Genomic DNA, 576,716 nt, shown 5'->3' on the forward strand with positions numbered 1-576,716 from the left:
GGCTAGTATTCGAACCCAAATCTCTTGCTTATCTACATCTATCTACATGTACTACATCTACATCTACATGACTACTCTGCAATTCACATTTAAGTGCTTGGCAGAGGATTCATCGAACCACAATCATACTATCTCTCTACTATTCCACTCCCGAACAGCGAGCGGGAAAAATGAACACCTAAACCTTTCTGTTCGAGCTCTGATTTCTCTTATTTTATTTTGATGATCATTCCTACCATTGTAGGTTGGGCTCAACAAAATATTTTCGCATTCGGAAGAGAAAGTTCTTGACTGAAATTTCGTAAAAAGGTCTCGCCGCGACGAAAAACGTCTATGCTGTAATGACTTCCATCCCAACTCGTGTATCATATCTGCCACACTCTCTCCTCTATAACGCGATAATACAAAACGAGCTGCCCTTTTTTGCACCCTTTCGATGTCCTCCGTCAATCCCACCTGGTAAGGATCCCACACCGCGCAGCAATATTCTAACAGAGGACGAACGAGTGTAGTGTAAGCTGTCTCTTTAGTGGACTTGTTGCATCTTCTAAGTGTCCTGCCAATGAAACGCAACCTTTGGCTCGCCTTCCCGACAATATTATGTATGTGGTCCTTCCAACTGAAGTTGTTTGTAATTTTAACACCCAGGTACTTAGTTGAACTGACAGCCTTGAGAATTGTACTATTTATCGAGTAATCGAATTCCAACGGATTTCTTTTGGAACTCATGTGGATCATCTCACACTTTTCGTTATTTAGCGTCAACTGCCACCTGACACACCATACAGCAATCTTTTCTAAATCGCTTTGCAGCTGATACTGGTCTTCGGATGACCTTACTAGACGGTAAATTACAGCATCATCTGCGAACAGTCTAAGAGAACTGCTCAGATTGTCACCCAGGTCATTTATATAGATCAGGAACAGTAGAGGTCCCAGGACGCTTCCCTGGGGAACACCTGATATCACTTCAGTTTTAGACGGACGTGCTAACCACTACGCCTCCCTGTCACAGTTGCTTTGCTCCTCAATCCAAATTCCCGTTCATGCCTCAGCTCGTTTGATATTCCCATTAAACTGGAACAGAATTGAAGGGGCTCTCGAGCTGTACAGATATAGCAGCTAAGCATCGAATGAAACGTGGATTTCAGCGTGAGACCCAGGTACAGGGCTCCAATCAGATGAAACTATCTGTTCCCAGAGAACTTGGATCGAAGAGGGAGGCGTGCTAGCGTAGGCTATGCAGTGATGCAAAGCTTCTGTGCCGGGGTGGGGCAGTGGTTGCTGCATGGAGACCAGGCCCGAGTGAGGTGGCTCAGCGCCTAGCACACTGGACTCGCATTCGAGGGGACGACAGTTCAAACCCACCTCCGTCCATCCTCATTTGGGTTTTCCGTGATTTCCCTAAATCGCTTCAGGCGAATACTGGGATGGTTCCTCTGAAAGGGCACGGCCGACTTCCTTCCTCACCAAGTCGACCAACCAACCAGGAGACCCGGGCTCGAATCCAAACGTTGCTACAAATTCTCATTCGTCGCTGCAGTCTGCATATATAGATTGTTATGTTTACTTCTTGCACCGATCTGCACCTGTCTGTTCCCTTGTCCAGGCGCTGTTACTATTTGAGAAGTAAGTAATCAATAGCTTTTGTAAGACTGCGCATAGGTTGTCCAATTGGGATCGTGCAGGAGCAACCTGTGGAAAATGGACTCAATGACAACACTCATTAGTACAGCAATAGTCTTAAAAGTCTTCATTGCGACAGAACAAAACAAGAACAGTGCCTTGTTCAAAACAGAAAAGGCATGCACTGAAGAAGCCGAGAAAAGAAATACAAACTCCTGTGGCCTACATCGAAAACCATAAAAGGGAAAGGGACCATGAAATCGTATACAACTCTGTCTTGCGTGTCCAAGAATTCCACGAGCTACAAATCAAAAAACGCTGCGGAGCGAAAAAAATGAATCTTGAGCAAATGATCCATCGGACCCACCGAACAATGCCTAACTTGGTTTCTGGAATATGGAGTAATGGTGATCTGATGCTTAAATATACTGATAAACCCTCGTAACAGAAGGAAGCGCTAAACGATCTGTAACAACACAAGAGGGTTTCAAGGACCGCCCAGGGAAGAACTGTGGAAGATACTAATAAATACGGGTTTGGGAAGAAAGTCTAAATACGATAGGCCAAAGAACTAGGAGAAATGTCAAAGGTAACCCCAAAATTCACGGGACATATTCTTTCAACTAACTTTTAAAATTCGAGAGATTCCCCCTATGTACTGGTACATACATTTAGCTCACGTAATAGCAAGTTAAATTTTAGGTTATGAAACTAAAAACACAAACAATGACAGCTGGAAATTTATACCTACACTAGAACACACAGTTTGCGTTGCAGATTCAGTTCTCCGGACTTTGCAATTAATTGCACTAAAATATTTAGCAAAAATCTGAGGAATGAAAATCAAATCGCCAAGAACACATTTGTTTTATATTTTCTTGTCCTATTAGAAGGAGCAGTTTTTCTTAACGGAAGAGAAAAACATTTCACCTTTCCGCTATGAAGAAGGGTGATTTTACTTCACTTTAAGACGAGGTAGTCACTCACAAAATAAGAATGATTATGAAGTAATGAGGATGTGTTATACCTAATTCATGTTAGGGAAAAGTACCCCTTTTTGTTATTAGTAACATTTCTAAAGCAGATAATTGTAGGGAAATGCAGTAAGATTTTTTTATTTATTTATTTATTTTTTCTTGTAGAGTGTAGGAGAGAAGCTCGCCGGTGAAGGCATGCAAAACTAGAGAGCGAAAGGAAGGCCAGGGAGTGTTATTGAAAAAAACGTATCTTAACTTCTCAGCTACAAAGACAAAGGCCTGTGCTACAACCCTCGTCTATCATGCAAATTGTTTCTATTATTCGTCACTCGTTTCACCTCTAACAATGAGAAAAATTCCACCTTCAGTGCACATACAATGAGAAAAATGCCAAGTTAAGATGCACCATGTTTTGGACTGCATACTAAACTATTGGACCCACTGTAAATCGCTGGATAAGTTGGTTAAACGATCGAAAAAGACAAGAGCGTACTGCCTCCAAAAGAACAGTACCTGGTAAGCCAATGCAGCATTCAAAACCTTCGGGATGAGCCCAGTTGTACTTCCCTTCAGCATAACAAATGCAACATAAAAATGGTTCGTATGCGGATGTCCTTAGCAGTTCAACTGACTTTGCCCTTGCCAGACTTCCCTTTCACTGCCTGGTAACAGGAGGCAAGTGTACTGTACGTAAATAGTGAAATACACTGCTGCAAAACAAATCAGTGTACCTGGAGAGACGACGAGATGTTGCCACCTGGAGTGTGACGTGGTATTTACTGGTATTAAGAAAAACGTGGAAGGGATAACCCACCACAGTAACTTTCTTTTCACACAAACTGTTTATTTAACAAAACATAATCATAAATTTGTTTTCTTTAGAAATTAATAAATTTGTGAAATGAATAAGCTTTCGCAAGAGCAATCAAAACAAGAATAATGTTGACAACAATTACACGGGCCCGCCCGTAGCCGGGTGAAACAGCGGTGTTTACTACCGCACTGTACACAGTCTGTCTTATTAACTGTCTTTCTGCGACACATGAAAACATTTAAGTAATATTGATGACAAGAGCGCTTCAATTACTCCAACAGATTACGTTAATTTCTTAAAATTTGGACACTCTATGTCGAAAGTTTCGGGATTAATACCCTTGTGCAACACATGAAAACTATTTAAGCACCACTGATGACAAGGGTGATACAACTACTGAAAACAGGTGACGTAACCATCAGTTTGAAAGCTATATGTCGAGAGGTTCGGGGTTAAGATGCGCACCTGTTATTAAAGGTTAGGTTAGGTTAGGTAACAACGTGACAATGATTAGGCTTGCTCCAAAGCGAGCAACCTAAAGTTCTATGTACAGAAAATCCTAAGAAATTTTGGTCTTATTTCAAAGCGGTAGGTGGATGAAATTAAAATGTCCAGACAGTCTGTGTCCAAAATGGTACTGAAACAGAGGATGACAGACTAAAGGCCGAAATACTAAATGTCTTTTTCCAAAGCTGTTTCACAGAGGAAGACTGCACTGTAGTTCCTTCTCTAGATTGTCGCACAAATGACAAAATGGTTGATATCGAAATAGACGACAGAGGGATAGAGAAACAATTAAAATCGCTCAAAAGAGGAAAGGCTGCTGGTCCTGATGGGATACCAGTTCGATTTTACACAGAGTACGCGAAGGAACTTGCCCCCTTTCTTGCAGCGGTGTACCGTAGGTCTCTAGAAGAGTGTGGCGATCCAAAGGATTGCAGAAGGGCGCGGGTCATCCCCGTTTTCAAGAAGGGACGTCGAACAGATGTGCAGAACTATAGACCTATATGTCTAACGTCTATCACTTGTAGAATTTTGGAACTCGTATTATGTTCGAGTATAATGTCTTTTCTGGAGACTAGAAATCTACTCTGTAGAAATCAGCATGAGTTTCGAAAAAGACGATCGTCTGAAACCCAGCTCGCGCTATTCGTTCATGCGACTCAGAAGGCCATAGACACGGGTTCCCAGGTAGATGCAGTGTTTCTTGAATTCCGCAAGGCGTTCGACACAGTTCCCCACAGTCGATTAATGAAGAAACTAACAGCATATGGGATATCAGACCAATTGTCTGATTGGAATGAAGAGATTCTAGATAACAGAACGCAGCATGTCATTCTCAACGCAGAGAAGTTTTCCGAAGTAAGACTAATTTCAGGTGTGCCGCAGGGGAGTGTCGTAGGACCGTTGCTATTCAAAATATACATAAATGATCTTGTGGATGACATCGGAAGTTCACTGAGGCTTTTTGCGAATGATGCTATGGTATATCGAGAGGTTGTACCAATGGAAAATTGTACTGAAATACAGGATGATCTGCAGCGAATTGACGTATGGTGCAAGGAATGGCAATGGCATCTCAATGTAGACAAGTGTCATGTGCCGTGAATACATAGAAAAAAGATCCCTTATCATTTAGCTACAAAATAGCAGGTCAGCAACTGGAAGCAGTTAATTCCATAAATTATCTGGGTGTACGCATTAGGAGTGATTTAAAATGGAATGATCATATAAAGTTGATCGTCGGTAAAGCAGATGCCAGACTGAGATTCATTGGAAGAATCCTAAGTAAATGCAATCCGAAAACAGTGGGTTACAGTACGATTGTTCGCCCATTGCTTGAGTACTGCTCAACAATGTGGGATCTGTACCAGATAGCGTTGATAGAAGAGATAGAGAAGATCCAACGGAGAGCAGCGCGCTTCGTTACAGGATCATTTAGTAATCGCGAACGCGTTACGGAGATGATAGATAAACTCCAGTGGAAGACTTTGCAGGAGAGGCGCTCAGTAGCTCGGTACGAGCTTTTGTTGAAGTTTCGAAAACATACCTTCATCGAGGAGTCAAGCAGTATATTGCTCCCTCCTACGTATATCTCGCGAAGAGACCATGAGTATAATATCGGAGAGATTAGAGCCCACGCAGAGGCATACCGACAATCCTTCTTTCCACGAACAATACGAGACTGGAGTAGAAGGGAGAACCGATAGAGGTACTCAAGGAACCCTCCGCCACACACCGTCAGGTGGCTTGCGGAGTATGGATGTAGATGTAGATTTCAGTCAGCAGCTAAGATGCGACTGGACCCCAACTCGTCCCCTTTGACAGTCTTATTCTAACTGAAGCCCTGGTGACAGTTGGCTGTTAATATTGTTTCTCAGTTATGAAGGCCGCTCTGAAGGAACGTTTTAAAACATTACTTATGAGCACTTATTGCAAGATAACTCACTCTGCGGAACCACAAGATCCACTTAAAAATATGCAAAAAATGATGCGGCCTTTCAAATGCAGGAACGCACAGCTTAGTAGAACAGGTAGTTCAGATTATCTCAGATGCAATTACAATCAAGGTACTGAACCGGTTAAGATCTAAATGTAACCACAAAACCCCTGGTTGTTTAACGGCAACCTGTGCCTTTTTACAATTGTTCCGTCTGTATTTCCGACCAGGAGCTGATTGATTAAAACATTAATGTTCGTGTGTGAACTAGAAAATGAAGGCGAGAATTAGTGTGTAGTACAATACTACAGTCTATATTTACAACCAAAGAGCCGACCGAATAAAACTCTGAGGGTCGGGTACAAACCAGAAAATTATTAGGAAGTCGGGTGGACCAGACACCAATCGCCACGAGGATTACAGAATGTTACTCCCCTTTATCAGCAAACAGCCCCATGGATGCACGGTGCACCGCGGCTGTTGTTGAGAGGTGCTGATGACAACCAGGTAGAAGGTTTGCTTGAGGTCGACGCTGACCCCAGTGAAGTACTCCGGTACCTTCACTCTGCACAGCCCCCCCAGGATCGTGGCTTGGGCCACTGGGACCTCGTGACCACCTCTTGTCGCAAAACTACCGCCAATCCCCAAACTTGATGCCTCTATCTTGGACTTGAACCCCTATATAGGAGGGTCACTCCAAAAGAAATGAACACTACTTTTTTAAATACATCTTTTATTCTACATGTTTAAAAGTTATAGAGTGTGTAGATACATCCTTTAGGAACAATATTTTCATTTCTCCACATAATTTCCATCCCTCTCAACTGCCTTACGCCATCTTGAACCAGCGACTGTATACCCGCACGGTAAAATTCTGGACCAACCTGTTGGAGCCATGGTTTGGCAGCGTTCACAATGGAGTCATCATCTTCAAACCTTTTTCCACGAAGAGAGTCTTTCATTTTCCCAAAGAGATGATAGTCTCATGGAGCCAGGTCAGGACTGTAAGGCAGGTGTTTCAGTGTTGTCCATCCAAGTTTTGTGATCGCTTCCATGGTTTTTTGACTGACATGTGGCCGTGCATTGTCGTGCAACAGCAAAACATCCTGCTTGAACTTTCTTCAGTGTTGTCACATATGCATCAGAATTTATGGTTGTTCCACTTGGCACAAAGTCCACAAGCAAGAGTCCTTCAGAATCGAAAAACACCGTAGCCATAACTTTTCCAGCAGAAGGTGTGGTTTTGAATTTTTTTTTCTTTGGTGAATTTCAACGATGCCACTCCATTGATTGCCTCTTCATCTCTGGTGAAAAACGATGGAGCCATGTTTCATCACCTGTCACAATTCTTCCAAGAAACTCATCCCCACCATTCTCGTACTGTTCCAAAAGTTCCCTTCATACCGTTTTTCTTGTTTCTGTGTAATCCACTGTCAACATCCTGGGAACCCACCTGACACAAACCTTTTTTATCGCCATCATTTTCAGTATTCTGCAAACACTTCCTTCACCTATCCCAACTTAGCGTGAGCATTCGTTCACTGTGATGCATCTGTCAGCAATCACCAGTTCGTTAACTCTCTGCACATTGTCTGGAGTGTGTGCAGGACGAGGCCTGCCGCTGCGAGTACAGTCCTCAATATTGCCGTGCCCGCTTTCACACCGACTAACTGTACTGCGATCGACTGCAGCATCCCCATACACTTTTTTCCAACATCACTGACTCGTTTTCATAGCACAGGAATTCTATGACAGCACGTTGGTTCTGACGAATGTCAAGTGTAGCAGCCATCTTGAAGACATGCTGTGACGGCGCCACTAGCGGGAAGAGGTTGACCTAAGTTTGAAAACAAGTGGGAAGGATGTATCTACACACTGCAAAGCTTTCACACATGCAGAATGAAAACTGTATTTTTACCGAAATAGTGTGCATTTCTTTTGGAGTGACCCTCGTACATCTGCAGGTTCTTAAGCGCGCCAGGATCAGTTCACGATAGTCCTGTGGCACCGGATGCCTCGGATGAAAACCCAATCAAGAATCTGTGAGATCTTCAGGCTGTAAGCGACACGGATCCTAGGCCAGCTGTTCATGGCGCTGGAGGCGACACAGGTCCAGATGCGTGTCTGTGCCTTCCAGGAAGTCATTCACTGTCTTCCTGCACACGTCGCAACTGCCCGCACTGTAGCAGGTGGTTATTCCGCCTTTTGACATGTGGGCACAGTGTGGAAAGTGTGTTTGTAAATACACTACTGGCCATTAAAATTGCTGCACTAAGAAGAAATGCACATGATAAACGGGTATTCATTAGACAAATATATTATACTAGAACTCAAATGTGATTACATTTTCACGCAATGTGCGACGCCTGTCCATTGCAGTTTGCCTTGAAAATGGGGGGGGGGGGGGGGGGGAGGGGTGTTCGCCCGCCGGTCGCTGAAAGTGTTACCTGGCTGAATTTCCGGAAGTTATTTGAAAGTTGTGTATACGCCACTGGAATTAACTGCCACGCTCTGGCGGCGGTGTGTGTGTCTGATGATCTTGTGGTACCAGTTCTGCGCCTTCCACAACGGTCCAAAGTGGCCAGTCAGCTCACTCGAGAATGACTGACGTATCGTCTGCTAAGTTTACCTTGCGGTGCTTGCCTCACGCACCAGCCTTTGAAGGAAAACGACGCGTCCGGTGAGCAGCGGTTACGCCGAATTCCGTCAGCAGGCCGATAGCTGGACAAACAGAGTACGCGGTCCGCTCGCGGATTTTGCATAATTGAGACCGGCTCGCAGCCACGGCACAGTAGTGGGGGGAGGGGGGGGGGGAGGCCAGCCTCCCCTCCCACACCGGACGGACAGGTATGTGGCGCCTACTGCCTACGGGCGGGCATTCCGGCCGGCCGCGGTGTCGCCGCTTTTATTCTGCCGGAATGTGTGGGCGGCTGCGACGGCAGGAATCCGCGGTCACAAAGCGACGGCGATGCGCCCTAGCGGTCGCAGCCGGCCGCGCACCGCACTGTGCATCGCATATTTACCCTCTGGCTGGCTGCTGCATTGTTCGTCCGACAATTGTATTTTCTACCACCGCCAGTAATGCGTGGACTTTGTTTATTTAGTATCGGCACCAGAGAAGCCATTTTAACGCGGTATTGGGCTGCCCACTGCTGTTCTCTCAATCTGATCTCTCTCTCCACCCCCTTTCTCTCTCCGCTCTCACTCTCTCTCTCTCGTCCATTGATAGTGACGGAGCCAAATATCTCACGAAATAAGCGTCAAACGAAAAGAAACTACAAAGAACGAAACTCGTCTAGCTTGAAGGGGGAAACGAGATGGCGCTGTGGTTTGCCCGCTAGATGGCGCTGCCATAGGTTCAAATGGTTCAAATGGCTCTGAGCACATTGGGACTATGGCTGCGGTGTTTTTCGATTCCCAAGGACTCTTGCTTGTGGACATCGTGTCAAGTGGAACCATCATAAATTCTAATGCATATGTGACCACACTGAAGAAACTTCAAGATCGACTGAGTCGTGTTCGAACACATCGGCAAAAACTGGATGTTTTGCTGTTGCACGACAATGCACGGCCACATGTCAGCCAAAAAACCGTGGAAGCGATCACAAAACTATGACGGACAACACTGAAACACCCGCCTTCAAGTCCTGACCTGGCTCCATGAGAGTATCATTTCTTTGGGAAACTGAAAGACTCTCTTCGTGGAACAAGGTTTGAAGACGCTGACTCTCTTGTGCACACTGCCAAACAGTGGCTCCAACAGGTTGGTCCAGAATTTTACCGTGCTGGTATACAGGTGCTGGTTCCAAGATGGCATAAGGCAGTTGAGAGAGATAGAAATTACGTGAAGAAACGATAATATTGTTCCTAAAGGATGTATCTACACCCTCTATAACTTTTAAACATGTAGAATAAAAGATGGATTAAAAAAAAGTTGTGTGCATTTCTTTTGGGGTGACCCTCGTATGTACTGGTTCGCTGGTGCGAGAGAGGCATAAAAAAATGGTTCAAATGACTCTGAGCACTATGGGACTTAACATCTGAGGTAATGAGTCCCCAAGAACTACTTAAACGTAACTAACCTAAGGACATCACACACATCCATGCCCGACGCAGTATTCGAATCTGCGACCGTAGCCGTAACGCGGTTCCCAACTGAAGCGCCTAGAACCGCTCGGCCAACTGGAATAGATCAAACCAATATCAACTGCTTTTTTTTTAAACAGGACCCCCCATTTTTTTGACTGGCGACTCCATGGAGTGTTCTGTGCACCACTACCAAATAGTGGATAGAATTGGAAGGCGAATCAGCATTGGTAGCATTTTTTTGTTTTATTATCCGCAAAATCGATTTTCGGTACACTAAGTGACCATTCTCAGTGTTGGTTGATGTGGTCTTCAGTCCTGAGACTGGTTTGATGCACCTCTCCATGCTAATCTATCCTGTGCAAGCTCCTTCATCTGCCAGTACCTACTGCAACCAACATCCTTAATCTGCTTCGTGTATTCATCTCTTGGTCTCCCTCTACGATTTTTAACTTCCACGCTGTCCTCCAATGCTAAATTTGTGATCCCTTGATGCCTCAGGACATGTCCTACCAACCTATCCCTTCTTCTAGTCAAGTTGTGCCACAAACTTCTCTTCTTCTCGATCCTATCCAATACCTCCTCATTAGTTACGTGATCTACCCTTCTAATCTTCAGCATTCTTCTGTAGCACCACATTTCGAAAACTTCTATTCTCTTCTTGTCCAAACTATTTATGGTCCATGTTTCACTTTCATACATGGTTGCACTCCATACAAATAATTTCACAAATGAGTTCCTGACACTTAAATCTATATTCGATGTTAATAAATTTCTCTTCTTCAGAAACGCTTTCCTTGCCATTGACAGTCTACATTTTATATCCTCTCTATTTCGACGACCATCAGTTATTTTGCTTCCCAAATAGCAAAACTCCTTTACTACTTTATGTGTCTCATTTCCTAATCTAATTCCCTCAGCATCACCCGACTTAATTCGACTACATTCCATTATCCTCGTTTTGCTTTTGTTGATGTTCATTTATACCCTCCTTTCAAGACACTGTCCATTCCATTCAACTTCTCTTCCATGTCCTTAGCTGTCTCTGACGGAATTACAATGTCATCGGCGAACCTCAAATTTTTTATTTCTTCTCCCTGGATTTTAATACCTACTCCAAATTTTTCTTTTGTTTCTGTTACTGCTTGCTCGATATACAGATTGAATAACATCGGGGAGAGGCTACAACCCTGTCTCACTCCCTTCCCAACCACTGCTTGCCTTTCATGCCACTTGGCTCTTATAACTGTCATCTGGTTTCTGTACAAAATATTAATAGCCATTCGCTCCCTGTATTTTACCCCTGCCACATTTAGAATTTGAAAGAGAGTATTCCAGTCAACATTGTCAAAAGCTTTCTGTAAGTCTACAAATGCTAGAAACGTAGATTTGCCTGTCCGTTATCTTTCTTCGAAGATAAGTCGTAAGGTCAGTATTGCCTCACGTGTTCCAACATTTCTACGGAATCCAAACCTATCTTCCCCGAGGTCGGCTTCTATCAGTTTTTCGATTCATCTGTAAGTAAGTCGAGTTAGTATTTTGCAGCTGTGACTTATTAAACTGATAGTTCGGTAATTTTCACATCTGTCATCACCTGCTTTCCTTGGGATTGGAATTATTATATTCTTCTTGAAGTCTGGGGGTATTTCACCTGTCTCATACATCTTGCTCACCAGATGGTAGAGTTTTGTCAGGACTGGCTCTCCCAAGGCCGTCATAGTTCTAATGTAATGTTGTCTACTCCCGGAGCCTTGTTTCGACTCAGGTCTTTCAGTGCTCTGTCAAAGTCTTCACGCAGTATCGTATCTCCCATTTCATATTCATCTACATACTCTTCCATTTCCATAATACTGTCCTCAACTACATCGCCTTTGTATAGACCCTCTATATACTTCTTCCACCTTTCTGCTTTCCCTTCTTTGCTTAGAACTGGGTTTCCATCTGAGCACTTGATGTTCATACAAGTGGTTCTCTTATCTCCAAAGGTCTCTTTAATTTTCGTGTAGGCAGTATCTATCTTACCCCTAGTGAGATAAGCCTCTATATCCTTACATTTGTCCTCTAGCCATCCCTGCTTAGCTATTTTGCACTTCCTGTCGATCTCATTTTTGAGACGTTTGTATTCCTTTTTGCCTGCTTCATTTACTGCATTTTTATATTTTCTCCTTTCATCAATTAAATGCAATATTTCTTCTGTTACCCAAGGATTTCTAGCAGCCCTCGTCTTTTTACCTACTTGATCCTCTGCTGCCTTCACTACCTCATCCCTCAAAGCTACCCATTCTTCTTCTACCGTATTTATTTCCCCCATTCCTAACAATTGTTCGCTTATGCTCTCCCTGAAACTCTGTACAACCTCTGGTTCTTTCAGTTTATCCAGGTGTCATCTCCTTAAATTCCCACCTTGTTGCAATTTCTTCAGTTTTTCTCTACAGTTGATAACCAATAGATTGTGGTCAGAGTCCACATCTGCCCCTGAAAATGTACTACAATTTAAAACCTGATTAATAAATCTCTGTCTTAGCATTATATAATCTATCTGATACCTTTTAGTATCTCCAGGATTCTTCCATGTATACAACCTTCTTTCATGATTCTTAAACCATGTTTTAGCTATGATTAAGTTGTGCTCTGTGCAAAATTCTACCAGGTGGCTTCCTCTTTCATTTCTTATCCCCAATCCATATCCACCTACTACGTTTCCTTCTCTCCCTTTTCTTACACTCGAATTCCAATCACCCATGACTATTAAATTTTCATCTCCCTTCACTATCTGAATAATTTCTTTTATTTCATCATACATTTCTTCAATTTCTTCGTCATCTGCAGAGCTAGTTGGCATATAAACTTTGTTCTACTGTGGTAGGTGTCGGCTTCGTATCTATCTTGGCCACAATAATGCGTTCACTATGCTATTTGTAGTAGCTTACCTGCATTCCTATTTTTCTATTCATTATTAAACCTACTCCTGCATTACCCCTATTTGATTTTGTGTTTATAACCCTGTACACACTTGACCAGAAGTCTTGTTCCTTCTGCCACCGAACTTCACTAATTCCCACTACATCTAACTTCAAACTATCCGTTTCCTTTTTAAATTTTCTAACCTATCTGCCCGATTAAGGGATCTGACATTCCACGCTACGATCCGTAGAACGTCAGTTTTCTTTCTCCTGATAACGACATCCTCTCTAGTAGTCCCGCCCGGAGATCCGAATGGGGGACTATTTTAGCTGCGGAATATTTTACCCAAGATGACGCCATCATCATTTAATCATACTGTAAAGCTGCATGACCTCGGGAAAAATTACGGCCGCAGATTCCCCTTGCTTTCAGCCGTTCGCAGTACCAGCACAGCAAAGCCGTTTTGGTTAGTGTTACAAGGCCAGATCAGTCAATCATCCAGACTGTTGCCCCTACAACTACTGAAAAGGCTGCTGCCCCTCTTCAGGAACCACACGTTTGTCTGGCCTCTCAACAGATACCCCTCCGTTGTGGTTGCACCTACGGTACGGCTATCTGTATCGCTGAGGCACGCAAGCCTCCCCACCAGCGGCAAGGTTCATGGTTCATGGGGAAGTTACCTGTAATATACAATTAAAATTGGTAGGCACTGGTATCAACAAGCTTAGAGCGATCACATAAACTGAGGCCTAGGTTTCAGTCAGGATAACCCAACCTTCTTCAGAATAACAGAAACTACCGTCTTTCCATAGTGGACATCGTACTGGAACTGAACGTAGCGTCACGAGGCCAGTACAACACTCCTGGCGGCCGAGGCAGTTCCAGATCAGTTATATAGTCTGACGATAATTTATGGATTTGTAGTTTTAGCTTGACGATGTCCACTATGGAAAGACGGTGGTTACTGTTATTCTGAAGAAGGTTGAGTTATCTACATCTACATCCATACTCCGCAAGCCACCTGACGGTGTGTGGCGGAGCGTACGTTGTGTACCTCTATAAGTTCTACTCCAGTCTCGAATTGTTCGTGGAATGAAGGATTGTCGGTATGCCTCTGTGTGGGCTCTAATCTCTCTGATTTTATCCTCATGGCCTCTTCGCGAGATATACGTAGGAGGGAGCAACATACTGCTTGACTCCTAGGTGAAGGTATGTTCTCGAAACTTCAACAAAAGCCCGTACCGAGCTACTGAGCGTCTCTCCTGCAGAGTCTTCCACTGGAGTTTATCTACCATCTCCGTAACGCCTTCGGGATTACTAAATGATCCTGTAACGAAGCGCGGTGCTCTTCGTTGGATCTCCTTTATCTCTTCTATCAACGCTATCTGTCACGGATCCCACACTGCTGAGCAGTATTCAAGCAGTGGGTGAACAAGCGTACTGTAAGCTACTTCCTTTGTTTTCGGATTGCATTTACTTAGGATTCTTCCAATGAATCTCAGTCTGGCATCTGCTTTACCGACGACCAACTTTATATGATCATTCCATTTTAAATCACTCATAATGCGTACTCCCATATCATTTATGGAATTAACTGCTTCCAGTTGCTGACCTGCTACATTGTAGCTAAATGATAAGGGATCTTTCTTTCTATGTATTCGCAGCCCATTACACTTTACCGTGAGATGCAATTGTCATTCCGTGCACCATACGTCAATTCGCTGCAGATCCTCCTGCATATCAGTACAATTTTCCATTGTTACAATCTCTGGATATACAATAGTAACATCCGCAAAAAGCCTCAGTGAACTTCTGATATCATCCACAAGGCCATTTATGTATATTGTGAATAGCAACTGTCTTACTACACTCCCCTGCGGCACACCTGAAATCACTCTTACTTCGGAAGACTTCTCTCCATTGAGAACGACATGCTACGTTCTGTTATCTAGGAACTCTTCAATCCAATCACACAATTGGTCTGATAGTCCATAAGGTCTTTGTTTGTTCATTAAACGACTGTGGGGAACTGCATCGAACGCCTTGCAAAGTCAAGGAACACGGAATCTACCTGGGAAGCCTTGTCTATGGCGCTCTGAGTCTCCTGGACGAATAGTTGGAGCTGGGTTTCACACGATCGTCCTTTTCGAAACCCATGCTGATTCCTACAGAGTAGTTTTCTAGTTTCCAGAAATGTCATTATACACGAACATAATACGTGTTCCAAAATTCTACAACTGATCGACGTTAGAGATATAGGTCTATAGTTCTGCACATCTGTTCGACGTCCCTTCTTGAAAACAGGGATTGTAAGGTGTCAGGCAAATCCAACACCTTCCATGAAAACCCTGACATGATAAGCAAATCCAGTAGTATGTCACATAGCTCCGAATAAATCGTGACATTAAATTAACAAAAGTAATATGAGTAACGAGTGAGCAAATGGAATACCACAGACTAACACAAGAATGCCTAAATGCATGTCGTACCTTCCCACCGTGAGGCAGACGCAGTTCCGAGGGGAGAAACGAGGACAGAAGCCGAGAGCAGAACCGTGTTAAGCTAGAAGGCCCTACGATAAGGGACGGACTGGACACCCACGTCGCCAGCCTTCCTCCAAGTCTACCAGCTGCACGTTTTAGCGTGAGACTTTTTCACGTCCCTGTTACGTCAAGGACCACCCCCAGCCCATGTTAAAAGCTAGAGCCCTCCAGAAAAACAGTATAGGTCTTACGATAACACAAAAGGGCCACTACCACCCGCAAGTTTTAGCGTGAGACTTTGTCGCGTATCAGGTACGTCAAGGACCACCCCCCCAGCCCATGTTAAAAGATAGAGCCCTCCAGAAGAACAGTATTGATCTTACGATAACGCTAAAAGGACCACACCAGCTGCAGGTTTTAGCGTGAGACTTTTTAGCGTCTCTGTTACGTTGCAAACTTTAGAAACATTGCCCCACCACGAAAAGTATAACGTTTCTAATTGGGTAGACAGAATCTTTGTAGGCGGAGCTTAAGGTTAACATTGAGACCATGATTGGTCAGATGAAAACACAGCCAGATAGCTTTTTTAAATCTACTTCGGTAAATTGTAGTAAGGAGAAGTTATGAGTGTTAGTTCCGAGACGGCCAGCTGGATGGCTGCTGCGCCGGCCGTCGCCCCCCTGACGAACACCGACAAGGTAATGAACGCAGGAGATGCCGCATAGCAGCGCATAAAGCTTCACTCAGAACTGCAGAAGTCTCATCTGTTACACCCCCTTTTTTGTGTAATACTAGTGTCGATCGTTAATTAAAACTCATGGTGTTCACATTTGCCACTTGAAGAACAGATCTCAAACGCGATGATTTTTCTTTTATATAGTTATTGAGAAGCCACATCAGCCATTGTAATTTACGAAAAGTTAGATAAGTAATTAAAGATAATTGAGGGTCACTGTAGACCATTTTGACAGTTTTCTCTTTTGTGAAACTTAAATTAAACCTAGATTATAGATGTGATATTGCATAGGTCATCCTTCGATCGATTGTAGAACTTTGAAACACATTCAGGGAATATTCGTTCACATTTTTGTTGAACGCAGTTGGTTTTTACCATCCTGTATTAAAACATTTCCTTTTTATCAATAGTGCAATTTATAAATGATGTTTTGTGAGTAGAATAAAATTTCCAATGGTAAACTTAACTGCTTTTTCGACGTTATTTTACCAGCTAACTAAAAATAGGAAAGCCTTGAACCCTTTCCACTATATTTAGTTAGTATTAAGATTCTTTTACAGGGAGTGCAGTGGAGCTGACGCTAAGATCATTTAGTATTTGGTTATATCACCGCTAGTCCCACTGAACTCTTCTGAATTCTACATGTCATGTGTGGTCTGGCGTCTCCTTACCAGCAACAGGTCCCAGGTTCAAACTAGTCAATTCCCTAAAAAACACGCTCAGAGCGTCGTTGCGCGAAAGTGGTAGGGAGACACGATATAGAACAAACAGACACCACCATGAATGATTAGAGGATGACCTGTGCCCTTTTCCAATCCTTTGAAACGCTACGCTCTTCTAGAGACCTACGGTGCACCGCTGCAAGAAGGGGGGAAAGTTCCTTCTTGTACTCTGTGTAAAATCGAACTGGTATCCCATCAGGTCCAGTGGCATTTCCTCTTTTGAGCGATTTTAATTGTTTCTCTATCCCTCTGTCGTCTGTTTTGATATCTACCATTTTGTCGTCTGTGCGACAATCTAGAGAAGGAACTACAGTGCTGTCTTCCTCTGTGAAACAGCTTCGGAAAAAGACATTTACTATCTCGGCCTTTAGTCTGTCATCCTCTGTTCAGTACCATTTTGGCCACTGAGTGTCTGGACATTTTGTTTTGATCCACCTACCGCTTTGACATAAGACCAAAATTTCTTAGGATTTTCTGCCAAGTCAGTACACAGAACTTTTCTTTCGTATTCACTGAACGCCTCTCGCATGGCAATCCTCACATTACATCCCAACTGAAACCTAGGTAAATTCTAGGCAAAGAGTGCAACTGAGGCCTTAATTATTAAAATTAAAATTAATATTGAATATTGACTGGGAATGGCAAGGAAAGCGTTTGTGAAGAAGATAAATTTGTTAACATCGAGTATAGAGTTAAGTGTCAGGAAGTCGTTTCTGAAAGTATTTGTACGGAGTGTAGCCATATACGGAAGTGAAACATGGACGATAAATAGTTTGGTCAAGAAGAGAATAGAAGTTTTCGAAATGTGCTACAGAAGAATGCTGAAGATTAGATGGGTAGATCACATAACTAATGGGGAAGTATTGAATAGGATTGGGGAGAAGAGAAGTTTGTGTTACAACTTGACTAGAAGAAGGGATCGGTTGGTAGGACATGTTCTGAGGCATCAAGGGATCACCAGTTTAGTAATAGAGGGCAGCGTGGAGGGTAAAAATTGTAGATGGGGATCAAGAGATGACTGCACTAAGCAGATTCAGAAGGATGTAAGTTGCAGTAGATACTGGGAGATGGAGAACCTTGCACAGGATAGAGTAGCATGGAGAGCTGCATCAAACCAGTCACTCGACTGAAGTCCACAACAACAACAACAACCTCTGGTAGGAGAATCAAGCTTAAAAAGATATGGAAGTAAACTTATCTACCGCATTTTTCGCCGGCTGGTGTGGCCGAGGAGTTCTAGGCGCTTCAGTCTGGAACCGTGTGACCACTACGGTCGCAGGTTCGAATCGTGCCTCGGGCTTGGATGTGTGTGATGTTCTTAGGTTAGTTAGGTTTAAGTAGTTCTAGGGGATTAGTGACCTCAGATCTTAAGTCACATACTGCTCAGAGCTATTTGAACCATTTGAACCGCATTATTCTTTTCCAGCCTCTTTATAACTAACATAAGTACACATTTACACATACCGTAGTGTGCTGTTTATTTATGTGTACTTTGTTTCCCACAAAGACACAAGGAGGATGAGCATGATTACCACGAAATCGTCGTGCAATTTTTTTTCCTGTACTTGTCTATAAGATGGCTCTGCTGTATCATATTTGCATTGCCCCATGACAGAAAGTGCTATTAATCAACGACAGAAACATTCATTACTCAGTGCTGTTCACGAATGTACAGTACGTATGATGGAGCGACAGTATTTCCTTGTCGCTGGATTGTAATGGGACGTCCTATTCCATGACGTGCGAGATCTCCTCACCTGAATCTCCTTGAATATTTCCCAAGGGAATACCTAAAGTAAGTTGCATATGAGACCCCAGTGGATACGGTGCCTGTATTAGTTGACAGAATTGTAGATGCCTCTGAAGGGATTCGAAAGACAGCAGGGATATTTGACAGCGTGCTTCAGCATTTTGTTCGCCGATATTATGCTTGCATTGAGGTTGGTGACACTCAGTCTCAGCATGGTTTGTAAGATAAAGTAGAAATGGTACGTTCGTTATGTCAGTGATCATATTTACAGTTAATTAATGCAAAGAAAAAAGTAGACAGTAATGAGATTTTATTCCTGTTATTTGTTTAAGCTGGCAAATCCGACCCCAGGTTACCTACCTCAAATTGTTCAGTGGAACATCCTCTATGTCCTGTTAAATTATTGCACACTTTTCCGGAAACACCATATGAAACACAACACCAAAAGAAGTTGTGCTGCATAAACTGATAGGCATGTTTCTACTGAGTTTGAACGAGGTTGTGCAATACGGCTATGAGAAGCTGGATGTACCTTCTGAGAAATTTGAGAAAGACCTGGCGGGAATACAGCCACTGTGCATGACTGCCTGCAGCAGTGGTAACGAGAATGTAGTCACAAGGATACCGGGCTCTGGCTGGCCACGCGCCTTTACCGAGCGGGTGAGAGATTGTTGGGCACTCTCTCTTCTGATTCGGTGTAGGAAATACGATCTATGGCGATTTGTCTTCAAATATTGTAATGAAATGGTGGGCAGCAACTTATGGTCTTGTTTGCGTGCTCTAGGGATAGAAATACGATAAGCTTTACCTGTGTTCAAAGGAAACGACTGTAGTAAAAGCACGGCGTTGGTGGGGCAACAAAGTGCATTTTTTCTGGAGAACGATGAAGAGACATTTCCAGACGGTCCTGTGGCGCAGTCGTATTGTGCAAAACACCTTAGCTTCGGCGCCAGACATTCAGGTATACTGCCTAGCGCCCGAAAAGTCGCCGACAGCGCTTTGTAGGCCTCGTTAGCGAGCAAGCCGCCAAAAGAAATGTAAACGTTCTGCAAATGTCCGTGGGACAGGAAAACTGGCGCCCAGAGGTGCAGACTCAAAACATCTTTTGTCAATGCGATTTTATGGCCGCTCTTTGCAATCTTTGAAATGGATGCACAGGGGAGATAACAAGCTGTATATGGAGGGCTGTGCTTCCACCCTGTATTGTCGTAGCAAAAGACACAGCAAACGTGTGGGAAAGAGGCTGCGAAGCTGATTTTTTTCTGTTTTCTGCCAATTAACTTTATGTCTCTGATTGGTCAAATCGGTTTGCGGTGCAAAGACCATTCACCGTGCTTAGATTGCCGGGCTCTAGCTCGTGATTGTTTTTGTATGAAATTGGGGGAAGTCAAAAAAGAGAAATGTGCTTTTGGAACCGAGCTTGGAGGCAACACAGAGAAAGGAAGATTGTCACACTCTGGTACAAGTCTCTTGTACTGGCGCGTCGCTAGTAAAGAACTGCAGGTCTCTACCTTAACGGTGAGACTACTGACCTACTGACCTACTAGGATCCGACTTAGAGCCTGTGCCAGTCACCTTCGGAACCTTCAGAGGTACTGCTTGTATCATCACGGTCACAATGAGTGATGCGTGGGTGTACTTATTTGTCTTGAGTCGGCCGTCTAAGCATTTGACGTATTGTGACGCACTCACAGTGGAGTCAAATTGGTTTGGCAGACCAGCAAACGGGTCCACCTGCACATCTGAATCCGTTGGGGTTTCAGAGGCTCTTAGGGAAGTACCTGCGCTCTGAGTTAACTGAACGAGAGACCGTGTACTTACATTTTTCGGGAACACGCGTTTAATAACAGGTTGCCACCATCCGTAACTACAGTCATCGTACTGTGCCCCCTTGACCAGTAGGGTGGCAAAGTATTCGCTGCTGCGAAGTAGGGCTACAATATCTATTTCTCAGCACCCTGTTCTTTCTAACCATATTTTTCCTTTTTTTTTGTATGGTAGAATGTAGATGCTTGGTGGTGGCGTAGTTTGATACGATACCCTCTATTTACGTGTATGAAGTAAGATAGAGCGAGTAGTGTTCTGATTAGTGTCTTGTGTCGATCCCCAGCAGGTCACTTTGTCCTCCATAGATCCCATTTTGGTAAGGCTTTTGTTAAATAAACATTTTTGTATGATGTTTCTTTAATAATTTTGTTGTCTTGTCTTGTTTAAGATCAATAAATCGATTAAGAATTAGACTACACCTTCTCCCTGCGTTCTGATTAACAGTTCTTTCGCATTTTTACGGCAGTCTAGATCAGAAACATAAGGAGTAGCTTTTTCATTTGGTGTCCACTGCGTGGATGTTTACTTCATTAACCGTAATCTTCTTTCATTTGGCGAACCGCTGCCAGGATCTCTGTCCTTGGCACTTCTGTGATGCTCTCAGTTTGCGTACTTACCGATCAGGTGGCCATTATTAAGAAAAATATGGTTCATTAGTATGCTGTAGATATTTAATGCTCTGATTGTGTTGTATATGTGTTTACTTCTTTTATTTATAGTGCATTTGTGTCAGCGACTTCTGTCTCATTTGTCGACCGATTTCCCGTCGTTGCTAACGGCGTTGTCGTATTATTTTTGTGGTGATTACTATTGTATTTGCTTTGTATTTGGTTGTTTTTGATTGTGAATCTCATGTACTACTGTCATTGTATTATACTGCATATATCTTGGGAGCTAGATAATAGGTTGTCCATGTGTTGTACGAGTAAGTAAAGTTGGTGTAAGTTGAGAATTTGTATGGTAACGAGAAGCAGGGCTAGACAAGTAGACTGGGAGCGAGAAAATAAAGCATACGTCATGGAGGAAGAGCACAATGAAACGGTTGAGGCACAGTTCGCAGTTTGAACGTAGGGAGGCGTTGCTGTTGAAGGGAACTAGCAACAACGAAATCGCACAACAAGGAAACTAAGGAGACGAAAGCGATATGTCTTTTCTTGAGGGGACAGACAATGTCAGATCGCGTGTGGTAGAAGATGTGAACTTATCACAACATATCGAGGCAGATGTGATTGTTAGAAATCCGGACAGGGATGACAGAGAGGTATCAGAACGCAATGATTCGGACACAACACCGGAGAAATCCTGTACGAGTTCGAATGACCATGATACGGTGGGAAACGAGGAGGACTTCAGTCTAGTGGCATTTTTAATGGGAATGGAGAAGAAACTTGATAGTCTAAAAGGAATGGAGGAGAAAATTAACGAGGACGGACATAAAAAATATTGGTGCTCAGGTAAATGTGAGAGGAACACAAGTCATTGGCGAATAAACTCCGGGAAGACCTACATAAAGTAAACACAAAGACAATTAAAGGTTTAAAGTTTGCTCATGATGCCAAGAAGATGGCAGAGAGTGCCAAGACAGTTGCACGTTTTGCAAGACGAGTAGCAACCGAAGCATCGAAGGCCAGTAAACGGATAGCATTGCAAAGACAAGAGGCGGTGATCGATTTGAAGGTTGAAAGCGTAGAAAAGCGACAAAATGACGCGGAGCAGCGCATCGACACAAAAATACGTGAAGCCACGGAATTTCCTGTGACAGCGGCCCGGGATAAAATAGAATCTGAGCTGCTCAAATTAGGGACAGGTTCGGAGGTACAAGTGCAACTCCAGTGAGCGAGATGTCCGGTCTCTTCTTTCGTTCAAAGCGCAACAGGAAGCGATCGACACGCTCGTAGGGAAGAAATAGGAGCCGGCCGCGGTGGTCTCGCGGTTCTAGGCGCGCAGTCCGGAACCGTGCGACTGCTACGGTCGTAGGTTCGAATCCTGCCTCGGTCATGGATGTGTGTGATGTCCTTAGGTTAGTTAGGTTTAAGTAGTTCTAAGTTCTAGAGCAGTTAAGTCCCATAGTGCTCAGAGCCATTTGAAGAAATTGGAGGAGACGCTAAGGGAACAAATTCAAATGCGGCCAAGCGCGAACGCAACAGCACCTGAAACAAATTCAGTCGGGACGGATAGCTGTATACCGTTAGCCGCAAGCAGAGGATGTTCAGATGGTTCAAATGGCTCTGAGCACTATGGCACTTAACTTCTTTGGTCATCAGTCCCCTAGAACTTAGAACTACTTAAACCTAACTAACCTAAGGAAGCCGGCCGCGGTGGTCTTGCGGTTCTAGGCGCTCAGTCCAGAGCCGCGCGATCGCTACGGTCGCAGGTTCGAATCCTGCCTCGGGCATGGATGGGTGTGATGTCCTTAGGTTGGTTAGGTTTAAGTAGTTCTAGGGGACTGATGACCACAGATGTTAAGTCCCATAGTGCTCAGAGCCATTTGAACCATTTTAACCATGCCCGAGGCAGGATTCGAACCTGCGACCGTAGCGATCGCGCGGTTCCAGACTGTAGCGCCTAGAACCGCATGGCCACTGCGCCCGGCAGTAGAGGATGTGATGAGATGAACGTCGCATTTTCTCGAAGCCGAGGAGGGAGCACAAATGAGGGGACGTCGAACGAGGACAACCAAAGGTCAGATATTTTCCGAAGGACAAAAGTTGTCGATGTAACGCCATTTGATTTTCAACACTTCCTACGAGTCAGAAAATTTGAAATTTTCCGAGATGCAGGTAATTTTACTCACCCATGGACTTGGATATCACAATTTGACATTTCTTTACCACCAAACTGCCCATTAAAATACAAGCTGGACTTTATTTGCGGACACTTGCAAGGGTCAGTTGCGGAGAAAATGCATGGAACATCAGCTACGTGTAGAAGTTACCAGGAGTTCAAGTACAGCTTCCTAAATATCTACTGGTCCAAGGAGACACAAGAGCGCATAAAATACGAGATGATTGTTGGAAAAGATTTCGAGAGTTCAGGCTACAAAAGTCCTGTCAAGTTCCTCGATGCAATGATTGACAGGAACCAATATCTTGGCGTACCATGCTCTAACGGTAAAATCATTCGTCATTGCTACACCAAACTTCCGTCAGAATAACAACAAGTTCTAGCTGGCAGGTGTAATGTGGAGCTCAGTACTTTCCGTAACACACTTTACGAATAAGAGTACACATTCCGAGCAGAGAGCATCAAAGAACACAGAGGAAAGTCTGACAGATACGTCTCAGGCCATATGTCGTGTCCACTTCAATAATAGGAACGGAAATGGACGGAATGGAGCGCCTTACGGAAACCATTCACGGTCGGGAAATTTCGAAGTTAAACAACAAAGAGACTGGAATGGGAACCACAATAGCTGTGTACTACGCAACAGAGGCTGGAATGGAAGGAGGAATGAAGGCTACGGACCACAAAGCAATCGATGCCGAAGCCATGGCTCCGGTTTCAATGACAACAGAAGATGGGCGCAATTGAACAATGGAGGAAACAGAAACAGACCTCAGGTGGAGGTTTGGGGGGCCAAACCCAGGGCGATGGGCGCGAGGAAATGCTAACCATCTCCACTAACCTTCTGAACAAGCCACAGATAATTTAATGGTCGGTGACAGCAGAACATAAGCATTCTAGCATAAGTTTGTTTAGTTATAATAATTTTAAAGATAACAATCATTTCTTTAGATCATTTCTGATTCGCCATGGTAATCAGCATAGAAACTTCTCCCATTATTACTAAGAGTTGGCATTGTTAAAATTTCACTGTACAAGTATTTCTTCGTAACATGTAGCAAGTTTATAGTCGTACAGTTGGTCATCCCAGAGCAGAATCACAGTTGTTGAGAGTAGAGATGTGCCAATTTCACGATGGAAACTTCTTTGTTTATTTGTGTCCTATATCGCGTGAGTAGTATGTTATCTTAGCAGTTTTGCAGTTTGCATGGAACGACAGAATCAGGTGTCACAACAACGAGTATTGGGAACGGAATTCTTCTCGGAACATCTTAGAGATCAGCTAGTAGCATATTTCTTCTGTTCATTGTGTATGCATCACAGTACACGCCCTTGTACGATCCGGCGTATAATTCATAGTATTGTGTGTGAGGGGCGCCGTTGAGTTCTGTTTGCGAGATTCTTGGATGGTCGTGTAATGTCCACGCTAAATGCGTGTAGACTTTTTGTGTGTTTCGCTGTGGTTTCTGACTAGTGCCCAGTGCAATGTGTCTTTGCTGTGGGCTTTTTATTGTTATCGCCAGTGGCGCGTTGTATTTGTGGGATGTATCTGTCTGTTGATGCCGCCTTTAGTGCGATGTTTCTCGCGAATTGGATATTTTTGTTCTGTACATAGTTCCACGTAGTCAGCGAGTACACAACTTCCCCACTAGAGCGCGCCCCGCTAAGCACAACAGCGCAGGCGCAGCGCTCGGCCGTCTCCGCACTACGAGATGGCGCTGCCATAGAGACGGACCAAATTCTGCTTCCGCCGACCCGCGTATTAATATGGAACGCAGATCACAATCGCGCAGTGATATATGAATGCACGAGGTATTATAATGAGTGTACAGACCTCTGATTAGTCAGACTGCATCTGTCTGCATCAGTCTGTACCAGTCTGGATTACTCCGTACCAGTCTGTACGAGTTCTACATTTGTCTCTACCAGTCTATAGTCAAGTTTCAGTCTGCACCTAATAAGATTACCATATTCCTGTACACAGCCATAAAGATAAATGTGTAGACACTTTTGTCAAGTATCAGAGATATATGTGAGAATAAGATTAACGTACCAGTACCAAAGGAACTTCAGACTGTCAATTGTAAATAGCATCCAGAACCAAGATAAGTAATTTTTATGCTTGTTATTATTCTAATTAATTGTGTGTGAAAATTAATCAAGTTCTGTTTAAAGTTGGTCACCATCAATCTGCTACTCTAAGCGTGCAAGTGGCATTTCTATCCTCTGGCCTAACGGCAGAAGATAAACACGCCACGATAAGACCACGAGACATATTGCTGACACTCGCCTGCTTCGTTATAGTGACAAGTCAAATAATCTAATGGTGTGTGTACTGAAGGTTTCACAGTATGCACACCACAATTTTATTCGAGTGTGGTTACACAGATGAACTCTCGCGTCTAATGCAGTTGTGGCTCACTGTGATTTTTTTCACTCGTGGTTTTCGCATTTGGTTTCTGCATTGTTGCCCGCATCTCGTAGTCGTGTGGTAGCATTCTCGCTTCCCATGCCCTGGTTCCCGGGTTCGATTCCCGGCGGGGTCAGGGATTTTCTCTGCCTCGTGATGGCTGGGAGTTGTGTGATGTCCTTAGGTTAGTTAGGTTTAAGTAGTTCTAAGTTCTAGGGGACTGATGACCATTGATGTTAAGTCCCATAGCGATCAGAGCCATTTGAACCATTTTTTCCCGTATTGTTGGGCGATGATATTCGTATAGGTTTTTTTCTAGTGAGTTCGCGAACGCCTGAGTGGTTAATCTTGGGCGATAGTTTGTCCTATGTGACGCGAGCACGCAATATGCAAGTCACATTGCTGGGTTTAGGCAGAGTGAGCGAGGCACAAATCAATTTGTGAGAAAGGGATGAACCGAAGATACGTACCTTGGTAGTCAATTGTCGTTGATATCTTGTGCTTCATGTTGTTTCAGGAGCTGGAACAGAAAATGTTATACGCCAACCTGAGAAAAAAAAAAATAGTTTAGAAGCAATTGTGTTATGGAAGAACAGCGAGCAGATTGGCGACATCGGTTGTCATCCAGATTTATGCCATGCACCAGCGGTACTGCCACCTTAACGTCCAAAAGAACGTGAGTATACTAATTTGTTTACAAGTGGAAAGGTGGAAGGAGTATATAGAGAGTCTATACAAGGGCGATGTACTTGAGGACAATGTTATGGAAATGGAAGAGGATGTAGATGAAGATGAAATGGGAGGTACGATAAAAAAAAGGGTTCAAATGGCTATGAGTACTATGGCACTCAACTGCTGTGGTCATCAGTCCCCTAGAACTTAGAACTACGTAAACCTAACTAAACTAAGGACATCCATTCCCGACGCAGGATTCGAACCTGCGACCATAGCAGTCGGTTCCGGACTGCGAGCCTAGAACCGCGAGACCACCGCGGCCGGCGGAGGTACGATACTGCGTGAAGAGTTTGACAGAGCACTGAAAGACCTGAGTCGAAACAACGCCCCGGGAGTGGACAACATTGCATTAGAACTACTGGCGGCCTTGGGAGAGCCATCTGGTGAGCAAGATGTATGAGACAGGCGAAATACCTTCAGACCTCATGAAGAATAATTCCAAACCCAAAGAGAGCAGGTATGGACAGATGTGAAAATTACCGAACTATCAGTTTAATAAGTCACAGCTGCAAAATACTAACGTGAATTCCTTACAGACGAATGAAAAAACTGGTAGAAGCCAACCTCAGGGAAGATCAGTTTGTATTCCATAGAAATACTGAACACGTGAGGCAATACTGACTCTACGAGTTATCTTAGAAGAAGGAAAGGCAAACCTACATTTCTAGCATTTGCACTCCTAGAGAAAGCTTTTGACAATGTTGTGTGGAATACTCTCTTTCAAATTCTAAAGGTGACAGGGGTAAAATACAGGGAGCGAAAGGCTATATACAATTTGTACAGAAACCAGATGGCAGTTATAAGAGTCAAGGGGCATGAAAGAGAAGCAGTGGTTGGGAAGGGAGCGAGACAGGTTGGTAGCTTATCCCCGATGTTATTCAATCGGTATATTGAGCAATCAGTAAAGGAAACAAAAGAAAAATTCGGAGTAGGTATTAAAATCCACGGAGAAGAAATAAAAACTTTGAGGTTCGCCTATGACATTGTAATTCTGTCAGAGACAGCAAAGGACTTGGAAGAGCAGTTGAATGGAATGGACAGTGTCTTGAAAGGAGGATATGAGATGAACATCAACAAAAGCAAAACGAGGATAATGGAATGTAGTCGAATTAAGTCAGGTGATGCTCAGGGAATTAGAGTAGGATATGAGACACTTAAAGGAGTGAAGGAGTTTTACTATTTTAAGAGCAAAATATCTGATGATGGTCGAAGTAGAGAGGATATAAAATGTAGACTGGCAATGGCAAGGAAATCATTTCTGAAGAAGAGAAATTGTTGACATCGAGTATAGAGTTAAGTGTCAGGAAGTCGTTTCTGAAGGTATTTGTACGGATTGTAGCCATGTATGGAAGTGAAACATTGATGATAAATAGTTTGGAGAAGAAGAGAATGGAAGCTTTCGAAATGTGGTGCTACAGCAGAATGCTGAAGATTAGATGGGTAGATCACATAACTAATGAGGAGGTATTGAATACAATTGGGGAGAAGAGAAGTTTGTGGTACAGCTTGAGTAGAAGAAGGGATCGGTTGGTAGGTCATGTGTTGAAGCATCAAGGGATCATATATTTAGCATTGGAGGGCAGCGCGGAGGGTAAAAATCGTAGAGAAGAAGCTTGCACAGGATAAAATAGCATGGAGAGCTGCATCAAACCAGTGTCAGGACTGAAGACCATAACTACAACAATATCAGATTATTTATGTAGTAAAGTAGGATTATTTATTAGGCATTGTCAACCCAATCATTCTTTTGTTCTGGGAGTAATCTTTCTTTATAAGTCATTGTATATATGTTGTAAACACATTTGTAAAAACATGGCACTGAATTTCCTTGGAAGAATTGTGCAGACTATTTGTGGCTGAGTTGATGGGGATGTGTGGGGCGTTTTGGAGCGGCTGCTGACCTGCGGAGTGGCAAGCAGAAGGGCCGGCACACACGCTGGATGGTCAAGGCCGCGCGGCAGTCCTGCGAGGATTACAGACACTGCAGGCGGTGGCGAGCTTAGCGACCGGCGGGCAGCTCGTAGACTGGGGTCATCGTCTGTGTGAATAAGGCTGCTAACCAGGCGAGCCCCTTCGGGCCTCCGGCTGTCAACAGGGGTCTGGTGCGGGCGACAACAGAGCACTGTCACTGCTCGTGCCGCTACAAGGTCCCGAGGGACCTCCCACTCAATGGAGACCGGAGGCAGCAGGACGCACTTGAGGTCTGCTAAATGGAGGTATTACGTGCCTAGAGACATGCTCGACGGCAACGGCGGGAGGTGATTCACCTCCAACCTGGTGTCCAAATGCTGCAATGATCTTCCCACAAACGTCTTCGACAGCGGCCATGCATTGCCAACCACCACGTCATCCAAGACGGTCAGTAAATGAGACGCCAATGATTGCTGCCAGAGACAAGGTCCTGCTACACGGCGGGGCTGCCTGTACTGTACATTCCAAGAGAAAAGCTGTAACCCACTTTGGCAATCTCATCCCACACAGCTGCCGCATCCAACCTGTTCGTAGAATGAAATTTTCACTCTATAGCGGAGTGTGCGCTGATATGAAACTTCCTGACAGATTAAAACTGTGTGCCCGACCGAGACTCGAACTCGGGACCTCTGCCATTCGCGGGCAAGTGCTCTACCGACTGAGCTACCCAAGCACGACTCACCCTCCTTCCTCACAGCTTTACTTCTGTCAGTGCCTCGTCTCCTACCTTCCAAACTTTACAGAAGCTCTCCTGCGAACCTTGCACAACTAGCACTCCTGAAAGAAAGGAGGAAGAAGTAAAGCTGTAAGGACGGGGCGTGAGTCGTGCTTGGGTAGCTCAGTCGGCAGAGCACTTGCCTGCGAAAAGCAAAGGTCCCGAGTTCGAGTCTCGGTCCGGCACACAGTTTTAATCTGCCTGGAAGTTTCATCCAAGCTGTTGTCTGAAATGTGTAGTGTGGTGTTTTCGTGTCACAATTGTAAATTTGTATTAAAATATTTTGGGCTCCGTAGAGACCTTTGCAAAGGGATCTGTAGGAAGCTTTGTTCTGATTGTTGCCGTATGTATGTTCCCTTTTTTTTACTTTTGCGTTTCTGATATGTGCCTTTAGTGTTTCCATCTTACACATTTACATGTTTTCTCTACGTTTTGTTATCAAATTTTATTTTTATTAGTGGAGTCGTGTATTATTTTTGTCATTTGGTGTAAAGTTTCACTTGTTTTATGACACTCATATGTTGCTTGGTTGTGTTGACACTCAAATCTTTACATTTAAGAGACAGATTTACACATTTTAGATAAACCAGAAGCACAGATTACTCGCCAAATCTTAGATAAATAGTGTCTTTGTGGATGAATGTGAGAGCTTGTGTAATCAATGTTTTGTCAAGGAATGAGTGTAGCCCTGTGTATAATTGGGAAGAGGTAGTAATTTTTCTTACTTGAGCCCAGTTGTTTCGTTAGTCAGTTTCGTTCTTACTTGCATCTGACTTTAATGTTAAGTGCTACAGGTTATTGCTTTTGTGCTGGGTGCTGTTGTGACGGCTTCTGATTATGGATGAGCTTGTAACAAGACACAAGAGAAAAACCTCTTTCGAATTGTCCACTAGCGTTATCGTAAACTGAAAATACGTATGCATTATTGTGACAGCCTTTTTTCTTTTTTGATTCATCAGTTTTCTGACTGGTTTGATGCGACGTGCTCCGAGTTCCTCTCCTGAGTTAAACTTCACAGAGTGGAAACTGCAACCTACGCCCTCTGTTATTTACTGGATATATTCCAACCTCTGTCTTCCTCTACAACTTTTTCCCTCTACAGTTTCCTCCAATACCATGGAAGTTATTCCCTGATGTCTTAACTGATGTCCTACCATCCTGTCCCTACTTCTTGTCAGTGCTTTCCAAATATTCCTTTCCTAGTCGTTTCCTTGCCTTATCAGTCGACCTACTTTTCAACATCCTTCTGTCCCCACAGCTCAAATGGTTCGATTTTCTTCTGTTCCGGTTTTCCCACAGCCCATCTTTCACTACAGTGCAATGCTGTGCTCCAAACGTACATTCTCAGAATTTTATTCCTAGGGTTAGGGCCTATATTGGGTACTACTAAATTTCTCTTGGTCATTAATGCCCTCTTTGCTGGTACTAGCCAGGTTTTTATGTTCTCCCTGCTCCGTCCATCATGCATCAGCAGGATTCCTTAACTTAGTTTACTTCTTGGTCACCAATCATGATGCTTAGTCTCTAACTGTTCTCATTTCTGCTATTTCTTATTCCTTTCGCCTTTCATAGATATACTTTCAATCCATATTCTACACTCATTAGGCTGTTCCACATTCACTCGGGATACCTCTGTCGCCATGGAATCTCTTCCTCTTGAAGTTTAATTATGCTGTTGAATCGTTCTTTTACTTCCGTCATTCCCTTCTCGCTATACAGGGTGTTACAAAAAGGTACGGCCAAACTTTCAGGAAACATTCCTCACACACAAAGAAAGAAAATATCTTATGTGGACATGTGTCCGGAACGCTTACTTCCCATGTTAGAGCTCATTTTATTACTTCTCTTCAAATCACATTAATCATAGAATGGAAACACACAGCAACAGAACGTACCAGCGTGACTTCAAACACTTTGTTACAGGAAATGCTCAAAATGTCCTCCGTTAGCGAGGATACATGCATCCACCCTCTGTCGCATGGAATCCCTGATGCGCTGATGCAGCCCAAGAGAATGGCGTATTGTATCACAGCCGTCCACAATACGAGCAGGAAGAGTCTCTACATTTGGTACCGGGGTTGCGTAGACAAGAGCTTTCAAATGCCCTCATAAATGAAAGTCAAGAGGGTTGAGGTCAGGAGAACGTGGAGGCCATGGAATTGACCCGTCTCTACCAATTCATCGGTCACAGAATCTGTTGTAGAGAAGCATACGAACACTTCGACTGAAATGTGCAGGAGCTCCATCGTGCATGAACCACATGTTGTGTCGTACTTGTAAAGGCACATGCTCTAGCGGCACAGGTAGAGTATCCCATATGAAATCATGATAACGTGCTCCATTGAGCGTAGGTGGAAGAACATTGGGCCCAATCAAGACATCACCGACAATGCCTGCCCAAACGTTCTCAGAAAATCTGTGTTGATGACGTGATTGCACAATTGCGTGCGGATTCTCGTCAGCCCACACATGTTGATTGTGAAAATTTACAATTTGATCACGTTGGAATGAAGCTTCACCCATAAAGAGAACATTTGCACTGAAATGAGGGTTGACACATCGTTGGATGAACCATTCGTAGAAGTGTAACCGTGGAGGCCAATCAGCTGCTGATAGTGCCTGCACACGCTGTACATGGTACGGAAACAACTGGTTCTCCCGTAGCACTCTCCATACAGTGACGTGGTCAACGTTACCTTGTACAGCAGCAACTTCTCTGACGCTGACATTAGGATTATCGTCAACTGCACGAAGAATTGCCTCGTCCATTGCAGGTGTCCTCGTCGTTCTAGGTCTTCCCCAGTCGCGAGTCATAGGCTGGCATGTTCCGTGCTCCCTAAGACGCCGATCAATTGCTTCGAACGTCTTTCTCTCGGGACAGCTTCGTTCTGGAAATCTGTTTCGATACAAACGTACCGCGCCACAGCTGTTGCACCGTGCTAATCCATACATCAAGTGGGCACCTGCCAACTCCGCATTTGCAAACATTGCACTGATTGCAAAACCACTAACTTGTTGATGCTACGTACTGATGTGCTTGATGCTAGTACTGTAGAGCAATGAGTCGCATGTCAACACGAGCACCGAAGTCAACATAACCTTCCTTCAATTGGGCCAACTGGCGGTGAATCGAGGAAGTACAGTACATACTGACGAAACTAAAATGAGCTCTAACATGGAAATTAAGCGTTTCCGGACACATGTCCACATAAGATCTTTTCTTTATCTGTGTGTGAGGAATGTTTCCTGAGAGTTTGGCCGTATCTTTCCCTGATTACATAAATTGATAACTCAGGCTAGAAGTAAGATACAAATATGAAACTGGTGTCTAATTGTTTACAAACTATCTAGGTTGTTTTCACACATCAGTAATCTTCCACACGAGCACCCTTGGTAGCGCGTATCACATCTAGGCGATGTTCAATTTCCGTCCACACATTAGCCAACATCCCTGGAGGGATCGATTCAACGACTGTGGTTATCCTTTGCCGCAGGGTTTCAAGATCTGGTACACGTGTTCGGTAGACCTCGTCCTTGACATTACCCCATAAAAATAAGTTAATCGGGTTATGTCAGGAGAGCGTGGAGGCCAAACCGTTGGCTCATCACGACCAATCCATCGCCCAGGAAAGGTCTTATCGAGATAGGCACGGACGTCCAAACCCCAATGAGGCGGTGCACCGTCTTGCTGAAACAAGACATCGGGGTGATACTGAAGCAGCTGAGGAACAGCATACAGTTGCAACATGCCCAGATACACTGCAGATGTGATGGTAGCCTCAGCGAAGAAGAATGGCCCGATAATTCGATCGGGCAATAGCGTGCACCAGACATTCACCTTTGGACTGCCTCTGGTGCACTCCATGACCTCGCCAGGGGGTTGTGAACCCCAAAATGCGCACATTATGGCGATTCACTGCTCCACTGACAAAAAAAGGTCGCTTCGTCGGAAGAGCCATTCGTCTGAGATAACCATTATCGTCATCAATACGTGATAGCACTTCGACCGCAAAGTCGTATCGACGTGTACTGTCACTGGGCAACGAGGCCTGAACGATTTGCACTTTGTATGCACGAAACAATAAACGTTTGTGTAAAATGACATGGAGAGAGCTTTTTGGCATCTGATCACCGATTTCTTCGGACTTCGCTTCCACCTTGTCTGCTGAGGTTCTCGGTCGATGTCAGCAACCGATCCTGTGTTCAAGAAGTCGCGGTTCCAAAACATCCCGTAGGTGTTCTGTAGGATTCAGATCATGACTCTGTGCAAGCCAGTCTCTTACAGTGATGTTTTTGTCGAGTAAGCACTTCGCTACAGGCCGTGTATTATGAACAGGTGCTTGATCGTCTTGAAAGATGCAATCGCCAACCCCAAATTGCTCTTCAACAGTGGGAAGAAAGAAGGTACTTAAAACATCAGTGTAGGCCTGTGCTGTGATAGTGCCACGCAAAACAACAAGGGGTGCAAGACCTCTCCATGAAAAACACGACCGCACCATAACACCACCTCCTCCGAGTTTTACTTTTGGCACTACACACGCTGGCAGATGACTTACACCGGGCATTCGCCTTACCCACACCCTGCCATCGGATCGCCACATTGTGTACCGTGATTCGTCACTCCACACAACGTTTTTCCACTGTTCACTCGTCCAATGTTTACGTTCCTTGCACTAAGCTCAACCATGAAATCCAAGTTTTCTCACCTCCCGCCTGTCATAGTACTTGCAGTGGATCCTGATGCAATTTGGAATTCCTGTGTGATGGTGTGCATGGGTGTCTGCCTGTTACACATTCCGACCCTCTTCAACTATCGGCGGTCTCTGTCAGTCAACAGACGAGATCGGCCTGTGTGCTTTTGTGCTGTACGTGTCCCTTCACGTTTCCACTTCACTATCATATCGGAAACAGTAATGACTACTGAGGTTGGTGATTTGGAGTACCTGGCAGTAGGTGGCGGCACAATGCACTTAATATGGAAAACGTTTTTGGTGATGTCCGGATAGTTTTGTTCACATAGTGTAGAAAGTGCTGCTGTTGTGGCAGGTATTTATACAAATAACTGAAGTCAACAGGGGGCATTATAGTTAGGGTACATGAGCAACTAACTAGCATCACAAATTTAACAGTTAAAATGCACTTTGCTTAGTCATTAATTAAAGTTAATCCACATGGCAAAACGAGAGTCTGTGAATAAAACGTGTACTGACATACAGTATATGGAATTAAATCCATACTTAAAATCCACATATAAGGTGCAAACAGCAATAATGGGAAGGTCCTGGCCTGCCAAACCAAAACAAACAATTGTGTAAAAGCCAGTATAAAAAGTTTAAAAATAAAATCACGTTCATAAAGCGAAACCTTTCAGAATTTTAAGCGTCAGTGTTAAGATCCCAAAACTGTAACCTATAGCATTTGTGAATTACCTTTTGTTTTTTAAATGAATTTCTTCCCTATAGTATTTAAATATCTTCAACATTTCGTGGCGTTGTCAGCAACTGTGTATAAATAAATTTTAATTTTAATGAATTAATTGTTGTTGTTGTTGTTGTTGTGGTCTTCAGTCCTGAGACTGCTTTGATGCAGCTCTCTATGCTACTCTATCCCGTGCAAGTTGCTTCATCTCCCAGTACCTACTACAACCTACATCCTTCTGAATCTGCTTAGTGTATTCATCTCTTGGTCTCCCTCTACGATTTTTACCCTCCACGCTGCCCTCCAATGTTAAATTGGTGATCCCTTGATGCCTCAGAACATGTCCTACCAACCGATCCCTTCTTCTTGTCAAGTTGTGCCACAAACATCTCTTCTCCCCAATCCTATTCAATACTTCCTAATTAGTTATGTGATCTACCCATATAATCTTCAGCATTCTTCTGTAGCACCACATTTCGAAAGCTTCTATTCTCTTCTAGTCCAAACAATTTATCATCCATGTTTCACTTCCATACATGGCTACACTCCATACAAATACTTTCAGAAAATACTTCCTGACACTTAAATCTATATTCGATGTTAACAAATTCCTATTCTTCAGAAACGCTTTCTTTGCCATTGCCAGTCTACATTTTATATCCTCTCTACTTCGACCATCATCAGTTATTTTGCTCCCCAAATAGCAAAACTCCTTTACTACTTTAAGTGTCCATTTTCTAATCCAATTCCCTCAGCATCACCCGACTTAATTCGACTACATTCCATCATCCTCGTTTTGCTTTTGTTGATGTTCATCTTATATACTCCTCTCAAGACATTGTCCATTCCATTCAACTGCTCTTCCAAGTCCCTTGCTGTCTCTGACAGAATGACAATGTCATCGGCGAATCTCAAAGTTTTTATTTCTTCTCCATGGATTTTAATACATACTCCGAAATTTTTTTTTTGTTTTCTGTATTGCTTGCTCAATATACAGATTGAATAACATCGGGGAGAGTCTATAACCCTGTCTTACAACCTTCCCAACCACTGCTTCCCTTTCATGCCCCTCGACTCTTATAACTGCCATCTGGTTTCTGTACAAATTGTAAATAGCCTTTCGCTCCCTGTATTTTACCCCTGCCACCTTTAGAATTTGAAAGAGAGTATTCCAGTCAACATTGTCAAAAGCTTTCTGTAAGTCTACAAATGCTAGAAACGTAGGTTTGCCTTTCCTTAATCTTTCTTCTAAGGTAAGTCGTAAGGTCAGTATTGCCTCACGTGCTCTAACATTTCTACGGAATCCAAACTGATCTTCCCTGAGGTCGGCTTCTACTAGTTTTTCCATTCGTCTGTAAAGAATTCGCGTTAGTATTTTGCAGCTATGGGTTATTAAACTTATTGTTCGGTAATTTCACATCTGTCAACACCTGCTTTATCTGGGATTGGAATTATTATATTCTTCTTGAAGTCTGAGGGTATTTCGCCTGTTTCATACATCTTGCTCAACAGATGGTAGAGTTTTGTCAGGACTGGCTCTCCCAAGGCCGTCAGTAGTTCCAATGGAATGTTGTCTACTCCGGGGGCCTTGTTTCGACTCAGGTCTTTCAGTGCTCTGTCAAACTCTTCACGCAGTATCGTATCTCCCATTTCATCTTCATCTACATCCTCTTCCATTTCCATAATATTGTCCTCAAGTATATCGCCCTTTTATAGACCCTCTATATACTCCTTCCACCTTTCTGCTTTCCCTTCTTTGCTTAGAACTGTGTTTCCATCTGAGCTCTTGATGTTCATACAAGTGGTTCTCTTATCTCCAAAGGTCTCTTTAATTTTCCTGTAGGCTGTATTTATCTTACCCCTAGTGAGATAAGCCTCTACATCCTTACATTTGTCCTCTAGCCATCCCTGCTTAGCCATTTTGCACTTCCTGTTGATCTCATTTTTGAGACGTTTGTATTCCTTTTTGCCTGCTTCATTTATTGCATTTTTATATTTTCTCCTTTCATCAATTAAATTCAGAATTTCTTCTGTTACCCAAGGATTTCTACTAGCCCTCGTCTTTTTACCTACTTGATCCTCTGCTGCCTTCACTACCTCATCCCTCAAAGCTACCCATTCTTCTTCTAATGTATTTATTTCCCCCATTCCTAACAATTGTTCCCTTTATGCTCTCCCTGAAACTCTGTACAACCTCTGGTTCTTTCAGTTTATCCAGGTCACATCTCCTTAAATTCCCATCTTTTTGCAGTTTCTTCAGTTTTATTCACAGGTCATTACCAATAGATTGTGGTCAGAGTCCACATCTGCTCCTGGAAATTTAAAACCTGGTTCCTAAATCTCTGCCTTACCATTATATAATCTATCTGATACCTTTTAGTATCTCCAGGGTTCTTGCATGTATACAACCTTCTTTTGTGATTCTTGAACCAAGTGTTAGCTATGATTAAGTTGTGCTCTGTGCAAAATTCTACCATTCGGCTTCCTCTTTCATTTCTTATCCCCAATCCATATCCACCTACTACATTTCCTTCTCTCCCTTTTGCTACACTTGAATTCCAGTCACCCATGACTATTAAATTTTCATCTCCCTTCACTATCTGAATAATTTCTTTTATTTCATCCTACATTTCTTCATCATCTGCAGAGCTAGTTTGCATATAAACTTGTACTACTGTAGTAGATGTGGGCTTCGTATCTATCTTGGCCACAATAATGCGTTCACAATGCTGTTTGTAGTAGCTTACCCGCATTCCTGTTTTCCTATTCATTATTAAACCTACTCCTGCATTACCCCTATTTGATTTTGTGTTCATAAACCGGTAGTCACCAGACCAGAGGTCTTGTTCCTCCTGCCACCGGACTTCACTAAATCCCACTATTCTAACTTTAACCTGTCCATTCCCCTTTTTAAATTTTCTAACCTACCTGCCCGATTAAGGGATCTGACATTCCACGCTCCGATCCGTAGAACGCCAGCTTTCTTTCTCCTGATAACAACATACTCTTGAATAGTCCCCGCCCGGAAATCCGAAAGTGGGACTATTTTACTTCCGGAATATTTTACCAAAGAGGATGCCATCATCATTTAATCATACAGTAAAGCTGCATGCCCTCGGGAAAAATTACGGCCGTAGTTTCCCCTTGCTTTCATCCGTTCGCAGTACCAGCACAGCAAGGCCGTTTTGGTTAATGTTACAAGGCCAGATCAGTCAATCATCCAGACTGTTGCCCTTGCAACTACTGAAAAGGCTGCTGCCCCTCTTCAGGAACCACACGTTTGTCTGGCCTCTCAACAGATACCCCTCCGTTGTGGTTGTACCTACGGTACGGCTATCTGTATCGCTGAGGCACGCAAGCCTCCCCACCAACGGCAAGGTCCATGGTTCGGGGGGGGGGAATTAAGTGCAATAAATTAAAATTAATGTTCCCTGTAGATTGAAATTGACTCTCGAAATAACAGTTTGCAAATAAGTTCGATATCACTAAAGGAAACTGAAGAATTTTAATGAAATGAAAGGTGTTATAATATAATCTGGACTGAATTTCTCTTTCATGTATTGAAGGACTTCTGACATGGTCGTACATTTACATACCGGGTGGTCAAAAAGTCAACATAAATTTGAAAACTGAATAAATCACGGAATAATGTAGTTAAAGATGTACAAATGGACACACATGCTTAGAATGACATGGGGTTTTATTAGAAACAAAAAAATGCAAACGTTAAAAAAATGTCCGACAGATGGCTCTTCATTTTATCAGAATAGTAGTAATTAGCATAACAAAGTAAGACAAAGCAAAGATGATGTTCTTTACAGGAAATGCTAAACATGTCCCCCATCATTCCTCAACAATAGCTGTAGTCGAGGAACAATGTTGTGAACAGCACTGCAAAGCATGTCCGGAGTTATGGTGAAGCTTTGGCGGTGGATGTTGTCTTTCAGCATCCCTAGAGATGTCGGTCGATCACGATACACTTGCGACTTCAGGTAACCCCAAAGCCAATAATCGCTCGGACTGTGGTCTGGGGACGTGGGAGACCAAGCATGACGAAAGTGGCGGCTGAGCACAGGATCATCACCAAACGACGGGCGCAAGAGATCTTTCACGCGTCTAGCAATTTTTTTTGTCCTAATAAAACCCCATGTCATTCCAAGCATGTGTGTCAATTTTTACCTCTCTATCGACATTATTCCGTAGTTTATTAAGTTTTCAAATTTATACTGACTTTTTGATCACCCAGTTAACATTGTATTAGGAGAAAGATGGCTGTTGTTGAAAGATGTTTGAACGTAACTTTATAAGTTGTTCATCCGATTAAGATTTTTCCGCTCTTTGTTAGTGTATCTTAAACGTATTAGAAGACTAAGTTGTCTTTTGTTAGCAAAGCGGCAATACATCATATTAAAATTTGAATTAGTTTGGCAATGAAGCGAAGTTATTTCCAAATAAAGAAATAATTAATTGAGCATTTGTGTATTTGTTATTTTAAGAAAAGCTTTCCTTGTTTAATTTTATAAACCAGATACTATTTGTATGAAAGCCTTCCGAAAGTATCTTATGTACCTAAAATTAATAAATAAATAAATTAGTTCTCAGAATAAATGAAAAACCTGAACCCCTTTAAGATCGTTTTTGACAGATCAGACGCCTCCCCTTTGACAACATTCTGGCCAAGTCCTTGATCCCATCGCATCTCGATTGGCCCAAAAAGCACCCAAAACTAATCCCACGGAAAAAAGTCTGTTCTTTCTTGGAACATCGGATGAAGCCCGAATGTGGTATGGAAATGCCGTGTAACTAGGGCCTCCCTTCGGGCAGGCCGTTCGCCTGGTGCAAATCTTTCTAGCTGGCGCCACTTAGGCGACTTGCGCGTCGATGGGGATGAAATGATGATGATTAGAACAACACAACACCCAGTACCTGAGCACAGAAAATCTCCGACCCAGCCGGAAGTCGAACCCTGGCCGTTAGGTATGACATTCCGTGGCGCTGACCACTTTTCTTTTTACTTATTTTTTTCTTATTGTATTTCTTATAAGGAAGGGAAAGTAAACATTTGCTCCAATTTGTAATGAGAATAGAATGAACAAAGCATATATCATTTCTAGGCTGCCGTTGCGCAATAATTTTATGGTGCACAAAAGACTATCACTTCATTGTTGAAGGAAAGTTGCTCCGCTACTCTGCTAGAGAAGGAAAACGCAAAAACGAAAATGGGAAAGAAAAAATGCCTTCTGCATTGGTGAGCGTCTGGATATTATCTTAAAATTCCGACAAGAACAAAAGTCCTAGGAAGCAATTACGATTCATACATACAGATCACTGGCAATCTCTGCTTCCCGAAATATTGTATTTGAAGCATTTAACCGTTAATTCTGATTTTCAGCATATTTCCAAATATCCTCCTGTAGTCACAATGTTAGTTCATTTTAAAGTGTTCAATTTCTATGTAAGAATAATAGTCTAGGAAAGTAGCATGCCTATTCTGCATAATAAACGCTGCTGTGTGGCCCATGATCCACGTTGCAGCGTTGTTTTTTGCTCGTGGATATCTCAGTTTTTGTGGCTGAATGATCTCAAAATGGTCTACACCACTGGGCGTTGTACGGTCTATCACCGACAACCGTTGACGAAGAAATGTTGTAATTTCGTCTGCATGTCCGCACGTGAACCTATGAAGAAGCGTATCGACTCATAATTCATCTTGCCCGTAATGGCGATCTCGATGGTCTTAACTTTCTGTAGTATGTTCGAGTCACGGTCGGAGTGAAGTATCAAAGCAACACGGTCCACTCAGTTACCAGGGGCGGACTCGCAATGTGGTAACACTACAAGAAATAACTATCAATTAGCGGCTTCAGCCGGATGGGGTGTAACTGAAGAAACTTGTGAACACTCTTCCTTGCGAAATGAGACAGGCACTGTGGCCAGTGCTGCTGTTAGGCGGTTATTAACGTGGTTTCTCCCGTGATCACTAATATTTAGCACAGCACTTAGAAGGTACCTCGCCCCTGACAGATCCTGTGGCCTTTCCCCTGCTCAACATTGGCCCTGCTTTCACATTTTGTACCTCGCCTAAGGCGACATTTTTTTCTATCTTTTCAATATTTTGATGTTAACCGCCACGAAATGCTCTTGTGCCAACCTTTTCTTCTCAGAGTGTCAATGTTTTCATCTCAGAGTAGCAATTGCAACCTACGTCCTCAGTTATTTGCTGCATGCATTCCAGTACGTCTTCCTCTACAGTTTCTATCCCCTGCAGCTCCCTCTAGTACCGTATAATTTGTAAGATGGCAAGAACTATGCCCCTTACATGAAGTCATTAAAGACCACCTAACTCACGTTGAGCGAACAGTAGGGCTGAACAAAAATGACTGACAAGGAACGATGCATCTTGTAGAGGGTATAGTATGGACGTATTGGAATAATTAATGTCAGGTGATGGTTTTAAAGTAATTCACATGACACGAAAACTTTGTGGAAACGTGTCGATTTACTGGAGGCTAGCTTATCCCAGGGAAGTATTCAGAGCTGACCATGGCCGACTGGGGAGCGGTGAAGGGAAGCGACAATAGGCAGCTTGGGGCGGCTCAAGCTCTGAGAAAGCGGTAATGGGGCGCGGCCTCCAGCCGCCTTAAGATGAGTGACAGTGAGTGGATGGTCGACCCCATGCTGGTGTACCGGGAAGATGACAGAGAACTTGTACGCCTGTTGATAAATGTCCGTCATCCCGTTTTCAGTGAAACATGCGAGAAAGCCACACAATTCTACGGTGGAGCGGTCAACAGAGGCCAAAATATGCGTATTCGTGACTATACTAAGTTCACGCCGAATTCACGGTCCGCAGAGTCTGAAGTAAATCAGCTGAAGAGCGACAGAATGAAATACGCCGGCCTCCGATGGGAACGTAGGAGGAGTCTCAGTAGAGGTCATCCGTTCCCAGCTTGCCTAGAGTGTGGACGTGGCGTTCTTTACTCAGCTTGCCTGAGAGAGAGTGAGCATATCTGCAGTTGAGCACTTGGCAAACGGAAAGATTGAGCCTGGAGATATTAGTGAGCAAGTTAGCTAGGAGTGAATAGACGAGCGCAGCCTTGCAGCATCACGAGGTCGGCCGACGTCCACACAACTACGCCGCTCCACCACGCTGTATTCGGTGATATTGCGGCCGCTCCGGCCACTGATTAATTTGTGGGATCACGTCGGCAAAGTTTCCACTAGGGTTTCAAGGGCCGTGCACTGTAGAATTCTTCTCGCACTTCGCGTTCGCCTGGGTCAGTCGATAGGAATTACTTTTGATTTATCGCCCTTTACTCCACGCAAAGGCAATTTATTACCACTGCCTGTTAGGAGAGTCATGTAATGTGATGATTGAAGATCGGGAGTTAAAATAAATTTGTGCTAATCGGCTGCATCTGTTTTCAATCGAGTAGTTGAAATACCAAGTCCCAAGTCTTCTGGTGTTCAATAGCTGAATATAACATCAATGTGCACTCCTTCATAATTAAAAGGGATCATTTCCGAATCAATTAATGTCAACACTGCCACCGCTGTTCAATCAGGAGTCACAGGGCCTTATTACTTTCTTTGTGTTATCCGATATTGCGGCAGTTTTGCACTCTCTATTGATCTGTTAGTAAATTACCTGGGGTGAACGCACGCCAAAACCAGATAAGAGCCTGGTCGGGTGTTACAAATTTATTCCCTGATCTCTTGACTCGTGTCGTGTCGTCATGTGCGTTCTTATTGTCGGTGTTTTCCTTACATTTCCTTCCTCACAGATTATGTGAAGAAGCTCCTCATTGCTAACTTTGTTAGTCCACCTAATTTTCTACACTCTTTTATAGCACCACAAATTAAACGCTAGGATTCTCTTGCGTTTCGGTTTTCCCACAGTACAGCTTTCACTACCATACAATGCAGTGCTCCGAACGCACAGTCCCAGAAATATCTTCATCATTAAAGGCTCTGTCTGATGCTAGTTGACTTCTCTTGACCAAGACTGCTCTGTTTGCCAATGCTATTCAGCTTTTCATATCCTCCTTGCTCTGTACATCACGCATTACTTTGATACCTGGACAGAATTCCTTAACTTCGTCTACTTTGTCGTTGCCAGTTCTGTTTTTAGGTTTCTCGCTGTTCTCATTTCTATCACTTGCCACCACTTTCGTCTTTCTTTGATATACTCATTAGACTGTTTGGGCCATTCAACAGATCCTGGAATTTTTCTTCAATTTGGCTATGGATAACAACATCACGAGAGAATCTTATCATTGATATCCTTTCACTCTCAATTTTAATTACAGTCTTGAACCTTTCTGTCGACTCGAGTTTCTTAGATTTATAGATTAAACAGTAGGGGGCGAAAGACTACATCCCCGTCTTACACAATTTTTAAGCCGTGAACTTTGTACAATAAATGGCTCTGAGCACTATGGGAGTTAACTGCTGAGATCATCAGTCCCCTAGAGCTTAGAACTACTTAAACCTAACTAACCTAAGGACATCACACACATCCATGGCCGAGGCAGGATTCGAACTTGCGACCTTAGTGGTCACGCGGTTCCAGACTGTAGAACTTTGTTATTGTTCTTCAGCTCGTATTGTTCCCTCTCATTTCTTGATTGTGCATTACTTGTCTTTCCCTATATATTACTCCTATTTTTCTCAGAATTGCACTATATTACACTGTCAAAAGTTTTTTTCCAGGTCGACAAGTCCTATGAAAGTGTCTTGATTTTTCTTCAGTCTTGCTTCTATTATCAGCCGTTGTGGCCGAGCGGTTCTAGGCACTTCAGTCCGGAACCGCGCTGCTGCTACGATCGCAGGTATCCTGCATGTCCTTAGGTTAGTTAGGTTTAAGTAGTTCTATGTCTAGGGAACTGATGACCTCAGATGTTAAGACCCATAGTGCTCAGAGCCATTTGAACCATACCTTTCCCAAAGCCAAACTGATCGTCATTTAATACATCCACAATTTTATTTTCCAGTCTTGAATTATTCTCTTCAGCGACTTGGATCCAGGAGCTGTGAAGCTGATGTACGATAATTCTCGCAATTGTGAGCTCTTTCTATCTTTGTGTGGCTGATGTTTATTCTAAAGTCTGATGATATATCGTTAGTCTCATACACTCTAAACACCAACATGAATAGTCGTTTTGTTGCCGCTTCCGCTAATGATTTTAGAAATTCTGATGAGATGTTATCTATCCCTTCCGCCTTATTTGATCTTAAGTAGTTAAAATATATTGTAAACTCTCACTTTAATTCCCGATCCCTCATCTCTTACTTGGTTCTTCTTGTATCACGTCATCATAGACGTTCTCGCACTCAAAGAGACCTTCAGCGTAGTCTTTCAAACTATCTGCTCTTTCTTGTGCATTTAACAGTGGAATTCCGGTTGTAATCCTAATTTAGAGCCCTTGCTTTTAATTTCACAGTAGGTTGTTTTAACAATTCTGTATGTTGAGTCAGTCTTTCTGACATTAATTTCTTCACATTTCTCATACAGTCATTTCGCCATAGCCTCCCTGCTCTTCCACTTTATTTTATTTCTCTGTAACTTGCATTTCTATATTCCTGAATTTCGCTGAACATTTCTGAACTTCCTTCTTTTCAACTGAAGTATTTCTTCTATTGAACATGGTTTCTTTGCAGTTACCTTCCTCGTACCTATGGTTTTCGTTCCAACATCCGATATTGGGCTTTTTAGGGATATCCATACCTCTTCTACTGAACTGCCTACTGAGCTATTAGTTATAGCATATCTATAGCCGCCGAGAACTTCAAGAGTGTCTCTTCATTCCTTAGTACTTTTTTATTTCTTTCTGCATTGTTTTTCTTAACTTGCTTCTTCAACTTCAGCTTACTTCATTAGTAAATTGTCATCTCAGTGTATATCTGCTTCTGGGTATGCCTTACAGTCCAATATCGGATTTCGGAATCTGTTTCACCTTAATGAAATGTAGCTGGAGTCTTATTGTGTCCTCTGGACTATTCGAGTATACCTCCTCCTTTTGAGATTCTTGAGCAGAGTATCCGCTATTACAAACTGAAATTTACTAGAGATCTTAATTAGTCTTTCTCCTCTCTCATTCCTACTACCAAGCCCAAACTCTTCTGTATCGTATCTTTTACTGCTTCTCATACAATTGCATTCCAATCCTCCATTGCTATTGCGGTAAATTTTCCTCTCCTTTTACGTACTGAATTCCCTATTCAGTATCTCTATTTACTCATCATCTGCTCGCTGCGTCGGTACGTATCTGTGAACTTCTCTTTACTTAGTGTGCAGTTTGAATAACGTGAGGGACAGGATAGAACCCTTTCTTCTAGATCACTGCTTCCCTAACTAATCTTACGACTATGGTCTGGTTACTGTACAAATTGTAGGTAACCTTCGCTCGCTGAATTTTTCCATGCTACCTTCAGGATTTTGAATGGATTGTCCCTATTCAAATTGTCAAACTGTTTCGTTACTTCTGTAAAAGCTATAAATTATTCAGTCTTACTTCTGTCAGAAGTCGTAGGATCAATATTTCCTCTCGTGATGCTACATATCTCTGGCACCCAAACAGATCTTCCCCAAAGATGGTTTCTACAGGTTTTCCATTTCTATTAAAGTGATTCGAGTAGTATTTTTCAACCATGACTCATTAAATAAATTTTGGGGTAATGTACTAACTTATAAGCACCTGTCTCCTTTAGAACTTAAATTAATGCCTTCTTCTTGACGTCTGGGGGTATTTCGCCTGTCTGATACATGTTGATACCTCCTAATATCGTGTCCGACTTCCTTTAATCGGAGTAGGGAAGCCCCACACACAAATATTGAGCTATGCTGCCTTTATAGACGTCCCTAATCGCGAAGGAATCGCTGGTGCAGAACTTTGCACACGAGCTGACCTCTTGACTATGTACCATAAATGTTCGATGGGATTACTGTCGATCTATATAGGTGACCGAATTATTCTCTCGGCTGTCCAGAATGTTCTTCAAAACAATCGCGAACAACGGTGGCCAGGTGACGTGGTGCGTTGTTATCCACAAAAAATCCATTGTTGTTTGGTCTCCATGTAGCGGAATATAACGAGGACACAGTCAAATACATTGAAACACAGTCCTCAACATTATGTATCCATCACTGGATTGCATAGTCCCTTGTTGACAACTTGGCTCCATGGCTTCGTGGAGTCTGCTCCACACTTGAGACCTGCCATTGGCTCTCACCAACTGAAATCGGAATTCATCTGAAGAAGTCACAGTTTTACAGTTGTCAAGGGTGCAACAGTTATGGTCACGATCCCAGGCGATGTCTTGCTGTTAGCAAAGGTAATCGAGTCGGACGTCTGCTCGCATAGCCCATTAACCCCAATATGCCACACTGTCTTAACGGATACATTCGTCGTGCGTCCAACATTGATTTCTGGTGTTATTTCACGGAGAGTTGCTTGTCTGTTAGCACTGACAACTCCACGCAAACGCCATTGCTCTCTTCCGATACTTGAAGGCCGTCTGCCGCTTCGTTGTCCGTGGCGAGGGGTAATGCCTGAAATTTAGTATTCTCGGACCGAGCGAGGTGGTTAGCACACTGGACTCGCATTCGGGAGGACGACGGCTCAATCCCGTCTCCGGCCATCCTGATTTAGGTTTTCCGTGATTTCCCTAAATCGTTTCAGGCAAATGCCGGGATGGTTCCTTTGAAACGGCACGGCCGATTTCCTTCCCATTCCTTCCCTAACCCGAGCTTGCGCTCCGTCTCTAATAACCTCGTTGTCGACGAGACGTTAAACACTAACCACCACCACCACCTTAGTATTCTCGGCACGCTCTTGACGTTGTGAATCAATGAAGACTGAATTGCCTAACGATTTCCGATTTCATTCATGCGTCTAGCTGCAGTTACAATTCCGCGTTCAGAGTTTGTCAATAACCGCCGCGCAGCCACAGTCACATCGAAAACCCTTTCTCCTTAGCACAAGTTACAGCTCCGCCTATTCACTGCTCTTTTATACATTACTGGTCATTAAAATTACTACACCACGAAGATGACGTGCTACAGACGTGACATTTAACCGACAGGAAGAAGATGCTGCGATATCCAAATGATTAGCTTTTCAGAGCATTCACACAAGGTTGGCGCCGGTGGTGACACCTACAACGTGCTGACATGAGGAATGCTTCCGACCGATTTCTCATACACAAACAGCAGTTGACCGGCGTTGCCTGGTGAAACGTTGTTGTGATGCCTCGTGTAAGGAGGGGAAATGCGTAGCATAACTTTTCTGACTTTGATAAAGGTCGGATTGTAGCCCTTCGAGATTGTGGTTTATCGTATCGCGACATTGCTGCTCGCGTTGGTCGAGATCCAATGACTGTTAGCAAAATATGGAATCGGTTCTGGATCCCAACGGCCTCGTATCACTAGCAGTCGAGATGACAGGCATCTTATCCGCAAGGCTGAACAGATCGTGCAGCCACGTCTCGATCCCTGAGTTAACAGTTGGGGGCGTTGATAAGACAACAACCATCTGCACGAATAGTTCTGCGACGTTTGCTGCAGCGTGGACTACCAGCTCGGAGACCACGGCTGCGGTTATCGTTGACGCTGCATCACAGACAGGAGTGCCTGCGACGATGTACTCAACGACAAACCTGGTTGCACGAATGGCAAATCGTCATTTTTTCTGATGAATCCAGGTTCTGTTTATAGCATTACGATGGTCGCATCCGTGTTTGGCGACATCACGGTGAACGCACATTAGAAGCATGTTTTTGTCGTCGCCATACTGCCGTATCACCGCGTCGTGATGGTATGGGGTGCCACTGGTTACACGTCTCGGTCACCTCTTGTTCGCGTTGACGGCAATTTGAGGGGTGGACGTTACATTTCAGATGTGTTACGACCCGTGGCTCTACCCTTCATTCGATCCCTGCGAAACGCTACATTTCATCAGGATAATGCTCGAATGCATGTTGCAGGTCCTGTATGGGCCTTTCTGGATACAGGAAATGTTCGACTGCTGCCTTGACCATCACATTCTCCAGATATCTCACCAATTGAAAACATCTGGTCAATGGTGGCCGAGCAACTGGCTCGTCACCATACGCCAGACACTACTCTTGATGAACTGTGGTATCGTGTTGAAGCTGCATGGCAGCTATACCTGTACACGCCATCCACGCTCTGTTTGACTTAATGCCCAGTCATATCAAGGCCGTTATTACGGCCAGCGGTGTTTGTTCTGGGTACTGGTTTCTCAGGATCTATGCACCCAAATTGCGTGGAAATGTAATCACATGTCAGTTCTAGTATAATATATTTGTCCAATGAATACCCGTTTATCATCTGCATTTCTTCTTGGTGTAGCAATTTTAATGGCCAGTAGTGTATTTTTCGTGTTGTCGTATTTATTTTTCTGTGTTAGCAATGACCTGTTGCGAGGTGACTGACTCCAAATGTTTATTGCATGCCATTCTCGTGGCAATGTTCTCTCACTGGCAGGTTGGGATGGACGTTCGTCCACTACCTGAATCACCTCCGGCAGAATTTGGAAGCGATTTTGATTCACATCTACCTCCAGTCCCTCTCCGTCTGGATTTTTTTCCGACCATAAATCTGACATCGTTTTTATGGCCACATGTGCTATCCCACTGCTTTTAGACTGTTCAGTAATCGCCAACAAACCCAACAACTTCTTTCACCGTATGGTCATGGGCGCAGCTAAACGCAAATGCCCCTTTTTGCACTCTGTTATGTCCTTATGTTCACTCACTTTTGCGTAAAATGTCCGCTAGTAACATAACTGTCCCACTGGTCGCTACTGCCTTCTGCTCACAGGAAGAGGCAGTAGGCGTGCGCGTGAGTGCGAAACTGCAGCTTCTCTAAAGGCATAATGGTCCATCTTTGCATGTGCACTGGGGTGACAAGGTTTTTGTCTAATGAGCTTATATAAACCTTCCAGCTCTTCCATCTTTGCTTAATATTTTCTTGTCGTCTGAGCTCTTGATTTTCATAAAGTTGCTTCTCTGTTTGCCAGTGCTATTCTTTTATTTTCTTATCCGTTGCATACATCTTTTCCGTTGTCACGATACTTTTACAGCATTACATTTTTTGTCTATACATTTCTTTCTCGATGTTTTGCATTCTCCATCAGTCACATTTTTTATACTGAAGATGCCTCATAGGTCTTCGAATGCTCTGTCACATTCTTTTCACAGTATCATATCTTTTATGGCATCTTCAACTACTTCCATTCTCCTTTCCATAACATTGTCTTCAAGTTCCTTTCCCTTATACAGCGCCAGCTGTTGTGGCCGAGCGGTTCTGGACGCTTCAGTCTGGAACCGCACGACCCCTATGGTCGCAGGTTCGAATCCTGCCTCGGGCATGGATGTGTGTGATGTCCTTAGGTTAGTTAGGTTTAAATAGTTCTAAGTTCTAGGGGACTGATGACCTCAGATGTTGTCCCACAGCGCTCAGAGCCATTGAACCATTGAACCTTGTGCAGCACTTACATATATATCCTAAGATTCATGGAAGTGCTTCTCTTTTTTTTTAATTTTATGTTGGACATGTCTTTCCCCTAAACATGCAAGCTTCGACAACTTTACTTTAGACAGTTCTGCCTTGCCTTATTGTAAAACTCACTTCTTAGATGTTGGTTTCTCCTTTTACCTGCCTCATTTGTACATTTTTAAGTGGCTCCTTTCGGCAGTGAAATTCAATATTGTGTGTTATGAAAACATTTCAACTGAACATTGCTTTTTTTGTCTATTTGATATTCTGCTGATCTCATCACTTCATCTCTGAAAGCTACCCACTCGTCTTCTATTGTATTCCTTTCACCTGTTGCATTCAATCGTTGCCTAAAGTTCCATTAGAAACTCTCAATAATCTTTAGTTCTTTCAGTTTATGTAGTACACATCCCCTCAATTTTGACAGCTTCTTTTGTTTCAATCTACAGTTCATAACCAAGTAACTACGGTGGAATTCCACATCTGTCTAGAACACGGCTTGCAGTTTAAAAGCATCATTCGAAATCTGTCTTACTGGTAGGCAATTTGTGTGAAGTCTTCCAGTATCTCCAAATCTCTTCCATGTGCAAAATTTCGTGATTTTTAAGTCAAGCGTTTCCAATGATTAGAATTGTGCTCTGTGCTTTAGCAGGCAGTTTCTCTTTCATTCTTTGCCACAAATCCATATTCTTTACTGTTTTTCCTTCTCTTCCTAACGAATTCGCTGCCCCCATCACAGTTACACTTTCGTTTTCTTTAAAGTACTGTATCTTTTTATCTTCTTGCATTTTCTTTCAATCTCTTCACCATCTGTGGAGCTAACAGGCATATAAACGTGTCTACTTTGGTGGGTGTTGGCTTCATGTCTATTTTGGCTTAAATAATACTTTCACTCACGCTCCTGTTTTCGTATTCGTTGTTAGATCTGCTCTTGCATTAAACCTATTTTGTTTCGCATATATAATCCTATACTCACCTGATTGGAAGTTCTGTTCTTACTTGCCAGCACACTTAACAAATTACCACTACATCTAACTACAACATATTCATACATGTTTTTAAATTCTGTAACCTACCCATCTGGTAAGTGTCGTAGATTCCATGCTGTGACGCCTTCGTAATAATGAATGTCCTGTCATACGGCTTAATGGAACTCGATATGGGTTCGGTGTGGCGCTCCGGAGATGATGGGGCACAAATGCCAGCGGTGGCCTGGAATGCGTGGAAGGCGCGCTGTGAAGCTTCTGGAGGCGCCGTTGCCGCCCTGGGGGAGGAGGAGGCGGCGCCGCCGGGGGTGGAGGTGACGCGCCGCGCCCTCCGTATCGACTGCGGCCGGGCCGGCTGGAGCCGGGCTGCCTGCGCCGCGGTGGCAGCGGCCAGTGCCCGCCTGGCTGTGGCTACGACGACCCAGCCCTCGACGCGCTGCAGCTCGGCTCCGCCTGCCTTTCCGGTGCCCGCCGCGCCCCTGCAGGTAGGCTGCCCAGCGCTACGCTCTTACACCTGTTTCTCCTGTCAGATATACCTGCCCGCGCCACGACTCCCCTCCACTGTATGCTTCCCAGCGCTACAGCCTACCCTAACAACTGAACTCCCCCCCCCCCCCCCCCCCCCCCCCACCAACTCCGTGCAGAACCACTTCAGTCGCTCTTCTGCTTTAAGCTGTGGGCGAGTCCACATTGTTATCCTCAGCTACAGCTGCAGCATTCTGTGTTTCGTCATCTGTGTTCCATCATCAGGAGAGGTAGTAATGAGCTACAATATGGGTGATTCATACATGATCATTTTCATGTGTTATAAATAATGCTTTTTGAAATGATGATCTCACTAATGAAGCACTACTCCAGTTACTCTTTTTCCGAAGCATTTAAGAACTTATTCGTTTTTTGAATTTCTGTGGGAGTATACATTGGTAATGGTTGTGATGTCTACAAGAGCGTTATCCTGCGTCTCTTTCTCTGTCACTCTGTGTCATCTTGGAATTTTTTAAATCCGATACTGCACCTTTTTTGCGTTCAAGTGACAACAAAAAAAGACAACTTTTGGGGAAGTGAAGCACAAACACATACACACACATTAAATGCCGATGTGAACATGAACAGAACTTCGAAATGTGAATATTTTCCTGAAACCTGTCGTGGAATGTGTGATAAAACCAAACTCCCTTTAAACTCCCTTTAAACCTGTGTTATTCATCATGTAAAGAGGCGATATGTGCTCAACCTGTTTCATATGTTTTGAATTAATCTACATAACAGTATTGTGTCTCCATATAATAAAGTCAATTCTGAAGCTGGAATAAATCTGTATCACCATATGCCATCCCTAAAGCACTACTCAAGTTACTCTTTTTCCCAAGCATTAGACAACACATTCAGGACCTTATTCGTTTTTTGAATTTCTGTGGGAGTATAAATTGGTAACGGTTATGATGTCTACACGAGTGTTATTCTGCACCTCTTTCTCTGTCATTCTGTGTCGTCTTGGAATTTTTTAAAATCCGATACTGCACCTTTTCTTCGTTCAACTGACAACAGAAAAAGACAACTTTTGGGGAAATGAAGCACAAACACATACACACACATTAAATGCCGATTTGAACATGAACAGAACTTCAAAATGTGACTATTTTCCTGAAACCTGTCATGGAATGTATGATAAAACCCAACTCCCTTTAAACCTGCGTTATTCATCATGTAAAGAGGCGATATGTGCTCAACCTGTTTCTTATGTTTTGAATTAATCTACATTACGTATTGTGTCTCCATATAATAAAGTCAATTCTGAAGCTGGAATAAATCTGTATAACCGTAAACTTCAATTGTTTAAAGGTAATGTTAATTCCTAACTAGATATTTAGTTTAGTGATCAGCTATATTCCTGTTACAGGCTTAGGATCCACTTAAAACATTTCTTTAGGTACACTGGGAAGACAGTAGCTATTTTATGAAGAAAAAGGTTAGCCCACTATTTGATTCCTTCCATTAATCTGTGCTTATTGTTTTAATTTATTTGCAGTTGATTTAGAAGCAATTACTGCTCCCCCTTAACACACTGAGAGGGCACAATAAAACTTAGACTGCTACATTTTTTTTTAAATGGAGAGCTGTGTTTGTTATTTTATTTTATTTGCACTTCTTTTCGAAGCAAGTACAGTTTCATCTTCCAACACTCAAGCACTGTTACCAATAACACTGCTCAACTACGTCAAGATGAAAACTGTACTTGTACTCCAACACTCAAGCACTGTCACCAATAACACCGCTCAACTACCTCAAGATGAAACTGTACTTGCTCCGAAATGAATTGTGAAAAAATTAAAACTATGAACACTGTTGAGTGGGACATGTCTAGTAGGACAAAAGCCTTTTGTCACCATAAAGATCTACCAGCCCACATTATCCTGTGATATCTGTGCTTCCGGATGAAACTGTCATTTCTTTGGAACCAGTTGTAAATAAATTAAAGCAACAAAAATTGCTGACCAGAAGAGAAGTTTTAATACAACTGTCTGTTTTCAATAACAAAGTATTTCATGGCTGACATCCACAGCTTCCACTGCTATGGAAGCAACAAGTTTACACAGCCAGTAATTCCGTCCTGAGCATGTATATAATGCTCCTTTGTAATGTAAATGCTATTGAAAATATTGTGGTTTCGTTTTTATTCATCACACTGCACTCCACCATCAATTGTTTCCAAATACTTTTATGAAGTTTTCTTTTTCAATTGTTTCTACGAAATTTATGGCGATCTGAGAAGAGAGAAGCGACATGATTGACCTTTATGTAAAATCTGAAGATGTTTCCGAAATTAATTGGAAAATTTAAAAGAACTCAAGAATGACATGTTAGATTGTCATTTTTTCATATAACTGCAAATAACAAGATTTGCTGTTAACAGCCGTCCTTATTTTTGTATGTGTGCAGCTAAAATATCATAAACTCCCATGTGGATTGCTTGTCCATGGTTTTCTGACTGTTAAAGTGTGTAGGACTTACACTGACTGACCTCTAGAACTTGAAATTAATATCATTTCATGTTGAGATGCATAGATCACTGTTAATACTGTTACAATATGTCCTTCACGAATTTGTCTCTGTATAAGGAGAGATTTTCACAGAAATAAGAGTTTCAGTATGTTACCTGCATTATTGAGGAATACAGCTGAAGGAATGTACAATACTGTCACACATTTTAATATAGGACTCTGATGTTTGGGTTAGAGAGTTTTAAGAAATAAATTTATTCTCAAAATGGGAGAACATGTGTTGTGGAACTAGATGTTTTATCACTATTTCCAAAGATAAAAGTGTATATCCAGTGTTACATAAAGTCTTCAGATTGTTTACAGTTAGCTTTCTTTTCCTTAGGTCAGAGCACAGAGGATATAATTTTTATTTGAAATATTGTTCTGGGATAATGCCATTTACAAGAAACCTCAGTGTATGTATACAGCCCAAAAGAAATAATTCCTTTGATGAAGTTGGTATCAACTTCATTTACTTAAATACAAGAGGAAGACACATGATGGTTGCACTCAATTTTATAATTGCAATTAATCTTCTGAAAAAATGTGGAATCATCAGATCTGTATGTTTTCAGATAAGGTGCTTTAATTTAAATTTTGTTTCATTTTTGTTGTAAAAGTGTTTCATGTCTTCCATGAAAAAATATGTATTGTATGAACGTTCTCTGGTATGAAGTATTTCTTACACATTCTTTTAGAAAAAAATATTGCTTGTCTTCAACTTTTTAACATAGAAATAGTAACTGAATGTTTAAAAGGATGAGAGCTTTCCATCTGACCAATACAATCCTTACAACAAGTTTATAGTTTCATTTTTCCAATCGATTTTTGGATTCAAAAGCCATTATTCATCTAAAGATTAGATGAGCACTGAAAGCTCTTTTGATTGGGACTGACAATGTAACTTTTTGCTTAACTAATTAATCATCGATATAATTCCTGTCACCTCATAGTGTGTTTCTCATTGAGAGGGGATGCTCAATTCTCAAGAATTTGGAAAGTTCAAACACTGATATACTGAGAACGAAAGTCGATAAAGTCTTAGCTACAGGGAAAACGAGTGTTGGTTTCGTGAACAATGCAACAGGAGCAGTGTGCAACGTTAGTTGACGAGCTGTTCTCAGAAACCCAACTGCATATTAAACCAAATGACAGCACAACTTTAATGTTGCTTCACTAACGATTTTTCATCTTGTAAAATCTACAATAGTGCAAATCTACCAGAGATGCAAAGACGTCTGGTTACATATTTCGATTTCAACACCTACACGTAACTAAGCAATATGTTGTTGGAGGGGAGTCCACAGTCCACGCACTGTGTACCAAAGTATCCACTAACGCGGATGTACTCCAGATATTCCACAGCTATTGGACTTGTATCAGCGTTGGCATGTCTTTTATAAAAAGTAATTTGTTTTCAGTGACAAGAGTATCTATAATGCTGACATCGTAATGAGCTGTGTGGCACTATAGTTATGATACTGGAGACATAATGTAAGAATTTCAGATCGATTCAAACGAACTTAGTACCGTACACGTATCATTTACTATGAGGAAAGAAATGCTGTGGGGTTAAGAATCAACAACGTCCTATTGGAATGTGGGTGATACCCTGGAGAGATATTGAGGGACATGGAGATGGACACACAGAGAGCAGGAAGATGGACACATTAGGGGCAGAAGGAGATAGAAAGAGAGAGAAGGAGGGGAAGTGGACAGAGGAGGACAGAGAGAAAATAGGTGAGGAGAAAATGGTCCTAGAGAGGTTCAGAAAGAGAGTGGCAGGAGGTGTTGGATGGAGGGGCAGGAGCAGACTAACAGAGAGGCAGGAGCCAGAAGACAGAGACAGCAGTTGATCAGATGGGAGGGAGGAACAGATTAACATTGGGGCAGCAGGAGAATGGCACAGTTTGGGAATGGAGGACAAGGAGATGGGGAGTAGGAAGTAACAGAGGGGAGGGGGTGAAGAAATGCACAGTGGGAAAGGGAAAAAAGGAGATGAAATAATAGAAGACTGGAATAAATACATACCCAGCTACTGATGAAATGTCTCAGCATACAAGGTACTGAGAAACCCCTTATATTTATTTCAATAGAATGACAGACACTTCTAGGTGTAATAAATCATTAAATGAGCTTGAGTAAATTTTCCGTTTACTGATTATTTCAACCTGTTATCCAACTGGAGTCGAAGAGCGGTTTAAGAGAATGTTTCAGTCCTAGCCAGTTCTACTTCAAGGACCATTTAATACAAGATTTCGTTTCAGCCACGCTTTTAATGTCAGACATATAAAAATCTGATCGTACTACACTGACTGGTTTCGGAAGAGCAAGGTTCTGTCTGCAGACACACCTCACACAAGAATCAGAGTACTTCGCTGAATAAAAGCTAAATATAGTTTCACATAAAAAAAATCCAAAGTTGTCCTCTTGTCAACCCACAGGAGGACGATATTGACCTTGTGAACCAATTTGTATCTTTTACGCAATTACGCATTTTCATTTGTGTATGAAGATAGAAGGTTGCTCTTCCGGAACCCGGGTGCTTTAATGTTATCAGAGTTTAAAGTGAATAAGCCAAAGTACTCTCTTACATGATCAAACTACAACGCTGGCTGAATTATATCTAGGAGTGTGTAAAACTGAATGACTCGCTGAGGACTTTACACAGATATTTAGTGCATCGTTATTAATGTCTAGTTGTGGTACTTGATATTAGGTTTTGCTTATTCATAACTGAGTCGTCAGGCTGAAAACCCATCAAATCTATTTTTCGTGAAAAGGAATAAGACCGACAATTGTTGAGCTCATCAAGAAACACATCTCAAAAGTTTAGGAACTGAATATTATAATTAATACTCAAAATAAAAGCAATTCAAATACTGGAGCTGCTACGGGGGAAGTATTTCCAACGACTATACAGTAGCTCAAAAACTTACCTGCCAGGCAGCAAACGAGTCTGACAGCCCATAATACCCTGCGTTAAGACGTCTTTGAAGTTCACGAGACAGTATTTCGACTGGGAATGAACTGTTCTCTAAAGGACTGGAAGGGAGTAGCCTTCAGATTATTGAAAAATGTTAGTAAAAAATTGAATGTTGTACTGAATTATTGGCCAGGATATGGGGTTGTTAGACCGCCCAGAACGAAATTCTCCATGTCAGGGACGCAGTTTTCGTCCCTGCTGTTCAACAAAGAAACAATGAGAGAAATAAAATGAAGGTTCAATAGTGCGATTAAAATTCTAGGTGAAAGGACATCGATGATAAGATGCGCTGATGACATTGCTATTCTCAGGGGACGTGGAGAAGAATTACAGGACGTGATGAATGGATTGAACAGAATATTGTCTGAGAGTTAATCCAAGAGATACGATTCTAGTGAGAAGTGGTAGAAATGTGAATAGCGAGAAACTTAACATCTGACGTTGATCACGACGTAGTTGAAGTTCAGGAAATGTGCTACCTAAACAGCAAACTAACCCTTGACGGACGGAGCAAAGAGGACATGAAAAGTAGACTAGCGCTGCCAAAAGAGTATTCCTGACAAAAGGAAGTCTATTACTATGAAACATAGGGCTTAATTTAACGAAGAAATTCCTCAGAACGTGCGTTTCGAGCACAAAATTGTATGGTAGTGTAACATGGACTGGGGGAGAACTGGAACAGAAGAGAGTCAAAGCTTTTGAGATTTGGTACTACAGAAAAAAGTTGATAATTAGATGGACTCATAAGGTAATTTGGAAGCAGCTTCTCCACACAATCGGCGAGGACAGAAAGATTTGGAAAGTACTGATAAGGAGAAGGAAAATGGGTGATAGGACATTTGATAAGATATCAGGGTACTGAAGATAAGGTGGATAGATCACGTAACTAATGAGGAGGTATTGAATAGGATTGGGGAGAAGAGAAGTTTGTGGCACAACTTGACTAGAAGAAGGGATCGGTTGGTAGGACATGTTTTGAGGCATCAAGGGATCACAAATTTAGCATTGGAGGGCAGCGTGGAGGGTAAAAATCGTAGAGGGAGACCGAGAGATGAGTACACTAAGCAGATTCAGAAGGATGTAGGTTGCAGTAGGTACTGGGAGATGAAGCAGCTTGCACAGGATAGAGTAGCATGGAGAGCTGCATCAAACCAGTCTCAGGACTGAAGACAACAACAACAACAACATCAGGGTACGGTACTAGAGGGAGCTGCAGAGGGTTGAAATTGTGGAAGAAGACAGATATTGGGATACAAGCAGCAAATAATTGCGACATACGTTGCAAGTGCTACTTTGAGAACGAAAGGGTGGCACAGCAGAGGAATTGAGGAATTCGTGGCGGGATGCATCAATCCAGTCAGAAGACTGATAACTCGAAGTGAAAGTAAAAAAAAAAAAAAAAAAAAAAAAAAAAAAAAATAGTGTAAAATACACTGCTGGCCATAAAAATTGCCACACCAAGAAGAAATGCAGATGATAAACGGGTATTCATTGGACAAATTTATTATACTAGAACAGACAAGTCATTACATTTTCACGCAATTAGGGTGCATAGATCCTGAGAAATCATTACCCAGAACAACCACCTCTGGCCGTAGTAAAGACCTTGATACGCATGGGCATTGAGTCAAACAGAGCTTGGATGGCGTGTACAGGTACAGCTGCCAATGCAGCTTCAACACGATACCACAGTTCATCAAGAGTAGTGTCTGGCGTATTGTGACGAGCCAGTTGCTGGGCCACCATTGACCAGACTTTTTCCATTGGTGAGAGATCTGAAGAATGTGCTGGCCAGGGCAGCAGTCGACCATTTTCTGGATCCAGAAAGGCCCGTAGAGGACCTGAAACATGCGGTCGTGCATTATCCTGCTGAAATGTAGGGGTTCGCAGGGGTCGAATGAAGGGTAGAGCCACAGGTCGTAACACATCTGCCATGTAACGTTCACTGTTCAAACTGCCGTCAATGTGAACAAGAGGTGACCCAAACGTGTAAGCAATGGCACCCCATACCATCACGCAGGGTGATGCGCCAGTATGGCGATGACGAATACTCGCTTCCAATGGGCGTTCACCGCGATGTCGCCAAACACGGATGCGACGATCATGATGCTGTAAACAGAACCTGGATTCATCCGAAAAAATGACGTTTCGCCATTCGTGCATCTAGGTTCGGCGTTGAGTACACCATCGCAATCGCAGCCATGGTCTCCGAGCTGATAGTCCATGCTGCAGCGAACGCCGTCGAACTGTTCGTGCAGATGGTTGTTGTCTTGCAAACGTCCCCATCTGTTGACTCAGGAATCGAGACGTGGCTACACGATCCGTTACAGCCATGCGGATAAGATGCCTGTCATCTCGACTGGTAGTGATACGAGGCCGTTGAGATCCAGCAGGCGTTCCGTATTACCCTCATGAGCCCACCGATTCCATATTCTGCTAACAGTCATTGGATCTCGTCCAATGCGAGCAGCAATGTCGCGATACGATAAACCGCAATCGCGATAGGCTACAATCCTACCTTTATCAAAGTCGGAAACGTGATGGTACGCATTTATCGTCCTTACACGAGGCATCACAACATCGTTTCACCAGGATACGCCGGTCAACTGCTGTTTGTGTATGACAAATCGGTTGGAAACTTTCCCCATGTCAGCACGTTGTAGGTGTCACCACCGGCGCCAACCTTGTGTGAATGCTCAGAAAAGCTAATAATTTGCATATCACAGCATCTTCTTCCTGTCGGTTAAATTTCACGTCTGTACAACGTCTTCTTCGTGTTGTAGCAATTTTAATGGCCATTAGTATAAATAAAATCGTAGCTTAGTGCAAATCTTTTTTTGCGCCACTTCCGCGGAGGGCTGGGTATATTTGATTGACCTGAACTTACTCATATATATATATATATATATATATATATATATATATATATATATATATATATATGACCAGCATCCCCCACAAAGACAGATACAAGACACCACCACAACGTGACTACACAAATAAATACACTCCTGGAAATTGAAATAAGAACACCGTGAATTCATTGTCCCAGGAAGGGGAAACTTTATTGACACATTCCTGGGGTCAGATACATCACATGATCACACTGACAGAACCACAGGCACATAGGCACAGGCAACAGAGCATGCACAATGTCGGCACTAGTACAGTGTATATCCACCTTTCGCAGCAATGCAGGCTGCTATTCTCCCATGGAGACGATCGTAGAGATGCTGGATGTAGTCCTGTGGAACGGCTTGCCATGCCATTTCCACCTGGCGCCTCAGTTGGACCAGCGTTTGTGCTGGACGTGCAGACCGCGTGAGACGACGCTTCATCCAGTCCCAAACATGCTCAATGGGACAGATCCGGAGATCTTGCTGGCCAGGGTAGTTGACTTACACCTTCTAGAGCACGTTGGGTGGCACGGGATACATGCGGATGTGCATTGTCCTGTTGGAACAGCAAGTTCCCTTGCCGGTCTAGGAATGGTAGAACGATGGGTTCGATGACGGTTTGGATGTACCGTGCACTATTCAGTGTCCCCTCGACGATCAGCAGAGGTGTACGGCCAGTGTAGGAGATCGCTCCCCACACCATGATGCCGGGTGTTGGCCCTGTGTGCCTCGGTCGTATGCAGTCCTGATTGTGGCGCTCACCTGTACGGCGCCAAACACGCATACGACCATCATTGGCACCAAGGCAGAAGCGACTCTCATCGCTGAAGACGACACGTCTCCATTCGTCCCTCCATTCACGCCTGTCGCGCCACCACTGGAGGCGGGCTGCACGATGTTGGGGCGTGAGCGGAAGACGGCCTAACGGTGTGCGGGACCGTAGTCCAGCTTCATGGAGACGGTTGCGAATGGTCCTCGCCGATACCCCAGGAGCAACAGTGTCCCTAATTTGCTGGGAAGTGGCGGTGCGGTCCCCTACGGCACTGCGTAGGATCCTACGGTCTTGGCGAGCATCCGTGCGTCGCTGCGGTCCGCTCCTAGGTCGACGGGCACGTGCACCTTCCGCCGACCACTGGCGACAACATCGATGTACTGTGGAGACCTCACGCCCCACGTGTTGAGCAATTCGGCGGTACGTCCACCCGGCCTCCCGCATGCCCACTATACGCCCTCGCTCAAAGTCCGTCAACTGCACATACGGTTCACGCCAACGCTGTCGCGGCATGCTACCAGTGTTAAAGACTGCGATGGAGCTCCGTATGCCACGGCAAACTGGCGGACACTGACGGCGGCGGTGTACAAATGCTGCGCAGCTAGCGCCATTCGACGGCCAACACCGCTGTTCCTGGTGTGTCCGCTGTGCCGTGCGCGTGATCATTGCTTGTACAGCCCTCTCGCAGTGTCCGGAGCAAGTATGGTGGGTCTGACACACCGGTGTCAATGTGTTCTTTTTTCCATTTCCAGGAGTGTAGATAACCAGTTATACCAGCCACTCAGCGCCTGTCTCATACATTTAACAATCTAACCTGCTAGTACAGTTAGCCGCATCGTATAAGTACGGCTTATACTGGATAGCGAGCCTTGAGAATAATTTAGTACTAGGACGCTGCCTAAATATTGATAAATAATCAACTTTGGCGGCCGAAGACTTCCGGCATAAGAAGTCAGCCTCATTCTGCCAACGGCCTTGTCAAAGAGGGCGGAGGAGCGAATAGTTCAGAGCACTCTCTTGTCCTAGCGGTGGGAAATTGCTCCTAAAGGCGGAAGAAGCAGCAATGATCAACGACATGAGGATGCAGAAGGCAATGGAAACCACTGCATTAAAGACACGTAACGTGTATCCACAGGACATGTGGCCTGTAGTTGAAGAAGTGTCATGATGATCTCTCCATTGGCAAAAGATTCCGGAATAGTTCCCCATTCGGATCTCCGGGAGGGGACTGTCAAGGGGGAGGTTACCATGAGAAAAAGATTGCATAATCAACGAAAGGATAACGTTCTACGAGTCGGGGCGTGGAATGTCAGAAGCTTGAACGTGGTAGGGAAACTAGAAAATCTGAAAAGGGAAATGCAGAGGCTCAATCTAGATATAGCAGGGGTCAGTGAGGTGAAGTGGAAGGAAGACAAGGATTTCTGGTCAGATGAGTATCGGGTAATATCAACAGCAGCAGAAAATGGTATAACAGGTGTAGGATTCGTTATGAATAGGAAGGTAGGGCAGTGGGTGTGTTACTGTGAACAGTTCAGTGACCGGGTTGTTCTAATCAGAATCGACAGCAGAGCAACACCGACAACGATAGCGACGTCGCAAGCTGAAGATGAACACATAGAGAAAGTGGATGAGGATATTGAAAGGGTAATGCAGTATGTAAAGAGGGACGAAAATCTAATAGTCATGGGCGACTGGAATGCAGTTGTAGGGGAAGGAGTAGAAGAAAAGGTTACAGGAGAATATGGGCATGGGACAAGGAATAAAAGAGGAGAAAGACTAATTGAGTTCTGACACAAGTTTCAGCTAGTAATAGCGAATACCCTGTTCAAGAATCACAAGAGGAGGAGGTATACTTAGAAAAGGCCGGGAGATACGGGAAGATTTCAATTAGATTACATCATGGTCAGACAGAGATTCCGAAATCAGATACTGGATTGTAAGGCGTACCCAGGAGCAGATATAGACTCAGATCACAATATAGTAGTGATGAAGAGTAAGCTGAAGTTCAAGATATTAGTCAGGAAGAATTAATACGCAAAGAAGTGGGATACGGAAGTTCTACGGAATGACGAGATACGTTTGAAATTCTCTAGCGCTATAGATACATCAATAAGGAATAGCGCAGTAGGCAACACAGTTGAAGAGGAATGGACGTCTCTAAAAAGTGCCATCACAGAAGTTGGGAAGGAAAACATAGGTACAAAGAAGGTAGCTGCGAAGAAACCATGGGTAACAGAAGAAATACTTGAGTTGATTGATGAAAGGAGGAAGTACAAACATGTTCCGGGAAAATCAGGAATACAGAAATACAAGTCGCTGAGGAATGAAATAAATAGGAAGTGCAGGGAAGCTAAGACGAAATGGCTGCAGGGAAAATGTGAAGACATCGAAAAAGATATGATTGTCGGAAGGACAGACTCAGCATACAGGAAAGTCAAAACAACCTTTGGTGACATTAAAAGGAATGGTGGTAACATTAAGAGTGCAACGGGAAATCGACTGTTAAATACAGAGGAGTGAGCAGATAGGTGGAAAGAATACATTGAAAGCCTCTATGAGGGTGAAGATTTGTCTGATGTGATAGAAGAAGAAACAGGAGTCGATTTAGAAGAGATAGGGGATCCAGTATTAGAATCGGAATTTAAAAGAGCTTTGGAGGACTTAAGGTCAAATAAGGCAGAAAGGATAGATAACATACCATCAGAATTTATTAAATCATTAGGGGAAGTGGCAACAAAACGACTATTCACGTTGGTGTATAGAATATATGAGTCTGGCGACATGCCATCTGACTTTCGGAAAAGCATCATCCATGCAATTCCGAAGACGGCAAGAGCTGACAAGTGCGAGAAGTATCGCACAATCAGCTTAACAGCTCATGCATCGAAGCTGCTTACAAGAATAATATACAGAAGAATGGAAAAGAAAATTGAGAATGCGCTAGGTGACGATCAGTTTGGCTTTAGGAAAAGTAAAGGCACGAGAGAGGCAATTCTGACGTTACGGCTAATAATGGAAGCAACGCTAAAGAAAAATCAAGACACGTTCATAGGATTTGTCGACCTGGAAAAAGCGTTCGACAATATAAAAAGGTGCAAGCTGTTCAAGATTCTGAAAAAAGTAGGGGTAAGCTATAGGGAGGGAAGGCTCATATACAATATTTACAACAACCAAGAGGGAATAATAAGAGTGGACGATCAAGAACGAAGTGCTCGTATTAAGAAGGGAGTAAGAGAAGGCTGTAGCCTTTCGGCCCTACCCTTCAATCTGTACATCGAGGAAGCAATGATGGAAATAAAAGAAAGGTTCAGGAGTGGAATTAAAATACAAGGTAAAAGGATATCAATGATACGATTCGCTGATAACAGTGCTATCCTGAGAGAAAGTGAAGAAGAATTAAATGATCTGCTGAACGGAATGAACAGTCTAATGAGTACACAGTATGGTTTGAGAGTAAATCGGAGAAAGACGAAGGTAATGAGAAGAAGTAGAAATGAGAACAGCGAGAAACTTAACATCAGGATTGATGGTCACGAAGTCAATGAAGTTAAGGAATTCTGCTACCTAGGCAGTAAAATAACCAATGACGGACGGAGCAAGGAGGACATCAAAAGCAGACTCGCTATGGCAAAAAAGGCATTTCTGGCCAAGAGAAGTCTACTAATATCAAATACCGGCCTTAATTTGAGGAAGAAATTTCTGAGGATGTACGTCTGGAGTACAGCATTGTATGGTAGTGAAACATGGAATGTGGGAAAACCGGAACAGAAGAGAATCGAAGCATTTGAGATGTGGTGCTACAGACGAATGTTAAAAATTAGGTGGACTGATAAGGTAAGGAATGAGGAGGTTCTACGCAGAATCGGAGAGGAAAGGAATATGTGGAAGACACTGATAAGGAGAAGGGACAGGATGATAGGACATCTGCTAAGACATGAGGGAATGACTTCCATGGTACTAGAGGGAGCTGTAGAGGGCAAAAACTGTAGAGGAAGACAGAGATTGGAATACGTCAAGCAAATAATTGAGGACGTAGGTTGCAAGTGCTACTCTGAGATGAAGAGGTTGGTACAGGAAAGGAATTCGTGTCGGGCCGCATCAAACCAGTCAGTAGACTGATGAAAAAAAAATAATAAAGGGTCGCTGCACGTTTTTATCACTAGCTTTGGTATTAATAAGAAATTTAAAAAATGTGGGAGTGTGTGGGATTTAACTGCTAAAGTCATCAGTCCCTAAGCTTAGACACTACTTAACCTAAATTATCCTAATGACAGACACACACACCCATGCCCGAGGGAGGACCCGAACCTCCGCCGGGACCAGCCGCATAGTCCATGACTGCAGCGCCATAGACCGCTCGGCTAATCCCACACGGCAATAAGAAATTAGCTTAAGCACGTGGTAACCTGCCGCAATATACACTGAGGATCCAAAGAAACTGGTACATCTGCCTAATATCGTGTGGGTCCCCGGAAGCATGCAGAAGTGCCGCAACACGACGTTGCATGGACACGACTATTGTCTGACGTATTGCTGGAGGGTACTGACACCATGAATCATGCAGGGCTGTCCATAAATCCATCCGTAAGAGTATGACGGGGTGGAGATCTCTTCTGAACAGCGTGTTGCGAGGCATCCCAGATATGCTCAGTGATGTCCATGTCTGGAGATTTTGGTGGCCAGTGGAAGTGTTTTAAACTCGCAAGTGCGTTCCTGGAGTCACTCTGTAGCAATTCTCGAAGTGTGGGGTGTTGCTGTGTCCTGCTGGAATTGGCCATCGGAATGCACAATGGACATAGATGGATGCAGGTGATCAGACAGGACACTTGCGTACGTGTAACCTGTCAGAGTCGTATCTAGATATATAAGGGGTTCCATATCATTCCAACTGCACAAGCCGCACTGCATCACAGAGCCTCCACCAGCTTGAACACTCCCCTGCTGACATGAGGCGTCCATGAATACATGATGTCTCCAAACCCATACAGTCCCATCCGCTTGATACAATTTGAAATGGGACTCGTCCGACCAGTGAACATGTTTCCAGTCATCAACAGTCCAATTCAGTGTTGGCAGGCCCAGTCGTGGCCTAAAGTATCGTGTCGTCCAGTTCCTAAGGGTATATGAGTTGGTCTTCGGCTTCGAAAGCCCATGTCGATGATGTTTCTTTGAATGGTTCGCACGCTGACACTTGTTGACTGCCCAGCATTGAAATCTGCAGCAATTTGCGGAAGCGTTGCACTTCTGTCACGTTGAACGATTCTCTTCAGTCATCGTTGGTCACGTTCTTGCAGCATCTTTTTCCAGCCGCAGAGATGTCGGAGATTTGATGTTTTACCGGATTCTTGATACTCACGGTACACTCGGAGATGCTGTATCCCATCGATCGTGACCCCACTATAACAGCACGTTCAAACTCACTTAAATCTTGATAACCTGCCATTGTAGCGGCAGTAACCGATCTAACAACTGCACCGTACACTTGTTGTCTTATTTAGGCGTTGCCGACCGCAGCGCCGTATTCTGCCTGTTTACAAATCTCTGTATTTGAATATGCATGCCTATACCAGTTCCTTTGCTGCTTCAGTTTATAATCCTTTAATTAGCAGTCAGGGGCTGGCTGTATTCACCATACCGAACATACACGGATAATTAACCTTAGACTGGAAGTAGAGAGCTCATTAAACGAATTTCCAGCCTACCTGTACCTTACATGCAAGAAGAAGAAATCAACAATCATAAGTATGGCTACTAACGCTGCTTGAAATATCCTGCGCTGAGGACATAAACCAACGTTTGGTCACACGGTAGCCTCCCCACAATCCCTAGCAACCGCACACACAGTAGACGGTTAAATTTTATTTACAGCAACGGTGGCGTAATGTACTGATGTTCTCAACTACCGTTGAATGTTGCGAATCATGTGACCTTGTTGTCAAGCAGTCAAGTAATAGTATAGTGTATCCAAAGACATTCCTTTCATATTAACACAAACACTGTGTTATGAAACGTTCGATTAACAAGGGCAATCAATTTACTGAGCACATGAGGGTTCATCCAAGAACCTGTCAACCCTAGAGCGGGAACGGCATTAATTATTTACTTCATGTTCAACACTAAAGGTTGTTCCCGTCAATCTATATGATAGGATTTTTTCCTCATTATATATGGTTGTGTTTTCTAAGAATAGTGATATTTTGGCAATCATATTCTAGTGCCGTTTCGATTACGAAGTTGATGGTCACAAATGTTTCACTGTCCTGATTTTTCTTTGTCTGTGTTCCCTGGTTGCGACAAAATAATTACTTCAGTATCGCAACAAAAGTACATACAACTGTATACCGGGAATAGCATTTCTTCTTTTATCAATGGAAAACATGCAGGATTATTCTCTAGATCCTTTGTGGTTATGTTTTCAGAGACGATTTACATACGATCAGTGTGTTTGGGCATTCTGCATTAAAGACATCATTTTTCGTAAACAAATTTCAAGTGTCTGACACTAAAACATTGCATGCATAACATTAATTCACACGTCAATCAACGAGTTTACCAGAGGCTTTTCCGTTTGTGAAACAATTTCATGATCTCCTACCACTGGTGTGAAAGACATACATGTGACAATTTGCGCACCAGGCGAGTTCTGAACTTAAATAACAGACCAACGTTTGTCCAACGTCGTGGAACAGGAACCCCCGATCGCACATATCAAAGCAGTTATGTTTATTGTGGAGATAAATTAGCTGTTACGGGCTAAAATCTGATCGGGTGGCTGCATCTGTGTTGTGAATCGTTAAAAACTGCTCAAAAGCCGAGATAGCACAAAATATTCTTCATTCGTGACAACCGGCTGCAACAGTCTTAGCTGTCATATTCAGGTCTTCAATATTTTTTCGAGCAAGGCATGTTCATTTTACTCAGACCTCATGCACAAGATGTCAAGTAGATAAAACTTAGCATATTATAAAGGTTTGTCGTATCTAAAATATTTGAAAACAAACAACGTATCATCCAAAAGACCATGTCGATATACATATTGCTCACAGATGCTTGTTAAATGATACAAATATGTACATAACAGCACATCTGCAATAGCATCACACGTATTTGTATCAAGTAAAAAGCATCTGCGAGCAATATGTATATCGACATGGCCTTTCGTGCAAGATGTTGTGCCTTTTATTTATCAAATACTTTAGCGATGACAAACATCTTGTGCATGAGGTCAGCATAAAATGAACAAAAACAAAAGTTTAAGACCTGAGGACGACAGCTAAGCCTTGTGAAACTGGTTTTCTTGAATTAAAAAAAAATATTTTGTGTGATCTTGGCGTCTGGGCGGTTTTCTAGAATTAAAATAGATCGCCCTTCAAGACTGTCTTAAACAGAAAATTCAATCTCGTGAATATGGAGCATTCAACAGTCGTCGCCAACATTAGCACACTACGCCACAGCAGCCGTAAGTACAATTTTAGCCAACAGACAACTTAATTGATGGTCAATAAAAATTTTCTGGGTTTGTGACAGCATTGTCAACACGTAAAACTACCGACATCGCTTTCAACAGTGACCTAAACGTAGTTTTACATATTGACAACGCGGTCACAAACACGGAAATTTTTTTATTGACTGTGAAAATAGCCTCAGAAGCCTACGTTTATATTTAACATAACGGTTAACTAAGCATTATGGGAATGACAGTGATAAATGTGTTACAAATATTTACTATTAAATACAGTTTTGATCAGAATTTATTTCTTACGGTGACCAGTTTCGACCACTACTGTGGTCATCTTCAGAGCAATGAATAAGAACCGCCTTCTGCTGGAGAATCTTCTCCAGCAGAAGGAGGTTCTTACTCATTGGTTTGAAGATGATCATAGCAGTCGTCGAAACAGGTCACCATAATAAATAAATTGAGATCGAGACTGGTTTTAATAGTAAAAACAGGCTAAATTGATCGTTTCCTGTACAGTGACGTTGTGGAAAATAGTATGCATTCACATGGGAGAATGAATATGTCACATAATTGGATATTTCAGCAGGACAACGATTCAAAACACACCTCCGGCATTTAAAACATATGTCTCCACATAAAAAAATTAAACTGTTGGACTTGCCAAGCCAGAGACCAGATCTAAATCCAACCGAACACTTGTGGGATACATTGGGTAGTCGTGTTGGTCGTACAAGCTACTCAGACAAAGATACATTTGCTGCTGCCTCAGCAGACGAATGATGAAAACTCCCACTTGACCTGTTACAAAAGTTCGTGCATTCAATGACAAATGGGCGTGCACCTGTGATAAAAGCTCATTGGTATGTAATGAAACACTGATTTATTGTACAGATTGCAAAATAGTTTTGTCTTGTTCTTCCATACTTAGAGCTACAAACTACTTTTGAACCAGAAGAGCTATTATTTCTGTTTTGATGCAAGATAGATTTGTTTAAACGAAATGTAGTTTCTTGCTAAATGGATTATATTTACATGCTTCTGAGTTACCCACTGGCAGTTTTTCCGTTACACATTTATCTTTATGTAATTTTAACTGATGCTTTCTAAAAATACGTTTGAGTACTTCTACATATACTGACTAGTTTGGCCTTTCAAGGCTGTTAGCAACTTACAAGTCTTCACACCCGATTCTCGTAAAGATAAGTATGTTATCTACTTATCTTTACGAGAATGTTGCAAACTTTCCACCAATAATAACCGAATCAATATTACCGTCGCCTCTGTGAGTTAACGAGCATTTCGCTCTCATTTAAGTACATTGCCTAAAGAGTCAGCCTTCAGGAACTGAGAAACGAACCCTTTCGTCCAGGACCGTGTGCCACAAAGAGCGCAGATTCACCACGAGATGGGGAAACTCACAGGCGTCTATTGTGCTGAATGAGGCCTGAGTGCTGTAGTGTGCAAGTGAGACAGACGAGAACCTACGTTGTAGGGAAACCTCGTAGAAGCTGTTTCTGGCCAAGGAGACATAGCATTGTTAAATAAGGCGGACCTAAGATCGGCCATAAAGGGAAACATTTATAAAAACTATTGAATTCTGTAGTAATTCAAGGAATGAAGCCAATATTATTTTAATCTACCATCCTCCATAAATTTTAATGGTGATCCCGATAAAACTTGAATATTGATCATATCTATAATAGTTAAGAATTTGCTGTTAAAGTGAAATTAACAAGTTTTGCAACAAAGAAGTGAATGCTAAAATCTGAACCCATACGTCGATCTTAACGATCGACACTTCATCTGGAAACGCATCATTAAAATGGCAAATGTTGCAAGTATCAACTCTGTAACTTCATTTGTTTAAAAGGTACAGTAAACCTAAATTATCAGTATTTTCAGTTACGCAACAGATCATCATTTCCACCACACAAAACACATTGAACGATGACAACATGACACATTATTGAATCATTAGGTAATAGAATATTTGTTGTAAAGTTTAGTGCATAATAGTTACTTTTGTTCTACATTTATTTATCAGAAATCACATTGGGGCTAGGCTGCTGGCTGTGGCATTCAAAGTTAACACATTACTGGCCATTGTCCCTTTTTTGGGACACCTATGTTTTACTTATTTCTACGTACGCAATGGAGCTTTTAGCCTTTATTGTTGTATCTGTAGCTCCAACTAACTGCTATAATGCCTGTAAATGTAAAATAAATAACTTTTTTCTAAGCACTTCACGTCAGGAAAATTATATACTTGCCGATTTTTTGTTCTCGCACTTGGCAACACTGTATGTCTGCTGGTAGTTCCTGGACGGCAACGAGCTGTGATTTAGTTGTCTGAGCGTGTTTGTTTTGAACACATGGATTTCCGTATAAGATAACGTATACTTCAGATTTTTTTCAAGTAAGTGCTATATCGATATACACTCCTGGAAATGGAAAAAAGAACACACTGACACCGGTGTGTCAGACCCACCATACTTGCTCCGGACACTGCGAGAGGGCTGTACAAGCAATGATCACACGCACGGCACAGCGGACACACCAGGAACCGCGGTGTTGGCCGTCGAATGGCGCTAGCTGCGCAGCATTTGTGCACCGCCGCCGTCAGTGTCAGCCAGTTTGCCGTGGCATACGGAGCTCCATCGCAGTCTTTAACACTGGTAGCATGCCGCGACAGCCTGGACGTGAACCGCATGTGCAGTTGACGGACTTTGAGCGAGGGCGTATAGTGGGCATGCGGGAGGCCGGGTGGACGTACCGCCGAATTGCTCAACACGTGGGGCGTGAGGTCTCCACAGTACATCGATGTTGTCGCCAGTGGTCGGCGGAAGGTGCACGTGCCCGCCTCCAGTGGTGTCGCGACAGACGTGAATGGAGGGACGAATGGAGACGTGTCGTCTTCAGCGATGAGAGTCGCTTCTGCCTTGGTGCCAATGATGGTCGTATGCGTGTTTGGCGCCGTGCAGGTGAGCGCCACAATCAGGACTGCATACGATCGAGGCACACAGGGCCAACACCCGGCATCATGGTGTGGGGAGCGATCTCCTACACTGGCCGTACACCTCTGGTGATCGTCGAGGGGACACTGAATAGTGCACGGTACATACAAACCGTCATCGAACCCATCGTTCTACCATTCCTAGACCGGCAAGGGAACTTGCTGTTCCAACAGGACAATGCACGTCCGCATGTATCCCGTGCCACCCAACGTGCTCTAAAAGGTGTAAGTCAACTACCCTGGCCAGCAAGATCTCCGGATCTGTCCCCCATTGAGCATGTTTGGGACTGGATGAAGCGTCGTCTCACGCGGTCTGCACGTCCAGCACGAACGCTGGTCCAACTGAGGCGCCAGGTGGAAATGGCATGGCAAGCCGTTCCACAGGACTACATCCAGCATCTCTACGATCGTCTCCATGGGAGAATAGCCGCCTGCATTGCTGCGAAAGGTGGATATACACTGTACTAGTGCCGACATTGTGCATGCTCTGTTGCCTGTGTGTATGTGCCTGTGGTTCTGTCAGTGTGATCATGTGATGTATCTGACCCCAGGAATGTGTCAATAAAGTTTCCCCTTCCTGGGACAATGAATTCACGGTGTTCTTATTTCAGTTTCCAGGAGTGTATTTTATGCGTCCCAATAATGGGACAATGGCATGTTACGCTATCATTTATTGCTGATGTGCCCTATTCTTGTATACACGTATTATACAGAGAAGAATTGCATTTTACGTTCTTTGTATCTACTTTTTTTCATGTTCTATTCGAATTTTACGATTCCAACAGGATAAAAACAAGCCGCGTGAACTTAGACTTGAAGTAATTCTAGCAGAACTAAAGAACTATCAAGAGAGTAACGATGAAGATGATGACGTAGAATTGGCGATTATTCCACCCGATGCAGATGTAATAACAGATGAAGAAGACATTGACGAAAATGTACTGAACAATGAGTCTGTTGTACAAGATGTAGCCGGTACTTTAGAGCTCATAACCAGCCGAGATGAAGCGACAAACTACAGTACTATTACTCCTCTGAGTTCTACTAAAATATACTGATGGGCAGAGAAAAAGGAAATATCTGTTACAATGGCACATCTCATTGAAGAATACAATGCCCATATGGGTGGCGTTGATCTCCTGGACAAGCAGATATCACTTTATAGGACGAGGATAAGGTCAAAGAAATGGTGGTGGCCATTATTCACACATATGATAGATATCTGCGTCGTAAACACATGGCGTGCATACCAAATTGATAACTCTAATGAGACGCTCTCACTTTTGGATGTCCGACGGAGAATAGTAATGTTTTAGCTATCAAAGAAAACAGGATCAGTATCAAAATGCAGAGGACCACAAGGAAGCAAATTGATGGGGGGATGAGTGAGCACAGATGTACGACTAGATCCAGGAAATCAAAGTAAGACACAGAAGATATGTCCTTACTGCAACAAAAAAAACGACAAAAATTTGTGATAGGTGCAATGTTGGTGTACAGGACAAGTGTTTTGCTTCATTTCATACTGAACAGACTTTCAATAATATTAAAATATTCTTTATTTATTGTTTGTGTTGTTTCTTACAGTATTATGCATGGAGAATAAGGTGAATTTGGATAGCGCATTTGGCCAATGTCCCAAAAATGGGACGGTCTGTAGTTTTTGTTCTAATAAACTGAAAATTTTCAAGACAACTTTTTATTAAATTAATCACTCAATGTAACGTATCTAGGTATAAAAGTTTTCAAAAAATGACCCGATAGAGTTTTGGGCAGTAATGGGTTAAGAAGGAAAATGTAAAAGAATTTAACGTTTATTATGTGTTGGAAATTATCGTTACTTTATTTAGAACGTGAAAGTCGTCAAGCTTTGATTATTTAAATACGCCAAAATGTAAAGTAATGTAGAATAAGCTGTAGCCAAGCAGATGGGCGGCTTCAGGAAGGGGTAGTGCAGAAATATCCCCAGCACGACATCCACAAGTTTAGCAGAACCTGAGCGAGCATAAACCACGCACCGCAGCATTGATTCAAATCCCAAATTAAACGACGCAATATTGACTGTAGCAACCTACACTGGTAACACAGTGAAAGAACATCTCGCATCGATTCAGTTTCGCTGCTCGCTCTATTCACCGACGGAGCCGCTGAGAGAGCCAGCTATCCACCTCGTTCCACAACTGCAGGAGTCCGACAGCTTACGCGACATCCGAGCTGAAGTGAGCAGCTGGGCCATCGGAGCCGCCCCTGGCGCCGGCTGCGTCGCTACACGGCGCGCTGCTACACCACGCTGCTAGTGGAGACTGCCACGTCGGACAACCGGCCGCTCGTCCCAGAAACGGGGCGGTCACGTGACAACTCAGGACCTCGCCGCGCGGCTGCGACGCCATAGCAACGTCGCCGCCTTCCGTTAACCCTTTCGTGAGCCGTGGGAAACATGCTTCCCACCACAACGAACTCGCTCCTAGTCCTGTGGGATTCACAGTTGCCACCTCTGTACGGTGCTACCACCCAGTGAACAGTATAGGGTACTACTTCCAATCGGAAGTTCCCGCCGTTTTTGCTGTACCTTCGCGCAGATGCATTGTACGAGGTGCATTCAAGTTCTAAGGCCTCCGATATTTTTTCTCCGGACTGGAAAGAGATAGAAACATGTGCATTGCTTTCAAATGAGGCCACGTTCATTGTCAATACGTCCCAGAGGTGGCAACACCGTACGGCAGATGGAAATTTTACCGCCAGCGGCGAGAATGAGAAAAGTTTTAAATACTTAAAACGGCGAAGTTTTCCTTACTTGAACAGCGTGCAATCATTCGTTTTCTGAATTTGTGTGGTGTGAAACCAATTGAAATTCATCGACAGTTGAAGGTGACATGTGATGATGGAGTTATGAATGTGTAGAAAGTGCGTTTGTGGGTGCGACAGTTTAATGAAGGCAGAACATCGTGTGACAACAAACCGAAACAACCTTGGGCTCGCACAAGCCGGTCTGACGACACGATCGAGAAAGTAGAGAGAATTGTTTTGGGGGATCGCTGAATGACTCTTGAACAGATCGCCTTCAGAGTTGGCATTTCTGTGGGTTCTGTGCAGCAGAGCTTGGATGGTGTGTATAGGTACAGCTGCCTATGCAGCTTCAACACGATACCACAGTTCATCAAGAGTAGTGACTGGCGTATTGTGACGAGCCAGTTGCTCGGCCACCATTGACAAGACGATTTCAATTGGTGAGAGATCTGAAGAATGTATTGGCCAGGGCAGGAGTTTAACATTTTCTGTACCCAGAAAGGCCCGAACGGGACCTGCAACATGCGGTCGTGCATTATCCTGCTGAAATGCATGGTTTCGCAGTGATCGAATGAAGGGTAGAGCCACGGGTCGTAACACATCTGAAATGTAATGTCCACTGTTCAAAGTGCCGTCAATGCGAACAAGAGATGACCGAGACGTGTAACCAGTGGCACCCCATTCCATCACGCCGGGTGATACGCCAGTATGGCCATGACGAATACACGCCTCCAATGTGCGTTCACCGCGACGTCGACAAACACGCATGCGACCGTCATGATGCTGTAAACAGAACCTGGATTCATCCGAAAAAATGACGTTTTGTCATTCGTGCACGCAGGTTCGTCGTTGAGTACACCATCGCAAGGCGCTCCTGTCTGTGATGCAGTGTCAAGGGTAACCGCAGCCATGGTCTCCGAGCTGATAGTCCATGCTGCTGCAAACGTCGTCGAACTGTTCGTGCAGATGGTTGTTGTCTTGCAAACGTCCCCATCTCTTGCCTCAGGGATCGAGACGTAGCTGCACGATCCGTTACAGCCATGCGTAAAAGATGCCTGTCATCTCGACTGCTAGTGATACGAGGCAGTTGGGATCCAGCACGGCGTTCCGTATTACCCTTCGGAACCCACTGATTCCATATTCTGCTAACAGTCATTGGATCTCGAGCAACGCGAGCAGCAATGTCGCGATACGATAAACCGCAATCGCGATAGGCTACAATCCGACCTTTATCAAAGTCGGAAACGTGATGGTACGCATTTCTCCTCCTTACACGAGGCATCACAACAACGTTTCACCAGGCGTCGCCGGTCAACTGCTGTTTGTGTGTGAGGAATGGGTTGGAAACTTTCCTGGTCTCAACCTTCCATGAATGCTCTGTAAAGCTAATCATTTGCATATCACAGCATCTTCTTCCTGTCGGTTAAATTTCGAGTCTGTAGCACGTCATCTTGGTGGTGTAGCAATTTTAATGGCCAGTAGTGTATTTGTGCGGAGTGTAGCCATGTATGAAAGTGAAACGTGGACAATACATAGTTTGGACAAGAAGAGAATAGAAGCTTTCGAAATGTGATGCTACAGAAGAATGTTGAAGATTAGGTGGGTAGATCACGTAACTAACGAGGAGGTACTGAATAGGATTGGGAAGAAGAGAAGTTTGTGGTACAGCTTGACTAGAAGAAGGGATCGGTTGGTAGGAATTGTTTTGAGACAACAGGTCATCACCAATTTAGTACTGGAGGGCAGCGTGGAGAGTAAAAATCGTAGAGGGAAACCGAGAGATGAATACACCAAGCAGATTCAGAAAAATGTAGGTTGCAGCAAGTACTGGGAGATGAAGAAGTTTGCACAGATAGAGTAGCATGGAGAGCTGCATCAAACCAGTCTCAGGACTGAAGACCACAACAACAACAACATGGATCGGTGGCTCAAGTAAGGATCATTGAAGAAGAGTGCAGTTTCTCCATCGCCTTCACAACAAGGGAAGTTTCCAGTTTAAATGAATGAGTTGATTGCTCTTGGAGGAAGACAGCTCCATTGTGTAATTTCAATTACCAAGTAATTTTAATCAGGCTATAGGGTGTTGAACAAACGGAGTAAATACACTAGTAAGTGTCAGGATACAGTGGGAATTCAAATTGGGTCGTTAATTTTCGTTTTCATTCATCTCTAAACCAAAGACTGTTGATACTTCGGAGGGGGGGGGGGGCAGGAGGATATAGGGTTATTGGGATCATGGCACTTCCATTAAGAAGTTTTCAGTTCCCATGGGTTTCGCTCTGAAATTTAAAGTTACTGTACTGCTGACTAACTAGGCGTCCCCCATGGATTTCCGACTGAAGAAGGGGGCCGCCAGCTCAAAAGGTTGGGAAGCACTGGTACAAGGGCACCTCCCCATCGCACCCCCCCCCCCCCCTCAGATTTAGTTATAAGTTGACACAGTGGATAGGGCTTGAAAAACTGAACACAGATCAATCGAGAAAACAGGAAGAAGTTGTGTGGAACTATGAAAAAATAAGCAAAATATTCAAACTGAGTAGTCCATGCGTAAGATACGAAACATCGTGGCTAATGTGAAGACAAGAGCTCCGTGGTCCCGTGGTTAGCGTGAGCAGCTGCGGAACGAGAGGACCTTGGTTCAAGTCTTCCCTGGAGTGAAAAGTTTACTTTCGCCAAGTTATGATCTGTCCGTCCGTTCATTGACGTCTCTGTTCACTGTAATAAGTTTAGTGTCTGTGTTTTGCGACCGCATCGCAAAACCTTGCGATTAGTAGTCGAAAGGACTTGCCTCTCCAATGGGAACCGAAAACATTTGATCGCAAGGTCATAGGTCAACCGATTCCTCCACAAGAAGCACGTCTGATATATTCTATACGACACTGGTGACGGCATGTGCGTCACATGACAGGAATATGTTGTCGACCCACCTAACTTGTACACTTGGCGAATGGGTGAAAAGATTCTTCTACCTTGCCCGATTTAGGCTTTCTTGTGGATGTGATAATCACTCCCAAAAAAGTAATGAAAATATAAGAGTTTGTCACATAAACTGCAAAAAATGAATGCAACAGTTACACAGTCGCACAGTTTTCCCTGTGCTCTGTCAGAACATATGTTTTTAACGTTTTCAAATTTTTACGTGTGTAGAGTGTGAGTGCCTGAACTTTGATAACTGTCTGAAAATAAAAAAATAACATTTTTACTTGTGGTAGGGCTTGAACCAAGGACCTCTCGTTCCGCAGATGCTCACGCTAACAACGGGACCACGGTACTCCTGTGTTCACATTAGCCATGATGTTGCCTATCTTGCACATGGTCTACTCAGTTCGTATATTTCGCTTATTTTTTCATAGTTCTACATAATTTCTTCCTCTTTTCTCGATTGATCTGTGTTCAGTTTTTCAAGGCCTATACACTGTGCCAAATTGTAACTAAATCTGAGGGGGTTGCGATGAGGAGATTCCCTTGTGAGTGTTGCTCCGTAGAGGGGCCTTTGAGTGCTGTTTGCGTGACATTTCGTGATTCTTTCCTCAAAGCTATAGTATCAGGTAAGTACTTTTGATTTACCCAAATTTGTGAAGGAAAACTTTAAATTGGAAAGAGGAGAATTCCAGTTTTAAACAAAAGGAACCATTTCTGCAGTAAAATGGATGGACACCGTCCAGTCACTTTCCTGTCCTCAGTTCATGACCCATGAGAAACAGCCACAGGGAAAAGGGAAAACAAGGGTGGTACTAGTACACAGATTTCTTGTCCTGAAGTTGTGGCAGAATACAACAAAATAATGGGTGGTGTCGATAAGTTTCACCAATACGAGAAAGATATGCTATTGGGAGACGTTCTGTGAAATGGTGGCACAGAATATTTTATTTCCTGGTGGACGTTGCTGCAGTGAATAATTTTATTGAAAGTGGACAGCATGATCAGCTCATATACAGGATCCATCTAGCCAGACAATTGATCGCTGGCTTCTCATTCCAAAAAAAAAGCGTGGACAGAAACCTGTCTTTCTGGCAAAAAGGGGTAAAGTACCTGAAGATTTTCGTCATGTGGCTGTAGGGGAGCATCAACCCATTTTAGGAGGAACCTACTGGAAGTGCCGTCATTGTAGTACCAATGCTGGGGAAAAGAGCACTCACTGTGTTCGTACATATTGTCACTTACCACTTTGCATAGACCCATGTTTCAGAAAATGTCATGGCAAGTAATTGTGAACAATCATTGTAACAAGAGAAGTAATTTATCAAATAAATATGACATGTATTGAAAAAGCTTTTTTTGTCATTTAACTCCAAGGAAGGGCAGTGCGAAGAATACTTCCCACCTTGTTGTGTGACCTCACTTTCACAGTTGGAACAAATCTGATATTCTGTATGATAAATATACCTATCTGTTAACTACTATCTGCTCTCCATTCATTAAAAAAACTGCTCAGTAATTTTGCCCACTAAAGGTTTAACGTGGCGATTCCTTCCACACGTGGAAGAGCACCAGATATGTTTCTAATCAGGCAGAATACGGTGCTACTGTCGGCATCGCCTATATAAGACAACAAGTGTCTGGCGCAGTTGATAGGTCGGTTATTGTTGCTACAACGGCGGATTATCAAGATTCAAGTGATTTTGAACGTGGTGTTACAGTAAGCACAAGACCGATGGGACACAGCATCTCCGAGGTGGCCAAGAAGGGAAAGCAGAAAGGTGGAAGGAGTATATAGAGGGTCTATACAAGGGCGATGTAGTTGAGGACAATATTATGGAAATGGAAGAGGATGTAGATGAAGATGAAATGGGAGGTACGATACTGCGTGAAGAGTTTGACAGAGCACTGAAAGACCTGAGTCGAAACAAGGCCCCGGGAGTAGACAACATTCCATTAGAACTATTGACGGCCTTGGGAGAGCCAGTCCTGACAAAACATTAGCATCTGGTGAGCAAGATGTATGAGACAGGCGAAATACCGTCAGACTTGAAGAAGAATATAATAATTCCAATCCCCAAAGAAAGCAGGTCTTGACAGATGTGAAAATTACCGAACTATCAGTGTGTTCCTCATTGAGAGGGGGTACTCTAGTCCCATATTTGGTCGAATGTGTAGGTGGCGTACCGAGTTCACTCAAACAGACGGTGTACGCTTTGAGTATGGTAAAATGGCCGCTCTTGAGAAGCATGATGAGGAAGCAAAGAATTTTTCAACGTTGCAACATTACGATATTACTGATGAGTTTTTTTTTGGTAACAAATATGGTTCTGTAATCATTAATAAAATTGTAACATATGTGTATAGGTTAATGTCAGGATTGAAAGACTAACTCTTGATGATAAAGCTAACAAGAAGATACCTGAAGATCAGGGTGCTTTGGAGAAAGTTCGTATAACATGTAATAACAAAATGGTTGCTTTTGTTTTGAATCCGCAGAAAGTCATCTAGCGTACCTGGGCGTAGATATACTAGAAGGAATAGGTTTAAGTTTGTAACGTATTCTAAGCCAGAACAAAGTGCAAATATAACCAAAGTAAAATGCTGGACAGATCTTGAAAAAGGGTGTGAAGTCAAAAATAGATTGTTTCAAGGGAGCAATCCATTTTATATCGGACTAGAAATTGCTGGTGATGAACCCGAGAAAAACGATAACGTGCAGAGTGAAGTAAAATATGTCACATTTATTGTAAGAAATAGAGTGGATATGACATTTTCTAAGAGGAAAGGTAATGTAACTTTCTGAATAAAAGTATTTGTTTTCATGCCAACTGGGCCCATATCCGTAATTACCCGGAAGATATACGCCTCGCCTTCCTTGTTCCTAATAAAAAGCAGAGGATTATCTGAACTTGCTATTACATTTTATGGCAACAGCATTAATTATTCTGCAGCTGTTTTAGTGTTGGAAGAACTGTGGTATTATAAGCCTAATTTGGAATGATTTAGTGCGAAAGTTGAGGGGCGCTTATAGAGAATATGTATTTATACCAAATGGTATACGGCGTGCAAACAGGTACTTTGATTTTAGACAAGGCCGTTACAGGCCATTGTGGTACAATTATCAGAACCTCAATAAAATTACCACGTTTGTATTATTTGTTGGCCATTTCAGGATGGCGTACAATCTCCGTTCCGTTGTGGAATTCAGAAGAAGTATTCAAATTCAGAGATATGTTTCTAAACAGGCAGATTATTGTGCTGCGGTCGGCATCGCCTATATAAGACAACAAGTGCCTGGAGCAGCTGATAGTTCGGTTATTGTTGCTACAACGGTGGATTATCAAGATGTAAGTGAGTTTGAACGTGGTGTTACTCTAGGTACAAGACCGATGGGACACAGCTTCCCCGAGGTGGCACAGAAGTAGGGATTGTCCCGTACGACATTTTCGCTATTGAATATCAGGAATCAGGGAAGACATCAACTCTCCGACATCGCTGCGGCCGGAAAAAGATGCTGCAAGAACGGGACCAGCGACGACTGAAGACAATCGTTCAGCGTGACAGAAGTGCAACCCTTCCGCAAACTGCTGCAGATTTCAATGTTGCGCCATCAAGTGTCGGCGTGGGAAACGTACAACGAAACAAAATCGATATGAGCTTTCGTTGCCGAACGCCCACTGGTGTATCCTTGATGACTGGACGACGTAAAGCCTTACCCCTCGCCTGGGCCCGTCGACTGTTGATGACTGGAAACATGTTGCCTGGTCGGACGAGTCTCGTTTCAAATTGTATCGATCGCATGTACGTGTAAGGGCTTGAAGACAACGTCATGAATCGATGGATCTTGCATGTCAGCAGGGTTTGTTTAAGCTGGTGGAGCCTCTGTAATAGTATGGCCCGTATACAGTTGGAGTGATATGGAACCCCTTATATATCTAGGTACAGGTGACACGTACGTATCCTGTCTCATCCATTCATCTCTATTGTGCGTTCTGAGGGACTAGGGCAATTCCAGCACGACCCCATACGTCCACAATTGCTACATACTGGCTCCAGGAACGCTTTTCTGAGTTTAAACACTACCGCTGACCGTCAGACTCCTCAGACCATTATTGAGAATATCTAGGATGCCTTGTAACGTGCTGTTCAGAAGAGATGTCCACCCTCTCTTACTGTTACGATTTTATTGACGGCCCTGCAGGATTCATGGTGTCAATGAGCTCCAGCACTACTTCAGACAGAGTCCATTCCAACTCGTGTTGCGGCACTTCTGCATGCTCGCGGAGGTCTGCTGTACCAGTTTCTTTGGGTCTCCAGCGTAAAAGTACATTCAAACGAGGTACACACTTGACTGCAACTATTGCACCATCATCGACCAAAGAAAGAATTTGAGGACTTTGTGGCAGTTCAACGTGCATATATTAGGCCGGCGCATATGTTCGTAGCGTTTTTGCTTTGCATGTTGGTATTCCGGTTGCGATTGTCGTTTTTCATTTGTAATTAGCTGTTGCTATTTGAGTCTACACATTGTCATTTTGTCATTTGGAGGTAGTTAGTGCAGCTCTGGACGCTAGGAAATGAGTGACAAGTGGAAAAATAGAGCATCTCCTACGTATTTTCCCTTTTAGAGTTAAGTAGAGAGTAGCCAGAATCATTTGCACCGAGTGTGGGGATAATTACTTTGGGCATGGAACGGCAAGAAAATGTTTTTCTCGTTTCTCGCATTATAGTTTTCACATTAGAGTCCACGTTCAGGAATACCTTCGGGGTTCGATGAAAATAGTTTAAATGCTGACATAAAAGTTTTCTGGGTTTGTTATCGCGTCATAACGTAAAAACTACTGCTGCTGGAGAAAAACCAACGTTTCGGCCACGATTGCAGCGGCCTTCTTCTGGGTCTAATGGTGCGTTCTAGCTATGCAGTGTCCTCTATATTTTGTTGTTAGAGTTCACTGCGCATGCCATTACGTCATAATTTTAAAAAGGTAGTTAGTTTCATTGGTCACTTGAGGAAGAAGGAGAGGGAACTTTATTTTAATAGGTTATTGGGGTGGAGGAAGAACGTGACCTCACAGTCCATTGGCTTTTGTGTTATGTACCATGATTGGTGGTCACCGTCGAATGAGAGGTTGGCTGCTGTTTACCAACTGCTGGACGTCGGCAGTTACTCGCCGGTGGTGCTCGTGCCTCGTGTTGACAGTGCGGTCTGTGGGGCTCTGATTGCTGGCAGCCAAGATGGGGCAAGTCTGAGTCCATCCTCCCTGTTCATGTTGTTAGGCTGTTTACGTATTTCGTTGGCCCCTCTGATTTTGCGTTTCGTCATTATTGGTGCTTGGCCAACACACAGGCTTCGCTGAATTTTACTTCTTTTCCGCAGTCTCGGTGATGTTCAGCTACTACGGATTTGTTGTGTTGCCCTAGACGAATATAACGCTCGTGCTCCCGAATGCGCGTTGCTATTGGCCTATCAGTCTCGCCGATGTATGCCTCTCCACATTCGCATTCCACCTTGTAGACGCCTGCAGTGTGTAATGCATCCACCTTGTCCTTGGAGGAGCCTAGCACGTTGTGGATCCTACGACCACTATAGAAGACAGGCTGCACCCCAACGCGGCGAAGGTGTTTGCCTATTCGGTCAGTAACGGTTTTCACATAAGGTAAGCGCACTATTGGCTGCAGTTTGTCTATTTCTTGCTTGTGTTCGTCGACAAGGCTAAGTTTATCGACTTATGGCTGTAGCCATTGGCTATAAACGTTGTGCGTATCCTTTTAAGCTAAGATGTGATGTTTTGAGCTTCACTTAGGCGCTGCGCACGGATTGCCAAAGAGCGGATGACAGAGTTCTTCTGCGCTGGGTGGTTGCAAGAATGGGCGTGCAGATATCTGTCTGTATGTGTAGGCTTGCGATATACCCTGTCCCCCAGAGTGCCCTCCGTTCTCCTGTACACTTCGACGTCTAGAAATGGGATAGCACCATTCTTTTCTACTTCCAGTGTGTACTGCATCTTCCCGTGCATATTGTTCAAATATTCGAGAAACTTGTGTAGCTCCGTTTCACCATGAGGCCATATATAGAGAACGTGTCGTTCACGTATCTGAACCAGCAACGTGGGCGTAAAGGAGCTGAACTGAGGGCCGTTGCTCCAAAGGCTTCCATGAATATGTCGGCTGCCAGCGGAGGTAGGGGAGACCCCATTGCTACGCCGACTGTGTGCTCCTAGTATTTTCCTTGCCACTTGAAGTACGTTGAAGTCAGGCACAACTCAACCAGGTCGCATATGTCTGGCGGGACATGCTCCTGAAGGATGTGGATAGTTCCATCTACTGGCACGTTCGTAAATAGTGATTTCACGTCAAAGCTGACCACGATGTCCGTAGGTAGATTTGTTTCTCCCTTTAGGCGTTCTATAAAGTGTGTCGAGTTTTCACATAAGAGTCTGTCTTGCCGACTAGACGTCTTAGTTTGCAGGCAAAAGCACTCCGTCTACAGGCCACAAGTGGCCCATCGGGACCATCCGACCGCCGTGTCATCCTCAGTTGAGGATGTGGATAGGAGGGGCTTGTGGTCAGCACACCGCTCTCCCGGTCGTTACGATGGCTTTCTTTGACCGGAACCGCTACTGTTCAGTCGAGTACCTCCTCAGTTGGCATCACGAGGCAGAGTGCACCCCGAAAAATGGCAACAGCGCATGGCGGCCCGGATGGTCACCCATCCAAATGCCGGCCGCGCCCCACAGCGCTTACCTTCGGTGATCTCACGGGAACTGGTGTATCCACTGCGGCAAGGCCAATGTCCCGGTAATTGGGAAAATCAATTTTAAACTTTATACCAGAGACTTTTGCAGTTTGCATATTCTATTATTCCTCGACACACCATACTACCTGTGGCCTGGGTTACGTCGTACACACATTGCAAATTAAACGCCTCAGTGGACCATCTTTCGGTTACTAAGTTGCGTGTTCCACATATCATTTGAACGATTCTTTCATCTAAATGGTGTGAACCGAGTCAGTTTACAGGATATGTATACGTAATAATTGTTAACATCATTGAACATATTTTTATATTTAGTCCAACTATGCAATTACACTTAAAGTTTTATGTTTCTATTTTTTAACTGGCTATCAGTTTTGAAGTGGGAATTCATCAAAGGAATAGAAGGAATTGTTTAGGAGAAACGATTTTAAACTAGATTTAAAACTAGCTTGTTATTGGGCAAATGATAAAAATTTTTTGTTGCTCTATATTAAAATCCTTTCTGAGTCATTAATAGCTTTTTAACAATGGCGGATTATTTATCATTAGCGAATATACGTATTGCGACAGCACGGTTATAATGCCTATCTCCTTGAAGAGGTATGTACATGATGTGCCACCTCTTGTACACAATTGAATATGGCGTTTTTCTTCCAGATTTAGGCAGAGACCACTTTCAGAGAACCAATTAATAATTCTTTGGAAGATATCATTTACCAACTCTTTCATCGCTTTCTCTCTGATGGGAATTATTATAATGCCAGTATTTCTGTAAAAACTAGCAATTTTGCTTGTCCAGTATTAAGTGTAAGGTCGTTCACACCTGAAAGACTGCTAAAATTTTCTGTCCCTCCAACATCATCTGATATATTCAGCACAACCGTTTGCATACTGTTTATTGACCGTGATTGAAACCAGCTGTTCGTAAAGCCATCAGTTCCGTACCACTTAAGTTTTTCTAAGAGAGTAATATGAAGTGCAAATATCAAACGCCTTTGAAAGATCACAAAAATCCCAAGCGGTGGCATATTATTATTTATGGCTTGTACTATTTGATGAGTGAATGTATAAATAGAATTGTCAGTGCACCTGATGCCATGCATCGTTTGGGAAGGAGTAAAACCATGATTCTTACTAACACTCTATCATCTGCCATTCAGTTACTGTCCAATTTAGATGTTAGAGATGTGGCTCATTGAAGATGGACATCCTTATATGCCACTGTGAGCAATGACCTCTTGCAGAGTACCCGACTCCAAATATCCGATCACCGACCGTGTCAGAGATTTTCACTTGCCTCTAGATGACTGGGTGTTTGTGTTGTCCTCATCATTTAATCATCATTCATGAATGTGGTGAGTTTGGACTGAGCAACGGTTGGAAATTTGTACGGGTGCTGATAACCGCGCAGTTGAGGGACCCACAAGCCAAACATCATCATTATCATCATCATCATCATCATCATCATCATCATCATCATCATCATCATCCAAATATCCAGTGGGTGCAATCCCCTTCGCCTTCTTCGCTCGGAAACTATTTGAGTTTTACCTGCATTCGCAGACAATAGAGATTCATGTCTCGGTTGTACCAGATTGTCTCCTGACACCGTTGCTTAGAATATTTTTACAACCACTTTTCTGTACCGTTTTACATGGCTGGAAGTGGCACACCATCCCTTGTAGACACGATGGACAGTCAGCGCTGATACAACAGCCGAAAAAATCGGAGCTTTCATTCGCGGCGTGAACACTGGCACGATTAAACACGATAGATCCTTTCAGCCACTTCGATACGTCTCCACAGCGCCCTACGTCGACCGATTCCACAAAACTGCTTGCCACATAAACACTTCTTTACTCCCACGTATTAAGTCAGCATTGAGGGAACGTAACTGAGGAAATTTGAAGTATTATGTACAGACGTTCAGTCAGGGAAGAAAGTGAGTGTCAACCGATGCTCTTGTTCAGAAACTGGATTAGGGTCAGCCGAGATAATTTTCTACGCAGAGCTCTTCAGAATAAGCGACAAGGAATGTTTTCAACGGTAATTGTTCTTCTTCATCGCAATGCTCAGCAGCATATTTGCAGCTCCGACAAAGACGGTCCGGCAGCGTTTTCGGTGGGAAGTGTTTGATTAGCCACCTTATAGCCCGGACTTGGCTTCTTCTGATTTTTACCTCTTTGTTCACTGAATCCGGACTGTGAGGACAACATTTTGGCACGGGCAAGTAGCTGCAGACCAGCGTAGAGAATTGGCGGAAAGGTCAGGTGGCTGCCTTCTACGACAAAGACACTGGAAAGTTTGTACAGTGCTATTTCACATGTATACAGAAGCGCTAAAGAAACTGGTATAGTGATGCATGTCCAAATACAGAGTTATGTGATCAAAAGTATCCGGACACCTCCAAAAATATATGTTTTTCATATTAGACGCATTGTGCTGCCAGGTACCCCGTATCAGCGACCTCAGTAATCATTAGACACCGTGAGAGAACAGAATGGGACGCTCCGTGGAACTCACGGACTTCGAATGTGGTCAGGAGATTGGGTGTCACTTGTATCATATGTCTGTACCCGAGATTTCCACACTCCTAAACATCCCTAGGTCCACTGTTTCCGATGTGATAGTGAAGTGGAAACGTGAAGGGACACGTACAGCACAAAAGCGCACAGGTCGACTTCGTCTCTTGACTCGCAGAGACCGGCGGTAACTGAAGAGGGTCGTAATGTTTAATAGGCAGACATCTATCCAGACCATTACACACGAATTCCAAATTGCATCAGTACTATGTACTGTGAAAGGTAGGCGGGAGGTGAGAAAATTTCGATTTCATGCTCGAGCGGCTGCTCTTTAAGCACACGCCACGCCTGTAAATGCCACAAGACGCCTCGCTTGGCGTAAGGAGTGTAAACATTGGACGATTGAGCAGCAGAAAAACGTTGTGTGGAGTGATGAATCGCTGTACACAATATGGCGATCCAGTGGCGAATGTCCAGTTAACGTCATCGGCCAGCGTGTGCAGTGCCAACAGTAAAATTCAGAGGCAGTGGTGTTTTGGTCTGGTCGTGGTTTTCATGGGTGTGGCTTGCACCCCTTGTTGTTTTGCATGGCACTATCACAGCACAGGCCTACACTGATGATTTAAGCACCTTCTTGCTTCCCACTATTGAAGAGCAATTCGGGGATGGCGATTGCAGTTTTCAGCAAGATCGAGTACCTGCTCATAACACACGGTCTGTGGCGGAGTGGTTACACGACAATAACATGTTTGTAATTGACTGGCCAGCACAGAGACCTGACCTGAATCCAATACAACACCTTTGGGATGGTTTGGAACGCCGACTTCGTGCCAGGCCTCACCGACCGCCGTCGATACGAGTGCAGCACTCCGTGAAGAATGGGCTGCCATTCCCCGAGAAACCTTCCAGCGCCTTATTGAACTATACCTGCGAGAGTGGAAGCTTTCATCAGGGCTAAGAGTGGGCCAACAACATACTCAATTCCAGCAGTAGAGACGGAGGGCGCCACAATACTTGCCATGGCATAGCGTTGGATTATAGCTGAGTGCATCTGTCCTATGGCCCTTCTTTACCCGCGCCTTTCCCCAGTCGCTCCGCCCTCTTCGTTGCTGCCCTGTCAGAGATGTCGTAATGCAGAAATTATGGCAACACAAGTGGGACACGCTCGAGCACCTGCCCTACAGTCCTGTTGTCTTCCTGTGTGATTATCACACCTTTGGTCCCTTACAAATAGCCTTGGAGAGTCTACGACTCATGTTGAACGAGGATGTGCAGCAGGCAGATACAGACATCTTCACGCAGCAGGATAAGGTGTTTTACCAGACGGGTATTTTCAATCTGGTGACCCAGTGATCACGGCCATTTTGCCTAATTTGCAGCGATTGTTGAGTGTGTCGCCTACGAACGGAAATTTTTGGATCGCTCCTTATAAAAAATTTCTAACTGTAAGACGTCGTGGTCTCCTGACCTTCACTGCTTACATATTCCGCCATCACAGTCATATTCCGCACATCAAGACGCTTCATTCGAACCCAAACTCGATGATATAAAGTCAATGTTGTACGAATTCATGTAAAAGATATGCAAATAACTTATAAATCCCAAGTGCGTACCGTGGTTGAAATACTCGATGCTGGCGTACACACACACATTCAAGACACGACGGTCACAAAAACTTTTAGTTCGGGAGAGGCAAACACCACACATCAGGGCACCGGTCCCTTCAGAGGTTTTCACAGGGAGCTATCTATGTTGGCCGGCGGCCGACCGTGGAGCAGACAGCGTTTGACCGAGTAAAAGGAGGAACGAAAAATGGCTCTGAGCACTATGGGACTCAACTGCTGTGGTCATTAGTCCCCTAGAACTTAGAACTACTTAAACCTAACTAACCTAAGGACATGACACACATCCATGCCCGAGGCAGGATTCGAACCTGCGACCGTAGCAGTCGCACGGTTCCGGACTGCGCGCCTAGAACCGAAAAGGAGGAACGACCCCGTGTTGGGCTTAAAAGCAAATTCCGCTACATTGTGTAGGAGCGGCCAGCCTACGCAGTCTTTACACATAGCACGCAGTTTTAGAGATTTTTACAGGGAGACAGCAAACGCCAAACGCCGATGCTACAGATTTCCGGCTTGGTCGCCTTAAACGAAACGTCATTCTCCCGTTTTAGAAGAGCAATGCTGATTGGCAGACGATATTTCTGACGCCTTGAGCTGAAGGAGTAATGGGAGAGACCGACAGATATAGCCCTTCACGTCTGGCGTAGAGAGGGGCCGTCCCATTGTCGCTCTTGTAGCAAGAACACGTAACGAGAGCGTGCGCGCTCGTACGTGTGCTCAAAGGATGAGGAACAAGTCTCTCCTCAGTACTTCACTGGGAGAGCACCTCTGTCGAGAGCGAATTGGAGTGCGACTCTGAGTCCTTGCGAATAAGCATTGTTCACTGTGTTGGCTGACACATTTATTAAAAAAAAAAGATGGTTCAGATGACTCTGAGCACTATGGGACTGAACTGCTGTGTTCATCAGTCCCCTAGAACTTAGAACTACTTAAACCTAACTAACCTAAGGATATCACATACATCCATGCCGAAGCAGGATTCGAACCTGCGACCATAGCGGTCGCGCGGTTCCAGGCTGTAGCACCTAGAACCGCTCGGTCACTCCGGCTGGTCGAGACACTTATTGTGGGGTGTGAACAGACAGAGTTATAGTTAAACACCTGCGATCGAATTTTGGAGTAGCATCATGGTGGACTGGTTATCTGACCGGTGTACCACGCCAATAGACTATGGGCGAATAGCAGTCCTTGACTTCATCAAGGCGTAGGGAGAGTTTGATTGGCGAAGGTCAATCCAGATAGAACGAGAGTTATCTTATTTGTCAGCAGCGAGCGGTGCATCTTACGGTATTGTGCGCTAGAGCTATTGCAAGCCTTCTATTTCCTCCACAACAGTACCCTTCACTGCATTTCACACGCGATAGCTTTGACCGTACCTAGCAACATTCTCACGGATAATTATTCAAGTTGAGTAGGTGCGGCTCTCAGCCATTCTGGAAAGTCAATAACAATCTTAAACTTTGTATAGAAATTTCATTAGCAAATCCTATCCTCTAGAGGTAACTTCATATTCTGCAAAGAACCAGGATACAACTTGTTCAATTCATAACTAAAAGTGCAATTGTGATTTCTCAGAATTTTTGCAAAATAAATAATAATTTTCGTTAGTTTCATGTTTTTCTTACACTAACTAGCACTACTCCAGCACCCAAGTAACCCACTAGATACATAAAAATTTTGTGAATTTTTGTGTCTATTCCTTACAGTGGACGACTCCAGAAGATATTTATTGCTGAAAGTTTTTCAGGCATTTCTCTTTAGAACGTTAGGAGCGTCTGTCTGACTTCTGTAGTAGTGTGGGTTGGAAATTGCATCTTGCACGAGCCACAGGGTAAAGGGTACATATCAGATTAATCCGTTGCGCAGAATGACAGAATAGCAAATCCCACGCTCACATAACTTTCGCTGTGATTTCCGTTTCGCGACAAACTGGATCCTGGAAAAAAAATATAAAGAGCCTCTGTACATTGTGGACGGAGACATTTAAGCAGCGATCATTCGCACACTTTTGTACGCGGACGGAACGGGAAGAATCCCTAATTGCAGTGGGTGCCACACAAGTGCGCGCTGGTCCTACATCACTGACGTGGAACGGTCGCCACTTGTGCAACACTTGGACACGGTCCGCTGGGCACGGTTCTACACGCTTCGCCCGGGGCGTGCAGCGTGAAAATCGCGGCACCGCCGCTTTAAAAATCAATCTCTTTAAGCGGCGCGGCGAGGCGAGGCAGCCGCTACCAGAGCAGTGAGGTTGCAGCCACCGAATAACACTCCAGTCTCTCCTCTGAACCAGGGCCGAAGCGCACTGCGCCCTAACTCTGCTCTCTTCTTATAAGACAGACTGCAGACAATCTATATAGACACGAAATGAGACGAAATGCTAATAGGTTGTACTATGAAAAGTTCTGTCTGAAGCACACTTCATAATGGGTTCCAGAATGTGTTTTGTTGACTGGAAGTGGACCATTGACTGAACCACATGAATCTCCATTTATAATTTATTTCTAAGTCACCAAAATTTTCTCCTTTTTCATAATACGAGGGGGGACCCGAAAGAAACGGGATTGTTGTTATAAAAAATTTATTGATGAACCTTTTTACAAAATTACTTCAGTCACTTTCAAAACACTCTCCACTACATGTGATGCACTTGTCAAGTCTCTTTTCCCCCTGTTGGAAGCATGTTTGGGACTCTTCAAGTTTGATACTGTCCAGTGCTGGACTGTTGTCGTGATGGAGAAACCAGTCACCTGATCGCCAAAGTTCCGGGCGTTTCCTCCTCACATCCTCTCACAGACGCCTTAAAACATCCAAGTAAAACTGCTGGTTAACAGACTGGCCAGGGGGTACAAATTGCCGATGCACAATTCCACGAACATCAAAAAAGACAATGATCATCGTCTTCACATTTGACTTCACTTGCGTTGCTTTTTTGGGTGTGGGAGAGTTGGGTGTCCACCACTGGCTTGACGCTTGCTTGGTGGTTTCTGGGTCATATCCGTAACACCAACTCTCATCCCCTGTAATGACTTTGTTCAAGAAGTTTGCATCATGTGCAGTCTCTGTTTTAAAGTCCTGACACATATTCATGCCGATAGTTTTTTGATACTGTGTGAGAACCCGCGGAACAAATTTAGCAGCAACACGTCTCGTGTGCAAATCCTCAATCAAAAAAAACCTCCAACTGATTCCTGTCTCTGCTGAAATTTGGTCGGTTGCTTGGCGACGATCCTCGTTGATCTTTTGGTGGACCTTTTCAATGTTCTCCTCATTTCGCGATATAGAAGGGCATCCAGAACGAGCTTGGTCTTCAACACATATTTCACCACGTTTAAAGCGCCCAAACCACCCGAAAACCTGTGTGCGGCTCATAGCGTCCTCCTGGAAAGCTTCCTGAAGCATTTGGTGTGTCTCCGTTGCAGTTTTTTTAGCAGGAAACAGACACTCTTTGTTCTTTTAAAGTTGCCATAACGACTTCGCAGATATAGAGAAACGCAATACCACACTTGCACGTTCAGCTCAACGCTGACGCCGTCTGCACAGCTGTTTCTTGAACGTCTCTACTATCACCATCTAGCGTGAGAACCGTGCACTACATCTACGAGTGGCAGCGCCCTAGGAGTACGATTTCTTTTGGGTCCCCCCTCGTAATCCAGGATTGAAACTTTGCATTCATTTTTTACCTGTAGTTCACGGGGTTTGATGTAACACATTTAATTCTAGGCCACTTATGTGAGTCTAATGGTGTCATGGTCTGCAGAATCGAGTATCTAATTACCTGTGCTTCATGTGGAAATAAGCGAGGGATTTTTTGTTACAAAAAAAAAACTACAAATATTTGGGTTACTATATCATAATATTTACAAATGTGTCCACCTATCATCTGTGAACTAGTAGACATTGTTGCTCCATTAATCGATAAACAAACCAAATTCACAAGAAGCTCCATCTCATGCCAAGGAGAACTGTTTGAAAGCTTGTGGTTCCTCTTTGTGGTCACTCCTTTCAAGATTTTTCTGAAATTGCAGTACGAAGAGAGGGAAATGCAACGGAAAGACGCTAGGTGATACTAAAAATTCTTAATTTTTTTCTCTTATTCCGCTTCAGGGTTAGACCTAGGACCTTTTCCGGTTTCACTGTCTCGTCTGCTGCCTACCCACACCTCTCTTACGCCAATTGTATTTCTAGTTAAAGAAGTCTTTGTGGTGGCATACGAAGTAAATGTTCCCATCATTTTGCTGTGTCTTAGATTGCCCTTTGGATTGTTTGTTGAACCCCTAATTCTTCTCTTAATTACTTCATTTTGTCTTTCCTAACACAGCCTTTCACGGAGCTTATAAATTTCTTTTTTGTACGTTTGTGTCTTCGACCTTTATTTCTTATTGTCTAATTTTCCGCCCCTTATAATAAAGTGTGAACTGTTTTGTTTTACCATTTAAAAGTTCTCCTGATTGTGCCACATGTATGATGGTAAGATTAGTTTTTCTGTATATCCAAATCTTGTTCATATACTAACAACCTTACCACAACAAAGGTCAAAAATTATTTCTGATTGTAGTGTTGCTCACGCTGCTAAATATTGCATTTTCGGGCAACAACAAAGTTGTATTATGTGGCAGGTATCATTACAGTACAGTTAATAACGTCATTTCATGAAATAATGGATAAACTAGGCACTCATCTTTTCGTGTTTCCCACGCTCGTCTCGTTGTGTACTCATGGCTCTGTCGTCGAAAATCTAGGTGGTGATGACTCCAAGCTCGGATGCAAAGAGGCCTAGGTGTTAATATGCGATATCCAAAAGTTTTATAGATGTGTTTCGTAAACCATTCTTGAAGATTAAACTTCTGCACAATGATGACGTGAAAAAGTGTCAGCACTCCTAATTTAAGTTACACTTCTTTTTTATTACTTCTGGCGCAATATCACGTAACTCACAAAACATCACTTCACAATATAAAACATACTTGAAAATATCTTCCTCACTGTTAAAGTTCACATTTTATAAACTGACTACAATTTGCGTCTTTTCAACATGACGATCAAGACTTGACCCTCTAATCACCGCTTACGCTCTCAAAAATAAGTGATACAAGTACGTCAAAGATCATAGCGACGAAAGAATACACATAAGAATAATATCGTTGCAATATAAACATATCGATGTATCAAAGTACCTCTATATTAATGAAATCAAATCTGCATGTTGTCACAGAAATATGTTAACTACTTTACAGAAATGCAGTAGAACTTTGCTGATATCGAGAGGTTTAGGTGAGGTGCCGTAATGGTTAAGTAATTCAAGTACCATTATAATATGATACGTCACATCCTAAATATCGGAAAGGTCTTCTTGTTCTCACGGTTTGCTATTGAGGACTATTTTTGTTCGTACTGCGTGAATACCTGAAATGGCCACGGTTTTAGTTTTATTTATAGGTATAGTCAGATTGTAGCTTTCGCTTATTTCATTTAGTTTATTTAATGCCATTTGTAATTTAGCTACGCTGTCTCGTATAACTTGATCATCCGCGAATAACGTCGTGTTTATGTGTGATTGCGTTCCATCTCTCTTCCATTCTCTGATCGTATCATGTAAATAGATACTGAATAACGTTGGTGACAAGCCACACCCTCGTCTTACGCTTTGATTTGTTGTATTTCAAGTGTTCTCTCTTTAGTCGCGTCGATTCTAATTCTAGTGTCCGTCTAAGGAATTTTGCGACATGGATCAGATGTTTACGGTTTCTTTTTTTTATTGTCCACAATTTAACTTTTTGAATTCTTCAAATGCTTTTTCGTAATTTACAAAAGGTAGGTGAGTTTCCAGATTTAATTCTCGTCTCTTTTCTATTATCTGTTTCAGTGCGAGAATACCGCCGATCTATGACCTTCCCATCCGTAAACCTAAGTGTTCCACCATTAAAGTTATATCTGAGATACTTCAAAGTCTTTCATTTATTATTTTGCTGCACATTTTGTACCCATTAATCAGAATTCTTACATCATTGTAGTTGGATGTATTACTTCTTTCGACTTTTTTGTATAATGAAATGACCATTGCTACAATATTTTCCATTCTTCCGGTATCTCACATTGTATCCAGCACATGTTAAAGAGGTGTAGCAATTTTAATTCTAAAGAAATTCCTCCGTGTTTAAATAATTCGGAAGTTGTTCTAGATAGTCCTTGTGATTTGTGATTTTTCTATTTTTTTAGAGAACCGCCTTCAATTACACCACATCTATACAATCTATTGCTTGCATTGGTTTTTTATTCTCTGTTTCTTTGACTTCTGGATTGTAACACAGCCCTTTGTAATGCTTAATCCAGTCAGATGTTTGTATTACATTCGGATTTACAGTATTTCTTTCGTCTTTGCTTAGGTACCGTATTTCATTAATTATTTCATTACTCATTAAAATTCTGAAAATGAACATCTCTGTAAATATAACGTATTTATTCATAAATGTTGAGCAAATTACATTTTATTAGTGTCTCTGTAGATGGAAGATAGTCCTAATAGCCAGTATGGCAAAGTTACTACTGTCCAACACTCAAAAGGTCTCTTTTACAAGTGCATTCCACATTTGCGGCGAATAGTAGACTAAGAAATCGTGTGAAATTGTTCTAAACGTCTTATCTGAAAACTACCTTGAGCATCTAGTCAAAGAACCGACTCGCGGGAACTATATACTAGGAGAAAGCCTGTCACAAGTGCGACGAGACGCGGACGGGCTCGAACGAGGTCAGATCTCAGGGCGTTGTGGTTCCCCGCAGACGGACTAGGCAACAGGTCGCCATATGCGGCTATCCGTGACGTCACTTTACTAGCGGCAGCGCCGCTCGTTCGCTGGGACCTGTTGCAGTGGTCGTAGCACAGCCAACAGGGCCAAAGGGCGAACCAGCTGTGTGACCCGACAGAGGCGCGAATGGAAGTAGCCGCGAGTGGAGGCTCACTGGAGAGTGAACGCTGCAGATTGCATTTCTGATCCCTACCCTGGTCGAGGGTGCCACTGGATGCACCGAACGATCACCTCTGCTTCGTATCGCCGATAATTCCGACAATAAACGCCACATTTCTGAAGAACTACCTTCTTGAGGACAATATTACGGAAATGGAAGAGGATGTAGATGAAGATCAAATGGAAGACATGATACTGTAAGAAGAGTATGACAGAGCACTGAAAGACCTAAGTGGAAACAAGGCCCCGGGAGTAGACAACATTCCATTGGAACTACTGACAGCCTTGGGAGAGCCAGTCCTGACAAAACTCTACCATCTGGTGAGCAAGGTGTACGAGACAGGCGAAACTCCCTCAGACTTCAAGAAGAATATAATTATTCCAATCCCAAAGAAAGCAGGTGTTGACAGATGTGAAAATTACCGAACTATCAGTTTAATAAGTCACAGCTGCAAAATACTAACACGAATTCTTTACAGACGAGTGGAAAAACTGGTAGAAGCCGACCTCGGGGAAGATCAGTTTGGATTCCGTAGAAATGTTGGAAGACGTAAGGCAATACTGACACTACGACTTATCTTAGAAGAAAGATTAAGGAAAGCCAAACCTACGTTTCTAGCATTTGTAGACTTAGAGAAAGCTTTTGACAAATTTGACTGAAATACTCTCTATCAAATTCTAAAGGTGGCAGGGGTAAAATACAGGGAGCGAAAGGCTATTTACAATTTCTACAGAAAGCAGATTGCAGTTATAAGAGTCGAAGGACATGAAAGGGAAGCAGTGGTTGGGAAGGGAGTGAGACAGGGTTGTAGCCTCTCCCAGATGCTACTCAATCTCTATATTGAGCAAGCAGGAAAGGAAACAAAAGAAAAATTTGGAGTAGGTATTAAAATTCATCCACAAGAAATAAAAACTTTGAGGTTCGCCGATGACATTGTAATTCTGTCAGAGACAGCAAAGGACTTGGAAGAGCAGCTGAACGGATAGGACAGTGTCTTGAAAGGCGGATGTAAGATGAACACCAACAAAAGCAAAACGAGGATAATGGAATGTAGTCGAATTAAGTCGGGTGATGCTGAGGGAATTAGATTAGGAAATGACCCACTTAAAGTAGTAAAGCAGTTTTGCTATTTAGAGAGCGAAAAACTGATGCTGGTCGAAGAAATGAGGATATAAAATGTAGACTGGCAATGGCAAGGAAAGCGTTTCCGTATTCTCAGCAGCACCACATCTCAATTGCTTGGATTCTCTTCTGTTCTTTCTTTCCCGTTGTCCAGTTTTTACTACCAACATCGAGTATTGATCTAAGTGTCAGGAAGTCGTTTCTGAAAGTATTTGTATGGAGTGTGGCCATATATGGAAGTGAAACATGGACGATAACTAGTTTAGAAAAGAAGAGAATAGAAGCTTTCGAAATGTGGTGCTGCAGAAGAATGCTGGAGGTTAGATGGGTAGATCACATAACTAATGAGGAGGTATTGAATAGAATTGGGGAGGATTTTGTGGCACAACTTGACTAGAAAAAGGGATCGGCTGGTAGGACATGATCTGAGACATCAAGGGATCACCAATTTAGTAATGGAGGGCAGCGTGGAGGGTAAAAATCGTAGAGGAAGACCAAGAGATGAATACAGTAAGCAGATTCAGAAGGATGTAGGCTGCAGTAGGTACTGGGAGATGAAGAATCTTGCACAGGGTAGAGTAGCATGGAGAGCTGCATCAAACCAGTCTCAGGACTTATGACCACAACAACAACAACCTACAAGGTCTCTGTAACGTCAACTTTCAACAAGGCACAACAGGACCTCGTACTGCTCTTGCTTTCCTAACTGGACAGCGAGGTTGGTCGACTGATCTCCAGATCTTTCAGTCATTGATACCATCTAGTCGTCGTATGCCGAAACAATGGCGCAACAGCCTCAATGACCGATGAATGACATAGAGTAGGAGTCGCATTTAATGGTTAGCTCCTGTCTTTCAACCAAGACCAGTTCGAATCGATACCCTCAATGTTAATTAGTCTTCTTAGATACTGCCTACAGTATGCAATCCGTACAGTATTATCGGCATCTTCTTACTCGTTTGGTCCGGTCCGCCAGGAATTTCCCTCCTGTGCGATCCTTTTCGTCTCACAGCAGCGATTGCAACATACGTCCTCAAATATTTGCTGAATGTATTCCTATCTCTGTCTTTCTGTACAGTTTTTACCCTCTGCATCTGCTTCTAGTACCATGGAGGTTATTGCCTGTTGTTCCGTCCATTCTTCCAAATGTTCTTTTGTTCACCGACCCTCTGCAAAACGTTCTCATATATTATCTTATTAGTTCACATAATTTTCAATATTCTTCAGCAGTACCACATCTCAATTGCTTGGATTCTCTTCTGTTCTCTCTTTCCCATTGACCAGTTTTCACTACCAAGCACTGCTGTGTTCCAAACATGCACTCTCAGAAATTTCCTCCTCAAATTAAGGCCTATGTCTGATACCAGTAGATTTTTCTTGGTCGACGTTAAGTTTCTCACTGTCATCATTTTTGTTACATCTCATTAACTTGGCCTTTTCCTTGTTTACTCTCATTCCATATTCTGTACTCATTCGACTATTCATTCCGTCCAATAGATCCTGTAATTTTTCTTCAAATGGCTCTAAGCACTATGGGAATTAACATCTGAGGTCACCAGTCCCCTAGACTTAGAACTACTTAAACCTAACTAACCTAAAGACATCACACACATCCATGCCCGAGGCAGGATTCGAACCTGCGACAGACTGAAGCGACTGGAACCGCTCCACCACAGCGGACAGGAATTCTTCTTCACGTTCACTGTGGATAGCAATGCCATCGGCGAATCTTATCACTAATAATCACCTTGAATTTTAACCCCACTGTTGAAACTGTCTTTTGTTTCTGTCATCACTTATTCGAAGTACAGATTGAACAGTAGAGATGAAAGACCGCATCCTTGTCTACTAACCTTCTTAATCCGAGCCCTTCGTCCTTGGTTTCGAGTCTCATTACTCGCTTTCGTCCTTGTACATATTGTATATAACCCGTCTTTCCCTGATGCGCAATACTACTTTTCTCAGAATTTCCTACGTCTTCCACCATTTTACATGAAAATTTTTTTTCTGCGTCGAGGTATCCTGTTAGCACTAATTGATTTTTCTTAATCCTTCCTTCCATTATGTGAAGAGGTTGAAAAACCAGCCAATCCGTTGCAAATATCGAAACCTTTATTTGCAACTGGTTGGCTGATTTTTTTCAACCTCTTCAGACACCTCTGGTGTCTTTACATATCCTTAAGCCAAACTAATAATCCTCTCACCGATCCTCAGTATTCCTTTCCATTCCTCTGTATATTACTTTTGTCAGCTGGAGCCGTTAAGTTGATTGTGCGACAGTTTTCGCACCTATCTCCCTTGCCATCTTCGGAAGGGTGTGGATGACATTTTTCCGATTGACTAATGGTTTCATAGATTCTTCACACCAACCTGAATAGTCGTTTGCTGGCCACTTCCCTCCATGATTTTCTAAATTCCGTTACAATATCTTCTATCCTTTCTGCATTATTTGATCTCAGTTGCCCAAGAGCTCTTCTAAATTCAGGCTCTAATAATGGATCACCTATGTCTTCCTTATCGAGTCCAGTTTCTTCTTTTACGTCCCCCTGCCGCCCTCACAGAAGCCTTTAAGGTACTCTTTCCTATCAACCCCTTTCTCTGCATTTAACAGAGTTCTCATTGCACTTTTAAATTTACCACCCTTGCTTTTAATTTCATCGAAGAATGTTTTGACTCATCCGTATACTGAATCTATCCTCCCAATGATCATTTCTTTTTGAATTTCCTCACATCTATTCTGCATCCATTCCTCCACGGCTGCCCTCTATTTGCTATTTATTTCTTCCCAGAGGAATTTATGTTTCTTGTATTCCTCGTTTTCTCTAAACATTTTTGCACTTACTTGTTTCGTCGATCAACTGAAGTATTTCATTGTTACCTAAGGTTTCTTCGGACTTACCTTCCTTGTAACTACGTCTGTCGAACACCTATGACTCCCTTTTTAGGCACAAACATTCCTCTTCACCTGTGCTGCCTACTCTGCTATTCCTTTACGTAATACGAGGGTTGTAACTTTAACAGTGGCAACTATTTATTTACAGCTCGTACAAAATAGACACATGTTTCAAAGTGTTTCTGACTTTCAGAGCATTAACCAGCATTGTGTAGAACCCGCTGCCAGGGGTGTGAAAGTCGTAGGATTCTCTCAGCAGTGCCAGTTGTGTTGACAGTTTGAGCGGCGCGGTCTATAACCCGACGAATTTGTAGCAGTTCTGAAGCGAATGCCATGAAGTGTTTCCTTCAGTTTAGAAATCGAGTTGAACTCACGAAGACTTAAGTCAGGGGAGTGCAGTAGGTGGTATAGCACTTAACAATCCCATCAGTCAAACAAATCAGTAACAGCTTGCATTGTACGTGCTTGAGCATTGTCCTGAAAAATGATGGTAGGTCCTGCAGAAAGTGTCATCACTTCTGTCTCTAAGCTTGTCGTAGGTTGAGTTCCAAAAATGAACAGCATAGAGACAGAAGTGATGACACATGGACACACCATACAGTCCAGTAGCTGACTTCGAAGTAATACAGTTGGAACCTTCCCGTGTCTCCTGGCCTTTTGCAAATGTACGTCCCTTTTTGTCATTCTTGAATAGGGTATTCGCTCTTACCATTATCAGTATGTCACATCTTAATACAGACTATGTCAACCGCCGGCCGCGGTGGTCTCGCGGTTCTAGGCGCGCAGTCTGGAACCGTGCGACTGCTACGGTCGCAGGTTCGAATCCTGCCTCGGGCATGGATGTGTGTGATGTCCCTAGGTTAGTTAGGTTTAAGTAGTTCTAAGTTCTAGGGGACTGATGACCACAGATGTTAAGTCCCATAGTGCTCATAGCCATTTTGACTATGTCAACCATTCTGCCCATTTTATTTTCCGTCCTTCTCGAAAAATGTGTTGTGAATATTGAGTAGTGAGAGTCTGAAAGCGCAGGTTTGCCAGAATCCTCTACGACATTGAGTCCGTAGGAACTACTCACAGGTTTATGTATTTATTGCATTAAAAGCGCTCCCAGATGTACACTGGAGCGCCAAAGAAACTAGAATAGCCATGCGTATTCACATACAGAGATATAGGCAGAATGCATCTGTGCGGTCGGCAACGCTATTATAAGACAACAAGTGTCTAGCGCACTTGTCAGATCGGTTACTGCTGCTACAATGACAGCTTGTCACAATTTAAGTGAGATTGAAATGATTGAAATGGCTCTGAGCACTATGCGACTTAACATATGAGGTCATCAGTCCCCTAAAACTTACAAGGGAACCTCCCCATCGCACCCCCTCAGATTTAGTTGTAAGTTGGAATAGTGGATAGGCCTTGAGAAACTGAACACAGATCAATCAAGAAAACAGGAAGAAGTTGCGTGGAACTATGACAAAAATAAGCAAAATATACAAACTGAGTAGTCCATGCGCAAGATACGCAATATCAAGGACAGTGTGAACTCAGGAGAGCCGTGGCCTCATGGTTAGCGTGAGGAACTGCGGAAGGAAAGGTCCTTCGCTCGTCTTTCCTAGAGTGAAAAATTGAATGTTTTATTTTTAGACAATTATCAAAGATCAGGCACTCACACGTAATCAACTTCGCTCTCCAAAATTCCAGATTATTTTCAGATTTTCTTGGACATATGCAGGATTTGACGGTCTACACACGGAAAAATTTGAAAACGTTAAAAACATATGTTTTAACAGAGCACAGGGAAAACTGTGCAACTGTGAAACTGTTGAAGTCATTTGTTGCAGTTTATGTGACAAACTCTGATGTTTTCATCACTTTTTTGGGAGTGATTACAACATTCACAAGAAAACCTAAATCGGGCAAGGTAGAAGAATCTTTTTACTCATTCGCCAAGTGTACAAGTTAGGTGGGTCGACAACATATCCCTGTCATGTGACGCACATACCGTCACCAGTGTCGTATAGAATATATCAGACGTGTTTTCTTGTGGGGGAATCGGTTGACCTATGACCTTGCGATCAAATGTTTTCGGTTCCCACTGGAGAGGCACGTCCTTTCGTCAACTAATCGCACGGTTTTGCGATGCGGTCGCAAAACACAGACACTAAACTTACTACAGTGAACAGAGACGTCAATGAACGAACGGACAGATCATAACTTTGCGAAAATAAACTTTTCACTCTAGGGAAAACTTGAACCAAGGACATCTCGTTCCGCAGTTGCACACGCTAACCACGGCGCTCCTGAACTTACACCGTCCTTAATGTTGCCTGTCTTTCGCATGGACTTCTCAGTTTCTTTATTTTGCTTATTTTTTTCATAGTTCCACACAACTTCATCCTGTTTTCTCGATTGATCTGTGTTCAGTTTTTCAAGGCCTATCCACTGCGCCAACTTATAACTAAATCTGAGGGGGGTGCGATGGGAAAGTTCCCTTGTTAGAATTACTTAAACCTCACTAACCTAAGAAAATCAAACACATCCAAGCCCGAGGCAGGATTCGAACCTGCGACCGTAGCGGTCGCGTGGTATCAGGCTGAAGAGCCGAGAACCGCTCGGCCACATCGGCCGGAAAGTGAGTCTGAACGTTGTGTTATAGTCGGCTCACGAGCGATGGGACACAGCATCTCCGAGGTAGCCATGAGGTGGGGATTTTACCTTATGGCCATTTCACGTGTGTACCGTGAATATCAAGAATCTGGTATAACATTAAATCTCCCACATCGCTGCGGCCGAAAAAAAGATTCTCCAAGAACGTGACCAACGACAACTGAAGAGAATCGTTCAACGCGACAGCAGTGTAACCCTTCCGGCAAATTGCTGCAGATTTCAATGCTGGGCCATTAACAAGCGTCAACGTGCTAACCACTCGATGGGGGGTCATCGATAAGGCATATCGGAGCCGAAGGCCCACTCGTGTACCCTTGATAATTTGACGAGACAAAGCTTTTCCCCTTGTTAGGCCCTTTCATCACCGACATTGTACTGTTGATGACCGGAAACATGTAGCCAGGTCGGACGAGTCCCGTTTCAAATTGTATGTAGCGGATGGACGTGTACGGGTATGGAGACAACCTCATGAATCCATGCACCCTGCATGTCAGCTAGGAACTGTTAAGCCTGGTGGAGACTATGAAAATCTAAATTGAACACAGCACGTAACTGTAGTGTGCAAAAAAGCATCATCCTCCCTTCATGTCCTACAAAAATATAAAAAACTCTTCCCTTTCGATCTGAAAAAGAAATTAGTACAAATGCTTATACTCCCAATTATTGACTACAGCGATATTATCCTACAAGGCCTCTCTCAGGAAAACTCGCGACGTCTGGCACTGGTTATAAATGCCTGCGTCCGATATATCTGTGACGTTCGACTTTTTGATCACATTTCACCAGCATAAGCAAAATTGTCCTGGCTGCGTGGAGACAAAAGCACAGATTTCCATTCACTCTGTCTCATCTACTGCCTTATAAATTTACACTGTCCCTCATATCTCTCCTCGTCCTCAAAGCTTATGTCGGAACAACATGACAGAAACAGACGTTCCCATCATAATAAAATCCTCTCTGGTCCACTGCATCGCTCAGTCACCTTCAAGTCCTTTACAGTAGCGGGAACCCGGCTCTGGAATAACCTCCCTCGTTATGGTAGAGAACTTAAAAACATGTCCGGCTCCAAAAAACAGTTAATGACGTATCTACTTAAGCAACAGTAATGCCTTCCTCTGCACATGAATGCATTTCGCCCCATTGCTTCTCTCTTTCCCCCTCCTTAAATCTCCCTTCCCCAAAACTCGGTATACTAGTAAACATCTACTTTACACACCAAGAAATCAATGTACATCTGCACAAACCTTCATTACTATTGCCAATTTTTCTCATGTTTATCATTATTATTTGATTTTTTTACTGTAACTATTATTGCTTTTATCATAATTTGTATGCATAGAACCTGTTATAAAAATACTGCCAGTACTTACTTTATTAGGTCTTAGACATTACTCTTTATTCATATTGTGACTAGAGTAATCTAATTTTCTTATTTAACTATTGTCATGATGTAATTCTGGTGTGTGAAATGCTGCATGTGTGAAACACTGGTCCAATGTAAGAGAGGGCCTGATGGCCCTAATCTGATCAGGTTAAATAAATAAATAAATAATGGCGTGGGACGTTTGTAGCTGGAGTGATGTGGGACCCCTGGTACGTCTAGATACGACTCTTACAGTGACACGCACGTAAGCATCCTGTCTGATCACCTACATCCATTCATGTGAATTGTGCATTCTGACGGATTTGAGGAATTCCAGCAGGACAATGCGACACCCCACACGCCCATAACTGCTATAGAGTGGCTCCAGGAACGCCTGTATATTAAATTGATGCGACTGTGTCAGGCAGCTCACAGCTAATTCTGTATTCAAATATTACAGATTGTTTTTCGTACGCGCCTGCACTGACCCAATTGTTGCTACATATAGAGAAGGTTGCCGTTCATCTCCCCATATAGAAATTCTGTCTACGTTATCTTATGTACTCCTTCAGTCTCAAAACGGAAACACCTTCCCCTACAGCACAGCATTAGCAGGGAACAGCCGTAACTTGCTGATACGCGTGTGTCAGATCGTTAATCAGCCAGTCGGATGTGCCAAACCCCCCAAAAACCAAATCTTCCGCTTAATTAGCTGCAGAGGCGTGCTAACAGACGCTGTTATCTGGGCGAGTTGTCACTCACACTGACTGATAAACCGTAACCACCAGACTTGCGCAACGTCCTTATTGCCAACGTGTTGTTGTTGTTTGATGCAGCTCTCCATGCTACTCTATCTTGTGCAAGCCTCTTCATCTCCCAGTACCTAGTGCAGCCTACATCCTTCTGAATCTGCTTAGTGTATCCATTTCTTGGTCTCCCTCTACGATTTTTACACTCCACTCTACCCTCCAGTACTAAATTGGTGATCCCTTGATGCCTCAGAACATGTCCTGCCAACCCATCCCTTCTTCTAGTCAAATTGTGCCACAAACTCCTCTTCTCCCCAATTCTATTCAATACCTCCTCATTAGTCATGTGATCTACCCATCTAATCTTCAGCATTCTTCTGTAGCACCACATTTCGAAAGCTTCTATTCTCTTCTTGTCTAAGATATTCATCGTCCACGTTTCACTTCCATACATGGCTACACTCCATACAAATACTTTCAGAAGCAACTTCCTGACATTTAAATCTATATTCCATGTTAACGAAGTTTTCTACTTCAGAAACTCTTTCTTTGTCATTGCCAGTCTACATTTTATATCCTCTCTACTTCGACCATTTTGCTCCCATAATAGCAAAACTCCTTTACGACTTTAAGTGTCTCATTTCCTAATCCAATTCCCGCAGCATCACCCGACTTAATTCGACTACATTCCATTATCCTCGTTTTGCTTTTGTTGATGTTCATCTTATATCCTCCTTTCAAGACACTGACCATTCCGTTCAACTGCTCTTCCAAGTCCTTTGCTATCTCTGACAGACTCACAATGTCATCGGCGAACCTCAACGTTTTTGCTTCTTCTCCGTAGATTTTAATGCCTACTCCCAACTTTTCTTTCATTTCCTTTACTGCTTGCACAATATACAGATTGAATAGCAACGTGGAGATTCTACATCCCTATCTCACTCCCTTTCCAACCACTGCTTCCCTTTCATGCCCCTCGAATCTCGTAACTGCCATCATGTTTCTGTTCAAATTGTATATAGACTTTCGTACCCTGTATTTTAGCCCTGCCACGTTCATAATTTGAAAGAGAGTATTCCAGTCAACATTGTCAAAAGCTTTCTGTAAGTCTACAAATTCTAGAAAAGTAGGTTTGCCTTTCCTTAATTTTTCTTCTAAGATAAGTCGTAGTTTCAGTATTGCCTCACGTGTTCCAACATTTCTACGGAATCCAAACTGATCTTCCCCGAGGTCGGCTTCTGCCAGTTTTTCCATCCGTCTGTAAAGAATTCGCGTTAGTATTTTGCAGCTGAGACTTATTAAATTGATAGTTTGGTAATTCTCACATCTGTCAATACCTGCTTTGTTTGGGATTGGAATTATTATATTCTTCTTGAAGTCTGAGGAAACTTCGCCTGTCTCATACATCTTGCTTACCAGATGGTAGAGTTTAGCCAATTTATCCTCTGTATTCTCTCATTAAAATTCTTCCTTCCTTAAAATTTCTGCTAACTCTCCTCCTTTGTTTGGTTCTATCTTAATTCTACGAGGATCGTTCATTAAGTGATGACCCACACTGTTTCTCTCAGAAAATATTTATTCTTAAGAGTCAGAATTTCGTGACAATATACGTACGTCAATATGTCTTGTCGGTGTCTTATTTTTCTACGCAGAGTCTATCACGTTCTATGGCCGTACGCCAACGTTGTGGAAGACCATGTATTCCCTGCTAGTAAAAACTTTTGTCCTGTAGGGGTAACCATGGTTTCACTGCGTGACTGACACTTTCGTCATCTTCAAAGTGTGTTGCCCGTGCAGAATCTTTAAGCATCTCAAAGAGATGGAAGTCCGAGGGTGTCCGGACTGTGGGGTGGATGAGGCAACGATGTCCAACCCAATTTGGTGATCTGTTCCCGGGTTCTGTAACACCTCCGTTTTTATTCCGACTTGATCTGAACCAATAGCACCCCAATATTTATTATTAACATGACCGTGAACCTAATGGGACTGGTAATCGGAATTGACTGGTACGGAAGTGGTTACTTTCCTGTTCGTCCTGCTCAATACTATAATACTGAATGTATGGTAATAAGGAACACCAACACAGTTTTACTAATTACGATCTTATATTCTTCTCAAAACACAAAAAGGAGTCAGCCACTGCCTTCGTCATACATATCTAATTACGGCTAGTCTCAGCACAGACTTTCTTCATTTGCCATTATCGTCACACGCTAATCCATCACTGCATCCAACAATGCAATCCAAGGTTAGGCCGGTACGGTAGAATCGAAACTAAATATCGGCACTAGCAACGTCACTGATCACTTTTATAGAGATACTTCATCACTTTCCCGGTATTTATTTATTATTAAGGGGTCTAACCACGGCGATGGTGATGCCCTTCTCGGTTAAAAACCCTGTATTCCAGTAATGGCCTCCACACACACACACACACACACACACACACACACACACACACACACACACACCATTCCCGACAACCACTCTGGCGCATCTCGACACTCGCTCTCGCAACGCGTCACAATCGATTGTTCTCCCTATCGACCTGTGCCAAGTGCAAATTTATAGTAAGGGCTTACGGACCCCTTACAGTTCTCAGACGTGTATATGGGCTTGCGCTATCGTGTTGGAGCAAGATTTGTGCTGGATTCTTGTCCGATCGAACACGCCGGAAACGGTTCTTGAGTTTATTCAGAGTCTTCACGTATGCCTTTGAATTGATGGTTGGCTTTCTTGGCATCACATCAACAAGAATGGCGCAATCACAGCCCCAGAAGTCACTATGACTTTCCCAGCAGAGGGAGTTGTCTTGAAATTCTTCTTTTTGTAGTGAACGAGGAAGATGTCACTCCATGGACTGCCTTTTTGTTTCCGGCGCAAAATGGTGCACCCAACTTTCGTCCCCAGTAACGATCCGTGGCAGAAAGGCCTCTCCGCCGGTCTCGGAAGGCTCCAACAATTCAGATGAAATGGCCTTTCTTCGAATCTTGGGGTCCGCTGTGAGCATTCGTGGAACCGGTCGTGAGCACCTCTTTGAATATCCGGGGCTCTCGATCATTGCATGCTGACCGACAACTGCAGAACCAATTGTCGGGTTGTGATGCACTGGTCAGGACGAATAACGGCAACCGCTCGATTCAGCATGTCTGGAGCAGTGGCTGTGACAGGACGTCCTGAGCGTAGCTGATCATGGAGCTGTGCTTCCTGCATTTCCTGAGGCTGTAACTCTCTTCACCCATCGCCCAACTGTACCCCAATCAACTGCAGCACTGCCACACACTGCACACAAACGTTTATGGGTGTTCACCACGGTTTCTTTTTCTGCACACAAGAATTCAATGAATTCAATAAGAGCATACTGCTTGTAACGTGAGTCGTCTGTAGACACCATTTTGACACTGTACTACGGCGCTGCCATCTGCCAGAACGGTTCGAAACTTCACGGGCGCACGGGACAACATCAAATGTGAAGCGCCAACAAGGACGCTTGCCTATATACCGGGTGATCAAAATGTCAGTATAAATTTGAAAATTTAATAAACCTCGGAATAATGTAGATAGAGAGGTAAAAATTGACACGCATGCTTAGAATGACATGGGGTTTTATTAGAACCAAAAAAAAGTTCACAAAATGTCCGACAGATGGCTCTGGACAGCAGGTAACTGCTACCGTGACGGGTGACAGGTACGCCGATATGTTACAGAATCACGTCATCCCTAGTCTGGCTGATAAACACCTGCTGGAACGTACGACGTTTATGCAGGATGGCGCTCCACCCCATATTGCCAGACGCGTGAAAGATCTCTTGCGCGCGTCGTTTGGTGGTGATCGCGTGCACAGTCGCCACTTTCGTCATGCTTGGCCTCCCAGGTTCCCAGACCTCAGTCCGTGCGATTATTGGCTTTGGTGTTACCTGAAGTAGCAAGCGTATCGTGATCGACCGACATCTCTAGGTATGCTGAAAGACAACATCCGACGCCAATACCTCACCAGAACTCCGGACATGCTTTACAGTGCTGTTCACAGCATTATTCCTCGACTACAGCTATTGTTGAGCAGTTATGGTGGACATATTGAGCATTTCCAGTAAATAACATCATCTTTGCTTTGTCCTACTTTGTTATGCTAATTATTGCTATTCTGATCAGATGAAGCGCCATCTGTCGGACATTTTTTGAACTGATGTATTTTTTTGGTTCCAATAAAACCTCATGTCATCCCAAGCATGTGTGTCAATTTGTATCTCTCTATCTACATTATTCCGTGATTTATTCAGTTTTCAAATTTATAATTTTTTTATCACCCTGTATATTAATGGCTTAAAAAGAAGTGTGGTACATTACTTATTGAACGACCCTCGTATTAGCGGTGTACCTATTCTTAACTTTTCTCATCGACGCCATTGTCATCGATATTTCTGACCCTGATCTATGGCTGTTTGGGTGGTAGTACTAACTGCAAAACTCACCTGGCCGCCTTACGAGGGATACGCAAGCGTGCGACTGCGGCTGAAAAGTAATGCCTCAGAAATTTGTATATCAAAACTCCTAAAGTCTTTTAAATGAATCATACGTAATTAACATCCTACATATGTATTCTTCATATACAATATTTTCAGCCCTCCGCCGCTAGAGGGCTCCGAACTGTAGCTTGTAATATGGCGGTTTGTGAATTAACGATGTTGTTGCTTGAAATACAGGGTGCTCTAATCGAGTTCCGAATTAGAAGAGTTCGTCCCACACATGGATAACCGTCTCCTTCAGAATGTCGATGGCTGACCACACACAAGCGCTGCAACATCTGCATCAATTCGACACCTTTGGTTCACTATCACCGATTATTCTCCGTGGAGTCCCGACTTGACCGCATACGATTTTCATCCGTTTCCAAAAAGTAAAGAAAAAAAAAACCTTCGAGGACTTCATGTTAACAGTGATGTAGCGATGCGAGCAGAGGTGACGTTGTGGCTCCATCAAGAAAGTAAGACAATCTACAGTGACGGTATCAACATACTGGTGGCTCGTTGGGAGAAAAGTGTTCTTCGTCAGGATGACTATGCTGAGAAAGAAATAAGAAGACATGAAGAATAAAGATGTAGCATACTAATAAGGTTAGTTTAATTTAACGAACTTGAAGAGTTTTCACATGAAAATTAGGAGGCATCACTTTTCAGGACGCCCTCGCTATTAGATATTGGGCCTGTGAGTTTTCAGCCTTCTGAAGTGGCATAAGGGACGTCAGTGAAGAACTGAATATGTTTAATATGGTCAATAAAATACAGGAAAATAGGGGAAACTAGGATAAAGATCTCGAAGATCAGTTCTTCTGATAAAGATATTGAACCCAGTTAGAAGAAGAAGTTATGGAAGGAAAAACGGCACATGAGGTACATGAAATAAAACCAGGTCTCCGCGAAACGCAAATCCAAAACTTAGCCAACCAGTTCAGGAAGATCAGACTATTCCTTCAGATCAACAGAGTGAGAGAGTTGGGACACTTGAATTACAGTCATGCCCTTGTAGTGTTTACGCGGGGTGGCCATGGGAAATAGCGCATTTTCAATTGGCGACCCTGCTGAGGCGTAGATCTGGTCGCGTCATCTGTCACTTCTAATCAGACTCAAGTATTGTGCCGTTCAGTTCAGTATGGAGCGGTGGCTAGTGCAGCTTCGTACTGACGCAGTGGAGTTCTGCTGCGTGCGTAGCACTGTGGCTGCACAACGCATAGTGTTGCAGGAAGGTGTCTCATTGTGATCCATCGATCACTGTGTACAGCCAACCAACACACGGGAGATTGTTTCCCCGATGGTGACAGGCGCATCGCCCAACGACTCAGCGTGCTTTTGTTCATTGCCACGTCTCACAGACATTCTGGAAGTGCCTATGAATATTAGCGATGCTCTGATTTCCACAAAAGAAGTTCTCTGCTAGGAACGCATTTCCGCTAAGTTGCCGTTTTGAAGGCTACGTACACCGCCTCCTTCTATGAGAACTTCGTGAAGAGGGGGTGAAGCGGGAATATTCCACAATGTCCCACAACAAATTACGCATCTTTTCGACAGGAAGCGCCTGAAAAAAAAAGCATTTGTATTACTTATTGAACACCTCTCGTACTCGCATCCCAGTAGATGCGATACGATAACAAGTGTGTAACAATAAGGTACAGCGGCTTCGCGATCCCGTGTGTGCTGGGCGGGGTGAATCGGCAAGTGCCGTCGGAAGTGGCTCCACCCAACGCTCACCCCTGAACTTTGTCGCCGCTTCTCGCTTCTTGGGGCAATTGGGGAGGAGGAGGAGGGTTCAGTAATTACTGGCAGCGATGGCCGAGAATCTCCCAGGCGGCGGCGACCGCGACCCGCTTAATCGTGGAGGCGGCAGCTGCTGGGTGGGGGCGCTAGGAGGCGTCGGAAAAGCCAATAGGGCAGGCGTGACTCACTCGGCCCTAGGGCTCGGCGAGCCTAGGATTCTAGACACTGTGAGCTGGCTTCCAGCACAAATATCATATTTTAGAAATTCGTTAGCAGAACGAATGTCGCCCTAAACTGCTGTTTGGAGCTGCGTAATATGGGATGCGGAGCAACTTGCGAGGTGCCGGGGCTAGCACTGTATTTAACACTAAATTCTTCTAGAATCTTCATATGGTAATGATACTCTAAGCCCCCCCCCCCTTTTTTAACTCTGACTTTGGCTGTTGCACATGGATTACGAAGAAACGGGAACTGACTCTAATCGACCCTGAAAGTGGAGTAGAAAAGTGTTTGGCACCTGCAATAATTTAATTTGATAGAAATTAATTTGATAAATAAGTTTCATTAACGTGGTGAGAAATGAGAGGGTTGCTCTACCGATTTACAGAATGAAAGTTCTGTCCAAAATAACAAAATAATAAACACAACACATGAAACATTTACAACACGTCTAATTGGATACTCAAATAAATGCTGTGAAGGTGAAGTTGTCTGTAAAACTAGCTTGTGACGTTTATGACCAAGTGGTATGTGGAGCCAATTCCTTTCAACTCAAATCTTAAGACAAACACCCAGCCAACCCAACATTAATTGCTGTTACAGTACTGAGAACTCACACAATGAACACCCAAGACAGGACCACGTAAGAAAAGACGGGAACAGGCGCGCTCTGCTGAGTTCTGATTATCACAGAGCAAAATTCCCTAATATGCCGGTGCTGCGGTCATACACCACCAAGCTGCCTTCTTAACTGCAAGGAGACGATCTGGCGTACCGGAAGCGATGGCTGGTTGCTTCGACGTCCAGTCATGGTGATGATAATGTCACGAGTATAGGCCGAAACAAATTATCCTGGTCTGGTTGTTCCAGACTAAAGACTTCCTATCAATACGAATGCGTCTCTGATGGAGACGAAGAAGACTCGCATACAATCACTGACGACACAGTGATTGATTTTAACATGCGAAGTCACACAGTAACTCCGAACAACATAGGCCGCTTGTACGCAGAACGCTCAATTGCCAACTTTACTCGGGAAGTTACGTTGAAGTCGAAACTTCAGCAACTTCGTCAAACAGTTACAATTAAATGAAAGTATATTAGACAGCCAACGGAAGGCAGGCTGTCCAGAGCAGCGAGAGCTCAGTCTTGTAACCTACTCCGACCGAAGGGCGAGAGCCGACTCTCTCAAGAGCACCCGTACAAGCCGAACACAGAACAATCCCGCCCCCACAACAGTGGCCGTGGTTAAATCAGCAACTCGAAAACCGGCGGAAAATCCAACTTTATTGCCGACGGACTACTATTCCACCAATGGAGATACCTGGCGCCAATTTCTGCATCGATTTTGCTACGTCACAGAGCTATCCCCTGAGCAAGCCAATCACAGTTATCATTTTGCAGAAAACGTGTGAATTTGCCCGCCAAGACTGCCTGGGAACACAAGTCATTTCCATGCCCCGCTGGTAGCCCACCAGGAAGTGTTTTCAGTAAGTTTCTGCGAAGTAACAGAATCTCTAGCCCAACCACTCCATCAGGCCCCTATGGGCGTGTCGTCCCCGCTCTTATGACCATGTACGCGTCTGGAAAGCATCCACTCGACTCCCTCATACCCATCAGCTTAACCCTTTCAAGATCAGCAGAGCCCGCCTGTCACCGGGCCACCCGGGTGACGAGAGACGCTGCTTGGGAAGTCCGCGTGTGAAGGAATAACAACTTTCCCCCGCATGCAATTAGAGAGGAAAATCGAATTACTCAGAGTAAGATAGAAATATGAGAGGGGGCTCCTGACACCTCTCAAACTGAATTTTTGTAGGCGTACTTCGCAAATTTCCTGGTGCAAATGTGGACTCACACAAATTTATTTGTTATGAATCTAAATTAAAAATGAAGAAACTGCAAAAAGAAAGGAATTTAAGAAAATGGGATCTGGATAAACTGAAAGAACCTTAAGTTGTAGAGAGTTTCAGAGAGAGCCTTACGAAACGATTGACAAGACCAAGGGAAATAAATATGGTAGAAGAAGAATAAGCAGCTTTGAGAGATGAAATAGTGAAGGCAGCAGAGTATCAAGTAGAAAAAAGATTAGCAGTAGTAGAAATCCTTGGGTAACAGAAGAGAGATTGAATTTCACTGATGAAAGGACAAAATATAAAAATACAGTAGATGAAGCAGACAAAAAGAAATAGAAAACTCTCAAAAATGAAATCGACAGGAAATGCAAAATGGCCAAGCAGGAATGGCTAGAGCACAAATGTAAAGATGTAGAAACATAATTACTAGGGATAAGATACGTACTACCTACAGGAAAATTATAGAGATCTTTGGAGAAAAGAGAACCACAGGTACCAATATCAAGAGCTCAAATGGAAAACTAGTCTTGAGCAAAGAAGGGAAAACAGATAGTTGAAAGGAATATATAGAGGGTCTATATAAGGACCATGTACTTTAGGGCAGATTTTGGAAATGGAAGAGGACGTAGATGAAGATGAATTGAGAAATAGGATACTGCGTGAAGAATTGAGCATTGTCCTGCAAAGTGGTGGTCATCACTTCTGTCTCTAAGATAATCGTAGGTTGTGTTCCAAAAATGAACAGCTTAGAGACAGAAGTGATGACACTTTCTGCAAGACCTGACCATCATTTTGCAGGACAACGCTCAACACTCCCCTGTCTTACGTCCTCTTGAGTTCAACTCGATTTCGAAACTGAAGGAAACACTTCATAGCATTCGCTTCAGAGCTGCTACAAATTCGTCGGGCAATAGACCGCGCCCCTCGAACTGTCAACAGATATGGCACTGCTAAGAGTATCCTCCAACTTCCACATCGCTAGCAACGGATTATACACAATGCTGGTGACTACTCTGTAGGGTAGTAATAATTTGAAAGACGTATCTATTTTGTGAGAGCTGTAAATAAATAGTTGCCACAATTGAAGTTCCATCCGTCTTATAATGGTTTAAAACTGCGATCAGATAAATTATAATACATTCTTTTGTGTTTTTACCTTGCAAGTAATACCGTTTCTGCCATATCCTGCCTTTTCTTTCAGAATTATTAGTTTCTTCTTAGATCTACATTGGAGACATATATCTGATTTTAGTCGGTTTTTATGTACGCTATTTTTCTCTTGACAGTTTGTATGACAGTGGGTTAGCGATATTACATGTTTACATTGTTGCTATTACAATTAAGTGTCTGGAAATTCAGGTGTTTTTTATTGCTTTTATAGATTTGGTTCTATTCTTCTGTTATATTTTTATTTTTTGGCAATAATTTTAAGGAAAGGCAAACCTATGTTTCCAGCATTTGTAGACTTAGAGAAAGCTTGTGACAATGTTGACTGGAATACTCTCTTTCAAACTATGAAGGTGGCAGGAGTAAAATACAGGGAGCGAAGGGCTATTTACAATTTGTACAGAAACCAGATGGCAGATATAAGAGTCGAGGGACATGAAAGGGAAGCAGTGGTTGGGAAGGGAGTGAGACAGGGTTGTAGCCTCTCCCCCATGTTATTCAATCTGTATATTGAGCAAGCAGTAAAGGAAAGAAAAGAAAAATTCGGAGTAGGTATTAAAGTCCATGGTGAAGAAATAAAAACTTCGAGGTTCGCCGATGACATTGTAATTCCGTCAGAGACAGCTAAGGACATGGAAGAGAAGTTGAATGGAATGGACAGTGTCTTGAAAGGAGGGTATAAATGAACATCAACAAAAGCAAAACGAGGATAATGGAATGTAGTCGAATTAAGTCGAGTGATGCTGAGGGAATTAGATTAGGAAATGAGACACATAAAGTAGTAAAGGAGTTTTGCTATTTGGGGAGCAAAATAACTGATATTAAATGTAGACTGGCAATGGCAAGGAAAGCGTTTCTGAAGAAGAGAAATTTGTTAACATCGAGTATAGATTTAAATGTCAGGATTTCTGAAAGTATTTGTATGGAGTGTAGCCATGTATGGAAGTGAAACACGGACGATAAGTAGTTTGGACAAGAAGAGAATGGAAGCTTTTGAAATGTGGTGCTACAGAAGAATGCTGAAGATTAGATGGGTAAATCACATAACTAACGAGGAGGTATTGAATAGAATCGGGGAGAAGAGGAGTTTGTGGCACAACTTGACCAGAAGAAGGGATCGGTTGGTAGGACATGTTCTGAGGCATCAAGGGATCACCAATTTAGTATTGGAGCGCAACGTGGAGGGTAAAAATCGTAGAGGGAGACCAAGAGATGACTACACTAAGCAGATTCAGAAGGATGTAGGTTGCAGTAGGTGCTGGGAGATGAAGAAGCTTGCACAGGATAGAGTAGCTTGGAGAGCTTAACATGAAAGGAATCCAACAGAGACCTTTCAAAATACATAATCTGGCATAGGATTGAACAGATATCTATGATTACTGTATATAATTATTACGTATACACGATGGTACGTTTCCCAGCTCAACACATTTCCTCCTCTCCTCACTCACACTGAGCGCCTCCAAACAGTCTACACCAATATTAGTGAATGTAACCTACTGCGTATACCAAGGCAAAAATCCCCGTTAATGTACGCGTACAAAATAAATGCCCGGTCTTTGGATCGGTAACATCCGTCAACTATCTGGGTGTGACTATTCGAATTGATCTTAAATGGAACGACCAGATTACACAAGTAACGTGTAAGGTGAACTCTAGATTGCGGTTTATTGGTGGAGTCCTGAAGCGATGCAGTCCTTCAACAAAGGAAATTGCTTACAATACGTTAGTTCGTTCAGTCTTACAGAGTATTGTTCGTCTCTATGGGACCCTTACCAGTTGGGTCTGATTCAAGAGATTGAGGAGGTCCAAAGAAGAAAGATTCGTGACCGGAACATTTAGCCATCGAGAGAGCGTTACAAATCTCATAGAAGGTTTGAAGGAAGGTGCTCCTCACTAAATTCCAAAATCCGATCTTAGATGAGGATATAGAGCAATTATTACTACCACCAACTTTCAAATCGCGAAATGATTACCATTCAAAGGTAAGGGAAATCAGAGCTCGTACTGAGGCATCCAGAAAATCGTTTTTCCCTCGCACGATCCTCGAGTGGAACAAAGGGGAGGAATATGACATTCGCGCGAATAGTGCCCTCCTCCACACACCGCTTGGTGGCTAGCGGAATATATATGTAGACATGAAAATCTGCAAACTCGACTCCAATAGTACTATCGTTCCCCTTTTACATTCTAATCCATATCTGCTAGCAGACTTTCACTGATACATACCACCAACACTCCACTTACAAGCCCTCCATATTGTTGTTGTGGTCTTCAGTCCTGAGACTGGTTTGATGGAGATCTCCATGCTACTCTATCCTGTGCAAGCTTCTTCATCTCCCACTACTTACTGCAACCTAAATCCTTCTGAATCTGCTTAGTGTATTCATCTCTTGGTCTCCCTCTACGATTTTTACCCTCCACGCTGCCCTCCAATGCTAAATTTTTGATCCCTTGATGCCTCAGAACATGTCCTACCAACTGGTCCCTTCTTCTTGTCAAGTTGTGCCACAACCTCCTCTTCTCCCCAATTCTATTCAATACCTCCTCATTAGTTATGTCATCTACCCATCTAATATTCAGCATTCTCCTGTAGCACCACATTTCGAAAGCTTATATTATCTTCTTTTCTAAACTATTTATCATCCATGTTTCACTTCCATACATGGCTACACTCCATACAAATACTTTCAGAAACGACGTCCGGACACTTAAATCTATACTCGATGTTAACAAATTTCTCTTCTTGCCATTGCCAGTCTACATTTTATGTCCTCTCTACTTCAACCATCATCAGTTATAGCGAAACTCCTTTACTGCTTTAAATATCTCATTTCCTAAACTAATTCCCTCGGCGTCACCAGACTTAATTCGACTACATTCCATTATCTTCGTTTTGCTTTTGTTGATGTTCATGTTACATCCTCCTTTCAAGACACTGTCCATTCCGTTCAAGTGCTTTTCCAAGTCCTTTGCTGTCTCTGACAGAATTACAATGTCATCGGCGAACTTCAAAGTTTCTATTTCTGTTCCATGGATTTTAAAACCTACTCCGAATTTTTCTTTTCTTTCCTTTACTGCTTGCTCAATATACAGATTGAATAACATCGGGGAGCGGCTGCAACCCAGTCTCACTCCCTTCCCAACCACTGCTTCCCTTTCATTCCCTTCGACACTTATAACTGCCATCTGGTTTCTGTACAAATTGTAAATAGTCTTTCGCTCCCTGTATTTTACACCTTCCACCTTTAGAATTTGATAGAGAGTATTCCAATCAACATTGTCAAAAGCTTTCTCTAAGGCTACAAATGCTAGAAACGTAGGTTTACCTTTCCTTAATCTTTTTTCTAAGATAAGTGGTAAGGTCAGTATTGCCTCACGTGTTCCAACATTTCTACGCAATCCAAACTAGTCTTCCACGAGGTGGGCTTCCACCAGTTTTTCAATTCGTCTGTACAGGATTCGCGTTAGTATTTTGCAAATGTGACTTATTAAACTGATAGTTCGGTAATTTTCACATCTGTCAACACCTGCCTTCTTTGGGATTGGAATTATTATATTCTTCTTGAAGTCTGAGGGAATTTTGCCTGTCTCATACATTTTGCTCACCAGATCGTAGAGTTTTGTTATGACTGGCTCTCCCAAGACTGTTAGTAGTTGTAATGTAATGTTGCCTACTCCCAGGGCCTTGTTTCCGTTCAGGTCTTTCAGTGCTCTGTCAAACCTTCACGCAGTATCGTATCTCCCATTTCGTCTTCATACACATCCTCTTCCATTTCCATAATATTGTCGTCAAGTACATCGCCCTTGCATAGACCCTCTATATACTCCTTCCACCTTTCTGCTTTCCCTTCTTTGCTTAGAGGTGGGTTTCCATCTGAGATCTTGATATTCATACAAGTTGCTCTCTTTTCTCCAAATGCTCCTCCATTTGCTCTCCGAAAGATTCTTGAGCCATTTTTCCTGTCCCAGACCATGAATTCTGCCCTGACATTTAACGGTCCTACAAGCTATAGGTAGGTGCCCTATCTACATTATCGGGGCCTTCTTTCGCACATCACACATCTTCACCCCCTTCCTTTTCCCACTCCCTCTCCCCAACAACTATTACTGTCACGAATTCACCCCTCTGTTCCATCCCATCTTCTGTCGAAACAGCCACTTCCACCCCATCGCTGCAGTGCACTAGTCCTCCGTCCTTATACGGTCACATTCCAATCCTCTTCACCAGCCTATCTTTTCTCCTTCAACAACTGACTCCGTCTCGTTGCAGCACCTTACAATTTCTAATGATAGGAAGGTGCCTCTTTTATTTATCAGTGTTCTGGCAATGTGTTTCAAATGCTTTAATGTGAGCTCATTGTACACTCCTGGAAACGGAAAAAAGAACACATTGACACCGGTGTGTCAGACCCACCATACTTGCTCCGGACACTGCGAGAGGGCTGTACAAACAATGATCACACGCACGGCACAGCGGACACACCAGGAACGGCGGTGTTGGCCGTCGAATGGCGCTACCTGCGCAGCATTTGTGCACCGCCGCCGTCAGTGTCAGCCAGTTTGCCGTGGCATACGGAGCTCCATCGCAGTCTTTAACACTGGTAGCATGCCACGACAGCGTGGACGTGAACCGTATGTGCAATTGACGGACTTTGAGCGAGGGCGTATAGTGGGCATGCGGGAGGCCGGGTGGACGTACCGCCGAATTGCTCAACACGTGGGGCGTGAGGTCTCCACAGTACATCGATGTTGTCGCCAGTGGTCGGCGGAAGGTGCACGTGCCCGTGGACCTGGGACCGGACCGCACCGACGCACGGATGCACCCCAAGACCGTAGGATCCTACGCAGTGCCGTAGGGGACCGCACCGCCACTTCCCAGCAAATTAGGGACACTGTTGCTCCTGGGGTATCGGCGAGGACCATTCGCAACTGTCGCCATGAAGCTGGGCTACGGTCCTGCACACCGTTAGGCCGTTTTCCGCTCACGCCCCAACATCGTGAAGCCCGCCTCCAGTGGTGTCGCGACAGGCGTGAATGGAAGGACGAATGGAGACGTGTCGTCTTCAGCGATGAGAGTCGCTTCTGCCTTGGTGCCAATGATGGTCGTATGCGTGTTTGGCGCCGTGCAGGTGAGCGCCACAATTAAGACTGCATACGACCGAGGCACACAGGGCCAACACCCGGCATCATCGTGTGGGGAGCGATCTCTTACACTGGCCGACACCTCTGGTGATCGTCGAGGGGACACTGAATATTGCACGGTACATCCAAACCGTCATCGAACCAATCGTTCTACCATTCGTAGACCGGCAAGGGAACTTGCTGTTCCAACAGGACAATGCACGTCCGCATGTATCCCGTGCCACCCAACGTGCTCTAGAAGGTGTAAGTCAACTACCGTGGCCAGCAAGATCTCTGGATCTGTCCCCCATTGAGCATGTTTGGGACTAGATGAAGCGTCGTCTCACGCGGTCTGCACGTCCAGCACGAACGCTGGTCCAACTGAAGCGCCAGGTGGAAATGGCTTGTAAGCCGTTCCACAGGACTACGTCCAGCATCTCTACGATCGTCTCCATGGGAGAATAGCAGCCTGCATTGCTGCGAAAGGTGGATATACACTGTACTAGTGCCGACATTGTGCATGCTCTGTTGCCTGTGTCTATGTGCCTGTGGTTCTGTCAGTTTGATCATGTGATGTATCTGACCCCAGGAATGTGTCAATAAAGTTTCCCCTTCCTGGGACAATGAATTCACGGTGTTCTTATTTCAATTTCCAGGAGTGTATTTCATTTTGTTTTATTATTACAGAATGTCAAATCAACCACCTATCAGCTGTCTAAATTTCCAGATTGTTATTTTATTGGGCTGCCAGTTTCAGCGATATACTAAGCCATTTTCATCCCCTTGACCAACGTGTAAGAAGATTGCCACCTTTGTTCCAGTGAAATCAGGGGCCACCATTCTATGATTGATAGCCACAGATTTTTGAGACAGTGTAAACTTGAAGCATCACATGTCGACTGTTAGACAAGAGTGTCACAAGTGATCGCTGCCTCAGAAATCTACCGATGCAAGTCACTGAATGCTGGAACAAAGGTGGTAATTTTCTTAGATGTCGGTCAGGGGGCCTGAAGATGATCGGCTTAATATATTGCCAAAACTAGTAGCGCAATAAAATAACAATTTGGAAATTTAGAGGACTGAAAGGTTCTTTGATTCGACATTCTGCACTAAACAGCAGTGGTCTCTCAACCATCAGTCAACGCCTGTAAGCAGCTAAGGGGGTGTTCATTTTTTTGTAATTTCACTCTAACGAGCTGCTTGGTCACCGATGGCATCTGTTCTTTCGCCTGTAAGCAGCTAAGGGGGTGTTCATTTCATTGTAATTTCACTCTAACGAGCTGCTTGGTCACCGATGGTATCTGTTCTTTCGCCTGTAAGCAGCTAAGGGGGTGTTCATTTCATTGTAATTTCACTCTAACGAGCTGCTTGGTCACCGATGGTATCTGTTCTTTCGCCTGTAAGCAGCTAAGGGGGTGTTCATTTCATTGTAATTTCACTCTAACGAGCTGCTTGGTCACCGATGGTATCTGTTCTTTCGCCTGTAAGCAGCTAAGGGGGTGTTCATTTCATTGTAATTTCACTCTAACGAGCTGCTTGGTCACCGATGGTATCTGTTCTTTCGGACATGTCCGAAAGAACAGGTACCCTCTTATTAAATACATCTGTGAAAAGATGGACATACAGAGATTTATATTATTACTACCAGCGTAAACGTCATGCATTGCACATCTCAAAACGTCCATTCTATTTTTCACCTTCAGCAAGTTTTAAATTCAGTGTATGTATCTCCGCTATCTGTTTCTTGTTTTTCCATCTACGTTACTATTTTATTGTCCATTGGCTGAAGAGCAGGTGTCTTGTGCCACTGGCAGTCCACCTCCCAACCTACCCCCATGTGGGATGCAGGGAAATGAAATAACAATAAAGAAAACAAAATTACATATACATGATGGTAGTTCCGCACCTAGAAGCAGAGAGACGGTTAGGTTATGTAATTGACGGCCAGTAAATGAAAGCATAAAAACATGGCTTGGAATTCGGCATATCCTTAGATACACCACAGACACATAACACATATAAAGTCCGACCTAACGAAACAACTGTATAAGATTAGATTCATAAGAAAAATTATAACTAGTGGACGGTACTTTCGCAATGTAAATGACCTATGAAGTCGACTACTCAGGGAGTGTATCCTGTTCGCAAATGACTATCTTTTAAACCAAACTGGACTTCTTCAACAAAATAAGCATATACACAGTCAAAACACAAGGTCCGCAAATAATATCCACATGTCACAGTGCAGTCGAAACACAATGTGTCTGCTCAGGCGAGCAGTGCAGGGATGACAAAACCGCGCACAGCGCGGAATGCGGCGGGCACGCCTCTGTAGTAGCGAAAGGGTTAATGCGGCCGTGGTGGCTTTACTTCATAAACTGCGCTCTCCCCCTAAACATAAGTTTGCGAACTATACTATGGCGCTGCTTCTCTTGGCGAGTGCAATTGGCAACGCAGCAATCTCCCTCGTCTGGGCGGGCATGCACGAGCCGCCAAGATAAAAGAATTGAACTACAGTAAGTGTTTTACAACTGGCCAGAGCGCTAATTGTTTTCGGGGTGTCCAACTTCTCGTCGGTGTGTGGTTTTGGGAAAAAGCAGAGCTCGGCTCGGGCCACTGAACAGCACACAACGCCCGCGCCCCGTAAATTCGCGAGCGAGCATAAAGGACTGCGGAATTTTGCAGTAACGACTCCTAACCGGTTAGGGCACGTGCGCTTTCTGCGATAGCACGAGGGCGTGAATGAACCGGCGCGTCGCGGTTTGGCGTGGCTGGAAGTCAGCCAGCGGCGGCGAGCAGGTAGGGGGGTGAGTTGCTTTGTCCGTGCGCGGGCCTGCCCCATCGCGCGGACAATGAGCTCCGGCGCAAAACACAGCAACAGGCGCCGCTACACGCCACGTGCCGCTCCAGCCTGGCGCCGCTGGCCGACCCAGATGCGCAGATATCGACTGTCCCGCCGCGCGTATCGACTGCCGGCTCACCCCTCCTCCTTCCCCCACCCCTCCGCCCGACCAGCCACTTCCCTCGCCCCTCCCTCCTACCGCCAGCACTCTCTACCCATCGCAGCTCTCTCCCTCGCCTGCCTAACCCACTCCATCACTCTTTCTCTGTGCCCCCTTTCCTACTGCTGCCGCCCGCTGCCTTCCTTCCAAATTTTCCGCTCGCCGGCTGCCGGACTGCGGAGCGCGAATTTGTGTGCGTCTGCTCTGCTGCCTTCTGGCGCTCGACTAATGAATATCGTGTGGTGCTCCCGATTTTCGGCGTCGCTGTCTCTCAATGGCACGCTGCGCGATCCTTCAGCGTGAGCTACACAAGCTTACGCCTTTGTTGTCGGATCACACTGTGAACTTCTGCAGCCCAAAAACAAGGTGTTTCAGCAGTGCTCTCCGTCGCAGCTACACGTTTTGATTGTCTAATACTAATTTTAAGCAGTTTGAAAGGCGACTTTAGCTCTTACGGCAGAGTGCGTCATTAATGGAAGGGGTCCTAAATGAAATGCGGATTCGTCATTGAGTACGTACAAACGGAGATCAATCTCAATATTTTTCCCTGCCTCTGACTTAACGGAGTTTCAAATAATTGCGCCGGCCGCGGTGGCCGAACGGTTCTAGGCGCTTCTCTCTGGAACCGCGCGACTACTACGGTCGCAGGTTCGAATCCTGCCTCAGGCGTGCATGTGTGTGATGTCCTTAGGTTAATTGGGTTTAAGTAGTTCTAAGTTCTAGGGGACTGATGACCTCAGATGTTAAGTCCCATAGTGCTCAGAGCCATTTGATTTGAACCAATTATTGTGTTGAACATTAATCTACTTTGCTTATTTTCATTCACTTATATCATATGGTCTAAAGGTGGCAGGGGTAAAATAAAAAGAGCGAAAGGCTATTTACAATTTTTACAGAAACAAGATGACAGTTATAAGAGTCTAGGGGCATGAAATGGAAGGAGTGGTTGGGAAGGGAGTGAGACAGGGTTCTAGCCTATCCCCGATGTTATTCAATCTGTGTATTGAGAAAGCAGTAAAGGAAACAAAAGAAAAATTCAGAGTAGGTATTGAAATCCATACTTTGAGGTTCGCCGATGACATTGTAATTCTCTCAGAGACAGCAAAGGCTTGGAAGAGCTGTTGAATGGAATGGACATTGTCTTGAAATGAGGATATAAGATGAACATCAACAAAAGCAAAACGAGGATAATGGAATGTAGTCGAAATAAGTCGGATAATGCTGAGGGAATTAGATTAGGAAATGAGACACTTAACGCAGTAAATGAGTTTTGTTATTTGGGGAACAAAATAACTGATGATGGTCAAAGTAGAGAGGATATAAAATGTAGACTGGCAATGGCAAGGAAAGCGTTTCTGAAGAAGAGAAATTTGTTAACATCGAGTATAGATTTAAGTGTCAGGAAGTCGTTTCTGAAAGTATTTGTATGGAGTGTAGCCTTGTCTGGAAATGAAACATGGACGATAACTAGTTTGGACAAGAAGAGAATAGAAGCTTTCAAAATGTGGTGCTACAGAAGAATGCTGAAGATTAGATGGATAGATCACATAACTAATGAGGAGGTATTGAATAGAATTGGGGAGAAGGGGAGTTTGTGGCACAACTTGACAAAAAGAAGGGACTGGTTGGTAGGACATGTTTTGAAGTATCAAGGGATCACAAATTTAGCATTGGAGGGCAGCGTGGAGGGTAAAAATCGTACAGGGAGACCAAGAGATGAATACACTAAGCAGATTCAGAAGGATGTAGTCTGCAGTAGGTACTGGGAGATGAAGAAGCTTGCACAGGATAGAGTAGCATGGAGAGCTGCATCAAACCAGTCTCAGGACTGAAGACCACAACAACAACAACAAGAGGTTTATCAGCACAATTCATTCATAAATTTTTCTAAGGGTGCCTTTTTTAAGATGCTGTTAAAATTCATGAAATTATTAGGTAAAATTTACACAAACGTCAGTGCAACAATTTGTAAGTGCTTGGGTAAGTCGGTGGCGTAATAAGGCCAGCCAATGAGGACCAAAATTAACATAGAATGTAGGAAATAATTCGTGCAGCAACAAAATTTTCTACACTGGTAGGAGGGAGTGCCTAGAAAATCATACTAAAAATCCCGACTGGTGGGGACTGAGTGCGGGGATGGAGGAGCATTTGAAGGCCATTCCTGTACGTTTTTCTTGAATACCTCGAAAACTACCACCTCTATCGAAAATTAATCCCAGTACAAAATTTAACTGTACCAATTTTCCTACGAAAGGTCCTGTTCATGTTTTCAGTGGGGCTAGCAGTTCGTGCACGGCGAGCGAGGAGGTACGAAAGTCTCGCGCGTGGTTTTTGAACGCCATATACTCTGTGAGACCCAACTCGCTTTATTTGTTCATGAGACCCAGAAAATATTAGATACAGGCTCCCAGGTAGATGCCATTTTTCTTGACTTCCGGAAGGCGTTCGATACAGTGCCGCACTGTCGCCTGATAAACAAAGTAAGACCCTACGGAATGACCAGCTGCGTGGCTGGAATGAAGAGTTTTTAGCAAACAGAACAAAGCATGTTTTTCCCAATGAAGAGACGTCTACAGACTTTAAAGTAACCTCTGGCGTGCCACAGGGGAGTGTTATGGGACCATTGCTTTTCACAATATATATAAATGACCTAGTAGATAGTGTCGGAAGTTCCATGCGGCTTTTCGCGGATGATGCTGTAGCATTAGAAAATTGCAGCGAAATTCAGGAAGATCTACAGCGGATAGGCACTTGCTGCAGGGAGTGGCAACTAACCCTTAACATAGACAAATGTAATGTATTGCGAATACATAGAAAGAATGATCCTTTATTGTATGATTGTATGGTAGCGGAACAAACACTGGTAGCAGTTACTTCTGTAAAATATCTGGGAGTGTGCGTGCGGATCGATTTGAAGTGGAATCATCATATAAAATTAATTGTTGGTAAGGCGGGTACCAGTTTGAGATTCATTGGGAGAGTCCTTAGAAAATGTAGTCCATCAACAAAGGAGGTGGCTTACAAAACACTCGTTCGGCCTATACTTGAGTAGGTTCAAATGGCTCTGAGCACTATGGGACTTAACATCTGTGGTCATCAGTCCTCTAGAACTTAGAACTACTTAAACCTAACTTAAACCTACTAAGGACATCACACACATCCATGCCCGAGGCAGGATTCGAACCTGCGACCGTAACAGCCGCGCGGCTCCGGACTGAGCGCCTAGAACCGCTAGACCACCGCGGCCGGCTATACTTGAGTACTGCTCATCAGTGTGGGATCCGTATCAGGTCGGGTTGACAGAGGAGATCGAGAAGATCCAAAGAAGAGCGGCGCGCTTCGTCACAGGGTTATTTGGTAAGCGTGATAGCCTTCCGGAGATATTTAGCAAACTCAAGTGGCAGACTCTGCAAGAGAGGCGCTCTGCATCGCGGTGTAACTTGCTGTCCAGCTTTCGAGAGGGTGCGTTCTAGATGAGGTATCGAATATATTGCTTCTCTGTACTTACACCTCCCGAGGAGATCAAGAATATAAAATTAGAGAGATTCGAGAGCGCACGGACGCTTTCCGGCAGTCGTTCTTCCCGCGTACCATACACGACTGGAACAGGAAAGGGAGGTAATGACAGTGGCACGTTAAGTGCCCTCCGCCACACACCGTTGGGTGGCTTGCGGAGTATAAATGTAGATGTAGATGTAGAAGAGCCATGAAAACTTGTACACCTGCCTAATTTCATATAAGGCCCCCGCGAGCAAGCAGAAGTGCAACAACACTCCGCGGCATGTACTCGAATAATGTCTGAAGTACTGCTGGAGACAATCGATACCATGAATTCTGCAGGGCTGTCCATAAATCCGTAGAGTACGAACGGGTGGAGATCTCTCCTTTACAGCATGTTTCGAGGTATCCCAGATATGGTTAATGATGTTCATGTCTGGGGAGTTTGGTGGGCAGCAGAAGAATTTCAAGTGAGAAGAGTGTTCCTGGAACAAGTCTGTAGCAATTGTGGTCGTGTGGCGTGTCGCATTGTCCTGCTGGAATTTCCCAAGTCCGTCGTAGCGCAAAATGTGCACGAATGGATGCAGGTGATCAGACATGATGCCTATGTACGTCTGACCTGTCGCACTCTTATCTAGACCTATCAGGAGTTCCAAATTACTCCAACTGCACAAGCACCACACCATTACAGAGCATCCACCAGCTTGAGGAGCCCCCTCCATGGATTCATGAGGTTGTCTCCACATCTGAGAACGTCCATGCGCTCGATACAATTTGAAACAAGACTCCTCCGACCCGGCAACTACGTTTCAGTCGATTGTTGTTGTAGACATGCCCAAGCGATTCGTAAAGCTTTTGTCGTGCAGTCAGAGTGCTCCATCCGCTGCGAAAGCCCATATCGATGATGTTTCGTTCAATGGTGCGCACGTTGACACTTGTTAATGGCCCAGCACTAAAATCTGCAGCAATTTGCCGGAAGGGTTGCACTTATGTCACACTGAACGATTCTCTTCAGTTGTGGTTGGTTCCCTTCTTGCAGGATTTTTCTCCGGTCCAGGGACGTCGGAGAGTTGGTCTTTTACCGGATTCCTAATATTCATGATGAAATGATCATCAGGGAAAATCTCCACTTCATCGCTACCTCGGAGATGCAAAGTCCCATGTCTCGTGCGCTGACTAAAGCAACGCATTCAAACTGATTGAAATCTCGATAACCTGCCATTCTAGCAACAGTAACCGATGAAACAACTGTTCAAGACACTTGTTGTCTCATCTAGGCGTTGCCGACCGCAGCGCCGTATTCTGCCAGTTTACATATCTCTGTACTTGAATACGCGTGCCAATACCAGTTTCTTTGGCCCTTCAGTGTACAACACTGCAAGCAGCAAAAGACGGAGGCGGTAGGGACATCTCAGTCGCCTCGTATCATGATGACAAACGGAGTATTATTGGAAGATAATCTCTGGATCAGTTAATATATAAGTAAACAGAAATAAATAAATATCTGTGAAAATCTACAGGGTCCCATTATTGAACTACACTACTGGCCATTAAAATTTCTACATCACGAAGATGACGTGCTACAGACGCGAAATTTAACCGACAAGAGCAATATGTTGTGATATGCAAATGATTAGCTTTTTAGAGCATTCACACAAGGTTGGCGCCGGTGGGACACCTACAACGTGCTGATATGAGGAAGGTTTCTAACCGATTTCTCATACACAAACAGCAGTTGACCGGCGTTTCCTACTGAAACGTTGTGGTGTTGCCTCGCGTAAGGAGGAGAAATGCATACCATTACGTTTCCGACTTTGATAAAGGTCGGATTGTAGCCTATCGCGATTGCGGTTTATCGTATAGCGAAATTGCTGCTCGCGTTAGTCGAGATACGATGATTGTTAGCATAATATGGAATCGGTGGGTTCAGGATGGTAATACGGAACGCCGTGCTGGATCCCAACGGCCTCGTATCTCTAGCAGTTGAGATGACGGGCATCTTATCCGCATGGCTGTAACGGATGGTGCAGTCACGTCTCGATCCTTGAGTCAACACAGGGGGACGTTTGCAAGACAACAACCATCTGCACGAACAGTTCGACGACGTTTGCAGCAGCATGGACTATCAGCTCGGAGACCGTGGCTGCGGTTATCCTTGACGCTGCATCACAGACAGGACAGCCTGCCATGGTGTACTCAACGGCGAACCTGGGTGCACGAATGGCAAATCGTCATTTTTCGGATGAATCCAGGTTCTGTTTACAGCATCATGATGGTCGCATTCGTGTTTGGCGACATCGCGGTGAATGCGCATTGGAAGCGTGAATTCGTCATCGCCATACTGGCGTATCACCCGGCGTGATGGTATTGGGTGCCATTAGTTACACGTCTCGGTCACCTCTTGTTCGCATTGACAGCACTTTGAACAGTGGACGTTACATTTCAGATGTGTTACGAATTCCTCCATTCGATCCCTGCGAAACACGTCATTTGGTTAAAAAATGGCTCTTAGCACTATGGGATTCAACTGCTGTGGTCATCAGTCCCATAGAACTTAGAACTACTTAAACCTAACTAACCTAAAGACATCACACACATACATGCCCGAGGCAGTATTACAACCTGCGACCGTAGGGTAAAAGATCTAAAATACTATACGATACACGTGAAGGAAGTCCATCACTCCAATTGCGTGTGACCACTCGACCGTAGTAGTCGCACGGCTCCGGACTGCGCGCCTAGAAACCCGACATTTCAGCAGGATAATGCACGACCTCATGTTGCAGTTCATTTACAGAACTTTCTGGATACAGAAAATGTTCGACTGCTGCCCTGGCAAGCAAATTCTCCAGATTTCTCACCAATTGAATACGTCTGGTCAATGGTGGCCGAGCAAATGGCTCATCACAATACGCAAGTCACTACTCTTGATGAACTGTGGTATCGTGATGAAGCTGCATGGGCAGCTGTACCTGTACACGCCATCCAAGCTCTGTTTGACTCAATGCCCGGCCGTATCACAAGGCCGTTATTACAGCCAGACATGGGTTGTTGAGTGTACTGATTTCTCAGGATCTATGCACCCAATTTGCGTGAAAATGTAATCACATGTCAGTTCTAATATAATATATTTGTCCAATGAATACCTGTTTATCGTCTGCAATTCTTCTTCGTGTTGCAATTTTAATGGATAGTAGTGTACATGAAAGAAAACGTAAATAAGTTACAAGTTACGGCGAGCATAAACTTTATTCAACGTCTAAACGTCACTACATATACACTCCTGGAAATTGAAATAAGAACACCGTGAATTCATTGTCCCAGGAAGGGGAAACTTTATTGACACATTCCTGGGGTCAGATACATCACATGATCACACTGACAGAACCACAGGCACATAGACACAGGCAGCAGAGCATGCACAATGTCGGCACTAGTACAGTGTATATCCACCTTTCGCAGCAATGCAGGCTGCTATTCTCCCATGGAGACTATCGTAGAGATGCTGGATGTAGTCCTGTGGAACGGCTTGCCATGCCATTTCCACCTGGCGCCTCAGTTGGACCAGCGTCCGTGCTGGACGTGCAGACCGCGTGAGACGACGCTTCATCCAGTCCCAAACATGCTCAATGGGGGACAGATCCGGAGATCTTGCTGGCCACGGTAGTTGACTTACACCTTCTAGAGCACGTTGGGTGGCACGGGATACATGCCGACGTGCATTGTCCTGTTGGAACAGCAAGTTCCCTTGCCGGTCTTGGAATGGTAGAACGAAGGGTTCGATGACGGTTTGGATGTACCGTGCACTATTCAGTGTCCCCTCGACGATCACCAGAGGTGTACGGCCAGTGTAGGAGATCGCTCCCCACACCATGATGCCGGGTGTTAACCCTGTGTGCCTCGGTCGTATGCGGAAGACGGCCTAACGGTGTGCGGGACCGTAGCCCAGCTTCATGGGGACGGTTGCGAATGGTCCTCGCCGATACCCCAGGAGCAACAGTGTCCCTAATTTGCTGGGAAGTGGCACTGCGTAGGATCCTACGGTCTTGGCGTCATCCATTCGTCGCTGCGGTTCGGTCCCAGGTCGACGGGCACGTGCACCTTCCGCCGACCACTGGCGACAACATCGATGTGCTGTGGAGACCTCACGCCTCACGTGTTGAGCAATTCGGCGGTACGTCCACCCGGCCTCCCGCATGCCCACCATACGCCCTCGCTCAAAGTCCGTCAGCTGCAGATACGGTTCACGTTCACGCTGTCGCGGCATGCTACCAGTGTTAAAGACTGCGATGGAGCTCCGTATGCGACGGCAAACTGGCTGACACTGACGGCGGTAGTGCACAAATGCTGCGCAGCTAGCGCCATTCGACGGCCAACACCGCGGTTCCTGGTGTGTCCGCTGTGCCGTGCGTGTGATCATTGCTTCTACAGCCCTCTCGCAGTGTCCGGAGCAAGTATGGTGGGTCTGACACACCGGTGTCAATGTGTTCTTTTTTCCATTTCCAGGAGCGTATTCAAATTTAGGTTATTACATGTTCGATATGCCTGCCATCATTGCCGATGACTTCCTCAATCGCTGTTTCCTGCTCAGCATTGGTTTTAGGGTTATTTCTACATCTACATCTACATTTATAGTCCACAAGCCACCCAACGGTGTGTGGTGGAGGGCACTTTACGTGCCACTGTCATTACCTCCCTTTCCCGTCCCAGTCGCTTATGGTTCGCGGGAAGAACGACTGTCTGAAAGCCTCCGTGCGCGCTCTAATCTCCTCGGGAGATATAAGTAGGGGGAAGAAATATATTCAGAAACGCACCCTCCTGAAACCTGGCGAGCAAGCTACACCGCGATGCAGAGCGCCTCTCTTGCAGAGTCTGCCACTTGAGTTTGTTATCTCCGTAACGCTATCACGGTTACCAAATAACCCTGTGACGAAACGCGCCGCTCTTCTTTGGATCTTCTCGTCCTCCTCCGTCAACCCGATCTGGTACGGATCCCACACTGATGAGCAATACTCAAGTATAGGTCGAACGAGTGTCACCTCCTTTGTTGATGGACTACATTTTCTAAGGACTCTCCCAATGAATCTCAACCTGGTACCCGCCTTACCAACATTTAATTTTATATGATCATTCCACTTCAAATAGTTCGGCACGCATACTCCCAGATGTTTTACAGACGTAACTGCTACCAGTGTTTGTTCCGCTATCATATAATCATACAATAAATGATCCTTCTTTTTATGTATTCGCAATACATTACATTTGTCTATGTTAAGGTTCAGTTGGCACTCCCTGCACCAAGTGCCTATCCGCTGCATATCTTCCTGCATTTCGCTACAATTTTCTAATGCTGCAACTTCTCTCTATACTACAGCATCATCCGCGAAAAGCCGCATGGAACTCCCGACACTACGTACTATGTCATTTATACATATTGTGAAAAGCAATGGTCCCATGACACTCCCCTATGGCACACCAGAGGTTACTTTAACGTCTGTAGACGTCTCTCCATTGATAACAACATGCTGTGTTCTGTTTTGCTAAAAACTAATCCAGCCACACAGATGGTCTGATATTCCGTAGGCTCTTACTTTGTTTATCAGGCGACATTTCGGAACTGTATCGAACGCCTTCAGGAAGTCAAGAAAAATAGCATCTACCTGGGAGCCTGTATCTAATATTTTCTGGGTCTCATGAGCAAATAAAGCGAGTTGGGTCTCACACGATCTACAACAGATCGACGCTAGAGATTTAGGTCTATAGCTTTGAAGACCTTCTCGACGACCCTTCTTGAAGACTGGCACCACCTGTGCTCTTTTCCAATCATTTGGAACCTTCCGTTTGTCTAGAGACTTGCGGTACACGGCTGTTAGAAGGGGGCAAGTTCATTCGCGTACTCTGTGTAGAATCGAATAAGCATCCCGTCAGGTCCAGTGGACTTTCCTCTGTTGAGTGATTCCAGTTACTTCTCTATTCCTTGGACACTTATTTCGATGTCAGCCAGTTTTCTCGTTTGTGCGAGGATTTAGATAAGGAACTGCAGCGCGGTCTTCCTCTGTGAAACAGCTTTCGAAAAAGGTGTCTAGTATTTCAGCTTTACGCGTGTCATCCTCTGTTTCAATGCCATCATCATCCTGGAGTGTCTGGATCTGCTGTTTCGAGCCACTTACTGATTTAACGTAAGACCAGAACTTCCTAGGATTTTCTGTCAAGTCGGTACATAGAATTTTACTTTCGAATTCACTGAACGCTTCACGCGTAGCCCTCCTTACGCTAACTTTGACATCGTTTAGTTTCTGTTTGTCTGAGAGGGTGCATTTAAACTTGGAGTGAAGCTTTTTTCGCAGTAGTTTTCTAACTTTGTTGTTGTACCACGGTGCTCTACACCTTGCTTTTAATATGACCCCACATAAAGGAGTCGCATGTGTTCAGATCCTGAGAATAAGGTGGCCAGTCGAGTCACACGCCAGTAGCCTCTGGGCACCCCAGAGCCAAAACGCGGTCCCTAAAGTGCTCCTCCATGACATCAAGCACTCTCCTGCTTCGATGAGATCTTCCACCAGCCGTGTATTATCAAAATCAGTGACAGTTGGATATTGGGGATGAAATCATCTTCCAAAATCTTCACGTAATGTTCGGTAATCACCGTGTCATCAAGGAATATCGCATATCGCACCGACTATTCCGTGACTGGACATTGCACATTAGACAGTTACGCGTTGAGGGTGAAGAGACTTCTCGATTGCGAAATGCCGATTCTCAGTCCCTCAGATGCGCCAATTTTGCCAATTGGCCTACCCATCAAGATGAAAGTGGGCTTCTTCGCTAAACCAAACTGTATAGGGCATAGTAATTGGCATCATAGCCCGCGGCATGGCACAGTTTGAACATCCTAATGCAAACGGTTAAGAAGTCGATTTTATTTCGTATAGTTCAATAACAGTCACAATATATCAAAGAGATGGACTTCCGAATGTGTGTCGGGTATTGGAAAAAGCGCCGGCATAAGCGTTTAAAATCTACGGACTATCACGAACAAGTTAACGACGATGTAGACAAATACACTGCTGGCCATCAAAATTGCTACACCAAGAAGAAATGCAAATGATAAACGAGTACTCATTGGACAAATTTATTATACTAGAACTGACATTTTCACGCAATTTGGGTGCATTGATCATGAGAAATCAGTACTCAGAAAAACCACCTCTGATCGTAATAACGGCCTTAATACGCCGGAGCATTGAGTCAAACACGGCTTGGATGGCGTATACAGGTACAGCTTCAACACGATCAAGAGTAGTGTCTGGCGTATTGTGACGAGCCAGTTGCTCGGCCACCATTGACCAGACGTTTGCAGTTGGTGAGAGATCTGGAGAATGTGCTGGCCAGGGCAGCAGTCAAACATTTTCTGTATCCAGAAAGGCCCGTACAGGACCTGCAACATGCGGTCGTGCATTATCCTGCTGAAATGCAGGGTTTCGCAGGGATCGAATGAAGGGTAGAGCCACGGGTCGTAACACATCTGAAATGTAACGCCCACTGTTCAAACTGCGGTCAATGTGAACAAGAGGTGACCGAGACGTGTAACCAATGGCACACCATACAATCACGCTAGGTGATACGCCAGTATGGCGATGACGAATACGCGCTTCCAATGTGCGTTCACCGCGATGTCGCCAAACACGGAGGCAACCATCATGATGCTGTAAACAGAACCTGGATTCATCCGAAAAAAATGACGTTCTAGTATTCGTGCACCCAGGTTCGTCGTTGAGTACACCATCGCGGGCGCTCCTGTCTGTGATGCAGCGTCAAGGGTAACCGCAGCCACGGTCTCCGAGCTGATTGTCCATGCTGCTGCAAACGTCGTCGAACTGTTTGTGCAGATGGTTGTTGTCTTGCAAACGTCCCCGTCTGTTGGCTCAGGGATCGAGACGTGGTTGCATGATGCGTTACAGCCATGCGCATAAGATGCCTGTTATCTCGACTGCTAGTGATACGAGGCCGCTGGGATCCATCCTTTGTGTGTTGCGGGATTCTCGAACATATTCTCAGTTCGAATATGACGAATTTCCTTGAGACAGAGAAGTTGCTGTCCATGAATCAGAACGGCTTTAGAAAGCATCGCTCCTGCGAAACGCAACTCGACCTTTTTTCACATTATATCTTGCGAACCATGGATGAAGGGTATCAGACGGATGCCATATTCCTTGACTTCCGGAAATCGTTTGACTCGGTGCCCCACTGCAGACTCCTAACTAAGGTACGAGCATATGGGATTGGTTCCCAAGTATGTGAGTGGCTCGAGGACTTCTTAAGTAATAGAAACCAGTACGTTGTCCTCGATGGTGAGTGTTCATCGGAGGTGAGGGTATCATCTGGAGTGACCCAGGGAAGTGTGGTAGGTCCGCTGCTGTTTTCTATCTACATAAATGATCTTTTGGATAGGGTGGAGAGCAATGTGCGGCTGTTTGCTGATGGTGCTGTGGTGTACGGGAAGGAGTCGTCGTTGAGTGACTGTAGGAGGATACAAGATGACTTGGACAGGATTTCTGATTGGTGTAAAGAATGGCAGATAACTCTAAATACAGACAAATGTAAATTAAGCAAGATGAATAGGAAAAAGAATCCTGTGTTGTTTGAATACTCCATTAGTAGTGTAGCGCTTGACACAGTCACGTCGATTAAATATTTGGGCGTAACATTGCAGAGCGATATGATGTGGGACAAGCATGTAATGGTAGTTGTGGGGTAGGCGGATAGTCGTTTTCGGTTCATTGGTAGAATTTTGGGAAGATTAAACACTAATACGACCTATTCTTGAGTACTGTTCGAGCGTTTTGGATCCCTATCAGGTCGGATTGAAGGAGGACATCGAAGCAATTCAGAGGCGGGCTGCTAGATTGGGTACTGGTAGGTTTGATCATCACGCGAGTGTTACGGAAATGTTTCAGGAACTCGGGTGGGAGTCTCTAGAGGAAAGGAGGCGGTCATTTCGTGAATCGCTACTGAGGAAATTTAGAGAACCAACATCTGAGGCTGACTGTAGTACAATTTCACTGCCGCCAACTTACATTTCGCGGAAAGACCACAAAGATAAGATAAGATAGATTAGGGCTCGTACAGAGGCATATATGCAGTCCCTCGTTCTGTTTGGGAGTGGAACAGGGATAGAAGATGCTAGTTGTGGTACGAAGTAACCTCCGCCACGCACCGTATGGTGGATTGCAGAGTATGTATGTAGATGTAGAGACAATAAACCGCAGTAGCGATAGGCTATATTCCGACCTTTGTCAGAATCGGAAACGTGATGCTACGCATTTCTCCTCCTTACACGAAGCATTACAACAACGTTTCAATAGGCAGTGCCGATCAACTGCTGTTTTTGTATGAAGAATCTGTTAGAAACTTTCCTCATGCCAGCACGTTGCAGGTGTCGCCACCGGCGCCAACCTTGTGTGAATGCTCTGAAAAGCTAATGATTTGCGTATCACAGCATCTTCTTCCTGTTGGCTAAATTTCGCGTCTGCAGCACGTCATCTTCGTGGTGTAGCAATTTTAATGACCAGTAGTGTAAATGAAATCCTTGCCAAAAATCAGAAATCCCTGTAAATTTTGAACACACCTCGAATTTGCCTTCTGCTTATTTGCCATTGGCATAGGTACCTAGGGTCCGCAAAGAGGGCAAGTAACAGGATTAAATATGAGAGTTCGCCGTTGCTACGCTTACAGCACAGCCCTGCAGGTAAGGTGACCATATTATCTAGACTCAAATTCGGGACATTAACATATTCCCTAGGCCCAAATCCGGGATACATTAAAAATTTTGCAAAATAAGCTATATTTGTGATTCTTGAGTTACTCCCGGCGTATTTGATAATCAAAATATCCACGGGTGTACTGCCGGTCTATAGTGTCCAATGGGCACAATATTTCGGCGATCAAACATGTCGCCATCATCAGGTGAACTGACGGACTGAGCTCCTGTGAACGCGCCGGCACGGAGATCCGTACGCTATGGCTGCTCAGGGGGAACTGGGTTCGGTCGCGGCGGCGGCAGATTTAAATACCCTCCGCCCGCGGCGCGCTCCCTCCGCCGTCCGCGCCCCGCGCCACGGTCTCGCGGTGGAACAGATTGCGACGGCGTCTGAGATGACGTCGGTATGATGTCTCTGTCCGCCGTGGTCGTCACAACTATGCGTTTGCTCGATTTACTCTTGATTAATCCAATCGCTGGTTTCCAAGCCTTGCTAAGATTATAGCCACAGTCACGGTTTATGAGGTCGTCATTGGTGCGAATTTCGATGGCCTCTCTAACAACGCTGTCCCAGTATCTCGACGTCTGTACCAGAATCCTCGTGCGGTCATACTCCATAGCGTGATTTTCCGACAAACAATGTTCAGCGACCGCCGACTTGCTCGGATACTTCAGTCGAGTGTGCCTCTGGTGTTCACGGCATCGATCCTCGACGGTACGCATCGTCTGACCAATATACGACTTGCCACATTGACACGGAATCTGGTACACGCCGGCCTTCCTCAAACCGAGGTCATCTTTGGCGCTCCCCACCAGTGCACGAGTTTTATTCGGAGGACAAAACACAGTTGCGGCCCGGTGTTTCTTCAGAATGCGGGCGATTTTCCCCGAGAGTGCGCCTGTGTATGGAATAAATGCAGTGCCTACCTCCTCCCTCGTGACTTCATCCATCTCAACAGGTTGTGATGCAGTGGTTGGGCGGAGAGCACGTTGGATCTGCCACTCTGAGTACCCATTTTTTCGAAATACAGTTCTCAGATGTTCCAATTCCTGGGAACTAGGAATCTGTGTCAGAGATAGTGCGCGCCCTATGTACTAGAGTTTTAAGTACCCCATTCCTCTGTGAAGGGTGGTGGCAGCTGTCTGCGTGCAAAAACAGATCAGTGTGTGTTGTCTTTCGATACACCCCATGACCTAGGGTGCCGTCAGCCCTTCTCCTGACCAAGACGTCAAGGAAAGGTAATTTACCCTCCGTTTCAGTCTCCATAGTGAATTTGATGTTGGGGTGTATGGAGTTTAGATGTGTAAGGAAGTCAAGGAGTTTATCCATACCATGTGGCCAGATGACGAACGTGTCGTCCACGTAACGGAAAAAACAAGTAGGTTTCCATTCGGATGACGACAGGGCTTCCTCCTCGAAGTTCTCCATGTACAAATTCGCTACCACCGGTGAGAGTGGGCTACCCACGGCGACTCCTTCCGTTTGTTCGTAGTATTCTCCATTAAAAAGAAAATACGTGGAAGTCAAGACATGCCTAAAAAGTTCAGTGGTATTCTCGTCAAACCTCTGACCAATCAACTCTAGCGACTCTCGCAGGGGTACCCTCGGAAACAAGGAAACGACGGCAAAACTCACCATGATATCTGACTCATCCAACCTGAAGCTATCAAGGCGTTTAACAAAATCCACGGAATTACGGATGTGATGAGGGCATTTACCCACATAAGGATTTAATATTCCCGTCAGGTATTTCGCCAAGAAATATGTAGGTGCCCTGATGTTGCTGACAATGGGGCGTAATGGTACCCCCGCCTTGTGAACCTTCGGGAGTCCATATAATCTAGGCGGTACCGGACCTTGGGGTAAAAATTTCTTAGCGTCACCCTCCGGTAAATCTGCGTCCTTGAGAAGAACCCTCGTCTTGTTCTCCACCTTCTTTGTAGGGTCAACGCTGATCTTCCGGTAGGAATCGTCATTTAGCAGGCTCTGCATCTTATCGGTGTACTCCTTATGGGAGACAACTGTAGCATTGCCTTTGTCAGCCGGTAAGACAACAATTTCAGAGCGTTCCCTCAGATCACGAATGGCCGCCCTCTCTTTGCTGCTGATATTTGACTTCATCGGCTTGGATTTCGTCAACGCACGTCAAGTTTCACGACGTACTTCCTCGGCTGATTCTGGCGGAAGTCGAGCTGCAACCTGTTCAACAGCGCTAACAATTTCTGCGACTGGAGTGAACTTGGGGGTGGGAGCGAAGTTGAGACCTTACTGCAAAACCGAGACCGCATCATCACTCAACACCATGCCACTCAAATTGATGACAGTCTTGCACGGAACCTGCAGAGATGGTTTGTCAAGGAGACGTGAGAACTTAGCTGTTTGACGTCCCGTAGCCTTCTTGTGGGCGGAATCAGCTGATACCCAGGTGACACCATCAATCCAATCCCAGGAAAAAGAAGTGAACTTAGTAGCCAGTTGCAAATGTAATTTGAGTAATTCCTGTGAGATAAACTCAAGGCTCCGACGGGTGAATTGCACTCTCTCACGTACCAATGTGAGGCTGGCTCGTTTCTTGATTCTCTTAGCTGCTGAAGAATCGATGTGATGCATAACCTTAGCAAAATTTGGAACAACATTCTCGGAACGACATCTCTTTAGAAAGGCAAGAGTACATAGCAAACGACACTACGGTGGCGCAACTTTTCAAATTTCTTCATGCTGCGATATATCTCCTCCCCGTAAAGGTGTATGATGTGATTCTTGAGTTTCTCCCGGCGTATTTGATAATCAAAATATCCACGGGTGTACTGCCGGTCTGTAGTGTCTAACGGGCACAATATTTCGGCGATCAACCATAGGGCGCGCACTATCTCTGACACAGAGAGTCTACCCCAGGAATTGGAACATCTGAGAACTGTATTTCGAAAAAATGGGTACTCAGAGTGGCAGATCCAACGTGCTCTCCGCCCAACCACTGCAACAGAACCTGTTGAGATGGATGAAGTCACGAGGGAGGAGGTAGGCACTGCATTTATTCCATACACAGGCGCACTCTCGGGGAAAATCACCCGCATTCTGAAGAAACACCGGGTCGGAACTGTGTTTTGTCCTCCGAATAAAACTCGTGCACTGGTGGGGAGCGCCAAAGATGACCTCGGTTTGAGGAAGGCCGGCGTGTACCAGATTCCGTGTCAATGTGGCAAGTCGTATATTGGTCAGACGATGCGTACCGTCGAGGATCGATGCCGTGAACACCAGAGGCACACTCGACTGAAGTATCCGAGCAAGTCGGCGGTCGCTGAACATTGTTTGTCGGAAAATCACGCTATGGAGTATGACCGCACGAGGATTCTGGTACAGACGTCGAGATACTGGGACAGCGTTGTTAGAGAGGCCATCGAAATTCGCACCAATGACGACCTCATAAACCGTGACTGTGGCTATAATCTTAGCAAGGCTTGGAAACCAGCGATTGGATTAATCAAGAGTACATCGAGCAAACGCATAGTTGTGACGACCACGGCGGACAGAGCCATCGTACCGACGTCATCTCAGACGCCGTCGCAATCTGTTCCACCGCGAGACCGTGGCGCGGGGCGCGGACGGCGGAGGGAGCGCGCCGCGGGCGGAGGGTATTTAAATCTGCCGCCGCCGCGACCGAACCCAGTTCCCCCTGAGCAGTCATAGCGTACGGATCTCCGTGCCGGCACGTTCACAGGAGACAAGTCCGTCAGTTCACCTGATGATGGCGACATGTTTGATCGCCGAAATATTGTGCCCGTTGGACACTATAGACCGGCAGTACAGCCGTGTATATTTTGATTAGGCTATATTTATTTATTATATGAGAAGAAGATTTCAATTAAATGTAATGAATACAAAATATCAATTAAATTTGTTACAAAGAAAAGCACATTTACGTAATCAATGAGTGTGACCAGGACAACTGTATCTATCAGTGCTGTGAATTTTCTTTATCAAGTCTGTATTTTTCAACAACATATGAAAAACCTCGACACAAGTTTCATCATAATTTATTCTAGTTACTAACATTGCTTTCATGGTTTCTACAGCCAACTGTCTTTTGTCACTTGTCCATATATTGTTCATGTGGGAAAATTATATCAATCTGATATAACATGGCGCACACAGATGACAAATGACAGTATTCCAGAGACCAGCATACACTGCGTTGGCGACGCCAAAGTCAACGAGAGCGTATTTTACTGTTCGCGTGTTCGAGTTACTTCGAATTTCGTTTGCACGTATGCCATAAAACCTCCTCTACCTCTTCCATGGCTATCAGAAAATATGCAGATTTCTTCCTTCTTCTGTTCGAGTTACCGTTAGAAACGTTTCGACCGCGCGAATGCGTTCGAGTGCGATTTTTTCCCAGTTGCCGTGGTCTCAGACTGCCCATCAGCTGATCGAGCTGCGGCCAACACCTTTTTGCACAGTAGAAAGAGTTTGATAACTGTTTCGACAATTTGTTGTACCCTCTTGTCAAACAATTTTCCACCATAACTAAAACTAATAATAAAATATGCCGATACAGGTGAAATGAATGTCTAATTTGGGACAAACTGGGTCATGATTGTTAATTTCGGGACAAATTGGGTCATGATTGTTAATTTCGGGGGCCGGCCGGAGTGGCCGTGCGGTTCTAGGCGCTACAGTCTGGAGCCGAGCTACCTCTACGGTCGCAGGTTCGAATCGTGCCTCGGGCATGGATGTCTGTGATGTCCTTAGGTTAGTTAGGTTTAATTAGTTCTAAGTCCTAGGCGACTGATGACCTCCGAAGTTAAGTCGCATACTGCTCAGAGCCATTTGAACCATTTTTTTTTTTTTTAATTTCGGGACAAGAAGGTGTCCCGAATTACCTTTGAAAAAATTCGGGACAGACACACATAAATCAGGACTGTGCCGAAAAAAAAAAAAACGGGATGGATGGTCACCTTACCTGCAGGTGACGAAGAGTCCTGGCCTAGCTCACTTGCGTGTCTGTCGAGTCGACAGACCTCACCTGAGGTATCTACGTGTGGATCCTCTGGCAGCTAGCGCCCCGCTAGGTTGTTGGGACGGTTGTCGCTCGCCATAAACAACACAGAGCCCGTCCCCCCCCCCCCCAACCGTCTCCCCCCCCCCCTCTCACCGGCAGCTACTTGTTGCTCGTCTTCTCACCCCCGAACCTAACCTCCGTTCCCCGCCACCTCGCTCTCCCGCCGCTCCGGTAATCCGGTGTAATCCACGGCGGCCCTTCACGGTCTACAGACAAAGGGCACGCATCTGGTGGCCGGAATCCGGAGGCAGAGCAAAGCTTTGTCTGCTGGCGAACGGTCTGAGCCAGCCGGAAATACAAGCCCCACTGTAGCTGGGGCTGGCATGTGTTGCGAGCGAAGAACAAGCAGTACACGATAACCTTCGTTCAACTGTACAGAGCTACACTGACGAAAGAAGTCGCAACACGGAAAAATGTTAATGTAGAGTAAAAATGTGAAAATTACCGAACTATCAGCTGCAAACTACTAACGCGAATTCTTTACAGACGAATGGAAAAACTGGTAGAAGCCGACCTCGGGGAAGATCAGTTTGGATTCCGTAGAAATGTTGCAACACGTGACGCAATACTGACACTATGACTATCTTAGAAGCTAGATTATGGAAAGGCAAACCTGCATTTGTAGACTTAGAGAATGCTTTTCACAATTTTGAATGCAATACTCTCTTTCAAATTCTGAATGTGACAGGTGTAAAATACAGGCAGCGAAAGGCTATTTACAATTTGTACAGAAACCAGATGGCAGTTATAAGAGTCGAGTGGCATGAAAGGGAAGCAGTGGTTGGGAAGGGAGTGAGACAGGGTTGTAGCCTCTCCCCGATGTTATTCCATCTGCATATTGAGCAAGCACTAAAGGAAACAAAAGAAAAATTCGGAGCAGGTATTAAAATCCATGGAGAAGAAATAAAAACTTTGAGGTTCGCCGGTGATGTTGTAATTCTGTCAGAGACAGCAAAGGACTTGGAAGAGCAGTTGAACGGAATGGACAGTGTCTTGAACATCAGCAAAAGCAAAACGAGGATAATGGAATGTAGTCGAATGAAGTCGGGTGATGCTGAAGGAATTAGATTAGGAAATGGGAAGCTTAAAGTAGTAAAGGAGTTTTGATATTTGGGGAGCAAAATAACTGATGATGGTAGAAGTAGAGAGGATATAAAATGTAGACTGGCAATGGCAAGGAAAGCGTTTCTGAAGAAGAGAAGTTTGTTAACATCGAGTATAGATTCAAGTGTCAGGAAGTCGTTTCTGTATTTGTATGGAGTGGCATGTATGGAATTGAAACATGAACGATAAATAGTTTAGACAAGAAGAGAATAGAAGCTTTCGAAATGCGATGCTACAGAAGAATGCTGAAGATTAGATGGGGGGTATTGAATAGAATTGGGGAGATCTCATTAATCGTGATGGCGGCTTTCAATTGAATAAGGCCTGGGACCAGATGATTTCTTTAATATCGATTAAAAGAATACTTTTATATGCCTTCTGACATGTCGAGCGACAAGTAATTTTAATTTTGCATTTTATTGTTTTGGACACGTCTGCCAACAGGAGGCGTGCATGTTTTACTTGTAACACGCATTCGCTTGCTCTCCATAGATGCATTAATATTGTAGAGGGCCTTGGAATCGACAGGTGGCGCGCATGCAGCGGTAACTTGCGCATGCGCGTCTTGCGGCACTTTTACGTATAAATAGAGCGACATGCAGTAGCAATCTCCAGTGTCAAACCCTCGCCTGAAGATGGCTGTAAGGATGTCAGCGGAAATATCGTGGAAAGAAGTCGACGAGATTCGGCTGCAATCCCGAAATCTTGTGGAATATCTAATTTCATTCATGCTTGGTGGTACTGGAAACTCGTAAACAGAGTCACAAGAAATAATCACGTACAGGCACGTCCAGTGACGTCGGAGGCCAGTAATGTAAGACTGAATCATTTGGTCTAGTGCGACCTATCCGTCGTTGAGTAATCCTTTGATTTAAAAATTGCCGCTCTTCCAGATGATTGTGTGGTGGTGCCACATCCTGTTTGTAACTGAAGTCGTTCGAATCAGTCTCCAGCTGTCAGAGAAGAAAGTTCTCAAGCATATTGCTTCCTGTAACAGTGTTCTCGGCAAAGAAATATGGACCATACTCCTTTTCCCCTGAAACTGCACGAAACAGGAGAGTCCTTCTCATGTTGTACAGCTTAATGTGGTTCCATACCCAATATTCTCACATTATGACGGTTAACCTTTCCATTTAAATGTGCCTCGTCACGAAACACTAAGGCTGGGAGGAAACTGCCGTCCTCCATTTTCCCAAGAACGAAATTAGAGAACTACACGCTTGTTGTTTGTCACATTCATGAAGAGTTTGCCGTAGTTCAATTTTGTATGGTTTCATGTGTGAACGTCGACGCAACGCATGTCAGACCGACACCGGGGGCACGCTGAGCTGTTGAGCTACACGGCGAACGGATTTCTGCGGACTCCTTGTGAGACTATGGCGGGTGTGTTCGACTTCTGTGTCACACACTGAGGGACGGCCCAGCGATTTGTCTATACACAAACAATACATTTTTCATGCCTTCGCCTAGTGCTCTGTCCTGTAGCACGACCCACACCATACCTAGTACGAAAGTCACGTTGTATTGTATTGCATGTTTACCGGGGGCCTAGAAATGAGAGAGAGGCTCCGTCCCCGCCGCACCCCCACGACGACTACCGCAGTCCACTTCACCCCTCCGCCGCCCCACACTGATCCGCTCTTTCAGGGTTACTGTGCGTTTCGGCCCCTGGTGGACCCCCCAGGGAACATCTGACACCAGACGAGTGTAACCCCTATGTTTGCGTGGTAGAGTAATGGTGGTGTACGCATACGTGAAGAACTTGCTTGCGCAGCAACCGCCGACATAGTGTAGCTGAGGCGGAATAAGGTGAACCAGCCCGTATTCGCTGAGGCAAACGGAAAATCGTCCAAAAACCATCAACAGACTGGGAAGATTCGTGCCGGGGATCAGGCGCTCCTTCCCAGTCCGGAAAGCCGTGCGTTAGACCGTACGGCTAACCGGGTCATTACTGACCTCCACTGCTGTCCTGACCCCATTTTTACTAGAACTGAAGTGGGCGCACACTGTTGCTACCTAGTTGGAACCACGTAAAAGTAGTTTTCTCATTCCAACAGTGTGCTGTCACATACATCAACATCTACATCTACATTTATAGTCCGCAAGCCAACCAACGGTGTGTGGCGGAAGGCACTTTACGTGCCACTGTCATACCTCCCTTTCCTGTTCCAGTCGCGTATGGTTCGCGTAAGGAACGACTGCCGGAAAGCCTCCGTGCGCGCTCTAATCTCTCTAATTTTACATTCGTGATCTCCTCGGGAAGTATAACTAGGGGGAAGCAATATATTCGATACCTCATCCAGAAACGCACCCTCTCGAAACATGGCGAGCACGATACATCGCGATGCAGAGCGCCTCTCTTGGAGAGTCTGCCATTTGAGTTTGTTAAACATCTCCGTAACCCTATCACGGTTATCAAATAACCCTGTTACGAAACGCGCCGCTCTTCTTTGTATCTTCTCTATCTCCTCCGTCAACCCGGTCTGGTACGGATCTCACACTGATGAGCAATACTCAAGTATAGGTCGAACGAGTGTTTTGTAAGCCACCTCCTTTGTTGATGGACTACATTTTCTAAGGACTCTCCCAATGAATCTCAACCTGGTACCCGCCTTACCAACAATTAATTTTATATGGTCATTCCACTTCAAATCGTTCCGTACACATACTCCCGATATTTTACAGGAGTAACTGCTACCAGTGTTTGTCCCGCTATCATATGATCGTACAATAATGAATCCTTCTCTTTATGTATCCGCAATACGTTACATTTGTCTATGTTAGTGGTCAGTTGCCACTCCCTGCACCAAGTGCATAGCCGCTGCAGATCTTCCTGCATTTCGCTACAATTTTCTAGTGCAGCAACTTCTCTGTATACTACAGCATCATCCACGAAAAGCCGCATGGAACTTCCGACACTATCTCAAATAACATAATAGTTATGATTTTTAAAAATCCGATGATCCTTTTTGATACACCCTGTATTTAGCAATGCTGTCTCTATAGCAGTCCATACTTCCGAGAGTGTCGCCGGTGCAGCATTATTTGCACGAACTGACTTCTCGATTACGTCTCGTAAATGTTCTATGTGATTCACGATCTGGGTAGCCAAACCATTCGTTCGAAATTGCCCAGAATGTTCTTTAAACCAGTCGCGAGCAATAGTGGCCAGGTGACATGCCGCATCGTCATGCATAAAAATCCCGTTTCTGTTTGGCAGCTTGATGTCCATGAAAGGCTGCAGATGGTCTTCCAGTCAATGATCCAGTACATTCCACTTAAACTCAGCTCACACAATTGCGGAAGCTCCACCAGCTTGCACAGTGCCTTGTTGACAAACTGAGTCCATGGCTTCCAAGTCTGCGCGACACCCAAACCATACCATCAGCTCTTATCAACTGAAATCGAGACTCATCTGGCCAGGCCACGCTTTTCCAATCGTCACGAACCCAGGAGGCGCCCTCCGCTGTGGCCGAGCGGTTCTAGGCGCTTCAGTCTGCAACCGCGCTGCTACTACGGTCACAGATTAGAATCCTGCCTCGGGCATGGATGTGTGTGATGTCCTTATGTTAGTTAGGTTTAAGTTGTTCTAAGTCTAGAGCACTGATGACTCAGATGTTAAGTCCCACAGTGATCGGAGCCATCTGAACTATTTTTTGAACCAGGAGAGTCGTTGCAGGTGGCGTCGTGCTGTTAACAACCGCGGTTCGTCTGCTGCTATGGCCCGTCAACGCCAAATTTCGGCACACAGTGCCGTCGTCGTACGTGCCACATTGGTTGTTTGTCTCTTAGCACTGACAACTCTACGCAAATGTCGTTGCTCTCGGTCGTAAGTGAAGGTCTTCAGCCACTGCGTTGACCGTTGAACCGTGAATTTACTTTCGAATTTTTTTTCTTAGGGAATTCACTTTATTTACTAGCTATTCATCAAGAACATCAACACATTTAATCACACTAGGTGAGCGTGGAAGTAGCTGCCAGGGAGTAACTGATGAAAATGAAATTACCTTTAACAAATGGGAATTTTATTCACAAAAGCCTTTTAAAAAACAGAACCACCCTCGAAATATCACTATCTTATTTAGAGGCAGAAAGAACAATATTAACAGTATGAGCCTTCGAGCTGAGAAGCTTGCCGCTCCCTTTCGACATGGCCGTAGTCATGACCGCTCACAACAACCTCCAAAAGACTACACTGGTGCAAATCTGCAACACACCAGATTACTTTAAACTAAAAATTTTTAACAACTCACACAAAAACGTAGACTATGCAGCCCGTAAGAGGGATGGAAATGGTACAACACTCCAATTACTTGCAACCAAAAGGGCAATTTTTTTTAAAGGACTCTTACGGTGGAAGGGTGGCAACCTTATAACCTAAAATGACTATTTAAATAAAACGCATAAAATGCAGAGTTACATAAAATGTACAACATGCTCTACATTACACATACACCACCCCGAAACATGATAGGCAAGATAAAAACATATTTCAAGAATTCGGCCTTTCAGCAATGAATTCGTTAACACCGGAACCGACAAACATGACAGTGCCAGCTATTAACGTATGGCAGATTGACAGGGTGGGGTTACGAAGCAACTCAAACCGCAGATTGCTCTAAACCCCCCCCCCCCCCCCAATTCCACAAGGGAAATACGGACCACCCATTTGACAATAACCACCTTCCCACAGATGGGCAAACGGAGAAGAATGGTGGGACGGCCCCAAAACAAAGCGGCTGGTGGCCTCACCAAGAAAACAAGTAGAATTTAACAAGTAAATGAATCAACATATCTTCAATCACTTACCTTCTAATAAACTGCGATTTGTGGCGAAGACCTGCAGCAGCACCTTCCACGCTGTCCCGAACCGTCCGCTGCCAGCCGCTTCAACGGACGCAGGAAGGCGCGCCGATCTCCCGTCTCACGGCGTCGCAGCTCGCCCCGGCCAGCCCGATGTCGTGATTTCACTTCTGTTGCTCTCGTGTAAACCGCGAAGCCACTACTCACTTCTATACGGCGCGGCCCACTGGACTCACGTGGCGACCTCACATGCGCCGACGCTACAGGCGGACAAGTCACCTCGTGTCTCAGTGCGCGACCGACCAACCGACCGATTCAACCGCCAGTGACCGTTGCCCGAGCAGGCTGGCGGCCTAACGCGCAGACTCAGATGCAGGAACTCAGCCCGGACCGGGCGACCACTAGCTGAGTTCTCTTACTGGCGGAGTGGCAAGACTCTCATTTTCTGGCTTTAAAGTTTGATCCAAACGACAGACATACTAGCACTCCGACGACAGACAGACACTAACTGCCGCACAAATGCGAACGAGAGACAGACCAGCAACTGGTGACGCGAGACTGACCTGGCCTCATTCCGACCCCCTGCCGAACTCATAGCGCCCCTTAAATGCACGTGAACAGCCAACCTTTCCGCTTTCCCACCAGAGGGAGACACCAAAGTTGCGAATGCCACAGCGGCGCAACCGCCAGAAACGGAAGGCGACTGCTTCACACAACGCGCTGCGGCGCGCTCTTCAAAGCAGCAGATTTTACCACGGCTCAACCGTGGTGAGAGGTAATGCCCGAAATTTGGTATTCTCGGTACATTCTTGACGCTGTGATTCTCGCGGTTTTGAATTACCTAACGATTTACGAAATGGAATGTCCCATGCGTCCAGTTCTAGGTACCATTGCGCGTTTAAAGTCTAATTCCCACCACGTCGGAAACCCTTTGACGTGAATCACCTGCGTGCACGTGGCAGCTCCACCAATGCTCTGCCTTTTTATACCCTGTGCACGCCATACTACCGCCATCTGTATGTCGCTATCCCACGACTTTTCTCACCTTAATGTAAACCGCTATCTGTCGCCTTTGTATGACTTCTCTAAACATGTCGCCGTTACCCTCTTTTGTTATATCATGCCTGCGTGCTATTGGCCGATGCATCACTATTCTTCCACAACTTAAGATTCATATGTAATCTCCCTGATTCTAATTCCATATCCATATTTAACTGACACAAAATTTTAGTCAACCTCTTACACATTAGGGCACTCTATACCATATCATGAAGCAGGCAAAAAGGAATAAAAACGTCTCAAAAATGAGATCGATAGGAAGTGCCAAATGGCTAAGCAGGGATGGCTAGAGGACAAATCTACGGATGTAGAGCCTGAACACGAGAGGTAAGACAGATACTGCCTACAGGAAAATTAAAGAGACCTTTGGAGAAAAGAGAACCACTTGCATGAATATCAAGAGCTCAGATGGAAACCCAGTTCTAAGCAAAAAAGGGAAATCAGAAAGGTGGAAGGAGTGTATAGAGCGTCTATACAGCGGAGATGTTTATGAGGACAATATTATGCAAATAGAAGAGGATGTAGATGAAGATGAAATGGGAGACATGAAACTGCGTGAAGAGTCTGACAGAGCACTGAAAGAACTAACTAGAAACAAGACCCCGGGAGTAGACAAAATTCCATTAGAGCTACTGACAGCCTAGGTAGAGCCAGTCCTGATAAAACTCTATCATCTGCTGAGCAAGATGTATGAGACAAGCGAAATTCCCTCAGACTTCAAGAAGAATATAATAATTCCAATTCCAAAGAAAGCAGGTGTTGACAGATGTGAAAATTACCGAAGTATCAGTTTAATAAGTCACAGCTGCAAAATAATAACGCGAATTCTTTACAGAGGGATGGGAAAACTAGTAGAAGCGGACCTCGGGGAAGATCAGTTTGGATTCCGTAGAAATATTGGAACACGTGAGGCAATACTGACCCTACGACTTATCTTAGAAAATAGTCAAAAAAAGGCAAACCTACGTTTCTAGCATTTGTAGCCTTAGAGAAAGCTTTTGACAATGTTGACTGGAATACTCTCTTTCAACTTCTGAAGATGGCAGGGGTAAAAGACAGGGAGCGAAAGGCTATTTACAATTTGTACATAAAAAAGATGGCAGTTATAAGAGTCGAAGGACATGAAAGGAAGGCAGTGGTTGGGAAAGGAGTGAGACAGCGCTGTAGCCTCTCCCCGATGTTATTCAATCTGTATATTGACCAAGCAGTAAAGGAAACAAAAGAAAAATTCGGAGTAGGTATTAAAATCCATGGAGAAGAAATAAAAACTTTGAGGTTCGCCGATGACATTGTAATTCTGTCAGAGACAGCAAAGGACTTGGAAGAGCAGTTGAACGGAATGGACAGTGTCTTGAAAGAAGGATATAAAATGAACATCAACAAAAGCAAAGCGAGGATAATGGAATATAGTCGAATTAAGTCGGGTGATGCTGAGGGAATTCGGTTAGGAAATGAGTCACTTAAAGTAGTAAAGGAGTTTTGCTATTTGGGGAGCAACATAACTGATGATGGTCGAAGTAGAGAAGATATAAAATGTAGACTGGCAATGGTAAGGAAAGCGTTTCTGAAGAAGAGAAATTTGTTAACGTCGGGTATAGATTTAAGTGTCAGGATGTCGTTTCTGAAAGTATATGTATGGAGTGTATGGAAGTGAAACATGGACGATAAATATCTTAGACAAGAAGAGAATAGAAGCTTTCGAAATGTGGTGCTACAGAAAAATGCTGATGATTAGATGGGAAGATCACATAACTAATGAGGAGATATTGAGTAGAATTGGGGAGGAGTTTGTGGCACAACTTGACTAGAAGAAGTGATAGGTTGGTAGGACATCTTGTGAGGGATCAAGGGATCACCAATTTAGTACTGGAGGGCAGCGTGGAGGGTAAAAATCGTAGAGGGAGGCCAACAGATGACTACACTAAGCAGATTTAGAGGGATGTAGGCTGCAGTAGATACTGGGAGATGGAGAAGCTTGCTTAGGATAGAATAGCATGGAGAGCTGCATCAAACCAGTCTCAGTACTGAAGACCACAACAACAACAACAATACCATATCACAAAATTAGTGCATGTATAAATACTTCAACAAATTTTACAATGCTGAAACTAACGACGCCAGTCATTAATCAGACGTGGAACAGAATTCACGGAACCAGAAACTTGTATTTATCCTTGTCAGATCATCTACAACGCATACAAAATATGATGTCTGGCACTTCACAGTATCTCCTACGTTGGAGCGATCAGGGCTGGCTCTGCCACTTTATGCAAAACGCCTGCTGTGTTTGAATTAGTTAACCTGACTCAGAAAATTAATTAGGAGATAATCACATCTTAAGAACCAAGCTGAATTAATTTGTGAAAACGGATTAATTAACGTGATGGAAGATTAAGGGCCTAATTGTGGATACTGAAATGGAGAACTGCGTGATATTAAAAATGAGATTAATTGAAGTTCTGCGCTGAAACAAGATTCAAATGAAGTCATTAATTTACTCAAAGGAAAAAAAACAAAAAAAGCGTTTGACTTTCTAAGTTAATATTACACAACTGCACCATACGGTTTACACTATGTGGATGTGTTAGTTTCCAGAGTTACCTGAAAGGTTTAGAGATGTGCCCTATGCACGTAATATTTCATGGTCCCGACGTGGGATAACGAAATGGTTTCTACAGATCTCACTTTGACAAAAATTCCCGTCCATCTATGTAGGTCTCTACCAGTTCCCTCGTTTGAGTCATTATTTCACAAAGTTTGTAGCTCTGAAATGAGTGTGTGAAGTTAGATGACAAACAAGGGCAATGTCTCATATTCACGCGTTGCTCACCAAGAAAAAGAAAAACGTAGCACATCTCCTACTTTTGCAGATGAAGTAAATTAGTAAGAAAACCATTCCCTTATGAAAACAACCTTCTCAACAGCAGATTTAGTTTTACGTTTTATCCGTGAGAGTTTTTTTTTCTTTTTTTTTTTTTTTAGTCGTACCATCTAAGGGCGGGCATCTGCCCTTCTCTCCGGGGCCTCCACCATCCCTCTGACTTAACTTTTCGTCACCATTTCTTTGAATTTTGTTTGCCTTGTTTGTATTCTCCCTATGTGTGTTCATATCACCTTGTCTTTATGGTCTGGACGTTTTGGTGTGTTCTGGAGTGGCTGTCTTGACCTTTTTTTATTCATGTGATCATCCAGCCCAGACCATCTGCTCTATGCTTTTAATACTTTCCTCTACTTTTCCGTGTGGTGTACTTTTCCCCCTTCTGTTCTGTTCTTTCGTTTTCTCTTTCGGTCTGGTTTTCCATTTCTTTTACCCTCTCTTACTTTCCCAAATTACATTTGGGTGTTACTTTACATTGACCCTTGCTTGCGTCACTAGATAGGGACTGATGACCCTGTAGTTTGGTCCCTTTATACCTCAGACCAACCAACCAATCCTACCACTACCATATATGCAGTTCTCGTTGTCGAGTAACTACATGATATCAGATGTCTGAAACATGCTGCTTTCCCCAAGCTGGAAAAGTGTCAGTGAAGGCTGTTTACATCTCTCAGGGGGAAATCACATACTCATTAAGGTCACTGCTTGCGATATTCGCCGTTAGTCACCAAAAACTGCTGGAATGGGTTCTTTCTCGATCCTTCTCCATTGCCCTTATCCTCTATCTTCTGTTCTGAAAACGTTCTCCGTTCCTGGAGATGGTGACAGTTACGCTGCGTTATTTCAGTGACTCAGCCGCGATACGGCATTGACACATTGATAGACGGACAGGAAAATTGAATCGCGTTTGATTCCAGCTCATTACTAACATTGTTGTGCAGTGCAGTGCCACGAGGTGGGGCGGCAATCGTTAATTGAAATATTGCATTACCCAGAAGCACGGAGCACCCGTAATTTGTCGATTCAATACAATCCAGCCGCCTCTTCACTAGTGTTACATCGTTTGCTGTAACGCAGCGCTATTGTTATTCCCAGTGACAGCGTCAGTCGCTAATAATCAAGCTTAATTGGACAATTAACAGCTAGGCACATCGTAATCAGAAACGAATAATGAGTATAAACTGATTTAAAACCCATTCTATACAAAATACCTTTTTTACTGTACACCCTGTCTGAAATGATTCATTCAACGCTTTTGAAACTATTGTCAGTTGTGAAAGGCGGAATTATTTTGGTTTTATAGGGAGGAGGAAGAGACGTCACATAATGATTCTCGTGCTGATCTAATACTACTTATATCATATACTTTTGTAGGCAATTATTTGTCAACCAAAGAATAGCACATATTGCTCACATTCTTCTGAACTAAGGACGTAAATATCTGTAGTTCTCCACTTCTGTAATGTTACACGATTATCGCCTGGAGTAAAACAAATGATCTCAGTTTCAGAAAGTGAGCAAAATGATGCGCACACCTATAGATGATACAGTGACGAGCCAAAGAAACTGTTAAACGTACCTAACATCCCTCCAGGCTGTGCCTAAGCCATGTCTCCGCAATATCTTTTCTTTCAGGAGTGCTAGTTCTGCAGGGATCGCAGGAGAGCTTCTGTAAAGTTTGGAAGGTAGGAGATGAGATACTGGCAGAAGTAAAGCCTTGAGGACGTGGCGTGAGTCGTGCTTGGGTAGCTCAGTTGGTAGAGCACTTGCCCAGGTAAAGGTCCTGAGTTCGAGTCTCGGTCCGACACACAGTTTTAAACTGCCAGGAAGTTTTATCTTCAGTCCTGCAGGGCTGTCCAAAGCGCAGTGAGAGTACTAGGAGGTGGAGATATAATCTGAACAGCACATTACAAAGTATCCCAGATATGCTCAATAACGTTCAGTTCCGAAGAGTTTGGTGGCCAGTGGAAGTGTTTAAACTCAGAAGACCGTTCTTGGAGGTACTCTGTAACAATTATGGACGCGTGAGGTGTCGCACTGTTCTGTTAGAAGTGTTCCAGTCTGTCGGTATGCACAATGAACATGAAGAATGCATGGGATCAGACAGGATGATTTCGTCGTATCTAGACATCTCAGGGGCGCCATATCACTCGAGCTGCACACACCCCACACCATTACAGAGCCTTCAATAGCATGAACAGTCCCCTGCTGACATGCAGGGCCCATGGTTTCATGAGGCTGTCTTCATACCTGTACACGCCCATCCAGTTTCCAGTCATTAACACTCCAGTGTCAGTGTTGACGGGAACAGGAGAGTCATAATTTGTGCTTCACAGGCATCAAGGGTGCACGAACTCCCGTATCGATGATGTTTCATTGAATGGTTCATACACTGATACTTGTTGATGGCCCAGCATTGAAATCTGCACAATTTGCTGAAGGGTTGCACTTCTGTCACATTCAAGGATCCAGTTGTTGCAGGATCTTTCTCCATCCACAGTGATGTCAGAGATTTTATGGTTTACTGGATTCCTGATATTCTCGGTACACTCGTGAAATAGTCGTACGGGAAAATCACCAACTCATCGTTACCTTGGAGATGCTATGTCCCATCGCTCGTTCGCAAACTATAACACCATGTTCAGACTCACTTAAATCTTGATAAGCTGTCTTTGTAGCAGCAGTAACAGATCGAACAATTGCACCATACACATGCCTTATACACAGGAGCCGTTGTCAACCGCAGAGCCGCATTCTGCCTGTTTACGTGTCCCTGTATTTGAATACACATGCCTATACCGGTTTATACGAGTTCTGGAGGCCCTGCTCCTTCATAACGACTTCAACACTGCAGGAGACACTTTGTTAGGTGTCTGAATGTCTATGGAAGAAGTTGTTCGCTGGATCTAGATTCTGTAATTCTTATAGTTAAAATTTATTTCTTCATTTGTAACAGAGATATTTTGTAATTTAACATGATAAAATAAAGAAGAATCAAGTAATTTTGATTAATTTGGAAAATAATGAAAATAAAATAAGGATTATCAAATTCTGTAGAATATTAATAATTAGTAATATCTAGTTCAAAATTTATTCCTCCCTGTAATCCAGCAAATTCAGTAGTTTGAAGTTCAAAGAAATAAATTGGAAAAGTCTTTCTCTTTCTAATTCAAGTGAATATTCTGGTCCATATTTAACAACTGGAACTGCAATTCCATACTCTGAACAACAATTTTAGCTTCCTTTGGAGGGGGAGAATCATTATCTGTAGTCAAATGAAGAAAAGAATCTTATTGAACTTTTTCACCTTCAAAGATAATTTCTACATAATCTTTAAAAATTCCACCAAATGATTCCAAAGCCTAAAGAATTAGATTTTTTTAGTTTTAATTATGCTATTGTTAAGAATATGACCTTCCACATTTTATTCATTTGAAAGAGAAGATTTAAAACAAATAAGAGTTGAAGAAGAAGTAAATCAGTGTACAATTCTGGGTAAAATATTACTTCCTTTTTTAATTGTAATGACATCAAAAATTTTAAAACATAATTATCAATCGATTTAATATTTTATTTACCATTATATGCTGAAAAATGAGTTCCATCTGTGAGAATAACATCAAAAGTCACATAAAGCTGTGAGAAATTTGGATGAATATAACCATCATGAAGGAAGATTTAAATTAACTTTTTGTCATCAGCTGGAAATGAGTTAGATTGAAAATTTTCGATTTGGTTCATGATTTAATAAAGAAAAATGTATTAATTCTTTTTTAAATTACTGGTACATTAGCACCATTAAGGGCCATTAAATTTTAATTTTCATGTTACAGTTATTTCTAAATTTTGAATAGTATTGAAAATTGGAATTTTTATTAGATGATTTGGTTCATAAATTACTGGTCCTCCAAATTCAGCATTCAGTTTAAATGAAGCGATAATATTTGTTTCTTGATGAAAATGATCATTATGTTTAAAACACTTTCCATCTGCCAAATTAAAATTTGTATTAATTAACTCAAAAGAAATAGTTTTAAATAAATCTTCAATAGAATGTTTAATTACATTCAATAAATTCATTATTAAATTCTAGAAAGCTTGCATATACCATTTTGTTTTATATCCATGACTAATTTTTTACCACTTTCAATAACAATATTACTTAAAATTTAATATGCTTTAATATGAGTATATTGGATTTTTGGAATGAATAAATTTTTCTAAATTTTTCAAACTATAATGGCCAACAGGAATTTCTACTGTTTCTCCATCACAATATTATTTATTATTTTTCGATGTAATATTTGGAGTTAAAAAAGAGCAATAAAAACTAATAAGTGAAACATATTTATAAGTTTCTCTTATAGGAACAGAAGAATTATCAAACAATTGAAATTAGCAAAAATTATATAAAACATGACTGATTGGGAACGAATAATCTGAATTCCAGAAAAGAAGTTAAAAACAAATAATCTAAGCTTTTACCAAATTCTATTCAATATGCAATATATGACCAAGTGGAAGTGGTAAAATAATATTAGTGATTGATTCATCCATTATAGCACCTGACTGGTTAAACTGAAAAAGTTAATCATCCATATATTTAATCAAAAATTTCTGACCAATCAAAATATCAAGAAGTTATAAAAGGATATGAAAAAATTGAAGACAAAATTAAAGAAGAAAGTGTTTATTTTAATGGAAGTAATGACGAATTTATTCTATTATATGAATGTGAAGAAAATTCAGTTGTAATTTTTAATGATTTTATTTTCGAAAATCAAGATATAATTAAATTTTACTAGAGGAAGATAAAAAGGAATAGATTCTTTTTATTTGAGTCAAACATATTCAAAAGTTCCAAAACAATTACTTACAGATAATTTAATTTTTAAAAATAATTTTAGGCAAGATTGTACAAATTTAAATCGTATTTAACATGACTTTGTTGGTGGAGACTTAAAGTTCGACGAATTTAAAGAACTATGTACTAAATGTTTGAATAAATATAAATTTGGTTCCATAACAATGGATAAGAGAAAAAATTAATCAAAGTAAATTTGGAGAAAGACATCATGAAAAAATATTATTAACTAATTAATATTAATTTTTTAAATTTCTTATTTAATCTTCTGTGCTACTGTTAAATTCTTTTAAGAAATCATAGATTTGTTTCGGTGTTTATCAGTGAGCGAAACTTCCCTTGTTCCTCTAGAACAGCAGTGTGGAATAATCACCAGTAGAGTTGTTTAAGTGAAACAATAACTCAAAATATCGTGGGATTGGATCTACATGCATATATGCTTTTATTTTTCCACGTATTTTTCTGTGTGATTTCTGTGTCTGATCCATGCTCATGTTTTAACTTCACATATGTTAGGCAATGACCAATGAATGCTGCTCATTGTTTGTAACCATGTTTCCTAATTTGATTTAAATTTCTTGAGGGTATTTTTGTTCTGTCATTGCAACTACAAGAATGCGCGATTTTTTCACCAGATGCATTTTGCTTTATTGAGGTGAAGCACAATCATTGGTTTGTAATTAAGATATTTATGTTTTGATTTACTATTACATCGAAAAACAGTTCGTTAAGAATAGGTTGATTAGTACTTGCTGTGATTTTTCAGCTGATTTCTCACTTACATCAGGAAACGCCACCTGCTAAATCATCATTGTTTTTCATGTTAGACAGTGATAATTTTGGTCTAATTGTTAGATGTTCTGCAGCACAATGCATTTCTTATGTTTTTCACAACACATAGTTGACATCCCTGTTTCTCTCTGTCTGTAAATGCATGGTTTTGAGTGTGCTTTTAACGTATGTTTGAAATCTGTTAGTTGGGTTTGATTCTAACTTGTTATGTCTTTTTAGCTGATGAATTCTGTTTTTTCTATGTACTCTTTCATTTTCCCGAGGACAACACTTTTACCTATGTCAGATTTTGTTATAATGGCATTTTCTGCTTGCAGCTTTTTTTAGATTTGTATGCTGTGTTTCATCGTAATTATTTTTGAATTTTTTGTTTTGTTTTTTAATCTGTGTTGATACATTTTTAATTTGTTCTTTTATTTACAATACTTAAATAATAATGATGTAGTGAAAAACACTAATCACACTAACTTCTACAACTTGCACTACAAAAAAGGCATACAATGACCAACCACAACAAATTCACATATACAATAGGTAACATATTCAAGAAACAAGGCATAAACATTGCTTACATAAGAATTACATACAAAAGCACATCCCAAAACTGAAATCAAAACCAGACAGATACCAACAATGTGGTATCTATCAGCTCAGTTGCAGAGATTGTGATACGATATACATGGAAATGACTGGCAGGACATTCGACACCAGATAAAAAGAACACATCAGAGCATTTAAATATGGTACAAATCACTCAACATATGTATATGATGTAAAAGAAGAACACTATAGACCAAGCAATACTGAAAACGATATGAATATCATAAAAGCCAGTATAGACAGACACCTATTCTTTTTCCAAGAAAATTTCCAAGTACAAAAAGCATTAACACATAATAAACATTTGCTCAATGACCAGATAAATATAGCAAACCAGACTATATATAGCATAATTGATGAAATTACATGAAAAAGAAAAGGGCCTTTTCCATCCTTTCTCCCCCTCCCACTATCCCACAACTCCCCCTGCCCCATTCACAGTTTCATTTCGCTTCTCGCTCATCACCTTCTCCTCTATCTCACACTTCATCACACTGCTATATACTTATGTCCACTCATCATGGTTTACCCCTCTCCTAAAGAAAATGCATTACACACATACAATAATCTAAATTTAAAATAAGAAATTTTGTATGTCCAAAGCAAAGTAGTAGAAAGATTATGTTGGCAACAATACAAAACACAAATAACAATAGAATCTTGAAGCACAAAAACAATCAGCATACAGTGGTGTACAAAAAAGTGTGTTGTGAGAAATGCATAGTGCAGCAGATCATCCAAAAATTATCAGTGTCTAGCACAGAAAAACAACAATGAGGTAGCAGACGGCATTTCCCGATGTTATCGAGAAATCAGCCGAAAAAGTATAAATAAGCCTTTTCTTAACGAACTGTTTTCCGATCTAAAAGCAAATCAAAATGTAAATAACTTAATTACAGACTACTGATGATGCTTTACCTCAATAAAGCGAAACGCGTCTGGTGAAAAAAATCACGCATTTTTGTAGTTGCGACGACAGGACAAAAATTCAGTAATTATAAAGCAACTACAGACACCATGGCCACAGAAATGAGCGGCTCAAATTTCAATTGTGCTGGTAAACCATTTGAACTGAAAACGTTCTCAGCATTCATTTTTGCAAATTTGGTTCTCTCAAGTGTGGCTCCGGTCATTTAATTTTGTCGTGGTTTTACTCAACCTTCCGGTATTTTTGATGCTTCTACTTTCTTTTCCAGTTTGTTTAAAATGTGTATGGCAACTTGCCACTGGGAGAAGTCGGATCTTCGTTGTCGGATGCGATTGGTTATGCTTTAATATTAGGTTTATAAACTATTCTAAACGCGTTAGAGCTCTCTGCGGGTTGAAGCATGCATTTAGTGGTGGCAACATTGTGTCTTGATCTGTTCTGTATTGTCAGTGTATGAGCGATTGTTTCCCGCCACTTTATCCTCCCACTCCAACACCCAAGTTACGGAAAGAACTGCTTTATTTTATAGTGTCATCTTAATGGTTTTCTGTTGAGGCGTAACGTTAGAATGTTAACTGAATGACCCCCTCCTCCCACCCCGACACATTTTTATGTGCTCTGTAAATGAATGAACTCGATTAATGAAAGTTAACATCCCCTGTCATATTCGCTCATTTACAATTGCTCAAGTGCCTTTCTCATTTTTAAAAATTGTTGTTTTGTGCTCCTCTCATATGTTACCTGAGAAGGGCTCTAACCAGATAAATTCATGAGACCAGTATATTGAACTGAAGAGGAATGAATCATAGTTCAAGCCACTGCCATCACGTTTACACTAATCAATTGTCCCAATAATTTAGATGAAATTAATATTTTCTGTCGAATTCATTATTCAACTGATGTTCCAGTTCAGACATTCTTAATAGTAAGAAAGGGTTAGGGCTCTTTTATTATCATAGTTTCGTCTATAATAGTGACTTACCTATGCAGTAGTACGAATGTTTGCAAAGCATGTACGTAGCAGACTACACTACTTGCAAATACCTTTAAAAGACTTCCCTACATCTCAATTTCCACCAACTTTCTCATTTTCAGGAACGTTTCTCTTTCTATGGCCAATCTGCATATATATCTTCCCTACTTCGGCCATTGTCACTAACTTTACTTCTCAAACAGCATAATTCATATGTTGCTTTTAGTGCCTGATTCGCTACAAAATTCCCTAAACATAGGCTGAGTTAGTTCGAATACATTCCATTAATCTTGTTTTCCTTTCGTCGACGTTCGTTTTATAACTTCTTTTCAAAACAGAATCAATCCCGTTGAAATGCTTGCTCTACTAAGGCCTTTTGCTGCCTCTGACGAAATTACAATGTCATCGCCGGCCGTTGTGGCCGAGCGGTTCTAGGCACTTCCGCCTGGAACCGCGCAACCGGTATGGTCGCAGATTCGAATCCTGCCTCGGGCATGGATGTGTGTGATGCGCGGAGACGGACGAGCGCTGTGCCTGCGCCGTTGTGTTTAGCGGGGCGCGCTCTAGTGGGAAAGTTGTGTACGCGCTGACTACGCGGAACTATGTACACAACAGTTAGGTTTAAGTAGTTCTAAGTTCTAGGGGACTGATGACCTCAGATGTTAAGTCCCAGAGTGCTCAGAGCCATTTGAACAATGTCTACGGCAAACAGCAAAGTTCTTATTTCTTCTTCCTGATACTGAATTCACTCGCGCGAATTTCTCCTAGGTTTCCGTTGTTGTTGTTCAGGATAAAGATTAAATAACAGCAAGGATACGCTACACTCTCTTCCCAGCCACTGCTGCCGTTTCATGTCCTTCGATTCTTACAAATGGAGACGCTTTCCTCTACTATTTGTAAATATCCTTTAACTCCCTGTATTTCATCTCCGGTGCCTTTACGATTTCAATGAGCGTATTCCATTGTCAAAAGCTTTCTCTATATCTACGAATGTTATAAATGCAGGCTTGACTTTCTTCAAACAATATTCTAGGGCAAGTCGCCGGCTCAATATTACCTCTTGTCTTCCTATATTTCTCTCGAATGCGATCTGATTATCACTAGTTTTTCCATTTTTTGTAAATAATTGCTGTCAGTTTTTCAACCATGACATAAATTCATTGTTCCGTAATATTGTGACTTACCAGCACGTTCTTTATTTGGAATCTGAAGCACTACATTCTTCCTGAAGTCTGAGAGTATTTCGCCTACCTCCCTGTGAAGCCATAAACGAAGACGTTTAGGTTATGGTGAACAAAGAGCATTCCGTCGAAATAATTGTTTTAGAAGTAGACGGAGCACTAGCAACCGATGTTAAATTGATTAAAAGATTAGTTTTCAAGAGCACTACGTTACACCAGCATCGCTTGGAATTATTGTAGCAGATATGTACAGCAAACATTTTATGTAGACCATAAGGTATGAACCGTTTGGTTCAAGTGTGGACGTGTGAGTGGTGAATCCAGGTGAAACCTTCCCGTCTCCTCTATATCTGTTTTGTTAATGATAACCTTTCCTTCTACAATAAGCTTATGAAATCTTTCCTTAGCCTTTCTATCTCTTGCTTAATAATAACAAGTGAAATCTTCCATTTGAAATTTATTCTCTTTGGCAATCTTCGCATACAAATTTAAATGCTGCTTATTAAAAGTGGTTTTCTGATTATTTCGACGAAACATAGAATGTGTTTCCGTCGTGTCACTCAGTCATTATCTGCAATAGCCCGGCCTGCCGCGGTGGTCTCGCGGTTCTAGGCGCGCAGTCAGGAGCCGTGCGACTGCTACGGTCGCACGTTCGAATCCTGCCTCGGGCATGGATGTGTGTGATGTCCTTAGGTTAGTTAGGTTTAAGTAGTTCTAAGCTCTAGGGGACTGATGACCACAGCAGTTGAGTCCCATAGTGCTCAGAGCCATTTTCTTGCAATAGCCCAAAACTGTTCCTTATCTTTTTTACCGTTACTGGATCGCCATCTGACTGCTACATCGAACTGCGACATGAATATACTTACTCTGGTTTGCTATACTCTATTAGGTGCTGGTGGGCTGTCATAATAAGTGGCTGTATTTATTACCAAAGCTGACGTTATTCTTTAATTAATTTGACTGAAGTTACGTAATTCATAGTTACACTTTTTCTTGACAACAATAAAATTTTTGCAGAGTTTTACGTTAATGGTTTTTGGGATGGATTATAATCAGCAATGCAAAATTTCTGGCAAAAATTAATTATATTCTGAAAACGTTTCTTCAAATATTTACTGCTGGTAATGAAATGATTTTACAAACGTTCAAATGGGACTTACTTTTTACATTAATCTTACAACTAGCATTGCGCAAACATACCTTCAGTAATCTTGAGTTTCGCAAAGAAAATAATTCAATAATAGTAGTTCTTCTTATGATAATAGTTATCTGATGTCTCTGTACATCCGTTTATAATCTCTTGTAAATCATAGCTGGTGGCTGGCAAGCACAGCGCTCCTCTCAACCCCTCGCTTCAGACCTGCTACCGACTCGCTTCACTCCTCGCTTACTACTCACTTCCTACGACCGATAAAGTGCGGTCTCTCCTACCAACAATGCTTTCTGGTGCAGACAATCCCTGCTACCATTACAAAATGTATCAATGCGCGGTCTTTCCCGCTCTTTTCTTAAAATGTATCCGTACGCGGTCTCCCACGCCCTTTTTAAAATTATATCAATTTGCCGTCTCATATGCCACCAATACTTTGGTGCAGACATTCCTTGCTGCCACAATTATTTCCAGCATGACAAATATTAATTATACCTACTTCATCCTTTTAAAAAAATATAAACATCTTTCATAAATTGTGGTTTGGCAACAGACAATAGAAATATACAAGTCTTACAAAGAAAGGATATTGCGTAGACATGGCTTAGCCACAGCCTGCGGGATGTTTCCAGAATGAGATTTTCACTCTGCAGCGGAGTGGGCGCTGATATGAAACTTCCTGGCAGATTAAAACTGTGTGCCTGACCGAGACTCGAACTCGGGACCTATGGCTTTCGCGGGCAAGTGCTCACCAGCTGGGCTACCCATGCACGAGACAGGCCCCGTCCTCACAGCTTTACTTCTGCCAGTACCTCGTCTCCTATCTTCCAAACTTTACAGAAGCTCTCCTGCGAAGTTTCTTATCAGCGCACACTCCGCTGCAGAGTGAAAATCTCATTCTGGGGACATCCCCCAGGCTGTGGCTAAGCCACGTCTCCGGAATATCCTTTCTTTCAGGAGTGCTAGTTCTACCAGGTTCGTAGGAGAGCTTCTGTAACGTTTGGAATGTAGGAGACGAGGTACTGGCAGAAGTAAAGGTGTGAGGACGGGTCGTGAGTTGTGTTTGGGTACCTCAGATGGTAGAGCACTTGCCCACTAAAGGCAAAGGCCCCGAGTTCGAGTCTCGGTCCGGCACACAGTTTTAATCTGCCAGGAAGTTTCATATCAACGCACACTCCGCTGCACAGTGAAAACCTAATTCTAGATATATCTAGTGAGACGAATGTAGGGTAGTATCAGCAACAGCAGAAAATGGTATAATAGGAGTAGCATTCGTTATGATAGGCAAGTACCAATGAGAGAGCGTAGCGTAGCGTTCCAAAGGATTGCAAAAAGGCAAAGGTCATCCCCGTTTTCAAGAAGGAACGTCGAACAGATGTGCAGAATTATAGACCCATATCTCTAACGTTGATCAGTTGTAGAATTTTGGAACCCATATTATGTTCCAGTATGGTTCAAACAGCTCTGACCACTATGGGACTTAACACCTATGGTCATCAGTCAGCTAGAACTTAGAACTACTTAAACTTAACTAACCTAAGGACATCACACAACACCCAGTCATCACGAGGCAGGGAAAATCCCTGACCCCGCCGGGAATCGAACCCGGGATGGGAAGCGAGAACGCTACCGCACGACCACGAGCTGCGGTGTGTCCGAGTATGATAACTTTTCTGAACACTACAGATCTACTCTGTAGGAATCAGCATGGGTTTCGAAAAAGACGATCGTGTGAAACCCAACTGCCGCTATTCGTCGACGAGACTCAGAGGGCCATAGACACGGGTTCCCAGGTAGATGCCGTGTTTATTGACTTCCTAAGGTGTTCGATACAGTTCCCCACAGTCATTTAATGAACAAAGTAAGAGCATATGGACTATCACACCAATTGTCAGATTGGATTGAAGAGTTCCTAGATAACAGAACGGAGCATGTTATTCTCAATGGAGAGAAGTCTTCGGAAGTAAGAGTGATTTCATGTGTGCCACAGGGAAGTGTCGTAGGACCGTTGCTATTCACAATATACATAAATTACCTTGTTGATGACGTCGGAAGTTCACTGAGGCTTTTTACGGATGATGCTGTGGTATATCGAGAGGTTGTAACAACGGGAAATTGTAGTGAAATGCAGGAGGATCTGCAGCGAATTGACGCATGGTGCAGGGAATGGCAATTGAATCTCAATGTAGACAAGTGTAATGTGCTGAGAATACATAGTAAGAAAGATCCCTTATCATTTAGCTACAATATAGCAGGTCAGCAACTGGAAGCAGTTAATTCCATAAATTATCTGGAAGTACGGTTTAGGAGTGATTTTAAATGGAATGATCATATAAAGTTCATTGGAAGAATCTTAAGTAAATGCAACCCAAAAACACAGGAAGTAGGTTACAGTATGCTTGTTCGCCCACTGCTTGAATACTGCTCAGCAGCGTGGGATCCGTACCAGATAGGGTTGATAGAAGAGATTGAGAAGATCCAACGGAGAGGAGCGCACTTCGTTACAGGACCATTTAGTAATTGCGAAAGTTTTACGCAGATGATAGATATACTCCAGTGGAAGACACTGCAGGAGAGACGCTCAGTATCTCGGTACGGGCTTTTGTTGAAGTTTCGAGAACATACCTTCACCGAGGTGTCAAGCAGTATATTGCTCCCTCCTACGTATATCTCGCGAAGAGACCATGAGGATAAAGTCAAAGAGATTAGAGCCCATGCAGAGGCTTACCAACAATCCTTCTTTTCACGAACAATACGAGACTGGAATAGAAGGGAGAACCGATGGAGGTACTCAAGGTACTCTCCGCCACACATCGTCGGTTGGCTTGCGGAGTGTGGATGTAGATGTAGATGTATAATGTGTTACTGTGCTCAGTTCAGTGATAGGAATGCTCTCATCATATTCTATAGCAAACCAACGCCGACAACGGTAGTTGAGATACATATGCCGACGTCACAATAGAAGAAGACATGGACAAAGTACAGGATGTTTCACAATTCGTGTTACACGCCTCCAGAGCTAGCGGTTTCTAATCTCCTTCGCGTACAATAGTGCTGCAGGAGATTGAACACTACTATGGATGCCGAATGTGAGTGGAGCGCCAGTGAGACCCGCACAGTGGGGTACGCGCCACAAGGCGTGCCGCCTCGACAATAGCAGCAGCGGCGGCGGCGGTAATCAAGTGCAGCGCCAGGGGGTCCGTCAAAGCGCCGCGCTCTGCTGCGTGGACGGCGTGGGCGGGGGCGGGGGCGGCGGGTCAGCCAGGAATGCGGGCCCACCTGGCCGACACAATGGCTCGCTGCACCCCGGGGCGCCGCGAAGCCAGTCGCTCAATATGGCCAGCCCGACACGGCCTCGCGACCACTCTCCGTGTGCGGGGAGAGGAAGAGGAGCAGTCTGTAACACAGAACCAGCTTATAATGTGATACAGTCCATTGCGGCGCAGTGGTGCAGCGTTCGTCTATTGTCGTTAATATTCAAAAGCAGTCGTAGGTCGCTTGGAGCTTCGTCGTGTTATCTCGTGCAAAATGGGTCGTGAGTCATAGGAGTGCAGAGTAAAGCCGTCGGCACACGGACCGAGCATCCCAACGTTGAGCGTCGAGCGTGCGTAGCTTCTGACGTCATAGCGTGGAATGGCACATTCGGGATAGAGATGGGCAAAACTGATCTTTTCAGAGATCGGATCAGAACTGTTCACTCCCTGAAATGAACTAGCTCTTTTGCATGACTCACCACTCATTCACAATAGAAAATAAATGGAAGGCACATTGCCCTTTAAACTTGTTTTATTCCAGTACTATACCTGTAGTTTGATCTTATTTGATCCTATTTTGAAGTAACACAGATAATGAGTAAGAATTTTGTATTGTTTATTGAAATTTCCATGATATGCAAAGTTTTTGATTATTGATTTATTTTGCACTATCATGGTGTTTTAGGTGATCGGAAAATGTTGTACTTGACATTTACATTAACAATATATTTGGCTATAATGTATTAAAATTTCATTAACCTCATATAAATACATCGCAAGCCATATATTTTAAAGTGAACGTTTCCTTCCAAAGACACCTAAAATCGCAAAATCCGTACTACAATAAGAAAAAAATATATAAATTTGACTGTAAGAACAAAGTGCTGCATATAGCCTTCTGCAGAATAAAACAAGGAAAATATTGGTGTATCACATTTTGCTATACGTTTATCGGTTCACTCGTAATTAAATCGAAAATTCGAGTGACCATAATAAAAAATCCTGTAGTAAGAGGAGCCGTCAGGAACCTAATGGGATCAGTTTAAACAAATAAAAATAAAATAAAAACAAATGATGTATACATAACATAATTATGTAATATACATAACGGTATTACTACCAAGAACAATATACAGTAGACATGAACTCCGATGCACAGGTGCTGAGTCAAGCAGGTCGAGCCGCGAGCTGCATTACTCCGTGAGCTAAGACCGCAGAGACCAGAGTGACTCCTGAGTTGCTTTGCTCAACGCTCTGGCTAGAGTCGAGAACGGTGGGGTGAGCGCTGAGCGGGCGAGTTTCGAGGTTGGGGGGAGCGGTAAACGGCCACCAGTTACCCGCTCCGAGACAAATCGTCCGTTCTCTTGCGAGCAGTTTGTTGCAAGTAGTTCTTATGTTCTCCGCTAGAAAGCTCTCTGTCCTGTTGCTCGCATCAACTGCCCAGAGGGCAGGACGTTCGACTGAAACGATCGCCACGGAGTGCGATGCTAAGTTAAGGTGCGACAGACATTGCACACGGCAGAGGAAGCACAGAGACAGCACGGCATACGTGAAACACAAGCTCCAATGGGGCACTGCACAATGCAGGCACCCATGGCAGAAGCCTGCTCTGACCAGCAGAGGCCCCGCTGATATTCTCCATGTCTCTCTCTCTCTCTCTCTCTCTCGGTCTCTCTGCTGTGGGAAACGTTTGGAGCTACTGTTCTTTTTTCTGAATCACTGATTGTTCACTCCTTTGAAAGATTTGTTCAGGAGCGGATCCCCCATCTCTAGTTCGGGAGTCTTTCCGAACGTGCAGAGCAATATAGTCTGTCGGTAAACTGAAGAGCGAGCTAGAGAGTCCCCACTCTGCCTACCCAGCTTCCAAAACACAACATTATAAAGTAAATAATATTAACATAAGAACGGAAGTCATGATTCTACTGCAAACATAGAACCAAATGCCTGTTAATGTCAATGTATGTTCCTCTATTGCTATTCATATAATGCAATCGGTCTGTAGAATTTAAGGCTTGTTCTTATTTTTTGTTCCTACTAAAAGGTAGAAGTTTTCTTTGAAGGACTGCATTGAAACTTAACAATTCTTGGAACACAATGAGTGTTTAAAAAGTAAGCAGACATTTATAATTTTGTGTGTTGTAGTAGTCCGATTTGCACTTTTGTTTGTCACTGTGTTCGTAAACATGCCTCAAAAGTAGGTGTTTAATGTTATACATATTGGGTATTTTCTCTGTTGTCAGCTATCAGAAAGGTTACATGTGTTTTGGTAACATCAACGATTATTTGTTTTGTATAAAAATAAATTAGAGAAGCTGTATTAAATTTTGTTATAACAATGAAATAAAATGTATGAAATTTTTAGAAATGGTAAATATTGCTTTTGGCGAGCCTGTTGTGAGTAAACCAAGGGCAGACAAGTGGCATAAACGTTTCAAAGCAGGCCTTAAAGGACAGCAGGTTTACAAGCATGGATGAGACCTATCCCGAAGAAACAGTTCCTAAAGTGTTTTGGGAATTGTAAAAAGCACTGGCATAAGTGTATAGCATGTAATGGGAAATATTTTGAAGAGGATAACATTGCTGTAGATTAACAAATAAAATTCTTACCAAAAAATAAAAATTAATATGTGAGCCCACCTTGTATGTCAAGCTTTTTGCTTCTAAGTGCAGAATCGGTGTACATGTTTCAAAGCAAATTTCAGTAGTGTTTAGAATAGCTACTGCGCACATGTTTTAAGCAATAAGTCTTAGAATCAGGTGAATAGTGAGAGAGACAGATTTAGTCTTCCATAAGTATCAAAGATTTTACGTGATTTTGTGTCTATAACGATGGGTTTCCTCCCAAAATTATTAGTTTTCCTTCGTGGCGTTCCAGTAAACCATGACGCTTATTTTTCCATTTCTCACATATGCGTCCTATTAGGTGACGCTGAAGTTTGCATAAATTATAGCCCTTCGATTGGAACTGGTAATATTAGCCAACAGTTCTTTCTGGGTCGTCTCTTTAATACAAACTGTAATAATATTAGAGACGATCGAACGCTCGTTACTTCCCAAATACCTCCTCTTCTTCGTATTCTGCACATTGTCTTGCAATGTTAGACGATTAAACATCACTTCCAGATATCGAAGTACATCAGTAAGTATGTTTCCTTCCCAACTTCTGTGATGGTCCTTTTTAGAGATGTCCATTCCTCTTCAACTGTAGTGCCTACTGCGCTATTCCTTATTGTTGTATCTATAGAGTTAGAGAACTTCAAACGTATCTCGTCATTCCTTAGCACTTCCGTATCCCACTTCTTTGCGTATTGATTCTTCCTGACTAATGTCTTGAACTTCAGCCTACTCTTCATCACTACTATATTGTGATCTGAGTCTATATCTGCTCCTGGGTACGCCTTACAATACAATATCTGATTTCGGAATCTCTGTCTGACCATGATGTAATCTAATTGAAATCTTCCCATATCTCCCGGCCTTTTCAAAGTATACCTCCTCCTCTTGTGGTTCTTGAACAGGGTATTCGCTATTACTAGCTGAAACTTGTTACAGAACTCAATTAGTCTTTCTCCTCTTTCATTCCTAGTCCCAAGCCCATATTCTCCTGTAACCTTTTCTTCTACTCCTTCCCCTACAACTGCATTCCAGTCGCCCATGATTATTAAAATTTCGTCCCTCTTTACATACTGCATTACCCTTTGAATATCCTCATACGCTTTCTCTATCTGTTCATCTTCAGCTTGCGACATCTGCATGTATACCTGAACTATCGTTGTCGGTGTTGGTCTGCTGTCGATTCTGATTAGAACAACCCGGTCACTGAACTGTTCACAGTAACACACCCTCTGCCCTACCTTCCTATTCATAACGAATCCTACACCTGTTATACCATTTTCTGCTGCTGTTGATATTACCCGATACTCATCTGACCAGAAATCCTTGTCTTTCTTCCACTTCACTTCACTGACCCCTACTATATCTAGATTAAGCCTTTGCATTTCCTTTTCAGATTTTCTAGTTTCCCTACCACGTTCAAGCTTCTGACATTCCACACCCCGACTCGTAGAACATTAGCCTTTCGTTGATTATTCAATCTTTTTCTCATGGTAACCTCCCCCTTGGCAGTCCCCTCCCGGAGATCCGAATGGGGAACTATTCCGGAATCTTTTGCGAATGGAGAGATCATCATGACACTTCTTCCACATGTCCTGCGGATACTCGTTACGTGTCTTTAATGCAGTGGTTTCCATTGCCTTCTGTATCCTCATGTCGTTGATCATTGCTAATTTTTCCGCCTTTAGGGGCAATTTCCCACCCCTAGGACAAGAGAGTGCCCTGACCCTCTATCCGCTCCTCCGCCCTCTTTTGACAAGGCCGTTGGCAGAATGAGACGGACTTCTTATGCTAATTATTTATCAAAATTTAGGCAGTGGCGGGGATCGAACCCGGGACAGAAGACGTCTTGATTATGAATAATCAAAGACGCTATCCCTAGACCATGGGTACCAAAAGTATGCAAGTCATTTAATATTTCAAAGTAGACCTTAAAGGACGGCGGTTCTACAAGAATGGATGAGATTAAAAATGCACAGTTAAAAGACCTATGAACTATCCCGAGGAAACAGTTTCTAAAGTGTTTCGGGAACTGGAAAAAGCACTGGCATGAGTGTATAGCATCTAACGGGAAATGTTTTGAAGAGAATAATATTGTTGTAGATTAACGAGTAAACTTCATACCAAAAAATAAAAATTAGTATGTCAACGCACCTTGTATGTCTAGCTTTTTACATAGAACTCCAGAACCGGTATACATGTTTCGAAAGGAATTTCAGCAGTGTTTAGAATAGCTATTGCACGCATGTTTTAAGCAATATGTCTTAGAATCATGTGAATAGTAACCGAGATAGGGTTTTAGTGACAGAATTCATTGAAATGCTGCTGTTCTATAAGCATAAAAGGTTTTACGTGATTGAATCACGTTCTACTAGCGAAAAGTGAATTGATTTTACCGTGAAGTTCTCAAGTTATTCCTGATTTTGTACAACTAGTGATAAAGATGTTTATTGCTTTGGACAACATTTGTGTTTATCTTCGAAAACTGTTTAACACTTCTACTACCATGTAGTACATTTATACCAAAAGAAACTTTATAGCGTATGAGCAGAGTCAGGCTAATTTTCCTTCCCGGCGATTCCAGTAGACCATGCTCCACTTGTGGCGAGGCTGACGTTTGCATAAGCTGTAGCGCTTTGATTGGGACTGGAAATATTAGCCAACAGTTCTTTCTGTATCGCCTCCTTAACACACGCTGCAATAACGTTAGAGACGATCGAATCCTTGTTACTTCGCAAACACCTTCTGTCCTTCGTGTTGCGCACATTTTCTTGCAATGCAGGACGATTATCCATCACTTCCGGATACCGAAGTATATCAGTGAATATACGGAGTTAACTGACTGACACTGGCAACTAAGTTCCCCCTAACAGAAACGACGTACATCACTGCACACCGATCTACACCGCAAGACAGGTAACGGCCAACTGATTTTGGGTGCCTCTGGAGGCCAGTGGCAGGGTTCTTCCGCGAAAGGCCATTTCCCCCACCAAAAGCGCTACTCGCTCTTGAGTTTACAGACAGGCTATATGTGGCATGTCAGATATTCTGAGTGTGCGTCTGAGCGTTGACCAATTAGATGGCACAGCGTCACCTACGTCACACGCACGCCGTCCCCCTTCAGTACAGAGTTGTGAGGCGCCATATTGGTATTCATTTCAAGGCTATATGTATATATGCCGTTTCTGACCACCAGCAAATTGAGAATCACTGGAAAACCCTTTGTTAACTGTGTGATTCTTTCCAAAAAAATAATGAGAAACATCATATTCGTGGCAAAAGAACTATTGCAACATGCGTATTATGAGAGTAGGGTATTTCAGGTAAGCGACACACTGAAGATCCACCCAAAACGGATTGTTCTTGGTACAATTTATTATAATTAAATTTGAATTAGTAACATATCTACGAATAAGGTTTTCAGCAAGGGTTAAGTAATACGTTTATATGCCAGGTACGTGTTGTTGTTGTAGCGTAATAAGTAGCGTTGCAGTGTCTTAGGTAGGGCAGTGATTCGCGTCCTGACATTACCATTTTTTTCCTAGCATTCACGTTTTTTTAAAGTTCTGATACTTTATTATTAGTTTAATATAAGTATATACTATAATATTATACTATACTATACCATAATATTTGATGTTATGTAAATATAAGTTCAGTTTTTTTTTTTTTTTTTTTTTTGAGGAGTGACTGTTCAATTTGCTTAATCTACAGGACAGATGGCGCTACTTGTATCAATATATTTTGCTCCTTTTTGTTTTACGCTTCCTAATTCATATGCTGCAAAGATCCTGCTATTGGGTAGGAACAGTGATCAAGTAAGACTGACCTTGGTATTTTAGTAAAATGTGGGAATGATGAAATAATATTTATCATATGCAGAGAAGTATTCAAAATTTGTACCACACTGTTTGTAATGGAACTTATAATACTGTGACCTTTTCGTGGACGATGGAGGAAATGTCCCTTTTAATAGAGCTATCGTGGGAATTTTAGGTACGTCCATTGATTAAACAGTGTGGTTTACGAACTAGAAACATCCTTCAGCCGCCGCTAGAGTGCGTTACGATCGCGTATACCACGTTGGGGCCCACGTGCCGTGTGCACGAGTCGCATCGTTCCTGTGCGTTCAGCAGCACGTTGAACTCGGCACGCTCAACGTTGACGTTCGACATCACGGTCCGTGTGCCGACGGCTTAAGGCTACGCTCTAAAACTGTAAAAATGGCCCTGGAGACGATCCACAGCGTATACGCAGAGGCCCAAATATGCGTTTTGGGTCATCATGCGTCGTCTCAAGAATGTGATGGTGTGGCTAGTTGTAACGTTACATACTACTCTATAAATGTCTCCCATGTGTCATTAATTAACTTTTATTTAAAGTGATATTTTGGCAATAATATGGAAGTTGCGCCCCAGTTCTGGACCACAGTCATGGAACATGACTACAATGCTAATTACACTACTGACCATCAAAATTGCTACACCACGAAGACGACGTGCCACAGATGCGAAATTTAACCGACAGGAAGAAAATGCTGTGATATGCAAATGATTAGCTTTTCAGGGCATTCATACAAGGCTGGCGCCGGTGGCGACACCTACAACGTGCTGACATCATGAAAGTTTCCAACCGATTTCTCATACACAGACATCAGTTGACCGGCGTTACCTGGTGAAACGTTGTTGTGATGCCTCGCGTAAGGAGGAGAAATGCTTACCATCACGTTTCCGACTTTGATAAAGGTCGGATTGTAGCCTATCGCGAATGCGGTTAATCGTATCGCGACACTGATGGTCGCGTTGGTCGATATCCAATAACTGTTAGCAGAATATGGAATCGGTGGGTTCAGGAGGTTAATACAGAACGCCGTGCTGGATCCCAACTGCTTCGTATCACTAGCAGTCGAGATGACAGGCATCTTATCCGCATGGCTGTAACAGATCGTGCCGCCAAGTCTCGATCCCTGAGTCAACAGATCGGGACGTTTGCAAGACAACAACCGTCTGCATGAACAGTTCGACGACGTTTTCAGCAGCATGGACTATCAGCTCGTAGACCGTGGCTGCGGTTACCCTTGACGCTGCATCACAGACAGGCGCACCTCAACGAGGAACATGGGTGCACGAATGGCAATACGTCATTTTTTAGGATGAATCCAGGTTCTGTTTACAGCACCATGATGGTCGCATCTGTGTTTGGCGACATCGCGGTGAACGCACATTGGAAGCGTGTATTCGTCATCGCCATACTGGCGTATCACACGTCGTGATGGTATGGGGTGCCATTGGTTAGACGTCTCGGTCACCCCATGTTCGCACTGACGGTAATTTGTACAGTGGACGTTACATTTCAAATGTGTTACGACCCATGGCTCTACCCTACATTCGATCCCTCTCGGAACCCAACATTTCAGCAGGATAATGCACGACTGCATGTTGCAGGTCCTGTACGGGCCTTTCTGGATACAGGAAATGTTCGACTGCTGCCCTGGCCAGCACATTATCCAAATCTCTCACCAACTGAAAACGTCTGGTCAATGGTGGCCGAGAAACTGTCTCGTCACAATACGCCAGTCACTACTCTTGATGAACTGTGGTATCGTGTTGAAGCTGCATGGGCAGCTGTACCTGTACACGCCATCCAAGCTCTGTTTGACTCAATGCCCGGGCGCATCAAGGCCGCTATTATGGCCAGATGTGGTTATTCTGAGTACTGATTTCTCAGGATCTATGCACCCAAACTGCGTGTAAATGTCAGTTCTAGTATAATATATTTGTCCAATGAATACCCGTTTATCATCTGCATTTCTTCTTGGTGTAGCAATTTTAATGGTCAGTGGTGTACAAAATAAAACTTTGACAGTACAGGGTGAGCAAATGCAATGCTAATTCTTTTGTCTGAGTTGTTTATGAAACTAATCGTTGAGTATGACCACTGCACACAGTGAAATCAAGCTTATATGTGTTCCGGATTAATTTATTACTAGCTTATCCCCCACATCATTGCCTTCATATTCATTGCACACATATATAGAAAATACGTCTCCCTCTCACCTCTCTGTCTCTTTGCCCATTTCCTCGTCTTCCTATCTTCATCCTCCCCCACTCTCTTTCCAACTGCCCATTTGCATTTTGAGTCACCTTCCACCTGCCTCATGGACCTCCTCCTCCTCCCCGTCTTTACCCATTTCCTCCTACTCCTCGCTTGTCGATCCCCTCCTTTGTCCATTGCAGCCTGCTCCCAGCCATGCTCATTGCCATGTGTAGCACCTGCAACCTAGTTCAGTAAAGCACGCCACTACTACTTCCGTACCATGCAGGGTAGCCGTGCAGTCTGAGGCGTCTTGTCACGGTTCAGGTGGCTGTCGGAGGCTCGAGTCCTCCTTTGGGCGTGGCTGTGTGTGTTGTCCTTAGAATAAGTTAGATTAAGTAGTGCGTAAGCTTAGGGATCGGTGATCTCTGCAGTTTGGTCCCATAGAACTTACCACAAATTTCCAAATTTGATAATTCCACAACATGTGTGTCATGTGGGGCAGCCTACATGTCAGGTCCTGGAAAATTATTTCTTAACATTCAAATGTAGGCTGCTTGCAAAGCATAGTGACTCCATGCAACATTCCTGTCGCACAAGGCAGCATATATGCCTGATGCTGGAAAAAACACGAACTTTTTGTCCATTTCTCTGTTCTTGTTGGAGCTAGGATGTTACAAATCCCATATTGTTAATACTTATGTGGCCTGCTGTTTCTGGGTCAAATTTGGTTGAAGTCGATCAAAATGTTTTTGGCAGGATATACCAGACACACATCTGCAAGACTAATATATATATATATATATATATATATATATATATATATATATATATATATATATATATATATATATATTAGCAGATTGGCTAACCAAGAAAAAATTGTGGGCCAATTCGTAGGAACTTGGAATATAAGTAAAGACTGAGATTAACAGATGTTTATTTGTTCTGACTCACAAAAACCATAATAAAAATTAACAGAGAACAAAGTTTTCTAAAACTGAAATCAGTTTACAAAAGGACGCTAACACTGTAAGACTATATGGAGAAAGGGCGCCGAGGTCTGCTCATCTGAGCACCTCATGAAATCAAAGTTAACGATACAATACGAGCCCACAATTTATAACTAAACGTAGCAGGACAAGTTGTATGGCACATTGTGCAATTAACGAGCTGCTCGGAATACGTATCTCACTACCACTATAGCAGAAAGGACTATGATAAATTTTAACATCGGTCAGACAGGAAGAAATTTCCAGACTCATTTTAGAGAACATACATATAACCAAAATAAGAGTACTTTTGTTACACATTTCGGTAAAGAAAGACAAAAGTGGTTCAAATGGCTCTGAGCACTATGGGACTTAACATCTGTGGTCATCAGTCCCCTAGAACTTAGAACTACTTAAACCTAACTAACCTAAGGACATCAAACACATCCATGCGTGAGGCAGGATTCGTTCCTGCGACCGTAGCAGCCGCGCGGTTCCGGACTGAGCGCCTAGAACCGCTAGACGACGGCGGCCGGCTCCGTGGGACTTATAGACAGTAATATGAAAGTGCTGCATTTGGCGCCACTGGGACAGTTAATGTACCTGCTGGAAGAAATGGACATTTATGAGAACAGGAAACAACAACCGGAATTACTGCTGAATGAACAGAACGAGTTTAACCTGAATGCTTACTTTGATATATTCAGAGACCTACCAGTTTGAGTAGCGTGGAGCACCCCAGCAGATTGGCGAGTGCTGGCCACCGGCGACGAGGAGAATGGTCCGTCCACCGTGAGCTCAACCACAGGAAAACAGGAAGTGATATGGGGAAGACACGACATATTCGCCATCGATACTACACTCTAATATAATATCAATTATCAATTCTCTATTTTTAATCAAGGATCACTAATTTATTAATTGTGTTATGAATTCGTTCACTTGTAACAGAACTTAGGATAAAAGATTTTGTGATTTTATTTTATACTTTTTATACTGGGTGTCTAACCTCACATATAGTATATCAGTACATGTTTTTAATGAGAGACGCTTGTTTAGCCAAGGGGGAAATACTTTTAACTGTAGACAATGTATACCGCATTTTAATCTTTATACCGGTGACACTGGTGTACTTTGTACTCTGGCTAAATTGCCCTCTGCTGGCATTAGGGTTTTGTATAAATACTGACGCAATCTGAGTATTGGCATGCACATGACGATGATTTATATCAGAATATTTTAACTGTATTATGACTGCCATACATGGCTATAAATATTGCATACTTTATTTTTCGTGTATCATTTAGATTTGTATAGATTTAATCTTCATTAATTGACCCTGGTCGCTTACACAATATTTATACTCACAACAGATCTGAAGATGGCGATAAGCCGGAACCGGTCATAAAGTGTAAAGAAATCTATGTGATCGAGACGGACTTTTGAAAATAGAAGTGCTAAAAATTAAATGTTCGCGTACTCATATACAGACTTTATGTCTTCGATTGATAAACTGATCAGCTTCCATTGACCGTCTTCAGCCAACCAAGGGGACGCAGAGACTGCACTAAGAGAACCTTTCCAGTGAGAAATACGCATAGATTTCCTCCTAACAAAAACGTATGTCCAGTATACCCCAAATGAAATTAACCACGAAATGGTGGGATATTGCTTCCCCAGGGAAGCGTCCTGGGACCTCTGCTGTTCCTGATTTATATAAATGACCTGGGTGACAATCTGAGCAGTTCTCTTAGGTAATTAGCAGGTGATGCTGTAATTTACCGTCTAGTAAGGTCATCCGAAGACCAGTATCAGTTGCAAAGCGATTTAAAAAAGATTGCTGTTTGGTGTGGCAGGTGGCAGTTGACGCTAAATAACGAAAAGTGTGAGGTGATCGTCATTAGTTCCAAAAGAAATCCGTTGGAATTCGATTACTCTATAAATAGTACAATTCTCAAGGATGTCAATTACCTGGGTGTAAAAATTACGAACAACTTTAGTTGGTAGGACCGCATAGATAATATTGTGGGGAAGGCGAGCATAAGGCTGCGTTTCATTGGCAGGACACTTAGAAGATGCAACAAGTCCACTAAAGAGACAGGTTACACTACATTCGTTCGTCTTCTGATAGAATATTGCTGTGCCGTGTGGGATCCTTACCAGGTGGGATTGACGAAGGACATCGAAAGGGTGCAAAAAAGGGCAGCTCGTTTTGTATTATCACGTAATAGGGGAGAGAGTGTGGCAGATATGATACGCGAGTTGGGATTGAAGTCATTAAAGCAAAGACGTTTTTCGTCGCGGCGAGATCTACTTACGAAATTTCAGTCACCAACCTTTCTCTTCCGAATACGAAAATATTTTGTTGAGCCCAACCTACATAGGTAGTAATGATCATCAAAATAAAATAAGAGAAATCAGAGCTCGAACAGAGAGGTTTAGGTGTTCGTTTTTCCCGCGAGCTGTTCGGGAGTGGAATGGCAGGGAGATAGTATGATTGTGGTCCGATGAACCCTCTGCCAAGCACTTAAATGTGAACTGCAGAGTAATCATGTAGATGTAGATGTAAATATGTGGTAGAAACGTAAAAAGCTGCCTCTATATTCAAAGAGAAGAATATGCCATAATTTTTAATCACACAGGTTAAAGCGTTTATCTCCGCCGAGCGCCTACACTCTTCGGCTACCTGCACAACAGATTCGTCGGGCGGGTCCCGTACGGAGTAGGGGCCAGCCTTTCGGCCGTCCAGGTCACATCGGCAGCCGGCAGGAGGCGTCAGATACGCCGCGGGAGAGAGCGACGTACACATAGGTGAGTATTCTGCGTGACGCTGCCTATTTAAGATCGCGCTGAGCAGGTGCGGAAAGCAAACGCTCTTCCACTATGACGGGTTTACTTCGGTGCATCGAGGAAGACGCGTCGCAGTCGCTCTGTCTACCTACCGGCGCCATCACTTCTTTTCAGACCAATACCAGTCGACGTGTGGGCTACAACGCCGTACCAACAGTCTGGATCTGTAAATTATACTAGTTATTGATGTTGGTTGCACCAATTTAGACATCAGTGATTGATGTCTACCTCCAAAAAGTATAGCTGATATTCTTCTTTATTTTATGAATTACGTTGAAATCCAAATTCAAACTGACTTGAATACTTTTCAATACCAGGCTTCCGCCGGACTGTATAGCGAAGATATTAACAGCTGTTCTATTAGAATTTGCCTTTTGTAAACGTTTATTTTCTTCTCTTGGTGTTTAGACAGAATTTATTTATAATTGCGTAGGCTTCCGCGGCCAGAATCAGTGGACATAAAAGTTTTCTGTGTTTGGTACCGCCCAATCCTACCACCACCCGCTCTTTGGCAATCCGTGTGCAGCGCCTAAGTGACGCTCAAAACATCACACCTGAGCTTAAAAGGTTACGCACAACATTTCTAGCCAATGGCTACAGCTATAAGTCGATAAACACAGCCTTGTCGACGAACACAAGGAAGAAAGATAAGCAAGAAATAGTCAAACTGCAGCCAACAGTGCGTTTACGTGAAAAATGTTACTGACCGAATAGGCAAACACCTTCGCCGCGTTGGCGTGCAGCCTGTCTTCTATAGTGGTCGTAGGATCCAGGACGTGCTGGGCTCCACCAAGGACAAGGTGGACGCGTTACACACTGCAGGCGTCTACAAGGTGGAATGCGAATGTGGAGACGCATACATCGGCGAAACTGGCAGGCCAATAGCAACGGCATTCGGGAACACGAGCGTTGTATTCGTTTAGGGCAACACAACAAATCCGCAGTAGCAGAACATCACCGAGACTGTGGAAAAGAAATACAATTCAGCGAAGCCTGTGTGTTGGGCAAGCAGCCAATTATGACGAAACGCAAAATTAGAGGGGCCATCGAAATACGTAAACAGCCTAACAAGATGAACAAGGAGGATGGACTCAGACTTGCCCCATCTTGGCTGCCAGCAATCAGAGCCCCACAGACGGCACTGTCAACTCGAGGCACGAGCACCACCGCCGAGTAACGGCCGACGTCCAGCAGTTGGTAAACAGCAGCCAACCTCTCATTCGACGGTGGCCACCAATCATGGTACACAACACATGAGCCAATAGACAACATAGGTCACGTTCTCCCTCCACCCCAATAACCTATTAAAATAATGTTCCCTCTCCTTCTTCTTTAAGTGACCAATGAAACTAACTTCCTTTTAAAATTATGACGTAATGGCATGCGCAGTGAACACTAACAACAAAATGTATAGGAAACTGCATAGCAAGAACGCACCATGAGACCCAGAAGAAGGCCGCTGTAATCGTGGCCAAAGCGTTGGTTTTTTCTCCAGCAGCAGTAGTTTTTACATTATGACGCGGTACCAAACCCAGAAAACTTTTATGTCGGCAGAATTTAATTGTTAATGTTGACCCATCAGTCAATTATGGATTGCGAAGGTTGCCCAGAAAGTAATTCATCACATATTTTCTTTAACAATTCTCTATGTAACATGATGAGAATTACACACACGGAAGAATTGTGTTTTATCTACACACCCTATTTTTCCACGTAAACTCCATCCCGTTCTACGGCCTTCCTCCAGCACCAAACAAGGACGCAAATGGCCTGTCGGTACCAGTCCTTTTGCTGGTGGCGAAGCCAGAGCTCCACTGTGTGAATCACCTGATCATCGTCCTCAAATGTCTTCCCCGAATGGCATCCATTAATGGCGCAAACAAATGGAAGTGAGAGCGAGCTACATCAGGGCTGTAGGGTAGGTGGGGTTACACTGTTCAAACCTGTTTTGCGATGTGTTCAGAAGTCCTCAGATTTCTGTGGAGCCGAACGTTATCGTGTTGCAGCAGAACATCTCCTAGGTTACTGCGGCGTCGAAGTCGCTGGAAGCGCATGTAGATTTTTGTTGATGTGTCGACATATACTTCTGAATTAATGGTACCGCGTCTTGGAATCACACATATGAGAATAACACCTTCACAGTCCCAGAACTGGCGGAACAAATTGCTTTGAATTTTTCCTTCTGTGGGGAGTGGAAATGGCGCCATTCCATCGACTGTCGTTTTGTTTTGGGCTCAAATTGGTGAATCCAGGTTTCATCACTTGTCACAGACTTGTATAGACAACTGCATCATCTCCGAATAACCTTAAAGAGCATTGGACGCTTTCTACTAGATCATTTATATTTATATTATAAACAAAAACGGTTTTATAACATTTTCCTGTGGTACTCCGGATAGTACCTTTACATCTATCGATTTTGTTCCGTTACTAGCGACGTGTTAAGGCCATTCCGCAAGAAAGTGTTGAATCCAGTCGCCAGTGTGCTCCGATATTCCGTAAACTCGTATTTTTTTACATAACACGGCAATGCGGGACGGTGTCAAATGCCTTACTGAAATCAAGGAACGCGGCATCAATCTGAGTGCAGTTGTCCACTGCACTGTGGATCTCATGGAGGAACAGAGCGAGCTGAGTTTTGCAGGATCTCTGTTTGTGGAATCCATGTGGATTTTTGTAGGGTAGATGCTCATTTTCCAAAAACGTCACAATTTTTTAGCATTAAACATGTTCCATAACAGATTAACGTCAACGATATAGGTGTATAATTGTGTAGATATGACTTACGGCATCTCTTAAAAACGGGGATGACCTGCGCTTGTTTCCAGTCTTTAGGTACCTTTCAGTGCTCAAGCGATCTATGATAAATTACTGTTAGAAGGGGAGAAAGTTCTTTCGCCTAATCTTTATACAATCTTATTTCACCTGACCCTGACCGCTTTCCACTACAAGGCGATTGTAGCTGCTTTTCAATTCTACGATCGGTTGTCTCAATATCTGTCACTTTGACGTTCGCAAGACGATCTAAAGGAGGGACAGTGTTACAATCTTCCGTAGTAAAACAACTTCGGAAGACCGAATTCAGTCTTTCGGCCTTCACTCTGTTATGTTCCTTTTAGGTGCAGGTGTGGTCGCTGAGAGAATGAATAAATGATTTTGACCCACTGATTTTACACACAACCAAAATCTCTTAGGGCTCTTACTCAGGTCGGTTGACAACGTCTTACTTTCAAAATCATTGAACGCTTCTCTCATTGCTCTCCTTAAGCTTGTTTTAGCTTCGTTCGCCTTTTGTTTGTCAGCTAGGTTTTTACTTCTCTGGAATCTGAGATGAAGTGCTCTTTGTGTACGTAGCGCTTTTCTTACACGGCTATTGAAGGATTGTGGACCTTTCCCATCCCTTAAAAAACTTACTCGGAACATATTTGTCTAGGGTATATTGAACGACGCCTGTGAATTTTTGTCATTTGTTCTCCACATCTTCGTCCTCATCAGCGAATATTTGTCGCTGACTGCTGAGATATTCTGAAATTTTTTTGCCGTGATACTTGCTGAGCAAATTTGTCTTCCTACCTTACTTAACATTCATTGAGGCACCCGTCGTCATAGATACTGTTACAGCCTTACGATCACTGATTCCCTCCTCTGCGTTAACTAATTCGATGAGTTCAGGTTTGTTTGTTGCCAGGAGTTCTAAAATGTAACCCTCACGAGTTGGTTCTCTATCAGTCTGTTCCAGGTAATTTTCGGACAAGACATATAGAACAATGCCTCACGAATGACTGTCTCTGGCAGCAGTTTTGATGGCATAACACTGCCAATCTATATCTGGTTATTAGATGTCACCCCTTGTTACAATCGCATGGTCAGGAAAATTACTAATGATATTCTGCAAGTTCTGTCTGAAGCGCTCTACAACTTCGAATCCTAACCTAAATGGTATATAAAAGCATCCGATCACCGTTTTTGACCGCACTTTGATTCTCAATTTCACCCAGATTAATTCAAATTCGGAATCCGTGATGACCTCGGTACATTTTATCGAACTTTTTACTGCAGTAAACATGATCCTCGAATGCAAGATAGTCGCTCATAGCAACGCCGCTTAGTGCTCCGCGCTGCCTATAGACGATGGTAGCTTTCGCTGGTGGTGCTCGGTAGCGCTGAGCCTGTGAAGAGAATGTTAACAATCAGCACCCGATACTAATATACGAAGCACTGGCGAAAACACAAAATCGTCTCCGAAGGAGGAACGCCTGCGCGGCACGGGACTGCAACCCGCAGAACGCAGACGTCGCGCCAATAACAGCATAGGCAAGGGATGCGTATTATTTTAATGTTCGACTTTATCCCTTGAACGCAAGCCACGAACTCACTGAAATGCACTGTCCTGAAGCAAATATCTTGAGCAGCGAACACACTCCCGCCGAGGCCACGAACTTCCTCTCAGTTATCCGCAACTGATGCCAGTCAGCTGTTGTCAAGCTGCAGTGGAGTCCCTGTTTCTTTGTTCTAGAAACAAGGCCATGCTACGACTAACCAATAAGAGGTGAGAAACGTGTCTTATCGAGATCATCCACGGCTTAGCTGGTAATCACGATGCCAAAGGGTATACAGTAGTAGGATTTAAGCCATCCTCCACGCCATTATAGTTGACACCAGGTTAATTATCCACATATATTACAATTTGTCCTGTAAGTGGTTGGTCGATTGCTATCCTGCACTGAAAGCGCAGCTTGCCGTGGAACGAGAGGGAGAGCAGACTTTTTGGTTCTCACGATGCTACAGGGCCGAGCGAACCATGTACACTATGAGATCAAAAGTATCCGGACACGTCGCTGAAAATGACTTACAAGTACGTGGCGCCCTCCATCTGGAATTCAATATGGTGTTGGCCCATCCTTAGGCTTGATGACAATTGAATCAGATGGTGGAAACTTCTTGGAGAATGGCAGCCCATTCTTCACGGAGTACTACACAGGGGATAGGTATCGACGTCGGTAAGTGGGGCCTGGCACAAATTCTGCGTTGCAAAACATACCAAAGGTGTTCCATAGGGTTCATCAGGATTCTGTCAGTCCATTACAGGGATGTTACTGTCGTGTAACCACTCCAACACAGGCTGTGCATTATGAACAGGTGCTCGATCGTGTTGAAAGATACAATCGCCATCCCCGAATTGCCCTTCAACAGTGGGAAGCAAGAAGGTGCTTAAAACATCGATGTAGGCCTGTGCTCTCATAGTGCCTCACAAAACAACATGGGGTGCAAGGACCCTTCATGAGAAACACGACCACACCGTAATACACCGCCCCCGAATTTAAATGTTGGCACTACACACTGTCTGATTGTGTTCATCGGGAATTCGCCATACCAACGCCATGCCATCGGATTGCCACATCTGTACCGTGATTCGTCACAGCACACAACCTCTTTTCAGTGTTCAATAGTCCAATGTTTACGCTCCTTACACCAAGCGAGGCGTCGTTTGGCAATTAACGGCATGATGTGTGGCTTATGAGCAGCCATGAAATCAAAATTTTCTCACCTCCCGCCTAACTGTCATAGTACTTGCGGTGTATCCTAATGCAGTTTGGAATTCCTGTGTGATTTTCTGGATAGACGTCTGCCTATTACACGTTAGGACCGTCTTCAACTTTCGGCGGTCTGTGTCAGTCAACAGACGAGGTCTCCCTGTACGGTTTTGTGCCGTACGTGTACCTTCACGTCTCCACTTCACTATCAAATCGGAAACGGGGAACCTAGGGATGCTAAGGAGTGTATAAATCTCGCGTACAGACGTATGACACAAGTGACACTCAATCACCTGACCACGTTCCAAGTCGGTGAGTTCCGCGGAGCTGCCTCATTCTGCTCTCTGACGGTGTCTAAAGACTACTGAGGTCGCTGATATGGAGTACCTGGCAGTAGGTGGAAGCACAATGCACCTAATATGAAAAACGTATGTTTTCTGGGGTGTCCAGATACTTTTGATCACATAGTTACTTGGCTAACGCTGCAAACAATGTGTTACACATACTGTCTGTGAATATGAAGCAGTATTATCAACTATTAATCGACCTTTGGTTAAAATTTCATATCAATAACTTCAATACTTTCGAAGATGTAAATTTTTACCTAAAACACATGATAACCGTGCTAGCGTTGTGACACTGATTTAGGACCCTAACGTATTCATCTATACCATCAACTGAAATTATAACCGGGAGGGTAGGTTTATAGAATCTTATTTTCTGGAATTTTATTTAGTTTCTCACGCAGTTAAGAGTGCTTTGGAAAATTATTATTTCATCGTGTTTTGGATGTGTTACTGTTTTGGAGAGATTGAAAGAGTGAATGGAGGACGTACGTGAAGTGAGAATCTGATATTTTATTAAAACTGTGTAAATGGATAAGTGGAAAATCGTTGTGCAGTAAAGGAATTTATCACGTATGTCAGGGAGAGCCTGATTTTGTAAAGAGCGGCCAGAAGAGGCGTTGAGTATTAAATTTATTACTAATTTATTTTTTTGGAAAGGAATTGCATGTAGTTTTCTTTACATTTTATTTAGTTCCGGTATTACTTGTGATACCATGTTTGGCTGACATTGGAAATACCACGAGGGTAGAAGTTCTCGAGATAATCCGATTGGGTGCTTAACATACTAGTCAATAGGAATTGAGGACTTCCCGCTTGTCTGAGTACGTTTTTATGCCTCTTTTCTATGGGTATGTAGTCACTTGGAAGTCATTTTCTGGTAAACACCTGTGTTAAATAGCGCTGATTAAATTTGTACCAAAATGAAGAAATTCGCACGTTTGATAGGCGCTACTGTCTGTGACGCAGCGACAAGGGTAACCGCAGCCACGGTCTCCGAGCTGATAGTCCATGCTGCTGCAAACGTCGTCGAACTGTCGTGCAAATGGTTGTTGTCTTGCAAAGGTCCCCATCTGTTGACTCAGGGATCGAGACGTGGCTGCACGATCCGTTACAGCCATGCGGATAAGATGCCTGTCATCTCGACTGCTAGTGATACGAGGCCGTTGGGATCCGGCACGGCGTTCCGTATCACCCTTCTGAACCCACCAATTCCACATTCTGCTAACAGTCATTGGATCTCGACCAAAGCGAGAAGCAATGTCGCGATACGATAAACTACAATCTTGATAGGCTACAATCCGACCTTTATCAAATTCGGAAACGTGATGGTACGCATTTCTCCTCCTTACACGAGGCATCACAACCGCGATTCACCAGGCAACGCCGCTCAACTGCTGTTGGTTATGAGGAATCGCTTGGAAACTTTCCTCGTATCAGCACGTTGTAGGTGTCGCCAACCTTGTGTGAATGGTCTGAAAACTTAATCATTTGCATATCACAGCATCTTCTTCTTGTCGGTTAAATTTCGGATCTGTAGCACGTGATCTTCGTGGTTTAGCAATTTTAATGTCCAGTAGTGTGTGCAAACCTCGAATAAGAGGTCACCGACTCCCAAACACAGTTTTTCAGTCTTAGCGTTGCACTGAAAGCTCCAGGTGGCCACCGTCTGAATAATCCCAAGTGGCGCAGCTACTGTGAAGGCCCGGCCGGTGTGGCCGTGCGGTTCTAGGCGCTACAGTCTGGAACCGAGCGACTGCTACGGTCGCATCTTCGAATCCTGCCTCGGGCATGGTGTGTGTGATGTCCTTAGGCTAGTTAGGTTTAATTAGTCCTAAGTTGTAGGCGACTGATGACCTCAGAAGTTAAGTCGCATAGTGCTCAGAGCCATTTGAACCATTTTTTGTACTGTGAAGGCGTCAGGCACGGTGTACCGCAGCAGGCGACGTATCGGCGTGTGCCGACACCGACGGCGCATGGACAGCACGGCTCTGCCGCGGCCACTGCTAATCCCAGTTGCGCAGTAATAAGCAGCAACCGCCGTCCAAACAGCTGAGCTCTGGGACACACCGCGGCGAGCGCGTCGCAGCTACGTGGCCCACTCACCAGCGACTTCCCCACACGGTCGCAGCCCTCGGATAGCGCCGGCACACTCTCCGCCACGCAGTTCTCTCCGAAATCTTCTTAAGTAATAGAAACCAGTACGTTTCCCTAGATGGTGAGTGTTCACCGGAGGTGAGGGTATCATCTAGAGTGCCCCACGGAAGTGTGGTAGGTCCGCTGCTGTTTTCTATCTACATAAATGATCTGTTGGACAGGGTGGATAGGAATGAGCGGCTGTTTGCTGATGATGCTGTGGTGTACGGGAAGGTATCGTAGGTGAGTGACTGTAGGAGGATACAAGATGGCTTGGACAGGATTTGTCATTGGTATAATGAATGACAGCTAACTCTAAATACAGTGTGTTACAAAAAGGTATGGCCAAACTTTCAGGGCACATTCCTCATACACAAAGAAAATATGTTATGTGGACATGTGTCCGGAAACGCTTACTTTCCATGTTAGAGCTCATTTTATTACTTCTCTTCAAATCACATTAATCGTGGAATGGAAACACACAGCAACAGAACGTACCAGCGTGACTTCAAACACTTTGTTACAGGAAATGTTCAAAATGTCCTCCGTTAGCGAGGATACATGCATCCACCCTCCGTATCATGGAATCCCTGATGCGCTGATGCAGCCCAGGAGAATGGCGTATTGTATCACAGCCGTCCACAATACGAGCACAAAGAGTCTCTACATTTGGTACAGGGGTTGCGTAGACAAGAGCTTTCAAATGCCCCATAAATGAATGTCACGAGGGCTGAGGTCAGGAGAGCGTGGAGGCCATGGAATTGGTCCGCCTCTACCAATCCGTCGGTCACCGAATCTGTTGTCGAGAAGCGTACGAACACTTCGACTGAAATGTGCAGGAGCTTCATCGTGCATGGACCAGATGCTGTGTCGTACTTGTAAAGGCACATGTTCTAGCAGCACAGGTAGAGTATCCCGTATGAAATCATGATAACGTGCTCCATTGAGCGTAGGTGGAAGATCATGGGGCCCAATCGAGACATCACCAACAATGCCTGCCCAAACGTTCACAGAAAATCTGTGTTGATGACGTGATTGCAAAGTTGCTTGCGGATTCTTGTTAGCCCACACACGTTGATTGTGAAAATTTACAATTTGATCACGTTGGAATGAAGCCTCATCCGTAAAGAGAACATTTGCACTGAAATGAGGATTGACACATTGTCGGATGAACCATTCGCAGAAGTGTACCCGTGGAGGCCAATCAGCTGCTGACAGTGCCTGCACACGCTATACATGGTACGGAAAGAACTGGTTCTCCCGTAGCACTTTCCATACAGTGAGGTGGTCAACGTTACCTCGTACAGCAGCAACTTCTCTGACGCTGACATTAAGGTTATCGTCAACTGCACGAAGAATTGCCTCGTCCATTGCAGGTGACCTCGTCGTTCTAGCTCTTCCCCAGTCGCGAGTCATAGCCTGGAATGTTTCGTGCTCCCTAAGACGACGATCAATTTCTTCGAACGTCTTCCTGTCGTTCTGGAAATCTGTCTCGATACAAACGTACCGCGCCACGGCTGTTGCCCCGTGCTAACCCATACATCTAATGGGCATATGCCAACTCCGCAGCTGTAAACATTTCACTGACTGCAAAACCACGTTCGTGATGAACACTAACCTGTTGATGCTACGTACTGATGTGCTTGATGCTAGTACTGTAGAGCAATGGGTCGCATGTCAACACAAGCACCCAAGTCAACATTACCTTCCTTCAATTGGGCCAACTGGCGGTGAATCGAGGAAGTACAGTACATACTGACGAAACTAAAATAAGTTATAACATGGAAATTAAGCGTTTGCGGACACATGTCCACATAACATCTTTTCTTTATTTGTGTGTGAGGAATGTTTCCTGAAGGTTTGGCCGTACCTTTTTGAAACACGCTGGATAGATAAGTGTAAATTAATGCAGATGAACAGGAAAAAGTATCCTGTAATATCTGTATACTCCCTTAGTAGTGTAGCGCTTGACACAGTCACGTCGATTAAATATTTGGGCGTAACGTTGCAGAGCGATATGAAGTGGGACAAGCATGTAATGGCAGTTGTGGGGAAGGCGGATAGTCGTCTTCGGTTCATTGGCAGAATTTTGGGAAGATGTGGTTCATCTGTAAAGGAGACCGCTTATAAAACACTAATACGACCTATTCTTGAGTACTGCTCGAGCGTTTGGGATCCCTATCAGCTCGGATTGAGGGAGGACATAGAAGCAATTCAGAGGCAGGCTGCTAGATTGGTTACTGGTAGGTTTTATCATCACGCGAGTGTTACGGAAATGCTTCAGGAACTCGGGTGGGAGTCTCTAGGAGAATGGAGGCGTTCCTTCCGTGAATCGCCACTGAGAAAATTTAGAGAACCAGCATTTGAGGCTGACTGCAGTACAATTTTACTGCCGCCAACTTACATTTCGCGGAAAGGCCACAAAGATAAGATAAGAGAGATTAGGGCTCGTACAGAGGCACATAGGCAGTCATTTTTCCCTCGTTCTGTTTGAGAGTGGAACAGGGAGAGAAGATGCTAGTTATGGTACGAGGTACCCTCCGCCACGCACCGTGTGGTTGATTGCGGAGTATGTATGTAGATGTAAATGTAGATGAGAGTTCGCTCCCCATAAACGGCAACTTCTTTCTTAAATAGCATGTGTTCCCCAGTCGCGAGCCGACAAAGACGGCTTAGTCGGAAGGAACTGTCACAAAGCCAGAGGCCAATATGATGTCGACGAACGCATCTTCAGGAGTTACGAGTGGTTACTTAAGTTAATACACGTAAAAGCGTCCAAATGAATGTTTGGCCTTATTTGGTTTTTGAACGTCTATGTTTATCAAGATGCAATTCCTCAAATGTATTTTCATCATAATTGTTGCTTTACCAAATATCAAAGAAAATAAACATCTTTAGCGCTAATGAATGTACGCATAATAGTACGTATATTGGCAATTTTGGGCCCTATTATAAACAGAATTTCTTCCATCTCCATCGCTGTAATTTTCGTAAAATTTCGATAGGGTTATCGATTTTCCACCACAAGCTCTGCAGGAAGACTCTTGCATGCTTCAAAATCTTCCGGCTGTCTAATCTGCTCTCTTGTCCATTTAGAACAATGTCGCCTACGTTTTCTCGTTGCCATTAAAAGTACCAGGTGATCAAAAAGTCAGTATAAATTTGAAAACTTAATAATCCATGGAATAATGTAGATAGAGAGGAACAAATTGACCCACATGCTTGGAATGACATGGGGTTTTATTAGAACAAAAAAGGTTCAAAAATGTCCGACAGATGGTGCTTCTTCAGAATAGCAATAATTAGCATAACAAAGTAAGACAAAGCAAAGATGATGTTCTTTACAGGAAGTGCTCAATATGTCCACCATCATTACTCAACAATAGCAGTAGTCGAGCAATAATGTTCTGAACAGCACTGTAAAGCATATCCGTAGTTATGGTGAGGCATTGGCGTCGGATGTTGTCTTTCAGCATCCCTAGAGATGTCGGTCGATCACGATACACCTGCGACTTCAGGTAGCCCCAAAGCCAATAATCGCACGGGCTGAGGTCTGGGGACCTGGGAGGCCAAGCATGAGGAAAGTGGAAGATGAGCACACGATCATCACCAAACGACGCGCGCAAGAGATCTTTCACGCGTCTAGCAATCTGGGGTGGAGCTCCATCCTTCATAAATATCGTACGTTCCAGCAGGTGTTTATCAGCCAGGCTGGGGATGATGCGATTCTGTAACATATACGCGTACCTCTCACCCGTCACGGTAGCAGTTACTGACGTTTTGCTGTCCAGCGCCATCTGTCGGACCTTTTGTGAACTTTGTTTTTTTTTTTTTTTTTTGTAATAAAACCCCATGTTATTCCAAGCATGTGTGTCAATTTTTATCTCTCTATCTACATTATTCCGTGGTTTATTAAGTTTTCAAATTTATACTGACTTTTTGATCACCCGGTATTACAACTGCAGCTCTTACATTGCAATCTCTTCCTTCGCGCACAGACCTGCAAAAGAAATATTTCGCGGAGAGTGATCTCTGAACTCTCGCATACGCTTTCACACTGCTGTACGTAAAAGCTTCCGACGTCTTCTCTGGAAATGCTTTCAGACATTTACAGACAGGTCTCAGAAGGCACTATCTGATAGAAACCCGCCCGGCTAGCCGCTCGGTCTAACGCGCTGCTTCCCGAGCGAGAAGGCGTGCCGGTCCCCGGCACGAATCCGCCCACTGGATTATTGTCGAGGTCCGGTGTGCCGGCCAGCTTGTGTAGGGTTTCTAAGGCGGTTTTCGACCTACCTCGACGAATGCGGGGTGGTTCCCCTTATTTCGCCTCAGTTACGCTATGTCGGCAGCTGCTGCGCAAACACCGTTTCCGCATACGGGTACACCATCATTACTCTATCACGTAAACATTGGGGTTACACTCGTCTGGTATGATACCTACCCAGGGGTTCCACTGGGGGCCGAACCGCACAATAACCCTAGGTTCGGTGTGGGCAGCGGTGGGGTGGGTGGTCTGTTGTGGCGTTCTGAACCACTGAGGGCTACGGCAGGAGGAGGCCTCTCCGTCGTTTCTAGGTCCCCGGTTTAGAACTACACTCCTGGAAATTGAAATAAGAACACCGTGAATTCATTGTCCCAGGAAGGGGAAACTTTATTGACACATTCCTGGGGTCAGATACATCACATGATCACACTGACAGAACCACAGGCACATAGACACAGGCAACGGAGCATGCACAATGTCGCCACTAGTACAGTGTATATCCACCTTTCGCAGCAATGCAGGCTGCTATTCTCCCATGGAGACGATCGTAGAGATGCTGGATGTAGTCCTGTGGAACGGCTTGCCATGTCATTTCCACCTGGCGCCTCAGTTGGACCAGCGTTCGTGATGGACGTGCAGACCGCGTCAGACGACGCTTCATCCAGTCCCAAACATGCCCAGTGGGGGACAGATCCGGAGATCTTGCTGGCCAGGGTAGTTGACTTACACCTTCTAGAGCACGTTGGGTGGCACGGGATACATGCGGACGTGCATTGTCCTGTTGGAACAGCAAGTTCCCTTGCCGGTCTAGGAATGGTAGAACGATGGGTTCGATGACGGTTTGGATGTACCGTGCACTATTCAGTGTCCACTCGACGATCACCAGAGGTGTAGGGCCAGTGTAGGAGATCGCTCCCCACACCATGATGCCGGGTGTTGGCCCTGTGTGCCTAGGTCGTATGCAGTCCTGATTGTGGCGCTCACCTGCACGTCGACAACACGCATACGACCATCATTGACACCAAGGCAGAAGCGACTCTCATCGCTGAAGACGACACGTCTCCATTCGTCCCTCCATTCACGCCTGTCGCGATACCACTGGAGGCGGGCTGCACGATGTTGGGGCGTGAGCGGAAGACGGCCTAACGGTGTCCGGGACCGTAGCCCAGCTTCATGGAGACGGTTGCGAATGGTCCTCACCGGTACCCCAGGAGCAACAGTGTCCCTAATTTGCTGGGAAGTGGCGGTGCGGTCCCCTACGGCACTGCGTAGGATCCTACGGTCTTGGCGTGCATCCGTGCGTCGCTGCGGTCCGGTCCCAGGTCGACGGGCACGTGCACCTTCCGCCGACCACTGGCGACAACATCGATGTACTGTGGAGACCTCACGCCCCACGTGTTGAGCAATTCGGCGGTACGTCCACCCGTCCTCCCGCATGCCCACTATACGCCCTCGCTCAAAGTCCGTCATCTGCACATACGGTTCACGTCCACGCTGTCGCGGCATGCTACCAGTGTTAAAGACAGCGATGGAGCTCCGTATGCCACGGCAAACTGGCTGACACTGACGGCGGCGGTGCACAAATGCTGCGCAGCTAACGCCATTCGACGGCCAACACCGCGGTTCCTGGTGTGTCCGCTGTGCCGTGCGTGTGATCATTGCTTGTACAGCCCTCTCGCAGTGTCCGGAGCAAGTATGGTGGGTCTGACACACCGTTGTCAATGTGTTCTTTTTTCCATTTCCAGGAGTGTATATTTATTTTATTTACACGTCGATTTCCGTAGGTCCAAATTGAGGAGCAAATCTCCAAGGTCATGGAACGTCTCAGTACATGAACTGATAACATAAAAGTAATAACAGATCAAAATAAATGCTCACAAACCTGAAAAAAGTCAGTCCATAAGTAAACGCTATCAACAATACAATAAGAATCAGCTTAATTTTTCAAGGAGCCCCTCGACAGAATAGAAGGAAACTCTTCAGTTTCGATTTGAAACTGCGTGGATTACTGCGAAGATTTTTGAATTCGAGTGCAGCTTATTGAAAATTGATGCAGCAGTATACTGCACACCATTTTGCACAAGAGTCAAGGAAGTCCGATCCAAATGGAGGTTTGATTTCTGCCGAGTATCAACCAAGTGAAAAAAGCTGCTTATTATAGGAAATAAGCTAATATTGGTAACAAGGAACGACTATAAGGAATATATATATATATATATATATATATATATATATATATATATATATATATATATATATTGAGAGGCCAATGTCAAAATACCCAGACTCGTGAAACTAGGTCGACAAGAGGTTCGTGAACTCACACCACTTATTGCCCGAACCGCCCGTTTCTGAGCCAAAAATAACCTTCTATAATGGGAAAGGCGGCCAGAGTGGCCGTGCGGTTCGAGGCCCTACAGTCTGTAGCCGAGCGACCGCTACGGTCGCAAGTTCGAATCCTGCCTCGGGCATGGATGTGTGTGATGTTCTTAGGTTAGTTAGATTTAATTAGTTCTAAGTTCTAGGCGACTGATGACCTCAGAAATTAAGTCACATAGTGCTCAGAGCCATTTGAACCATTTTTTTTTAGAATGGGAAGAGTTACCCCAAAACGTAATACCATACGACATAAGTGAATGAAAATAAGCCAAATAGACTAATTTACGTGTCGAAGTATCACACACTTTTGATACCGTTCGAATAGTGAAAAATGGCAGTATTAAGTCTTTGAACAAGATCCTGAACGTGGGGTTTGCACGACAGCTTACTACCTATCTGAACACCTAGAAATTTGAAATGTTCAGTTTCACTAATCATATGCCCGTTCTGTGAGATTAAAACTTCAGGTTTTGTTGAATTGTGTGTTAGAAACTGTAAAAACTGAGTCTTACTGTGATTTAACATTAGTTTATTTTGTACAAGCCATGAACTGAGGCCATGTACTGCACTACTTGAAACCGGATCAATGTTGCACACAACATCCTTTAATACCAAGCTAGTGCCATCAGCAAACAGACGTATTTTACAGTTACCTATAATATTAGAGCACATTAAATTATAAATGTAGTTCACTGCAAAATTATGAACTGGTCGCAGGTTAAGTCCCTCTCAGTTAAATACTTTACTATTTAAAATGAAAGTTAATTGGAATTCACTAACAGGTTAATTCTCACTGTCTTCTGAATAAAGAAATTATTGTTTTCATAGGTAGTTGTCTTTCTATTAATCGTTATGCAGTACCAGCACAATAGGACAACTGTGGATCCTGTTACAACATTAAAAAACTGGTTCTGAACACTATTCGACTTAACTTCTGAGGTCATCAGTCGCCTAGAACTTAGAACTAATTAAACCTAACTAACCTGAGGACATCACAGACATCCATACCCGAGGCAGGATTCGAACATGCGACCGTAGCGGTCGCTCGGTTCCAGACTGTAGCGCCTAGAACCTCACGGCCACTCCGGCCGGCTGTTACAACATTGATAAGCACTTTTATTACACAAAAGAAACAAGTACTTAGCAAGTATGAGCATATAACTTTCCACTATTCCAGTTTTCCACTTTCACTTCAGTGAGACAACGTTGACAAATTGGCAAGAAACTGACTCACCTTTTCAAATTTACTATAGGCAGCACTATGATCATTAACTAAGCAAAACTTTATAAGTCTCAGTTTTAAGAACTTTTAATCTTTAAAAGAAACAGCAAATTGTCTTTATTATCACAGTCTTCTACTTTCAAGTAAATGATTTAATAGGTGACTTTGAAACTCCACAAAACTTTATATTGGACTGCTTTCACAAAGCTACATTTACTACCTCCCACAATTTCACTAAATCCACAGTTAATCTGAATACTCCCTTCTTACCAAAGATCAAACAACATTATTCAATCAACTATTTGGCTTTGAGGCTTTCATTTTTTCCACAAACTAGGACACTCTGTAATCATAGTTCAAATGGAGAGGAACCTGTGAGGTGTTGTGATAGGGAAAAAATCAAGGTAGGTACATGAATTCAGTTATAAGTTACCTTATATTTGTGCACACTAAAGCATCCAACAAGCTGATCGTTCACTGTACATTACTATAGTGCTCCATTATAGTGATTGCGCAATGTGGTGGCAATTGCATGTTGATAGGTGGAACTGAAGGCAGAATTGCTGGACTCTGTGCCTTCTTGGTGGCGATGATGGACACCAATTCCAGAATCGTTCCAGATATTTATCCATCCATCCGAGGCATTGGAAAGCGGCACGAAAAGCCTCTTTCTGGACCAGCACAATACACAACTTTAACTTGGGCAGTGCACAGTTTGGTAGCTCGTCCCCGACTGACTCTTGTTCCACCTTTTCTACCTAGGCCAACCACAACTTGCGCGCGCTACTAAGTTCCGTTCCCGAGGGGAACCGCACTACCTCTTACACACAAAATAACTAATAATCCTAAGTGAAGGACAGTAGTTTACATAACAGCAACCAAACACATCAAATAAAACAGAACATTTGCACGTATAGGTAGTTCTAAACAAAATTATTTAAACAAATTCCAAATATGTACAGTAAGTTTTGTCTCCCTCCAATTTGGACAAAGAATTTAAATGACAGACAGACTACACTGCATAGAATCAAACCATGACCTCAAAGTTTTAACAAAGAAAGGAGTATACAGTTTTGTGTTATCGATTCAAACACATTCATAGCAGCTCAACGATGTAACATGAATTAAAACAAAAGGCAAAACAAATCAGTAGAGCATTGGAGCTAAGGTGTTAGAAGCCTCTCTGTCGTTTCTAGGTCCCCGGTTTAATACGATACAATAGATAGTAACTGTCATTCAAAATTCGTTCCCCCTCCCCCAGCGTGTAAACAATACTGCGAGTACTATCTAAGAGTGTGGTTTCACCGCCAGACACCACACTTGGTAGGTGGTAGCCTTTAAATCGGCCGCGGTCCGTTAGTATACGTCAGACCCGCGTGTCGCCACTATCAGTGATTGCAGACGGAGCACCGCCACACGGCAGGTCTAGAGAGACTTCCTAGCACTCGCCGCAGTTGTACAGCCGACTTTGCTAGCGATGGTTCACTGTCTACATACGCTCTCATTTGCCGAGACGACAGTTTAGCGTAGCCTTCAGCTACGTCACTTGCTACGACCTAGCAACGCGCCATATTCAGTTGCTATGTCTTCTGAGCAGATAATATTGTGAATCACGTACCGTCAAAAGCGACGATCATCATTAATGGATTAAAGTGAAGTATCAAACTTATTACGTCCGCTTTCTGAATTCTAATTCCGTGTCATGTTCCAGACCTCACGTCAGTATAGTTCTTCCCACATCACGCCAGCGTGCGTGACCTAAAACGCTTGCATTTCTGCCTCCTCTAGTAACACGGTGTTCACTCTTCTGCCAACACCACAGAAAGTTCCTAACTGATAGCTAAAAGCTATGGCAGTCCTTACTCGGTTTGAAGAATTAGTGTTAAGAAACTAAGAGAAAGTTGAGGGCATATACAGCACTCCCCTACGCAACGCTCGTGTAAGGGGGCAGTTAAGCATTCCTTCTTTCCCCTCTCCACAGACGAAAGGAACGGGATGAACCACAGGTATTTGGTACAGTGCGCCATGTAGCTGGCAGTGGTTTACGGCGTAGGGGTGTAGATGCAGATGTAGATGTAGATGTGGAGAGGCGGCGAGTAGATGCGTGCAGTGCCGGGCGCTGGTATTGATCCCAGCAACAGGTCCACAGCCAGAACAGAGAGCCCTCAGGGTGCCCACTGCTGGCAAAGGGGGGGGGGGGGGGGAGATGGAGGGGGTGTTAGGGGGAGGGGAGGGGTGGAGGGGTGGTTGGTGGGAGACCGGGGGAGGGGGCGAACCAGTGGCCGGGGCAGCTGACGAGCTCCACCACACTCTCAGGTTACAAGCTGCGCGCAGGACTCCCTGTAATGGTGCTCAGTATCTTCATCAAGAACTGCTGGCGTCCGTCCTGGCGGCACCAAGGTTCGTCTACATCTACATACATACTCCGCAATCCACCATACGGTGCGTGGAGCAGGGTATCTGGTACGACACCTAGCATCCTCTCTCCCTGTTCCACTCCCAAACAGAACGAGGGAAAAGTGACTGCCTATATGGCCCTGTACGAGCCCTAACCTCTCTTATCTTTGCAGTCTATCCGCGAAATGGTAGCTGGCGGCAGTAAAATTGTACTGCAGTCAGCCTCAAATGTTGGTTCTCTAAATTTCCTCATTAGTGATTCACGAAAAGAACGCCTCCTTTCTTGTAGAGACTCCCACCCAAATTCCTGAAGCATTTCCGTAACACTCGCTTCATGATCAAAACTACCAGTAACAAATCTAGCAGCCCGCCTCTGAATTGCTTCTATGTCCTCCCTCAATCCGACCTGATAGGGATCCCAAACGCTCGAGCAGTACTCAAGGATAGGTCGTATTAATGTTTTATAAGCGGTCTCCTTTACAGATGAACCACATCTTTCCAAAATTCTACCAATGAACAGAAGACGACTATCCACCTTCCCCACAACTGCCATTACATGCTTGTCCCACTTCATACCGCTCTGCAACGTTATGCCCCAATATTTAATCGACGTGTGTGTGTCAAGCGCTACGCTACTAATGGAGTATTCAAATATTACAGGATTCTTTTTCCCTATTCATGTGCATTAATTTAGACATATCTATAGTTCGAGTTAGCTGCCATTCTTTACACCTATCACAAATCCTGTCCAAGTCATCTTGTATCTTCCTACAGTCACTCATCGACACCTTCCCGTACACCACAGCATCATCAGCAAATAGCCGCACATTGCTAACCACCCTATCCAAAAGATCATTTATGTAGATAGAAAACAACAGCGGACCTACCACACTTCCCTGGGGCACTCCAGATGATACCCTCACCTCCGATGAACACTCACCAATGAGGACAACATACTGGGTACTATTACTTAAGAAGTCTTCGAGCCACTCACATACTTGGGAACCAATCCCATATGCTCGTACCTTAGTTGGAAGTCTGCAGTGGGGCACCGAGTCAAACGCTTTCCAGAAGTCAAGGAATATGGCATCCGTCTGATACCAAGGTTACAATTATTCAAAGGAATAACCACATTAGCTGCTAGTGCGTACTGATACGAATCAATGAAGAAAGTTAAAAATTTGTGCCATCCGGGACTCGAACCCGACTTTTTTCGTTCCCGCGAACTGTCGTCTTGACCGACTCTGCTATCCGGGTACGGGCCAAGACCGACACCTTAACAGGTGTGATTGTGCAGGTGTGAAGCAGTGACAAGTAAAAATACTCGATAGTGACGTTTGTATACACTCCGTAATTTCTGGGATCGGGCTCATTGATGGTCATTCTCCTAGGGGTGCGGAGGGGGGGGGGGCGGTGTTGTACTGTAGGTGATGCAAAGACAGGCAATATCCTACATAATTGATATACGTATGACTGAAAAATGGAAATGGGCTGCAGAAAGGCATAACTCAGCAACGCTTGGAGCTATTTCAATAAAATTTGGTGTACCTGTAGACATCATTTGAAACGTCCCCTTGGAAAAATTAATGAATTACTGCGCTGATGAACCTCTACGTTATTTAATTTTAAAACAGCTGAGCAAATCTGAACGAACTCAGACATTACTCTCTTTACTTATTCTGATCAACACTAAACTGACACACAATATTTTTAGCGCAACGCAATCTGACTTTGAAAAATCCCTACAAAAGAACGGCCCTGACTAGCAACTTTTCATGAATGGAGAGAAGTCTTCCGAAGTAAGAGTGATTTCAGGTGTGCCGCAGGGGAGTGTCGTAGGACCGTTGCTATTCACAATATACATAAATGACCTTGTGGATGACATCGGAAGTTCACTGTGGGATTTTGCAGATAATGCTGTGGTGTATCGAGAGGTTGTAACAATGGAAAATTGTACTGAAATGCAGGAGGATCTGCAGCGAATTGATGCATGGTGCAGGGAATGGCAACTGAATTTCAATGTAGAAGAGTGTAATGTGCTGCGAATCCATAGAAAGATAGATACATCCTTTATCATTTAGCTACAATATAGCAGATCAGCAACTGGAAGCAGTTAATTCCATAAATTATCTGGGAGTACGCATTAGGAGTGATTTAAAATGGAATGATCATATAAAGTTGATCGCCGGTAAAGCAGATGCCAGACTGAGATTCGTTGGAAGAATCCTAAGAGAATGCAATCCGAAAACAAAGGAAGTAGGTTACAGTGGGCTTGTTCGCCCACTGCTTGAATACTGCTCAGCAGTGTGGGATCCGTACCAGATAGGCTTGACAGAAGAGCTAGAGAAGATCCAACGGAGAGCTTCGTTACACGATCATTTAGTAATCGCGAAAGCGTTACGGAGATGATAGATAAACTCCAGTGGAAGACTCTGCAGGGGACGCTCAGTAGCTCGGTACGGGCTTTTGTTCATGTTTCGAGAGCATACCTTCACCGAGGAGTCAAGCTCCCTCATACGTATATCGCGAAGAGACCATGAGGATAAAATCAGATTAGAGCCCACACAGAAGGATACCGACAGTCCTATCCGCGAACAATACGAGACTGTAATAGAAGGGAGAACCGATAGAGTTACTCAGGGTACCCTCCGCCACACACCGTCAGGTGGCTTGTGCAGTATGGATGTAGATGTAGATGTAGAATCACTTACCTCACAAAAATCTTCGTTACTCGAACTACTGTAATACAGCGAGCGCCAATACTGCCAGCTAAATAAAAGATTCTAACTACTGAAGGCACTAACGTCTGATAGGCATAGTTAGCAAATGAAAGATTTTGATAGACAACAAACAATGTATTTACCTTAATCGTGTTCAAAAGTCATAATATATATATATATATATATATATATATATATATATATATATATATATATATATATCAGTTCATGATATCCAGTCTTACAAATTTACTGTCTCTGATGGACACACGTCCAGATCATCAGCTCTCAAAACTCTGCCATCTCTCTCCCTACATCCACCACTGCTGGCGGCTCACCTCCAACTGCACAACCCGACGCGCTGTTAACAGCCAACTGCCCAACACTACAATAGCAATATTGCAACAATGCAGACCAGCCACAGACTTCACACAGCACAGTCAGTGATTTTCATACAGAGCGCTACGTGGTGTTACCAACATTAAAACATAAACAGCCTACTTACACAGTATGTACGTGACTTATTGTCTGTGTATGTAAATGGGTCTGCTTTGTGTATGTGTACCCAGCGAAATAAAAACTGTCATTGGAGCGCATACCGTCCACACAGTTTGAGACATTGCTTTATCAAATCGCCATTATTCTGGAAACAAAGTAAGTTCGAAGAAAAATGTTGTTGCAATTCGTAAGGCGTTTCTGCAGCAACGGCTGGGAAAAGACGATTGCCACACAACTGTCTTAAAACCTCGCTAATAACAGTGCTTCATGTCGATTTTCGATCAGTTTGGGCAGTTTGAAGCGCCGGACAAAGAGAGGGACGCTGATCAGCTGCACGGGATGCCATCGGCTGAACCCGTGGAGAATCTCTGCGGGGCGGCTGTTTGTATTGGAGATAGAGCTTTTCCTAAACGGTGGGTTTTTCATCTGGAAAGTTACACACTACTGATAATCACTTCTTGCTCGTCCTGCTTTGAGGTCATCTACCATATTAAGAACCACGTGACTTCAGTATAATTATTGTCTTTGAATAAAAGCGTAATTTCTGTTCGCCTCATTTGTATTTCTTAGAGCGCGTCAAAATATCTTTCCTGGGCGCGTCACTAGCTTTCTTCCCCTCCTAAGAAGCCAAGTCCCTGAGGGGTCCATAATGTGCCTAACGCTGGAGCTCCCAACTACCAATAATCCCACCACCTTTGATTGCGAAGACCATTACCAGAATACCATTTTATGGATCTTTAATCAGCTTTATGGAGAGTGTCCTTTCTTCAGTAGTAACAGTGGGATTTAAATATGCTAGCGGTCGGTTGTTTGTTTGGGGGAAGAGACCAAACAGCGAAGTCACCGGTCTCATCGGATTACGGAAGGACGGGGAATTTGCCTGGAGCGATTTAGGGAAATCACGGAAAACCTAAATCGGGTTGGCCAGACGCGGGATTGAACCGTCGTCCTCCCGAATGCGAGTCCAGTGTGCCAACCACTGCGCCACCTCGATCGATATATGATAGCGGACAACGACTGATAGGGGAAAATACACTCCTGGAAATTGAAGTAAGAACACCGTGAATTCATTGTCCCAGGAAGGGGAAACTTTATTGACACATTACTGGGGTCAGATACATCACATGATCACACTGACAGAACCACAGGCACATCGACACAGGCAACAGAGCATGCACAATGTCGGCACTAGTACAGTGTATATCCACCTTTCGCAGCAATGCAGGCTGCTATTCTCCCATGGAGACGATCGTAGAGATGCTGGATGTAGTCCTGTGGAACGGCTTGCCATGCCGTTTCCACCTGGCGCCTCAGTTGGACCAGCGTTCGTGCTGGACGTGCAGACCGCGTGAGACGACGCTTCATCCAGTCCCAAACATGCTCAATGGGGGACAGATCCGGAGATCTTGCTGGCCAGGGTAGTTGACTTAGACCTTCTAGAGCACGTTGGGTGGCACGGGATACATGCGGACGTGCATTGTCCTGTTGGAACAGCAAGTTCCCTTGCCGGTCTAGGAATGGTAGAACGATGGGTTCGATGACGGTTTGGATGTACCGTGCAATATACAGTGTCTCCTCGACGATCACCTGAAGTGTACAACCAGTGTAGAAGATCGCTTCCCACACCATGATGCCGGGTGTTGGCCCTGTGTGCCTCGGTCGTATGCAGTCCCGATTGTGGCGCTCGCCTGCATGGCGCCAAACACGCATACGACCATCATTGGCACCAAGGCAGAAGCGAATCTCATCGCTGAAGACGACACGTCTCCATTCGTCCCTCCATTCACGCCTGTCGCGACACCACTGGAGGCGGGCTGCACGATGTTGGGGCGTGAGCGGACGACGGCCTAACGGTGTGCGGGACCGTAGCCCAGCTTGATGGAGACGGTTGCGAATGGTCCTCGCCGATACCCCAGGAGCAACAGTGTCCCTAATTTGCTGGGAAGCGGCGGTGCGGTCCCCTACGGCACTGCGTAGGATCCTACGGTCTTGGCGTGCATCCGTGCGTCGCTGCGGTCCGGTCCCAGGTCGACGGGCACGTGCACCTTCCGCCGACCACTGGCGACAACATCGATGTACTGTGGAGACCTCACGCCCCACGTGTTGAGCAATTCGGCGGTACGTCCACCCGGCCTCCCGCATGCCCACTATACGCCCTCGCTCAAAGTCCGTCAACTGCACATGCGGTGCACGTCCACGCTGTCGCGGCATGCTACCAGTGTTAAAGACTGCGATGGAGCTCCGTAGGCCACGGCAAACTGGCTGACACTGACGGCGGCGGTGCACAAATGCTGCGCAGCTAGCGCCATTCGACGGCCAACACCGCGGTTCCTGGTGTGTCCGCTGTGCCGTGCGTGTGATCATTGCTTGTACAGCCCTCTCGCAGTGTCCGGAGCAAGTATGGTGGGTCTGACACACCGGTGTTAATGTGTTCTTTTTTCCATTTCCTGGAGTGTAATTTTTGCTGTTGTAATTAACTTTAGAGGAAAAATGGGGTGGTACGAGATTTTTACGAGTATTTTGAATAGGCGAGGAGCAAAAATGGCGTGGTACGAGATTTTTATGAGTATTTTGAATGGGCGAGGAGCATGATTAGGTTTGGGGATAACAGAACTTTTAACAATCTGATAAAATAATAGAGGGTTAAAAGAAAAAAAAATGAGCGAAAAACGGAAACCAAAATAAAATTTGAGACCTCATTTTTATTTATTTGTATATTAAAAGTCAATTACCAATTTTATGGTGAATATGCATCTAATAAAAGTCATCACAAAAAATATTCATAATCCTATATGTAGTACATGAATCTATTTCAAGAAGGGTACAATCTGTTGCCATTTATTAAAGAGTCAGCTTCTGTTAGCGAATTGATAGAAAATGAAGTAGTCCCAGAAATAACTGAAATTGCTTTGATACGAAAATAATGTTGGTTTTCCTAAATAATTTTAAAAGAGAAAGTATTAATACGTTTATGTCGCCCCTGCAAGAAGAGGCACATTATGGAACTATCGTGATATCCCTGAATCAGTTGTTGCGAAACTGGCGGTTGTTGAATAATAAAAGAGTCATTTGATGGACCAATGACAAACATGAAATTCATATTTGCGTGAGTAGACTTTAGGTTTTTCAGTGGCGGCTTTATAGCTCCACAGAGCCATTACGAACGAGTTTTATGCTATTGCACTTAATTTGATTTTCATGGGCGTAAGTTTGAGAAATAGCGTCTGGCGAAAACAAAACGTACAGCAATTACACCTTAATTCAATATTATTTTAGGATAGATTTTTCTTGAATTCAAACCAGACACCGGCTTAAGGAGAATCGAGCTCTACCAGTGCAGGTAATAGTCCCTCAACTGATTTAGACAGTTTTCGACTGACTTACTGTCTGGTTGTCCTAGACAATTAATCCTTTTAGGGCGTAGAACGGAAAATACATATAGAGAAACAATTAAAGGCAGTAACTATCAGAGTACTGACAAGCATATGTAGTGCGTAATTATCTGGATGTGTTTACACTTTCCTAATACAGTTATAATGTTTATAGAGTTACTCACAACGTATTCATATGAATCCGCTGCTCTGAGCAATTCGTAAGAGTTTAATTTCTTTTATCTCTTGAGTACCAAATTTCGGTGTTTTGTGAGCTACTCTGTACGAAGTCAGTGTACTGACGCCAAAAACACCTCATTAATAGATTAAACTGAACAAAAATAAAATAGTCTGTAGCAGTGTTTAGAAGGATATAGACACAGGGCTTACACCTAGCAGATTGTGATAAACTGCACTGTTGAACAGAGTTTTCTTACTTAATGGGTGAAGTAGAAAGGAATACCGGGTTAGAAACATTACTGGACATTTCAACAATTCTGTCAGTGTACATATCACAAATCCCTGATTTGATTACTGTACTGTAGCATTTTATTCTATGTATGGTCCAAGTTACTTGTCAGTGACACGTTATGGGAAAGCTATTTTTGTTCTTAAATCTTGCACACAGGTGTATCATTCACACATATTCTTTCCCCACGTCACTGTTACTAGTACTACACTTTTCTATTGTGAATACTTTAAAGTAAGACCTCTAAAATTCCGCTGCAGTGAGTCAGAAATGTTTTCAAGTGTTCATAAACAGTAGTGTCACAAACTCATTTACGATACGCACTTTTCAGCAGCTGCCAAATATTTATCATTGTTTATTGTGTTTTACACGCCTCATGGTTCTAGGAAAAACACGCAGGCGTTGCCCCGGGACACTGTGAGACGTTTAGGAGTTTTCTACGAACGAAATCACTATTATACTGGTTGATATCATATTGTTAAGATAATCAGAATTACGTCGTAGTTAACAAATTCTCAACGTAACGCATGTGATTTCAGTTAAAGCATATCTCAGAATAATTTGCAACCGATTTCTCATTTATTTTTGCATGTTGCACTTGAGTAAAGCGTACTAACAACAAATTATGGACAGTGCTAATATCAGTTTTTTATATATTCTCTAAAACAAAAAAATTATCTAACTTTACACATCAAGATTATCAAATGTCTATAAACTGTTAGTTGCCATATTGCATCTCACATGTGTAAATTTTTTACATGTACCAAAGTTCGTTTTTCTGGGCAGCAATCTCTTCATTTGTAATCGCGAAGAGACGTCAAACCAGCTCAGTTTCATACCTAGGGTTCAGTTGAATTATTATCACCCGGCCGGGGTGGCCGAGCGGTTCTAGGCGCTACAGTCTGGAACCGCGCGGCCGCTAAGGTCGCACGTTCGAATCCTGCCTCGGGCATGGATGTGTGTGATGTCCTTAGGTTAGTTAGGTTTAAGTAGTTCTAAATTCTAGGGGACTGATGAGCTCTGAAGTTAAGTCCCATAGTGCTCAGAGCCATTTGAACCATTTTGAATTATTCTCTCATCCCTTTTTAAGTATCAACTACGTAAATAACGCTTATGCCTGTGTTTTGTCAGATTCGGAAAACAACGTAATAAATTTTAATATTCCATTTTATGTCACTGAGGAACTTAGCTCCCAAGAAATATTTTACTTAAAATTACTTTCTGTAAATTAAAATTATTGTAATAAGTAGACAAAAAATTTCAAATAAAATCAATTTTTATATCTAATGGCTTATAACTCTGTAATTTTTTATCCTTTATGTTAATTATATCTTTGAAAACGACTTTCGGGAACATGAAGGTATAATAAGGGGAGTTGTAATGACGTCACGAACCTTGTTGACCCAAACATTAGATTCTGGTGGACGAGTTTCATCACAATTCCTACTTTGCTTCAGTTATGGGTGTATTTATCGTTCTCATGATAATCTTAAGTGTAGAGGAATCACATTTTATTCGTAAGTGTCTTTTGGTTGCGCTATTTACTTTTACTGTAATTGCTTTATTTCTGTCATTCTAATTTAGATTTCGTATCAGTTGAATTCGAAACATTCTCCGTATGAACGCTGTGAGAAGGACAGACTGGAAAACGACCAGACATAGTATAATATGTTCTCATCATTTTCGGGAAGAGCACATAGACCTAACATCAGTTTCGTCCTCCCGTATTAAGGAAAACAGGGTATTACAAAGCAGGCTTTTCATATCGCATCGCACTCTTTGTATTAATATTTCATTTTATGTCACTAAGGAACTTAACATCCCAAAAAATATTTCACTTAACAAAATTACATTAACGAGGCAAAAGTACTTCATATTATTGTATTATAAATGCTTGCGAGACCAGGAAAACGTCTGGAAATGCCGTCATGAAACAGTCTTATTCACGAAAGCACGGAAACATTCACTATTTAAAATAACTGTTGAGTGCACACGACAGAAATTGGGATGAGAAGCTATCGTAAGCAGTGCTCTGCTAATATTTTGGGGCATCTAACTTGGCAGCACCGGCTTCAAAGCAACGCCGCGTCTCCGACAGTAATATTTTCAGTGCGCAATTTTACCCGAAAATGACGAGAAAAAAAGGACCCATCAAGAGTATCTGAATTACTCACTGTGATATGGTTAATTTTCTCCTTTACGTAGGTCCTCTTAGAGACGTTTGGTTAATGACTAATATTCTCTTGAGTGTTGTCTCGCTTCATTGTATAAAATACGTTAATTATAAACTACAAAACGGACTGAGTTGTCAGGTCAGAGGGATGTTCTGAACACAATTTCGACACAAAGCAGCTCAATAGGCGCTTGAGTGGAAGGGTTAGGCTACCAATAGAACAGTGCATCACCATTGACTAGACACTCATTTATTGAACACATAAGTCAGGTATTACCCAAAAGGAACAATCAGTACAAATTACAAAATAATATTCTTTTCCTTTAAGTCACTCAAACATTTAAACAGGCAAGTAGCAATCATTTAACTGAAAACCTTTTAAGAAAGCAAGACTAGAAATTTTGAATGATGAGTTAATATCATATTTAAATAGGCTCCGACCGAGCACATATTTTAAAACGAAATACTTCCTTTAAGGAACCAGCGATCGAAATTAATTACATAATCCTCAACAACCATATTACATCCAAGACATTTAAGATTAAACAGTAATATAAATAATATCACAGAACTGCATTCCCAAGTTTTAAGCAGCACGTCTCAGACGGACTGCACTGCAACAGTACAATACAAGTTCCGCAGAGGATCTCCCCACACAGGAAGTTATTGCCGCCATCGACAAAATATCAACATCATTCCATGTACAGACCTAAAACAAACTAAAAGCTCTCTTACGTTTGGTACAGTTAATTCCCTTTCAACATAAAATACATCACAAGTCTAGCCCTAGGACGCCACCGACACCCCGCAATTTAGCACGCGAAAAACTACAGCGGTGCACTCATCACGTATCCTTACAATATCCAAGAACAGAGAGCCGGCTCCCCAATAGCGGAACATTTAACCACGCGCAGCGTGCGGGTTTGTGGGATGCTGATCCCGCCCTTAACCTCAACACCAGTTCAAATACTAGTCAGCCTACAATCTTGAACCACCATACACATTCCTTCAGTTACTGCATAGAAAGCCAATGTGACAGGCGAACAGACCAGCATGTGATAAAAGCTTAAGCAATTTCCTTACTAGACAACCCTTATGAATAGTAGGCGTATTTTTTTTTTAAAACGCGAGCACACCCACAATCAAAAGACAAACAACGCCAATCACAAGGACAGTAGCACATAAGCAAGTAGCAATGGTAACTTCTGCTTGGATTGGCTAAAAATAAGCTCGTGATTTAACACACCAGGGAACAGTCTTTACAACATAACTATCAAAACAGTAGCAAACTACTCACACGTGTACTTCCCCACGATTTCGTTTCGGAAAGCCATAGACAAAACGTGGAGAACGTATCACTTAGACCAACACAGGGATTTTCTCTGCCTCGTGATGGCTGGGTGTTGTGTGATGTCCTTAGGTTAGTTAGGTTTAAGTAGCTCTAAGTTCTAGGGGACTGATGACCCAAGATGTTAAGTCCCATAGTGCTCAGAGCCATTTGAACTCTCAGGAATTGTGTCATGTGAGTTGAAAGGTCGATGAAATGATCCAGATATTATTTTATTCCGGTAGTCAATGATGACCTCTGCCCATACTAACTCACAGGAACTATCTACTTCAATTCCGCAACAAGCTAAACTACTTCTCACAGCAACAAACACGCCATCGTCAACCGTGTTTGGCCTACCATTCTGGAAAACCGTTAGGTTTTTCGCAAACATTTCGTCCGAACTTGTCTCCGGATTTAGCAGCTTTCAGTGCCTATAACGATTTCAGCATCAGTGCTTACTATTATCGCTTGTGGCTCTGGTACTTTCCCAACACAGCTACAACAATTTACTACTGCTATACCGGTGGTCCCTGTACCTACGTTCTTGCCTTGTTCAGCCTGCAGCCTTTGTGACTGAAGCTACTTCTGTGTTTCCCAGAGACCCTCTAACCTTAAAAAAAACCGCCCAGTCCGCTACCGGTGTAGCCGCCTCCTGCCGATAGTGAACTCCTGACCAATTCACCGCAACCCGGAGCATAGCCACCCTGTGGGGCAATTCGAGGAGTCTGCAGCCTACACGGCCGCAGAGCCGTCTGAGCCTCTGATTGAGACCCTAACCTTGCCTCTGTACCAGATGTCTGCAATAAGTCCTGTCTACTATGCTGCAAATGTTGTTGTTGTTGTTGTGGTCTTCAGTCCTGAGACTGGTTTGATGCAGCTCTCCATGCTACTGGTGATCCTTTGCTGCCTCAGGACATATGCTACCAACCGATCCCTTCTTCTAGTCAAGTTGTGCAACAGACTCCTCTTCTCCAAAATCCTGTTCAATACCTCCTCATTAGTTACGTGATCTACCCATCTAATCTTCAGCATTCTTCTGTAGCACCACATTTCGAAAGCTTCTACTCTCTTCTTGTCCAAACTACACTCCTGAAAAGGGAAAAAAGAACACATTGACACCGGTGTGTCAGACCCACCATACTTGCTCCGGACACTGCGAGAGGGCTGTACAAGCAATGATCACACGGACGGCACAGCGGACACACTAGGAACCGCGGTGTTGGCCGTCGAATGGCTCTAGCTGCGCAGCATTTGTGCACCGCCGCCGTCAGTGTCAGCCAGTTTGCCGTGGCATACGGAGCTCCATCGCAGTCTTTAACACTGGTAGCATGCCGCGACAGCGTGGACGTGAACCGTATGTGCAGTTGACGGACTTTGAGCGAGTTCGTATACTGGGCATGCGGGAGGCCGGGTGGACGTACCGCCGAATTGCTCAACACGTGGGGCGTGAGGTCTCCACAGTACATCGATGTTGTCGCCAGTGGTCGGCGGAAGGTGCACGTGCCCGTCGACCTGGGACCGGACCGCAGCGACGCACGGATGCACGCCAAGACCGTAGGATCCTACGCAGTGCCGTAGGGGACCGCACCGCCACTTCCCAGCAAAGTAGGGACACTGTTGGTCCTGGGGTATCGGCGAGGACCATTCGCAACCGTCTCCATGAAGCTGGGCTACGGTCCCGCACACCGTTAGGCCGTCTTCCGCTCACGCCCCAACATCGTGCAGCCCGCCTCCAGTGGTGTCGCGACAGGCGTGAATGGAGGGACGAATGGAGACGTGTCGTCTTCAGCGATGAGAGTCGCTTCTGCCTTGGTGCCAATGATGGTCGTATGCGTGTTTGGCGCCGTGCAGATGAGCGCCACAATCAGGACTGCATACGACCGAGGCACACAGGGCCAACACCCGGCATCATGGTGTGGGGAGCGATCTCCTACAGTGGCCGTACACCTCTGCTGATCGTCGAGGGGACACTGAATAGTGCACGGTACATCCAAACCGTCATCGAACCCATCGTTCTACCATTCTTAGACCGGCAAGGGAACTTGCTGTTCCAACAGGACAATGCACGTCCGCATGTATCCCGTGCCACCCAACGTGCTCTAGAAGGTGTAAGTCAACTACCCTGGCCAGCAAGATCTCCGGATCTGTCCCCCATTGAGCATGTTTGGAACTGGATGAAGCGTCGTCTCACGCGGTCTGCATGTCCAGCACGAACGCTGGTCCAACTGAGGCGCCAGGTGGAAATGGCATGGCAAGCCGTTCCACAGGACTACATCCAGCATCTCTACGATCGTCTCCATGGGAGAATAGCAGCCTGCATTGCTGCGAAAGGTGGATATACACTGTACTTGTGCCGACATTGTGCATGCTCTGTTGCCTGTGCCTATGTGCCTGTGGTTCTGTCAGTGTGATCATGTGATGTATCTGACCCCAGGAATGTGTCAATAAAGTTTCCCCTTCCTGGGACAATGAATTCACGGTGTTCTTATTTCAGTTTCCAGGAGTGTATTTATCGTCCATGTTTCACGTCCATAATTGGCTACACTCCATACAAATACTTTCGGAAACGACTCTCTGACCCTTAAATCAATACTCGATGTTAACAAATTTCTCTTCTTCAGAAACGCTTTCCTTGCCATTGCCAGTCTATATTTTCTATCCTCTCTACTTAGACCACCATCAGTTATTTTGCTCCCCAAATAGCAAAACCCCTTTACTACTTTAAGGGTCCCATTTTCTAATCTAATTCCCTCAGCATCACCCGACTTAATTCGACTGCATTCCATTATCCTCGTTTTGCTTTTGTTGCTGTTCATTTTATATCCTCCTTTCAAGACACTGTCCATTCCGTACTAACTGCTCTTCCAAGTCCTTTGCTGTCTCTGACAGTATTACAATGTCATTGGCGAACCTCAATGTTTTTATTTCTTCTCCATGGAATTTAATACCCACTCCTCATTTTTCTTTTGTTTCCTTTACCGCTTGCTCAATATACGGATTGAATAACATCGGGGAGAGGCTACAACCCTGTCTATCTCTCTTCCCATCCACACCTTCCCTTTCATACCCCTCGACTCTTATGACTGCCATCTGGTTTCTGCACAAATTGTAAATAGCCTTTCGCTCCCTGTATTTTACCCCTGCCACCTTCAGAATTTGAAAGAGAGTATTCCAGCCAACATTGTCAAAAGCTTTCTCTAATTCTACAAGTGCTACAAACGTAGGATTGCATTTTCTTAGCCTTTCTTCTAAGATGAGTCGTAGGGTCAGTATTGCCTCACGTGTTCCAACATTTCTACGGAATCCAAACTGATCTTCCCCAAGGTCGGCTTAAAGCACCAGTTTGCTTTTGTTCTACAATATTAGTTTTATTGTTAACCCAGTTATTATTAATACTCAGTAAATGTCCGAAGATGGCCTTGTAAGCCGAAAACCGGTTAATAATTTGTAGAACAAAAGCAAACTAGTGCTTTTCAATTATTATTCCAGACAATTTGTCCCAGACTCACAAATATCAGACCTTCTTAACTAAAACTCACCTGCCCTCTACTATGCCTTAAATAAGAATGCCCTAGCTCTGCGCTACTGACGAGGGACAAAGCGAATCACAGATAATACTGAACACGGAATTTGTCTGTCACTAGTGCAGCGCGCTGACGGGACTTTACCTCAGTACAGCAAAGTTGAAATACACTGTTGGCCATTAAAGTTGCTACACCACGAAGATGACGTGCTACAGACGTGAAATTTAACCGACAGGAAGAAGATGCTGCGATATCCAAATGATTAGCTTTTCAGAGCATTAACACAAGGTTGGCACCGGTGGCGACACCTACAACGTGCTGACATGAGGAAAGTTTCCAACCGATTACTCATACACAAACAGCAGTCGACCGGTGATGCCTGGTGAAACGTTGTTGTGATGCATCGTGGAGAAATGCGTACCATCACCTTTCCGACTTTGATAAAGGTCAGATTGTAGCCACTCGCGATTGCAGTTTAAGGTATAGCGGCATTGCAGATCGCGTTGCCGAGACCCAATGACTGCTAGCAGAATATGGAATCGGTGGGTCCAGGAGGGTAATATGGAACGCCGTGCTGGATCCCAACGGCCTCGTATCACTAGCAGTAGAGATTATAAGCATCTTATCCGCATGGTTGTAACGGATCGAGCAACCACGTCTCGATCCCCGAGTTAACAGGTGGGGACGTTTGCAAGACAACAGTTCGACGAATTTTGCAACACCATGGTTCAAATGGCTCTGACCACTATGGGACTTAACATCTATGGTCATCAGTCTCCTAGAGCTTAGAACTACTTAAAGCCAATTAACCAAAGGACATCACACAACAGTCAGTCATCACGAGGCAGAGAAAATCCCTGACCCCGCCGGGAATCGAACCTGGGGACCCGTGCCCGGGAAGCGAGAACGTTACCTCACGACCACGATCTGCGGACGCAACAGCATGGACTATCAGCTCGGAGACCATGGCTGCGGTTACCCTCGCCGGTGCATCACAGACATGAGCGCCTGCCATGGTGTACTCAACGACGATCGTGGGTGTACGAATGGAAAAACGTCATTTTTTCAGATGAATCCAGATTCTCTTTACAGCATCATGACGGTCGCATCCGTGTTTGGCGACATCGCGGTGAACGCACATTGGAAGCATGTATTCGTCATCGCCATACTGGCGTATCACCCCGCGTGATGGTATGGGGTGCAATTGGTTACACGTATAAGTCACCTCTTGTTGGCATTGACGGAACTTTGAAGAGTGGACGTTACATTTCTGATGTGTTACGACCCGTGGCTCAACCTTTCATAAGATCCCTGCAAAAACGTACATTTCAGCAGGATAATGCACGACCGCATGTTGCAGGTCCTTTCTGGATGCAGGAAATGTTGTACTGCTGCCCTGGCGAGAACATTCTCCAGATGTCTCACCAGATGAAAACGTCTGGTTAATGGTGGCCGAGCAACTGGCTCGTCACGATACACCAGTTACTACTGTTGATGAACTGTGGTATCGTGTTGAAGCTGCATGGGCAGCTGTACCTGTACACGCCATCCAAGCTCTGTTTGACTCAATGTCCAGGCGTATCAAGGCCGTTATTACGGCCAGAGGTGGATGTTCATCGTACTGATATCTCAGGATTTATGCACCCAAACTGAGTGAAAATGTAATCACATGTCAGTTGTAGTTTAATGTATTTGTCCAATGAATACCCGTTTATCACCTGCATTTCTTCTTATTGTAGCAATTTTAATGGCCAGTAGTGTGTGTACAATGGCACATACGAAAACCTTACGACACGTAATGGCTCGCTATACAGTTTTCTCGCCCTCGGACTGGGGCAGTCGCGCCCGCGGTTTCCGGGCAGCTGGGGAGAGCGGGGAACCCCCGCGGGCCGGTATCGACCGCGGCGACCAGAGGCCGTGGAGTGGCCGGCGTCGACCAAGGCCTTTGTGCGGCCGCCACCGCTGCCGCCGCCCTATTAGCCGGCCATTGCTCCGCGTATACAGGCAGGCCCGTGCTGTGGGCCCGCATCGCCGCCGCCTGCTGATAGCTGACCGCCGCCCGTTATCAGCTGTTCCAGCCCGTGACAAGTGACGTGCAGCCCGCCGCTGGGAACCGTGACGGAGCGAGTGGTTCACTCTGATATTACTCTCTTCGTACGTGGATGGGTCGACATAAAATTTTAGTATACAGGGTGGTGCACTGATCGTGACCGGGCCAAATATCTCACATAACCCTAGGACGCCCAAGCCTTTTGTTCTAACTTTCATGCGTAAGGGTGGAGGGGGGGGGGGGGGGGGGTTTGGCTGCCCCACAGGTATTAAATAAGCTCACTGACGAAAAATTACAACTTTTAAAATGGTTTAAGTATTTTAACTAAGGCATCGGTTTATAAATTTCGTTAATTGTTATAAGTATTGGATTGAGTGAATTAAAAATTGACATACTGCAGTACAAAATACTTCAAGGCAAGAGACACACTTCACAAATTTTTCTGAATGTGTGTTACACACATCTTTATGACACTGTCCACAATACTGTTTAGGTTCACTTAGATTGTTGTACTTATGCTTCTTTGTTTTAGCTTTCCTTACACAAATATGGCACTGACCTTTCCCTGCAAGAGGCTGACGTGCTTCCGTTGTCACTTCTTTGATAGTCTCCATTGATTGAACAATTTGGTTAGACGACCCTCTTGCATTGGCACTTCTTTCTTCTACCCGCAATTTCACTAGTTCCATCCCAGCTTGCAGAAGATAAAGTTTCCGTTTGTTGTGTTTCTTTTCGTTCCATCCTGGATGTTGCTGGATGTATATGGTGGTTGCATTGATAGCACAAATGTCGATGAGAGAGTAAAATACAGGTAGACGCCATCTCTTTGTTCTCCTCTTGCAGGTGTACATATGCGCCATTTGATCAATGGTATCAATTCCACCTTTACTGAAATTATAATATGCATTCATCTCGGTTTTATTCTTCCCTCCTCCAACAGTGCCTTTATCTTGGTGCACTGTTGCCAAACATCAGTAAGTTTTTACTTGGTTTCGTTTTTGCTGTGTAGGACACCACAGTTACTGGAAGCCTACGTGTTGGGAACTGCACTAACTCACTGCAAGTTTACAAGATAAATAACAGCTGACTGACATCAACAATCACTTCCTCTGGAAGTAAACCAATTGTTGTGAATATCAAGAATACCAACCAACAAGAAACTAACTTGCATTGTTGTAGAGATGAGAAACACGAAATCCTACTACGGGAAATTTTCTATAGCGTGGAAGCCTAAGAGGGGGGGGGGGGGGGCTTGTTGGACCAATAATAAGTTAATTTATTTTTTCTTTCAAAGCAGGAATTTCTATAAAATATATTGACACCAACGTTTTATAAAATAGCCAACAAACAATAACTCAAAGGTAATATGTAATATGGAAGTTACTTGGGCAAAAGCAGGGGAATGAAATATGCTATTCAATACCGCTTCAACCGCACGTGAGCCATGTGCCGAACATCCATCATGTTGGAAGTACATCGTCATTCTGTCATGCAGTGAAACATCTTGTAGTAACATCGCTAGAACATGAAGTACGAAATTAGCATACATTGCACCATTTACATTGCCATGGATAAAATTGGGTCCAATTATCCTTCCTCCCATAATGCCGCACCATATATTAACCCACCAATATCGCTGATCTTCCACTGGTCGCAGTCATGGTGGATTTTCCGTGACCCAATAGTGCACATTATGCCGGCTTACGTTGCCGTTGTTGGTGAATGAGGCTTCGCCGCTAAATAGAACGCGTTCAAAAACTCCGTAATTTCTCTTGTGGCCAGTGGCAAAACTGTACACGACGTTCAAAGTCGTCACCGTGCAATTTCTGGTGTATAGAAATATGGTACGGGTGCAATCGATGTTGATGTAACATTCTCAACACCGACGTTTTTGAGATTCCCGATTCTCGCGCAATTTGTCTGCTACTGATTTGCGGATTAGCCGCGACAGCAGCTAAAACACCTACTTGGGCACCATCATTCGTTGCAGGTCGTGGTTGACGTTTCACACGTGGCTGAACACTTCCTGTTTCCTTCAATAACGTAACTACCCAGTGAACGGTCCGGACACTTGGATGATGTCGCCCAGAATACCTAGCAGCATACATAGCACACACCCGTTGGGCATTTTGATCACAATAGCCATACATCAACACGATATCGACCTTTTCCGTAATTAGTAAACAGTCCTTTTTAATACGGGTAATGTATCACGAAGCAAATACCGTCCGCACTGGTGGAATATTACGTGATACAACGTACTTATACGTTAGTTACTATTACAACGCCATCTATCACAAAGCGAAAAAAGTGGTCCAACTAAAATATTCATATTTCTTTACGTATTACACGAATATGTAATAAAAATGGGGGTTCCTATCTAAAAAAATACGCAGTTGATATCCGTTTGACTTATGGCAGCGCCATCTAGCAGGCCAACCATATCGCCATCTGGTTTTCCCACTGAAGCTAGACGAGTTTCGTTCTTGGCAGTTTTTTCGTTTGATGCTTGTTTCGTGAAATATTTGGCCCGGTCACTATCAATGGAACACCCTGTATTGCTCACCATGGAAATTTCAATACCACGAATACAGCATGCAAGTATGCCGAAACTGATATCAATTGCTTTACGACCTTTGTTATGAAAATGATTGGTCTTGTAGTGACACCGCAAAGTACACTGCGCAACAGAAATAAACTACCACTTTTTGGACATCCCGTAAATGACTCCTATTGCGACATGCACTGTAGAGACAAAGAAACTGGTACTCTTGCCAAATATCGTGTATGGCCCACGGCGAGCACGCAGAAGTGCCGAAATATGACGTGGCATGGAGTCGAATAACGTCTGAAGTCGTGCTGGAGGCAACTGACACCACGAATCCTGCAGGGCTGTCCAGAAATCCGTTACACTACGAGGGGGTGGAGACCTCTTCTGAACAGTAGGTTGCAAGGAATGCCAAAAATTCTCAATAATGTTAATGTCTGGGGAGTTTGGTGGCCAGCGGAAGTATTCCTGGAGCCACTCTGTAATAATATTGGACGCGACACCCGTTGCGTTGAACGATTGTCTCCAGCCATCGTTGGTCCCCTTTCCTGCAGGATCTTTTTCCGGCCACAGCGATGTCGGACGTTTTAAATTTGTCTCTAAGCTGCCTACAGCCTTCCTCAGTGACGGTGCAGAAGCGTGGCGCCCTGTGACGTAGCTTCAGTGTCGACGGCGTTTCGAACAGCAACGTGTCGAGCCGGCCAGCGTGGCCGAGCGGTTCTAGGCGCTTCAGTCTGGTACCGCGAGACCGCTACGGTCGCAGGTTCGAATCCTGCCTCGGGCATGGATGTGTCTGATGTCCTTAGGTTAGTTAGGTTAAAGTACAGTAAAAACTCGAATTACCGTCACTCTTTAAACCGTCAGTTTCTGTTAACCGTCACTGCTGTAACAGCATTATAATAAGGTAATAACAGAATGCTCAAAGGTGCAGTGACGCTTTCGCTTTGTTTATTTGCTCTAATTTAGTGGGAAGTGAATGTACCCGCCCGCCGTAGAATGGTACATAAAATATGACCATCAGTTGACGTGCTATAGTTCAATTCTTTTATCTTGTCGGTTCGCGCATACCCGCCAAGGCGCGGGAGATTGCTGCGTTGCCAGTTGCACACGACACACGCGCCAAGAGAAGCAGCGCCATAGCATAGTATAGTTCGCAAACTTACGCGCAGTTTATGAAGTAAAGCCACCACGGCCGCATTAACCCTTTCGCTGCTACAGAGACGTGCTCCCCGCATTCCGCGCTGTGCGCGATTTTGTCGCTGCACTGCTCGCCTGTGCATACACATGGTGTTCCGACTGCTTTGACACTCTTATCATTCGATTCCACAAAAACAATTTGGCCCAAAAATTTGATTTATACACATCTTCTTGACTGATACCATCCCCCCATAAATGACTTAATTTTGTTTCGATGTTCAACGCAGTTATTATGCAGCATTAAATGTAGTAAACCATTGCACGAAATTTTGCAGAGGTAAAATTCCATAGAGTATACTTTCCGTATGGTCGATTTTAGTTGCCACAATGTTGAGAATGAAATGTGGACAAGATACCTAAATTTCATATAAAATTTACTGTATAACAACATCTCATTTGATTTAAGTACCACATAGGTGTCATATGTAATATCGAGAAGTATTCCATCTTTCGCGACTGTAAAAAAAAAGGTTTTATTTTTTAAATAAAGAAAACTTTTAAGCACCACACACGGTTTGAACTCGAATTTCTCGCTTAATAGTCCAACACCTTGACCGTTATGCTAACTCAACTCGTCTGGCAACAAAATTCCATGAGGATTCTAACAAGTCAAGGGTTAATGAAGAGACAAAGCACTAGAAATTTCAAATATTGCATTCAAACGAATAAAATTCGTGAAGTAAGCACTTCAATATTGTTTTTAAATAAAGAAAACTTTTAAGCACCACACACGGTTTGAACTCGAACTTCTCGCTTAATAGCCCAACACCTTGACCGTTATGCTAACCCAACTCGTCTGGCAACAAAATTCCATGAGGAATCTAACAAGTCACGCAAAATACTGATAAATAGTGTCGGTATGACCATGAATTACTGACGTTTCGTCGAAGTAAAATAGGAAATAAACAATTATCGCTGTTCTTTATTGCGAAAAAGCGGTTCGTGAGATTGATACACACACCTTTCCTTGCTATCGTCTGAGTTAGAAGTCTTATTGCTTGTTTGGTTTAATTAATTAATAGAATATGAAGCAATTGGTATAAAGAATGCTTTTTCCAAACATTCTATAAAAGAAAGTCTGCTATCAAGACATTGCTTTTACTCGATTACTTTATTTATGACTGAACATTTCTAAAACTGAGGACACTCGTCCGTGCTTTGCACTGCAGTCGAGATCTGGCAACGTCGTTCTCTGTTCATTGGCTGACTGTGTTTTGTGACGTCAGATGCGCAGAACGAACCTAAACTCGGCCGCCAACATAAATGACGCGCACTTTAACACACCTCCCCCTTTTCTTGTCTTTGTTTCACTTGTGAGTCAACAATCACCACTGGATCGGTTTCCAGTTGTGGCGAGAATACTGTAATTGTCGCAGTGTATCTAGCGGGCTGTGCCGTGTTACGTGTTTTCCACTTTAATAAGCTTTACTGACTAATAATTTACGCTACCGTATTTAGTGCAGATGTGTGTGATACAGTGACTTGAGAAAATGTCTGAAAAACGTAAACGTGTTGTTTTAGGACTTAATCAAAAACTTGAAATTATAAAACGATTAAGAAAGGGCTAAACTGCGACACGTGTAGCGCTGATTTATGGTATTGGAAGAACAACAGTTAACGATATAAAACGTGATGCTGATAAAATAGAACAACATGTGTCAACAATGCAGAGCATGGATGGAGATGTGTGAACAAGAAAGACAATGAAACCTGCAAAACATGATGAATTGGACACTGCAATGTACCGATGATTTATATAAGCAAGAAGTCAGGGGATTCCGCTTTCAGGGCCTATAATAATGGCCAAGGCTGTTGAAATGAACAACAAACTTGATGGTGACTCGTGTTTTAAAGCAAGTATCGGATGGCTTGACAAGTTTAAATTTCGTCATGGCATTCGCCAACTTGATATCAGTGGAGAGAAACTCAGTGCGGATAGCTCTGTAATTGCTGAGTTCCGGGAACAATTTAAAGAAAAAATGGCTGAATTGAATCTTTTTAGGGAGCAAGTTTACAATTGTGATGAAACTGGGCTTCATTGGAAGGCTTTAACACAAAAGACATTAGCATCACTCTCTGAAAAAGCTGCTCCAGGTTTCAAAGTACAAAAAGATCGCACAACTACTATGGTTTGCGCAAATGCGACCGGCAGTCATAGGCTACCTCTACTTGTGATAGGGAAATCAAGAAAACCTCGTGCATTCAAGAACTTGAATTTGAATGCTCTCCCTGCACAATACTACGACCAGAAGAGTGCTTGGATGGATCAATTAATTTTTTCTGAATGGTTTCACAAACAATTTGTACCTCAAGTCATAGCACATTTGGGCGAAGAAAAGTTGCCACAGAAAGCACTATTGCTATTAGACAATGCCCCAACGCACCCTACTTGTGAAATGAAAAGTGATGACGGCAACATAACATGTCTCTTCCTTCCAGCAAACACAACTTCACTTATACAACCCATGGATCGGGGAATCATCGAAAACATGAAACGTCGTTATAGAAAAATATTTATCGAAAGTTTGCTCTCATCTGATGAATCAACATCTGTAAAACAGTTTTGGAGGTCTTACAGTGTTAAAGATGCCATTTTCAATGTTGCCAGTTCATGGAGTGATTTGTCAGTATCAGATCTCAAGAACAGCTGGAATAAACTTTGGCCTCAACCTAGAGGTGAAGAATCGGAGGAACCTGAGTGTGTGACGGTTGACGAGATGGTCAGTTCGTGCAATAATTTACAAATCAGCACAAGTTTGACGTCAGAAGAAGTATCAGAGTGTTTAGAATGTGACAAAGTGGGCGGGGGTTTTCAAATTTTGAGTGACGACGAAATTGTTGCCAGCGTAAGTGCCACCAAAGAAGAAGAAGGGGCTGATGAAGACGAGTGTTCAAACCATGAAGAAAAACAAACTATTAGCCATTCAGTGGCCGAAACAATGCTGTCCAAGTGTATAGAATGGTTTGAAAGTCAAGAAGAGGCTAATGCAACGCAGGCACTACTGCTCCGAAAAATACGAAATATTGATGTGGTGAAAGCTCGAACATCAGAAAGGCAGAAGAAATTGACCGACTATTTCCAAGCCAGATAAACTATTTCACCTGTAAGTTTATGGTACAGTACAGTACTGTATATCACGAATTTTGCAGCTTTTGTAGCTACTGTAGGGATGTTTTTATCATGTAATAAATAGTTTTATTTGCTATTACAATCGTGTTTAATTTGTTTTCGCTTCGAAATATTATTATATTACTGTGAGAGTGATACGTGTCCAAACATAAAATAATTGAGTGAGGTTATGTTTTGGAGGAATACAGTGTTTCTGTTATCCATCTATTCGCTCAACCGTCACGACCACGGTCCCGAAGATGACGATTAATCGAGTTTCCACTGTAGTTCTAAGTTCTCTGGGACTGATGACCTCAGATGTTAAGTGCCCTAGTGCTCAGAGCCATTTTCGGTTAGCAACGTGTCGACATGTGTGACAAAAAGGCCAGAGTTCAGAAATTCGTAACACATGTAAGATACGTTTATGATGTCAAATTTGCGTCACATTTTACCAAAATTCTGCTCAGTGCCGCCACAAACGTGTCACATGATGGGAAAGCCGTTCGACCCTCTCATAACCACAATTCACCCCCTCTTTTGACACCTCCAGGAATAGTCGACACTGGTTTATTGGGAGACATTTAGGAAAGAGTGGGTCATATATGAAGGAGAGCGCATATAAGACGGTGGTGGCACCCCATTCTTGAGTGCGGCTCGGATGTTTTGGATCCGTACCAGGTTGGACTGAAGGAAGAGATCGATGCAAATAAAAGACGGGCTGCTAGATTTGCTACAGGCGAGTTCGAAGAACACTTAAGTTTTAAGGAGATTAAACTTCCTGGCAGATTAAAACAGTGTGCCAGACCGTGACTCGAACTCGGGATCTTTGCCTTTCGCGGACAAGTGGTCTACCATCTGAGGTACCCCGTCGTCACAGCATTACTTCCTCCAGTACCTCGTCTCGTCAAGGGTAACTGCAGCCACGGTCCCCGAGCTGATAGTCCATGTTGCTGCAAACATCGTCGAACTGTTCGTGCAGATGGTTGTTGTCTTGCAAACGTCCTCATCTGTTGACTCAGGGATCGAGACGTGGATAAACCATGCGGATAACTTGCCTGACATCTCGACTGCTAGTGATACGACGCCTTTGGGATCCAGCACGACGTTCCGTATTACCCTCCTGAACCCACCGATTCCATATTCTGCTAACAGTCATTGGATCTCGAACAACGCGAGCAGCTTTGCCGCGATACGATAAAGCGCAATCGCGATAGGCTACAATTGGATTTTTATCAAAGTCGGAAACGTGTTGGTACGCATTTCTCCTCCTTACACGAGGCATCACAACTACATTTCACCAGGCAACGTCGGTGAACTGCTGCTTCTGTATGAGAAATCGGTTGGAAACTTTCCTCATGTTAGCACGTTGAATGTGTCGCCACCGGCTCCAACCTTGTGTGAATGCTCTGAAAAGCTATCATTTGCATATCACAGCATCTTCTTCCCGTCGGTTAAATTTCGCGTCTGTAGCAAGTAATCTTCGTGGTGTAGCAATTTTAATGGCCAATAGTGTATTTATTTTATATCTGACATGCCAGTTTTAATGTTTTGCTTCTGCTGAAGGCACTCATAGTAATGCCGAAACCCGGCCAAAAGAATTTTTGGGAGCGACGGCTGTAATTGCTATAGTTTCGTTACTAGACTGAATCGGGGTAGTTCTTCTTCAAGAGTCTGCAAGTTCAGTTTCTTCAGTATTTCTGTGACAGTTCCCAAGGATCAAACAAAGCTGTGACTATTCTTGGTGTGTTTCTCTGTATACGTTCAACATTCCGTGTTAGCCCTATTTGGTACGAGTCCCACACACTTGACCAGTATTCCAGAACCGGTTGCACGAGTGATTTGCAAGAAATCTCTTTCTAGACTGACAGCTCTTCCCCAGTATTCTATCAATAAGCCGAAGTCAACCACCTGCTTTATCCATAACTGAACATATGTGAAAATTTCATTTCAGATCCATACAAGGTGTACACACAGGCGTTTGTATAAGTTGGACGATGCCTGCAGTGCCTCATCGATGTTATAGTCATAGGATATCACACTTTTTCGTTTTGTGAAATGCACAATTTTACATTTGTGAACATTTAAAGCACGTTGCCAATCTTTGCACCGCCTTTAATTCTAATCAAGATCTGACTGAATATTAATGCAGTTTCTTTCAGACTCGGCTTAATTTTGGACTGCATCATATGCAGGAAGTCTCAGGTTACTATCAATGATGTTTGCAACGTCATTAATAATTAACACTAACAGCAAGGGTCGCCTCACACGTTCCTGGAGCACACACTAAGTTACTTCTACATCTGTCGATGGCTCTTCTTCAAAGATAACATGCTGTGTCTTCCCTATCAAAAAGTTCTTAATCCAGTCAGAAATTTCACTTGGTACCCCATATGATAGTAGCTTTGACAATAACGATAGGTGTGCTATTGAGCCAAATGCTTTTCGGAAATGAAGAAATACAGCATCTACCTGAATGAAAAGATTTCAGTTTGTCATATGAGAAAAGTTCTAGTTTGGTTTCACATGATCCATGCTGGTTGGCATGGAGAAGATTATTCTGTTAAGGATACCTCATGATGTTTGAGTTTAGAATACGTTCTAAGATTCTACAACAAGTAACTGTCAAGGATAGTGGACGTTAGTTCTACCACCCTTCTTGTAAACGGATGTGACCTGTGCCTTTTCGCGAGAACTGGGCACGGTTTTTCGTTCGAGGGATCTACGATAGATAGTAGTCAGATGATGGTCTAACTTAGCCGTAAATTCAGTGTGGAATCCAATATGGATTCCATCAGGCTCTGGAACTTTGTTCAGTTTTAACGATTTCAGCTGTTTCTCGACACCACTGACACTAATACCTATTTCATTCATCTTTTCAATGCCCCAAGAATTACTTGTGGCAGTTCTCCTAAGTTTTGCTTTTTAAAAGAACCCTTGAAAACAGAGCCTTTACACACGACCGGAATTCCGTTGGCTTTTGTGAAAAATAATTTGGCAATATTCTGCTATGGAAGTCGTTGAAGGCTTCACGCATTGCTCTTTGGACAGCCAAACGCGTTTCACACAGCATCTGTGTGTCTACAGGGTGTTACAAAAAGGTACGGCCAATATTTCAGGAAACATTCCTTCGTCAGTATGTACTGTACTTCCTCGATTCACCACCATGATTTCATACGGGATACTCTACCTGTGCTGCTAGAACATGTGCCCTTACAACTACGACACAACATGTGGTTCATGCACGATGGAGCTCCTGCACATTTCAGTCGAAGTGTTCGTACGCTTCTCAACAACAGATTCGGTGACCGATGGATTGGTAGAGACGGACCAATTCCATGGCCTCCACGCTCTCCTGACCTCAACCCTCTTGACTTTCATTTATAGGGGCATTTGAAAGCTCTTTTTCTACGCAACCCCGGTACCAAATGTAGAGACTCTTCGTGCTCGTATTGTGCATGGCTGTCATACAATACGCCATTCTGCAGGGCTGCACCAGCGCATCAGTGAGTCTATGCGACGGAGGGTGGATGCATGTATTCTCGCTAACGGAGGACGTTTTGAACATTTCCTGTAACAAAGTGTTTAAGTCACGCTGGTACGTTCTGTTGCTATGTGTTTCCATTCCATGATTAATATGATTTGAAGAGAAGTAATAAAATGAGCTCTAACATGGAAAGTAAGCGTTTCCGGACACATGTCCACATAACATATTTTATTTCTTTGTGAGTGAGGAACGTTTCCTGAAAGTGTGGCCGTTCCTTTTTGTAACACCGTGTGTAGTGCTGTGCTTTATTTTACACCGTATAACGCTATCGTGCTACCTGGCAAAGGTACTCCAGAGTGACTGACTTTTTCTTTACACAGGGTAGTATAACACTACCGTGCAATGTAACATGCCAAATATGACCATAAGATGCAGTAAGAACTACCCTGTGGGAGGAATTTTGAAAAGTTTGACCGTGCATTAACCTAACGGATAGATGATATCGAACGTGAACTTATTATTGAGATAATTAGTAGAAAGCAAAAGACTATAATTTAGAAAATAACGAAAGTAGTGAAAATTTACGCAAATGAAAACAAAAAAAGGTCGCCATTCTAATTAGGCATAATAAGGCTGTAATGGTTCTTTATTTGCGAAACCATTACCTCCCGCCAACTCTATTTTTCGATACCGTAGATTATATGAATATTTTTCTACGTAATGTCTCATATTTTTCACTCTAATCAAATTTGATTTCATTTTTATATGTATGTACGTCGATATTTTGAGATGTTGAAATCGATATAATATCTAGTGTGAATATCTTTGTACTTATTGTTATCTTTTATGCTGCCCCGTGACTTTTGTCACGGAAGCGTTCAGAGTAGTCAAGTTTTTGTGTTGAATATGAACAGTCTTGACTTTGTGTTGCAAGTGAAAAGATGAGTGGAGAATGAAAAATGTTGTGAGCTTTATTAAGAGCAGTAACGGCTGCGAAATTGTCCGATGAAGTAACGTTTTGAGCATGCGAAAGTATAAAAAGTTTAATAAATGTGAATTTTTGTGAAAATTCTTCAAGTTGGCGTAATTAACATCCGAGTGCCTTTCGCACCAACAGCGATAGTCATACTACCTAGACAACATTTTTAATTACGAGCCAAAGCCTGAGCGAGAGCGTCGTTGGATTTCAAATACAAGATAAGTCATATTATTCTTAATGTTCTTCAGTGACCGTAATCAATTGGCGAAGCAATACCTGCCACATTAAAGACCTTTTAGTTGCGCATTAAAAAGATCATACTTTGAGCGCGCTACTTGATAATTTTTCAAATAATTAACTGTTAGTGGAGGTATTGTTATAAGATGAAAACCTTATTCTTTATATACAAAGAATAAGGTATATATATATATATATATATATATATATATATATATATATATATATATATATATATCATGAACCATGACCTTGCCGTTAGTGGGGAGGCTTGCGTGCCTCAGCGATACAGATAACCGTACCGTAGGTGCAACCACAATGGAGGGGTATCTGTTGAGAGGCCAGACAAACGTGTGGTTCCTGAAGAGGGGCAGCAGCCTTTTCAGTAGTTGCAGGGGCAACAGTCTGGATGATTGACCGATCTGGACTTGTAACAATAACCAAAACGGCCTTGCTGTGCTGGTACTGCGAATGGCTGAAAGCAAGGGGAAACTACGGCCGTAATCTTTCCCGAGGGCATGCAGCTTTACTGTATGATTAAATAATGATGACGTCCTCTTGGGTAAAATATTCCGGAGGTAAAATAGTCCCACATTCGGATCTCCAAACGGGGCTACTCAAGAGGATGTCGTTATCAGGAGAAAGAAAACTGGCGTTCTACGGATCGGAGCGTGGAATGTCAGATCCCTTAATCGGGCAGGTAGGTTAGAAAATTTAAAAAGGGGAATGGATAGATTAAAGTTAGATATAGTGGGGATTAGTGAAGTTCGGTGGCAGGAGGAACAAGACTTTTGGTCAGGTGACTACAGGGTTATAAACACAAAATCAAATAGGGGTAATGCAGGAGTAGGTTTAATAATGAATAGGAAAATAGGAATGCGAGTAAGCTACTACAAACAGCATAGTGAACGCATTATTGTGGCCAAGATAGATACGAAGCCCACACCTACTACAGTAGTATAGTTTATATGCCAACTAGCTCTGCAGATGACGAAGAAATTGAAGAAATGCATGTTCAAATAAAAGAAATTATTCAGATAGTGAAGGGAGATGAAAATTTAATAGTCATGGTTGACTGGAATTCGGTAGTAGGAAAACGGAGAGAAGGAAACGTAGAAGGTGAATATGGACTGGGGCAAAGGAATGAAAGAGGAAGCCGCCTGGTAGAATTTTGCACAGAGCACAACTTAATCATAGGTAACACTTTGTTCAAGAATCATAAAAGAAGGCTGTATACATGCAAGAAGCCTGGAGATATTGACAGGTTTCAGATAGATTATATAATGGTAAGACAGAGATTTAGGAACCAGGTTTTAAATTGTAAGACATTTCCAGGGGCAGATGTGGACTCTGACCACAATCTATTGGTTATAGCCTGTAGATTAAAACTAAAGAAACTGCAAAAAGTTGGGAATTTAAGGAGATGGGAACTGGATAAACTAAAAGAGCCAGAGGTTGTACAGAGTTTCAGGGAGAGCGTAAGGGAGCAATTGACAGGAATGAGGGAAAGAAATACGGTAGAAGAAGAATGGGTAGCTTTGAGGGATGAATTAGTGAAGGCAGCAGAGGATCAAATAGGTAAAAAGACAAAGGCTAGTAGAAATCCTTGGGTAACAGAAGAAATATTGAATTTAATTGATGAAAGGAGAAAATATAAAAATGCAGTAAATGAAGCAGGCAAAATGGAATACAGACGTCTCAAAAATGAGATCGGCAGGAAGTGCAAAATGGCTAAGGATATATATATATATATATATATATATATATATATATATATATATATATATATATATAAAAGGGGCTATCATAAATTCTTTCTTGTAAAGTGCAATGGACGCATACATACATACATACAGCAACCAGCAGAACTGCATAGTGGGTAGCAGTAGTTATCAGCTGTGCATATAATCAGTTGCAGCAATGTACAGGAGACTTATTAATATCGGTCATTACCTCAACCTTCAACTAATTCAGCAATAAATGTTCTCAAGGACCTCACGAGACTAAGTTGCTGCAGACAAGAGTTCAAGTTGAACCAACACATACACATCGCAGATGCAATAAAGTAACACTATCCTATCACATTTCATATTTATGTCACTGTAGTAATGTTTCAGATTTCAGTAGCAAAAATCGAATTTAAATTAACCTTTTTCTACCAGCAAAGATTAAACTGGGGGCCCTTAAACTGTCCTTCCTTTAAAAGCTACTACGCACACATTTCAGAAACAATTTGCATCACATCAATGCTGAATTACAACCCCACTTATGATTATTTAGCCCTGAATGTTGTATAACAATTTACACTTGTAATATTGCTATTTAGCTTCGGAAATAAATTCAAGGTAAAGTTTCAAATAGGTTTTGCATTGTGTGTCCTCTTCATTACTCAACAAGCAAGTGAATTTAATTATCAACATTTATACTTGAGCCGTGTATAGACTCGTGCTACATCTTGTATTTAGATTGCATTCTTTTTCCTTTTCTTCCCCTGACATGTTTGTTTGATATGTTGTCTGTCATTAAGTGGCTGCTTAGTTGTCTTTCCCCTCTGCTATCGATATATGCGTTTTTGCTTCCGGGAAACTGCTATGGAGGAAGTGAGATCTTTGACCGTTTGTAACCTAGTGTGGTGGGGTGTAAGTAGGGGCGTTGTGTGCAGAGAGAGTGTGGTGGACACGGGAGGGCAGTATGGCTCTCCAGAGCGAAGCAGGCGTGGTCGGTTGTACCGAGTCGCCACGTGATGTATGTCGGTTGTGTGTAGCGAGCGGGTCGAGTTGACGGAAGAGCTCCCCGCGTGTTGGTTGTATACAGAATCGCCCCACGAATAGTTGCTGTTCATATCGCCTTGGTGGGACGTTAACAAGCTTCTTTAAATCCTCCGTTTCAGCACTAGAGTTTAAAAGGAGACACCTAACATGAAGGAGCAGTCACTGTACATCAACGTTGCAGAGAAGACGCGACCTCCGGTGACAGATCTTGTTGTCGCGTGACCGTGGCGTGTTGGGTACGGTGGCGACGCGTGCGCGGTCGGATGTGTGGATCCTTGCCATCGGAGGTCGTGTACTGCCTGTTCGAGCATAATTGCAAGTTAAGTTAGTGGGAGGTTCAATCATTAAGTAATAAGTTTATGTAACCAGTGTCTCTTCTGCCTTGTGGCCTCCGCCGATCGGGTTTCCCGTCCCTGGCACCGGTGTAACTGGAGACAGTGATCTTTCCTCCTCCTCTCGTTACTGCCCGATGGGAGGTGTAGTTTCGGCAGTTTAATTGTTTAGCTATTCTGTCGTGGGTTATGAGTAAATTCATGCTTCTTGTTGGGTGATCATGTGGTCGCTCATACACGACTGTGTGGTGTAATGTTTCCTTGCACGAGGTTAGCTCTAATTCTGTCAGCAAGTTAAGCCATCTTATTACAAGTTTTCGCTGTCTAAAAGTCGGTGCAGTGACCAGCCTGAGTGGAAATTGTGTTTACGGGCGTATTTAAATTGGTCAGTATTCTGCCTAGCCTGAGCATCCCAGAGTGGGTGATTTGTGGCCGCCTTACACGGGTCCGTCATATCTGTTATGTTCTAATGATATTCTAGGACACTTTTGTTTAATTTTTTTTAATTCCTCCAAGTTTGTAAATTCCTTTTATTGCCATTAATCGTGTATTTGCTGAGATCTGTTTAATTTTTTTAATGGCGGTATTGGTAGCTTCACTACCTCACCATACCTTATTAACAAAGTTCTGTATTTACTTTAGTAGGCTGTTTGCTAACGTTCTTTAATTTATTTAAAAATTGTTGTATTGCTATAAATTACTTCATTGCTGTTAGCGGCGTGTTTTAAAAGGTTGTTTATTGCCCTACTGCTAGCTTCTGTGTTTTTTAAAAAAAATTTTTAACTGTTGTATTGCTATAAATTACTTGAGTGCCGTTAGCGGCGTGTTTAAAAGGCTGTTTATTGCCGTACTGCTATTTTCTGTAAGATACGAATAAAACATTTGTGAATATCTCAACTATACAGTGAACTACTAGAAATTTGGCCCCGTTTCCCAACTTGTGGTGTGGTTTGTAGTAACCGTAACCCCTCTGTGTGTCAATACTCTAGCACCAAGCTTTGGCACAATCAAAGTAGTAGCAATCCAAAGCAAAATAAAGCTTTTTAACAAGTTTAAAATAATGTGCCTCTATCTAGCAACTTTTACATACCTTAAAACTGAAATTTAGGCAGTTTTAAATAGAAACAAACTTGAATTTCTTCATAAAGAGGATACTCGGTCTTTAGCACTTTTAGGATAGGACACTGTTTGGTATCATGAAGAGGACAGTCTCAAAGTTCAAACACAAATTTGGCAAAACTTGAATTATTATTGCAAAAGCACATACAAGCACACTGGTTCATACCGGCATTCACATTTGTTTTCCAAAGTAGCTGAAGGAGTGGCACAACAGAGATGGCAAGCACGTAGTGGCTATCAGGGCTCCTTCTGGAGGTTTTAATCTCTCTTTAATTCTTCTTGGCGACGTATTAATCATTCACAAAGCCATTCCAAATGCGAGAGCACCATTTTACAGCCGGAACGACATCCGAGGCCATTCCATCATAAATTCAGTTTCTGAATGCCTCACTCGGCACCTGCGTGCGGTGTCGACTAAGCGACTGCAGGCCACTCACTGCCTACCGTGCTCTCTCTCTTGCCGCTCAGACCGACCGCCACTTCCACCTTCTCTCACGCGCCAAACCCCTTCCTTATTTATGTTTTATTTTATTTTATTTATTTATTTATTGTTCCGTCGGACCAAATTAAGGCGAAGTCTCCATGGTCATGGAACGAGTCAATACATGAAATTATAACACGATAGTAGAAACAGATAAAATGAAATATAACAATTCGTAAGTTTAAATGAAGAAAATCAACAATGTAGCACTGGAATTTGCTTAATTTTCAGCTCTTCCAGGAGCTCCTCGACAGAATAGGAGTGAGCCACGAGGAAACTCTTCAGTTTAGACTTAAAAGTGTTTGGGCTACTGCTAAGATTTTTGAGTTCTTGTGGTAGCTTATTGAAAATGGGTGCAGCAGAGTACTGCACTCCTTTCTGCACAGGAGTCAAGGAAGTGCATTCCACATGCAGATTTGATTTCTGCCTAGTATTAACTGAGTGAAAGCTGCTAACTCTTGGGAATAAGCCAATATTGGTAACAACAAACGACATTAAAGAAAATATATACTGTGAGGGCAATGTCAGAATTCCCAGACTATTGAATAGGGGTCGACAAGAGGTTCTCGAACTTACACCACATATAGCTCGAACAGCCCGTTCTTGAGCCAAAAATACCCTCTTTGAATCAGAACAATTGCCCCAAAAACTAATACCATACGACATAAGCGTATGAAAATATGCGAAGTAGACTACTTTTCGTTTTGAACTGTCACTTATTTCAGATACTGTTCTAATGGTAAATAAAGCAGCATTTAGTTTCTGAACAAGATCCTGGACATGGGCTTTCCACACAACAGCTTACTGTCTATCCGAACGCCTAGGAACTTGAACTGTTCCGTCTCGCTTATAATATGCCCATTCTGTCTGATCAAAATATCGGTTCTTGTTGAATTGTGAGTTAGAAACTGTAAAAACTGAGTCTTACTGTGATTTAGCAACAAATCATTTTCCACAAGCCACGAACTTATTTCATGAACTACGTTATTTGATACTGTTTCAATATTCCACACAATATCCTTCACTACCAAGCTGGTGTCATCAGCAAACACAAACATTTTTGAATCATCTGTAATAGTAGAAGGCATATCATTTATTTCACAATGCCAGATCCCTAAGTATGAACCAGTTTCCTAAATACAATTTTGTTTTTCCAAACAGACGCATTTTAAAAAATTCTGTCATTTAAACACACCGTTAAGTATTTACAAAGTATACATCGTAAATTCCCACTTCCCTCCAACAATTCATAGGCCTTAACTCGTACAGAATAAACACTTCATAATAAAATTTCACTGTAGCAATTACTCACATTCGGTAACGGTGTTACAACTGATTATACAGTAATCTCTTTTTCTTTGCGAGTTTCTTTATAGTGACAGAATCCTGGTCGAGAGGTAAGAAGAATGGGTGTAACTTAAAAATTTTTATACAAGTTTTCTTTTTAGTAAAATATGGTTTTCTTTATAGTGACAGAATCCTGGTCGAGAGGTAAGAAGAATGGGTGCTGCTTAAAAATTTTTATACAAGTTTTCTTTTTAGTAAAATATGGTTTTACCAATATATTGTGCATACATTCGTGTATGAAACTTTTTTTAATTTCATAACAAACTGAAAATGGCGGCTGCAGCCCTTGTCAAAGTATGCGCCTCACGGCACGTCGTGGTTTCAGCGAAGCGTTATACAGACCCGTAGTTATTTTTGAAGCTCACAAAAGTAGAAAATTCTTAAATTGGAATGAACTTGGGGGGAAGGGGCCATCCAGATGAAGATTTGAAAAATACCGCAAAGAAATGGCAACTATTTGGAAAAGATGTCAATTCCGTGGCACGTTTTTCTAAGTTACAGTGCTAAAAAATTAATGCAATGCGTGTAAGACGCCGTGGTCTCCCGACCTTCATTGCTTACATACTCCGCCCTCACAGTCATATTCCTTCATTCGAACCCAAACTCCATAAGTCAATGTTGTATGAATTCATCTAACAGATATGCAAATAACTAATAAATCGCAAGTGCGCACCGTGGTTGAAATACTCGAGACTGGCGTACACACACACATTCAAGACACGACGGTCACAGGAGCTTTTAGTTCGGGAGAGGCAACTGCACGCCAGGAGGCCGGTCCCAACCCATCTACGTCGGCCGGTGGCCGCCCGTGGAGCGGACAGTGTGTGTCTGAGGGCTTAAGAGAAAATTCCGCCACATTGTGTGGGAGCGGCCAGCCTACGCATTCTTTACACATAGCACGCAGTTTCAGAGATTTTCACAGGAAGACAGCAAACGCCAAACGCTGATACTACAGATTTCCGGATTGACGAAACGTCATTCTCCCATTTTAGAAGGGCAATGCTGACTGGCACAAGATATTTCCGACGCCATGAGCTGAAGGCGTAATGGAAGAGACCGAAAGATATGCCCCTTAACGTCTGGCGTGGAAAGGCGCCGTTTCGTTGTCGCTCTTGGATCGAGGGACAAGTCTCTCGTCAGTACTTCACTGGGAGAGCACCTCTGTCGAGAGCGAATCGAAGTGCGACTCTCTATACTGAGTCCTTGCGATTAAGCGTTGTTCATTGTGTTGGCTGACACACTTATTGTGCGGTGTGAATGGACAGAGTTATAGTAAAACGCCTGCGATCGAATTTTTGAGTGGCATCGTGTTGGACTGTTTATCTGACCGGTGTACCGCGCCAATAGTTAGACAAGGAGCCAATAAGAATCCTTGACTTCATCAAGGCGTAGGGAGAGTTTGATTGGTGAAGGTCATTCCAGATAGAACGAGAGTTATCTTATTTGTCAGCAGCGAGCGGCGCAGATAGCAGTCATCGCAGCTTACGGTATCGTGCGCTACAGCTATTGCAAGCCCCTTATTTCCTCCTCAACAGTACACTTCACTGCATTTCACACGCAACAGCCTCGACCGTACCTAGCAATATTTTAAAGGATAATTATTCAAGTTGAGTAGGCGCATCTCTCAGCCATTCTGCCAAGTCAACAAACATCTTAAAAAAATGGCTGTGAGCACTATAGGACTCAACTGCTGTGGTCATCAGTCCCCTAGAACTTAGAACTACTTAAACCTAACTAACCTAAGGACATCACACACACCCATGCCCGAGGCAGGATTCGAACCTGCGACCGTAGCAGTCGCACGGTTCTGGACTGCGCGCCTAGAACCGCGAGACCACCGCGGCCTGCAACCACCTTAAACTTTGCATAGAAATTTCATTAGCGAATCCTATCCTTGAGAGGTAACTTCACATTCCGAAAAGAACCAGGATATAACTTGTTCAATTCATAACTGAAAGTGCCGTTGTGATTTCTCAGAATTTTCGAAAAAAAAATAATTACTTTCGTTAGTTTCATGTTTTTCTTACACTAACTGGCACTACTCCAGTACCCAAGTATCCCACTAGTTACGTAAGAAAGTTTGTGAATTTTTGTGTCATTTCCTTACAGCAAACGACTCCAGAGGCTATTTATTGCTGAAACTTTTTCAGACATTTCTCTTTAGAACGTTAGGAGCGTCTGTCTCAGTTCTGTAGTAGTGTGGAGGCCACAGGGTAAAGGGTACATCTCAGATTAATCCGTCCTGCAGAATAACACAATCTTAGATCAACCCCATGCTCACATGCGAATAAGAAAAAGTTCCCGCTAAAGCCTGCTAAATGTAATCATCTTTAGAACGTTAGGAGCGTCTGTCTCACTTCTGTAGTAGTGTGGGGGCCACAGGGTAAAGGGTACATCTCAGATTAATCCGTCCTGCAGAATAACACAATCTTAGATCAACCCCATGCTCACATGCGAATAAGAAAAAGTTCCCGCTAAAGCCTGCCAAATGTAATCATCTTTCATTTAAAAAATAAAATCCGTCGGTCACTCTGTCGAGATTCTATAGCCCTTCGCGAGCTGAAAAATGCGTCTAAAGTTACGAGTGACTAAAAGCGCGTTGTTTCAGAACATATGGTTAATCTGCGATCCCAGGACGCTAGAAGTATCCTGCCTCTTCCTCACACACGCTCTGCTTCTGAATTCGGTGCTGCACGTTTCCAGTTCGGGCTCTTTTACAAACTCAGTCAGTCGTTTGATGAAACTCGCGCTGCCACGCGACTCCTACTGGATAACTCCGCGAAGTTCTTGCTACTGTACCCCCATAAGGCATCTATGAGGCGAAATATTTGTCTGGTGTGATGTAAGAAGAAACAGAGCTCGATTTAGAAGAGATAGGGGATCCAGTATTAGAATCGAGGTTTAAGAGAGCTTTGAAGACCTTAAGATCAAATACGGCAGAAGGGATAGATGACGTTCTACATCTACATCCACATACAAACTCCGCAAGCCACCTGACGGTGTGTGGCGGAGGGTACCTTCAGTACCTCTATCGGTTCTCCCTTCGATTCCAGTCTCGTATTGTTCGTGGAAAGAAGGATTGTCGGTATGCCTCTGTGTGGGCTCTAATCTCTCTGATTTTATCCTCTTGGTCTCTTCGCGAGATATACGTAGGAGGGAGAAATATACTGCTTGAATCCTCGGTGAAGGTATGTTCTCGAAACTTCAACAAAAGCCCGTATCAAGCTACTGAGCGCCTCTCCTGCAGAGTCTTCCACTGGAGTTTATCTATCATCTCAGTAACGCTTTCGCGATTACTAAATGATCCTGTGACGAAGCGCCCTGATCTCCGTTGGATCTTCCCTATCTCTGCTATCAACCCTATCTGGTACGGATCCCACACTGCTGAGAAGTATTCAAGCAGTGGGCGAACAAGCGTACTGTAAACTGTTTCCTTTGTTTTCGGATTGCATTTCCTTAGGATTCTTCCAATGAATCTCAGTCTGGCATCTGCTTTACCGACGATCAACTTTATATGATCATTCCATTTTAAATCACTCCTAATGCGTACTCCCAGATAATTTATGGAATTAACTGCTTCCAGTTGCTAACCTGCTATATTGTAGCTAAAAGATATGGGATCTTTCTTTCTATGTATTCTCAGCCCGTTACACTTGTCTACATTGAGATTCAGTTGCCATTCCCTGCACCATGCGTCAATTCGCTGCATTTCAGTACAATTTTCCATTGTCACGACCTCTCGATATACTACAGCATCATCCGCAAAAGCCTCAGTGAACTTCCGATGCTATCCACAAGGTCATTTATACATATTGTGAATAGCAAAAGTCCTACGACACTCTCCTGCGGCGCCCATGAAATCACTCTTACTTCGGAAGACTTCTCTCCATTGAGAATGACATGCTGCGTTCTGTTGTCTAGGAACTCTTCAATCCAATCACACAATTGATCTGATAGTCCATATGCTCTTACTTTGTTCATTAAACGATTGTGGGGAACTGTATCGAACGCCTTGCGGAAGTCAAGAAACAAGGCATCTACCTGTGAACCCGTGTCTATGGCCCTCTGAGTCTCGTGGACGAATAGCGCGAGCTGGGATTCACACGATCGTCTTTTTCGAAAGCCGTGCTGATTCTTACAGAGTAGATTCCTAGTTCCCAGAAACGTCATTATACTTGAACATAATACGTGTTCCAAAGTCACTGGGGGAAATGACAACAAAACGACTATTGACACTGGTGTGGAGAATGTATGAGTCTGGCGACATACCGTCTGACTTTCGGAAAAGCATCATCCACATAACTCCGAAGACTGCAAGACCTGACAGGTGCGAGAATTATCGCGCAATCAGCTTAACAGTAAATGCATCCAAGTTGTGAAAAGAATAATATACAAGAATGGAAAAGAAAATTAAGCATGTGTTAGGTGACGAACAGTTTGTTATTAGGAAAGGTAGAGGCACCAGAGAGGCAGTTCTGACAAGGCGGTTGATAATGGCAGCAAGACTAAGGAAAAATAAATACAGGTTAATAGGATTTGTTGACTTGGAAAAAGCGTTCGACAATGTCAAATGATGCAAGATGTTTCGAATTCTGAGACAAAGTAGGGGTAAGCTACAGGGAGAGGCGGCTAATATACAACATGTACTAGAGCCAAGAGGGAATAATAAGAGTGGACGACCAAGAACGAAGTGCTCGGATTAAAAAGTGTGTGAGATGGGGATGTAGTCTTTCGGCCCTACTCTTCATTCTGAATATCGAAGAAGTACTGACGGAAATCAAAGAAAGCAGTGAACACATAGAGCGTAGTGTGGCGATCACTCTGTTGTAGCTGTTCTAGAAATAATTAAAAAGCCAAGATCGCTTAAATACTGTTTACTGGGTGACGGGTTTCAACACGCTAAAGGCTGCATCATCGGATTTGTGAAGATATAACATGACAGGTTTGACGGATGGATTACATGAATTACATTATATAAATGCCGACCGTTGTTAGTCGAGCAGCGGTCATGTACCATATCTTGTGACTGCGCTTTTACATATCTTGAATGATCGTGAGAGCAGTTGTTTTTTTTTGTTTTTTGTTACAATGATTTTACATCAGCTGGTTTGCCTAATGTTATATCCAAATGGTTTATAAATGTTAATCTATATTGATGTATGTGCTACTGTACTAATTTATATAGTGGAACTCATGTAAGCCCTCCCTAAAACCTTTCAGGTAATATCTTCACAGGTCCGATGATGGCACCTTTAGTGTGTTGAAAGCGGATATCCAGTAAACAGTATTTAAGCGATCTTGGCTTTTGAATTATTTCTACAATCAAAGAAAGATTCAGGAGTGGGCTTAAAATGCAAGGTGAAGGGGCATCTACGATACGATTCGGTGATGACATTGCTATTCTGAGCAAAAGTGAAGGAGAATTACATGATCTGCTGAATGCAATGAACAGCCTGAAGAATACAGAATATGAATTGAGAATAAATCGAAGAAAGACGAAACTAATGAGAAGCAGCAGAAATGAGAAAAGCGAGTAATTTAACATTAGGATTGATGGTGACGAAGTAGATGAAGTTAAGGAATTATGCTAGATAGGCAGCAAAATAACTCACGACGGACGTAGCAAGGAGAACATGAAAAGCAGATTAGTACTTCCTGGCCTTCCTGGCAAACACTATCAAAAGGCCTTATTCTGAGGAAGAAATTTCTGAGAACTTACGTTTGGAGTACATCTGCATCTACATCTACATACATACTCCGCAAGCCACCATACGGTGCGTGGCTGAGGGTACCTCGTACCACAACTAGCATCTTCTCTCCCTGTGCCAATCCCAAACAGAACGAGGGAAAAATGACTGCCTACATGCCTCTGTATGAGCCCTAATCTCTCTTATCTTATATTTCTGGTCTTTCTGCGAAATGTAAGTTGGTGGTAGTAAAATTGTACTGCAGTCAGCCTCAGATGCTGGGTCTCTAAATTTACTCAGTAGCGATGCATGAAAAGAAGGCCTCCTTTCCTCTAGAGACTTCCACCCAAATTCCTGAAGCATTTCCGTAACACTCGCGTGATGATCAAACCTACCAGTAACAAATCTAGCACCCTGTCTCTGAATTGCTTCTATGTCCATCCTAAATCCGACCAGGCAGGGATCCCAAACGCTCAACCCGTACTCAATAATAGGACGTATTAGTGTTTTATAAGCGGTCTCCTTTACAGATGAACCACATCTTCCCAAAATTCTACCAATGAACCGAAGACGACTATCTGCCTTCCCCACAACTGCCATTACATGCTTGTCTCACTTCATGTCGCTCTGCAGTGTTACGTCCAAATATTTAATCGACTTGACTGTGTCAAGCGCTACACTAGTAATGGAGTATTCAAACATTACGGGAGTCTTTTTCCTATTCATCTGCATTAATTTACGTTTATCTATATTTAGAGTTAGCTGCCATTTTTTACACCAATCACAAATCCTGTCCAAGTCATCTTGTATCCTCCTACAGTCACTCAACGACGACACCTTTCCGTACACCACAGCATTATCAGCAAACCGCCGCACATTGCTATCCACCCTGTCCAAAACTTCATTTATGTAGGTAGAAAACAATAGCGGACCTACCACACTTCCCTGGGGCACTCCAGATGATACCCTCACCTCCGATGAACACTCACCATCGATGACAATGTATTTTTTTTTTTTTTTTTTTTTTTTTTTTTTTTTTTTTTTTTTTTTTTGTCATCAGTCTACTGACTGGTCTGATGCGGCCCGCCACGAATTCCTTTCCTGTGCTGACCCCTTCATCTCAGAGTAGCACTTGCAACCTACGTCCTCAATTATTTGCTTGACGTATTCCAATCTCTGTCTTCCTCTACAGTTTTTGCCCTCTACAGCTCCCTCTAGTACCATGGAAGTCATTGCCTTATGTCTTAGCAGATGTCCTATCATCCTGTCCCTTCTCCTTATCAGTGTTTTCCACATATTCCTTTCCTGTTCGATTCTGCGTAGAACCTCCTCATTCCTTACCTTATCAGTCCACCTAATTTTCAACATTCGTCTATAGCACCACATCTCAAATGTTTCGATTCTCTTCTGTTCCGGTTTTCCCACATTCCATGTTTCACTACCATACCATGCTGTACTCCAGACGTACATCCTCAGAAATTTCTTCCTCAAATTAAGGCCGGTATTTGATATTAGTAGACTTCTCTTGGCCAGAAATGCCTTTTTAGCCATAGCGAGTCTGTTTTGATGTCCTGCTTGCTCCGTCCGTCATTGGTTATTTTACTGCCTAGGTAGCAGAATTCCTTAACTTCATTGACTTCCTGACCATCAATCCTCATGTTAAGTGTCTCGCTGTTCTCATTTCTACTACTTCTCATTACCTTCGTCTTTCTCCGATTTACTCTCAAACCATACTGTGCACTCATTAGACTGTTCATTCCGTTCAGCAGATCATTTAATTCTTCTTCACTTTCACTCAGGATAGCAATGTCATCAGCGAATCGTATCATTGATATCCTTCCACCTTGTATTTTAATTCCACTCCTGAACCTTTCTTTTATTTCCATCATTGCTTCCTCGATGTACAGTTTGAAGAGTAGCGGCGGAAGGCTACAGCCTTGTCTTACTCCCTTCTTTATACGAGCACTTCGTTCTTGATCGTCCACTCTTATTATTCCCTCTTGGTTGTTGTACATATTGTATATGACCCGTGTCTCCCTATAGATTATCCCTACTTTTTTCAGTATTTCGAACAGCTTGCACCACTTTATATTGTCGAACGCTTTTTCCAGGTCGACAAATACTATGAACGTGTCTTGATTTTTCTTTAGCCTTGCTTCCATTATTAGCCGTAACGTCAGAATTGACTCTCTCGTGCCTTTACTTTTCCTAAAGCCAAACTGATCGTTACCTAGCGCATTCTCAATTTTCTTTTCCGTTCTTCTGTATATTATTCTTGTAAGCAGCTTGGATGCATGAGCTGTTAAGGTGATTGTGCGATAATTCTCGCACTTGTCGGCTCTTGCCGTCTTCGGAATTGTGTGGATGATGCTTTTCCGAAATTCAGATGGTATGTCACCAGAATCATATATTCTACACACCAACGTTGTTGCCACTTCCCCTAATGATTTAATAAATTCTGATGGAATGTTATCTATCCGTTCTGCCTTATTTGACCGTAATTCCTCCAAAGCACTTTTAAATTCCGATTCTAATACTGGATCCCCTATCTCTTCTACACTCCTGGAAATTGAAATAAGAACACCGTGAATTCATTGTCCCAGGAAGGGGAAACTTAATTGACACATTCCTGGGGTCAGATACATCACATGATCACACTGACAGAACCACAGGCACATAGACACAGGCAACAGAGCATGCACAATGTCGGCACTAGTACAGTGTATATCCACCTTTCGCAGCAATGCAGGCTGCTATTATCCCATGGAGACGATCTTAGAGATGCTGGATGTAGTCCTGTGGAACGGCTTGCCATGCCATTTCCACCTGGCGCCTCAGTTGGACCAGCGTTCGTGCTGGACGTGCAGACCGCGTGAGACGACGCTTCATCCAGTCCCAAACATGCTCAATGGGGGACAGATCCGGAGATCTTGCTGGCCAGGGTAGTTGACTTACACCTTCTAGAGCACGTTGGGTGGCACGGGGTACATGCGGACGTGCATTCTCCTGTTGCCGGTCTAGGAATGGTAGAACGATGGGTTCGATGACGGTTTGGATGTACCGTGCACTATTCAGTGTCCCCTCGACGATCACCAGAGGTGTACAGCCAGTGTAGGAGATCGCTCCCCACACCATGATGCCGGGTGTTGGCCCTGTGTGGCTCACCTGCACGGCGCCAAACACGCATACGACCATCATTGGCACCAAGGCAGAAGCGACTCTCATCGCTGAAGACGACACGTCTCCATTCGTCCCTCCATTCACGCCTGTCGCGACACCACTGGAGGCGGGCTGCACGATGTTGGGGCGTGAGCGGAAGACGGCCTAACGGTGTGTGGGACCGTAGCCCAGCTTCATGGAGACGGTTGCGAATGGTCCTCACCGATACCCCAGGAGCAACAGTGTCCCTAATTTGCTGGGAAGTGGCGGTGCGGTCCCTTACGGCACTGCGTAGGATCCTACGGTCTTGGCGTGCATCCGTGCGTCGCTGCGGTCCGGTCCCAGGTCGACGGGCACGTGCACCTTCCGCCGACCACTGGCGACAACATCGCTGTACTGCGGAGACCTCACGCCCCACGTGTTGAGCAATTCGGCGGTACGTCCACCCGGCCTCCCGCATGCCCACTATACGCCCTCGCTCAAAGTCCGTCAACTGCACATGCGGTTCACGTCCACGCTGTCGCGGCATGCTACCAGTGTTAAAGACTGCGATGGAGCCCCGTATGCCACGGCAAACTGGCTGACACTGACGGCGGCGGTGCACAAATTCTGCGCAGCTAGCGCCATTCGACGGCCAACACCGCGGTTCCTGGTGTGTCCGCTGTGCCGTGCGTGTGATCATTGCTTGTACAGCCCTCTCGCAGTGTCCGGGGCAAGTATGGTGGGTGTGACACACCGGCGTCAATGTGTTCTTTTTTCCATTTCCAGGTGTGTAAATCGACTCCTGTTTCTTCTTCTATCACATCAGACAAATCTTCACCTTCATAGAGGCTTTCAATGTATTCCTTCCACATATCTGCTCTCTCATCTGCATTTAACTGTGGAATTCCCGTTGCACTCTTAATGTTACCACTGTTGCTTTTTATGTCACCAAAGGTTGTTTTGATATTCCTGTATGCTGAGTGTGTCCTTCCGACAATCATATCTTTTGCGATGTCTTCACATTTTGCCTGCAGCCATTTCGTCTTAGCTTCCCTGCACTTCCTATTTATTTTATTCCTCAGCGACTTGTATTTCTGTATTCCTGATTTTCCCAGAACATGTTTGTACTTCCTCCTTTCATCAATCAACTGAAGTATTTCTTCTGTTACCCATGGTTTCTTCGCAGCTACCTTCTTTGTACCTATGTTTTCCTTCCCAACTTCTGCGATGGCCCTTTTCAGAGACGTCCATTCCTCTTCAACTGTGTTGGCTTCTGCGCTATTCCTTATTGCTGTATCTATAGCGTTAGAGAACTTCAAACGTATCTCGTCATTCCTTAGAACTTCAGTATCCCACTTCTTAGCGTATTGATTCTTCCTGACTAATGTCTTGAACTTCAGCCTACTCTTCGTCACTAATATATTGTGATCTGAGTCTATATCTGCTCCTGGGTACGCCTTACAATCCAGTATTTGATTTCGGAATCTCTGTCTGACCATGATGTAATCTAATTGAAATCTCCCCGTATCTCCCGGCCTTTTCCAAGTATACCTCCTCCTCTTGTGATTCTTGAACAGGGTATTCGCTATAACTAGCTGAAACTTGTTACAGAATTCAATTAGTCTTTCTCCTCTTTCATTCCATGTCCCAATGTACTGGGTTCTATTACTTTAGAAGTCTTAAGTCAATCACATACTTCGGAACCAATCCCATATGCTCGTACCTTAGTTAGGAGTCTGCAGTGGGCCACCGAGTCAAACACTTTCCGGAAGTCAAAGAATATGGCATCCGTCTGATACCCTTCATCCATGGTTCGCAAGATATCATGTGAAAAAAGGGCGAGTTGCGTTTCGCAGGAGCGATGCTTTCTAAAGCCGTGCTGATGCATGGGCAACAACTTCTCTGTCTCAAGGAAATTCCTTAAAGTCGAACTGAGAATATGTTCGAGAATCCTGCAACAAACCGATGTTAAGGATATTGGTCTGTAATTTTGAGGATCCGTCCTTCTACCCTTCTTATATACAGGCGTGACCTGGCTCGGGACTTTACGTTTATTCGGTAATTAATTTCCTCTCCTTAAGACCTATTCAAAAATGTATCACGGTGTACCATATAGTGAAACACAACGTTACTACAGCACTGTATGGTAGTGAAACATGCACTGTGGGAAAACTGGAACACAAGAGAAAGGAAGCAGCAGAGATGTGCTGCTACAGATGAATGCTGAAAATTAGATGGGCTGATAAGGTAGGGAAAGGAATATGTGTAAATCAATAACAAGGAGAAGGGACGAAATGGAGGATGTAGGCTGCATTGCTACTCTGAGAAGAAGAGACTGACACAGCCACAGGAGAGAAAATCGTGGTGCGTTGCATCAAACCAGTCAGAAGACTGATGAGTTAAAAAAAAAGTTTATGGCTTTCAGATTAGATAAATAACCTTTCTTGAATATACCAGCTTCTATTTCAACAGTTTTAGCCCCAAAATGAAGATGTTTCGGTGTCAGTTTGTAAACGCATTCATTTAAGTTCTCGTTGCAATTTTGTGTATCATACAGGGTGTCGATGCAGTTTGGAGGAAAGACAGCCTTTACTGTATGCCTACTCTATACAACGCACGACCCAAAGTAACTGTTTGTCCAGATGGAAATTACAAAATGTTTCAAGCAAATGTTCTTTAGCCGTCAGGGGGACATCAATCAGCACGATTTCCTTCGTTGTAGCTTTTTTTTCTTTTTAAAAAGGTATGAACAGCGGTATGACTTTTTTAAATGGTACCCTTATTTTTTTATTCGGTAATTCATTTCCTCTCCTAAAGACCTATTCAAAAATGTATCACAGTGTACCATTCAGTGAAACGCAACATCGATCTCGGCCGTCCGACCAGTGTTCGGTTTTTACTGCGGAACTTTACGCTGTTCTCCAGGCTGTCCAATACATCCGTCGCCATCAGCTGATACAGTATGTTATCTGCTCAGATTCGCTCAGCTCTCCCCTCAGTCTCCAAGCTCTCTACCCTGTCCACCCTCTGATCCACCGGATTCAGCACTGCCTCCACTTGCTCCACTTGGGGGGCGTCTCGGTGGCGTTCCTCTGGATCCCAGGACGTGTTGGTATCTGTGGAAATGAGGCGGCCGATATGGCGGCCAAGGCTGCAGTCTCTCTTCTTCAGCCTGCTGTTCGCACGATTCCCTTCGCCGATCTACGGAGTGTTTTGTCGTGTTATTCTTTTATGGCACGCACATTGGTCGACACTTCCCAATAATAAATTGCGGGACGTGAAAGCTCTTCCCTGTGCTTGGACCTTTTCCTCCCGAACGCGTCGTTGGGAGGAAGTAATTTTAACTACGGATAGGGCACTTGTCTTTTTAGCCATCGACATCTTTTAAGTGGGGATCCTCCCCCCACTCTGTCCCCACTGCTCTCAAGTGTGGACGGTGAGACACCTTTTACTTGAGTGCACCTATTTTACTTCGCTACGCGCCCGTCTACAGCTGTCGCCTGATATATCTTCCATTTTAGCAGATGACACGCGCTCAGCCGATCGCGGTCTCGAGTTTATTAGTGTCAGTGAGATGACGTCAGTCATTTGAAGCTCTTTTTGGGGACAACAAACCCCCTTCTACAGTGGTTTTTTAAGCTTTCCTTATGTTTTTAGTTTCTCCAATTTTTTGAGTTTCGTTCCCATTGCTGCTGGTTTCCAGTTTCGTTTTCTTTGCCTTTTACTAAGTCACAGACGGGGCGCTAATGACCGTAGCAGTTTTGCGCCCTAAAACCATAACAAAAAAAATCAACGTTACTGATTACATAAGACAAAATTGACGCTGACGCTCCCAGTGCTTAGTGCAGGTACTCGGGGCAATCGAACACATCCACGTGCTGACCTTGACAGAGGACAAATGTAAACATAAGTAGAACGCACACGCGGCACTCCGTCAACCATCGTCAGTTGTGTGTGTGTGTGTGTGTGTGTGTGTGTGTGTGTGTGTGTGTGTGTGTGTGTGAAATCTTATGGGACTTAACTGCTAAGGTCATCAGTCTGTAAGCTTACACACTACTTAACCTAAATTAGCCTGAGGACAAACACACACCCCCATGCCCGAGGGAGGACTCGAATCTCCGCCGGGACCAGCCGCACAGTCCATGACTGTAGCGCCTCAGACCGCTCGGATAATCCCACGCGGCTCATCGTCAGTTGAAGAGTTGTGTGTGTAGAATGTACACCAATGAAGAGAAGGTAGAAATGCTACTCATCATTGGGGAATGTAAGTTAGCAGAACAGTAATTGCAATACACTTTTCTTATGTACCGGTACATTTATTACAGTAGTTTAGTTCTTTGAAATACTCTTGTGTAGAGTAGGCATACAGTAAAGGCTGTCCTTTCTACAAACTGCATCGACATAACGTTTCTTTTATTGTTGTTGTTGTTGTTGTTGTTGTTGTTGTTGAAGGTAGGCGAAATGCTACGCAAAAAATGGTTCAAATGGCTGTGAGCACTATGGGACTCAACTGCTGTGGTCATTAGTCCCCTAGAACTTAGAACTACTTAAACCTAACTAACCTAAGGACATCACACACATCCATGCCCGAGGTAGGATTCGAACCTGCCACCGTAGCAGTCGCACGGTTCCGGACTGTGCGCCTAGAACCGCGAGACCACCGCGGCCGGCGAAATGCTACGCAGGCAGTGGGAACTGTACAGAGACCGATATCCTGACAAGAACACACCTTCCCGATGGATGTCTTCTCGTCTTGTTGCGACGCTTCAGGAAACGGGAAGTATCAACCCACGACAACGTCGTAGCACTCGCGTAGAAGAAGCTGCTGTTCTCGCTTGCGTTGCTCTGAATCGACATGTGAGCACAAGACAGCTTGAACATGAGATTGGCATTCCTGAAACCATCGTACATCGTATTATTACATGCCATCGGTTCCATCCTTTCCATGCACACCTACATCAAGAATTGCATGGGAATGATTTCCAGAATCGTGCACCGTTCTATCGGTGGGTGCAGCAGCAAAACGTCGCCAAACCGAACTTCTTCTCCAATGTTCTATTTGTCGATGAATGTTCCTTCCCAAACAAAGGACAATTAAATGCAAGAAACATGAATTATTGGTCCAGCGACAACCCACGATGCCTTACACCCGTGGAACATCAGCGTCAGTGGAGAGTTAACGTTATGTGTGGGACGCTTTGTACTACAATCCGCAGACGAATTCTTCCTCCTCTTCTGGATGAAATGCCGCTAAGAACCAGAATGCTTATGTGGTACCAATACGACGGATGTCCAGCACATAATGCCTTGCGTGCAGGTCGTGTTCTGAAGCGAAGGTACCCTGCGAGATGGACTGGTCGAGGAGGAACAGTAGCTTGGCTTGCTAGGTCTCCTGATTGAAACTGGAAATTGGAAATTCGTGGTAAGGTATTATGGGACCAAACTGCTGGGGTCATCGGTCCCTAAACTTACGCACTACTTAATCAAACTTAAACTAACTTAAGCTAAGGACAGCACACACACCCATGCCCGAGGGAGGACTCGAACCTCCGACGAGGGGAATCGCACGGACCGCGTGACATACCGCCTAACCAGGAAAGTACTTGGGCTCTAACAAACAGATCTGTATGAACGTTTGGTTGCAGAACCATCATGTACCTCTGAATGTGCTGGTGGGTGTAGTTTTTCTGCAAAACTCTGCAGCCATGCTCTAGATCTACATCTACATGACTACTCTGCAATTCACATTTAAGTGCTTGGCAGAGGGTTCATCGAACCACAATCATACTATCACTCTACTATTCCACTCCCGAACAGCGAGCGGGAAAAACGAACACCTAAACCTTTCTGTTCGAGCTCTGATTTCTCTTATTTTATTTTGATGATCATTCCTACCTATGTAGGTTGGGCTCAACAAAATATTTTCGCATTCGGAAGAGAAAGTTGGTGACTGAAATTTCGTAAGAAGGTCTCGCCGCGACGAAAAACGTCTATGCTGTAATGACTTCCATCCCAACTCGCTTACCATATCTGCCACACTCTCTCCCCTATAACGCGATAATACGAAACGAGTTGCCCTTTTTTGCACCCTTTCGATGTTCTCCGTCAATCCCACCTGGTAAGGATCCCACACCGCGCAGCAATATTCTAACAGAGGACGAACGAGTGTAGTGTAAGCTGTCTCTTTAGTGGACTTGTTGCATCTGCTAAGTGTCCTGCCAATGAAACGCAACCTTCGGCTCGCCTTCCCGACAATATTATCTATGTGGTCCTTCCAACTGAAGTTGTTCGTAATTTTAACACCCAGGTACTTAGTTGAATTGACAGCCTTGAGAATTGTACTATTTATCGAGTAATCGAATTCCAACGGATTTCTTTTGGAACTCATGTGGATCATCTCACACTTTTCGTTATTTAGCGTCAACTGCCACCTGACACACCATACAGCAATCTTTTCTAAATCGCTTTGCAGCTGATACTGGTCTTCGGATGACCTTACTAGACGGTAAATTACAGCATCATCTGCGAACAGGTGTAATTGTAGCAATCTTAACTATAAATGTAAATGCGGAATATCAATAAAATGCTCCGAGCAATATGAATGACTGCAAAACGCACAGTGAAGAAATGCAACTTGATCGCATGGCGTGTAATATCAGTGTTGAACGCCACGTCAGTGACGCTTCTGAAGTTGTTCACTGGTTCACCACGCGTAGTGAAGCATTGGTCTGTATACTCCCGCAGATAACTGATTGGAAATGACAGAATGCATATTCATGATAAAGAATCTGTCCTGCAATTTCGGCTGCATATTACTGGAACGTAGTTTAATGAAGTCTGTTATTCTCTAGATATATATTTTATATTGCCTGAAGAAATACACATCCAGAGGTTGCGCATATTTTGTAGTTTTAGGCGGAATGATTTTTGCATCTACATGTTTTCCGCCAGATGCTTCCAGTAGTATTCGTTCATCCTTATGTCCAGACCAGGAGTCACAAAGTACTAATGACTTTCTTGACAAATGTGGATTCAAAACTGACAGAAAAAACGTCTTCAGGTGTTGTTTCATCTTCCTACTCACACTTGCATCGACAACGACATTGGGAGGGCACCGCGTTTCTATTTCTCTTGACACGGGGGGTCCAAACTTTCCACTGCATTCTTGGAAGCTAATATAGAGTTTGTCTGCCAATCGTCCGTCAATTGATATAGCAACATCGATCGTGTAACTATGTGTTGCACAGGTAACTGATTGCAACATCGCGACAGTGTTTCTCTCTCCTTTCATGGATAGTGTTCCGTCAGAAGAAAGTTCATAGTTGAATTGACTGTGACCACAGTTCCATACAGAACTAATATCGATGTTTTCTCTCGTGATATGCTCATTGACGTCAGCAACAAACGTTTGAGAATCAGCTATTCTTCGTCATCCTTATCTTTTCGTGCTTGGAGCATAGTGATACGGCGTGATGTTATCCTAAACTCCTTTTTCAAGTTAGTAATAAATACTGGTGAAGCTGTAAGGTTTCTGGCTACGTCCAATGCCCAACGTTGCAAATGCCAAACATGAACGGCGGAACCGCATTCTCGCGTTTCATCGAATTTCGCCATTACACGCTCCTTGATGGTCTTCAACAGCAGTGTACGATTTCCTTTGATAACTGTATTTCCTTATCTTTTCTTTGCTACGTAATCCAGTATGTTTTTAATACTGCTTTTAGACTTCAGTATAGGGTGTCTTTTCAGATGCTTGTCGTATGTGTCGAAACCTCTTACGTAATAATCATCGTACATGTTCTCCAGTGTGTTGTCATCAAACGCCGTGATGGTACTTGCAACATTAACCTTCTTCTCGGGAGAAGGTTGGTATTCACTGTCACTGCTTCCATCGCCTCTTCTCTCACTTGCCGTACCACTACCGTTTGCAATGAGTTGTTCGTCATTATCATCCCTATCATCATCATTATGTGTGTTACAACAGTATCTGTTTCTAACTTATATTTCTGCATTATAATATATACCAGAAAACATGCGAATGATTCGTCATCTACACCAATACCATCTTCACGAAGAAGGGTCCTCCGTGACTTCATCTCAGCCAATCGCTATACATTAGCAGGATTGATTAGCAATCGCCGGGCCATCTGACGCTTCAGTACACAAATAATGTGACAAAACGCAACTTCAGAGGCACACTGCACCGTCCCTACTGGTGCCGACTGGCGTACCGGCAGGTCAGTGTGCAATGCGGCATGGCATACGCAGAGGCCTCTAGCGGACGACTGCAGAGTTTTGCAGATGCGGGAGTATCACTAGTGCAATAAGAGACCTTCACATTATTTCTCACACGATTTTGGTGTATTTGTGTTTGTTCGAGCCCGAGTACTTTCCTGGTAAGAGCGCGTGGCTACCCAGCGCGGCAACCCTGATTTAAATCCTCCGGACTTTTTTTTCTTTGGGGATACATTAAAGACGTTATCTATCGCGATATCCCAACAACTCCAGAGGATGCGCAGAAACGTATCGTGCTTGCTTGTAATTCGCTCCAGCAGGCAAGACTGGAAGCAGTGCTCCAGGGTATCGGTGTCCAGGGTCACCACTTTGAGGACCTTTGAATGTTCTACTCCTGGGGAATGTTACAGGAGAGCCAAAGTTTATTTTGTGTTATGTTTTTATTTGGTTTTCATTTGTTTTCTGACAACTCCAGCAAGTGGACGAGTTTGTAAACCTGGGCTCAAAGTCAATGTTGCGTTATGTAATTAATAACGTTGTGAGCAAGCAGTAAAGGAAACAAATGAAAAGTTCGGAGCAGGTATTAAAATCCTTGGAGAAGAAATAAAAACTTTGAGGTTCGTCGATGACGTTGTAATTCTGTCAGAGACAGCAAAGGACTTGGAAGTGCAGTTGAACGGAATGGATAGTGTCTTGAAAGGAGGGTATAAGATGAACATCAACTAAAGCAAAACGAGTATAATGGAATGTAGTGGAATAAAGTCGGGTGATGCTGAGGGAGTTTTGCTATTTGGGGAGCAAAATAACTGAAGATGGTCGAAGTAGAGAGGATATAAAATGTAGACTGGAAAGTGCAAGGAAAGCGATCCTGACGAAGAGAAATTTGTAACATCAAGTATTAATTTAAGTGTCAGGAAGTTGTTTCTGAAAGTATTTGTATAGAGTGTAGCCATGTATGGAAGTGAAACATGAACGATAAATAGTTTAGATAAGAAGAGAATAGGAGCTTTCAAAATGTGGTGCTACAGAAGAATGCTGAAGATTAGATGGGTAGATGACATAACTAATGAGGAGCTATTGAATAGAACTGGTGAGAAGAGAAGTTTTGTGGCACAACATGACTAGAAGAAGGGATCGGTTGATAGGACATGTTCTGAGGCGTCAAGGGATCACGAACTTAGAACTGGAGGGCAGCGTGGAGGGTAAAAATCGTAGAGGGAGACCAAGAGATGAATACAGTAAGCAGATTCAGAAGGATGTAGGTTGCAGTAGGTACTGGGAGATGAAGAAGCTTGCACAGTATAGAGTAGCATGGAGAGCTGCAACAAACCAGTCTCAGGATTGAAGACCACAGAAACAACAACTACGTTGTGCTTCAGTGATACATTTTTGATTAGGTCTTCAGGAGAGGAAATGAATTACCGAACAAAAAATACAGGGTGCCATTTAAAAAAGTCATGCCGCTGTTCATATCTTTGTACAAAAACAAAGCTACAACGATGACAATCATGCTGATTGATGTCCCCCTGACGGCTAAAGAACATTTGCTCGAAACATTTTGTAATTTGCATCTGGGCAAACAGTTATTTAGGATGGTCAAGATAAATGGGGCACCCTGTAGATTGGTTCAAATGGCTCTGAGCACTATGGCACTTAACTGCTGAGGTCATAAGCCCCCTAGAACTTACAACTACTTAAACCGAATTAACCTAAGGACATCACACACATCCATGCCCGAGGCAGGATTCGAACCTGCGACCGTAGCGGTCTCGCGGTTCCAGACTGTAGCGGCTAGAACCGGTCGGACACCCAGTAGACTGCGTGGTGTCTGTTCTTTCGGACGTATCTGAAAGAACATACAGCTTGCATTCATGTAATGGATTCGCTTCGATGGGCAATGACTCCACAACCTTCAGTCCAGATGAACGTTTGCTTTCCGCCTCCAGTGGGTATCTAAAGTTAGCGAGAATTGAGAACGTGGTCGGGGCTTGCGGATAGGTGGCGCTGGTCATCAGAGTGAGCCGCCTGGGGACGGTGCCGAAACAGGCAGCCCGTTTGCGCTGGACACCCGTGGCCGGGTGGCGCAGCTGTTGAACGCAGTTGTCTAGCTGCCCGCACAGTAGCTCAGCGTGGTCGGTCAGAGGGTTAGCTGCCCTCTGTAATAAAAAAAACTGAGTTAATCGATCAATAACGAACTTAAACGGATGTCTTACGACGTCCGCCTCGAGCAGATAAAGCGAACAAAATGAGATAAAAAAAAAAGAAGTAAGCATGAAACCCTGGGTTCAAGTCTTGGTGCCGCACGCATTTTCGCTCGAGGTCGGTGATTCCTCGTAAAATACCTATGTAGCTGATATCGTTAGTTATTTCCTTACCTTTCTACTCCCTCCACATTCAATTTACTTAATTTTAACACTGGACTCACATTCGGTAGGACGACGGTTCAATCCCGCGTCCGGCCATCCTGATTTAGGTCTTCCGTGATTTCCCTAAATCACTCCAGGCAAATGCCGGGATGGTTGCTCTGAAAGGGCACGGTCGACTTCCCTCCCCATCCTTCCTAATCCGATGAGATCGATGACCACGCTGTCTGGTCTCCTTTCCCAAACCAACCAACCAACCTCTCTGGTGCCTTTACCTCCCCTAAAAGCCAACTTAATTTTACTTACTGGCTCCAGTGCATCTTTGAAGCAAATCGGTGTTGGACAGAAATTCGTTTCCTGCTTGAATCTTGCCTCGAACTAATTCTTCTAGCACCTACAGTTGCTTATATATCGGTCAGCACACGGCTCCATTCAGCACACTGTAATTTCTAAAATACCGGGTGATCAAAAAGTCAGTATAAATGTGAAAACTGAATAAATCACGGAATAATGTAGATAGAGAGGTACAAATTGAGACACATGCTTGGAATGACCAAAAAAAGACAAAAGTTCAAAAAATGTCCGACAGATGGCGCTTCATCTGATCAGAATAGTAATAATTAGCATAGCAAAGTAAGACAAAGCAAAAATGAAGTTCTTTACAGGAAATGCTCAATATGACCACCATTATTCCTCAACAATAGCTGTAGTCGAGGAATAATGTTGTGAACAGCACTGTAAAGCATGTCCAGAGCTATGGTGAGGCATTGGCGTCGGATGTTGTCTTTCAGCAGCCCTGGAAATGTCGGTCGATCACGATACACTTGCGTCTTCAGGTAACCCCAAAGCCAATAATCGCACGGACTGAGGTCTGGGGACCTGGGAGGCCAAGCACGACGAAAGTGGCGGCTGAGCACACAATCGTCAGCAAACGACGCGCGCAAGCAATATGGGGTGTTTTTCTTTTGTTCTAATAAAACGCCATGTCATTCCAAGCATGTGTGTCAATTTTTACCTCTATTTCTACATTATTCCGTGGTTTATTTTCAAATTTATACTGACTTTTTGATCACCCGGTAGTTTCGCAATCAAAATATACTTTTTGGTGGTGTAATCTTTGTACGTCAGGGATACGAATTATGTAAAGCAGATCCAGTTTTCCATTGGTCCCGACCGGAATCTCCCCTTCAAGTTATGACATGAAAGTCCCTGGAAGATTAAAATTGCTTGCCAAACCGAAACTCAGGACCTTTGTGTGTTATGGGCAGTTGCAGTACTGATAGAGCTACCCAAACACAACTTCCGACCATTCCTCACACATCCGCCAGTGCTTCGTCTCTTTCTTTCCTAAAATCACCGATTTTCTCCTGTAAACCTTACAAGACAAGCACTTCTGCAAGAAGGAATGTTCTGGGGATTGCCCGCAGGTTGCGGTTGAGGCATGTATTTATTTATTTACTTATTTATTTATTGACAATTTATAGACCTGTTACCTGCTATTTAAAACAGGTTGTACATCTTACAATTTTCGTTTTTCATCTTTTTACAGTTTTCTTTTCTTTTGTTTTATCTGCAGAATTTACAAAGAATGATACTCTTCCAAATAAAAATAATTTAATGTTGTAAATTAATTTTTTTAGAAGAATATAAAAATATGATAGGATAGAGGAGAGATTTGTTAGTACCATCACGGAATGTGACTGACGGTGAATAGCTCGGAATGGTTTCTTCGAGCCGTTGACCGCCAGTCTCGCACACACACACACACACACACACACACACACACACATACACACACACACAGACAGACACACACACACGCACGCACACATATATGGTTATTAGCAGAGAGATAATATTACTTATCCTATTTATTACTAATCCTATGTATTAACTACTTTAGGTGCCCATCCATGTACAGCATTTGGTGTTTTCTTGGCTAGGTTGCCAGCAATTTGCTTATTTACTGTCACATCTCAGCTTCCTCCTCCTGTTCCTCCTCATTGTCACTGTTTTCGCTGTCACTGTGGGTATCGCTGTCCATCCTCCGGAGATTTCTGTTACGCTGCACATAGGCATGTCTGTGATGTCGTGCCCGCATGTACTCTTCATGCGTTGTTTTTGAAATACTGTTCGTCAGTTCGCTTAATTGAGCCCATTGTTCTTCGTCTCTTATTGCTCCGTATATATCAATGTCTGTATCTGTGTAGTCTAAGTTTAGTGTATGTATATTATTCGCATATTGAAAGTGTGTTCTGGGGAACCTTCTTCCCCGCAAGTGAATGTAGGTGTCTGCCTCAGACTCACGCGGTTTAAGTGCGTGGGATAAGGTCCGTGTCCGGTTAAGAAATGTACCATACCGCGGCTGGGATCGATATGTCTCATTCTCAACCGCTCCCTTATGTCAGGGAGGAAGCCGTGCACTCTACGTCCCTTATCAGTTACATCCAACTCACCTGGCCATGTATCCAAACGCCAACTTTTAAGCTGACGTATCTATCGGCTCACCGGTTATTGTGTGGAGCTTATCTAGTCTCCCCACCTTTAACTAGTACCTTGCAGCTCTGTATTTGATCGTGATATCTATGGAGCATATTCCGAGCACCACACACAGTGCATCCGCTGAGGTGGTACCAAAGGCTCCGGATAGCCTAAGTAGGACACTTCTCTGCCCTGGTCTGACCTATGTTTTGTTGGTGACCACGTTCACTCTATGTGCCCACGCGACAGCTGCAAAGCTGAATACTGAAGAGCGCACAGTGCTAGAGGTAGAGGTAGTCTCTACTGTTTTGAATTTAGCCTCACCAGTTTGTGTAGTATTTTTTCTGCTTTGTCTGTTGTTAGCCTTATGTTCAATGTTTCATCTATGTGTACCCCAAGACAGCGCGTAACGTGTGCTCCTTCGATGTTTGTGTCCCCAATTATAACCGAATCCTTTCAGTAAAGTGTATGTTTTCGGCTATCCCGAGTTTGTTGTTGTGACACCACTGAGTAATTGTTTGTAGTATTCCACTGGTTTTCTCTTCCAACTGGGCTCTGTTGTTCGCAGTGACTACAACTAATACGTCATCTGCATAGGTGACAATTCCGTCTAACCTGTCATCCCCACCCATCCTGAGGTATGTATCCGCAATGTCCTGTCTTCCCTGAGCGCTAGTCATGCAAGTTTCGCAGGAGAGTTTCTGTGAAGTTTGGAAGGTAGGAGACGAGGTGCTGGCGGAAGTGAATCTGTATTAGAACAAATAAGCCCTCGGTCACAAATATTAAGTCAAAATTGACCATGTTTCGACTCTACCATGAGAGTCGTCTTCAGAATTAAACTACCTGTTCTAAAACATGTTAGGTATATAATACATTAATTAAATTAATGTTTTTACTGACTGGAAAGAGATGCAGTACTTACAAGTCACATTTTAAAAAATATAAGCCGGAAAGGCGACGTCATGAATAGTTGTAAAGAAGATGGCGAGCCGCTTAGGGCTGCTCGTACTTGAGTGTACATGGGTTGCAACAAGACTGAGGTGCCCACGTTAGAAAGTGTGGGCTAGTAAACATGGTGTTGCTTCGAGCGCCATCTAGTAGCCGCAGAAACAACTAGCCTATTGTACATTCAAAATTAGACACGTGAAAATGTGATGGAGCTCATTCAGGCATAACGTAAGCACTAATGATAATAGGATGAAGTTACATATTTATCTGCTTTAAACAGAGATACATTTTGTAACGTAAAAAAAAGTCAGTTATGACATACAAGAAAACGGCAAAGATGTTGTTGTTGTTGTTGTTGTCTTCAGTCCTGAGGCTGGTTTGATGCAGCTCTCCATGCTACTCTATCCTGTGCAAGCTGCTTCATCTCCCAGTACCTACTGCAACCTACATCCTTCTGAATCTCCTTAGTGTATTCATCTCTTGGTCTCCCTCTACGAATTTTACCCCCCACGCTGCCCTCCAATGCTAAATTTGTGATCCCTTGATGCCTCAAAACAAGTCCTACCAACCGATCCCTTCTTCTAGTCAAGTTGTGCCACAAACTTCTCTTCTCCCCAATCCTATTCAATACCTCCTCATTAGTTACGTGAGCTACCCATCTAATCTTCAGCATTCTTCTCTAGCACCACATTTCGAAAGCTTCTATTCTCTTCTTGTCTAAGATATTCATCGTCCACGTTTCACTTCCATACATGGCTACACTCCATACAAATACTTTCAGAAGCAACTTCCTGACATTTAAATCTATATTCGATGTTAACGAAGTTTTCTTCTTCAGAAACGCTTTCCTTGCCATTGCCAGTCTACATTTTATATCCTCTCTACTTCGACCATGATCAGTTATTTTGCTCCCATAATAGCAAAACTCCTTTACTACTTTTAAGTGTCTCATTTCCTAATATAATTCCCTCAGCAACACCCGATTTAATTTGACTACATTCCATTATCCTCGTTTTGCTTTTGTTGATGTTCATCTTATATCCTCTTTACAAGACACTGTCCATTCCGTTCAACTGCTCGTCCATGTCCTTTGCCGTCTCTGGCAGAATTACAATGTCATCGGCGAACCTCAAAGTTTTTACTTCTTCTCCATGAATTTTAATACCTACTCCAAATTTTTCTTTTGTTTCCTTTACTGCTTGCTCAATATACAGATTGAATAACATCGGGGAGAGGCTACAACCCTGTCTCACTCCTTTACCAACCACTGCTTCCCTTTCATGCCCCTCGACGGCAAAGATATAGCAGGAAAATGGCTTTATACAGTCGAAAATGTTTTTATTTCGCAGCTGCAGCTGTTCGTTGAGAATGAGGCCATCATGACGAGAGAGATGTTTGAAAATCTCCAATTCCTCTACGTCCACGCCCCTTCTTTTCGGTATGCAGGCTATAGTTATCGCCTATGGCTTTAGGCACGTGTCCAGTAATTAAGAGATGATCGGAAAAGGATGAATTTAGGGGACTGGTGCCGTTCTTTCTTAAAAGACGTTCTTTATATCTGATGGTGAAAGCACTTCCAGTTTGCCCTATATTATAGGAGGAGCAGGTATCACAGATGATCTTATAAACGCCGGAACTTTCTGTAGTGGAGCAAATGGATTTCAAATTATGAATGAAGTTTCTCTTCAGATTATTATTACTAGAGAAGGCAACACTGCAGTTACATTTGTTGCGAAGCGTGCGCTGAATCTGATAGGAAATGGGTCCTATGAAAGGAATAGAAAAACGTTTTTTTGGGTTAATTTCAATGTATGAGATGTTGAGCGTGGTAGTTCTTGCAGTTTTCTATTTTACGATATTGTCCACTATGTTAGGCGTATATTCATTATTGACTGCTATGGTTTTAAGTAAACTAATCTCCTCATTAAACTTTTCTGTTAGAAGTGGTATAGAGACCATTTTTTGAGACTGTGTATGAAAAGAGGAAGCAGGCACGATTTGGTCAGTATACGTATCTTTTCGAAAAATATTGAAAGTGATGTTATTGACTTCTATTGTAAGCGTCAAGTCTAAATAATGTAATTTGCGGTTTTCGCTTTCTAGTTCAATAGTGAAAGAAATTTTTTCATGGAAGTCGTTAGAAAGTTTAAATATATCGTCAATTCTATAGGCGGGTCCGTTATAGATGACTAGAATATCTTGTGTAAGACAGGAAACTTAGTGAAGCGACTGAGACGCGGTTAAACAGCTTTTTTTTCCAAAGAATTGATAAAGATGTAGGCAAGGATGTCGTGTAAAGGGTTGTCCATAGCGATCCCATCAGACTGCTGGTACAGTTGTCCGTTGAGTTCGAAGTAGTTGTACTTGACAGCGACATTAATGAGATTCATAAAATCGGTATTCTGTTCATCTGATAGTTCTTTTTTAAATTGGCGTAAATTTTCTTCCACAATGATGAGCGTCTCATGTACCGGGACATTGGTGTACGAATTTTTAATATCTAAGGAAAAGCGCTTGGTGTCTGAACTGCATACTACGTTTTTAATATTTTGGACCAAAACGTGGCTGTTTCAAAGTTTCTTGTAGAAATCAGGCCAAATCGTGATATGCGCTATTCGTGCTATTGGAGATTGGACGTATTGGATGATTAGGTTTATAAATTTTGAACTGGGAAGTGAATCTGTGAGGGCGGTGTAATCTGTGACACAGCACTCGTTAAAGCCTGTGCTATGGTAAGTGAGCGGGATTCACCTTATGAGAAAGGATTTTCATATAGATATCGACCGCGTGTACCTGAATGGTGGCAAATCAGACTTACATCCACTCTGTAATAACAGTGAATCGTCAAGTGAGTTCGAAATGCAATTACACTCAGGATGGATCAAAAGCAACCAAGAAGATGCTACCAATAAGATAATAATACGGTCGCCAGCCTAATTAGGCATTAACTGAGTTTATTCCCTATACAAGTTGGTATATATTCATGCAAAACAATAAGTTGTAACACTGCATAATATAGTCGAATTTTGGAAACAGAAAATCTATTGAACTGATAGTTTCACGTTCTGCACTGATATGGATGAATACGTAACACTGTACTATAATGTATACTACAAAACTTTATACTGTCTATTAATCTGATTTAAATCGGGCGTAGGTTACCCTAGAAATTGCGCTTTCGTGCCACACACACAAAATATCAATTTTGATAAAGATAAAACACTGATAAATTTTGACTTTTATATTGACTTTAATTTTTGCTGGTCAAACCAAGTTAGAACACTTCAGAATTCAAATGAATGAGGGGGGACCCTGAAACTGTTATGGTCGATGTATTCAAAAAATTGATTACTGAGTTTATTATACGATCAAGATTTCCAGTATACAAGTTACTACTCTTTTCATCTTATTTACTGCTCATTTAAATGCCTTTCAATCTGTCTCGAAATAATAAACTTCATTACTGTATCAATACTAAAGTTATCTTTCAACTTCGTTAGACCTTCGTTATTCATTTACTGGTTCATTAACAAAACATTTCTTTAAACACCCTTCTAATGTAGCTAGATCTGTAAATAATTATAATTAGCACAATTTTTAATTTTCATTTCGGGACAGTCGGATTGCACAACGTTTGGAAAGGACCCTGTCTAGGTTAGTTGTGAGGATAATTAAATGAGGGGAAAGTTCTGGTAAAATTTAGGTTATTATTGAACAGTTCACTCTATGGTCCATACGAATACAGCACTAAAAGTTTCAACCTGCTAGTATCGATGCGGCGGTTGGCGGGCGGCAAGATGACGAGGCACAGAGCACACATACACTCCTGGAAATTTAAATAAGAACACCGTGAATTCATTGTCCCAGGAAGGGGAAACTTTATTGACACATTCCTGGGGTCAGATACATCACATGATCACACTGACAGAACCACAGGCACATAGACACAGGCAACAGAGCTTGCACAATGTCGGCACTAGTACAGTGTATATCCGCCTTTCGCAGCAATGCAGGCTGCTATTCTACCATGGAGACGATCGTAGAGATGCTGGATGTAGTCCTGTGGAACAGCTTGCCATGCCATTTCCCCCTGGCGCCTCAGTTGGACCAGCGTTCATGCTGGACGTGCAGACCGCGTGAGACGACTCTTCATCCAGTCCCAAACATGCTGAATGGGGGACAGATCCGGAGATCTTGCTAGCCAGGGTAGTTGACTTACACCTTCTAGAGCACGTTGGGTGGCACGGGATACATGCGGACGTGCATTGTCCTGTTGGAACAGCAAGTTCCCTTGCCGGTCTAGGAATGGTAGAACGATGGGTTCGATGACGGTTTGGATGTACCGTGCACTATTCAGTGTCCCCTCGACGATCACCAGAGGTGTACGGCCAGTGCAGGAGATCGCTCCCCACACCATGATGCCGGGTGTTGGCCCTGTGTGCCTCGGTCGTATGCAGTCCTGATTGTGGCGCTCACCTGCACGGCGCCAAACACGCATACGACCATCATTGGCACCAAGGCAGAAGTGACTCTCATCGCTGAAGACGACACGTCTCCATTCGTCCCTCCATTCACGCCTGTCGAGACACCACTGGAGGCGGGCTGCACGATGTTGGGGCGTGAGCGGAAGACGGCCTAACGGTGTGCGGGACCGTAGCCCAGTTTAATGGAGACGGTTGCGAATGGTCCTCGCCGATACCGCAGGAGCAACAGTGTCCCTAATTTGCTGGGAAGTGGCGGTGCGGTCCCCTACGGCACTGCGTGGGATCCTACGGTCTTGGCGTGCATCCGTGCGTCGCTGCGGTCCGGTCCCAGGTCGACGGGCACGTGCACCTTCCGCCGACCACTGGCGACAACATCGATGTACTGTGGAGACCTCACGCCCCACGTGTTGAGCAATTCGGCGGTACGTCCACCCGGCCTCCCGCATGTCCACTATATGCCCTCGCTCAAAGTCCGTCAACTGCACATACGGTTCACGTCCACGCTGTCGCGGCATGCTACCAGTGTTAAAGACTGCGATGGAGCTCCGTATGCCACGGCAAACTGGCTGACACTGACGGCGGCGGTGCACAAATGCTGCGCAGCTAGCGCCATTCGACGGCCAACGCCGCGGTTCCTGGTGTGTCCGCTGTGCCGTGCGTGTGATAATTGCTTGTACAGCCCTCTCGCAGTGTCCGGAGCAAGTATGGTGGGTCTGACACGCCGGTGTCAATGTGTTCTTTTTTCCATTTCCAGGAGTGTATAATCACAGCTATGGCTCTTGACGTATCGGCACTTTAAATCTTTTTAGCGTCGCAATACTTTTCCATTTAGTGCCTATGGAATTTTGCCACGCTGTGGGGGCGTTGGAACGGCATACCCGAGCCTCAGTGAAGCCATGTCTTTCAGGAGAGCCTCCTCGCTCCAGAAGGTGTTGCTCAAACCAGTTCCAAACTCCCAACTACTACCGCTGAGCCCGTTGTGCCGTGCAGTGCCCGCGTGCATTTTCCCGCGCTCGCCTGCCACCTTTTACCGCTCCCTGACAGACCGGGTATTCGCCCGAGCTTTTGCTTTCCACATATCCTAACACATTGCCTACGTATGGACCAGACGCACAGTTACAATTTTAAACATCTTACAACAGTTTCAACATTTGTTACATTTCAATTCTATTACAATATTGCTTGACATTTGACATAAACATTGATATTCAAATTGAAACTTATTTACAGTTTTCTTAACATAATTGCATGAAATGAAATCAGAACATCAATTACACAAGTTTATCGAAAAATCAGATGGAAAAAATTACTTATATGTACAATAGTACAGAGTCGTTGTTGATGCAACGGGTCGCGAGTCCTGGTGGGGTAGCTCAGACGGCAGAGCACATGCCCACGAAAGGCAAAAGTCCTGAGTGCGGTTCTCGTTCCGGCACACGTTTTTAATACGCTAGGAGGCTTCATAAGAGGTCACACTCCGCTGCAAAGTGAAAATTTCGTTCTTCAGATCGTGACACGTTGTCCAAGTGACGTTGGCAGTTGTCGTGGGTGAACTGCGACAAGCTGCGCCGATAGGTGAAGAGTGCTTCGAGCTCGCGTGTCTGTGTGTGTGTGTGTGTGTGAGAGAGAGAGAGAGAGAGAGAGAGAGAGAGAGAGAGAGAGAGAGAGCTGGACCTCGAGCGTCGCGTTGCCAGTTTCCGGCGCTGGCGCCAGTAATTGGCGGGCGGAGGCGGCGCGCGGCGGAGGGTGCTCGGCGCGGCGCAGCGCGGCACAAAGCGGATTATCGCTGGCGCGCTGCCTCCCTCGCCGCCCCCGCAATTTCCGGGCCGGCCGCCAGCCGGGGCGTTGCTATGGCGACGCCGGCGTCCGCTCCCAGCCGCCCACGCTCCACCTGCGCCGAGTGGCTGTTCCGCTTCTGCCGCCGCCGCCGCCGCCGCCGCTGCGCGCCCGTGTGTATCTCGCCCTCTCTGTACACCGCCCGTCGACGAGGGATGAAGATGAACCGTGTCGCGGCAGCGGGAAGTGTACCGAGCCGACCTCAAAGACGGGCAGGGACGCGGGAGCAGTTTATGCTGGGACGACGAACTGGAGCGAGAAGCCACGCGTTCAGTGTACCTTAGCAGTATGCGCAATATTAATTTTTTTGTCTCTGGATTTAATGTCATTCTTCTGCTTTCCATATCTGTCGCGTCTCAGCATAATTTTGTAGTGCGATCGGAACTTTAACGACAATCCAGTTGGAATAAGCTTTCACGGTTGTTTACTACCGCCCAAGGGTGAGTCACGGAAGGTGTGGACCAAAGGGATTTGAGGCACTTCATTTAATGTTTTACAGCACACTTATTTATTAATAATACTGATAATACTTTTAAAAGGAAACAACACAACAGGCCTTGTAAATCGCCTAACTGCATAAGTCAACTACTAAAAATAACCGTTAATATGATGACTAACTGAAACCCGGGTTCGATTCCCGGCGGGGTCAGGAATTTTCTCTGCCTCGTGATGGCAGGCTGTTGTGTGATGTCCTTAGGTTAGTTAGGTTTAAGTACTTCTAAGTTCTAGGGGACTGATGACCTAAGATGTTAAGTCCCATAGTGCTCAGAGCCATTTGAACCATTTTTTGATATACCTCGATGTGGACAGCTGAAAATGTGTGCCTCGACCGGGACTCAAACCCGGGATCTCCTGCTTACATGGCAGGCGCTCTATCCATCTGAGCCACCGAAGACACAGAGGATAACATGACTGCAGGGAAATTTATCCCTTGCACGCCTCCCGTGAGACTCACATTCCGAACTGTCCACGATTCTACACATGTAATGTACCCTATAGACATTTGCCCATCCACTCATTACTCGCGCACGCTTTGGCGATTCCCGTAAGAGTTTGGGCAACCTATGCGCACTCGCACAGATGAAGGTCAATGGCTGGGTAGCCTTTAACTATATGTATGAGGACGGTAACTGTTCTCGCAAGAACAGAGACTGTTGATGACGGTGCAGCTTTTCCCTGGAATAAATGATGACTAACTGAAACCCTCACCTGTCGACAGGAGTTGTTGATATACCTCGATGTGGTTGGCTGAAAATGTGTGCCCCTACCGGGACTCGAACCCGGGATCTCCTGCTTTCAGCCATCCACATCGAGGTATATCAACAACACCTGTCGACAGCTGAGGGTTTCAGTTAGTCATCATTTATTCCAGGGAAAAGCTGCACGGTCATCAACAGTCTCTGTTCTTTCGAGAACAGTTACTGTCTTCATATATAATCGCTAGTATGTTTAGGAACACAATAAAATTCAACTCACAAACAGCATTCAGTTGTTTACTAATTAATTATGTGTCTGTTCAAAGCAATTTCCCCACATAACCAACTCAACTTGAAAAACCAGAATTCAATACACATCCTAGCTATTAAATGTCTGCATAAGTTAATGGCCATAATAGTAACTTCTGAACAATTCAATTAACTTAAAAAGAAACACAACCACCTAAACATGTTTACAGAATTATGGGAAAGAAATGCATATTGACCTGTTTTGCAAATGAACCACTTTCGGCCTGAGCCACCAACAGCATAAGTCGTTTTCATTACCCACATAGAGCCACTTCGAGGTACTCGAAGCAGAACATGTCTTCCAGTTGTACACCAAAGGCACGGTTTCCCAGACTGCAAATCCTAAGAAACCAGCCAACACGCTCCCGCCGCCAAGCACAGGAAGGCGTCGGGCCAGTAAACAACGCCCGCTACGGTGCGCGGGCGCGACTACGTAACTACTTGCCACAGTGGGTCGGTTCCTCCCGCAGCCGGTGGCGAAATTAATGAAATTAGCACCACCTGTGACACAAAGGGCAAGCAACTCACCAACGTAATAAGGACATAAATAATTTGCATATACAACGTGTCCAAAACAGCTGTCTATCCACTACTTCCAGCACCTTAGAGGACACCACTTAAGACAGTGAATTGAGAGTCATCTAAACATACCGAGCAATCTGCGCAAAACCACATACACTTCCTGTGCATGAGCACACTACGCTTAAGATAAGGAGTACTAACTTAACACACTGAATTCAGAGTCATCTAAACATACCGCATAATCTGCGCAAAACTACAGAAACTTTCGGCATGAGGGCACTACGCTTAAAATAAGTGCTATTTAACTTAAAACAACATACAACTTCTAAATCTCCGGGTGACTGGCTTGGACTCGTGAAATGGATCTACCAACACATCATCATGGCCAATAAACCGCCTCCGCTATCCACTTGCGAGGCACAAATATGATATTTCCTGCAACACTCTGATTAAAATTGTTACAAGATTAACACTATGTCACAGGGAAACATTAATCAGAAACAGACATCGGGTCGTTACAATAAACGCACAAATTGCGTGGCTGAAAAACATAACCAATCAGTGGCACACAAGAAGGTCACTAATGGTAAGGCCCTTTATCATTTTCTCATTCAGAGGGCGTAAAACAATAACACAAACAGAGAAGTATGAATGCATTTGAGCAATTCAGTGACTGACAACAACTAAGTTTTTAAATGCAGAACACAAGTCCTGACAGGATAAACGCGGCCTTACTTAATGGACTCCTAATAGTAACGTCAAGCGTCCAAAGCGCACTGCTCAATAAACACACCACAACGGCAAGCACACTCAGTAATCGCGACACTGATAACAAAATGCTGCTTATATCCAAACCAACTGTGCTGGCAACGGCATCACATCAGTGACAGAGCCATAGAGACGAGAATGTAGTCACTAGAAGCAAACGGTAAATCCGTCATAAACAAGGAAGCAGCATGTTCCCGACAGCATCGACGCCTCTACCCACCAAGTCCGCCGCGAACGTCCAAACACAATCAGGTAACGCGGCAAACTTTCCTCTCGCCACCACACACGGCGTCGGCAGACAAGGCTTCACGCTCCACGCACTACTGCCTCTCTCCCTGTTTCTCTCGCCCTCCAAAATCCAACTACTCCGCTGTCGCAGGTGCCTCGCCGACTTCCCCAACGAGGGGGCCCCACTTCTCTCTTTCCCCCGCGATACAGTGATAATATTATACGCGGTACGTCCGATAGATCAAACGCGAGCCACCACGGCTCACTGAGGGTTGTTTGAATGTCCACCTTTACTGTCAGAGATGAGACGGAGAAAGCTCTCCGAGGTAGAACAGGGTGGTTGCTGACTACAGTGGTAATCTCTTAGTATTATTGGCAGGCTGGGTATGCTGAAGAATTCAGTGTTCTCTTTGGTAACTTATAAGAGGTGCCAGTTCCTAACCCCTTTCTGTATTTCTTGTCAGACTCTATTTACTCTTATCAGCAGGCCACTCGCCTAAGCTTACAAGAGACAATTACTATTCGGTAAATTGTTCTTGTTAATTACGAAGCGACAAATGCTACCTGTTCCTTGAGAGCCGGCCGGAGTGGCCGAGCGGTTCTAGGAGCTTCTGGAACCGCGCCACCGCTACGGTCGCAGGTTCTATTCCTGCCTCGGGCATGGATGTGTGTAATGTCCTTAGGTTAATTAGGTTTAAGTAGTTCTAAGTTCTACGGGACTGATGACCTCAGCAGTTAAGTCCCATAGTGCTCAGAGCCATTTGAACCATTTATTTATTTTTGTACATCGAACGAGCAATGGCGGAAATAAAAGAAAAAAGGTTCAGAAATGGGATTAAAATTCAAGATGAAACGATATTAGTGATAAAATTCGCTGATGAAAAGGTTATCCTCAGTGAATGTGACGAACAATTACAGGAGATGTTGAGTTGAATGAACGGTCTAATAAGTACACACTACGAATCGAGAGTGAATTGAAGGAAGACGAAAGTAATGAGAAGCAGCAGAAATACCAGTCGCGATCAAACTAACACCCGAATTGATCATGAAATAGATGAATTAAGAAATCTGCTAGAGGCAAATAGTTAAACATTTTGTACGTGGCTAGAGCAGCAAACGTAGACTGAAATCTTCTTGTAGAAACAGCACACAACCAATTAGTGCACTGGCTGTATGTTGGTGAGGAACAGAAATAATGTTGTGCACGTTTTAACTTAATATGGAAGTGAAGGTAAAAGCGTTTTAATGAACCTTCCAATTTGAACTGATTGGTTGTTTACCGTTACTGATACAGGTCATACTTATATCTCACCCAAAGTTAATCAGCCGGTACTTTCGCGAAACAGTCCCTAAAATACTCCTCAATGGTACCCAACTACCATACCAAAAAACAGTAAAAGACCTTGGAATAATCTTGGATGAACACCTAAACTGGGAAGAACAAACAGTCACAGCTTGCCGGAAATCGCTCTCCTCCCTACATGCAAATCAAAAATTTAGAAAAATAGTTCCAACCCATGTTAAACAAAAATTAGTCCAAACACTAGTCTTGCCTAATCTTTACTACTGTGATGTAGTTCAACACGGCACAAATAGTGAAAATTCTAGATGCCTCGAGCTAGTGATGAATGCTTGCGTTAGATACGTGTGCAATATTCGGTTGTATGATCATATCAGTCCTTCATACTCCCAGCTAGGTTGGGTACGCCCACATACGGCACGCGATCTCCACACGATGTGCTTACTTCATCGATTTCTTAGCCACTGGCGCCCCCAATACTTATCTTCTCACATTAAACACCTATCATCATTCCACAATCGCAACACCAGATCGGATACGTCTATCATCTTGGCTGTACCTTTAGATAACACAAAATCTTTCTCCGTGTCATTCTCCATCTCAGCCATACGACTATGGAACGCGCTCCCCTGTGATCTGCGTCTTATCCAGAACTACTCAACATTCAAGAGGGAACTCAAAACTTACATATTAGGGACGGTATAGCCACCATTCTCGTGCCCCTCCCATCTCTTTCTTTCTCCTCTCCATCACAGCTTCGAATTTTACCGTTCTATTTCTCTTCCTCTAACCTATCTACCTCTTATATATCTCTTTCACCCCATTCTATCGTCTTATGTCTCTGCTCGATGAGAATAACTCACAAGCTGCAAGAACATAACGAGAAAATTCCCAACTAACAATGGGACTGACGTTCAGAAAAGAAAAGTATGTTTACTTTCATATACATAGTCATTATTATTATTATTATTACTATTATTATTATTATTATTATTACTATTATTATTATTATTATTGACTGTTATAATTATTTTTTATTGTTATAATTATCATTGTACTACTGTTATAATATCTATTTGTTTCTTTAACATCAATACTGCATAATAGGCTATATGTCCTTAATGTTAAGTAGAAACTGTAACTCGTTCAATCTGAGTATGCCTGGTTAGGTGTAAGAGAGGGCCTGAAGGCCCTTATCTTGCCAGGTAAAATAAATGCATAAATAAATAAATAAATAAAAAATTCTGCTACTTACGTAGCAAAATATCCCATGACGGACGGAGGAACAAGGACATAAAAATCAATCTAACAACTTCAGAGAGTGTATTCCTGGCTATGAGAAGTATACTGGTGAAAACATAGGCCCTAATTTGAGGAAGAAAATTATGAGCATTTACATTTGGAGCACAGCATTGTATGGTAGTGAAACGCTGACAGTGGGAAAACCGGAACAGAAGAAAATCGAACCATTTGAGATGTGGGACAGAAGGATGTTGAAGATTAGGTCGACTGATAAGGTAAGGAATCGGGTAGAAAAGGAATATTTGGAAAACACATCAGTTAAGACATCAGGGAATAACTTCCATGGTACTGGAGGAAACTGTAGAGGGAGAAAGTTGTAGAGGGAGACAGAGATTGGAATACACCCAGTAAATAACTGAGGACGTAGTGCGTTGTAAAGTTTGGCACAGGAGAGGAATTCGTGGCGGGTCGCATGAAACCAGTCAGGAAACTGAGGACTCAAAAAAGAAGAAAGGGTAGGTAGTTGGGCTGTCACAGTAGTGCATACATATTTTCAATTTACCATAACGCTAGTGGGCAATTCTCTTGTGTCTTGTTACTAACTCATCCATAATTAGAAGTCGTCATAACAGCACCCAGCACAAAAGTAATAAACGGTAGCACTTAACATTAAGGTCAGATGCAAGTAAGAAACAAACTGACTAACAAAACAACTGAGTTCAAGTAAGACAGACACTGTGCAGTAGTGGATGGGCGATGGCCGATAATGCTGTCGACATATCGATGTTTTAAATATCAATGGCGTCGTTCACTATTGATAGTGCGTATACCTTTTTTTGTCGTATGATTGAAAATCAAAATATCTTTCTGAGTCACTGCATGGCCACTACGTCATGCGCAATTTAGTTTGAGTGATAGTGGGGTCCGGACCCCCCAAAGCCCGCTTAGGCTGCGTCCTTGATGGGACGCAGGACTGGTAGTCAAACAAGCGGTTTCAAAATATTTGCTGTCATCCTGGACGACGTGAGTATACTCATCATGAAGGTACAGGAAAAAGCCTCGACTTGGGTCACCGAGAATGATGAAATAAACACTGCAGCCCATGTTCACGGTAAGCTACGAAAAACACCCTAAAACATCACAGAACGATCTTTTACTTGAATTACGCACTCCACTCGCAGCCAATTGAATCCATACATACACTACGTCATCACAACCATCCGGACACATAACTGAAAATGTTACAAGTTCGTGGCGCCCTCCATCGGCAATGCTGGATTTCAATATTTTGTTGGCCCAACCTTAGCCTTCGTAAAAGCTTCCACTCTCGTAGGCATATGTTCACTCAGGTGCTGAAATGTTTCTGGGGCAATGGCAGCCCGTTCTTGGAGTACTGCACTGAGGAAAGGTATGGATGTCGGTCGGTGATTCGCCGTTCCAAAACATCGTTCTGTAGAATTCAGGTCAGGACTCTGTGCAAGCCATTCCATTACAGGGATGTTATTGTCGTGTAACCACTCCGCCACAGGCCGTGTACTGGTCTCGATCGTGTTGTTGCGGAAGAATGTTGAAAATTAAATGTCGCGCGGGGTAGCTGAGCGGTCGGGGACTCCTTGCCACGGTTCGCGCGTCTCCCTCTGTCGGAGGTTCGAGTCCTCCCTCGGGCGTGGGTGTGTGTATTGTCCTTAGCGTAAGTTAGGTTAAGTTCGATTAACTAGTGAGTAAGCCTACGGACCGATGACTTCAGCAGTTTGGTCCCATAGAAACTAACCACAAATTTACGAATTTGAAAATTAAATGGACTAATAACGTAGTGAATGAGGAGGTTCTCCGCAGAATCGACGAGGAAAGTAACATAATGGAAAGCAGTGACAAGAAGAACGGTCAGGATCATCCGTTAAGTCATCAGGAAATGACTTGCACGGTACTAGACGGAGCTGTAGAGTGTAAAAAATGTGGAGAAAGACAGAGACTTTTTTTACTTAAAAAAATCTTTATTGCAAACCACAATAATTATACAATATTAACCCACTTCCTTATGTCATTAGTGGGTCATAATAATTATTCAACTGCTACTTATATTGCAGCTATTTACAATTTTCAGGTGAGCTACAGTTAGTATTATATACAAAGGGCATTTAATGTCTAGTACTTAGGGCTTATATCTATTTCTTATAACCAATTCCTACCGCCTGAAGCATCACATGTGTGGCAGTGAGATATAAACCTACTTTGGTAGCGTTGCTGATCGAGCTAAACACGAAGAGCGTGCCCCTGGCACTGTTCAGGCCACGATGTTGATTCGCTGCAGTTCCCTAGCATTGTTTTCCTAAAACTAAGTCCTACAAGCTGTCTTATCCTACGTCATATCCGGTGCATGTCCTTATCGGTAGCATTGACCCCCCACTCAGCCTACCCCTGCATGTGGCGGATTCCAACTATGATGGAGAGTCGGCCAGTCCACGCACAGGCGGTACGGGAATACGGCTCTGGACGCAGTCAGTGTTGGTTGTCTCAGTTGTTCAGTTCATGTCCCCCAAGTATTCTGTTAAAACTTTCCATGATACCTGACTGGCCAATGTATTTAGCATTTGGAAAGTGTTCTCACGTCTAAGCAGGTGATATGTGTCGTGGTTTGGAAGTCTGCCTCGAAATATAGTCGCAACATCATTGAAGAGGGGGCACTCGTAAACTACATGGTCAGGAGTACCATCTGACACGCCACAGGCACATGCGGGTGCAGCTCTTTTCCCAAATCGACATAAGTATGTCGGGTAGGGTCCATGGCCACTGAGAAAATGGATCAGTCCTCGTGTTGGCTCAAAATATTTCATGCCCAAGCGCTCCCTCACATCTGGTATGAACTGGAAAGTTCTACGTCCAGCTTCTTCTTCCTCCCAAGACTCCTGCCAAAGTTCCTCACCTCTTTTCCTTATTTCCCTTTTGTCCACCACCCTTACCCCCATGATGTCTACAACTTTCTCATAATTTCCCTTTTTTGCCCAGTACCAATCCGCTTGTTCCCTTATTTTGATGTCCAGGGGGTAGAGCCCCAGTATGACTAATAGGACCCCCCTTTGAGTTGTTCTGTGGGCCCCCACAGATCTCAATATCATATTTCTCTGTACTCTTCTCACTGTCATGGCGGGTGCAACCCTCGTGAGCCTGTGCGCCCAGACTCCCTAGCCGTAACCCACTATTGACGTTAGGATGCTATTATGGTAAAGGTTAATAAGGCGTGGTGGAATCTTTTGTGACCTATGGAGATGAGATTGTTTAATATCTCGAGAGCTTTCTGGGTTACGGTGTCAACCTGTTTCCCGAAGTTCCACCTCTCATCAATGACGACTCCTAGGTAGCGTCTCTCACGTCACCGGAGAACTGGTGAGCCGTTAATTCTGACAGTGGGATTTCTAATTAGATGTCCTTTTAACACGAAGTATGTGGATTTTCTGGATGAGATCGTCATTTTGGTCGTGTGGCACCATTGTTGGAGCTTCTCTATGGCTCTCTCAATATTCGGTTCTACCGGGCTATGGCCGCTGACCAACAGCAGGAGGTACTCTGCGTAGGCTATCACATCTAGCACTTCTTCGCTTTGTTGTAAACTGTCTAGTAATGGCTCCATGTGGATGTTTCAGAAGAGGGGTCCTAAAACGGATCCGTGGGGGCATCCTTTAGTGATTGCTTTTCCAACTCTCTCGCTAGGATATGACAGCCAGACCTCCCGATCCTTACGATAGCTCCTCGGGTAACTGTATAGCGGCCCTGGACACTCTTTCTCCCTCAAGCAGGAGAAGAGCGAAGGCCACCACAGGTTGTGGAAGGCGCCACTGATATCCATCATAATGCCAACTACGTACTTGTGCGGGGTCGAGCCACAGACCTCGGCTGCCAGGGCGATTGCATCAGATGCCGACCGCCCCAGCCTGATGCCGAACTGCCTGCTGATCATTCCGCACAACACTCGATGTGCTGCCAACCAGTCAGCTAGCAATTTCTCCAGTATCTTTCCGATCTAAGAAGCAAATCGGCCGGTACTTCTGCAGGTTCCTTACCAGGTCCTTTCTTTATTATGACTACATTTTCTGTTTTCCATTTCCTCGGAAACTTCCTTTTCCTTAGGCACTCATTGTAGAGATGAGTAAGTGGCGCAGTCAACTTGGGGGGCCAGGAAAGACAGAGATTGGAGTACATCCAGCAAATAACTGGGGACGTAGGTTGCAAGCTCTGCTCCGAGATGGAGAGGTTAGCTGCAGGAGAGGAATTTGTCGCGGGCCGCATCAAACGTGAAACCAGCCGGAAGACTGATGACTCAACGAAGAAAAGGATCAGAGAGAGAGGGGCGTTGTGGTTCACGGGGACGTTACAGCCGAAATTACGACGAGAGTGTATTTTCTAGAAGAGTCAACGAACATATTACTTCACGCTAGATGTGTTTCGCGAAATGACCACGAGGAGAAAATCATGCGGAGATTAATTCAAAGTCATTGCCCCCGCGCTCCTTTTGCGACTGGAACAGATAAGGCGCAACTGCCAATAGCGTTGTACACAAAATACGCCACGGAATTGGTTGCAGTGTATATCCATCGAACCATACGAAAGTATGATGGTGTTTGGTGTTTGATTTGTGGGGCGCTCAACTGCGCGGTCATCAGCTCCCGTACAAAGTCGCAATCTTTACACAGTCCAGTCTAGGCACTTTCACGAATGACGATGAAGACAACAGAAACACCCAGTCCCCGGGCAGATAACATTCCCAACGGGGCCGGGAATAGAACCTGGGACCCCGTGATCCAATGCCAGCAACGCTAGCCACTTCTTTTAAATTTTTATTTATTTATTTATTTATTTGCTCTGTTACGAAACTTTCCTGGCAAATTAAAACTGTGTGCCGCACCGAGGATCGAACTCGGGACCTGTGCCTTTCGCGGCCTAGTGCTCTACCATATTTTTTTTGTCATGGTCCAACAACGCGACCACTTTTTTTTGGGAACAGGAAGGCAGGGTAAACAAACAATCTTTATTCGTAAAATTGTGCTGTCCTAGGGATAAGAAAAGTATCGAAAAGCATCGCGAGAGCAAAAATAATTTGGAAACCATAAAATCAACGTAAAGGCCGCCCTCTGTTTTTTCGTTTTTTTTTTTTATAACATGAATAAAGTTAATGACAATCCCAGTTATGGGCCAGTGTGAAAATGAAGTTATCATCTGCATCACCATCCCTGTAGCAGGAGGTGTCGGGTCATAAATCTGGCAGAAAGCCATATAATCTTGATCATTTCTGCCATTGTGGGCGGCACGTATTTCTCCTGCGTCGACGATTCGAAGGCCCATTATCTGACGCGGTTACAGTGTTTACCGTCGTTGTGTTGTTGTTTTTTATACGTTAACATAACCCAGTCATAACTGGCGCCACCAGGTAGGGGCCAGTTTTCTTCTCAGTGTGCTGTGTCTCTAGTTGTTCTGCTGCAGGATTCTTCTCAGTTCTGGGACACCCCAGCTGTGGGGCGGATTGTGAATAAGGCTTCCTAAAAACATTGGAAAAGTAAGTCCTGTATTTCGTATGACCCCGTATGAGCACGTGTTTTTCTTGTAAATACATCAAATAATCCATGAAGGATTTAATATCGTACGAATACAAATATTTCGTCGCATGTCCAGCGATCTAATTGACCGCATACGTCTTCTGTTTGGGAAAAAAAAGTCTTTTCCGGTAGAAAGAGTACATCCGATGTGATTTCTGTGTAGTTAGTGCGCCGAAGGAAGGCCAGCATCCAGCATCCAGACGTCCCTCGCTGCGCCACAAACTAAACCATGTTCTTCCGTGGCTAACAGTTCACAGGTTGTGCAAAGAGGAGACTCGGCCATATGAATTGTATGTAATCGACTCCCGGTCACAAGTTTACGATTTATAAGAATATACCACATCGATCTCGCTGCTGTTGCAGTAATGGAGTATGCACTGCACACCAAACGTGGTTCCACGTTCTCGACGGTTTTTGAATTCCATTATGTTGCGGCCATGGTGATCCATCAAGCACCTATAGATCTCCCGAGTCGTCGGTATTCTCGTCGAAGGAACTTTCGCCACTAGACCACGAACTGCGGACTGAAGGTATGATGGAAATGAACTACGAGGTCGCTCAGTCTTGCAACGTACATTGGCTTGTGGAAGTCGGTTCGATAAAAGGTCCTGTTTGTTCGGCTAAGCTGTTGCTGCTGCGCGTGCTGTAGTCTTAGTGTACTTTATTTAATAATCAAGCTTCGCCAGTTAACACCACTGGAATTTGACATCGGACTTAACCAGCTACGAGTAAGAAATTAAAGGTAGCCATGGCAGCATTCGTAAGTTCTGTGAAAAATTTGGGCATTAGTTCGATGACACTTTGAGACAAGTAAAGAATTTTGAACTAATATCTAAAGACAATACCCAGCCGAAGTTTTACCGTGCCTACCCGGTTTCTCGCGTCTTTCGCGATAAAGTTGCTTCTGGAAATGACAAAAAAAGGGTGTTTTGATACCCATACCTGGTAGTTAGTGGTCATCTTCTCTATTTATCACAAGAATCGAAGTCAAAAATCAACGTTTATGCTGAGTGTCCCGCTTTCATGTATTCAGGAGTTTAAACTGGTAGAAACCGACCTCGGGGAAGATCAGTTTGGATTCCGTAGAAATGTTGGAATACGTGAGGCAATACTGACCTTACGATTTAAAAGAAAGATTAAGGAAAGGAAAACCTACGTTTCTAGTATTTGTAGACTTAGAGAAAACTTTTGACAATGTTGACTGGAATACTCTCTTTCAAATTATAAAGGTGACGGGGTAAATACAGGGAGCGAAAGGCTATTAACAACCTGTACAGAAACCAGATGGCAGTTATAAGAGCCGAGGGGTATGAAAGGGAAGCAGTGGTTGGGAAGGGAGTGAGACAGGGTTGTAGCCTATCCCCGATGTTATTCAATCTGTATATTGAGCAAGCAGTGAAGGAAACAAAGGAAACATTAGGAGTAGGTATTAAAATCCATGGAGAAGAAATAAAAACTTTGAGGTTCGCCGATGACATTTTAATTCTGTCAGAGACAGCAAAGGAGTTGGAAGACCAGTTGAACGGAATGGATAGTGTCTTGAAAGGAGGATATAATATGAACATCAACAAAAGCAAAACGAGGATATTGGAATGTAGTCGAATTAAGTCGCATGATACTGAGGGAATTAGATTAGTAAATGAGACATTTAAAGTAGTAAAGGAGTTTTGATATGTGGGAGCAAAATAACTGATGAAGGTAGAAGTAGAGAGGATAGAAAATGTAGACTGCCAATGGCAAGGAAAGTGTTTCTGAAGAAGGGAAATTTGTTAACATCGAGCATAGATTTGAGTGTCAGGAAGTGGTTTCTGAAAGTATTTTTATGGAGTGTAGCTATGTATGGAAGTGAAACATGGACGATAAATAGTTTAGACAAGAAGAGAATAGAAGCTTTCGAAATTTGGTGCTACAGAATAATGCTGAAGATTAGATTGGTAGATCATATAACTAATGAGGAGGTATTGAATAGAATTGGGGAGGAGTTTGTGGCACAACTTAACTAGAAGAAGGGATCGGTTGGTAGGACATGTTCTGAGGCATCAGGGGATCACAAACTTAGCATTGGAGGGCAGTGTGGAGGTTAAAAATCGTAGAGGGAGACCAAGAGATGAATACACTAAGCAGATTCAGAAGGATGCAGGTTGCAGTAAGTACTGGGAGATGAAGAAGCTTGCACAGGATAAAGTAGCATAGAGAGCTGCATCAAACCAGTCTCAGGACTGAAGACCACATCAACAACAATGGATCGCCTAATAGGTGGACGATTCTTTTTTAAATTGATGTAGCTGAAGCTGTGTTTCATCTTTCCTTGGAAGCTAACAAATCTGTGGTGGTCAATAACATGTCTGCTTGTATTCAGAAGCAATGCCTTCCCTTCGCAAGTGCATCTGCTCCTGCGTTATTTCAACACTTCCTTGAACAACTTATGTCTAAAGATCCATCTTGTAGAAATTATTATTATAACATCATTGTGTCCGGAGAAACACTGTAACGGCATCTCAAAAATTTGGGAACTCTTTTCAAGTTCTAACTGACGCAGAGCTTAAGTGTTCATTCTTCAGTACCGATTCTGAATATTTGGGACATCTCATTGACGCCCACGGCGTTTGTCCCTAGGCTAAGCATTCAGGGGCCATACAGACGTTCACTTTTCCTAAAAATATTTCAGAATTCCAAGATGTCCTTCACCAATTGACACAGTACATCAAACCTATCCGAACGTAGCGCAAACTGCTTCTGTTTTGCACCGCTTCCGGAGTAAAAATATTCCTTCCCAATGGACTGGTGAATGCGAAAAATCATTTCAAGCAATGAATAATACATTTTTTAGCCGTCCATGCTTTATTCATTTCGACCCCCCAAAAAAACTGTAGCCCCTGCAGCTGATGCAATATCACATAGAATACGGGCAGTTTTATCTCCCAAAGTTGGCAACACTGTATTGCCCATAGCGTTGACGTCTAATTGTAAGACGCTGCCTATGGCCCAGAGCAACCACAGTCAGCTGGAAAAGGAAGCCTTAGCCATCATATACAGTGTCGCAATATTACATAGTCGGAAATCAAGGAACGATAGGTCGTGAAATGGAAACCACAGCGAAAATCAAAACAGTTTTATTTGCAAAAGTTAGCTACAAGTTCCAGCTAGTTATCTCCATAGCCGCCGATCCGACTTAGACGTTTGTCGTAGCGTTGTACCAACTTTCCAATACCCTCGTTATATGAGGCAGCCTCCAGTGCTTTCCGCCAATTCTCTACGCTGGCCTACAGCTCGTTGTCTGTGCCAAAATGTTATCTTCATAGACAACGGTTCATGTGAGCAGAGATGAAACGCAGAGGGAGGCAATTACGGGCTTTATTGTGGGTAATCAAACATATCCAATTGAAAACGATGCAGTAGCATCTTCATTGCCCCTGCAGAATGCGGCTGGGAATTGCCTTGAAGAAGAAAGCGCACGACAGTTATGTAATGTTGGCTGCATAGCTTCAGGCGAAATGTCACACCAGGCCCTCGTACTTGGCGGGAGACACTATTGTTCTAGATATTTTTATGTGCTCCCTGTGTGATCAGAACTGAAAAGAACGACGTAATGCGATCGACGGGCATACTAGAGACACTGCCCAACACATTTGTGCAAAAGTTGATCAGATTTTCGTTGTGGTTTCCATTTCGTGATCGATCGTTTCTTACTTTCAGAGTAACCCTCGTACATTAATATCTGTATCGTAGTAAATTTTTTTCTCGTGACAGATCGTAAGACGGCCATTGTTCATCCAACAAAGAAGTGAGTGATCATACAACAGACGCTGCGACATTGTTCTGATCCATGTGATTCGTAAGCACTGCAAGCCTTTCGCATTGACTGTCAGCAAACTGCACAAGCTGCTGACCAGGGCAAGGCACTAAAATTCTTTAAATATTACACTCAGACAGATTGTTCTACCAATTTGAAATGTACGAATGCGTGCTCTCTCACCGATATCCTTCAATAAAATATTCTCGGGTTTCAAGCCGCTACAAGTGTTTAAGCGCCCATAACCTTCCGCAGAGATTGTCAAGCCGCAGCCGTGCTTTATATAACCTCGCCTCCGCCAGTGACGTCACTGGTGCCTAATCCCGCGACATACGTGGCAATATTTAGTGACACTCCAAACGTATGTTCTTAGAAATTTCTTCCTGAAATTAAGGTCTATGTTTGATACTATCAGTCCTCTCTTGGCAGGGAATGGTCTTTTTGGCAGTGCTAGTCTGTTATGCAGTCCCAAGTCCATCCATCACTCGTTATTTCTCTGCCTAGGTAGCGCAATTCCTTTACTTCGTGACCTCAAATTCCGAGGTTAAGTTTCTTACTGCTCTTTTTATTGCTGATTCTCTTCCTTCGATTTACTCTCAATCTATATTCTGTTTTCATTAGACCATCCCATTCAACAGATCTTTTAATTTTTCTTCTCGTTCACTGAGCACAACAATGTCAGCTGCGAACCTTATCGTCCATATCTTTTCACCTTGAATTTTAATTCCACCCTTGAACCTTTTGTTTATTTCCAACTTTGCTTCCTCGATTTTTAAGTTGAACTGTCGGATCGAAAGACTACACACTTTTTAATCCGAGCAATTGTCTTTGGTCTTCCATTCTTATTGTTCCCTCTTGGCTCCTGTACATATTGTACAATACCCGTCTTTCCCTAGCGCTTACCCATATTTTTCTCAGAATTTCGAATTTCTTGCACAATTTGACATTGTCGAACCCTTTTTCTAGCTCAACAAATAATATGAACATGTCTTTATTCTTTTCAGTCTTGTTTCCATTATCAAGCGCATCGTCAGAACTGCATCTCTGGTGCCTTTCCTCCAGCCAAACTGATGCTCATCTAACAGAACGTCAGTCTTCGTTTCCGTTGTTCTGTCGTCAGCAACTTGGAGGCATGAACTGTTAAGCTGTTTGTGCGATAATTCTCTTTCTTTTCGCCTCTTGTTATCTTCGGAATTGTGCGAATAATGTTTTGCCGAAAGTCTGATGGTATATCGCCAGTCTCATACATTCTATACACCAACGTGAATTGTCGTTTTCTTGCCACTTCCGATGAAATACACACTTCAAAAAAAGTTTTTCATCGCCCCGGTTCCCAGAAGTCCTGAAGATAGACGCAGTCCCTTTGACTGTTCAGAGATGTCACTAAACCCGCCCAGAGATCTAAACAACCTTGCATGAGCGGCGTCTATTAGACGGAGGGGGTCTGACAGCCGATCAGTTCCAGTCATTCCACCAGGAAGGAGGTACACGGCTCGTGTTGTCTGTACTTCAACCATGCCTAGATGGTCAGTCCGCATTGTTACTTTGTGCCACGAAGGGCTCTCAACAAGGGAAGTGTCCAAGCGTCTCTGAGTGAACCATAGCGATGTTGTTCGGACACGGAGGAGATGCAGGGAGACAGAAACTGTCGGTGACATGCCTCGCTCAGGCCGCCCAAGTGCTACTACCTCAGTGGATGACCGCTACCTACGGATTATGGCTAGGAGGAACATTGACAGTAACGCCTCCATGTTGAATAATGCTTTTCGTGCAGCCAGAGGAGGAGGTGACTCAAACTGCGCGCTGTAGGGTGCATGATGCGCAACTTCACTCCCGACGTCCATGGCGAGGTCCATCTTTGCAACCACGACACCATGCAGCGCGTTACAGATGGGTCCATGAACGTGCCGAATGGACCGCTCAGGATTGGCATCACGTTCTCTTCACAGATGTGTGTCGCATATGCCTTCAACCGGACAATCGACGATTCGTGTTCTCAGAAATTTGCTCCTCAGATTTGGTACTAGTAGACTTTTCTTGGCCAGGAGTGCCCTATCTGCCACTCTCAGTCGGCTTTTGGTGTTCTCCATGCTTCAATCCTCATGGGTTGTTTTGCTTCCAAGGCAGCAGAATTCCTTCATCTACCTCGTGACCATCACTTGTGATAATATGTTTCTCGATGTTCTCATTTATGCCACTTCTCATTGCTTTCGTTTTTCTTCGATTTACTTCCACTCCTTACTCAATACTCATTAGACTATTCATTCTATACAGTAGGTATATATTCCTTGACCTCCCGAAAGCGTTTGACTCGGTGCCCCACTGCAGACCCCTACATAAGGTACGAGCATATGGTACTGGTTCCCAAGTATGTGAGTGGCTCCAAGACTTCTTAAGTAATAGAAACCAGTACGTTGTCCTCGATGGTGAGTGTTCATCGGAGGTGAGGGTATCATCTGGAGTGCCCCAGGGAAGTGTTTTCTATCTACGTAAATGATCTTTTGGGTCGGGTGGATAGCAATGTGCGGCTGTTTGCTGATGATGCTGTGGTGTACGGGAAGGTGTCGATGAGTGACTGTAGGAAGATACAAGATGACTTGGACAGGATTTGTGATAGGTGTAAAGAATGGCAGCTAACTCGAACTATAGATATGTCTAAATTAATGCACATGAATAGGGAAAAAGAATCGTGTAATGTTTGAATACTCCATTAGTAGTGTAGCGCTTGACACAGTCACGTCGATTAAATATTTGGGCGTAACGTTGCAGAGCGATATGAAGTGGGACAAGCATGTAATGGCAGTTGTGGGGAAGGCGGATAGTCGTCTTCGGTTCATTGGTAGAATTTTGGGAAGATGTGGTTCATCTGTAAAGGAGACTGCCTATAAAACACTAATACGACCTATTCTTGAGCACTGCTCGAGCGTTTGGGATCCCTATCAGGTCGGATTGAGGGAGGACATAGAAGCAATTCAGAGGCGGGCTACTAGATTTGTTACTGGTAGGTTTGATCATCACGCGAGTGTTACGGAAATGCTTCAGGAACTCGGGTGGGAGTCTGTAGAAGAAAGGAGGTGTTCTTTTCTTGAATCACTACTGAGGAAATTTAGAGAACAAGTATTTGAAGCTGACTGCAGTACAATTTTACTACCGCCAACTTACATTTCGCGGAAAGACCACAAAGATAATATAAGAGAGAATAGGGCTCGTACAGAGGCATATAGGCAGTCATTTTCCCCTCGTTCTGTTTGGGAGTGGAACAGGGAGAGAAGATGCTAGTTGTGGTACGAGGTACCCTCCGCCACGCACCGTATGGTGGATTGCAGAGTATGTATGTAGATGTAGATGTATATTCTCCTTCACTTTCTGTGAGGATAACGATGTCATCAACAAGTCTTAGCATTAATATCCTTTCACCTTGAATTTTAATCCTAGTCTTGAACCTTTCTTTTAATACCGTTATTGCTTCTTGAGGGGTTGTACAGCAGATCCGAAAGATTACACCCTTTTTAATCCGAACACTTTGTTCTTGGTCTTCTATTTTTTTGGTCCCTCCAGTTTCTTGTACTCGTACATGTTATATATTACCCGTCTCTCCCTATAGCTCACCCCTATTTTCCTCAGAATTTTGAACATCTTCATCTACATCTACATTTATACATCTACGTTTATACTCCGCAAGTCACCCAACGGTGTGTGGCGGAGGGTACTTTACGTGGCACTGTCATTACCTCCCTTTGCTGTTTCAGTCACGGCGCTCGAATATCTCTAATTTTACATTCGTGATCTCCTCGGGAGTTATAAGTAGGGGGAAGTAATATATTCGACATATATTCGATACCTCATCCAGAAACGCACCCTCTCGAAGCCTGGACAGCAAGCTACGCCGCTATGCAGAGCGCCTCTCTTGCAGAGTCTGCCACTTGAGCTTGCTAAACATCTCCGTAACGCTATCACGCTTACCAAATAACCCTTTGACGAAACGCGCCGCTCTTCTTTGGATCTTCTCTATCTCCTTCGTCAACCCGATCTGGTACGGATCCCACACTGATGAGCAATACTCAAGTATAGGTCGACCGAGTGTCTTGTAAACCACCTCCTTTGTTGATGGACTACGTTTTCTAAGGACTCTCCCAATGAATCTCAACCTGGTACCCGCCTTACCAACAATTAATTTTATATGATCATTCCACTTCAAATCGTTCCGCACGCACACTCCCAGATATTTTACAGAAGTAACTGCTACCAGTGTTTGTTCCGCTATCATATAATCGTACAATAAAGCATCCTTCTTTCTATGTATTCGCAATACATTACATTTGTCTATGTTAAGGGTCAGTTGCCACTCCCTGCACCAAGTGCCTATCCGCTGCAGATCTTCCTGCACTTCGCTGCAATTTTCTAATGCTGCAACTTCTCTGTATACTACAGCATCATCCGCAAAAAGCCGCATGGAACATCCGACACTATTTTTCTACTAGGTCTTTTATATATATTGTGAAAAGCAATGGTCCCATAACACTCCCCTGCATCATTGTCGAGCGGTTTTTCCAGGTCCTAGGAACGTGTGTCCATTTTTGTTCAGTCTTACTTCTGTTACCAACCACAGCTTCATAGCTGCTCCTCTTGTTCCTTTGCCTTTCCTAAAACGAAAGTGATCGTCAACTAACAGATCCTCAATATTCTATTTCATTCTTTAGCTCTTACAGTCTTTGGAAATGTGTGAACGATGTTTCTCCGAAAATCAAACGTAATATCACCAGTTCCACACACTTTACACCCCAACGTGAATAGCATTCTGTTGACACTTGGTCCAATGATTTTAGAAATTCTGATGAAATGTTGTCTCTTCTGGTCGATCTTAAATCTTCTAAAGCTCTTCTCAATTCTGATTCCAATACTGGATCACGTACCACTTCTATATCGACTTCCTCTATCACATCAGAAAAGTCTTCTCTTCACAGAGGCTTTCAATGTACTCTTACCACCTATGCGCTTCCTCCTCTGTATTTAAAAATGGTATTTCGATTGCACTCTTAATGGTGTCTTCGCGGAGATGTTAAAAGACAACATCTGGCGGCCATTTCTGACCATTCCTAATGATATGCGTCACAGCACTGTAGACAACACGGTTCCTCAACACTGGTTTTGTTGATGAGCGTTTGTTATAAAGAACATCTTCTTCACTGAAAACCTATAAATTTTGACTTTTGTATCAGATGGAGCGTTTTCCACGTGGAACACGTGTGGCAATACGACCCTATGACTTATATTAAAGATAGGTTAAGGAAAGGCAAACCTACGTTTCTAGCATTTGTAGACATAGAGAAAGCTTTTGACAATGTTGACTCTCTTTCAAATTCTGAAGGTGGCAGGGGTAAAATACAGGGAGTGAAAGGCTATTTACAATTTGTACAGAAACCAGATGGCAGTTATAAGAGTCTACGGGCATGGAAGGGAAGCAGTGGTTGAGAAGGGAGCGAGACAGGATCAAGATGTATCCCCGATGTTATTCAATCTGCATACTGGCAAGCAGCAAAGGAAACAAAAGAAAAAAAATGGAGTAGGAATTAAAATCCATGGAGAAGGAATAAAGTCTTTGAGGTTCGCCGACGACATTGTAATTCTGTCAGAGACAGCAAAAGATCTGGAAGGGCATCTGAACGGTATGGACAGTGTCTTGAAAGGAGAATATGAATATCAACAAAAACAGAAGGGGGATAGTGGAATATAGTCGAATTAAATCAGGTGATCCTGAGAGAATTAGATCAGGAAATGAGACACTTAAAGTAGTAAATGAGTTTTGGTATTCAGGGAGCAAAATAACAGATGATGGTCGGAGTAGAGAAGATATAAAACGTAGACTGGCTATGGCAAAGAAAGGATTTCTGATCAAGAGAAATTTGTTAACATCGAGTATAGATTTAAGGGTCAGGAAGTCGTTTGTAAAAGTATTTGTATGGAGTGTACACATGTATGGAATATGGACGATAAACAGTTAAGACAAGAAGAGAATAGAAGCTTTCGATACGCGGTGATACAGAAGAATGCTCAAGATAGGTGAGTAGATCACGTAACTAATGAGGAAGTACTGAATAGAATTGGGGAGAAGAGGAATTAGTGGATTTGACAAGAAGAAGGTATCGTTTGGTAGGAGACGTCCTAAGGCATCAAGGCATTACCAATTCAGTACTGAAGGGAAGTGTGGAGGATATCGTAGAGGGATGCCAAAAGATGAATACATGAAGCAGATTCAGAAGAATGTAAGTTGCAGTAGTAAATCGGAGATAAAGAGTTTGCACAGGGTAGAGTAGTATGGAGACCTGCATCAAACCAGTCTCTTGACTGGAGACCACAACTACAACAACAACATCATATGAAGGGACATGTCATTAGTTATTTTGTACGCTTGCTTGCATTTAGTAAAACCTTATATATCCCAAGATGGTATCTTTTCTTTCGGGCATCGGTGACCATGCAGCTCGTTAGACTGTAATTACAATGAAATGAACACCCTTAGCTGTTCACAGGCGTTGACATACGTCAACGGGGACAGATGAAATTTGTGCCCCTACCGGGACTCGAACCGGGGATCTACATGGCAGACGCTCTATCCATCTGATCCACCGAGGACACAGAGGACATGTCCGAAAGAACATGATACCATCGTAGTATATATATATAGCTAAGGCTCACCTGCCACTTGACCATCTTCTTCTTCTGTGCGAATGCAGAAACAGTGCCCGAACTCTTACGGGAATCGGCAACGCGCCGCGAGTAATGAGTATAATGGGCGGGGGCATTACGAATGTAGTGCGGGACGATACGTTGAGTATGTGGGTTTCGCGGGAGGCGTGCCAGGGATAAATCCCTGCAGTCGCGATATCCTCTGTGTCCTCAGTGGCTCAGATGGCCGGCACGGTAGCTCAGCGTGTTCGGTCAGAGGGTTACGTACCCTCTGTAATAAAAAACTGAGTTAATCGATCATCAACGAACTTCATCGGATGTCTTACGACGTCCGGCCTGAGCAGACGCAACGAACAAAAGCGAACGAAATAAAAAAAAAAGATGGATAGAGCGTCTGCCATGTAAGCAGGAGATTCCGGGTTCGAGTCCCGGTGGAGGCACACATTTGCATCTGTCCCCGTTGACGTATGTCAACGCCTGTAAGCAGCTAAAGGTGTTCACTTCATTGTAAAACCCTATTTTATTGGATGCATGTGTGTAAATATTTACATTTCTACCCACATTATCGAGTCAAGTATTGAATTTTCAGGTATTAAGGGACATCCGGGTCACCCCGAATGGCGCGACTCTACATCTGCATCTACAGCTACGTGATTACTCTGCAATTCACATTTAGGTGCGTGGCAGAGGGTTCATAGAGGCACAGTCTCCCTACCATTCCACTCCCGGACAGAGCGCGCGAAAAACGAACACCTAAACCTTTCTGTTCGAGCTCTCATTTCTCTTATTTTATTTTGATGATCGTCCCTACCTATGAAGAGAAAGTTGGTGACAGAAATTTCGTAAGTAGATCTCGCCGCGACGAAAAACGTCTTTGCTTTAATGACTTCCATCCCAACTCGCGTATCATATCTGCCACACTCTCTCCCCTATTACGTGATAAAATAAAACGAGCTGCCGTTTTTTGCACCCTTTCGATGTCCTCCGTCAATCCCACCTGGTAAGGATCCCACACCGCGCAGCAATATTCTAACAGAGGACGAACCAGTCTAGTGTAAACTGTCTCTTTAGTGGACTTGTTGCATCTTCTAAGTGTCCTGACAATGAAACGCAACCTTTGGCTCGCCTTCCCCACAATATTATCGATGTGGTGTTTCCAACTGAAGTTGTTCGTAATTTTAACACCCAGGTACTTAGTTGAATTGACAGCCTTGAGAATTGTACTATTTATCGAGTAATCGAATTCCAACGGATTTCTTTTGGAACTCATGTGGACCACCTCACACTTTTCGTTACTCAGCGTCAACTGCCACCTGCCACACCATACAGCAATCTTTTCTACATCGCATTGCAACTGGATACTGGTCTTCAGATGAACTTACTAGATGGTAAATTACAGCATCATCTGCGAACAATCTAAGAGAACTGCTCGGATTGTCACCCAGGTCATTTATATAGATCAGGAACAGCAGAGGTCCCAGGACGCTTCTCTGGGGAACACCTGATATCACTTTAGTTTTACTCGATGATTTGCCGTCTATTACTACGAACTGTGACCTTCCTGACGGGAAATCACGAATCCAGTCGCACAACTGAGACGATACCACATAGGCCCGCAGCTTGATTAGAAGTCTCTTGTGTTGAACGGTGTCAAAAGCTTTCCGGAAATCTAGAAATACGGAATCAACTTGAGATCCCCTGTCGATAGCGGCCATTACTTCGTGCGAATAAAGAGCTAGCTGCGTTGCACAAGAACGATGTTTTCTGAAACCATGCTGATTACGTATCAATAGATCGTTCCCTTCGAGGTGATTCATAATGTTTGAATACAGTATATGCTCCAAAACCCTACTGCAAGCCGACGTCAATGATATAGGTCTGTAGTTCTATGGATTACCCCTACTACCCTTCTTAAACACTGGTGCGACCTGCGCAATTTTCCAATCTGTAGGAACAGATCTATCGGTGAGCGAGCGGTTGTGGCGTGGACTGGGGCGGCAGGCAGGGCGGCTGCCCCAGCTGCCCAGCCGCCACCTAGGGCCAGGTTACTAGGGGGAGGGAACGCGGGGCGATTAGTGGCAGGACGCGCTCGCAGCCGGTTTGGCCCCGGGCGCTGGCCCAGTGCTGGCAGACAATGTAGCGCTGGTGACCCACTGACCCCTGCGGTCCCCTTCCTCTGGGGGGGGGGGGGGGGGGGGGCAGGAACTGTGTCACAGAGGCAACAGCGCCAGCCACCGGCTCCCTCCCCAACCTGTTGCTCAACACACTCCACCAGCGGACGCACTGGCACCGTTCCAGAGAGCGGAAAGCCCCTAGTCCAGCCCGGATCCCCTGAACAATTCGTCCTATACTGTCACCGCGAAAAATAACACGAGTCCGCTACTGCAGAGCCTGTGTTATTACGAATTACGGTGCAATGTTGTTTCGCACATGGATCCTTCTCCAAAGAAACAGGCACTGCAGCCAGAAATGTATTACCAATTGCGAATAAACAGAACCAACAGTTGTGTAATGGAATGACTACACTGAAAATTTGCGCGGGCCGGGGCTAGAATCCTGATTTCCCGAATATCGCGAGCATTCACCTTACAATTAGGCTACGCATGGCCAGACCCAAACTTCCATATGTTGTCAACCATGCGTCTAGAATCCGTACTCGTCCGTTCATTATGTACACTACTGGCCATTAAAATTGCTACACCACGAAGATGACGTGCTACAGACGCTACATTTAACCGACAGGAAGAACATTCTGTGATATGCTAATGAATAGTTTTCAGAGCATTCACACAAGGCTGGCGCCGGCGGCGACACATAGAACGTGCTGGCATGACGACAGTTTCCAACGATTTCACGTACACAAATAGCAGTTGACCGGCGTTGCCTGGTGGAACGTTGTTGTGATGCCTCGTGTAAGGAGGACAAATGTGTACCATCACGTTTCCGACTTTGATAAAGGTCGGATTGTAGCCTATCGCGATTGCGGTTTATCGTATCGCGACATTGCTGCTCGCGTTGGTCGAGATCCAATGACTGTTAGCAGAATATGGAATCGGTGGGTTCAGGAGGGTAATACGGAAAGCCGTGCTGGATCCCAACGGCCTCGTATCGCTAGCAGTCGAGATGACAGCATCTTATCCTAATAGCTGTAACGGATCGTGCAGCCACGTCTCTATCCCTGAGTCAACAGATGGGGACGTATGCAAGACAACAACCATCTGCACGAACAGTTCGACGACGTTTGCAGCAGCATGGCCTATCAGCTTGGAGACCGTGGCTGCAGTTATCCTTGACGCTACATCACAGTCAGGAGCGCCGGCGATGGTGTACTCAACGACGAACCTGGATGCGCTAATGGCAAAATGTCATTTTCTCGGATGGACCCAGTTTCTTTTTACAGCATCATGATGGTCGCATCCGTGTTTGGCGACATCGCGGTGAACGCACATTGGAAGCGTGTATTCGTCATCACCATAATGGCGTATTACGCGGCGTGATGGTATGGGGTGGCATTGGTTACACATCTCGGTCACCTCTTGTTCGCATTGACGGCACATTGAACAGTGGACGTTACATTTCAGATATGTGACGACTCGTGGCTCTACCCTTCATTCTATCCCTGTGAAAACCTACATTTCAACAGGATAATGCACGGCCGCATGTTGCAGGTCCTGTACGGGCCTTTCTGCAGACAGAAAATGTTCGACTGCTGCCCTGGCCAGCACATTCTCCAGATCTCTCACCAATTGAAAACGTCTGGTCAATGGTGGCCGAGCAACTGGCTCGTCACAATACGCCAGTGGTATCGTGTTGAAGCTGCATAGGTGGCTGTACCTGTACACGCCACCCAAGTTTGACTCAATGCCCAGGCGTATCAAGGCCGTTATTAGGGCCAGAGGTGGTTGTTCTGGGTACTGATTTCTCAGGATCTCTGCACCCAAATTGCATGAAAATTGTAATCACATGTCAGTTCTAGTATAATATCTTTGTCCAATGAATACCCGTTTATCATCTGCATTTCTTCTTCGTGTAGCAATTTCAGTGGCCAGTAGTGTAGAAAGACACCAAGAAAGACTTCGCATCACCCCAGTTCCCAGAACTCCTGAAGATAGATGTTGACTGTGCATATTGCATCATAGACAAAGGCCCTTTGACTGTTCACAGATGTCACTAAACCAGCCCAAAGATGTAAACAACCATGCATGTTCAGAGCCTATTTGACGGACAGGGTCCGACAGCCGATCAGTTCGAGTCATTCCACCAGGAAGGAGGTACACGTCTCGTGTTGTCTGCAGTTCAACCATCTCTATACGGTCAACATCGTGGTTCGATCGCGTCCGCAATGTTACTTTGTGTGAGGGAAGTGTCCAGACGTCTTAGAGTTAACCAAAGCGACGTTTTTGCGAAAAACATGGAGAGGATTCAGACATGACCCGTCGATGACTTCCCTCGTTCAGGCCGCCCCAGGCCTGCTACTGCAGTAGATGACCGCTACCTACGGATTATGGCTCGGAGAAACCCTGACAGCAACGCCACCATGTTAATAATGCTTTTCGCGCAACCACAGGACGTCGTATCTAAAGTGGCAGGGGTAGAATACAATTTGTACAGAAACCAAGTGTCAGTTATAGGAGTCGAGAGCCATGAAAGGGAAGCAGTGGTTGAGAAGGCAGTAGGCTGCATTATGCCTTTAACCAGACAGTCTTCGGAGACGAGTTTTTAGGCAACCCGGTCAGCCTGAACGCCTGAAGCACACTGTCCAGCGAGTGGAGCAAGGTGGAGGTTCCCTGATGTTTTGGGGTGGCATTACGTTGGCCCGACGTACGCCACTGGTGGCCATAGAAGGCGCCGTATCGGCTGTAGGATGCGTGAATGCCATCCTGCGGTTGATAGTACAATCATATCGGCAGCATATTGGCGAGGCATTCGTCTTCATGGAAGACAGTTCGCACCTCCATCGTGAATGACTTCCTTCAGGATGACGACATCGCTCGACAAGTGTGGTTAGCATACTCTCCAGACATGAACCCTATCGAACATGCCTGGGATGGATTGAAAAGGGCTGTTTATGGACGACGTGACCCACCAATCTCTCTGAGGGATCTACTCCGAATTGCCGTTGAGTAGTAGGACAATCTGGACCAACAGCGCCTTGATGAACTTGTGGATAGTATGCCACGACGAATACAGGCATGCATCAATACAAGAGGACGTACTAATGGGTATTAGATTTACCTGTGTGTACAACAATCTGGATCATCACCTCTGGAGATCTCGCTGTAAGGTGGTACAACATAGATGTGTGGTATTCATGGGCAATTGAATGGGAGGAAATGATGTTTATGTAGATTTCTATTCCAATTTTCTGAATAGGTTCCGGAACACTGGGAACCGAGGTGATGCAATACTTTTTTTTGATGTGTGTATATTCCCGTACAGGGGATAAAATTTACTTGAGATCTGCAGCAATTTCGGGAAGGGTTGCACTTTTGTCACGTTGAACGATTCTCTTCAATCGTCGTTTGTCCCTTTCTTGCAGCATCTTCATCCGGCCGCAGTGATGTCGGAGATTTGATGTTTTACCGGTTTCGTGATATCCACGGGGGACTCATGAAATGACCGTACGGGAAAATCCCCACGTCATCTCTCGTCGGAGATACTGTGTCCCATCACTCGTGCGCCGACTATAACGCCACGTCCAAACTCACTTATATCTTGATAACCCGCCATTTGGCTGCAGTAACCGAAATAACAACTGCACCAGACACTTGAGTTACACAGGTGTTGCCGACCGCAGCCAGCATTCTGCCTGTTTACATATACACTCCTGGAAATGGAAAAAAAGAACACATTGACACCGGTGTGTCAGACCCACCATACTTGCTCCGGACACTGCGAGAGGGCTGTACAAGCAATGATCACACGCACGGCACAGCGGACACACCAGGAACCGCGGTGTTGGCCGTCGAATGGCGCTAGCTGCGCAGCATTTGTGCACCGCCGCCGTCAGTGTCAGCCAGTTTGCCGTGGCATACGGAGCTCCATCGCAGTCTTTAACACTGGTAGCATGCCGCGACAGCGTGGACGTGAACCGTATGTGCAGTTGACGGACTTTGAGCGAGGGCGTATAGTGGGCATGCGGGAGGCCGGGTGGACGTACCGCCGAATTGCTCAACACGTGGGGCGTGAGGTCTCCACAGTACATCGATGTTGTCGCCAGTGGTCGGCGGGAGGTGCACGTGCCCGTCGACCTGGGACCGGACCGCAGCGACGCACGGATGCACGCCAAGACCGTAGGATCCTACGCAGTGCCGTAGGGGACCGCACCGCCACTTCCCAGCAAATTAGGGACACTGTTGCTCCTGGGGTATCGGCGAGGACCATTCGCAACCGTCTCCATGAAGGTGGGCTACGGTCCCGCACACCGTTACGCCGTCTTCCGCTCACGCCCCAACATCGTGCAGCCCACCTCCAGTGGTGTCGCGACAGGCGTGAATGGAGGGACGAATGGAGATGTATCGTCTTCAGCGATGAGATTCGCTTCTGCCTTGGTGCCAATGATGGTCGTATGCGTGTTTGGCGCCGTGCAGGTGAGCGCCACAATCAGGACTGCATACGACCGAGGCACACAGGGCCAACACCCGGCATCATGGTGTGGGGAGCGATCTCCTACACTGGCCGTACACCTCTGGTGATCGTCGAGGGGACACTGAATAGTGCACGATACATCCAAACCGTCATCGAACCCATCGTTCTACCATTCCTAGACCGGCAAGGGAACTTGCTGTTCCAACAGGACAATGCACGTCCGCATGTATCCCGTGCCACCCAACGTGCTCTAGAAGGTGTAAATCAACTACCCTGGCCACCAAGATCTCCGGATCTGTCCCCCATTGAGCATGTTTGGGACTGGATGAAGCGTCGTCTCACGCGGTCTGCACGTCCAGCACGAACGCTGGTCCAACTGAGGCGCCAGGTGGAAATGGCATGGCAAGCCGTTCCACAGGACTACATCCAGCATCTCTACGATCGTCTCCATGGGAGAATAGCAGCCTGCATTGCTGCGAAAGGTGGATATACACTGTACTAGTGCCGACATTGTGCATGCTCTGTTAGCTGTGTCCATGTGCCTGTGGTTCTGTCAGTGTGATCATGTGATGTATCTGAGCCCAGGAATGTGTCAATAAAGTTTCCCCTTCCTGGGACAATGAATTCACGGTGTTCTTATTTCAATTTCCAGGAGTGTATCTGTATTTGAATACGCATGCCCATACCAGTCCCTGTGGCTTCCCTGTTTAAATAGGTCTAGCTCTGTATTTGAACACTCATGCCTACACGAGTTTCTTTGGCGCTTCTGTGTATACAGACCGTTAATCCAGTCTGAGAATCAGTAATATCGATGATTTTTACCTGTTATCGATAATGGCAAGACATCAGTCCCGGTCATACCAAGACTTTCGACAATGCTTAATTTCAATATTTGTTTTGTCAATAACTAGAAGCTAGATTAAGGACAGGCAAACCTACGTTTCTAGCATTTGTAGACTTAGAGAAAGCTTTTGACAATGTTGATCGGAATACTCTCTTTCAAATTCTGAAGGTAGCAGGGGTAAAATACAGGGAGCGAGGGGTTATTTACAATTTGTACAGAAACCAGATGGCAGTTATAAGAGTCGAGGGACATGAAAGGGAGGCGGTGGTTGGGAAGGGAGTGAGACAGGGTTGCAGTCTCTCCCCGATGTTATTCAATCTGTATATTGAGCAAGTAGTGAAGGAAAGAAAAGAAAAATTCCGAGTAGGTATTAAAATCCACGGAGAAGAAATAAAAATGTTGAGGTTCACCGATGACATCGTAATTCTGTCAGAGACAGCAAAGGACTTGGAAGAGCAGTTGAACGGAGTGGGTAGTGTCTTGAAAGGAGGATATAAGATGAAAATCAACAAAAGCAAAACGAGGATAATGGAATGTAGTGGAATTAAGTCAGGTGATGCTGAGGGAATTAGATTAGGAAATGAGACAATTCAAGTAGTAAAGGAGTTTTACTATTTGGGGAGCAAAATAACTGATGATGGTCGAAGTAGAGAGGATATAAAATGTAGATTGGCAATGGCAAGGAAAGCGTTTCTGAAGAAGAGAAATTTAGTATTAGAGGGCAGCGTGGAGGGTAAAAATCGTAGAGGGAGACCAAGAGATGAATACGCTAAGCAGATTCAGAAGGATGTAGGTTATAGTAGGAAGAAGCTTGCACACGATAGAGTAGCATGGAGAGCTGCATCAAACCAGTCTCAGGACTGAAGACCACAACAAACAACAAATAACAAACACCTTCTCTTGCTGCACTGTATTTTATTCTCCCAGAGGCGTTTCGGCTTTTTTTCTCTTTGAGGTATCTTCAGTGGGATCTATGATGATACAGTTATGATACACTTTTATTTTGATATAGGGGAAGGCGGGGCAAGATGGGGAAGCTAACTTTAAACCCTTACAAAAGTGACAAAAAGAAACAAATTCAAGTCGGTTTGATTGTCATTTGTTTATTTACCATTGAATTACAATAGCATGCAAAGAAACCTACAAACTTGTTACATTGAGTTAGAAATATCTCAATTTGAAACATAAACTACCAATTCTCCATATTGCCCCATATGCGGGGTAAGATGGGGAACTAGCATGAATTCATCTCTAAAGCTTAAATAAGGACTGGAATAACGTAATCATGTGAAGATAAGGTTACGAAACATGGTTCTGCGAATTGTAGAATCAGGTATTACGTTTTATATAGGCATCTTACTTTCACACAGTACACAAGTGTGGACAGCCTCGTCATCATCACTTTCTGTCCCTGCACAGGTGTCGTGGGCACCCCGACGCTGAAACACAGATTTCTGTGGCACGTTGAACTGTCGAGCAGCCCTGAAAGAACCCATATGACCTTCCGTAACAGCATTCACAGCGCCTTCCAGTGACTCCAACGACCAATCTTGCCTAGAAGTTCGTCGCCGATACTTGCGAACCATCTGAAATAAAACACGTGGAACGTACTATTGAGTCAGATTATTCCTGGTAATCTGTATTATACAGTAAATACCATATTTCCAATAGCCACTCGTTAAAGCATGGCAAGAATACTGACTTTGCACGTTTTGTGTATTTTTATTCACCGTATAGCCTAAGGCATACTTTGTAATTAATTAGGAAAGTGTTGGAATAACGAATACCATTCTATTTACAATTGTATTCAACGTATAATGTACGTGTTCAAATCTCGCAGCGAGGTAAACACATGGGACGATAAGAATGCAATGGTTGGACAAATATTAGGGGCAAGACGGGGATGCTCCCCATCTTGCCCCACCCCTTGCTATATATACAGTCGGGACAAATGTTCACGAAACACATGTTTTAGGACCTCGAAAGGTGTAAAACATTGGAAATCAGTATATCAATTGAACGTACCTTGAAAAGCTCACAGAAACCGCCGCGAAACTAAGGTTCAGCAATGTCAACACTCTGGGACCTGTGTATTGATGATGGTGACGTAGCTATCCACAGGTGGCAATACTCTGACTGTAGCTTATAGCCCTTCCCCGTCTTACCCCACCTTCCAGCCTTGGACCGCCTTCCCCTATATTATTCACAGATTATAAAACAGTTAACTTCTCTCATTTTCCGTAAGTGAGTGGTTACTTACAGTTCTGCGTGTTTGTAGTTGGCATCTCCGTTTTCCCCCATCTGGACACTTGGTGAAGGTCGCACTACCGCTCTGTTTACGAAACATTAGCATGCCTTTATTTTTCGAACATTTTTCTTCCCACTTTTCATTTTGTTTCTCCTTGTTGTTGTGATGGATTAGCAGTGTTCTGTCAGTAATGCTTTTGAATGGTCCCTAGTGGTTCCACACAGCAAAGCAGAGCAGTGGGATCGCAGTCCAACGATGTCAGGGTAGGGCTCAATCGTCCAGGTGTATGGAGGGAGGGGGAGGGGGGAGTAGGGGGAAGTCAGCTGTTGTCGAAAGCTGTCAAGAACATTGTACTGTAACTCATCTGGCAACTGTCGTATTCGGAAAAAAAAATGGTTCAAATGGCTCTGAGCACTATGGGACTTAACATCTGAGGTCAATTAGAAAAGAACTACTTAAACCTAACCAACCAAAGGACACCACACACATCCATGCCCGAGGCAGACTTCGAACCTGCGATCGTAGCGGTCGCGCGGTTCCAGACTGTAGCGCCTAGAAACGCTTGGCCACGCCGGCCGACGGCAGTTCCTGTCTCTCTGTATCTCATCCATGTCCGAACAACATCGCTTTGGTTCCCTGTGAGACGGCTGGACACTTCCCTTGTTTAGAGCCGTTCCTGGCACAAAGTAACAATGCTGACGCTATCTAATCGCGTTATTGATTGTCTAGGCGTGACTTAACTACAGACAACACGAGCGGTGTACCTCCATCTTGGTGGAATGACTGGAACTGATCGGCTGCCAAACCCACTACCTTTGGGAGGGTTTAGTGACATCTCTGAACAGTCTAGGGGACTGTGTCTCTGATACAATATCCACAGTCAACGTCTTCTTTAGGAGTTCTGGGACCCGGGGTGATGCAAAACGTTCGTTAATATTTGCAGCTTGATGCTTCCTCCTCTGAGAGCACACGCAAACAGCCCTGGTATAGGGAACAAACAAACGTATATTGGATTTCCACAAAAAAAAAAAATCTCCACAGTGTAACTAAAGAAAGAATGCTGCTTCAGTAAGTGAAACAAAATGGATTGTAGTATTTCATTAAGTGAAGCAAAATAAATGATGGCCTGTAAATAAGAGAGCCACTTAGACTTCCAGGATCGACATACTAAATAAATAAGTTTCGTGACACTTGAAAGACTGACACACGCTTAAGTGAGTACAGTCTCAAAGTCTTAAGCGTTTTGCGTTGAAACCACTGAATGAAGCTTCTGTAGTCATTAAGTCCTAATAACGTAAAGTTAAAATGGAAAAATAAGTTCTCACTTCAGGTTTAAAACAAAATTCCAAATCCAAGCTTCACACAAGGTAAATAAACACTTAACAGCTCTGATGGTATACTCTGTTGAATAAGTACTGCAAGCCAACAGTAATGGAAGATCTAAGTCTTAAAAGGCTAGAAACTTTAAGTCTGTCGTTACCTCCTTGTCTAGCAGAACAACAGTGCAATGATGCCAAGTCTCAAGGAGCACATCACTGATCACTCTGATGTTTATGTGATCGCTCTAAGCTTGTGGTTATAGCTTGCTACCAGTGCCTACCAGTTTTAATTCTATATTACAGAACTGAGGATGGTCACTAAGTGACCGAAAATCGATTTTGCTGACAATAAAACAAAAAACAAAAAAACAAAAAATACGGCCAATGCTAATTTTCCTTGCAATTCTAAACTATTTATTATTTAAACAGTAATCGGCACAACTGTTAATACGTTAAAATTACAGCATGATCTTTGTGAAGAATCGACTTTGGCTGGAAAACTGGTCTTTTGATGATGACACAGTGAAGGTTCATCATTGAACCTCATGCACAACGATCCCTTTTGGTCAGGAGAAAGATCTCCAACATTATTTAATTTAATCGTATCTCAGGCAGATGTGCAACCTTCACTATCCAGATAACCAAAAATATACTTCGAGAATTCATCTTTACTTTGCTGAATAGATAGCAATTTCGAATAAATTCAAAAACTCACTTGCAAAAATAAATTTCGACTAACGTTTTTCTCAGCCAATTACTTTTTACTTGTTTAAGACGGTTCAGATTTAAAAATTAAAGAACAATCGTCACGCTACATATTTCATTGAAAGACATACAGTATTTGTGAATGCGTGTCTACGGATCTCATACAATTAGTCTGACCGTAGAAGGAGGATCCGAGAAGTAGTGACTTGCCTAGGAATGTTTACTAGATAACTGCAGACGTTCAGGGATAAACCAAATTGTGAAATTTATATGTTGTAGAGAAAAGAATGTTTTTTTTTCATATGGTGGTTGCCGTAAGTATGGTTAGTACAAGATGTCAATCGGTTGAAAAGTCATTTACTTTTTGTACACATTTTCGTATCAATTACACATACAAAAGTGATCAAACTTGCTATTAGACTACAAGGTGACACAGGGAGAGTTTCCTATATCAGCTCCGTGAACATAAAAAGCTACTAAAAATTGGAACAAATTTACTCACGGTATAGATTATTGCCGACTCCTCGAATGCTGAATGGATGACAATTATGAATCAAACTCAACAAAACCTACAGAATATGCAAAATCGACGGTTTCAACCATCTTGGCAAGTTTTGCACCTTCACGTTAACTGTTCACTGAAATATAGCAGTTCAACAAGGTCAAAAAATTTTAAATGTTGTCACGATTTTTTGGCAGCCCTCAACTTTGGAGACTCCTACTCACAAGGCACTACAATTTGTTGCTTAGAAATTCATGTGCCTGTAAAAAAATTACAAAACAAAAAGGTGGTAAATCTTACAGACTAACGACCACATTTTTAAAGTAGCAGAAGAGTTTAAATATATGAAGGTGGGAGATAGTAACAAAAATGATGAGAAACATGAAATACAAGCAGGGATAAAAGCGGCATCCAGCGTCTCATATTCAGTAAACAAACTATTGTTAACCAAAATTTTATCAAGAGGAACCAAAATAAGGATATATAAAGTTACGTATAATCCGAGAGGTATTACTATATGGGATAGAATTATGAAGAGTAAATAAATATACAGAGAGGGGGAAAAAGGAGTTTCGAAAACAAAATCCTGCGGAAATTGAGGGAGGGGACTGGTGAAGAAGAAAAACGAGGATCTCAGGACGCTATATGGTGAATCAGATATTCTTGCGCAAGCCAAGAAGGCTGAGGAGACACCCAAAGCGCAATAGCCTTTAGGCAGACCGAAAATAAGGTGGAGAGAGCAGGTGGCCAAGGATCTTCAGATACTTGGGGCAAGGGATGAAGAAGACGAGGACAGAAAGCTGTGGAGGAGTCTACGTGATAACGACAAAAACTGACTGCAGTTTGTGGGGCCATAAGGGTAGGAGTAAGACCAAGAAATTTTTATGCCTTCTGTTCATCGGTTTAAAAGCCGGCACATAAAATACGAAAAAACCATACTCCAGTGTTGAATATGTCGAATTCCATAAATTTTATGTGGAATCACACTGCATCTTCACAAAAATCTCAAAAAAAACCTGAAATTTCCTAGTAATATAAATCTCTACAGTGTCTCTAAACATGAACTAAATGTTGGTTCGCCCGCATCTCGTGGTCGTGCGGTAGCGTTCTCGCTTCCCACGCCCGGATTCCCGGGTTCGATTCCCGGCGGGGTCAGGGATTTTCTCTGCCTCGTGATGGCTGGGTGTTGTGTGATGTCCTTAGGTTAGTTAGGTTTAAGTAGTTCTAAGTTCTAGGGGACTGATGACCGAAGATGTTAAGTCCCATAGTGCTCAGAGCCATTTAAATGTTGGTTGCTTGCTTGACTTGGGGGAGGGGACAGCACAGCGAGGTCATCACTCCAGTCGAATTAGGGTAGGATGTTGTTGTTGCTGTGGTCTTCAGTCCTGAGATTGGTTTGATGCAGCTCTCCATGCTACTCGATCCTGTGCAAGGTTCTTCATCTCCCAGTACCTACTGCAGCCTACATTCTTCTGAATCTGCTTAGTGTATGCATCTCTTGGTCTCCCTCTACGATTTTTACCCTGCACACTGCCCTCCAATAGTAAATTTGTGATCCCTTGATGCCTCAGAATATGCCATACCAACCGATCCCTTCTTCTAGTCAAGTTGTGCCATGAACTTCTCTTCTCGCCAATTCTATTCAATACCTTCTCATTAGTTATGTGATCTACCCATCTAATCAGCATTCTTCTGTAGCACCACATTTCAAAGGCTTCTATTCTCTTCTTGTCCAAACTATTTATCATCCACGTTTCACTTATATACATGGCTACACACCATCAAATACTTTCAGAAACGACTTCCTGACACTGAAATCTATACTCGATGTTAACAAATTTCTCTTCTTCAGAAACGCATTCATTGCCATTGGCAGTCTACATTTTATATCCTCTCTACTTCGACCATCATCAGTTTTTTGCTCCCTAATTTTAGTGTCTCATTTCCTGATCTAATTCCCTCAGCATCACCCGACTTAATTCGACTATATTCCATTATCCTCGTTATGCTTTAATTGATGTTCATCTTATACCCTCCTTTCAAGACACTGTCCATTCCGTTCAACTGCCCTTCCAAGTCCTTTGCTGTCTCTGACAGAATTACAATGGAATTAGAATGGAGTCAGTAGAACCTCCATCGAATTGGGAGCACAGCAGGTCCACTCGCCGTCAAATGTCAAATACTTTCAATACGATGGTAGGCACCATGGTATCTGAATTACTCTACTTTCTCGTTTATTCCTCTCTTTTTACTATACCTGCCTACCTTTCCCCTGTTACTGGGATTACACTCTTCATTCTATACTTGTTGTTGTTGTTGTTGTTGTTGTGGTCTTCAGTCCTGAGACTGGTTTGATGCAGCTCTCCATGGTACCGTATCCTGTGCAAGCTTCTTCATCTCCCAGTACCTACTGCAGCCTACATCCTTCTGAATCTGCTTAGTGTATTCATCTCTTGGTCTCCCTCTACAATTTGTACCCTCCACGCTGCCCTTCAATTCTAAATTTGTGATCCCTTGATGGCTCAGAACATGTCCTACCAACCGGTCCCTTCTTTTTGTCAAGTTCCTCTTCTCCTCAATTCTATTCAATACTTCATCATTAGTTACGTGATCTACCCATCTAATCTTCAGCATTCTTCTGTAGCACCACATTTCGAAAGTTTCTATTGTCGTCTTGTACAAACTATTTATCGTCCATGTTTCGCTTCCATACATGGCTACACTCCATACAAATAACCACAGAAACGACTTCCTGACACTTAAATATATACTCAATGTTAACAAATTTATCTTTTTCGAAAACGCTTTCCCTGCCATTGCCAGTCTACATTTTATATCCTCTCTACTTCGACCGTCAGAAGTTATTTTGCTCCCCAAGTAGCAAAACTCCTTTAGTACTTTTAGTGTCTCATTTCTTAATCTAATTTCCTCAGCGTCAGCTGACTGAATTAGACTACATTCAATTATCCTCATTATGCTTTTGTTGATGTTCACCTTATATCCTCCTTTCCAGACACTATCCATTCCGTTCAACTGTTCTTGCAAGTCCTTTGCTGTCTGATAGAATTATAATGTCATCGGCAAACCTCAAAGTTTTTATTTCTTCTCCATGGATTTTAATACCTACTCCGAATTTTTCTTTTGTTTTCTTTACTACTTGCTCAATATACAGATTGAATAACATTGGGGAGAGGCTACAACCCTGCCTCAGTCCCTTCGAAACCTCTGCTTCCCTTTCATGCAATTCGACTCTAATAACTGCCATCTGGTTTCTGTACAAATTGTAAATAGCCTTTCGCTCCCTGTATTTTACCCCTGCTACCTTTAGAATTTGAAAGGGAGTACTCCAGTGAAAATTGTCAATGCTTACTGATTTTATTCTTCATCATCTCCAGTTATAATCACAATTTAATTAGCAATTAAACCTTCACCAAGCGACGCATCATCTCCTCAGTTATAAACAGTTTTTGATGGCGTCAGTTTTGAAACTGTAATTTATACTTTTTTCCACTCTTCTCTCATGAAATCGGATATTTGCGCCAATACGGCAAATTAGCGCTATACCATGACAGATAAACTGACACGCTGATTTCAGCAGGCTAAACAATTGATCTGGATGACAATAGGGACAATTAAGCGGCAGTGCGGAATCGGTTTCCCTGGATTGCCGGACAGAGCGGCGCTGTTTTCAGCTGCCACTCAACAACGAAGCGCCAGCGGCCACGCAGAGGCTGACGTAATTACGCGACCGCCGGTAGGACAGGGTCGGGTGTCCCGGCCGACGTGTGCGGAAACCCGACGCGCGTGGGGACTTCCCCGAATTCAGTGGCTGTCAGAGCGGCCAGGGCTGCCATCTCAACCACAGTGCAGGTTGCCAACTGCGGCGAGAGAGCGAGCAGCACGTGCCTAATTTACCGGAGCATATCGGGTATCATCTGAGGCGTCGTCCTTATCATTGCCACATTTATGGAATACCAGGTCCACATTTATGGAATACCATCTACATCGCTGCATTCACACTATGTTATCAACATTATCCACCCCTTTCCATATAAACCAGTTATCTTCTTTTCTCATACCACTTCTTCATACAGGGTGTTTCAAAAATGACAGGTATATTTGAAACGGCAATACAAACTAAACGAGCAGCGATAGAAATACACCGTTTGTTGCAACATGCTTGGAACAACAGTACATTTTCAGGCAGACAAACTTTCGAAATTACAGTAGTTACAATTGTCAACAACAGATGGCGCTGCGGTCTGGGAAACTCTATAGTACGATATTTTCCACATATCCACCATGCGTAGCAATAATATGGCGTAGTCTCTGAATGAAATTACCCGAAACCTTTGACAACGTGTCTGGCGGAATGGCTTCACATGCAGATGAGATGTACTGCTTCAGCTGTTCAATTGTTTGTGGATTCTGGCGGTACACCTGGTCTTTCAAGTGTCCCCACAGAAAGAAGTCACAGGGGTTCATGTCTGGCGAATAGGGAGGCCAATCCACACCGCCTCCTTTATGTTTCGGATAGCCCAAAGCAATCACACGATCATCGAAATATTCATTCAGGAAATTAAAGACGTCGGCCGTGCGATGTGGCCAGGCACCATCTTGCATAAACCACGAGGTGTTCGCAGTGTCGTCTAAGGCAGTTTGTACCGCCACAAATTCACGAAGATGTCCAGATAGCGTGATGCAGTAATCGTTTCGGATCTGAAAAATGGGCCAATGATTCCTTTGGAAGAAATGGCGGCCCAGAGCAGTACTTTTTGAGGATGCAAGGACGATGGGACTGCAACATGGGGCTTTTCGTTTCCCCATATGCGCCAGTTCTGTTTATTGACGAAGCTGTCCAGGTAAAAATAAGCTTCGTCAGTAAACCAAATGCTGCCCACATGCATATCGCCGTCATCAATCCTGTACACTATATCGTTAGCGAATGTCTCTCGTGCAGCAATGGTAGTGGCACTGAGGGGTTGCCGCGTTTGAATTTTGTACGGATAGAGGTGTAAACTCTGGCGCATGAGACGATACGTGGACGTTGGCGTCATTTGGACTGTAGCTGCAACACGGCGAACGGAAACCCAAGGGTGCTGTTGGATCACCTGCTGCACTAGCTGCACTTTGCCCTGTGTGGTTGCCGTACGCGGTCGCTCTACCTTTCCAGCACGTTCATCCGTCACGTTCCCAGTCCATTGAAATATTTCAAACACATCCTTTATTGTATCGCTTTTCGGTCCTTTGGTTACATTAAACCTCCGTTGAAAACTTTGTCTTGTTGCAACAACACTGTGTTCTGGGCGGTGGAATTCGAACACCAGAAAAATCCTCTGTTTTAAGGAATAAACCATGTTGTCTACAGCAGAATTGCACGTTGTGAACAGCACACACTTACAGCAGAAAGACGATGTACAGAATGGCGCACCCATAGACTGCGTTGTCTTCTATATCTTTCACATCACTTGCAGCGCCATCTGTTGAAAATTGTAACTACTGTAATTTCGAAAGTTTGTCCGCCTGAAAATGTACTGTTGTCCCAAGCATATTGCAACAAACGGTGTAGTTCTATCGCTGCTCGTTTAGTTTGTATTGCCGTTTCAAATATACCGGTCATTTTTGAAACACCCCGTATACAGGTGATCAAAAAGTGAGTATAAATTTGATATCAGGTACAGTTGTATAGTTGTCGTTTCCGCAAGTGTCAGTGTACGTTCTTGCTCTCAGACCTGTACAGCTTTATCTGCTTGGATTACCAGAGGCCCTCCATTCTGTGTGTGTACTTCGATTCCTTCTCGTCCTTACTCTGTTTCTGCCAGGATCCAATGTGAATACTCCTGATGTATATTATTGTAGTTATACTGACAAGGTTAGTTCTCCCAGTTCTTTTACATCTAACCAAGCATTTAATATGTTTTATATCATGTTCATAATCTTGCACATGTTACAGAAATACTTACAATGAAAGTCATCATGACATCAACCAGAAATGGAATAAAATAATGTTAGCACTAACTACAGCAGCTACAGAAGTACTTGGCGCAAGAAAAACAAGCTTTTTAATAGGGGACCAGCGATACTGGCATGATGAAATATGTAGTCTAATCGAAGATAAGAAACATTTCTACTTAAAAATGTTGAATTCCCCAGATGACTAACACCTGAAGGAAGCCTATAAAAGAATATCAGATCTAGTCAAAGTGAAAGTCAGCCAAGGTAAAAACCTGAGTTGGGAAAGATATATTACAGATATTAAATATGATCTAAGAGGGTGCGAAGACAATAAATGTAAAGAAATTAAACATGTAAACAAAGAAGATACGGACAATCTGCAAATAAACACGATATTTGAATCTAATTCGTTACAATACAATGAAACACTCTGGATGGATGTGGAAGATACACAGATAGCTCTCTCTGAACCGGATACCGACGTAGATTTAATAACTTTGCTGAAACTACAGGACACGTCTAGTCAGAACAAGAAGACTCCAGGATGTGACAAAATAAATATAGAACCAATCAAATAGGAACCAAATATTGCAAAACACAAATACTCGATTTTACGAATATGTATTAGCAAAGTGGTTAATACGCAAAGAATGGACTATAGCCTAGATATGCACAGTTTATAGGAAAGCTCTACAGACTTATCTGCCGTCTGAATTCATGTGTAAATTGTATGCTAGTATTTTAACAAAACGACTATCAGGAATCGCTGAAACTGTGTTATCTAATGACAGACATAGTTTTTAAAAAGAGAAAAACACATTGAATTCAGTTCATCAACATTTCTTGCCTCCATTGACTACGAAAAGTCGTTTAAAAAAGAAAATTGAAACAAACCGTAGGAAATTTTAAGAAACAAACGGATTTCATCTTATAAGAACTGTACAGGATTTATATATCAACAACAAAATGCAATAAAGGCAGGCAGGAGACAAATATGGCTGAAATAAACTAAGGGTGTCTCCTCTTATTAACACTTTTTAAAATGTATATCAACGACATAACCAAACTTGGACTCAGGTAATAAAACATTACAAAAATTAACAATATGATATTAGTACATCACCTTTTGCTAACGACCAAGTAACTGCTAGAATGAAAATGAAATTTAAGTGAAATACCCAAAGAATACAATCTTGATGTTTCCATCAAAAAGATTAAATCAATTGAATTTTTAGGACACCGGCTGATGAGAGTTAAGATTGAACAGCAGGTCATAGAGCAAGTTAATCTATTTAAATACTAAAGGTGCAATATTACATACAGAGCAAACAATGAAACACAAATAAATTTGACCTATGTAACTATTTTTGTGGAACTTTATGCAGGGCCCTGAGAAAGAAAATCGACAGAGATTCTCTGCTGAAATTCTATAAGGTTATGACTATACCAGCGCTGCTCGATGGATACGAAAACTGGACCATTAAGAAGACAGATGAAAAGAGAACAGAAGTATGTGCAATGAATTTCTTTAGATACATGGCTGCCTATACTTTAATGGATGAAAAGGGAAATGATGGCATCCGAGTTGAAGTGAGTTTGAAAAATGTAATTGACTTAATATAACGATATTAGCTGAGACGAAAAGAAAAATGCCTCTCAGCACTATGGGACTTAACATCTGAGGTCAGGAGTCCCCTAGAACTTAGAACTACTTAAACCTAACTAACCTAAGGACATCACACACATCCATGCCCGAGGCATGCCCAGACTGAAGCGCCTAGAATCGCTCGACCACACCGGCCGGCGAAAAGAAAGTATCGGCCGTACGCAAGGTGCAAGAATCACTAAAACAAAGTAAACCAAGAGCCAAAAGACCATTGAAGAGATGGCTTGATCAATTTTTAAGACAACGGAAAGGACCAAAAGACCAGATCCCTGCTGTGGATGATGATGACTACAGTATCAGTTCATAAGAAGTAGAACAGTAAAGACCCATTACAAACATGTGGATTTAAACAGAAGCTACTAGCAGCAATGGACGTAAGAGAATACCTGGGTGAGGGAGAAATCGAGGAACGTAAGTAAAGAAGAGAGGGATACAGAAAACAGCACGGCGAACTGATAGACAGAAACGAAAATGAGTGTAACTGGTAGAAGATTGCAGATAAATTGGATACACGTGTTAATTTTTAAGGAACGTATATGAGACTGCCAGTAGAAAGTTCTTCAGCTTTCTTTTTTCACATCAGGGCACTGAATAGTCTACAGAGTGCAGGACAGCTTGCTCCAGAAGTGGGTTCTGCAACGGAGAAGACATTTGAGAATGTTTTCGCTTTATGGATGGTAAAAGCTGGGATACTGTGTTGTAGTTGCGATACGACGAATAGGACTTGATCCCTGATGCAATGCACTGGTCTGTACGTGCACTGAGCAGCCGACGAAATAGATATAGTATATGGCAACGAAGTGACGTGTCAAGCCGAAGCTACCATAATTTACCGTGTGAGGCCAGGAAACGGATATATAGATGATCGGTACAATGTAACACACACAGAGATATACAGTATGGTTAATTCCATACGCCCACAGCTTTTCACTACCCTCGCCATGCAAGATTACATTTCAGATGAATAATTGCACAAGTTTAGTTTCACATCTTATAGATATATCTTGCAAAATCTCTGGGAGGCATAGAGGCAACTGAAAGTTTTACTGCCCGTGGCGGAAGTACTATCTGCCCTGCTGGGATGCTCATCCAAAGGTATATCCAAATGCTCCACCGGTATCTGTTGTGGTACTAGGGTGCCGTTGAGAAGAATCGGAAGCAATACTTCACAGAATGTGAAATATTTGGTTTCTTGTGGGATATGGAGGTTAGTTGTGACCTTCGCATTTTAGTCACTTGATGTGTATCCGTCTGATAACTGGAGATTGGCCGTCATTCATCGCGACGACAGTGTGACATCTTCAGGTTTGTCACCTACAAATAGCTGCAGGTCACGGAATGGAAATGATATTTCACTGACATGCAACGAGTGCAATAGTGGACTTAGGACTGATCACTGGGGCGCTCCTAATAGCAAATTCTTCCCGGACGACTTCTTTTAATTCCCACAGACAACATACTCAAGATTTCGTACCAGTGGGGCCCACTATCTGAAAGTTTCAGCCGCTGTATGTTTTGTCGGTATGATAAAGCCGACAGCGTTAAATGTACTCCTGAAGTCTTGTATCAGTATTATGCCTTCATCTACCTGTGCTTTCTTGTTTATAAAGTGTGACAATTGATATCTTATGTATTACAAGAGTGAACGGAGCTGGTGAACGCTGGAGACGGTCACGATAACGCCTAACCTAAAATGTCCGCATTTAAAGTTGATATTTATTTGTTCTTTGAATGGAATAAATTACGTACATCCAGGTATTTCGACCATGTACATTGTCTGTTGCACTCCAGTTCCTTCAGACTGCTTTTGAAATAAAATGTCGGTAAGTGAGTTGAGTTGTGCTCCAGGATCAGGCATTTGCAGGGTCAGCTGATCAAATCTAAATATTTAGGTTATGATACACACAGGGTTTTCCTAGTGAAGTCATGGATTAGGAAACAACAAGTAAAGCTCCAGCCCAGATTTCTTAAAGACTCGAGCTGCCAAGTATCTCATGAACGATGTGCATTACACTGATATAATTTTGGAGGTACGTTCCCCGGTACGAGTTTATATTCTCTGTAGAATGTGCTGCAGCGAGAGTAACTACTGAGGAAGTGATGATGGAGTAATAACTAAAACGCCATGCCTGATGCTGCAATATTTCTGCATGAACAACCATAACTTAGTATGCGATTAACATTTTACTTTTGAGTCAAAAATTTTAAAAAAGTTAACGACTCCCCACATGTGACACAACGGATTTGATGAACACTGGTTTATGGATAAACGGGGAATCAAAGTGAACTCAGTGTAGCCTAATTTTCCAAACGATAGGTTGAATTGCATGATAGTAATCAGCGTTATGAACAAAAACTTTGACATTTGAGGGAAAATTGAAGTCTTTCAAGAACATCTCCTTCTAGCTATGTAAACGAGGCGTCTCTGCATTCTCTTAATTACAAAGAACACCGGTCGATATTTAAATATATTATATTCACTGCTTTTTGAAGAAAACCTGACAATAAAAATTGGAGAAAGAACAGTCGAACGTTTTGCTGAAGGATTTATCGGGACGTAAAAAATAAATCAGATTAGACAAACATTTGACGCAACTTTGAATGACGCACGAAATGATGTACAACATATGTGGAACTTCTTAAATTCTCAATCACTTAATCAGTCAATCAATGGTTGAGAATTTAAAGTTATATATAAGAAAAAAATCCACCACTTGGCTACTGTTTATGGAGACTGACTTGGATACGGTGGGCAGTCACTTAAGGATAACTCCGGTGAGTCGGAGCGTCTGAAAATACCCAAGACTGAAAGAACATAAAAATTGAGACTCAAGACAGGATAGATAAATTACATAGCAAAACACAGCATAAATTCCATCTAATAACCACTGAAACTCAAAATTTTGATACCAGAAGTGGATCGCAAAGGGATTCTAATACCTGGACTTCAAGAAATGAGAAACACCGATAAAAAACCAATAGAATCGCAAGTATATAGAATTTGTGAGGGGATTCCAGGAAGAAGAGTAGCGAAGCAATGTCCACAATTCGGAACGTGATTTGTGGTTCCTCTTAAAATGATCGAGTCCATAATAGAATTTAAATCACAATCTCCCAAGGCTATAAACACTAACTTTAAAATCTGCAAATAAACTATGCATGATACTAAACTCCTGCTCCCCAACTAATGACAACAATATTAAGAGACAACACAGAGAAGACGTGGATGAATTTTCCGAACTATTAGAGCAGACGACAACAAACATAAAGAAAAATCACACCAAAACATTAACTGAATGTTTTAACGGCTAGTTAGAACGGGAGAAGACATATAGAGACGTAATAGGGAAATGGCCAACACAAAGTAGAAAAAACAGGAATGGCATTATGCTGGTGGAAGCCTCCAACAGCCATGAGGTGATCTCAGACCCAAGATACTTCAAGAGAAGACCAAATAATCTCAAGACTGGGAAACACCTAGAGAGGTACAGAGGAGAATGGCAACTGGATCATGTCTGTATGGATAAAAATCACCACAGGGAAATCTACTTGTGAAAGCTCTGTGAGGGACAGATACTAGAACAGATCATTATGTGATAAAAATAAAAATTAAATTCATCCCCTTGAAAAGAAATAATTCCACCAAAAAAGAAGAGAATGTACAAGCTTATAAATTCATAAACATCAAGGACTCCAAAGACCAGACTAGGAACTAAAATAATAAGAAATTATCTAGAGTAAATATTTACCCAGAGGAAACAAATATCTAAACAGGTAGCCTCAGTAAATCCAAGGAAGAAACACCAATGGTGGAATGATGAGTGTGATAAATCAGTGGTATATAGACACCAAGTTTGGTTAACGTATTGGTGTCATCAAATAGAGTAATCGCAACACAAAGAAAGATAACCCAAAAAATAATAACAAGGGTTGAATGCCAATATCAAAAAGATATTCTTCTAATGATAGAAACAAATAGCGAGAAAACAAACTCAGGGGACTACTACAACATATTTAGCACACAATTACAAAGATATGATTACAAAGATATGACTCTTCAACATTAATATCAATGAATAAAAATAATAATATAGTCCATAACACTAGAAAAATAGGGAAATTTTGGCAGGAACATTTAAAAATTACTAAATTGCGAAGATCCTCTACAACTACTAAAGATAAAAACGGATACTCCTAGTAAATCCCCCCCCCCCTCCCAACCCATGAGGACTACAAAGATCTGAAAGAGTTCAAAACCTGTAAAGCAAGTGGAGAATATCAAATGCATGCTAAACTTTGCAAATTTGAAGCTGAACTTGTGAAGATATCATTAGACCAATGTATAGTGAAACATCTTGAACGCAACATGGACTGGAACTAGGGGAATACAAGCGACGATTTAGATCCTGGAGAAGCGGCCCAGAATAAACACTTTTAAATTGGTAATTGATTACCACAAAAGAAGACGATAACAACAAGTCATAACATTTTTAGACTTCAGTAAAGGTTACGATTGTATCCAGTGATCTTCAGTGATGAATATATTAAGGAATTTCCGTCTCTATCACAAATTAATAAAAAGTATAAATAGAACTCTAACAAACACCAAATCTAAAGCAAAGTGTAGAGGAGAAATATCTGAGCCATTTAGGAATAAAACACAATCGACGCAGGAAGAGGTTTATTACCGTAACTTTTCAGCTGTGTAATGGGATGCGTGAGGAGGGAATGACAAAAGGGAAACCCTGAAACCGTAGGAATTGGAACCAAGACAGATTAGATAAGCTGAAATTGCTAACTTAGCGTTAATAGCTAATAACATTCAAGAGCCCAGCAATCAAATAACAAGCCTACAAAAGACAGCACAAAAAATAGGTCTCCAGATATCATTCGAAAAGACTGAGATAAAGGTAGCACATGCGCTAGTGATCTACCACACAACGGAAAATAACAGGGAAGTAAAAATAGGGAAACAATTTAAGCACCTTGGAGAAATTTTAACACACAACTTGGACGAGAAACCTGCGTGGTAAGTAAGTCTACATACAATAAAAATGTCTGTCAATCATGAAGTGATGTACAACCAACTGGAGCCCATTAGAGACACTACACAAAAAGAAAGTATTTTTTTGTCACATTACGAGGACACTAGAAACCACATTATTAAGAATAATAATAGAGAAACTCTCAAACAAGGGACAGCACGAAGGATGGATAAAGGAGATCATGAAAGCTACAGAAGAGCTATAATTATCCTTGAACGATTTGCAAAACAAAACAGAAAATTCAAAGAAACTGGACAACAAAAAAATAAAAAAGATTTAAATCAAAAACAGACAAATGACAAACATTAAAAGAATATTTACACATGAGGAACTGCAAAAAGTGCAGAACGAATGAAAAGATACCAGGCAATTCGGAAAGAAAACCTGTTGAAGAAGATGACCAGAAAATGATTGGCTGAAGTGGTCCAATGCGGCGGTAAAAGCAAAAGAAGGAGAATATGAGCATCTCATCTGCTGAACATGATTTCGAACATCTATCAAAGGGGCGTCAAATTTTTCTCTGTTCTACCTGCCTCTTATACAAATGGTTTCACAAAACATTTGACCGTTTGCCGTTTGTTTTCTGATGATTTCTGTGTCTTCATTATGCTGTGTGTGTGTGTGTGTGTGTGTGTGTGTGTGTGTGTGTGTGTGTGTGTGAGGGAGAGGGGGGGGGACGAGGGGGGGCGAGGGGGAGCAGTGACGAAAATTTCGAAAATGTTTGAAATTAATGTAAAGTTTGCTGAAAATTTTCTACATGCTTATATTAATGAAATACTGGATGAAGAAAGTCTGGGTAAGCTGCGCGCCGTCAGTTACATAGCCTCGCCTCGAGATGTACACACAGTCTCGTACAATTAATACTTTTATTATTGTGTTAAACTTTCAATGTAAGATTATTGCTTTTAATGAGTGATTTTTTAAATTCGTTTTATTATTGTTGTCATGTGTATCAATTGCAGTACCAAATCAATGATTCCAATACGCGCTTCAATAAACAGTACACGTATACAACAATTTACGCCAGACTACAAACGAATGCCTGTAGATTCAACCCGTGTAGCACCTCGTCGGATGATTGACGTAGATTTTTGATGCCACCAGTGATACATCTACATCTAGATCTACATTTATACTCCTCAAGCCACCCAACGGTGTGTGCCGGAGGGCAATTTACGTGCCACTGTCATTACCTCCCTTTCCTGTTCCAGTCACGTATGGTTCGCGGGAAGAACGACTGCCGGGAAGCCTCCGTGCACGCTCGAATCTCTCTAATTTTACACTCGTGATCTCCTCGGGAGGTATAAGTAGGGGGAAGCAATATATTCGATACCTCATCCAGAAACGCACCCTCTAGAAACCTGGCGAGCAAGCTACACCGCGATGCAGAGCGCCTCTCTTGCAGAGTCTGCCACTTGAGTTTGCTAAACACCTCCGTAACGCTATCACAGTTACCAAATAACCCTGTGTCGAAACGCGCCGCTCTTCTTTGGATCTTCTCTATCTCCTCCGTCAACCCGATCTGGTACGGATCAGACACTGATGAGCAATACTCAAGTATAGGTCGAACGAGTGTTTTGTAAGCCACCTCCTTTGTTGATGGACTACATTTTCTAAGGACTCTCCCAATGAATCTCAACCTGGTACCCGCCTTACCAACAATTAATTTTATATGATCATTCCACTTCAAATCGTTCCGCACGCACACTCCCAGGTATTTTACAGAAGTAACTGCTACCAGTGTTTGTTCCGCTTTCATATAATCATACAATAAAGGATCCTTCTTCCTATGTATTCGCAATACATTACATTTGTCTATGTTAGTGGTCAGTTGCCAGTCCCTGCACCAAGTGCCTATCCGCTGCACATCTTCCTGCATTTCGCTGCAATTTTCTGAAGCTGCAACTTCTCTATATACTACAACATCATCCGCGAAAAGCCGCATGGAACTTCCGACACTATCTACTAGATCATTTATATATATTGTGAAAAGCAATTGTCCCATAACACTCCCCTGTGACACGCCAGAGGTTACTGTAACGTTTGTAGACGTCTCTCCATTGATAACAACACGCTGTGTTCTGTTTGCTAACAACTCTTCAATCCAGCCACGCAGCTGGTCTGATGTTCCGTAGTCCCTTACGACACTCATTCACAGTGTGGCTCATTGTCTAAATGTCACAACATCAGTGCAGAAGTCCCGTCCGTGAGTGTTGTATCTACACACACCTTCTCCAGTCCAGTATCAGGCTGTGTACACACCCCTCTCAGATCAAGATAATCTGGAACTTTAACACCTGAATTGTCAATAAACTGCTGGTTCTGTGTTTCTTGCCACTCACTTTCCTTTCAGATTTCCTGCTTCACCCGGTGGAGAGCATCTTGAATCCTTCCTCCAAATGCTGGTCAGGAGTAAGCCATTTCCTAGGACACAAAAGTGAATCTTGGTGAGGAGAAATTGACTCATATTTAAAAACTTGCTGGCAAAGATTTTAGAGAGATGGGTTTCGACGAAGGTGAGCTGGACACAAGCTCGGTAGTATTAGCAGCCAGCATAGAGGTATACATCCCACTGTGCCACTAATGGTTCTCATAGCTGCGTCCAAACGAACATCAGCCTTCTTCAAATGAGCTCTGCAGAGCCAAATAGGTGAGCTACACTGAAGCGGAAAAAGAAAAAAAAGGCATGTGTGTTTAAATACAAAGATATGTAAACATGCAAAATACACGACTGTTGTCTGCAACACATGTATTAGACAACAAGTGTCTGGCGCAGTTGTTAAATCTGTTACTGCAGCTACAACGGCGGGTTATCAAGATTTAAGTGAGTTTGAACGCATGAGCGATGGAACACATCTCCGAGGTAGCAATGAGAGGGGGAATTTCCCGTTCGATCATTTCACTAGTGTACCGTGAATATCAGGAACCTGGTAGAACATCAAATCTCCGACACTGCTGCGGCCAGAAAAAGATCTTGCAAGAATGGGATCAACGGCGGCTGAAGAAAATCGTTTAACGTGGTGCAGATTTCCTTGATGGGCCATCAACAAGTGTCAGTGTGCGAACCATTCAACGAAACATCATCGATATCGGGTTTCTGTGCCGAAGGTCCACACGTGTACCCATGATGACTGCACGAGACAAAGCTTTACGCCTCGCCTGGGCCCGTCAGCACCGACATTGGACTGTTGGTGACTGGACACATGTTGCCTGGTCCGACGAGTCTCGTTTCAAATTATAGCGAGCGGATGGACGTTTATCGAGACAACCTGGTGAATCCATGGACCCTACATGTCAGCAGGGTACTGTTCAAGCCGGTGGAGGCTCTGTAACGGTGTGAGGCGTATGCAGTTAGAGCCATATGATATGTCTCCAAACGACTCTGGTACGTGACACACACGTAAGCACCCTATCTGATAACCTGTATCCATTTATGACCATTGTGCATTCAGAAGGACTTGGGCCTTCCTAGCAGTACAACGCGACACCATCCACGTCCAGAATTGCTGCAGAGCCATTCCAAGAACACTCCTCTGAGTTTAAACAATTCCCAGACATGAACATTATTTAGCATATCTGGGATGACTTGTAACGTGCTGTTCAGAATAGATCTCCACCCTCTTCGCACTCTTACGAATTTCTGGACAGCCCTGTAGGGTTCATATCTACATTTACATCTACACCCATACTCCGCAAGCCAGCTGACGGTGTGTGGCGGAAGGTACCTTAAGTACCTCTATCGGTTCTCCCTTCTATTCCAGTCTCGTATTGTTCTTAGAAAGAAGGATTGTCGGTATGCCTCTGTTTGGACTCTAATCTCTCTGATTTTATCCTCGTGATCTCCTCGCGAGATATACGTAGGAGGGAGCAATATGCTGCTTGACTCCTTGGTGAAGGTATGTTCTCGAAACTTCAACAAAAGCCCGTAACGAGCTACTGAGCGTCTCTCCTGCAGTATTCCACTGGAGTTTATCTATCATCTGCGTAATGCTTTCGCGATTACTAAATGATCCTGTAAGGAAGCGCCCTGCTCTCCGTTGTATCTTCTCTATCTCTTCTATCAACCCTATCTGGTACGGATCCCACACTGCTGAGCAGTATTCAAGCAGTGGGCGAACAAGCGTACTGTAACCTACTTCCTTTGTTGTCGGATTGCATTTCCTTAGGATTCTTCCAATGAATCTCAGTCTGGCATCTGCTTTACCGACGATCAACTTTATATGATCATTCCATTTTAAATCACTCCTAATGCGTACTCCCAGATAATTTATGGAATTAACTGCTTCCAGTTGCTGACCTGTTTTTTGTAGCTAAATGACAATGGATGTTTCTTTCTATGTATTCGCAGCACATTACACTTCATTGAGATTCAATTGCCATTCCCAGCACCATGCGTCAATTCGATGCAGATCCTGCTGCATTTCAGTACAATTTTCCATTGTTACTGTTGTGGTTGGCAGGAGAGCCAACACCGTGTTACTAGAGGAGGCCGAAAGGCACGTGATTTAGCTCACTCAGGCTGGCGTGAGGTCTGGAACATGATAAAGGAAATTAGAATTTAGAAAAATTGACATAGCTGGTGGAATACCTAACTTTAATCCATTAATGACTAACGTCGGTTTTGACGGTACATAGTTCGCAATATCAATAGTAACTGATAATGGCGCCTTGCTAGGCCGTAGCAAATCACGTAGCTGAAGGCTATGCTAAACTATCGTCTCGGCAAATGAGTGCGTAGAAGACAGTGAACCATCGCTAGTAAAGTTGGCTGTACAACTGGGACAACTGCTAGGGAGTCTCTCTAGACCTGCCGTGTGGCGGCGCTCGGTCTGCAATCACTGATAGTGGCGACACGCGGGTCCGACGTATACTACCGGATCGCGGCCGATTTAAAGGCTACCACCTAGCAAGTGTGGTGTCTGGCGGTGACACCACATTTTAAAATATGATTATTTAGTAGAATCTTTTTGTCACAATTACTGCAAAGTTCGCACCGGACATTACCCATTTTATTTAATAAATTTCAGCGTTTTATTGGATATCGCTGGCTGTTCGGAGCTGCGCCGCGACCGAGCAGTCTGTAGCAGCGGCAGATTTAAATATACGATCGTAATAACGACCACATCCTAAAAAGGGTCTAGGTAAAGGTGAACGAAAATAATAAAGTGTTTCTTTTCACAGCATTCCAGACGCAGAATAAAAAGATATAGTAGATTTTACACTCCTGGAAATGGAAAAAAGGAACACATTGACACCGGTGTGTCAGACCCACCATACTTTCTCCGGACACTGCGAGAGGGCTGTACAAGCAATGATCACACGCACGGCACAGCGGACACACCAGGAACCGCGGTGTTGGCCGTCGAATGGCGCTATCTGCGCAGCATTTGTGCACCGCCGCCGTCAGTGTCAGCCAGTTTGCCGTGGCATACGGAGCTCCATCGCAGTCTTTAACACTGGTAGCATGCCGCGACAGCGTGGATGTGAACCGTATGTGCAGTTGACGGACTTTGAGCGAGGGCGTATAGTGGGCATGCGGGAGGCCGGGTGGACGTACCGCCGAATTGCTCAACACGTGGGGCGTGAGGTCTCCACAGTACATCGATGTTGTCGCCAGTGGTCGGCGGAAGGTGCACGTGCCCGTCGACCTGGGACCGGACCGCAGCGAAGCACGGATGCACGCCAAGACCGAAGGATCCTACGCAGTGCCGTAGGGAACCGCACCGCCACTTCCCAGCAAATTAGGGACACTGTTGCTCCTGGGGTATCGGCGAGGACCATTCGCAACCGTCTCCATGAAGCTGGGCTACGGTCCCGCACACCGTTAGGCCGTCTTCCGCTCACGCCCCAACATCGTGCAGCCCGCGTCCAGTGGTGTCGCGACAGGCGTGAATGGAGGGACGAATGGAGACGTGTCGTCTTCAGCGATGAGAGTCGCTTCTGCCTTGGTGCCAATGATGGTCGTATGCGTGTTTGGCGCCGTGCAGGTGAGCGCCACAATCAGGACTGTATACGACCCAGGCACACAGGGCCAACACCCGGCATCATGGTGTGGGGAGCGATCTCCTACACTGGTCGTACACCTCTGGTGATCGTCGAGGGGACACTTAATAGTGCACGGTACATCCAAACCGTCATCGAACCAATCGTTCTACCATTCCTGGACTGGCAAGGGAACTTGCTGTTCCAACAGGACAATGCACGTCCGCATGTATCCCGTGCCACCCAACGTGCTCTAGAAGGTGTAGGTCAACTACCCTGGCCAGCAAGATCTCCGGATCTGTCCTCCATTGAGCATGTTTGGGACTGGATGAAGCGTCGTCTCACGCGGTCTGCACGTCCAGCACGAACGCTGGTCCAACTGATGCGCCAGGTGGAAATGGCATGGCAAGCCGTTCCACAGGACTAAATCCAGCATCTCCACGATCGTCTCCATGGGAGAATAGCAGCCTGCATTGCTGCGAAAGGTGGATATACACTGTACTAGTGCCGACATTGTGCATGCTCTGTTGCCTGTGTCTATGTGCCTGTGGTTCTGTCAGTGTGATCATGTGATGTATCTGAGCCCAGGAATGTGTCAATAAAGTTTCCCCTTCCTGGGACAATGAATTCACGGTGTTCTTATTTCAATTTCCAGGAGTGCATCTTTTGCATTCACAGGTGGATACACGCTGCAGCTTTTGTAAATTTTCATTCAAAAAAGTGATAAATTCTGAACATATCGTAAAGTGTAATTAAAACTGGATAATTTTCATGAGAGCTTAGCAATATAAAAAAGAAAACATTTTCATATCGTAAAGATAGTCTTATGCTCGAAAGCTAGGCGGGATATATCCAGTTAAACAAAAATACACTGTAGCGTGAAAATGTTTGCTAAGTTTGATTAACAATTATATTTTCATTCTTGCACAAACAGCTGTAGTAAAACTCCAATAATTATTTTAGAATATACAAAGAAATTCAATTTTATTAATCTGCAACAGAATATTTCATACGTAAAGTAATAATCAAAGATGAAAAATTTATTGCAACGTTTCATTTCTCATGTTCTAACAACCGTACCACAACAAAAGGTCAAAAATTAATTATGATTGTAGTGTTGCTCACGCTGCTAAATATTGCATTTTCGGTCAACAAGAAAGCTATATCATGTGGCAGGTGTCATTAGAGCACAGTTAATAAACTCATTTCTTATAATAATGGTTAAACTATGCACTCATCTTTTCGTGTTTCCCACGCTGGTCTCGTTGTGAACTCATGGCTCAATCATCGAAAATCTAGGTAGTGGTGATTCCAAGCTCGGATGCAAAGAGGTCTAGGTGTTATTCTGCGATATTCAAAAGTTTTATAGATGTGTTTCATAAACCATTCTTGAAGATTAAACTTTTGCAAGTTTGGACAATGGTGATGTAAAATAGTAATCAGCACTCCGAATTTAAGTTACACTTCTTTTTTATTACTTTTGTTGCAAGATCACGTAAGTCGCTCCAAAACATCACTTCACAGTATAAAATGTACTTGAAAATATCTTCCTCACTGTTAAAGTCCACATTTCATAAACTGACTACAATTTGCGTCTTTTTAACATGACGTCCAAGGAGGACTCTCTAATAACCACTTACGCGCCAAAAAATCAGAGTTACAAGTACAGCAAAGATCATAGTGACAAAAGAAAGGATACACATAAGAATAATATCATTGCAATATAAACATATCGATGTATCGAAGTACGTCTACATTAATGAAATCAAATCTGAATGTTGTCACATAAATATGTTAAGTACTTTACAGAAACACAGTAGATTATTGCTGGTATCGAGAGGTTGAGGTGAAGTGCCGTAATGGTTACGTAATTCAAGTACCATTACACCCTGTAAGGATTCTTTGTTATTGACAATAAGCAGAAAACGTCTTCGGAATTTCTAAACGTCTTTAGATTAGGCTGTTAATGCAGTATTATACGACGGACGATCAATAAGTGATGCAACACTTTTTTTCTCGGCCAGTTAAGATTGCGAAAATGCGGAATTTGTTGTGGAACGTCGTGAAAAACTCCCGTTTCAGACCCTGCAGTCTCATGAAGTTCAATAGGTGACGACGCTACACGTAATCTTCAAAATGGCGTGTGTAACAGAAATTCATTCCAAGGGCAGACTGCTGTCATAGAATTTCTTTTTGTGGAAAACCAGAGTTTCGCAGATATTCATAAGCCCTTACTGAACGTCTACTGAGATCTAGCGGTGAACAACACACGATGACTCGGCGAGTGAGGCGTCTGTCACTGCAAACTTGTCCATCTCCAGCGTGCCGGTCGGTCGCACACAGCTGTGAGTCGTGCAGTGTGTGAACTTATCGACACCGTCATTCAAGGTGATCGGCATGTCACAATCAAACACCTCCCAGGATAACTGGAAAGCTCTGTATGTACACTACTGGCCGTTAAAATTGCTACACGAAGGAGAAATGCAGATGATAAACCGGTATTCATTGGACAAATATATTATACTATAACTGACGTATGATTACATTTTCACGCATTTTGGGTGCACAGATCCTGAGAAATCAGTACCCAGAACAATCACCTCAGGCCGTAATAACGGCTTTGATACGCCTGGGCATTGAGTCAAACAGAGCTTGGATGGCGTGTACAGGTACAGCTGCCCACGCAGCTTCTACACGATACCACAGTTCATCAAGAGTAGTGACTGGCGTATTGCCCGGCCACCATGACCAGACGATTTCAGCTGGTGAGATATCTGGAGAATGTGCTGGCCAGGGCAGCAGTCGAACATTTTCTGTATCCAGAAAGGCTCGTACAAAGATCTGCAACTTGCGGTCGTGCTTTATCCTGCTGAAATGTAGGATTGCGCAGCGATCGAATGAAGGGTAGACCCACGGGTCGTAACACATCTGAAATGTAACGTCCACTGTTCAAAGTGCCATCAGTGCGAACAAGAGCTGACCGAGACGTGTGAAGAACGGCACCCCATACCATCACGCCGAGTGATATGCCAGTACGGCGATGACGAATACACGCTTCCAATGTGCGTTCTCCGCGATGTCTCCATACACGGATGCGACCATCATGATGCTGTAAACAGAACCTGGATTCATCCGATAAAATGACGTTTTGCCATTCGTGCACCCAGGTTCGTCGTTGAGTACATCATTGCAAGCGTTGCTGTCTATGATGCAGCGTCAATGGTAACCACAGCCACGGTCATCGAGCTGATAGTCCATGCTGCTGCAAATGCCGTCGAACTGTTCGTGCAGATGGTTGTTGTCTTGCAAACGTCCCCATCTGTTGACTCAGGGGTCGAGACGTGGCTGCACGATTCGTTACAGCGATGCGGATAAGATGTCTGTCATCTCGACTGCGAGTGATACGAGGCCGTTGGGATCCAGCACGGCGTTCCGTATTACCCTCGTGAACCCACCGATTCCATCAATGTCGCGATACGATAAACCGCAATCGCGATAGGCTACAATCCGGCATTTATCAAAGTCGGAAACGTGATGGCACGCATTTCTCCTCCTTACACGAGGCATCACAACAATACTTCACCCGGCAACCCCAGTCAACTGCTGTTTGTGTATGAGAAATCGGTTGGAAACTTTCCTCATGTCAGCACGTTGTAGGTGTCGCCACCGGCGCCAACCATGTGTGAGTGCTCTGAAAGGCTAATCATTCGCATATCACTGTATCTTCTACCTGTCGGTTAAATTTAGAACATCTTCGTGGTGTAGCAATTTTAATGGCCAGTAGTGTAGTTAGACACACTCGAACACGAGTTAGGTGCTCAAAGATGCGTGCCCTCTGTGTTCGGCATTGCCTGGCAGAAGACTATAATGAGCAACGAAGAACCATCTGTACACACTGGTACCTCCAATACCCAGTAGCATGACCACCTGCATTGATGCATGGCTGTACTCGTCGTGGCATACTACCCACAAGTTCATCGAGGCACTGTTTGTCCAGATTTTTCCACTCCTCAACGGTGATTCGGCGTAGATCCCTCAGAGCGGTTGGTGGGTCACGTTATCCATAAACAGCCCTTTTCAATCTGTCTCAGCCATGTTCGATAGGGTTCATGTCTGGAGAATATGCTGACCACTCTTACAGAGAGATGTCGTTATCGTGAAGTAAGTCTTTCACAAGATGTGCACGATGGTGGCGCGAATTGTCGTCCATGAAGACGAATGATTCGCCAATATGCTGCCAGTATGGTTGCACTATCGTTGCATGGCATTCACGTATGATACAGCTGTTACGGCGCCTTCCACCATGAACACCAGCGGCGTACGTAGGGCTCACATAATTCCAACCCTAAACAGCAGGGAATCTCCATGTAGCTGCACTCGCTGGACAGTGTGTCAAAGGCATTCAGGCTGACCGGGTTGCCTCCAAACACGTCTCCGACGATTGTCTGGTTGAAGGCATATGCGACACTCATGGGTGAAGAGAACGTGAGGTCAATCATGAGCGGTCCATTCGGCATGTTCTTGGGCCCATCTGTACCACGCTTCATGGTGTCGTGGTTGCAAGATGGACCTCGCTGCGGGGGTCGCGAGTGAAGTTGCGCATCATGCACCCTACTGCGCACAGCCTGAGTCGTAACACGACGTCCTGTGGCTGCACGAAAAGCATTACTCAACATGGTGGGGTTGGTGTTAGGGTTCCTCCGAGCCATAATCCGTAGGTAGCTGTCATGCACTACAGTAGTAGCCCTTGGCTAGGCTGACCGCGCCATGTCGTCGACAGTTCCTGTCTTTCTGTATCTCCTCCATGTCCGAACTTTGATTCACTCAGAGACGCCTGGAACTTCCTTTGTTGAGAGCCCTTCCTGGCACAAATTAACAATACTAACGCGATCGAGCCGCTGTATTGACTGTCTGTGCATGGTTGAACTACAAACAACACGAGCTATGTACCTCCTTCGTGGTGGAATGACTGGAACTGATCGGCTGTCGGACCCCCTCTATGTAATTGGCACTGTTTATGCTTGGTTGTTTACATCTTTGGGCGGGTTTAGTGACACCTCTGATCCGAAAACGGGGCTCACAACCTGAACCACGCGCCACTTTTAACCACTAATGAAGGACTGGGTTCCTTACTTCGATTGCACGTAATTGATTAAGGTCAATCCAACACATTTATTTCAAATAACATAAATGACGTTACATTTGAATCTATCTGACATTAAACAGGAATAAAGAAATGAAAAAAAACAATTTCAATATCAGCCGATTTAGTGTTTGTAGCGCGAGTTAACCCAATAACCAGATAAACTAAACAATTCTCCGTATTTCTAAAGAAAGAGAAAAACAAAATTGAATAAATACATCCCACTGAAAAATATACAAAATGCCTTACAATACTACCCAAAAGAATACACTGAAGTGGGGAGCAGTCATTCACCTGACACAACACTTCAAAATGAGTCAATAACACAGCTGCGTGCCCAGAAAATTGCAAGGCATTAAATAGCCTTCATTTGACGAATAACACGTACTCATTAACATTACGCCTCTCCTGTTTGAACTGCAGTGTCCTAAAGAAACAGGCGCTTATTCTGAAAGAACAATTTTTTTAATATATGTTTAAATTGCAGCATTAAGGAATTCCAAATCTTTCCCCTTTCTAGGCGGAGGCTGAGACAGAAACACAGAATGCCACAAAAACACAGTTTCGCTGTGAAATCTTACAGGACACCCGGAAGCAGCAACAGACAAGGGGCCGTCACCCACAAATGACACAGGCTGAGAGCCAGTCTGGGAGCACATCCTACGAGGACGTGTTCACACTACGCTCACCACAAACTGCAGACATTCCGGCCGAACATCCGCTCGCGGTGGTTGCCAGAAGGACGAAGCAGCCGACAGGCCCACGTCGTGATTCTCACACAGTCACCTCAATTTGTACAAACATCTAGGCCGACACTGACTCCGGACTCCCCTCTCACTGCGAGGCTTGGCACAGTTTATACGAAATGCCTTCCAGGCAACCAGTAACCGCCGCAGCAGTTTCACGCTTAGCAGACAGCCCCAGCGTAACAGACATGACACACGTGTGCTTACGCCAGAGCCACGACTCAGCCAGTCTCACCGGCCGCCCCAAAGCGATCGCTTCTCTTCTGTCCCGCGTGACCTAGAGACCTTTATAAGGAGAGAGTGGTCAACCGGACGACACGGCGGCCATTATTCTGCCAAACTGCGGACGGGGCGTTTGAATGGCCATTAGTGGAGTACGCACTAACCGAATCAAAAGCACAAGAAAATATGGCGAAATAATTCGTTAAATGCCTTTCTTTACAGCTATAAATACTCATAGTAGCCTACTACGTACAGCACAGGAAAATTTGATACAGTGGCTGTAAAAATTACTCGTTACTTCCATTTATCTCCTTTAAAGTTCGTTTACTAGACATATTGCAATGAAAGTAACGTAAATTAAAAAATATAATGTATGGCAATTGTTTTGTATCGGAAGTGCATAACGCTAAAGACTTAACGTACCTGTATCAGGTCATGTGAATGAAAGTCGTAAGCAGTTGTTTACTAGTGACATGCAAAAAGTGTGATATGTATTAATACTTCTTGCCACATCTTCTAACTTTTTGCATGTCACAAATAAACAACTGCTTACGACTTTTCATACTGAATACCTCTCGCAGATAACAAACGAAAAAGATTACTAAAATCAGATGATGTTAAATGTAGGCTGCTGTAATAACGACCAAATATAACACGAAAACTACCGTATCCCTTCTACCCCACAGCAAGTAGGCCTATTAGAAACTGTCTTCAAGAGTACCTGCAATTATTTACTACGAATAAGGTTTCAGCGCCGGCCAGGGTGGCCGAGCGGTTCTAGGGGCTACAGTCTGGAACCACGCGACCGCTACGCTTCCTGCCTCTGGCATGGGTGTGTGTGTGATGTCCTTAGGTTAGTTAGGTTTAAGTAGTTCAAAAGACGGCTGTATACATGGAAGAAGTCTGGAGATACTAACAGGTTTCAGATAGCTTATGTAATGGTAAGACAGAGATTTAGGAACCAGGTTTTAAATTGCAAGAAATTTCCAGGGGCAAATGTGGACTCTGACCACAATCTATTGGTTACGAACTGTAGATTAAAACTGAAGAAACCGCAAAAATGTGGGAATTTAAGGAGATGGGATCTGGACAAACTGATTAAACCAGAGGTTGTACAGAGTCTCAGGGAGAGCATAAGGGAGCAATTGACAGGAATGGGGGAAAGAAATACAGTAGAAGAAGAATGGGTAGCTTTGAGGAATGAAATAGTGAAGGCAGCAGAGGATCAAGTAGGTAAAACGACGAGGGCTAGTAGAAACCCTTGGGTAACAGAAGAAATATTGAATTTCATTGATGAAAGGAGAAAATATAAAAATTCAGTAAATGAAGCAGGCAAAAAGGAATACAGACGTCTCAAAAATGAGATCGACAGGAAGTGCAAAATGGCTAAACAGGGATGGCTAGAGGACAAATGTAAGGATGTAGAAGCTTATCTCACTAGGGGTAAGATAGATACTGCCTACAGGAAAATTAAAGAGACCTTTGGAGAGAAGAGAACCACGTGTATGAATATCAAGAGCTCAGATGGCAACCCAGTTCTAAGCAAAGAAGGGAAGGCAGAAAGGTGGAAGGAGTATACAGAAGGGTTATACAAGGGTGATGTACTTGAGGACAATATTATGGAAGTGGAAGAGGATGTAGATGAAGACGAAATGGGAGATACGATACTGCGTGAAGAGTTTGACAGAGCACTGAAAGACCTGAGTCGAAACAAGGCCCCCGGAGTAGACAACATTCCATTAGAACTACTGACGGCCTTGGGAGACTCAGTCATGACAAAACTCTACCAGCTGGTGAGCAAGATGTATGAGACAGGCGAAATACCCTCAGACTTCAAGAAGAATATAATAATTCCAGTCCCAAAGAAAGCAGGTGCTGACAGATGTGAAAATTACCGAACTATCAGTTTAATAACTCACAGCTGCAAAATACTAACGCGAATTCTTTACAGACGAATGGAAAAACTGGTAGATGCGGATCTCGGGGAGGATCAGTTTGGATTCCGTAGAAATACTGGAACACGTGAGGCAATACTGACCTTACGCCTTACCTTAGAAGAAAGATTAAGGAAAGGCAAACCTACGTTTCTAGCATTTGTAGACTTAGAGAAAGCTTTTGACAATGTTGACTGGAATACTCTCTTTCAAATTCTGAAGGTGGTATCGGTAAAATACAGGGAGCGAAAGGCTATTTATAATTTGTTCTGAAAGCAGATCGCAGTTATAAGAGTCGAGGGACATGAAAGGGTAGCAATGGTTGGGAAGGGAGTGAGACACGGTTGTATCCTTTCCCCGATGTTATTCAATCTTTATATTGAGCAAGCAGTGAAGGAAATAAATAAAATGGAGTAGGTATTAAAATCCATGGAGAAATTTTGAGGTTTGCCGATGACAATGTAATTCTGTCATAGACAGCAAAGGACTTGGAAGAGCAGTTGAACTGAATGGATAGTGTCTTGAAAGGAGGGTATAAAATGAACATCAACAAAAGCAAAACGATGATAATGGAATGTAGTCTAATTAAGTCGGGTGATGCTGAGGGAATTAGATTATGAAATGAGACACTTAAAGTAGTAAAGGAGTTTTGCTATTTGGGGAGCAAAATAACTGATGATGGTCGAAGTAGAGAGGATATACAATGTAGACTGGCAATGGCAAGGAAAGTGTTTCTGAAGAAGAGAACGTTGTTAACATCGAATATAGATATAAGTGTCAGGAAGTCGTTTCTGAAAGTATTTGTGTGGAGTGTAGCCATGTATGGAAGTGAAACTTGGACGATAAATAGTTTGGACAAGAAGAGAATAGAAGCTTTCGAAATGTCGTGCTACAGAAGAGTGCTGAAGATAAGATGGGTAGAACACATAACTAATGAGGACGTATTAAATAGGATTGGGGAAAAATTTGTGCCACAACTTGACTAGAAGAAGGGATTGGTTGGTAGGACATGTTCTGAAACATAAAGGGATTACCAATTTAGTATTGGAGGGCAGCGTGGAGGGTAAAAATCGTAGAGGGAGACCAAGAGATGAATACACTAAGGAGATTCAAAAGGATGTAGGTTGCAGTAAGTACTGGCAGATGAAGAAGCTTGCACAGGATAGAGTAGCGTGGAGAGCTGCATCAAACCAGTCTCAGGACTGAAGACCACAACAACAACAACAAGTAGTTCTAAGTTCTAGGGGACTGATGACCTCAGAAGTTAAGTCACATAGTGCTCAGATCCATTTGAACCATTTTTGCTTACAACTTGCCTGCGTCAACATGCGAAATCTACTTTCGCCTCTATTGGAACAACCAGCACAAACTGGCATCGTTTACGAACGTCTGCAGAACGAATTACAGATGTCAAAAACAATACTGTACAATTACTAACGTGTTTACTTCATGCATGTAGGCCTACCGCCGTCATCACAAAACGCTCATTATTTCAACTCGTATTTAAGATCGCAAACGCTAATTACGTACTAAAAATGATGCACAACTAAATCGAACATGCATGAACAACGCATAACAAGTCTCTCAATAATTCAAATACTTTTTAATCGTTTCCAAAAGTCCCCTGAACTTCAATTGAACTCTAAAGCACCGCGAGAGACGTTTGACAGAAAAACGGCGCCAAAGCTAATCCACCAATCACGGGCAACTTCACCTATGGCCACTGGCTCTGTATACAGGCTCTCTAGCGCGCCCCAGCCGAAAACGTAATCAGCATGGTTTCAGAAAACATCGTTCTTGTGCTACGCAGCTAGCTCTTTATTTGCACGAAGTAATGGCCGCTATCGACAGGGGATCTCAAGTTGATTCCGTATTTGTAGATTTCCGGAAAGCTTTTGACACCGTTCCTCACAAGCGACTTCCAATCAAGCTGCGGGCCTATGGGGTATCGTCTCAGTTGTGCGACTGGATTCGTGACTTCCTGTCAGGAAGGTCGCAGTTCGTAGTAATAGACGGCAAATCATCGAGTAAAACTGAAGTGATATCAGGTGTTCCCCAGGGCAGCGTCCTGGGACCTCTAATGTTCCTGATCTATATAAATGACTTGGGTGACAATCTGACCAGTTATCTTAGGTTGTTCGCATATGATGCTGTAATTTACCGTCTAGTAAGGTCATCCGGAGACCAGTATCAGTTGCAAAGCGATGTAGAAAAGATTGCTGTATGGTGTGGCAGGTGGCAGTTGACGCTAAATAACGAAAAGTGTGAGGTGATCCACATGAGTTCCAAAAGAAATCCGTTGGAATTCGATTACTCGATAAATAGTATAGTACAATTCTCAAGGCTGTCAATTCGGAGGACATCGAAAGGGTGCAAAAAGGGCAGCTCGTTTTGTATTATCACGTAATAGGGGAGAGAGTGTGGCAGGTATGATACGCGAGTTGGTATGGAAGTCATTAAAGCACAGACGTTTTTCGTCGCGGCGAGACGATTTACGAAATTTCAGTCACCAACTTTATCTTCCGAATGGGAAAATATTTTATTGAGGCCAACCTACATAGGTAGGAATGATCATCAAAACATTCCTCGAGCAGAAAGGTTTAGGTGTTCGTTTTTCCCGTGCGCTGTTCGGGAGTGGAGTGGTATAGAGATAGTATGATTGTGGTTCGATGAACCCTCAGCCAAGCACTTAAATGCGAATTGCAGAGTAGTCATGTAGATGTAGATGTAGATGTAGAAGGAAAAGTTGCTCATGCCCGGGGACGCGCCAAATATTAACAAGCCGATCGCTGATGATCGACCAGCGATTTGGCTCAACCTGTGAACAGTCAAAGGGACTGTCTCTGTGATACAATATCCAAAGTCGACGTCAGTCTTCAGGATATCTGGGAAACGGGCCATGCAAAACTTTTTTTGATATGTGTATTTCTGCAGCGGACTAGTACGAATTATTGTGTCCATACCACGTGGTGCTGCCGCAAAACTACGCTGGGCAAAAGGAGGCCCGAACGCTATTAACCCTTCCGTGGCCAAAATTACTGAGCAGTTTTTTTAAACGAATGGAGAGCGGATAGTAGTTAACAGATAGGTAAATTTATCATACAGAATACCAGATTTGCTCCAACTTTGAAAGTGAGATCACACAACAAGGTGGGAAGTATTTTTAATGAATGGAGAGCGGATAGTAGTTAACAGACAGGTATATTTATCATACAGAATATCAAATTTGCTCCAACGTTGAAAGTGAGATCACACAACAAGGTGGGAAGTATTTTTAATGAATGGAGAGCGGATAGTAGTTAACAGACAGGTATATTTATCATACAGAATATCAAATTTGCTCCAACTTTGAAAGTGAGATCACACAACAAGGTGGGAAGCATTCTTCCCACTGCCCTTCCTTGCAGTTAAATCACAAAAACAACTTTTTCAATACATGTCATATTTATTTGATAAATTTACTTCTCTTGTTACAATGATTGTTCACAATTACTTGCCATGACATTTTCTGAAACATGGGTCTATGCAAAGTGGTAATTGACAATATGTACAAACACAGTGAGTGCTCTTTTCCCCAGCATTGGTACTACAATGACGGCACGTCCAGTAGGTTTCTGCTAAAATGGGTTGATGCTCCCCTACAGCCACATGACGAAAATCTTCTGGTACTGTACCCGTTTTAGGCAGAAAGACAGGTTTTTGTTCACGCCTTTTTTGGGATGAGAAGCCAGCGATGAATTGTCTGGCTACATGGATCCTGTATGTGAGCTTATCTTGCTGTCCACTTTCTCTTTTACTTATTTTCCAGAGGATAAAACTGTTGACTGCAGCAACGTCCCCCAGGAAATAAAATATTCTCTGCCACCATTTTATAGAACGTCTGCCAATAGCATACCTTTCTCGTAATTGATCAAACTTATCGACACCACTCACTATTTGTTGTATTCTGCCACAACTTCAGGACAAGAAATCTCTGTACTAGTACCATCCCTGTTTTTCCTTTTCCCTGTGGCTGTTTCTCATGGGCCATGAACTGAGGGCAGGGAAGTGACTGGACGGTTATCCATTCATTTTACTGCAGAAATGGCTCCTTTTGTTTCAAACTGGAATTCTCCTTTTACGCTTTCCTTCATAAATTTGGGTAAATCAAAAGTATTTACCTTATACTATAGCTTTGAGGGAAAAAAATCACAAAATGTACAGCACTGAAAGGCTCCTCTACGGAGCAACACTCAGCTATACAATGCCTCTGCGCGAAGGTGCAGCAAAAACGGCGGGAACTTCCGACTGGAAGTAGTACGCTATACTATTCACTAGGTGGTAGCACCGTACAGAGGTGGAAACTGTGAATCCCACGGGACTAGGAGCGAGTTCATTGTAGTGGGAAGCATGCTTCCCACGGCTCACGATAGTGTTAAGCAGCTGTCCAATGACTCTTGTTACCTCAGCGTCTGTCACAAAAATGCAGAGAGTGTAGCAAAAGTGACGTCAGTTGCCAGCCTATGTTTGTGTGTATCCCTTCCCGAGGTTCAGTCAGGGGCATCGCGCCGCCAGCGCGGGACATGTGGCGAGGTGCGAGGGTGGACGAGCCGCTGACAGCGATATCCAATTACCGGGTGGCGAGTTCATTAAGCGGTCCCCTAACTCGGCGGCTCCCGGCAACAGAGCGCCAAATTACTCCCAATTTATTGGCCGGAGCGACCCACGATGGTCCGTAGCGACACACCGCTGGAATAACCGCCAGTCACGCTCTTCTCTACATGTGGACGGCACCGGCGAGACACAGAATAAGCACACTGTTAGTGTGTGACTGTATGTGTGTTCCATCACTAAGTGCGCTTTTCGCCACTGCAAGTCTTCCACTGGAAACGACTGTAGAATAAGATTTTACTTATTGCCCCTATACGGTGCAGTAGGAAGAACACTTGACTGAATGTGTGGGCTATTCGCGGCATAAAGGTTACAAAACTCGTTACACAGAGCAAACAGTTATGGTTACTGGTACCTGAACCACAAGCCACTCTTAAGCACTAATAAAGGACTGGGTCCCTTACTTCGATTGCACATAATTCACTAAGGTCACTCCAACACATTTATTTCAAATACATAAATGAAGTTACATTTGAATCTGTCTCATATTAAACAGGAATAAAAAAAAACAACGAATATACGCCTGACATAGTGGCCGATATCCTAAAAAAGAAACATCCAAGAACTACCCCGCTCAACACCTGAAATTAACCCAAAAAAAACGTTTTTCTAGTTCTTTCATAGGAACCATTTCCTATCAGATTCAGCGCATGCTTCGCAACAAATACAACTGCAATGTTGCCTTCTCCACTAATAATAATCCAAAGAGAAACTTCATTCATAATTTGAAATCCATTCGCTCCCCTACAGAAAGTTCTGGCGTTTATAAGATCATCTGCGATATCTGTTCCTCCTATAATATAGGGCAAACTGGACGTGCTTTCACCATCAGATATAAACAACATCTTTCGAGAAAGAACGGCACTAGTACCCTAAATTAATCCTTTTGCCGATCATCTCTGAATTACTGGACACGTGCCTAAAGCCATAGGCGACACCAATATTCTGCATAGCGAAAACAAGGGGCGTAGGTTAGATGTTTTGGAGGAACTGGAGATTTTCAACCATCTCTCTTGTCATGATGGCCTCATTCACAACGAACAGCTGCAGCTGCGAAATAAAAACTTTTTCGCCCGTATAAAGACATTGCTTGATCTTTGATTCAGACTTACTCATGCAGTTTACCGAAATGTTGTTTTCCTGTCACATTTTTGCTGTTTTTTTGTATGTCATAACTGACGTTCCTTTACGTTACAAAATGTATCTCTGTTTAAAGCAGATAAATATATAACTTCATCCTATTATTATTAGTGCTTACGTTGTGCCTGAATCAGCTTCATCAGAATTTCGTGTGTCTACTTTTGAATGTACAGTAGCCTAGTTGTTTCTGCGGCTGCTAGATGGCGCTCGTAGCAACACCATGTTTACTTGGGCACACTTTCTAACGTGAGCACCTCAGTCTTGTAGCAACCCTTGTTCACTAAAGTACGAGCAGCGCTTAGCGGCTCGCCATCTCACAACTGTTGATGACGTCGCCTTTCCGGCTCAGATCTTTTTTAATATGTGACTTGTAAGTACTGCATCCTTCCAAGTCAGTACAAACTTTAATTTTATTAATGTGCTATATACCTAATATGTTTTAGAACAGTTAGTCTAATTCTGAAGACGACGCTCATAGTAGCGTCGAAACATGGTCAATTTTGACTTAATATTTGTGACCGAGGGCTTACTTGTTCCAATAGAAATACAATTTCAATATCCGCTGATTTAGTGCGTGAAGCGCGAGTTAAGCCAATAACCAGACAAACTAAATTTGAATCTGTCTGGCATTAAACAGGAGTAAACAAAATTAAAAAAAAAACAATTTCAATATCAGCTGATTTAGTGCGTGAAGCGCGAGTTAAGCCAATAACCAGGCAAACTAAATTTGAATCTGTCTGATACTAAACAGGAATTTTAAAAAAAATTCAATATCAGCCGATTTAGTGTTTGTAGCGCGAGTTAACCCAATAACCAGATAAACTAAACAATTCTCCCTATTTCAAAAGAAAGAGAAAAACAAAATTGAATCATTACATCCCACTGAAAAATATCCAAAAAGCCTTACAATACTACCCAAAAGAATACACTGAAGTGGGGAGCAGTCATTCACCCGACAGAACACTTCAAAATGAGTCAATAACACAGCTGCGTGTCCCAGAAAATTGCAAGACATTAAATAGCCTTCATTTGACGAATAACACATACTCATTCACATTACGCCTCTCCTGTTTGAACTGCAGTGTCCCAAAGAAACAGGCGCTTATTCTAAAAGAACAATTTTTTTATATGTTTAAATTACAGCGTTAAGGAATTCCAAAAGATGTCCAATCGAACCACCCCGCCTTTCAGTTGAAACACAAATCTTTCCTCTTTGTAGGCTGAGATAGAAACACAGATTGCCACAAAAACACAGTTTTGCTGTGAAATCTTACAGGACACCCGGAAGCAGTAACAGACAAGGGGTCGGCACCCACAAATGACACAGGCTAAGAGCCAGTCTGGGAGCACATCCTACGGGAACTTGTTTACACTGTGCTCACCACAAACTGTAGCTTGCGGTGGCTGCCAGAAGGACGAAGCAACCAACAGGCGCACGCCGTGCTTCTCACACAGGCACCTCAATTCGTACAAACATCTAGGCCAACACCAACTCCAGACACCCCTCCCACTGGCAGGCTTGGCACATTTTATATCAAATGCCTCCCAGGCAACCAGTAACCGCCGCAGGAGTTTCACGATTCACAAACAGCCCCAGCGTAACAGACATGACACACGTGTGCTTACGCCCGAGCCACAACTCCGCCACTCTCACCGCCCCCCCCCCCCCCCCAAACCGACTACCTCTCGCCGTCCCGCGCAAAGATGCTCATACCCCGGGAAGCGCCAAAGATAACAAGCCGGTCGCTGATGATCGACCAGCGCTCTGGCTCAGTTACAACAACGGCGTTAACGCAGTAGTACCTGATATACGAGGGTTACTCCAAAAGAAACGCACGTTATACAGTTTTCATTCTGCATGTGTGAAAGTTCAGTGTGTAGATGCATCTTTCCCGCTTGTTTACAAACTTAGTTCAACCTGTTCCCGTGAGTGGCGCCGTCCCAGCATGTCTTCAAGGTGGCTGCTACACTTGACGTTCGTCAGAAGCAACGTGCTGTCGTACTATTGCTGTGCTGTGAAGTGGAGACAGTGGGAAACATCCACAAGAGGTTGAAAAAGGTGTATGGAGATGCTGTTGTCGATCGCAGTACAGTTAGTCGGTGGGCAAGCAGGTTACGTGATAAAAATGGGCACGGCAATATTGAGAATTATCCTCGCAGCAGCAGGCCTCGTACTACACACACTCCAGACAGTGTGCAGAGAGTTAACGAAATGGTGACTGCTGACAGATGCATCGCAGTGAACGAATGGTCACGCTACGTTGGGATAGGCGAAGGAAGTGTTTGCAGAATACTGGAATAAAGGTGGGACGCTCGCGATTAGCCGAGTGGTCTAAGGCGCTGCAGTCATGGACTGTGCGGCTGGTCCTGGCGGAGGTTCGAGTCCTCTCTCGGGCATGGGTGTGTGTGTTTGTCCTTAGGATAATTTAGGTTAAGTAGTGTGTAAGCTTAGGGACTGATGACCTTAGCAGTCCCATAAGATTTCACACACATCTGAACATTTTTTTGGCAGTTGGGTTCCCAGGATAGTGACAGTGGCTCACAAAGAAACAAGAAAAACGGTATGTAGCGAACTTTTGGAACAGTACGACAATAGTGGAGATGAATTTCTTGGAAGAATTGTGACATTTGATGATACACGGCTCCATCATTTGTCAGCAGATTCGAAGAGGTAATCAATGGAGTGGCATCATGCAAATTCACCCAAGGAAAAAAAATTCAAATCCTCACCTTCTGCTGGAAAAGTTATGGGTACAGTTTTTTTAGATTCCGAAGGACTCTTGCTTGTGGACTTTGTGCCAAGTGGAACCACCATAAATACTGATGCGTACGTAACGACACTGAAGAAGCTTCAAACTCGACTGAGTCGTGTTCGACCACATCGGCCAAAGCAGGATGTTTTGCTGTTGCGCGACAATGCACGGCCACATGTCAGTCAAAAAACCGTGGAAGCGATCACAAAACTCGGATGGACAACACTGAAGCACCCGCCTTATAGTCCTGACCTGACTCCATGTGACTATCATGTCTTTGGGACACTGAAAGACTCTCTTCGTGGACCAAGGTTTGAAGATGATGACTCTCTTGTGCAGACTGCCAAACAGTGGCTACAACAGGTTGATCCAGAATTTTACCGTGCTGGTATACAGGCGCTGGTTCAAGATGGTGTAGAGAAGTTGAGAGGAATGGAAATAATCTAGAGAAATGAAAATATTGTTCCTGAACGATGTATCTACCTACTGTAAAACTTTCAAACATGTAGAATAAAATATGGATTTTAAAAAATGTAATGTGCATTTCTTTTGGTGTGATCCTCGTACAGTAACGCGCCAAATAAATTGATATAAGCATGCGTTTTCAAACATGGAAATATGTAAACAGGCAGTATACGACACTGTAGTCGGCAACGCCTATATAACACAACAAGTGTCTGGCGCAGTTTTTAGGTCGGTTGCCGCTGCTACAATCGCAAGTTATCAAGATTTCTGTGTATTCGGACGTAATGTCACAGTCGGCGCACGAGCGATAGGACACAGCATCCCCGAGGTAACGATGAAGGGTGGATTTTTCTACACGACCATTTGGCCAGTGTACCGTGAATATGCGTCGTGTTGTCGCCAAGTCCGTCCCACGGCTCATAAGTCAAGACCAGAAGGACCTTCTCCTCGCAGTCTGTGAAGAGATTTTGGATCGCGCAAATAAGAACGAGATGTTCCCTAAGAGAACATAACTGGTGATGAGACGTGGGTTTACGGTTACGATGTTGAGACCACTCTTCACAATGGGTCGAGAAGTGTTCCCCAAGACCAAAAAGCTCGTCAGGTCAGGTCAAATGTAACAGCAATGCTGATAGTTTTCTTTGTCTTTGAAGGATTAGTTCACCATGAACTCATGCCACAGGGACAAGTCCTTAATCTAAAGTACTATTGGGAAGTGTTGCGACACCTGCCAGAAAATATGACAAGGAAACGGCCCGAAATGTGGCGAGACCATTCCTGCCTCCTGCATCACAATAACGCACCGGCGCTTTCATCCCTCTTGGTGCGTGACTACTGCACAGAAAACGAAACACTGTTCTACCTCATCCTCCGTGGTCTCCAGACCATTCCCCTCCGGACTTTTTTTTTATTTCCAAAGTGTAAAACCCAGTTGGAAGGACGAAGATTTGTTACGATAGACGAGACAAAAGGATATTCGCAGGCGACGCTTCATGCGATCCAGCACGAGGTGGACCCAGACTGGTGAGAAGAATATTTCGAAGGGAAAAAGTTCCGGAATTTTCTGAGCAGACCTCGTACATACATCACCGTCTTCAAAATTACGAGAAAAAATAAGGGACAAGTAAAACTGCGATTACTTCACGTCACATAAACACTACGAGATAGATCTTTACTTTGTAATTGTATTTCCACACGGTTGGTTGAGAAGGCTGAAGAGAGATCTCACCAACATTTTGTAACGATGATTAAAACTAAACAAGATTTTAGACAGAGGAAACACTTACCAGGGCTTAATGTAGTTTTTGAAGCCACCTACAACATACTGAGCTGGTAATATTATTCCCAAAGGACTCCGAAATACACTACTGGCCATTAAAATTGCTAAACCACAAAGATCACGTGCTACAGACTCGAAATATGCCCGACAGGAAGAAGATGCTGTGATATGCAAATGATTAGCTTTTCAGAGCATTCACACAAGGTTGGCGCCCGTGGCGACACCTACAACATGCTGACACCAGGAAAGTCTCCAACAGATTTCTCATACACAAACAGCAGCTGACCAGCGTTACCTCGTGAAACGTTGATGTGGTGCCCAGTGTAAGGAGGAGAAATGCGTACCATCATGTTTCCGACTTTGATATAGGTCAGGTTGTAGCCTGTCGCGATTGCGGTTTATCGTATCGCGACATTGCTGCTTGCGTTGGTCGAGATCCAATGAATGTTATCAGAATATGGAATCGGTGGGTTCAGGAGAGTAACACGGAACGCCGTGCTGGATCCCAACGGCCTCGTATCACTAGCAGTCAAGATGACAGGCATCTTATCCGCATAGTTGTAACGGAACGTGCAGCCACGTCTCGATCCCTGAGTCAACAGATGGGGACGTTTACAAGACAACAACCATCTGCACGAACAATTCGACGACGTTTGCAGCAGCATGGACTATCAGCTCGGAGACCATGGCTGCGGTTACCCTGACGCTGCATCCCAGACAGGAGCGCCTGCGATGGCATACTCAACGACGATCCTGGGTGCACGAATGGCAAAACGTCATTTTTTCGGATGAATCCAGGTTCTGTTTACTGCATCACGATGATCGCATTCGTGTTTGGCGACATCGCGGTGAACGCCCATTGGAAGCGTGTATTCGTCATCGCCATACTGGTGTATCACCCGGCGTGATGGTATGGGGTGCCATTGGTTGCACGTCTCGGTCACATCTTGTTCGCATTGACGGAACTTTCAACAGTGGACGTCACATTTATGATGTGTTACGTGGCTCTACCCTTCATTCGATCCCTGAGGAACACTACATTTCAGCAAGATAATGCACGACCGCATGCTGCAAGTCCGGTTAAGGGCCTTTCTGGATACATAAAATGTTCAACTGCTGCCCTGTTCAGCACACTCTCCAGATCGCTCACCTATTGAAAACGTTTGGTCAATGGTGGCAGAGCAACTGGCTCGTCACAATACGCCAGTCACTACTTTTGATGAACTGCGGTACCGTGTTGAAGCTGCATAGGCAGCTGTACCTGTACACGCAATCCAAGCTCTGTTTAATTCAATGCCCAGGCGTATCAAGGCCGTTATTACAGCCAGAGTTGGTTGTTCTGGGTACTGATTTCTCAGGATCTATGCGCCGGAATTTCGTGAAAATGCCAGTTCTAGTATAATATATTTGTCCAATGAATACCTGTTTAACATCTGCATTTCTTCTTGGTGTAGCAATTTTAATAGCCAGCAATGTAGATGGTAAGGTTTTAGAACAATTACTAATTTTCGTTGATTTTCTATCTCGTTCCTCTTCTCTTTTTCTTTTCCTTATGCGATTTTGATGGCCTGACAATTTCCTTTTATAATCTTCATAGCACGTTTTCCATAAACAGTAGCAGATTATCTACACTTATTTCAGTCCAGCGTCGACTGTGGTTACCCATAAGATTACTGAATAATACGATATGATGGTTGTACTGGCTACCAAAGCTGTTCATATTCTGAACACGTAAAACAAGAGACCGCCGGCCCCAGTGTCGGGACCATTCGGAACCTTTGGGAACCGTTCGTGCCAATTCCTCTGAAACTCTCAATAACGTCAATTTTTGTTCTGTTGTTGTTGTTGGAGTCTTCAGTCCTGAGACTGGTTTGATGCAGCTCTCCATGCTACTCTACCCTGTGCAAGCTTCTTCCTCTCCCAGCACCTACAGCAGCCTACATCCTTCTGAATCTGCTTAATGTATTCATCTCTTGGTCTCCCTCTACGATGTGTACCCTCCATGTTGCCTCCAATGCTAAATTTGTGATCCCTTGACGCCTCAGAACATGTCCTACCAACCGGTCCCTTCTTCTTGTCAAATTGTGCCACAAACTCCTCTTCTCCCCAATTCTATTCAATACCTCCTCATCAGTTATGTGATTTACCCATCTAATCTTGAGCATTCTTCTGTAGCACCACATTTCGAAAGCTTCTATTCCTTTCTTGTCCATACTATTTATCGTCCATGTTTCACTTCCATACATGGCTACACTCCATACAAATACTTTCAGAAACGAATTGCTGACACTTAAATCTATACTCGATGTTAACAAACTTCTCTTCTTCAGAAACGCTTTCCTTGCCATTGCCAGTTACATTTTATATCTTCTCAACTTCGGCCATCATCAGTTATTTTGCTCCCCAAAACTACTTTACATTTCCTAATCTAATTCCCTCAGCATGAGCCGACTTAATTCAACTACATTCCATTATCCTCGTTTTGCTTTTGAAGTGAAACATGGACGATAAATAGTATGTACAAGAAAAGAATAGGAGCTTTCGAAATGTGGTGCTACAGAAGAACGCTGAAGATTACATGGGTAGATCACATAACTGATGAGGAGGTATTGAATAGGACTGGGGAGAAGAGGAGTTTGTGGCACAACTTGACTAGAAGAAGGGGCCGGTTGGTAGGACATGTTCTAAGGCATCAAGGCATCACCAATTTTGTATTGGAGGGCAGCGTGGAGGGTAAAAATCGTAGAGGGAGACCAAGAGATGAATACACTAAGCAAATTCAAAAGGATGTAGGTTGTACTGGTAGATGAAGAAGCTTGCACAGGATAGAGTAGCATGGAGAGCTGCATCAAACCAGTCTCGGGACTGAAGACCACAACTACAACAACAACAACAACAACATTTTATTTTGTGGACAATAATGGGTACATTAGTTAATTTCTTTTAAATGGCTAAAAAAAGACTGAACGAAACTGAGATACTGCAGATTTTGTTCTTTTAAATGGCTAAAAAGAGACTGAACGTAGCAGAGATACTGGAGATTTTGAAGATTCATGTTCTGATGCTTCTTCGGATGATTCTGAAAATAAGGGTGATGATGCAGAAGATTCACGAATTCACCCTGAACCCATGGCCAGTCAGTGCCCCCCTGATACCGTTCATCCTGTGTAGGGTGGCAGTTCGATAGAGCAATTATACTTCAATGACAGTACCTGTGGTGAACGTGAAGATCCTGCACTTATTACTCAGCCTCTACATTCCTTGACAAGTTCGGCCACTCATTCAGATAGTGACTCAGAGACTGATGGCACAGCAATAACACAGGGGCAATATTAGTTCACTAAATGTGGAGGTGGACCAAGAAAATTCAGCGAAAGTGTTTATAGTGAATATTTTGGGGCAAACGTTCCAGTAAATTTAAGTTCCCCATCCGAGGTATTGTCACTGTTTTTCTCTGACGCTTTTCTCAATTTCATAGTATTCTATTCAGAGAAGAGCGGCACTCACTCTGGACTTAGAGCAGAAAGGTTTTATTGGTACACAAATTACAATGGGATTCCATTCTCTTCCGAGCATTCGCCAGTACTGATCAGATGACCCCAACTTTCACGTACCAAGAACTGCAAATATCGTTACTAAAGTCGCCCTGACACTTATATGTCCCCCTGGTAGGATGACGTTATTCTCATTAATTAGGTCATAAGATAACCTACCCGTTTCCTGATCTTACCCTGTGGATACGCCCTTTTTTGACACGATTTCTTGGGAACCATGGATGAAGGGTATCAGACGGATGTCATATTCCTTGACTTGCGGAAAGCGTTTGACTCGGTGTCCCACTGCAGACTCCTAACTCAGGTACGAGCAAGTGGAATTGGTGCCCAAGTATGTGAGTGGCTCGAAGACTTCTTAAGTAATAGAACCCTGTACGTTGTCCTCGATGGTGAGTGTTCATCAGAGGTGAGGGTATCATCTGGAGTGCCCCAGGGAAGTGTGGTAGGTCCGCTGTTGTTTTCTATCTACATAAATGATCTTTTGGGTAGGGTGGACAGCAATGTGCGGCTGTTTGCTGACGATGCTGTGGTGTACGGGAAGGTGTCGTCGTTGAGTGACTGTAGGAAGATGCAAGATGACTTGGTGTAAAGAATAGCAGCTAATTCTAAATATAGATAAATGTAAATTAATGCAGATGAATAGGAAAAAGAATCCTGTAATGATTGAATACTCCATTAGTAGTGTAGCGGTTGACACAGTCACGTCGATTAAATATTTGGGCGTAACATTACAGAGCGGTAAGATGTGGGACAAGCATGTAATGGCAGTTTTGGGGAAGGCGGATAGTCGTCTTCGGTTCATTGGCAGGATTTTGGGAAGATGTGGTTCATCTGTAAAGGAGACCGCTTATAAAACACTAATACGACCTATTCTTGAGTACTGCTCGAGCGTTTGGGATCCCTATCAGGTCGGATTGAGGGAGGACATAGAAGCAGTTCAGAGGCGGGCTGCTGGTTTTGTTACTGGTAGGAAATTTAGAGAACCAGCATTTGAGGCCGACTGCAGTACAATTTTACTGCCGCCAACATACATTTTGCGGAAAGACCACAAAGATAAGAGAGATTAGGGCTCCTACAGAGGCATATAGGCAGTCATTTTTCCCTCGTTCTGTTTGGGAGTGGAACAGGGGGAGAAGATGCTAGTTCTGGTACGAGGTACCCTCCACCACGCACCGTATGGTGGATTGCGGAGTATGTATGTAGATGTAGATGTAGAGAAACATTTATTACATGTCGTGTCAAGAAGGGGAGGAAGCAAATGATCCCTTGACCTCAAGCCACTGCTAATGAAAGCCGTTATATGTGTGGTGCAGTTATATTTTACCAGCATCATGCATCCTACAATGTAGTATGGAAGTCTACGCATGCCTGGATTAAAACTTTTTATTACTTTATAGATGCAGCAATAGTGAATTTCTATGTTCTGTACAAATAAACCAGCAAACTAGCTGTGCAAAGCAAACAGCACTCACGTTAAACATTCCTGAGCATACTGGCAAATGATCTAATATGTAGTTTCTGTTCCAAATCAAGGACGGTAACTATATCACACCCAAAAGTCCTTATTAGTAAGAATAAATCACACTTCAATTCCAAGGTCGGCTTGCCCTACTACCGCAGTTCAAATGCCTGTGAAAGTTACTTCAAGGAATTGCGCAGTGGGCAGTACACGAGCAAAACTGAGAAGGTGTTCCCTTAATTGTAGTTCCTGAAACGTAGCACTTTGCAAGCAAAGCTTTGCACCGTTTCACGGTATAAAATGACTGACTGTTATTGGATGCACTTTGCTTCGTTATGAAAATAATTTTACAAGATGGACGTGCTTACACAATTTAGTAGGAAAGGTAAAATTTTTATTTTCAATAGAACAATTGTTTTGAAAATCTGAATTTTGTTCAAAGTATTTGTTTTAATGTGAAACGCAGGAATAAAATTGTGTACATCCTTTAAGAGATGACTTTTTATTAATATATGAGTTAAATATATGAGTCTAATGATTGTGGTCCAAACATCAGTCACAAAACATTCAGGTAATGTATGTGACCTCAAATGAATTGTGCCCGACTTTTCGCCAAGCAAACAAAAAAAATAGTAAAAGTTCAATTTCTTTGTCAGTGTAAAAAGCCATATTTTCCTGTTTTCATTTGTAAATAGAAACTTAGTAATGTCCGTGTCTGCTGCTTTGAAGCCCTGCGAACGGTTAGTCTGACGAAGTAATGTGTGCTATCGACAAGAGGTGTCAAACTGATTCCATATTTCTATATTTCCAGAAGGCTTTCGACACTGTTCCTCACAAGCGGGTTCTAATTAAACTGCGTGCCTATAGAGTACTGTCTGAATTGTATGACTGGATTTGTGATTTCCTGTGACAATTCTCACAGTCTGTAGTAATTGACGGAAAGACGCCGAGTACATCAGTAGTAATGTCTGGCGTTCCCCAAGGAGTTGTTCTGGGCCCCCGGTCCCTGGTCATAATAAGTGATTCGGGAGGGAATCTGAGCAGCCCTCTCTGACTGTTTGCAGATTATGCTGTCATTTGCCGTCATATAATGATCTGAACAAGATATATGTATAGTGCAAAAATTTGCAATAGACTCTAAATCATGAAAAGTGTGAACTCATCCACATGAGAGCACTAAAAAGAATCCGCTAAATTTCTGTAACACGATAAATCGCACAAATCGAAAGGCTGCAAATTCAATTAAATAGTAAGGGATTATGTTGTTGTTGTGGTCTTCAGTCCTGAGACTGGTTTGATGCAGCTCTCCATGCTACCCTATCCTGTGCAAGTTTCTTCATCTCCCAGTACCTACTGCAACCTACATCCTTCTGAATCTGCTTAGTGTATTCATCTCTTGGTTTCCCTCTACGATTTTTACCCTGCACGCAGCCCTCCAATGCTAAATTTGTGATCCCTTGATGGCTCAGAACGTGTCCTACCAACCGGCCCCTTCTTCTCGTCAAGTTGTGCCAAAAATTCCTCTTCTCCCCAATTTTATTCAATACCTCCTCATTAGTTATGTGATCTACCCATCTAATCTTCAGCACTCTTCTGTAGCACCACCTTTCGAAAGCTTCTATTCTCTTCGTGTCCAAACTAGTTATCGTCCATGTATCACTTCCATACATGGCTACACTCCATACAAATACTTTCAGAAACGACTTCCTGACACTTAAATCTATACTCGATGTTAACAAATTTTTCTTCTTCAGAAACGCTTTCCTTGCCATTGCCAGTCTACATTTTATATCTTCTCTAATTTGACCATCATCAGTTATTTTGCTCCCCAAATAGCAAAACTCCTTTACTACTTTATGTGTCTCATTTCCTAATCTAATTCACGCAGCATCACCCGATTTAATTCGACTACATTCCATTATCCTCGTTTTGGTTTTGTTGATGTTCATCTTATATCCTCCTTTCAAGACACTGTCCATTCCGTTCAACTGCCCTTCCAAGTCCTTTGCTGTCTCTGACAGAATTACAATGTCATCGGCGAACCTCAAAGTTTTTATTTCTTCTCCATGGATTTTAATACCTACTCCGACTTTTTCTTTTCTTTCCTTCACTGCTTCGTCAATATACAGATTGAATAACATCTAGGAGAGGCTACAACCCTGTCTCACTCCCTTCCCAACCACTGCTTCCCTTTCATACCCCACGACTCTTATAACTGCCATCTGCTTTCTGTACATATTGTAAATGGCCTTTCGCTCTCTGTATTTTACCCCTGCCACCTTCAGAATTTGAAAGAGAGTTTTCCAATCGAAATTGTCATAATCTTTCTCTAAGTGTACAAATGCTAGAAACGTAGGTGTGCCTTTCCTTAATCTTTCTTCTAAGATAAGTCGTAAGGTCAGTATTGCCTCACGTGTTCCAATATTTCTACGGAATCCAAACTGATCTTCCCCGATGTCGGCTTCTACCAGTTTTTCCATTCGTCTGTAAGGAATTCGTGTTAGTATTTTGCAGCTGTGACTTATTAAACTGATAGTTGGAATTATATATTCTTCTTGAAGTCTGAGCGTACTTCGCCTGTCTCATACATCTTCCTCACCAGATGGTAGAGTTTTGTCAGGACTGGCTCTCCCAAGGCCGTCTGTAGTTCTAATGGAATGTTGTCTACTCCCAGGGCCTTGTTTCGGGTCAGGTCTTTCAGTCCTCTGTCAAACTCTTCACGCAGTATCGTATCTCCCATTTCATCTTCATCTACATTCTCTTCCATTTCTATAATTTTGTCCTCAAGTACATCGTCCTTGTATAGACCCTCTATATACTCCTTCCATCTTTGTGCTTTCCCTCTTTGGGTTTCCATCTGAGGTCTTGATATTCATACATGTGGTTCTCTTTTCTCCAAAGGTCTCTTTAATTTTCCTGTAGCCAGTATCTATCTTACCCCTAGTTAGATAAGCCTCTACATCCTTACATTTGTCCTCTAACCATCCCTGCTTAGCCAGTTTGCACTGCCTGTCGATCTCATTTTTGAGATGTCTGTATTCCTTTTTGCCTGCTTCATTTACTGCATTTTTATATTTTCTCCTTTCATCAATTAAATTCAATATATCTTCTGTTCCCCAGGGATTTCTACTAGCCCTCGTCTTTTTACCTACTTTATCCTGTGCTGCCTTCACTACTTCATCCCTTAAAGCTAACCATTCTTCTTCTACTGTACTTCTTTCCCCCATTCCTGTCAATAGTTCCCTTATGCTCTCCCTGAAACTCTGTACAACCTCTGGTTCTTTCAGTTTATCCAGGTCCCATCTCCTGAAATTCCCACCTTTTTACAGTTTCTTCATTTTTAATCTACAGGTCATAACCAATAGATTGTGTTCAGAGTCCACATCTGCCCCTGGAAATGTCTTACAATTTAAAACCTGGTTCCTAAATCTCTGTCTTACCATTATAAACTCTAACTGATACCTTTTAGTATCTCCGAGATTCTTCCGTATATACAACCTTCTTTTATGATTCTTGAACCAAGTGTTAGATATGATTAACTTATGCTCTGTGCAAAATCCTACCAGACGGCTTCCTCTTTCATTTCTTCCCCCCAATCCATATTCACCTACTATGTTTCCTTCTCTCCCTTTTCCTACTCTCGAATTCCAATCACCCATCACTATTAAATTTTCGTCTCCCTTCACTACCTGAATAATTTGTTTTATCTCATCATACATTTCCTCAATTTGTTCGTCATCTGCAGAGCTAGTTGGCATATAAACTTGTACTATTGTAGTAGGCGTGGGCTTCGTGTCTATCTTGGTCACAATAATGCGTTCACTATGCTATTTGTAGTAGCTTACCCGCACGCCTATGTTTTATTCATTATTAAACCTACTCCTGCATTACCCCTATTTGATTTTGTATTTATAACCCTGTATTCACCTGACCAAAAGTCTTTTTCCTCCTGCCACCGAACTTCACTAATTGCCACTATATCTATCTTTAACCTATCCATTTCCCTTTTTAAATTTTCTAACCCACCTGCTCGATTATGGGATCTGACATTCCACGCTCCGATCCGTAGAACGGCAGTTTTCTTTCTCCTGATAACAACGTCCTCTTGAGTAGTCCCCGCCCGGATATCCGAATGGGGGACTATTTTACCTCCGGAATATGTTACCCAAGAGGACGCCATCATCATTTAACCATACAGTGAACTGCATGCCCTCGGGAAACATTGCGGCTGTAGTTTCCCCTTGCTTTCAGCCGTTCGCAGTACCAGCACAGCAAGGCCGTTTTGGTTATTGTTACAAGGCCAGATCAGTCAATCATCCAGACTGTTGCCCGTGTAACTACTGAAAAGGCTGCTGCCCCTCTTCAGGAACCACACGTTTGTCTGGCCTCTCAATAGATACCCCTCCGTTTTGTTTGTACCTACGGTACGGCCATCTGTGTCGCTGAGTCACGCAAGCCTCCCTACCAACGGCAAGGTCCATGGTTCATGGGGGGGGGGGGGGGGGGTAAGGGATTATAGCAACGAATAACCGAAATTGGAGATCACATAGGTAAAGACTGCCATTTATTGGCAGAACGCTTCGAAAGTATTAAAGTTTTACTAAAGAGTCTGCTTCCACAACTGGTCATCAGATAGTACTGACGGAGGGCATCGAAATAATTCAAAGAATGGGAGCTCGTTTTGTATTACCGTGAAACAGAGGATAATGCGCCACCGATATGTTACAAGAATTGGGGGTGCAGTCATAAAAACGAAGGCGGATTTCGGTTCGGCCGGACCTTCTCATAAAATTTTAATCACGAAATGTTTTCTCATAGTGTGAAAATATTTTGTTGACGCGCTGTTCTAGAGTGGATCAGTAGTGAAGTAGCTTCAATGAGGTGCGATGTACCCTCTGCCAGGCACTTATTCCTGAATTGCAGAGTAATCATGTAGATGCAGATGTAGAATTCAGGCTCGGCGCTATCAGACCCACCTGAGGGCACCGAACGAAGGCAAGCGCGTCTTGCACTGATCGGCTGCTGTTGTGTAGATTTCACTCGGAAGTAACAGAAATTCGTGAACACACAATACAGAGCGGTTCTTATTGAGTCGTGGTACTCATCTGCAGCAAGGAACGCAACACTGCACCATAACATCGCAGTTAGCTTCGCCACAGAAGTAAGTAAACTCAGTCATAAACCAAAGAACTATAGAAAGGGTAAAACAACATACCTTGGAATCATAATAAATGAAAATAGGGATAACTCGGAAGAAATGAATATTTGCATAAGGAAAGCAAGAAATCTAAAACAGAAAATTAGTTCTGCCTTCAAAAGCTGTAACCTGACTCTAAGAAGAAAAATCCGACTTTTGCGCTGCTGTGTATATTCTGTCTTCCTATAAAGGAGTTATAAGAGTCGAGGGGTATGAAAGGGAAGCAGTGGTTGGGAAGGGAGTGAGACAGGGTTGTAGCCTCTCCCCGATGTTATTCAATCTGTATATTGAGCAAGCAGTAAAGGAAACAAAAGAAAAGTTCGGAGTAGGCATTAACATCCATGGACAAGAAATAAAAATTTTGAGGTTTGCCGATGACATTGTAATTCTGTCAGAGGCAGCAAAGGACTTCGAAGAGCATTTGAACGGAATGGACAGTGTCTTGAAAGGAGGGTATTAGATGAACATCAACAAAAGCAAAACGAGGATAATGGAATGTAGTCAAATTAAGTCGGGTGATGCTGAGGGAATTAGATTAGGAAATGAGACACTTAAAGTACTAAAGGAGTTTTGCTATTTGGGGAGTAAAATAACTGATGATTGTCGAAGTAGAGAGGATATAAAATGTAGACTGGCAATGGCACGAAAAGCGTTTTTGAATAAGAGAAATTTTTTAACATCAAGTATTGATTTAAGCGTCAGGAAGTCGTTTCTGAAAGTATTTGTATGGAGTGTAGCCATGTATGGAAGTGAAACATGGACGATAAATAGTTTCGACAAGAAGAGAATAGAAGCTTTCGAAATATGGTGCTACAGAAGAATGCTGAACATTAGATGGGTAGATCGCAAAACTAATGATGAAGTGTTGAATAGAATTGGGGAGAAGAGGAGTTTGTGGCACAACTTAACCAGAAGAAGGGATCGGTTGGTAGGACATGTTCTGAGGCATCAAGGGATCACCAATTTAGTACTGGAGGGCAGCGTGGGGGGGGGGGGGGAGTAAAAAATCATAGAGGGAGACGAAGAGATGAATACTCTAAGCAGATTCAGAATGATGTAGGCTGCAGTAGGTGAAACGTCCCCTTAGAAAAATTTATTAATTTCTATGCTGGAAAACCGCTTACGTTATTTGCTGTTCAAACCGCTGAGCAAAACTGAATGTACTCAAACACTACTCTCTTTACTTATTCTGATCATCACTTAACTGACACACAGTATTTTTAGCGCAACGCAATCTGACTTTTAATAAACCCTACAGAAGAGTGGCCCTGACTAACAATAACCTATACCTCTCATGAATCACTTACCTCACAAAAATCTTCGTTCCTCGAACTACTGCAATACAGCGAGAGCCAATACTGCCAGCTAAGTAAAAGATTCTAACTACTGAAGACACTAACTACTGACAGGTATAGTTAGCAAATGAAAGATTTTAATAGAGAACAAACAATGTATTTACGTTAATAGTGTTCAAAAGTCATAATATATATATCAGTTCATGACATCCAGTCTTACAAATTTACTGTCTCTGATGGACACACGTCCAGATCGTCCGCTCTCGAAACTCCGCCATTTCTCTCCCCACATCCACCAATGCTGGCGGCTCATCTCCAACTGCGCAACGCTACGCGCTGCTAACAGCCAACTGCCCAACACTACAATATCAATCTTCCAACAATACAACCCAGCACAGTCAGTGATTTTCATATAGAGCGCTACATGGCGTTACCAACATAAAAACCTAAACAGCCTACTTACATAGGTACTGGGAGATGAGAAGCTTGCACAGGATAGAGTAGGATGGAGAGTTGCATCAACCCAACCTCAGGACTGAAGACCACAACAACAACAACAACAAAGGGGGTAGAGACATGGACCTTTAATAAAAACACGGAGATGAAGCTGGAGGCCATTGAATTGTTGCTTCATGGGCGGATCCTAAGAATACAACGTAGAAGTTTTGAGAAGAATGAACACAACGCCTAACCTAATGAAGATAGAAAAATGCCGAAAATTGCAACATGTAGGACATATCATGCGTAAAACAAGTAGATAAGATTTGCTACAAAAAATCAACAGCAAAAGAGGTTCTGGGAGAAGACGAATATCTTGATTTGGCAACCTTAGATGCAGGAGTAATATGTCTTCGACGGAACTATTCCGTGTTGCTAGCAACTAGAGAAGAATTGCCAACATGGTCGCCAACATCCGAACTGGATAATCACCAACAGAAGAGACGGAAGTATGGTGCTACAATTGCTAGATCACCGGCATTGGCGCAATGACAAAAAGAGAAGACAGTAATCGCGAAGTTCTCTGTAAGCAACTGATATGTGACGAAAAGAAGACGTGGTAAATATTCCCGAATTCGAATCGAGAGCAGATGCCAATATGAGTAACATAGAAGTAAATATCCTCGGAGTAGTGAAGCAACTCAAATCACTTAATAAAGGCAAGTCTTATGGTCCAGACTGTATACCAATTAGGTTTCTTCCGGAGTATGTTGACGCATTAGCTCCATACTTAACAATCATATACAACCGTTCGCTCGACGAAAGATCCGTACCCAAAGACTGGAAAGTTGCACAGGTCACACCAATATCCAAAAAAGGCAGTAGGAGTGATCCACTAAATTACAGGCCCATATCGTTAACGTCAATATGCAGCAGGATTTTAGAACATATATTGTGTTCGAACGTAATGAATACCTCGAAGAAAACTGTCTATTGACACACAGTCAACATGGGTTTAGAAAACATCGTTCCTTTGAAACACAACTATCTCTTTACTCACATTAAGTGCTGAGTGCTATTGACAAGGGATTTCAGATCGATTCCGTATTTCTGGACTTCCGGAAGGCTTTTCACACTGTACCACACAAGCGGCTCGTAGTGAAATTGCGTGCTTATGGAATACCGTCTCAGTTATGTGACTGGATCTGCGATTTCTGTCAGAGAGGTCACACTACGTTGTAATTGACGGAAAGTCATCGAGTAAAACAGAAGTGATTTATGGCGTTCCCCAAGGTAGTGTTATAGGCCCTTTGCTGTTACTTATCTGTATAAACGATGTGGGAGACAATTTGAGCATCCGTCTTCAGTTTTTTGCAGATGACGCGTCATACATGCTGACCTTCTGCACGCCCCATGTTTCCTCTTTTACGGTATTCTGCACTCCAGAATATTCCTAAATAAAATCCACATTCCACAGTGTCGAAAAGTAAAATTGTACACTGCGTTAGTAAAACGCCCTACATTTATCATGTTAACTTTCAACGTGTTACAGCGAGTCTTCTACAGTGCGATGGCGTGGAGTAGTGTAATGAATATCATTTTGATTATAGGGCTACTATGTTTTTTATAAGGCTGTATAGTACCATGTCGTCAAAAAGGAAACATAATTCCCTGTTGACACATTTCACTGAAGACTGTAATCTCTTCCCTCCTTCCTACTTCCATCTACTGTCGACATTAAAGTCTTTTATGAAGATTTAAGAGGAGCGACGACTAGAATAAATTTGCAGAAAACTGTTCAGCAAGTTTCCAAAAAAGTCATTTTGAGCTGTCTCCAGTGCTTCTTGTCTAGGGGTCTGAAACATTGCGTTTCCGATTGGTTTAAATAAATTTGAAGATTGTTGTAGAATTTTTGTTTTCCACTAAATATGTTTTCTTACATTTTAGTCATGATACCGTCTTTTATTTTTCACATTAACAAAGCCGAAATTACATTTTTCGCACAAAAATACCTCCGACCACATGAGAGGCATGCTTACAACTCTAATACTCTGCGGAAATCACAATATTCTAAAGGATTTACAAGTTTCCTTAAAAAATGAATTCCTAGTAGTTTTTGTTTACATTATTAATTTCGATTATTATTTCATTAATGAATCCAGAAGTAAATGTAGGAAACAGTACAGGATTGCGTAATTAATAACAAAAATTGTAACTGTGGCAATAATTCGTAATTTCAAACGTTACTAAAAAAACAAATTTTAACTGTAGTCTACACTCAGAACTAGCACTTACCCATAATAACATCGAAAGTAAAATATTTTGTAAAGTAATGTAATTCCATTTCATAAATTTTAGCTTAAAATGTAACATACTGTGTATAAAATTATATGAAAGTTTTCAGAAAAGCATGCGAGGTACCGGGCTAGCAGTGTACTTAACACTAAATTCTTCTAGAATCTTCATATGTAAATGATGCTCTAAGCCTTCCCCCCCTTATTCTAACTCCGACTTTTGCTGTTGCACATGGATTAAAAAGAAATGCGAACTGACTGTAATCGACCCTGCAAGTGGAGTAGAAAAGAGTTTGGCACCTGCAATAATTTAATTTGATAAATAAGTTAAATAAAAGAAAGCTTCATTAACGTAGTGAGAAATTATAGGGTTGCTCTACAGATTAACAGAATGAAAGTTCCGTCCAAAATAACAGCATGATTCATTATGACTAAACACAAAATAATAAACAAAAACACATGAAACATTTACAGTACATCAAACTGGCTCAAATTGGATACTCAACTATATGCTGTGAAGGTGAAGTTGTCCCTAAACTAGATTGTGACGTTTATGACGAAGTGGTATGTGGAGCCAATTCCTTGCAACTCAAATCTTAACAGAAACACAACCAACCCAACATTAATTGCTGCTACAGTAGTGAGAACTCAGACAATGAACACCCAAGACAGAACAAAGTTAGAAAAGACAAACAGGCGCGCTCTGCTGACCTCTGATTATCACCTACAAAACTGCCTGCTTTGCCAGTGCTGTGGACGTACATTACCAAGCTGTATTCTTAACTGCACGGACACGATCTGGCGTACCGGAGGCGATGGCTGGTTGCTTCGACGTGCTGTCGTGGTGATGATAATGTCGCAAGTATACCTCGAAACAAATTATCCTGGTCTGGTTGTTCCAGACTAAAGACTTCCTAGCAATACAAATGTGCGTATGAGGGAGACGAAGAAGGCTCGCTACACAATCACTGACGGTACAGTGATTGATTTTAACAAGCGAAGTCACACAGTAATTCCGATACAGTCAACTTTATCCACAACAGCTCAAGACAGACAGCATAGGACGCTTGTACGCAGAACGCTCAATTGCCAACTGTACTCGGAAGGTTATGTTGAAGTCGAAACTTCAGCAACTTAGTCAAACAGTTACAATTAAATAAGAGTATGTTAGACAGCCAACGGAAGGCAGGCTGTCCAGAGCAGTGAGAGCTCAGTCTTGTAACCTACCCTGACCGAAAGGCGAGAGCCGACTTCCACAAGAGCACCCGTACAAACCGAACACTGAACATTCCCGCCCCCACAACAGTGGCCGTGATTAAACGTTCCAATCAGCAACTCGAAAAACCGGCGGAGAATTCCACTCTATTGCCGACACACTACTATTCCACCAATGGAGATACTTGCCGCCAATTTCTGCGCCGATTTTGCTACGTCACGGAGTTATCCCCTGAGCCAGCCAATCACAGTTACGATTTTGCAGAAAACGCGGGAATTTGCCCGCCAAGACTGCCTGGGAACACAAGTCATTCCCACGCCTCGCTGGTAGCCCGCCAGAAAGTGTTTTCGCTAAGTTTCTGCGAAGTAACGGAACCTCTAGCCCAGTCGCTCCTTCAGGCCCCTGCGGGCGTGTCGCCCCCGCTCTTATAACAATGTCGGGGTCTGGAAAGCATCCACTCGACTCCCTCACACCCGTCGGCTTAACCCTTCCAAGATCAGCAGAGCCCGCCTGTCACCGGACGACCCGGGTGGCGAGAGACGCTGCATGGGAAGTCCGCGTGTGAAGGAATAGCAACTTTTCACAGCTTGCAATTAGAGAGGAAAATCGAATTACTCAGAGTAAGATAGAATTATGAGGGGGGGGGGGGGGGCTTCTGCCACCTCTCAAGCAATTGTGATAATACTGACATGTCCCAAATTTGTAAAACAGTTCTGGTATCAACAACTACTGTTGAGGAGGATGTCCCGCTACAAGACACGGATAAAAGAAAAGCAAAATGAAAACACTGTTCAAAATTAATAACTACTACAGGAGACTCCAACGGAAATTTAATCGGTTATATGAAAAGAAAACATGCTTTGATCCCAATAACAACTGAAAGACAACTATCGATATGGTGTAATTTAAAATCACTGCAGTCAGCTTGAACGACATCCGTGATGAAGAATATTATTTTGTTAACAGATTCCCAGCAATGAATGAACCAACACATTCCTGGAACGCCGCAGTCCGGAAGGTTGAAGAAACAGTTAGACAGGTTATTAAGACAGTCGCTAAAGGGCATCACGCTCTACGAATAGCGGAAGAAAAAGATTTTCGACAACTAAAAAGATGGTTCAAATGGCTCTGGGCACTATGGGACTCAACATCTTAGGTCATAAGTCCCCTAGAACTTAGAACTACATAAACCTAGCTAACCTAAGGACATCACACACACCCATGCTAGAGGCAGGATTCGAACCTGCGACCGTAGCAGCCCCACGGTTCCGGACTGCAGCGCCAGAACCGCACGTCCACCGCGGCCGGCTTTCGAGAACTGATAGAAGCAATTTCTCATTGCCCAGGCTACAAACTTCCACCAAGAAAAACGTTAACAGAAAATTTAATATCAAGCGTTCACAATGACATAAAGGATGAAGTCAGAAGAAGGTACAAGCTGTATCTATAGAGCCATTGTAGCGCACTTTATAGATGAAGAGATTAAAATTCTATCGACATTACTTGGCTGTATAAATTATAATGAGCAGCAACCAGCCAAAACATATGCAATTCCATGAAAGACGTTACAACAGACTAACATATTTCCCAGAGAGTTGCTGCTATTGTTAGCGATAATGTTGCAAATATCTTATCTGTTCTCAGATTTTCCGAATGGAGGTCAAGCTCATGTTTCGGCCACTCTCTAAATTTTGTTGTACAAGAAGGTTGTGGTGGTTAGTGTTTAACGTCCCGTCGACGACGAGGTCATTAGAGATGGAGCGAAAGCTCAGGTTAGGGAAGGGTTAGGAAAGATATCGGCCGTGCCCTTTCAAAGGAACCATCCCGGCATTCGCCTGAAGCGATTTAGGGAAATCACGGAAAACCTAAATCAGGATGGCTGGAGACGGGATTGAACCGTCGTCCTGCCGAATGCGAGTCCAGTGTGCTAACCACTGCGCCGCCTCGCTCGGTGTTGTACAAGAAGCTGCGAAACAAGTATCTGACCTTTTAGCACAAGTTAGAAATATTATCGAGTTTTTCAATCGTTGCACACAAGGACAAAAAACAGATTGACTGCTCCACAAGAGCAAATGAATTTGCCTGTCCTCAAGATTGGTTAGGACGTCCAGCGCTACAAACACGATCACGGAAAGCTGCGACCGACCGCAGAATTCTACTTTTGACATGCTTCAGCGAGTAGTGCAGGTAAAAGATGGCATGATTGCTACGTTAGCACTTTTACGCTCTAACTTACGAAAGAAAGGGACTGGGAAATAACAGTAGGAGTTCTGAGCTTTCTTAGTCCAGTCTATGAAATTATAGGAGATATAAGTCCCGAAAAACGTTTTTGGAAACTTGCTTAAGTTTTCTGCAAAAACATGCTTCTTAAATAAAAAAATAGTAACCGTGCAAGAGTGTTGGTGAAAGGCATGGAGGACCGTTTTAAAGATATAAAGAATAATTTTCTATAGAGGCTATTCCAACCGAGCTGCAGGGAGCCGGAGCGCACACTGCGGCAGCTCGGAGCCCGCGTGGAGGGGGAAAGCGAACTCACTGCCCCCTGGCCGCGTGCAGCCGCAACTGACGCAATAATCCGTGTTCAATGACAGCTATCACAACCCGCGGTAGCCGTACCTCTAGTGGAGGATTCCTTTCTAACCATTGAGAGGGATGGTCTTCCACAGTGTCTTGTTTGTCATAAAGTATTTAATTCTGTGAAGAGGTACAATATAAAGCGACATTATACACGTCTTCACGCAGCACACTACGATCAGGTAGAAGGCGTTGCACGCAGAGAACTGGTGGCTAGGCTTAAGGACGACATACCAGGAGACGTAAGTTTAAAAACGTTTTGAACATGGCAGCGGATTTAGAGACACAGCTCAGGAAAAAGGCGGAGAGCTTTGTTGCATTTTCGCTAAGCACTTGACGAAAGTTCCGACATATCGGACTGTGCTCAGCTTGCAGTCTTTGTGCGTGGTGTCGACATGGAGCTGCAAGTAACTGAAGAACTCTCGGATGTGGTACCACTCGATTACACCGCAACATGACGTGACGTTCTTGAAGCTGTTTGTGAATCAGTGGACAATATGAATTTGCTGTGGGATAAGCTCCATTCTGTAGCGACAGACGGTGCACCACAAATGATCGGTCGTCACCAAGGGTTTGCTTCTCGTGTGAAAAATAAACTCAGGGACGAATTCGGGAAAGACATTTTGACTCTTCATTGTTTTATTCACCAAGAGGGCACTGTGTGCTGTAACAGTACAACTAGGTGGCGTAATGAAAGATGTCGTGAAGTGTGTCAATTTTGTGCGGCGTCACGGTACGAATCATCGCCAGTTCAAAGGATTTTTGAGAGATATGGAAGCTGAGTATGGTGACGCACCTTACCACAGTACAGTTCGTTGGCTGAGTTGGGGAAAAGTTATTGATGTTTTCTTTGCCATTCGTGAGGAAATATCCCTTTTTATCGAAATGAAAAGGGACTTTTCTAGCTGACATAACTATGCATATGAATAATTTAAATCTGTCATTGCAGGGCAAAGGGCAGCTAATCGTTGACACACACGACCAGATCAAAGCGTTCACGGAAAAGTTACGTTTATTTGAGAGGCAGATGTGTAATGGACATTTAACGTTCTTCAATCGTCTCGCTTTTTTACAACTGCCCAAAGGTACTACTTTCGGAGATGACCAAGCAAAGTTAAAGCAGCTCATCAATTCGTTTGAAACACGATTCCCAGACCTCACTAGTTTGGAAATGGAACATAAGGTGTTTAGCACTCCTTTTTCAGTTTCCCCCGATAACTTGTCACCCTCACTTCAATTGGAGATTACTGATTTGCAAAATTCAACTTTGTTGAAAGAGAGGTACTACAACACGTTGGATTTGTCACGATGGTATCGTTCAATACAGCAAAAAACATTTCCCAAGCTTAACAACAATGCCGCGCAGATCATGTGCAACAGTTTGGATCTATGTACTGTTGCGAGCAGATTTTCTCAGCAATGGAAAGAGTAAAGAGTAAGGAACGATCGTTTCTTCAGGATGCAACAATTCAGGCCATCCTCTGCATTAACGCTGCGAACACTTTGACGCCTGATATTTCCGATCTTGTAATGAAAAGAAAATGTCAAGCTACAGAGGCCCAACAAATTTAGTATGCAATTTCTTGTAAAACAGTTGTTTATTTATTTCCTGAACATCGTATTTCCTGGTGTAGCATGTCACCACGTCGTAGCAGCTAAGCCGGCGAGGTTGTGGATCCTAAAGGCTAGGCGCAAACTGAGACGCGTATAGCGCGTGTGGCGCGACGCAGCGCAGCGCGTGTTTTTGTGACATCACAGCTTCAAATGGGACCCCCGCGCAAATTGCGACGCGACGCGACTGGGACGCGACACGCGCCTGCGCCAGGTCGCGCGGCGTTGTGGTTGAGGCACAGTTTCTCGTGCCTCGCTAGCACCGTGGGAAATTTGAGGGGGGGAGCGGAAAAGTAGGCCGGCCATGTGCTCACAGCGGAACGGCGCATATCAGCAGTGGTAGCATTGCCCATACGATACATTTTGCCTTACTGTGTACTGAATTTTATTGCCTTTGGGTAGGGTTTTGTTTTTCGCCATTTAAACGCTCCATCTTTCTTCTTTAGTACGTTATACTTTTCTGTTATTTATATATCTATAGTTTTGTTTTGTTTTTCTTCCGTCAAGAAAAATGCATACTTCAGCAACTTATGAGCCATTGGCCGCTGGAATTGTATCATATGCCTCCGCGATGTTTTCAGATCGTAAGAAGGGACAGAAGGTAGTGAATAAGGAAGTAAGGAATATTACAAAATCATGTGATTAAGAATCAAGGTAGGGAAGTAAAACAAGGTTATCATCTCGCTGCCTAGTATGCTGGCGTATCTATACGATCTGCTACAAAAATTTCTTCGTTAGTACGTTATACTTTTCTGTTATTTATATATCTATAGTTTTGTTTTGTTTTTCTTCCGTCAAGAAAAATGCATACTTCAGTAACTGATGAGCCATTGCCCGCTGGAATCGTATCATATGCCTCGGCGATGTTTTCAGATCGCAAGAAGGGGCAGAGGGTAGCGAATAAGGAAGCAAGGAATATTATAAAATCATGTGATTAAGAATCAAGGTAGGGAAGTAAAACAAGGTTATCATCTCGCTGCCTAGTATGCTGGCGTATCTGTACGATCTGCTACAAAAATTTCTTCGTTAGCACGTTATACTTTTCTGTTATTTATATATCTATAGTTTTGTTTTGTTTTTCTTCCGTCAAGAAAAATGCATACTTCAGTAACTTATGAGCCATTGGCCGCTGGAATTGTATCATATGCCTCCGCGATATTTTCAGATCGCAAGAAGGGACACAGGGTAGCGAATAAGGAAGCAAGGAACATTATAAAATCATGTCATTAAGAATCAAGGTAGGGAAGTAAAACAAGGTTATCATCTCGCTGCCTAGTATGCTGGCGTATCTGTACGATCTGCTACAAAAATTTAGAAAGGGGTAATCTCCACAGGTGTGATACCTTTGTGCTCCTGGTAAAATGCATCCAAGATCTGAAGTATAAAGTCTCACTTTAATTACTCTGATACGGACGTAATAATGTAATACGACACACTGTACGTGCATGTGAACATCACATTTCCACTGCAAGCTAGAAAGAGTCGAAAAGCAGTCACAAATAACAGTGTTTTAATCGGTTCGCCATTATGAAAAAAAGCATTTCAATTGTTGCATGCACATTATCAGCATTAACAAACTAGTTATACAACAGCCTACACAAATGAAGAAAATGGTCGGTATTATTACGAAAGTAGGAATATCCTAAAAGAATGTTATGATTAGATATATTTAATTTGTTAAAATGTCCTGCTGACAAAGGCAGATCTACTTTCATCACAATGTTTTACGAACTCCAACTCACAAGGCACACATGGCTAGCTTGTGCATTTGTGTTGCGCGCATTATCCTTCGCTGCTGACAATACACTGACCATTGTGTTGTGCGACAGATCAAATGTTCATTTTTCTCAAAAACAGCTATTTTATTCGCGATCACACATTCTCAGTTTGGCAAGCCGTAGGTGAGTAACCAGTATCTGGCATGTGCCTATCAGTCCGCCTGAAGGAACGCTCGTCATTATTTTAATACTGCTTAGATCAAGAGAAGGAATAAAATCCTTAGGTAAGTTTCCATTAGAGTCGCTCAGTGTTAAAAATACGATTGGTTATGTGGCTTCCACCAAAATTCCAACGGAATTGGCAATCTATTTTTGTGTGAGTTGTTAATCTTTGATCATTCGAAGAAGCATCACCGTTTATGAGTAACGGCCACATTTCTCTTGGTGAATGGTTTAATTGTAGTTCCTTTGTCACAGTGTAATTTGCCAAACTCATCTCACAGCAGCTTTGAGACAGAATTCCGAAACTGAGTGTTTCATTAAACAAGTAATTGGCAATCACAGAGCCCAATAGCTTACGAAAAACCTCATAGTGTCGGTTTGCTGTAACATAAAAGAAGAAATTTCACGTTTATTTTACATTAGGAAGCTCTTGTTTCGCTAGCTGTCGATAAAACTTAAAAAATTACAATCACTGGAGTGAAATAAATAAAAAGGGAAGTATAAGTACTGATATATCGCCACAGGTAAGAAAGTTCCGTGTGTTTAAGAATTGACAAAACACTCTCCTCCTTGTGTGCTACCATTAGCCAAAATTTCGTTTCGATGTGTCGAGTGGTTTAGGAGATATGAGAGATGTTGCGAGTATTTCATTCTCGCGGGCTTGAGATCGGAAGTGAGCGCGCTACATGGGATCCATTTTCTCGAGATCGGAGGCAGATAGAGACCTCCTCCCAAATCTAAACAAAAATTCAGCATGTTAGCTAAAATTGATACGCAGCAACATATGGTGTAATACGCACCAAACGAAAAATCATAACGACCCCTAATTTACGTTGCAAACTATTTGAGTTTTGCGTAGTGTCTTACTAAAATGAGTACATCACAGTAAGAATGGTCATTAGCGAGGTGATGGGCACTTCGCCACGAAGCTGACATATAACGCTACAAGTGAGGCAAAAATCAAATATTTTCAGTGAATAGTTTCTGTAATATCGATTGAGACAGATAACAGGTTGCTGGCGCTTCGGTTCAGTCAGCTCAGAGCGTCGCCAGTCGGCGCGTACGAAGTACGGTGTACGCGTCGCAATATGCGCTGCACCCGCGCGAGCCGTGCGGCACGTGCGTGTCGCGCTGTAGTGTCGTGTCACGTGACACGTGCTATACGCTTCTCAATTTGCGCCTAGCCTGACGCAGCTGGCACGTCACAACGCTTGCCCGCCGCCTGCCTCAGCCAAACGTGCCACGTACCGGGTCACAGCGAGCGACGCGGCTCCCTGGCTCACAACGGAGCCGACGAGCTGGAACAGCCTAGAATCTATACGCTGAGTGTATCTTTCTGGACTCCCGATTTAGACAGAGAGGATTTAGAAACCAAGCAGCTTGTGAAGCTGCACTACAACGCCTCAGAAGTAAAATCGTTGCTTGAGACGGAGAATCGAGAAATTTCAGTGACTGATACTACTCTTAGCGACTCGTCGGCGTCTACTTCTAGCAGTAATGAAAATAAGAGGGATTCTATAGGGAACGGGTATGACCACGAAAGTAGAAAAATTACTAAACAACCAACTTGCTGCTGGTATTCACGAACTCAATAAATACCTCAACGAAAAGTATTTAGATCGAAAAAAAAAAGAATGAATTGTGGCACGAACGTCGGCAGTTACAGCCTAATGTTTACGTTCATTGAAACGAGTTCGTAACTATTTTAAAAACATACGGAAATGTGAAATATTCCGTCTCTGACAATTGTAGAATTCTGACTGGGAACAGAAGAAAACAAAATGAATTTACTTCTCATACAAATTATAAAGAAATTAATTCGCTAGTATCTGACAGCGAGTTTAAATGTTGTTCAATGTTCCTGTACGCAACAAACAACTTACCTCGTCTTGCCGCTGCAACTCCGTGATCGGCAAAGTGCTAAATACGTTTCAAAAGCAATACTGCGGTCCATGCAGAGCGCAATGACTGGTCATAATAATTGCAATAACTACTGCAATATTTTTATATACTACAAAAATACATAGGAGGTGTTCGGTCACCTGGCCTTAAACTGTGTAAAAAAGATTAAGAAACCAATAAAGATTATTATTTACTATATTTGCAATATATATTATTTAAACATTGACAAACTTTAAACAGATTTTTGATTAAATGAAACAACAAGTTTACTGTTACCATTCACCGTTTTATTTATTTCCACGACGCGTTTCGAAGGTTTAAACCTCCATCATCGGGTGGATTTACATTAGTTAGTAGTACATATGTGTGTGTCTGTTGTGTTACGATTTTTGGAGCAACTTGTGGCACTGCCTACTGGAGAAACAAGACACTATTACAGAATATGGTTTAGCACTATTTTTGACAAAAAATTAAACTGATATCTAATGGTAAACATTAAATAAGTAAACTACAGTACCTTCAGTGGTCACAGGTTCCATTTGCTGCCGTCACACATCACATGTATACTGCCACATTTGTAAACAAATATGGCGTCAGGAATCAGCTGGGTGCAGGGTTTGTATAGCAGAAGAGAAGACATAATCGCTAAGTGCAAATAATATACATCGTAACAAAATTATTACAGAATAACTGTTTAAAGCATTTGGAGGTGTTTGTTTTGAGGTGTCGAATATACACTCCTGGAAATTGAAATAAGAACGCCGTGAATTCATTGTCCCAGGAAGGGGAAACTTTATTGACACATTCCTGGGGTCAGATACATCACAGGATTACACTGACAGAACCACAGGCACATAGATACAAGCAACAGAGCATGCACAATGTCGGCACTAGTACAGTGTATATCCACCTTTCGCAGCAATGCAGGCTGCTATTCTCCCATGGAGACGGTCGTAGAGATGCTGGATGTAGTCCTGTGGAACGGCTTGCCATGCCATTTCCACCTGGCGCCTCAGTTGGACCAGCGTTCGTGCTGGACATGCAGACCGCGTGAGACGACGCTTCATCCAGTCCCAAACATGCTCAATGGGGGACAGATCCGGAGGTCTTGCTGGCCAGGGTAGTTGACTTACACCTTCTAGAGCACGTTGGGTGGCACGGGATACATGCGGACGTGCATCGTCCTGTTGGAACAGCAAGTTCCCTTGCCGGTCTAGGAATGGTAGAACGATGGGTTCGATGACGGTTTGGATGTACCGTGCACTATTCAGTGTCCCCTCGACGATCACCAGAGGTGTACGGCCAGTGTAGGAGATCGCTCCCCACACCATGATGCCGGGTGTTGGCCCTGTGTGCCTCGGTCGTATGCAGTCCTGATTGTGGCGCTCACCTGCACGGCGCCAAACAAGGCATACGACCATCATTGGCACCAAGGCAGAAGCGACTCTCATCGCTGAAGACGACACGTCTCCATTCGTCCCTCCATTCACGCCTGTCGCGACACCACTGGAGGCGGGCTGCACGATGTTGGGGCGTGAGCGGAAGACGGCCTAACGGTGTGTGGGACCGTAGCCCAGCTTCATGGAGACGGTTGCGAATGGTCCTCGCCGATACCCCAGGAGCAACAGTGTCCCTAATTTGCTGGGAAGTGGCGGTGCGGTCTCCAACGGCACTGCGTAGGATCCTACGGTCTTGGCGTGCATCCGTGCGTCGCTGCGGTCCGGTCCCAGGTCGACGAGCACGTGCACCTTCCGCCGACCACTGGCGACAACATCGATGTACTGTGGAGACCTCACGCCTCACGTGTTGAGCAATTCGGCGGTACGTCCACCCGGCCTTCCGCATGCCCACTATACGCCCTCGCTCAAAGTCCGTCAACTGCACATACGGTTCACGTCCACGCTGTCGCGGCATGCTACCAGTGTTAAAGAGTGCGATGGAGCTCCGTATGCCACGGCAAACTGGCTGACACTGACGGCGGGGGTGCACAAATGCTGCGCAGCTAGCGCCATTCGACGGCCAACACCGCGGTTTCTGGTGTGTCCGCTGTGCCGTGCGTGTGATCATTGCTTGTACAGTCCTCTCGCAGTGTCCGGAGCAATTATGGTGGGTCTGACACACCGTTGTCAATGTGTTCTTTTTTCCATTTCCAGGAGTGTATGTGTGTGTACTACAGGTGGTATATAAATCCAATTTTGACAAATTATAACAGCTAAACATTCGTACTCGTTTATACAACCAGGTGAAATGTTAAAATGGCTTAAAGTTCATACTTGTTAAAAAACAATTAGGTGAAATGTTACAGACTTGAATTCCAATGATCATATTGGCTACAGCAGTAAAATCACACGGAGATGACACTCTTTGAAGAGAGAGAGAGAGAGAGAGAGAGAGAGAGAGAGAGGAACGAAAGAGTGATTATATGAGAGCAAACATTTACATGGCAACGAGTTTTAAGATTACATGTTGTATATATTAGGTGCCTAAAGGCTGGGGTAATACATTGGTTAATGCTATAAAATATGCAGATAGATATACATTTGTGCCAGTAGTTGATGTACATACAGTTTTAAGCTGTTGGAGTGACGAATTATCTGTGAATGAGGTCAATTCTTGTAGTCGTGGCGACTGTCAATATTTATGGTAAATATTAGGATGTGTGCACGTGTGTGTGTGTGCGTGTGTGTGTGTGTGTGTGTGTGTGTGTATTTTTAAGAGTGTAGGCAGTTGCTGAAAACAGAGATTATGCTATTATTGTAAATATTGTCATTTTCGTCATTTAAGAACGATTCTGGTTGTTTCATTTGGTGTTTTAATTTTTCCACAATATACGCGTTTCTGGCCACGACAAAGATAAGGACAAAATTGCTCCAGTGTGCAAGCAAGCAACGACTACGTGCAGCGAAAAGGCAAATCTCCAAAAAATTCTCAATTACTACCAAAGCCTCTTTCGGTGATCGCTGCAGGCCGCGCGGCTTTTCTTCAGCGTAGGCAGCGTCCGACCACTTTCGACTCCGCTCGGCAACTGTTCGCTCTCTACTACTCGCGTTAACAGTAGCTCGCAATCATCATTGGTCAACTTCGCAATGTAATATTAACGTTCAACTGTCAATATGTGTTAAGGTCGGGACACACATGTCCGGACGGCGTCCGTGCCGAGACACGTCCGAGTATCTGCCGTCACCCGGACAACGAAATACATCATTAAAACAAATGTAGTGGGCCCCACTTGACCGGGAAGTGCACGGGGAACGTCAAAGGGCCGAGGCCGGGCCGGGCGGGATTCGCCGTGTTTAATTTTCCACGTGACGGACGCGGCCTGGCGGTAGATTTGTCTCGTGACCTGTGCAACTGCGCAAGACTGTTCTGTGCGCAAAACATGGATGTTCGTAAGTTTCCTGTTCTTTACCATCAAGGAGGTGAAAACTACAGGAATATCGAGTACAAAGACAGAGTTTGGAAGACAATTGCAACAGATCTACAAGCCAAAGGTAAGATAAAAACTATACAAGTTTTAATAGCCGAAAGATATTTATTTACTTCTTATTTTACAAACAGATGTTTGGTTTATGTCATCGTTATGTCGGCAAGGCGACACGTTCTTGGCATTCCACAGTCCCTTGTTGAGAATTCAAGAATGTTTTGAGTTGTTATTCTAGAGCAAATGCATCATCTGTTGATCTCCCACGAATTCGAGGTAGGTTTCGAATATTTGATGGTCTTCAGGATCTCTCAGCAGTTTCCTTTTGATCCATCCTCTGTTCGGACACCCTATAACCTTCCATTTTTCGAATAAAGTTGTACAGTACACACGCAGCCGCCACAATCATTGTAAGGTTATTAGGATCTCCCTGAAGGCTTCTTCTAAATATTCGAAATTTCTGTTGCAATATACCGAATGCATTTTCGGATGTTCTTCTTGCCCGACTCAAACGATAATTAAATGTAGCCTTGACATTTGTTAAGTTCCTGCCAAGATATGGTCGCATCAAGTATGTTTAGAGAGGAAAAGCTTCATCGCCCTACAATTACCATTAGAAGTTCAACATCAGTTCCGGGTAAAGTTTTACTCTTTGGGACGCGTATTGTTTTCCAATGACTTTCCAAGGTTTGAATTTACTAGAATGCCTCCATCAGAGTTTTCTCCGTACGCTCCCACGTCTATTGCAATAAAATTATAACATGAGGCAACCAGAGCAAGAAGCACAATTGAATATGTTTTTTTTGTAATTACAAAAGAGACTTCCTGAGTTGTTTGGAGCCTGTATTGTTACGTGCTTTCCATCTAGAGATCCAATGCAGTTTGGAAACTGACATTTTGTCCAAAACTCCTGAGCTATAGCATTTCATTTTTCTTCATTCGACACAGGCATTTACTAACATATGTATTTATCTTTCAACCACTAAAGTAATTAAATAAAAATTCTGTCCTCAAAACATCTTATTTATTCGTGTTCTGTGTATGTTTCTTTAACCTACCTTAAAAAAACAGCCAGTCGTTCTTTGGGTGAAACTGATATTCTCAGAAAGTGTAGTTTTTTCTCAGTCTTTGTTCTAGCTTCTTTAAAAGTTCACAGAAGGTGTACTGCGTCATCCTAAAATATTCATAAAACTGAGTCTCATGATCTATGAGGTGAGAAAATAATGTTCGAAACTCTCCCTGTACTGGTCTTGTTTTCCAGGCACTGTGGATCCACAATTTTCTTCTTCTTGTTTGCCTTCGTTCTTTTTCTCTTCGTCTAAAGCAGGGGCGGGCAGAAATCCTGCACGTGTGCGGTGCACTTGTACGCATGCAGTTAACAGGCGTTCTGCGTGCACACAGGGGCAAGCTGGCCACCCGCTTATCTCCCCTCCCTACCATCCCTTCTGTCCGCTCCTTCCTCTGTAATGCGTTTTGTTTCCTGGCCTGCTTTATTGAATGATGGAACAAGGTTAGTAGGAGTGGTTGAAAGAAATCATGATTTGAAAGAGTACCTATTACCTATGTTACGTTTTATTTAATTATCACAGATGGAGTTTACAATACGTTTAATATCTGGAACAAAATTTCTACGTACAGACCAGCGCAAACAGTTACGTAAATTTTCATCACTTATGTTTGCTCTTAACCGAGGCTTATTAATTCAGCAAATGGTTTTCCAGCTCTCGCAATATTAAGCGCAATTTTATAACTTGCACGTACCGCTGCGCTATTATTGTTATAGTTCTGCAAAATTGAAAACAGTGCTCCATAAAATGTTAAATCAGTTAGATGAGAGACATGACGAAAGAAAGTCGCAGATCTCTCGTGACCACAGCAACTACGACAGATTCATCAAATATCGTCAGGTCGCTCTTCTTAAGCTGGGTCAGTTTCCCCATCCTCTCAGAATCCGACAATAAATTGTACTCGTCCTTGTGAAATTTATTATAATGGGCTTCAATACTAAACTTCCGCTGATCAGCGAAAATACTGCCACATATTAAAAATTTCGAATTTTCACGTTTTTGCACAAAGAAAAACTGATTCTCCCATTACTTTTTAAAAGATAGCAAATCTCCTCTTGTCCGTTTCCTTGTTTCGCTCTGCATTTTCCGGTTCTTGAAATACAACATTCACTACGTAGTGGTCACTTCGTATCAGCGTCGGAGACTTAGCCTGGCACTACACTGCCGCAACCAGCCGGCTGTCGCCACTGCCCCATTCGACGACTGCACACGAGCAGCACACGTGCAGCGCTGTGCGCTCATGAGCCACGTGCAACGTTTGCCCGCCCCTGGTCTAAAGTAAGTGCTATAAGGCCTAATTTACTATTACGAAAAGTAGTGAACATGTTTTACAGCTTTCACAAACAGAAACACAGAGCACCGCGTCCGAGCCACTACAAGCAACAAGAAAGACACGGACGTGCCCCGGTCATGTGTAGGCCCTGCAGGAACGGACCTGAGCACGGAAGTCACTCGTTCGACGCTCGGCCCTCACAGGGACCGGAAGTGTGTGTGCGTGTGTCCCGACCTTTACAGAGAGTGCCGTCAGTACTCGGTGAACACGTCTTTTCGTCGACGCGGTGAATCCTTAATGAATGAAGGACACAGTTATCAACGAACGCAGTTTCAAAACTAACATTTCTACATAATACTACGTAAATTTTTGTGATATATCTAAGTTGATAATTAAAAGACTGATTAATATGGTAACGAAAAGCACCAAAAAATGCTTCAGAATTGGATCCACTCAAGGGTCATGTTTATTTTTTCTATGAATAATTGTCAACTAACAAATTACTAGTGTGTTCCTTTTGTTAATAATATAGGTATTATTGTTGACGGCGTATATTACTTGTTGTTGTTGTTGTTGTTGTTGTGGTCTTCAGTCCTGAGACAGGTTTGATGCACGTCTCCATGCTACTCTATCCTGTGCAAGCTTCTTCAGCTCCCAGTACCTACTGCAGCCTACATCCTTCTGAATCTGCTTAGTGTATTCACCTCTTGGTCTCCCTCTACGTCTTTTACCCTCCACGCTGCCCTCCAGTACTAAATTTGTTATCCCTTGATGCCTCAGAACATGTCCTACCAACCGATCCCTTCTTCTAGTCAAGATGTGCCTACCAACCGATCCCTTCTTCTAGTCAAGATGTGCCACAAACTCCAATTCTATTCAATACCTCCTCATTAGTTATGTGATCTACCCAACTAGTCTTCAGGATTCTTCTGTAGCACCACGTTTCGAAAGCTTTTATTCTCTTCTTGTCTAAACTATTCATCGTCCATGTTTCACTTCCATACATGGCGACACTCCATACACATACTTTCAGAAACGACTTCATGACACGTAAATCAATACTCGATGTTAACAAATTTCTCGTCATCAGAAACGCTTTCCTTGCCATTGCCAGTCTACATTTTATATCCTCTCTACTTCAACCATCATCAGTTATTTTGCTCCACAAGTAACAAAACTCCTTTACTACTTTAAGTGTCTCATTTCCTAAGCTAATCCCCTCAGCATCACCCGATTTAATTTGACTACTTTCCATTATCCTCGTTTTGCTTTTGTTGATATTCATCTTATATCATGCTTTTATGACACTGTCCATTCCGTTCAACTTCTCTTCCAAGTCCTTTACTGCCTCTGACAGAATTACAATGTCATCGGCGAACCTCAAAGTTTTTATTTCTTCTCCATGGATTTTAATACCTATTCCGAACTTATCTTTTGTTTCCTTTTCTGCTTGCTCAATATACAGATTGAATAGCATCGGGGAGAGGCTACAACCCTGTCTCACTCCCTTCCCAACCACTGCTTCCCTTTCATGTCCCTCGACTCTTGTAACTGCCATAGCATTTCCCTCCCTGTACTTTACCCCTGCCACCTTTAGAATTTGAAAGAGAATATTCCAGCCCACATTGTCAAAAGCTTTCTCAAAGTGTAAAAATGCTAGAAACGTAGGTGTGCCTTTCCTTAATCTTTCTTCTAAGATAAGTCGTAGGGTCAGTATTGCCTCACGTGTTCCAACATTTCTATGGAATCTAAACTGATCTTCCTCGACGTCGGCTTCTACCAGTTTTTCGATTCGTCTGTAAAGAACTCGAGTTAGTATTTTGCAGCTGTGACTTATTAAACTGATAGTTCGGTAATTTTCACGTCTGTCAATACAAGCTTTCTTTGGGATTGGAATTATTATATTCTTCTTGAAGTCTGAGGAAATTTCACCTGTCTCATACATTTTGCTCACCAGATGGTAGAGTTTTGTCAGGACTGCCTCTCCCAAGGCTGTCAGTAGTTCTAATGAAATGTTCTCTACTCGCAGGGCCTTGTTTCGACTTAGGTCTTTCAGTGCTGTTTATTAGTTAACATGTACCTAATAGTAGAAATATTTTTGTTGATCATTTTCAAAACTTTATAAAAAGTAAAGTCAGTTATTTATAAACAGTTTTTGATGTTGCTGAGCAACAGACATATGATGTCTTTTTAAAGTAACACACTGCCGCTTGACTGTTTTATTGTCTATATAAGTACAACCCAGGTTTCGGCCTTTTATGCCATTTTCAACTGTTTGACACAATTGTAGGAAATTTAACAAATTTTCAAGCTCAAAGTTGGCTATGAATTAAGAAAAATATTAAGAAACATATTTTTTTAAGTTTATGGCCAATTTATTTAAGTGCAACACTTGTGTTGTCAAGCTCAAAGTCACCCATAAATTAAGAAAAAGATTTTCTTAATTTATGGCCAACTTTGAGCTTGACAATATGTTAAGCGTCCAGCAGTATACTTTAAAGACATAAAGCGAAATTCTTGAAAATGGCAAAATGACCGAAACCCAGGCTGTACTTAAATAAACAATAAAACGGTCAAATGGCGATGTGTTCGTTTAAGAATCAATTATTTATCAAATAAATTTTTCATTCACCAAGATAAACGCATTAAAGTATTTTGTAAGTAATAGTTCTTCAATGAGCTAGTAATAAATCAGCAAATAAATAATGAAATCCATTTAAAAATTAAAATATCACGAGTACACTGTATGTAAAGTAGCTGAATATCACGTTTTACACATTTGTGTAAATAACTGGTATATTTGCTCATTTCATGTCTAATTGTTCAAAAAACGGGTAATAACAACAGGATTGGCAACAGTGGTCATTATAAGAAAAAAAACGACAATAGTAATAAGAGAGCACGTGCATTAGCGGTAGCAAAGCGCACTAACTATCTGTCTTTCTGAAATTCGAGATGGGAACAGACGAACTGAAAGGTCGACTTAGTTCGGGACGAAGCGGCGAACTTAACTAAACACTCCCAGTCGCGAACTTTTATGCGCAATACTAAAATGCGTGTATTGAAGTCCTGGATTTTTTCAGCTTCATATCATATGCATTAGCGTAATGGTTGATAATGCCCCTACGCCACTTATGCTGTTTCCAAGTATTTCGTTTCATTAAAAGGCGGCGACAGTTTTATCTAGCTAGAGTCGGAGGCTGCACACGTTGCACTATCTGCATCTACATCTACATTACATACTCACACATACTTCTCAAGCCACCGTACGGTGCGTGGTGGAGGGTACCCTCTACAAGCCCATAAAAATTATTATCTCTTCGTCATTTATGATTATAAGGGAGTCGACACCGCAGCTGTTTTTCACGCGCTACCGTTCGTAATGGTACTTGAATTACGTAACCATTACGGCACCTCACCTCAACCTCTCGATACCAGCAATATTCTACTGTTTTTCTGTAAAATGGTTAACACATTTCTGTGACAACATTCAGATTTGATTTCATTAATGTAGAAGCACTTCGATACATCGATATGTATATATTCCAATGATATTACTCTTATGTGTATTCTTTCTTTTGTCACTATGATCTTTGACGTACTTGTAACTCTGATTTCTGGGCGCGTACGTTGTTATTAGAGAGTCAAGCTTTGGTTGTCGTGTTAAAAAGATGCAAATTGTGGTCAGTTTATGAAATGTGAACTTTAACAGTGAGGAAGATATTTTCAAGTATGTTTTATATTGTGAAGCGATGTTTTGGAACGAGTTACGTGATACTGCAACAAAAGTAATAAAAAAGAAGTGTAACTTAAATTCGGAGTGCTGATTACTTTTTTTACGTCACCATTGTCCTAACTTGCAAAAGTTTAATCAAGAATAGTTTATGAAATACATCTATAAAAGTTTTGAATGTCGCTGAATAACACCTAGGCCTCTTTTCATCCGAGCTCGGAATCATCACTACGTAGATTTTCGACGATTGATCCACGAGTTCACATCGAGACCAGCATGGGAAACACGAGAAGATGAGTGCCTCGTTTATTCATTATTTCAAGACATAACTTTATTAACTGTGCTCTAATGACACCTGCCACATAATGTAACTTTGTCGTTGCCCGAAAATGCAATATTTAGCAGCGTGAGCAACACTACAATCCTAATTAATTTTTGGCTTTGTTGTGGTAGGGCTGTTAGACTGTATGTCCCTTGATCCTAACCTTAGAGTCACAGCGCAAGATTTTTTTATTTATGTACACCCGTGTCGGTGTAAATATCGCTTTGTGTTAATTTTGTGTTAAGTGACGCAGCAAAGAAGGTTGCGTTTTATACGCGACACATGTATTTTTTTTTTTTTTTAAATGTTGCCGAGAGTATATCACGAGCCCGCTGAAAAATTCAGTTTTATGATCCCATAAAAATTAGGGTAGGTAGATGATCTAAACATCATTAGCGATAGGAAAGAATCTGTAACAGTAAATGCGAATGCGTTAATCAAGGCTAGTGAAGATGTAGGTCTAAGGATAAGTGAAGACAAAACGAAATACATGGAAGTTTCATACCTGGTTACAACTAGAATGCCAACAGCAGTAGATCAGGAAATGTTAAGAGTTGGAGACATGCAGTTTGGAAAAATGAACACATTTAAGTATCTAGGTGTGGACATCACTTCGAGAAATGAGATTGAATCCGAACTGAAGAAGAGATTACGGGCGGGAAATGCGTGCTACTTCTCATTGAATAGATTACTTTCAACACGGATATTGTCTAGGAATTTAAAGATTAGAGTACACAAAACTATTATTCTACCAGTTATGCTGTATGTGTGTGAGAGTTGGTCTCTCACTGTTCAAAATGGAAAGCTATTCGAGTATTTGAAAACAGCCGGCTGGGGTGGCCGAGCGGTTCTAGGCGCTCCAGTCTGGAACCGAGCGGCCGCTAAGGGCGCAGGTTCGAATCCTGCCTCGGGCATGGGTGTGTGTGATGTCCTTAGGTTACTTAGGTTTAAGTTGTTCTAAGCTCTATGGGACTGATGACCTCAGAAGTTAAGTCCCATAGTGCTCAGAGCCATTTGAACCATTATTTTTTTTAACAAAATATTGAGGAAAATTTTCGGAGCAATAAGGGATGACATTGGCGGAGAGTGGCGAAAACTGCACAACGAAGAGGTTCACGAACTCTATTCAAGCCCTGACATAATCAGTATTATTAAATGACGTAGGCTGCGATGGGCGGGTGACGTAGCTCGAATGGATGAGGGCAGGCCAGCGCACAGAGTACTGGTAGGGCACCTAGAGGGAAAACGTCCTGTGGGGAGACCGAGGCGTAGATGGGAGGACAATGTGAAGGCTGATTTGAGGAGCCTAGGTATTGCAGGTGAATGGGAGGAAATAGCCCAAGACAGGGGCAGATGGCGAAAATACGTTGCTGCGATAATGGACTCTCGAGTCCGGTATGACCAGTGAGTGAGTGAGTTAGTTATAAAAATTATCTCTTCGTCATTTATAAGGGGGTGGACACCGCAGCTGTTTCTCACGCGCTACCGTTGCACACAACACAGACGAATAAAAATTTAGAATGTTAATAACTTTTGTTTCACGTTTTTAGCTGCCGAGCTATGAAACCATTTAATATGTTGTTTTAATTAGTCTATAGAATTTGTTATGTGAAATTTCAAAAAGTCATCGAAGAAGCTGTTGTATTGCGTTCTGTCGGTGGACCAACGTGGTATTAAGCAGGTGGATATGACGGCTTGACTCATGAGACTGTCTGCGCATCTTCGTCTTTTTAAACCTTATATCCTTCAGATTCGGCACAGCCTTTCGTCCGAACGCTCATCATTAATATGGCCCCCGCAGCTAACAACAGTTTTTGGTACACGATAGAGGCATCTGCGGAGATCTACATAGAGTTACAAACGTTTCTTTGCGTGAGAATGAATGGGCAGAAGCTCGGACTGAATAGCGGAAATTTCTCGTGACCTCGTTGACTGAGCAGTCCCCACACCAGCAATGCTATTTTAGGCTGCAGGCCACCAGCGGCGCCACTAGAATTTGAAATAAAAAATACTGCAGCGCGCGCCTTTGCATTCCTGGATGCGTTTTATACGCGACGCGTGTATTATTAATTTTTTTTTAAAAAAAAGGTTGCTGAGTTTATATTACGAGCCCGCTGAAAAATTCAGTTTTACGAGCCCATAAAAAATTATTAACTCTTCGTCATTTATGATTATAAGTGGGTGGACACCGCAGCTGTTTCTCATGCGCTGCCGTTGCACACAATTTGAGCCTCTTTAAGAGGAATAAAAATTTAGAATGTTAATTACTTTTTTTCGCTTAGAAAAGCTTAACAGTTTTTACATAAAAAGAAACTCGGAGGCATTTTTCCATAGCGTCATCGTACTTGCCCGTCTCATTCCTGTAGTGAATGTCGATGTTAGGCTAATCCCTGCTCTGACAGTTACCGAGCTTTGACTAACGCTGCAGGGCGCTCGAGAGCGCGCAACTGAATTACGATCTGTGCGAGCTAATAGTTGTCGACGTCGAGTCGTTTTGCAGTGATTCGATTAGAGCAGATTCCAGTCCGTCCGGTGACGTCTCTCTCCACCTGTCCGGAGCCCGAGGTACTGCGCCTCTATTGGTCGCCGGGGAAAGGTAGCCACGCCCCTTCGCGACGGCGCATGACCGGTGGACACCCACTGCGGCCGCGCCTCGTGGGCGGAGCTGCCGGCGCCCGCGCGCCATTGGCCGCGCGCCTTGTAGGTCACGATGCCCCGCCCATCACGTTTCCCGGAATCGCGCGCGCGTGGGCGACGGGGGCGCCTCTCCCAGGGTATATAGGGCGGCGCGCGGAGCCGCATCTCCGCAGACGGCGGCGGCGGGATCCTGGGGGCGGACAGCAGCGGCCACCACCGGCCAGCGGCGCCGGGGACCTCCCCGGCGCGGGGCCGGGGATGACCCGTGGCGGGACGGGGGAAGTCCCGCGGCGGCGCGGGGAATTCCCCGGTGGCGCGGGGAAGTCCCCGGCGGCGCGCGGCAATTCAGTCCCGCTGGCTTCCCTGCTAGGGACCAGAACAGCGCCGACGTCGACGCCTCGGCGCGTCACCGCAGGCGACCATCCCCATGGCGGCACACGTAAGTAGTCAGACGTTGTTGGACGCAGCATGCCTCCGAAACTCCAACACACATAATTCAGACGTTAGTGAGAGTTATAAGCATAATGGAAATGTGAAGTTACGTGTATGCTTTTCATTGCCTGTGGTATTCGCCAATACATATCTTAAGCTTCTTTTCACACTCTAATACATCTCAGTTACATGTGGACAGGTGCAAACCGTATTTATATGTGTGTGTGCGTGGCACGAAACTAACGCAGGAGTGTATGTGACTGCGTCCAGTAGCCGACACAAAGAGAAAGCTGCCAATCGTGTACATTGTAGTATTGTTTTTGTGCCACATACGCACAGAAATACGGTTTATACCTGTCCACGTTTACTGAGGATGTATTACATGTGAACACGAAGCCGGCAGCTTAAGATGTGTGCTTGAAAATGACCAAAGACCAATTCGACGGATAATAAAAAGAATGCAACATAATTGGACCACGTTTTCATTCTTAAAGCACGTCGAGACTGCAGGCCTTAAAAAATTAAAATTTTAAAAATATGAATATTCTGATACCGTAGTAAATTAAAACACCTATGTCTTGCTGAAAGTCTCTGTTTATGTTCCAGATACGTTTCGTTTTCTTTTTTTTTTTTTTTTTAACTCAGCTTGTGTTTGGTGAACTTACTCTGAAATTATACATTTGTGTTTATATGTGATGCATGTTACTAAACATCACAGACCCAATAGAAAGTTCTTTGTCTAACGGCTTCCAGCAGCAAGAAAAATTTGAACTTCAATATTTCGTACAGTTATTGACAGAATTTAGAAATTAAAAATGCTGTCATTATGTACTCATCTTTCGTTAACGGTTTGCTGCAGTCAGTAAAGTAACCTGCAGTTAGAAACAGTCTCGAGGCAGCCTAAAGTATGACGCACAAATCACGCAGACTACTATGTTGATTCAATATTTGACAACAAGAAGATTTCGCGACTTCCAGCAAAAATTTACACGTAATTTCAAACATTTTTTAAACTTAAAAAGTTGAGTGCTTGCTAATTTTCACTGTTTATGCAGTAAAATTTCAGAATTGGTTATTACCTCATAATTCGATGTTTCTACGCCGTATTTCTTTAACAAACTGCTGTATTGTTAAGAACTGCAGAGTTTCCTTGTAAGAACCTAGCGTGATTTCTATCTTATCTTTTTGTTCATTTAGTACAAGCCTCCTCATATCCGAACAACTTCTGTAACCTGCATCTCTATATTCTCTGTGTTCAGCTCTTGTCTCACCATACAATTTTTATCCCCCCCCCTTCCCCACATACTCTCCCCTCTATCATCAGATTGACGGTTCCAGATGTGTCCCATCAACTGACCTCTTCTTTCACACACGTTTTGCCTCAATATTCTTCTCTCCACAAATCGATTCTTTAGATCACTATTAGATTGCAGATTTATCCATAAAATCTTCAGAATTATCCTGTAGCACCACTAAAGAAATTCCGCGAGTTGCATTTTTCTATTTAATTGATAGTCAAGTGCACATACTTTTGTTCCGTAACGTGAAACCCATTGTTTTGCAATTTTATGCACAAAAATCATACGTTTGCTTCACATTTTTATCTCAGCTTTCACCATGTAGCTCACGTATTTCTTTCTGTGCGTCAGGAATTGCAAGTAAAGTCAACTTAAAATTTCCTTGAATAATTACAGACTATTTCTAAACTCAGTTGTGTTTAATTTTGTCACTGTATGAGTGGAAAAAAGCAAAATGTCCTGTAATAACTAGCACTACCTGTATATCAAGGTTGGCCTGTACGTTTTTGGTAATGATATGAAACTGTGTGTACGCTGTTAGTAATTGACGTAAGCGATTATGTAGCTAATGGTGGAGCCACTGATGGCTTTAAAATAGTTCTGAATGTATCAGTGCTAGTACAGGACAAATAAAAAAACTGTTGCTTGACTTTAGAAGCAGTTTCCGATGTACACAATCACCAAAGTCGGCAACATGGTATGTTGCAACCACGAACGTAACAGTGTGTGTATTACGCAGATAAACGTGAGGAAAGGAGCTACAAGTCACAGAGTAAAGGTAAGTATACGTAACTTTTAACTGAAAGTCAATACATATTCTGGGAAACCTCGTAGGTAAAGGAATTTTCTTTTGTATTAAGTCAGCTCCAACAAAAATTCAGTAGCCAAAACTGTCATATTGACAAATAGATGTAAATGTAATACTCCAAATGTGTATGGCTGAAAACCCAACACAGTGTTAACATAGCGAAATAAAAAGTAGATGGTTGCTGTAATTCTCGAAGTATTTCAATCGACAAGCACGAAACTCAGTCATCGTTAACATGAATAAATTAATAATAGTTAATCTCTTTGATAATAGGACTTTCGGCCTCCAGTGGTTTCATTGGAATTAGCTTCGTTCAATTTCTTAATCCTCTTATCAACATCATTGTATTTCATCCCCAAAACCTGAAAACCAATGCAAATACATGTAAGAGAGAAGTTCGTTTATTGTTGTTGTTTTCAGTCTGAACACTGGTTTGATGCAACTTTCCATGTTAATATGTCCAATCAGATAACTGATATAAAATGGCTGTACTGATATCTAATGCGAATGGTTAGCTACCTGGCATTTTAGTTATCCATTAACAGAATGATGGCCACATTAGACTGAATTTTAGGAAATTTATATGGCGTATTTTACGTACAGAAAGTAATATCACAAACTTTACACACATTTAATAAATTAGAGGAGTAAAACTTTAAGTTGATTAAAGTACGAATTAATCACTAACATTCCAGACAGCTGCTAAATTGTCACATTGGGAGGAGGACGTAAAATTCTGGTCCTTTATTTATTACTGTTACGTTTTTGCCAATAAATTACTGAGTTTTCACGCTGCAAAGAGTACATAAAATTGTGGCCTTTTATTTACCACTACTTTCACGTTTTTTTCAATACTTTATAACTGTTTACTTTGTATAAGTAAATTAAGGAAATTTCTTTGAGACATTTTGGTCTGTTTGATCATTTGTGAAGCAGATTGTGGATGTGTATTTGAGGGAATACATTTTCTGTTTCTTTGTGAAAGTTCTTTTTCTTGCCTTGGTTGTCTAAGTACAGTATTTGAAAATTGTGTTCTGTGTCTGCATCTTCACTTTCATTTGAAGCAACTTGTGAGGTAGTTTATTACTGAATTTATATAGATGTTATAAACGAAGATTTTCCATGTATTCACAGATCGCATACAGAAATTTCTTCTTCTTTGGCCCTTGTACATCTGCAAACACAATTTACACATAAACTCGTATAGCCCTGATCGATTGTACGGCTTAATGTAATTTTTAATACCATGGACGGTTTCATCCTTTATTTTATTATTAGCGTAAAAGTTGATTCTGATATTTGCACCTCCAAGTTCCCTTACTCATCCTTTACATTCTGAGACGCCCTGCTAAACCTGCAGGAGAGGACACGTAGTTTAAATTGTGGAAGGGAGCCACAATAAGCGGCTGTCAGTTATACTCGAACATACAACTTTATTTATTTGACCAAACATTACAAGGCCAAGAAAATATAAAAAAATACAGCATAAATTTACCGGCTGAATGTGCCATACAATCTCTTGCCTTAAGGGCGATACCACTCTGAAAGTCAATAAATCGGCTGAAGGCCATCACCTAAGACTCAAACCAAAATCAGAATTTTAAAAGGCAGAAAGCCTTATCTTAAATCAGTTCTTTCAATTAGGCTGAAGGCCCAAACAATTTCACACCTTAAGAGCAAAACAAGTTTGATAGAAATAAAGAAAGCAGCTGAACGCCCATCTCTTAAGACTCAAACCAAAATTAAATTTTTAAAAGGCCAAAAGTCCTTATCTTAAAACAGGTCTTTAATTAGGCTGAAGGACCAAACAATCTGACACCTTAACAGCAAAACAACTTTAATTTAAAAATCGACTGAAGGCCCATCACCTAAGACTCAAACCAAAATAATTTTTTTAAAAGGCCATAAGGCTTTATCCTAAAACAGTATTTAATTAGGCTGAGGGCCCAAACAATTTCACACCTTAAGAGTAAAACAACTTTAATTTAAAAACTGGCTGACGGTCCATCACTAAAGTCTGAAACAAACCAAATTTTTAAAAGGCCAAAATGCCTTATCTTAAAACAGTTCTCTATTTAGGCTGAAGGTCCAAACAATCTGACACCTTAAGAGCAAAACAGCTTTAATTTAAAAATCGGCTGAAGGCTCATCACCTAAGACTCAAACCAAAATAATTTTTTTTAAAAGCCACAAGGCCACAAGACAAGATGTTTCAAACAGGCGAAATACCCTCAGACTTCAAGAAGAATATAATAATTTCAATCCCAAAGAAAACAGGTACTGACAGATGTGAAAATTACCGAACCATCAGTTTAATAAGCCACAGCTGGAAAATACTAACACGAATTCTTTACAGACGAATGTAAAAACTAGTAGAAGCCGACCTCGGGGAAGATCAGTTTGGATTCCGTAGAAACACTGGAACACGTGAGGCAATACTGACCCTACGACTTATCTTAAAAGAAAGATTAAGGAAAGGCAAACCTATGTTTCCAGCATTTGTAGACTTAGAGAAAGCTTGTGAAAATGTTGACTGGAATACTCTCTTTCAAATTCTAAAGGTGGCAGGGGTAAAATACAGGGAGCGAAGGCTATTTACAATTTGTACAGAAACCAGATGGCAGTTATAAGAGTCGACGGGCATGAAAGGGAAGCAGTGGTCGGGAAGGGAATAAGACAGGGTTGTAGCCTCTCCCCGATGTTATTCAATCTGTATATTGAGCAAGCAGTAAAGGAAACAAAAGAAAAATTCGGAGTAGGTAAAAAAACCACGGAGAAGAAATAAAAACTTTGAGGTTCGCCGATGACATTGTAATTCTGTCAGAGACAGCAATGGACTTGGAAGAGCAGTTGAATGGAATGGACAGTGTCTTGAAAGGAGGATATGAGATGAACATCAACAAAAGCAAAACGAGGATTATGGAATGTAGTCGAATATGTCGGGTGATGCTGAGGGGATTAGATTAGGAAATGAGACACTTAAAGTAGTAAAGGAGTTTTGCTATTTGGGGAGCAAAATAACTGATGATGGTCGAAGTAGAGAGGATATAAAATGTAGACTGGCAATGGCAAGGAATGTGTTTCTGAAGAAGAGAAATTTGTTAACATCGAGTATATATTTAAGTGTCAGGAAGTCATTTCTGAAAGTATTTGTATGGAGTGTAGCTATGTATGAAAGTGGAACATGGACAATAAATAGTTTGGACAAGAAGAGAATAGAAGCTTTCGAAATGTGGTGCTACAGAAGAATGCTGAAGATTAGATGGGTAGATCACGTAACTAATGAGGAAGTATTGAATAGGATTGGGGAGAAGAGAAGTTTGTGGCACAACTTGACCAGAAGAAGGGATCGGTTGGTAGGACATGTTCTGAGGCATCAAGGGATCACCAATTTGGTGTTGGAGGGCAGCGTGGAGAGTAAAAATCGTAGAGGGAGACCAAGAGATGAATACACTAAACAGATTCAGAAGGATGTAGGTTGCAGTAGGTACTGGGAGATGAAGAAACTTGCACAGGATAGAGTAGCATGGAGAGCTGCATCAAACCAGTCTCAGGACTGAAGACCGCAACAACAACAAAAGGCCTTATCTTAAAACAGTCTTCAATTAGGCTGATGACCCAAACAATCTGACACCTTAAGAGCAAAACAACTTTAATATAAAAATTGTCAGAAGGCCCATCACTTAAGGCTCAAACCAAAATAATTTTTTTAAAAGGCCGAAGGGCCTTATCTTAAAACAGTCTTTCATTAACCTGAAGACCCAATCAATCTCACACAAGAGTAAAACAACTTTAATTTATAAATCGGCTGAAGGCCCATCACTAAAATCTGAAACCAAACCAAATTTTTAAAAGGCCACAAGGCCTTATCTTAAAACAGTTCTTTATTTAGGCTGAAAGCCCAAACAATCTGAAACCTTAAGAACAAAACTACTTTAAGTTAAAAATCGGCTAGAAGACGTACAAATACAAACAACAAGAACAAATAAGAAAAGTCAGTACACCCAATGGCTCTCAGAAGTTTCTAGGGTCGACCTGGAATTCAAACACTAACGCTCGCTTAGGTGAGACAGGCAGTCCGCCCAACCACTCTCGATCTGACGACAACCCAACCGGCAGACAGTCAGCGGACCCACCGGCAAGATAAATTCCGCCCCACCAGCCCAGCACAAACAGGGAGTTCAATGGAACAACGCAGAAGGTATTGGCGCCCACAACCAATTATACATTGAGCTGTCAAAGTACACACCGTATTAGACAGCGACAACACGATGAGGAAAATACAGTGCCTCAATTTACGTCAACGGCCAGGGCAGGTAACCGGAACGTTAACAACCACAAGGCAGAAGTTTCCGCTCTCTGTTCAAAATAGCCAAGTACACTTAAACTCCACCGGAAGGTGGCTAAAATTTGCTAACTGAAAACACAAGTTGTTGCTCGCGGGAGTGTCCCAACAGCCGACATCGAAATCCAAGCGACACAATGTGAACAGTCGTGACTGGCTGGTAGATTAAGTCAAAACTCAAATTCCTTGTTCAGGCTGAACGCCCATCTCTTAAGTCTCAAACCAAAACAAATTTTTAAAAGGCCAAAAGGCCTTATCTTAAAACAGTTCATTAATTAGGCTGAAGGCCCAAACAATCGCGATAACCTCGGGAGACTAAACACAGAATAGCAATCAAGGTATAATCGAATGCATAACATGACCCAGCCACGGCTCACATTCATTGTACAGGGTGTCCGAAAAGTTGTTCCCTGATTACATAAAGTGATAACTCAGGCTAGAAGTAAGATACAAATATGAAACTGGTGTCTAATTGTTTATAAACTATTAAAGTTTTTTTCACACATGAGCACCCTTCGTAGCACGTAGCACATCTAGGCGATATCCAATTTCCGTCCACACATTAGCCAACATCACTGGAGGGATCGATTCAACGACTGTGGTTATCCGTTGTCGCAGGGTTCCAACATTTGGTTCGGTAGACCTTGTCCTTGACATAGCCCCATAAAAAGAAGTCTAATGGGGTTATGTCAGGAGAGCGTGGAGGCCAAACCGTTGCCCATCACGACCAATCCATCGCCCAGGAAAGGTCATATCGAGATAGGCACGGACGTCCAAACCCCAATGTGGCGGTGCACCGTCTTGCTGAAAGAAGGTGATACTGAAGCAGCTGAGGAACAGCATACAGTTGCAACATGTACAGATACACTGCAGATGTTATGGCAGCCTCAGTGAAGAAGTATTGCCCGATAATTCGATTGTGCAACTGCGCGCACCAAACATTCACCTTTGGACTGCTTCTAGTGCACTCCATGACCTCGCCAGGAGCTTGTGAACCCCAAATGTGCACATTATGGCGACTCACTTCTCCACTGACAAAAATGGTCGCTTCGTCGGGAAAGCCAATTCGTCAACCATGATCGTCCTCAATACGTGATAGCATTTCGACTGCAAAGTGATATCGACGTGTGCTGTCATTGGGCAACAAGGACTGAACGATTTGCACTTTGTATGCACGAAACAATAAACGTTTGTGTAAAATGTCATGTAGAGAGCTTTTTGGCATGTGTAATTCACGTGAGGCCCTGAGCACCGATTTCTTCGGACTTGGCAGAAAAGACTGCCTCACACCTTCCGCCCTGTCTGGTGAGGTTCTTGGTCAACCAGACCTGGGAAGGTCAGCAACAGATCCTGTGTTCTTGAACTTCTCATACCAGGCTTTAATGGTCCTGACATCAAGTGGATTCGTTCCAAATGTTGTCTGGAAGTGTCTCTGCACTGTGGTTGATGATCGTGTCTCATGGTACCACAGGACACACTGTGCCTTCTCCTGATTGGTTAATATGGCTCCCTGGGCTCAGCACCTCATCCACTATTTACGTACTGCGAACATAAAACAGAAAAAAACTTTGATAGTTGTGAACAAGTCGACACAAGTTTCATATTTGTATCTTACTTCTAGCCTGAGTTATCAGTTTATGTAATCAGGGGAAGACTTTTCGGTAGGCTGCTGGTCTACCTTTGGAACGTAGCAAAGTAAATAGTTGTGAACAAGTCGACACAAGTTTCATATTTGTAGCTTACTTCTAGCCTGAGTTATCAGTTTATGTAATCAGGGAAAGACTTTTCGGTAGGCTGTTGGTCTACCTTTGGAACGTAGCAAAGTAAATAGTTGTGAACAAGTCGACACAAGTTTCATTTTTGTATCTTACTTCTAGCCTGAGTTATCAGTTTATGTAATCAGGGAAAGATTTTTCGGTAGGCTGTTGGTCTACCTTTAGAACGTAGCAAAGTAAATAGTTGTGAACAAGTCGACACAAGTTTCATATTTATATCTTACTTCTAGCCTGAGTTATCAGTTTATGTAATCAGGGAAAGACTTTTCGGTAGGCTGTTGGTCTACCTTTGGAACGTAGCAAAGTAAATAGTTGTGAACAAGTCGACACAAGTTTCATATTTGTATCTTACTTGTAGCCTGAGTTATCAGTTTATCTAATCAGGGAAAGACTTTTCGGTAGGCTGTTGGTCTACCTTTAGAACGTAGCAAAGTAAATAGTTGTGAACAAGTCGACACAAGTTTCACATTTGAATCTTACTTCTAGCCTGAGTTGTCAGTTTATGTAATCAGGGAAAGACTTTTCGGAAGGCTGTTGGTCTACCTTTGGAACGTAGCAAAGTAACGATTGTGCGAGGTACTGACTTGGCAGGTCCTCTGTAGGTTTCTGGAGCCTCCAGATGTGTGCGCACAGGTAACTTCTCGTAAATTACGGGCCGTCGGTTTTTGTGCGGGGAGTTTGTGCCCAGTAGCGTCCCAGACGGATTCCTTCGGGCTCAGATCAGGCGAATTTGGTGGCCGACACGCCAACGTGAATTCACTCTCACGCGCGTGAAGCTAATGTAGCTCAATTCTCGTCCTTAACAGCCATCCAGCTAGAGGATGACATCGCCATCAGAAAACACAGCGGGTACGAAGGGATGCAGATGGCCCGCACTGATGCTGTTGTGGTCCATATATGTAAAGATACTTTCGATTCTGCCACAGGACAAGTGATGCCCCCCGCAGCACACACCCCTCAGATTTAGTTACAAGTTGGCACAGTGGATAGGCCTTGAAAAACTGAGATCAATCGAGAAAACAGGAAGGAGTTGTCTGGAACCATGAAAAAAATAAGCAAAATATACAAACTGAGTAGCCCATGTGGAAGATAGGCAACATCAAGGAGAGAAAGAGCTCAGGAGGGCGTTGGTCGCGTGGTTTGCATGAGCAGCTGCGAAACGAGAGGTCCCTGGTTCAATTCTTCCCTGGACTGAAATGTTTACTCTTTTTTATTTTCGCAAAGCTATGGTCCGTCCGTTCGTTCATTGACGTCTCTGTTCACTGTAACACGTTTAGTGTCTGTGTTTTGCGACCGCACCGCAAAACCGTGCGATCAGTAGACGAAAGGACGTGCCTCTACAATGGGAACCGAAAACATTTGATCGCAAGGTCATAGGTCGACCGATTCCTCCACAGGAAAACACATCTGATATATTCTATACGACACTGGTGGCGGCATGTGCGTCACATGACAGGAATATGTTGTCGACCCACCTAACTTGTACACTTGGCGAATGGGTAAAAAGATTCTTCTACCTCGCCTGATTTAGGTTTTCTTGTGGATGTGATAATCACTCCCAAAAAAGTGATGAAAACATAAGAGTTTATCAGATAATAATTGTCTGAAAATAAAAAATTAAACTTTTCACTCGAGGGAAGTCTTGAACCAAGGACCTCTCTTTCCGCAGCTGCTCACGCTAACCACGTGACCACGGCGCTCCTGAGCTCACACGATCTTTGGTATTGCCTATGTTGCCATGGACTACTCAGTTTGTATATTTTGCTTACTTTTTTCATAGTTCCACACAACTTCTTCCTGTTTTCTCGATTAATCTGTGTTCAGTTCTCAAGGCCTAGCCACTGTGCCAACTTATAACCAAATCTGAGGGGGGTTCGAAGGGGAGGTTCCCTTGTTAGCAGTTGGGACCAGAGAGGGGAAAGAATGACTGAGTTCCGCAATAAATTTCAGATGGTAATACCGAATACTCTAATGAAGAAACACAAGAGGGGGAGTTATATTTGAAAAAGGCCAGAAATTGCAGGAAGATTTCAGTTACATCACACCATAGTCGGACAAAGCATTCGAAAGCAGATATTGGATTGTAAACCGCAACCAGCGCCACGTACATTGAAGAGCCAAAGAAACGTACACCTGCCTAATGACGTGTAGGGCCCCCTCAAGCACACAGAAGCCCCGAAACACGACTTGGCATGGAATTGACAAATATCTGAAGGAGAGCTGGAGGCTCATGAACCCTGCACTGCTGGAGGCGGTGGAGATCTCTTCTAAACAGCACGTTTCGAGGCATCGCATATATGCTCAATAATGTTCATGTCTGCGGAGTTCAGTTCTACTACTACTACTACGTGATCAGTCCCAGTGTACCGCACGCATCTACAAGTTTCCTCCTCCTCTGTATTCTGTCCATTGCTGCTATCCGCCATTCGTCCACATCTATTGACACTTGGTTTAAATCCTCATAGAGTCCATCCCTCCAGCGCTTCTTGGGTCTCCCTGGCGGTCTCTTTCCTGTAGGTGTGAAATCCAGGAGCTACCGAGGCCATCTGTGATCCTCCATCCAGGCCACATGGCCGGCCCACTGCATTCGTTTGGCTTTGACAGTTCCTGCTATGTTGGGCTGCTGGTATAGTTCCTCAAGCTCTTGGTTGTATCTGATCCTTCATTCCCTGCATCCAGAACCTGACCGAAGATCTTCCGAAGCCGAGTTTAGTGGCCAGCGGAAATGTTCCTTGGGCCGCGTTGTAGCAGTTCTGGACGTGTGGGGTGTCGCATAGTCCTGCTGGAATTGGGCAAGTCCGTCCACAATGGACATGAATGGATGGAGGTAATCAGACAGGATCAGGATGGTACTGTTGTTGATAATTCTTCCGGGTTATATGGCCGTAGTCCATGGGATACTGCCGACTCGGCAGCACTCAACAGGACCAGCCATACCTCTGAGGATGTCCAACGTATTGGACGAAACGTTAGGAATAGATGTATTCCATGGACCACGGCCATATAACCTGGAAGAATTATCAACAACAATCAGACAGGATGCTTACGGAGGTGGCGCAGTGGTTAGCACACTGGACTCGCCTTCGGGAGGACGACGGTTCAATCCTGTCTCCGGCCATCCTGATTTAGGTTTTCCGTGATTTCCCTAAATCGCTTCAGGTAAATGCCCTTTCTTTGAAGGGGCACGGCCGATTTCCTTCCCAATCCTTCCCTAACCCGAGCTTACGCTCCGTCTCTAATGACCTCGTTGTCGACGGGACGTTAAACACTAACCAACACCACCACCAGGATGCTTACGTACGTTTCACCTGCCGGAATCGTATCTAGACGTATTAGAGGTCCCATATCACTCCAACTGCGCAACACCCCACGCCACTACAGCGTCTCCACCAGCTTCAATAGTTCCCTGATGACATGCAGGGTTCGGCCGTGCGGTTCTAGGCGCTACAGTCTGGAACCACGTGACCGCTGCGGTCGCAGGTTCGAATCCTGCCTCGGACATGCATGTGTGTGATGTCCTTAGGTTAGTTAGGTTTAAGTAGTTCTACGTTCTAGGGGACTGATGACCACATATGTTAAATCCCATAGTGCTCAGAGCCATTTGAACCATTTTGAACATGCAGGGTCCATGGGTTCATGAGGTTGTCTCTAAACCCATACACGTCCACCCGTTCGATACAATTTCAGACGAGACTCGTCCGACCAGGCAACATGTTTCCAGTCATCAACAGTTCAATGTCGGTGTTCAATGGCCCAGGCGAGGCGTAAAGTTTTGTGTCGTGCAGTCATCAAGGGTACACGAGTGGGCCTTTGGCTCCGAAAGCCCACATCGATGAAGGGTCACTTGTGAAATGGTTCTACGGGAAAATCCCCTCTTCATCGCTACCTCGGAGACGCAGTGTCCCATCGCTCGTGCGCCGATTATAAAATCACGTTCAAAGTCACTTAAATCTTGATAAGACGCCATTGTAGCAGCAGTAACCGATTTAACAACTGCGCCAGACACTTTTTGTCTTTTATAGGCGTTGCCGACCGCAGCGCCTCATTCTATTTAGACATTTATGTATTTCAATACGCATGCCTATACCAGTTTCTTTAGCTCTTCAGTATATGACTCAGATCATAATTTTGTATTACTTTTGAATACATTACGGGAAAAGCAAGTGATCAATGTCTTACAAATATTTACTATGAAAATTAGTCTTGATCACGATTTATTTATCAAGGTGACCGGTATCGACCACTACTGTGATCATCTTCAGACCATTGAGTAGGAACCTCTTTCTGTTGGAGAATCACCACCATTTTTTAATAGTAAATATTCATAATTTTGCAATGATGAAGAGAAAAGTTAGGAAGAATTAATGCGCAAAGAGATGGGATACGAAAGTACTAAGGAATGAAAAGATACACTTGAAGTTTTCTGTGGCTATAAATACTGCGATATGGAACAGCTCAGATGGCAGTCCACTGGAAGAAGGGTGGACATCTCTGAAAGGGCAATCACAGAAATTGGAGAGAAAAACGTAGCTGCAGGCACGTTAACTGCGAAGAAACCATGGATAACAGAATAGGTACTTCAGTTGATCGACGAAAAAAGGAAATACGATAATGTTTAGGGAAATTCAGGAACATAGAAATGAAAAGTCGCTCAGGAATGGAATATGTAGGAAGCGCACGGCAGCTAAGGTGAAGTGGCTGCACGAAAAATGTGAAGAAATCGAAATAGAAATGTTTATCGGAAGGACTGCCTCACTATGTAGGAAAGTCAAAATAACCTTCAGCGAAATGAAACGTAATGGTGGTAATATTAAAAGCGCAATGGGAATTCCACTGTTAAATGCAGAGGAGAGAGCGGATGTGTGGAAAGAATACACTGAGGACCTATATGAGTGGGATGACGTACCTGATGAACGGACAGAAGAAGAGATAGAAGTCCATAAGGAAGCGATAGGGTATATAGTTTAGAATTAGAATTTAGAAGAGCTTTGGAAGACTTAAAATCAAATAAGGAATAGACATCGTTCCTTAGGAATTAGGAAAATAATTTAGGGAAGTTGTAACAATACGGTTATTCATTTTGGTGTGTAGAATGTGTGAGACTGACGACATACCATCCATTCTCTCAGAACAACATCATCCTCATAATTCTCAAGATTGTAACAGCAGAAAGTTGCGAGAAATTCCGCACAACGAGCCTAAGAGCCCAAGTATCGAACTTGTAGACAAGAATAATATATAGAAGAATGAAAAAGAAAATTGAGGATGTGTTAAATACAACCTGTTTGGGTTTAGAATGGTAAAGGCACCAGAGGGGCAGTTCTGGGATTGCGGTTGATATCGGAAGCAAGAGTGAAGAAGAATCCGGACACGTTCATAGCATTCGTCGACCTGGAAAAAGTTTTCGACAGTGTAAAATGGTACAATATGTTCGAAATACTGAGAAGAATAGGGGTAAGCGATAGGGTAAGACATGTAACATACAATAGTTACAGAACCAAGAAGAAAAAAAATACAAGATTGAGACCAAGTACAAAGTGCACGGATAAAAAAGAGTGACAGGGTTGTAGTGGTTCGCCCCTGCTATGCAACGTATACGCCTGGAAAGCAAAGACGAAAATGAATGAAAGACTCAAGAGTGGGATTAAAATACGAGGTTAAGAATATCAGTGCTAATATCTGCTGATGAGGTTGCTATACTTAGAGAAAGTGAAGTGGAATTACAGGATAATTTGGATGAAATTAACAGTCTACTGCGTACAGAGTGTGGATTGAGAGTAAGTCGAAGAAAGAGGATTGTAATGAGAAGTGGAAGAAACGAGAACAGTAGGAAAGTTAACATCATAATTGGTGATGACGAAGTACATGAAGTTACAGAATTCTGCTGCCTAGGCAGGAGAATAGCGCATTACGGACGGAGCAAGGAAGACATAAAAGGCAGACTTTCAGTAATAAAAACAGCTTTCCTCACCACGAAAAGTCTGCTAGTACCAAACACTGATCTTACTTTGAGGAATAAATGTCTGAGGAAGTATACTTGGAGTACAATACTCAATGACAGAGGGACATGAGAAACCCGGAACAGAAGACAATCGAAGCATTTTAGATGGCCGGCCGAGATGGCCGAGCGGTTCTAGGCGCTACAGTCTGGAACCGCGCGACCGCTACGGTCGCAGGTTCGAATCCTGCCTCGGGCATGGATGTGTGTGATGTCCTTAGGGTTGTTAGGTGTAAGTAGTTCTAAGTCTAGGGGACTGATGACCTAAGTCCCATAGTGCTCCGAGCCATTTTAAATGTGGTGCTGAAGAAGAATTTAAAAAATTAGGTGGACTGTTGTAGAGAATGAGGAGGTTTTACACATTGTCGGAGAGGAAAGGAAATATGGAAAACGATGACAAGAACGATGGACAGGATGATAGGGCATTTCTTAAGACATGGAATAACTTTCATAGTGCTAGAAGGAGCTGTTGAGGGTGAAAACTGCAGAGAAAGGCAGAGATTGGGCAGTTTTTTTAATCATCAATCTTCTGACTAGTTTGATACCGTCCTGTGTAAATTCCTCTCCTATGCCAACCTTCTTATGTCAGGCCAGCACTTGCAACCTGCGCCCCCCATTATTTGCTGGATGTATCTCATTGGTGATACAGACACGAAATAAGTGAGGAGCAGGTTGCAAATGCTTCTCCGAAAGGAAGGGTTTGGGACAGGAGAGGAATTCGTAGTGACCGCATCAAACGAGTCAGAAGCGTGACGACTAAAAAAAATAAAAAAATACTGTCCCCTCAGACCTGCTTAAGTAGCGCAGTGCATGTTTGGGGCAGCCGTTCGCGCCGATGATGGCGTACCCAGCCAGACGTGACCTGTCAGGCTACTTTGACCCACACAATCTTGCTGATCCTGTGCCCACTGAAATCTTGTTGACAGTATCATTGGGTCAACATGGGAACTAATTCACCCTGAGGGCCATCTGTTGCGGTGTGCGACGTTCATCAATGTTCACGGAACGATGTGGCCCGAAGAGCTTATTCCTGCTCCAGCGATGTACTCTGTCGTCATAACTGCCACTGACTGCCACCTATCCTACTTTCCAGAGAGGGCAAGTCTCGGACTTTCATGTTCTCTGATGAGCCGTGAACTTCCAACACCTTGTCAGCTACTCGTTTTAAACACTTTCCACAGATGCTCACGACAGTGGCTCGCGAACTGTGCACCAGCTTCACCATCCCCAAAGTGCTCATTCGCCTTCACCCATATATCACAAATATCTCAGTGTAACAATTTGTGGGGATATTAGAAGCACTTATCACATAAGCTCAGCCGTAGGTGAAACAGGCGCCAGACATAACTTCGTATCCAGGTTGCACTGGTAATTGAGTCAGTGGAGAAGGCACGCAGAGCTACATAACAACATGTAAGTTTTCAGGCTTTCGAGGCCGTAGTCACTGAAGTTAAAATCGTCTGGGTTATTAGGCCGCGTCAAGTTTCTTCTAAAATTTTCGACGTTTCGATCCGTCTGCTGGGATCTTCCTCAGGCCCATTTGGTGTCCACTACTGCTAGAACACTGTCAGAGACGATTGTCGCGTCCACTTGTAAAGGGGGAGTTTTCTGGCGTTTGTGCTGGAGAAGTGATAGTATTGGTTAAAATTCAAATGGCTACCATTGGTGGGCCGTAGTCATAGGCTAATACAGAAGAAGGGGCGTTGGTAGCTCATCTCCTGTGGATACCATTGGCAGTCCATCGCCATTGGATAGAAAGGCACTATTACACACTGATGCTGGAGAAGGGGTTATTGGTTGAAATGCCTGCTACCGCTGTTGGTTGGTCGTCATCAGTCGCTAGATTCGAAACGGACGGAGCAAGAGAGGGGGAATGGTTACTCAAAATATCATTGTCCGCCGAGGTGACTTGCAGCGCGTTGTTTATGCAGCTCACATACCCATTTCAGATAACTGCTCCAGTGCAAATAGGTTCACCAGAGACACACTGAACGTACAGGAAAAATGGGCAGCAGGAATGGTCACAGATTTGACCGATGGTAGAACATCATGGAAATTTCTTAAAACCAGAATTGGCAGGTGCTTCAAGATTACGCCCATTATGCAGCTCGAGTTGCCAAATTTGAGTAGTCCATGAGCAGTGAAAAATATAGAAATATACCTCAGTCTCCCATGTAGACAATTACTGTCAGAAAGCCTATCTCGACAAGATCAAAATAATTACATCGTGCACAGAGGTATTTTCAAAATGAGAGAGTCCCGTACGTCAATAACCTACCCGAGATCGTTGAACCTACTGGCGAGAAGAAACAGCGCAGAGAATTCGCGTACAGGAACTCAAGAGAACCTACGGGAGATGTCACCCACGTACGACCTCTCGACAAATACAAAAATGGGTTACTGTACCGCAACTACCACGCCAGAAGCAGTGTATACCGCCATAACTATCAACAGGCCATGTAAATTCCTCGAAAGTTGTGCACAGAAAGTCAGACAGACAGTAAACTGACAGATGGAAAGTGCAGATGGGGGACGAAACTGCCACGAAAATGGGAAGAAAAAGGAGGAAGAAAGACCACGAGGAGAAAATGAGAACGCCAAGTAATCTCAAAAACGGAATCATAAAGCTCGTGGTTGGATTACGTCGGAACCTCAGTTGCACTTTTTGCAGGTGATACTGTGGTATACAGAAAAGCTCCGGAGCCGTAAAACTGTAGCGAACCCAAAAACCTTCATACGGTGGACGGTTGGTGGAGAGGCTTTCAGCTGACCAGGAACGCATCTAAATGTAACAGTGTGCATAAGCAGATGGAAAGATCCCTTACTGTGTATTGACCAGAAGTCACCGGAAACTGTGGCAGTAACCGTCCAGAGTGATCCGAAGTGTGATAATCACGTAAAACAAACACTAGGAAAAGTTGATACCAGACAGATTTTACTGGAAGAATGAGAACGAGATTTAGCTAAGCATCGGGAAAAGAAAAAAAGCCCCGCAGTTGTGGCCACATAAGAGCCAAATGGGTCCGACCGACCGCCGTGCCATCCTAACCCATTGGCGCTATCTGGACGCTGTATGAAGGGGCCTGTGTTCAGCACTACACCCTCCTGTCCGTTGATGGTTCAGCAGACCGTGGCTCCTCAGGTGTCGTCACGAGGCTGAATGGACACCGTTCCACCCCTCATACCGACCAAAAGTCTCTGGTATTATCGGGCATTGAACCCAGATCATCTTCGTGCCAGTCAGGCATGGTGAGAACAGGGTACGAAGGCGGCCAGTACGACAAAAGGGGGTTAGAAAACACTTGTACGACCGATTCTCGTTATTTATCAGTCTGGGCCCCTTTCCAGGTAGGATTAATATAGGAATTGGAGAATATACAGAAAAATCTGGCTCGTTTCAACACAGGATCGTCTAGCAAACGCGTCAACATTAAGCAGACACTCAACAAATTCCAGTGCCAGACGCTGCAAGAAACGCATTGCCTCTATCACGCAGGGTTACAGGTCAGAGAATAGACGTTCTGATGAATGGAGCAATGCACTACTTCCCTCCCAAAGATGTAAACAACCTTGCATGAACAGCGCCTATTAGACGGAAGGGGTCCGACAGCCGGTCAGTTCCAGTCGGCTCGTGTTGTCTGTAGTTCGACCATGGCTAGACGGTCAGTACCGCGGTTCGATCGCGTCCGCCTTGTTGCTTTGTGTCAGGAAGGACTCTCAACAAAGAAATTGTCCATGTGTCTCGAAGTGAACCAAAGCAATGTTTCCAGAATGAGATTTTCACTCTGCATGGAGGTGCGCTGATATGAAACTTCCTGGCAGATTAAAACTGTGTGCCAGATCGAGACTCGAACTCGGGACCTTTGCCTTTCACGGGCAAGTGCTCTACCATCTGAGCTACCCAAGCAGGACTCACAGCCCGTCCTCGCAGCTTGGTAGAGCACTTGCCCGCGAAAGGCAAAGGTCCCGAGTTCGAGTCTCGGTCCAGCACACAGTTTTAATCTGCCAGTACGTTTCAAAGCGATGTTGTTCTGACATGGAGGAGAAAAAGAGAGACAGGCACTATCGGCGACATGCTTCGCTCAGGCTGCCCAAAGTCCCCAGTGGATTACCGCTTCCTATACATTGGAGGAACTCTGACAGCAACGCCACCATGATGAATAATGCTTTTCTGCAGTCACAGGCCGTTATGTTACGACTCAAACTGCGCAATAGGCTGCATGGTGCCTAAATTCACTCCCGACGTCCATCTTTGCAACTACAACACCATGCAGCGATGGGCCCAACATCACGCCGAATGGACCGCTCAGGATTGGCATCATATTCTCTTCACCGATGAGAGTCGCATATGACTTCAACCAGACATTCGTAGGAGATGTGTATGGTGGTAACCCAGTCAGGCTGAACACTTTAGTCACACTGTCCAGCGAGTGCCGCAAAGTGGAGGCTCCCTGCTGTTTTGGGGTGGCATGATGTGGGGCCGACGTACGCTGCTTGTGGTCCTGGAAGGCGCCTTATAGGCTGTACGATACGTGAATGCCATCCTCCGACCGATAGTGCAACGATATCGGCAGCATATTGGCGAGGCATTCGTCATCACGGACGACAATTCGCGCTCCATCCTGCACATCTTTTGAATGACTTCCCTTAGGATAATGACATCGCTTGACCAAAGTGGTCACCATGTTCTCCAGACATAAATCCTATTGAATATGTCTGGGATAGATTGAAAAGGGCTGTTTATGGACGACGTGACCCACCAAGCACTCTGAGCGATCTACGCCGAATCACCATTGAGGAGTGGAACAATCTGGACCACCAGTACCTTGATAGTATGCCACGACGAATACAGGCATACATCAGTACAGGACGACGTGCTTGTGGGTGTTAGGTGTACCAGTGTGTACAGCAATCTGGACCACCACCTATGCAGGTATCGCTGTATTGTGGTACAACGTGCAATGTGTGGTTTTCTTGAGTAATAAAAAGGGTGGAAATGATATGTTGAATCTAGGTGATGCAAAACTGTTTATTTTATGTGTGTACTAGAGCTTAACGACACACATTTGCCGATCACAAATGTGGATGTAGATATAACTGCACGTCAATATTAAAGAATCTTTTACGGAACCATTTCAATTCTCCTCTTGCGTGGCATAATTTCTAAATTTGTCACGAAGGTACCTACAACCCTCCTCTGCAAAGGTGTAGGAGTCTGGTGCCTTGAGTCGTCACCGTGGGTTCTCAGGCGCTTGAGACATTCGGAAAAAAGGGCACAGCTCAGAGGCTCATGTGATATAACCTGGGCACCAAAGTTTCCAGCAACTCTGCCCGACGGTACTGTGGACGTACCACACGATGGAAAGGTCGCCACACCTCTCCCCTCTGCCCTTATCTTACATCCTCTCTTGACGCCTCTGCAATGTACTTCAGAACCGCGACGTCCAACACTGAGGTGACCATGTCTTCTTATGGGTGGTCGAGGAAATCACTTCAGACACACCTCTGCTCAGAATCGGCAGGAAATTGCCACAGCACGTGGCACAGAGTGCGTCGATAAAACCACTCCTTTTCCTGTCGCGATCGTTTACATACATTTCGCGGTTGTGATTCCCAACATAACGACTTTCTTGACGATCTTTGAGACTGCTGATATCCCCAGAAGATTCAACCCATCTCTAAGGACATGGTTGGACAGATACGCCCTTGAATGGAATCTGACCCCTTCGGACTTGGGATGGCAACTACAATTTTAAATGTAGTACACAGTGTAGAACCAATTGGGTCCGTCAGTGTGGTCTGTTTACTGCTTCGGGTCATACTGACATTCAGTAGAATGATTTTGAAAGATGTTCGTCCCGTATGTTGTTGTTGTTGTGGTCTTCAGTACTGGGACTGGTTTGATGCAGCTCTCCATGATACTCTATCCTGTTCAAGCTTCTTAATCTCCCAGTACCTACTGAAGCCTACATCCTTCTGAATCTGCTTAGTGTATTCATCTCTTGGGCTCCCTCTACGATTTTTACCGTCCACGCTGCCCTCCAATGCTAAATTGGTGATCCCTTGATGCCTCAGAACATGTCCTACCAACCAGTCCCTTGTTCTTGTCGTGCCACAAGCTCCTATTCTCCACAATTCTAATCAATACCTACTCATCAGTTATGTGATCTACCCATCTAGTCTTCAACATTCTTCTGTAGCACCACATTTCGAAAGCTTCTATTCTCTTCTTGTCTAAACTATTTATCGTACACGTTTCATTTCCATACATGGCTACACTCCATACAAATACTTTCAGAAACTTTTAAATCAATACTCGATGTTAACAAATTTTTCTTCCTCAGAAACGCTATCCTTGCCATTGCCATTCTACATTTTATATCCTCTGTACTTCGACCATCATCAGTTATTTTGCTCCCCAAATAGCAAAACTCCTTTACTACTTTAAGTGCCTCATTTCCTAATCTAATTCCCTCATCATCACCTGACTTAATTCGATTACATTCCATTATCCTCGTTTTACTTCTGTTGATGTGCATCTTATACCCTCCTTTCAAGACACTGTCCATTCCGTTCAGCTGCTCTTCCAAGTCCTTTGCTGTCTCTGACAGAATTACAATGTCATCGGCGAACCTCAAAGTTTTTATTTCTTCTCCATGGATTTTAATACCTGCTCCCATGTTTTCTTTTCTTTATTGCTTGCTCAATACACAGATTGAATAACATCGGGGATAGGCTACAACCCTGTCTCACTCTCTTCCCAAGATAAGTCGTAGGGTCAGTATTGCATCACGTGTTCCAACATTTCTATGGAATCCAAACTGATCTTCCCCGAGGTCGGCTTCTATCAGTTTTTCCATTCACGTGTAAAGAATTGGCGTTACTATTTTGCAGCTGTGACTTATTTTTTAGTTCGGTAATTTTCACATCTGTCAACACATGCTTTCTTTTGGATTGCAATTATTATATTCTTCTTGAAGTTTGAGGGTGTTTCGCCTGTCTCATACATCTTTCTCACCAGATGGTAGAGTTTTGTCAGGACTGGCTCTCCCAAGGCTGTCAGCAGTCCTAATGGAATGTTGTCTACTCCGAGGGCCTTGTTGCGACTCAGGTCTTTCAGTGCTCTGTCAAACTCTTCAAGCAGTGTCATATCTCCCATTTCATATTCATCTACATCCTCTTCCATTTCCGTAATATTGTCATCAAGTACATGGTCCTTGTATAGACCCTCTATATACTCCTTCCACCCTTCTGCTTTCCCTTCTTTGCTTAGAACTGGGTTTCCATCAAAGTTCTTGATATTCATGCAAGTGGTTCTCTTTTCTCCAAAGGTGTCTTTAATTTTCCTGTAGGCAGTGTCTATCTGACCCCTAATGAGATAAGCCTCTACACCCTTACATTTGTCCTCTAGCCATCCCTGCTTAGCCATTTTGCACTTCCTGTCGATATCATTTTTGAGACGTTTGTATTCCTTTTTGCCTGCTTCATTTATTGCATTTTCATATTTTCTCCTTTCATCAATTAAATTCAATATTTAGTCTGTTACCCAAGGATTTCTACTAGCCCTCGTCTTTTTACCTACTTGATCCTCTGCTGCCTTCACTACTTCATCCCTCAGAGCTACCCATTCTTCTTCTACTGTATTTTTTCCCCCATTCCTGTCAATTGTTCCCTTATGCTCTCCCTGAAACTCTGTAAAACCTCTGGTTTAATCAGTTTATCCAGGTCCCGTCTCCTTAAATTCCCACCTTTTTGCAGTTTCTTCAGTTTTAATCTACAGTTCATAACCAGTAGATTGTGGTCAGAGTCCACATCTGCCCCTGGAAATGTCTTACAGTCTAAAATCTTGTTCCTAAATCTCTGTCTTACCATTATGTAATCTATCTGAAACCTTTTAGTATCTCCAGGGTTCTTCCATTTACACAACCTTCTGTCATGATTCTTGAACCAAGGGACTTTGTGTGTCAACTGCAATTTTAAATGTGGTAGACATTTGGGTCCGTCAGTGTGGTTTGTTTACTGCTTCGGGTCATACTAAAATTCAGTCGAATGGTTTTGAACGCTCTTCGTCTCGTACACAGAAGTGAAATTTTAGTCGCACCCCAACTCCAAAGCAGTCAGATCACATTTAGTGGGGTTGTTGGTTGTAACGGAACCCAGTGAAGGCTTTACTTTAACGAAGTATGCGATACCCTCCAAATTCAACCAGTTTAACAAATATTTATGATTATAGAAAAGTTATTGTGTATGTTAACAGTGATTGTATAACAAATCTCCATAAACAGTCAACCAATTAAATTATATTAAATAACTGACCCACACAAACGCTAATATCACTTGATCACTGATACAGCAAATGTCATCATGTAAAAACACTAAGTTCATCTTGAATAATCAGTATGAAGTACGAAAGATAGTCTCCAACTTACGTATTTTGGACCTCCTTAAATAAAATCACCCAGTGAAACCTATTTGTTCACTAGGACCGTATTCACTCAGTATTCACGTAAACACTCCTATTCTAGACGAAAACCGATGTAATTCTTAATAATTCATGTTATTTACTTATTTATGCAGATTAGAGGAGTCAGTTGACAAACTTCTAAAAAACGTCCTTTTTGAAACAAAGAATTATTCTGTCAATTCAACGAATCTGTCTGTCATTTTAATAACCTGTTAAACTATGTCACTCGATTTGAATTATTAACTTTTCTGTACGAATTACGATAAAAGATGTACATGTGACTTATAAAATATATCTCTTTTTAGTAGTTCCTTGACAAGGTTATAAATACAAGCAGCAAGAAGAGTCGGGAGCGGAGTCTGAATGTCACTTTGGTAAAGTCAGTATGTGTGTTATTGTTCGAGGTGGATAAACATCGCAAAGAACATGTAAAAGAAGTACTACTAGGTGTTGTGCCATTGTCTTTGGTGGACAGTGGAATTAAGATGGCCACCAGAGTAATAAATATTTGAGGTTCAAATATTTGTTGGTTCCGCTCATTATTTATCATCAAAAGCACATCAAAAACACTGGGCCTCATCTTTTAACCCCTAGACAATCAGATTTAGAGCCAGTATTAGCATCGGGACACAGCAGCGGTACAGCAAGCAGCAGCGAGTTTGTGAGATGTGGGTAAAGGGGAGGGTTGTGCGGCCTGCTCATGGTAGATCGCGTCCGAGATGGTATCGGTCTGAGCTGTAAGGCAATTTGTTTGCAAGGTGATGTCGTTAACCCACCTTACGCCTCACATGAACTTTGAGCTGTGACCTCTGTGTCACAGTGGGAGAAATGACGGAGTTTCGAAAAAGTGATAGTTTGATTCTGTTGCGCAGTGCTCATCTACACACCTGTTTCGTTCGAGAGAAAAGGGCCGTTAACCTGCAGTAATTGGTCCAATTTCATCAGTTTTTTCCGTAGCGGACATTTCACGAGATCTACGGAGGCTAATGCGTTGCTCCATTCATCAGAACGCTCGCGCTCAAAATTTTAACTTGTCCATGATAGACAACGCATGTCTTGATAGCGCCCACCACTGAAGGTTGAGTATCACGGTAATGTTGTCGCATTTACCAGATAACTCTGTGGCACAACGAGCCACCTTTAGTTGTATCTTCTCCATTTCTTATCTTAGTCCTACCTGGTAAGGGACACAGACTGATAACCAATACGAATCGGCGGTAGTAGTGTTTCGTAAGCCTCTTACAGTGGCAGACTCCGTACCAAGAAGTAGTCATCGTGGCTGACTGCCTCAGGAGGGCACTGGTTCAGTTCCGTATAACGCCAGAGACTTTTCCTCGGTGGGCGGACTGGGACGTCATCCACTGAGCCCTGTGACGCAAAATGAGACGCTGTGTGAGTACTTGAGTGAGCAGTTGCGGCTCCATGGTCTGCTAAACCAACAACAGCTCTGAGAGCGGTGCGCTGACCAAGGGCCCTCCATACAGAATCCAGATGATGCCAATGGATGAGGATGACACGGTTGTCGGTCGGTCCTGACTGGCCCATCTGTGGTAATCGCGATGGAGGTTTTCACCCCTAGATGACTTCCGTTCGGTTTCTTTCAGTACAATTGAGCTTTGCTCTCAGCTTCTCCTAGTACCTAATTTTTTGATTCTTATACCGGGTGATCAAAAAGTCAGTATAAATTTGAAAACTGAATAAATCACGGAATAATGTAGATAGAGAGGTACAAATTGACACACACGCTTGGAATGACATGGGGTTTTATTAGAACTAAAAAATTATAAAAGTTCACAAAATGTACTACAGATGGTGCATCATCTGATCACACTAGCAATAATTAACATAACAAAGTAAGACAAAGCAAAGATGATGTTTACAGGAAATGCTCAATATGTCCACCATCATTCCTCAACAATAGCTGTAGTCAAGGAATAATGTCATGAACAGCAGTGTAAAGCATGTCCGGAGTTGTGGTGAGGCATTGGCGTCGGATGTTGTCTTTCAGCAGCCCTAGAGATGTCGGTCGATCACGATACACTTGCGACTTCAGGTAACCCCAAAGCCAATAATCGCACGGACTGAGGTCTGGGAACCTGGGAGGCCAAGCATGCAGAAAGTGGCGGCTGAGCACACGACGCGCGCAAGAGATCTTTCACGCATCTATCAATTTTTTTTTTTTGGGTTTTAATAAAACCCCAGGTCATTCCAAGAATGTGTGTCAATTTTACCTCTCTATATGCATTGTTCCGTGGTTTACTAAGTTTTCAAATTTATACTGACTTTTTGATCACCCGGTGCTTCAGATCTCTCTGGATGGCTACCCCCCGGTTTGTCAATAGCGAAATTGAAACAGTAAGGTGTCTTTCCGTCTATTTATGCGCGGTATGTTACATTTACCTGCGTTCACGGATAACTGCAGCTTCCTCTAGGAATCGTCGAAGCTCTCCAGGTTTTTCCACAGTTCAGTACAGTTTTACAGCTTCGTAGCTTCCTCACTCACCACAGTATCACCTGAGAACAACACTACTGAGGTTGCGACGTACCCCACAAGTAGCTTTATGATTAAGTTTTGAAATTTCTCTAACTAAAAAATGGTTCAAATGGTTCTCAGCACTGTGGGACTTAACATCTAAGGTCTTTATACTGAGCAAGCAGTAAAAGAAACAAAAGGAAAATATGGAGTAGGAACTAAAGTTTGGGGAGATTAAATAAAAACTTCAAGGTTTGCCGCTGACATTGTTATTATGCCAGAGACAGCAAAGGACGTAGAAGAGCAGTTGAACGGAATGGACAGTGTCTTGAAAGGAGAATGTAAGATGAACATCAACGAAAGCAAAACGAGGATGATGGAATGTAGCCGAATTAAACCAGGCGCTGTTGAGGGAATTAGATTAGGAAATGAGACACTTAAAGTAGTGGATGAGTTTTGCTATTTGGGAATCAAAATAACTTGATGGTCGAAGTAGGGAGGGCATAAAATGTAGACTGGCAATGACAAGAAAACCGTTTCTGGAGAACAGAAATTTGCTAACATCGATTATAGATTTAAGTATCAGAAAATCCTTTCTGAAAGTATTTGTATGTAGTATAGTCATGTATGGAAATGAAACAGTGGACGATAAACAGTTTAGAGAAGAAAAAAATATAAGCATTTCAGATGTGGTGCTACAGAAGAATGCTGAACATTAGAAGGGTAGATCACTATTTAGTGAGGAGGTACTGAATAGAATTGCGGAAATAATAAATTTGAGGTGCAATATGACTAGAAGAAGGGGTTGTTTGCTACGACTCATTCTGAGGCATCAAGGCATCGCCAGTTTAGTACTGGAGGGAAGCGTGTGGGGTAAAAATCGTAGAAGGAAAACAACAGATGAATATAGTCAGCACATTCAGAAGTGTGTTGGTTGCAGTAGTTACTCGGAGACAAAGAGGTATGCACAGGATAGAGTAGCATGGAGACCTGCGTCAAACCAGTCTTTGGACTGAAAACTCCAAGAACACAAAAATAGTTTACCTCGGAAAAGCATGGCTGTTATACTAATAACCCCTTGGCTACCTGTCGGTTCTTATACACCCACACCAGAGTCGCGTTGTGCATAAGCTGCATCAAGGCTCTCAACCGGAAACGTTTTCACCTTTCCTTGTATTTCATGGAGATTAAGATAGGTAAACCATCTTCCATCATGTCCTATGGGTGCAGATTATGTAAGCTGTGTTGCCTATCTTAAGGGGCATTAAATGTTTTCTGAGACAGGTTAATTTAGTCTACTCCGAACGAAGTCAACTTCTCTATTCGTGTGCACCACATGCATTACATCCACCAATCACGTCTGCTATTGTCTCATTCACTTAATTGAAAAACTTGGGATTTATTCCTGTGAACAGAGAAATTTAGGAATAAACGTCACGTAGTCAGACCACTGGCTTGTGATCTTGTGTTCCCAAATAATAGTTGATGCAATGTACATGGCATCTCTAACCATTGTCCCTGGCTTCACCCAAAAAAAATCTATCTGCAAACTACTTTGAGTTTTCTGTCGATGTTTATTTGACACATTATCTGTAAAAGGAATGTTTCCTCTCATTGTATGTTCCAACTCATAGGGACCCACATGGAATTCAGTTGTTCATAGACAAAGTGTGAACAATGAGTGGTTTAGCCACTTTTCAGATACTATACTACTGGCCATTACAATTGCTACACCACGAATATGACGTGCTACACACGCGAAATGTAACCAACAGGGAAAACATGCTGTGATATGCAAATGATTAGCTTTTCAGAGCATACACAGAGCAATGGCGCCGATGGCGACACCTACAACGTGCTGACACGAGAAAAGTTTCCAACCGATTTCTCATACACAAACAGCAGTTGACCGGCGTTGCCTGAAGAAACATTGTTGTGATGCCTCGTGTAAGGAGGAGAAATGCGTGCCATCACGTTTCCGACTTTGATAAAGGTCGGATTTAGCCTATCGCGATTGCGGTTTATCGTATCGCGACATTGCTGCTCTCGTTGGTCGAGATCCGATCACTGTTAGAAGAATATTCAATCAGTGGGTTCAGGAGGGTAATATGGAACGCCGTGCTGGATCCCAACGGCCTCGTATCACTAGCAGTCGAGATGACAGGTATCTTATCCACACGGCCGTAACGGATCGTGCAGCCACGTCTCGATCCCTGTGTCAACAGATGGGGACGTTTGCAAGACAACAACCATCTGCACGAACAGTTCGACGACGTTTGCAGCAGCATGGACTATCAGCTCGGAGACAACGGCTGCGGTTACCCTTGACGCTGCATCACAGACAGGAGCGCCTGCGATGGTGTACTCAACAACGAACCTGGGTGCACGAATGGCAAAACGTCATTTTTTCGGATGAATCCAGGTTCTGTTTACAGCATCATGATGGTCGCATCCGTGTTTGGCGACATCGCGGTGAACGCACATTGGAATCGTGTATTCGTCATCGCCATACAGGCGTATCACCCGGCATGATGGTATGGGGTGCCACTGGTTACACGTATGGGTCACCTCTTGTTCGTATTGACGGCGATTTGAACAGTGGACGTTACATTTCATATGTGTTACGACCCGTGGCTCTACTCTTCATTCGGTCCTTGCGAGACCCTACATTTCAGCAGGGTAATGCACGAGCGCATGTGCAGGTTCGGTACGGGCCTTTCTGGATACAGAAAATGTTCGACTGCTGCCCTGGCCAGCAGAGTCTCCAGATGTCTCACCAGTTGAAAACGTCTGGTCAATGGTGGCCGAGCAACTGGATCGTCACAATACGCCAGTCAGTACTTGATGAACTGTGGTATCGTGTTGGAGCTGCATGGGCAGCTGTACCTGTACACGCCATCCAAGCTCTGTTTGACTCAATGCCCAGCCGTATCAAGGCCGTTATTACGGCCAGAAGTGGTTGTTCTGGATACTGATTTCTGAGGATCTATGCACCTAAACCGTGTGAAAATGTGATGTCAGTTCTAGTGTAATGTATTTGTCCAATGAATAGCCGTTTATCATCTGCATTTTTTCCTGGAGTAGCAATTTTAGTGGCCAGTAGTGTATGTTCCAACTCATAGGAACCGACATGGTATTGAGTCGTTCACAGACAAAGTGTGAACAATGTGGCGTTTAGCCATAAATGGAAAATAGTGCTTTCTGGATACCGTATGAAACAAAGAATACTGCATGGAACCTCAAAAGTCTGTGCCACGTTACATCCCAGTATGCTACATCATTGGTAAACGTGGGTTCCTCGCCCTTTTTTGTTGCAGGAAAGCACCGACGATGGCCAGCTTTCCAGGGATCGACTTCTCGCCGATCCCAGAGGCTCGGTACGACGACGTCATCAAGCACCTGCGGGACAACTTCTTCGCCGACGAGCCCCTCAACTGCTCGGTGCGGCTCTGCCAGCCTGGAGAACCACACGCCGAGCTGGAAGAGCATGCACTCAGTACGCTGAGGGACAGGCTGTCTTGGATGGCCATGGACACAGACACCGGGCAGGTGAGCCTCCGATGCTCGAGCAAAATCCCGGGAGCGTGCGCGTCAGAAAGGCCAGAGAAACACACAGTCGACATGTAAAAGGGTAAGCTTCGCTGTGTGGCCTTGTATAAACCTGTAGGGTAAGCGAGCATCGTCTTCGGAGCAGTATCTGCAGAGGAAGGTTAGATGGGTAGATCACGTAACTAATGAGGATGTATTGAATAGAACTGGGGAGGTGTTTGTGGCACAACTTGACAAGAAGAAGGGACTAGTTGGTAGGACATGTTCTGAGCCATCAAGGGATCACAAATTTAGCATTTGACGGCAGCGTGGAGGGTAAAAATCGTATAGGGAGACCAAGACATGAATACACTAAGGAAATTGAGAAGGATGTAGGTTGCAGTAAGTACTGGGAGATGAAGAAGCTTGCACAGGATAGAGTAGCGGACTGAAGAACACAACAACAACATCGTAGGCAAGGCTGAAGAAGCTTGCGCACAGCACACTGAGGTAGAGGCTCTTCTGGATGGTGGTGGTGGTGGTTAGTGTTTAACATCCCGTCGACAACGAGGTCATTAGAGACGGAGCGCAAGCTCGGGTTAGGGAAGGATTGGGAAGGAAATCGGCCGTGCCCTTTCAAAGGAACCATCCCGGCATTTGCCTGAAACGATTTAGGGAAATCACGGAAAACCTAAATCACATCATCAGCCTTGTGGCTAGTTTCATCTCTAATTCCTCTCCTTGCCTGTAGCACTTGTGCCCTTTCTTCATTTATCTTTTGGCTGCACTCCAATCTCTCTCTCTACTCCTACAGTTTTTATCATCCGCAGATCTCTTTATAACTGTGGAAGCTATTCCCTGAGGTCCTGTCATCCTGTCCTTTCTTCTCGTCAGTGTTTTCCTTTCTTTGATGATTGTTTGGAGAACCTCTTCCTCTCCTATTTGTCCACTTAATTCTGGATATCCTTCTAAAGTATCACATCTCGGACGATTAAGTTCATTTCGTTTCCAATTTTTCCCACAGTCCATTATTCATTATCATAAAATGCAGTGCTCCAAACTTACATTTTTAGAAGTTTCTTCCTCACATAAAGGCTTTTGTTGGATACTAGTAGACTTCGCTTGCCCGGGAACACCCTCTATGTCTGTTCTCGCCGGCCAGAGTGGCCGAGCCGTTCTAGGCGCTACAGTCTGGAACCGCGCGACTGCTACGATCGCAGGTTCCAATCCTGCCTCGGGCATGGATGTGTGTGATGTCCTTAGGTTAGTTACGTTTAAGTAGTTCTAATTTCTAGGGGACTGATGACCTCAGATGTTGAGTCCCATAGTGCTCAGAGCGATTTATCCTCCTTGGTTCCTACGTCACGTGTTATTTTACTTCCAAGGTAGCAGAAGTCCATCAATTTCGATGCTAAGGCAGTCGCTAGTCTTGTTTCTGGTACTTCTCAAGCTTTCTTCTTTCTTCGCCTTACTTTCAAACGATTCTCTGTACTCATCATAATGTTTACTCCGTCCAGCAAGTCCCGTAATGTTTTATTTTTTTATTTTTCATTTTCAACAAGGATAGCAGTGATACCAGCGGATCTTCTCATTGATACTCTTTCAGTCTGAACTTTGATATCACTGTTGAATTTTTCTTCAACATTCTTTCGTAGCATCTTCTTCGTATAGAAGCATAGAAAGAAAGATCTCTTATCATTTAGCTACAAAATAGCAAGTCAGCAAATGGAAGCAGTTAATTCCATAAATTATCTGGGAGTACGCATTAGGAGTGATTTAAAATGGAATGATTATATAAAGTTGATCGTCGGTAAAGCAGATGCCAGACTGAGATTCATTGGAAGAATCCTAAGGAAATGCAATCCGAAAACAAAGGAAGTAGGTTACAGTACGCTTGTTCGCCCACTGCTTGAATACTGCTCAACAGTGTGGGATCCGTACCAGACAGGGTTGATAGAAGAGATAGAGAAGATCCAACGGAGAGCAGCGCGCTTTGTTACAGGATCATTTAGTAATCGCGAAAGCGTTACGGAGATGATAGATAAACTCCAGTGGAAGACTCTGCAGGAGAGACGCTCAGTAGCTCGGTACGGGCTTTTGTTAAAGTTTCGGGAACATACCTTCACCGAAGATTCGCGAAGAGACCATGAGGATAAAATCAGAGAGATTAGAGCCCACACAGAGGCATAGCGACAATCCTTCTGTCCACGAACAAAACGAGACTGGAATAGAAGGGACAACCGATAGAGGTACTCAGGGTACCCTCCGCCACACACCGTCAGGTGGCTTGCGCAGTATGGATGTAGATGTACCGAATGGACAATGTAGGCGAAAGTCTTCATTCCTCTTGTACGCCGTTTTCAATCCGTGCTTTCCGTTTTTAGTTTTCCTTTAGTGAAATGAAATGACCGTATGGCATTGTCATTCGGGAGGTCCCATTCGGGTTCGGCCGCCAAGCGCAAGTCTTATTTCAGGCGACGCCACATTGGGTGACTTGCGTGCTGATAATCAGAATGCAATGATATGACTACGAAATCTTTCGCGTCAAATTTGGATAAAATCCCAAGCTTTCGATGAAGGATGGGAAGTTGCCCTTCTTAGATGTGCTGGTGGAGCGAAAATCAGATGGACGTCTCGGACATTCTGTGTACAGAAAACCGACACATACAGATTTATATCTAAACGCGCGTAGTTTTCACCACCCAGCTCAGAAGAGAGCTATGCTGAATACCTTGGTGCACAGAGCAAGGACTATTTCGGACAAGGATCATCTCAGCTCCGAGATTAACCATCTGACGACGGTATTCACAAAAAAATGGATTTTCCGATCGTGATATCAGATCTACTCTGGCGAAGCAACCAAGGAAGGACGCGATTCGAACAGATCAAGAGGTCCAACACATTGCGCGGCTACCATTCTGCGATGCAACGACCAGCAAGATCGGCAGAGTCCTGAGCCGGCAGGGAATCAGACCAGTCTTCCGGCCACCCACGAAGATTAAGGAAATGTTGCGACCCGTGAAAGATAGTCTTGGCCTGAGAGTGCCGGGAATTTACAGCATTCCTTGCGAGTGTGGCAAAAATTATGTGGGCCAGGCTATAAGAACTATTCCTGATCGCTGTGTGGAACATCAGCGTAACCTCAAATACGGGTGTCTAGAAAAAATCAGCGGTGGCCGAGAACAGGTTGTTAAATAAACATAAGATTTTATTCGATGAAACAAGACTATTTGGTCACGCTTCAAACTATTGGGACTCTGTCATCAGGGAAGCAGTTGAAATTAGACTCTGTGAAAATAATTTCAACAGAGACTCCCGTTATGCACTCAGCAATGCATGGAAGCGCGCAATTGATAAAGAAAGAGCGCAGAGGGAGACTTCTTACATTCCTCGCAGTTCTCCGCCTGTTCCGCTGGATGGCGCTGCAAGCTACGCTGGATAAAGTGCGCAAAGAAAATCTATGGATATAGAGGCCGCCTCCTCAGTACGCGCCGGTTTCACCGTGACATCATCCAGCCAATGAGAAGCCGTCCACGGCTTATAAATGCGGAAGCCTCACCGGTCAGTTTTACCCGTGACAAACATGACGGAGGTAGTCATCGAAAGCTTGGGATTTTATCCAAATTTTACGCGGCAAGTAAACCGAGAACTGTCTATGCAAGAATGAAATGATGATGATGACAACACAACACGCAGTCCATGAGCGGAGAAAATCTCCAACCTGGCCGGGATTCGAAACCCGGGCCCGCTGCAGGGGAGGCAAGAACGTTACCACCAATATTAGCAGGCGGACTTTTCGTTTAGTAAAGATACCTGACGGTTTTCTTGTATACTGGGGGCGGACGGGGTGGCCGAGCGATAGTAGGCGCTACAGTCTGGAACCGTGAGACCGCTACGGTCGCAGGTTCGAATCCTGCCTCGGGTATGGATGTTTGTGATGTCCTTAGGTGAGTTAGGTTTAAGTAGTTCTAAGTTTTAGGGGACTGATGACCTAAGAAGTTGTCTCATTTGTATACTGGGCGGCCTTCTTAACAGTCATCGGGCGTATTTACTTTGGTATTTTGAAGGATACTTCCGATTTCCTTTTGTATAGTTGGAGTCATCCCAAACAAATGTCGCTCATCAAGTCTTTCATTCTATGCCTAGTATGGACGGTAACAAACGGGTTTCTTTCCTGTCACAAAAAAATTCACCTTTATAGTGAAATTTTATGTGCCCATCCGATAGAGCAGTCCCGATTTAGTCATCCGCGGTATTCCCTTTCCCGATATGTATTAACAGGGACGGCGAAACGCGAAGAATAACCGGTACTCCAGCAACCACTGAGCAGCGCTGCTGCATGGCGCCCGTGGTGTCACTAACTTGTAACTCATTTTCAGCCAGGTGTCCGGATACCTTTGATCACATAGTGTATCAACTCACAACGTCCTAACTGAGAGGCGACCAACTGTAACGACCGTTACAGCGTATATTTAAAGCAACCTTATTGCATCCTCATAGTGGTGCATGAGGAGTTTGACAGAGCACTGAAAGACCTGAGTTGTAACAAGGACCCGGGAGTAGACAACATTCCATTAGAACTACTGATAGCCTTGGGAGAGCCAGTCATGACAAAACTCTACCATCTGGTGAGCAAGATTTATGAGACAGGCGAAATACCCTCAGACTTCAAGAAGAATATAATAATTCCAATCCGAAAGCAAGCAGGTGTTGACAGGTGTGAAAATTACCGAACTATCAGATTAATAAGTCACAGCTGCAAAATACTAACACGATTTCCTTACAGAAGAATGTAAAAAATGGTAGAAGCCGACCTCGGGGAACAGTCTGGATTTCGTAGAAATGTTGCACCGCGTGAGGCAATACTGACCTTACGACTTATCTTAGAGGAAAGATTATGGAAAGGCAAAGATACGTTTCTAGCATTTGTAGACTAGGAGAAAGCTTTTGACAATGTTGAGTGGAATACTCTGTCCCAAATACTAAAGGTGGCAGGAGTAAAATACGAGGAGCGAAAGGCTGTTTTCAATTTGTACAGAAACCAGATGGCAGTTATAAGAGTCGAGGGACATGAAAGCGAAGCATCAGTTGGGAAGGGAGTGAGATGTTATTCAATCTGTATATTGAGCAAGCAGTAAAGGAAATAAAAGAAACACTCGGAGTAGGTATTAAAATCAATGTAGTAGAAATAAAAACTTTGAGGTTCGCCGATGACCTTGTAATTCTGTCAGAGACAGAAAAGGACTTGAAAGAGCAGTTGAACAGAATGGAGAGTGTCTTGAAAGGAGAATATAAGATGGACATCAAAAAAAGCAAGACGAGGATAACGGAATGTAGTCGAATTAGGTCGGGTGATACTGAGGGAATTAGATTAGGAAATGAGACACTTAAAGTAGTAAAGGAGTTTTGCTATTTGTGGAGCAAAGTAACTGATCATGGTCGATGTAGAGAGGATATAAAATGTAGACTGGCAATGGCAAGGAAAGCGTTTCTGAAGAAGAGAACGTTGTTAACATCGAGTATAGATTTAAGTGTCAGGAAGTCGTTTCTGAAAGTATTTGTATGGAGTGTAGCCATGTATGGAAGTGAAACATGGACGATAAATAGTGTGGACAAGAAGAGAATAGAAGCTTTCGAAATGTGGTGTTACAGAAGAATGCTGAAGGTTAGATGGGTAGATCACATAACTAATGAGGGGGTATTGAATAGAATTGGAGAGAAGAGGAGTTTGTGGCACGTTGGTAGGACATGTTCTGTGGCAGCAGGGGATCACCAATTTAGTATTGGAGGGCAGCAGCGTGGAGGGTAAAAATCGTAGAGGGAGACCAAGAGATGAATACACTAAGCGGATTCACAAGGGTGTAGGTTGCAGTAAGTACTGGGCGATGAAGAAGCTTGCACGTGATACAGTAGCATGGAGAGCTGCACCAAACCAGTCTCAGGACTGAAGACCACAACAACAACAACAACAACAACAACAAGAGTGGTGCTGAAAGCGCCATTCTTATGCGACTGGCGCGAAATTTGAGTAGACGTCATCTTCCAGACGTAGAAACACGCCTGGCAACTTCCGTTTATGTCGCACAGTGTATAGTTGTTTTGTTGTTCCATACCTCCTGCGTTAATTTGGACGAATAGCTTTGCAACACCTCGTATAAATCGTGTACCCATTGTATTTCGGTGCCTTCTTCACTACTGTGTGTGAAGCACGTTTCATTCTACCACACGTTTTTTGTAACGTTCTGGCCATGTTGCTTCTTGGATGTTTCTTGTTTGAGAAGATTCTACGGTTGCTACAGTTCCGTTACATGCACTTCAGAGTCAACGGCGTTGTTAAAGAAATCGAGGCCTATATTCCGTTTACCTTTGAAACCACGCTTCGTCTGTGACACACACAGTGGTTACGGCTACTACAAGCCACACCACAAGTTGGGAAACGGGGCCAAATTTCTAGTAGTCTACTGTCCACTTGAGATTTTCACAAATGTTTTATTCGTATCTTACAGAAACTATCAGTACGGCAATAAACAGCCTTTTAAACAGGCCGCTAACGGCAACCAAGTAATTTATAGCAATTCAACAGTTTAAAAAATTTAAAGAACGTTACTAAATAGGCTACTAAAGTTAATACAAAACTTTGTTAATAAGGTATTGTGAGGTAGTGAAGCTACCAACACCGCCATTAAAAAAATTAAACAGATCTCAGCAAACACACGATTAATGGCAATAAAAGGAATTTACAAATTTGAAGAAATTAAAAAAAAATTTATACAAAAGTGTCCTGGAATATCATTAGAACATAACAGATTTGACGGACCCGTGTAAGGCGACCACAAATCAGCCACTCAGGGATGCTCAGGCTAGGCAGAATACTGAGCAATTTAAATACGCCCGTATACACAATTGCTACTCTCTGGATGGTCACTGTACCGACTTTTAGCCAGCGAAAACTTGTTATAAGATGGTTTAACTTGGTGACAGAATTAGAGCTAACCTCGTGCAAGGAAACATTACACCACACAGTCCTGAATGAGCGGCAATATGATCAACCAACAAGAAGCATGAATTTACTCATAACACACGACAGAATAGCGAAACAATTAAACTGCCAAAACTACACCTCCCATCGGGCAGTAACGAGAGGAGGAGGAAAGATCACTGTCTTCAATTATACCGGTGCCGGGGACAGGAAACCCCATCGCCGGAGGCCACAAGGCAAAAGAGACGCTGGTTACACAAAATTATTACTTAATGATTACACCTTCCGCGAAATTAACTTGCAATTATGTTCGGACAGGCAGTACACGACCTCCGATGGCAAGGATCCACACATCCGACCGCGCACGCGTCGCCAGTGTACCCAACACGCCACGGTCACGCGACAACACGCTCTGTCACCGGGGTTCACGTCTTCTGTTCAACGTGTCGTGACCTCTCCTTCACGTTAGATGTCTTCTTTCTAAACTCCAGTGTTGAAACGGAGGATTTAAAGAAGCTTGTTAACGTCACACCAAGGTGAAGTGAACAGCAACTACTCGCGGGGCGATTCTGTATTCAACCAACACGCGGGGAGCTCTTCCGTCAGCTCCACCCGCTCGTTACACACAACCGACACACATTACGTGGCGACTCGGTACAACCGACCACGCCTGCTTCTCACTGGAGAGCCACACTGCCCTCCCGTGTCCACCACACTCTCTCTGCGCGCAACGGCCCTACTCCCGCGCTACCACACGAGGTTACAACCGGTCAGAGACCTCACTTCCTCCATAGCAGTTTCCCGGAAGCAAACGCAGATATCGATAGCAGAGGGAAAAGACAACCAAGCAGCCACTTTATGCCAGACAACATGTCAGGGGAAGAAAAGGAAAACCAATGCAATCTAAACACAAGGTGTAGCACGAGTCGATACACTGCTCAGTCTGAGCTGAAGTGAATATTTAGATCCAGATAACCCTGAGTAACATACGTGAGTAACCATTCGCAATAGTGTTGTGTATAATACGTAGGTTGTAATTCTTCCATAGCTCTCATTTTGTGCGCTCACTTACGTAACAGTTTCAACGTATTCTGGCATGACGTTCTTGTTTGTGGGGCAGATAGACGTCTAGCTGATTTCCGTGGACGTCTTAAAATAGTCTCGTGAACACGTTCAATATTTTCTGGCCAACGGACTTTCTTTACATGGTTCCCTTTGACGTTAACGACTGATTCTGTTGCTCTAAATTTAGTGATCAGTTTCTGTCCAGCACTTTTTGCTGGAGTAGCTGACTTTCGTTTAACGTCTTTTTAACGGTAACGTCCAAAATATGTTTCAACAATAAAAATTTTTGAAACTTCCTGGCAGATTAAAACTGTGTGCCGGACCCAGACTCGATCTCGGGACCTTTGCCTTTCGCGGGCAAGTGCTCGACCAACTTTTTTTTTTTTTTTAAGTCTCATTTTGTTCGCTTTTGTTCGTTGATCCTGCTCGGAGCGGACGTCGTAGAAAATCCGTTGAAGGTCGTTGATCGATTAACTCAGTTTTTTTATTACAGAGGGCATCTATCCCTCTGACCGAACACGCTGAGCTACCGTGCCGGCGCCAAACTGAGCTACCTAAGCACAACTCACGCCCTGTCCTCACAGCTTTACTTCTGCCAGTACCTCGTCTCCTACCTTCCAAAACTTTACAGAAGCTCTCCTGAGAAACTTGAAGAAGTAGCACTCCTGAAAGAAAGGATACTGCAGAGACATGGCTTAGCCGCAGGCTGGGGGATGTTTCCAGAATGAGATTTCCATTCTGCAGCGGAGTGTGCGCTGATATGAAACTTCCTGATAGATTACAACTGTGTGCCGGACCGAGACTAGAACTCGGGACCTTTGTGCCTTTCGCGGGAAAGTGGTCTACAAACTGAGCTACCCAAGCACAACTCACGCCCCGTCCTCACAGCTTTACTTCTGCCAGTACCTCGTCTCCTACCTTCCAAACTTTACAGAAGCTCTCCTGCGAACCTTGCAGAACTAAAAGTTTTTGTTCGATTCCTGTAGAATTGTACTCACAACAAGCAGCAGTGGTAACTAAATCGCGGCTCTAGCGTTAAGAAATAACAGCTCTCTGACAGCTTCAAAGATCACGTTCAGTTTAACACGTGGCCTCTTTCATCTTGGCCACAGTGTGTAATATGCTGTACAATAATCTGGAAATTCATGCACTGATGTCCCACATGTGCAGGGCCAGAGACGTTGTTGAATGACGCATTTCCCGCGCTGCCCGCAGGTGGTGGGGGTGGCGCTGAACGGCGTGTCGCGGCGTGGCGACCTGGCCGAGGCGCAGGAGCGGCTGGCCGCCGTCTCGGACGACAAGTTCCGCACCATCTTCGGACTTCTGTACGGCGTCAACCGCCGGCTGGACCTGTTCGCAGCGCACGGCGTCGACCAGATCTTCGAGTGCCGCATCCTGTCCGTGGACTCGCGGTACCGAGGTCGCGGTCTAGCCAGGCGCCTGCTCCAGCTGAGCGAGGGCACAGCCAGGGAGAGAGGCTTCAAGGTGAGTAGAGTACTCTTCTGACCACCAGCGTACCTAGGCGCCACAGTAGATAAGCGAGGGGGTCACTGGAGAGTGAGGCTTCGAGATTAGTGCTGGACTGTCCAACGACACGATCACCAATGGGGTACTGGGGGTCACCGCGAAATGAGCCTTCAAGTTAAGTTCAATGACTCTGAGCTCTATGGGACTTAACAGCTGAGGTCATCAGTTCCCTAGAACTTAGAACTACTTAAACCTAACTAACCTAAGGACATCACACACATCCATGCCCGAGGCAGGATTCGAACCTGCGACCATAGCAGTCACATGGTTCCAGACTGTGCGCCTAGAACCGCGAGACCACCGCGGCCGGCTCAAGTTAAGTACTGGGCTGCCTAGATCCAACGGTGTAGTCATCAGTGAGGTATCAGCAGTCTATGGTAGCTAAGTAGGGGGTCACCGCAGAGCTCAGTACTGGGTTCTCCAAATCCCATGGCGTGATCGCCATTGGGGTATCATGGATCTGCAGTAGCTCCATAAGGGGGCCACCGTGAATTGTGGCTTCAAGTTGAGTACTGGGCTGTCTAAATCCCATGCCATGATCACTAATGCGGCATTGGGGATCTGCATTCGCATCATAAGAGGGCCATCGTGAAGTGTGGCTTCAAACTGAGCACTGGGCTGTCTAAATCCCATGGAATGATCACCAGTGGGGTATCAGGGATCTGCAGTAGCTCCACAAGGGGGCCACCATGAAATGTCTCTTCAAGCTGAGCACTGGGCTGTCTAAATCCCATGGCATGATCACCGGTGGGGTATCAGGGATCTGCAGTAGCTCCACAAGGGGCCCACCATGAAATGTCTCTTCAATCTGGGCACTGGGCTGTCTAAATCCCATGGAATGATCACCAGTGGGGTATCAGGGATCTGCAGTAGCTCCACAAGGGGGCCACCATGAAATGTCTCTTCAAGCTGAGCACTGGGCTGTCTAAATCCCATGGCATGATCACCGGTGGGGTATCAGGGATCTGCAGTAGCTCCACAAGAGGCCCACCATGAAATGTCTCTTCAATCTGAGCACTGGGCTGTCTAAATCCCATGGCATGATCACCAGTGGGGTATCAGGGATCTGCAGTCGCTCCTTAAGAGGGCCACCGTCAAATGTTGCTCCAAGCTGAGTACTGGGACACCTAAATCCCATGGTGTGATCACCAGTGGGATATCAGGGATCTGCAACAGCTCCACAAGGGGGCCAGCGTGAAACGTGGCTTCGAGCTGAGTACTGGGCTGTCTAAATCACATGGCGTCATCACCAGTGGGGTATCAGGAATCTGCAGTAGCTCCATCAGGGGACCACCGTGAAATATGGCTTCAAGTTGAGTCCTGGGCTGTCTAAATCCCATGGTCTTATCACCAGTGGGGTATCGGGGATCTGCAGCAGCTCCATAAGGAGGCCACCGGGAATGTGGCTTCAAGCTGAGTACTCAGCTGTCTAAATCACATGGTGTAATCACCAGTGGGGTATCACGGATCTGCAGTAGCTCCATCAGGGGGCCACCGTGAAACGTGTCTTCAAGCTGAGTACTAGGACTTCTAAATCCTCTAGTGTGATCACGAGTGTGGTATCGGGGATCTGCAGTCGGTCCATAAGAGGGCCACCGTGAAATGTGGCTTCAAGCTGAGTACTGGGACATCTAAATCCCGTGGCGTGATCACCAGTGGAGTATCAGGGATCTGCAGTAGCTCCATAAGGGGGCAACCATGAAAAGTGGCTTCAAACTGAGTACTGGGCTGTCTAAATACCACTGTGTGAGCACTAGTGGTGTAGTGCTGATCTATATCAGCTCAATACGGGTGCCACCATGAACCGAGGCTTCAAGCTGACTAGTCAGTGTAGCGACTTCTGGACACAAGAGTCCAGATCGCAAAATGACCTGTTGGATGGAATGCTTTAAAACCCAGACAGTAGTCTGCCAAATGATGCAGCTTTGCAAGGAGACCACCAGAAAGCAATGCATCAATTACACACGTATATCTCGTGAACACCAGTGGGGTGGATAGCAACTGGAACAGTCCACTCTGGGGACCAACAAATTTGTAGTCAAAGTACATACTGACCCATCGATGGGATAGAATCTGACTTCGAGTAGGCTGTCTGCCGCCTTTGGTATGCTGTGCGGCGACTTTCAGAGTGTGAGGTTACCAGATGTCAAACTGACCTGCAAAGTGATATGGACTGAAGTGAGGAGTCAGCCACACGATTCAGCACTACAAAGACACTACCAGAAAGCAATACCTCAGGCTCATACTACTGTATATATGTGTATCTTGCGAACACCACAGGGTTGGATAGCAACTGTTACAGCCCATTATGGGGACTACCGAATTTTTTCTCAAAATGTATACCAGCCCTGTCTGTGAGACGATTTGGCTGTGGGCAGTCTGCCTGCTAGGTTCGAGTACACTGTGTGGTGATTTTCAGGGCATGACTTTTCCTGATTGCTGACATGGTTTTAACTCCAGTGAGGAGGCAGGCAAACGACGCTACTCTGCATCGAGACTGCCAGAGAAGAATGCATCAGGTGCATTCTAACCTACGTAAGTGTGTGTTGTAAACACTGCCAAGATGTGTAGCAACTGCTGCAGTAGAGACTGACAACAACCGAATTTGTCCTCAATAAATGTACTGACCCACCTAGAAGACATGATATGACCTTGAGTAGGCTACGTGTCATCTGCTGGTACATTGCATGGAGATTTCCAAGGAGTGAGGTGTCTACGTCAGAAACTTCCTTGTTATATGGTACCCTTTGAACTCCTATAAGGAAGTAGGCACTTCGATGCAGCTCTGCAAGGAACCAGCAGGGAAGCGACAGCAGCTGCCGTAGCCTGGTTCACAGACATGAAACATTTTCCTGAACATCCGCCTACTATACATAAATTGGCCTAAAGTAGGCTGCCAAGCAGTTTCTTTCGCAGTGTGTAGTTACGTCCAGGAAGTGATATGTCTGTATCACCAAAGGATTTGTTACATAATATTGGTGAATAATTGGCAGCCAATGCTGTACAATCGTAATAAAGTAATGAGATGTTTAACTGACTCTTTTGTTAGGACATGTTATACGTTTTGGGATTACATCAATCTTCAGACGTCACAAACTTCAACTCCTTCCTAACCAACCAGGCGTACGCTCTTCTTCAAGACTGATTGTGTCGTACTTATAGTCATATGATACTGAACACTCACTTTGACTTGTCAAGGCTGTACGCCTGGATGGTTATGAAGGAGTTGAAGTTCGTGATGTCTGAAGATGGGTGTAATCTACATCTACATCTACATCCATACTCCGCAAGCCACCTGACGGTGTGTGGCGGAGGGTACCTTGAGTACCTCTATCGGTTCTCCCTTCTATTCCAGTCTCGTTTTGTTCGTGGAAAGAAGGATTGTCGGTAAACCTCTGTGCGGGCTCTAATCTCACTGATTTTATCCTCATGGTCTCTTTGCGAGATGTACGTAGGAGGGAGCAATATACTGCTTGACTCCTCGGTGAAGGTATGTTCTCGAAACTTTAACAAAAGCCCGTACTGAGCTACTGAGCGTCTCTCTCGCAGAGTCTTCCACTGGAGTTTATCTATCATCTCCGTAACGCTTTCGCGATTACTAAATGATCCTGTAACGAAGTGCGCTGCTCTCCGTTGGATCTTCTCTATCTCTTCTATCAACCCTATCTGGTGCGGACCCCACACTGCTGAGCAGTATTCAAGCAGTGGGCGAACAAGCGTACTGTAAGCTATTTCCTTTGTTTTCGGATTGTATTTCCTTAGGATTCTTCCAATGTGTCTCAGTCTGGCATCTGCTTTACCGATTATCAACTTTATGTGGTCATACCATTTTAAATCACTCCTAATGCGTACTCTAAGATATTTTATGAAATTAATTGCTTCCAGTTGCTGACCTGCTATATTGTAGCTAAATGATATGGGATCTTCCTTTCTATGTATTCGCAGCTCATTACACTTGGCTACATTGAGATTCAATTGCCATTCCCTGCACCATGCGTCAATTCGCTGCAGATCCTCCTGCATTTAGTAGAATTTTCCATTGTTACAACCTCTCGATATACCACAGCATCATCCGCAAAAAGCGTCAGTGAACTTCCTATGTCATCCACAAGGTCATTTATGTATATTGTGAATAGCAACGGTCCTATGACACTCCCCTGCGGCATACCTGAAATCACTCTTACTTCGGAAGACTTCTCTCCGTTGAGAATGACATGCTGCGTTCTGTTATCTAGGAACTCTCCAATCCAATCACACAACTGGTCTGATAGTCCATACGCTCTCACGTTGTCGATTAAACGACTGTGGGGAACTGTACAGAACGCCTTGCGGAAGTCAAGAAACACTGCATCTACCTGGGAACCCGTGTCTATGGCCCTCTTAGTCTCGTGGACGAACAGCGCGAGCTGTGTTTCACACGATCGTCTTTTTCGAAACCCGTACTGATTCCTACAGAGTAGGTTTCTAGTCTCCAGAAAAGTCATTATACTCGAACATAATACGTGTCCCAAAATTCTAGAACTGATCGACGTTAGAGATATAGGTCTGTAGTTCTGCACATCTGTTCGACGTCCCTTCTTGAAAACGGGGATGACCTGTGCCCTTTCCCAAAACACGTAACATGTTATAATAAAAGAGTCAATTGAACATCTCGTGACCTTATTGCGATTGTACAACGTTGGTTGTCAATTACTAACATAAAAATGATAGCAGGCCTCAGACGGGATTTCATATTGGTGAATTCCAGTGAGGTGGCAGGCAGATGGTACAACTCCGCAAGGACACTGCCTTGAAGCAGTGCTTCAGGTTTTTTTTTTTTTTCATTCTATATTCTTACATCTCGTTAACATCACCGGGGTGCGTAGCAAGCAGTCTAGGGACCGTAGAATTAGTCCTTAACGTATGCCCTGGCCTACCAACAAGACATGTGGCTATCTTAACGGTCTTTCTCTCTCTCTCTCTCTCTCTCTCTCTCTCTCTCTTTCTCTATTACGTAACTTCTGCCTCCCTGCTTCAAAAAATAATGTTAATTGTCACACACTTCTGACAGAAGTCGATTTAGGTCCTAGCGACTTGCGTTCTGTGGTTTTATGTGGAACATCAATTTGCAGCCACATACCAACCAAGGAAACAATAACAATAACTGGAAGCCACCTGACAGAGATAAACATTATCCCAAAAACACAGACACAAGAACTCTCAACATTTTGAAAGTAATCAGAGGACGAGGAAGTTGTTCTGGCAAACATCTTCCTCAGTCACCTTGAAAACAAATTATTTGAATAAATAAAAACAAAAATGGTACAAAGTAACATCTGTGTGCTAGTACTGCTCTGGGGATGAGATATTTCGCTAGGTAAATGAGAAACATGACCATACACTAGAGTTAACAGACCCATCAATACAGTGCGCCCAAAAATCCACTTCAGATCTGAAACTGCAGCAGCCACAAAAGATAAATTTCCTAGACATCACAATAGAAAGAACATACAGAAAACTACGTCAACCTATACAGTTATTCACAAAAGGTCAAACCACCTTACAGTCCACAATAAGGGCAACACAGGTTCCCCCTACAAAGTCTGGACAGAACGGCAGTGGGCAACGACAGCTGTGCACAAGAACTGAACGTAATCAGACAGATTGCCAGAGAAAATGTAAAATACAAACTCAACAAAACGCGCACAACTGAGTCACAGCACACTATACCACTAACATCCACACCATTGAGAACATACAAATCGCACAAGATAAAGAAACCACAAAGAACAGGCACACACTGACATTTGATAACAAAATAACGCACGGAATAGGAAATATTACGAGAAAAGAAGGTATAGACGTAGCATATAGAGCAACACGCTGCACAAAAGATTAAAATACCCATTTACATCATACATTAATTTAACAAAGCTGGTATACCTATATTGGCAACAGCCTTGCCGCAGTGGATACACCGGTTACCGTGAGGTCACCGAAGTAAGTGCTGTCAGCCTTGGTCGGCACTTGGATGGGTGACCATCCAGGCCGCCATGCGCTGTTACAATTTTTCGGGGTGCACTCAGCCTCGTGATGCCAATTGAGGAGCTACTCGACCGAATAGTAGCGGCTTCGGTCAAGAGTACCATCTTACGACCGGGAGAGTGGTGTACTGACCCCACGCCCCTCCTATTCGCATCCTCCACCGAGGATGACACGGCGGTCGGATGGTCCCGGTAGGCCACTCGTGGCCTTAAGACGGGGTGCTTTTTTTGGTGTACCTATATACCAGCTACACTGCAAAGACTGTTTTTCAGTATTCATCGGACAGACACGCAGAAATTTCAGGGTACCATACATGGAACATTTAAGAGCGATGAAAAGTGACACCACAGACCTGCAATCGTGCTAAAACACAGTTACCAACTGTACGATTTTTTAAGAATGGAAGAAAATTACCACATCCAAAAAGCTACAGGACGTGACAAAAAAGTCATCATAAGCAAACAGTACTCTGCAAGAAAAATCGATTGAACTCTCTAAATTAACTATCAAGCAAGACGAAATAAAATTTACACACATACAAAGGAAGAGAGAGAGAGAGAGAGAGCGAGAGAGAGAGAGAGAGAGAGAGAGAGAGAGAGAGAGAGAATGAAAACAAACGGAACAAACTGAAACTGAAATGATAACAAAACAATGAGACCAGCGGCATTCAAAAGTCATAAAAAATGTAAGCCATGCAATAAATCGTGTGACACAAATTGAGCTCAAAAGCCGGCCGGCGTGGCCGTGCGGTTCTAGACGCTTCAGTCTGGAACCACGAAACCGCTACGGCCGCAGGTTCGAATCCTGCCTCGGGCATGGATGTATGTGATGTCATTGGGTTAGTTACGTTTAAGTAGTTCTAAGTTCTAGGGGACTGATGACCACAAATGGTAACTCCCTTAGTGCTCAGAGCCAATTGAACCCTTTTTTTGAGCTCAAAATTGCAATGTGGCAACATCTCTTATCGGTATAATGTGGTGCAAGTCAGAAAATGATGAACCGTTTCTTATTTATGATATCCATTTCAAACAACTATGTTTAATGTTGTTTATTAACCATCAATTCTGTGAGCTAAAGTGGAGGCATGTTTGATAAAATCCATGATTATTAAATAATGTACTGTGCGGTCTCAGAGTCTGTTGATGGCCTACATTCAGTCGTGGTAATGAAGCTCTGAAAGATGTGAAATCGATGGCAATTAATAAACAATATTAAAAAGAGAAGTGTGAAATGAATATCATAATGATGAGATTAAGTAGTTGCTGCTGCTGTCCTCGAAAAGTGTACAGGGTGTTACAACAAAGTACCCCAAACTTCCAGGAAACAGTCCTCACACACAAATAAAGAAAAGATGTTATGTGGACATATGTCCGGAAACGCTTAATTTCCATGTTAGAGATCATTTTAGTTTAGTCAGTTGGCCCAATTGAAGGAAGGTAATATTGACGTAGGTGCTTGTGTTGACATGCGACTCATTGCTCTACAGTACTAGCATCAAGCACATCAGTACGTACCATCAACAGGTTAGTGTTCATCACGAACGTGGTTTTGCAGTCAGTGCAATGTTTACAAATGCGGAGTTGGCACATGCCTATTTGAAGTATGGATTAGCACGGGGCAATAGCCGAGGCGCGGTACGTTTGTATCGAGACAGATTTCCAGAACGACAGGAAGAAGTTCGAAGAAACTGATCGGCGTCTTAGGGAGCACGAAACATTCCAGGCTCTGACTCGCGACTGGGGAAGACCTAGAACGACGAGGACACCTGCAATGGACGAAGCAATTCTTCGTGCAGTTGACGATAACCCTAATGTCAGCGTCAGAGAAGTTGCTGCTGTACAAGGTAACGTTGACCACGTCACTGTATGTAGAGTGCTACGGGAGAACCAGTTGTTTCCGTACCATGTACAGCGTGTGCAGGCACTGTCAGCAGCTGATTGGCCTCTACGGGTACACTTCTGCGAATGGTTCATCCAACAATGTGTCAATCCTCATTTCAGTGCAAATGTTTTCTTTACGGGTGAGGCTTCATTCCGACGTGATCAAATTGTAAATTTTCACAGTCAACACGTATGGGCTGACGAGAATCCGCACGCAAGTGTGCAATCACGTCATCAGCACAAATTTTCTGTGAACGTTTGGGCAGGCATTGTTGGTGATGTCTTGATTGGGCCCCATGTTCTTCCACCTACGCTAGAACATGTGCCTTTACAAGTACGACACAACATGTGGTTCATGCACGATGGAGCTCCTGCACATTTCAGTCGAAGTGTTCGTACGCTTCTCAACAACAGATTCGGTGACCGATGGATTGGTAGAGGCGGACCAATTCCATGGCCTCCACGCTCTCCTGACCTCAACCCTCTTGACTTTCATTTATGGGGGCATCTGAAAGCTCTTGTCTACGCAACCCCGGTACCAAATGTAGAGATTCTTCGTGCTCGTATTGTGGACGGCTGTGATACAATAAGCCATTCTCCAGAGCTGCATCAGCGCATTCCACACGATGGAGGGTGGATGCATATATCCTCGCTAACGGAGGACACTTTGAACGTTTACTGTAACAAAGTATTTAAAGTCACGCTGGTACGTTCTGTTGCTGTGGGATTCCATTCCATGATTAATGTGATTTGTATAGAACTACTTAAATGGAATTTAAGCGTTTCCGGACTCATGCCCACATAACATATTTTCTTTCTTTGTATGTGAGGAATGTTTCCTGAAAGTTTGGCCGTACCTTATTTGCAACACCCTGTATAACAGCGGACGTCCCAAATTTTTTCAAGCAACATGAAAGGTGTTAACAACAGATTGTAGTCATCGTGGCATTCATGTACACACTATGTTGGTCCATTTTCGGTTACTCTGAATCCAAATATCGATAAACTTTGTTGCCCATTTATTCACAATGGGATGATTTGTTACGGTGACATCAGGGTACTTTTGGTTGTGAGCCAGAGAGTGCTGTCAGGTGTGGTGTTCCAGCAGCTGCTGAAGGAGGACGCCACAGGCCTCTTCTCGCAGCGGGTGGCAGAGTCCCTGGGTCTGCAGACGGCGTGCCAGGTTCGCTACTGCGACTACACCGCCGAGGACACTGGTGAGGTCGTTTTCCACACGCCGCAGCCGCACGACTGCCTCAAGATCATGGTAAAGGTGCTCGACTAAGTTTCACAGGGTGGTTGTACCAACACTGCTTTCGCTAACTAAAGTGCCACGATCCCCAATCACCTTTTCGGACAAACAGATTCCTCCCGAACCCTTTACCAGTACCAACACCTTTTGACCACATCGATACGTCCGAGAAGGTCAGCGAGAGATGTTCGATGCTGTTTGTCAAATCATCTCTGGACCAGCATATTGGAGGTCAGCAGCTATTCAACTGGTAGCATTATTGCTGAAGCTGACCATAAAACGAGCTTTCTCAACAGCCACTGCTCGAGATAAGTGTGTTGAGCCTCACAGTGTAGCTGAATCCTAATGGTGCCACACTGGTAAGAGGCAATCAAACACGTAGCCATCTCTGCTGCTGTACTGTCGCGTGGGACCATCTCTAGCTTTGAGTTCACCTGCTAATCTTTCCTTCTGGTATGCCATTACGATTCTCTCAGAGGTGAAAAGTGACGATCCTCAGCTTCAGAGACCAAACACTGTTTAGTTGACCATCACCCAAACTCTCTAAAACAATGCAGATATTGACAGGAATACTATACAGAACATCACTGTTCCAGCCCTGACCTTATACATCTCACAAATATTAATCAACCTATGAAGAATCAGTCAGCTAAATACTTTCCTTCTTTCAGCATGAGAGTGTCCAGTTAACATCTCTTTTCAAAGAAATGACAGTAATCGTTGAACTGTCTCTTATAACATACCAACCAAGATACATGTTTCCAGTCCATTAGTGTCTGAATAAAGTGGAGCTTTTTCTCTTGGTGGCCTCCAAGACATCTATTCCTTGATCGTCCCTTGAATCACGAAAATTCCCATTCCCTTTCGTCTCCAATCCAGGTTTTAGCAAACGTCCCTTAACTGCAACTTTGATGAGCAAGTCAACACTGACATAGCAACAGCTCACAATAACATACATTTGCAATACATTTTGTTTCCATTCACACAAAGTAAACATCCAAAATTAAAGCGAAATTCATGTATAACCATTGTAGCGCAATATAAAACACGTAGATATGATGCTAGAGGACACTCACTGCACACAATGATCAAGTGAGTGATCACGCACAGCCGAGACCTTCTTTCCATCCTCGCCAATCTAAACTCCAAGGATCACTGGAACAGCCCTCTGAGCAGGCACCAAACCTTCATTTTCTCTCTAGAGCTCCTCTTTCTCGCTCAAATTAATATTTTGGACAACGAACGAGTTTAACCTGCAAGCTGAAGAAACAACTAAAACGCTGTACTGACTTCATACATCCCGCAATCCCAAAATTAGCTGTATGCGAGGTTTCGGTTGTTTGTTCCATCGCTTTCCTTGTCATACTTCTGTCAAAGGTGGCCAGGCCCTCGCGAACTCCTTCAGATCTTGAGACTAATTTATCTCAATATGGATCGTCAAAAGTCTGATTGGCATCCCCCTCCCAACAAAGCGCTTGAGCTCTACTTTTCGATCAGCTTCCAGTCCAGGGCTCTCTGGTACCTGGGAGTAAAATCACTGCAATGAAGACGGTCGTCGCCAGTGTTTTGGAGCTGACTGGTGGAGCTGTACCCATACTGGGTTGAGCCCCAGCCAGTACCGTCGTCTGTCGCCTGTAACCAAAGCGTTGACCGGTGCAACGTCGGGCCACAGCCTTCGGGATCAGGGACGAATGCCATCAGAACCATCAGCTAAGTCACCGCCAGCTGGTGAGACACTCACAAAACATCCTCCGTCCTAGACATGGCTCGCCTGATGTCGATGCAAACACTGGTGACCCGGGCAAATGTCCTGTGCATCCCCTCTGCTGCTTTCCTCTAGTCTCCCACGACACTGTCCCACCTCAAAGCTAGCCATTAGTGAATACGCTCCACACTAGAGCCGTTACGTTCGGAACTTTATTCGAACTGGAAAACCTATTGGAAACACAAGTTTCAGGGTGCCAAATTTGTGTAGCTGGAAACTCCTCAGAAAGCAATGACGCCATTTTCATGGGAGACAATACAATCCAGACATTTCAAAATTCAGTCAGCTTGCGACGAACATTTACTTATGTTACAGGTCTTGAATTAAACTCCTTATTTCTTTCCACAGGACATTATTTCACTGAGCTTAACCTCTGAATGGACTGAAGGAACTGAGCGGTGCATCACGTTTCACCTGTCACATCAATTTAAGTCATCATAGCTTAATAAAAAAAAATCACTGCCATCACACAAAATGTGTACAGACTGTCATCACAGACTGAATAAACAATATTTGTGGAGTACTTATTGAGGAGCTCCAGAGAGAGTCCACGAAATTAAGAGAGGGGTCCCAGTAATGTAGACAAAATGCAGTATATTACTCACGTGTCCTTAACTGTGGTGAACCGGATACCTGATAATTACCTTTCATCTTTCCTGTTGAGTCCACTCTTCACCTCCTGAACCTGCGCCATTCTCGGTTGAATTTCCTCCCCTCCCTCCCTACCACCACCAACCGCCATCAGCACCTAGTCCACCACCTGCTGTGACTGTGGCCATACTACCGAGAACAGGTCATTGCGAAGTAAATGCGTGGTGCAATATTTTGTAAATTAGCTAGAATATCTCTTATTTTATTACATCAGCAGACTTTGAACAAGTGAAATAATGTAACCACATATATAAAGAAAAAGATAACTGTTTATTATTTTTGACTTCGGTTGAAATGCGCTTTCAGATATTAATCGTATGTTATCAGAAGAGTACAGAGTACTCTTCTATTGCTTCTAAAACTTATCACTTCTGTGAGGTTACGAGTCTACAAGTGAGCAGTTTACTATCGGACCTACAGACATTTTGATCGAAAATATTTCCCATTATGTCATTAATGGATACGTCGATGTGATGAAAGTTTGTCCCGCCTCTACAACAATCCCACCACAACCTCCTGCAAGCAGACTAGACACTATGATGTTCTGCCCCCTAACATTAGAGTACACACTTAAACAAGTCAACAATCCTACAGTTCTCTGCGTGTCTGTCAAATGTATGTGATGTGCAAATAATAACGATAGTATTAATAATTATGGTGATAATAATAAAATAAGTGTTCTTAAGATGGACAGGAAAATTCTATTAGTAGCTGTGCTGCAGAGTTTGTATGAATAATTTTAAACACTGTGCTGCAACATACTGTAAATTTGTACATAGTAGATGTAAATGTAACATGCATTATATAGCCATTAAGAGTAGTTGTAACTAAAGTAGTCCTGGGTCAGTAGGTTAGGTACTGTCCGCAATGGGACATTCAATGTCTGTAGTCGTTAGGAAACACCTCTTCACCAGAACTGTACAATAGCTGTGGCGGAGACTGTGGAACTCTGGTAGGTGGACCAGCCCTAATTACTTCCAGTACAGATTAATTAAAATAGCTTTCTCAGTGTTGATGATGGGCATGGACAACTTCAAGAACAGAAGAAGATGGAGGGTGTTGCAGAGCTGGCAACAGTGCTTGCTGTATCGACAAGCGCTGTTGCCAGTTGTTGTGCAATACTTCCGTTGTTTCAGTATTTCTCAAGGTTCCACTGGCCTCCGATGAAGTGGTAACATTACAAGCATGAGTGACAAATGGTTCATTCTCCACCCATCCTGCTCGAGTATCTACTGCATCTTTGATTCAGTATTTATTTATTTAACTTGACTGTAGTATTTAAAGACTTTCGCCAGTTTTAGTATTCTTTCACTTCCGTTCCTCTCCGAGTGCCAGAAAGGCATATAAAAACTTTTTGGTGAAGTTTACGTCCTTGTTCACTATTTTTTCCGTTTTCCTTTCTTCAAGACCTACAACTCTGTCTGTCATACTTCCCCCACTACTTCTGTGGACATTCCTCAGCCCCCGCCACCTAGAACATTGTACAGTTCTGAGGCAGGAAGAATTATTGTGCAAGCAAATTAACAATTCAACCTGGAGACTGAAACTTTCTTCTGGGTAGTATTGACAAGATAGGGACCACCCAATGAATAGTACTTTCACTGTAATCATTACACGATATGGTACTATTTGACAAAATTGCCCTTCTGCACACTATCATACTAATTGATTTAATTTATTGTGTATGTATAATTTAATTGTTGAGTATCAGGTGTAGTGCTGTAAACTAAATGTAACTCAGTAGCAACAATGGGAGGAATTAGCTCGTATAGTACAAATAGTGATGTGCATTGATCACTAGCTGCCCCTGCAATTAACAGTGGGTTGGCAACACTGTGATCGCTGCTCAGTGGCTAGCTGGCCAGTTAATAGTACCTGTTAGTAGCGTACGCCTTGTTTCCCTAGTTCAGGACTCTGCGAATTTGCCTTTTAATGACGACAAAGTATAATTAAGAAACTGCACCAACAGAATTCCATTCTCTTCAGTAATTATGAAACCAGACTCTCTTGGCAGAGCAACCTAGAAAGAGTAGACACCCACAAAATGCCATCCACACTAGTTGCAGAATCCTACTAGAATACTATCTGGTGGCTGTGGTGTGCGTTGATGTATGTTTAACTCCCTCAGTACTTAGAACAGGCTCCATGAATTTCCCTTGAATCTTCAACAGCCTGTGTCATCTGGTCATAAGGTTACAGCTTTCCAAAGATTAACCCCGAGAACTCCCTAACAATAATGACTGATCGTTCACATACTGCTTGCATATCTTTGTGAAGTGTAACTGTGAAACACTCGCTATGCAATAAGCATCATCCAACTACGGTTTGGCCCAGACAGAATATATTCCGTACGTGCCTAGAGAGAGAGAGAGTATGTGATAGTGTTGTGAAGTCATTAACTATCATGCTCAAAATATCTTCCATGAAGCTGGTCAGTGGCTAATGTACAGCAAATGGTCTTTTTCAGTGATTCGAATGGTTCTTTCGCAAAGCATTATTGTTGCGCACTGATTTGTCACCATTGTTAGCCTATCAGGATGATACGTCGGTTCACTGGACACTATGCAGTACACTTTCTTACAATTCAAGTCTGGAGGCAACGTTTCGTGCACCAATGTATTTACCTTCTTTGAAGCGTTGCCACCCTAGTGCGACACAGTTGGAGGACGCTCACTTTCAGTGACCAGACCGCCCCAATAGCTGAATGGTCATAGCCACGCACGGGGGCCCGGGTTCGATTCCCGGCTGTGGCCGGTGATTTTCTCCCATCAGGGACAGGGTGTTGCGATGTCCTCATCATGATTTCATCCCCATTGTCGTCTCACAAGTCGCCCAATTTGGCGTCGCACTCAATAAAACCTGCACTTACCGACTGGGAACTCACGGCCACTGACGCCGTACGCTCATTTCCATTTCAGTGACCACCTAGAGATGCGTTACCACATCTCTGTACTGGGGACTGCGTAGACGCGCTGCATCACTAAAGACGCACTCTGTTGCAGCTTCCCTAACCTGGCGAAACAGGGCCGGGTAAAAACTTCGACTTCAAAATGCTCGATGTTGTTTTCAACACTGACACGTCAGTATGTACGAGTTTGGCATCAGCATCGCCACTTCTGTGCCATCCCTGCCCTGACACAACAGTGCTGTAGAGAAGCGTTAAACAACAATGTGCAAATCTAGAGGACCACATGAAGGGGACAGCTACAGGCGTGTGTCACTTGGAGCAGTGAAGAATCCCCTTATACTCATTTGATTGTCTCTCAGCTCCCAATACTGGCCGCAACTGTGCGAACCTTGTAGGCTGCAATAATGTCGAAAATAGGATGACTGCTGTGGATTCCACGTGTGCAGATATTCTCACGTTCCTAATGGAAACTTTCCAGCGCTTCCTTGGCGAAAACCTGTTGACCGAGAATCTCACTTCAAAAGTTTGCTCTACGTGAAAAACTGCAAGCTGTTACCATTAATTTCCGCTGTAGCTATATACAAAACGTGCACGAAACATTTTTCCAAGCACCCAAATGCAGCACACGTCAGTTGCAGGTGAAAGGGGCGATTGCAGGCCGATGTTCGAGTCTCTTGTATCCTCACCGTGGCACATTAAAGGAAACATGGTCAGAGCATCACACATTACAAAGTAGCAACATTTGTGTGCTGGTTGTCCCAAAACTTTGCTCCCTCCTTAAGACGATTTTCCAGTTACGAATTAGAGAGAACAAGAAAAACGACTCTAATTTGCCACAATCAGAAGCATCCCTAGTGTTTACTCTCTAGTAGGTTGCTCTGCCAAAGAATTACTTTGCCTCTTTCCTCGATTTTAAATCCTCGGTACACGCAGTTGCGGCAAGCGAAACCTCCAGTTCCGTTGCAGTTTTTTTTCTTTTTTTGTGAAAGAGCACAGTTTTTCTAGCTAGACCCAATTAAATATTGATAAGTTTTCAACAATAACCTATTTCACAAATAACACATTTTGTGTCAATTTATAATGACAATCATCATTACTACTTGGGCGAACTTCACAGAGTCCTCCACGTCCGTTAAAAATGATTTTTTAGGTTTAGCTGAGAAATGTTAAAAATAGTACGATGTATTGAGTATGCTCAAATATGTTTCACTTTGTTAGCGGGCGAGAAAATTACATCACAAATGTGCTGTTTTTCGGCCCAATTTGGAACTAAGTTTTGACAAGTAACTAACGGCATACAAGGATACAGTTATAAGGGGTCAAAAACATTAAAAAATAAATGTAGCTCTTTACGCCCCAAGAATATTTAGTGGGCAATAGTTTTCTTAGAAATATACCACATACTCAGATAAGGTTAGCTCGGGTGCGTAGTTTTCCTTGATGACACTTAAATGGGATTTGCAAACAATTTAGACATTATCTAAATGAAGTCAGCTCAAGCTTATTAAAATATAGTGGTTGTTCGTTGCTGTGCTTGTTGAAAGTTATATCTCGTATACGACAGACGTAGGTAAAATATAGGAAAAATAGTAATATTAGAGTATTGAATTAGAAGAGAAAATAGTCGTTCTTGTCAATTTAGGATGATAAACGGCTGAGACTTTTACAGCTTATTTGTAGTTTTTGAGCAATTAGTTTAAGGTACTGGTAATAAATTCACACTGAATACACAGAATGTATCTACCTGAATATTAGATAGTAAGTTGTTTTGCGTTGTTTAGAACCTTTTCTCAGCTATGTCTGTTTTCATCGCAATCTGAAGTTTATGGCAATGTCGTAGACAATTTATAATGCAAAGTCTGACACTGGAATTGTATTTAATCGTTTCACATTTTAATAATGTCTCTGCAAAAGTTATTTTATAGGATTAGTACGTTGGATGATTTGGAATCGTGTTTCGTATCGTGCATGTGATGTCTGACAGGACCTCCTCGGGTACCTATAATGCTGACAGTTTATCAATTCACCACAAAAATTTGAAAAAGTTAGAGTTTAAAGTAGTAAAATTCACACATTTGCTGCAAGCACTTAAATAGTTGTTATGTTTAAACAATCGTCTAGCTCAAAACAAAAATTTAGAAATATTAGACCTACATCAGCTAAGCTGCTGTTAGTCGGCGTAAGAAATGACTTACTTTACACTTCCCGAAAAGTGTTCTGTGTTGATAAAACGGCATTAAAAATTACCTGCTTTTCAGCTTACAAAATCAATACCGCAGGAGTAGCAAGCACAGTTCTTATGTTGCAGAATAAGATGTACAAACTAAAAAAATTAAAAATAAAAACCAAAAATTATAGAAAGTAGACTACTGCCTCCAGGGGATAAGGATGAAATTACGTGGGTTGTATGATTCACACACAGACCGTTGTTAAGTATACAAACGTTGTTTGTTGATTTCTTGCACTGACTGAAAAGCATATATCACATTATTTCAAATGAAACAAAATAAGAGCTATGTAAATGAGGGAGGTTTCCTCGCCATGGAAAAAAATTGTTCGAATCAGAGTTGTGTGCGACATCAGTTATCGTATCCTCATCATATAGCTGCACTGTGACAATGACCGATCCCACATAAAGACGTCGCTACAACAAAATCGTTCAGAAAGATAAGCATGCTACTTCTCGAACGACACACTGTGTACTAAAATACCGAAAATAACAACAGAAAATCGACGCTTCTCGAAAATTTTCATGTAATTTTACATGAAGTGTGACTACTTCAGCTCTCGAATTTTCACTTAGAAACTGAAAGACTCGGATATTCGACCAGCAGAAGACTGACAAAAGAGAAACTTCCTCTACGAACATGTCAGCAGTTAACTGTTACGTCATGGAGCCTAGAGCCGCCATCTTGTCCTTCCCTGTGGCGCTGTCTTCAGAATCAGAGCTGATAGGTGTAGAGTGCTTAGTTTTCTACTTTTAGTGCTAATCTCACTCGTAACTTGTATACTTGTGGGTGCATATATCAACAGTTTTTTTGGCAGACCGTGCCATAAGGCTGAATTATTTAGTATGTCGTATGCTGTTTAGTGAGAGTAGAATTGCCGATTTGCTAACGAAGCTTAAATACTCCAGTTTTATGCACTTAGAACCACTGGTGGATACATCTCAGGAAAGTGTGTAGATTTGTCTGTGTGTGCGTGTGTCTGTTAGTTACATTTATCTCAATAAATCAAGGCAGCTATTGTAGTGTGTAGTGTAAGCATCAGTGAAGTGAGAGACCACATCCGTGTGATTCTCGACAGTTCTGCAAACGACATTAGCTCACTGAGATGTTACCTGTAACACAAGTCGGCTAAGTTTAAGCTTTGTGACTATTTATCTTATTGATTACAAAATGATTTGAATCTGAGCAAGAATTCAGATTTCTCGTTCAGAAGACATCACCCCACTTTGTTGTTATTGAAAGTGAATTTGCAGCTTAACAATGGTCTGTTACAGTCACTGCATGTGACATTGCCACAGCACAGGTTGTGATACAAACATCATGAAAGATTCAAGTGGATTATTTTAGTCTTGAAAAATGTTATGACATATTGCAACGTGTTGTAGCTTGTCATGACATATTAGAACATGTTGTGAGATACTCCAAAATGTTTGCATGTGTTGTGAAAAACTGCAAAATGTTGAGACGTGTTGTGATATGTTGAAACGGGCTGTGGCATGTCGTGACATCTTGCAACACATGAGGTAAAAGTCACAGAGTATGGTTCCAGTTCTGATGTGTCAGGTAGCAGATTCTAAACTAACTGATAGTTTTCTGTAGCACAGCCGAGTGCTGTATTTATTGTTCACGCTGGTTCTGCTCTGCCCAGTGGATCAGAAGTGATGTTAACCTGGTCAACTGCAGCCACCATTTCGCCACTGATATGCTGTTTGTTTTCGTGGATATAGTTAAAAAATACATCTGCTTTTCTGCATTCATTTGTACCAAAGGCAGAGAGTGTATCATCCAGAAAATCTGCAAGAACTTTCAGTCCCAATCTATTTCCTAAGTATGACGAAAATAATTCTTTTCGCCTGTTGTTTGTCCTTCTCAAATTTTCAATTTATACTCATGGTCACTTAATAAACTACACTCAGTCAAGGGATATATATTTGTATATATGTTTCTTTCCCTCTCTCTCTCTCTCTCACTCTCTCTCACACACACACACAAACTCTGTGTGTGTGTGTGTGTGTGTGTGTGTGTGTGTGGGCATGTGTGTGTGTGTGTGTGTGTGTGTGTGTGTGTGTGTGTGTGTGTGTGTCTGCTGACATGATAAAATGTGTCCATGACGATGGCAAACATTTTCGACTTATTTACAACTGCACAACAAAAATTATTTCAGAAAAACAAACTAACGATGTTATCTGAGTTCACATTAACTACAAGTTGCATAATCGCAAAGAAAGATCGACACAATTTTTTTTTCCGCCAAACGTTTTATCAGTTAGAGAACAACTTTTTAGAGTTCTATCTGTAACATTTGCTAGATACCCAAATATCAGACACTTGAAGCTCTCTATTAATAGTGGATGCTGGGCACTCAAATTTCATGAATGAATGACAATACTCCACCAAAGAACAAGTGCGGTTGGAAGTATAATGGCCACGAGATCTCGTTGCTGTCAGCAGTAATGTCCTTATGACTGTTTACTTCACGAAGAGTATGTTTGTTTGATGAATGTATAACACATTTGAGACATTGTCTACTGAAATCACATGTGTGCTAGACCAACACTGTAGTGTAGAGTGTACCCAGCTGTCACATCATCGCTAATATAAACAGCATACCTGATTGTGTAACGTCTTCCCCGCCCAGGAATCAAATTTCCATTGATTTCCTAGTGGTTGGGTCTACAGGTGTAGTGAACGTTTTGAAGGTTAAAGCCACTTTTACCACCTTTGGTAGTTTAAAACATCTGAAGTTTATGTTCCCCTATTTCACCGTTCACTTGTACACTACCATCTGACTCTGATGCATGGCGGATGTCATGATTAACTCCAAAAACTGCTGATAAAATTTCTTTATTTAGCAACCATCTTCGGCCCACGCACTATCATCATATTCACGAAAACATTTACATCGACGTAGTAAGCGGAGTAGAATCATTGGCATCAGGTAATAACATCCACTAATTCGTGCTGTCGTTGTACAGTAATATGAATTACATCGTCAGTAATACACCGCGTGAGACAGTGTACTCATTCGTGCTACATCAAGAGTTAGCATTAACGCTAGGAAAAGAGGCATTATGACATACTGTCAATTGCTGATGTAGCATAAATGAGTGCACTGTTTGACAAAGTTAATAATTGACGGTGTAATTTGTATTAATATGTGGCAACAGTCACGAATTCATGGATTTTATTGTCTGACGCCAATTATTTTATATCGCCTGATATGCTACTGCGAACTTGATAATAGTCTGTGGATCGAAGCTGGTTGTTAAATAAAGAAGGTTTATCATCAGCTCTTGATGGGAATCTTGACGTTCCTGAAATATTTTCGATCTGTAGAGTACCATCTTCTGAAAATATACTGTTCAGTGACCAATATCAAGTCGTTTAAATACTCAGAGCCTCACCTACTCTTCACAGCCATTGAGATAACACGTGTGTGGCTGTGCAGTATTTTGGTATTTGAAGTCTTTGACAATGACCTTGCACGGAAAGTACCTGACACTGTACAAGTGATAATGAAATAAAAAAGTTTTTAAACAGCCTAAGGTGGTAAAATGGTTTTGACATAAGCAATCTGTTTTCAGTATACCTTCTGCTCTATATTACTACAGAACAGTTTCGTATCCTGTGTTTGAGGAAACTACCATACATGAGGTGCAGAGTGAATATCTCATTCTGGAAACATCCCCCAGGCTGTGACTAACCCATGTCTCTGCAATATCCTTTCTTCCAGGAGTGATAGTTCTGCGAGACTCGCACAAGAACTTTTGTGAAGTGTGGAATGTAGGAGACGAGGTACTGGCAGAATAGAAACTGTGAGGAGAACTTCTGAGTCGCGCACGGGTAGCTCAGTTGGTATAGCACTTGCCAGCAAAAGGCAGAGGTCCCGAGTTCGAGTCTCGGTCCGATACACAGTTTTAATCTGCCAAGGAGTTTCATATCAGCTCACACCCCGCTGCAGAGTAAATATCTTATTCTGAATAACTTACTTCAACTGGAACACTTGCTATAAAACAACAAAAAGTAAAAGTTTACTAACCATGTGCATGTGAACGTTCGTTTCTGTGTGTGTGTGTGTGTGTGTGTGTATGTTTACTCTAATCAGAGATCGTGTATGTTCTTCTTTCCTGGTGGCTGCAGTTTTACAGCTAATAGTACCCTCCTTCCATCCACAATTTTGCTGAGTTCACTTCTTGATCCAAATGTGTAGAGTAGGTGGCTGTTGAACATTTAGAAGTAGTCTGTAGGATTTATAGTATTTAGCAGTCCACTGCAAGCTGATGTGCATGTGGCCTCCAGAGGTAGATTATTGCTCCTGGAAGTGATGATAGTTGCTAGTTGTGTATATAAGTAGGTTAGCTAGAAGGGCCATTTATATTCTCATTCCCCGCCCACGCTCGTTTCTTCCAGGGAGCGTCGATACAGCAGACTTTTCTCATCTTCATGAGCTTGTCGGTTGTTGCTTTCCACATAAATGACAATTGTAGCTACACTACATTCTATATTGATACTATTATGCTTTAAATTCCTTACAAACACATTAACACGCCTGCAGTGTAGGTCCAGTTCACTATATGAGGGGTGCAACTGTCGATGCTGAAAACACACATTGATCTCCAGTAACTTTACTACTCCTACCTGTCCCCTCCAACATCCGTTATGTCTGATCATCTTAGCCAGTGGCCACCCACTGTACCAACCACAGCAAATCACTTCTGCTGCCTGCCTCCATACCCATCAGAAACTCAGCCTCCTTAAACCAATACACCTCTCACATCGAAACCGCTACCCCCCTCCCCCCTTCCCCACAAAAAGAAAAAAAAAAAAATACGAGCTAGCGCTTTTCACTGTCTGATCACCTCAAAGACAGAGCGATCATTTATTTTATTTGTTCTTCTTATGACAGACATGAACCCAAAGTGAATTTACACTTTCAGACATTTTCACTACAGTAATACAAACCCTTCTCTTTAATCTTGATACTCTTCATGCTCTGAAAGACGTGAATTGTGCAGTGTGTACTGTAATTTTGTTATCATTTGGAATTTCATTAACCAAGTCTGCCTCTTAGCACTATTGTTAAGTGTGTACCTTGGCTGTCATACTCTTTCATGCAGTGGCACTATTTTGGACAGTTAATTATTCTAATTAGAACTTCTAGAACCACAAAAATTGTATTGTATTATTAGGGTTAAAATTGTTGAAACTCAAACTTTCGAAAACGCTGATCGACAGAAATAGTGGGAACACGTGGACCAATATTATTCTGTGGTCTAGGATTGCTGTAATCTGTGACTGGATATGCCCAAGTGCATCAAATGGACAGTGAACAGAAAACAGCCCCTCACCCCCCATAATCACCCAGTGCCCTCCTTCCCAAGCCTAAACGGTAACTACAGGCCAGATTGTGAATGGAGGTAGTCCACAGCACCGCCACATCACTTTCAAGACAAATTCTCTAATTTTGGGCTCCATGGGAACGCTCCATCCTTAGTTCATGAGTTCACTTCCACAATGATTACCGCCACCATTAGTTATATTTGGTGAGGCACACCCAAATGGGAGGTACACATTGGTCCCGATAGGTTACCAACTCCTGATGATGAAGATAATGATTATCTTCGAAACGCCGAGTTTTAACTTAATCACTAAGCGACAGTAATACCGAGATTATGTGATAAATGGAGGCTGCCACTATAAACTCCAAGGCTATTGATCCTCCAGCCCCCATTTCCCGGCTATGTCCTCTTTCTCATCATCATTTGTCTTTTTGCCCCTATGTATGTTACAGATATGGAGAAGCTAACTGACATATCGGCTGCCAATTCAAATTTTTCGTTTGTGTGATGATATCGTTCATTAGATACAAGGCAATATTATCGCACGGACGAAATCCTCATAGGTTATCAGCCCCATGACAGCCTCCTCCTGATGTGTCAATCTTACTATTCCTTGGTGATTTTCCAGAAGGATCTCATTAGTGATGAAATTAATTTCATGAGAAAAGTATGCCAAAAAAGCCTAATAGTGCACCACAAACACTAACCCAAAGTGACTGTACACATTGATTTAGAACATCACCTGTAGCTATTTTTTAATATGCTGACGTCCCTCTTGCCGACACTGTCCACCCTGACATGACTTATCATGCCACCATTCCACCAATCTAATACAAAGTAAATTTTGAAGTGTTTTAGTCTGGTTAGTGACTGCCATCTTGTCCTCCACATACATCAGTAAATACTGCTCCGAGCAGAACCTTACAGGCTGTATATTACCGGAAGCGCGTCTCAACTCTGTCCTGCAGGCAAGCACTCGAATCTCGATCTTACGGCTGAGTGGTTCCTGTGAGTCTTGCCACATGGATTCATAGACATCATGTGGTCGCATATCATTCTGCTGTGGCCAGACAATCTCATATCGCTGAGATGGACTTTGAGACTAATTAAATCACATGCCACGTGGAAAACGACCTCCAAGATAGTCTCATTACGGTGACCAGGCCATCATCATTAAGTTCTGATCACCACTGGTACAAGTTGCGCCAGGATATGAATATGCTACACACAATATTTCAAATGTGCAGCACATTTCGATTGGCTTCCAACAATCTGTTCACTCCAGTCAGAGCTGATCAAAGTAACAAGTCAAACATCCTGTATACCTTACATCGGTATAGAATTTTGACTCAGTCCAATCATGACCGGCTGGACTTGTTCCAATAGATCCTCACATGCACATCGTCTCCCAAATGGCTTCAGACCCACAACCGCCCATATAAAAAAAAAAAAAACTGGTCCACCAGCGCTGAGGTGACATACAGGTCCTGATTGGCACACTGCATCCCAAGTTTCTTCGACTCTTCTACCCATTTCCTCTATGATTGGCTCAAGTTGTACTAGGTTCTCTTCCCACCACACACTGATTTGTAAGATCTGCACCTCACCCTGATCCCGATTGGCAGTCGAATGCCTTTTTGGGAAGATGTCGACAGTTGGGCACTTCATCCCAAACCTCTTCGGGTCTTTAGCTAACTCCATTAATGACTGCACCACGGTTTCCTCAAATGATTATTGTTCAAAAATGGCTACAGATCCGTAACTCACCCTGATCACAATAGACGCAAGTATACAGTTCCTCGCTTGCGCGCTTTACACGAAAGTCTTTGTTCCACCGACTCACTCCATTCACAACTGGCTCGAGTCGTAACAGAAAACTCTCCAGTTGCACACAGTGCACCCCAAATGGCGTCTGCTCTGCGACACAGCCTGAGCACGACTTACCAAATCCATAGCAGTACGCGAAATACTACAGACAAATCCTCACGAGCACACTTGACCACAAATGGCTCCAGCAGCAGCTCAGTCGGCACTGGTGCGGGACTACCATGCTGGGGGAGGTGCTGCGAACCCCAAGCTGGGACCAGCTGACTAGAACTGCCTCGTATCGACCCGGTCCTTCTCCAGCACAGTAGTCTAGCTCTACGCAGCTGGGCAGTTGCTTTGCTGACTGTTTCACTTCTGCATTTCACAGCTGGGCGACCTTCCATGACTCGCTCCCGCCCTGTCCCAATGTGGACATTATTTTAAAGTAGAATGTAGCAATTTTTTTAAGCGAACAGCGTTTGTGGGAATACAGCCCAACACGAATTGCTGTTTTACACTCCATATGACAGTACCTGAAGCAGAATCGAACCAGAGATGCGAGTGGAGACACTACTTTTTTTTACGACAGCATCGCACAAACCTATTCTTCCTGCTGGATCGGACACTACTGGGCTAGTGGCATAGTTACTGCAGGTGTCGGCGAGATTGTAAGTGTCAGTAGGAGGCAGTCCCTCTAGATTATTTTGCTGATCTCCCTACTGCTTTAACAGCAACCAAACGCCCAGCGATAGAGAACTTATCGTGTCTCTATATCAGACTCTCTAGACTTTTGTGAATTCACTCTGTTCAGATCTATTAGCCATTTGCTATGCATTAGCCATTTGCTATTTCCCATTGCTCTGCTACAGCTTTTTTCGCCCTCTTCACTCACTAACTTCTCCTCCAGCGTTCCAGTCCTTCACCCTCGATACTTTACATTTTAATAAACACTTTTGATACCAGCCAAAAGGCGTCAATTTTATTTTAACGAGAGATGTGTTTCAAAGCACTGTTTATCATCATTTTACGTGTAAGTGGCCCCTTTCGTGATGTGTGTATTTTTACAGCAACAGTGATCACAACTAACAGAAGTTGCTCAAAAGTTGAGGAGCAAGCGTAGGAAACCCTGAAAATCGTGGAAGTAAAACTTTTTTTAGTGTACTCTCTTATTTCGGCCCAGATTATTATTATTATTATTAATATTATTATTTGTTCTGAATATATCTGAAAATAAAACTGGCTTACACTCAATTACATCAATGTATAACTTTCTGCACTACAGAAATTTTGGAATTTCCGTGTTGTCCTATATTTCACATCTTAAGTTTTCCAGTCACCTTCTTCTCAAACGCACCGGCGTTTCTCAACTATGTGCGGCAACGAGATAGCATTAGAAATAAACACCGACCGTCAAAGTTTCATCCACTAGTAAATAAAATTTATAGTTTTTGATACCATTTTGATCTGTCTTAAAATTAATTATCTCATACCTTGATACTAGATATGGAACAAAGCCTCTTGAAGACAAGGAGGGAAGAGACGTTTCCTCTCAGATGTATCTCTCTCTCTCCCCCCCCCCCCCCCCCCTTACCACCACCACCACTCTCTGTCTTTAGCTACTTGCATCATCACTTTAATTCCGCAAAATTTCCTTTCCCACTATCTGTCCACTCATGGACATAACATTCATTGGTAAATGTCCTTTCCAGTGGCGTCTACTTTGCTGCAATTTTGCTAACGTAGACAGAAAGCAGCTCAGTGGCGCCAACTGCTAAAAACCGCCGAGGGGTGTGTTGTAGCACGATTTGAGCACTAACGCTTAACGAAAAAGAGGTCGCCTTGAATTGATTGTGTTCCGGTTTCGAGGTCCAAATTCTGTCTCCGCTGAGGCATCTCTCGTGAAATCCGGTGAAGTGGGCGCAAGAAGCACCGCTTCTTCGCACTTTGTACAACCGCGTAGGAACCAGTCAGGGCAGGCTATTGTAGCATATTTTGTAAATAGCAGGAAGCTCCGTCAGAGCTAACTGTAGGTCAAATTGTACATTGTTACAAGAAATAAATGAGGTTTTTACTTTGTAGTCTACAAAATTCCCTAGTTGCACTGAGAAGGTGCGCCGCTTACAAAAGTCGGAGTAGATTTTAGCACACTTATTTCTTCATTGCATGAAGTTTCGGGATTGCAGCTGGAAAACGTCGACTTGTTGCCACTATATTTCGGCTGACAACCATTTATGCAGCTCCAGTGTTCACCAGAGGATGGCCAAATGGTTGCCAGCAGAAATGTTGTAACACCGGCATCATCCACCTGAAATCACGAAACTCCATGGGATGCTGTTTACACGTTGTAAATTTCGAGACTGTCATAAGAAATTCATCTAACTTAGTACTGACAATGAAGTGTGTATCGTGGGTGTTATGCAAAAACAATGCCAATGACAAAAATTATTTTTGGGAGTAATGTTCCATATGTAGTCAGCTTATTAGAAGGAACCGGTGAAGATAGGCTTCGTAGCATATTTAGTAGGAAGCTCAATCAGAGCTCACTGGTAGACTAAGCTGTACATTATGGCAAAATTTATATAAGGTTTTTATTCTGTAGCCTACGAAAACGTTACAGATTCAAGTAGTTAATTCGTGCTGTGAGATGATGTAATATTTTTAGAAGTGAGAGTAGATTCTAACTAACTTAGTACGCCATTCTATGATGTTTCGGGATTACAGCCAATACTGTTCACACTCCGAAATGTTCAAGACTCGTTCAACGGGTTCATGTAACATAATATTGATAATGAAGAGTGTATCGTCGGTGTGACACACATACTCTTCTAATGGCTTAAAATTTGTTTTTTCGTAACGGTGTTCCCTACGTAGTCAGCTTATTAGAAGAAACCAATCAAGGCACCCTTCGTAGCATATTTAGCAAAATGTAGGATGCTCTGTCAGAGATCACTGGTAGGCCAAACTGTACATTATGACAAGAGCTACATCAGGTTTTTACTTTCTAGTCTACTAAAGGATTACAGCTTTATGTAGTGTATTCGAGCACTGAAATGATGTGGCACTTTCAGAAGTCAAAATAGATTTTAGCTAACTTAGTGCTTCATTCCGGGATGTTTCAGGAGTGCAGTCAGGTAACATCGACTTCACGACACGGTATTTCGGGTGACAAACATTCAGCCATCTTCGGGTGGGTGTTTTGCCAGTGGTGAATGGTTGCCAAACGAAATATCGTGGAAAGAGTCTACTTCATCCACCTGCATTCTAGAAACGTCATAGAATACTCTTTAGGTCACGAAAATTTCAAGATGTACATATGGGTTTCATGTAAATTAGTACTGGGAATTAAACATATATCGTGGGTGTGATATGTGTGCACTTCTAACGGATGAAATTTTCTTTTTTGGGAGCACTGTTCCAAATGTTGTCAGCTTATTAGGAGGAAATTACCGAATGCGTGTATCATATCGTGTTTAGTAAACTGTAGAAAGCTCTATCAAAACTATGGTAGGGTAAGCTGAACTTAAGACATAAGCTGCGTGAGATGTTTACTTTATGGTATACGAAAAAAGTTACATTTCTACTTAGCGAATGCGAGCACTAATATAATGTGTGACTTTTAGAAGTCGGAACAAACAAACTTGGTGCTTCATTTCATGATGTTTCTGGATTTCAGCCGGATAAAGTCGACTTCTTGCCACGATGTTTCGGCGGACATCTGATCAGCTATCTTCAGCTGTGTCGTTTGGCAACACTCACCTGAAGATGGCTGAATGGTTGCCGGCTGAAACATTATGGCAAGAAGTCGACATCATCCTCCTGCAGTTCCAAAGGGTCACGGAATACTCTTTTCACCATGAAAATTTAAAGAGTCTCATAAGTATTTCGTGTAACATAGTACTCAAAATGAAATGAGTATGTATATTTGTAATGGCTTAAAAGTTATTTTTTTTGGAGTAGTGTTCCATACGTAGTCAGCTTATTAGGAGAAGCAGACCACGATAGGCTTCGTAGCATATTTAGTAAAGTATAGGAAGTTCTATCCGCCTGCAATCCAAACACTTCAAGGAATTTTCATTACGCTAGGAAAATTTCAACGTGGAAATATGGGGTTCATGTAATTTAGTACTGGGAGTGAACTGTGTATCGTGTGTATCATACACGTTCACTTCTAATAGCTTTTTTGATGTAGTGCTCCTTGTGTAGCAGCTTATTAGAAGGAACCGATAAAGGTATTGTTCGTAGCGTATTTAGTAACATATAGGAAGCTGTATAAGAGCTGCTTGGTAGGCTGACAAGAGCTATATAAGGTTTTTACTTTGTAGTGTACAAAAACGTTATAGATTTACGTAGTGAATTCGAGCACTGGGATAGTGTGAAGTTGTCGTAAACTGCAGCAAACTTAGTGCTTTATTTCATGATGTTTCAGGATTGCATCCAGCTTACGTCGATGTCTTGCTACGATATTCCAGCTGACATCCATTCAGCCATTCTCAGGTGAGTGTTTATGTCGACATGTTTATGTCGACACTGATCTCAAGATGGCTGAATGATTGTCAACCAAAATATCGTGGTAAGAAATGGACGTAATTTTCCTGTAATCACAAAACTTCATGCAGTGAAAATTTCAACAGTCTAACAAGCGTTTCATGTGAGATATTATTGAGAATGAAGGGTGTGTCGTCTGTATAATAGACATACACTTCTAATGGCTTGAAAATAATTTTTTTGGTAGCAGTGTTGCATACGTAGTCAGCTTATTAGAAGGAACCGATCAAGGCAGCTTCGTAGCAAATTTAGTAAAATTTTGGGAGCTCTGTCACAGGTAACTTCTAGGCTAAGCAGTACATTATGACATTATGACAAGAGCTACATAAAGCTTTTAGTTTATAGTCTGATAATAGGTTACAGGTTTACGTAGTGAATTCGAACATGTAGATGGTGTGACACTGTTAGAAGTCGCAGTAGATTTAAGCAAACTTAGTGCTTCATTCCATGAAGTTTCGGTATTGCAGCTGGATAATATAGACTTCCGGCCATGACGTTTCGGCTGACAACCAGTCAGCCATCTTCAGGTGAATGTTTTGTCAACACTGATCTGAAGACGGCTCAATGGTTGTCGATCGAGGTATTGTGACATCGGTGTCATCCATCTGCGATCCCGAAACTTCTTGGAAATTTCATTACGCCAGCAAAATTTCAAACTGGAGTCATAGATTTCATGTATATAGTAGTGAGAGTAAAATATATATCGTGGGTGCGATAGTGGCTTAAGATTATTTTTTTCAGGAGTAGTGTTCCATATGTAGTCAGTTTATTAGAAGTATGTATTATATGTATTGTATGATAATAAATACCATTTAACGTATTTGTAGACGTTAGGTGCAGAATTCTTGACATGCTTAGACAGATTCACAACGTAATTTTTCAGTTTTAGTTCTTCAACGAAAAGTGCTGTTAAAAGCCTTTATGGAGGTTGTTCACTGATGACGTATCTTTGTAGCAGAAGCTTAGAAATTGCTCAATTAGGACGTAGTTTTTGTTGGTGGCCTATGTAAACAAACTGGCAGCGCACCTCTTGCGACTGCACGACTGTGTCAGTTACCCAGCTATGGACCAAAGCACCCGAGAAAATGGGGCGCGTTTCTGCTCCAGTGCTGAAGCGCTTGGTAGCATTCGGCGGCAGCGCCACATGGGTACAAGGACGGCAAGATGGCGGCTACGTGGGGGCCAACGTGTGCCAGGCAGTTTCCTCGCCTTAATCTAAGTCTGTCTGTACTGAAACGCTGTGCTCATACATCTACACAAAATTTATGTACAGTAACATTACCGCGTACTACACTGTTTGTGAGGCATCACGGATCGGTTGACAAAAACTCGTTTCAAACTTCTTGTGAGTTAATTTTACAACAGCAACGTGACTGTAATCGTGGCCAAGGTGTGGCTGAAAGAGCATTCTAAATAACATGGGTTGGAGTATTTCAGCATTTTTTTTTATTATTATTTTACATGCACCAACAAATATACTTGCTGTGGTTACTGTTGCGAAAAATTACATCTGTAGTTACAAAGGTAATTTGACAGTTACAGTTAATACCAAAAGATAGGAATTGATTTCTAAATACCTAAACTAATCTTAACCTTCCTTATATCAGTTATTAATGCCTGGCTAAGAGTCTCTGTACTTATAAATAATTTTCACCCTTTTTATACCAATAAATATTGTTTAAGTTGCTGTAGATTCAAGACTGCGCTGTAAACATAGCTGTCCTGATACTGGCGCGTAATACCAAAGAAAAATAATACTTTCTGCGATGCATATCGAGCTCTGTCGCAGGGACATCTGCAAAGTAAACACCATAGCTATATCCACGGACAACAATAGCCAATTAAGTTCCTCAGTTCTGCAGTAATAACTACATCAGCATTACAAGAAGAAGTTAGGGTAATTTCTGGAAGCCGGAAACACTTTTCTTGGGAGATGTCCCTGTTCTTATCAGCATTCGCACCTAACACTTACACTGTGGATTCTAACGATGTGACTGAGATAAAAAAAAAGAAAAAGTGTCATTTGTTTGTTTTGTTTTGTTGCTTTACACACACACACACACACACACACACACATATATATATATATATATATATATATATATACCTAAACACACACACACACACACACACATATATATATATATATATATATATATATATATATATATATATATATATATATGTGTGTGTGTGTGTGTGTGTGTGTGTGTGTGTGTGTGTGTGTGTACAGTTTTGTGTCAGCATTGTGTGTGTGTACAGTTTTGTGTTAGCATTGTAATAATGATAGTAGTAATAGTAGTATTAATGATTACATAATGCCAACAAAAAGAAATATATCAACTAAAACGTGAAGAAATGGAAGTTTAAACTTTCATTAAAATATGACAGCAGCAGCCATCACATGTACTGCCACTGGTACCGAGCTAGAACAGACTGCCCACTTGTGCATGACTCGTGTGCTTGGGCAGCTCGCCACGTTTCATTGTCTCCATTTCCCTCAGTGGTCTTCCACGGCTTTTTTAGTTCAGTGTTTGGTAGTGTAGACATGTGAATGTTGTCTTTTATACGATTAACTGTGTCAGGGATTGTGAACCAGTTCTGCGCTGTATACTTTGCTAATTAGTATATGATAGTATGATATGTTGAAACAATGAGAAACTGAACGAGCGATGATTTTTTTTTAATTCTTTGATGTGAAAGTGCGTTTATTGCATGACTGAAATAATTTAATTAAATGTGTAAGTTGTGCCACATGGGTTGCGACATGCAACAGACCATTTTTGCCCTAGTATTACGCTTACTAGCTGTAAATGCTGATGACTCCAGCGTGTAGTTGATATCAGTAAAGCCAGTCTCTAATGCAGAAGTCATTCGTGTATGATATGCATGCAACTGCAGTGCGTATTGAGCAATTGTCTCCAGCGATGCACATGACTTCACAGACTGGAGCGGGAATAACCACGTTCCATAAAGCTGGGAACATCAGACGACGCTGGCTACCTTTAAGGAAATAGACTAGCGACCGTAGCACTAAACGTATTTCATAGGTACGACGTGTTTTCCAGCAACTACGCACGAATAAACAGAAGCCGCACAAGGGCAATTACATCCACCTCGCGAGATGTGACAGCTAGTAAGTGAAACAGCCAGGTCATGTTGGGTGTACAGCATTAACCAAACAGCTGAATAGTGGTGAGACTAGTGCCAAAGAGTCCATAATGTGAACAGCGCAGACACAGCAAACCCAGCCGTATGCCACGTTACGTGAAGCCCGGCCGAGAGGGATGTTAGGCAGGCAGCACAATGTCCATTTGTTGTGTGAATCCCAAATGGCTTAGCATCTCCTCTGTCTGCCTGCACAGTGTTGCCACAGCTACTGTTGAACGCCAGAGACAGCAAACAAAGCTCAAAGATAATACAACTTAGCTTTGTGCAGTTGCTTGATACTCTCCTCCTCAGGGAGGGAGGGGGGACACCATCTCCATTTGAAAGCGTGCTGAGTTGATTACGCACACAGGCTTGGGGTGACTGCCTGACATTTCTTATTCACCTGTGTGTTCTAGGGTGATTTGGCACACAGTTGTTGCAAAGTTGTTTCGTGATCATTTGTTAAAATGTGCTGCAAAAACGGCAGAAGACTGCTCAGGTTTCCGTAGGTTTCGTTGTTCTACATTCCATCTGCGCATACTGTGACTTCCACTGACTACATCTGGCAGGACACCGTTAGTAATTACGGCCAATCTTATGCTTTCCCATTTATTTTTATTTCCCCCGGATTACAGCTCGGCATGTTATAACCTCGACAAGCTGTTAGCGAATCATAAAGCAGAAGCCTCCGTGTGAAAGACTTCAGGGACATCCAAAATGGCCGAGACTAGAAACGCTTAGGAATGCCGTTTCACCTGCGACGCTGATGCAAACGCAATCGTATGTCACTCACTGCTGCCAACCATTAAAATGCCGGTTTTGCGAGAGTGTGCTCATTGGTCGAGTGTGACTTCTGTTGATTCGTGACACGGGCTGACTCAGTAAATTTAGTAGTATAGGGCAATAATGCCGCGTAAGACTAGTGTAGTTTTCAAGCCGTATGGTCAAATGCATCCGCATAGGTGCTTTGCTTGGTAGCTCTTGCTGTAAGTTGTGACTGTGTTTGCCTGACTACCTGCTACTGGGTAGCTATAGATATTTTCTTTTATAGTTAGTCTTACAGTTATAAGCTATCGCAGTAGCTCGAAGTTAGCTATCGTTTCACTTCTTTCCGCATTTACTTTTCCGTTTATAGAAGATGAACCAATCCTCAATGCTTTTAAATACTTATTTTCTTGTAGACAAGATCAGTGGTCGGAGCATACTAGAGTCACAGATACAGAAGTATTGACTACGTCTTCTCTTAGAAGATGAGACGAAAATCTCCGAACAAGGAAAACAGTGGCACCCATATGCTCACCATTGCTATCCGAAAGAAGTGGCACCTACATCAGATGAAACTCTCAAAATGTTAATTTCAGCGTTACTGATGTATTAAAGTCTGTTTTAAATCCTTCTGCATCGCAGATCGCGAGCGTTAAAGTCCGTTTCTATTCCACAAGCGCAAAATTAAAATCACTTCTCTAGTCTGTAAACACCATTAACACTGAAACACCTGGAGGAAAATAAGTGATACTCTTTTGTTGCGACACGAAAATGCATGAGAAAGCTAGAATGTGTCAGTAGACTCATTGTGCCCACTGAGAGCCTCACACTCTTCCGGATTATCCACAACCAGCAAGGAAAGAAGGAAAGAGTGTGTTTGATGTGAATAATTATTATGGTTATTTCAAATATCAAGACCCAAATGTGGAAAAGAAAAATAACGGACAGAATTCTGCGAGACATCGCCACGTTATATCGAAGCTTCAGACAAGATGTGTCTCTCTTCACTGTTATCAGATTTTGCACATTTTTCTTTGATCTTCCTACCTTCTGACTAATCGTTTTGTCTACAGGAAAATAAATTAATTAACATCAGCTTATAATAATTGTCAATAATTGTCTTCGCTACACCAGACATCGACACCCAAAGGACCAAATGAAGATTAATTTCGCGTTGCTTCATTTTCAGTGCACAAGTCTCTGCCCCATCTCGTTAGTTAAATGGGCCGCAATGCAACATGCAAGCAGCCTTTGGGGAAACATATATGGTTAATTAATAGAAATTTAAAAAAAATCATATATTAAACATACGTCAAGAGATCAAGCAATCTTTATAAAACTGACTGCTCCCAAGCATTGCCGGAATGAGATGAGACTACACACTCTTGCTAGATATGGTCTGCCTTACACCAGGAGGCACTAGCGGAGCAGAAACGCAATGGATGCCTGTTAGCAAAAGCACTGCAACACTGCGTTGTGTGTCTCTGTGATACTTTAGATGAGTAGTTAGTTGTAGTCGTGTTAAGTTGGTGAGTCAATTCAGAAACACAGTGCTTGGATGTTATCATAAAAAGTACTACATGATGTTTTCTGTCTTTGTGATATTTTAGATAAGTACTTAGTTATAACCGTGGTATGTTGGTCAGTCAAAGAATGGTCTTCACTTTCATCTCCACCAATCGAACGCATTGGTTAAGACTGCCCATCTATGACTTTCCCCCGCTGTTATTCATGTTCTTTAGATTTCGTCCTGTAATATGACAACACGACCCCATGACTTACTTCTCATCCAACGCTCAACCATCGCCAACAACGAAGGAAATTCCTAGTCCTGATGGCCCAACAGAATTTAATGATTATCTCAGCTGACAGTGTGCGGTTTCTCAGAAACTGCACCCCCTACATCTTATAGTCTTTACTTTAAAAATACTTTCATTTCGACCTTGGCTTGTTGATACATCTGCGAGTGGATTTTATCATTGTTAATTAATAACAAACCTTTTTGTTATTCAACGGAAATAGCTCAATAAATATCATTACAACTACATTCTAAAATTTAATGGGGAATAACCCAAGTTCAAACAAAAATGTTTTCTGATGTGATAGATTCTCTCAGGTAATAAATATTGTTGTCATCCCAAGAAGAGTTTTGCATCCTGACAGTAGTAGTAGTAGTAGAAGTAGTAGTAGCAACGCTGTTAGTAGTAGTAATAGCAATAGTATTAGTAGCAGCAATAGAAACTAGAGAAAGTAGAGACAGAAGTTGTAGTATTATGGTAGTATTAGTGGTAGGAGTAATAAGAGTATCTACAGTAGTAGTGGAATTAGGAGATAAATGAGTTTGTAGTGTTATCTGAGGTGCAAGATGAGTGAGTGTATAGTGATCTTGTAGTAATTACAGTATGGCTTGAACTATTTTATGGCAGCCGTATATGCAGTTAGAGTAGGAGATGAATGGATCAGAGTTATGAGCCTTACTTAAAGCGTGAAATGAGTGTGTTTATATTACCTGGAGTAGTTGTTCAAATAGGGGATGAGTGGGTTGATACGACAACATAATGCCGGAGCCTTTGCTATAATTTTCTGGTTACATTTTCATGTTACTGGCTCACTTCTTATTTCTCCCCTCTTATTTCCATTCCCATCATCTTGCCCTCCTTGCACATTTTCCTCCTCCATCCGCGCCTATCCTTTACTCATGATATTCAAGTTCGCCAAAATCGCTCATTCACCCACTCCAGTCGCATATTGCTTACATTATCTCAACTAACCAACCGTTAATTGTGCCTCTTTTTCTATTAAACTTCATACAAACATAATCTGTTCATTTTGTTACGTTGATGTTCATTCATTTTACATGTTGAGAGCTTTATCAGTTCTATGAAAATATAGGCCCAATGTACTCCGTTTCCTGAGGGATATTCTGTTAATGCTGCATATATGTAGCTTTTACTTAAAAGAGAAGCAGGGAAGTCTCGTCTTAGGTTACTGCTGCCTTATGTGATATGTTAGTTCATTTTCTCACTCTAACTTATTCACCATTAACGCATCGTTAACATTACACGGGCTCGCATTCAAACTTCATTTCAATCTTTCTAGGTGGTACTTTCCGTTTTGAACCTAATAACAACCACTGCCTGCAACTGTTCGCCTCTTCTTTCTTGTTACTACGTGACGTCTATAACGTCATGGCTATGTCAACATCATTTCTCTTAATTTATGCTAGGTTGCTAGATTCATTGTCATGAGAGACTTTTTCATAGCTCAAATAGCCGAAAATTCTGCATGGAAAAATAATCACAATGATCTTTCATAAAGACTGCCATGTACTACAGGGAGTAGTTATTTATAGATACATGTTTTTGTTTGAACGTCACTGAAGAGGAACGTTTTTACCCCTGTATTTCCAAATACCAGTTAGTCATCTCTCTCTACCAGTTGTTACAGAAATGAAAGATTGCTTAGTTCATCTTACTAAATTCATATCCTCTGTAAGTACCACAGTTTCTACGCAGACTGACAATTTATATCATTCAAAGTGCTTATTTCAGTAAAACGCAAACATTCGCTGTACTGGAGATATTTAGCATATACAAGTGCCTGTTTCTCTATGCCCACCCTCCCCCACGTAGACGCTAGACAATCATTTTTCTATCTGCTGCTCGCAATGATCTGCGCTGTGAAATTAGGAAAATATGACTATGAAGACACTTACGAGTGTCACATGTCAGGACACACACACACACACACACACACACACACACACACACACACACACACTCATGCTGAGGGTAGTGAAATGAAATACCCCCATTAGAAAGATCAAGTAATATGTATAAACTCAAATCACAGACCACTGCCGCCCCTCATTATAAATGCCTGCTGTATACTGGTAGAAATAAAATATATCCAAACTTGCAAACCCAAGCATATCCCAGTAGTTCATCAGTTTCAATCGTGTCGCCATCAGGGCCTCTCCCTCGTTATGTTGTCATCTTCTTTGGGCTTGGAGCAATTCTCAGTACCGTACCAGCAACACCTGAATGAAATTGCAAACCTCTTCACTGTGTTAGGTCGAAAATAAAAGCAGTAACGAATAAGTTGGACAAAGCTCTCTTGCAAAATTTGTCCAGTACCAAGGAAAAGGGATTCAGTCTAGAAATAATTGCGTGAAACATACTGCCGTATATGACGTGGGTGGACTGGAGCAGACTTCTGGCGATCAATGACAGATTTGCTGTATGTGTGTGTCTGTGTGTCCCACATGGAAGACGACATTTAGATGCATGTATTAAATGGTAGGACTCCGTAGATGTTAGCTTTTGGTGTTTCCCAGTGGAACTAGACTGATGTGCAGGTAAGATGACGCGTGGGGCAGCGATGCACTGTACTGAAGGTCAGCCAAACCACGTGACACACGGCCCGCCTTCCCGTAGCTTGTGCTTTGGGGCGCACATGGGATACCTCGTATTGGTCTTCATGTCAGTGCAGCCGTGGAGAAGCTATTAAGTCACTGCGCTGGCCCCCGTGGGTTCGCTAAAGTAAAAATACGTGCTACATTAACAAGTGATACCGCTGGCACACGTACGTTTTGAGAGTGAGTGAGAGAGAGAGAGAGAGAGAGAGAGAGAGAGAGAGAGAGAGTCACAATCAGAAGCGGTGTCTCTTGTGGCGGGCACTTGGAGCGCTGCTGGCTGCCAGGGAAGCCAACGGCAGGTGCGTAAGACAGGACAAATCACGCACCCGCCATGTTCCTTGCACTCCACTCTAATGGTGGTAAACTTGGAACTCTGGAAGTTTGGTAACTGCAATAGATAACCGCGTCCAGAAAAAAATGTTTCTGTTGTTGCGCAGAGACTTCCTGTGCTACATAAAATAGCGTCGCAGCTCCATCACTTGCTCCAAGTAGATATCTTCCCTGCACATCTCAATTTGTGATCCATTACAAAGCAGTGGTTGACTTTAACCAAGGTAGACCGTTACACTAACACTAACTATCGCCACTGGTATGAAAATTCTAAATACTATGTATGAAACTATTTCAGCGCTGAAGCTGAATCCCGTTTTAATTATACTATAGAACTGATAAAATATTCGACATCCTCATTGGCGGGAGCTGACGGTGAGGTTGGTCAATATCTACGAAAGTTCTATTTTAAACACAAAGAACACGATGCTGCTTGAAGACTAAGAAAATTTTACAGACGTAGGTTGCTGCAAAAAATCTTTGGCACCATTCTGAGTTTACATTACAAAACAAACGATGGATTGTAAAACTGTCTCGAAATTTGGCAAACGTGGCTGCTGTGAACTGCACACAGACTAAAGAGAAATAAATTCTTTTCTTTTGTGTTCTGTTAAGAGCTCGAAAAACATTTCTGTTGCAACATTTTTAATTGGGAGCCGGTATTAGCTATCACCTTTCCTTCCACGTTATTTCTTTGCATCACGAAACATTTGTTACATATATGAAAATCTGAATGTCCTGACCACTAACTGCGAACAGACGTTCTCCATGAATTTTATAACTATTCTTTGAGGATATGTAGATAAAATCGCATACGACTTTCCATCGTACGAACTTTTCCTTCGTCAGTAATACAGGAGTTTCTCCTACCTTTCCTGCTAGAGTCAATACAAGTACCGATCTTGTTGGCGGGGAGGGTGGGGAGGGGAGGGGGGAAGGGGGAAGGGAACAGATTTGTCAACTGTGGTGTAACCTGTCCAAGACAAATATTATTAATGGTACCTGGGTGATTTAGGTCCACTGCAAAATTCTAAATGGAAAATAGTAAAAAAAAAGGGCGAAAATTCTAAGTATCGCCATTATTGATTTTTCTTCTCACATATTTCAGCTGTGCTACGTCATTCGTCATGGGAAGCATTTAATATTAGTCTGTTGGTGCAGATTAAACAGACTACGCTTCTTTATCATCAAGTAAACTATTGAACAGCGGCATATACAGCAGTTTTTGTAGTTTATTCATATTAATACCAGTGACATCTTGCCAAGTACAGCTCGGAGCTTTCGAAACATGACGGATTTTTGTGTTAATTTATTACGTCACTGTTGTGTTTTACGTATCGGAAAACGGTAATGTGCATTTAAGAAGCAAATTTCTGCTTGTTGAAACGAGTGCACCGTTGTTCGTAAGGCGAAAGACAAGATAGTCACTGAAGTCGTCGAAAAATATCTAGTTGGGAAACCTGGAAAAACTTTTCTGTATTCTGCGAACTAGAGGGCGAGCTAATAGGCTGTGTTGCACTATTTTGATGTTCCTTACACAGACAATTTCGTAACTGTGCAACACAGCTTTAGTAGTCCCGAAGTCCTTCTTCTGGAATCAACCTTCCTTTTGAACAGAATACGTGGCAGTCTCTGCTGTTAACGTCACATTCTGCGCCATAATTAGGTACCTAACCTCACCATAAACACCCGTTTGTTTTTCGTGGCCGAACTTTCCACTCTCCAAGTCAGGGAATACAGTGCTTAGTAAATAACACTGCCGCTCCTCTTGTTCCCAGCGTCATATGTCTTCCAAAGTTCTTAGCACATCCGTCGCAGAAAGAGACTCGATACGGGACTTTGAACATACTCGACGCTTAAATGTGGCAAAGATGCAGTCCTTCGTCTGTATTCTCCATGGCCTAACAATTTGAGTGGCTGATACGGGATACCTGTAGTCTTAGAAGTAGGTTAGCTGGTAGTGGTAGCCTAGAAACTTAGAATTCTAGTGACGTCAGCAGCGTCGGCGGTCAATGAGCCTAGAGTGATGCGTGATTTGTTAGATTCAGAAAAATCTTTTCTTTGCTAGTGTTAGTTTTAGTAACCATCTCACGCCACCTCCACAATTGGTGAGGTCTTTCCAACTTCGATCAGAGAAATTAAACTGTTTCTAGTAAACAGACATTCCATACCAGTGATCGACAACGCACAGCTGGCGTATCGGACTGTCATTGAGATCGAAGTGTAGTTTTTTTCTGTTCTTGCGAGAAGCGCGTTACCTCATATTTACCTTATAGTGATAGACTGTCGTGTGTTGCTGCGTAGAGTGGTAGCTGTCCTGTAGTGTGCTGGAGACGATGATAATGGCTGTTTCCTGTAGTGGTTGTTGCTGTACACATGTTTCCACATGCGGAAACGAGTTCCTACGTAGGACAATATGCTCGACACGGAATTTGAGCCACCATAGAGTCTGTTTCTTTGGGAATCAATTGTTGTAATATCAATAACGCACAAAAACACGCACAAAAGCTACACAAAAGTCGCAACTCTGCTTCTCGAGACAGTCTAACCTGTTTCAACGTGAGAGGTGTGAAGACAAGCTGAATACAGTGGCCTTGGAGACCGTAGACTTGAGAGCACAAGCAGTTGTTGACTGTCAAAATGTGCTCAAGTTACCAGACAATACTTTGGATTAATTTCCTGTGTGGCATCAAGCATTATAATGCCTATTTCACCAACTTTAATGGTCACCTATAGTGGTTCAACACCAAACTGTGCTCAAATAACCAAATGGCACTTTGGCCAGTTAATGGCCAATCGCCAATTAATCATCAGTGGGGGTGTTGGTACCAAAGTAGGCTCAAATTACTTAATCCAACTTTGGTCTGTTCTCACTTGTGGCATCATTTGCTAGAATGACTAGTACAAACTTGACCTACATTCACTAACGGTTCGAAGAAGTTGTTCAACACCAAACTGGGCTCCACTTACCTAATGGTGCGCTGACATACTTTCAAATGTAGTATCACTTGCTCGACTGCCTGATGTTCATTAACCATACACTCACTAATGGCCACCAACAGCTGTTCACTGCCAAAATATGATGAAATTACCCAACGGCGCTCTTGGTACTTTGACTAATGGTACCAAGCAGTGGTTAATGGCAGAGGTAGCGCAGTGGTACTTTGACATAGTTTCACATACTACATCACCCTCTAGACTGTCCAGCGTCGTTTAAACTAACTTTCACAAATGATCACCAGTAGCTGTTAGACACCAAAGTAAGTTCAAGCATTCCAGCGCTGATCTGGTCTAATTTCACTGTCATCAGCAGTGTCTCAACACCAAAGTAGGCTTAAATTATGTAATGGTACTGTGGCCTACTTTCACTGATGGTCACCATCAATCAGGTGGCCTAAGCTAACTTTCTAGAATTAAAATTGTAGAAGACAACCCATTGCATCATATGAAAAGTGAAAGTAGGTCAGAGTACAATTAATTTGAGCATACTTCGGCATTAAACAACTGCTAACATATTAGAACATCCAACGTAATGTGTGCATCTACTCAAAAACTTGCAAATGCCTGCATCAGATGAAACTGTTTGTCACAGACGATGTTCTCACAAATTTCAAACCAAGTGTGGTGTCGGATTTTTCAAGCGATTTTTGGTCTGTACTGAATGACCTCACTGAAATGGTACAAAATTCCAATGAAATCAGTTAGTTGTCTTTTAACATATGCAGCCAAAATTTCTGTTGCTCCAAAATTGGCAGCATTACCATGGAGTTTAGTTCCCTTTATTACAATAACTTTTTCTTTCTTTTTTGCTATGATAACTCAATTCCCCAACGAAATCTCTTTCCAACTAGAGCAACTCCAACTCTCGGATCCGGTCAGTTCTGAGCAGATGACCTAGAGCTACAAGATACTATAAAATATCAACATTCTCATACTAAAAGAAAAATAAAAAATGAAACACATTAAGGAGTTTTAAACTGTGAAAAATTCCATTTCTGAACTCCCATGTTGGTATTACCAACACATTATGAAAAGAGTTAGCAACTGAGTAATTTTCCACCAAAACTGACAGTGATATTTGTAATAAAGCAGGAAACAAAGCACATAAATAGTCCCCTGCACGATGTTATAGTTTACTGGCAAACTTCATTCTCCATCTCCATAAGGGCAAATATATGCATCACAGTCAACCCATTAGATACTTGTTAATTCCATTAAATAACTATTTGTGATACTCTTGTCACCGCAATTTTTTTAAAATTTTAAAATGCGTGTGGTACGCTGATTCCTATGTATACCTATATTCTTCACCATCACTTTACGACACTATATTCATGTCTGGTAAATTACTACTACACTGAAAAACAGCAGCTGATTAAAATAATACTGGATTTTAACTACTTCAATATGAAGTATTCTTTGAGATATGCAGACAGGACCAATTTTTGTAATTTCAGTATATAATGAGCCTGTCAGCACCCATATGTATTTCTCATTCGAGTTTTGTTCACAGAAGGATAATCCTGCGTAGCACATCACATGTGAGATACGAAAGCGCATAGTCATCGTTTTGTCAGTGTTTATGCATACACTCTGCATTATAGCATCTGGTGCCAGTTTTAGAACATACATCAGTTTTCCTGAGGTATTGGTTACTGTATCTGTAGCATGCTTACTCTGTGAAAGTCCTACATTATCTGTTCCCATCCCTCACTGGGAAGTACTACCACAGCACTATGCTCTCCCCTGAGACTTTCTGGTAAAATTTACCTCACATCTTTCTGATAATTGTAAGTAAAGTTAGAAATTAATAACATCGATGTTGAAACAGATATCCCAAATGTAGCATTAGATTAACTGTTAAGAATTTTCAATTTTGCAAACTTGTCTTGATGTTTAACTCTTTTAAGAATTTTCAACTTCAAAAATTTATCTTGATGTTATGATCACATATTATGGTTAATGACAGTTATATACATGTTACTGGAAATTTGCTTATTGCAATATATAAAACTTAGAAACTATTGAATGTATGTTAACCATGAATAGGGAGAATCTATAAGCAAATCTAAAGAACATATTATGTAACTATATGTTTCTAGTCATCAATTGTTAGATGCAGACAGTGTAATATAATGTCTGCTTTAATTATCCGAATATTAAGTGCTTTATGCATATGATAGAATATACTATCCGCTGTATTTGTATTTCTGTAATAAATTTTACAAATAGACAATACAACATGTTGAATGAATACTTCATTTTACGCACTAATTGTAGGATGTAGATAAAAATTTCACATGTATTGCTAATTGCTTTGTGTGAACTCTTAGTGCTAGAATGTAATATGTAGAAATAGCAAACAATAAAGTGAAACAACAGAACGTTTGGGGTTTGTGTGAACTGACTGGTACACCTTACCTGCCTTTATCGTTTTCAACTGTTAGGGGCGCGGGGTTATAGTAACCTCGTTAATTACTTGAGTTATACTGTAATTAGAGGCCCTGCTAACGTAGTACTCTGGGTCGCATACAGAAAAGTGCGAGCACACTGTCTGTTCCAAATACTGAGAGCAATCCCTCAGTAATAATCTTCAGTAGACGATATTTCCTTCTTTGGTAGTGAGCTGCCACGCTGCAAAACAGACTGTCTGACTTGGATACCAACATATTTTTCAGGAGATTATATACCCATACTAATAGCCATGGGCGACTGGAATGCAGTTGTAGGGGAAGGAGTAGAAGAAAAGGTTACAGGAGCATATGGGCTTGGGGCAAGGAATGAAAGAGGAGAAAGACTAATTGAGTTCTGTAACAAGTTTCAGCTAGTAATAGCGAATACCCTGTTCCAGACGAGGAGGTATACTTGGAAAAGGCCGGGAGATGCGGGAAGATTTCAATTAGATTACATCATGGTCAGACAGAGATTCCGAAATCAGATACTGGATTGTAAGGTGTACCCAGGAGCAGATATAGACTCAGATCACAATATAGTAGTCATGAAGATTAGGCTGAAGTTCAAGACATTAGTCAGGAAGAATCAATACGCTAAGAAGTGGGATACGGAAGTTCTAAGGAATGACGAGATACGTTTAAAGTTCTCTAACGCTATAGATACAGCAATAAGAAATAGCGCGGTAGGCAACACAGTTCAAGAGGAATGGACGTCTCTAAAAAGGGCCCTCACAGAAGCTGGGAAGGAAAACATGGGTACAAAGAAGGTAGCTGCGAAGAAACCATGGGTAACAGAAGAAATACTTCAGTTGATTGATGAAAGGAGGAAATAAAAACATGTTCCGGGAAAATCAGGAATACAGAAATACAAGTCGCTGGGGAATGAAATAAATAGGAAGTGCAGGGAAGCTAAGACGAAATGGTTGCAGGGAAAATGTGAAGACATCGAAAAAGATATGATTGTCGGAAGGACAGACTCAGCATACAGGAAAGTCAAAACAACCTTTGGAGACATTAAAAGCAACGATGGTAACATTAAGAGTGCAATGGGAATTCCACTGTTAATTGCAGAGGAGAGAGCAGATAGGTGGAAAGAATACATTGAAAGCCTCTACTGAAGATTTGTCTGATGTGATAGAAGAAGAAACAGGAGTCGATTTAGAAGAGAGAGGGGATCCAGTATTAGAATCGGAATTTTAAAGAGCTTTGGAGGACTTACGGTCAAATAAGGCAGAAGGGATAGATAACATTCCATCATAATTTCTAAAATCATTAGGGGAAGTGGCAACAAAACGACCATTCACGTTGGTGTGTAGAATATATGAGTCTGGCGACATACCATCTGACTTTCGGAAAAGCATCATCCACACAATTCCGTAGACGGCAAGAGCTGAGAAGTGCGAGAATTATCGCACAATCAGCTTAACAGCTCATGCATCGAAGCTGCTTACAAGAATAATATACAGAAGAATGGAAAAGAAAATTGAGAATGCGCTAGGTGACGATCAGTTTGGCTTTAGGAAACGTAAAGGCACGAGAGAGGCAATTCTGACTTTACGGCTAATAATGGAAGCAAGGCTAAGGAAAAATAAAGACACGTTCATAGGATTTGTCTATCTGGAAAAAGCGTTCAACAATATAAAATGGTGCAAGCTGTTCAAGATTCTGAAAAAATTGGGGGTAAGATATAGGGAGAGACGGGTCATATACAATATGTACAACAACCAAGAGGGAATGATAAGAGTGGACGATCAAGAACGAAGTGCTCGTATTAAGAAGGGAGTAAGACAAGGCTGTAGCCTTTCGCCACTACCCTTCAATCTGTACATTGAGGAAGCAATGATGGAAATAAAAGAAAGGTTCAGGAGTGGAATTAAAATACAAGGTGAAAGGATATCAATGATACGATTCGCTGATGACATTGCTATCCTTAGTGAAAGTGAAGAAGAATTAAATGATCTGCTGAACGGAATGAACAGTCTAATGAGTACACAGTATGGTTAGAGAGTGAATCGGAGAAAGACGAAGGTAATGAGATGTAGTAGAAATGAGAACAGCGAGAAAACATAAGGATTGGTGGTCACGAAGTGAATGAAGTTAAGGAATTCTGCTACCTAGGCAGTAAAATAACCAATGACGGACAGAGCAAGGAGGACATCAAAAGCAGACTCGCTATGGCAAAAAAGGCATTTCTGGCCAAGAGAAGTCTACTAATATCAAATACCGGCCTTAATTTGAGGAAGAAGTTTCTGAGGATGTACGTCTGGAGTACAGCATTGTATGGCAGTGAAACATGGACTGTGGGAAAATCGGAACAGAAGAGAATCGAAGAATTTGAGATGTGCTGCTATAGACGAATGTTGAAAATTAGGTGGACTGATAAGGTAAGGAATGAGGAGGTTCTACGCAGAATCGGAGAGGAAAGGAATATGTGGAAAACACTGATAAGGAGAAGGGACAGGATGATAGGACATCTGCTAAGACATGAGGGAATGACTTCCATGGTACTAGAGGGAGCTGTAGAGGGCAAAAACTGTAGAGGAAGACAGAGATTGGAATACGTCAAGCAAATAATTGAGGACGTAGGTTGCAAGTGCTACTCTGAGATGAAGAGGTTAGCACAGGAAAGGAATTTGTGGCGGGTCGCATCAAATCAGTCAGTAGACAGATTTAAAAAAAAATACCCACCTTTTGGAGCAGAACTTACTGTAGCTGGCACAGAATTTATTATTGTGGTTATCAGATGCCCCATGGTTTATGACCATAACAATCTTGGCGACGCCAGTATGTATACCTTGAGGTCTTAAGATACCTTTTATGCACGCCTCAGTTCTAATTCCCTGTGTTGAACTGACTACAAGTCTTGGTCGCCAGTTTCCACTGAAAGGTCGCATAACACATTCTAATTACTTGGTTACATGAAAAAAAAACCAATCTCAAATTGTATGCATTTTTGTAACGGAACTGGCAGACAGAAACTGTTTGTAAAGAGTAATAGAGAGGAGTCCCAACTCAACAAAGTCATACATGAAAACCGAGGCTAGCAAGGGAACCTCACAACAACAGGACTTTTCTATCTTTTTATATTTATAGTATGTGTAGTTCAGCACTCAAATACCAATGAGCAAAGCCATTCGATGCACCACTAAAAATTTCTCTAGAAGATCGACTTTGAAGTTTTCCAACCACCTTTAATAAGTTAAAGCACTGTTGATTTTTCTCGATAGGGCATGTGGCTGTATGGAAGAATGCTTGCCACCGAAATTGTAAACAATGGTGCATGTTCCATGAACATTCTCCGAACAGTAAAATGAGGATGAAAAAGATATAAATATTTAAGGACTACTTTAAAATTTATACTATCATTTATAAAATTCCAGTAATTAAGAATTTATATTTACAACCAAATTTGGATTTTTCTGTGTGATATATTATGAGAGATAAGCTAATGTGGAGCTTTCGTAAAATCTGTTAAATATCTGTTAAGAAGCGTAAAATCTGTTAAATATCTGTTAAGAAGCATATATTTGACGAATTATATATTTAAATCAAGGAAGTATTGGAGCTAAATGAAAAGAATGTTGAGCAAAACGAGTCTCAACCAGTGATTACCAGCCTCGAGGGCTAGTGGATTTTTTCCACCAATGTCTATTTTATACTTCACAAAATTAGTAGGTAAACGTGTGATGTGGGTTACCAACACAAGTACAAGTGTAGCGTACCAATAGGGAGAAGAAAGGAGGCATAAAGGGCGCCGAAACACCATTTATTGCACCATTACGCACGCACATCATGATATATGAGACATTATAATTGCCATACTCAATCTATTATGACAAACAATATGTATCACGAAGGGCACACACAATGGAGTTCAGGAAACTGCAATGGCACATCAACTCCGCTATGACAAACAGTGTGCATAATGAAGGCCACACAATTTTACCAATGTAAGAAATAAAAAAATACTAGCATAAAATTAACTAAAATGCCTTGAAGGAAATGTTTATGAGAAGAACACGACGGGCCCGCAAGGGAGGAGGCAACACAGTACTTAACTCAGGAGCACCACAACAAACAACGGACACCAGGCCGCGCCGACAACGGACACGTAAGGCACGCAACTACTCTCTCCACTGCGGTTCCGCGCGTTCCAGCCAAGTAATAGCTGCCTGAAACATTTTAATACTTGGGACAGTACACCAGTGACCAGCGAATTAAAAAAAGAAAAACAATAACACAGAGATAGAATAATTTAAGAAAATCACATCATATGACTACGAGCTTAAGGTCTTTCGGTAATTAACAGATTACGAAACAGGTAAAGGGGCATGTGCCACTGTTAAAATTACACTACTAAATTTCTCAGTACCCAAGTTGCAATTAACGCAACAAGAATTAAATCATTTAAGTGATAATGTTACATTAAAATAATATACAGGTGAGGACCAAGAATGGCCCGATCAGTACTCCCCAGTGAAGCAGTTCACACAAATGGTGCTCCACGGCTCCGAGCACACAGCCCCATACAAAATGCAACACAACCGCAGCGAGACCTAGCCCGGGCCGGACAACAGACCAAATCCCGGAAAATCCATAAGAAACCTCAGGCAACTTAATACCAAAACAACAATTTATAAAAAATATGCAAAACAGAAGACCTCTCAGTCCAAAGGCTTCCGTTTAGTCGCGAAGGTGGCTCCGACCCGCCTGCTGAGGTGCCAAGCATCGTACGGAGTTCCGAATCGAGCTTAACCTTCGTTAACGACAACCGGAAGCACCACAAGACAAAATAAACTCCAATCTGACGGCGCAAGGCAAACTCTAAGGAGCGCCACTCGAAAAGTATGCTCTTGAACATCAATCATAAAGCACCCAGACTAACGTGCCGCTGAACGACGCACCTCCATCACCAGCGTCTAGTAGAGTACGGAGAGCAGCGTAGCCCACCGATATACATCCGTGGGACGGTAAACGAGGACAGCAATCCCAGCGGCGGAGAGACAGGAGGACGAAATGACATCCCGCCGCACATAGAAGGTATTTCAAACTCAGGCTCGACAAACTACAACAGGCGGTATTTTGCTCCCCTTGCGAAGCAAGATAAACGGCACACCACGCCGCTGTCCACACTGTTAACCGTAAAATCAAAGTCCGGTCTTCCCATCGGGCCCCACTCGGCGTCCAGACGCAAACAATCCCAGCCGAGCCGAACTGTCTCCACGTCCAGGCAGCCACCTCTTACCTCCCCACACGCCTCCAGCTTAGATCTGGCGATCTGGCGATCACAACCGCCTAACGGCAAAGCGCCGTCTGAGTGAAAACTCAGCACTAAGATTGATACGGTCTTGGAAATAAGCGAGCACCGTTACAACCTGCCCTCCGCAAAACACACCCAGGTGATGTGTGCGGAAAAGGATGCGTAGCGAGAGAGAGAGCCAGAAAGAGCAACAGGGATATAAGCACCCTCCCTCTGGCTCAATATTAGGAGCCAAATTAATTTGAGAGACGTAGACACAACGAGTATTCCCCGATCCCAGCTGGTTAACGAGTAGGTTGACCGGACCCAACACCCTCACAATATGCAAGGGACCTTGATAAGGTGGTCTCAACTTCCCTTTATCAGCACTCGCCCCTGAGCACCCAAAATGACGAACAAAAACCACACCTCCCACTTTGCCCCTGAAGGGGCGCCTACCCCGATTATACACTCCTGGAAATGGAAAAAAGAACACATTGACACCGGTGTGTCAGACCCACCATACTTGCTCCGGACACTGCGAGAGGGCTGTACAAGCAATGATCACACGCACGGAACAGCGGACACACCAGGAACCGCGGTGTTGGCCGTCGAATGGCGCTAGCTGCGCAGCATTTGTGCACCGCCGCCGTCAGTGTCAGCCAGTTTGCCGTGGCATACGGAGATTCATCGCAGTCTTTAACACTGGTAGCATGCCACGACAGCGTGGCCTTGAACCGTATGTGCAGTCGACGGACTTTGAGCGAGGGCGTATAGTGGGCATGCGGGAGGCCGGGTGGACGTACCGCCGAATTGCTAAACACGTGGGGTGTGAGGTCTCCACAGTACATCGATGTTGTCGCCAGTGGTCGGCGGAAGGTGCACGTGCCCGTCGACCTGGGACCGGACCGCAGCGACGCACGGATGCACGCCAAGACCGTAGGATCCTACGCAGCACCGCCACTTCCCAGCAAATTAGGGACACTGTTGCTCCTGGGGTATCGGCGAGGACCATTCGCAACCGTCTCCATGAAGCTGGGCTACGGCCCCGCACACCGTTAAGCCGTCTTCCGCTCACGCCCCAACATCGTGCAGCCCGCCTCCAGTGGTGTCGCGACAGGCGTGAATGGAGGGACGAATGGAGACGTGTCGTCTTCAGCGATGAGAGTCGCTTCTGCCTTGGTGCCAATGATGGTCGTATGCGTGTTTGGCGCCGTGCACGTGAGCGCCACAATCAGGACTGCATACGACCGAGGCACACAGGGCCAACACCCGGCATCATGGTGTGGGGAACGATCTCCTACACTGGCCGTACACCTCTGGTGATTGTCGAGGGGAACTGAATAGTGCACGGTACATCCAAACCGTCATCGAACCCATCGTTCTACCATTCCTAGACCGGTAAGGGAACTTGCTGTTCCAACAGGACATTGCACGTCCGCATGTATCCCGTGCCACCATACGTGCTCTAGAAGGTGTAAGTCAACTACCCTGGCCAGCAAGATCTCAGGATCTGTCCTCCATTGAGCATGTTTGGGACTGGATGAAGCGTCGTCTCACGCGGTCTGCACGTCCAGCACGAACGCTGGTCCAACTGAGGCGCCAGGTGGAAATGGCATGGCAAGCCGTTCCACAGGACTACATCCAGCATCTCTACGATCGTCTCCATGGGAGAATAACAGCCTGCATTGCTGCGAAAGGTGGATATACACTGTACTAGTGCCGACATTGTGCATGCTCTGTTGCCTGTGTCTATGTGCCTGTGGTTCTGTCAGTGTGATCATGTGATGTATCTGACCCCAGGAATGTGTCAATAAAGTTTCCCCTTCCTGGGACAATGAATTCACGGTGTTCTTATTTCAATTTCCAGGAGTGTAGTAACTGGCTTCCCTCTGATGCACCCATTGCCAATTCTCGCCTAGGCTAGCCGGATCAATTTGCTGGGGAAGAAGATGAGTAATACTGCACAGTTTCCACAAGGGAGAATTCACTGAGTACCCAAACATAAGAGCATTAGGGGTGCTACACGTTGCCTCATGATGCGCCGAATTAAACGGTTGGTTTTACCAGGGCAGGGTCAAACCCCAACCCTTGGGAGAAGGGGCATGAAAAATACAGAGGGCCGCCTTAGGATTCCGAATAACACGCTCAGCAAAGGATGCCTTACGGTGATAGGGAGTAGTAGTAACGTGGTGAATCCCTTGAGAAAAGGGGAATCCCTTAAAAGCTGCAGAAAGGAAAGCCGGAGCATTGTCAGTAACAAGTGAGCGGGGTGGACCAGACCAGGAAAAAACCGAGGTCAACTGTTTGATTGTGATATCAGCAGTGACTCCCCTGGTGGGCAGGAACCAGAAAAGGCATCAACAACTACCAATATATATCCATGATCTCGCTTGGTACGGGGCCCAAATAACCAATGAACAATCGCTCAAGTGGCGCGAAACATCTCTCTGACTGCAACAAACCCACACGCCCCCTGACATCCGGCTTTGCCCACTTACAAGCCTCACACAGTGTCACATAACGTTTGACATCACCGTACATTCCTGGCCAAAACATCTTTTCTCGTACCGGGTGGCTACCCTGCGTGGCAGTAACATGTAGAATGCTGTCCAGCTACAGAAAGCAAGCAAATTCATTCAGTTGCACAAGCCACATTTCAAAATCTAAACACATCCATCACTTCACTGACACATCAAGTTCAGCAAATCCCATCATATACAAACAGTTTGTAGGGATGACGAACGAGTGATATTATACGTGAACAGGCACGTTCAGCTGCTGCAGGCTCTTTGGGAAGTATATTAGCAGTGAATTACAACTAGTATCAGTCTGCCCATACTGACAAAAATGGAAACCACTTCTACATCACTTCATGTATCTATCTATATTAGGAGGAAATGGTCAGCTACTTTGAAAAACAAGCCATTGCCCTTTCTGATGCACTACTCAGATAATATTATTATCTAGTACGGTACCTGAAATCAGTCTTTTATGTGAATCTGTTTATATGTTCGCAAAGTATTACTAACACTTTCTTTATTACAAGGTTTCAAATTGCAAGAATCGTCACTACATGTTACTAACGGGTGAACTCACACTCTATTGTAATAAAACGATTCAAATTGCTTCTACACAGTTATAGTAAAGCAGGACACAAGTGACTTCCCAGGCAATTATAATAAGATTTATTACAAATGGCTTCCAACATAACTACAGTATAATAAAGCAGACACTAATCTCTTGATTCTAGTTAACAGTCAGACGTAAGTTAATGATTTGGTCATCAAGCTAGAAGCAACATCAGAGATCTTACAGAATATGCCCTTTTTCAATCAGGATATATTTCGACTGAATGGTGTGCTGCAAAATACTCAAATAACTAACAACTTGATCTTATACATGTCCATTAACTAGTTGAAATAGCACCACAAATCATTAATTGCCTGTATAACGCAACTCAATGTCGCTCCCAGTCTTCAAAACGGGTCATTTTCGATTAACCTCAGGGAATTACAGCCCAGGCAGTGTGGTATACACCAGAATATCATTGGCCCTTGCTCACGTGCAATGAGTTGCCACAGCAACCACATCAGCCAACCCATGCAGCTGCAACCGCCATATTGGAAGTTCAGTTAGCAAGGTTTTCTCCAGTATCGTCCCAAACTAGTATACTAAATAACGCTAATGTTTTATGGTAACCACCACAGTCACCGATACAGACCAAGTGACCACCCAACTGTGGTCCTCCATGGACAGCAGGTGACTTCTTGATATTTTCAGGCCGATGGCTGAATGCAGGAGGAGGCTCCAGTGATGCTTCCAGCAAGCTGCAGCTGGAACTCGAAGGCCCCACCGTCGCACCTACCCTAGCAGCACACTACAGCGAGAGTGACGCATTAAAATTCAAACTTTTGGTGGCTTAGGGGTCGGCACAGTAACACACAAGTACGTTCTTAATCCTCTGACTTCAAATTATTTGCATACCTAAAGGTTTCTGATAGTGCACAGACTATTTACATACCCTTCAAGAATGTACTTAATTCACAAGACAATCAGTTACAGGTTACTGTAATATTCTGTGATCTGTCTAAGGCATCGTGACTATGTACCTCACTATAAACCTTTAGGAAAATTTGCGATAGTACAGTTTAAAAGTAAAAGGTTTGACAGTCTTACATTTTTGGGGTTACAATTTGATAATAAATTCAATTAAGATGAGAATGCAACAGAACTACTTGAAGGGCTCAAACAAAACCATTTGCAATGAGCATGTTATCGGACACATGTGATGAAAAGGAAACAATCTCACATAAATTGCTTAGTTTCATCCTAGTAAATGAACACACTGACTCGTCTCTCTTCCAGGGTCTGATTAATGACTTGACACAGTGATGCACAAGATAAAATCGTCACAACAAGCATAAAATCGTCACAACAAGCATCCAAGACCTGTCATAAATGTGAGGTTAGTGAAATGACTGACTGACGTGTTTCATCAGTTTTTTCAACTGGAGCACAGTCTCTAGTATTCTTTGCCAACCAGTATGGAGAAGACCTTAAACTCCTTGTTCTATGAGGAAAATGGCGAATAAAGTCACGAGTGTTAGATGCAAACTGTGAAGAACCTAAACAGGTCAACAACGTTACAAAGAATCACTATAACACCAACAAAAAAGAAATGATATTGAGCTTTGTAAACAACAATCTCTGATGACATATGTATTACACAAAACATATGTCGCAATACATCACATGATCAATTGAACTGGGCATTGTAGATAACTGTGCAACAGATGATGCAAGAGACTATGGATGTACTATTTGTTCATTTTAATATATCAGTAAAAGTATTGTTCTTTTACAATGAGATGTGCCTAACAGATTCTAACCAGATTTAAATATCCAACATTCAGATTTGTTTTGTATGAAAAACACTTGTATCAAGACAATATTCTTTAGTGTGCTATGTTCAAATACCATATAACCAATGTAATTAGGCATTTTCAAAGCTGTATACTTGTATTAGCACCCCAGTAGACTAAAAGTACCATGTGGGAGGCCGTACACTGACTAACATTTTAGCATCAAATAGAGGACAAAACATCAACCAGTCTCAACAGTTCCAGGGATGTCAATCAATATTAGATAGTAAATGGCTTGATATCTCATATGTATTTCAAAAGGCAGTCAGAGTGTAATAGCAGATTAAGTAATGTAATGGAGACAACAAACAGTGTAAGCAAAACTCCTAAATAACATCATTTGGTGACTATTGACAGTAACTAAAAACATTCATAATAAAATATGGACTTCTGTTTGCTAACACTGTTCTGGTTCCAATAATGAAGATGAAACTGCGCCTCACTCATACTCGTACGAAAGACAATGTTTTATTCCTGAAAGCAAAAAACAATATTTTCGCAGTAATCTCTGTTATTACTGTTTCTCATACCACTTATCACTGAACACAATGAACAAGGTCACATGGGGAACTCTAGGGACTAGACGGGAAGAGAAGTTTCCAAAAAGGTGACTACACTAGCAATTCTTGTTGATGAGATAATTTGCTTCTGGTGAGAATCGCAACCACCTCAGCCTCTTGCCTCACATTACCAGGGACGTCTCCAGGATGTGACTTTATCACTAGTTGCGTCAGTAGTAAACTACATGGTCAATCACAGGATCAACTATTTAGATCGTGGGTTACATGAAAGCACCATTAGGGCAGTCATTTAGGTGCAAGTCGATTAGCAGTAACTAGGTGCGTACCAGTTATGTTCATTTCATGATATGTCATAGACGCAAATCAGTCGTTGATGGGAAAAATACTAGCTTGTATATCTTATCTCCTTTGATGTCAGTAAACATCTTGGGGCCCAGCCTCAGCTCATATGGGCTGATCATGAAAGTAAATGCCACATCATTGAAACATAGGAATTAGGGAATGTGTGGACAGGACCTTACTCAGTTATCATTGGTTGCTCAGTATTTTTTTAATCAAGTACACTTTTTTGAAACCAATTGTATACGAGGTTGACAACAAAGAAAAATTTTCAAATTAAACTATTAAGACACAATGTCTAATAAAAAAATTATTAAAAATGTTGCACTCATGGCTGAAAACCTTATTGACCAGATATTCCAATTATTTGTCGTCTGAAAGCCCCAATAGTAATAACTCCAAAACAATTTAACGGCTGAACGCCTGGCTAACAATTCTGAAGAACAGTTAAACTTCTCCAAGAGTCACTAAAATATATTTTTTAAAAAAGAAAAAAACACTCTTCATAATTTCACTATTAAGAGACAATATCTAATTATAAAATGTCTCCAGACAAATTGCATTCACAGCCGTAGGCGTTATGTACCAAATTTGTATTATTTGCTGGCTGAAGGCCCCAATAGTAATAATTCCAAAGCAATTTAACGGCTGAAGGCCTGGCTAACGATTCTTAAGAACAGTTAAACTTCTCCAAGAGTTACTAATATTTTTTTTGAAAAAGAGAGAAACACACTTATCATAATTTTACTATTAAAAGACAATATCTGATAAAAAATTTTTTTTACAGAAATTGCATTCACGGCTGAAGGTTTTATTGAGCAGAAATTCAAATTATTTGGGGGCTGAAGGCTCTAATGGTAATATCTCCAAAACAATTTAACGGCTGAAGGCCTGGCTAACAATTCTTAAGAACAGTTAAACTTCTCCAAGAGTCACAAAAATATTTTTTTAAAAAAGAAAAAACACTCTTCCTAATTTCGCTATTAAGAAACAATAACTAATTACAAAATTTCTTTATACAAACTGCATTCACGGCCGAAGGTCCTATTGACCAGAAATGAAAATTATTTGCCAGCTGAAGGTCCCAATAGTAATAACTCCAAAACACTTTAATGGATGAAGGCCTGGATAACAATTCTTAAGAACAGTTAAACTTCTCCATGAGTCAATAAAATATTTTTTTTAAAAAAGAAAAACTCACTCATCAAAATTTCTCTATTAAGAGACAATATCTCACTAAAAAATTTCTTTACACCAATTCCATTCACAGCCGAAGGCATTATTGACCAGAAATTAAAATTTTTGCCGGCTGAAGGCCACAATAGTAATAACTTCAAAACAATTTAACAGCTAAAGGCCTGAATAACAATTCTTACGAACAGTTAAACTGCTCCAAGAGACATTACAATATTTAAAAAAAATCATCACAATGTGATCAGACAAAGAGAGAAGTGGACTTCAGACGGTGCTCCTAGGATCAGCCTGGGAAAAGTCGCTCAACTTCATAATGAGACATGCAGAGTCACTTAACCAGATGGCAACTCAAACTAGTAACAGTTTAACGCAGACCAGCAGTCTTCCAAAATCTACGCAACGTCTGGTAACTAACACAACGATGGAATAACACAGGCAAGACGGAACTGGCGGACAGCACAGCGTCCTCAGAATCCGGTGTTTACAACATCCAGAAGCAGAAGTCACCATACGACCAAGTTAGTCCAAGAGAACAAAATATCTGAACCACAATCGAGGAGGCTGTCAAACTACACGCATTACCAGACAGCGGTGGTAAGGCGAGGAAAAGTTCGCTAACGCGAAAATACACTAACCTCCAGGGTAGGTAACTAGGGCGTCAGCGCCCACTAGGCAGAAAAATACCAGTCGTTGAGCTTCATGAATAGATACAAGGAATTCAATGATTAGTAATAAGACGTGGAGGATGGCTAATTAATTTCGCCAACTCCAAACACTCCACTCGTTGCTCTTCGTCTCAGCAACTGTGCGAGCAGCAACGCACGAAGAAATGTCGTGATCTCAAAATAGTGGAGTTTTCACTACTGGGTTAATGTTCACTCAACTCAAACGTCCTGGGTCCGGTGGACAACGAGGTTGAAGCCCTCGCAACTGCAGCCCCTCGATCTGGCAGTGCCTGCATGCCGCCAGCGGTCCCGGCATGTTCTCATGCGGCCGGACCTCCGTCCAGCTCCGTCCCAACCGAACTGCCGACACACCCGACCCGAAAAACAATTGATGTCCTTCCAAAGATAGTATCGTGGTACTAGATATCGATAAACGCTGCTGCTGCCACTCGCAGACAGGCAATGCCAGCAAACACAAGAAGGAAACGAGACACCACTATCCCTATTACACGATGCCAGCCTACCGACGGAAACAATGCGAGCCACACATGGCTCAATCATGGCACAACAGTGAGGGGCACCAGACAACATGCTTGTAACCTTTCTTCTCTTAAGGGCAGACTACCGTAGGAGGTCGTAGCACCACCTGCTTGCAATTGCAAGTGCTGTCGCTGGATGTTACAGTGCATAGTGATGTTGTTAGCAGGTTGGGGCACCTTTGATCTTGCTCTTCCCAAGAGCTTTGAGGGGCGTGTCGACCACCATCTTTATCACTCAGGTCGATGACCGCTTGAAATCTGGCGTCATGCCAGAGAAGGTAGCCCCAGTTGCTCAGCAGTCAGACTCTTTGCATGATGCTTGTAACGGCAGAGACATGGGCCCCTGGGTCTTTTGTGTTTGCAGTGTCACAATTGGGTGGAGAGGTATCCCCCTAACATGAAGGCTTGCATGGCCCATGAAAAGTGTGCAGTCTGAGTAGCTTCCGCATTATTTGGGTAATGATGGCAGGGCAGTGGTCATCCATTGTGTTGCTTCACCCACTAACGCTCATTACATTGTCCCAGGAACTTGTGATGCATTCAATAGTTTTGCTAACAGCCTTTTTTTTAAAAAAAGTTTGACATAACATGGACACAAAGTTAGTGGAACTACCTTTGCACAAACCTCTTTGATGTTGTTTTTGTTGTCTTCAGTGCGAAGACTGGTTTGATGCAGCTCTCCATGCTACTCTATCCTGTGCAAGCTTCTTCATCTCCCAGTACCTACTGCAACCTACATCCTTCTGAATCGGCTTAATGTATTCATGTCTTGGTCTCCCTCTACAATTTTTACCCTCCACGCTGCCCTCCAATACTAAATTGGTGATCCCTTGATGCCTCAGAACATGTCCTACCAACCGATCCCTTCTTCTGGTCAAGTTGTGCCACAAATTTCTCTTCTCCCCAATCCTATTCAATACTTCCTCATTAGTTATGTGATCTATCCATCTAATCTTCAGCATTCTTGATAGCTTTACATTAAAAGAAGATCACCATCTCAGTCATCATCCCTAATGCAATGAAGAGCAAAAAAAAAAAAAACTGGTACACCTGCCTAATATCAGAAAGGGCCCGCATGAGCACGCGGAAGTGCTGGAACATGATCTGGCATGGACTCGACTAATGTCTGAAGTAGTGCTGGAGGGAACTGACACCGTGAATCCTGCAGGGCTATCCATAAATCAATAAGAGTACGAGGGTGTGGAGATTTCTTCTGAACAGCAAGTTGCAAGGCATCCCAGACAGGCTCTATAATGCTCATGTCTGGGGAGTTCGGTGGCCAATGGAAGTGTTGAAACTCAGAAGAGTGTCCCTGCAGCCACTCTGCAGCAATTCTAAAAGTGTGGGGTGTCGCATTGTCCTGCTGGAATTTCCCAAGCCCTTCGTAATGCACAATGGATATGAATGGATGCAGGTGGTCAGACACGATGCTTAAGTACGTGTCACCCGTCAGAGTCGTATCTAGACGTATCAGGGGTCACGTATCATTCCAACTGTACACGCCACACACTGTTACAGAGCCTTCATAAGCTTTAACAGCCCCTGCTGACATGCATTGTCCATGGATTCATGAGCTTGTCTCCATATACAGTCACGTCCATCCGCTCGATAAAATTTGAAACGAGACTCGTCCGACTAGGCAACATGTTTTCACTCATCAACAGTGAAGTGTCCGTGCTGGGCGGCTGGAGTGACCGTGCGGTTCTAGGCGCTACAGTCTGGAACCGTGCGACCGCTACCGTCGCAGGTTCGAATCCTACCTCGGGCATGGATGTGTGTGATGTCCTTAGGTTAGTTAGGTTTAAGTAGTTCTAAGTTCTAGGGGACTGATGACCAAAGCACTTAAGTCCCATAGTGCCCAGAGACATTTTTTGTCCATGTTGACGGGCCCTGGCAAGGCGTAAAACTTAGTGTCGTGCAGTCATCAAGGGTTCAAGAGTGCACCTTCTGCTCCGAAATCGTATATTAGTGATGTTTCGTTGAATGGTTAGCACGCTGACACTTGATGGCCCAACATAGCAATCTGCTGCAATCTGCGGAAGGGTTGCTCTTGCGCCATGTTGACCGCTTCTCTTTAGTCGTTGTTGGTGCGGTTCTTGCAGCACCTTTTTCCGGCTGCAGCGATGTCTGAGATTTGATGTTTTACCTGATTCCTGATATTCGCGGTACACTCGCGAAATGGTTGTGGGGAAAATCCCCACTTCATCGCAACCTCGGATATGCTGTGGCGCATAGCTCGTGCGCCGACTATAACACTACGTTCATACTGACTTAAATCTTGATAACCTGTCATTGTAGCAGCAGTAACCGATCTAACAACGGTGCCAGAAACTTGTTGTCTTATGCAGGCGTTGCCTACTGCAGCTCCGTTTTATGCCTGTTTATGTATCTCTGTATTGGAATACCAGTTTCTTTGGCTCTTCAGTGTAGGAAAAATGAATATGTTACTTAGTAGGAAATATGTGTTTGATAGAAACGGAACAAAGAAAATGTAACACATAAATGTTGTTTTTCTGTTAGTGAGGTTGTTGTTGTGGTCTTCAGTCATGAGACTGGTTTGATGCAGCACTCCATGCTACTCTACCCTGTGCAAGCTTCTTCATCTCCCAGTACCTACTGCAACCAACATCCTTCTGAATCTGCTTAGTGTATTCATCTCTTGATCTCCCTCTACGGTTTTTACCCTCCACGCTGCCCTCCAATGCTAAATTTAGATCGATTGATGCCTCGGGACATGTCCTACCAACCGATCCCTTCTTCTAGTCAAGTTGTGCCACAAACTCCTCTTCTCCCTAGTCCTACTCAATACTTCCTCATTAGTTATGTGATCTACCTATCTAATCTTCAGGATTCTTCTGTAGCACCACAATTCGAAAGCTTCTCTTCTCTTCTTGCCAAAACTATTCATCGTCCACGTTTCACTTCCATGCATGGCTACACTCCATACAAATACTTTCAGAAACGGCTTCCTGGCACTTAAATCTATACTCGATGCTAAAAAATTCCTTTTCTTCAGAAACGCTTTCCTTGGCATTGCCAGTATACATTTTATATCGTCTCTACTTCGACCATCATCAGTTATTTTGCTCCCCAAATAGCAAAACTCCTTTACTACTTCAAGTGTCTCATTTCCTAATCTAATTCCCTCAGCACCGCCCGACTTAATTCGACTACATTCCACTATCCTCGTTTTGCTTTTGTTGATGTTCAGCTTATATCCTCCTTTCAAGATACTGTCCATTCCGTTCAACTGCTCTTCCAAGTCCTTTGCTGTCTCTGACAGAATTAGAATGTCGTCGGGGAACCTCCAAGTTTTTATTTCTTCTCCATGGATTTTAATACCTAATCCGCATTTTTCTTTTGTTTCCATTACTGCTTGCTCAGTGTACAGATTGAATAACATCGGAGAGAGGCTGCAACCCTGTCTCACTCCCTTCCCAACCACTGCTTCGCTTTCATGTCCCTCGACTCTTAAATCTGCCAACTGGTTTTTGTACAAATTGTAAATAGCCTTTCGCTCCTTGTATTTTGCCCCTGCACCTTTAGGATTTGAAAGAGAGTATTCCAGTCAACATTGTCAAAAGCTTTTTCTAAGTCTAGAAACGCTAGAAACGTAGGTTTGCCTTTCCTTAATCTTTCTTCTAAGATAAGTCGTAGGGTCAGTATTGCCTCACGTGTTCCAATATTTCTACGGAATCCAAACTGATCTTCCCCGAGATCGGCTTCTACCAGTTTTTCCATGCGTCTGTAAAGAATTCGCGTTAGTATTTTGCAGCTGTGACTTATTAAACTGATACTTCGGATTTTTCACATCTGTCAACGCGTGCTTTCTTTGGGATTGGAATTATTATATTCTTCTTGAAGTCTGAGGGTATATCGCCTATCTCATACAGCTTGCTCACCAGACGGTAGAGTTTTGTCAGGGCTGGCTCTCCCAAGCCTGTCAGTACTTCTAATGGAGTGTTGTCTACTCCCAGGGTCTTGTTTCAACTTAGGTCTTTCAGTGCTCTGTCAAATTCTTCACGCAGTATCGTATCTCCCATTTCATCTTCATCTACATCCTCTTTCATTTCATTATTGTATTTGCACAATGAACAAACTTTACAATAATGCACTAAATGTATCAAGGAAGGATTCAAATATCTTTTAATTTCATGAACACTCGCGTAATGGAACTCCTCACAATTAACTGTGTAACGACAAAATTAATGTCAGGGATAAGCTTTAAATTCCAATTTTTTTTGTTAATTAATCCATTAAACACTTAGCACACATTTTTCAGGAACGCTCCAGGCATGCAGGTCTATCACAATTCATACATTGATATGCAGTGTACCTGTTGTTCTGGTAAGGACAAACACTGAACTACCACTTTTATTTCAGGCAGATCAGTAGATTTGCAGTTACTTTCGTGCTGTACTTCAATCCTGCTTGTGTACAGTTGCAGTCTGAAGAATGATGAGTTCATCATCAAAAAATCAAAGACCTAATATCTTCTATCTTGGGATTACCACTCAAATTTTTTTTAACAGCCCTTGCTGCGTACTGTGTTCTCCAGTTTATGTAATCACGAGATATTCCTCTAGCTTTAATTGGTTCTTTATATTCCCAATATATTACTTTTTCTCATTGTGAACAAAAGGAACTATAGCCCTTTGCTATGGGCTTCTGCCATCATCGCAACCAGGTTGTGTAAAGCTATCTGGATTTACGTGTGCTGGACCGCTGCACACGGCAGTGAGTCCCACAGTGTTGGAGCGTGTGGACACACTCTTTCGACGTGACCGGCGGATAACAATCGAACACCTCGCTGCACAATTGCTGTTGCCGCTGCTGACACACTGACCCACCAGCTGGGGCCTCGAAGGCGGGTGCCCACTGTGTTCGTCGCTACCTAACAGAAGACCGTAAACAACAATGAGTTTGGTCCTATGAAGATTGCACTCTGTGGGAGGCAGTACGTGGATGATGGGGAGGTTACCGAGGCACCAGGACGCTGGCTCCAACGTCTACACTAATGTAGCTCCATCTAGGCATATACAGGGTGAAAAGTATTTAAACCGACAAACTCTGAGAGGTTGTAGGGGACATCAATACAAATATTTTTCCCAAATGTCATTTTTCCCATGAGGATTATTTAAACCTGTGGAGCCTTATTACGCTCTTCAGTTGTTACAGGTCGTATTGCGATCTTCAGGTGTTAGAGACCGTATTACGATCTTCAGTTGTAGGCAACTGCTGTCCACCAGTGTAGTAGTGCATTGTCTCTGCTTACTAATGGAGCGATACACCTGGAGTGAGTATTCGGATATGGTTGGTGCGTACTACGTAGCGCACCACAACGGACAAGCTGCACAGCGGGTTTATCAACAACAATATCCTAATCGCCGTATCCCGCATCATACGACTTTTGCTGCTGTGTACTAACGTCTGCGTGAGACCGGGTCATTTAGCAGATTACCTGGACAGGGACGCCGTCGCAGGGTAAGAACGCTGCAATTTGAGGAAGTTGCCTTGCAGCATGTGGAGCGGGAGCCTTCAATCAGCACTCGTGCAATTGCACGTAACATGGAGACGAATCAGACGAATTTAAGAACAGTCCTTCGAGAGCAACTGTTACGTCCATTTCAGATACAGCGTGTCCACGACCTGGAACCAGTTGATTATCCACGCAGAGCACAGTTTTCGCAGTGGTACCTGGAACAGTGTGAAATGCAACCTACATTTCCATCCTCTGTGTTGTTTACCGGTGAAGCAACGTTCGGGCGTGATGGAGTCTTCAACATGCACAATTCGCATGTTTGGAGTGAGGATAAGCTACATGCCACAGTTACTAGCGCTTATCAAGTGCGGTTCTTCGTTAATGTGTGTATCGGTGTTGTTGGGGACAGTTTAATCGGGCCGTATCTGCTACCTAGGCCGTTAAATGGCAGGCACTATTACAATTTTCTCGCCAGAGCATTGCCAGAATTGCTGGAAGACGTCCCGCTCCCTACAAGACAACGCATGTGGTTCCAACATGACGGGGCGCCGGCACATTCCAGTCGCCGTGTGCGTCGATTCCTGGACCGACGGTTCCCAGAAACGTGGATTGGGAGAGGTGGTCCTGCACCATGGGCTGCTCGATCCCCAGATATCTCCCCTCTGGACTTTTTTGTGTGGGGAGAGATGTGCGACCTAGTTTCTGCAACTCCTGTTGCACCAGAAGAGGATCTCGTTGCCCAGATAGTAGCAGCAGCAGGAACAATTCAGGATACTCCTGGGGTTTTAGCCCGTGTCAGACAGAACATTTTCCGACGGTGTAACCTTTGTTTATGTGTCAATGGAGGCATTTTTGAAATCTACTGTAACTGAAACTGAGTTCTGTTAATCTGTCGTCTCTTGGTCATTAAAAAAAATGGAAAAGTGTTTGTTGGTTTAATTGATTTGCCGCCAAAAACTTCCTCTACTAGTTTGAATACTCTTCATAGGAAAAAATGACATTAGCGAAAAATATTTGTTTTGATGTCCCCTACAACCTCTCAGAGTTTGTCGGTTTAAATACTTTTCACCCTGTAGGTGGTGTAAGGCTGCCGCATTGAACGGAGATTATGTTGAGAAATAAGATTTTGTAGTAAAACGACTGGAGAATAATATGTGTAAAACCCACCTACTTTCAGGAAAAAATGTTGCATTACTTGTTGAACGTTTCAAATACGTGTTTCACAAACATCGTAAGATTTGAGGAATCAGGTATTACTTCATGTGCAATTGTCTCCATCACAACGACTCATACCAAAAAACTGATAGGGATACTGTATGAAGCCACAGGTACTTTGTCACCAACAGCTCAAACGGTATTCTCAATCTATCAAAATAAAAATGCTTACGTGTCCCTCAGACGCACACTTCCTTTAGAGGTTAACCCTCTTTCTTACCGGTACACAGCTTACAAAATAAACTCATTTACTGAACGTTGTCACATTGTGAAAGGTGGATATGATTGACAGCGTGGGAAAGGTTCTCCAACACTCTTGCCCTTCTCTGTCAACACATTTCATCAGTTCCATTGAGGAAGCTATTAGACGTCTCCCTGCGGATAATGCAGACGAAATTCGACGTGAATCTTGCCGAACGTTGTTGAAATGTGCGCCACAACGGAGTAACATCTCGCCAGCTGAAAGAGCTGCTCTCCGCAGCCTCAGAGAAGATACTAGCACAGTCGTACTGCCTGCGGATAAGGGTAACGCCACAGTTCTTCTGACAAGGGAAGCCTACAACGAGAAGATATATTGTCAGCTAAATGATTCCACGTACCGCAGAATTGAAAAGGACCCAACAAGCCGAATATCAAGGAAAACTGCTACCCTTTTGAACGACTGTTCTCTACCTGAACAAATTATCAAGAGATTGAGACCACACAATGCAGTACCACCAAGACTCTACGGTCTTCCCAAGATACACAAGGATGGTGCCCCACTACGATTAATAGTGAGTAATATTGGTGCTGCCACCTATTCTACAGCAAAATATCTGGCCTCACTACTAAAGGCGTATGTGGGTAAGTGTTGCCACCATATACGTAATTCCGAGGATTTTGTCAGTCGCTTGAAGGAAGTTAAGCTTAGCAGCTCGGATTTATTAGTCAGCTTTGATGTGGTCTCACTATTTACCAAAGTGCCTTTAATGGAATCGTTACATCTTATTGGTAACTTATTCAGTGCAGAAATGACGGCCTTGTTTGAACATATACTCTCCTCAACGTACTTTCTATTCAATGACGAATTCTTTGAACAAACAGACGGCGTCGCCATGGGGAGCCCTTTGTCCCCTGTGGTAGCTAATCTCTTTATGGAGGACTTTGAGGAGAAAGCACTTGAGTCTGCTGTCTTAAAGCCTACGGTCTTCTGGCGGTACGTAGATGATACTTTTGTTGTATGGTCTCATGGCAGACAGGAACTGGAGAAATTCCTTCATCATTTAAACTCTTTACATGAGAACATCAAATTCACGATGGAGGCTGAATAAGATGGCACTTTACCATTTCTAGACGTGCTAGTACGCCGTAAAAGTGATGGGTCATTAGGACATTCTGTGTACAGGAAACCGACTCACACAGATCTGTATCTCCAGGCGTCAAGCTGTCACCACCCAGCACAAACAGCCGGTGTTCTCAGTACCTTAATACATCGAACGCATGTAATATCGGACGATGAAAACCTCCACGCAGAATTAGAACACTTGGAGAAGGTTTTTAAAGAGAATGGCTACACTTCACGCCAAATAAGAAAGGCCATGCGCAACTGTCATAACAAGAAGCAGCACACTAAGGACGCTGATGACGACTTTAAATCAACTGCGTTTCTTCCATACGCCGGGAATGTGTCGTCGAAAATAGGCCGACTACTGAAGAAGAATAAAATCAAGGTCATCTTCCATCCACCAGCAGAGAACCGGGCCCTGGTTGGATCCGTTAAAGACGATTTACAGCTGAAGAAAGCAGGCGCCTACAAAATTCCCTGTGAATGTGGCTCTGCATATATTGGCCAGACGACAAGAACTGTCCATGAACGATGTACAGAACATGAAAGATACACCCGTCTGCGGCAACGGTCAAAATCGGCAGTAGCAGAGCACTGTATTTCATTGGGACATTCAATGGAATACAATGGAACAAAAATTTTAGCTCCGGTTTCCGGATTTTGGGATTCCGTAATCAAGGAATCAGTGGAAATACGTCTTGCCGATAATCTTATAAATCGTGACAACGGCTTTCAACTGGACAAAATTTGGAACCCCGTTATTAAAATTATACATTCACAGCGAAATAGACAGCGTCATTCGATACTCAATGACTAGATGATCTTTTACTTTCACCACCGAGGGCAGCACGTACAACTCGGCTATGCCGCGCATGTCAACACGTGCGCGAGAATCGGTATAAATACCGCGACTGCACCTGGGCTCTTCAGTAGTGTGTACTCACCTGATGATGGCCGGACGACTCTGGGCCGAAATATCGTGGCAGAATATCGACGGGATCCGGCTGCATATCCGGAAATTATGTGACATAGCTCCTGTCAACATCTCCGACCATTGTGCATATCAGTGTTACCTCAACCTACAACGCCAGCCAATTTACCGCGGGAAGGGCTACTGGAAATTGAATGTCAGCCTTCTGCAGGATGCCCAACTTGAAGAGGAGGTGAACTTAACGTGGCAACAGCTCCAGCGGCACCGACGTCGTTACGCTAGCGTTCTACAGTGGTGGATTCAGTGTGCTAAGCCTAAATTACGCCTCACCTTCATAAGCTACGCCCGACAAAAAAGCTTTTGGCAGAAACAGACTATTGAATTTTATTATCGCTGTTCGAGAGAACTGTACAGTCGCACTAACAATCCTTCTCGCGATATCGACGTAAAGATCAAACGATATAAAGCGAAAATCACGGCGATACAGCGCCAACGAATGCAAGGCATCATCGTGCGAGCCCACCTCAAGGACGATGCCGCCGAAGAACCGGCCTCTCTGTACCACATCCTGAGAACGACGAAACGGCGTAAAGCCATGTTGATTGAAGCTGTTGTTGATGACGCTGAGAATGCCATAACGAAGCAACGTGACGTCATCTCGCACGTCTACGACTATTATAGTCAACTTTACAAGAAGCAACCCGTTGATGAACACTCGTGCGACGATTTTCTTAGGACCTTGAGCTGTCGCTTGTCACAACAGGATAATGCAAAGCTGGAATCTGTTTTCACAGAGAATGAAATCCGACTGGCGGTCCACAGTGCAAAGAAAGGGAAATCACCACGACCCGATGGTCTCAGTGCTGAGTTTTACCAGCGATACTGGAACCTCCTCGGTCCGACACTCCTCGAGATAGCGAATGAACTCTGGCACCTGGAAGTCATACCCAAGGCATTTACGGAAGGTATCATCCTGCCCTTACCGAAAAAAGGGAACAGCAGGAAGGTCGAAAACATGCGACCCATCACACTCCTGAATGCCGACTTCAAAATCATCACCAGATCGATTAAGCTAAGGATGCAAACCGTTATGTACAAGGTTTTAGGCAGTTACCAGTACAGTGCAGTGCAAGGTCGAAGTGCAATCTCAGCTGCCTGCGATTTGAGGGACATCATCTGTTCATATGCTGAAACTAAAGGACAGGGCGCTCTGATCTTTCTAGATTTTGAGAAGGCTTATGACCGTGTACGTCATGATTTCCTCTTTCAAAGCATGAAGAAACTAGGATTTGGACCTCATCTCATAGAATTAATTCGCAAACTTACTACTAACGCCTCTTCACGGATTCTCATTAATGGCCATTTTACAAAAGAAGTTTCCATTGAGCAATCCATCCGCCAAGGATGTCCTCTGTCAATGATTTTGTGCGCCATTGCAGTAGAGCCGCTACTGAACAACTTAGCGCATAGCGGGATCGGGCTTAGCGTCGAGTCTGTCACTATCCCATGCATTGCGTATGCTGACGATATATGCGTAACTGTGTCATCATCGCAACAACTTCTGTCAGCAGCAACTCTTCTACAAACATTCACGTTTCTCTCAGGAGCAATACTCAATAAAACTAAAACCACAGTTTTGCAGATCGGTGGCGGTATCGGAGACATATCCCATGTTACCTGGTGCAAGGTAAAGGATTCTCACACAACCCTCGGTGTTACTTTTGAGGCCAAACCAGACAAATTCCTGTCGAAGAACTGGTCACACATGCTTAATAAATTACGTGCTGCTTTGATGCTTCACTCCGACCGTGACTTGAACATACTACAGAAAGTTAAGACCATCGAGATCGCCATTACGGGCAAGATGAATTATTTGGCGCAAATTCTTCCAATCTCCGATCACCTAGCCAAGAGTATACAACAAGCGTTATGTTGGTTTATTTTTAGGGGGCATATTTTCAAAGTTCAGTTCGATACCTTAACCTTACCTTCGTCCAAAGGTGGCCTTAACCTCATTAAAGTATACAAAAAATGTGTCACCCTGCTCCTAAATCGCATCAGGAAGGAGTTTGGTACCCGGAGGACCAGTCTCATCAGAAACCTCATTCAGCGGTGGAAGCCTCATAGCTATGACCCACCCGTTAATATCGCCGGCATTCCACTTTCTTACCGACATGTGCGACTGTACTACATGGAAATGAGCTACATTCGACACAACATCGTCGATACCGGAAGCCTGACGAACAGGAAGCTTTATGACCTTCTCATGACAACAAACCACAGGAATCGTCTCGAAGAAAAACATCCACATACACATTGGAGTATAATATGGCGGAATGTGCACAACGACATATTACCATCACGCGTCATAGCCGACTGGTATCTCACAGTAAACGATAAAGTAGCAACGAATGAAAAGCTGCATAAAATAGGCCTTCATCCAACGCCAAACTGTGACGCATGCGGAAGAGTCGGTACGCTCCTTCATAGGTTCACTTGCGGACATGCAGACGAAATTACAACATTTCTTCTTCAACGATTGTCGGAGATAGACCGTACGACGCCCAGTGGTGTAGACCTTTTAGAGATCACTCAGCCACAAAAACTGAGGTATCCACGAGCAAAAAACAACGCTACAACGTGGATCATGGGCCACACAGCATCGTTTATTATGCAGAATAGGCATGCTACTTTTCTAGACTATTATTCTTACATAGAAATTGAACACTTTAAAATAAGCCAACATTGTGACTACAGGAGGATATTTGGAAATATGCTGAAAATCATAATTAACGGTTATATGCTTCAAATACAACATTTGGATAGTAGAGGTTGCCAGTTGCCTGTATGTATGAATCCTATTTGCTTCCTGGGACTTTAGCTCTTGCCGGAATTTTAAGATACTATTCAGATGCTCACCAATGCAGAAGGCATTTTTTTTCCTCCACATCTCCTCTCAACATTTTCCTTCTCTCGCAGAGCAGCGGAGCAACTTTCCTTTCGACAATGAAGTAATAGTCCTTTGTGCACCTCAAGAAGACATTTCCTTTCTTTTCTTATATTACGCAACGGCAGCCTAGAACTGATATATACTATGTTCATTCTATTCTCATTACAAATCGGAGTACATGTTTATTTTCCCTTCCTAAAAAATTAAAAAAAAAACAAAATAAAAAAACTTGGTAGAGCACTTTAAAAAAAGTGGTCTACGTAAAAAAAAAACAAAAAAAAGTTGGTAGAGCACTTGCCCGCGAAAGGCAAAGGTCCCGAGTAAAAAAAAAGTGGTCTAGAAAAAGAAAAAAAAAGTGGTCTAAGGGTAGCGTCTTTGATTCATAATCAAAACGTCTTCGGTCCCGGGTTCGATCCCCACCACTGCCTGAATTTTGATAAATAATCAGCACTGGCCGCCGAAGACTTCCGGCATAAGAAGTCAGCCTCATTCTGCCAACGGCCTTGTCAAAGAGGGCGGAGGAGCGGATAGAGGTTCAGGGCACTCTCTTGTCCTAGGGGTGGGAAATTGTACCTAAAGGCGGAAGAATCAGCAATGATCAACTACATGAAGATACAGAAGGCAATGGAAACCACTGCATTAAAGACACGTAACGTGTATCCACAGGACATGTGGCCTGTAGTTGAAGAAGTGTCATGATGATCTCTCCATTGGCAAAAGATTCCGGAATAGTCCCCCATTCGGATCTCCGGGAGGGGACTGCCAAGGGGGAGGTTACCATGAGAAAAAGATTGAATAATCAACGAAAGGATAATGTTCACCGAGTTGGGGCGTGGAATGTCAGAAGCTTGAACGTAGTAGGGAAATTAGAAAACCTGAAAAGGGAAATGCAAAGGCTAAATCTAGATATAGTAAGGGTCATTGAAGTGAAGTGGAAGGAAGACAAGGATTTCTGGTCAGATGAGTACCAGGTAATTTCAACAGCAGCAGAAAATGGTATAACAGGTGTAGGATTCGTTATGAATAGGAAGGTAGGGCAGAGGGTGTGTTACTGTGAACAGTTCAGTGACCGGGTTGTTCTAATCAGAATCGACAGCAGACCAACACCGACAACGATAGTTCAGGTATACATGCCGAAGTCGCAATCTGAAGATGAGCAGATAGAGAAAGTGTATGAGGATATTGAAAGGGTTATGCAGTATGTAAAGAGGGACGAAAATCAGATAGTCATAGGCTACTGGAATTCAGTTGCAGGGGAAGGAGTAGAAGAAAAGGTTACAGGAGCATATGGGCTTGGGACAAGGAATGAAAGAGGAGAAAGACTAATTGAGTTCTGTAACAAGTTTCAGCTAGTAATAGCGAATACCCTGTTCCAGACGAGGAGGTATACTTGGAAAAGGCCGGGAGATGCGGGAAGATTTCAATTAGATTACATCATGGTCAGACAGAGATTCCGAAATCAGATACTGGATTGTAAGGTGTACCCAGGAGCAGATATAGACTCAGATCACAATATAGTAGTCATGAAGATTAGGCTGAAGTTCAAGACATTAGTCAGGAAGAATCAATACCCTAAGAAGTGGGATACGGAAGTTCTAAGGAATGACGAGATACGTTTAAAGTTCTCTAACGCTATAGATACAGCAATAAGGAATAGCGCAGTAGGCAGCACAGTTGAAGAAGAATGGACATCTCCAAAAAGGGCCATCATAGAAGTTGGGAAGGAAAGCATAGGTACAAAGAAGGTATCTGCGAAGAAACCATGGGTAACAGAAGAAATACTTCAGTTGATTGATGAAAGGAGGAAGTACAAACATGTTCCGGGAAAATCAGGAATACAGAAATACAAGTCGCTGAGGAATGAAATAAATAGGAAGTGCAGGGAAGCTAAGATGAAATGGCTGCAGGAAAAGTGTGAAGACATCGAAAAAGATATGATTGTCGGAAGGACAGACTCAGCATACAGGAAAGTCAAAACAACCTTTGGTGACATTAAAAGCAACGGGGGTAACATTAAGAGTGCGATGGGAATTCCACTTTTAAATGCAGAGGAGAGAGCAGATAGGTGGAAAGAATACATTGAAAGCCTCTATTGAAGATTTGTCTGATGTGATAGAAGAAGAAACAGGAGTCGATTTAGAAGGGAGAGGGGATCCAGTATTGGAATCGGAATTTAAAAGAGCTTTGGAGGACTTATGGTCAAATAAGGCAGAAGGGATAGATAACATTCCATCAGAATTTCTAAAATCGTTAGGGGAAGTGGCAACAAAACGTCCATTCACGTTGGTGTGTAGAATATATGAGTCTGGTGACATACCATCTGACTTTCAGAAAAGCATCATCCACACAATTCCGTAGACGACAAGATCTGACAAGTGCGAGAATTATGGCACAATCAGCTTAACGGCTCATGCATCGAAGCTGCTTACAAGAATAATATACAGAAGAATGGAAAAGAAAATTGAGAATGCGCTAGATGACGATCAGTTTAGCTTTAGGAAAAGTAGAGGCACGAGAGAGGAAATTCTGACGTTACGGGTAATAATGGAAGCAAGGCTAACGAAAAATAAAGACACGTTCATAGGTTTTGTCGATCTGGAAAAAGCGTTCGACAATATAAAATGGTGCAAGCTGTTCAAGATTCTGAAAAAATAGGGGGTGATCTATAGGGAGAGACGGGTCATATACAATATGTACAACAACCAAGAGGGAATAATAAGAGTGGACGATCAAGAACGAAGTGCTCGTATTAAGAAGGGAGTAAGACAAGGCTGTAGCCTTTCGCCCCTACTCTTCAATCTGTACATCGATGAAGCAATTATGAAAATAAAAGAAAGGTTCAGGAGTGGAATTAAAATGCAAGGTGAAATGATATCAATGATACGTTTCGCTGATGACATTGCTATCCTGAGAGAAAGTGAAGAAGAATTAAATGATCTCCTGAACGGAATGAACTGTCTAATGAGTACACAGTATGGTTAGAGAGTGAATCGGAGAAAGACGAGGTAATGAGAAGTAGTAGAAATGAGAACAGCGAGAAACTTAACATCAGGACTGATGGTCACGAAGTCAATGAAGTTAAGGAATTCTGCTACCTAGGGAGCAAAATAACCAATGACGGACGGAGCAAGGAGGACATCAAAACCAGACTCGCTATGGCAAAAAAGGCATTTCTGGCCAAGAGAGGTCTACTAATATCAAATACCGGCCTTAATTTGAGGAAGAAATTTCTGAGGATGTACGTCTGGAGTACAGCATTGTGAAACATGGACTGTGGGAAAACCGGAAAAGAAGAGAATCGAAGCATTTGAGATGTGCTGCTATAGACGAATGTTGAAAATTAGGTGGACTGATAAGGCAAGGAATGAGAAGGTTCTACACAGAATAGGAGAGGAAAGGAATATGTGGAAAACACTGATAAGGAGAAGGGACAGCATGATAGGACATCTGCTAAGTCATGAGGGAATGACTTCCATAGTACTAGAGGGAGCTGTAGAGGGCAAAAACTGTAGAGGAAGACAGAGATTGGAATACGTCAAGCAAATAATTGAGGACGTAGGTTGCAAGTGCTACACTGAGATGAAGAGGTTAGCACAGGAAAGGAATTCGTGGCAGGCCGCATCAAACCAGTCAGTAGACTGATGACAAAAAAAAAAAAGTTTTTGTGTGTTCCGAAGAAGACGTGGTTATCCGCACTGAAACCTAGGTTGACATCCGGTTTCAAGTTGCAATAGAGGCGGATTCTTTATAATCATTAAATTATTCACGATTGCTGATGCGCTGCAATGTTAAAAGTTCTAAAGTTAGCAATTCCTGTATGTCATCTGGTGGTGCCATCTTCTTTAGCACAATTGTGGATGACATCCCAGCAATTGGGTAACTCTTTCATTATGCGGTGGAAGGCACCTAGAAACACCTCTGAACTATGGTTATATAATTGCCATAGCTGTAATAACTCCTTCATGATATTTCTAGGTTCTCAGGCAGCTTGAAATGAAGAACGATTTTATTCGCTGCTGTTTCACGATTGTTTGTCACCATTTTGACTGAATCTGTGGATGAGGCCCAGCATCCATAGACGGTACATTAACATTAAAGCACTGCCTGATATCATTATATGTGAGCAGAATCCGTGAATCACATCCACAGTTTCGATTTCATCTCCTGTGATTTCTGTTGCGCGTGTTATTTGACGGAGAGTGATTCATTCACGCCAATCGGAACTATCTGGATCTTGATTGTAGCGCGACTCTCATAACAGATTTTGAAACGAATTTACAGGTTTGCGTTTGTCTGTTTGGGTTCACGATTTCTCATAGTACTCGGCTGGGGAATTGATTAGACAAATCTGGATTAAAGCCATTGCGTCATTGGCGTTGTGTAGATTTTGAATGTACTCCACTATTTTCCGTCACGCTCAATTTCATCGTCTCGTAAGCCCTTCAAGTTAAATGAATAGAGGAAGTCTCTCCTCAACTCATCATTTGTCCTACAATTTCTCATTAAAATCTGCATCTTCGTAGCTGCCTCTTCTCTCAAGTGGCTACAGACAATTATCATTTTCAATAAAGGTCCCCATAACAGTACCAACGCTTTTTGGAACTGATACAGCCGCACCTGTCGGAGTTGTTCCTGCATCACATCCACAGGGTGTTACAAAAAGGTACGGCCAAACTTTCAGGAAACATTCCTCACACACAAATAAGGAAAATATGTTATGCGGACATGAGTTCGGAAATGGTTACTTTCCATGTTAGAGCTCATTTTATTACTTCTCCTCAAATCACATTAATCATGGAATGGAAACACACAGCAACAGAACGTCCCAGCGTGACTTCAAACACTTTGTTACAGGAAATGTTGAAAATGACCTCCGTTAGCGAGGATACATGCATCCACCCTCCGTCGCATGGAATCGCTGATGCGCTGATGCAGCCCTGGAGAATGGCGTATTGTATCACAGCCGTCCACAATACGAGCACGAAGAGTCTCTACATTTGGTACTGGGGTTGCGTAGACAAGAGCTTTCAAATGCCCCCATAAATGAAAGTCAAGAGGGTTGAGGTCAGGAGAGCGTGGAGGCCATGGAATTGGTCCGCCTCTACCAATCCATCGGTCACCGAATCTGTTGTTGAGAAGCGTACGAACACTTCGACTGAAATGTGCAGGAGCTCCATCGTGCATGAACCACATATTGAGTCGCACTTGTAAAGGCACATGTTCTAGCAGCACAGGTAGAGTATCCCGTATGAAATCATGATAACGTGCTCCATTGAGCGTAGTTGGAAGAACATGGGGCCCAATCAAGACATCACGAACAGTGCTTGCCCAAACGTTCACAGAAACTCTGTGTTGATGACGTGATTGCACAATTGCGTACGGATTCTCGTCAGCTCACACATGTTGATTGTGAAAATTTACAATTTGATCACGTTGGAATGAAGCCTCATCCGTAAAGAGAACATTTGCACTGAAATGAGTATTGACACATTGTTGGATGAACCAGTCGCAGAAGTGTACCCGTGGAGGCCAATCAGCTGCTGATAGTGCCTGCACACGCTGTACGTGGTACGGAAATAGCTCGTTCTCCCGTAGCAGTCACCATACAGGGTCCGTGTACAGCAGCAATGTCTCTGACGCTGTCATTAGGGTTATCGTCAACTGCACGAAGAATTGCCTGTAACATGGAAAGTAAGCGTTTCCGGACACATGTCCACATAACATATTTTCTTTCTTTGTTTGTGAGGAATGTTTCCTGTAAGTTTGGTCGTACCTTTTTGTATAACCCTGTATTACCTGTTGTGCAAAGACAAAACTTATGGTTTGTTACTAACAGTAGCAAATGTGTAGTTAATTGGTGTGATATTGTATTGATAATGTAGTAAAGGGCAAATCAAGGTATTGTGTAGCAATGACGTAATGAAATTTTTCTATATTAATAGTGTGCTTACAGGTGTTCTGCCAAGTGACTGTTTCCATTTTATGCATAAAATGTGGAAGAGCAACCCAGCCATTTTTGCAGGTGTGTGAGTTGTGCTGTTATGTATAGTTGTTACCTTGACTCTAACCAAACTGCGAATTATTGTTGGTCTGCCTCTGCTATATGCAGCTGAGTTGAATTCCGAATGCCCACTAGGCTCTTTGATACCCTTTTGTTTTTCTGAGGAATTAGTGACGTTTTGTGAAATGCTGACTCCCAGTATCTTACAAATCTATACTGGGTATGAAGACTTGTAAGATTTTAACAATTTTGCCTGCCAGACATCAAGTGTTCTTTAAATTAAAACTGCCATCCCTGTTTATTACATTTTCTGACATCTTCATTTTCATAACTCCTTACATACTCCAGCCCAGAAACCTGCAGTTCACAACACAGTATTGGTCTTATTGTATTTCATTTCATGATGATGTTCGAGACAGAGATCGCTTATTGCTGATTTGCTAGGTTGTTTTAATAGGGTATTTCGCATGTTGTGCATAAGATGGTAACAGCAGCTTTACAGAATGTCCAGAAACACGCTATTAATCAATCACACCGATAAAGCTTGACATATCACTGTGCTGTAATATTAACAAGGTTAATGTGGTATACTTGTGAGATATCTAAAGTAATGGACGAGTCAGGTACTACTAGAGAGTATGGAGTGTTGTTATTTTGGTGAAGACATGGTTAGAGTAATTTCACCTTTTTCTTTTTTGAGTCATCATTCTTCTAACTGGTTTGATGTGGCCCGTCATGAGTTCCTCTTATATGCCAACCTCTTCATCTCAGAGAAGCACTTCAAACCATGTCCTCAGTTATTTACTGGATGAATTCCAATCTCAGTCTTCCTCTATAGTTTCTTGCCCTCTACAGCTCTCTCTAGTACTGTGAGAGTCGTTTCCTGATTTCTTAACACATACTCTATCATCCTGTCTCTTCTCCTTGTCGGTGTTTTCCACATATTCTTTTCCTCTCCTATACTGAGCAGAACAATCTCATTACTTATCTCGTCAGCCCACCTAATTATCAATTTTCGTCTGTAGCACCACATCTCAAATGAATCGATTCTCTTCTGTTCCAGTTTTCCCACAGTCGATGTTTCACTACCATAAAATTCTGTGCTCCAACGTACATTCTGAGAAATTACTTCCTATGTTTGATAACAGTAGACGTCTGTTGGCCAGGAACGCCCTTTTTTCTAGTGTTAGTCTCCTTTCGATATCCCCCTTTCTCTGTCCGTTATTGGTTATTTTGCTGCCTAGGTAACTAAATTCCTTGTCTACTTCGTGATAACCAATTGTAATCTTACGTTTCTCGCTTTTCTCATTTATGCTACTATTCATTACATTTGTTTTTCTTCGATTTATTCTCAGTCCATATTCTGTACTGACTAGTCTGTTCATTCTATTCAGCAGATCACGTAATTCTTCATCACTTTATCTCAGGATATCAATGTCATCAGCGAAACGTATCATTGATATCCTTTCACCTTGAATTTTAATTCCACTCCTGCACTTTTCTTTTATTTCCATCTCTGTTTCTTCGTTGTAGCCGGCCTGAGTGGCCGAGCGGTTTTAGGCGCTACAGTCCGTAACCGCGCGACCGCTACGGTCGCAAGTTCGCATCCTGCCTCGGGCATGGATGTGTGTGATGTACTTAGGTGGGTTAGGTTTAAGTAGTTCTAAGTTCTACGGGACTGATGGCCTCAGATGTTAAGCCCCATAGTGCTCACAGCCATTTGAACCATTTTTTTCTTCGATGTACCGATTGAATAATAGGGACAAAAGATTACACCTCTGTCTTACATCTTTTCAGTCAGAGCACTTAGTTCTTGATCGTCCACTCTTATTATTCCCTCTTGGCTGTAGTACGTGTTGTACTGGGCAATCAAAAAGTCAGTATAAATTTCAAAACGTAATAAACCACGGAATAATGTAGATAGAGAGGTAAAAATTGACCCACATGCTTGAAATGAGATGGGGTTTTATTAGAACCACCCCATACTGCTAGACGCGTGAGAGATCTCTTGCGCACGTCGTTTGGTGATGATCGTGTGCTCAGCCGCCACTTTCGTCATTCTTGGCCTCCCAGGTCCCCAGACCTCAGTCCGTGCGATTATTGGCTTTGCGGTTACCTGAAGTCGCAAGTGTATCGTGATCGACCGACATCTCTAGGGATGCTGAAAGACAACATCCGACGCCAATGCCCCACCATTACTCTGGACATGCTCTACAGTGCTGTTCACAACATTATTCCTCGACTACAGCTATTGTTGAGGAATGGTTGTGCATATATTGAGCATTTTCCTGTAAAGAACATCATCTGTACTTGGCTTACTTTGTTATGCTAATTATTGTTATTCTGATCAGATGAAGCGCTATCTATCGGAAATTTTTTGAACTTTTGTTTTTTTTGGTTCTAATAAAACCCCATGTCATTCCAAGCATGTGTGTCAATTTGTACCTCTCTATCTACATTAATTCCGTGATTTATTCAGTTTTCAAATTTATACTGACCTTTTGATCACCCTGTATATTACCTGTTTGTCCCTATTGCTTACCCCTACTTTTCTCAGGAATTCGAACATTTTGTACCATTTTACACTGTCGAACGCTTATTCTGCGTGGAAAAGTCCTATGAACGTATCCTAATTTTTCTTTTGCCTTGCTCCCATTATTAACGGCTACATCCAAATTGTCTGTCTGGCGCCTTTGCCTTCTCTAAAGCCAAACTGATCGTCATCTAATATATCCTCAATTTTCTTTTCCATAGTTGTGTATATTAATCTTGTAAGTAACTTTCAGGCATGTACAGCTGGTTGTACGATAATACTCGCATTTGTCGGCTCTTGAAGTCATCGTAACTGTGTGGATGATATTTTTCCGAAAGTCAGATGTTGACACTCCCTCCAAGGGTTTTAGATCTTCTGATGGAATGTTATCTACTGCTCCTGCCTTATATAATCTTAAGTCCTCCAAAGCTCTCTTAAATTTTGATTCTCTCTATCTCTTCCAAATAGATTATTCCGGTTTCTTCTTCTAGCTCATCGGACCTATCTACTCCCTCATAGAGGCCTTCAATGTACTCTTCCCACCTGTCTCTTCCCAACTCTGCATTCCTGTTGAACTCTTAATGTTACCACCCATGCTTTTAATCTTACAGAAGGCTGTCTTACTTTCGTATATGCTGAGTCAGTCCTTCCAACAATCATTTCTTTTTCGATTTCTTCACATTTTTCACGCAGCTCTTTCCTTTTAGCTTCCCTGCATTTCCAATTTACTTCACTCCTCAGCGACTGTATTCCTGAATTTCGCTGGATATTTTTGTACTTCCTTCTTTCATATATTAATGGTTGTTTTTCTTCTGTTAAGCTTAGATACTTCACAGCTTCTTTGCACCTATGTTTTTCCTTAAAACTTCTGAGCCATTCCTTATTGCTGCATCTCTTGCCTTAGAGAACTTCAAGTGCATGCTATCATTCGTTAGTGTGTCCGTACCCCATTTCTTTGCATATTGATTCTTCCTGACTAATCTCTTAACTTCGGCCTTTCATCTCATTGCGATCTGAGTCTGTATCTGCTCCTGGGTATGCCTTACAATCCACAATCTGATTTCGGAATCGCTATCTAACCATGATGTAATCTAACTGAAATATTGCCACATCACACAGCTCTTTCCAAGTACACCTCCTTCTCTTGTGATTCTTCAACAGAGTATTCACTATTAATAGCTGAAAATTATTGCAGTGCTAAATTAGTCTCTCTCCTCTCTCATTCCTAGTACTAAGCCCATATCCTCCCACAACCCTTTCCTCTACTCCTTCTCCTGTAACTGCATTCTAATCTCTTATGAACAATAGGTTTTCATCTCACTGTATGTACCGTACTACTCTTCCAATATTCTCATATACTTTCTCTATCTCATCATCTTCAGCTTGCGACATCAGCCTGTATATGTGAATTATTGTTGTCGGTGTTGGTTTGGTGTCGATTCTGATAGGAACAAGCCTGTCACTGCCCTACCTTCCTATTCATAACAAACTCTACGCCCGTTATACAGTTTACTGCTGCTGCTGATATTACCCTACACACATCTGACCAGAAATCCTTGTCTTCTTTCCATACCACCTCAGTAATACCTACTATATTTAGACTGAGCCTTTGCGCTTCCCTTTTCAGATTTTCTAACTTCCCTACCACGTCCAAGTTTCTGAAATGTCACGCCCCGACTCGTAGAACGTTATCCTTTCGTTCTTATTCAATCTTTTTGTCTTGCTCACCTACCCTTGGCAGTCCTCTCCTGGAGATCCGAATGGGGCACTATCCCAGAATCTTTTGCCAATGGAGAGATCATCATGACACTTCTTCAACTACAGGCCACATGTTCTATGGATACACGTCGTGTGTCTTTAATGGAATGATTTTCATTGCCTTCTGCAACCTCATGCAGTTTCTCACACCAAGGACAAGCGAGTGCCCTGAACCTCTTTCTGCTCCTCCTTCCTCTATAACAAAGCCAGTGGCAGATTTGGGGCGTCTTCTTATAGATGAAGTCGTCGGCCACCAATGCTGATTATTAATCAAAATTTCGGTGGTGGCGGGTTTCTAACTGGGAAGCGAGGACGTTTTGATTATTAATCAAAGACGCTAACCCTAGACCACAGGTGGACGTGATGGTAAGGAATATGAATCTACCTTTTGTTGTAGGTGATTTTTGTAAGAGTGCACATCATCTGCTTGCATATTGTAAATACACCAATGAAGTGTATAGTGGAAGTCACTTAGCACTCATCAATAAGGGTATTACGAAACAGATATATATGTAGTGCTATGTTGGCTTCATCTATGGGGAAGTAGTCTTACACATTATATTGTAATGAAAAATTGTATGGTAGATAAATGTTGTTTAACGTACAAAAGTGAAATGATTAATGTTTTAATTTAGAGCCTACAATAATCATACTATTATATGAAACTTCCTGGCAGATTAAAACTGTGTGCCCGACCGAGACTCGAATTCAGGACCTTTGCCTTTCGCGGGCAAGTGCTCTACCATCTGAGCTACCCAGGCACGGCTGTGACTAAGCCATGTCTCTGCACTATCCTTTCTTTCAGGAGTGCTAGCTCTGCAAGGATTGCAGGAGAGCTTCTGTAAAGTTTGGAAGGTAGGAGACGAGATACTGGCAGAAGTAAAGCTGTGAGTACCGGCCGTGAGTCATGCTTCGGTAGCTCAGTTGGTAGAGCACTTGCCTGCGAAAGGCAAAGGTCCCGAGTTCGAGTCTCTGTTGGGCACACTGTTTTAATCTGCCAGGAGGTTTCATATCAACGCACACTCTGCTGCAGAGTGAAAATCTCATTCTGGATACTATTATATGTTTATCAAAAAATATTGTGGCCTTATTTCATTTACTATGTAAATTGTTTCATCTTGGTGATATTAAAGATCTTATGTATTAGAATTCATTGGAAAAATGAAAATGATAAGCAAGCCTAGTAGAAAGTAATAACAGACTCTAGTTAAGCAACAAAAATTTGCAATTGTTTGAACATTGCCGACTTTTTTGAGAGTTTTGAGTGGGGACTGCAAATTTATTTAGTAAATGTGTAACTAAGTAATTAAAATTTCAAGTAAAGCAAAATAGAGTAAACTTAAATGACAGTGTAGTAAAATCTGATGCACCTGCTATCGTCAGTTTCTCTTTCTTTCTTTTTCATATTTAGGTCTATGAGATAATGAACTCTGATAATAACAATGATGGATACTGAATGATGTGACCATTAGCAGTCAAGATGAGGGTAGGACTAATAAAACGATGCGCTTAATTAAGGAAAGTGAGTGAAATATGTATGATTTACAGAAAAAAGGAAAATAGGCAAAAGATATATGAAATACTTCAAATTGTTTATATTTTCATTGTGAAAAACGTTTTCATTATTGAAACAGTCTGTCAAAAACTACTAAAATTCCCTAGAAGTTTATAATTAACTGTACGATATAAAACTACGATTTTTCACAGTTCACGATGATTCACGATGATTCACGATGATTCGCTTTCAGAGTTTTATTTGTAGCGATCTACTGTGTCTCTCACATACTGGTTCTTTTTCTCAAAATTGCGGAATGTTTAATTCCCTGTGCTGCTAGTTATTACTTCGATATAAAGTACTTTTGTAATCGTGTAATGTGTATACTTAATGTGACTTTCACTGTTCAGTTTATTTTTTCATAAACAAGAGCCTTCTTGATAAACTTAGATAAACTGTAGAATGCGCTGTCCCTACCAGGTAGTTTCTGAGTAGTTTTTATACTCATACAAATATTGGATTATCCACTTTGTTTAACTGTTTAATCCAGCGGGGAAAGGGGTAGTGCCAACGTAGCATAGCAAGATTGAAGTGTCATGCTTGTTATTGTATTACCCATGACATAAAGATGCATTTATTTTGTCTGGTATCTTGATACATGTCACACACATTGTGTATATTTGAAATTTACCAACTTTTGTCTGTGGTGTTGCTTTCTAAAATTTGTTCACTATGAATTAGCTATCAATTTTGCTAATAGGATAATTAATTACAACGTCTACATCAACAGGACAAAAAGAAAGGCAGATCGCTTCCTGAAATCCAAATACTTAATAAATTTATACAGTGCAGTTGAACTTAAAGCAAATTTAATGACTAGTTGGTCCTATTACGGAATTTCAAGTACAGATATTTTCCCAATTATTATGTTGATTAATTTTATGAGAGGGATCTACTGATTGTGAAATTAAATGCATGGTCCAGGTAAATGCCACATTTATTACACGTTATTGTTTATCTGCGATTAACAGCAAACATAACAACGTTTCAGTACACACACTCCAATAACATTCAACTGATATAATATCTTCATTACAAAAAGAAATACAGTTAGAGTTTGGGAAGGATATTAAATGGGAATACGTATTAAAATGAAAATGACTTCCTAAAGGATTCAGTAAACGAAATTAAGTCATGCGAATACAGTGACAGTGAGAAAAGAAAGACAGATGTGTACTATGTTTGTGAGTTGCGTTATGATGAGCCTGCGTAAATTACTTGAATATAGCGACGCCCTAACTTTATTGCGACCTAATACGCCAAATTTACTCTATAGTCTTACCATAATTGTGAGCAGATAAGGTAACCGCCGATATAAAGATGTAGGTGACCAGAATTCCAACTGCTATTCATCTGGTTGGAGCTGTGGCCCTCAGCTATTTCCATTTCAAAGTCCACGGCCATCTGCACTCCTTGTACATGAAGTCTGAGGCAGCGTCTGACAGAGTGTCCTGTATGAAAACCCGAAGCGAAGTCGAATGCCTGTAGTGGTGATCGCAAGTCTCGTCTGCACCATGTGGTAAAAGATGCGACTCACAGGACTTCTTTCGGAATGGTTTTACACGCTTTCACACCAGAGAAAATGGTACATATCCTAGAGATGCAAACCCCCCAGTTCTGTATTCTGCGATTTCTTTGGCCAGTTAACGGAACTTAGAAAAGCAGTCCGTGTTTTTCGTGAAAGAGATACCCAGAAAGTTAAGATTCGCTATGGTCCCGTCTTAGCGGGAGGTGCGGCCTCCAGTATCGTCCCCTACCTGGCGAGAGTGCCCTGTGACGCCACACTAAATACCTTCAAGCTAGCCGCCCCGTGGCTTCCAGGGCGCACTCCTGCTGTGTGCATGCCACACTTTAAGGACTGGCTGAGCGGATGGCCCCCTGCTGTGTCTCATTTCTTTCCAAAACTGTGTTTCTGAGACACAATCAAACCTTTATGTAAGCCCATATTGTTAATTAGAGAAGGAGAAGAAGATGATTGGACCTTAAAATTGCTGCTACTACTCTCTTGTTAAATCAGACACAGTTTACATCGGTCTGAATGTGAGTTGTCAAATTATTTGTTGGATTTGCATTTCAGAAAGAGAAGAAAGTCAGGAGCGGCAAGCCAGGGAAGGCTTGAGGTTTCTCATCAGTCCCGACACGTAATGTAAAATTTGTGTAGGTGGAGCCACTGTGAGGTACCATAGTGTGACAGCAATAAACAAATTTTTTGGTGTCACTGCCATCAACATAAGTTTAATGTTGTGCGAAAGTATCATGTCATAGATTGGAATAGGGTAGATTAGGATGTGGGATGGCACCATCGAACTAAAATTTCTTCATTCATTCCTGTGGGAACCAACCAAATCCATTCATACAAACAGCTGGTGGTGGTGCTGAAGGCTTTTATTAGTTAATGGGTTGAATAGTTTTACAATGATACCAACAATCAGCCCATGTTTGATAGAAGGGAAAGTCAGTTTGAAAAACTCATTCACTTCAGTTCAAGAAAAAAGTTTACAATGTAATCTATCTTAAGCTTCACCCATCGGTCAAGTACTTTCTTTAAAGATTGCTTTAATTTGTTAACCGCATTCACTCTGTTGACGGGTCCCTACTTACACATTCATTCTATCATTCGTAGATAAATATGCAGACAAAGTCATTCATCATCAACGTGTAACAAGAGCACATTTTGCTAGCAATCAGGCATACTCATAGTCCCTAGGACATCATACATTCATATAATTGTAATATAATACAGAAACAAATGACAGAAAGAGTGTAAAAATACATCCATGACTTCAACAATAAGCTATAAGTACCAAAGAAATGTTCAAACAGTAATTTTGTAACTATTTTATGTATTGCGATTTATATACAGGTCTCCTATTTTTAATTTCTATGTGTGTGCATATTGTAACATTCATATTCTGCAAATACAGGAAAACATATGAGCAAATAAAATGGAGGCTTTTGATAAATAGGATGTGTAAAAAAGTTATTCACAGTTAACATCAGCATACATGAGTATGTGCAAGGAAAGAATAAGTAACCTAAAATATAAATAAAATAATTTATTTATAGGTAGTGACATTAGGCTGTCTTAGTTGAAAAAAATGGTGTATCCTACAGGTTATGCAACTTTTAAATAATAATGGTCGATATCTTTGTCGATTACCCAAAAGTACTGAGAATTACGTTGCACTACAAGTGGGGGAGAAGCTATACAAGGAGAGAGAAAAAATTTAATAAAGGAACAGGTATAGAAATACTAATTCAATAACGCTATGAGGCTGGTTTACATTTTTCTTCATATCTTCTTGTTACTGTAAACAGTAGGAGGTGGTGGTCACCAAAAATGAGATTTTTTGTATCTAAGTGGCTGTACAGGAAATAACTGCCTGTATGGATGAATAAAGGGACTATATGTGATAACTAACCATTAAAGACTAATAGAATAACCTAAAAAGTATAAATGTGGGAGTCAATTATAATGCCAGACAACGATTTATGAAAATGGCACGTAGGAATAAGAACAAGGTCTAAATAAAGCTTTCCAAAGTAATTATTTTGATAGAAAGTTTGCAAACATTATAAATATTCTTTTTCGATGAAATGTAGACTTACTGCAAAAGAATTCGAACGACAGTTTAAATAAGAATAGAGGGTGCACTTCATGAATGTTAAACAAAATGATTTTACTTAATGTAAGAGTATAACTTAGTAATTTGTAATTTTTGTGCAATGGGCAGCAGAGGACACAGAAACTGAAGCCCATGATGCAAATGAGTGACAATGGGTGATAGCGACCACCTGTGCCAGCGTGCCTGCAGAAACACATTTGCCAGACACCGTACTTGCCGCCCCACAGGACACACCATCGCCACAGCTGTGCAGTCAAGTACCAGCACCAACAGTTACTACTCTGCCTTGAACATCGACTGCTGAAAACAAACTGAAAGGGACGATGGAGATGTGGAAGCTAGCAGGCACTCACTGTCGTACCACAGAGATTGGACATTTGTTTGGAACTCTGTTCACTTCAACAAGTTCTGCAGCTTATAATTAAATACATACAACCCCTCTTCTCAAGACAGTTACGTTGCCCCCACTAACAAATAAGGCGAAGTGTGACACAAACTGATTTTAAAATCGTAATTTTTATCCCTTCGCGAGAAACTTCCTTACCATCACTCGTGCATAAGCGCTATTGATAAGCACTAGTCAAGTAACTATCAACGATGTAAAACCACTACATATGGAACAGTCTCTTCACAAACTACTATCCTTTCTGCTCAAGGAGCAATTTGACTTTTCTCACTGGTGTCAACTCAGTTGGGAAACACCTCTTGGCAGAGGCAAATACGTCTGGAGTCTTATGCGACAAGATGCAGAAGGAGTTCGAAGATGTCAGGCACAAGGGAATGTTGTCCTGACAGTACGTTGACATTCACCACCTTGCCCCTTCATTGTACTGCAAGTAGGCTAACCCCATGAAAGGACACGATAAGTAGCTTACTTATGTATGGCCTCATTCCCAGAATCTGAACATTGTCTTGCAGTTCATGTACATTTACAGTGTTGTTTCCTGTGCCAAATTTAAATAAAGACACTGTCTCAAATGAAACTGAAACCAGTATTTCTCTTATATAACCTGCTTGAATGCATGTATCTTCCTTTTTTTATTTTTAGTTTCAACTTTTTCTTTATACGGGACCAGTGAACATTTTAATATTTCATTAAACGTTTTTAAATAAATGTCTAAGAGATGCAGTGTATATATTTGGCAACTAGTTCAGAGTCTGGTGTTTCACACTCAGGCCTAACCTACTGACACTGTACTGAAAGAGCCTCATCTTAACATCCAACATCAGAATAACTGTACATACGCTGTAGAGTGGTAGCAGGCGACTGTCACGATAAACATGTGGGTATTTAGAATGTAGCAATGAGATATTTTTCGTTTTACTATGTATAACTCTCACAACACCTCTTTGCCATCTATTAAATTGCAGATGACTTGATGTACTTGTTAATCTTTGTCCTCATTTATATACGTATTACGTTAGAGTTATATGAATGCAAGGAGACCTAGAGACTATGAGTATGCCTCGTTGCGAGGAAAATGTGCTCACTTTGTCACACACTAATGATGAATGATTTTGTCTTTATATTTATCTATGAATGACGGCATGAATGTTTAAGTAGGGGCCCACCAACAGAGTGAATGTGGTTAACGAACTAAAGCAATCTTTAAAGAAAGTACTTGACCGATGAGTGAAGCTTAAGATTGATTACATTGCAAACCTTTTTCTTGTACTGAAATGAATGAGTTTTTCAAACTGATTTTCCCTTCTATCAAACAAAGGTTGATTATTGATATCATTGTAAAACTATTCAACCCATTAACTAATAAAAGCCTTCAGCACCACCACCAGCTGTTTGTATGAATGGATTTGGTTGGTTCCCACAGGAATGAATGAAGAAATTTTAGTTCGATGGCGCCATCCCACATCCTAATCTACCCTATTCCAATCTACGACATGGTACTTTCGTACGACATTAAACTGGTGTTGGTGGCAGTGACACCAAAAAATTTGTTTATTGCTGTCACACTATGGTACCTCACAGTGGCTCCACCTACACAAATTTTACATTACGTGTCGGGACTGATGAGAAACCTCAAGCCTTCCCTGGCTTGCCGCTCCTGACTTTCTTCTCTTTCTGAAATGCAAATCCAACAAATAATTTGACAACTCACATTCAGACCGATGTAAACTGTGTCTGATTTAACAAGAGAGTAGTAGCAGCAATTGTAAGGTCCAATCACCTTCTTCTCCTTCTCTAATTAACAATATGGGTTTACATAAAGGTTTGATTGTGTCTCTGAAACACAGTTTTGGAAAGGAATGAGACACAGCAGGCGGCCATCGGCTCAGCCAGCCCCTAAAGTGTGGCATGCAAACAGCAGGAGTGCGCCCTGGAAGCCACGGGGTGGCTAGCTTGAAGGCATTTAGTGTGGCGTCACAGGGCGCTCTCGCCAGGTAGGGGACGATACTGGAGGCCGCACCTCCCGCTAAGAAAGGACCTTAGCGAATCTTACTTTCTGGGTATCTCTTTCACGGAAAATACGGACTGGTTTTTTAAGTTCCGTTAGCTGGCCAAAGAAATGCCAGAACACGGAACTGGGGGTTTGCATCTCTAGGATATGTACCATTTTCTCTGGTGTGAAAGCGTGTAAAACCATTCCGAAAGAAGTCCTGTGAGTCGCATCTTTTACCACATGGTGCAGACGAGACTCGCGATCACCACTACAGGCATTCGACTTCGCTTCGCGTTTTCATACAGGACGCACTGTCAGACGGTGCCCCAGACTTCATGTGCAAGGAGAGCAGATGGGCGTGGACTCAGAAATGGAAACAGATGAGGGCGACATCTGCAACCAGATGAATAGCAGTTGGAATTCTGGACGCCTCCACCCTCACCTCGGCAGTCACCTCGTCTGCTTACCACTACCGTAAGACTGCAGAGCAACATTGGCGTATTAGGTTGCAATGAAGTTAGGGCGTCTCTAGATTCAAGTAAATCCACGCAGGCTCACCATTAATCTCTTTCTTTTGCTCGATCATGCACTGACTGTGTTCACGCGTTTCCACTTAGTTTAATTAATCTTTTGGGAAGTTGTTTCTCATTGTCACACAAATCCTCATCTGACAGCCTTCCCTAATCATTATAAAATTTATTTTCGTAATCAAGTCCACATATCCGTTGAATGTTCTTGGCGTGTGTGTAACATGGGTTTAATTTCATTATTGGTACATACCTGTCAGGAATTGACAGGGCCAGTTCGTTATTAAAATTGCGTTAATGTTAAGTCCAATGAGTAACTGTATTTAACATTTGGAATTCAAGAGCGATAGACGTCTAGGTGTAGTTGTTGCAAATCTGGAGTCTCGTACACGGTATCTCGCATAAAATGGCCGATCCTGGACAAGACACGATTTATTAATCGCATATTCGGTCAGTAAACTATGATAGAGTGTCGCATAAATTTTGCCAGGGGTTTGTATAGATGTTAAAGATCTCGAACATTCGTACAATCTTCTGTGAAGCTGAAAGGAGCTAGGATGGAAATAACCTATCATTCCAAAATTACGTCTGATTCATAGCATAAACAGTAATTTTTTCATGTAATACTATGTCTTTGCAACCACAAAATTAGAATAATTGCTGGCGCCAATATCTACCACATGTCCTGTTTTTTTTTTAACTTTCATAGATATTTAGCGGCTTCTGCACTTCATATTGATCCCAGCATCGGAAATTTTGAAGGCGATTCTGTTTCATATATGTGACAAAGGAAAAGTGGGTAGGCTTAAAATGATTTGTATGTTCAGCTATGTTTCTTTGTGTTTATTTTTTTTGTTTTTTGTTTTGGCTGTTAGCAAATGGACGCTAGAACTCAAACCAGATTAGAAAGGATATTACCGAAAACTATCAATTACAAATCACATAGACAGATCAGGGTACAGAAGGAACAGTTAGGCATGAGTAACAATGTAGCGGGGACACAATTACCGACTTGCGTAAGACCATCTGACTATAGTGTGTGAACGGGAAAGAGGGCATCACAACACAATAAAACGATCGTAAATTATGAAAAAGAGGAGAGCATCAGCTGGGACACCATCACACAAAGCGTTACTCAACTGAGTTCAGCCACTTCAGCGCCAAATAGATCACTAGAGTGGAAAGACATTTATCTCGGGAGTTAAGAATTGTTAAAAATGATGGATGAGGATGCGAAACAGATAAGGGGACAAACGAACAAGTCAGGCGAAGAAATGAAGAAACATCTAGAAAGTTTGGAGCAGCAAGTAAAAGATGCAAGGGAAGAGGGAGGCAGACAGGCTAGAAAGATGGGAGAAATGGATATGGTAAGTAGAAACACACGTTAAGAAGACCGAACATAGGATGAAAAACGTCCCAGAAATCATCAAAACACAACTACACGAAGCTGAAACATTGTGGAGGAAGAGGCCAGGAAAATACGCGAAGGGTCTGACGGGAGGTGTCCTGTATCGACTGTGGAATCTGCAGAAGTACAGGGATTGACACCATCACAAATTGTAATATCTTTACAGTTATCTCTAGGGCGAAACCACGGTGTGTCCTACAGACAACTTCCAGAGGTTCCAGAATAAAATTCTTCTGGTAAATGTAAAAAATCAATTTCTCGATATCCTTTGCAATCCATCAGAGACCATTAAAACACAATATTATAATCGTTAAGTAACCATGTTCTGCTAACTGCAGTGTATGACACTCGATTACACAACAAAACATTAGTAAGGGGTGGTGAAAGCAACTGAATCTACTGAGTGGTATAGAAGAGACTACCACATAAAAAACTATATTATGAAACTGACTTTTAACAATTGAAACAATCATTTAAAAAATCAGTTCTGATAAAATACTTTAACTCTGTGATGTAACCTTTAATGAAATGGTAAAGATGATTCCAAGAACAGAAAACTTGGTTTCACATGGTCTCTACAATTATATTAAAACACCCAAATCAATAAAGAAAAATCACATTGTAAATTTGTGTTTCTCAAGCTCATCATGAATTATATGTGAGCAAGCAATGCAGTGGCAACATTACCTGAATATCTTCACACTTCTAAAATCAATCTTTACAAAATTACATCTCCAAAAACTAACATCCTCTCCATCTGCATCTCTGTGTTCTATTAGTTATTTTCAGAAACCACTCAGCATCATGGACAACAATGGACTGTGCCGCTACACATGAATGCTACAACAACAATGCGGGCTATTTACAACCAAAGATCACATTACTTTTACGAAAAACCTCTGTGCCATAACATACCCAATATTAAAGACATCTGTCTGAAAATTCTCCAGTGTACAAGTTTGAAGTATGATTCATTGAATAAAAGAAGAACTCACATGAGTCTCATTGACTGCCAAAAGTAAGCTAGAGCACTTCATCACTTTACAATGCATAATAAAAAATGAAAACATATTGCAACTAGTATGGTGAAATGCCTAAGTATTATGTGACTGAAGTTTATCTTTCCAGTAGGATATCTGCCTTATACAATGGTCATCAATATATAAGTTAATGTACACACAAAAAAGCACGAATTTACATGTAAAATTTAGACACATGAATGGTAGTTGTTATGTCGTTGCTAATAATAGGAAAACGTTTAAACCATGCTAAGCACCTATATCAGATTGTTTAACAGACCTACTCAGGTAAATAAATGAAATAAAATACAATTACCCAGATTTGTGTCAGTGGGTTGCTTGTTTCAGTATGACAAACAGAGACAGACACTTCCCAAGGAACTGAATAAGTATATAGTTTTTTTTTTTAATTTGAACCCAGTAACATCTGGAGAATTCGGTTGTAAAATCACATTTCTAGTGTCACTTGTGGCTAGGCAAATGTTCTGCCCTACCTACATGAGTATGTGTCTATGTTAAAAGAAGCAAATCTCTTTTTAAATGTTACACGTGCAAAATACAGGAAGCAGTAAAATTTCAATCATCACACTACTTAACCATTCTACAATGTAGTATGATCTTCAATGGAAAGTCCAGTATATAAAAATTAAAAAAAACTATAAAAACTATGTAGGCTTCTGTATACATTACACAAAGATGGAATCACAAAATCTGTAAGATAAATTTCAATATGCCTACACTGCATTAAAAGCCACCCATCCACCCACACACACACACACACACACACACACACACACACACACACACACACACACACCAATATATATATATATATATATATATACAAATAATTAATGTACTGTACTTGCATATGTCTCATGTGCGACACCTATCATATGTTGGTACATAAATAAAATATCTAATGCAGCTCGTGTTGATTGGTATATGAAAGTACAGTATATATATGGTGAATATACAAAATATTCAAATTTATTAGTTTAACACTTTATGTAACCAAGACTTGTATACCATATAATTATACACAAACAATGTTGGGAAACATTGTTTAATAATGAAAATGATTCTACAAGTATGATATCTACTATGTATTAGCACATGCTTTACCAATATAGGGTATATCAATACAAATAGTATTCATAATATTTTTACAACATTTACTTTTGTATATGTTGACACATAGAAGATACCAAAGCAGAAAACAACATAATATTCTTCAAAAATTCTACACATGTGGCATGTCATCATATATATGACATAACTATTATGTACTCTTCCAAGATATTTAATATTTGTAAGTTTTATATAAATTTGATGTCTATGCTCTATTTACAAACAAGTGCATAATGTGTGGTACATCAGATCAGATATCATTTATTGTTTTGTCTAAATATATCTGTAGTATGTTTACACATCATATTAAAATTGACAGTATACATTATTTGTGTATACTGAATAATCATCATAATTTTTATCACACTGTAACAACTCAATAATGCTTCTCATTCTAATTTCTAGTTACCTATCAGACGTACTGTGAATCTATCTACAAATTCAATAAAATACAAGTACAGCCATTGACTGCAGCATATCTTAGTGCCTTAGCTCTAAAAATACATGGGTGGGACACTGTGGTAAAATATTTTCTGCACATTGAGAGTTACACTTACTTATGTGAAACTAATACCGTTGCTAAGATTTATACTGTCATAGTAATTTTACTAAAATTAACATATATTGTGTAAATAATTTACAGGACATCTAAGAGACTGTTAATGCTTTATATAAATATAGGATTTGTTCTCAGTCAATATTTAAATATGTAACATATCCACCAATGGTACTCAGCTCTTATATTAAAATCTATCTATGCTACAATATAAATATGTACCAAAACAAAAGATGTTCCAAAGTCAGAGACTTGCAGAATTTTGGCATATTTTAGTTTGATTAAGAAAATTTACACATGTACAGTTACATCGCAGTCACCTTATGATAACATGAAAACATGGACTGGTGCTTAATTCACACTACACTAAAGCATTCTGGATACATTAATGCAATTTACTAATCTATTTGATAGGAAATATGTACATTCATCTTTGTGAGATGATTGACGAAGGTGTCATCTGTGAAGTGCTGTCAAATAAACAACCAATACATCACACAACACTCAATGATCTAAACTACACAAGCAATACATACTTGGTTGATATTAGTAGACATAACCAATAACTCTTTACAGATTTTTGGGCTACTAGAAATATTTACAAGTGGAAAACGTTGAAAACGCTCGATTTTAAATCTATTAAAGCCTCATTTGCCTGCCAGATCGAACTCTTAGTCAAAGAGCAATACTGGCCAAAGGTCCAGGACATGAAAAATTTGAGTAAACTTATCAAATTAAATTTTAAACAAGTACATCCTTCTATTACATATAAATTCCAACCAACACATAATTCATACAGCAAAGAGAAATATTTACAATTTTCAAAGACATCTGAGGCTGTATGCATTACCATTTACTTTAAAACACTTTCCTAAATGACACACTAACCTATAATTGACGTGATTATCAAAGACACCTGCGCTCTAGGAGAAGTCACACATTCACACAATCTTTGTCTACGGCCAGATACGCTAGTCTGGGGAAAAATGAGGGCTTTTAGGTTGGTCTCTGGCTAAGATTAAAAGGAAACTATTGTTATCCTACCTAAATTCATTACTTCATCATGTAACTTATTAAAGGTGTAATATTAAGACTGTATTACTGTCTGTTATTTAAATATCACAAATAACAATGTTAGCTAAAACTAAAAAGTTGCAACTCTCGCTACAACAACAATACTCAAAAAAGTACAATACATAGTACCAAGATTTAGTGTCATAATTATAAAGAACATGTTTTCCAAACCTTGAGTACCACACAGCATGATTATCACACAATGTGAAATTATTTTAAGACAGTTTCAAATTCTCTCCAGGATTTAGTATTCTATGTGCTGAGTAGTTTCAGCAACACTAAATTGCAGAGCGATGTGCTGCCACATTTGGACTCCTTTAGAACAGAGTGTGGTAACATGCAGAAAAATTGTAATAAAAAGATATGTACATTAGAGTAAATTTTTATACATCTACATGAATTAACATTTTGAGTATAGTAGTATTCAAAATGTTAATTTATGCAGACATATGAAAATACACAAAGAAGATGTTCATTTGCTCCATTGAACACCTTCAGAATTTTCAATATGTAATAATTTGAAAAGAAAATGACATTATGAAGTACAGTCAACATGCTTTGAAAATTACTTTTAAGAAATTTACACTTTTTAAACAATTAAAAACTGAATGGATTCTTAATTGTACATTTTCCTCTCATTGTAACAAGTGAAACAAGCCAATATCGACAAAGTTATAGGGACAGCGGGGTGTGATTTGATGAAAAAATTGACGATAGGAATCTGTGTATAGAAGTGTCATCAAATGATCCCAAAGATTGTTGGTATTACTGCAGCAACACCAGCTCCTAGAAGAGCTTTGAAACAACACACAGAGACAAAGATGAGTGTTGTTTCAAAGTGATACACATTTATGGGTTTATCAGACGTATGATGTCATGGGGAACAACTTTTGTTAGAGACAAACAATTGGCTGATGATTGTTGCGGCATTAGGCATAATTTAAGACTGATTTAAAGTGTCAGTATGCAATGTGCGTTGCGTGAAATCTGGTCATCTGCTCTGTGTGTAAAATACTTATGTTCCATCGAAATGGTACAATCATGGAACTGGGCTATCTAGTGCACCCCTCTAGAACTCCTGCAAGACCGTAATAGAAGTTGTGGAACACCCTGTACATCAGGCACACAAGATGAAACAGCTCTCTTCACTTATGCGCTTCCCACCTTATTTATTTCCTCTTTGTGAAATCAATCACTGCTATGAGTTTAATACTTTTTCTGCTCCCCATTTAGTGTGAGTTTCAGAGCTTTCATATAAATGTGAATAAAAAATGACTTTATGGCATGGCAATAGTAAAATTATCTATGAATCAATGTACACTTTATGACATGATAATTGTGAAACGTATGTGTCTTCCAGTCTATGGGAGAGGTAAAAAATTCTATGTCCATAAACAAACAAATAAATAAATGATTGGGGTAATATCCAGTTTTAATTATCTGCTAGAAAAAAGAAAGTTATGTATCTAACTTTTAGTTGTTTGAAGCTCCTGTGCCACAATACAGTAGCACATCGCTACAGAAGACTAAACAAAATGGCTCAGATCATTTTTCAAATGGAGTATCATTCAGCCGTGTCAGGCTAATCCAGATGGCCAAACAGAATATGTTAACTGGCACGACACAGCTTCAACTTCTGCTGCCAACGAAAATGAATTACAGAATGATATTCCACTTTATGAATGAGCTAAGTCATTTTGTCCCAGCTCCTCTACTACTGTGCTACTATACTGTGACACAAGTGCTGAGCTACAAGTCAACAAAAATCAGTTACGTTACCATTTTGCACAGTATAATATTTAAAGCTTATTTCATGGTGGCTATGATTTTTGAAGTGCACTGTTGTTACTACTGCACTTAGTGGTCGTGATGTTACAGCAGGTGGGAATATATTATAGGTACTGCACCAGCTGTGTGACAACCAGTGTCAAAGTGGAAGTAGCGAGGCAAATACAGCCGCCGCCTCAGTGTCTGATTAGGCTGACGACCGCGGCTGCTACCAGGTGCTGAGGTTGCCAGCAGGGCCAGCAGGTGCAGCTCCTCCACCTGGTGAAGAGGTGTGACAACGACCGGTATGCTGATCGTACCGCATGGGCCGCCAAACAGACCCAGCTGTGGCACAGTCCTGGACGCAACACCACAGCGCTTGGAGGAGCACAGCCACTGCTGGCGGTCATCGCTGCAGAAGTGATGCGTGAAGAGCTCCACGATTGGTGACACTGGTCCATCCTGGTTGTAATTCACCACATTTTGGTGGCCATTGATCGCTTGGCAGTGGGGTTGGCGTGGCTGGTTAGAGAGATTGCTACGAGGACTCAGAAACCTATCATACCATTTGCGAGTGTTCTCTTTGTAAGAACAAATGTTGTCCTCAAGGCTGTAGTCCAGATAACTGTCATCAGGAAGGCAACTGGTGAGAGCAGCAGCAGACATCTTCCTATTCCAGTGCCTCTGGCGTCCTAATGAGAATTTATGGTGCTCAGAGCAGATGCATGGCCATGACTGTTCACATTACTCTGAAGCTTAGGTGTCCTAGCGCTAGGTACACCTCATGCTCTCTGCTCTCGTGCAAATAAGGAATTACTGGCTTCATCCGTTCAGATTCTTAGTACACTGCGAAACCAATTCCCCCTTACTTGCCAATGTGCATCGTTTTGACTCCTTACTTCTACAAACCACACTCAGACCTTTTAATTTTCCACCACATTATAACCTTGTACCTTGAAGACAACAGTAGCGAGAGTGGTCCTATGTTGTCAGGGGATACTCTCAAACAGTGGTTACTATATTTTTCAAAATTTTCATTTGGTTAGAGAGTACTCTAGAGAACTAAATATGGTTTCCTGTGTGAGACTTGATCCCCATAAACCCTTAAATGCATCACCTAGGATGTTTGATAGGTGAGCATGAAAGTTTTTCTCTTTCACAGCATACTCAGCTTTGTAGGTTGCAATTGCAAGAGAGATCTGCCTCATTATTTGGGAAAAGTCCTGCAGACACAAGGATTCTGGTACACTAATACAAACTCTGGCATCCCTGCATGATGACAAATGTTGGACATGATGTGTTCAGTGTACCCAGTGACACGACTGGCTCACTTTTATGTAGATCTCGAAGAGATATGTCAAAATTGAATGCACTATGACATTGGATTCCCATAACTGCAACACAGTTCCTCCCAATAATCCCAAAAACCTGATGCATTTGATCTAGAAAGAAGACTAACTGACCAACTCATATCAGTAGAGTTGCATAAGAATATTCTAATGTTTTATCATTTATTGCCAGTTAGTTTGACTTCACTGTAGCCTGTACATAAATACATCAGAATTAAAGATGTGCGATAATACAATGAGTTTGAAATTCTGAGCACCATTTACTTGAGGAGTCTGCCAGTAATCTCAGAAACGCTTCACACACTATTGTTCACTATAACGACTCTCAGCTGCAGAAGTAAAGAAACTATCAGTCATTATGAGAAAGAGTACAGTTTCACCTCATCACAACTTAACTGGCTAGAGTCACAAAAGAATTTCACAAAGCCTAGAAGAGCCACCTTATCTGTTGGAAAGTGTGCCATTGACACTGTCACTAATTCTTGTCTATATAGTAGAGACAGTCATGCAACCTGGTCAGATCACTCTATACATTAAGTGTAGCATTGGGTCAGGTTACTGAGCATCATCTATTACCGATGCCTGCACTCAAGTGATCATCTTGATTTTCTTACATGCAGTATAGTGTTTTACTTTGCAATATATCTAATAAAATCAGTGGATGGTTGTAGAGTACTATATGAACTCGCTTTTGTGCACAATGGAGGTCCACATCCACAGGTCACCGTGAGATAAGATTTGTGCACACACGAGGAATGTTTTAAGGAGTCTTGACTTTTCAGCTGGTTTTTCTTTCAATTTTTATGCCTGGAGACTGATCCGATTTGCCAGTGTGTGAAATGCAACTTCACTGACAGAACCAACAGCATGCTACAGCTTACAAAGGGTGCGACCTTCGAGTCACCAGGTTGCAGTTGCCGTCTCTGAGGACAGCGACCTGTGGATCGACCCTGGAGGTCCTGTTGTTGTTGTGGTCCAGTGTGGTGATCGGCGCCCTCCTGCAGTCTGGGGCCAGCTGCTGGGCGCTGTACTGAGGGTACCTGACTGGAGCGTTCAGCTCGTGGCGTCCACCTCCATGCCAAGGGTTCCCGGTCTGACGTGGGTCGGTGGCCAGCAGGACATGGGGGACTTCTGCAGCGATGAGTGGCCGCAGCTGGTGGTCCAGCAGCACCTGGTGCAGCTGCACAGGCTCAGCCCAGTCTGCATACCACAGGACAGCCCATGGCGGGCTCTGCATACTGTGGTCCAAATGCTCTCGCGCCGCTGAGCCGTGAAGCCTTGCTGAACTGCACAACCAGATGGGCCAACAGTGTGCCAGCTCACCATCTGTAAAGAGATAAGTAACATGATGACAGACCCACATGGTGTGGCGGCCTCATCGGGCCACTTCGTCAAACAAGTATTAAACAGAAGCTGATGTGTCTTGTGGCTTGCAAGGAGAGTTCCCCAATGGTGGGATCAACTTTCAAAAACAATGTAGTACTAGCTTCATAAGGCACAGGTCGTGGGTTCAAATCTTCTTAGATGCTTTGAAACTTTTTATTTGTAAATCTTTCTCGAAATAACTTCTATCATATCAGAATGAGATTTTCACTTTGCAGCGGAGTGTGCGCTGATATGAAACTTCCTGGCAGATTAAAACTGTGTGCCTGATCAAGACTCGAACTCGGGACCTTTGCCTTTTGCGGGCAAGTGCTCTCCAAGTGAGCTACTGAAGGCAAAGGTCCCGAGTTCGAGTCTCGGTCGGGAACACAGTTTTAATCTGCCAGGAAGTTTCAACTTCTATCATTATTTTTATTCAGTTAATTGCTTTAAATTTAATTTTATATTACTACTTTTTGTCACATCATTTTAATCATCATATTAGCTATTCAATTGCTTTCATTTTAAATTCCCATCGCTCTTTATCCAGTTGGAATCTTTATGGATGTGAAGATAATTATTTTAATATTTTTATATATCCATCATAATTTTCAAAGATTTGAAAATTCTGATCTATTAGTTAAGAAACAAAAGATGAAATAATCTATTTCATGTCCATTGCTGACAAAAATGTAGTTTCGTTAGAAGATGTACATCTTCTGGGATGATAGTCATCATACAAAAAGTTCTTATGGCTCAATGGGCGAAATAAAGCAGGTAAGGATTTAAATCAAAGAAGGGATTGTAAGTAATGTGAAATTCAAGCAAAATGAAGAACAGAAATAATGAAATGAACAAAAATATAAGATGATGACATGCAAGAAAGAAAATCGCTGTTATCAGGTGACAATAATTAAAATCACATGCACAAAGACTAAAAGTGGAAAAAGGACTATAATAATTAAAAATGAGAATAAATGAGAACAAGATTTAAAACTTAGAGTAATTGAAAAAGTTAATATGGTGATTAAAATGATTTGAGAAATGAAGAAAAATAAAAAAATACATTTAAACCGATTAAGTGAGTAAAAGTAATATTCAAAGTCATTTTGATAACGATTTTAAAAACTTTTAGAGCACCTAATAAGACTCAGACCCACGATCTCTTCCATATAACTCTATTACTATGACTGATACGCCATGCAATCAAGTCATAGCACGTTACTTACTTAAAACTGTAGAGCATCACGCAAAATTCAAAAACTTCTTTTCATCGATGACTCAGAAAGGAGGGCCCACCAGGGTGAATGGTTGCAGGCATAATACCTGGGGCCTTCACCCACATCAAGAGTATATATCGTTTAAAAAAGTCGATATCACCACTGGAAACCTCTCCTTCTTACAGGCATCTGACTCGATCCCCATAAACGAAGCAGTCAGTTTGAATATCGATTAATCAAAGCTTATCTTAGTGATACATGTGGACCAAAGGGGCCATAAATAACATTGGGGAAAAAGGAATAAAAAAACCTGTTATCAGGCCCTGAAGACCTCGTGACTAGCTCGCATATAATATTCAGCATTCATCATCAGATGTGGGTTGGAAGAGCATAGTGTCAGGCCATGGCACCCCCAGCCATTGTTGAGGTTTCGGCTGTGGAGCCTCTACATATTCTCAGTTTCCACTACAAGGCTGAGTCTACCCCGGTCCAGTCCTCCAACCGACGAAAAATCCCTGGGAATACCAGGAATCGAACCCAGATTCCCTGCATGAGGACCTTTCGCACTGACCACTTGGATCCGTAGGCAGACACATGACACTGAGAGAAACTCTAATGCTTCACATTAATGGAATACATTCTGCATTTAAGATTTAAAAACAAACAGTTATATAAATATTAAGCATTGAAATTGAGAGTAAAGAGTACACAGTTATGCAGTATCAGGCTTTGCATGCGATAAATGCACCCAAATAGCCGTGTGTGTTAAAGCACCATTTCCATGTCAGCGAGGAGAACCGGTCCTCGATCGAAACTGCCAGCTGGAGTGACGACGAAGGTCGGTGTGCTTGCTAGCATGAATGCAAATCTTCGACGGTTATTCACATACCACTAGGTGAATAATGGATGGTAGCCAACTACCGCCTCAGTTGCACGATTTGCAAATATTTAGAAAACATTGGTCCCTTTCACATGAGTAAGTTACAAGATGCTCTCAAGAAAGCGACACAGGCTTGAATGACAGAGAGAAATACTGAGGTGCGATACGCTACAACTCTCGTTCCTCTTTATGTTTCTGGAGAGGACGTTAACCAGCACTCGGTACAAGCAGGATCTCGTCAGATCAGTTCTTTTGCCGTTCTTACAACTGGAAGGTAGTGTGTTGTTCCAACAGGATAATGCAGGCAGTTGGGGTACTCTTATTCCGTCCTGTGTGGTTACGGAGTCGCGACAGGGAGAGCATCCGGCCATCTCTTAAAGTAACCTTTCTAATTACGTTCAAATAACCACGCAGCGGGCAAAAGTCACAAGAAAAGGGCCAAATGTTTCAAAGGTGATCAAGCATGAATTAAAAAGAAAGTCACATGATGCTGTCAAGAAAGCGACACAGGGTTGAGTGACAGAGAAATACTAGCAATGAGGAACAACAGTGGAATACAATGTCATCTTGTCACCTAGCCTGTAGGCTATAACCGTGTTATGTAAACAGTGACCAATGGAGTGAACCACATAATCACACACCTACCACTAATAATAAACGCAATATTCGGACTTCCAGAGGCCCTCATTAGTCTTGTAAGTGCCTTGGACATTAAAGTGGACTTTTGCCTTCTGTGAGGCCGTCTGCGTTGGACATTGACTGCGGGGGGCGCTATGTGTGGATTGAACCAGCTCCTCCCGCACAGGCTAGGAAGGCCCAAAGGTACCGACTGTCCGGCGTGTCCTCATCAGCCCACAGGCGTCACTGGATCCGGATATGGAGGGTCATGTGGTCAGCACACCGCTCTCCCGGCCGTATGTCAGTTTACGAGACTTCTCGATCAGGTAGCTCCTCGCTTTGCCTCACAAGGGCTGAGTGCACCCCGCTTGCCAACAGCGCTCGGCAGACTGGATGGTCATCCATCAAAGTGTTAGCCCAGCCCGACAGCGCTCAACTTCGATGATCTGACGGGAACCAGTGTTACCACGGCGTCAAGTTCGTTGGCTTAGGGAATTAGTGGAAAACCGAAGTATGGATGGTCAATTGGCACTAGGACTGAATGCTAATCCGGTGTGCCATATTTCTCGGTGGTTTGAAAGTCGATGCAATGACCTTAAACTGGCTCAAAATTATTCCCATGTACGGAAAATGGTGATATGTAATTTTCACCTCAATCCCGTCTCAGGGACAGACAGAAAATCGGGAAAAATTTTTTTCTTTAATTTACAACTTAATTTCCTTACCAAATAAATATAGTATTTGAAGGCGTAAGTACTGTTAATGATAAGACAGGAATGTAAGAGGGGCTTTTACCAAGTATGCTGATATGAAGTAGGCTGAGGTTTGAATGAGAGTTTGGATTGTGAGTGGAGGCGTGAAAGCTGCTGCGTGAGATTTGCATAGTGATTAGTAGATCTACCTAGTGAGCCAGAGACCAGGTTTTGAAACCATGGTTTGGTACAAATTTTCATTGATTACTTCAGTCTGCATTTAGGTATGTATCATAGATCTTTGAGGCTTGATAAAACAGGGAGCTATAAATCAATTTACTACATAACCCTTTGAATACATTGTAATGAGAACACCTTTATATGTTTGTTTCTCTCTCTGTCGTTCTCTCTCGTTTTTCTGTAATCACGCTCGAGCAGCCACTACCCATATGAAACGTTCCTCATTTTGTCTCCAGCCTCCAGCACAATGCATTATTATCCATCTTTGTATTGAGCAATTACACTGGCCAGTCGCATTAATGTGATCATCAGCAAAAATCCTGATAACCACCTTTTGCAGTATGGATTGCTGCAACACCTGCAGGAAGAGTGTCAAAAATGTTCTCGAAGGTACGCCAACCATGCCATGGAGAATGCACTAGGTTTCTTGGTGGACGATCCATAGGTCGAACAGCTCATTTGAGACTATCGCACAGGTTCTCAATTGTGTTTAGATCTGGGGAGTTTGGTGCCCATGGCAGTAGAGTAAACTCTTTCAACCACACAAGTTCATTTTCCTTTCTTTATATATGTAGTAGAGGATCCTAAACTCAACAGAGGAGAATGGAGGAATTCGGCACACATCAAGCAGTGTTATCACTCATTGTAATATTGTGTCCTTAATATCATGGATTTTGTTTTTAACTGTCATCTTTGTGCCTATACCCCACGCTAAGGTAACGCAACCTTTGATGTATAATTCTTATGATAACACATTTGCATAGCGCAATTTGATCTGAACATTCCAGAAAGAATGAGGTTAAATAATGCGTTGTAACAAGTTTAACTGTGTGCTTTGTATAGTCCTTTCTATAATTTAAATTTATTATGGAGTGCTAAATGATTCAAATTAGACTCAAACTAAAAATAGAACACGTCAATAAACAACCATATGGACACATCAAAAAAAGTTTTGCATCGCCTCAGTTCCCAGAACTCCTGAAGAAAGACGTTGACTGTCACAGACAAAGTCGCTTCGACTGTTCAGAGATGTCACTAAACCCGCCCAAAGATGAAAACAACGGTGCATGAGCAGCGCCTATTAGACGGAGGGGTGGAGAGTGGGGGCGACAACTGGTCAGTTCCAGTCATTCCTCCAGGAAGGAGGTACACGGCTCGTGTTGTCTGTAGTTCAATCGTGCCTAGACGGTCAATACCGCGGTTCGATCGCGGCTGCATTGTTACTTTGTGCCAGCAAAGGCTCTCAATAACGGAAGTGTCTAGGTGTCTAGGAGCGAACCAAACCGATGCCGTTCGGACAAGCAGGAGACAGAGACAGGAACTAACGATAACATGCCTCGCTCAGCTCGCCCAAGGGCTACTACTGCTGGGGGTGACCGCTACCTACGGATTACGGCTCGGTGGAACCCTCACAGCAACGCCACCATGTCGAATTTTGGTGCAACCCCAGGTCGTCGTGTTATGACTCAAACTCAGCGCAATAGGCCGCATGATGCGCAACTTTACTCCCGATGTCCATGGCGAGCGCCATCTTTGCAACCGCGACACCATACAGATGGGCCCAACAACATTCCTAATGGACTGCTCAGGATTGGCATCACGTTCTCTTCGCCGATAAGTGTCGCATATGCCTTCAAGCAGACAATCGTCGGAGAACTGTTTGGACGCAAACCGGTCAGTCTGAACGCCTTGGACATATTGTCCAGCGAGTGCAGCAAGGTGGAGGTTCCCTGCTGTTTTGGGGTGGCATTATGTGGCGCCGACGTACTCTGCTGGTGGTCATGGAAGGCGCCATAACAGCTGTGCGATACGTGAATGCAGTCCTCCGACCGATAGTGCAACCATATCGGCAGCATATTGGCCAGGCATTCGTCTTCATGGACGACAATTGGCGCCCCCATCGTGCACATTTTGTGAATGACTTCCTTCAGGACAAGGACATCGCTCGACTAGCGTGACCAGCTTGTTCTCCAGACATGAACCCAATCGAACATGCCTGGCATAGATTGCAAAGGGCTGTTTATGGACGACGTGACCCACCAACCACTCTGAGAGATCTACGCCGAATCGCCGTTGAGGAGTGGGACAATCTGGACCAACAGTGCCTGGATGAACTTGTGGATAGTATGCCACGACGAATACAGGTATGCATCCATGCTGACGTGGTGCTAGTGGGAATTAGAGGTACTGGTGTGTAGAGCAATCCGGACCACAACCTTTGAAGATCTGGCTGTATGGTGGTACAACAAGCAATGTGTGGTTTTCACGAAGAATTAAAAGGGTGGAAGTGGTGTTTATGTTGACCTATATTACAATTTTCTGTACAGTTTCCGGAACTTTGGGAACCGAGGTGATGAAAAACCTTTTTTGATGTGTGTGTGTGTGTGTGTGTGTGTAAATTATTGACTAAAGTGCTGAATAACTTTAATCTAAACTTGAGAATGGTGAAACCATTTTCAACCATAGTAGGCTAACAGTTTATTTACAAAAAGTGCCTCTATTTGCACAATGTACATATTTCCCATTACAGATCAGATTCGACCCTTGATCATTTTCAAACGACTGCGAGTTCATTACGAAAAGAACAGCAACTGTAAGACACAGTGGTGAACCTCTGTTGCATGTTACATTAGTGAAATTATTTAAATAGTGTTGGTGATGTGTGCATCATATTTAGAACCTTGTAAGTAGGCTGTTTAGGTTTTTATGTTGGTAACGCCATGTAGCGCTCTATATGAAAATCACTGACAGTGCTATGTGCAGTCTGTGGTTGGTTTGCATTGTTGGAATTTGCTATTGTAGTGTTGGGCAACTGGCTGTTAACAGCGCGTAACGTTGCGCAGTTGGAGGTGAGCCGCCAGCAGTGGTGTATATCGGGAGAGAAATGGCAGAATTTTGAGAGCGGACGATCTGAACATGTGTCCATCAGAAAGAGTAAATTTGTAACATCGGATATCATGAACTGATATATATATATGATGACTCTGGAACATTATTAAGGTAAATACATTGTTTGTTCTCTATCAAAATCTTTCAGTTGCTAACTATACTTATCTGTAGTTAGTCCCTTCAGTTAGAATCTTTTATTTAACTGGCAGTAGTGGCGCTCGCTGTATTGCAGTAGTTCGAGTAACGAAGATTTTTGATGAGGTAAGTGATTAATGAAAGGTATAGGTTATTGTTAGTCAGGGCCATTCTTTTGTAGGGATTATTGAAAGTCAGATTGCGTTGCGCTAAAAAATATTGTGTGTCAGTTTATTGTTGATCAGAATAACTAAAGAATAGGTTAAGAGCGATATGTCTGAGTGCGTTCAGTTCTGTTCAGCTGTTTGAAAATCAAATAACGTAAGACGTTTATCAGCACAGTAATTCATAAATTATTCTAAGGGGACGTTTCGTAACATGTTTTGTGCCATGTTGGGACTGGCATTTGTTCCAACATTCACATTTCTAACATTTACGCACACTGATCAGGCAGAACATTATGACCATCAACTTACAACCTTTCCAGGCGACAGCAGCGTCATCTGTCGAAGAATGACTGCTACTCAGCCACGCGTACAGCCCGTGTGGTATCAGTAAATGTGCTGTCTGTGTGTAGGATAGGGAAGACGAGCAATTTATTTCAATTTGACTGAGGGCAGCTTGTGATGGTTTGGAGGCTCGGCACGAGCATTTCGGGAACTGCACCACTTTTCAGCTGTTCGAGGAAGGCCGTTGTATGTCTTCAACACATGGAGAGACCAATCTGAAACCCTGTCCAGACGACACAGGATTGGGCGGCCACCCCTCATGACAGATGGCGGATGTCGTTGGCTGGGCAGACTGGTAACACAGGACAGGCAGCGAACTGTGGCAGAACTATGACCAGACTTTCATGCTGCCCAGGGTACAAGTGTGTCTGAACACGAAGTGCACAAAACACTCTTCAACAGGGTCCTCCAAAGCTGACGACCCCATGCACGTGCCAATGTTAACAACACGACATCGGCAACTGCGACTAAACTGGGCACGTGAGCACCGGCAGAAGCTGATGACACAGTAGGAGAGCGTTGCATGCTCTGATGAATCCCGATACATCCTTCATCAGGCAAATGGGAGGGCGCGAATCCGTCGTCTTCCTGGGCAAAATGTCCTTGACTCCTACATAGTGGGACGGACACAAGCTGGCAACTGCTCCATTATGTTCTGGGGAACATTCGTGTTGACGTCCATGGATCGAATGGAACCCGTGCAAGGCACCAGGACGGCCAAGGAGTATCGTTCACTGGTTGCAAACCACGTATACCTCTTCATGACGACCACGTTTCGCGATAGCAGAGGCATTTTTCTACGAGGTAAGACGAGAGCTAGTAGAAATACTTGGGTAACAGAAGAGACAGTGAATTTAATTGATGAAAAGAGAAAATACGAGGGTCAGTCAAAAAGTCATGCCTCCTATTTTTTTTTCTACGTTTAATTGTCAGGAAATTTAAATGCAATTACATAGGTTGAAAACCACAACATTGAGGATCATTTTGTCATTTTTCAATGTAATCTCCGCCCATCTCTACAGTTTTGGTCCATCTTTGAACAAGGGCATGTATCCCAGCACGGTAAAAATCACAGCTCTGCTTCCTAAGCCATTGACGCACGGATGTTTTGACGGCCTCCTCATCTTCAAAATGAATCCCACGATGAGCTTCTTTTAGTGGCCCGAACAGATGGAAGTCTGATGGTGCCAGGTCAGGGCTGTATGGGGGATGAGGCAAAACTTCCCATCCAATTTTGACAATCTCGTCAGAGGTGTGACGACTGGTGTGTGGTCTTGCATTGTCATGCAAAAGAAGAACATCTGCCATTGATTTTGTTGGGCGAACTCGCTGAAGACGTGCTTTAAGTTTTTTGAGGGTTGTGACGTATTGAACAGAATTTATTGTGCATCCCTGCTCCAAAAAATCAACCAGAATCACACCCTCTGTATCCCAGAAAACTGTTGCCATAACTTTCCCTGCCGATCGCACAGTTTTGAATTTTTCTTCCTCGGCGAGCTTGTGTGACGCCACTCCATTGACTGCCTCTTTGATTCGGGTTCAAAAAAATGCACCCATGTTTCGTCCCCGGTCACAATTTTTTTCAGAAACTCATCTCCCTCCAAACGGAAGCGCTGCAAGTGTTGGGAGGCTATTGTTTTCCTTGCCTCTTTATTCTGATCGGTTAACATTCTTGGAACCCACCGTGCACAAACTTTTGAGTACCCCAATTGTTTAATAATCGTGATCACACTGCCTTTACTAAGAGAAATAATGCGACACACTTCATCTGCAGTCACCCGACGGTCACCACGAATGATGTCATCAACTTGCTGAATGTTGTGTGGAGTCACTGCACTCACCGGCCTGCCGCTCCGCTTTTCGTCAGTCAACGGTGTTTGCCCTTCAGCTTCCTTACAACGACGAACCCATCGTCTAACAGTGCTGACATCCACTGTCACAACACCATACACCTTCTTCAGTCTTTCATGAATGCGTATGGGCGTTTCACCTTCTGCATTCAAGAATTCAATCACACAACGCTGTCTCAAACGAACATCGATGTCGGCCATCTTACAAACTTCTGCTGTGCTGCCACCTGTTGACACAGAAAGTTACTACTGCAGTGGATTGCAGAAGAAGGTTTGAGGAATGGCGCCAAATTCAAATTTTTCACTTAACTTAATTTTTTTAAGAAGAAAAAAAATGGGAGGCATTACTTTTTGACCGACCCTCGTACAAAAATGAAGTAAGTGAAGCAGGCAAAAAGTAATACAAACGCATCAAAAATGAGATCGACAGAAAATGGAAAATGGTTAAGCAGGTATGGCTAGAGCACAAATGTAAGGATGTGGAGGCTTATCTCACGAGGGGTAAGACAGATACTGCCTATAGGAAAATTAAAGAGACCTTTGGAGAACAGAGAACCACTTGCATGAATATCAAGAGCTCAGATGGAAACCCAGTTCTAAGCAAAGAAGGGAAGGCAGAAAGGTGGAAGGAGTATATAGAGGGTCTATACAGGGACAATATTATGGAATTGGAAGAGGAGGTAGATGAAGATGAAAGGGGGATATTGCACTGCGTGAAGAGTTTGACAGAGCACTGAAAGACCTAAGTCGAAACAAGGCCACGGGAGTAGACAACATTCCATTAGAACTACTGACGGCCTTGGGAGAGACAGTCCTGACAAAATTCTACCACCTGGTGAGCAAGATGTATGAGAAACGCTCAATACCCTCAGACTTAAAGAAGAATATAATAATTTCAATCCCAAAGAAAGCAAGTGTTGACAGATGTGAAAATTACCGAACTATGAGTTTAATAATTCACGGCTGCAAAATACTAACGCGAATTCTTTAGAGACGAATGGCAAAACTGGAAGAAGCCGACCTCGGGGAAGATTAGTTTGGATTCCGTAGAAATGTTGGAACACGTGACGCAATACTGATCCTACAGCTTATCTTAGAAGAAAGATTAAGTAAAGGCAAACCTACGTTTCTAGCACTTGTAGACTTAGAGAAACCTTTTGACAATGTTGACTGGAATACTGTCTTTAAAATTCTGAAGATGGCATGGGTAAAATACAGGGAGAGAAAGGCTACTTGCAATTTGTACAGAAACCAGATGACAGTTATAAGAGTCGAGGGACATGAAATGGTAGCATTGGTTGGGAAGGGAGTGAGACAGGGCTGTAACCTCTCCCTGATGCTATTCAATCTGTATATTGAGCAAGAAGTAATGGAAACAAAATAACAAATAAGAGTAGGTATTAAAAACCATGGAGAAGAAATAAAAACTTTGAGGTTCGCCGATGACATTGTAATTCTGTCAGAGACAGCAAAGGACTTGGAAGAGCACTTGAACGGAATGGACAGAGTCTTGAAAGGAGGATATAAGATGAACATCAACAAAAGCAGAAAGAGGGTAATGGAACGTAGTCGAATTAAGTCATGTGATGTTGAGGGAATTGGATTAGGAACTGAGACACTGAGTAATAAAGGAGTTTTACTATTTGGGGTGCAAAATAAATGATGATAGTCGAAGTAGAGAGGATATAAAAGTAGAATTGCAATGTCAAGGAAAGCGTTTCTGAAGAAGTGAGATTTGTTAACATGGAGTATAGAATTTAGTGTCAGGAAGTCGTTTCTGAAAGTATTTGTATGGAGTGTAGCCATGTATGGAAGTGAAAAATGGACGATAAATAGATTAGACAAGAAGAGAATAGAAGCTTTTGAAATGTGGTGTTACAGGAGAATGCTGAAGATTAGATAGGTAGCTCACATAAGTAATGAAGAGGTATTGAATAGAATTGGGAGGAGTTTGTGGCACAACTTGACCAGAAGAAGAGATCGGTTGGTAGGACATGTTATGAGGCATCGAGGGATCACCAATTTAGTACTGGAGGGCAGCGTGGAGGGTAAAAATCGTAGAGGGAGACTAAGAGATGAATACACTAAGCACTTTCAGAAGGATGTAGGTTGCAGTAGGTACTGGGAGATGAAGAAAATTGCACAGGATAGAGTAGCATGGAGAGCTGCATGAAACCAGTCTCAGGACTGAAGACCACAACAACAACAACAACAACAATGTGCCATGTCACCAGGCCAGGAGTGTGATGGAGTATTTAGAGGAGCACAGTGCGTGGTTCCAACTGATGTGCCGGGCCACCAGCTCGTCACATCTTAATCCGATCTAACACGTCTGGGATGTGATTGTACGTGACGTCACAGTTCATCGTCCCCTCCCGGGAATTTGATGAATTTTTTGTTCAGATGTGGTGCCAATTCCCTCCAGTGAGATCTACCAAGGCCTCAGTGCTTCCATACTACGACGCGTCGCTGATGTTATCCGTGTCAAAGGTGGACATACTGACTGTTAGGTAGTGGTCATAATGTTCAGGGTATTCAGTGTACGTGGTCGCCCTTGTCACAACTTCCTTAAAAGCACACCTTATACAACACGCCATTTAGTAAAAATACTACTAAGAACTAGCTTCGTGGTCCTTGCAACTTCATTTAACGACACAAGAAGCCTTTTTTCTCACTCATAGATAAACGTACCTGTCGCAAAAACGAGAGAAACATGCATCTTCCGAAGATTGTACTTCAGCAACACATTCTACAGAGACTTAAAGTGTATCGTCGGATGGAGATTTAGTCATGCGACCAAAGTCAGCTCTTAGTAAAGGTATTACAGAGTGACCTTTGAAACTACTCTATTGACCATTAAAATTGCTACATCAAGAAGAAATGCAGATGATAAACCGGTATTCATTGGACAAATATCTTATGCTAGCACTGACATTTGATTACATTTTCACGCAGTTTGGGTGCATAGGTCCTGAGAAATCAGTACCCAGAACAATCACCTCTGGCCGTAATAACGGCCTTGATATGTCTGGGCATTGAGTCGATCAGAGCTTGAATGGCGTGTACAGGTACAGCTGTCCATGCAGCTAAGATACCACGGTCCATCAAGAGTAGTGACTGGCGTATGGTGACGAGCCAGTTGCTCGGCCACCATTGATCAGACGTTTTCAATTGGTGAGAGACTTGGAGAATGTGCTGGCCAGGACAGCAGTCGAACATTTTCTGCATCCAGAAAGGCCCGTACAGGACATGAGACATGCGGTCGTGCATTATCCTGCTGAAATGTAGGGTTTCGCAGGGATCGAATGAAGGGTAGAGCCACGGGTCGTAACACATCTGACATGTAACGTCCACTGTTCAAAGTGCAGTCAATACGAACAAGAGGGGACCGAGACGTGTAACTAATGGTACCCCATACCATCATGCCGGTCGATACGCCACTATGGCGATGGCGAATACACGCTTACAATGTGCTTTCCCAGCAATGTCGCCAAACACGGGTGCGACCATCATGAAGCTGTAAACAGAACCTGGATTCATCCGAAAAAATGACGTGTTGCCATTCGTGCACCCAGGTTCATCGTCGAGTACACCATCGCAGGCACTCCTGTCTGTGATGCAGCGTCAAGGGTAACCGCAGCCGTGGTCTCAGAGCTGATAGTCCATGCTGCTGCAAACGTCGTTGAACTGTTCGTGCAGATGGTTGTTGTCTTGTAAACCTCCCCATCTGTTGACTCAGGGATCTAGACGTGGCTACACGATTCGTTACAGCCGTGCGGATATGACGCCTTTCATCTCGACTGTTAGTGATACAAGGCCGTTGGGATCCAGCACGGCGTTCCGTATTACCCTCCCGAACCCACCGGTTCCGTATTCTGCTAACCGTCATTGGTTCTCGTCCAACGAGAGCAGCAATGTCACGATACGATAAACTTCAATCGCGATCGGCTACAGTCCGACCTCTATCAAAGTCGGAAACGTGACGGTACACATTTCTCCTCCTTACACGAGACATCACAACAACGCTTCACCAGGCAACGCCGGTCAACTGCTGTTTGTGTATGAGAAATCGGTTGGAAACTTTGCTCATGTCAGCACGTTGTGTTGCGAACAGAAATCATGCTGTCGCTGGGTGTGCATTTTATATATCTTGCGAACAGAAACCAGACTGTCGCCGTGTTTTTTAATTGTCTGTCTATTATTTTTCTGCTTCCTGTGTATTTTATTCGCATCATCAACCCTGTGTTTTATGTTTTCAGTTCCAGAATTTTTGGCAATTTACCTTTAAGTCACCGATTTTATCGCCAACTGTTATTTTTTATTATCTTCATCTTTTTAAAACAAATTCTGTAGGCTGAAGAACGGCGTAAAAGCTGCTGCCAGCCCGCCCCCTTCAGGGGGAATCGAAACTCATTAAAGGTAGAAAAAAAAAACTCAGCAGGCGAGTCTAATCGTTGCATCAGTTGACATACCGCCTCGACAACAGACAGCGTGTTTACCGTTCTTTGTTTTCATTACTAGTGGACGTCTTGGATTCGTTTGGTTGTCCCTGTCACTCCGTTGCTTCTTTCGTGATGTCGTTGTAAGGTCTCTCTCCATCGTCCGTCGTTATTTCATGTCCGTCCTTTCCGTTCGTTTGTTTTTTTGCGAGCCGCTCTCCATTTGGTCCCCCGCGCTGTCTCGCGGTTACAACAGGTTACAACACCGATCTCTATCGAACAATCTTCAAGGAAATCCCTTTCTGGATGAAAACACGCTGCTAATATGACTGAAAGAGTTTTTTGCCTCAAAACCACGTGATTTCTGCAATAGCTGAATTGGAAAGTTATTCCAGCACTAGTATACTGCTGTCAATAGTCAAGGAGAATATACGGTATTATTGATGACTGAAGTCTCTCTTAGGTAACCTTTTCATGTCAGAGAATCAAATGAAGCCTATGACCTCAGTTACTTCTGGATTTATTTCAATCTCTGCCCTTTACAGCTCCCTCTACTACCATACAATTTATAGCTCAAAGCCTTAACAGATTTACTACTATACAGTCCCTTCTTCTTGCCAGCGTTCTGCACACAATTTGTGGACAAAACTCATCGGATAGAGATACAGATGGCGGTAGTCTCAAGTACATGAAATATAAAAAAAAGGCAGTCCATTCGCGGAGCTGTCGTTTGTACTCAGTTCATATGAAAACGTTTCCCACGTAATTGTGGCCGCGCGACAGGAATTAACAGGCTGTGAATGGGAAATGGCAGTTGCACCTAGACCCATGGGACGTACCATTTCGGAAATCGTTGTTGTTGTTGTGGTCTTCAGTCTAGAGACTGGCTTGATGCAGCTCTCCATGCTACTCTATCCTGTGGAAGCTTCTTCATCTCCCAGTACCTGCTGCAAAATACATCTTTCTGAATCTGTATAGTGTATTCATCTCTCGGTCTCCTTCTACGAATTTTACCCTCCACGCTGCCCTCCAAGACTAAATTGGTGATCCCTTGATGCCTCAGAACATGTCCTACCAACCGATTCCTTCTTTTAGTCAAGTTGTGCCACAAACGCCTCTTCTCCCCAATTCTATTCAATACCTCTTCGTTAGTTATGTGATCTACCCATCTAATATTCAGCATTATTATTTCTAATGCTTCTATGCTCTTCTTGTCCAAACTATTTATCGTCTACGTTTCACTTCCATACATGGCTACACTCCATACAAATACTTTCAGAAGCGACTCCCTGACACTTAAATCTATACTCGATGTTAACAAATTTCTCTTCTTCAAAAACGCTTTCCTTGCCATTGCCAGTCAACGTTTTATATCATCTCTACTTCGCTCCATCATCAGTTATATTATTCCCCAAATAGAAAAACTCCTTTACTACTTCAAGTGTCTCATTTCCTAATCTAATTCCCGCAGCATCACCCGGCTTAATTCGACTGCATTCCATAATCTTCGTTTTGCTTTTGTTGACGTTCATCTTATACCCTCCTTTCAACTCACTGTCCATTCCGTTCAATTGCTCTTCCAAGTCCTTTGCTGTCTCTGACAGAATTACAATGTCATCGGCGAACCTGAAAGTTTTTATTTCTTCTCCATGGATTTTAATACCTACTCCGAACTTTTCTTTTGTTTCCTTCACTGCTTGCTCAATATACAGACTGAATAACATCGGGGAGAGGCTACAACCCTGTCTCATTCCCTTCCCCACCACTGCTTCCCTTTCATGTCCCTCGACTCTTTATAACTGCCATCTGGTTTCTGTGCAAATTGTAAATAGCGTTTCGGTCCCCGTATTTTACCCCTGGCACCTTCAGAATTCGAAAGAGAGTATTCCAGTCAGCATTGTCGAAAGGTTTCTCTAAGTCTACAAATGCTAGAAACGTAGTTTTTCCTTTTCTTAATCTTTCTTCTAAGATATGCAGTAGAGTCAGTATTGCCTCACGTGTTCCAACATTTCTACGGAATCCAAACTGATGTTCCCCGAGGTCGCCTTCTAGCAGTTTTTCCATTCGTCTGTAAAGAATTCGCGTTGGTGTTTTGCAGCTGTGACTTATTAAACTGATAGTTCGGCAATTTTAACATCTGTCAACACCTGCTTTCTTTGGGATTGGAATTGTTATACTCATTTTGAAGTCTGAGGGAATTTGGCCTGTCTATTACTGTAACTATTGACCGTGGGATGGACAATTGTCGTGACGCGGCCCGAGTACTAGCAATACCGGGGTTATGTGTTGATGGTCAGTTAAAGCGCCAGCGACCACGTCAATAACTTGCGCTGGGATAGGACGCCTTCCCCTTACAGGTAGCATACCGAGCACATCTGTGTTTTGCAATTTCATTATCAGCTTCTTTAAAGCATTTCATAATATCGTTGCTCTCTAGGAGCTTACAGTCGGCGATACACTCTCAATGGACCGCTGTAACTGCTGCCGTTGACATAAAACAGTTTCATAGTAGTTGCACAGTTTGGTTTCCAGAAAGGTTTTCAGCACAAAATGCCATATATGCTTTCACCAATCAAATTTTGAATGATCTGAATAACCGAACACCACCCTTTGGGATTTTTTGTGATGTGTCAAAGGCTATTGATTGTGTAAATCATGAAATTCTGCTAGACAAACTCAGGTATTGTGGCATGAGTGCGACACTGCACAAATGGTTTAATTCGTACCTAACTGGAAGAGTGCAGAAAGTTGAAATAAGCAGTTCTCATAATATGCAAAGATCATCACATTCCTCAAACTGGGGAACTATCAAGAATGGGGTTCCACAAGGGTCGGTCTTGGGTCCTTTGTTGTTCTTAATATATATTCATGACTTGCCATTCTATATTCATGAAGAGGCAAAGTTAGTTCTCTTTGCTTATGATACAAGTATAGTAATCACACCTGACAAACAAGAATTAACTGATGAAATTGTCAATAATGCCTTTCAGAAAAATACTAAGTGGTTCCTTGTAAACGGACTCTCACTGAATTTTGATAAGACACAGTACATACAATTCTGTACAGTAAATGGTATGACGCCATTACTAAATATAGACCTTAATCAGAACCATATAGCTAAGGTAGAATATTGAAAAGTTTTAGTTGTGTCCATTTATGACAGATTAAATTGGAAGAAACACATTGATGATCTCCTGAAACGTTTGAGTTCAGTTACTTAAAATAAGGGTCATTGGAAATTTTGGTGATAAAAATCTTAGTAAATTAGCTTACTACGCCTATTTTTACTCATTGCTTGCATATGACATCATATTCTGGGGTAATTCATCACTGAGGAATAAAGTGTTTATTGCACAAAAGTGTGTAATCAGAATAATAGCTGGAGTCCACCCAAGATCATCCTGCAGACTTTTATTTAAGGATCTTGGGATATTCACAGTAGCTTCTCAGTATATATACTCTCTTATGAAATTTGTTATTAACAATCAAACCCGATTCAAAAGTAATAGCAGTGTGTATAACTACAATACTAGGAGAAAGGATGATCTTCACTTTTCTAGATTAAATCTAACATCGGCACAGAAAGGGGTGAATTAAACTGCCACTAAAGTCTTTGGTCACTTACCAAATAGTATCAAAAGTCTGACAGATAACCAACAAATATTTAAGAAGAAATTAAAATAATTTCTGTATGACAACTCCTTCTACTTCATAGAGGAATTTTTAGATATAAATTAAGAAAAAAAGGAAAAAACAAAAAATTATTTAAAAAATTAAAAAAAACAAAAAATTAAAAAGTTGTTATATTAACTTAATTATGTTGTTAAATTAACTTAATTATGTCATGTATTAGAAAATTTGACTCGTTCCACATCATTACGAAATGTCGTATTCATGATCCATGGAACTAGTATTAATGTAATGTAATCTAATCTAACTTACTCATGTTTCCTGATCCGTCTCTCGTGACGTTCTGTGGTTAATTCCGTATTACGTGCGATAGTGTAGCTGGGAACACATCAATGAGGTGGCCGATTTTAGATTCACATGAAGGACCGCTCACTGGAGACCGTCATAACCAGTTTCCGTCATTCTGTAGTCTTGTTGTTGGTAGACGTGAGGTTGTGTTTTACGCAGCGTTTGTAAATATTGCGAGTTCTGCGTTAAAGTGTTAATACTTTTAAAACTAGCTGCTTAACATGTAGACTCAGTCATGCACCAACTTGTAGCTTGAAACTGCTGTTGCCATCATGGAGGACGTGATATTTGCAAATGAACTGAGTTTCTTTGATATGTTAACAGTTTCCCCTGTCTTCTTCTTTTTCTTCTTGCGTTACGCCCTTTGTAGGACCACGGGTAGCCCCTTTGTGGACTGCATTCTCCTATTCTTCTTCCAGAACAATTCTTTCTCTTCATCTCACCAGCTCTCCTTCCGAGATCTTTAGTACCCGTTTCTCCTGTCGGCTCCACTGGTGACAATCTTTTGCTGTATTCTTCTCTGTCATTGCTCTCCGGCATCTACATCTACATCTACATCTACATGATTACTCTGTAATTCACATTTAAGTGCTTGGCAGAGGGTTCAACGAACCACAATCATATTATCTCTATACCAATCCACTCCCGAACAGCGCGCGGGAAAAACGAACACCTAAACCTTTCTGTTCGAGCTCTGATTTCTCTTATTTTGATGATCATTCCTACCTATGTAGGTTGGGCTCAACAAAATATTTTTGCATTCGGAAGAGAATGTTGCTGAATGAAATTTCGTAAATACATCTCGCCGCGACGAAAAACGTCTTTGCTTTAATGACTTCCATTCCAACTCGCGTATCATATCTGCCACACTCTCTCTCCTATTACATGATAATACAAAACGACCTGCCCTTTTTTGCACCCTTTCGATGTCCTCCGTCAATCCCACCTTGTAAGGATCCCACACCGCGCAGCAATATTCTAACAGAGGACGAACGAGTGTAGTGTAAGCTGTCTCTTTAGTGGACTTGTTGCATCTTCTAAGTGTCCTGCCAATGATCGCAACCTTTGGCTCGCCTTCCCCACAATATTATCTATGTGGTCTTTCCAACTGAAGTTGTTCGTAATTTTAACACCCAGGTACTTAGTTGAATTGACAGCCTTGAGAATGGTTCAAATGGTTCAAATGGCTCTGAGCACTACGGGACTTAACAGTTATGGTCATCAATCCCCTAGAACTTAGACCTACTTAAACCTAGCTAACCTAAGGACAGCACACAACACCCAGTCATCACGCCTTGAGAATTGTACTATTTATCGCGCAATCGAATTCCAACGGATTTCTTTTGAAACTCATGTGGATCACCTCACACTTTTCGTTATTTAGCGTCAACTGCCACCTGCCACACCATACAGCAATCTTTTCTAAATCGCTTTGCAACTGATACTGGTCTTCGGATGACCTTACTAGACGGTAAATTACAGCATCATCTGCGAACAACCTAAGAGAACTGCTCAGATTGTCACACAGGTCGTTTATATAGATCAGGAACAGCAGAGGTCCAGGACGCTTCTCTGGGGAACACCTGATATCACTTCAGTTATACTCGATGATTTGCCGTCTATTACTACGGTCGGTGTATATTTGTTCTTCCAGTTTTCCTTTCCTTCGATCTTGATCCCCAATTCCAACCAGTCCTTCCGAAGTTCAACAATCCACTTGGTTCCTGTCTTTCCCCTTGTCCTCCCTGTTGTTTCCCACACTCTCTTCGTCATTCTGTCCATACTCATCCTAACTACATGCCCAGCAAACCTTGCCCTTTTGAGCCTGATTTCCCCGCATATTGTTCCCATGTTCCGATACAATTCTTCCCTAGGTCTTCGCATCCGCCTCTCTCCACCTCTTTTTTTGATCTAGTATTTTTCCCAGTATTTTTCTCTCTTATTTCTCTTGTTGTTCTGTCCCATTTCTTCCAAGTGTCATCGTCTCAGAAGCATACTACATTCCCGAACGTTGCCTTGTAGTGGCTTATCTTTGCCTCTGTGGATATATTCTTTTTATTGTATATCTCTCTTGTCATGGAGAAAGCTGACCTCATCTTCTTTATCCTCTCTGTTATTCCCACCCAGCTCCCGTTCCTTCCTCTTATAAATTCTCCCAGGTATTTAAATTCGTCCACCATTTGCACAGTGCCTTCCGGTGTTTCCCAGTCTGCAGTGGTAATTAATGTCTTTGTCTTGTTATAGGCGACAATCACTCCCACCTTTCTGGCTACCTGACTTAAGTTGTCGAGTCGTGTCTTTCCGTCTTCTTCCGTCTCACTGTCTTGAAAATGGAAATGAGTGTTAGCTGCAAATAGATTCTGCTTCAGGGCATTGTTAACTTGTAACTGATGTTCGATAATACTTTCTGTTAATTTGAAACCACTTACTGGTTACTGGTGTGCAGTAGAGTAGCAATGTAACACGTCCACTATTACATACTACATTGATAAGATTTTCTCGATTGCAACACCTTTAAATTTGAATACAATATTTGTTCCTAGGTTCACAACATAGAAATCGATTTCCGCATTTCATAAACATAGGAAAGAAGGTTAAGTTTACTCCAATAAATAAGACGTTCCCCATAAAGTAATGCGTCGCATTCTTTTCTCTCAGCCGAAAACAATGCTACAAATGTCAACTTTAGATATGTACTATCTGAAGTCTCCTGAGTGAACGCACCAAGTTTCCGTCCCTTCAGACGGATAGCGTAGCTACAGGACAGTTTCAAAGTGGCGTCTGTACGTGATGTACGTTACAAGAAACGTGCCATCGTTGAATTTCTCACTCCAGAGAAAAAAACTGTAGGGAATATTCCACAAGATTTCAGCAGAACTGCCGGGTTTGTAATTTCCTGCCACAATATTTCGGCGCATACGGTTTGGCCCTCTTCAGGTGATACTGGCGAAAACCCTTGTGCCAGATGTGTGACATCTTGCAGACATTAGGTCCAGGCAAACAGGTTGATTCTATCCTTTTACATTTCCGTTACTGTGCGAAATGGTCGATCAGTAACAATTGTACTATCGCATGTATTATCTCCACAAATATAAAACTGTCTCGAGAGAAATTCACATGTAGAACCCAGTACATTATACTGGCGAGCAAATGTTCCACAATAGTAAAAGGAATACTGGGTGTACTGCAAAGATTCGTACTGGGACCTCTGATATTGTCAGTAGCGATTCTTCAGCACTGTTCACCAATATGGGACCTTTACCCGATGGGACAGATAGAAAAGATAGAGAAGGGCCTACAACGGCGCTTTTCGTTGCGGCATCGCAAAGTTGGCGAGAAATCGTTACAGAGATGTTCAATAAACTACAGTGGCAGGCGTTACAAGAAGGAGTCTTGGCGCCACGGAGATATTTGCAGTTGAAAATACTGGAGAACACTTTCCAGGGAGAGTCTGATAACATACACTACTGGCCATTAAAATTGCTACACCAAGAAGAAATGCAGATGATAAAACGGTATTCATTGGACAAATATATTATACTAGAACTGACATGTGATTACATTTTCACGCAATTCGGGTGCATAGATCCTGAGAAATCAGTACCCAGAACAACCACCTCTGGCCGTAATAACGGCCTTGATACCCCTGAGCATTGAGTCAAACAGAGCTTGGAAGGCGTGTACAGGTACAGCTGCCCATGCAGCTTCAACACGATACCACAGTTCATCAACAGTAGTGACTGGCGTATTGTGACGACCCAGTTGCTCGGCCACCATTGACCAGACGTTTTCAGTTGGTGAGAGATCCGGAGAATGTACTGGCCACGGCAGCAGTCGAACATTTTCTGTATCCAGAAAGGCCCGTACAGGACCTGCATTGTCCTGCTGAAATGTAGGGTACCGCAGGGATCGAATGAAGGGTAGAGCAACGGGTCGTAGCACATCTGACATGTAACGTCCACTGTTCAAAGTACCGTCAATGCGAACAAGAGGTGACCGAGACGTGTAACCGATGGCACCCCATACAATCACGCCGGGTGACACGCCAGTATGGCGATGCCGAATACACGCGATGTGCGTTCACAGTGATGTCGCCAAACACGGATGCGACCATCATGATGCTGCAAAAAGAACCTTGATTCATTCAAAAAAGTGACGTTTTGCTATTCGTGTACCCAGATTCGTCGTTGAGTACACCATCGCAGGCACTCCTGTCTGTGATGCAGCGTCAATGGTAACCGCAGCAACGGTCTGCGAGCTGATAGTCCATGCTGCTGCAAACGCCGTCGAACTGTTCGTGCAGATGGATGTCGTCTTGCAAACGTCCCCATCTGTTGACTCAGGGTTCGAGACGTGGCTGCACGATCCGTTACAGCTGTCAGGATAATATGTCTGTTATCTAGACTGCTAGTGATACGAGGCCGTTGGGATCCAGCACTGCGTTCCATATTACCTTCCTGAACCCCCGATTCCATATTCTGCAAACAGTCATTGGATCTCGACCAACAAGAGCAGCAATGTCGCGATACGATAAACCGCAATCGCTATATGGTACAATCCGACCTTTATCAAAGTCGGAAACTTGATGGTACACATTTCTCCTCCTTACACGAGGCATCACAACAACGTTTCACCAGGCAACGCCGGTCAACTGCTGTTTGTGTATGAGAAATCGGTTGGAAACTTTCCTCATGTCAGCACGTTATAGGTGTCGCCACCGGCGGCAGCCTTCTGTGAATGCTCTGGAAAGCTAATCATTTTATCACAGCATCTTCTTCCTGTCGGTTAAATTTCGCGTCTGTAGCACGTCATCTTCGAGGTGTAGCAATTTCAATGGCCAGTAGTGTATTATTTCCTACATGCGTCTCACGACTAGGATGTTCGAGAAATTGGAGCTGCTACAGAGGCTTACCGACAATTACTCTTCCTACGCGCACCGACCGTGGTGGCCGAGCGGTTCTAGGCGCTTCAGTCCGGATGTGTAATATGTCCTTAGGTTAGTTGGGTTTAAGTAGTTCTAATTTCTAGGGGTCTGATGACCTCAGATAAGTTCCATAGTGCTCAGAGCCATTTGATCCATTTCTCACGCGCCATTAGAGTGTGGAAGAGGATAGGGCAAATTGGTTAGTGTTACCGAAGTACCGTCCGATAAACACCGTTAGATGGCTTGGGGAGTAAGATGTAGATTACATGAATTGTAGAAAAATATATACCAGATAGGGTGAGCACGGCGAAAAGCTTGTCCGCTGACGCTCCAGTCATGCACAGGAAATTATAGTGTTTGGACGGCCGTAATGCCGCAAGCTATGAAAACATTTCCTACTGGTGTAATAAATGCCATCTCTCTTTAAATGTAGAAGAATGTAACATAATAACTTCAACAGGTGTAAATATTTATTACGCTCAAGATTGCTTACAAATCAGAATGTCCATATAGTTTCAGCGTCTGATTGCCATCTTCAGATGCCATTAACTCCCTAATATCTTCATCAACGTACACTCTAAGACAAAAGAAACGACGCAGCATGAAGGAATTATCCGAATGCGATGGAAATCGGCAGGTGTGATGGACGAGGCGTGTTTTTTTCAAGAAAGTACCGTTTTGAAATTAAAAAAGACGTGCTAAGATATCTCAATAATTTTATTTTTACGTGAAACCCTGTACCTTAATCTACTTTTCTACTTAAATTCCGTCAGAATTGAGGCACATGTCATAACGTTTTACCAGTTTTTGAATATCCTCCTCATAGAAGTCTGCCACCTGACTTGTTAACCACTGCATCACCACTGTTTTGGCTTCATCATCTTCTTGAAAACTCTGACAGCCCAGGTGTTTCTTCAAGTGCAGAAACAGATGGTAGTCACTGGGCGCAAGATCGGGGCTGTACGGAGGATGATCGAGAGTTTCCCATCGGAAAGATGTGATGAGATCTTTGGTCTGATTCACCACATGCGGACGGGCCTTGTCTTGCAGCAAAACGATGCCCTTGCTCACCTTCCATGGACTGTTGCTTTGATTCTGGTGTGACGTATGGCCACCCATGTTTCATCGCCCGTAACAATTTGGCTTAAGAAATCGTTACCGTCGTTGTGGTACCACTCAAGGAAAGTCAGTGCACTGTCTAAACGTTTGGTTTTGTGCACATCTGTCAACATTTTCGGTACCCAACGTGCGCACAATTTTCGGTAATTCAAGTGCTCGGTCACAATGTAATACAAAACACTACGAGAAACATTAGGAAAGTCATCCTGCAAGGAGGAAATCGTAAAGCGTCTGTCTTCTCTCACCTTATTGTCCACTTCCTGCACCAAACTTTCATTAACAACCTAAGGATGCCCACTCCGTTGTTAATCATGCACATTTGTGGGGACAACTTTCAATGCTCTCACCCACTTCCTTACCATTTCATCACTCATAATGTTTTCTCCGCAAACTGCACAGATCTCACGATGAATATCGATCGCTTTTAGGCCTTTAGCACTGAGAAATATTAGAACAGCCCGTTCTTCACAGTCTGCCGGACTCACGTTATGACATGTGCCTCAGTATTGATAATCAGTACACAACGAAGAATCAGACTGTAATGGCGTCAGTGCTTAGATTAAGGTGAGCCGTGGCGCTCGTTACTGGCGCGCCAGTCTCTTGGATGTCCATTATCGATCTTTCGATGTTTCTTATCTTTGCTTGCCTTGTTTTCCGCATTTGCGGGGCGAGTGGCAGTTGACGTTTGCTCGGGCTACCTGCTGAGACGCCGCGAGGTACGAGGTGGGAAGCAACCACGTATTTGTGGAGTTGGTTGTTCGCGGTCTGCCGGTTCAGCATGGAGGATATGTGTTGGCTGCCTGCCTGTCTGCTCTCCTGATTTTGCTCGCCGTGCCTTGCGACCGCCTAGATCGGGTTGCTGCCTGGTATATCCTACACGAGCCATACCGGACGTCCAGCAGAAGTTAAGCAGCCTTGTGTTTCTTGAAAGAAAAGGAGCAAACGTATAAGACCTTTTGTAACCAATTTTGGTGGCCTCTTAAGTGTGGCCTTCGCGTTTACACTGCCTTTGGGGAGAGCTAATTCTTTTAACTTTAAATAGTTGGGATTCCCTGTCCTTTATAATCTTTGGGGGTTTTATTTGAATTTTCTTTTTGGGGTTCCTTCCTTGTGCTTGGTTAAATGTTTACTTGTATAGTGGGAAGGGACTCCTGGTTAAAAGTCGAAGGTGTTTGATGTTACTGCCGCTTCCAGCATTCGTCTTTTCAGTTAAGTGTTGTCATCCGTTCGAGCGACCTGGTGTCATTCCTCGTTAATTAATGCTGGTTTATGTGTACTTAATTTTGAATTTGCCATTTGAATTAATATTTTGGAGCGCATTATAGCATTAAGGCAACCTCATTCTATACCACCTTATGCCACGGTCTAGTACCTTAATTTTCAGTGGCACGAGTTAGCTCCACTACCGGTTTTACTGATGTGCTCCCTTCAAAATCTTGTCTTGTATAAGTTTGCCCCATGTGTGTCTGGGAACACAGAGATGAGCTTTAGTGTGACTTCAGTGCTAGTCAGTTAATGGAATCTTCGTTTTGGCTCGGTTTCCACTGAAGAGTTTGAGTGGAGCGTAGTGTTCATTTAATTACAGTAAGTTTGTTTATTTAATGGGGAGCAAGACATTTTAAATGTGATATGCAAATGATTAGCTTTCCAGAGCATTCACACAAGGCTGCCGCCGTTGGCGACACCTATAACGTGCTGACATGAGGAAAGTTTCCAACCGATTTCTCATACACAAACAGCAGTTGACCGGCGTTGCCTGGTGAAACGTTGTAGTGATGCCTCGTGTAAGGAGGAGAAATGGGTACCATCAAGTTTCCGACTTTGATAAAGGTCGGATTGTAGCACATAGCGATTGAGGCTTATCGTATCGCGACATTGCTGCTCTTGTTGGTCGAGATCCAATGACTGTTAGCAGAATATGGAATCGGGGGTTCAGGAAGGTAATATGGAACGCAGTGCTGGATCCCAAAGGCCTCGTATCACTAGCTGTCGAGATGACAGGCATCTTATTCGCATGGCTGTAACGGATCGTGCAGCCACGTCTCGAACCCTGAGTCAACAGATGGGGACGTTTGCAAGACAACAACCATCTGCACGAACAGTTCGACGGCGTTTGCAGCAGCATGGACTATCAGCTCGGAGACCGTGGCTGCGGTTACCATTGATGCTGCATCACAGACAGGAGTGCCTGCGATGGTGTACTCAACGACGAATCTGGGTGCACGAATAGCAAAAGGTCAGTTTTTCGAATGAATCAAGGTTCTTTTTGCAGCATCATGATGGTCGCATCCGTGTTCGGCGACATCGAGGTGAACGCACATCGCGTGTATTCGTCATCGCCATACTGGCGTACCACCCGGCGTGATTGTATGGGGTGCAATCGGTTACACGTCTCGGTCACCTCTTGTTCGCACTGACGGTACTTTGAACAGTGGACGTTACATGTCAGATGTGCTACGACCCGTTGCTCTACCCTTCATTCGATCCCTGCGATGCCCTACATTTGGTATTAACTCCCCTAGTTGCGGGTGTTTCTAATTCGTTCCAAATGGCCTACTACTTATTCAAAGGCAAGGCTGTTGATTAGTTGGTTACTGTGAGTACTAACTCACGCTATTCATTTGTTACCGAAATTGATGAAGTGTCTGTGTAGTGGTTCAATCACTAGCTACGTGTTTGAGCTAAATTGATATAAACCTTACATTGCCTCCTTAAAATTTGTTACCAGCAGAAACCCTTAAGACAATTTTGTCACTGCCTGTGTTAACCTTTACTGGGAGCAATACTTCGTGTAGTTAAATTTTGTCTTAAAATGTGTATTTCTCTGATGTAATAAACGAGTGATAAAAGAAAAAAGCAAACGGGCCTGGTCCTTCCCATTGTGTCCGGTTTGTAACACGTATCGTAAGGTACAGGCTTTCAAGTAAAAATGAAATTATTGAGGTATCTTAGCTCGTACATATACAGACAAACTGATGATTACAGTTTCATAAAAATGTGAGAAAGAGCTTTACAAATTGAGTCTGTCACTAATGTGCCGGCCCATCTCTGGCCCTTGTGCAAGCAGTCATTCGGCTTGGCATTGACTGACAAAGTTGGATGTCCTCCTCAGGGATATCGTGACAAATTCTGTCCAGCTGGCGGCTAAAGTGAGCGTCATTTACGACGGCAGCGGAGTTTAGGTTCGTTCTGCGCATCTGACGTCACAAAACACAGTCAGCCAATGAACAGAGAACGACGTTGCCAGAGTTTCGACTGCAGTGCAGAGCACGGATGAGTGTCTTCACTTTTAGAAACATTCAGTCGTAAATAAAGTAATTGAACACAAGCAATGTCTTGATAGCAGACTTGTTTTAGAGAAAGATTGGGAAAAGCATTCTTTATACAAATTGCTTCATATTCTATTAAATAATTAAACCAAACGAGCAATAAGCCTTCTACACTCCTGGAAATTGAAATAAGAACACCATGAATTCATTGTCCCAGGAAGGGGAAACTTTATTGACACATTCCTTTGGTAAGATACACACTGACAGAACCACAGGCACATAGACACAGGCAACAGAGCATGCACAATGTCGGCACTAGTACCACCTTTCGCAGCAATGCAGGCTGCTATTCTCCCATGGAGACGATCGTAGAAATGCTGGATGTAGTCCTGTGGAACGGCTTGCCATGCCATTTCCACCTGGCGCCTCAGTTGGACCAGCGTTCGTGCTGGACGTGCAGACCGCGTGAGACGACGCTTCATCCAGTCCCAAACATGCTCAATGGGGGACAGATCCGGAGATCTTGCTGGCCAGGGTAGTTGACTTACACCTTCTAGAGCACGTTGGGTGGCACGGGATACATGCGGACGTGCATTGTCCTTTTGGAACAGCAAGTTCCCTTGCCGGTCTAGGAATGGTAGAACGATGGGTTCGATGACGGTTTGGATGTACCGTGCACTATTCAGTGTCCCCTCGACGATCACCAGAGGTGTACGGCCAGTGTAGGAGATCGCTCCCCACACCATGATGCCGGGTGTTGGCCCTGTGTGCCTCGGTCGTATGCAGTCCTGATTGTGGCGCTCACCTGCACGGCGCCAAACACGCATACGACCATCATTGGCACCAAGGCAGAAGCGACTCTCATCGATGAAGACGACACGTCTCCATTCGTCCCTCCATTCACGCCTGTCGCGACACCACTGGAGGCGGGCTGCACGATGTTGGGGCGTGAGCGGAAGACGGCCTAACGGTGTGCGGGACCGTAGCCCAGCTTCATGGAGACGGTTGCGAATGGTCCTCGCCGATACCCCAGGAGCAACAGTGTCCCTAATTTGCTGGGAAGTGGCGGTGCGGTCGCCTACGGCACTGCGTAGGATCCTACGGTCTTGGCGTGCATCCGTGCGTCGCTGCGGTCCGGTCCCAGGTCGACGGGCACGTGCACCTTCCGCCGACCACTGGCGACAACATCGATGTACTGTGGAGACCTCACGCCCCACGTGTTGAGGAATTCGGCGGTACGTCCACCCGGCCTCCCGCATGCCCACTATACGCCCTCGCTCAAAGTCCGTCAACTGCACATACGGTTCACGTCCACGCTGTCGCGGCAAGCTACCAGTGTTAAAGATTGCGATGGAGCTCCGTATGCCACGGCAAAGTGGCTGACACTGACGGCGGCGGTGCACAAATGCTGCGCAGCTAGCGCCATTCGACGGCCAACACCGCGGTTCCTGGTGTGTCCGCTGTGCCGTGCGTGTGATCATTGCTTGTACAGCCCTCTCGCAGTGTCCGGAGCAAGTATGGTGGGTCTGACACACCGGTGTCAATGTGTTCTTTTTTCCATTTCCAGGAGTGTAATTCAGCCGATAGCAAGGAAAGGTGTTTGTATGATTCTCACGAGCCGCCTTTTTGCAATAAAGAACAGCGGTAATTGTTTATTTCCTATTTTACTTCGATGAAACGTAATGCATGCTCATACCAACAGGGGTTGTCAGCATATGTTAGAGTCCTCCTGGAAAACTGTTGAATAGTAAACTGCGTTACTGTAATGGTTAAGGTGATAGATTACTAAATGAGAGGTTTTGAGTTAAAACCTTGTTTGGTGCTTAATATTTTCTTTATTTAAAAACAATATCGAAGTGTCTTACTTCATGAATTTTATTCGTTGGAATATAATTTTTTGAAATTTCTAGTGCTTTGTGTCTTCATTATAATCATAACATCTTTTCGGTTTTTCTAATATTTTCCTCCAGTATTTCTTTTCACAGGAATTAAAAAGAATGAAAAGGCACACACACAATACTCATGTTATCTGTTTTGTTTGTTTATCTTCTCTTCCACAGTTGCTGTTTTACTATTCATGACCGAGCGAGGTGGCGCAGTGGTTAGCACACTGGACTCGCATTCGGGTGGACGACGGTTCAATCCCGTCTCCGGCCATCCTGATTTAGGTTTTCCGTGATTTCCCTAAATCACTTCAGGGAAATGCCGGGATGTATCCTTTGAAAGGGCACGGCCGATTTCTTTCCCAATCCTTCCGTAACCCGAGCTTGCGCTCCGTCTCTAATGACCTCGTTGTCGACGGGACGTTAAACACTAAACCACCACCACCACTATTCATGTTGAGATATACTCTTTTGCGAGAGTATTGAAAGTATTATTTAGAGCAGAATTGCGGCTCTTACGTTGCCGAGCTACTTTATTGTCTAACACAATTCTTTGCTTCGCTGCTTTGGCAACATCATATTCAATGTTTTCGTCGACTGAGCTATGTCTTGGCAATTATTTGCTGTCCGTTGTGATAAGCACAAATTGTTTGCGCATTGCGCCTCACTGACAATATATTTTAGTTTCTATGTTTTATTACGTCCACAGCTCAGTTTTGTGTACTTCCCCAACTTCGTTTTAATCAGATTTTTTCAGAAAAAAAGCGAAATGACTCTGGTACAAATAAAACTTTATTACAGTCGCGAAAGACGGAATAATTCTCAATATTACATACGACACCTATTTGGTACATAAATTAAATCAGATATTGTTATACAGTAAATTTTATGTGAAATTTAGGTACCTCGTCTACAATTCATTCTCCACATTATGGCAACTAAAATCGTCCATACGGAAAGTATACGCTATGGACTTTTACGTCTGCAAACTCTTCAAAATTTCGTGCAATGGTTTACTACATTTAATGCTGCACAATAACTGCGTTGAAGATGGAAAGAACATTAAGTCATTTATGGGAAGCAGGTATCAGTCAAGAAGATGTGTAAAAATCATATTTTTGGGCCAAATATTTTTTTGTGAAATAGAATGATAAGTGTGCCAAAGCAGTCGGAACACTATGTGTCAGCACAGGCGAGCAGTGCAGTGATGACAAAATCGCGCACAGCGCGGAATGCGGGAGCACGTCTCTGCAGCAGCGAAAGGGTTAATGCAGCCGTAGATGCTTTTTCATAAACTGCGCGCTCCCCAAATGGTTCAAATGGCTCTGAGCACTAGGGAACTTAGCATCTGAGGTCATCAGCCCCCTAGAACTTAGAACTACTTAAACCTAACTAACCTAAGGACACCACACACATTCATGCCCGAGGCAGGATTCGAACCTGCGACCGTAGCGGTCGCGCGGTTCCAGACTGAAGCGCCTAGAACCGCTCGGCCACAGAGGCCGGCGCACGCTCACCCTTAAACGTAAGTTTGCGAACTATACTGTACTATGGCGCTGCTTCTCTTGGCGCGTACGTCGTTTGCAACTGGCAACGCTGCAGTCTCCCGTGTCTGGGCGGGCATTTTCGAGCCGCCAAGATAAAAGCATTGAACTATAATATTATCAAAGTGTCGAGATGGTTGGAGGACCTGCCAATAACGCTCCAAGCGTCCTCAATTGGGAAATGGTCCGGCGTCCTTGCTGGCTAAGAAACAAGCAGTAGAAACTCCCACCGTTCGAGGGTGGACGTTATCGTGCTGAAAAGCAAACCGACGATGTATTACCATGAAGGGCAACAAAACGGGGCTTAGAACACTGCCGACGTAGCGCTGTGCTGTAAGGGTGGGGCAGACGATCACCAAAGGAGTCCTGCTATGAAAAGAAGAGGCGCCGCACACCATGACTCCTGGCTGACGGACCGTATGGTATGCTGCAGTCAGACTGGTATCCCACCACTGTCCTGAAGCGTCTCGAGAGACGACTTGGCTGACCGCAGGGGCTCTTTTCGATGTGGGACTCTTCACTGAAGACAACTGTACTACAGTTAATGAGGTTTCAGGGCGAGGACGTGTCTGGAGACGCCCCGGTCTGCGTTTACTTTTCAGAAAAACCGTGTCTGCCCGCACACGACTCGAGTTTCTGCTGGTCGTCTTCGTGCTGTCCAAACTCTACCTTGGCCAACAACAGTGCCAGACAGCTCGACAATTGAGAAAATTGAGAACATTTTGAGCATTATGGGCAGAGCAGCCCAGTCTTGAAACGTCTCTGCGAAGTCGTTTCATAAAACTCTTGTCGAATTCGCTACAATTTCTTCAGTTAAAACTTCCGGGCTGAGAGGCCATGGTCGATGTACAAAATTTACACCTGACGTTTCGTCTCCATCTGCGGGAGACATCCTCTGAGATCGTCCGGCTACTGCCACCGAGGCTCCAGGTACTCTCGCATTTATAGAGCGCATAGAGGGGACCACCATTCGTCACGTGAAGCCGACGGTATGCGTCGTCATTCTCGATTAAGAGTAATCGATTGTCATTCTGCTGGCGCAACGTCGACATCCATATTTTGACTAACTTTAAAACGTCCTCTTTTCTATTAAAATTGTTACTGTGTTTGTGAATTTCTATTGCTTCCCTATACATGTGTCACAATGGGATGTTCGTGCTAGAACGCTTGTCTCATTAAATTTAATTTCGTGATTCCCATCTCGAAAAACATGCTCAGTTACACCCACTTAGCCGAACATAAAAGAACTGTCGCTTAGGGCACATCGAATAATCGGCCGTAGCTGAGCATGTTTTTCGAGATGGGAATCACGAAATTAAATTTAATGAGACAAGCGTTCTAGCACGAACATCCCATTATCATGTGACGAATGGTGGTGCCCTCTATGCGCTCTATAAATGCGAGAGTACCTGGAGCCTCAGTGGCAGTAGCCGGTAGACCTCAGAAGATGTCTCCCGCAGATGGAGACGAAACGTCAGGTAGAAATTTTATACATCGACCACGGCTTCTCAGCCCGGAAGTTTAACTGAAGACAACACCGGCTGTGAAAGCCTACATTGTGTGATCGCTACAATTTATTCACTTTACTACCTGACTTTAGCCCAATTCATGAACTCTCAGAAAAACTGAGCACTCAAATAAGGCCTATTGAATATTATACGTGTGTTTTAATGTGGGGTTTCGGTTTTGTTTTGTGGGAAACTCTGAGTTGGTCTAGTGGGAGCAGACCATGTTGCTTCTCGTTCGAAGAAGAGCACAGGATGACCAACATAGGTTTCCAATACCTGAACAGAGAGGTTTACCAGTCTCAGTCGAAGGCTGTTTCTGTGTGTGAGGTTGGTGACGGAGGGCTACCCCTCTGGTAGCTTCCGCTGCACAGGGAGCTAGGTAATCTGGAAAGAGAAAATGGCACTCTTCGGTGAACGCTTGGTGAGTACAGATCGTAGCTCTTAAGGGCGGTTTCAGGTGATAGGAAGCAGGTTGAGTTAGGTCTTCGTTATGTTTAACTGTTGAAATACTTAAGAACTTCAGCTTAACTGAAGCGTGTGAAGCGAGTAATTTTCCCGAAAGTTCCATATCTATATTGCTTTAAATAGGCGATTTTTGGGTGTTTGAGTTAAAAGCGTGGAAGTTACTTTGTTCATTTTGGACAACGATGAAGTAGAATTTCAAACGGTAAATCTGATTAGAAAAAGCGGGTTAGGTTCACTTCAACCATAAGTGAGTGTAATACTCTGTCGAAGCGAGTATGATTTTTAATGATTTTTAGTCTTATATTTTGTGGAAGTTGCTTTTGTCTCCGTGTGTCGATTTCGTGCCATATGTTTGATAATCAATGACCCTTCTGGTCCACCACTGCACCACAATAGGTTTTCTTTTAACAGTTTGCTTCTTTAATGAGCTATAATTTCTGCAAGAATATCTGTTCTTTCGTGCGCTTTGTGCAAAGCAGCACAACAGTTTGATTCGGAATGCACCATGTGCTCTAGATCGGCCGTTTGCAAGTAGCACACGCAGTTAGTATCTTGAATAATTATCGCACAACTTCGTGCTTTGGTTAAAGCTCTGTCCAGAACAGTGCATGCTGCGAATCGTTATGAGATTCTCACTGAGATATTTTTATGGTATTGTTGTGTATATAGTTCCGCGTAGTCAGCGCTTACACAACTTTCTCACCAGAGAGCGCCCCACTAAGAACAACAGCAGAGGCGCAGCGCTCGTCCGTCTCCGCACTACGAGATGGCGCTGCCACAGAGACGGACCAAATGCTGCTTCCGCCGATCCGCGTATTAATATGTAACGCAGCCAATGAGATTGCTGCTAACGTAGAACCCTTTCTCCTCGCAGACACACTCGCGCAGTGATACATGAAAGCGCGAGGTATTGTAAAGAATGTACAGGCCTCCGATTAGCCAGTCTGCATTTGTCTGCACCAGTCTGTACCAGTCTACATTTGTCTGTACCAGTCTATATACAAGTTTCAGTCTGCGCCTAATAAGATTATCATATTCATGTACATAGCCATGAAGATAAATGTATAGACACTTTTGTCAAGTATCAGAGATATATGTGAGAATAAGATCAATGTACCAATACCAAGGGAACTTCAGATTGTCAATTGTAAATAGCATCCAGAACCAAGATAAGTAATTTTTATGCTTGTTATTATTTTAATAAATGTGTGTGAAAATTAATCAAGTTCTGCTTAAAGTTGGTCACCATCAATCTGCTACTCTAAGTGTGCAAGTGGTATTTCTATCGTCTGACCTAACAGCAGAAGATAAACACGCCGTGATAAGATCACGAGACACTCGCCTACTTCGTTAGAGCGACAAGTCAAATAATCCGATGGTGTGTGTACTGAAGGTCTTACAGTACGCACGCCACAGGTATGAATGGAAAGGAAATGATAGTATCATTGTCTCGCAACCCCATTTTCTGTGTTTCTTCTTGCTGTAGTTAAATTGTGCTCTGTTACATTCTCACGTAATTCTTACTTAAATATTTCTAGCCAGGCACCTGTTACGTGTAGTTAGGATGTGCAACCAAATACTTAGATACAATAAATAATCTACTTGAAAGATAAATTCTGTGGTGTTGATCTTACCAATTTACTCCAATTTCCAACCCTGAATTAATCAAGTTGCATCATGCACGACATGGAGTGCTATTTATCTGGCTAGGTAAAGAAATCCGCAAACTTGTAGTTAAATTATTAAAGTAATTAAACTAATAATTTTCTAGCTCCGTTTTCTTTTTCTAAGTGGTTAGGAAGGACTTGGGCTGGTGGCGACCCCGAATTTCTGAATTTTTGTCATTATTTGTGTGAGAGAAGCAGCTAGAAATGGGAGATAACATATATAGCTCGATGAGAAACGTCGTAAAGATAGTAATATGTTACAATCTGGACGACCTCAAGCGCCAGTAGCATATAATTTGGCACGATATCCCTCAGGACGACATCCGACAACTCTGACAATCAGCGCTAAACCGAGTAAGCTCTTGAATAAGTATCATAGGTGTACCAACCAGTTACAGACTTGCTCAATTTGCGCAGTTCTTTCTCCTGAATAAATCAGCAAATTTCTCCGATATTGTAATCATTAGTTTGTCTGTAAATGTACATCACATCCAATGATTTCTGTAAAGATTCGCGTATTTCTTTTGTTGTGCGTAAGGGAACTTTTTAAGGCGTATATGACAACTCCAGTTAAGCATTCTCAACGTAAGTAGGTCTTAAGGGCGCTTCATGCGATCAGTATTTACTGCGCAATATTATTGTTATCAAACAGTGCGCCATAGTGCGGGGCCAAGAACGGCACAAGACTGTTGCGCAGTATTTATGCCCGAACATGTTAGTTAGAGGTCAGCCTTCGTATCGAACATGCTACGACTGCTGTGCTTGTCTTGCAAAACACAAGCAGAAATTATGCACAACAAACGAAATAAATCTGTAAGGCAGCCATTAAATATTTCAATGGAACAAGGGTTCAATCGCTGCAACATAGATCCGTAAACTACATCCGCTGATTGCACTACTGGCCATTGAAAGTCCTACACCACGAAGATGACGTGCTACAGACGCGACATTCAACCGACTGGAAGAAAATGCTATGATATGCAAATGATTAGCTTTTCAGAGTATTCACACAAGGTTGGCGCCAGTGGCGACACATACAACGTGCTAACATGAGGAAAGTTACCAACCGATTCCTCATACACAAACGGCAGTAGACCGGCGTTGCCCGGTGAAATGTTGTTGTGATGCCTCGTGTAAGGAGGAGAAATGTGTACCATCACGTTTCCGACTTTGATAAAGGTCGGATTGTAGCCTATCGCAAATGCGGTTTATCGTACCGCAACATTGCTGCTCGAGTTGGTCGAGATCCAATGACTGTTAGCAGAATATGGAATCGGTGGGTTCAGAAGGGTGATACGGAACGCCGTGCTGGATCCCAACGGCCTCGTATCACTAGCAGTCGAGATGGCAGGCATCTTATCTGCACGACTGTAACGGATCGTGCAGCCACGTCTCGATCCCTGAGTCAACAGATGGGGACGTTTGCAAGACAACAACCATCTGCACGAATAGTTCCACTACGTTTGCAACAGCATGGATTATCAGCTCGGAGACCATGGCTGCGGTTACTTTTGACGCTGCATCACAGACGGGAGCGCCTGCGGTGGTGTACTCAACGACGAACCTGGGTGCACGAAAGGCAAAACGTCATTTTTTCGGGTGAATCCAGGTTCTGTTAAGAGCATCATGATGGTCGCATCCGTGTTTGGCGACATCGCAGTGAACGCACATTGGAAGCGTGTATTCCTCATCGCCACACTGGCGTATCACTCGGCGTGATGGTATGGGGTGCCATCGGCTACACGTCTCGGTCACCTCTTGTTCGCATTGACGGCACTTTGAACAGTGGACGTTACATTTCAGATGTGTTACGACCCGTGGCTGTACCCTTCATCCAATCCCTACGAAACACTTCAGCAGGATAATGCCACACCACATGTTGCAGGTGGTGTGCGGGGCTTTCTGGATACAGAAAATGTTCGACTGCTGCTCTGACCAGTACATTCGCCAGATCTAATTGTAGATGTCTGGTCAATGGTGGCCGAGCAACTGGCTCGTCACAATACGCCAGTCACTACTCTTGATGAACTGTGGTATCGTGTTGAAGCTGCATGGACCGCTGTACCTGTACAAGCCATCCATGCTCTGTTTTACTCAATGCCCAACCGTATCAATGCCGTTATTACCTCTACAGATGGTTGTGCTGGGTACAGATGTCTCAGGATCTATGCACCCAAATTGCGTGAAAATGTAATCTCATGTCAGTTCTAGTATAATATATTTGTCCAATGAATACCCGTTTATCATCTGCATTTCTTCTTGGACTAGCAATTTTAATAGCCGGTAGTGTACAAATCATACAAGTGGACTGTGTAATTTACCGTGTACGTGTGCTGTTTTCCATGAATTTAAGTAAACAATTATTTACAGTTGGAAAAAAAAACATGTCCACTCACCGAATAGCTCACACAACCTTATTTTCTAATTCTGAATACGGCTGTAGGCAACATAAAAATTTGTGCGTACTATCTTGACACCATGATCTTCAGTTTCCTCTGTTGTTGGGGGCAACGAGGTACCTCGATTTACCTAAACAATCAGGAATTTCATTCCTAAAAGTATAGTACGGTTCTTCAATATACATCCTGAAACTCATTGCCTGATCATTTCGTCATTTACTCTTCTCAGTCTTTATGGAAATTCATTCGGAGAGAAGTGAATATTTCTCGGTATTGGCAGAATCTGACGTTCATTGAACAATGCTGAGTATTGAACAATAAATATTGAGCGTATCATAGCCCCCTTATTGTCAGTGGATACAACATAAAAAACATTTTGTTAATAAGTGACGGTATGAGAGATATCAGCAGCATTGAAATACCGTGTTAGGTATTAATATCACCAACGAAAAAATTAGCCTTGTCGGAACACAGAAGAGGCGAATATGTTTCTGTTCAAGAGACTCTGACAGGAAAGTGGGGAACCAGCTGTCTCTATACTTACTGCACCTCCCTCGCCGAAAATTTTGGAGTGCGAACATATTAGCCCACACTCCGCTGCAGAGTGAATATCTCATTCTAGAAACATCCCCCAGGCTGTGGCTAAGCCGTGTCTCCGCAATATCCTTTCTTTCAGGAGTGCTAGTTCTGCAACGTTCGCAGGAGAGCTTCTGTAAAGTTTGGAAGAGAGGAGACGAGATACTGGCAGAAGTAAAGCTGTGAAGACGGGGCGTGAGTCGTGCTTGGGTCGCACAGTTGGTAGAGCACTTGCCCGCGAAAGACAAAGGTCCCGAGTTCGAGTCTCGGTCCGGCACACAGTTTTAATCTGCCAGGAAGTTTCATACTGGTGATCTTTTAGCGCAGAACCTTCTAAGCCCTTTTATCCAGTCTCTGTTTGTAGTTACGCCTTCATACTCTGCATCTCCCTCTCACTGCCACTGCACCCCCGTCTGCTTTTTCGCCAGGCATTTAGAGTATCTCCCACTGACACTCTCGCCTCACTCAGTTATACTGTCTCCTTTTGTTTTTATTTCGCAAGCCGGCCGGTGTGGCCGAGCGGTTCTAGGCGCGAGCGCTATGGTCGCAGGTTCGAATACTGCTTCGGGCATGGATGTGTGTGATGTCCTTAGGTTAGTTATGTTTAAGTAGTTCGAAGTTGTAGGGGACTGATGACCTCAGATGTTAAGTCGCTTAGTGCTTAGAGCCATTTGAACCATTTTTTCTTTCTTTCGGAATGCTCCTGCGTCCACCATACCTCAGCAACTCCAACCCTCGGTGGGGAAGTGCAACTCATTTTTCCCACACACCTGTGTATAAATTTTATGTCTAAAATGTTCCCTGCCCTATACCTGCATCTTGAATTTCGCCCTGTGGGAGGGTGCGGACCCCCCCCCCCCCCCCCCAACTCACAAGCCTATGTCTGGTCTCTGCAGTGGAAACACCGGTTCCCGTCAGGTCAGCGAAGTCAAGAGCTGTCGGGTTGGGCTAGTACTTGGAGGGGCACAGAAGTCAAGCGGGTCGCACTCAGCCCTTGTTAGGCAAACTGGGGAGCTACCTGATAGAGAAGTATCGACTCCTGTCTCGTAAACTGACATACGGCTGGGAGAGCAGTGTTTTGACCACATGCCCCTCCATACTCGCATCTAGTGACGATTGTGCGTTGAGGATGACACGGCGGCCGGTAGGTACCGTTTTGGCGTTCAATGGCTGTTCGTGCAGAGTTTAGTTTTTACTCTCTCCTTTGGTCCCACTGATTCTGTCTCCATCATCTCTCTTTCTCTTTTACTGCCACTGTCTGTCAGTGGCCACCAATATCTCCTTGCCACCGACTGCTGTTGCCTTCATCCACAAGTCTCTCCTTCTTTCACTACCAGTATCTCTCTCCTACCATCAATGCTTCCTCCCTCTTTCTCCCACACTAGCACTATTTCCTCCACCTTCCACCATCACTCTCTCTACGCTGCTCTCTTTCAGCACAAAATATATGTTCCCATGCCAGAGGTTTTGTTGAGGCAGCTGGTCTCCCACCTGTCAGAGCCTTTAAAAGAGGAACATATTCCCCCTCTTCTGTGCTCCGACAGGAACATTTTTGCGCTGGTTCCTTCTTCTCCCTGTGATAACAGGGTTTGCTGGTTATTTATAGTGAATCCTACAGGTCAGTAAAGTTTTGATAATCTGTGTATACGAGCGTATTTCGGAAAGTAAAGATACACCGTACGCCAAAGGAACAGAAACGTTTTGGCGAGCAAGTTGGCAGCACTGGTGTTAACCTTGAACCGTTAGCTTTGTCCTCGCGGTCGCTCGGCAGTTGAACGTAGGTTCTGGTTGGAGTAGGTCGTGTTTAAAATGGTTGCTTCGATTCAGAATCCCGCCAAATGCGAAGTGCACTCCGTCATACGTTTTCTTCATGCAAAAGGTCAGCGACCAGCGGATATTCACAAAGAAGTTGTTTCTGTTTATGGGAACATTATGAATCGGCAAAATGTAACGAAATGGTCTCGTCATTTCTCTGAAGGTAGGACCGATGTTTATGACGAACAGAGAACGGGTCGGCCATCTGTGATCTTTGAAGCCCGTCTCTGGGGAACAAAGGAAGCAGTTCGTGCGAATAGATGGCTCACATTGAAAGAATTGCATCAGATCATACCGGACGTGTCAATGACAACTCTTTATAACGTTGTGACTGTCAAGTTAGGGTACAGCGAATTGTGTTAATGGAAGAACACAAAAAGAAAAGAATGGGCTTTGCACTCAACTTCCTCACACGCTATGCTGAAGCAGGTGATGAGTTCCTTGACCACATTGTGACAGGTCACAAGACGTGGGTTTATCACCATACACCTGAATCCAAGCAACAATCAATGCAATGGCGTCATTCATATTCACCAAAAGCCAATAAATTCAAAACGTCGATTTCAGCGATGAAAATCATGGCTTCTGTGTTTTGGGACAGACAAGCCATTCTTCTGTTGGAATTTATGCCTCCTGCAACGACAATTAATGCTGCTGCATATTGCCAGACTTTGAAACGTCTTCGGAGGGCAATTCAAAACAAACGCAGGGGAATGCTGACAGGTGGAGTCCGGTTGCTTCATGACAACGCTCCGCCTCACACAGCGCTCGTAACCAAAGCACTACTCGAACAATTCAAATGGGACATATTGGACCATCCGCCATACAGCCCGGACCTTGCGCCCACCGACTTCCATGTCTTCCGTTACCTGAAGTCACATCTTGGTGGAAAATCATTCCACGACAATGAAGAGATCAAAGACGAAGTTTAAATATGTTTCCGACAACAGGCGGCAACCTTCTATGACTGTGGGATACCAAAGGTTGTGCACTGACTTAAAAAATGTTTGGCGGGGCGGAGTGGCAGTGCGGTTCTAGGCGCTACAGTCTGGAACCGAGCGACCGCTACGGTCGCAGGTTCGAATCCTGCCTCGGGCATGGATGTGTATGATGTCCTTAGGTTAGTTACGTTTAATTAGTTCTAAGTTCTAGGCGACTGATGACCTCAGAAGTCAAGTTGCATAGTGCTCAGAGCCATTTGAACCATCAAATGTTTGGATAACGTGGGTGATTATGTCGAAAAATAACAAATAATCCAGTTAATAAGATGTAACTGACGTTTTCTAAATAAATGTCCTATTTAAGAACTACGAGCCATTGTATCTTTACTTTTCGAAATGCCCTCGTATATTTCAACACCTTTATACACTTTAACCCATATAAAGAACAAATAAGTACAAATAACACTGCTAAAAACAGTTGTCAGTTTTGTGAAAACGTGTAATTGTGCCTCATTGCAAACTATAAGTTTTAAATTTGCCTCAAAGGTGTCCGAAACCTCCCTTTGTAGTGGTCCGCTGTGACGACACCCTCTGGCTGGGCAACATTCCAAACAGGAAGGTGTCGAAACGTACGAAAAATAGGTCACAGCTCCGCGATTCATGTACGTAATATCCGGTCTGTCACGTAAATGTATTTTTAACTGACGTAGTGAACACGTGGCAATAGTTTTGGACCATCGCAAGCATTCTGAGCTCACCAAACTATATTTCAGTCAGAATTTTTTTTCACCAAGGGAACTTTACGATGTCTTTGTAAAATGGGTACCTCACACCTGTACAAATAGGCCCAAATTGGTTCTGCAGTAAGTTAAAAAGAGTCTTAACATGCGCGAAAAGAACTTAAAACGGCTACCGCAAATTATGTGAAACTGCAAATACTGAAAATTCAGTAAAATATTTCTAATAAAATTTTTACTCTTTTAAGATACAAATCATAAGCTGGGCGTTTTCAATGAATTGTGAGCGATGAAGAAAGTGCCCACAAAAGATGTGAATCAAACGATTTTCTGTTAACCCTACACACTACTCAAAATACACCGAAACGCCAAACAACTGGTATAGGCATGCGTATTCAAATAGAGAGAGATATGTAAACAGGCAGAACACGGCGCTGCAGTCGGTAAGCGCTTTATAAGACAACAGGGGTCTGGCACAGTTGTTAGATCGGTTACTGCTGCTACAATGTAGGGTTATCGAGATTTAAGTGAGTTTTAACGTGGTGTCATAGTCGGCGCACGCGCCATACAACTTCAAGTGGGGATTGCCCGGTACGACCATTTCACGAGTGCAACGTGAATATCAGGAGTTCGGTAAAACATCAGATTTCTGACATCGCTGCAGCCGGAAAAAGATCCTGAAAGAACGGGACCAACGACGACTGAAGAGAATTGATCTACCCCTCCGCAGATTACTGTAGATTTCAATGCTTGGCCATCAACAAGTGTCAGCTTGCGGACCATTCAGCGAAATATCACCGATATGGGCTTTCGGAGCTGAAGGCTTGTGTACCCTTGATGACTGCACGGCACAAAGCTTTATGCCTCACCTGGGCCTCTCAACACCAACATTGGACTGTTGATGACTGGAAACATGTTGCCTTGTCGGCGAATCTCGTTTCAAATTGTATCGAGCGGATGGGCGTGCACGGCTATGGAGATAACTTCACGAACCCATGGACAGTGCATGTCAGCAGCGGACTTGGACAATTGGTGGAGGCTCTGTAATGCTGCGGGGTGTGTGCAGCTGGAGTCATATGGAGCCCCTAATACATCTAGATACGACTCTGACAGGTGACTCGTACGTAATAATCCTGTCTGATTATCTGCATCCAATCATGTCTGAGGTGTCAGGTCAGAGGGGTGTTCTGAACACAGTTTCCACACAAAGCAGCTCAATATGCTGTGGAGTGGAAGAGGTAGGCTAGCAATAGAACAGTGATTCACCATTGACTAGACACTCATTTATTGAACACATAAGTCAAGTATTACCCAGAAGGAACAATCAGTACAAATTACAAAATAATATTCTTTTCCTTTAAGTCACTCAAACATTGAAACAGGCAAATAACAATCATTTAATTGAAAGCCATTTAAGAAAGCAAGACTAGAAATTTTGAATGATAAATTAAAACGATATTTAAATAGGCTCTGACCGAGCACATATTTTAAAACGAAATACTTCCTTTAAGGAACCAGCGATCAAAATTAAATACGTAATCCTCAAGAACCATATGACATCCGAGACATTAAAGATTAAACAGTAATATGTAACATCAGAGAGCTGCAGTCCCAAGTTTTAAGCAGCACGTTTCAGATGGACTGCACTGCAGCAGTACAATACAAGTCCCTCAGAGGATCTCCCCACACAGGAAGTTATTGCCACAGTCGACAAAATATCAACATCATTCCATGTAGAGACCTAAAACAAACTTAAAGCTCCCTTAAGTTTGGTACAGTTAATTTCCTTTCAACATAACATACATCACAAGTCTAGCCATAGGACGGCACCGACACCCCGCAATTTAGCAAGCGAAAAACTACAGCGATGCAGTCATCATGTATATTTACAAAATCCAAGAACAGAGAGCCGGCTGCCCAATAGCGGAACATTTGACAACGCGCAGCGTGCCGGATGCTGGTCTCGCCCTTAACCTCAACACCAGTTCAAACACTAGTCAGCTTACAGTCTTGAACCACCGTACACATTCCTTCAGTTACTGCATAAAAAGCCAATGGGACAGGCAAACAGACCAGCATATGATAAAAACTTAAGCAATTTCCTTACTAAACAACCCTTATGAATAGTAGGCGTAATTTTTTATTTTTTTTTAAACGGCACACCCACAATCAACAAGACAAACAACGCCAATCATAAGGACAGTAGCACATAAGCAAGTAGCAATGTTAACTTATGCTTAGATTGGCTACAAATCAGCGCGTGATTTAACACACCAGAGAACAGACTTTACAACATAACCATCAATACAATAGCAAATTACTCACACGTGTACTCCCCGACGCTTTCGATTCGCAAAGCCATGGACAAAACGTGGAGAACGTATCACTTAGACCAACATAATGGTACTCCCTCAGTTACCCCAAATTACTGACTCCCTTAGCTGCACAGCAAAGAACCAGACCTAATGAAACCACCACAGTTTTCGCCTCTAAATCGTCACAGTACATGTGAGACTCAATTACAAATGTAATTTTACATCACCAGTTCTCGTATAGTCAATACAAGCGCCTGATTTTCCCCTTTTTGTAACGGCAGGCAGCAACATCGTACGGAAGAGAGCGTAGACACAAGCTCTTACCAAGTCTCTTCTCCGAAAGCAGCCACCGCAACTCTCGGGAACCACCGGGACATCCAATGCAAAACTCGTTACTCCTTCACACAAACTACAGGGCGCCCGCTTCCCGCTGCTTGCTACGGCGCCTTCCGTTCAGAGCCAACTTGTATATCTCCGTGCGACAGGTCCGGTCCCACACTCGCTGCGTCAACCCGACAACCGTCTCCCACCACGTCCTGGAGCACAGCCCCCACAGGACCTCGCCTCGTTACTCCTCGCGTAGGCCCCAGACGGCGCTGCTTACCGCCCTGACCGTGGCAGGAAAGATAAACCAACAGAGTGGCACTATCGACACGAGCCGCCACTGCTCAATGTCCATTATGCATTCCGACGGGCTTGGACATTTCCACAAGGACAATGCGGCACCTCACACGTCCATAATGGCTCCAGGTAGCTCCAGGAACAGCCTTATTGGTTTAACCACTACCGCTGGCCACCAAACTCCCCTGACATAACGTTATTGACCATATCTGGGATACCTTGCACATGCTGCTCAGAAGAGATCTCCACCCCCTCGTACTCATACGGCTTTATGGACAGCCCTGCAGGATTGATGGTGTCAGTTCCCTCCAGCAGTACTTCAGACAATAGTCGAGTGCACGCCACGTCGTGTTGTGCCACTTCTGCGTGCTCGCGGGGACAGGTGTATCAGTTTCTTTGGCTCTTCAGTGTATGCAGTTATCACTTTTCCAAAACTCCGTATCTCTCTCTGATTGCGAAGCATAAGATTAGATTAATACTTGTTCCATAGATCATGGATACGACACTTCGTAATGATGTGGAACGTGTCAGGTTAATAAAAGGTGTCTGTACAAGATATTACACTACACAAAATATTGCATGACGCTAATCTTTACGTTGTTGTTGTTTTTTTCCCTTAATTTATATCTAAAAATTCAGCCAATGAGTAGAAGGAGTTGTCATCTAGAAATTCTTTTAATTTATTTTTAAATGTTACTTGATATCTGTCAGGCTTTTGATGCTGTTTGGTAGGTGACCAAAGACTTTTGTGGCAGCATAATTTACTCGTTTCTGTGCCAAACTCAGATTTAACCCTGCATAGTGAAGATTATCCTTTCTCCTGCTGCCATAGCTATTACTTTTGAACTGGGTTGGATTATTAATAAATAAATTTCATAAGTGAATATATATACTGTGAAGTTACTGTGAGGATCCCTAGATCCTTAAATAGATGTCTGCAAGATGACCCTGGGTGGGCTCCAGCAATTATTCTGATTACACGTTTTTGAGCAATGAATACTTTTCTACTCAACGATGAATTACCCCAGTATTTGATTCCATACGAAAGCAGTGAATGAAAGTAGACATAGTAAGCTAATTTACTGAGATTCTTATCACCAAAATTTGCAATAATCCTAATAGCATAATTAGCTGAAGTCAAATGTTTCACCAGATTACCTATGTGTTGCTTCCAGTTTAACCTCTCATCAATGGACACACCTGAAAATTTTGAAAATTCTACCTTAGCTAGAGACTTCTGTTCAAAGCCTATACTTACTACAGGAGTTGTGCCATTTACTGTACGGAACTGTATATACTGTGTTTTATCAAATCTGGCTCAGAAGTGTCTATAATGTTCCTCTCTAATGGTCTAAAAGCGTGGCTCACGCCACAGAACCTCACCCTCGAGCTTTGCGATGCTTCGAACGGCAAGGTGTCATAACGTGCGATAAAACAAGCAACAGCCCGGAAGTTCATGTGAGTTGTAAGGTTGGTTAACGATGCCACGTTGGCACAGCATTTACTGCAGTTCTAGAATGAGGTTTTCACTCTGCAGCGGAGTGTGCGCTGATATGAAACTTCCTGGCAGATTAAAACTGTGTGTTGGACCGAGACTCGAACTCGGGACCTTTGCCTTTCGCGGGCAAGGGCTCTACCAAATGAGCTACCCAAGCACGACTCACGCCCCGTCCTCACAGCTGCACTTCTGCCCCTACCTTGCCTCCTGCCTTCCAAACTTTACAGAATCTCTCCTGCAAACCTTGCAGTTCTGCCAAAATGTGGACGTTCTAGACGCTGAGAAAGTCATCACTGCCCCTTTACCCACATTTGAACACTCCTTTTAACGTCTCTGCCATGAAGATGAAAATCGCAACATGCAGCCTTGGACCCACACGATTCCCTTACGACTGTCCGAGGAAAATACACTCCTGGAAATTGAAATAAGAACACCGTGAATTCATTGTCCCAGTAAGGGGAAACTTTATTGACACATTCCTGGGGTCAGATACATCACATGATCACACTGACAGAACCACAGGCACATAGACACAGGCAACAGAGCATGCACAATGTCGGCACTAGTGCAGTGTATATCCACCTTTCGCAGCAATGCAGGCTGCTATTCTCCCATGGAGACGATCGTAGAGATGCTGTGGAACGGCTTGCCATGCCATTTCCACCTGGTGCCTCAGTTGGACCAGCGTTCGTGCTGGACGTGCAGAGCGCGTGAGACGACGCTTCATCCAGTCCCAAACACGCTCAATGGGGGACAGATCCGGAGATCTTGCTGGCTAGGGTAGTTGACTTACACCTTCTAGAGCACGTTGGGTGTAGGAGATCGCTCCCCACACCATGATGCCGGGTGTTGGCCCTGTGTGCCTCGGTCGTATGCAGTCCTGATTGTGGCGCTCACCTGCACGGCGCCAAACACGCATACGACCATCATTGGCACCAAGGCAGAAGCGACTCTCATCGCTGAAGACGACACGTCTCCATTCGTCCCTCCATTCACGCCTGTCGCGACACCACTGGAGGCGGGCTGCACGATGTTGGGGCGTGAGCGGAAGACGGCCTAACGGTGTGCGGGACCGTAGCCCAGCTTCATGGAGACGGTTGCGAATGGTCCTCGCCGATACCCCAGGAGCAACAGTGTCCCTAATTTGCTGGGAAGTGGCGGTGCGGTCCCCTACGGCACTGCGTAGGATCCTACGGTCTTGGCGTGCATCCGTGCGTCGCTGCGGTCCGGTCCCAGGTCGACGGGCACGTGCACCTTCCGCCGACCACTGGCGACAACATCGATGTACTGTGGAGACCTCACGCCCCACGTGTTGAGCAATTCGGCGGTACGTCCACCCGGCCTCCCGCATGCCCACTACACGCCCTCGCTCAAAGTCCGTCAACTGCACATACGGTTCACGTCCACGCTGTCGCGGCATGCTACCAGTGTTAAAGACTGCGATGGAGCTCCTTATGCCACGGCAAACTGGCTGACACTGAAGGCGGCGGTGCACAAATGCTGCGCAGCTAGCGCCATTCGACGGCCAACACCGCGGTTCCTGGTGTGTCCGCTGTGCCGTGCGTGTGATCATTGCTTGTACAGCCCTCTCGAAGTGTCCGGAGCAAGTATGGTGGGTCTGACACACCGGCGTCAATGTGTTCTTTTTTCCATTTCCAGGAGTGTACTTCAGACACACGGCGCTCAGAATCAACACGAAAGTCAGAAGTTGCACCAAACGCATCAGTGAAACCTCCCTTTCTCTTGGGGCGTTGATTCCCACACATTTCGAAGTCGAATGCGACAGTTGGCAGTGAGATGAGTTACAGTACAATGTTCTTGACAGCTTTCGACAGCAGCTGAAGTCCCCCCCCCCCCCCCTCCCCCTCCACCCATCCGCCTGGACGATTCAACCCTATCCTGACATCGTTGGACAGCGATCCCACTGAACGTGATTCGACCCCTTTGGTGTGCAGTTGCTCTGCTTTGCCGGGTGGAACCACTAGGGACCATTCAAAAGCAGTCGACAAAATCTGTAGCAGCAAAGGGTGTTCATGCTTTTTCAACCATCCTGATCAAGAACTGCTGCTGCGTGATCATGGAGAGATGCGACATTCACACACGAGTGAACAGAATGGCAAGAGGGTACCTACAAGTTCCTCCCCCCTTCTCCCTCAACTTCTCAACGCCCTAGGTGTCACCCATCTACGTTTGTTGGGCACTAAAAATCACTGCACCTGATAGAGAATCCGACACCCTTCAGGTCAGGTGTCGCCAGCCTTGTGTGCATGCTCTGAAAAGCTAATCATCTGCATATCACTGCATCTTCTTCCTGTCGATTTCATTGCCAGTAGTATATTACTTCGTACATGCAGTTTCACGATGACGAAGTTCGAGAAATTGGAGCTACTATAGAGGCTTACCGAAAATCATTCTTCCTACGCGCGCCGGCCGCGGTGGCCGAGCGGTTCTAGGCGCTTCAGTCCGGAACCGCGCGACTGCTACGGTCGCAGGTTCGAATCCTACCTCGGCCACGGATGTGTGTGATGTTCGTAGGTTATTTAGGCTTATGTAGTTCTAAGTTCTAGGGGACTGATTACCTCAGATAAGTCGCATGGTGATCAGAGCCGTTTGAACCATTTACCAAGCTCCGAGAGTGGAAAAGGATTGGGAAAATCGGTTAGTGATACCGAAGTACCCTCCAATAAACACCATTAGATAGCTTGGGGAGTAACATGTAGATTACGTGAATTGCAGAAAAATATATACCAGATAGGATGAGCAGGACGAAAAGATTGTCCGCTGACGCTCCAGTCATGCACAGGAAATTATAGCCCTTGGACGGTCGTAATGCAGCAAGCAATGAAAAAATTTTCTTTTACTGTAATAAATGACATCCCTCTTTAAATGTCGAAGAATGTAACATAATAACTTCAACAGGTATAATAATTTATTACGCTCAAGATTGTTTAAAAATTAGAATGTCCACATAGTTTCAGCATCTGATTGCCACTGAACGTGATTCGACCCCTTTGGTGTGTAGTTGCTCTGCTCTGCTAGGGGAACCACTAGGGACCATTCAAAAGCATTCGACGAAATCTGACGCGATTTGTAGCAGCAAAGGGTGTTCATTCTATTTCAACCATCCTGTTTCGAGCCCTGCTGTTGTGTGATCATGGAGGGATGGGACATTCACATGTGAGTGAACAGAATGGCAAGAGGGTCACTACAAGTCCCTCCCCCCTTCACCCTCAATTTCTCAACACCCTTGGTATCACCCACGTACCTTTGTTGAGCACGAAAAAAAAAGTGCACCTGATAGAGAATCCGACACCCTTCAGGTCGGTGGTGACTCTCAGCTGCACTAGGCGCCTGAGGGCAGGCAATCCCGCCAAATGGGAATCGAAGGGACTGCCTGCGTTATGGCGCTAGAGGAACTGTGAGGCACCACTCAGCTCAATGGATGTCATAGCCCCTGACAAGTATTTATTTAACACGCTCAACAAAACAGCGTGTGTGGAACCAACTGTGTTGCCGAACCGAGGGTTCTTAGCGAGAACCTTTGCGGTTTTATTCGTGCACTATCTACATCCATACTCCGCAAGCCATCTGACTGTGTGTGGCGGAGAGTACCATGAGTACCTCTATCGGTTCTCCCTTCTATTCCAGTCTCGCATTGTTCGTGGAAAGAACGATTGTCGGTATGTCTTTGTGCGCGCTCTAATCTCTCTGATTTTATCCTCATGGTCTCTTCGCGAGATGTACGTAGGAGGGAGCAATATACTGCTTGACTCCTCGGTGAAGGTATGTTCTCGAAACTTCAACAAAAGCCCGTACTGACCTACTGAGCGTCTCTCCTGCAGAGTCTTCCACTGGAGTTTATTTATCATCTCCGTAACGCTTTCGCTATAACTAAATGATCCTGTAACGTAGCGCGCTTCTCTCCGTTGGATCTTCTCTATCTCTTCTGTCAACCCTACCTGGTACGGATCACACACTGCTGAGCAGTATTGAAGCAGCGGGCGAACAAGCGTACTGTAACCTACTTCCCTTGTTTTCGGATTCCATTTCCTTAGGATTCTTCCAACGTATCTCACTCTGACATCTGCTTTACCGACGATCAACTTTATATGATCATTCCATTTTAAATCACTCCTAATGCGTACTCTGGAATTTACTGCTTCCAGTTGCTGACCTGCTATATTGTAGCTAAGTGACAAGGGATCTTTCTTTCTATGTATTTGCAGCACTTTACACTTGTCTACATGGAGATTCAATTGCCATTCCTTGCACCACGTGTCAATTCGCTGAAGATCCTCCTGCATTTCAGTACAATTTCCCATTGTTCCAACCTCTCGATATAGCACAGCATCATCCGAAATAAGACTCAGTGAACTTCCGATGTCATCCACAATGTCATTTATGTATATTTTGAATAGCAACGGTCCTACGACACTCCCCTGCGGCACACCTGAAATCACTCTTACTTCGGAAGACTGCTCTCCATTGAGAACGACATGCTGCGTTCTGTTATCTAGGAACTCTTCAATCGAATCACACAATTGGTTTGATAATCTATATCCTCTTACTTTGTTCATTAAACGACTTTGGGGAACTGTATCGAACGCCTTGCGGAAGTCAAGAAAAACGGCATCTACCTGGGAACCCGTGTCTATAGCCCTCCGAGTCTCGTGGACGAATAGCGCGAGCTGGGTTTCACACGATCGTCTTTTTCGAAACCCATGCTGATTCCTAGAGAGTAGATTTCTAGTCTCCAGAAAAGTAATGATACTCGAACATACTACGTATTCCAAAATTCTACAACTCATCGACGTTAGAGATATTGTTCTATAGTTCTGCACATGTGTTCAATCTCCCTTCTTAAAAACGGGAATGACCTGTGCCCTTTTTCAATCCTTTGGAACGGTGCGCTCTTCTAGAGACCTACGGTACAACGCTGCAAGAAGGGGGCAAGTTCCTTTCCGTACTCTGTGTAAAATTGAACTGGTATCCCATCAGGTCCAGAGGCCTTTCCTCTTTTGAGCAATTGTAACTGTTTCTCTATCCCTCTGTCGTCTATTTCGATATCTACCATTTTCTCATCTGTACGACAATCTCTGTGATAACGCCACAGAAGAGTGCCAAATGGGACAGCTGAAAGAGCATAGATAAATTTTGCTGCTTCGGATCACATTCAAATTTCATCTAGTGAACGGTTCCTAGTAATTCCACCCAGTACATCAGAGCAAAACGTTGCTCTACAGACCACAGAGACCAGATAATGTTCACTGCAATTGCAACCCCACGATCTCCTTAGAGTAGGGTTGAATCTTACGGTGGGGAGGGGGGGGGGGGGGGGGGGGGATAGGCAGCAACGGCGAATGTTGTCAACGCCGATGTACTGTTGCCTGTTGCTCACTGTGAGCTGTCGTTTTCGATCGCGGAAGATTCAAAATGGCTCTGAGGGCTATGGGACTTAAAATCTGAGGTCATCAGTCCCCTAGAACTTAGAACTACTTAAACCTAACCTAACCTAAGGACATCACACACTTCCATGCCAGAGGCAGGACTGGAACCTGCAACCGTAGCGGTCGCGCGGTTCCAGACTGAAGCGCCTAGAACCGTTCAGCCACACCGGATCACGGAAGGTGTAGGAGTCAACGCGACAATGGAAGGAGTAGTTTCATTGCTGCCTTCTGAGGTCTTTCCGTCTCGCTTCTGAGCGACGGTGTGTCTGACAAGGGTAAGGCCAACCGATTCGTCTCAAATTTGGCAGGTCGCTTGTGTACCACCTAAAACGAAGGAATCTGTTTTGGGTTAACACCCCCACTTTTTTGAGAAAATCAGCCCTAAATATTATGACTAGCAATCGACTCAAAATTGGTGGGGTCGATAGGTAATTGTAAACAAAGCATTTTTCATCTTCAGGTATGGGGTCCGAAAACGCATACTTTTCCAGAAATCGAGGTAAGAAACTTTTACAACCTACGCTTCTGTACCCGCATGGTAAACGCTTTTCGCCAACAGCACCAACAGCGCAAAGGCCAACGTAACTGGCTGGGAATCGGAGAACCCGGGTTCGAATCTCGAAGAAACCAAGCGGATGTTCTTCTTTTCGTTTGTATTTTTCCATATCTCAATTGATAGGGATAGGAGGGTTAATAAGGTAAGTAAATCGATAAGAAATGATAATAATAAGGTGGGCAAATAACCGTCCTAACCCTATCAATTGAGATATGGAAAAAATGCTAACGAAAAGAATAACATCCGCTAGGTGTCTTCGAGATTCGAACCCTTGAATTCAGATTCCCAGCCAGTTACGTTTCTTTTTTTCCTTTTTCTTTTTTTTCACTTTGTGCGTTGTTGAGCGTTGGGTTTGGTTGTTGCGGAAGTCACATGACATCCGTTTAAGTTCTGTTTGTTGATCCTTCCACCCAGTTTTTTTCTTTTTTTTCTTTTTTTTACTGAGGCCAACCAGCTATCTGATAGAACTCACTGAGCTACTACCGTGCCGGCTTTACCTTGGCCGTTGCGCTATAGGCGCTGTCGGTGAAAAGCGTTTACCATGCGGGTACAGAAGCGGCAGTTGTAAAAGTTTCTTTCCTCGATTTATGGAGAAGTTTGAGTTTACGGACCCCATACCTGATGATGAAAAATGCTCTATTTACACTTATCTATCGATCCCTCCAATTTTGAATTTATTGCTCGTCATAACCTTCGGGGATGATTTTCTCGAAATTTCAGGGGTCTTGACCCAAAATATCTTAGATTCCTTCGTTTTAGGTTGTACACAAGCGATCTACCAAATCTGAGACGAATCGGTTGGCCGTATTTGAGGCCTTCCCCTTGTGGGACACTTTTCTCGGCCACTCAAAAGGAAATGGCGTGATTCCAACGCCGGGAGTCGAGGTTCTGACCTCTATCGCAGAGGAATCAAAAGAAAAGCCGAAATGTGGGTAAGAAGGGCTGTGACAAACTTGTCTTCTTGTGACACGCCCAAGGCGGCGTTGGGCAGAATTATGGTGAAATCTGGTGCCAATGTGGCATCATTAATACACTCCACATGGACTTCTAAGCTGTGGCTTTGTTTCGCTTGTGTTGACACCTTCCTGTTTGGAGAGTCACCTAGTTCGAGGGTGACGTCGTAGAGAGCCACGCTTGTGCACCCTTACAGAGGAAGGCTTTGTGCACCTTCAAGTCAAAATTAAAACTTTTGCTTCGCAGCAAGAGACGATTGCAGGTTCATGGAAGAATGATAACTTTATATTTTAAGTAGTGTATAACGTTAACACAAAATGCTTGGGTCTATATTTGTTGCGGCCACTTTCTTCATCGCTCACAATTCAACGAAAACGCCCGCTCATGATTTGTATCTTAAAAGAGTAAAAATGTTATTATATTTGAACAAATAAGCCCTCGGTCACAAATATTAAGTCAAAATTGACCAGATTTCGACGCTACTATGAGCGTCGTCTTCAGAATTAAACTAACTGTTCTAAAACATATTAGGTACATAGTACATAAATAAAATTAAAGTTTGTACTGACTGGAAAGAGATGCAGTACTTACAAGTCACATTTAACAAAAATCTAAGCCGGAAAGGCGACGTCATGAATAGTTGTAGATAAGATGGCGAGCCGCTAAGGGCTGCTCGTACTTGAGTGAACAAGGGTTGCAACAAGACTGAGGTGCCCACGTTAGAAAGTGTGGGCAAGTAAACATGGTGTTGCTACGAGCGCCACCTAGTGGCCGCAGAAATAACTAGGCTACTGAACATTCAAAATTAGACACACGAAACTGTGATGCAGCTGATTCAGGCATAACGTAAGCATTAATAATAATAGGATGAAGTTACATATTTATCTGCTTTAAACAGAGACACATTTTGTAACGTAAAAAAACGCCAGGTTATGACATACAAGAAAACAGCAAAGATGTAACAGGAAAACAACATTTCGGCCAACTGCATAAGAAAATCTGAATCAAAGATCAAACAATGGCTTTATACAGTCGAAAAAATTTTTGTTTCGCAGCTGCAGCTCTTCGTTGAGAATGAGGCCATCATGACGAGAGAGATGTTTGAAAATCTCCAATTCCTCTAAAACATCTAACATACGCCCCTTTTTTTCGGTATGCAGAATATTGCTATCGCCTATGGCTTTAGGAACGTGTCCAGTAATTAAGACATTTCCAGACAGTACAAACTTTAATTTTATTAATGTATTATATACCTAATATATTTTAGAAGAGTTAGTTTAATTCTGGAGACGACGTTCATAGTATCGTTGAAACCTGGTCAAACCGAGGGCTTATTTGTTCTAATATAATTCTGACACGGTCACTGAACCTTAGCAGCTATGTCCAAAGTTTTAATGTTATTATAAATATTTTACAGAATTTTCAGAATTTCCAGTTTCACATAATTTTCGGGAGCCATTTTAAGTTATTTTCAGGCAAGTTAAGATCCTTTTTAACCCATTTTCGGTCACTGCACTATTGGCAAGTTTGTATAGGCGTGAGGTACCCATTGTACAGAGACAGCGCATCGTAAAGTTTTATTGGTGAACAAATTGTGACCAAAAACATAGTTTGCTTACGCTTGAGATGACACTAGAATCATTTCCATATCTTCACTGCGTCAGCTAATACTACGTTTATACCTCAGACGCGATGTTCCGTACTTATTTTACGCGCATAAGTAGTAAATTAGGTCGAAGGGTAAGGTAAGGAATGAGGAGGTTCTGAGCACAACCGGCGACGTTGTGAATGTATGGAAAACAAACAATTGTGGACGGAGCTTGTATTTGCTACTCTGAGATGAAGTGGTTGGCAGATAAGAGGAATTCGTGGCGGGCCTCATCAAACTAGTCAAGAGACTGATGACTCAAAGAAAAAATGGAACATTGAACTGTTGATGATGATGTTGATGTTGATGATGTTGTTGTTGATGATGTTGATGTTAATGTTGATGATGTTGATGTTGATGTTTATGATGTTGTTGTTGATGATGATGATGATGATTAGTGTTTTAGGGCGCACAACAAAGAGGTTAGCAGCGCCCGTTCCCAAAAGAAATGTTGACGAGTGCAGCCAAGATCTGTTAAGTAAGGATCAATTCAGAGCCGATCTTTGTGAGAATTGTAAATGTTCAAATTTCAAGATTGGACACAGCACGTCAAAACAGGTAGATAAAACTAAAAATAAAATAGCAGTACAAAACAGATAACAATAATTAACGCGTGGCTGAGTGACCACTTACAAATAATGGGTGATCAAAACACTTTACAGCACATTAAGATCTCAGTTCCAATATTTTGGAAGAAGTAAAGACATAACACAAAAACGTAAAACTCTAGCCTCATTATTAGTTAAAATAGAGGGCAGGACTGGCGGGAAACTGAAATCTTCTCTCAAACCCGCATTTAAAACACACTCAGTTGAAATATGTCGTATCGGCAGCTGTGTCCCACATGTGTGACACGTTGGTGTCTACTCACGACGTAACAGAAAACCATGTGTCAACGGACAATGTCTCATTCGAAGCCGTGTAAGGGCTACTTCCTCAGAACGTTGTTGTCGAAAGGAGGTGAGCCACGGTCGGACAGAATCCTTCACGGCTCGCATCGTATTATCCCTCACTTCCAGCCACTGAGCCTCCCACCAACGCATGACCTTCCGAGTCACGAATGATGTCATTGCCTGCAGGGGGACGGAACAGCGAGCAGGAGGTGGGATGGAGCAAGCCTCCTTGGCAGCGGCGTCTGCAGGTTCATTTCCAGGAATTCCTATGTTCCCTGGAACCCAGCAGAAAATTACATCCTCACCCTGCTTTTGCAAGAGCAGTCCTGCACTTCTTGCACCATCCAATCTGCGAGATACATCTGCTCAAGAGCGTGTAGAGCACTTTGGGAATCTGAGCAGATGATGAATTTCTTGCCATGATGTCGTCGCATATGCTCTAATGCTTTCAGAATCGCAAACAGTTCTGCTTATGAACTGAGAACTGCTCTGGGAGCCCTATCCTACGGACAGTATCGGGAAATACAGCAGAGCAGCCCATAAAATCCACTTCTTTAGATCCATCAGTGTAAACAGTAATAAAATCTGAATGGCGGTCTAAAGTCTCAGTAAATTTAATTTTAAAGAGGTGGTCCGGGGTACAATACTTCTTGTAAGCGGCCAGATCAAGAAGTAATCTCGGCCGTTGTAGTAACCAGGGAGATCCCCTACTCCATTCCTGGTGGAGGACCTTAATGCCCTCCAGGTGTACTGACCCGAGATTCTCCTTTTGCTCACCTGGATCGAAAAAACTGTCAGGGTTTCGAGAGAACGTCACCTTAGGAACATATGGAAAAATTTACAGCATAACTGTTCTTCAGAGAGAGAGATAAAGAAATGGTCGATATGCCAGGAGCTATTCAAAACATTTGGTCACTTACTTCTGTGATCAATCGTGCAGGGGCCGATTGACGCAAACTCTCACTTTTGTTCTGTTGTTGATAATTTGCAGTAAAAGCTCGTTTGCTACGGCTAAACACGTATCTTCAGATGAACAGATCACTAATTTTTACAAACGTCAGTGGAATGTCGTACTAACAGATACCGCATAACATTAAGACAGGAGTTAAATATTTATCTTGACGAATGTTTAGTGAAAACACAGTTACAAATGACACACCAAGAACCAGTTGATTTCCCTAGTCTGGTGATGCTGCACTGATAGTCGGTATGAGAATTAGTACGAGATTAAAGTTATATCTACATGTAAAAACTAAACTGAACCCCACCCGAACAGGCTTCCAGGGGAACAGCTCCATGACACATGTAGGGCCGACCGGAGTATAGCTGGCGGCGGCTACAGTATGCTATGGCGAACATTCAGGAGGGCATTCGTGGTCCAGCAAAGCTAGTGCAACACACCACGACGGCCAAGTAGTATCATACATTGGTAACAGCCTACATACACTTCAGCATGACGATAATATTTGCTGACGGCAGTAGCATTTTTCAACACGATAATGCGCCATTAAACAAGGCCAGGAGTGTGATGGTGTGTTTCGAACGACACACTAGTGGGTTCCAATTAATGTTTTGGCTCACCAACTCGCCAGATCTGCACCCTATCGAACGTACCTGGGATGTGGTTATATGTGGCGCTAGAGTTCATCGCCACCTACCCGCTGCGGTGTCATCCTCAACCCACAGGCGTCACTGGATGCGGATATGGAGGGCATGTGGTCAGCACACCGCTTTCCCTGAAGTACGCCAGTTTACCAGACTGGAGCCGCTACTTCTCAGTCGAGTTGCTCCTCAATTTTACCTCACAAGGGTTGGGTGCACCCCGTTTGCCTATGCAGACCGGATGGTCACCTATCGAACTGCTAGCCCAGCCCGACAGAGCTTCGGTTATCCAATGGGAAGAGGTGTTACCGCTGCGGCAAGGCCTTTGGTTTTATATGTAGGGGTAAGATAGATAATGCCTACAGGAAAATTATAAAGACCTTTGGAGAAATGAGAACTACTTGTATGAATGACAAGAGCTCAGATGGAAACCCAGTTCTAAAGAAAGAAGGGAAAGCAGAAAGATGGAAGGAGTATATAGAGGGTCTATAAAAGGGGAATGTACTTGAGGACAATTTATTGAAATGGAAGAGGATGTAGATGAAGATGAATGGGAGATACGATACTGCGTGAAGAGTTTGACAGAGCAATGAAAGACCTGAGTCGAAACAAGGCCCCGGCAGTAGACAACATTCCATTAGAACTACTGACAGCCTTGGGAGAGCCAGTCCTGACAAAACTCTACCATCTGGTGAGCAAGATGTATGAGACGGGCGAAGTACCCTCAGATTTCAAGAAAAATATAATAATTCCAGCCCCTAGGAAAGCAGGTGTTGACAGACGTGAAAAATATCCAAATATCAGTTTAATAAGTCACAGCTGCATAATACTAAAGCGAATTGTTTACAGACGAATAGAAAAACTGGTAGAAGCCTACCTAGGGGAAGATCAGTTTGGATTCCGTAGAAATATTGGAACACGTGAGGCAATACTGACCCTACGACTTATCTTACAAAATAGATTAATGCAAAGGCAAACCTACGTTTCTAGCATTTGTAGACTTAGGGAAAGCTTTTGACAATGTTGACTGGAATACTCTCTTTCAAATTCTAAAGGTGGCAGGGGTAAAATACATGGAGCGAATGGCTATTTACAATTCGTACACAAACCAGATGGCAGTTATAAGAATCGAGGGACATGAAAGGGAAGCAGTGGTTGGGAAGGGAGTGAGACAGGGTTGTAGCCTCTCCTCGATGTTATTCAATGTGTATATTGACGAAGCAGTAAAGGAAACAAAAGAAAAATTCGGGGTAGGTATTAAAATCCATGGAGAAGAAGTAAAAACTTTGAGGTTTGTCGATGACATTGTAATTCTGTCAGAGACAGCAAAGGACTTGAAAGAGCAGTTGAACGGAATGGACAGTGCAAAGCAAAAGCAAAACGAGAGTAATGGAATGTCGTGCAATTAAGTCGGGTGATGCTGAGGGATTTAGATTAGGAAATGAGACACTTAAAGTAGTAAAGGAGTTTTGGTATTTGGGGAGCAAAATAACTGATGATGGTCGAAGTAGAGAGGATATAAAATGTAGACTGGCAATGGCAAGGAAAGCGTTTCTGAAGAAGAGAAATTTTTTAACATCGAGTATAGATTTAAGTGTCAGGAAGTCGTTTCGGAAAGTATTTGTATGGAGTGTAGCCATGTTTTGAAGTGAAACATGGACAATAAATAGTTTGGACAAGAAGAGAATAGAAGCTTTCGTAATGTGGTGCTACAGAAGAATGCTGAAGGTTAGATGGGTAGATCGCATAACTATTGAGTAGGTATTGAACAGATTTGGGGAGAACAGGAATTTGTGGCACAACTTGACTAGAAGAAGGAATCGATTGGTAGGACATGTTCTGAGGCATCAAGGGATCACCAATTTAGTATTGGAGGGCAGCGTGGAGGGTAAAAATCGTAGAGGGAGACCAAGAGATGAATACACTAAGCACATTCAGAAGTGTGTAGGTTGCAGTAAGTACTGGGAGATGAAGAAGGTTGCACAGGGTAGATTGGCATGGAGAGCAGCATCAAACCAGTCTCTGGATTGAAGACCCCTATGGAGGACATAGTGATACACATCCCTGGGGTTATGAAGCAGCTGGATGGGTTGAAAATAAATAAATCGCCAGGTCCTGATGTGATTCCAATTCTGTTTTACAGAGAGTATTCTACTGCTTTGGCTCCTTACTTAGCTTGTATTTATCACGAATCTCTTGCCTAATGTAAAGTCCCAAGTGACTGGAAAAAAGCGCAGGTGACACCTGTATATAAGAAGGGTAGAAGGACTGATCCTCAAAATTACAGACCAATATGCTTAACATCGGTTTGTTGCAGGATTCTCGGACATATTCTCAGTTAGAGTGTAATGAATTTCCTTGAGACAAAGAAGTTGCTGTCCATGCATCAGCACGGCTTTAGAAAGCATCGCTCCTGCGAAACGCAACTCGCCCTTTTTTCACATGATATCTTGCGAACCATGGATGAAGGGTTTCAGACGGATGCCATATTCCTTGACCTCCGAAATGCGTTTGACTCGATGCTCCACTGCAGACTCCTAACTAAGGTACGAGCATATGGGATTGGTTCCCAAATATGTGAGTGGCTCGAAGACTTCTTAAGTAATGGAACCCAGTACGTTGTCCTCGATGGTGAGTGTTCATCGGAGGGCAGGGTATCATCTGGAGTGACCCAGGGAAGTGTGGTAGGTCCGCTGTTGTTTTCTATCTACATACATGATCTTTTGGATAGTGTGGATAGCAATGTGCGGCTGTTTTCTGATGAAGCTGTGGTGTACGGGAAGGTATCGTCGTTAAGTGACTGTAGGAGGATACAAGATGACTTTGACAGGATTTGTGATTGGTGTAAAGAATGGCATCTAACTCTAAATGTAGATAAATGTAAATTAATGCAGATGAATAGGAAAAAGAATCCCGTAATGTTTGAATACTCCATTAGTAGTGCAGCGCTTGACACAGTCACGGCGATTAAATATTTGGGCGTAACATTGCAGAACGATATGAAGCGGGACAAGCATGTAATGGCAGTTGTGCAGAAGGCGGATAGTCGTCTTCGGTTCATTGGTAGAATTTTGGGAAGATGTGGTTCATCTGTAAAGGAGACCGCTTATAAAACACTAATACGACCTATTCTTGAGTACTGCTCGAGCGTCTGGAATCCCTATCAGGTCGGATTGAGGGAGGGCATATAAGCAATTGAGAGGCGGGCTGCTAGATTTGTTACTGGTAGGTCTGATCATCACGCGAGTGTTACGGAAATGCTTCAGGGACTCGGGTGGGTGTCTCTAGAGAAAAGGAGGCGTTCTTTTCGTGAATCGCTACTGAGGATATTTAGAGAACTAGCATTTGAGTCTGACTGCAGTACAATTTTGCTGCCGCCAACTTACATTTCGCGGAAAGACCACAAAAGTAAGATACGATTTTCCCTCGTTCTGTTTGGGAGTGTAACAGGGAGAGATGATGCTAGTTGTGGTACGAGGTACCCTCCCCAGGCACCGTATGGTGGATTGCGGAGTATGTATGTAGATGTAGATGTAGACCACAACAATAACAACATGTAACAAGAGATGAACGAGGTATGTAGGGGAGCCTGCCTCAGCGCCAGACAACTTTCGTTTAACCATCTTGCGTCCTAGAAGGCACATGCTGCCTGAACTACAGTTTCAGGGAGAAACGGCTGCCTGTTGCTTCTCACACCGGTTTCATTTCGTTCTTCCAAGAACGAAATATCCATTGTTATGTGAACAGTCATTTTTACCATTGCCACGCATCTCATCTACATCGGACTTTTGGGTCTCTTCTGATTGACTTAGCGGAAATTCACGGTCCGGTCAGAATAATGTGACAACCGCCCATGCTCGACGTCAACGAGCAGTGACCACTCGCATATGGCAGGCGGCACCACTAGCTGTGGAAGGAATACACCGATCAGCCAGAACATTGTGAGCACCGACCTACTTTCGATATCAACCTGTCGAGGCGAGAACAGCCTTGCCTGGCGAGGGAGGACTGCCAGTCAGACACACGCATCGGGACAGTGAGTGAGCTGTCCGTACCTAGCTTGGAGAAGGCGCGCGATCCGTCTGAGTTTGACCGAAGGCAGACTGTGATGGCCCAGAGTCCCAGCACGAGCATTTCGGAAACTGCACGACTTGTCGGGTGTTCTAGAAGTGCAGTCGTGAGTATCTCCGACATGCGGAGAAACCAAGCTGAAACCACGTCCAGACGCTGTAGGTTTATGCGGCCACGCCCACACAACAAAGTTCAGACGTCATAGGCTGGCAGACAGGACAGGCAGCTAGCTGTGGCAGAATCAACACCACCAGGCTTTAGTGCTGAGCAGAGTGCGTCTAAACAGAAAGTGCACCGAACAGTCCAAAATGGTTCAAATGGCTCTGAGCACTATGGGAATCAACATCTGTGGTCATCAGTCCCCTAGAACTTAGAACTACTTAAACCTAACTAACCTAAGGACATCACACACATCCATGCCAGAGGCAGGATTCGAACCTGCGACCGTAGCGGCAAAGCGGTTCCAGACAGAAGCGCCTAGAAAACCACTGCAACACCGGCCGGCTCGAACAGTACAGACGATGTGCCTTGGCAGCTGACGACTCTTGAATGGGCCAATGTTAACACAACGTCATTGACAACTACGAATGAAATGGGCACGTGGGCATCGGTACTGGACACTGGCCCAGTGGCAGTGTGTTTCATGGTCTGACGGACCTCGATACCTTCTTCTTCATACCGATGGAGGACATGAATCAGTCGTCTTCCAGTGGAGCAGCTCCCTGACACCTGTATGGCGGAACGGAGACAGATGCTCCATTACGCTCTGGTGAACATTCACGTGGACATCCATGCGGCTCAATGGACCTCGTGCAAGGTACCATGACAGCCAACGAGTATCGTACACTGGTTACAGACTACATAGGCCGCTTCGTTACGATATGTCTGCTGACGGCAGTGACATTTTTAACAGGATAATGCGCCATGTGCCAAGTACTGGAGTGTTATGAGGTGGTTCGAGGAACACAGTGGTAAGTTCCAGTTGATGTGTTGGCTACCAAACTAGCCAGGTCTCAACCCGATCAAACACATCTGGGATGTGATCACATGTAGCGCGAGAGTTCATTGTCCCCCTTCCCCGAATTAACGGGAATCAGGTGACCTGTGTGTGCAGTTGTGGTGCCAACTCCCTCCAGCGACGTAAGGAGGCGTCTTTGCTTCCATGCCACGACACGTCGCAGCCATTATCTGTGCCAAAGGTAAACATACCGGCTATGGGACCTGAGTTTCTCCTGGCGTATACAACTTTCAAATAACTTCCGGGAATTCATCCAGGTGACACTTTAAGCGATCGCCGATATTTCGGCGCGAGACCACCCCGCCATTTTCAAGGCAAGCTGCAACGGACAGGCAAGCAGCAAAGATAACACACACACTGAACACTAGTGCAACGAAAGATGACCAAAGTCAGAGCTATCGATAGTGAGAGTGTGAATTCGCAGGTGAGGTACCATTGTCTCTGTCCCTCTGTTTTTTTCACAAGGGAGAGAGCCGGATTCCAAACAGAGTTTAAACAGAAACCTCCATCCCTGTTAACGAGGTTGCTCGCTAATTTAATCTCAACTGCCTCCCTAATAACACTGTCCCAATAGCTGGGCGTGTTATTATATAACATGGGGTGACCAGTATCCAAGCAATGTTCGGCAATAGCAGATCTGGAATGAGATTTTCACTCTGCAGCGGAGTGTGCGCTGATATGAAACTTCCTGGCAGATTAAAACTGTGTGCCCGACCGAGACTCGAACTCGGGACCTATGCCTTTCGCGGGCAAGTGCTCTACCAACTGAGCTACCGAAGCACGACTCACACCCGGTACTCACAGCTTTACTTCTGCCAGTATCCGTCTCCTACCTTCCAAACTTTACAGAAGCTCTTCTGCGAACCATGCAGAACTAGCACTCCTGAAAGAAAGGATACTGCGGAGACATGGCTTAACCAAAGCCTGGGGGATGTTCCATGTCTCCGCAGTATCCTTTCTTTCAGGAGTGCTAGTTCTGCATGGTTCGCAGAAGAGCTTCTATAAAGTTTGGAAGGTAGGAGACGGATACTGGCAGAAGTAAAGCTGTGAGTACTGGGCGTGAGTCGTGCTTCGGTAGCTCAGTTGGTAGAGCACTTGCCCGCGAAAGGCAAAGGTCCCGAGTTCGAGGCTCGGTCGGGCACACAGTTTTAATCTGCCAGGAACTTTCAATAGCAGATCTACTTGTCTGCTGTAATGTTGTGTGCCGTTTATGCTCAGTACATCGGTCCTCTACGGTCCTGATAGTTTGACATATGCCATGCCATGCCGCAGCGTGAAGGGGTACTTCGTACCTTGGTACACAGGGCACATGTCATTTCTGACGCTGATACTTTGCCAGCTGAGCTGTCCCATCTTGAAGTTACATTTCGTCAAAATGGTTATAGTGCTAGACAGATTGAACGTGCGTTGTGCTATCGACCAACTGTACATTGGGTGATGGACTATAATTCTGAGTCAACACCTGTCTACCGCCTTTTTTCCTTACGTAGGAATCACGTCCAACAAGGTCGGTCGTATTTTACGGAAATACAATGTGAAATTTGTTTTCCGACCTCCATCTAAAATTAGAGCACTTTTGAGTTCCGTTAAGGATGATCTTGGACTGCGTAAGGCGGGTGTGTATCGTATTCGTTGTAGCTGCGGCGTGGTATATATTGGTCAAGCTTCCAGGACCGTGGAGGACCGACGTACTGAGCGTAAACGGCACACACGATTACAGCAGCCAAGTAGATCTGCTATTGCTGAACATTGCTTGGATACTGGTCACCCCGTGTTATATAATAACACCGCGATATTGGCATGCACGTCCAGTGTTATTAGGGAGGCAGTTGAGATTAAATTAGCGAGCAACCTCGTTAACAGGGATGGAGGTTTCTGTTTGAACTCTGTTTGGAATCCGGCTGTCTCCCTTGTCAAAAGAGTCAGTGCTACCTCACCTGCGAATTCATACTCTCACTATCGAAAGCTCTGACTTTGGTCTCTTTGGTGGCAGTAGTGTTCAGTGTGTGTGTTATCTTTCTTGCTTCAGTCCGAGAACCGAGGTTTTAAATTTGCACGTACACCGCCTGTCCGTTGCAATTTGCCCTGAAAACTGCGGGTGTTCTCCCGCCGAAATATCGCGGTCGCTGAAAGTGTTACCTGGATGAATTCCCGGAAGCTACTGGAATACCAGCTATAATGTAGATGGCCACAATGTTCTAGCTGATCAGTCTATAATGCGTGGTGTCGGGACGCGGAAAACAGTGCAGTCTTTGTCTTAATGCGATTTATCTGACGTGCAAAATGACATGATCATTTGCATTCGAGTCATCGGCTCAAGCATTTCAGAGGTGGCTAGTTGAAAAATATCACTCATGGTAAAATAGCACTATCCAAAACCGTCGTTGCGACAAGAGTGGCGCACCATGGGCCATACACTATGTGATCATAAGTATCCGGACACCAGGCTACAACTGACTTACAATTTCGTGGCGCATTCCATCGGTATTTCTGGAATTCAGTAAGGTGTTGGCCCACCCTTAGCCTTGCTGACAGCTTCCACTCTTGGAGGCATACGTTCAATCAGGTGCTGGAAGGTTTCTTAGGGAATGGCAGCCCATTCTACACGGAGTGCTGCACTCAGGAGAGGTATCGGTGTCGGTCGGTGAGGCCTGGCACGAAGTCGGCGTTCCGAAACATCCCAAAGGTGTTCGGTAGTATTCAGGTCAGGACTATGTGCAGGGCAGCCCATTAAAAGCATGTGCAACCACTCTGCCACAGGCCGTGTACTATGAACAGATGCTCGATCGTGTTGAAAGATGCAACTGCCATCCCCGAATTGCTCTTCAACAGTGGGATGCAAGAAGGCGCTTAAAACATCAGTGTAGGCCTGTGCTGTGATTGTGCCACGCAAAACAACAAGGGGTGCAAGCTCCCTCCATGACAAACACGAGCACACCATAACACTACCGCCTCCGAATTTTACTGTTCGCACGACACACGCTGGCAGATGACGTTCACCGGGCATTCGCCATACCCACACCCTGCCTCTTCTGCCTTGTGGCCTCCGGCGGTCGGGTTTCCTGTCCCCGGCACCGGTGTAATTGAAGACAGTAATCTTTCCTCTTCCTCTTGTTACTGCCCGATGGGAGGTGTAGTTTTGGCAGTATAATTGTTTCGCTATTCTGTCGTGTGTTATGAGTAAATTCATGCTTCTTGTTGGTTGATCATGTGGCCGCTCATTCAGGACTGTGTGGTGTAATGTTTCCTTGCACGAGGTTAGCTCTAATTCTGTCAGCAAGTTAAGCCATTTTGTAACAAGTTTTCGCTGGCTGAAAGTCGGTGCAGTGACCAGCCTGAGAGCGGCAAATGTGTTTACGGGCGTATTTAAATTGGTCAGTATTCTGTCTAGCCTGAGCATCTCTGAGTGGGTGATTTGAGGCCGCCTTACCCGGGTCCGTCATATCTGTTATGTTCTAATGATATTCCAGAAACACTTTTGTTTCAAAAACTTTTTAAATTCCTCCATTCCTTTATTACCAGTAATCTTGTGTTTGCTGAGATTTTTTTTTTTTTTTTAACGGCGGTTTTGGTAGCTTCACTACCTCACCGTACTTTATTAACAAAGTTCTGTATTTACTTTAGTAGCCTGTTTATCAATCTTCTTTAAATTTTTAAACTGTCATATTGCTATAAATTACTCGATTGCCGTGACCGGCGTGTTTTGAAAGGCCGTTATTGCAGTACTGTTAGCTTCCGTGTTTTTTGTTTTTAACTTAAAACTGTTGTATTACTATAAATGACTTGATTCTATTTTTAAAAGAAATTTTTAAACTGTTGCATTGCTGTAAATTACTTGATTGCCGTAGGCGGTGTTTTTGAAAGGCCGTTATTGCAGTACTGTTAACTTCCGTGTTTGTTCTTTTTTAACTTTAAACTGTTGTATTGCTATAAATGACTTGATTCTACTTTTAAAAGAAATTTTTAAACTGTTGCATTGCTGTAAATTACTTGATTGCCGTTAGCGGCGTGTTTTGAAAAGTTGTTGATTGTCGTACTGTTACTTCTATTTTTTTAAGAAAGAATTTTTTTTTAATAATGATTGTATTGCTATAAATTACTTGATTGCCGTTATCGGCATGTTTTGAAAGTTTGTTTACTGCCGTACTGTTACTTCTGTAAGATACGAATAAAACATTTGTGTGTGAAAATCTCAACTGGACAGTAAACTATTAGAAATTTGGCCCCGTTTCCCAACTTGTGGTGTGGCTTGTAGTAGCCGTAACCACTGTGTGTGTAAGTGATAGTTCCACGCAAATCAACAAGGCGTACAACCCCCCTCCGTGAAAAACACGACCACACCATAACACCACCGCCTCCGACTTTTACTGTTGGCACCACACACGCTGGCAGATGACGTTCACCGGACATTCGCCATACCCTGCCATCGGATCGCCACACAGTGTATTGTGATTCGTCAGTCCACACAGCGTTTTTGCACTGTTCAATCGTCCAATGTTTATGCTCCTTACATCGAGCGAGGCGTCGTTTGGCATCTACCGGCGTGATGTGTGGCTTATGAGCAGCCGCTCGACCAAGAATTCCAAGTTTTCTCACCTCCAACCTATCGTAGTACTTGCAGTGGATCCTGATGCAGTTTGGAATTCTTTTGTAATGGTCAGGATAGATGTCTGCCTATTACACAATACGACCCTCTTCAACTGTTGGCGGTCTCTGCCAGTAAACAGACGAGGTCGGCCTGTACGCTTTTCTGTTGTAGGTGTCCCTTCACGTTTCCACTTCACTGTCACATCGGAAACAGTGGACCTAGGGATGTATAGGAGAGTGCAAATGTCGCATACAGGCATATTACACAAGTGACACCCAATCACTTGACAACTTGATCCGTGAGTTCCGCGGAGCGCCCCATTCTGCTCTCTCATGATGTCTAGTGACTGGTGAGGTCGCTGATATGGAGAACCTGGCAGTAGGTGGCAACACAATGCACCCAGTATGAAAAACGTATGTTTCTGGGAGTGTCCGGATACTTTTGCTCACATAGCGAAGATGTCAGGGGTGAACGACGGCTGCAAAGATGTGCACTGGCGAATAAACGTGCAGTTGTAGAGCAGCTGACTGCCGAGGTGAACCAAGGTGCTATTAACAGTGTCTCCTCGACGAGCGTTCGGCGAATGCTCCTAGTTCATGCACACATGCTGCCTGCGGGTCATTGGTGACCAAAGCTGGAATACGCACGCCAGTACCTCAACCTGAGGTCCACTCAGTGGCAACAAGTGCCCTTTTCATGTGAGCCACGTTTTATCCTCAACCGAGAAACGTAGCGCGGCTGATCACAGCATTGGGTCAATATGCTGCTCATCTCTTTCAGCACCTTCCTGAATCTCATTCACTCTTTTCCTGCACGTCGTGCAGCGATCCACAGTGCAAAAGGTGGTTATTTAGGCTTCTGACGGGTGGTCACATTAATGTAACTGTTGTTGTTGTTGGGGTCTTCAGTCCTGAGACTGGTTTGATGCAGCTCTCCATGCTACCCTATCCTGTGCAAGTTTCTTCGTCTCCCAGTACTTACTTCAACCTACATCCTTCTGAATCTGCTTAGTGTATTCATCTCTTGGTCTCCCTCTACGATTTTTACCCTCCACGCTGCCCTCCAATGCTAAATTTGTGATCCCTTGATGCCTCAGAACATGTCCTACCAACCGGTCTCTTCCTCTTGCCAAGTTGTGCCACAAGCTCCTCTTCTCCCCAATTCTATTTAATACCTCCTCATTAGTTATGTGATCTACCCATCTAATCTTCAGCATTCTTCTGTAGCGCCACATTTCGAAAGCTTCTATTCTCTTCCTGTCCAAACTATTTATCGTCCATGTTTCACTTCCACACATGGCTACACTCCACACAATTACTTTCAGAAACGACTTCCTGACACTTATATCTATACTCGATGTTAACAAATTTCTCTTCTTCAGAAACGCTTTCCTTGCCATTGCGAGTCTACATTTTATATCCTCTCTACTTCGACCATCATCAGTTATTTTCGTCCCCAAATAGCAAAACTCCTTTACTACTTCAAGTGTCTCATTTCCTAATTTAATTCCCTCAGCACCGCCCGACTTAATTCGACTAGATTCCATTATCGTCGTTTGGCTTTTGTTGACGTTCATCTTATATCCTCCTTTCAAGACACTATCCACTCCGTTCAACTTCTCTTCCAAGTCCTTTGCTGTCTCCATGGATTGTAATACCTACACCAAATTTTTCTTTTGTTTCATTTACTGCTTGCTCAATATACAGATTGAATAACATTGGGGAGAGGCTACAACCCTGTCACACTCCCTTCCCAACCACTGCTTCCCATTCGTGCCCCTTGACTCTTATAACTGCCATCTGGTTTCTATACAAATTGTAAATAGCCTTTCACTCCCTGTATTTTACCCCTGCCACCTTCAGAATTTGAAAGAGTGTATTCCAATCAAAATTGTCTTAAGCTTTCTCTATGTCTACAAATACTAGAAACGTAGGTTTGGCTTTCCTTTATCTTTCTTCTAAGATAAGTCGTAAGGTCAGTATTGCCTCAGGTGTTCCAATATTTCTACGGAATCCAAACTAATCTTCCCCGAGGTCGGCTTCTACCATTTTTTACATTCGTCTGTAAAGAATTTGTGTTATTATTTTGCAGCTGTGACTTATTAAACTGATAGTTGGTTAATTTTCACATCTGTCAGCAGCTGCTTTCTTTGGGATTGGAATTATTATAGGGAGATAAAAACGAGGCATCGATTCGAGTCGTTGAAAGTCCCCTGAAGAAATAGTCGGCCGTGCTGTCTCTAACTGCGAAAATGTTCCCAGTGAAAATTTTGTGCATGAACTGATCTGTGGATAATGTGCCGTATATTTTCGATGGGACTCACGTTGGGCGATCTGGATAGCCAGATCATTCGCTCAGACTGCCCAGAATGTTCTTCAACACAGTCGCGGACAATTGTGGCTCGGTGATATGGCGCTTTGTCACCCATAAAGATTCCACGGATTTTTAGGAACATGAAGACCATCAACGGCTTCAAATGGTCTGCAACTAGCGCAACATAACCATTTTCAGTCAATGATCGTTTGAGCTGGACCAGGGGACCCAGTCTGTTCTGTAGAAACACGGCTCACACTGTTATGGAGCCACAAGCACCTTGCACAGAGCCTTGTTGACACTCTAGATCCATTGCTTCATGGTATCTACGCACGCAAGAGCATTACCATCTGCTATATTAGAACAAATAAGCCCTCGGTCACAAATATTAGGTCAAAATAGACCAGGTTTCGACGCTACTATGAGCGCCGTCTTCAGAATTAAATTAACTGTTCTAAAACATATTAGGTATATAATACATTAATAAAATTAAAGTTTGTACTGACTGGAAATCTCTTAATTACTGGATACGTGCCTAATGCCGTATGCGATAGCAATTTTCTGCATACCGAAAAGAAGGGGCGTATTTTAGATGTTTTAGGGGAATTGGAGATTTTCATACACCTCTCTCGTCATGATGTCATCATTCTCAACGAACAGATGAAGCTGCGAAATAAAATCATTTTCGACTGTAAAAAGCCATTGTTTGATCTTTGATTCAGATTTCCTCATGCAGTTAGCCGAAATGTTGTTTACCTGTTACATCTTTGCAGTTTTCTTGTATGTCAAAACTAACGTTTTTTTACGTTACAAAATGTATCTCTGTTTAAAGCAAATAAATATGTAACTTCATCCTATTATTATTAGTGCTTACGTTATGCCTGAATCAGCTTCAGCACAGTTTCATGTGTCTAATTCTGAATGTACAGTAGCCTAGTTGTTTCTGCGGCTGCTAGATGGCGCTCGTAGCAACACCATGTTTACTTGCCCACACTTTCTAACGTGGGCATCTCAGTCTTGTTGCAAAGCTTGTTCACTAAAGTACGAACAGCCCTTAGCTGCTCGCCATTATATTTACAACTACTCATGACGTCGCCTTCCCCGCTTATTCTTTTTTAACTGTGACTTCTAAGTACTGTATCTCTTTGCAGTCAGTACAAACTTTAATTTTATTAATGTATTATATACCTAATATGTTTTAGAACAGTTAAGTTAATTCTGAAGACGAGGCTCATAGTAGTGTCGAAACCTGATCAATTTTGAGCTAATATTTGTCCGAGGGCTTATTTGTTCTAATATAATTCAGACACGGTCACTGAACTTTTGCAGCTATGTTCAAAGTATTACCATCTGCTCTTACGAACTGAAATCGGGACTCATTTGATCAGACCACGGTTTTGCACTCGTCTAAGGCCCAATATACAGGGTGTATACCCTCTGCCAAGCACTTAAATGTGAATTGCAGAGTAGTCATGTAGATGTAGATGTGTACATTTTTAGTTGACAAACCGGAATAACGCGAAAAATAAGCTTCACGCAAAACAATGTGTAGAAACAAAAGTTGATTATTTTCGAGGGGGCATCTGCTGGTGCTAAAATTAGCCCGCCACCCCAGCCCCCTGGGGGTAGGGTGGGAGGCAACATTAAAATTTCAAATGGGAACCCCCATTCTTTATTGCAGAATCAGACTCTACATAAAAAACTACGTACATTTTGCCTTAAACATTTGCTCAGATTGTTGGTAGTTGGCGTTCTAATTCAAGAAAATTATTGTTCTCATTTTTGCGTGGAAAATGGTTACCGATAAATAAAAAATACGTATTTACTTCGTAGGATGTTTGGTTAGTTAGTTAGCTAGTTAGATGATTTGTTTGATAATTATAAGTTGTGTGGCCTCATGAGCACAAAACAAACAAAACTAATCCGAATGTGCGGAAAAAATTAATATTTGGGTCAACGTTTGTAAAACTCTAATGCCTCTCTCTCACCCCCACCCCTCCACCCTCTATGGGGAGAGTGGGAGAGTTTTAGTTTTAGCGAGTAGTCATGTAGATGTAGATGTGTACATTTTTAGTTGACAAACCGGAATAACGCGAAAAATAAGCTTCACGCAAAACAATGTGTAGAAACAAAAGTTGATTATTTTCGAGGGGGCATCTGCTGGTGCTAAAATTAGCCCGCCACCCCAGCCCCCTGGGGGTAGGGTGGGAGGCAACATTAAAATTTCAAATGGGAACCCCCATTCTTTATTGCAGAATCAGACTCTACATAAAAAACTACGTACATTTTGCCTTAAACATTTGCTCAGATTGTTGGTAGTTGGCGTTCTAATTCAAGAAAATTATTGTTCTCATTTTTGCGTGGAAAATGGTTACCGATAAATAAAAAATACGTATTTACTTCGTAGGATGTTTGGTTAGTTAGTTAGCTAGTTAGATGATTTGTTTGATAATTATAAGTTGTGTGGCCTCATGAGCACAAAACAAACAAAACTAATCCGAATGTGCGGAAAAAATTAATATTTGGGTCAACGTTTGTAAAACTCTAATGCCTCTCTCTCACCCCCACCCCTCCACCCTCTATGGGGAGAGTGGGAGAGTTTTAGTTTTAGCGAATCAAAATTTACGAAGAAAATAAGTATTTTTTATTTATCCGTAGCCATTTTCCGCACAAAAATGAGAAAATGTATTTTCTTGAATTCAACGCCAACTACCAAGAATTAAAACAAATGTTTAAGACAAAATTTACGTAGTTTTTTATGTAGAATCTGATTCTTCAATGAAAAATAGGGGTTCCCATTTGAAATATTAAACCAGCAGATGTCCCTCTCGAAAATACTGAACTATTGTACACTATTTTTCGTGTAGAGCTTATTTTTCGAGTTATTCCGGTTTGTCAACTTAAAATTTTTACCCTGTACATGGTAATGCTGCAGGTGATGTCGTCGTGGTGTTAGCAAAGGAGTCGATCGTCTTCTATTATAGGCCATTAACGCCAAATTTCTCCAGCCTGCCGTAACGGATATGTTCGTTCGTGCGTCCCGCATTGATTTCTGACGTTACTTCACAAATCGTTGCTGGTCTGTTAGCACTGACAAATTTATGGAAACAGTGCTTCTCTCGGTCGTTAAGTAGATGCCGTCGGCCACTGCGTTGTCAGTGGTGAGAGGTAATGCCTGAAATCTGGTATTTTCGCCACACTCTTGACATTCCGAAACGGAATGTCTAGCTCCACCTACTGTTCCGTGTTCAAAGCTGCTAATTCCCGTCGTGCGAACGTAATCACATACGAAACCGTTCCATATGAATCAACTGAGTACAAGCGATACCCCCGTCAAAGCCCTGACCTTCCACACATTTTCTACACGATACTACCGTCATTTGTATATGTGTTTACAGTCACGCCATCTCAGGGAATTATAATGATTAACATATGCATGAATCAAGAATAAATAGAATTTCTTTCTCAACGAAACTTATCTATATTCTAATAGCTAAATATTAAACATCTTTTTCCAAAGCTGTTTCGCAGAGGAAGACAACACTGCAGTTCCTTCTCTAAATCCTCGCGCGAACGAAAACATGGCTGACATCGAAATAAGTGTCAAAGGAATAGAAAAGCAACTGAAATCACTCAACAGAGGAAATTCCACTGGACCTGACGGGATACCAATTCGATTCTACACAGAGTACGCGAAAGAACTTGCCTCCCCTTCTAACAACCGTGTACCGCAAGTCTAGAGGAACGGAAGGTTCAAAATGATTGGAAAAGAGCACAGGTAGTCCCAGTTATCAAGAAGGGTCGTCGAGCAGATGCGCAAAACTGTAGGCCTATATCTATGACATCGATCTGTAGTAGAATTTTAGAACATTTCTGGAAACCCAGAATCCACTCTGTAGTAATGAACATGGATTCCGGAAACAGCGATCGTGTGAGACCAAACTCGCTTTATTTGTTCGTGAGACCCAGAAAATATTAGATACAGGCTCCCAGGTAGATGCCATTTTCCTTGACTTCCGGAAGGCGTTCGATACAGCCCCGCACTGTCGACTGATAAACAAAGTAAGAGCCTACGGAATGTCAAATCAGCTGTGTGGCTCGATTGAAGAGGTTTTAGCAAACAAAACACAGCATGTTGTTCTCAATGGAGGGACGTCTACAGACGTTAAAGTAACCTCTGGCGTACCACAGGGGAGAGTTATGGGACCGTTGCTTTTCACAATATATATAAATGACCTAGTAGATAGTGTCGGCAGTTCCATGCGGCTTTTCGCGGATGATGCTGTAGTATACAGAGAAGTTGCAGCATTAGAAAATTGCAGCGAAATGCAGGAATATCTGCAGCGGATAGGTACTTGGTGCAGGGAGTGGCAACTGACTCTCAACATAGCGGAACAAACACTGGTAGCAGTTACTTCTGTAAAATATCTGGGAGTGTGCTTGCGGATCGATTTGAAGTGGAATCATCATTTAAAATTAATTGTTGGTAAGGCGGGTACCAGTTTGAGATTCATTGGGAGAGTCCTTAGAAAATGTAGTCCATCAACAAAGGAGGTGGACTACAAAACACTCGTTCGGTCTATACTTGAGTAGGTTCAAATGGCTCTGAGCACTATGGGACTTAACATCTGTGGTCATCAGTCCTCTAGAACTTAGAACTACTTAAACCTAACTAACCTAAGGACATCACACACATCCATGCCCGAGGCAGGATTCGAACCTGCGACTGTAGCAGCCGCGCGGCTCCGGACTGAGCGCCTAGAACCGCTAGACCACCGCGGCCGGCTATACTTGAGTACTGCTCATCAGTGTGGGATCCGTATCAGGTCGGGTTGACAGAGGAGATCGAGAAGATACAAAGAAGAGCGGCGCGTTTCGTCACAGGGTTATTTGGTAAGCGTGATAGCCTTACGGAGATATTTAGCAAACTCAAGTGGCAGACTCTGCAAGAGAGGCGCTCTGCATCGCGGTGTAACTTGCTGTCCAGCTTTCGAGAGGGTGCGTTTCTGGATGAGGTATCGAATATATTGCTTCTCTGTACTTATACCTCCCGAGGAGATCACGAATGTAAAATTAGAGAGATTCGATCGCGCACGGACGCTTTCCGCGAACCATACGCGACTGGAACAGGGAAGGGAGGTAATGACAGTGGCACGTAAAGTGCCCTCCGCGACACACCTTTGGATGGCTTGCAGGGTATAAATGTAGATGTAGATGTAGAAGTAGGCCTAACGTGTTGTCCCCGGCATCGGATACAACGTTTCTGCCCAGCCTCAGACAGGGGGTCTATTCTGCGGACAAACACACTGACGCGTTCGTTGATTTTTCCGCGACGTATTGTTAGAACGGAAATATCTCAGAAATCAAAATGGTACGAGGAGAGAATGAAAGAAACTGTCAGTGGTGTAAGGAGCGGTGAAGTTGCACGTTCCAGATTTAGGCATGCCACTCAGGTGCGGCCGACCGCCGTGCCATCATCTGCCAGTGGAGTCATTAGATGTTTCTCTATCGGTCGCTTTCGAATTTCTCGATTCAGAACCGCTACTAATCGCATGTTGAGTAATAAATATTCCAGTCAGGGTGAAAAAATGTTTTAATGAAAGCTCACACCCAGTTCCGCATTCTTAAAATGCTCCATTGAAGCGCTCAACGTTGAGGTTATGACCGCTAAACAGCGTCATCATGTGATATTACCTTTTGAACCATTGTAGTATACAGGAATAACAGCTACAGCCAAGTCTCATCGTTCATCGTCAAACCAATACGATGAACGAAGGGGCTTGGCTAGATCTGTTTTTGCCGTATACTACAGTGATTTAAAAGAAAATATCACCTGGTAATGCATTTTAAGAAAAGCGAAACCCGTCGTGGTCGTTCAAAAAAGTATTTTAACAGCCGGAGTGGAAGGCGTTTTATTCAACGTGCACAAGTTCACAAATTCGGCTGTGGTTGCAATCATTTCAAAGCTGTGCGTTGGCCACTAATCAGTGAAGCATCTCTTCAGTTGGTCTGACGAGGACGAATGTACTCGGTACCTGTCCTCGCACAAGGAAAGACGTCCGGCAGTACCGAGAATCGAACCAGGGTCCTCCGCACGGCAGCCATTTGGAATAGCTACTCAGCTATGGAGACGGTCGTTTACGGTATGCTGGCTGGAAAATTCAGAATCGACAGACCGGCAGGACGCATTCCAGTCCCTGAAAGCTCCTTGTGAAAAGGTGGTGCTCCCCTTAAGAGGAGAGGTAAAATTGTGACTTCTTGAGGCAGTTTTGATTTTATCCTTAGTGGATCAGAGGTCGTGGTTGTAAATGTCAGTGTTAAAAATATATCGGCTCAACCACTTGTTTATAGTGTAAAACACTAAGACTGACGCGTTTCGGAAGAACAATAAAAAGTAAAAGAACCTGTTAAAACTCTCTAAAATGGAACATGCACCAGGCACAATAAAATTGATAATAAAATTAAAACATCGTGGCTACTTCCCTTGTTGCAGCTGTGTCTTCCAAGGTGCATCTCCACACAGTCGTCAAAATATAAAAAAACTCTAAAATGGCGTCGCCTATGGTGTTCAACATCTAACCACATGGCTCTCTACGCTATCGTCATGAACCACCCGTCCGCCTTCGTTGATGCCACACACCACGTAGCCAGACACGACAGTGAAACTCGAGTGAGCTCACGCGCAAGTAAACAAGGAAGTCACTGAGATGTCTTTACAAACAGGTAACGCATACATGTTCCACGGACCTCATGAAATGATGGTATCCTACCAATTGCTAAAAATGTAGTTACTAAAAGAAACCAGTGAAACGTTTGAAAAAGTTATTTTATTACGGCGATAGAGAGAGCCATGTGGTTAGATGTTGAACACCATAGGAGACAACATTTTAGAGTCTTTTATATTTTTACGACTATGTGGAGATGCACCTTGGAAGACACGGATGCAACAAGGGAAGTAGCCACGATGTTTTAGTTTTATTATCAATTTTATTGTGTCGGGTGCATGTTCCATTTTAGCGAGTTTTAACAGGTTCTCTTTCTGTTAGAGAATCACTCAATGGTATGAAGATGACCACAGTAGTGGTCGAAACCGGTCACCTTGATAAATAAACCGTGATCAAGACTGTTTTTAATAGTAAATATTTAATTATAATTTTATCATTCAAAATTTCTAGTCTTGCTTTCTTAAAAGGCTTTCAGCTAAATGATTGCTATTTGCCTGTTTAAATGTTTGAGTGACTTAAAGGAAAAGAATATTATTTGTAATTTGTACTGATTGTTCCTTTTGGGTAATACGTGACTTATGTGTTCAATAAATGAGTGTCTAGTCAATGGTGATGCACTGTTCTATTGCTAGCCTACCCCTATTGATTTGCTTTGTGTCGAAATTGTGTTCAGAACACCCCTCTGACCTGGCACCTCAATCGGTTTGCATTCGGATGAGCGACTGCGACTTTAGCCCTCTCGTAGACGTTTTTACCGCTAGGGACCGTACAGAACCATTCGAAGAATTTTGAACGTGATCCAAAGCATCAAATAGGAATTATGCTTTTTCATCCCTCTCGTTTGACGGTGGAGTGGGCACGAAGTGAGCCCCTAGAGCACCGAGTTCGGCAATACCGTCGGTGCCACCCACACAACTTTGACTAGCATTTTAGAAATGTATCTGCAAAAATTTCCACATCAAATTAACGTGGATGATGCTCTAGGTTACACTACCGCTTCGACACCCCTTTGATGCTGTTCGCCTACCTTCAGGCACTACAACAGCCGCTGGTAAATCTTTCTGGATGTGAGGTCGTTGTAAAGGAAACTTTTCTGCTCAAACGTTTCGTCCAGCACTGCGCTGGAGTCCTCAAAGTCGCTCCTCCACTGAGTCCTGCCTAGTGACCGGTCGGACGTCCGAGAGCGATATACACTACTGGCCATTAAAATTGATACACCAAGAAGAAATGCAGATGATAAACGGGTATTCATTGGACAATTATATCATACTAGAACTGACATGTGATTACATTTTCACGCAATTTGGGTGCATAGATCCCGAGAAATCAGTACCCAGAACAACCACCTCTGCCCCTAATAACGGCCTTGATACGCCTGGGCATTGAGTCAAACAGAGCTTGGATGGCGTGTACAGGTACAGCTGCGCATGCAGCTTCAACACGATACCACAGTTCATCAAGAGTAGTGATTGGCGTATTGTGAAGAGCCAGTTGCTCGGCCACCATTGACCAGACGTTCTCAATTGGTGAGAGATCTGGAGACTGTGCTGGTCAGGGCAGCAGTAGAACATTTCCTGTGTCCAGAAAGGCCCGTACAGGAGCTGCAACATGCGGTCGTGCATTATCCTGCTGAAATGTAGGTTTTCGCAGGGATCGAATGAAGGGTAGAGCCACGGGTCGTGACACATCTGAAACGTCCACTGTTCAAAGTGCCGTCAATGCGAACAAGAGGTGACCCAAACGTGTAACCAATGGCACCCCATACCATCAGGTCGGGTGATACGCCAGTATGACGATGACGAATACACGCTTCCAATGAGCGTTCACCACTATGTCACCAAACACGGATGCGGCCATCATGATGCTGCAAAAAGAACCTGTAATCATCCGAAAAAATGACGTTTTGCCATTCGCGCACCCAGGTTTGTCGTTCAGTACACTATCGCAGGCGCTTCTGTCTGATGCAGCGTCAAAGGCAACCGCAGCCTCGGGTTCCGAGCTGATAGTCCATGCTGCTACATACCTAGTCGAACTGTTCGTGCAGATGGTTGTTGTCTTGCAATCGTCCCCATCTGTTGACTCAGAGATCGAGACATGGCTGCACGATCCGTTTCAGCCGTGCGGATATGATGCCTGTCATCTCAACTGCTAGTGATACGAGGCCGTTGGGATCCAGCACAGCGTTCCGTATTACCCTCCTGAACCCATCGATTCCATATTCTGCTAACAGTCATTGGATCTCCACCAACGCGTTGTTAAATGTCTCGATACGATAAACCGCAATCGCGATCGGTTACAATCCGACCTTTATCAAAGTCGGAAACGTGACGGTACGCATTCCTCCTCCTTACGCGAGGCATCACAACAACGTTTCACCAGGCAACGCCGGTCAACTGCTGTTTGTGTATGAGAAATCGGTTGTAGACGTTCCTCATGTCAGCACGTTGTAGGTGTCGCCACCGGCGCCAACCTTGTGTGAATGCTCTGAAAAGCCAATCATTTGCATATCACAGCATCTTCTTCCTGTCGGTTAAATTTCGCGTGTGTCACACGTCATCTTCGTGGTGTAGCAATTAAACGTCTCGTAGTGTATATACTATAGGAAACCGGGTGGGGGGGGGGGGGGCTGGTCGAAGTAACACGTAGAGATAATCCTTGTCATAGGTAAAACGTAACTATCGATTGTCGTCAAAAAATTGCCCCATTCTGCAGAGGTACTGTTCACATGTCGCTAAGTTTCATTGCCTCCTCTTTCCTATTAAAATTATCCTGATGTTTATGAATTTCGCGGATAATAATCTGACGCTGTAGATAAAATTTCTGTTTCAGAAAGTTCGTGGTTTCCTGACTGAAGAACATGGTCCGTTACAGCTGATTTCTCCACTTTTCGTAGTCGGCAAAGGCTTTTATGCCCTAGGAAAAATAAAAGTAAAGAAATCAGCTGTAGCAGAGCACGCTCTTCAGTCAGGAAACCAAGAAGGGAAATTTTCTGAAACAGAAATTTTATCTGCAACGTCTAATTATTATCCACGACTATGTGTAGAAGCCATTGAAATCTATAAGTATCTGGATAATCTTGATAGGAAAGAGGAGGCAATGAAACATAGCGACACACGGACAATAGCTCTGCAGAATCGCTGCACAATTTTATCTTTGAGAAGGCGATAATAGATAGTTGTCTCTGCTCATCACGTGTTACTTCGACCACGCCCCACCCTCCCCTTTCCTACAGTATATATGTCGATCTCGGACGTCCGACAGGTCAGTCGGCAAGAGTCAGCGGAGGAACGCCTCTGAGGATCTCCAGCGCAGTCCTGGACGAAACGTCAGGAGCATAAAAATTTGTTGGACAACGACCTCACATCCCCAAAGGTTTACCAGCAGCTACGTCATCCGGTCACGAAAGCCTTCATTCTATGACTTACAGCACCCATCAGACTGAAGTAGTGTCGACGTTAGCAACAGTTTTTGTTTTGTTTTGTAATGCACATCGTAAAACTAGTGCAAAGTTGACATAGTTTTTGCATTTTAGGAAGTATCATTTTTGACAATGTTACGATGGCTTGCAAACGGGTATCGGCCAGAAACTAGTCATCGAGTGAATAACTTCGACACCACTTGAGTCCGACGGTTGGTGTAGTACCTGAAGGTAGGCAAACAGCACTAAAGGTGTGCCGAAGCGGTTGCCTAACCCACAGGCTGCAGAGCAACGGGCAGGCTCATTTGATGTCGACATTTTTTAAGATACATTCATAATGTGTTCATCAGAGTTGAGTGGGTGGAACCGAGGGTGTTGCCGATTTCGGGGGCTCCGGAGGGACGCTGTGCCGTTTTATCCACGTGCATGTTAATATCGCGCTCCCGTGCGATCACGGCACAGTAGGGCGAAAATCAGAACTGTTGAAAAAGCGTAAGTACGCTTTGATGCTTCGGATAAATTTTAAAATTCGTCGAATGCTTTTGAATGGCTCTAGTGGTTCCAGCCTATACATGAGAGCAAAAATTGCAGTCTCGCTGCGCTCCAAAGGGATGTGATCACGTTCAGTAGGGATACAGTCCTCCAGTGTCGTCAGAGAAGGGTTGGAACGCCCTACGTGTCAGAAATGCCAAAGGGTGTCAAGAACATCTCCTGTTGCTCATTTCAGCGCGAAATGTCGTTTTTGACCGGGAAATGTGTGGGAATAAACGCTCCAGGGAAAGCGGGACCTTTATTGAACACTTTACGCCACCCCTTGCCGATTCTGAGAGGTCTGGTGGGTATTCGGCCACCCACAAGAAATGTAAGAATTAAAACACCTACAGCTGTCCTTATCATGTCATTTATTGTATGGCTACCAGTTTCCGTGCTTCAGAGCACTATCTTCAGGCATTAGCTGATGTTGAGGGGGTTAATACCATCCGTATACACGATTTATCTCCATATACGGATACGTCTCAGATCGATTCCATATTCCAGAAGGCTTTTGGTACTGTTCCTCACAAGCGACTATTAATCAAATTGTGTGCATATGGAATATCGTCTCAGTTGTGTGACTGCATTCGTGATTTCCTCTGAGAGAGGTCACAGTTCGCGGTGGTAGACGGTAAATCATCGAGTAGGATAGAAGAGATATCTGCCGTTTCGCAAGGTAGTGTCATAGGCCCTCTGCTGTTCCTGATTTATACACGGTGTTACAAAAAGGTAAGGCCAAACTTTCAGGAAACATTCCTCACACACAAAGAAAGAAAATATGTTATGTGGACATGTGTCCGGAAACGCTTATTCCATGTTAGAGCTCATTTCATTACTTCTCTTCAAATCACATTAATCATGGAACGGAAACACGCAGCAACAGAACGTACCAGCGTGACTTCAGTTTGTTGCAGGAAGTATTCAAAATGTCCTCCGTTAGCGAGGATACATGCATCCACCCTACGTCGTATGGAATCCCTGATGCGCTGATGCAGCCCTGAAGTATGGGGTATTGCATCACAGTCGTCCACAATACGAGCACGAAGAGTCTCTACATTTGGTACCGGGGTTGCGTAGACAAGAGCCATGGAATTGGTCCGCCTCTACCAATCCATCGGTCACCGAATCTGTTGTTGAGAAGCGTACGAACACTTCGACTGAAATGTGCAGGAGCTCCATCGTGCATGAACCACATGTGTCGTACTTGTAAAGGCACATGTTCTAGCAGCAT

The 576,716-nt window shown here is 43.3% G+C and overlaps 1 protein-coding gene and 1 non-coding gene across 3 annotated transcripts; one reads left to right on the forward strand and one right to left on the reverse strand.

Moving 5' to 3' along the window:
• Positions 1-50,267: 50,267 nt before the first annotated feature.
• On the forward strand, positions 50,268-431,544 carry LOC126291913 (arylalkylamine N-acetyltransferase 1). Of its 2 annotated transcripts, XM_049985647.1 has the most exons (5): positions 50,268-50,390; positions 174,244-174,412; positions 391,304-391,535; positions 400,774-401,043; positions 410,098-431,544. In XM_049985647.1, the coding sequence occupies exons 3-5, from the start codon at positions 391,317-391,319 to the stop codon at positions 410,272-410,274; spliced, it is 666 nt and encodes a 221-aa protein (XP_049841604.1). In that variant the 5' UTR covers positions 50,268-50,390; positions 174,244-174,412; positions 391,304-391,316; the 3' UTR covers positions 410,275-431,544. The 2 variants fall into 2 exon arrangements, with proteins under 2 accessions (XP_049841604.1, XP_049841605.1); XM_049985648.1 differs by lacking the exons at positions 50,268-50,390; positions 174,244-174,412 and adding an exon at positions 362,569-362,832.
• Positions 256,463-256,537, reverse strand: Trnat-ugu (transfer RNA threonine (anticodon UGU)). Its single transcript has one exon. It is a non-coding gene; the product is annotated as a tRNA-Thr (tRNA).
• Positions 431,545-576,716: the final 145,172 nt, after the last annotated feature.

The sequence above is a fragment of the Schistocerca gregaria genome, chromosome 9 (assembly GCF_023897955.1).
Source record: "Schistocerca gregaria isolate iqSchGreg1 chromosome 9, iqSchGreg1.2, whole genome shotgun sequence".
Taxonomy (NCBI): Eukaryota; Metazoa; Arthropoda; class Insecta; order Orthoptera; family Acrididae; genus Schistocerca; species Schistocerca gregaria.

Excerpts from the sequence above, each read along its gene's own strand:
- LOC126291913 (XM_049985647.1), top strand. The coding sequence starts at position 391,317 with ATGGCCAGCTTTCCAGGGATCGACTTCTCGCCGATCCCAGAGGCTCGG. Across the intron at positions 391,536-400,773 it reads TGGACACAGACACCGGGCAG|GTGGTGGGGGTGGCGCTGAA; the intron begins GTGAGCCTCCGA and ends CGCTGCCCGCAG. Across the intron at positions 401,044-410,097 it reads CCAGGGAGAGAGGCTTCAAG|CTGCTGAAGGAGGACGCCAC; the intron begins GTGAGTAGAGTA and ends GTGTTCCAGCAG.